This window comes from Pan paniscus, chromosome 14 (assembly GCF_029289425.2).
Source record: "Pan paniscus chromosome 14, NHGRI_mPanPan1-v2.0_pri, whole genome shotgun sequence".
NCBI lineage: Eukaryota > Metazoa > Chordata > Mammalia > Primates > Hominidae > Pan > Pan paniscus.
This window is the reverse complement of record NC_073263.2, coordinates 99036655-99613370: the sequence shown is the minus strand read 5'-3', so window position 1 is coordinate 99613370 and position 576716 is coordinate 99036655. Positions and strand designations below refer to the sequence as shown.

Here is a 576716-nt window from a genome sequence, read left to right as displayed (position 1 = left end):
GAGTTCTGTGGCTGGGCCTAACAAGTAAACTGACTGAGACAGATTAACAAGGGAAAAGCGCACAATTTACTTAAGAGTGCGGTGGCTCATGCCTGTAATCCCAGCACTTTGGGAAGCCAAGGCAGGCAGATCACCTGAGGTCAGGAGTTCAAGACCAGCCTGGCCAACATGGTGAAACCCTGTCTCTACTAAAAGTACAAAAAAATTAGCCAGGCATGGTGGCTGGCGCCTATAATCCCAGCTACTTGGGAGGCTGAGGCAGGAGAATCACTTGAACCCTGGAGGCAGAGGTTGCCGTGAGTCAAGATCACAACACTGTACTCCAGCCTGGGTGACAGAGCAAGACTCCATCTCAAAAAAAAAAAAAAAAAGGCTCCAAGCTGGGCTTTCCCCTCCCCGTCTTCCACTGTGGCTTCCCCGATGGCCCTGCTTGGTGTGGCGTGTCTCTTTCTCAGCAAATGTAATACCTTCTTCTTCCAATGGCATTGGCCTCTATAAATTAAATCCCGAGTATAATTTTAGAACAGGCCCCACAGGAAGAAGGGTCAAAGGGAGAAGTATGAGAAAAGTAGGCAGGAAACCAAAAAGAAACAGCAGGAGAAACCAAATGAACAAAATCTGAGTGATAAAGAAGGGAGCAGCAGACTCTGGGGATGTCCTTCCCTTCCCTAGCATAGGTAGGGACAGTGAGAGCAGGTGCACTGAAGGAAATGCGGGCTGGAAAAGGCCACAATAATCAATCACAGGACTGCCTCGATTTTTACATGGATATTTGGCATTTTCAAATGATCTCATTTGAGCCTACATCTCCTTTAGGCAGGTACAGTTGTCTGTTTTTCAGACCCATTTGTTCAACAAAATATTTACTTTACACAGGGGCCAAATTTCTAACAACACAGATATCACATGTCTTCTCTTCTAACTCGTGGTTGTAGATGCCTGGGCTGTGCAAATAATTAAATAATGTAAGGTTGTTATTAATTATGGAGAACATTTCTTAATAATGTGCACACACCAAGTTCATAGCAGCATTATTCACAAATAGCCAAGCAGTAGAAGCAGACCAGCATCTGTGGATGAATGAATGAATGAATGAACTAAATGTGGTGTATATATACAAATAATATGATTCAGTCTTAGGAAAGAAAAACGTGGCCGGGTGCAGTGGCTCATGACTGTAATCCCAGCACTTTGGGAGGCTGAGGCGGACAGATCATGAGGTCAGGAGTTCGAGACCAGCCTGGCCAATATGGTGAAACCCCATCTCTACTAAAAATACAAAAAGTAGCCAGGTGTGGTGGTGCATGCCTGTAGTCCCAGCTACTTGGGAGGCTGAGGCAGAAGAATCGTGTGAACCTAGGAGGTGGAGGTTGCAGTGAGCCAAGATCACATCACTGTACTCCAGCCTGGGTGACAGAGTGAGACCATCTCTCAAACACACACACACACACACACACAAAACAAAATAAAATAAAATAAAATAAAATAAAATGCTAATATCTGAACCCTGCCTCAGACCTAGCGAATCAGGTGAACCCACTCTAAGGGGTTGCGGGGCAGAGCCTGTTTTATGAAGTCCTCTGCTAATGCTGGGCGCTGCAGTTTGAGACCCACTGGAATACATGTTGCCTAAGGCCACACATCTAATTATTAGCAGAACGAGGAGTTGAGCCCAAGGGTCAGGCTATGAATTGATTCCGTCTTCATTACATTACACAACCACAAGATAGAAAGCTGAGCCAGAAAAGCAGTCAATTACTCAGCAAAGCCTATGGTGACTCTATGGTACATACTTCCCTGGTCCACAGAGTTCACAAAGAGACAAACCAAGCCCTCCAGCCCCCGAGGACCACTGTGTGATGTACAGGTGCACCCGCTGAAAGGGACGGGCTGTGGGGCTGCTGAGCAGCCACCACCAGGGAGGGGCATTTCCTGAAGGTGTAACTGTGGCCACAGCTGAGCATCTGCATTGGTATTCAATGTGGCGACTAGCTCATTCAGCAAAACATGGAAGTGGGCTAAAATGGGAGAAGGTGCTGTAAGTTGAATCATGTCCCCCAGGAAGATAGGTTCAAGTCCTCACTCCCAGTACCTGTGAACGTGACCTTATTTGGAAATATGGTCGGCTTGGTGCAGTGGCTTATGCCTGTAATCCCAGCACTTTGAGAGGCTGAGGCGGCCGAATCACTTCAGGTCAGGAGTTCAAGACCAGCCTGGCCAACATGGTGAAACTCTGTCTCTACTAAAAATTTAAAAATTGGCTGGGTGTGGTGGTGAGTGCCTCTAATCCCAGCTACTCAGGAGGCTGAGGCATGAGAATCACTTGAACCTGGGAGGCAGAGGTTATAGTGAGCTGAGATTGCACCACTGCACTCCAGCCTGGGCAGCAGAGCAAGACCCTGTCTCAAAAAAAAAAAAAAAAAGGAAAGAAAAAGAAAAAAGAAATAGGGTCTTTGCAAATGTACTCAAGTTATGATGAGGTCACACTGGAGTAGGGTAGGTAATAATCTGATATGCCTTGTTTCCTTATAAGAAGAGGACAAGAGACACAGGCACATAAACAGAGAGAACCCATGGGAAGAGAGAGGCATTGATTGGCACAATGCATCTACAAGCCAAAGAATGCCAATGATTGCCAGCAAAGCACAGTAGCTAGGATGAAGGCCTGGGCAGATTCTCCCTCAGAACCTCCTAAGGGAGCCAGCCCTTGATTTCAGACTTCTGGCCTCCAGAACTGGGTGAGGACAAACTTCTGTTGTGTAAGACACCCCGTTTGGGGCAGTTGGTTATGTCACTATGTTGAGTTTTCCCAAGCAAACTTAAAAGCGTAGAATGTGTTTTAGAAAAGAAACAAGGGGCTGGGCGCGGTGGCTCACACTTGTAATACCAGCACTTTGGGAGGCCGAGGCAGGTGGATCACCTGCTGTCAGGAGTTTGAGACCAGCCTGGCCAACATGATAAAACCCTGTCTCTAGTAAAAATAGAAAAAATTAGCTGGGCGTGGTGGTAAGTGCCTATAGTCTCAGCTACTCGGGAGGCTGAGGCACGAGAATCACTTGAACCCAGGAGGTGGAGGTTGCAGTGAGCCAAGATCATGCCACTGCACTCCAGCCTGGACTACAAGAGCGAAACTCCATCTCAAAAAATCAAAAAACAAAAACAAGAAAAGAAACGAGGCAGAGGAGCAGAAAGAAGGAGGCCATAAGAGCAAGAGCTGGGGACAGACCCTAGCTCAGGCACTCATCCATGCCTTTGACCCAGGTCAGCCCTTGATGTTTGGGGGTGCAGGGCACAGATGGACCCCCATTCCATAGGGCTGAATCCTTAAGACTTAGAACCAAGTAAACAAAGAGCTAAGTATGTCCTGCCTGCCTACCTTGACAAATATTCCTCTGTAGTAATCTGGAGACCAGGCTCTAATTGAGCGTTCTTAGACTCTCTAGAATCTAGAATCCTCAGGGACTGATATCGTTTGGCTGCACCTGACCCAAATCTCATCTTGAATTCCCATGTGTTGTGGGCGGGACCCAGTGAGAGGTAATTGAATTATGGGGGCAGGTCTTTCCCATGCTGTTCTCATGCTAGCGAGTAAGTCTCACAAGATCTGACGGTATTATAAGGGGGAGTTTCCCTGCCCAATCTCTCTCTTTGCCTGCCACAATCCCTGTAAGATGTGACTTGCTCCTCTTTGCCTTCCGCCATTATTGTGGGGCCTCCCCAGCCATGTAGAACTGTAAATCCAATTAAACCTCTTTCTTTCGTAAATTGCCCAGTTTCACATGTATCAGCAGCATGAAAACAGACTAATACAGGGGGACCTTGGAGGAATTAACCCTCTAACTGAAAATACCTCAGCTTGTTAAGGGTTCATTACTTCTCTCTGGAGAACTTAAAAATGACAATGGACAATAAGCAACAGTAAGAACCAGGGATCCCAAACTTGGCATTAGTTTGCTGCTTTTCCGTCCATAGAAATAAATACAACACAATTTTCCCTGAAGGAAGGTGCAAAAAAAAATCTCTAGTTTTCAATTAACAAGGGACCCAAGGCTCTGTTTTCACTGGTTTAACTATACCTCTGGGTCAGATTCCTTCTTTTGAAATAATTAGATTGTGCTGAGACATTGAAACTAGCTTTCTTCAATCACATTTTTATTTTTTAACAGTTTTAATAGAATTCAAATGTTCATTAGTACCTATTTCTATAAACAAGCTCATTTACCCAGTTCAAATGAAAATGAGAATAGGCTAGTCAGTAGGGGGTCCTTTAAGACATTTGGTGCTTTGGGAAAGAATTTAGCAAATATTCATATTTGAATTTTTTTTTGTTCATAAGGCATATATTAATACATAGCCAGGATGCAAACCAGGCACTTTCCTGTTACTTTCAATTAATAGATCAGTTTCTTCCTCTAAAGGATACATAAAATGTGGCCCAGCACGTTGGATCAGGCCTGTTATCCCAGCACTTTGGGAGGCCAAGGTGGGCGGATCACTTGAGGTCAGGCGTTCAAGACCAGCGTGGCCAACATGGCAACATGGTGAAACCCTGTCTCTACCAAAAAATACAAAAATCAACCGGGTGTGGTGGCGTGCACCTTTAATCCCAGCTACTCTGGAGGCTGAGGCTTGAGAATTGCTTGAATCTGGGAGGCGGAGGTTGCAGTGAGCCGAGATCGTGCCACTGTACTACAGCCTGGGCAACAGAGGGAGACTCCATCTCAAAAAATCAATCAATCAATCAAAATAAAGGATACGTAAAATGTAATACTATTGAAAAGCAGAATAATGAAAGAATAAACTCTCCCCCAAAGGAATAGCTGAGAAAGTTGAGGATGTCACAGATTTTTGTCAATATTATTTTAAATACAATGAGTTTGATAACTCTTACAACTGTTACCTAAATTAACTTAATATTGGGCGACTAGGGTATGCCTGAGTCATAGCCTGGTTGCATGCTTCCACTACTTTTAAGATTGCTAGTAAAACATAATGGTAACTTCACAGTCTGTTTGAAAAAAATTTAATGTCATTCAGGGTAGATAATTAGTGTGGTATAACTTTCCTCTTTTATTTTGCTTGTAGACTGTGTCCTGGAAAGGGGACTGAAAACTAAAAAGAAGAAAGATAAATGCAATCCAATTATTATAAACTGCTCATATTTTTCCAAAAGAAGCCATTTCTTGGAAAGGTTAGACAGAGTCACCTATGACCTCGTGACAATAGTGAAGGATGAAAGAAAATCCAAGAAACCATTTTTTTTTTCATTCATTTTAAAGTAATTTATAGAACAGTTCTTTTGTAAGGCAACATTGGACAGTTTCTAAAGGAGAGACAGGTGAAACAATGGCTGAATTTTGAAACAAGCTCAGGGAGAGACAGGAGCTGTGGCCAGGAGAAGTCTGGCTGTGTATCCTACATCCTCAGTAGGAACTGATCAGGATCCAGAATCCCACCCTCCATTTTATATAAGTGCACAAACTTTGCATTTTATTGAAAAGCACAATCTTGTCATGTCCCACAGTTGGTCAGATTGGTGCAAATCCCCATCTAGTTTGCCTGTTTTGTCTTTATATAAATGGAGTCGTGCCATATGGATTCTTTGCCTCTGGATTTCCTGCTTTCACTACACATTATGTTTGTGAAACCCATCCATGCTGTTGCATGTAGTAGTAATTCATTCTTTTTTACTGTCATGTATACTATTGAATACATGGACCAATTTTGTTATTTTATGTAACATTGGTACATAAATGTACCAATTTTGTTATTTTATCACAATAAAAAAATCATTTTTTAACGGTATTGAGTAAAAATTAAGTTTCTCTTCCATTTCATCCCACCCAGTTCTAATGCTGCATGAGTGACAGTTTCATTGTAGGTATTTCCAGCAGAAAGGGATTTGATGTTTATAAGGAATGTGATGTTTACAAAATCTAGGCGAGGGCTGGAAGAGGGACTGTCAAAAGGCTACCCCTGGAGTTATGCAGTTCAAGAGCAACCACCATGGCTATGACCCAGAGGTCAAGAAACCAATCCAGCCACCATCACCACCACTGCCTCTCAGCAACCACCATGTAGGCGCTGGCACAGGAATGTAGAATTCAGCTGCTCATGCCCCGTGGCCTTGCCTAGCAGCAAATGCTGCAGCAGGAAGAGGCCCTGTGCCTCTCTTCTGTTTTCCAAATTGCGCATGAGCATATTCAACCAAGGGAACTACACTCACTTTCAAGATTCTAGCTGCAAAGGAGTCAGGGAAAGTAGTCTTCATCTTTCTAACCTCTACGGTCAGGATGGCACCTTAAAATGAGGGTAGACTGGAAGCTGAGTCAACTCACAACTCAGCCCACCTTCTCACAGGCAACCACTGCTGCCAACGACTTGGGGATCTTTCTAGAGATAATCCCTGCATAAACAAACATGATCACAGATATACCTTAAAAATACACACACACACACACACACACACGTGCCATACTATTCATACTTTCTACATTTTTTTAACCAGACACCACAATATATGAAGAATATAGTTCTAAGTCATTCTATTTGACATAAAAGTACAATTTTGAACACTAAAATTTTTTGCTGCATACTTTAAGGGATTGGATAACATTCAGGATGATTTCACTCTATTTGATTGCACTTTCAAATGGTAATGATTTTTTAATAGAATCGTTTGAAAGAACAGCCTTGACCTCATGATAGAAAGTTCTTGCATGTTCCAAGAAACAAGTGATCTTTTTATGCTGCTGTGCACACACTCTCACCTCCCATGCATGGCAGACGACGTCCATTCTAGACCAAGTGGCCACCTGCTCTCCTGCACATTCAGTCAGCCATAAGTCACCTTAAGGGAGTCTGCCGTCTGTTGTGGCTAAAATAACTTTTACACTGTGGGAGAAGATGTCTGTGCTGCACCCATATCTCCTGGCAGGAGCCACTTTCGTGAATGCTGGCCTGACGGCCAATTGTCTGCACCTAACACTCTGTTTGGAGGCTCTTGCTGGCTTTGGCGATTTGTTTGGCCTGTACAGGGGCAGGATGGAAATGCCAGGAAATGAATGTCCCCAAAGCACAGCCCTCAAAAGTGAAGTGGGTGGAAAATGCCCTTGCTCTTCCACCCCATGGGTGGGGAAACACTGGAGAGTATCTTTCCAGTGGCCCACGGGTCCTCAGCAATGACTGCTTTCATAAAGCATGCTTGGTTGCCACCCTTTCCTCTCCTGACTCGTTTTCCCATCCCCAACCATTGTTTCCTGGAACCATGCTGCAAATAGATTACTACTTGGCTGGAATCTTTGTCTAAAGGCCTGTTTCCAGGGGAACCCAGTGTAAGACATGTACATGAGACAAAATTGGGCTGCAAACGTGGGAGGGGCTGGTGGCACCCCAGTGAAGGAAACCCAGTCTGCAAATGTCTGGCAGAGACACTGGATATTTACAGTGAAGGGGCTGCTATGGGCCAAATTGTGTCCCCTCAAATTCACATGTTGAAACCTTAACCCTCAGTACTCTGAGCATAACCATATTTGGAGATAAGGAGTTAAAGAGGTAATTTAGTTAAAATGAGGTCTTTAGAGTGGGTCCTAATCCAACATGACTGGTATCCTAAAAAAGAAGGGGAGATTGGTCAAGCGAAGTGGTTCACACCTGTAGTCCCAGCACTCTGGAGGGCCAAGGTGGGCAGATCACTTGAGCCCAGGAGCTCAAGATCAACCAGGGCAATATAGTGAGATCCCATCTCTCTCTCTCTCTACATATATATATATTTTAATTTCAAAAATATAATTTAAAAAATATTTTTTTTAAAAAAAGGAGATTAGGTCAAAGATGCAGAGGAAAGACCACGTTAGAGCCCAACAAAAGCAACACCTGTAGGCTGAGGAAAGAGGCTTCAGAGGAAACCAACCCTGCCGACACCTTGACCTCAGATTCCAGCCTCCAGAACTGTGAGAAAATATGGGGTTTTTTGTTTAAGCCACTCAGTCTGTGGTATTTTGTTACTGAAGTCCCAACAAACTCACATAGGCGCCTACGACTTCTAGCGACAGTCCATCTCACTTTTGGACTGTTCGGATGTTAAAAAATTCTCTATGTGGATGGAAATCCTCTTTCCCATAACTACTTTTATTTCAGCGCTCAACCCAAAGAAATCTGCTCCCTCTTTTATGAGACAAGCCCTCACTTATTCATAAACCTAAAGAATTTTAAAGCTGGATGGTATCTGAAAACATCACCTAGGGGGCCTCTTCCAGAATTTACGAGGCTTTTTATATCAACTCTGAAAGTGTAAATAGGCTGTAACACTTAAACATTCTTCTAGGAAAAAATACTGTGTTGGCTTCTGTCGTGCTGTATCTCGTTTCTTTGATAGTGATTGGGAGGGTAAAGTAATTAAGAACTACTGGCCACATGTGGTGGCTCACGCCTGTAATCCCAGCACTTTGGGAGGCCAAGGCAGGCGGATCACTTGAGGTGAGGAGTTGAACACCAGCCTGGCCAACATATTGAAACGCTGTCTCTACTAAAAAAAAATACAAAATTAGCCACGCTTGGTAGCACACACCTGTAATCCCAGCTACTCAGGAGGCTGAGGCAAGAGAATCGCTTGAACCCAGGAGAGCAAGACTGCAATGAGCCGAGGTTGTGTCACTGCACTCCAGCCTGGGAAAACAACAAACCCCAAAGAAACTATTGATCTAGTCCCTCATTTTACAGGTAAAAAGAGCAAGGCCTGGAAAGGTTAGGTGGGGTCATACAGTGTGTGTATTGTGGCAAAGCTCAGATCAACCCCACGATTCTGGGTTCTAGTCTAGAGCCCCTTCTGCTACCTTGAGGAAGTTGGCAGCTTCCTCACTTCTCCCACTGCCAGGATAAACATCGCCATTCGCCAGTGGGCCTCAGTCTCTCTTTTCAGTTTTGATCACTTTTCTCTGATGTGTCATCCAAGTTCTTCAGAAAGCAGAAGCTGAGAGGGAGTTAGGAGTGCAGTGATTTATCAGGGGACGGGGATGCCTGTGAAAGATAAAGGGGAATGAAAAGGAAATGGCTTCAGACCACCATGCTCATGTGAGCCCTGGGAAAGGATGGGGAAAGGAAGTGGCACTGGGCAGGAAGGGCCTCGGCCTGGGCTGTAGGTGTCACAAAGGCTCGTCCAACCATCCACTGCTCCAAGATCACCCATTTGCAGAGTCTCATGGTGAGCTGAGCTGGCCGGGCTCCCACTATACTCAGGGATTGGCTGAGAGCTGCCCAGCTAGAGTGTAGCTTCAGTCCCAGAGCTGAGGTCGCATCTGAAGGTACTGCAGCTGGGGGCTGCTGGGACCAGCATCCCTTTCTGCTGAACAGCAAGTTCTTCTTGCAGGAGATCCCAGCTGCATACTCTCATGGCTGCCACATAGGGCCACACTCTGCACTCTTGAGTTTCCTCTTAAAATATGGTGCTTGGGTCAGCCAGGTGCGGTGGCTAACACCTGTAATCCCAGCACTTTGGGAGGTCAAGGTGGGTGGATCATGAGGTCAGGAGATCGAGACCATCCTGGCTAACACAGTGAAACCCCGTCTCTACTAAAAATACAAAAAATTAGCTGGGCGTGGTGGCAGGCACCTGTAGTCCCAGCTACTCTGGAGGCTGAGGCAGGAGAATGGTGTGAACCCGGGAGGCGGAGCTTGCAGTGAGCCGAGATCACACCACTGCACTCCAGCCTGGGCGACAGAGTGAGACTCTGTATAAAAAAAATATATATGTGTGTGTGTGTGTATATATATATATATATATATATATATATATATATATATATAGTGCTTGGGTCCTAGCATACTACTCAAGTGTGATGCAAAGTAGAGCAGGTGTGATCACCTTCCTCTGTTCTCTGCACCTCTGTGGATAGAGCACAAGACTGCCTTGAAGCTTCTAGCAGACTTACCACCCTGCTGGCTTATTAGCTTGTAATCAGCCACACCCCACGGAACTCATTCTCTCTCCTCTCATACTGATTTTTGTGCAGCTGATTTCAACACCCAAATGCAGGCATGCTATATTTTGGTCAAAACTTCCAAGTCATTTCTGACTACCTACTAATACATATGTCAAGAGTTTTACTCAATTAGAGACCTTTTATTTTCATTTGTAAAAAAAAAAAAAAACCAAAAACAGAATTTTACAAGTGATAAATGTCTTTAGCCTTGTTCCTAAGTTTAAGAGAGTTTACACAGATCTTTAGTTAAATAAAGCTAGATTAGTGAACACCTAGTAAATTATTACAAATGCAGTAGTAAAATCAAGCCCTACTTCAATCATAGTTATAAACTGGAAATAAACTATAAATTTGAAGAGAATAAAGTTTTCTCCATGAAAAATTCTAATGAACCAAGTTTCACATAACACATATTTAGAATCTAAATTACAAGTACTCCTTAGAATTACTAAAAATAACCTCTTAATTTATGAGAAAGCTCTTCACTATTTTTAACAAAGAATTTTAAAACTCAACTTTAAGATAACGAGATGCAGAATATAGATTTAATTTCACTTTTACGATAACAGGTTTGTAAATATTTGGTAACCTTTTCCTTGTCTATTTAGAGAGCCTAATGGCTGGCTGAAAGCTTGTCATCTCAAAGAACCACGTCAGCTGCCCCAATTCTTTGAATTTTTTTTTTTTTTTTTTGTCTTTTTTTTAGTAGAGATGGGGTTTCACCATATTGGCCAGGCTGGTCTCGAACTCCTGACCTCATGATCCACCCACCTCAGCCTCCCAAAGTGCTGGGATTACAGGCGTGAGCCACCATGCCCAGCCTGAATTTTTAAAAAAACAAATGGCAACCAGGGTCTGTAGTTACTGGCTTCAGTTATAACCTCTTGGCAAGGTTGAATTAAAAACTATGGGGCTTGTAATTTTCTGTTTTCATATGGCCAATAATACTGAGGGGGGCCAGGTGCAGTGGCTCATACATGTATTCCCAGCATTTTTGGAGGCCGAAGGGAGAGGATCACCTGAGGTCAGGAGTTCGAGACCAGCCTGGCCAACATGGCGAAACCCCATGTCTACTAAAAATACAAAAATTAGCCAGGCATGGTGGTACATGCCTGTAATCCCAACTACTCAGGAGGCTGAGGCAGAAGAATCGCTTGAACCTGGCAGATGGAGGCGGCAGTGAGTGAGCCAAGATGGCGCCACTGCACTCCAGCCTGGGGGACAGAGCAAGACCCCATCTCAAAACAAAACAAAACAAAAACAAACAAACACTGAGGGGGAGGTCTCTTCAATTTCATCCCTGTGTTGAGCTGAAATCCATTGTATTTATTTGAGGGGGCTGTATCTTTACAATGATATGGTAATAGTCTACCCAGGGTCTCCAACAGAGGCTAAATGGGTACTCGGAAACTGTCCATGTAAAATGTAGTAACTTCCTCCCTTGTCTGAATTTGGATGTCACCGTCATTGGTAGCAGATCAGGCAAAAGCACACTCGATCTGTTGTTTTTGTCATAACCTCACTTACCTAAGTCAACCTCACACCCATGCATATCCTTACACATGTCATTTACTTGTTATGTTTAAAGCCTCTCCTACTTGGTCAATAGCTGTTTTTGATGTGAGTTATCTCTCTTGTTGACGTATATCTTTCTGCTTTTTCGTATATTTCTAGAATCGTCCAGACAATCAATACTAAATTCTTATCACAAATCCTCTTGGCAAGAATGAGAGACAAATCTAAAATGTTAAATAATAAATAACTTAAAAGCCAGGTAGCATAGAATCTGAAGTCAGGAAATCTGGTTTTAAGTTTCCACTATTTTTTCATCTGACCTGGGGCAAGCAATTTAAACTCTCCAAACTTCAATTTCCGTAGTCATAAAACTGTGGAAATACACCTTGTGAGGATCACATAAAATAACAGTGAATATCTGCCAAGTAATTACTAAATGTCAGACTGTGATTTGAGGGCTTAAAAGTATTAACTCATTCAAGCTTCACAGCAAACTCCATGAGAGTCCTCTGCTCCCACCATTTTTGTAGATGAAGAAAATGAGGCCCAGATGATGAAACCAGGAAAATGAGTCCAAGGTCCCATGGATAGGAAAAAGTGGAGCTGGGATTTGAAGCTAAACAGCCTGACTCCAGAACCTTGAGCCCTACACTGTATATCCTCTATTATGACATCTGCAAATATCTTTTTTTTTTTTTTTGAGACGGAGTCTCGCTCTGTTGTCCTGCCTGGAGTGCAGTGGCATGATCTCGGCTCACTGAAACCTCTACCTCCCAGGTTAAGGTAGATTCTCCTGCCTCAGCCTCCTGAAATGCTGGGATTACAGGCTTGTGCCACCACGCCTGGCTAATTTTTGTATTATTTTAGTAAAGATGGAGTGTCACCATGTTGGCCAGGCTGGTCTCAAACTCCTGACCTCATGTCATCCACCCGCCTCTACCTCCCAGTGCTGGGATTACAGGCATGAGCCACCATGCCCAGCCTTGCAAATACCTTTTATTAACTAGAAAGTGATGAACCCATGAATCATTATTTCCTATTTTGTAATTCATATAGTCTATTTCAATGCAGCAGGATATGTCCTTAAAAGTGTTATAGGGCATTTCATTATTCACTGTCTACCCAGGTCAATCACAGCCGCACAATGAGATGAGTTACAACTGTATTGGTAAATAGATCAACCAGACCAGCGCTTCCCAAATTTGCAGAAATCAACTGCAATGGATTGCAAATGCTTGGGTCCCACCCCAGAGCTACTAAACTTTCTGGGGAGAACCCAGCAATCTGTATTAAAAACAACAACAACATAAAGACCCCCAGACTATTCTGAGGGCCAGTTAGACCTGAGAATGAGTAGACTGGCAGGTGGCTGGAGAGCTCTTTCAACAATCTGATTCCACGTATTCCTGAGAAACTTCTTGGCTCAGCGGTCAGTTTGAAACAATTTCCTACTGTTAAATTGTCACATCATTCAGGCAGCTGGCTTCATGAGCAACTTTTAACATTCTCTAGGGAGTCCATAAGCTACTTAATGAATTTTTCATACCAAACACTCGAGGCAGGATTGACTCATCTGTGATTTGTTACAACCATAGTTCTATGAATTAGAAGGACCGTTGGTCACGTTTCAGATTTTCCACTGGGTCACATTACAGACATAAAAGTAATGTGTAGGCTGGGCCCGGTGGCTTAACGCCTGTAATCCCAGCACTTTGGGAGGCCGAGGTGGGTGGATCACCTGAGGTCAGGAGTTTGAGACCAACCTGGCCAACATGGTGAAACCCCATCTCTACTAAAAATGCAAAATTAATTGGGCGTGGTGGCACGTGCCTGTAATCCCAGCTACTCCAGAGGCTGAGGCAGAAGAATCACTTGAACCTGGGAGGTGGAGGTTGCAGTGAGCCGAGATTGCGCCATTGCACTCCAGCCTGGGCAACAGGGCAAAACTCCATCTCAAAAAAAAAAAAGAAAAAAAGTAATGTATATACTTACTACGTGCAATGCTTTTGTGCTATGCCAGGCACAAGGAAATACTGAAAATCTTTCTTGACACTGGTAAATCTGGGCTTAATAACTGGTTTGTAGAAATAAGTGTAATTATTATTAGAGGGGAATTATTTTATCATACAAATGTTATTAAAACTACTCTCATGCTATAATTTTAAAAAGATGACATTAACTACAGCTAAATATAATAATTCATTTTCATGAAATTTTTATTTTTTAGTGATTTGTCTTAGTTGTTCAGGCTGCTAAACAGAATGTCACAGAATGGGTGACTTATAAACAGCAGAAATTTATTTCTCACAGTTCTGGGGGCTGGGAAATCCAAGATCAAGGCGTTCACAGACACCTTCTAGCTGTGTCCTCATATGGTAGAAGGGGCAAGGGAGCTCTCTGGGCCCTCTTCTATAAGGGCACGAGTCCCATTCATGAGGCTTTGCCGTCATGACACAATCAGTCCCCAAAGTCCCCATCTCCTAATACTGCCACCCTGGGAGGAATCTGGTATGTGAATTTGGGAGGGACACAAATGTTCAGTCTATATTAGGATTTAAGGTTAATGGCAAACTGTCTAGGAGTTTTAGGTAAAAAGTGAGGGACAAGAAAAGAGAAATAGTCTGTGCATTAGACTCATGGATGTGATATGTGACTGCTCCTGTCTTATTCTTCACACCATGTGACTTTTTAAAATCTACGAAAAGCCTATTATTTTTTAAAAAAGGATACATGATAAATACCAAAAAGTGTTCAATTATAAATATTTTGTTCTTACTTAAGTCACCCACCCGCTAAGACCACCCTCCCTCAAGGTAGCCACTGATACTTACATCCTTCCAGAAATGTTCTATGCATGTGAGTGTGCGTGTGTTTGTGTGCGTGTGCGTGTGTGTGTGCATGCATGTGTGTTTGTGTGTGTGTGCGTGTGTTTGTGTGTGCGTGTGTGTGTGTGTTTGTGTGTGTATGTGCTCAGTGGTTCGATGCAGCGCTCTGCATCAGGGCTGGGTTTGAATCCTGGCTCAGTCACTATCAGTGCAACATTGACCAAGTTCCATTTCCTCGGTTGTAAAAAAGGGATATTAATATCTATTAAATACCTCATAGCTGGCCAGGCATGGTGGCTCACGCCTGGAATCCCAGCACTTTGGGAGGCCAAGGTGGGTGGATCACGAGGTCAAGAGTTCAAGACCAGCCTGGTCAACATGGTGAAACCCCATGTCTACTAAGAATACAAAAATTAGCCGGGGGTGGTGGCGGGCACCTGTAATCTCAGCTACTCGGGAGGCTGAGGCAGGAGTATTGCTTGAACCCGGGAGGCGGAGCTTGCAGTGAGCCGAGATCGCGCCACTGCACTCCAGCCTGGGCGACAGAGCGAGACTCTGTCTCAAAACAAAAAACAAAGAAACAAAACACCTCATAGCTCTTAGCAAAATAAGAGAAATACAAGAAAAATGAAAAATTCTACCTCATAGGGTTGTGGGAACATGAATTAGATGAGTTAATACATATAAAGTGCTTGGAACTGAGCCTGGCATATTACAAGTACTGATAAATATTAGATATTTGTATTATTATACCTGAGTCCCTGTGTTTACACATAGAAGCTCATTTCACATAGCCTCACTCAATACCTCCGCGTTTACAGCAGCACCTGCCCTTTAAGCAGCACAAGACCACAGTGTGAGTGGACCCATGTGATTTACCATTTCCCTGTAGGTGGAAATCAACTCTGTGATTTTGCTTTTACCAATAAGATTGTGCTAAACCTTTCTGCACACAGGTGGGTCCTTTGCCACAGGCACCAGTTTATGCAGAGTTAAATTCTAGAAGAATGGCTGGATCTGGCACCCAACATCAAATGGGGCTCTAGACCAGGCTCTAAGTGAGTAGGTACAGAACACACTTCAAGCTCCTCTATGGGGAAGAAGGAAAAGAAATCAGTGAACAGATGCCAGAGAGACAGTGCAGGTAGACACGTGATGGGACTCTAAACACTTCGAGGCTTTGTTTTTTGTTTTCTTGTTATTGAGACAGGGTCTTGCTCTGTCACCCAGGCTGGAGTGCAGTGACACGATCACAGCTCACTGCAGCCTGGATCTCCCAGGTTCAAGCAATCTTCCCACCTCAGCCTCCCAAGTAGCTGAGACGACAAGAGCACACCACCATGCCTGATTAATTTTTTATTTTATTTTTGTAGAGACAGGGTCTCACTATGTTGCCCATGCTGGTCTCAAACTCCTGGGCTCAAGTGATCCTCCCATCTTGCTTGGCCTCCCAAAGTGCTGGGATTACAGGCATGAGCCACCACACCCGACCATTTGAGGCTTTCTTAATTCTTAGTTGCAGTATTTTCAGAAGACCATCATTGCCATCACAGACATTCACAAAATCACCAAGGAAAGCATCCCTTGATAAAGCCCTCTCCATTCCCATCACTGCACCTAGCACATTCTCTTGGTCCACTTGTCCAGCCTCTTGTCAAACAACGTGCTCTAGCCTGTGGCCAACTGTGAAGAGCAAGATGCAAATAAGACCAAGGGCCATAGCCCCAGCAGGTCATTTAACCAGAGGATCATGGGAGAAATCCTTAGTCCTTATGGCAATGACCCCTTTCAGATGCAGAAACGGAGGCCTGGGGAAGACAGGATTTGCCAAAGGTGTTAGTGCATATACTTCCTGCCTGTGCTTCTAGTCATCCCTCTGCCATGCCGGAGAGCTCCCACAGTGCCTAAAACGACACCCTGAGGGCGGTAGTGCAGTGGGGAGGTGTGAGTGTGTGTGACTGACTGTGAGTATATGTGTATAGTGTGTGCACACAAGTTTGAAAAGGCAGAGGTGAGTCTTGCCACACAGAAAATTTACCCTGGACTGGATGAATATTTTTGGCCAACACGAGGAGTTTAGGACAGTTAATTACTAAATAATTCCTAATAGTGAGACTGATAAGTGAGGCAGAACACTTGGATGAAGCTTTCTTACCTCCTCCCTCTTCAAACATTATTTTACCTATAAAAAATTTTGAAACTTACGTAGAGAAAAATTAATAAACTCTCATGTACCTGTCACCCATCTAATTTATCAGTACTTAACCGGCCAGGCACATGGCTCACGCCTATAATCCTAGCACTTTGGGAGGCGGAGGCAGGCAGATCATTTGAGATCAGGAGTTTGAGACTGGCCCGGCCAACATGGTGAAACCCCATCTCTACTAAAAATATAAAAGTTGGCCGGGCACGGTGGCTCATGCCTGTAATCCCAGCACTTTGGGAGGCCAAAGTGGGTGGATCACTTGAGGTCAGGAGCTCGAGACCAGCCTGGCCAATATGGTGAAACCCCATCTCTACTAAAAATACAAAAATCAGCCTGGCGTGGTGATGTGTGCCTGTAGTCCCAGCTACTCGGGAGGCTGGGGCAAGAGAATTGCATGAACCTGGGAGGTGGAGGTTGCAGGGAGCCGAGGCCGCGCCATTGCACTCCAGCCTGGACATCGCAGACAGACTCTGTCTCAAAAAAAAAAAAAAAAAAAAAAAAGTTTTCTGGGTGTGGTGACACACACTTATAATCCCAGCTACTTGGGAGGCTGAGGCAGGAGAACCGCTTGAACCCAGGAGGCAGAGATTTCAGTGAGCCAAGATCGTGCCACTGCACTCTAGCCTGGGCAACAAGAGTGAAACCCTGTCTCAGAAAACAAGCAAACAAACAAACAAACAAAACAAACCGTAACCAATCTTGCTTCATGTATATCAGGTGAGGCTTTCTTGAGCCATTTCCAAGCCCGCTCTTGAGGGGCTCTGTCCTGTCTGGCTGTGTACAGTTGATACTGTAGGATCTCGTTCTTTGAGCATTTTGTTGTTGCTCTACTTCAAATAAACGGAACTCTGAATTCTAAGAAATGAATCCATGTAAAAACGTTGTCACTTCTAGAAAATTCCTGATCCACTGGACCATAGCTATGAGGGGCATTAGGCCTTTTTTGCACACAGAGAAAACATGCGATTAATGATGCTTATTTCTGATGACATTGTGCATTTGTTCCTATGCTTAGGTGTCTTCTGTGAATGAGAATACCACCTCTGGCTTCTCTGCATCTCCCAACAGTGCTGGGTACACAGCAAACTTCTCTTGTCTAACTGCAGTGTGGTGTTTCTGGTTTATTTGGCTTCAGTGCCAAACATCGTTGTTCACATCTTCAGTGCAACAACAGTGAAAAATTAGGTGAGGGGAAGGAAGATGAAAGAATGGGAAGGGTTGTGAAATGATCACTTTCCTCCGATGGTATTTATTTCACAACTGTAGGCAAAGAATGGAGTGATTTCAGGTTCCTAAACAAGATTTTAGAATCTCGTACCTAGCTCAACGATCAATCAAGCAGGAGGACAGAATCTAGACATTTTTAGGCCTCAAACAATTACCTTCTGTAAAACTTATTCACAAAGCTCGTGTAAGATACACTCTACCAAAATAATAGCGAACCCAGAAAAGAGAAAATGTGGGGTTCCAGCCCAAGAGAAAGATAAAAGAACTCCCAGGATAACGGTCAAAAGAGAGCCTATGATGGCAGCTGGCCCAGACATCTCCTGGTGTGGTTTGGAGCATATCAGAAGACTCCCACTGAGATTTTTTTTTTTTTTTTGAGAAAGAAAGGGAAGGGCTGGGCATGGTGGCTCATGCTTGTAATCCCATCACTTTGGGAGGCCGAGGCAGGTAGATCACCTGAGGTCAGGAATTCGAGACCAGCCTGGCCAACATGGAAAAACCCTGTGTCTACTAAGAATACAAAAAATTAGCCAGGTGTGGTGGCACGTGCCTGTAATCCTAGTTACTCAGGAGGCTGAGGCAGGAGAATTGCTTGAACCCGGGAAGCGGAGGCTGTAGTGAGCCGAGATTGCACCATTGCACTCCAGCCTGGGCAACAGAGCGAGACTCTGTCAAAAAAAAAAGGGAAGAAGGAAAGGAAAAAGGAAGACAAAGAAAAATGGAAATGTTGAGAGGAGATTTATACAAACTGGGGAGAGTTTGGAGATAAATCAGTGGTAAGAATAAAGAAAATTCAGCTAATAATTCAGAAGATAATTATTAGTTCCAGAGAAAATACAACGTTGGGTCAGAAAGGAAAATTTCAAAGTATATTATATAGCTATCTACCAATGGTATTTACATAGTCCTAGTAATGGAACACTGGCTATTGTTCTAACCAAAATTACAATATTGCTTTACTAGAAGGATGAGAGCACGGGGACGTGAGGGAGAAAAAGGTATCTCCTCATATTCCATAGCAGGAAGCCATTAGGTAATACCTAAAGTTTAAAAAACAAGAAATAGCAAGAGAAGTGTGTTATTTAAGGAAATAGGGGAAAATACAAATAAAAATCAGTCAAAGTTAGTTAAAAGAGTTAAAAGTAGTGGTACCTGCAGAGTGAAAAATTGGTGGTAGAATGGGATGATGGTTGCTTTTCTTTTTTTCTTTCTTCCTTTTGTTTTTTTTAGAGACAGTGTCTTGTTCTGTCACCCAGGAGGTAGTACAGTGGCACAATCATAGCTCACTGCAGCCTCAGCCCTCTGGGTTCAAGTGATCCTCCTGCCTCAACTTCCCAAATAAGCTTATGGGTACGTACCACCACACCCAGCTAATTTTTTATATTTTGTAGAGATAGCGTCTTGCTCTGTCGCCCAGGCTGGTCTTGAACCCCTGGGCTCAAACAATCATCCTGCCTCAACCTCCCAAAGCGGTGGGACTACAGGGAGGAGCCACTGTGCCTGGCCATTTTGCAGATCAAGCCTCACAGGATTATTCAACTGAGGAAATTCTATTCATGCATAATTTTAATGAGGATAACAACTAGATAGAAACAAAACTATTAAAACTAGGAAAAAATAGAGGGGTTCAAGAATAGTCAGATAAGCAGAATCTCTCATACAAATGGGCATGTGACTCTCTGACTTGTTTTTATTTCCCACAAATTCTTGGACTTAAGGTTGTAAACACTTCATATTGGCATTTGCACACATGTCAATATGCAAACTGCAGTGGATTTTATGTGACATGTGTCATGAGTTATAACATGCTCATATAGGGAAGGGTCTTCACAGGCATCGAGCCCAGGGATTCTTAAGTGGGGGGACATGCAGGTGGGAGCCAGAGTTATTTTTTGTATATAATACTACTAATGTATCTGTTTAGAAACATAGCTTCATACTCATACAATGGAAAATCTCCTCGGGCAAGATACAGCAATTCTTGTGGAATTTACAGCAGATTTCTGTTATTTTTGTTTTGTGCTGTTTTCTGCTGTACTTATTTAGAAAGACTGTTAGTCAAATTAAGGGTTCAAATTTAGGATTTACTTAAACCTTTTTGTCAAAGTGAGAGGTGACAGCGTGCTGGCAACCCTCACAGCCCTCGCTCGCTCTCGGCACTCCCTCAGCCTTGGCGCCCACTCTGGCCTCATTTGAGGAGCGCTTCAGCCCGCCGCTGCACTGTGGGAGCCCCTTTCTGGGCTGGCCAAGGCGGGAGCTTGGCCACACCTCTCTCAGCTTGCGGAGAGGTGTGGAGGGAGAGGCACGGGCGGGAACCGGGGCTGTTCCAGGTGGGCGTGGGCTTGGCGGGCCCTGCACTGTGAGCGGCCGGCAGGCCCTGCCGGCCCCAGGCAGTGAGGGGCTTAGCACCTGGGCCAGCAGCTGCTGTGCTCGACTTCTCGCCGGGACTTAGCCCCGCCATGCCTGAGTCTCCCCCGCCGCCGTGGGCTCCTGCGCGGCCTGAGCCTCCCCGACCAAGCACCATCCCCTGCTCCACAGCACCCAGTCCCATCGACCACCCAAGGGCTGAGGAGTGTGGACGCACAGCGCAGGACTGGCAGGCAGCTCCACCTGCGGCCCAGGTGCAGGATCCACTGGGTGAAGCCAGCTGGGCTCCTGAGTCTGGTGGGGACTTGGAGAACCTTTATGTCTAGCTAAGGGATTGTAAATACACCAATGGGCACTCTGTATCTAGCTCAAGGTTTGTAAACACACCAATCAGCACCCTGCGTCTAGCTCAGGGTTTGTGAATACACCAATCGACACTCTGTATCTAGCTAATCTAGTGGGGACATGGAGGACTTTTGTGTCCACACTCTGTATCTAGCTAATCTAGTGGGGAGGTGGAGAACTTTTGTGTCTAGCTCTGGGATTGTAAATGCACCAATCAGCACCCTGTCAAAACGGACCAATCAGCTCTCTGTAAAATGGACCAATCAACAGGATGTGGGTGGGGCCAGAAAAGGGAATAAAAGCAGGCTGCCTGAGCTAGCAGTGGCAACCCGCTCAGGTCCCCCTCCTGCACTGAGGAAGCTTTGTCCTTTCACTCCTGGCAATAAAGGTTGCTGCTGCTCACTCTTTGGGTCCACACTGCCTTTATGAGCTGTAACACTCACTGTGAAGATCTGCAGCTTCACTCCTGAAGCCAGTGAGACCACAAACCCACCAGGAGCAACAAACAACTCCAGATGTGCCGCCTTAACAGCTGTAACACTCACCGCGAAGGTCTGCAGATTCACTCCTGAGCCAGCGAGACCACAAACCCACCAGAAGGAAGACACTCCGAACACATCCGAACATCAGAAGGAACAAACTCCAGACATGCCACCTTTAAGAACTGTAACACTCACCGTGAGGGTCTGCGGCTTCATTCTTGAAGTCAGTGAGACCAAGAACCCACAAATTCCGGACACAAAAGCACTTTTGGAATAACGGAGTTAGCATCTCCAAAAATCTCCTGTTCCCTAAAAGCGATGAGAACACAGGTCAAAAATGTCAAAATTAACTTTCTCAGAACTCTGGAAATTAATCAAAGGCTTGCGATGATCCAAGGAGTGTTTATTCAAGAAAACCAGTTGAATGTTGGTAAGAACTATCATCTTTGTGACAGTTTAATTTGTCCTATTCCCACCCCTTCTCTGTAACTGTAGTAGTCTTGAAAACCAAGTGTGGGGCTCCCAGTAGCTATGAAAGCTAGCAGCCTATCAGCTTCTGGCGGGAGAAGATGGCCTTGGGGTTCTTCAAAAGTCACACTTCCAGAGAATTGTCATGATTTGATCTGTTTGGCAGCTCCCCTGTCCCCACACAAGATGGACATGGACACAGAAGAACTAGACTTGGCCAGGAAGTATAATCAGCACCCAAGATCCAAAGAGCTTAAGTGTTACAAAATGATACTCACCAGAGGGACCCAGACAAGGTAAGCTCTGACCCACGGGGTCCCGATGAGGCGTGCTCACAAACTGCATGTCTCTGTAGGCTCCTATGAATACATTCCAGTGAGCAGATCTCAGTAGGTCCTCCGGAAATAACTGTCAAAGAATAATTCAGACGAGTGAGTTTAGTGAGAAGCCCAGCTGAAACTTACTTGTATACTAGGGCAATCAATCACCTATAAATCAAATGTCACTGAACAATGGCAAGGGAAGGTTTATGAAATAAAAACTTCAGACCATCTGTGGACCAACCAGAGATTGCCCTTATTTTTTTGTCTTTGGACAAGTTGATTGTCTGAAAACTGTCAAAGAAGGCAGTTTACCCTAGAGCCGACTGAATACTTATGAGGGAAGCCAATTGAATTTATTTATGTTTTATCCAAGAAAACGTGTGACTTCAGCTGTGGATGAAAGTGGCATGTTCATCTCTGCCTACTAGAGACCACACCCATGCATTGGCACTTATGCCTTAGGTCAAGATTGCATTGCCTCCTTTTTTTTTTTTTGAGATGGAGTCTCAAAAAAACTCCAGCCTCTGTTGCCCAGGCTGGAGTGGTGCAGTGGCACCATCTCGGCTCACTGCAAGCTCTGCCTCCTGGGTTCATGCCATTCTCCTGCCTCAGCCTCCTGAGTAGCTGGGACTACAGGTGCCTGCCACCACGCCCGGCTAATTTTATTTTTTTATTTTTAGTAGAGACGGGGTTTCACCGTGTTAGCCAGGATAGTCTTGATCTCCTGACCTAATGATCCGCTCACCTTGGCCTCCTAAAGTGCTGAGATTACAGGCATGAGCCACGCCTGGCCTGCATTGCCTCCTTAATGGTAATTCTTCAGATTACAGTGGTTAACAGCACAGGCCTTGAGTCTATTAGACCAGGTCTTTCATTTCTTACTTGGGCAACACTGAACCTGAATTTCCTCATCTGAAAATGGAGATAATGATATCTACATTGGAGTGCTATTGAAATGATTAAATCAGATGTTTGTAACGTGCTTAACACAGTGTCATCATATAAAAAACCCTCGCCAGGTGCGGTGGCTCACGCCTGTAATCCCAGCACTTTGGGAGGCCGAGGTGGGTGGATCACGAGGTCAGGAAATCGAGACCATCCTGACCAACATGGTGAAACCCTGTCTCTACCAAAAATACAAAAATTAGTTGGGTGTGGTGGTGCACCCCTGTAGTCCCAGCTACTTGGGAGGTTGAGGCAGAAGAATCACTGGAACCTGGGAGGCGGAGGTTGCAGTGAACTGATACCGTGCCACTGCACTCCAGCCTAGGGACAGAGCGAGACTCCGTCCTTACTATGATATCCTTTACTATGAATTATTAGGGGTATAGCTCACTGGGTCAGTCGGGATCCAGTGAAGATAAATGAACCACCATGTAACTTAAACGAGGAGTTCAATGTATAGAATGATTCAGTGTAACAGAGGATTACCTCCTAAGGGATAGAGAGAACCCTGAAGAATATAGGTAAAGGAAGTGGAAGGAACAGCCACTATCTCCAGGGTCGGGGCAGAGCACCCAAGAAAGGAAGAAACCCAGAAGACGGAACTCGTCCCCAGCCAGGGCTGGGATCCAGACCTTGTTGAAGACAGTATAGCAGTGCCCACTGGGTGATGGAGATATTTGCTAAGGTTCCACGCTGGTGGAACCCAGTGAGTCTCTGCCCACTGGAGAACCAGGAAAAAGATGACTGCCTACAGGGAGATGCTGAAATGTGGAAATCACTGGGAATCCACTGGAGGGGTGGTGGCTCTGAAACTCACTAGGGTGAGCACCACTGGGTGTCTAGAACAAACAAAAGATCCATGGTTTAGTCCATTCAGGCTGCAATAACAAAATATGCTAGACTGTGTCATTTATAAACAATAGGAATTTACTGCCTTTATGCTGGAGGCTGTGAAGTCCAAGATCAAACCACCAACAGGTTCAACATCTTGTGAGGGTTGGCTCTTGGCTTCAAAGATGGTGCCTTTCCATTGCATCCTCATGTAACAGAAGGCTTACCTGAGCCTCTTTCATAAGGGCACCAATCCCATCCATGAGGGTGGAGCCCTCATGGCTTCATCACTCCCCAAAGGCCTCACCTCTTAATTCTATCACATTGGGAATTAGGTTCCAACATATGAATCTGGGGAGTACACTCAGACCATAGCAAGTGCCTTCCTTCTGCAGTGTTCCTCCAACCCTCTGGACTGACAAGGCTTAAGCTCATGCCAGCTGGCCAGGGAGAAATGTTCCAGTATCACAAACAGGGCAATGAAAAGTGGATTTGGAGCTCAGGGGCGGTAAGTTGAGAGTTGGCACGCCCACTAAGAGCATTAACACCTCCGGTAGCTCATCCTAGTCCAGCAATGGTGGAAAGGAATGATATGAAGGGAGCAATGTTACCCTCCCTCCTGGAACAGCTCCTTGAATTTGCATCTAGACTTTAGGTCAGAATTGCATGGTTTTCCTAATTGTAATTCCTCATGGTACAATGGAATCACAAAGATTTATTTTATTTTTAGACAGTCTTGCTCTGTCTCCCAGGCTGGAGTGCAGTGGCTCGATCTCGACTCGCTGCAACCTCTGCCTCCCAGGTTAAGTGATTCTCATGCCTCAGCCTCAGCTGTGACTACAGGTGTGACTACACCACGCCCTGCTAATTTTTATATATTTAGTAGAGATGGGGTTTCACCATGTTGGCTAGGCTGGTCTTAAACTCCTGTCCTCAAGCAATCCACCAACCTTGGCCTCCCAAAGTGCTGGGATTACAGGCGTGAGCCACTGCTCCCGGCCACAAAGATATATTTTTAAAGAATTTATAATTACAATTGTAATTCTTGGACTTCACAGGATGTAACTACTTTGGAGTCTTAATTATGGACATACAGTGAGGCTAGCAGCTATTACGAGGAAGAAATCTAACTGGACTTTTGTGAAATTTCACCTGTCAATCTTTGCTTCTAACACAGATTGGTTGGAATCTGTGTTGGAATCTGTCTTTCTGGATGTTTGTTTATGATTCTTTTTTAAAAAAGGCCAAGGCGGGAGGATCACTTGAGGTCAGAATTTCAAGACCAACCCAGTCAACATAGCAAGACCCCATCTATACGAAAAAAGCAAAACAAACAAAACACTCTTCTCCCTCTAGGAAAACATTTAAAAGATTTATTAAAAACAGCAAAAACAAAATCCTTGACATTAGTCTTGCTAAGTCCTGGCCCCTAAATGTCATCTCTCTTCCTGTGACTGTGAAATAACCTGAAATTGACAGAGTTTGAAATTCATTTTCGTTATTCTAACTAGAAGTAATTGTTTTTACAAATACCATTTACCAGAAAAGAAGATAGAATTTTGGCTCTGTAGTATTTCACACAGACACAAATGATTTTTCCTGGCTCCTATTTCATGAGATAATCACCCATCTCATTACTGGTATCATCTCTGGGAAACACTGACCTGTTTCACCAGCCCTCAGATATGTGTGATGGTTCCACACAGACGCATTTATGCTAGTGTCAGGGTTTGACCAGCTCTGTGTGTCTTAGAAGAGTAGATCTGTCCATATTGCGGCCACATAGTAAAGTAGGTAAGAATTCTCAGAAGTGGAGGAAGTGTGCCATTTAAGGCAACTGCAGGATAGTTAAGTGCAGTGGACTTGGAATCAGAAAATCTGCATCCAAACTTTTGTCTCTTGGTGTACAAAGTAGCATGTTTGGTGCTGGACAAAATATTCAGCCTATTTGAGCCTATTTCCTCACTTATAAAATTGGAATAATACTAAACCCTCTGCTTGTCATAATAACTACCTTGACACAAAAGAGGCTACTATAGAGCCAAGGACATATTAGGTACTTAATAAAATTTACAAATATCTAATTTTTTTTTTTTTTTTTTTTTTTTTTTTTTAGATGGAGTCTGGCTCTTGCACAGGCTGGAGTGCAGTGGCACGATCTCTGCTCACTGCAACCTGTGCCTCCCGGATTCAAATGATTCTCCTGCCTCAGTCTCCTGAGTAGCTGGGATTACAGGCACGCGTCACCACTCCCAGCCAATTGTTTTTTTGTATTTTTCGTAGAGATGGGGTTTTACCATGTTGGTCAGGCTGTTCTTGAACTCCTGACCTCAAGTGATCTGCCTGCCTCGGCCTCCCAAAGTGCTGGGATTATAGGCATGAGCCATCACACCCAGCCACAAATATCTAAATCTATTATAGGAAATATTTATATAAAATTCTTTTTTTTAATTTTTTTATTTTTCGAGACAGGGTTTTGCTCTGTCACCCAGGCTGGAGTGCAGTGGTGCCATCATAGCTCATGGCAGCCTCAATCTTCCGGGCTCAAGTTGTCTTCCCACCTCAGCCTCCCAAGTAGCTTGGGCCGCAGGTGCACACCACTACACCCAGCAAATTTGTTTATATTTTATTTTTTGTAGAGATGGTTTCTCACCGTGTTGGCCAAGTTGATCTTGAACTCCTGGGTTCAAGCGATCCTCCTGCCTCAGCCTCCCAAAGTGCTGGAATTACAGGCATGAGCCACCACATCCAGCTAAAAAATGTTCTTTCTTACACTAATTGGTAACCTTATTAACTATCATTGTGTTACTGGATTGATATGGTTACTTATTTAACACCTAATCAAATTATGGGCTTTCTATTTATAGCACGTGTACTAAGAAAATAGTGTGTGAATATTACATTAAACCAATGGAAAGTGTATATGCTAAATAAATCCATCTGCTACTATTTTTATTCATGCTAAACCTCCTAGCCCAATTTAGCAGAGACAAGGTAATTAGATCTATAGTCTTTGCTGTGCATGGCTGTCCATTTTCATTTGCTCTGAGTAACCATTTGCAAGACTGTAACAGATATATTTAAGATCTCCTCTTCCCCTGCTTGTTTGCTTATTCATTCAGCAATCACTTATCAAGCTGCTCCCACCTGCCCTGCAACAGGCTTAGACACTGTGGATTCAAAAATAAATAAAAAGTGGCCTCAGGGAACTTATAGTTTAGTGGTAGAACAGACATCTAAAGCCAGTAAGTACAATACGCTGTAACAAGGGCTATAGATAGAACTCTGGGGACAAAGAAGGTGATGTGACTGATTTTGCCTGGAGTATCAATTTAAAAAGGCTTCACAGACAGGCGTGGTGGCTCAGGCCTGTAATCCCAGCACTTTGGGAGGCTGAAGCGGGTGGCTCACCAGAGGTCATCAGGGGTTCGAGACCAGCCTGGCCAACATGAAGAAACCCCGTCTCTACTAAAAATACAAAATTAGCCGCGCTTGGTGCCTGTAATCCTAGCTACTTGGGAGGCTGAGGCAGGAGAATCACTTGAACCCGGGAGGCAGAGGTTGCGGTGAGCCGAGATCGCGCCATTGCACTCCAGCCTGGGCGACAGACAGAGTGAGACTTCGTCTCAAAAAATAAAAAATAAATTTTAAAAAAAGGCTTCACAAGAATTAAGGCCCTTGAAGAGTGAGAAGGAGGTCCGTTTTCACACTGCTGATAAAAACGTATCTGAGACTGGGTAATTTATAAAGAAAAAGGTTTAGTGGACTCACAGTTCCACGTGGCCGGGGAAGCCTCATAATCATGACAGAAAGCGAAGACACACCTCACGAGGTGATGGTAAGGAGACTGAGAATCAAGCAGAAGGGGTTTCTCTTTATAAAAGAAGATAGTCTCGCGAGACTTATTCACTACCATGAGAACAGTATGGGGGAACCGCCCCCATGATTCAATTATCTGCCACTGATTCCCTTCCACAACACCTGGGAATTACCGGAGCTACACTTCAAGATGAGATTTCGGTGGGGACACAGCCAAACCATATCAGAATGAGAAAGCAATTCAAGGCAGAGAGTAAAACCTGTGCATAGCTATGGAATCCTAAATATTCTGACGTCATCAAGGAACTGCAGGATGCCCCGCGTTCCTGAAGAACAGGGTGCATGGTGGGAGGGCAGGTGCTGGCAAGTCCGTGTGGAGTGGGCACGGCAAACACCCTGCAGGTAGCGGAGTGTGGACTGTGTTCTCTTCCCTGTGAAGAGCTTTCCGAGGTTCTCAGTCTGAGGGGAGTCCAGTCTGTTTCAGGAAGCTCACTGTGAACTGTGAAATAGAAACAGTTACAAATTTGTAATGATTTGCCATTTCCTATGAACTCTGAAATGCACATAATCAGCTTGTGTTACAAAGATCTATTTTTAAAAGTATATTTATTGCAGTATTATTGATAGCAATAAAACCTAAAACACGATCTATATGTCCACCAAGAGTGACCTGGTAAAAATAAAATAAATACTGTGCTGATACGCACAGACAGTGAAATACTATTCAGATCTTTATTTATCTATTTAGTTGAGACAAGATCTCATTCTGTTGCCCAGGCAGGCTGGAGTACAGGGGCGCAGTCACAGCTCACTGCAGCCTCCACCTCCCAGGCTCAAGCTAACCTCTCATCTCAGCCTCCCCAGGAGCTAAAACTACAGGTGCATGTCACCACACCTGGCTAATTTTTTAAATGTTTTGTAGAGACGGGGTCTCATTATGTTGCCCAGGCTGGTCTCAAACTCCTGGGCTGAAACAATCCACCCAGCTCAGCCTCCCAAAGTGCTGGGATTATAAGCATGAGCCACCGCCTGGCCTACTATACAGCTTTTTAAAGGAACAAATTAGATCTAAATTTTTTGTATGGAAAGCTGGCCCAAATATGCTAAGATTTGTTTTGTACAGTTGTAGAAGAGTATGAGTAATATACCATTTATGTAAAAATAAAATAATAATAACCTAGTTACACTTAAACTGTTACATTTATATAAATGCATGTATGTGCCTGAAACCTCACTGGATAGATAGAAAAGAACTTGTTTGCAAGGTGGGGTGGATCATAATGGTACTTTAATATTTTGCTGAATACCTTTTTGCAAAGTTTTAAACTTTTTTTTTTTTTTTGCCAGTAGCATATATTACACATTTAATATTTAAAAAGTTAGTTTTAAAAATTTTAGAGAGGCCGGGTGGGGTGACTCATGCCTGTAATCTCAGCATATTGGGAGGCCAAGGCGGGTGGATTGCTTGAGGTCAGGAGTTTGAGACCAGCTTGGCCAACATGGTGAAACCCCGTCTCTGCTAAAAACACAAAAATTAGCCTGGTGGTGGTGGGTGCCTATAATCCTAGCTACTTGGGATGCTGAGGCAGGAGAATCGCTTGAACTCTGGAGGTGGAGATTGCAGTGAGCCGAGATCACGCCACTGCACTCCAGCCTAGGTGACAGAGCGAAACTCCGTCTCAAAAAAAAAAAAGAAAAAAAAATTAGAGAAATGTACAATGTTTTAGTGGACTCTAATTGGGAGAATAGCCTCTCTAGGTATGGAATTATGATCCCAGGAAGCAGAGTGACTACCCAAAAACACAACACAGCACAGTGAGGCACTGTAGGATTAAGTGATATAACACACGCAAGTGTGAATGGTGTGCTGGGCATATAGGGAAAGCTCCAAATGTTAGCTATTATTTCCTGTAAATGACGTTAATTCGGTTTCTCCTTCTCAATATTAATGCCGCTTATTTCTGTTTTTTCTCATCTTATATTGTGCAGAGTTCCTGTTTTAGTTGGCTTCTCTTCATTGGAAGAAAGAGATTCACTCAAGTGACTTCAAGAAGAATAGAGTTTATTATGAGGATGCAGGTAAGTAACAAGTATTTTCACTTCCACAACGGGAAGGTAGTGAAGGAGGCTCTGCCAGAAGGAAAGAGGGCCTAGGAGTTTTCTTGTACAGGTGACTAATGGCAACAGCCAAACACAGCCTCCCTCACAAGTGGTGGGTTCCTGCTAAACTTGGGCTATGTCCCTTAGAAAGGAGGGTGTGTGTATTAGTCTGTTTTCACACTGCTGATAAAGACATACTCGAGATTGGGTAATTTATAAAGAAAAAGAGGTTTAATGCACTCATAGTTCCACGTGGCTGGATTCAATTACCTCCCACCGGATCCCTCTCACAATGTGTGGGAATTATGGGAACTACCATTCAAGATGAGATTTGGGTGGAGACACAGCCAAGCCATATCAGTGTGGTTTATGAGCCTGGGAGCTTTGTAGGAAAGGCAACTGTTCAACTACAAGGTGAAACACCCTCAAACTTGACTTAGAAGTTTGTCTGACAGAGCTTTTCTGTGACATGTGTCAATACAAAGAACTTCCTTCCTTGACTTGCAGGTAAAAGAGCATTTGTGGGGCCGGGCTTGGTGTCTCACACCTGTAATCCCAGCACTTTGGGAGGCCAAGGCGGGTGGATCACAAGGTCAGGAGTTCAAGACCAGCCTGGCCAATAAGGTAAAACCTCGTCTCTACTAAAAATACAAAAAATTAGCCAGGTGTGGTGGCACGCACCTGTAATCCCAGCTACTCAGGAGGCTGAGGCAGGAGAATTGCTTGAACCTGGGAGGCAGAGGTTTCAGTGAGCCGAGATCATGCCATTGCACTCCAGCCTGGGCAACAGGGCAAGACTCCCTCTCAAAAAAAAAAAAAAAAAAAAAAGTATTTGTGACCACTCAGATTCTTCCCAGGTTAGTCAGTGCCACCAGCTCCTCAACATTGCCGGCATATCGGCCAAATGCAATAGAGTTGCCAGCAGATCACAGCCTGTGCCCGGGCTTCTGGTCCCAGCCAAGATAGAGTGAGCCTATACGACCTATCTCTGCCACCGACAATAGCAAAAAGTCTGGACAGAGTACAAAAGCTGTAAACCAAAAATAAAATTCTAACACCCCCCCAACCATTTGAACAGATGAAGTTAACCTGAAAAACGAGTTCAGCCCATGATGGGAAGGGGGAGCTGGACATGCCTCGTGATACCCTCCTCCCTTTTGAAAATACTGACAGAACAGACTCTAAGTCTGATAAGAAATATTTACAGTCTATTCTGTCTGAAGCCTGCCACCTGGAGGCTTCGCCTACATGATAAAACCTTGGTCTCCACAACCCCATATCCTAAGCCAAACAATCCTTTTTATTGATAACTCCTTCAGCCAATTGCCAATTAGAAAATCTTTAATCTGCCTATGACCTGGAAGCCCCACCTCCCTTCTAGTGGCCCTGACTGTCCTAACTGAACCAATGTATATCTTAAAAGTATTGATTGATGCCTTATGTCTCCCTAAAATGTTATAAAGCCAAGCTGCATCCCAAACACCTTGGGCACGTGTTCTCAGGATCTCCTGAGGGCTGTATCACTGGCCACTGGTCACTCAAATTTGGCTCAGAATAAATCTCTTCAAATATTTTACAGAGTTTGACCCTTTTCATCAACAAATGCAACCTTCCAAGGACTTTGCAAAGTAAAGAAAAGCAGGTGGCCAGGCGTGGTGGCTCATGCCTGTAATCCCAGCACTTTGGGAGGCCGAGGCAGGCAGATCACGAGGTCAAAAGATGGAGATCATCCTGGCCAACACGGTGAAACCCCATCTCTGCTAAAAATACAAAAATTAGCCAGGCGTAGTGGCATGCGCCTGTAGTCCCAGCTACTCGGGAGGCTGAGGCAGGAGACTCACTTGAACCAGGGAGGTGGAGGTTGCAGTGAGCCGAAATTGTGCCACTGCACTCCAGCCCGGGCAACAGAGTGAGACTCTGTCTCAAAAAAAAAAAAAAGAAAGAAAAAAAAGGCAGGCAGATCGTGATTGTGGAGCGGGCTCGAAACGTGGAGATGAGTTTGCCAGATTTTTTTTTCTCCCCCTCTCTTTTTTTCATTTCTCTCATGGCTTTGCCTTGAAGGTGAGTTCCAGTCATGGAGCTGTGGGACTGACCTCAGATGGACTTCCGGTATTTCGGCCAAAGTCATCTAGAAAAGTGGCCCGTGCTGTCTGAAGAGTGTGTGTATGTGTGTGGGAGAGGGAAGGGGGCTGGAATCTTCATTTTGTTTTTTTCCTTTCTCTCATGGCTTTGCGCCAGGGGCAAACATCTGTGGCAGAGCTCTGTTAGGGGCAGAACGAGAAGTCAACACTCAGAAAAATCCCATGTTTCTGGGCACCGGAGTTGGGGGCAGGGGGATAAGGGATCCTGTCAGCTGAAGAACGTGGAGACAATCATAGAAGAAAGCAGGTAAAAGGGGTTCCCTTATCCCGAATATGAAACCACACAGGTCTGAGCTCCCCTCGGAGCTACCCAGGCATGGGACAGACCCCAAACAACACTGCAGCCTTTGAAAATGAAAGGAGACAGGAATCACTATCCACAGAAAGCCAGACAGAACTTCCAGGTGAGCCTAACTGGGTTGGGTTGATTGCCTGATAAGAGAGAGGGAGAGAGGGAGGAGAAGAGGGGAGGGGAGAGGAGGGGAGGGGAGGGGAGAGGAGGGGAGGGGAAGGGAGATTATAGACTAGGGAGAGAGGGAGAGAGGGAGGGGAGGGGAGATTATAGACTATTTTCTTGGACTGAGCTCCTGCATGAAGCCCCAGTCCACCAGACCAAAGCAAACGGAGTCACTTAGGCTAAATGCCACATAATCAAACTGAAGCTCTAAGAAAGTAGACAGATCCCAAAACAGATCAGTTTTTCCTGAAAACAAGAGATTTCAGTCTACCTGAGTAATAAGGAAGTTCCTTCTGCTGTAACCCTTCCGAAAAGTAACCTGATGTTAACCAATCCGTTTTTTCCCTCTGTTGTTCTGTTTCCTTGTTCCGCACTTAAAAACCTGCCATTTCCTGGTGGGAGCTCCCGGTCTATTTTGTAGATTGGAGGCTGTCTGGATTCATGAATTGCAAATACAAGCCAGTAAGATCTAAAACTAAATTTGTTGTAATTTTGCCTTTTCATGAGAAAGAAAGAGAGGAGAGAAAGAAAAAACGAAAGAGGAAAAAACCCTCAACATTCTCAAGAAGATCTTAGTAAGATTAGATAAGGCCAGTACTACCCTGATACCACAACCAGATGGACTTTACGAGGAAAAAAAGGGGTTAATATCCTCATGAATGTAAACAAAAATCCTTAACGAAATGCTAGCAATCTGAATGTCTAGTATTATTAATCTGATAAATCACAATGGTTGTATTACAATAAATATCTAAAATGCTGGTCATATCTTCAAAAATAAGAGTTATGAATAACTGTACGTTAGTAATGATTTTCTATTTGCAGTAATATATTCCCAACAAAACAACAGTTTTCTCAGAGAAAATTCATAAAGCAGCAGATTTTTAGCTATTATTATAGTTAGCTGTTACCTTGACTTATTCTTTAAAATATACTTTTTTTCTTTTTCTTTTTTGAGATTATTATAGTTAGCTGTTACCTTGACTTATTCTTTAAAATATACTTTTTTTCTTTTTTCTTTTTCTTTTTTTGAGACAGAGTTTCGTTCTTGTTGCCCAGGTTGGCGTTCAATGGCACGATCTTGGCTCACTGCAGCCTCCACCTCCCAGGTTCAAGCGATTCTCCTGCCTCAGCCTTCCGAGTAGCTGGGATTACAGGCGTGCACCACCACACCTGACTAGTATTTGTATTTTTAGTAGAGATGGGGTTTCACCATGTTGGCCAGGCTGGTCTCGAACTTCTGGCCTCAGGTGATCCGCCACCTTGGCCTCCCAAAGTGCTGGGATTACAGGTGTGAGCCACCACGCCCGGCCTATACTTATTTTATTTAAAAAATAGAAAAAATATATTTGTCTTTAGGCTGGTGTATTTACTGGCCTCTTAAAAACTGTATTTTTCTTCTTACAGAATGTCAGGCCTCTGAGCCCAAGCCAAGCCAAGCCATCGCATCCCCTGTGACTTGCATGTACACATCCAGATGGCCTGAAGTAACTGAAGATCCACAAAAGAAGTAAAAATAACCTTAACTGATGACATTCCACCATTGTGATTTGTTTCTGCCCCACCCTAACTGATCAATGTACTTTGTAATCTCCCCCACCCTTAAGAAGGTACTTGGTAATCAATCTCCCCCACCCTTAAGAAGGTTCTTTGTAATTCTCCCCACCCTTGAGAATGTACTTTGTGAGATCCACCCCTGCCTGCAAAACATTTCTCTTAACTTCACCGCCTATCCCAAAACCTATAAGAACTAATGATAATCCACCACCCTTTGCTGACTCTTTTCGGACTCAGCCCACTTGCACCCAGGTGATTAAAAGCTTTTATTGCTCACACAAAGCCTGTTTGGTGGTCTCTTCACATGGATGTGCATGAAACAGAGAACATGCAAGAATGGCAACCATGCTGTCAAGGGTTCCAACACCTCTCTCTCTGGCCAGCTCTCCCGGCTCCTTTCCAGAACGTGCGTTCTCGGTTTAAGCCCAAGGAATCACTCCTGACAGCCTCACGCCAACGGGGTAGTTCTCACGGAGCTTAGGGATCCTCCCAGCAACCCTTTAGGACCACACCAGGATAATTTACAGCAATTTTAATTTGCGTTGATCTCTTGCTGCTGTGTTTTTCCTTCTTTCTGTTCCAAGGAAGTATCGATGAAGAGTCAAACTCTGTAAAATATTTTAAGAGATTTATTCTGAGCCAAATATGAGTGACCATAGCACATGACACAGCCCTCAGGAGACCCTGAGAACATGTGCCCAAGGTGGTCGGGATACAGGTTGGTTTTATATATTTTAGGGAGGCATGAGACATCAATCAAATATATTTAAGAAATACATTGGTTTGGTTCAGAAAGGTGGGACAACTCAAAGCGGGGGCGGGGGGGGGGTTGGTGGAGGGAGGCTTTCAGGCTGTAGGTAAATTTAAACATTTTCTGGTTGACAATTGGTTGAGTTTGTCTAAAGTCTTGGGATCTATAGAAAGGAAATGTTCAGGGTGAGATAAAAGATTGTGGAGACCAAGGTTCTTTTGAAGTTTTATAGTGGCTGCCCTTAGAGACAAGAGATGACAAGTGTTTCCTATTCAGATCTTTAAAAGGTGCTAGACTTTTAGTTCATTTCTTCAGGATTGGGAGGGCCTGGAAGAAAAAGATCTAGCTATGTTAATAGAGATTCTTTACAGATGCAGATTTTCCCCCCACAAAGGACGGCTTTGCAGGGCCATTTCAAGATATGGCAGAGAAACATGTTTTGGGATGAAATATTTTGATTTTTTTTCCTTGTCTCATAATGTTATTCCAGAGTCAGATTGGAAAGTAGGTCACGATATAAGGGGTCAAATAAAACCCATCTGATGAGAATTTATGGTTTGTAGGGCATGACTCGCCCAGACCCCTTAGATAGGAATTTGGGCAAGATAAAAAAATTTGAGCTTAGTCCTCAGAAGCAAGATTTTACCTTTCGTTGCTTCAGGGGTTCATGAAAGGCTTTGGGGACCCTGAGCCAAGAGCAGAAATCCCAGGTGTCCAGGGGAGAACGCCCATCCCATCATGTGGGAAAGCCAAAGGCTCTCAAAAGATGGCAGTGAGCCAGAGTGAGAAAGGGGTTCTGAGGCTTGGGAGAGCCAGAAGTGAGAGAGGTGCCTTGGGCTTCCCCTGAGACAGGGCAACATGGAAGTATGGGGATTTCTGCCTTTAGCAGACAGCCCAATAGCACCAGCATCACAGGGCGGAACTCCACATGACAGCAGCTTGATGCCATAGAGAGTGACCTGGGTGGCGGTGAAGGCCACTCACCCCAGGCCCTTGGCCAGTGAGCACAGCTGTGTCGCTTTGTCACCCAAGCTGAGCTGTTTCCATCCTCTGAGATTCAAGAACTCTGATTTATCATTCCTGGCAGATTTCTTTAGCCAGGCACTTAAAAAAAAAAAAAAAAACCCACAAAAAACAAAGGAATTAGCTGGTAAGAAGCAAAGATACAGTACGGCTTAAGGATACACAGATTTAATAAATGTGTAATTTAAGCATATAAGCGCAGCTAATCCACACATTCGTATTACACAGTTGTGGGCTTAGGTTCACTGCCAACTTCCTCTCTTGGGGAATTAATCACTTTCTTACTTTCTTAATTTTTTTCCTGTCTTTTTAAAAAGTTGATTCAATGATATATAATTTTGCTTGATCTTTTGAATAACTAATCATTGGTTTGTTTACATTTTCTATTTTTTGTTAGTTTCTATTTTGTTCAATGCTATTCTGTTGAACAACTTACTTTGTTCCTTTTCTAAATCCTGTAATGAGATCTAGTTTATATCCTCCCTTTGCCTTCTTATCAGCATATGTATCTAGAGAAACCTATTTTCTTCTAGATAAAACCTTGCACTCACGAATTTTGATGGGTGGAGTTTGCTTCTTAAATGGTATGTTATTAATGTTTGTGAATATTCTCTGTGATTTCATTGCTATTGGGGAAGTGTTTTTAAATTTAGTGTGACTATTAAGGCTTTTGGGGTCACTGGGTAACTAGGAAAAACTAGAAAGTACTGGAAGGATCCCTGGGCGGCTCCTAACAGTAAAGGAAGAGCCCAACAATGGCTCTCAGGACGCAGGTGTCTGGCAGCCCGAGGCCTGAGTCCACTAGAGCCTGTGGCTTTCATGGGGCTCAGCTGGAGACTTGTCAAGCCTCAGGGGTTCTCTGGGCCAGGGTTAAACTCCTGGAGATGAAATCTTATTGGCCCAGCTTGGGTCAGATGTCCACTTCTGGGTCCAGTGGGAAGAGAGTTTTACAACACAGACATGGCCCGCCTCTGAGGGTCACTGGGGTCACGGAGTGGAGCACTGTGAACTGGGCGGCTACACCTACCTGTTCACCGTGCAGTGACTGTCACTTTCCCAGGGAGGCCTCTGGACAGTTAAACTTCTGTCTGCTTCCGTTCTCTCACCTCTAAAATAAGGCTAATAAAAATAATAACCTACTTTGTGAGGTTATAGTGAAGATTAAATGAGTTAATATTTGTAAACACAGAAAAGAATGCCTGTTACATGACATGCCCCTTGTATTTGCTCTTCTGTTTCTAATTCTATCATCGTATGGCATATCTGTGTGTGTGTGTGTATATATATATATATATATATATTTTTTTTTTTTTTTTTTTTTTGAGACGGAGTCTCGCTCTGTCTCCCAGGCTGGAGTGCAGTGGCTCAATCTGGGCTCACTGCAACCTCCGCCTCCCAGGTTCAAGCTGTTCTCCTGCCTCAGCCTCCCTAGTAGCTGGGACTACAGGCGCCCGCCACCACACCCAGCTAATTTTTTTATTTTTATTTTTAGTAGAGACGGGGTTTCACCGTGTTAGCCAGGATGGTCTCGATCTCCTGACCTCGTGATCCGCCCGCCTCAGCCTCCCAAAGTGCTGGGATTACAGGCGTGAGCCACCGTGCCCGGCCCTGTATATTCTTTTTTATTTCCTTGAATTTTTTTTTTTTTTTTTCTGACAGCATCTCACTCTGTTGCCCAGGCTGGAGTGCAGTGGTGTGATCACAGCATATTGCAGCCTTGATCTCCTGGGTTCAAGTGATCGTCTTGCCTCAGCCACTTGAGTAGCTGGGACTACAGACATCTGCCAACACACTGGGCTAATTTTTTTTATTTTTTGTAAAGGTGGACTCTCACTTTGTTGCCCAAGCTGGTCTCAAATCCTGCGCTCAAGCAAAAATCAAGGAATCCTCCTGCCTCAGTCTCCTAAAGTACTGGGATTACAGATGTGAGCCACTGTGTCCAGCCCCTTGAAAATTCTTAACCTAAAATATAATTATTTGGGGTGTGAGAGTATACATTTTTAAAGGGTACATTCTCTAATTATTTTTTAATTTTTATTATTTATTTTTTGAGACAGAGTCTTGTCTTGTTGCCCAGGCTGGAGTGCAGTGGCTCAATCTCGGCTCCCTGCAACTTCCGCCTCCCAGGTTCAAGCTGTTCTCCTGCCTCAGCCTCCCGAGTAGCTGGGATTACAGGTGCATGCCCCTACGCCCGGCTAATTTTTTTGTATTTTTAGTAGAGATGGGGTTTCACCATGTTGGCCAGGCTGGTCTTGAACTCCTGACCTTAAGTGATCCACCTGCCTTGGCCTCTCAAAGTGCTGGGATTACAAACGTGAACCACCGCGCCCGGCCATTCTTTAATTTTTTAAATGGAATTCTCTGTAGCTGTTGTTAATTCTACCTTATTAATGGTGGTGTTCAGCTCTGTCATTTTTGACCATTCTTTGATTTGATTTGCTATATTCTGAAAGCAGGGTACTAAGGAATCCAAGTAGAGTTTCATTCTATTTCTTCTCAGATATCTGTCATCTTTTCATCAAATTTTTTTTTTTGCTACCAAATGTGTGGCACATAATGCTGTGTTTTCATTACTTGCTGTGCCTTTGATCATTCTGATGTGTCATTTTTGATAGCTCCCCACGCTTTTGTGTAAAGTCTGTTGTGTCCGAGATCATGATTAAACCTCCTGCTTAGGAAAGTCAAATACCGCACTTACAAGTGGGAGCTAAACAATGGGGTACACATGGACACACAGAGTGAAATAAGAGACATTGGAGACTCCAGAAGGTGGGAGGGAGGTGAGGGTTCAAAAACTGCCCATTGTGTGCAGTGTTCACTGTTCGGGCGATGGGGACACTAAAAGCCCAGACTTCTCCACGATGCGATATATGCATGTAAGAACCTGCGCTGGTCCTGCCTAAATATATACAAAGAAAAATTCCATTGTAAAAACTACTGTTTCTTACATTTCCTCAGGGTAATTTTAGTCTGCCTTTTTTTTTTCAAACTTGTCTTTGGATCCATCATATCCTTGGGTTTGGGTTTTAAAGCCACTCGGGGATTCTTCAGAGAATTTGGTTCCTGTGTAACTGTGACATGGTGCTATCCTTCATCATTGAGGATGTTTTGCTTTGTTGAGATGTTCTTTATGGAACTCAGATGTCACCGGGCCCTTTGTCCCTGTTGCTGGATCTGTGTTTGGCTGTGCACTGCCTGGATGCAGAACTCAGCTTTGCCTCAAACACACACACATGCACACATACATACACTCATGCACACACACATGCACACATGCATATACACACGTGCACATGCATAAACACACTCATGCACACACACTTATGCACACACGCCCATGCATACACATATTCCTGCACACACACATGCACACATTCGTGCACACACGCATACACATTCGTGCACACACACTTATGCACACTCATGCACACTTATGCACTCATGCACACACACAAAAACCACACGCATACACACATGCGCACACACGTGCACACACTTATGTACACACACATGCACACACACAATCATGCACATGCACACACATGTCCCCCCTCTCCCCACCACACAACAAGACCACTAGGGATCCATGCATCCTTCCTGATGATCAGGAGAATGAGAGGCTGGCCTCCAGGCCCTGCCCACAGCACCACACCATCGCACTACCCTTTCCAGGTGGGCGTCCCCTCGCAAAGCCTGCGCCCCACAGTTCCTTACCTGCTTCTTCTAGTCTCACCTCCCACCCCAAGCATTTATGGAAGCATTTCTCCCAAAGCAATTCTTCAAGTTTATTCTTCTTCACCTCATTTTATCTGTATTACATTTCAGATGTTATAAATTAGGTATATCTACTCCTATCTTTCAGGTGAGATCAAGAAGCACATCCAAGTTTGAGATCCACTGGTCTAGTGAACTTTTTAGCACTTCCAAGTTTAATAAATTCAGCACATGACAAATATAACTTAACCATCTTCTTTGCTCCCTAAAACCTCAGCCATCCTGGTAAAAAAAAACTTAGGGACAATCTTCCTCCACCCCTATCGGGCCCCAACTTTCAAGTCTAGCCAATGACCGTGTCTTGTTGCATCTCTTTCCATAAAACAACCCATCTCTGTCCCATTGTCTGGTCTCCAGCCCCTCTTCCTCCAGGCCCTGAGATCTTTTCTTCTAGACTGCTACATCATCTTCCTGTTTGCCCTCCCAGCCTACAGCCTGCCCCTCTCAGTGAAGCTGGAGGACTTTTCCAAAACTCCAAATTTGACCCTATCTCCCCCTGCTGAGAATCCTTCCCTGCTCCTCACTGCCTTCAGAATTGGATCCAAAGTCTTCCCATGAAATGCAAGATCCTTCTTATGCAAACCCTGCCCACCTGCCCAGCCACAGCCTCCTTCTGTACTAAACCGCAGCCACCCGCCTCACTTCCCATGTCCCTGAATGCTGACCCTCCTCCCTCTGCCAGAAATTCCCTTCTCCTCTTTCATTGCCTGGATACCTCCTCTTTACCCTTGAAATTTTTGTTAAAATCCCCTCCACCCTACTGGGAAATCTTTTCTTCCTGATCCGTTCCTCACCTCTTCCTATAGCCCAAGTAGAGCCCTATCACACCTGTTAGCTGTGGCACCTGTTACCTGTAACATCTGTTTGCTGGTTCATCTTCCCTGTAAGTCCTGTGAGCAACCTGAGGACCAGGATTGTAAACTTGACCTCTGAATGCCAGCTCCTAGAAAGAACACTGGCTGCTAGAAGGCACTCAGTAAATGGTTGCAGAATAAATAAATGAGTGAGACATTCGTGTTGCTATTTATGGATTTAAAAAAATGGTTTGAAGTTCCTTTTGAGGGATAGTTGGTTTCATCATCTTATCCCTGATCTTTGTTAAATAATTAAGGCTTTTAAATCTCTTTAGTTCCCTTTTTATACCTTGTTGCTATATACCATATATTCCATGAAGATGAAAGATAATTTGCACCATGAAACTTTTCCCATTAGTCATCCTGACAGATTTATCTTTTCTGAGTCTACTTTTGAAATGCAAATTAAATTGTCCATTTTTAATGATCCTTGAAATGAACGATTTTTAATGGTAGCCCTTTCTGTTCCTGAGGATTTATAAAGGTTGCTCTTCTACTTTCAAAGCAGAACAGCTTGACAAGGGAGCTGACCTGGGATGGTAATGCTTGGTCCTAATTGCTCTGTAAATATCTTCTCTGATTTTTCAGTTGTAAAATTGAGGTTTTATTGTCTTTGTGTCTCTGAATGGTACCTGCTTTACTCTGTAGCCCGTGTTAACCTTTTAAAAACATTGTTTAGCTACGGAACATAACAGTAAAAACAACCCCATTTATAAAGCTGCAAATAAGAGAAACAACTTAGGAATAAATTTAACAAGACATTGCATGTAGGGGGCTGGGCGCAGTGGCTCACTCCTGTAATCCCAGCACTTTGGGAGGCCGAGGCGGGCAAATCACGAGGTCAGGAGATCGAGACCATCCTGGCTAAAACGGTGAAACTCCGTCTCTACTAAAAATACAAAAAATTAGCCGGGCGTGGTGGCAGGCGCCTGTAGTCCCAGCTACTTGGGAGGCTGAGGCAGGAGAATGGCGTGAACCCAGGAGGTGGAGCTTGCAGTGAGCCAAGATCGCGCCACTGCACTCCAGCCTGGGCGACAGAGCGAGACTCCATCTCAAAAAAAAAAAAAAAGACATTGCATGTAGGACTGCGATTCCACACTGCCTTGAGATCTTTGGTTCTCAAGGGCCTCAAAGGCTCCACCATGAGTTCCCCTTATCTTGCAAAGGCTCCCCATCTTCACCCAAACAAGCCGATCACATCCTCCCATGGGAACCAGGGGGCACCTCCACCCTTTGTTACTATGAAGTCTGCCTCCCACAGTTCCTGCTGGTTTGCTGTTCCTGCGGGCAGCTCCGGGTGGCTCTGCATGGCAGGCAGTGTCCTCTTCCCTTGGGCTGTGAGCATATGTGACTAATGAGCTGCTCCCCTGCTCATCTGTCCAGTGTCAGGGTGACATGTTTGGTGATCACAGGCTGTTTAAGTCAGGGAATCCCTTCTTCACCAATGGGGTAAACAGGAGGAGAGCAGAACAGATATGTGCACAGCTTATATGACAAAATTTTTAAAAAACTCCTGAAAGACATGAAAATAGAACAAAAAGAAAGACATCCACTGTGCTTGGATAGGATGACTCAACATTTTTAAAATGTCAGTTCTGCCTAAGTTAATTTACAAATTCAATGCAAGCTCACCCAATAAGAATACCAACAAGCTATTTTATAGAGTTGAACGATGTGATTCGGGTTCTATGGAAAACAAACATGCAAGAATAGCAGGGAAACAGTGATAAAGGGTAGATTCACTCTATCAGACATTAAAGTATAGGCTAAAGCCACTGTAATTAAAACAGTGTGGTGCTGACACATAAATAGGTAAGTAGACAATTGGAATAGAATGAAAAGTCCAGAATTAGTCTCAAATACACAGGGAAATTTAGTACACGACAAAGGTGGCATCTCAAATCACTGGGGGAAGAATGGGCTTTTTAATAAATGGTGCTGGGACTATTACATAACCATTTGGAGGAAGAAAAAATTAAACTTGCATTTCACTCCATACACAAACACAAACTCCAAATGGATCAAGACTCTAAATGTAAAATATGAAAACATACAAAGTCTAGGTGAAAAAAATGAAGTGAATTTCTCTTTAAATTTGGTATAACGAAGGACTTTCTAATTATGACTCCAAATCCAGAGGCAATAAGTAAAGATTAATGAACTTGGCTACATTAAAAAAAATGGAATAACAATAATAACAAAACACAAACAAAGTCAAAAGACAACTGACAAGGCTGGGCGCCATGGCTCACACCTGTAATCCCAGCACTTTGGGAGGTCAAGGCAGGAGGGTTGCTTGAGGCCAGGAGTTCAAGCCTAGCCTGGGCAACATGGTGAGGCTCGGTCTCTATGAAAAATACAAAAATTAACCAGGCGTGGTGGCATGCGCCTATGGTCCCAGCTGCTTGGGAGGCAGGCTGAGGTGGGAGGAACGCTGGAGCCCAGGAGGTAGAGGCTGCAGTAAGCCATGTTCTCACCATTGTACTTCAGCCTCGGTGATGGAGTGAGACCCTATCTCAAAAAAAGCAAAATGAAACAAAACAAAAAACAAGCAAAAAAAAAAAAAAAAAAAAAAAAAAATACTGCTGACCAAGTGGGAGAAAATATTTGTAACATATTACAGAAAAGGCCAATATCCCAATATATTGTACCAAAAACAACTTAAAAATTAAGGGACAAAGGACTGAAAACACAACAGAAAGAAGTGGAAAGGATACATGCAGACAATCCACAAAAAAGGGATATAAAATTTTCCCTCAAACGTATGAAAAAATGTCCAATTCACTCAAATTAAAATAACACTGACATATTCTTAGCTATCCAAGTGATAAAAATTTTAAAATGTAGCAACATATTCTATTATCAAGGTTGTGGAGAAACAGGGACTCTTACATATTGCTGGTGGGCCTGCACTCAGGCATTCTCCTTCTGGAGAGGAACCTGACAGTATCTGACAAAGCTACATATGCACTTCTACTTTTTTGACCCAGTGATCTGGCAACTCCACTCCTAGGAACCCACACTGCAGATACACCTCCAACAATGTGAAAATACATACACACACGATTATTCACTGTAGCATTGTTTGTAATTGCAAAGCATCAGAAACAACCTAAGTGCCCATCCATAGGGGAGCAGTTGAGTATAGTAGGTTACATATGGAGTACTATACAGCTGTGAAAAAGAGAGAGGAAGCTATGAACTGGTAGGGAGTAACTTCCAGGACATATTGTCAAGTAGAAAAATCAAAGAGTAAAAGATTACCTGTAGAATGCTAAATTTCATGCAAAAAAGAAGGGAATACGGCCAGGTGCAGTGGGTCACACCTGTAATCCCAGCACTTCGGGAGGCCGAGGCAGGTGGATCCAAAATAAATCCAAAAATATTTTGTATATTTTATTTTATATTTTATATACATTTCTGTTACATTAGGATTGGAGACAAGTTCTGTTTAAAAATAAATCCAAGAATAGTTTTTATATTTTATTTTCATGTTGAAAATCAGTCAGATTTGCTTTAGCCTTAAAGAGTATGTTTATGTCAAATTAAATGAGCACTGACGGAGAGCTGCAATTTTTTTTTTCTAAACAGGAAATGAGTTAATTAAAAATACTTTATGGCTAAAAAATGCTAATGACCATCTGAGCTTTTAGCAAGTCATAATTTTCTTTTTCTGGTGGAAGGTCTTGCCTCGATGTTGATGGCTGCTGACTGATTAGGGTGGTGGTTGCTGAAGGTTGGGGTGTTGGGGTGGCTGTGGCAATTTCTTTCTTCCTTTCTTTCTTTTTTTTTTTTTTGAGACGGAGTTTCGCTCTTGTTGCCCAGGCTGGAGTACAATGGTGTGATCTCAGCTCACCGTAACCTCTGCCTTCCGAGTTCAAGTGATTCTCCTGCCCCAGCCTCCCAAGTAGCTGGGATTACAGGCATGTGCCACCACATCTGGCAAATTTTTGTATTTTTAGTAGATATGGGGTTTCTACATGTTGGTCAGGCTGGTCTCGAACTCCCAGCCTCAGGTGATCTGCCCACCTCGGCCTCCCAAAGTGCTAAGATTACAGGCGTGAGCCACCGTGCCTGGCCCGGCTGTGGCAATTGCTTAAAATCCTATATAATGAATGACATAGTATATTTTTGCATGTGTATGGTGCAGTGCTTGGAATGTGTGTATTTTTTTTTTTTTTTTTGAGACAGAGCCTCTGTTGTCCAGGCTGGAGTGCAGTGGCACAATCTTGGTTCACTGTAAACTTCGCCTCCTGGGTTCGAGCAATTCTCCTGACTCAGCCTCCCAAGTAGCTGGGATTACAGGTGTGCACCACCACACCTGTCTGATTTTCATATTTTTAGTAGAGACGGGGTTTCACCATGTTGGCCATCATTGGCCAGGCTAGTCTTCAACTCCTGATTTCAGGTAATCCACCCACATTCGCCTTCCAAAGTACTGGGATTATAGGCATGAGCCACCACACTGGGCTGAATGTGTGTATTTTTTAAAGAACAGGCCAGGCACAGTGGCTCACGCCTGTAATCCCAATACTTTGGGAGGCAGAGGCGGGTGGACTGCTTAAGCCCGGGAGTTTGAGACCAACCTGGGCAATCTAGCAAAACCCCGACTCTACTAAAAATACAAAAATTAGCTGGGCATGGTGGCACATGCCTGTAATTCCAGCTACTCAGGAGGCTGAGGTGTGAGAATCACTTGAACCTGGGAGGCGGGGGTTGCAGTGACCTGAGATGGCACCACTGCACTCCAGCCTGGGCGACAGAGTGAGACTCTGTCTCAAAAAAAAGAAAGAAAGAAAGAAAGAAAGAAAGAAAGAAAGAAAGAAAGAAAGAAAGAAAGAAAGAAAGAAAGAAATCAGAAAACAAAACAAACGAAAATTGGCTGGGGTTGGTGGCTCATGCCTGTAATCCCAATACTTTGGGAGGTCGAGGTGGGCGGATCACCTGAGGCCAGGAGTTCAAGACCAGCATGGCCAATATAGCGAAACCCTATCTCTACTAAAAAACACAAAAATTAGCCAGGTGTGGTGGTGCGTGCACCTGTAATCCCAGCTACTAGGGAGGCTGAGGCGGGAGAATCGCTTGAACCCGGGAGGTGGAGGTTGCCGTGAGCTGAGATTGCGCCACTGCACTCCAGCCAGGGTGACAGAGCGAGACTCTGTAACAACAACAACATCCACATTAGCAATCCTCTCGAGCCTAATTTACGTGAAAGCTCCATTTTGGATCTGGGTCCACTCTTGGATTACATCATTCTGGATCATGCACAGCCCTGAGCAGAGGGAAATCCTTTGCCCTCCAGGTGCCAATGCCCTCTCTGATTCCCAAGCACCAAATTGGTAATGGGGTGTGGGATGGTGTTTCCTAGCCTTGCCCCACTCATCTGCTGCTAGCTGTGTGACCTTACAGGCTTACAGGCTTTTTCTGTCCATCGTGCGTGTCTTTAGTTGCTCTATGGCAGCTGCTCGTGTCTTCATGGTCCTTCTCTACCAAGTCCTCCATGCTGTCCACTCAACATGGGCAGTGACTTGTCTGTCTTCTGGCTCCCAGGACCTGGCACAGTGCCAGCATGCAGTAGTCACGGAAGACGGCATTTGATGCTTAAATAAACATCCTGCCAGAGTCACAGTCCAACACAGATTTGATCTGTCTGTATGTCAAGGCTTCACTTTGTATCTTGTGTTTGTTTTTGGTGATCACCTTTTGCCACTAATTGGTAAATATTTATCCTCAAAGAAGAAAAGCAACCTCTCAAGAATGACTTTTTAATGGTGCGATGTACTAAAGTATTACAAGTAAAAGTTTCATGTCTGGGATTTGCTTTTGAATACTCAAGAAAAAGTGGCGGGAAAATAAAACAAAGTGGCAGAATGTTGATAATTGTGGAATCTGGGTGGCAGTTACACAGGGGTTCATTAGCCTCTTTTCTCTATTTGGGGGAGTCTTTGAATTCTCTATTTTGGGGAGTCTTTGAAATTTTCTATAATAAAAAGTTAAATGCAGCTGGGTGTGGTCCCAACACTTTGGGAGGGCAAGGTGGGTGGATCACTTGAGGTCAGGAGTCCGAGACCAACCTGGCCAACACGGTGAAACTCCATCTCTACTAAAAATACAAAAAATTAGTTGGGTGTGGTGGCAGATGCCTGTAGTCCGAGCTACTCAGGAGGCTGAGGCAGGAGAATTGCTTGAATCTAGGAGGTGGAGATTGTGGTGAGCTGAGATTGTGCCACTGGACTCCTGCCTGGGTGACAGAGCAGGACTCCATCTCAAAAAAAAGGCAGGGCACAATGGCTCACACCTGTAATCCCAGCACTGTGGGAGGCCAAGGCAGGTGGATCACTTGAGGTCAGGAGTAGAGACCAGCTTGGCCAACATGGTGAAACCCCATCTCTACTAAAAACACAAAAATTAGCCAGGCGTGGTGGCGCAGGCCTGTAGTCCGAGGTACTCGGGAGGCTGAGGCAGGAGAATCACCTAAGCCTGGGAAAGTTGAGTCTGCAGTAAACCGGGATCGTGCCAAGTTACTCCAGCCTGGGTGACAAAGTGAGACCCTATCTCAAAAAACAACAAACAACAAACAAACAACAGATATATTGCCAGGCACAGTGGCTCACACCTGTAATCCCAGCACTTTGGGAGGCTGAGCTGGGTCCAGGAGGCTGAGGCTTGAGTCCAGGAGTTTGAGACCAGTGTGGGCAACATACTAAGACCCAGTGTCTATTAAAAAACAAAAAAAAAAAAAAAAGAAAGAAAATTCAAATAACACATAAAGTATAAAGAAGAAGAGAAAGTGAAAAAAAAAAAGCGAGTAATTTTCTCAACACCCGGAACACATGGAGGTGCTAATACCATCACAAGATTGTTGGGAGAGTTTAATGAAAGAACACGTGAAAATATTTAGCACATAGCAGGTCCTCAAAAGTCAGGGTGCATTTACACTAAAGCCTGTGGAACATAAGCGTCAGGGGTCCCTCCCAGCAGGAGTTCTTTCCAAGGCCCCTGACAATGTGTTCCCCTGTCATCAATTTTTGTAAAATTTGCAAAGGCAATATATTTTTGTATTTTATTAAAAAAAAAAATCCCCCTTGAATTGCATGACTTGAAAACCCCAGAAAATCTGGAAGTTCTCCTGCTGAAACATTGTCGTTACTTTCCTACCTTTGATAAATAGCAACATCACGTTTCCTATCTATTGAGAGAAGCCTGTGGAACATCTGAGGCCGAGGTGACTTTGCAAGGCTCAGCCTGAGGCCACATCTCATTTTTATCTCCCCCTTGAGGATGACAGACTTACCTGGCACATGGCTCCATCTTCATTAGCGAAGACCACTCATTCATTCCTCGGAGCAATCACCACGGCTGGCACCTTCCTGGGATGAAGGCAGCCCGCTGTGCTGCATGTGCTCTGAAAATCTCAGAAGAAAGCATGCCAGCCTGCGTTCTCTGCGCCTGCAGAAGGGAAGTGAAAACGGCTTCCACTGACAGCAAGTCAAATGACAAAATCAGGGATTCTTTCTTCGTTTTTTTTTTTTTTTTTTTTTTCCTAAACCACCTGTGTGACTAACCTAAGCAATCCTTATTAGTAAGTCTTATATTGGAGGAAGCTGAGGAAAATAACTCCATTCCAACACGGAAAAAGAATCTGAGTTTGTTCTATTTGCTTCAAAAGATTGTTTTGGTTATTACAGACCCATGGGAAGAGAGAGGCTGTCTGCACCACAATTATTTTCAGCCACCGACTGTCTCCTTAGCTCAAGCATGGCAGTAATGAGGCGGAAGCCCTGGGTTCAGTCCCCGTGTAGACAAGTGACTTTCGCTCCTGACACAGACTGTACCTCGACCTTGGCCATCTTAAAAATGTATGTTGGCCAGGCGCAGTGGCTCACGCCTGTAATCCTAGCACTTTGGGAGGCCGAGACGGGCAGATCACCTGAGGTCAGGAGTTCGAAACCAGCCTGGTCAACATGATGAAACCCCACCTCTACTAAAAATACAAAAATTAGCCGGACGTGGTGGTGGGTGCCTGAAATCCCAACTACTCGGGAAGCTGAGGCAGGAGAGTCACTTGAACCCCGGAGGTGGAGGCTGCAGTGAGCCGAGATCACGCCACTGCACTCCAGCCTGGGCGACAGAGTGAGACTCGGTCTCAAAATATAAATAAAAAATGCATGTCACCAGTCCCTGGTGGGCCGGAATGGGACACCATGGGCATGTCCATTGCACGATCGGAAAACCAGTTTACAAGTACGTGACTCATTGATCTTGGGTTTTCAGAGCCCTTTTGTAGATGGGCGAGATTAGAGGACTTTTAAGGAGCTGTGAGGGGAGAATAAAATAAGGACTAACAGTAAACACTGTCGATTGGATGCGGGTCTTCCATGTTTGTTAGTAAGGCAATATACAGCCATTAAAACGAACAAATTAGGCTGGGCGCAGTGGCTCACACCTGTAATCCCAGCACTTTGGGATGTCGAGGCAGGCAGGATCACCTGAGGTCAGGAGTTCGAGACCAGCCTGGCCAACATGGTGAAACCCCATCGCTGCTAAAAATACAAAAATTAGCTGGGTGTGGTGGCGGGTGCCTGTAATCTCAGCTACTCGGGAAGCTGCGGCAGGAGAATCGCTTGAACCCACGAGGCGGAGGTTGCAGTGAGCCGAGATCGCGCCATTGGCCATTGCACTCCAGCCTGGGTGACAAAGAGTGAAAAACTCTGTCTAAAAAAAAAAAAAAAAGAGCAAATTAGAGTTATACCAGTACTTGAGTCAATATTTCAGCAGTAATTTCTGAGTGAAAAAGACAAAATGTAGAAGGTATGTATGGTATGATCCCACTTTATGAAACGACTAAAACGTCTTGTATTCGTCTACGTATATATACAATGTCTGTATGTGATTATAAGAGCACAGAGAAACAGTGTGTGGACATGTGTTACTTGTGGTGGGGACAGCTGATGTGAGGATACAGGGAGGAAGGGACAGGGGAGAAGCCAAGCTACATAAGAAAAGAAAGGCTGGGCTGTGCAGTGGCTCACACCTGTAATCCCAGCACTTTGGGAGGCCGAGGTGGGCGGATCAGTTGAGGTCAGGAGTTCAAGACCAGCCTGGCCCATATGGTGAAAACCCGTCTCTATTAAAAATACAAAAATTAGCCGGCCATGGTGGTACACGCCTGTGATCCCAGCTACTCAGGAGGCTGAGGCAGGAGAATTGCTTGAACCCAGGAGGGGGAGGTTGCAATGAGCCGAGATCGTGTCAGGGCACTCCAGCCCGGGCAACAAGAGCAAAACTCCATCTCACAAAACAAAAAAAAAAGGGAAAGCCTGTACAAAAAAACACAAAACCAAACCCAAAAATAATAGATATTCTATGATGATATTTATGCATTTTGGTGTAATAATATGTATGCATATATAAAAATTTAAAAATATGCAGGCGAAACTCACATACCATAAAGTTAAACATTTTAAAGTGAACAATTTAGTGGCATTTGCTGTATTTTCAATGCTGTGCAACCACGCCTCTATCTAGATCCGAAACATTTCCATCGCTCCAAAATAAAGCTGTTTCCAGTTTCCATTAAGCGGTTTCTCTCTATTCCCTCCCACCCCACCCCCACCTCTGCCAGCCCATGGCAAACACCATGTATCCTGTCCCTGTGAATTTACTGATTCTGAGTATTTCATATAAATGGAATCACACAGTGTGCAGCCTTCTGTATCTGGCTTCTTTAATTCAGCATAATATTTTCAAGTTTCCTCTAATAGTAACCTGTATCAGTACTTTGCCCCTTTCCATGGCTGAATACTACTCCATCAGGTGTATATACTACAATCGGTTCATCCACTCTTGCACTGATGGACACTTGGCTGTGGCTATGAACATGGGTGCACATGTGCTGGTTTGAGTCCCTGCTTTCAATTCTTTTGGGTGTAGACTGAGGGGTGGAATTGCTGGGTCATATAGTAATTCTATGTTTAACTTTTTTGAGTCAAACAGTGGCTGAATAATTTTGCATTTTCATCAGCCATATAGGAAGTTTCCAATAGTTTTTTTTTTTTTTTTCCAATTAAAAAAAAAAAGGTGGCCAGATGCTGTGGCTCATGCCTGTAATCCCAGCACTTTGGGAGGCCGAGGCGGATGGATCACTTGAGGTCATGAGTTTAAGACCAGCCTGGCCAACACGGCAAAACCCCATCTCTAAAATACAACAAATTAGCTAGGTGTGGCAGTGTGTGCCTGTAGTCCCAGCTACTCGGGAGGCTGAGGCAGGAGAAATACTTGAACCCGGGAGGGGAGGTTGCAGTGAGCTGAGATGGTGCCACTGCACTCCAGCCTGGGCAACTCCATCTCAAAAAAAAAAAAAAAAAAGGGAAAGGCACCAGGGACAGGCATATACATCTTGGAGCTCATTCAGGGCAGTGCCCACAGAGAACACTGTAGTGTCAGTGAGGTGGAAATTACCAATGGCCTTGGGCCAGTTCCTCACTTTCATGGAGCCCCAGTTTCCTCATTGGCGAAATGCAGAAACTATGACATCACAGAATCCCTTTGAGTATTATATGAAAAAGCATAATCTGTGGCACATTATAAATGATCAACGACTGTTAGCTGAACCTCAATATTCTTTTTTGAGGGGTGGGTAAAGATGGGGTCTCACTATGTTGCCCAGGCTGGTCTCAAACTCCTGGACTCAAGTGGTCCTTCCAACTCAGCCTACAGGCATGAGCCACGTTGGGTGAGGCGTGAACCACCAAGCCTGGCCAATATTCTTTACTCACAGGAGCCTTGGCTATAGTTGAAAAGGTCATGAAAACCATGACAGACTAACAAATGATGACCTCCCTGAAAGGGAGTTTCGCAGATAAAAAACAAAACAAAACAAAACAAAAAAACCTCTCAGAAATGTAGTTCTATGTTGAGGGCATACATGCGGGAGGTAGCCTGTCATGTGGTGGGGAAGGGCACAGCCTTTGAAACCAGATGGCCTTGGGTCCCCAAACTGTCTTTGCCCCACAAAGGAGTCAGAATTCCCCCATTGCAAGTGACAGAAACCCAATCCCAAAGCCTACACACAAAAGGGGTTCTTGCCGGCTACTGCGGAGCTTCCTGAACAGTGGACCAACCACACTTGGGCTACACGTGTGCTGGGAGGTTCCTCCCCTTGGCCCCAGGGAGCGGGCGGGCAAACCAGGGCAGGCCCCTCGACGTGTGCAGGGCAGTCACTCTGCTCTCCTAGGCTTGCCAACTTCTTTGCCACCACACACCTGCTGTCTCATGTGGCCACTGACACCGCTTGGGTTCCTGTCTTTACAGCCTGTGGTTAGAAAAGAAAGGAATTTGCTTCCCCAGGCTCCAGGTAGAGCACTCCCAGGGCCATTCTGATTGGCTTGGCTTGTGGCAAAGATTCTCTGCTTGACAAAACTTTAGTCAGCCTCCCGAACCTTCTCCTAGGCCCATCTCTGCACTTGCTTATAAAATCCAGTTTTAGCAAGAACCCTGCTAAGTCAGTTTAGCGAGACCCACCCCCGCCCACGCCCTGACCACCAATATCTAATCACCTTTGATATCTGTTCAGGGTCCTCAGCCTCTACCTCCTGCCAGGTGATGATGTCTCATTGCCCTGGCCTGTCCTCAGCAAGAACTCTGTTAGGTGGCTTTAGTCAGAATCTACTTCTTACCCTGATTTTTCTTTAGTAATTTTCCATCCATTGACTCCTCCCCTGCTCCTGGGCTGTAACTTCCTACTTGCCCATGCTGTGTTTGGAGGTGAGCTCACTCTCTCTCTCCCACAGCAAAATCCCATTGCTGTGGTCTCACCTATCGTGATGGTCGTGAATAAAGTCTTCCTTTCTGTGCTTTAACAAATGCAAATAGGTTTTTTCTTTTTCCTTTAACACTTGCGTCTTGTGTTCATGCTTTGCACCAAGTCCCATGACTAGGGGACTCGGTACTTCAATTGGCCCAACCTGGGTCTGATGTCCTGTAAAGATGGGATCACTTAAGAAATGACAGCTTCCATATTCAGAGAGGAAAAAGAACGTTTTCTCAAAAGAAGATGGGGGCCAGGAGCGATGGCTTACACCTGTAATCCCAGTACTTTGGGAGGCTGAAGTGGGCAGATCACTGGAGGGCTGGAGTTTAAGACCAGCCTAACCAACATGGTGAAACCGCATCTCTACAAAAGATAAAATAATTAGCTGGGTGTGGTGCTGCATGCCTGTAGCTATTGGGAGGTTAAGGTGGAAGGAAGGCCTAAACCTAGGAATTTGAGGCTGCTGTGAGATATGATTGCACCACTGCACTCCAGCTTGGGGTGACAGAATGAGATCCTATCTTTAAAATAAAATAAAAGGCCAAAGGCCAGGTGTGGTGGCCAACGCCTATAAACCCAGTGCTTTGGGAGGCCAAAGTGAGTGGATCACTTGAGCCCAGCAGTTCGAGACCAGTCTGGGTAACATAGTGAGCCCTGCCTCTACAGAAGGTACAAATAATTAGCAGGGTGTGGTGGTGTACACTGTGATCCCAGCTACTCAGGAGGCTGAGGCACAAGAATCACTTGAATCCTGGAGGCAGAGATTGCAGTGAGCTGAGATCAGGTCAATGCACTCCAGCCTGGGCGACAGAGCGAGACTCTATTTCAAAAAACAAAACAAACAAAAGAAGATGGGCTAAACATTTTGATGAGATCCAATTTAAAAAATGTTTCTTTTATGGTCTATGTTTTTGATGTCATGTCAAAGAGCTCTTTGCCTAGCCTTAAGTCCTAAACACACCTTCACATGCCTTCTTCTAAAAGTGTTTTATGTATTCCATTAACATTCATGACTTTTTTTTTTGAGACAAGGTGTCCTTATGTTGTCTAGTAGGCAGGCCTAGAACTCCTGAACTCAAGGGATCCTCCTGCCTGAGCATCCCCAGTAGCTGGTCAAAGCCACCATGCCTGACCATGGCATTTTAAAATTAATTTTTGAATCCACTATGAGGTTTGAGTCAAACTTCACTTTGTGCCTACAGATGTTCAATTTTCGAGCATCATTTGTGAGATGACTCTCTTTCCTCTATTGAATTGATTTGCACCTTTCCTAGAAATTCATTAGGCCTATTGCACTGGTCTGTTTCTAGGTTCTCCATTCTGTTCCATTGATTTATATTCTGTCCCTCTTCTGCTGCCATGCTGTCTTTTTTTTTTTTTTTTGAAAGAGAGTCTTGCTTTGTTGCCCTGGCTGGAGTACAGTGGCTCGCCATCTCGGCTCATTGCAACCTCCGTCCCCTGGGTTCAAGCGATTCTCCTGCCTGAGCCTCCTGAGTAGCTGGGATTACAGGCACGTGCCACCGTGCCTGGCTAATTTTTGTATTTTTAGTAGAGTTGGGGTTTCACCATGTTGGCCAGGCTGGTCTTCAACTCCTTACCTCAAGTGATTCACCCACCTTGGCCTCCCAAAGTGCCAGGATCACAGGCGTGAGCCAGCGCGCCCAGCCATGCTGTGTTGATTGCTATAGCTATATTGTAAGTCTTAATATCAGGTGGAGTATTTCTTCTCATTTAATTCTTCTTTTTCAAAATTATTTTAGCTATTCTACTTCCTTTGCCTTTCTATATAAATTTTAGAATATCTGTATCTACAAAAAATCTTGCTGGGATTTTGATAGGAACTCTGTTGAATCTGTAGATCAATTTGAGAAAACTGGCATCATTACTATATTGAGTCTTCCAATCCATGAGCACAGAAGATGTCTCCATTTATTTAGATCTTTGATTTATTTCATCGGTTTGTCGTGCTTTTCAGCATAAAGAGCCTGTATTGTCTTGTGTTGCACAAGATCCTGGTAAGAGGATGAAAAGACACGCTACCAACTGAGAAAGTATTTGCAAATCATGTATCTGACAACGACTTTATATCTGTAATGTATAAAGAATTTTCAAAATCTGACACTAAAACACAAAAACAAAAACAAAAAACTGGCAATTCAAATGTAAAATGGGCAAAAGATATGAACAGATATCTCACCAAACAGGAGACACAGAGGGCAAATTTGCATATGAAAAGAGGTTCAACATCATTAGTCACCTGGGCAATGAAGTTAAAACCACAATATTACTATACAATTATTAGAACTGCTAAAATAAAAACCAGTGATGACACCAGATGCTGGCGAGGGTGCCAAGAAACTGGATGTTTCATACTTTGCTGTTGGGAGCATAAAATAGTTCAGCTGCTCTGGAAACAGTTTGATAGTTCCCAACACAGTGAAACATGCACTTCCCATGCAACCCAGCCATCACATTATTGAGCATGTTTTTTTCTAGAGAAATAAAGACTTGAGTTTACTCAAAATCCTGTACACGGGTGGTCACATCAGCCTTACTCATTATAGCCAACAACTCAAACGTCCTTCCGTGATGAGTGGTTGAACCAACTCTGTTATATCCCTACCACAGAACACTAGAGGAATGAACCAGCAGCAACCTGGATAGACTTTGAGGACATTACGCTTCGTGAAAAAAGTCTATTTCAAAAGATTACTTACTGTATGATTTCATTTCTATAACATTCTTGAAATTACAATACTATATAGATTTTTTGGGGGGTGGGGGTGGGGTGGGGATAGAGTCTCTCTCTGTCGCCCAGGCTGCTGGAGTGCAGTGGTGTGACCTTGACTCTCTGCAGCCTCTGCCTCCCGGGTTTAAGCGATTCTCGTACCTCAACCTCCCAACTACAGGCGCACGCCACCATGCCACCTAATTTTTGTATTTTTAGTAGAGATGGGGTTTTGCCATGTTGGCCAGGCTGGTCTCGAACTCCTGACCTCAAGTGATCCACCCACCTTGGCCTCCCAAAGTGCTGGGATTACAGGTGTGAGCGACGGTTGGGCAAATGATAATACTATAGAGATGAAAAACAGATTATTAGTTGTCAGGGTGGGGCTGAGTAGAGAGGCTAGTGTGAATACAAAGAGGGGGCCCAAGGGAGTTCCTCTGTGCTGATGGAATGTTCAGAATGGATTGTGGTTGTAGTTAAGTCACAACCTATACGTGTACAAAATTGCATAGCCTACACACACACACACACAGACACAGACACGAATGAAGATTATTTTTTAAGAAGGTGAAGACTGAACAAGGTCTAGTTAATAGCAATGCACCCATGTCAGTTCCCAGGTTTTGATATTGTCCTATTGATATGTAAGGCGTCACCATCGCGAGCAGCTGGGTGAAGGCTGCCTGTATTGGAAAATGCCCCATCTAGGGGCAAGTGTGTGCAGCAATGAGGAGGATAAGGTACAGCCAACGGGCCAGAAAGGAGGAGAGGGTGAGAAACCCCTAGAGGTGGTCTAGGGCTGCCGACGTGGGGCGAACCATGAGGATGAGCTCCTGGGGGCAAGAAGGGAACCCAGGGCTTTGGGACAAAGAGGACAAGAGAAACCAACGGTTTTGGGACAAAGAGGACAAGAGAAACCAACGGTTTTGGGACAAAGAGGACAAGAGAAGAAGGTGGTCAAATGCTGGTGTGTGTGAGAATTTCACTGAAGTGACCGGAAGAAGGGAATTCAGTTAGAGGGACTTCTCAGGTTTGTGGGATTTTGTTTGTTTGTTTGTTTGTTTTGAGACAGAGTCTCGCTCTGTTGCCCAGGCTGGAGTGCAGTGTCACAATTTTGGCCCACTGCAGCCTCCGCCTCCCGGGTTCGAGCGATTCTCCTGCCTCAGCCTTTGGAGTAGCTGGGATTACAGGTGCCCACCACCACACCCAACTAATTTTTTTTGTATTTTTAGTAGAGACGAGGTTTCACCATGTTGGCCAGGCTGGTCTCGAACTCCTGAGCTCAAGTGATCCGCCCACCTCAGCCTCCCAAAATACTGGGATTACAGGCATGAGCCACTGCGCCCAGCCAACTTCTCAGGTATTCTTGTTTGGCAATGGTTGCTTGAAGAATCCACCTTCCTGCTCCCTTGGAGACCACTGTAGCTGGCCCTGAGCCAGGGCAATGTGGGCAGACAGGCTTGAACTGCCCATTAGGGCTCCAGGGATGTGGCTGCAGGAGCAGTGGAGCAGCTGCTTTTTGTGCGTCGATAGCCCTGAGTGAGCAGCATTCACATCACGAGATATTAAAGACCCATAAAAAATTTTAAAATTGTATTCTTTCTTACCAAAAGCATAACTCTGTAACTTCAAAATTCATTCTTCAAAGATGGATATATTATTGGAAGCATGGTTTATAACATAAAAATCTAGTCTCAAGCAAGACAGGGCTAGGGAGCTGGCAGACCTGAAATTTACAGGGAAAAATAATTGCATGAGGCTCTGGGGTTTCAGAGGTAACCACTTTAAACAAATTCCTTTGAATTTTGTTTAGGTAGAATAAGGCACTCAAAAATAGCACTGTCCAATAGAAATATAATGTTAGGGCCTGGTGTGGTGGCTCCTGCCTGTAATCCCAACAGTTTGGGAGGCCGAGGTGGGTGGATCACTTGAAGTCAGGATATCGAGACCAGCCTGGCCAACATGGGTGGAACCCTGTCTCTACTAAAAATAAAAAAATTAGCTGGGTGTGGTGGCTCATGCTTGTAATCCCAGCTACTTGGGAGGCTGAGGCAGAAGGATCACTTGAACCTGGGAGGTGGAGGTTGCAGTGAGCTGAGATTGCACCACTATACTCCAGCCTGGGCAACAGAGTGAGATTCCATCTCAAAAAAAAAAAGAAATATAATGTTAGCCATGTGTGTAATTAAAAATGTTCTGGTGGCCGGGCACGGTGGCTCACGCCTGTAATCCCAGCACTTTGGGAGGCTGAGGAAGGCAGATAATGAGGTCAGGAGATTGAGACCATTGTGGCCAATATGGTGAAACCCTGTCTCTACTAAAATATAAAAAAAACAAAAACAAAAACAAAAAATAGCTGTGCATCAAAATTAGCCAGGCGTGGTGGTGGCCGCCTATAATCCCAGCTACTCGGGAGGCTGAGGAAGGAGAATGGCTTGAACCTGGGAGGCGGAGGTTGTGGTGAGCCAAGATCGCGCCATTTCACTCCAGCCTGGGCAACAAGAGAGAAACTCCGTCTTAAAAAAAAAATGTTCTGGTAGCCACACTTTAAAAAGTAAGAAGAAAGGGGTAAAATTAATTTTAACAATATATTTTGTTGAATATATCCAAAATAGTATCATTTCAACATGGAATCCATATATTCCATTATTACTGAGATTCCTTTTTTTCCCACGCTCTGTCTCCTGCAGTCAGGTATATATTTCACACCTGCAGCACATCCCATCCAAAGTGCTAGCCACGTCTCAAGCTCAAGCTCAAGGCCACATGTGCTGGTGGCTGCTGGGTTGGACAGCTCAGCTCTAGAACCTCACCTTCATGTCAGAAACCTTTCAAGGGGCTCCCCTCTTTGAAGAGAGAGAAGCTATCCATCATCCCTCAATTTGTTAGCTTTCCCCTCTGCGTGGAGGTCATTTTTCACTCACTCTGTAAGTATTAAAATGCCAAGCTTGCCACAGCTTCTCAGCTACTGAATCTATCTCAAATTAATCATGAGAGGGAGAAAAACCATTGTGTCTTTTGAATCTCCCTGCCCATGACTTCTCTTTGTCCAGCTGGAAACAGAAACGCCTGCCCTGACGTTACTGTTCTGTCCAGCTCCTACACCAGTTCAGCTCTTGGAGCGCACCACGTGGTCCCACTGCCAGGCCTCTGCCTGTGCACTTCCTTCCACCTGGAGCACCCTCCCCACCTGCCTTAGTCTGTTCTGGCTGCTGTATCAAAACTACTATAGGCTGGGTGTGGTGCCTCACACCTGCAATCCCAGCACTTTGGGAGGCCAAGGCGGGCAGATCACTTGAGGTCAGAAGTTCGAGACCAGCCTGGGCAACACGGTGAAACCTCGTCTCTACTGAAATACAAAAATTAGCCGGGCATGGTGGTGGGTGCCTGTAATCCCAGCTACTTGGGAGGCTGAGGTGGGAGAATCGCTTGAACCTGCAAGGCAGAAGTTGCAGTGAGCTGACATGCGCCACTGCACTCCAGCCTGGGCGACAGACAGAGCAAAGCTCAAAAACAAAAAACAAACAAACTAAAAAAAACACATACACACGCACACACAAAACCCCAAAAACTACCACAGATTGGGTGACTTATCAACAACAGCAATTTAGTTCTCATAGTTCTGGACGCTGAGAGGTCCAAAGGTCCAAAACCAAGGCACCGGTGGACTCAGTGTTTGGAGAGGGGCTGCTTCCTGCTTCATAGAGCTGTCTTCTTGCTGGCAGGTGGGTGAGGGAGCTCCCTTACAAGCTCTCTTTTATAAGGGCACGAATCCCATCTATGAGGGCTCTGTCCTTGTGACCTAATCACCTCCCGAAGGCCCCACCTCCAATACCATCACGTTTGAGATTAGGTTTCAACATGAATTTTGGGGAGACATAAACAGCCTATAGCACAACCTCAGGCCTAGATGTAGGCCTTTTTTTTTAGAGACAGAGCCTCACTCTGTCGCCCAGGCTAGAGTGCAGTGGCACAATCTCGGCTCACTGCAACCTCCACCTCCTGGGTTCAAGTGATTCTCCTGCCTCAGCCTCCTAAGTCGCTGGGATTACAGGCATGTGCCACCATGCCCAGCTAATTTTTGTACTTTTAGTAGAGATGGGGTCTTGCTATGTTGCCCAGGCTGGTCTTGAACTCCTGGCCTCAAACGATCCACCCCCCTCGGCCTCCTAAAGTGCTGGGATGACAGGCGTGAGCCACTGCGCCCGGCCACAGCTAGGTTTTCAGATGGAACTTGAGTTCTACCAATCTGATGCCTTCACACTGGGTCTGAACTGAGAGTGGAAGCGAGTGGGGTGAGAGGCAGCAGCAGGTCAGGTCCATACTTTGTGGGGGCAGAACCTGAATGCAGAACAAGTCTGGAGAGAGCAGCCTGGCCTCAGCTCCCTGTTGTCTGCACACAGCCGAAGCAGTGTCACTCCGGAGTCCACGGTTGGGTGGTAACTCCCTGTTTTTCTCACCTTCTACTATGGCACAGGTAGCAACCCCTGCAGCGGGGTTGTTCTGTGGTGGTGTTCTAGAAGTGGCTGAGCAGGGACCAGACTGCAGCCTTGGATACAACTACACTTACAATTTGGAAATCATGGAGGGAAGCACATCCTAGTGCTCACCTACATCAGTCCACCAGCTACTGTGAGCAGAACCAATCCCGGGGCCCTTTGAAATGGAATCTCGGCCAGGTGCAGTGGCTCATACCTACAATCCCAGCACTTTGGGAGGCCGAGGCAGGCAGATCACAAGGTCAAGAGATCGAGACCATCCTGGCCAACATGGTGAAACCCCATCTCTACTAAAAATACAAAAAATTAGCGGGGTGTGGTGGTGTGCACCTGTAGTCCCAGCTACTCAGGAGGCTGAGGCAGGAGAATCACTTGAATTTGGGAGGCGGAGGTTGCAGTGAGCCGAGATCGCACCACTGCACTCCAGCCTGGTGACAGAGCGAGACTCCATCTCAAAAGAAACACAGTCTCCCTGATATCTGGGCTGGCTCCATGTGGCAAAGGCTGGTTGAGCTTCCAGTGGGAAAGTGCTCTTGCGTGGGCTTGGGCCAGTCAGAGACCAGACCCACATGACTAGGTCCCAAACCTTCTCATCAAAAGTCTGCTTCGCCAGTCCCCAGCTCCGAATCTAGGACCTGCCTTTTTCAGGGTGATGGAAATGAAAATGCTCACTCCACACAGGGGAAATTTCCGTGCTCACCTTTGAAGTCTTGAAGTCATGGGGCTGCCCTTTTGCTCTAAAGAAAACCACCACACGGCCACATATTTTGGCACACACAAGTTTTTTTTTCTTTCCCCCAGAGACAGAGTCTTGCTCTGTTGCCCAGGCTAAAGTGCAATAGCACAATCATAGCTCACTGCAGCCTTGAACTCCTGGGTTCAAGCAACCTTCTTGCCTCAGCCTCTCAAGTAGTTGAGGTAACAGGTGCGCACCCCCATGTCTGCCTTTGGTTATACAGAGAAATCAATAAATTGAGCATTCTTTTTACCCACTTTGAGTGGGAGAGCTAAATGCATTAAAATGGATAGTAATGGCAAAAGACATAATTGAGCAAGTCCAGAGTTATGTCAAAATGATGGGTTTCATCATGCATAAAGGCTATCATTCTCTCCATGGGCATGTGCCACATTTATAACAATATAAAAAGTATTCACCATATGGAACGTGCATTCTTCTTCAGAAATGTGTTAAGTACATAGAGCTAGCTTAACCTGTATTTTAGGGTAACAGTTCTTTTTTTCATATTTTCTAATATTTATCCTCAATGTTTCCCTTAATCCTACTATGTTATTATTTGTGGTCCTAAAACCTCAAGGTTTCTCCAAATTCATACTCATTTGCTTACCATATTGTAGCAGGCCATAATTCTAGTGGGAATATGTGGAATCTGGAATCTCAATATTGCCTTAAGGTTGGGTGCCGTGGCTCATGCCCATAATTCTAGCACTTTGGGGGCTGAGGTGGGAGCATTGCTTGAGGCCAGGAGTTTGAGACCAATCTGGGCAACACAGCGAGATCCCATCTCTACAAAAAATGAAAAAATTATCTGGGTGTGGCGCTACATGCCTGTAATCCTAGCTGCTGGGAGGCTGAGGTGGAAGGATGGCTTGAACCCAGGAGTTTGAGGCTGCAGTGAGCTATGATCGCACCACTCCAGACTTGGGTGACAGAGTGAGATCCTATCTCTTAAAAAAAAAAAGTATGGGTGTGGTGGCTCACGGCCACAATCCCAGCACTTTGGGAGGCCAAAGTAGGTAGATCACTTGAGTCCAGGAGTTCGAGACCAGCCCAGGTAACATAGTTAGAAACGCTGTCTCTACAGAAAGCATAAAAAATGAGCAGGGCGTGGTGGTGCACCTGTAGTCTGAGCTATCTGGGAGGCTGAGGTGGGAAGATTACCTGGGCCTGGGAGATCGAGCCTGCAGTGAGCTGTGTTCACGCTACTGCACTCCAGCCTGGGTGATAGAGTGAGACCCTGTCTCAAAAGAAAAAAGAAAAAGGCACTTAAAAAATAACACTAGATAATCAAATAGCAATTAATTATTTGTCACGTTAATGACTGCGTTTATTCGGCACTGCATGTATAGAAAGGGTTTCTAAAATATCTCCCAGTTAAAAATACTTTCAGGCCAGGTGTGGTGGCTCATGCCTATAATTCCAGCACTTTGGGAGGCTGAGGCGGGTGTATCGCTTGAGCCCAGGAGTTCAAGACTAGCCTGAGCAACATACTGAGACCCCTGTCTCTACAAAAAACAAAAAAAAAAATTAGCCTGGGGATGTGGCCATGCCTGTAGTCTCAGCTACTCGGGAAGCTGAGGTGGGGGGACCGTTTGAGCCTGGGCTATAGAGGTTGCAGTGAGCGGAGGTCGTGCCACCACACTCCAGCCTGGGTGACAGTGAGACCCTGTTTCAAAAAACAACAACAAAAATTTCAAAATAACTTTAATTAAATAATAGCTCAGACCTCAAGCCTTACCAATTTTATGTTGTTAGTGAGATTATTTTCCCCAACAAGGGAGGGGGATCAGAAGAGACAGTACAAAGGCACTAATGATTAACCCAGGACGGCTTCGTGGGAGACACATTAATAATTAACCCAGGATGGCTCCGTTAGAGAATCATTTGTACCTTTCTTGCCCCAGGGTTCTATTGTTCATGATGGGCTTCCTTCTCACCTGTCTGCCCTCTGAATTCAGTTGAGCGTGGAAGGATGAAGGCAGGGCCCTGACCAGCAGCTGAAACGGCAGCCGCGCCGTACACCTGGAGGGAAGTCCTCAGCTTTGACGCATTTCTCATCTAATTGGTATATTCTTTAGAAATGCTTCCACATAAGCATTTTTCCCTCAGATGGTGAAGCTCCAGAAGCCGTCGTTCTCTTTTTAAAGCAGTGAGTGATGCTCCTCTGCTGCCCCCTCAAGGTTCTCAGTTTTCTCCAGAGAGAGGCTTATTTATTTATTTATTTGTTTAGTTTTGAGACGGAGTCTTGCTCTGCTGCCCAGGCTGGAATGCAGTGGCGCCATCTCAGCTCACTGCAACCTCCAATTCCCAGGGTTCAACCAATTCACCTGCTTCAGCCTCCTGAGTAGCTGGGATTACAGGTGCCTGGCACCACATCCAGCTAATTTTTGTATTTTCAGTGGAGACGGGGTTTCACCATGTTGGCCAGGCTGGTCTCAAACTCCTGGGCTCAAGTGATCTGCCTGCCTCAGCCTCCCAAAGTGCTGGGATTACAGGCGTGAACCACTGCGCCTGGCCAGAGAGACACATTTTTATTTGTATTTATTTTTTTTGAGACGGAGTCTCGCTGTATCGCCCAGGCTGGAGTGCAGGGGCGCCATCTCGGCTCACTGCAAACTCTGTCTCCCGGGTTCACGCCATTCTCCTGCCTCAGCCTCCTGAGCAGCTGGGACTACAGGCGCCCGCCACCACGCCTGGCTAATTTTTTTTTAATTTTTAGTAGAGACGGGATTTCACCATGTTAGCCAGGATGGTCTTGATCTCCTGACCTTGTGATCCGCCCGTCTCAGACTCCCGAAGTGTTGGGATTACAGGCGTGAGCCACCGCGCCCGGCTGAGACACATTTTTAAATAACCAGAAAGGCCATTCGAAATACAATATGAAAACCACACATAAGCTGCTCAGAATACAAACTATTGATAGTCTGAATTATGAAAAAAACCCAGTAATAAGACTTTCCATATACTGATTTTGTGGGGTGGCAACTGTCTTTCCTGTAGCATAATTCAGGGATGATGAATCCTTAAAATATATAATAAAAAACGCATTTTGCATTTTCAGATAAAAGAGCAAAACTTAAAAAATATAATGTTCTTAGGTTTTAAGATAATCACAGTATAAATCAGTCACCACAAATTCCATTTATTATTTTACTGTGTACACTATCAACCTTTCTGTTACATTTTTGTTCTGAGATAAAATAACTTAGTAGACACCGTAGATGCTAATTTTTAGAAATTGTGAAACTCTCCTTTTCTTAAGGGAATGGAGATGTAAGGTACAAGGGCCAGGCAGGCCTTCTGCTGGCTCAGCACAGCACAGGGCGTCTGCCCGTGGTTCCCAGGCCTTCTGCATTCCTGTCCACACTCAATTCTCTCAGCAACCATACCAAGGAGGCGTTTCTCCATTTCCCAATGAGTGAACTGAGGCAGAAAATGATGTTAAGTCCACTTTCCAAATCCAGAGATTTGGAAATAGAGAATATACATGCAATTCAAATTCAGGCTGGGGCCAGGCGCGGTGGCTCACGCCTGTAATCCTAGCACTCTGAGAGGCCGAGGTGGGCAGATTGCCTGAGCTCAGAAGTTCGAGACCAGCCTGGGCAACATGGTGAAACCCCATCTCTACTAAAGTATAAAAAATAAGCTGGGCGTGGCGGCATGTGCCTGTAGTTCCGGCTAGTTGGAAAGCTGAGGCAGGAGAATCACTTGAATCTGGGAGGCGGAGGTTGCAGTGAGCCGAGATTGTGCCACTGCACTCCAGCCTGGGTGACGAAGCAAGACTCCATCTCAAAAAAAAAAAAAAAAAAAGAACAACAACAAAAGAAATGACTTTTGAGCCAGGCTGGGGTGAAAGAGAATAGTGGGGCCAATTTACCAAACATTAATTTGCCAAAAGCTATGTTACTAAAAGATCAATTTGCCCACTATCCATGATCTGAATTTACCAAATGAACTGATTAACTAAAACTTGTTATAATGAATTCATTTCTTGAAAATATTAAATGAACATTTCCTCCTTGAATACATTGTTTTCTTCTTACGAGTATGTTAAGGAATGTTTAGCTTGTCAAAACTGAGGATCACAGAGTAAAAAATGTATTTTTCTTATTAATTTACTCATAAAAATATACACATCGAATACACTAAATAAATTGTTGTGTACATTTAGTATCTGTCAAGATTTAATCAGAAAAACAGAGACCATACTAGGTATTTCAAACAGGGATTTAATAGAGCAAACTGGTCATACAGACGTAAGAAGGATGAGAGAGAGAGAGAAAAATAAAAGAGAGGCAACATATTCAGCCTTAAAAAGAAAGTTCTGACCCATCCTGTAACAGGATGAACCTTGAGGACATAATGCTGCGTGAAATAAGGCAGACACGAAGAGACAGACACCGTATGCTTCCACTTAACGCGAGGTATCTGGAGTAGGCAAACTCACAGAGACAGAAAGTAGAATGGGGGCTGCCAGGAGCCTGGGTGGTGGGTGGGAAGTTACTGTTTAATGGGGAGAGTTGGCAGAGACAGATTCTTCTTGCTGACTGAGCCTTGTTCATCCAGTCCCACAGAGTCATTGTATCTCTTTAAACTAAGTAGAACAAAACTTCTGAGAGACATATTTGCATGGCTACCCTCCGCCAAGAAAAAGGATTTCCTGAACTTCCATCATCAGTATCATCTGCATGATTTTTTCCACGTCCTCAGAACTGTAACTCTGTTTACATTACATTAAAAATAAATCAACTCACTGACTTTTATTTTTTTTGAAGTATTTGAAAAGAAAATTTTAAATCATTACTACAAACGAAAAACTGGTATTTGTTTTTGTTTTGGAGACAAGAGTCTCACTCTGTCACCCAGGCTGGAGTGCAGTGGTACAATCATAGCTTACTGCAGCCTGGAACTCCTGGGCTCAAGCAATCCTCCCACCTCAGCCTCCCAAAGTGCTGGGACTACAGGGCTACAGGGATGAGCCACTGAGCCTGACTCATTTGTCATAAATAGAAGGTAACCATAAAATAAATGTTAAAAACAGAACAATGTTATTACATTTTAAAAAATAAGCAATTGTTATAATTTATAAAAACGCATACTTGAAAATATGCTCCCCAATGAGAATAGAACTTCATATGCTGAATTGTACTAAAGGAGACTTGGCCCAATGCCACTTAGTTTAAGATGAAATGAGGTTCTAACTCAGTATGGTGATGCTATTCTCAACATTTTGATGATCACCAGCACTGGCCATACTAATTTATAGGTTGTCATTTATTGAAAAGGGCAAAAGATATTTAACTTTCATTTTTTTTTTTTTTTGTATTTTTTTTTAGTAGAGACGGGGTTTCACCATGTTAGCTAGGATGGTCTCGATCTCCTGACTTCGTGATCCACCCGCCTCGGCCTCCCCAAGTGCTGGGATTACAGGCGTGAGCCACCGCGCCCGGCCAACTTTCATCTTTAACAGGGTTAAATTTTGAGAATTCCCAGCTAAAATGATTTAACTTTTATTCTGAAAAGCCTCCTGAATATTTATATCCCTAGAACGATACATAAGAATTGATCACCTTTCCTTATGGGACGACGTTTTAAAAAAACCCTTTTCAGATAATTTAGTCAAGAGTGTTATAAATTTACTTAAATTTCAAAGATTTTGTTGTAGAGATATTTTAGAGGCAAAAAATAAATGTAGTTAATCATTGTTGACTTTTTTTTTTTTTTTTTTTTTTTTGAGACGGAGTCTTGCTCTGTCTGTCGCCCAGGCTGGAGTGCAGTGGTGCGATCTCGGCTCACTGCAAGCTCCGCCTCCCGGGTTCACGCCATTCTCCTGCCTCAGGCTCCCAAGTAGCTGGGACTATAGGCGCCCGCCACCACGCCCGGCTAATTTTTTGTATTTTTAGTAGAGACGGGGTTTCACTGTGTTAGCCAGGATGGTCCTGATCTCCTGACCTCGTGATCCGCCCGCCTTGGCCTCCCAAAGTGCTGGGATTACAGGCGTGAGCCACCGCGCCCGGCCTCATTGCTGACTTATATAATGTCTGGTTAAAGAATTCAGGTTGGGTTAACCAGGTGGGCAGTTGGTTTCTTAGAATAGTTCCTACCCATCAGAAAGACATGTAGGCATTTCATTAATTTCCTTCCAGAAGGAGGTCTCTGCCCATCGCCAGTCTCCACATTAGTGTTGCTGTTTCGTATTTTTATTCTTCTTGAAATATCAGCTACAATGTGAGCCTTTGTTTTTTGGCTATTGACCATTTGTAATAATGGCAGCCTTTTCCCATGAGAACCAATTGGAGAACACTCAAGATAGTGATGGGCTATATTTTTCTTCAAACACATCTATCTTCTTTGACCCTTCAGTAATAAACTGTACATTCTTTTTCAAATTAGAAAATGCAATAGGGTCCTAACTGCTTAAATATTTTCACTTTCAATATTTCTTAATCAAAAGGGACTTTATTTAAATGGCTTTTTTTTTTTTTTTTTTTTTTTTTTTTGAGACAGGGTCTCACTCTGTTACCCAGGCTGGAGTGCAGTGATGCAATCATGGCTCAGTGCAGCTTCAGCCTCCCAGGCTCAAGCTATCCTACCACCTTAGCCTCCCAAGTAGCTGGGACTACACACCTGAACGACCATGCCTATTTTTTTTTGCATTTTTAGTAGAGATGGGGTTTCTCCATGTTGCCTAGGCTGGTCTTGAACTCCTGGGCTCAAATGATTCACCTACCTCAGCTTCCCAAAATGTTGCGATTACAGGTGTGAGCCACTGCGCCCAGCCTCAATGGCTAAATTCTTTTTTTTTTGTTTGAGACGGGGTCTCGCTCTGTCACCCAGGCTGGAGTGCAGTGGTGATCTTGGCTCACTGCAACCTCCGCCTCCTAGGTTCAAGAAATTCTCCTGCCTTGGCCTCCCGCCACGCCCAGCTAATTTTTCTATTTTTAGTAGAGACGGGGGTTTCACCATATTGGCCAGGGTGGCCTCGATCTCTTGACCTTGTGATCCACCCACCTTGGTCTCCCAAAGTGCTGGGATGACAGGCATTAGCCACTGGGCCGGCTGGCTAAATTCTTAAAACTAGATAAAACATGCCAGTTAATCCCTAAATCATAGAAGATTTGAGAAAATTCAGGAGTGTGATTAAGCAGCAGCAGCACACTCGGGACAGAAACAGACACACCAAACAAGACCACATACCCCATTAGGAGATTTCTAGGAACGGATGAAACAAGACAGTAACTGCTTTGGGGGTTGGGGCCAACTTTCTAAATGGCTACAAATAATCTGGCAGGTTTTCTTCATTGCCAACCCAATTGTCAGTTAATTGAAAGGGGACTATCTCATAGCAATACTGCCCCTAGGAAGGATCTGGGTTTCGGTGTAAGGCAGTTTGGGAGACCAAAACTTCCTGCTTGCCTGTCTGGCTCCTTCACCCTCCAAGGGAGCACATCCGGTGACCTGTCTGGTCACAAATGCCCCACTCTGGGTCACCTCTGCAGCAGCCCAAGAACAACCAATTGTGAGTAGCAAGGCTGGAAAATGCATCACCTGGGGAGGGATTTCTCAATGACCAGGAGCACATGTATTTTTATCTTTGGTGCAGTTTGCTATAATGCTGAAACTGAGGCAGCTCAATGCACATCCTATTTGCAATATTAAGTGAATTTACTTCTTTGATTTCTTCATCAAAGGGTACACCCAGTGCACCCTTTACTTTTCCTTAATGATGTGTCCCCTGTAGCAGAGACCATGTGTTTTACTCAGCCCTTTATTATGCAAGCCTAACGTAGTTTTGGTCAATAGCTTAATAAAAGTCAATCAAATTCTTGATTAGCAAGTACTTCCGTTTTCCATGGTTTGCATGTTTTATGACATAGGTAACTAATTTGAAAATTGTCAGAATCAAAATGGAGTCAGTCACTAGGCCAGACTCGGTGGCTCACTCTGTACTCCCAGCACTTTGGGAGGTCAAGGTGGCTGGATCACCTGATGTTGGAAGTTCGAGATCAGCCTGGACAACACAGTGAAACCCCGTCTCTACTAAAAATACAAAAATTAGCCGGGCATGGCGGCACATGCCTGTAATCCCAGCTACTCAGGAGGCTGGGGCAGGAGAATCACTTGAACCCGGGAGGTGGGGGTTACCGTGAGCCAAGATTGCGCCACTGCACTCCAGCCTGGGTGACAGAGCAAGACTCCGTCTCAAAAAAAAAGGAGTCACTAATGTTAAGAACACCCGGACAAACAGCTAGAAAGGTCATAGAGGGTTCTCATGTTTGTACGCATGATGACAAAGACCACAAAAATCACAACTTTGCACAAAGGCCTTTGCAACCTCACACAAAAAATACTTCTGCAAGCACACATCCAACTGCTTGTCAACCTTGGACTGGCATCAGCCTTGTTACTGACCTGTGCAGTCAGGGATAATTATCTCAAAACAACGATGTAATCCTCATTTCTTCCTTTATAAACCTTTCTCTTTTCGCCTGTAATCTCAGCACTTTGGAAAGCTGAAGCAGGACTACTTGAGCCCAGGAGTTCAAGAGCAGTCTGGGTAACATAGGGAGACTCTGTCATCACAAAATTAAACAAAACCAAAAAAACCCACAAAACCCTTTTTTTTCCTCAATATACTCATCATCTATGATGGCATGTACATTCCCATTGCAATGCTCTACTCCCAAATAAACATGTTTTCTTTTTGAGATCCTCTTTTAGGTTGACACTAACAAAAAGAAATGCTATCCAAATGTACTGCCATCTCTTCAGCATGTGTACTCATAATATCAAATCTACAATGCTAGGCACTGCTCTAGGTGCTTTATACATATATTAAGCCTTACAACAACCCTGTGTGGTAGCCGTTAACTTTATGTAAGAGATTAAGGAGCTCCCGCAAGGGGCCACAGCCAGGCAGGAAGTGTGACCCCAGGGGGCAAAGCTTTCCAGCTGTCCACTCCTGTACAATGGCCTTGACAGTGATCTCATCCTACATAGATGCCAGATTCATGTGAGCATGGGGGCAAAAGTCCCTGGTGACCTACAGTTCAGTGTACCGAACAAACCAGCTCTTGCAGCAAACTGAATGTCTTCTCCAAACAGGGACAGACTGCTGCTTTTTAGGGTGGAGCTCCAGATGAGGCAATGGGTGCATTTAGGGCCATGTCTTATGCAGATCAGGCATCTTCAAACACCAGAATCACAGTGTCAAGAAAGTAAAGTAGTCCACATACACCACGTTTATGGCACAACTTCACTGACTTTGCAAAGTTTCCCAATATTTTCCACAACTTTCTAGGCTTCCTCCTAATGCCAAGGCTGATTAGAGAACTTGAAAAAAAAAAAGTTTGCAGCTGGGCACCGTGGCTCACACCTGTAATCCCATTACTTTGGGAGGCCGAGGCAGGCAGATCACGAGGTCAAGAGACCATCCTCACCAACATGGTGAAACCGTCTCTACTAAAAATACAAACATTAGCTGGGCATGGTGGCTCACACCTGTAGTCCCAGCTACTCGGGAAGCTGTGGCACGAGAATCACTTGAACCTGGGAGGCATCTCACTTGAACCTGGGAGGCAGAGGTTGCAGTGATCCGAGATCGCGCCACTGCACTCCAGCCTGGTGACAGAGGGAGACTCCATCTCAAAAAAAAAAAAAAAAAAAGTTTGCTTAAATTATCTGGAAGTATTAATAGAATTTAGGTGTAATTCTGATAGCTAATGCTTAATGTGCCTGGCTTCTAAATCCATCTGAACCCTCTATAAGGTATGTACTATTATTGTTCCCATTTTACAGAGAAGGAAACTAAGGCATACAGAGGTTAGGTAAGCTGAGTACATGGTAGACTGGGATTTTTTAACTGACACAGTGATTTGATTCAGAGGTCAGCAGCTATGGCTAGCCTGTCTTTGGTCAAGTTTCACTGGGATACAGCCAAACCCGTTTGTTTACTATGGTCCATGACTGCTTTCGCACTGCAACGGCTAAGCGGTTTGTGAGACCCTATAACTTGCAAACACATACTTGTTCGGTGACGAGTGCTAAAATATTTACTATCTCGAACTTAGAGAACACATTTGCCAACCTCTGGTCTTAACCATACAGCACCATGGTCTTTTAAGGTGCACCTTAGGATCACAGGAGCAAGTTGTCGGGCTGATCCAAACTCTTACATTTTCTACCCATCTGTTGCAAAACTTTTAGGGGAAATAGGGGAACTAATTTCTGATTCATATCAAGTGGCACTATTCTGGTTTCCATTACAATCTGAATGCTAGTCAAGAGGACAGAAATGATAGATCAATCAAAAGGAAATACACAATGAAAGCTCCTGAATCATGAAAGAACAGATTTCAGAATTATACTCTGCTGCCTTAGTGGAATTTAGAAAAAAATTTTTGTAATGTTTTACAAAAAATTATATTGTACCACTTTTGGATTCATTGAGAAGTGACTAATATAGCTATAATTTATCTTTAAAATGTTTGTATTCATCCAAATATAATAAATACATAGAAATAATCAGCCCAAATGTTGTCTGGCATACACTCTAAGGGGTACAGCTGTGTGGGGAAAAAAGGGTGTAAGTCTAGGGCAGGATGTTGTTAGAATTAACCCCTGCTCCTCAGCATCACCATTCAGAAGTTCCAAGTGCTGGAAATAAATATTCATGCTTCCTCCCAAGTGTGATGTGCATACATTGCGGGTCATTCACTTTCTTCTTCTAAAATAGTGGTACTCATACTTTTAGGGCCGAGAAAGAAAATCTGCTTAGGAATAGCAAACATGGCAGGTTTTGGCTGTTAATCTTTTGTGGCAAAGAAGGTTAAGAGAAGCAAAGTGATTTCATTTTTTATTTTTATTTGAGATGGAGTCTCACCCAGTTGCCCAGGCTGGAGTGCAATGGCACAATCTCGGCTCACTGCAACCTCTGCCTCCCAGGTTCAAGTGATTCTCCTGCCTCGGCCTCTGGAGTAGCTATGATTACAGGTGCCTGCCACCACACCTGGCTACTTTTTGTATTTTTAGTAGAGATGTGGTTTCACCATGTTGGCCAGGCTGGTCTCCAACTCCTGACCTCAGGTGATCCGCCTGCCTTGGCCTCCCAAAGTGCTGGGATTACAGGCGTGAGCCACCGCGCCCGACCTGCAAAGTGATTTCTGTGCAACACAGAAAACTGACCCAACAATCCTCCTAGGCAGAATGAAGCAGTTATTAAAACATCTAGCTAGCTCCTTAGCCTTTCACGTTGCTTAAACAGGCACTCACTCAAAAGATGAGATCATAAAAACATAATGCTTGCAAGACTGTAAGTAAGCACCCCCCTTATTTATTATCAGACCAGGTGCACCAAGACCATTTATTTGCTTATGTCTTTACTGATGGTTCTGTCAAACTACAACTCCAGAGTTATAAGGTTGCCTCTCATTACAGAAGTGTCCATTAGCTTTAAGACAATTTTACTTTTCTTTAAAGATACAGCATTTAAAAAATACTCCAAATTGAGTTATGCCAAAGTTTCTAACACTTGTGCGTGTAACTTCTTTGTTACAAAATTCCCAGAAAATGTAAGAGCCACACACATTTTTCCCCTCCAGAAATAGCTTGCATTTATAAACAATATATATCACTTGCTGACATGCAAGACCCCTAAATTTGGTACAAAAGCCAAGAAAAAACTCCACGGATTTTCATCTTGCATAGACAGAATGAGGTATTAAAAATGCTTCTGCAGGTCCTTTCAAAGAATTGTTAGTTCACGATACATCTCACAGTTAGTTCTGAGCTCTGGATTTCAGAATCATGTCACACTAACAGCATTTATTACCAACCTTCCCTATTAACTTGATTCAACTCCAATTACCTCTTTGCTTTTCTGCTTTTATCAAGGAGGATGCTGCCAGTCTGCATCTAACAGAGCGCTTCTTTCAGAGCTCTTAGAACCCTGCTGTAAGTACATCTCAGATACTAACGGTAGCTGACAATACCACTAGTGTTAAACTGGAAGGTAGGAGGTTCTTGCTCCCAAAGTGCTTAGCATAGTGCCCAGCAAACACTAGGTTCTCCCAAAAAACATCTTCTGACCACACTGTCATCTGAAATTCTGCAGGTGTGCCATGTTTTTAACATGTTTCTTTTCTGCAAGTGTAGTAATAAAGTGTAGTAATAATTTAAATTAAAAAAAGCCTACATTGCTCTAGCTGATTGGCATCAGTACATGAATCGGCTTTGCAGATGCTACATAAGAAAGCAGAAAGGGGTTGTCTTGACACACTTTTTACTCCAATTCCCATTTTTTTCTCCCAAGGAATACAGGCTATAAAGCTCCAAATATTACCACACATTACAAGAGCCCACAGGTATTCATCCACTGAACACAAGGACTGCGCAGGCGGAGTCATTTAATATGCTGCTTTGCTAGATTCGGAAGCCTCCGGGCAATGGTGTTGTGCTGCAAACGTAAAATATATTTGAAGGGCATCTGCTAACAAGGAAACCATCTGTATGTAATCCATTCTATTTTCTATTCCATTTCAGATTTAGTTTTAATAAAGTAATACAAATCATTTAAAGAAAAAACCTTTAATTTAAAATTCTGATCTATGCATAAAATTCATTTTTATATCACGGTTAAATTTAGTACAAACTATAAAAATGTTAACACTGAAGTTTTCAACAGAAGTCTATTAAGATGCCTTAGAAAAATTAAACAACAGCAAGTCATTTACTGCTATGAGGTTAATACATAAAGAAACATTCACACATTTTACTGAAATTTTCAGTAAATAACTTTAGCCATAATACTTATAATTAAAAGTTCAAAAGTTGTGTGTGGCTCTACAGCAATTATAATTTGCAATGAGAACATTAAGCCAAATCTTTTTGAGCTGATCAGAACAATCTTAGCTACAAAATTGGTTGAAATTTGCAAACCTTAAAAAGAACACCAATTGTGAATGGAATAGGTATCATAACTTAGCTTAAAGTGGAAGATGGTAAAAACTCGATGCTTAAGTCTGAATTGCACAAGGAAAATATTAGGGGAAAAAACACTCAGCTATTACTGATAGCTATTACTTTAAAAAAATATTAGATCATTCTTATATTAAAAACATGAAATGAATCCAAGCCAGACAGTACTGAGTTTTTACACAAGCCTCTTTTGTATTCAATGTTGTTTATTGAGGAGTGAATGAGAGACTACTGCCAGACATGCCAATGACACTTCACATTCAAGGGCTGGAAGCTGGAAAGCTTCCCGACTGAGTCACTGTATAAGCCTTCTGGGAAAAAGAACCAAAGTGACATCAAATATGCCATCTTCATGCTTGTTGTCTGTCATCAGTTTTTTTCAACTTTTGGGTCTACTGGTTTGCTGGGTAGTAGGCTTCTTTCTACCCTACAGAAAGACTCACACTCCAATTCACAATGAACACTGAATGCAGAGCAATTTGTGTGAACACACATCTACGCTGAGTAACTGTTCTTAAAGCTGTTTTTCCTTAAATTTCCTTATGTCTAACGAGACAAATTAATTTGATTTCCCTTTCCCCTTCAGGTGGGCAGGTTATACCAATAGAAAAATACTCTTCAGTGCTAGCTACCGCAGGGCTTCCAGGAACTCCTTCAGTGGTCTGGTAGAAATCCATGGAAACTCCATTCTGCAACACAGCGCTGCTCTTCCTGCTTGTGGCTCTCCAGAAGAATGGCCTACACACAACACTACCGATCTCTTTTGCTCAAAAACAAAACAAAGAAACCTAAACGAAAGGGTAAGCGTTTATTTGGAGTTAGTTTTCTGGTGGGTGACATTAAGGCCCTTCACGCAGAGTTCAGGAGCTCCTGAATGGCGGCCTGCTGCTCAGGACTGAGCTGTGCTATGCACTCAGTCCACAGTCCTCCAGAAGTCTAGGGAAAGAAACATTTTCACAGACTTAGACAGGACGAAATGCTCATTTGGAAGGATTTTAATCATCATCATAGGTAGACTGTAATAATGGCAAAATACCTTCTCCCTAGGTAGATTATTTTGATGAGTATCATTGTAAAAGCAAGAAATCTGTTCATTTTTTTAAAGTTCATTTCATTTCTAGTAAGTTTTCTTCATTTTTGCACTGAAAAAGCTACACTAAGCAGGTAACATCTTAAAGTAACCCATATACCACATGAATATAGGAAGTAAAAATCATATAAAGTTTTTTGGCAGATGACAAGTTATTATTAAATCTTGTTTTTTTTTCTTCAGATAGGCAGAAAAACTACACATAAGCTTGTGTTAAGCACCAACTGGTAAGCTCAAAATGTCCTAAGATGAAGGTTTTAATTCTAATAAATAATAAGTACATATGGATGGATTACATTAAGTATAATCCATTTGAGGCTTGGAGACAAGAGACTGAAAATATAAAAATAAAATTCCTTAGCTCATTAGATTTCTAGTTTCTTCTCATAGAGGACTACAAAGAAAAAAAGGTTTTATCTCCCCCTCCCCAATTCAACCAAATCAGCTTACCTGTACTTGGCGAACGACATTGGCCAGACGTTTGGCACAAGGATCTTCATGTTTAATTGCCTCGTGCATTTCTCCTTCTGCAATTATACTGAATATTTTGGGCAGATTGGTATTGTTTGGGCCAAGAACAATTGGATGATTACTGACAAATGAGAAGAAAACCTTAGTAAGTGAAATTTATAAGGAGAAATATGATTATGTGTTCACTAAAATCAATGGCCTTTTAAATTCAGTAGGAAGAAAACCAGCCAATCTTATATATGAACTCTTTAGTTTCTTTCTACATAAATTTGAAAAAAAAAATATTGGGCTCATCTCTCAGGATTGTTTTAAGGGCCAAACAACAGAATGCTCTAAATACCTTATAAATAATTTGTGATGTGTTAAAAAAATGTTTTGTATTATTAAGAATAAGTTTAACACAAGTTTTATTTTGCTACTACAAAATAGCTTCTAAAATAACTCTGAAGTTCAAAAAAATTATGTAAACATTTCAAGAATAAACTGGGAAATAAACTCAGGCAAGTTTAATGGGAAAAAACCTGACAGCGAATTTAAGAATTCTAGTCTTTGTCACTAAGAGAATTTCAGAGTAGTCGTTTCCAAGGAAGATGATCAAATAGCATGATTAAGACCTGGTCATTTCAGATGTAGGAGCAGGTCAGGAGTATGTAGTCTGCAGGATGGCTGTTACATTCCTTAATGATATGGTCAGTGGAAGACTCAAACCCATTTCTTATGTGAACCTGAACTTAAACAAGTATGGAGAATATACCTGTTGGCCCATTGCTACAATAGTGGCAGTGGTTGTAGCCCTTGAATTTATTCATAACCTAAAAATAATAATAGCGACAGAGCTTAGATCTGACTGATATTTGGGGGGAACTTGGACTTAGAAAACAGACACTAAACAACATTCCCTTAGGCTGGGTTTGGTGGCTCATGCCTGTAATCCCAGCACTTTGGGAGGCTGAGGTGGGAGGATCTCTTGAGGCCAAGAGTTTGAGACCTGCCTGTGCAAAACGGTTAAGACCTTGTCGCTACCAAAAAAATTTAAAAACAAAGAAATAAATAATTAAAGTGCCTCATCTGTTGGATCTAATTTCATAAAGAATAACTCAAAATTAGACCTTATTATAAGGGCAATGTTAACTGTGATATGGTTTCTTAATATGATTTATAAAGACAGCACTATTATAAACCTATACAACTGAGGACTGTGCAGAGATCATGTGGTTAAACCTTAAAAGACTGATGTTAGGCAAGAAAAACCAGGAAGCACTGTGGAGGAGAAGGAAATAAGGTCACAGTCTGCTTTCCTACCTTTCAATCAGGTCACACAGATAATTGAAAGTCTGAACAGCTTCTTCTTTATCTTCATGTAGTGGAAGCCAAGACAACCAGTGTGGAAGGACCTCTTCAACGTTTACACAGTCAGGCTTGAACTTCATGATTTTCCCTACTGCTGAGATGCAGTTCTCTGTAGCATTGACATTTTCTTTGGTCTTAGAATCCGCAGACTGAATAACTCTTACCAGCAGGGGAAGTGCTTCTAAAATAAGCATTTGAAAGAAGTTCAGCTAAAACCTCACATTTTCATGCAAATGAATATATGTATTTTTGTATTTGGTTCAGATATTGATTATGGTAAAGAAATGTTAAAGTGTATGGGAAGTGTTGTCTTCTTGGCTATGTCATTACAGAATGGCAACAGAGGGGGGACTGCCCCAGCATGGACAGGAGCACTAGCCCTCTACTAACTTAGAGACCCAGAGAGATTAGTGGCCTCCAGATTTACAGTACTCATCACATCACCCGAGGGTCCTTAAACTTTAAAAGCTGCCTAACTATATTCCCCAGTAAGTTTTAAAAGTCCTATTCTGCCAGGTGTGGTGGCTCACGCCTGTAATCTCAGCACTTTGGGAGGCTGAGGTGGGCCGATCACGAGGTCAGGAGATCGAGACCATCCTGGCTAACATGGTGAAACCCCATCTCTACTAAAAATAGAAAAAATTAGCCAGGCGTGGTGGCATGCGCCTGTAGTCCCAGCTACTCAGGAGGCTGAAGCAGAATTGCTTGAACCCGGGAGGCGGAGGTTGCAGTGAGCCGAGATCATGCCACTGCACTCCAGCCTGGGTCTCAATTAAAGAAAAAAAAAAAAAAGTCCTATTCTAAGGCTGTTGTATATTGCCAAAACGCAAGGAGAAATGCACCCTGGAAGGCTGGGGGCAGGGGATGTCTTTGATTCTATTTCTATGAGAATAAATCATCTTTTTATCATCTAAAATCCTAAATGCTACAGATGAGATGTCTGAAAACAGACTACAGCAGAAATAGGCAAATAATGTTTGGGAGTGTGGTAAAGAGAGTAAAGTAGGGATTCACAGGATGTCTGGAATGAAATGCACGTAACTGAATAAGCAAAGGTACCTGTACAAAAAGGGCGATAATTATCTCCACCATACTGTGCCATGACTCCCAGGCCATATGCAGCTGCTTGCCTGACTTCTGGGCTGTTGTCACATACATATTGGAGCATTGGTCTTAAGAAATATTCTGCATATTTAAATGAGGCTGGACTACAGTGTTCTATGACATCATCAAAGATGCATAATCCCCATTGTCTGTCTGGCCATGGTCTATGTGGACACTACAAAAGAAATTCTCTTTTAAGCTTCAAATACTGGTGTACACAAAGAATGTAAAGAAATATTCACTATAGACTATCTGCTTACATTGATATTCCTGATACAGGCAAAAGAAAAAAGAAAACATAGTAACAACCACTTCTTGTGACCAACGATATTCAATCAAATACACAGATTTAATAAAATTTAGGTTTCAAAGACTTGTATGATTTGTTACAGAACTCTACAATCTGACACTATCACACAGAAGAACTGACAGTGGAAGCATTGTATATAAATTTACTTTGTAAAAAAGACAATGGTAATGCTACATTAAAAAAATACAATAATAATAAAAGCTGCAAAGATCTTAACTTACAGCATTTATTCAACAGGCTAAGTCATGTGTGCCCGAATCTTTTAAAAAATGTACTGCACTACTTAATACAATAAAATGCAAAATTGAAAGCCAAAAAGAAAAATTCCAAACATCTGATGATAGCTGCTAATTTATAATATATTTTTTAAAAACCGAATACACAGCCAGGCGAAGTGGCTCACGCCTGTAATCCTAGCACTTTAGGAGGCCAAAGTGGGCGGATCACAAGGTCAGGAGGTTGAGACCAGTCTGGCCGATATGGTGAAACCCCATCTCTACTAAAAACCCAACAAAAAAACACAACTAAAAATACAAAAAAACAAAACAAACAAAAAAACTGAATACACATAGGCCATTATATGATGTGTTGATGTAGGTCCATAACGGAAACACATGTATCTACTACTGTGATGGGGGGTGTTAATGGTGCTGAGGCCATGCACGCACAGGGGCAGAGGCACATGGGAAATCTCTGTACCTCCTGTTCAATTTGGTTGTGAATCTAAAACTGCTTTAAAATAGGAAGTGTAGGCCTGGGCGCAGTGGCTCATGCCTGTAATCTCAGCACTTTGGGAGGCCGAGGCGGGTGGATCACTAGGTCAGGAGTTGGAGACCAGCCTGGTCAACATGGTGAAACCCCATCTCTACTAAAATACAAAAAATTCGTCGGGTGTGGTGGCGTGCGTCTGAATTGCTTGAACCCAGAAGGCGGAGGTTGCAGTGAGCCGAGATTGCACCACTGCACTCCAGCCTGGGCGACAGAGCAAGACTCCATCTTGAGGAAAACAAACAAACAAACAAACAAACAAACAAAAAAAGTCTATAAAACATTTAAAAAAAAATCAAATATAAGGGTGAGAGAAGGTAAAAAAAAAATATATATATATATATATATATATATATACACATATAAGCCCATTATCCATAATCCATGATTGCTGGTAGTACATAACAAAGATAATTGAATTATCTATGGTCCACTAAAAAAGAAGTAACCATTCTGTTTCCTTTTATTAATTTAGGAGGACACAGATAATCTGAAATAATAAAAAAAATCACTTGTATATCTTTCAGATGTGTTAGAACTGAATTGGCCTATGGAAAACCAAGTTAGGAATCTTCAAGCATATAATGAATGAGAAAATATCCAGGGTAATGCAGTCAACTTGATAAAATCAAAGATGTACAATGGAAACAATCATTTCTGAGACCCATTTTAACTTCAAGCATTAGATTTTACGTTGCAGTGAAAAGAATTCCAGGTAAACTACGCAAAACAACTATTAAGAGAGGTAACACTTACAATGAGGTTGACAATTAATGGAAGCAGCTGTTCAAACCATGGTAACACCTTTTCTTTGTAGCTACTGAATATTGAGTGTAAAATATCTGACACTTTGGTCAGAATATAAACATCATTATCATCCTAAAAAAAACATACATATAAACACCCATATGGATTAAAAAGTATATTTTCTATTATCAATAATAACATTTATAAAAACCTTAAAAAATGCAGAAAATCAATTTCTCATTCCTGTTTTAAGGGTAAATCAAGAGTCTAGAGACCGGAGTAACCTTCAAGTGTGGGTTATCATGTCTCTTACTAATCAAAGGCCAGTCTTACCTCGAAAGACAAAGGTGTGTGGCAAGAACTGTATTTATTGCAAAGATTTTCCTTGGAACATACTTAAAATAGATGGGTTGAAAAATTATCTCTAATTTCTACATTCTGAAACAAAGGTGTTTTCACTATTTTTACTTTGTTTTCAGCAGAATAATCCTCATTTCGGGGTGGATGGTGGGGAGAATGGGGTCTCGCTGTTAGTGGCAATTTGGGCCTACAAGCATGTGGGCACCTTCAGGAAGCTGGTACTACCTACAGGGTAGCACTGGCCCACCAAGTGGCCACATATGAGATGCTGGACTCTAAACACACAATGAAGTATGCTTGACAGTCCTAGGTGGTTTGATGAGAGAACTAAGTAACATGGTGAAAAAGGCCCCAGACCGTCAACAGTGTGACTCTAGGCAATCATTTAACACTGGAATTTTAGGTTACTCATCTTTAATATAGTGAAAGCACCACAAAATACAAATGGTTGTTGTGAGCAGTATGTAAATGAACTAGGTAAACCTCAAGGTGTTTTGTTGAGTGAGGTATTACAACAAAATGCACATAGCACCAAAAGACATATCAGTTTAATTTCAAATTACTAATTCATAAATTAAGAGAGGAAATATATCTGACTCCTCTGCTAAAGACTGATAATTACATCAGAATGACAAGTCACATAAATCAGAAATTGAGGCATTTACAAGTCTTTCAGATGCAAGTGGTCACGTAAGTAAGTTCCAAAGGGAATAACTTACCTCATCTTGTAGTGACTCTTCGACCTGTTCATCATAGTCTTCATCTTGTCTTTTAACTAAAACACACCCAAATAAATGTTTTAAATGATTGCCAAGATGGTCAAGGATTATATTCAGAAATAAAAGCATGGAAAACTTACCTTGTCGTAATTCTTGATTTTTAAAATGTTCTTCAAGCTTTGCTTTCAATATACCTCCCAGTTCTTCAAAGTGTTCATTATTAAGGCATCCATCTCCCATTACTTCAATGCACTAATGAGGTTGAGGAAAGAAAGCAATCCATAAGATTTGGGGTGTTTGGAGTCCAAAGTTAAACTCCACTAAGAATCACATGGAAAAATGAATACAGTTCAGTATCCTGAAAGATTATTTACATATGCTTAGCTTGTATTTGTTAGAATGACAGCATTTTAGAGATTGGAGTTAGAAAAAAATATTTTCTTTTGAACACTACTGAGCATACCTAGGTGCCAGGCATCATGCTTGGTACTGAGGATTCAAAGATGGAAAACACACACACACACACACACACACACACACACACACACACACACACACACAACCAGCTCCTAAGGAACACAATTGCTATATCCATACTCCGTATACACAACATACAAGAACATTGAAGGAAGGGCATTAGAGGTAGAAGAAATAAAATATAGGCAAAGGTATGGAAGCATGCTGTCTTTGGAAAATCAGAAGGAATTCTGAATTACAGGAGTGTAAATAAGGACATATAAAGATGCTGATAAACTGTAAATCTTCAATCAAGATTGGAGCAAACTAGAGTTGTGCAAAATGGGAGTGACACTGTATGAGAAAGGAAGTGACTCAATGAAGAGGAAGGCAGTGCTTGAGGAAAGGAGAATGAACTGAGAGGAAAAGAAAGGAGACATCTGGAGTAGACCAAGTGAGGCTATTTCAATGGCATGAAAAAGAGATGGGGCAATGAAAAAAAAAAAAGAGAAGAATTGAGGAAAGTGGAAAGAACAGAAACTGGAGATGATACCCAAGCTTCTATAGTTGGATTATTAAGTGCAAGACTAAAATACTAGAGTATTCAGAATTTCTTCTCTTTTTCCAAAGAATGCATGCTTCCATGCTGCTGCCCATATCATTCCCTCTACCTATACTGCCCTTCCAAGGCAAATTTACCCTCTTTAAAACAAACATAATAATACCAAAATATTAAAACAAAAAATTTAACATTTTTATTTTTTAACAAATCATACACTACAGCATATAAAAATTTATTTAGCTGCCTTACATCTGTAATCCCAGCACTCTGGGAGGCCGAGGTGGATCACCTGAGGCCAGGAGTTTGAGACCTGAGGAACATCTACTAAAAATACACAAAGTAGCCAGGTGTGGTGGCGCATGCCTATAATCCCAACTACTTGGAAGGATGAGGCATGAGAATTGCTTGAACCCAGGAGGTGGAGGTTGCAGTGAGCTGCGATTGCGCCACTGCACTCCAGCCTGGGTGACAGAGCAATATCCTGTCTCAATTTTTTTTTTTTTTACTTTTAGCAAGACTAATAAATGAACATACAACCTTATACATATTTTTTAAGAGAAAAATATTCACCTTTGCAAAAGAATGCATTATTTCTGAGAGGACGTCTGAATCTGGTTCTGTACCAATGGCCTTAATTAGAGCATCACACATAAAATGCCACATCTGTGTGAGATACTCAGGACCACGGACTCTTGCACACTCCAGGAGAAGAGGCATGGATTCCGCTGCTGCCACTCGAACACGTTTCATTGTTAAGGAACCTCAAAAGACTGTTTATTATTTTGCTTAAATGTTAAAGGGTTCAATGCACTAAAAGGAGTGCTAGGCAACTTCTGTTTATCTAAGATACCCAAGAGCTTGTGTTAAATATAAAGCATGTATAAAAATAGAAAAGACATACCTCCTGTCTCCTCTGTCACCTGTAATAGTGGCAGGAATGAGTCCAGCAGCAGTGAAGGGCTGCCTATTGCTCAAATGTAAACCAAAATACAAAAATGACTATGGAAGGACCCATGACCATTAGCATGCCTTAAGCTGTACCTACCTCAAAACCTTAGGTACTATCTGTTTCTAATAAAAGCAACTGAAGTATTTCCCTGAAAAAAACCACCGAGGACCTCTTCCTATGCTGGCCTTTTCAGTTTTCAATAAAGATTAAATTGCCTTTCCCTATCTAATCTCATTTATAAAATAAGGTCTTGATAACTTCCTCTTAAAAGCAATCCCGCTTTGTCCTCTGGCATCCTGGGAAGTTAAGTCTTTGTTGGGTAAAAGCTGTCTTCTGTAAAGGATACCACTATAGGATACCGTAAAAGGAATGATGACAAACGGGCTTTGGAGTCAGAGAGATCTGGGTTTGTGTCTGTCTACCACTCTCGCGTGTAAAGGCATAAAAATGTACCGGAAAATATTAATTATGGCTATCATTATGTTGAGAAAGATATTGGAACGCAGATGTGGGTGGATCACCTGAGGTCAGGAGTTCGAGACCTGCCTGGCCAACGTGGTGAAAGCCCGTCTCTACTTAAAAACAAAAACAAACAAACAAAAAATACAAAAAATTAGCTGGGCATGGTAGCGCATGTCTGTGATCCCAGCTACTCAGGAGGCTGAGGCAGAAGAATCGCTTGAACTTGGGAGGTGGAGGTTGCAGTGAGCTAAGATCGTGCCATGCACTCTAGCCTGGGCAACAGAGTGAGACCCTGTGTCAAAAAAGAATGCAGATGTGCCAAGTGATGTTTCCCCGCAAAGGTGCTATCCACATTTGAAATGTAGGATTCTCACTGCTACAGAAAGCTGACCATCTATCAGTGGTTCTCTAATCTATTAAGACAGGTCTTGCCAGGCACAGTGCTCAGGCGTGTAATCCCATAACTTTGTGGGGCCAAGGCAGGAGGACTGCTTGAGCCCAGGAGTTTGAGACCAGCCTGGGCAACATAGGGAGACCTTATCTCTACAAAAAAAAAAAAAAAATCTAGCTGGGCTTGGTGTTGTGCACCTGGGTCCCAGCTACTTGGGAGGTTGTGGTTTCAGTGCGTCCTGATCACGCCACTGCACTCCAGCCTAGGTGACAGAGTGAGACACCATCTCTTAAAATAAAAGTCTTATTTTCTTAACGTTTACCAAAAGATATTTGGGGAAAGTAGCAACTATATATAATTGTAATCATTTGCTAATTATCCTTAAATCCTTAAGTGGGCCACAGAAAGCTGACAAACATAGGATAGGTCACGTTTTCTTTTTCATGTTTTGGCACAAGTGGAAACAAAGGCACATGCAGAGAACCGAGTTTATCACCTCAGAGTACACTTAGTGCAAATACAAACAATCATGGTGAAGTCTACTTCAGTCAACACTGTCTAATACTCCAAGAAACTACAAGTTTACTAAATCTAGACATGTTTTGTATTCAGAAGTTGTAGGATATCATCGTGGAAATAAAATTTCAGTAAAGGGACCATCAGTTTGACAACCTGTTCAGTGTACTCCACAAAGCCTTCCTTTAACTCCTTAGCATAGCAAACCTGTAACCAAAGTATTGGGAGGAAATAAAGATTCATGTTAGTCTTCAAGCATTAATATTAACAAACAGCAAAATCATAAGGACCATAGGAGGTTGTATTTTGACTAGAACTACATTTAAAGTTGCATGTAGAACTGTCAAATTAGTCTTCCAACTAAAAAGAGTCTTAAAAGAAGGGTCATGAAATGATTGTAGTATTGGTGAGTGACAAAAAGAAAAAAAAAAGGAAATTATTGTCGTATATATTGTCCCTTCAAAGGCTGGAATGATTTGTATTCCATTCAGCAAGTTTCAGCAATACATCAAACAAAATGTATCACTTAATTGAGGAAAAATCATTCTAAAAGATACAAAAAACCCTGAAACCATCAGTTAATTGAAGCATTTACTTTGCAAATCTGTAGAAAACGCTTCTGTTATTTTGTATTTTTAAAAAATCATGGCTGGGCACGGTGGCTCATGCTTGTAATCCCAGCACTTTGGGAGGCTGAGGCTGGTAGATCACGAGGTCAGGAGTTTGAGACCAGCCTGGCCAACACAGTGAAACCCCGTCTCTACTAAAAATACAAAAATTAGCCAGGCATGGTGGCGGGCGCCTGTAATGCCAGGTACTTGGGAGGCTGAGGCAGGAGAATCGCTTGAACCCAGGAGGTGGAGGTGGCAGTGAGCCGGGACGGCACCACTATACTCCAGCCTGGCTGACAGAGTTAGACGGATCACGAGGTCAGGAGTTCAAGACCAGCCTGGCCAACATGGTGAAAACCCGTCTCTACTAAAGATACAAAAAATTAGCCAGGCATGGTGGCGTGCGCCTGTAATCCTAGCTACTCGGGAGGTTAAGGCAGGAGAATCACTCGAACCCAGGAGACGGAGGCTGCAGTGAGCTGAGATCAAGCCATTGCACTCCAGCCTGAGTGACAGAGTAAGACTCTGTTTCAAAAAGCAAAAAAAAAAAAAAAAAACCCAAAAACCCAATTGTTTCATTCTCTTCTACTACATCTAAAGATTAATTCTGTTTAAAGATGTTATTATTTGTATTTGCTTTCCAGTTGAGAGAAAAAACCCACAAAAATCCGAAGTGTTTATAATTTATAGATACTAAGTATTGAAGATGACAATAAGAAATACATTAATTTCTAAAATCTAACTTTAAAAGTAAGTATTGGCCAGGTGCAGTGGCTCATGCCTGTAATCCCAGGTCATGGCAGGCGGATCACCTGAGGTCAGGAGTTGGAAACCAGCCTGGCCAAAATGGTGAAACCTCATCTCTACTAAAAATACAAAAAGTAGCCAGCTGTGGTGGCAGGCGCCTGTAATCCCAGCTACTCGGGAGGCTGAGGCAGGAGAATCAACTGAATGCCAGAGGTGGAGGTTGCAGTGAGTTGAGATCGTGCCACTGCACTCCAGCCTGGGTGAAAAAGAGAGACTCCACCTCAAAAAAAAAAAAAAAAAAAAAAAAAAAAGTATTATCCTTCACTTTAAAACGCATGCTCATAAAGAAAACAAAAAGAAAACTAGGAACTAAACACGCATATGCACACCACAAACACCATAAGGGATAATAACCGAACATTTTGATTTTCCTGCCATATCTGTTTTTTTACACAATTGAAATCATACAAGTTTTGTTTCACATTAAATAGCATGAACACACTTCTGTTCATTTGTTTAAAAAACATTCCATGGCCACCTACTATAGACTAAGAACAAAACCAACAAAAATCCTTCCCTCGTGTAGCTTATAAACTTTTTGTAATGGCTGTATATTACTCCAAGGCACAGTAATTTATCATTCATCTTCCCACTAACAGGAATTTGGGCTATTTGTTGTTTTTTGCTATTTAAAACAGCACTGATAATGAAAGGTTTATCCATACGATTTCTTTAAAATGGAAAGAAAACTTTACTTTTTAAGGAACATATTACTGGCTCTCCAAAGTAATTTCTTTAGCAGCTATTAAAAGCACTCATATGAAATGTATATAAGATGTAAAATAAAAGTTTAGTAAAAACAGTGCTCTCTTACCAACATCTGGCAAGCAGTTGATTTTTCTTCTAGTCCTGCAGTTTTAATACCAAAGCTTTGCTGATCTCCAAGGTTCACAAATTCCCAACCATCATCATCACTCATATTCTCCATGTCTTGGGCTATTAACGGAGAAGAAAACAAATGCATATGAAAAATAATAACAAAGAGAGAACTATTATAACCGATAGCTCCTTCTAAAGACACCTACTATCTAAAAGGGCTACTTCGGGCTTAATTGAAGCCGTCTTCATTAAAGGCCCCATAACCACTGGAAGGTATTGCTGAAATTCTTTTCCAAGGATTTTGCACATTCTGGCCCATGCTGAGATCATGTAAGAGATCTGGGGAAAAATTTTAAAATTAAAATAGATTAAAAAACAATGGGTAAACGTGATAAAGAAAGCCATTTCCTTATTTCATAGAAACAATGTTTTATTGATATGTTCACAGTACTTTAAGCAGTAAGAGCATTTCTAAAGGTTATGTACTTAAAAGGTTCAGAATCAATAATGAAATCCCTGTGAACTCACTACACTGGGATATGGACAGCAGGTGAGGCAAAACACAAAGACCAGAACCTTGGGTATTTCTTTCTACTTTCAGTAAGTGATAATGGTTTTCTTTCTTAGCATCTGAATCATCTAAATGAAACTAATCACCTAAACAAAATCAAACATTTCATCAACTCCCAGTTATAAATTTTTTGAAGACAGAAATGTATTTTATCTGACTCTGTATCCCTATTGCCTGCCACTCCATTCATTAAACATTTATTAAAACCCAAGAAACAAAACATCCTTTTCTCTTAGCTGTTATAATTTTCTCATAAGTGGCTGAGTATATTTAAAACACCTCTTCTCCTATTACTGTGTTTACACAGACTTTATCATCTGCAAATTACCTAGAGAATCTGGTTCCATTCACCATCCCTGCAACCTAGAAAGTGATTCTTATCCCCTGATATCTGTTATCCACCTACTTATTTATCTATTGAGCATGCATGGACACATGCCCCACCTCTTAATGATTTTATATGTAAAAGTCCACCCGCTCTTCAGATAGGTACTGGGTGTTTCTCACATGCCAGGCATTAAACTATATGCTGGCTGATACAAAGGTGAGCAACACGCCTCGTCCTTACCACTCCTCCCTACAGCTTACAGTCCCCTCAGTCTCCCTACTGTCAGCAGTCTGCTAAGTATCCCTCCTGCCTGTTATCTCTGTACATACAAAACATACATGTATATTTGCATATCATTTTGCAAAGAAAGCAAACAACAACAAAACATGCTTTCTTTGCAAAATGGTATGTTTTCCTATTTAAACTATTACAGTGTGGCAATGTAAAGTCAAAATTTAATTCAACAATTATTTATTGAGTGCCTTGTTATATGTTAGGCATTGGGAATACCATCAAGATATGACAAACATTTATGATGTTACTATAACAGTGTTGGAACTGCCCACCATTGAGACTGAGCAGATCAGGAAAATCTTGTAAAGGATAAGAACTGTGAGCAAGCGTTAGCTGGGTATGTATACCTATGTGTGTATGTGCGTGTGTGTCGAGAGGCAGGGGTTCCTCCTAATGAAATGCCTTTGTCTGTTCGTTGGCGGAGAGGCAAGCAGTGTGTCCTGAGATTCTTGGGTTCTGTATTTTCTGCCAGGGGAGGGAGATCATGCAGCCTTCAAAGGGCTAGGAGACACCCAAATGGAGATGTCTGTTACATGTTGGATAAATGAATCTTCAATTCTGAAGATCTGAAAGTTGCAAGCACACAGAGGAAACCGGAAGCCATGTCTGTGAGTGACACTGCTCCACAGGAGTGAGAAGAGAGCCTTGGATAGAACCCACAAACACCAAAACTTGAGTGAGAGTCACAGAAAGCAAGAGCAACCTACAACAGACTGAGAAAAAGTAGCTTGAGAAACAGAAGGAAAATCAGTGAAGAATGTCTCTGCTAGCAGGGGTTGATAGTATGTCAAGAAACCTATCACTCCTTTTGTTTTAAATATATTGAACCATGTGCTGTCCACAACTCATTAGCGGATCAAAGCAAATGCATTAAGACCACTTACCTGAGGATCATCATCTTCCATATCATTGAAGTCTGTCTGGGTCTTTAACAAAAGCTGCATCACATCTGATGCATCCTGCATGAACTAGAGGAAAATATGTAGAGACACACTTCTTGATACCGAATTTTGTTTCTTGTGTAATTAGCAAAGCTTTGCCAAAAAATCGACTACATTGCCCACATAGGTCATAACTTCCATAGATAAACTATCATATTGAAAAATTCTCATCTATATTGTGACAGATTTAGTTCACTTTCTAGAAAAATATATTTTCCACTGAAGGGCAGGGAACTACAGTATAAAGGTACTTCTAATGGCATCAGGTGTTAGTCTATGGCTTACGCATTTCAAGCAGTAAAACTGAATTCAAATTCAGAAAGAAAATTTTAGATTGTTTATAGAATTCACTGCATAAAATTTTGTCTATGATTTTCACTTAACTCTTTGCAGTTCTGGTAATCTCCATTGTATAAACAGGCAGCGTTTTAAAGAGACATTGAAAGCCAGATATATAGAGTATGGGACATACAAATATTTTATTGGTAAAAAACATACCAATGTTTTAGTGGTCAGCGTCTCACAGAAACCAGTTCCAAATATAAATTAATACTGATGCTGGTTTTGAAGAAGGCAAGACAGAGCTTCTCTGTTGATAATTCTCAGGGTCAGAACATGAGGATTCAATGACAGAGAAACTTCTTTTGCATTAGCTTGAACAATTCTGAGATGTTGGCTGAGAAACACACTGGCCAATGGTCCTTGGTAATTATTTTCTGAAGATCTATATGCATAGATTTCTCTCTTAGAACACTTGATGCATTTTAGATTAATAGGAAAGCAAGTGACATGTTTCCAAGCACATATTTAAAGGGAACGAACATGGATACTGACTTCCACACACCTCCCACGAGATGCACTGTGTGTGGTGGGGAAAGGAGGAGGCATCAAGAGCACAGCTGAGCTAAAAAGAAACCTTAATATTAACAATGAAAAGATGGGCTGGGCGTGGTGGCTCACACCCGTGAGCAGACTGCTTGAGGTCAGGAGATCAGGGCTAGCCTGGCCAACACAGTGAAACCCCATCTCTACTAAAAAAAAAAATACAAAAATCAGCTGGGAGTGGTGGCAGGTGCCTGTAATCTCAGCTACCTGGGAGGCTGACGCAGGAGAATCGCTTGAACCCAGGAGGCAGAGGTTGCAGTGAGCCAGGATCATGCCACTGCACTCCAGCCTGGGTGATAGAGTGAGACTTGGTCTCAAAAAAAAAAAAAAAAAAAAAAAAACCAAACCAAACAAACAATGAAAAGATGAAGGCAAGAATTTGTATATAAAACAGGAGCAATGTGAAAGGAGTAAGGAAAAAAACAAGCATCCAGAAAACCATTTTTCAGAAGGAAAAATCCCTCTAGTACTCTCAATGCCTCCACAGCCAAGTTACATACAGTAAATTTAACAAAATAGAAATTACTGGCCGGGCACAGTGGCTCACGCCTGTAATCCCAGCACTCTGGGAGGCCGAGGCGGGCAGATCACGAGGTCAGGAGATTGAGACCATCCTGGCTAACACAGTGAAACCCTGTCTCTACTAAAAATACAAAAAATTAGCCGGGCGTGGTGGCGGGCGCCTGTAGTCCCAGCTACTCGGGAGGCTGAGGCAGGAGAATGGCATGAACCCGGGAGGCAGAGTTTGCAGTGAGCCGAGATCGTGCCACTGCACTCCAGCCTGGGTGACAGAGCGAGACTCTGTCTCAAAAAAAAAAAAAAAAAATTACTTACTTTTTCCTTCCCAACAGCCAGACCAATGAGGCTAATGCATTCAATAGTTTTTCCTCTCAGAAGTCTCAGTTCTTTTTGAACCGCATTCTCAACGATGTGCTTCAGTGATGGCATAAATAAATCATAGTAGGGGACAAATTTTTCTTCTGCAGTATCAGCAACTGATGCAATGGATGTCACAACTTGTTCCAAAACTAACTTGGTGCCTTTCTGAATCAGCTAGAAGGAAGACACAAATTCTTACTTCAAAGGAAAACTGGAAGAAGTATTTAAATTTACAATTACTACTCCCTTCAAGTTCTTGAATGCTTTTCTGAAACAGCAGAATGAGACCACCTCTCCAGAAGCAGAGACTGTAGGTTTTGGAGGAAATTTCTATAAAAAGAATCTATGTTGAACTATTTATGTGAGATTTTTTTTTCTCTCTTCTATTAACACAACACCCCTGACTCATTTTTGTCTCATCTCAAAGCACAGCTAATTCTTGAGTACAGATACGGAATCAAAATTTTTGTGTTCATCAACTTTAATGCCTACACTTCATCCTCATTTTTTTCTTCACTGATTTCCTCTACTTATGATTATATTTTGTGCTGTGTTACTACGTCATAAAGAAAATTCCCTCTTTGGCCCCTTCCTTTATCTTCTAACCCCCTCTCCCCAGAAGATCGCACGAAGGAACCCTGCTGCCTTCTCTTGCATCTGTCTTGCTGAAACAGATGAGATGACCTTTTTCTCTGCACCAAAGATCTGGTGTTCTCTGACCCAGCTAGTAACAAATGCTTACTAACTATTTGCTGCTGGGCCCATCCTGTCACCAGCAATATTTTAAAATAATTCTTCTGTAATCCCAGGACTCTGGGAGGCTGAGGCAGGCGGATCACCTGAGTCAGGAGTTCAAAACCAGCCTGGCCAACATGGTGAAACCCTGTCTCTACTAAATAAATAAATTAATAAAAATTAGCCAGGTGTGGTGGCACACCCCTGTAATCCCATTACTCCGGAAGCAGAGGAAGGAGAATTGCTTGAACTGGGGAGGCAGAGGTTGCAGTGAGCCGAGATTGCGCCACTACATCCCAGCTGGGTTGACAAGAGCAAGACTCTGTCTGGGAAAAAAAAAAAAAAAAGAAGCCAGGCACGGTGACTCACACCTGTAATCCCAGCACTTTGGGAGGCCCAGGTGGGCGGATGACTTGAGGTCAGGTGTTCAAGAACAGCCTGGCCAACATGGTGAAACCCTGTCTCCACTCAAAATACAAAAATTAGCCGGGTGTGGTGGTGCACGTCTGTAATCCCAGCTACTCGGCAGGCTGAGGCAGGAGAATGGCTTGAACCCGGGAGACGGCGGTTGCGGTGAGCAGAGAGTGCGTTATCGCACTCCAGCCTGGGCGAGACTCCATCTCAAAATAAAAATAAATAAATAAATAAATAAAATAAAATAAAATAAAATAAAATATTAACTCATATGAACCTGAGCCAGTTACTACTCCAGATTTCCATAATTCCCCATGTCAATTACACCCACACTCTCAGCAGAGTTCTTTAACTTGTGTTACACATTCAACTATGTCTTGAGAAAGCCATCTTACTTTCTGCTTCTGTACCTCAACCTCTGTTCCATGTTTAGTGTGGACTGTGCTGCTGGCCCCAGAGGAAATGTCTTTCCTCCTCTGCTAGGCTACCTTCTCTTCGTACAACTCTTCCTTCGTACAACTCTGTCCTCCTACCATCCCATCCCAACAACTCCTTCCACTTATCTTTAAAAACCCATATAGTGCCTCACTGCAGGAAGGAAGGGCAGGGGTACACACAGACTATCATACCACAGCCATCCACCCAAACCTGTAAAGTCATGTTGGATCCATCCATTACTGATTTAACCAACCAACCAATCTGCCTTCAACTTGGGTCCACCTCGGTCTGCCTTCGGGCACACGAATGTTTCCTTTATCATATTCTTAGTCTGCTGTCATCTGATACTGAGCACTTGGGCCTTTGTTTATAAGTCCTCTGTCTTTGGCTTCTGAGACATTGCATTTCTTGTTTATCTTGCTCTCTGACCAATTGCCAGTGCTATGCAAACTGTGGTTTGTTAACTATTTGCTACCAGTTCATATTAAGTATAGGAATTGAGGGCATTAGAAACTTTTATAGCAATTTGAGAGCAGGTTTATCTTTTATTTTCTATGCCTTCTATTCATTTCATTTTTATAGTAGTAATCCATTTTCATTGCATTTGACAATAAACATTTGACAATAAACTGGGCTAAAATCCTTGCTTTTTGCATCTACATCTCTAACACACTGTGCTGGACTAACATCATTCAATTGTTTTCAGGTTGCATCCCTTATTTCAGCTGTAACTATAATCATTTTTACTTGGATACTCAAAAATGATGTTGCTTCTACAACTTCTGTATTTCTGCCACTCTGGTTAGAATACTCAATGTTTTTTAATTTCTTCTCTTTCATCTTTTTTTTTTGAAACAGAATTTTGCTCTTGTTGCCCAGGTTGGAGGGCAGTGGCACCACCTCAGCTCACTGCAACCTCTGCCTCCCGGGTTCAAGTGATTCTCCTCTTAGCCTCCCGAGTAGCTGGAATTACAGGCGTGCACCACCACACCCGGCTAATTTTGTATTTTTAGGAGAGATGGGATTTCACCATGTTGGCCAGGCTGGTCTCGAACTCCTGACCTCAGGTGATCCACCTGCCTCAGCCTCCCAAAGTGCTGGGATTACGGGGATGAGCCACCGTGCCGGGCCCTTTCATCTTTTAAAATTCAAACTGCCAGAAACAAACTGTTAATGCGTCCCATGAAATGTCTTTTAGAATCACCTCTTCCACTATTACTATCTAAGCTCCCTGGACGATGACAGTATGATGGTCTTGCCTTAAATCTTCTCCCTTTTTTGTGTATGCCTCACCCAATGCTACCACACTAATTTCTTACCATATGATAATTTCCTGCAGCATTTAAGAACACAGAATGGTTTTTCACACTTTACATAAATCAGAGTTCAAAAACTTCTCTGCCTTATTTTCAGGGTGATCCATATACACTGATTTTACCTGACCTTCAGCTGTATCTTTCCCAATTCCAATTATCAGCCCACATTTTGGTCAAATCTGAATTTCTCTACTCATCATTCCACAACTCCGAATAGCCTCCTCAGTTTTTCTACTTTATATTCTTTATGGTCATGCTGCAAGTCCCTCTTTCTCCAGTTCTTACCCATCAAATCAACCCAAATTAATCTACAAACAGAAAGCAGCCTACAGATCTTAAAACTTACCTCTTGAAGCTTCAGTACCATAATGGAATGCAGATGTTTCACCAAATTATCCAAGTATGGAATAAGTAGTGACTTGGGACAGTCTTCAGTAAAGTTAATGAGGGCAGCAGCTGCATGGGCCTGCACACGTTGATTGCCTTGGTCTTCCATGGTCTGCAGCAGAGCTGCAATCACCTGTGAAATGAAACCAAATGGGCACACATGTTGAAATGTCCACCCTTCTTCCTAAAGTCTGATTTAAGTGTTTGAGGACTTGTTACTTACCTTCTCATGAAATTTCTTTTGGAAACCAGGTGCAAAATCTGTAGCCATCTGTCCCACGGCATTACAGGCTGCATACCTTACTCTTGGATGCTGGAAAATGTTCCCTTTCATTAGTAAAAGCAAGAAGGTTTCCACATGAAGCTACACTAATCATTTTGAATCAAATATTTACTGGTACTTACAGGATCCTGGAGAAAAAGTAAAACAAAATTTACGATCTCATTTAGAATTCCTTCCATTTGCTGGTGGCACCCTTCACCAATGGCAGATAAGGCCATCAATCCTGCATGCCGGTATTTCCAGTCAGCTACCGAAAAAAATTACAGATGGAATAGCAATTACACACTATAAACATGTCATTCTGGTAGAGGGAGATGTATAAAAGTTCTTATTTGGAAAAGAGTAACAAAACTTTTTTGGAAAGGGTATATGTATATATAATATAAAAACATTTGTATAGGCCGGGCGCGGTGGCTCGCGCCTGTAATCCCAGCACTTTGGGAGTCTGAGGCGGGCGGATCACAAGGTCAGGAGATCGAGACCATCCTGGTTAACGTGGTGAAACCCCATCTCTACTTAAAAATACAAAAAATTAGCCGGGCACGGTGGCAGGCGCCTGTATTCCCAGCTACTCGGGAGGCTGAGGCAGGAGAATGGTGTGAACCCGGGGGGCGGAGCTTGCAGTGAGCCGAGATCGCGCCACTGCACTCTGGTCTGGGCGAAAGAGCGAGACTGTCTCAAAAAAAAAACAGAAACAAACAAACAAAAAAAACAAAAAACAAAACATTTGTATATTTACTTTTTAGAAAAATGAACAGAAAAAGTGCATGACTACTTGATTCTAAAAGTATGTATCAGGCCAGGCGCGGTGGCTCACACCTGTAATCCCAGCACTTTGGGAGGTTGAGGCGGGTGGATCACTTAAAGTCAGGAGTTCAAGACCAGCCTGGCCAACATGGCGAAACCCCGTCTCTACTAAAAATACAAAAATTAGGCCGGGTGCAGTGGCTCATGCCCGTAATCCCAGCATTTTGGGAGGCCGGGGTGGGCGGATCACTTGAGGTTAGGAGTTTGAGACCAGCCTGGCCAACATGGAGAAACTCCATCTCCACTAAAAGTACAAAAATTAGCTGGGTGTGGTGGTGTATGCCTGTAATCCCAGCTACTTGGGAGGCAGAGACAGGAGAATTGCTTGAAACTGGGAGGCGAACATTGTAGTGAGCCAAGATTGCACCACTGCACTCCAGCCTGTTTGACAGAGTGGGATTCTGTGTCGAAATAGCTGGGCGTGGTGGCATGTGTCTGTAGTCCCAGCTACTCAGGAGGCTAGGGCAGGAGAATCACTTGAATCCAGTGGGTGGAGGCTGCGGTGAGCTGAGATCACATTACCCTGGGCAACAGAGCGAGATTCCACCAAAAAACAAACAAACTTCTAACTTAATACTTCTGAATTTTAATTTAACAAAAGAACACATTAACTTTATAATTAAAAAAGACAAATGAAAATAAAACACATACAACAATAAACTTTGGGATTGATATATATATTACAGGTACAAAGGTAACTGAAATATTCATAGAAATAAAAAAGAACGATGGCCAGGTGTGGTAGCTCATGCCTATAATCCAAGCACTCTGGGAGGCTGAAGCAGGAGGACTGCTTGAGGCCAGGAGTTTGAGACCAGCCTGGGCAACATGGCGAAATCCTGTGTCAACAACAACAGCTGCCCTCCAGGGCAGGTGGGCTTCCACCATCACCTCCGTCAGGGGCAAAAACAGAAAGAAAGAAGTGGTTTCTCTTTTGATAACATTAGATAGAGTTTCTTCTTCTAAAAATAAAAGATATTGGGTGAAAGAAGAGTATATGATTCAAACATTCTAATATTCCATAAAAATTCAAATAATATCATTTTCAAATTCAAATCTAAATACTTTTGGCTAGGAAGTAAATCTGTACATTTTCTTTGGGATTGACAATTTTATCGGTAAAATTAATGAATTGGGTTAAATATGGATGATAAAAAGACAAAGATTAATTTTTAACAGTCTAAACATATCTTAGAATTTAAGCTTTAGAAAGGGCACAACTTCACTATTCTAGCATTTGAAGGACACAGCTTACGATTTTGAAGCATTTGCATAATGTGTTCCTTGATCATCGGCAGAACGAGCTTTCCACCAAGTCCGCAAGCCATTCGATCTAGAGCACTCTCGCCTGCAACTGCGTTGCTAAACACATAAACAGAATTATGTACTCAATATATCTGAAACACAAAAGAAATAGTATACTCTACAGACATACTTCTAACCATATTATTATTAAACTAAGACTGAGAAAGAATTCAAGCTGTCTTTAAATGTGGAATTGAAACTAGGGGTTAAAAACTCTGCAGCTTAGAAAAGAAAAAAGAGTAAATGTTTTTATCATGATCCACCATAGTTTAGAAAGTCATGCCTGATTCTTATTTTTCTTTCTTTTTTGAGACAGAGTCTCGCTCTGTCACCCAGGCTGGAGTGCAGTGGCACGATCTCGGCTCACTGCAAGCTCCGCCTCCCAGCTTCATGCTATTCTCCTACCTCAGCCTCCTGAGTAGCTGGGACTACAGGTGCCCGCCACCACGCCTGGCTAATTTTTTTTTTAGTTTTAGTAGAGACGGGGTTTCACCATGTTAGCCAGGATTGTCTCGATCTCCTGACTTTGTGATGCGCCCGCCTGGGCCTCCCAAAATGCTAAGATTACAGGCGTGAGCCACTGTGCCCAGCCTGAATCTTATTTTTCAAGACCACCTCCACCCGCTACTGGCTAAAAACTGTTCTCAGAAACAGCTTCTGATACTTTCAACACTCCAGTAAAAGCAGTGTTGAAAGAGCCTCATGTATTTCATTTCCTAGAAATACAGTCTTCAAACCTATCAATGAACAGAACGTAGAAAACTGAAAAGGGTGCAGAGAATGTATAATCTTCCCCACTGTGAGTTTATTCACCCTTAAAGGGGTGCAAACTGCACTGCCAAAAACTATGCATAGCTATGTGAAACTCAATTCTATTGTCTTCTCTGAAAGCCAAAGGAATGTGGGCATAAAAGCATTTGGACTTACCCTGGCTTAGAACTGGAGGATCAGTAGTGTATTTCATTGTGCATTATCTTTACTATGTAAAGACAATACTATAAAAATGAAACTATAAATTATCTTCAGAACAGGTTTTTAGACTTAAAAAAATCTCACCCTGAAAATATATTTATGCTGTTTCACAAATGAGAAAATCTTATTCATCTAGTTTAGAAAACAAAGTTTCTTAAACTGTATAAATGTAAGTGCCATTTGCAGGGCAAATGAAAGGACAGCAGCACATTACAGTAACTGAACCAGAAAGGAAATTCGACCTAGCCCTGGTGTTCTCTTCAGCCGTTATCAGGTGATTTCCAGTGAAAGATTACTTTCATATACTTCAAGATAGTATTAAAGCCAGAAATCAGTCATTTTTAACAATGGGATTAAGTCTCAAAAATGCATATATATTCTAAAGCCAAAAATCTTTAATTTTTACTTTTATTAACCTAGTAGTTTATACTGACTCCAAGTCTTTCAGGGGAATAATTTCAGCTTTTTATTTTTTTTGAGATGGAGTCTTGCTCTGTTGCCCAGGCTGTAGTGCAATGACGTGATCTCAGCTCACTGCAACCTCCACCTCCCAGGTTCAAGAGATTCTCCTCGCTTAGCTTCCCGAGCAGCTGGGATTATAGGTGTCTGCCACCAGGCCCGGCTAATTTTTGTATTTTTAATAGAGACGGGGTTTCAACATGTTGGTCAGGCTGGTCTCGAACTGCTGACCTCAGGTGATCTGCCCGCCTCTGCCTACCAAAGTGCTGGAATTACAGGTGTGAGCCACTGCACCCAGCCAATTTCAGCTTTTTTAAAGAAAAGGTGGTAGTATAATGTACTGGGAAGAATGAAAAAAATGGTAATTAACCCCAGTCCATTAACCGGCTACATAACCTCAGACAAATCACTCAATCTTCAATCTCCCTTTCTGCAACTGTAATATAATACACCTCTGGGACTACTAATAAAGTTGATTAAAGTAACAGAGCTCAGAGGTGCTATGTTTCACATATATGTAAGGGGCCATCATTACTACTGCACAGTGAATACAGATTTTGGTTGACTTTTCCTGTATTCATGGGACTTCCTAAGCTGAAATAAGTAAGTACAATAGTAATTCCAGTGTTACTCTACCCAGTTGACTCTCATCTTTTCACCACTGGATGCTGTCTATCCTAAAGTTAAACTGCTTTTTACTAGGAAAATATGATGTGTATTGCAGGGAATTTTGTTGAAACAATTATTCTAAGGGAAGTCTCTGCCTGTAAAAGCATTTATCACAAAAAAGCTGCTTTATACACGTTTTAAAAGATATTCAAACTAAAAACAAAAACAAAAACAACAAAAAACTTGGAAATAATTTAGAGTACGACAGTTAAAAACATAGATACTTGGCCAGGTGCGGTGGCTCACGCCTGTAATCCCAGCACTTTGGGAGGCCGAGGCGGGCGGATCATGAGGTCAGGAGATCGAGACCATCCTGGCTAACATGGTGAAATCCCGTCTCTACTAAAAATACAAAAAATTAGCTGGACGTGGTGGCAGGTGCCTGTAATCCCAGCTACTCGGGAGGCTGAGGCAGGAGAATGGCGTGAACCCCGGAGGCGGAGCTTGCGGTGAGCCGAGATTGCGCCACTGCACTCCAGCCTGGGCGACAGAGCGAGACTCCGTCTCAAAACCAAACAAAAAACATAGCTACTTTATTTGCTGTTTTCATGTCATACTTTTTTTTAAAAAAGAAAAACTTCCTTGTTTGTTGTTGTAGGTATCTTTCAGTTCCTGATTATAAAATACAACTTTATGTATTAACTATTAAAATATTTTTATGAACTTCCAAGAAACATAAATTTTATTAATATAAATTATACATGAAAACTAAAGAAAATACTACTTATAAAATGTGACGCAGCAATAAATACAACAGCAAGGCAAACTGCCCCATATTCCAGGCTTAAAAGTTTACCTTCAGGTTACAGGGTGCAATAGTGAAGAGATGGACCGTGGAGCCCTAGGGCTTTCACTGCCACCCTGGACACAATGTTTGATTACCTGTCAAAATCATCATCTTCTAGTTCATCTGCATTTGCCCAGTCCTCATCTTCTTCCAAATCAACCATCATTGCTAACATCTGAGGAACTAAAGTAAACAATTATTTCATACCCGAAGACTGTGTGACTTTATCTTATCCATATCACTATTTATAAACAAGAATTTTAAGATTTTACTTTGCCTGTAAGAGAACAAGACAAAACAATTATTTGTCTGTGCCCCCAAAACCTGGTTTGTTAAATTTTAACCTTGTCATATTTGCTTTTATCGTTTCTTTAAAAAGCAACATTCATTAAGTCAAACCCTCCTATGAAATTCCCAAATCCGATTACATTCGCCCCGTCACCAGAGGTAAGAAGCAACATCACAAATGTTTCTCATTCCACAATTGTTTTTTCACACTTGAACTACAGATTTCCATATCTCTATACAAAATTATAGTACTATTTCAAGATTTGATTTTTTATATAATAAATGGTTTCATAATATATGTACCTCGGCAATTTGCTTTTTTCTCAACACATAAGGATTTCAATTTATTTAATAGCATTCCATTATATAAACATACTACACACTGTCTAGCTGATAAACATTTTGGTTGTTTCCAATTTTTTCCTCCTATAAAATTTGCTTTGATGAGATTATTACATCTTCTCTTTGACAAGCATGAGTCTAGGCATGAAATTGTTATTACTATCTTCAAATAGTACTAAAAAATTACCAAACAAGGCCAGGCGCGGTGGCTTATGCCTGTAATCCCAGCACTTTGGGAGGCTGAGGCAGGCGGATTACGAGGTCAGAAGATCGAGACCATCCTGGCTAACACGGTGAAACCCCAAAAACAAAAAAATTAGCCGGGTGTGGTGGCGAGCACCTGTAGTCCTAGCTACTCAGGAGGCTTAGGCAGGAGAATGGCGTGAACCTGGGAGGTGGAGCTCGCTGTGAGCCAAGATCACACCACTGCACTCCAGCCTGGACGACAGGGCGAGACTCTGTCTAAAAAAAAAAAAAAAAATACCAAACAAGCTGTGCTCTGCACAGCTGTTGCATAAACTATGTGAAGTTTAAGTGGAGGTCTCTGTTATTTCACAAAAATGTGTGAAGTGCCCTGGGGGTGGAATAAGCGTCCTCTCAGTTCCACATCTTTTATTAACAATTGATATTGTCAAACTTCTGGACAACTTGTATTCCACAATTACACTTGTTTTTATTGAGACTTAGCAGGGTTCATTAGCTATTTCAGATCCCTCTTTTACGAATTTCCTGACTGGGCCTGCTGGTGCACACCTGTTATCCCAGCACTTTGGGAGGCTTAGGCGGGAGGATCCCTTGAGCCCAGGAGTTCAAGACCAGCCTGGGCAACATGGTAAAACCCTATCTCTACCAAAAAACACAAAAATTAGCCAGGTGTGGTAGTGCGTGCCTGTAGTCCCAGCTACTTGGGAGGCTGCAGTGAGCTGAGATCATGTCACTGCACTCTAGCCTGGATGACAGAGCAAGACCCCATCTTAAAGAAGAAAAAAGCAATGAATTTCCTCTTCTCAGCCTTTGTGTATTCTCTAGATAACAAAACTGTTGATTGTGTGCACTGTAATTATTTTCTTCCAGTTTGTGGCTTATTTTTTCAGTTCATTTATGGTGTATCTGATTGGTCAAAAAATTGTTTTCGCATTTGCAAATCTGGCAATGTTTACATCAATGGTTTGTGATTCAGTCTTACTATTAAGCATTACTTGTAAAATATATCTGTAATATTTAGCCCTTGACTTTTTTAACTAGTTCCAGCGTGCAAGGTAATATTCAGGTCTTGAGTAGACCCCAAATTATTATTATTATTTTTGAGACAGAGTCTTGCTCTGTCGCCCAGGCTGCAGTGCAGTGGCGGTATCTCGGCTCACTGCAAGCTCTGCCTCCCGGGTCACGCCATTCTCCTGCCTCGGCCTCCCGAGAAGCTGGGACTACAGGCGCCCACCACCACGCCCAGCTAATTTTTTGCATTTTTTAGTAGGGACGGGGTTTCACAGTGTTAGCCAGGATGGTCTCGATCTCCTGACCTCGTGATCCACCTGCCTCGGCCTCCCAAAGTGCTGAGATTGCAGGTGTGAGCCACCGCGCCCGGCCTGTTTTTTTAATAAGCTGTCTAGAGTTGGAATTTTTTCCACCATAGAAATAACCAGTTATATTCTCAACTCATAAGTGGGAGCTGAGCTATGAGGATGCAAAGGTGTAAGAATCGTACAACGGACTTTGGGGACTCAGGGGAAAGGGTGGGAGGTGAGTGAGGGATAAAAGACTACACAATGGGTACAGTGTACACTGCTCCCGTAATGGGTGCACCAAAATCACAGAAATCACCACTAAACCAAACACCTGTTCCCCATAAACCTATTAAAAAAGAAAGAAAGAATGAAAGAAAGATATCCCAGAAACTTTTTTTTTTTTTTTTTGAGACAGGGTCTCACTCCGTCACCCAGGCCGGAGTGCAATGGTGCGATCTTGGCTCACGGCAGCCTTGACCTCTTGGGCTCAAGCAATCCTCCATCTCAGCCTCCTGAGTAGCTGGAACCACAGGCGTGTGCCACCATGCCCGACTAATTTTTGTATTTTTGGCAGAGACAGGGTTTCGTCATGTCGCCCAGGCTGGTCTCTAACTCAGCAGCTCACATAATTTACCCACCTTGGCTTTCCAAAGTGCTGGAATTACAGGCCTGAGCCAGTATGCTTGGCCCCAAGAACTTTTGATCAATTATCTTTTTAAAAACGGCTTTGTTCCCATGTGAGCGGATCCTCTCCTACACTCTACCCTTTGTTCCATCCGATCCATTGTCAACACCTGCATCATCAATGCATTCTAAATTCACAGAGTTGATGAAACAAGATCTCCCCACTTTATTCGTCAAAATTGTCTTGGCTACTCCAGGCCCTATGTTCTTTCAGAAGAATTTCAGGATTGTTCTATCATAACCCTAGATTAATTTGAGAACTGATAATTTGTTCTTCTATTAGTCTTTCAATATGTTATTCAACTCTCTCCATATGTCTTGTACATCTTTTGATTTATTCCCAGTTACTATAACTCATGCCTATAAAATTTTCTAAATGATTATTATGAATAATGGAACACTTACAATAAAATGTTCTCATATCTAAGGATCTTGCTTAACCCTTTGATTAGCAGTTTATCTGTTGAGTCTTTAAAACTTTTTGTAGACAATAACCACATAGCCTACAAATAAGCAATATTTTTGTTTCTAATTCTTTTTTTTGAGACGAGTTTCGCTCTTGTTGCCCAGGCTGGAGTGCAATGGCATGGTCTGGGCTCACTGCAACCTCCACCTCCCGGGTTCAAGCAATTCTCCTGCCTCAGCCTCCCGAGTAGCTGGGATTACCGGTGTGCACCACCACACCTGGCTAATTTTTTGTATTTTTAGTAGAAACGGGGTTTTAGCATGTTAGCCAGGCTGGTCTTGAACTCCTGACTTCAGGTGATCTGCCCGCTTCGGCCTCCCAAAGTGTTGGGATTACAGGTATAAGCCACTGCACCCAGCCATTGTTTCTAATGCTTATAACTTATTTTTATCTCTTAATGCATCAGCTGGGGCAGTCAGTACAACATGAACCGTGATAAAGGAGATATTTTTCTTGTTCCTGACTTTAATGGGAATGTTTCTAAAATTCCAACCACTACCTCAGTGTAAGAGAAAAGGTAGGTACCACTACAAAATAAATCTGGTGACGTATTTACCCTCTAAATTAAGTGTTCAAGTACTCATTAGCTCATTAAGAAATGGCTAGGCCAGAAAATGATCAGGTTAGTTCTCAAGTCCTTATCCCAGCACAATGAAACTTAAAGTAGTATTTCCATAGCACAATAGCCATTTAAGTTTCTGCTGCAACGAGGGTCTATAAAACAAAAGCAATGTAATATAGTGAACAGAGCCATGACTAGTGTTAGACCTTGTTCTTCTAATCCTGGCTTCACTGGTAAGCAACACATGCTATCTTGGTTTGTAGTTCGCTACTGTGCATCTATATATCCCCGCTGAATTGTTTCTGACTCTATTAACTATGCCCAATATTAACATATAAATGATAGAGTCTGTCACACTCCACTCTAGAAATGTTATTTTTAACACCAGATTTCAGGGTGTCTGCAAAGTCTTAAAGGCATAACCACAATGTGGGGGTCCATGCTTGCATGTATTGAGATGCATTTTCCCAAATTCATCTGATTCTAAAAGGATATTCATTATATTCTCAACAATCTGAGAAATCACACAACCCTCAGCAAATTTATCCAAAAATTTGGCCACAATACACATAAACTATCTGAAGACCATTGACTTACTAGTCTGTGCAACAATATTGGTATGTTTTCTTAACATAGCAGCTGCAGTCTCAGAGAGGGTGACGATCACTTCAAGGGCAAGCTGGCGTTGCATATTGTTGAGGCTAGTGTCTCCACACAACTACAAAGACATATTTGTATACATTTAATAATTTAGATTAGTCCCTGAAAATAACAAACAGAACGTTTACTAACGTACTTAATTTACCTTTAGACTTAGCTGTAGAGTTGCTTCCAAGTGAGGACGCAAATACTTTGGAACAGTATCTGCAATCTCAACGAGGGATTTTAGGACAGAATCATCATTCTGGTAGCACGAGTCATTTACCGCCTAGAAAAGATGAAACAGAAAGTCGGTGCTGAAGATTCACTTTATAATGCCTCATTAGCCAAAAGATTCCTAAGATGCTGACAATAGAGAAATATTACTAAACTATTTTTCACTAAATAATTTAGCAATCTATATTATGCAAATGTTCTACCGGCAGGCACATGTATACCTTCCTTCTGATGGATGTTAACTAGAAACATTCAAAACAGATTTACATCTAAGTCAAAATGAAAATCAGTGAAACTATAATAACCATTACAATACTTAAGGCTGCCAAGGAATTACTTTTTTTTTTATAACCAGGAGTCCCTTTCCTTTGTCCTTTTATTTTTTCAGTGATAAGGTCTCGCTCTGTCGCCCAGGCTGGAGTGTGGTGGCACAATCATAGCTCACAGTACCCTCCAACTCTTGTGCCTCAGACTCCTGAGTAGCCAGGACAACATGTGTGGCCACCACACCTGGCTCTTCTGTCCTTTCTTATATCCATGCCCTAGTTTTTTTCATACGCATAGTAAGTACTAGAACCTGTAATACATTTAAAGTGTCCAATATTACCCATTTTATTTATCTTGGATGTTAAGTCTGGTCACTGTGGTATTAAAGTATGCATTTTGTGTTTATCATTATCTATTTCAGAATAACAACTCTTAAAAGTTGTGGTAAACATTTTAACTTACTCTCAATCCAGAGGAAGAAAACCGGGATTAGATTTCAACAGTAACTAGAGATTTCAGATAATAAACTACTAAAGCAATAGTATGTTACAATTTATGTTCTGTCACGAAACTATCTTTTCATTGTGATAGCATGGGGAGAGAAGTTTCACTAAATCCTTTAAATAACTTATCATGTGGAAACCTTCAATTTTAGCTCCTCTAAATCCTCTCTAACTCAGTGGTTCTCAAGAGGAATGGTTTTCACCCAGGAGATATTTCTTGATGGTCACACGGTTGAGGATGGGCAAAGGCCATGGATACTAAATGTCCTGCACCTGTGACACAAGCACAAGGGACTTACATGATCTTCTCATTATGCATTTCACATTATTACAAATCCCAGACATTTATAAAAAGGAGAAAACTCTTTATAATGATCTGAACCTAGAAACTAACTCACAAATTATTTTTTGCCTGGTTTTAACAACTGTTATCCCCCCCTCCAATGTAACTACTGTATCAATCAAGAATGGATACATACAGGTGGAACATCCCAAATCCAAAATGCTCTGAAATCCTCAACTTTTTGAACACAGACACGTCACTCAAAGGAAATGCGCATTTGAGTATTTCGGATTTCTGACTTGAGATGCTCAACTGGTAAGTATAACACAAATACAGTGTTTCAAAATTTGAAAAGATTTTGAGATCCGAAACACTTCTACTCCCAAGCATTCTGAATAAGAGACACTCAACCTCTACTTTGCTTTGTTCAGAACCTTACTATTTTAGGAAATCTTATCACCAATTCTAATGGGAACTGTGGTGTTTGACTTGCCAATATCTTTGCTATTAGTCCAGTTTTAGCTATTGCATTTGTACAGATCACTTGGAAGCCACCTAGTCTATTATGTCTTCCAGTGTAGTCTTGTCTGACCATTTACATAAGGAGAAGCAAGCCATTTTATTTTATGTTTCTTTGCATTTCTTTTTTGTATTAAGGCCATATATTAATATTCTAAAAAATTATGCATATATATTACATTACTTATGCATTTCATTTTTAGAAGAGTACATGAAAAATTACTAAAAGATTGCCATAAAAAAGGAGTTTGGAGTCTGACAAGGTTGGGAACCACTAACTTGTCCAATCTTTTAAATTTTAATTAATATAAAATTTTTTTCCCCAGGAGCATAGATTCAAGTTGCCCTGAATATACGCTCTATCTTGTCTAATCTTATTTTGCTTTCTGATTAAAGCAGAAAGTATTCTTAAAAATTAACATCCTTAACGATAATGTGAATTAACCATAAACTTACATTATAATACAAACTATTACACACCCTGTAATTAAGAGTAGTTTCTCCTTATGTAAAATGGGCATTAAATCTCACAGGTTATTTGGTTGATTTAATGGAAATAATCTACATGACCATAAATTCAACAATAAGCATATAATTGCTTACAACATTTACATTACAGAAAAACTTTATAACTATAAATATTGTAAGAGACTAAAAAAGTCTTTCAAAGGCAGTAAACATAAGCTTAATGGAGACTGAGATTTGCATGTTTTGTTCACTGCTGTATGCCTAGCGCCAGAACATAATAGGCAATATGAATTTATTGCATAAATGATTGAATGCATTAAAGAACCAAATAAGATATAATTATGATTTATTCTATATTGCTTTCATACCTGTAGGAATCCCGGTAGCAAGTCTGCAAAATGTTTGAACAGAGCAACATTATGCTCATTTGCAAGTATAAATGCAGCTGTAGCTCTAGCAGATAACGTCCTGATCTAAAATCAAGAGGAAAAAATGTCAAACAGGAGAAATTTTTGATAAACGCAAATTCAAGTTTTCTTACTCAAGATCAAATTATTCTTTATCAGTAAAACTGGTGTTTGTATTTTAAAGTATAAAAGTGAAAACAACCTCCTAATATACTAATTTCTTTCACAAATTAGATTAAAATAGATGGTTATATTAATAGGATTGAAATTATTTACCGACGGGTGTTCCTGATCTTGCATACACTGAACTAACATTCGTTTGATGACATCTAAATAGTGTTGTTGCTGGTTCCCAAAAATTCCAGGAAAGTTCCTAAAAGATAATCCAAACATTCTTTAAAAACTACATTATATTAATATCTTGGTAAAGTATGAGCTAGAATCTCTAATGAACTGTTTGTTTACCTGACTCAGTACGCATTAATCCATAGGTTGAACATCATCTACCCATTCTCTAAGCAATCCTGTTTTTGGGTTAAGTGAATGAAAACATACTGGAGAAGTCTGGGCTGGGAGTAGAGGCTACTCAGCAGCCCATTCCCAGCTACATGCTTTTATCCTTATTACTCTGTCTCAGTCGAAAGCTGACCTGGAGTGCAGGATGGGACAAGAGCAACCACAGGTTTTCAGATGAAAACTACAAGAACTATGCTCTCCGGCCATCTGCATTCTCTAATCTGAATTACTGATATAAACAAAGATATATATGACAACTAAAGTAGAAAATGATACAAAGCCTAAAATGTGTATGATCTTGAGCACATTTTAGGTGTAGTAAAAAAATATAGCACAGTGGGGCAAAGAATAATCACTTAATTCTAAACTTAGACTATTTGGTTATAAATATACAGGTTTCTTAACATATTATAAAATTTGGTCACACAAGACCCAGAAAACATAATGGGGATTCACCTGCATTCTCCTTCTCCTCTTCAAGACACCATTATTAATGTGGCTTTTGAAAAGCTACATCCAGTATTGTGTTAATCTCCAAATAAAGGAGAGGAAACTGTTCAATAAAACTTTCAGAATCATAAAAGACAAAGAGAAAGCAAGCAAGCTGTAGAGAACCTTTGTGTACAAAAAAGATCATAATGTGAAATAAAAGGCCCTTTTAAAAAAAATTGCTTCCAATACAAATACAAACAAAACTTATGTAAAGGCATTATTTTCATTTTAAGTATAAGGTTAAATTAGGCTAAAATAATCAGTTAAAAGGTGTTTAGGGCATTCATTAAATCAAATGTCTCAAAAAACTAGATTAATGTATATACCAGAAAATGTGAAGGGCAGCTTCCCGCAGTCCCACATTTTGAGAGCTGACTGAATCAAAAAGGAACTTCAAACCTTCGGGCCACTGGTTATTGCCATCCTCATCTGAAAGTAAAGAAATCCAGACATAAAGTTGTGTAAGTCAGAACTTCAATATAGTAGGAGTAAATCCTTTCATTTCATAAGCCTCATTCAAAACCTGGAGTAGTGAAAAATGTCACTTTTGCTATTTTTAAAAACTCCATAAAATTCTGTCCTTTAGCCATAAAAATGGCATCATAATCATGTTAAAAAAAAAAAAAGACCAAACAAACCAACAAACCAAACAACTCTGTATTTGGGTTAGATAATCAGATATTAACAGAGGTTCTTCTTGTTTTTAGATGGAGTTTCACTTTTTTACCCAGGCTGGAGTGCAATGGCGCGATCTCGGTTGACTGCAACCTCTGCCTCCAGGGTTCAAGCAATTCTCCTGCCTCAGCCTCCCGAGTAGCTGGGATTACAGGCGCCTGCCACCATGCCTGACTAATTTTTGTATTTTTAGTAGAGACGAGGTTTTGCCATGATGGCCAGGCTGGTCTCAAACTCCTGACCTTGGGTGATCCACTTGCCTTGGCCTTCCAAAGTACTAGGATTACAGGCGTGAGCCACCACCGCACCTGGCTGGCAGAGGTTATTTCTAAGGAGTGGAATTTGAAGAGAAGGCAGCACTTTTAACTGTACAAATATCTGATTGACTGACTCCTTTATATATACCATTGCTATTAAAGAGTTGAAAAAGTAGGCAAAGCTAGTATTTGGTGGCAAGGTCTTGAAACCAAAGTAACAACTACTTTGGAACTTGAGAAGACATCAGGGTTAGAATCTCAGGACCCATACAGGGTGCTCACACTTTGCAGTTTGGTTCAAATAGTGCCAGAGGATGTTATTAATATGTTTACTATTTAACAAGATTAAGAGATTTTAAATAATACTTTATAATAATAATGAGTGACCACAAAAATCTACTGTGCCACTTATAAGACTCTGGTTATATTGCCACAAAGACCTGAAGAGTTATACAACTTACAGATGAATTAAGGATGTTTTCTTTTTAAACGTCCCCCCATATTTGAACTTTTGTGAAATGACAATTGTGCTGCTAAGCTGACATTAAATGTTTCTTCAACCTAAAGATGATGCTTTGAGGGGAAATAAAATAGCAGCTTAAAAAAAAATCTATGAGAGCACTTTGAATACTTTGGAAAGGTTTGCATTGTTAAGTGTTTCTGAATGAGAAATGATGTCACCTATAACAATTCCTAACTGCATACTTAAAACTGGAAAGTAGAATTTTCTAAACAATTTAAAAATATTCGAAATTAGGGCTGGGCGCTGTGGCTCATGCCTCTAATCTCAGCACTTTGGGAGGCCAAGGTAGGCAGACCATTTGAGGTCAGGCATTTGAGACCAGGCTGGCAAACAGGGTGAAACCCAGTTGGCTCCATCTCTACTAAAAAAATACAAAAATTAGCTGGGCGTGTGGGAGGCTGAGGCAGGAGAATCACCTGAACTTGGGAGGTGGAGGCTGCGGTAAGCCATGATCACACCACTGTACTCAAGCCTGGGCAACAGAACAAAACTGTCTAAAAAAATTAATTTGAACTCATCTAAAATATAAAGAATTGACACATTCCCCATTAGTTTCTAAGAAATGGTTGACATAGGATACAATCTGCTAGCTGAATTGAACAAGGACTTACTGTATTACTGGTTGATGAGATTTTAAAATTAGTGTCATAATGTAGTATGCTCAATCAATAGTAATCTCCCATGTAACCTTGATCTTCATTTCAACTATTAAAAATGCCATCTAAACAAGCTGCGCTTACAACCACACTTATAAATCCCTGTCTAAAAAAAAAAAAAAAAAGTGGTGGCCACACTCTCTTCTACGAGCAGGAAGTATGAAAATGAGTGGGACAAAACCCAAGACACCATGGAAGCTGTCATGGCCCTGGAGAAGAACTTGTACCAGGAACCAGGCCCTGTTGGATCTTCATGCCCTGGGTTCTGCCTGCACAGATCCCCATCTCTGTGACTTCTTGGAGAGCCACTTCCTAGATGAGGAAGTGAAACTCATTAAGATGGGTGACCACGTGACCAACCTCCGCAGGCTAGTTGGCTCCTATGTTGAGCTGGGCAAGTGTCTCTTCAAAAGGCTCATCATCAAACAACACTAAAAGCCCAGTGACCTCTGAGGGTCCCCCTCAAGGTATCAGGGCTTCTGCCTGACCCTCTCCCTCCAGCCATTAGGTAGCTTTTTAACCAAGCTGGAGCCCTCTCCCAGGCACTAGACCAAATGGAAATAAAGCTTTTTGCAGCAAGATAAAAAAGTAGCATGTTCAATTACATTACTATTATTTTTAGTTGACTAAAAAGGATGTTTACCTTTAGTAAAATGCATTTTTTTATGATGTTTGCCTTTTACCTCACTTAAAAAAATATTTTTTGGGCATTAAAAATGTACATAGTAGGCCAGGCGCAGTGGCTCATGCCTGTAATCCCATCACTTTGGGAGGCCGAGATGGGCAGATCACCTGAGGCCAGGAGTTCCAGACCAGCCTGACCAACATGGAGAAACCCTAAAAATACAAAAAAAATTAGCTGGGTGTGGTGGCGCGTGCCTGTAATTCCAGATACTTGGTATGCTGAGGCAGGAAAATCACTTGAACCTGGGAGGCGGAGGTTGCGGTGAGCCAAGATCGCACCACTGCACTCCAGCCTAGGCAATAAGAGCGAAACTCCGTCTCAAAAAAAAATAAAAAAAAATACATAGTATAGCTACGTAACAGTGTATGTATATATTTGTCACCACACATATACAACAGCAAAAGCACTGGAGTCACTGATTTTTAGTTCAACTGGCAAGTTTAATGTACAAAGTAGGTTATACCATTAATTAGCCTGTGCTTCTAAAACATTATAGATTTAGGAGAAAATGTAACTGCCAATTTTCAAGCAAATTACAAAATTACTTTTCCACATGGATTTTTTTTTTCCTTTTTTTGAGACATAGTCTTGCTTTGTTGCCCAGGCTGGAGTGCAGTAGCGTGATCACCGCTTACTGCAGTCTCCAGCTTCTGGGGCTCAGGTGATTCTCCCATTTCAGCCTCCCAAGTAACTGGGACTACAGGTGCACACCATCACGCCCACTAATTTTTTGTAGAAACGGGGTTTTGCCATGTTGCCCAGGTTCGTCCTGAACTGCTAGACTCAAGCGATGTGCCCACCTCGGCCTCCTAAAGTGCTGAGATTACAGGTGTGAGCCACTGTGCCTAGCCTCACATGGGTATTTTGAATACCAACAGGTGAGTCCTATGACTGGATTTCACAAACATCTATCTGTAATTTCTGGCTCTAAATGCAAAATCCATAAGCACATTCATTTTAAACAGAATAAATGGTACTCAGGTACTTATGAATCTTACTCTAAAAGATTCCATTAAAAAAAAAAAAAAGGAAGGATATACCCATGTTCTTGGTAACATGAGTGCACCTGCATACACACCTATTAAATTCCTGGCCAGCTCTGCCGCAATATCACAAACTTTTTTCCTCATGCTAGATTGTGTTTCCATCTGAATAATCATGAGTAGCTCACTCTTGATGGCAGTCTGAACATCAGAGGGAAGTGCTGGATAGACTTCATCAAATGCAGAGGACAAGAGACGTCTTAGAAGAACGGCGGCCATTTGTCTAGCCTATAAACAGATAACATTGTTAATAACTAGATTCACTCTGCCATTGATGTATTTCACTGTTGTATTTTTATATTTCAAAAGCGCCTAATTTTCTAAAGAAGTAAATATATAACTCTTTCTAATTACATTAGTCTATTATACAGACTTATTTTGTTAGTGCCACAAAATAAGCCATTTGTACTTAAGGTGAGGAGAACTTCTAATCACATTACAATTCAATTAGGAACACATATTTTAGCAATGATAAACCTGTCTTTAATCCCTGTTTTTAACACATTATTTGGGAGAAAAACAAATCTTAAATTGTAAACCCTATAATGAATGCTCTTTTCCTACCTCTCTGTCTGGTCTCATTCTAGAATATCAAGCGCCTTTCCCACCCAACCTTAGGCTCCCAGCCTGACCTAACTTGTTACAAAACCGCCCTTTCATTAGCATCTTAGATAAAATGCTTCTTTCATGCAAACAAACATTACGAGTTCCCAATACCTAAAAAGTGCTAATCCATCTCAACATGTGTATTCTTGGATTTTCATTTTCAAATCTGTGTAATTAAGTTTGGCATTTTCTGTATAACATTTCTTGAGATTATCAAAAGAAAAGCTAAGACAAATGCCATTCTAAAATTTTATCAAATCAAGCCAATAAACTATTGGGAATATTGAACCTAATCTTTCCTGCTCTCGATTTCCCCAAGCTGATGTTACTCATTATCACTATAATTACTTTGGGAATTTGACCAACAAAAAATGTTAAGCTACACAAATAAAATTGGCTATTTTTTTCCTCCATTACTTTTCACCGAGAAATCTTTTTACTGAAACATTTATGGTAGGTAGAAACCTTTACAAATATTTAACATGTTCTAGAAAGAATTCCAAATGGTTACAATTCTTATAAAAGTGGTTAAAACTCATGTGCAATTCTTCTCACACATATACCAAAAACTATAAAGCCACAATCAAGATGCTGTCACTAATTCATAACAATCATCTAATTCTTAAATCTAGTTAAGATTTAAATAAGGCTTAATACAAGTTATTAAAAAAAATTCAGTATTCTTGGCTTTAAAATTTGTTTACTAACTTGCACTAATCTTCAAGAATTAAAACAGTCATCTGTTTTTAGTGATAGAAGTTACCCTATATAGGGTTCTTCATATTTGACATCCATTTTGAGTTACAGAAAAGAATAGGTTACAAAAGCAAAGAAGTACCTCTTTTCATCTAGAAAAAAAAAAATTGGGATACTTTTATATGGCTTTTAAAGTGGTTGAGAGAACATGAAGTTGCTAGTCTAAACTGACTGACTTCATCTGCTTAGAGAAAACTGACTGACTGGAAGAAGTCAGGTGAAACATAATGTAAAAGTTTAGTGTGACTTATTTCCATCAAGGATAAGCATTTTATATACAGTTTGCTAGCAAAAAAAGTCTTACACTACAAACTCTAAATGTAATGTTTTGTAGGTAGAATAGTTTTCTAGACTTGGGTATTTTTATACCTTTTCTAAAGTAAACAGATATTCAATGGCATTCAATGTTTATGAGGATATTAACTTATAATCGGGGGGACGGTGGGGGGGGGTGGAATTAGCTACAAAATGCCTCAATCAGTAGTAGGAAACTATAAAATCCTAGGAAATAGCCTTGTTTTTACCACAGGGAAAAGTAATTCTTAAAATTAAAACAAATTTGAATTTGGTATAGGAACTAGGTAATTAGCTAAAAACCATGATTCTAATAAAATATTCTAGAAAATGTCTCTGTTCCTAAGTATATCTTTAGTACATACATTTCATCCAGAGATGGTTATAAGCATAAATTTTTAAAGATGGGAAAAAAATATTTTTTCAAAACATTGATAACACATCAAAACACTGAACTAATTTACTTCTTTAGAATAAATTGTTTCAAGGAAAGAAAACTTTTAGCTGCAAAAAGCACTTAAATTAGGCTGGGCGTGGCGGCTCATGCCTGTAATCCCAGCACTTTCGGAGGCTGAAGGGGGTGGATCACTTGAGGTCAGGAGTTCGAGACCAGCCTGGCCAACATGGCAAAACCCCATCTCTACTAAAAATACAAAAATTAGCCAGGTGTGGTGGCGCATGCCTGTAATCCCAGTTACTCGGGAGGCTGAGGCAGGAGAATTGCTTGAACCCAGGAGGCAGAGGTTGCAGTGGGCCGAGATGGTGCCAGTGCACTCAAGCCTGGGCAACAGAGTGAAACTCCATCTCAAAATCAATCAATCAAATCAAATCACTTTAATTTAATAATTCTTATGCAATTACTTATAAAACCATTAACCTTCATCTACCCTGGACACATTATCTTATGCGGAAAAAAGGCAATTCTCATTCTTAATACAAAGTACTTCAAAAAATTACATTATAACTCCTAAGTAGCTTTTAGCAAATAATAAGTACAAAGTTCTAGTAAAGTCTATGTGGTTAATCACAATTCTCATTTCTCTAATTTCTACTATGATCATCATCTAATAACTTATTTTCTAAGAATGTAATAGTCACAAATATTAAGGTAGTACCTCTTCAGCAGCTGTTGTATTTCTGATGGCTTGTAAGAGGAATGTGATCTTTGACTGGCCTGGGATATTCTCATAGGTTTCCTGCATGGAAAAAAAAAATGGTTAGGAAAGAATGTTAGGAAACTTCATGAGTAAACCAGTGAAAGAAATAAACAGTGGGAAGGATGCATGAGAAATTATTTAATCTAGGTCTGGTGTTAACACCTTCTGTGACATGAAATACACTTCAGATACGTTAGGGAAGAGATGTCCAAAGGGTTACTTATCAAATTCCTTTCTACATATATCTCTTAAACAAATGTTTCTAATGTGTGTGCATGTTTTCCCAACTTATGCTCCCTGGTTAACAAAACTCAAGGCCTAAGAGGGCCAAAAAATTGCCAAATGTGACTTAAGCCATTGTGCTGCAAACTTTAGGGCTCACTTAAAATCACCTTACATCATGAGAAACTGTTTCGTTAACATTTTTAGACTGGATGATGTACAACTGGTTCAAATTACCACTGCTTAGAACCACCAGACACACACCTGGAAGTAAGTCAGAGAAACAAAGTATTCAAATCCTTTATGCTACATTTTCTTCCAAGCAAGGATCATACTAAAACCTTACTACATAGATAAATGAATGTGGTCAGGATAAATTCGGCCAGGAGGCTTTATCGTCTTTTGTAGATCTATTAGCAAGAGGTTTGTGACTCAGGACCCTCTATCCTCTGCTAATAATGTAAAATCACAACAAATTGGTTAACAATAAAAAGTTGACACCAATTAAAAGACAGATGATCAGAACAGATTAAAAAACAAGAACCAACTATATGCTGCCCAGAGAAGTGCAGATTCATATGCAAGAATTCTGATGGTATTTGTTCACTGTGGAAAAGAAATCAATTTAAGTACACTTGGAATTGCTTACTCTAAGAAGCCTCTTAGTAAATAGATAATCCATTCTTATCTAGCAATTTAGAGTTGAGTCTAATGTGGGTAACATTGATTTCTTTAGAGCTTACCTGCTCTCATTGCTACCATACCTCTATACGTGGCTTCTCTGGAACAAAGTGACAAGGGAGGAAAAACAAGGCTATTTTGAATCCACATGTAGCTTAAACCTTTTACTAAGTGCCCCATGGCATCCATGAGATATTAACAGATAAGGAAATAAAGGCTTATAAGTTAATGACTTGCCTAAGATCATAGACAATGAATAGCAGACAGAACTCTGGTCCTCTAAGGCCAACCATATTCAAAATCTCTCTGGTACTGAAAGCTCTGTTTCACTTCATTAAACAACCAGTTCTATTTATGCAGTGCTACACAGTTTTCAAACTTTTCAAACATATCTGTCTGGGGAAGAACAGATTTTGGGGGAAAGGAGAATTCAAGATCTTCTGATAACCTCAAGTTCCCATTCTAGTAAAAAGCACACAGGATCTTAACAATGCTGAAAACTGTGCCAAAAAGTATTCACAGCCGAGGAGAGAAGATGGTTTGAATTTATTTATCCAGAAGAGATAATTTATGTAAAGATATTCACAAGCTGAATGCAAAAATGGTTATGTACCTTTGAGACTTTTCACTTAATATTTACCAAAGCAACTCCTTATACCAGCAGTATGTTTTCATTTAAAAAGTATCTCACTATACAATAAAAAGCACCCAGCTTAGCCACTTAAACACTGGTAATGTGATCAATGTTTAACACTTAAATTTTCAGTGGTCTAAATCAAGTTTTTGCAAAAACTTTTTTTTTTTTTTTGAGATGGAGTCTCACTCTGTCGCCCAGGCTAGAGCGCAGTGGTGCGATCTCGGCTCACTGCAATCTCTGCTGCCCAGGTTCAAGAGATTCTCCTGCCTCAGCCTCCTCAGTAGCTGGGATTACAGGCGCCTGCCACCGCGCCCGGCTAATTTTTTATTTTTAGTAGAGATGGGATTTCACCATCTTGGCCAGGATGGTCTTGAACTCCCGACCTCGTGATCCACCTGCCTCGGCCTCCCAAAGTGCTGGGATTACAGTCATGAGCCACCGCGCCCAGCCATAAACTTCTCTACTAGGCTATCACTGTCAGAAAACCTAATATAAATCCTGAGGCTCCCTACTCTTGCCCAGGCGGAACTGTTGGTGTGACTATGCTAACTCTAGTAGACTTAACAATTGACCCAACTTAACATTGGGTCAAATATTAAACTCTACTCCATAATGAATTAGAAGCCAATGGTGGGAGAGTTTAGTACGAGTGACAGATGATGTCTGTTGAGAGGGTTCTCTCCATGTGATATGTTCCACTGTGGTAATCCAAATATAGTATTACATCAATACCATCACAATGGTCAAGGATAATGGTTAAACAGTCTAAGTTCCACACAGACAGGGATGGTAACTCTTTATCTTTGTATCTAAGTACGCAGCATATTAGCGTATGAGAATTATAAAGACTGTTTCTAATACTATTCCTAGCACTAGTCCAGTTAGGTTCAGTGAATGTTACCAGTTGTGGCAAACAAAATTTCAATTTGATTTGATTCCACCTTATACAATTTACACAATGCAAAGACTTCTCCTCCGCCTCTTCCCTGCCCACGAAGAAGAAATGCTCATATGTACTCATCTCATTCCATAAATATTTATAGTGAGCCTACCTTGTATGAGGAAAAGTAAAAGAGGGGACACATGACTTTTATCTATTAACACCCTGGTTCCTCAACAATCAGGTATATTTTTCAATGTTATCCTCTGTCTACTGAAATCTCAACAATGGGCTGGGTGTGGTGGCTCATGCCTGTAATTCCAACACTTTGGGAGATGGGAGGATCACTTGAGGCCAGGAGTTCAAGACCAGCCTGGGCAACACAGCAAGACCCTGTCTCTACAAAAAACACTCAATGAAATTCTCTATTAGAGTCAATGAGGAACGAATTCTGTATGGAGAACCTTAGTAAGAAAATAAAATCCATGCATATGATTAATACATACTTAAGCTTATGTCATATAAAAATGTCTAGTGATAAATACCATGAATACTGTACTTTGCACTACTTGTCAACTATTTATTCAATGGTTTATTCACGTTATTGTATTCTGAGACTCAGGGACATTCACATACGTTTCTTCAAATGAGAAACATTTTCTATAAAGTTAAAGAGAAATATCCTTACAGATTTAAAAAAAAAAAATAGAAATAAACTATAAAGCCTACTAAATGGCGTATACGACGAAAAAAGTTTTAACATTTTAGAGTTTTGATGTCTCTTCAATGATTTCAACCAAATATATAACCATATTTGAATACAAAAGAAGTCACCTTAGTCAACAGTTTGGTATTTATGTGTCGACTAAGTATTTTTATTTTGAATGAGTAAATTACAAAGATATTTACTGAGCCCTGGCCAATTTTTCAGTTCATAGAAAATATTTCTATATTTGCTGTATCAGACTTAATGCTAATTTTATTTCATTTGATTTCTTATAAAACGCTTATTTCATTAGGCAAAAAAGAAAGGGGCATTCTATGGCACCAGAGAGCTTCTCTTAACATTTACTTTTTTGGGGGTCAAATTAGAAAATTCTGTATCACAGTACTTAGTTTACATATTAATATATTCTCAGGATATACAAAGAAAGTAAAAACCTAGTATCTGAATGTTTTCACTAGGAATAAAGAGACTAAGAGAATAACAGTACTTATTTCCAATTGTTCTTTATGAGAAAATGTGCTGAATGCTGATAACTATCCCCAAAGTGATGTAAGTGATAAAAGATTTACAACAGGCACCAATTGGAATTCAAGCTAAACCAGACACTGGTATTTAGTTCAATAGAAGAGAGATTCCCCACTAGGCTTGACAATAGAGACTTAAGCAACTGGAGGGAACAGAGAGAATTAAACTAGCTTACTAATTACAATGCTGTTCTGCTTTGTAACACATGAAAATTTCTACTATTTTCATGCTGGGATTAAAAAGTTATTTTGGCGAAAAATTATCTCAAGAGTTACCAGAAAGCATTAATTTTTTTTTTTTTAAAGCATCATCATATCCCCAAGGCAAACTGGTGCAATACATGCATATCACTTCTAGGAACAAATGCTACTTTTCAGTATTCTACAAGCAAACCTGGCAAAGTATGCAAAGATAGGTATACATGTACTCCTGTGCATAGTACTATTTTTAAAAGAGCAGGTCACTGGAAACCGCAATATCCATTTCATGGAGGGTTGCTTATATAAATATCTATCCATATGATGTATAATCTATAGCTGACCAAAACCTCACTTATGAGGCAATGTGAAATATAGAGTGAAAAATTCAAGTTGCAAAATAGTGTAAATAGTATTATAAGCCCATTAAGTAAAAAATGAATGTGTATGTTAAATTTTCAGGGAAGATTCAAGAGACACTTACAAGCGGTCACCTTTGGGAAACGGGATAAGAAACGATTCACTGTTTGAATTTTTACCCTGAACATGTATTACATGTATAATAAATAAAAACTTAATGAAGTGAATAGTAGAAAATGCCTTTTCACATAGAACCGAATTTTGGGTGTGTTTACTTCACTTAATATAAAACCCCTAAGTGTAACCAGCATATCCACCATCTATTCAAAACAACGATTACCACCGTCGTTTCAAAGACACCTGGAAAAGTCTTCAGGCCTGAGTTCAGAAGAGGACTTGCAGTCAATTTCATTGGCTATATGTAAAATTAATTTTTGTTATTTAAAAATATCCGGCTGAACATCCTTCACTTAATCTTATGAAACTCTACAATCGCATGGTTGCAAAAACCCCATATATAACCAAGTTTGGCGGTCAGCTAAGAAACTGGAAAGTTTCTCCCTCCCCTGGAAGTATCCCACAAGAATCGTGGTCTCAACGCTGAAAATGTAACATCAGTCTTCTAGTGAACTTGGTAAATGAGCTTACAGATATATTTAAAATACTGTCACTTGAAAGTCTCTCCACATTTTGGAGGCCAGGAACAAGAGGTGGTTTGAAAAAAAGAGATTACGGTTAGATTTAATGAAGTTGACGACTTAAACATATGGTACTGGCCCAGTTAAACAACGGAAGTCCCACTACATCCCATTTATCCCACGATTCTCTAGAGAGCAAAGAAAATTTGTCTGAAGAGCAGAGTAAGTGTATTATAAGCCCAGAGTAAGGTGGAAACTGCATAGAAAGAAACCCTAAAGGCAACTTCACAAAACTGGAGGTGGGAGGGGGTAGGGAAATCTGGCTTCTGATGTTAGGAACTAGAATGAGAAAGAACTAAATGGAAAAAGGCAGTAGGGACAAGGCAGGGCACATATTTAAAAAGAGAGGGACAGACGGTGTGGGAGATGAGCAGGGGGTAGAAGCGGGCGTGACGGGTCAGGTAGCAGCCAGGGTTTGGGAGACCCACAGCGCTAGGCTGGGTGGAGACAGCGGCTGGAAGGGCGGTGGGGGCTCCCGCTGGGAGAAAGCGGGAAAGGGGCAAGCGGGGAGCTGGGAAGGGGGGTGGCCAGCGAAGTTGGGGCCCAGGGCCCGCCCGGCACCCCACACCTGGACGGGGGCTGCGCGTCGGGAGCGGCCGCACGTGGGTGCGAGCGGCGGCGGGGAGGTAACTGGTGCCAGGCGCCGCGGCAGCAATGGCCGGAAAAGCCCGGGGGCACGACCGGGAGCCGCGGGCCGCCTCACACGTGGGCTGCGCGGCCGCCGCCCGCCGGGCCCAGCCGGCGCGGTCGCCGCGGACCGGCCGAGGCCCGGTGCGGCTGGCGTCGGTAAAGGGTCGGCGCGCCGGCCAGGGCGCGGAGACTGGGGCGGCGAACTCGGTTACCTCTGCCTGTTTCCGGACCACATTGTCGGGGCTGAGCAGGTTTCCCAGGAGCAGGTAGAACTGTTGCTGCTCCGCCGCGGCCGCCGCCATTGCGCTAGGCGTGAGAGAGAAGGAGGGAGGGGAGACAGGAGCCGTGAGGCGCGCTCGCGGGCCGCGGGAGGGGCGGGGGCGGGCCCAGCGCGGGGACCGGCACCAGCGGCGGCGCGGGGCTTGGGGGGGGGCCGGGCGGGAAGGGCGGGGCAAAGGGGAAAGGGGAGGACGGGGCGGGGCCTCGCGGCCTCTCACCCCGCCGCGGCCGCCGGCGCCGGCGCCTCACTGGCCTTGGGCGCAGGGGGGCGGGGCCGAGGACGCCTCCTCGGGGGCCGCGCTGATTGGCCACGCACCCTGCGGTGCCGTCAGTGGCCGCGCATCGGGGGCCGCCGGCTGTGCGCGGGTTGGGTAGGCTGGCGGCTTCGCAGCCGGGCCAGGGCTGGGATCGGGGTCGGGGTCGGGGTCGAGGTCGAGGTCGAGGCCTGGGCTGGGGCCAGGGCTGCGTCGCGGGGACAGCGGGAGGAGCCGGCCGGCGGGCCCGGCCGCGGCAAGGGGCCTGAGGCCTGGCCCGGGAGGAGGGGCCAGCCGCTGAGCGCGGGAGATTTCGGCGCCGCGGGCTGGTCGGCCTCCTTCTCGCGACCCCCGGCCCCTCCCCGTGGCCGCTGGAGCAGGCCCACCCCTTTGGTCCCTCGCTCCCTGGGATCCAGCCCTTCACCCACCCCCAGGAAGGCAGTCCCTTTAGACCCACTTTCTACGTACCTTCCACTCACGGACTTCTCGCTTTCAGACCCTCCGACCTCCCCCAGGGCTGTGGACTCAGGGCGCCCCTTCCTCCCGTCGCGCTCGCCAGTGACTCACGCCTGGGGCTTGCCCGGAAGAGGGGTTACTCAGCCCGGGGCTGTCCCGCCAGGCCGCCCGTCCCCAGCCCGCGGTCGTCTTCGGATGTACACGTAGCAAACATGCCCCCACCCCAGGATCTGTGACTGTTCCCTTGAATCCCTTGTTTAGGGATTGTGTTCTCGCAATGATTGGGGAACGTCAAGAGAGACACCTTTCTTCCTAAAGGAGCCCTGGTTTACAGGGCTGATTATCTCAATCTCAGTCTAGGAACCTAGAGGCGTAATTTCAATTTCAGCATTCTAATGCGCAGATAATACACGCGATGTTCTTTAACTCCTGGGGCTGCCAAAGGCAGAGAGCGGTGTACAAATCAGAGGGTACTTCTGTTGAGACCCTGTTGTATCCAATACATTGGGCTAAGGGTGTCAGTGGAAGCCTTGCTCTGTCGCCTAGGCTGGAGTGCAGTGGCGCGATCTCGGTTTAGTGCAACCTCTGCCTCCCGGGTTCAAACAATTCTCATGCCTCAGCCTCCCAAGTAGCTGGGATTACAGGCATGTTCCACCATGCCCAGCTAACTTTTTTGTATTTTTAGTAGAAACGGGGTTTCACCAAGTTGGCCCAGTTGGTCTCGAACTCCTGACCTCAGGCGATACCAGCCCCCCCCGCCCTCCCCCCGCCTCGGCCTCCCAAAGTGCTAGGATTACAGGCATGAGCCACTGCGCCCAGGTACAAAAACAATTCATTTCTGCCCCAAAGGGACACTACATCTCTAGTGAGGAGGTTTCATACTGGGTGAGATGGAAGAGTAGTTCTACACTGCTGGCAGTACATAGTATTTAACTTAGGGAATTTAATTTCCTGTTGGCTATTCTGCTGCAGTTCTGCTCTTTGAAAGTCAAAACATTTGCTCTTTGGTGAACGATTTTAAATCTTGGCCACTGTGTTCAGAATCTGGGCTGAGCCCTGGGATCCACGTGCAATTGGGATGGCCAGCCAAGATTTTTTTCTAAAGGATTCTAATTGATTCCTAGAGAAAATTCTCTTAGAAAGTTTTGGGCCATGACAATGATGGGTTCTCTACAGGAGGTCTGCAGACCTATCTTTGTTGAATTTATATTTCTTAGATGTGACAAGTTTTCATTCTTATGCCACGTTATTTCTTCTAGACAAACCACTATGCACATTACTTTGGGGCAGCTTTTTTTTGTTTGATTTTGATTTTTTTTTTTTTTTTTTGTGGGTGGTTGGGGTGTCTGGATTCTGAGGAGGTTTCATCATCAGCCAAGGTTATTAAGGTTTTAAGAATTACAGGCTGGGCAAGGTGGCTCACGCCTGTAATCCCAGCACTTTGTGGGGGCCGAGGTGGGCGGATCACCTGAGGTCAGGAGTTCGAGACGAGCCTGGCCAACATGGTGAAAGCCCGTCTTTACTAAAAATACAAAAATTAGCCAGGTGTGGTGGTGGTGGGCGCCTGTAATCCCAGCTACTTGGGAGGCTGAGGCAGGAGAATCTCTTGAACCTGGGAGGCGGAGGTAACAGTGAGCCGAGATCGTGCCATTGCACTCCAGCCTGGGTGATAGAGCAAGACTCCGTCTCAAAAAAAAAAAAAAAGAATTTCAGACAAAAACAACTCATTCAAATGACTAGGTTAACAGTGAAATATGATAAATTGCCTAGAGGCTGCTTAGGGCATGGCCCGATCTCCAGTTACTTTTTAACACCTGTTGCGGTATGTGTTTCTATTGGCAATGAGTCTGTAGGTTACATATATTTGCTTAATAGTTACTAAATAATAGAAATTCCAATCAAGTTTGCAGATATTTGTTACTATTATTATTATTGTTATTATTATTATTTTGAGACAGAGTCTCACTCTGTTGCCCAGGCTGGAGAGCAGTGGTGTGATCTCACTGCAGCCGCCACTTCTTGGGCTCCAGCGATCCTCCCACCTCAGCCCCTCCAAGTAGCTGGTCTGCAGGCACAAGCCACCACACCTGGCTAATGTTTCTAGTTTTGGTAGAGATGGGGTCTTCCTGTTACCCAGGCTGGTCTCAAACTCCTGAGCTCGGGCGATCCTCCCACTTTGGCCTCCCAAAGTGCTAGGATTACAGGCCTCCGCCACCACACCCGGCTAGGAGCTTGTTTTTTAACGAGGCAAAGCGTAAACCTAAGATTATTTCAGGCAGGCTAAAAACAAAACAATTTTGTATTAGTGGTGACATCAACTGCTAGAACACAAAATCACAGCCCAGCCTTATTTTAACATTTTAAATATCCAATCAAAAGGGAAGGAGAAGAATTTTAAGGTTAATGAATGAAGAGACCACCCCGCCACCCAAAACGGGAGAAATTCCAGTAAACTTGGGGTAGATAGCAGATGTCCTGACAATGGAGACTGGTTCTGGTGTCCAGAAAACCTCCTAGGTGGGGACTGTATTTTCGGTAGCAGGCTTGCCATTTTGAAGAGTTTATAATGCTCAGCCTTCTGGGAAGTTTACTGCACTTAGAAGCCCATTTCCCATAGACAGTGTCCTTATTGTTTATAAGAGTATCATTTTCTTATAAGAAAATAACTCAGAGGCTGGGTGCAGTGGCTCACGTCTGTAATCCTAGCACTTTGGGAGGCGGGTGGATCCCCTGAGGTCAGGAGTTTGAGACCAGCCTGGCCAACAGGGCGAGACCCCGTCTCTACTAGAAATACAAAAAAAAATCAGCTGGGTATGGTGGCGCATGCCTGTAATCCCAGCTACTCTGGAGGCTAAGGCAGGAGAATCGCTTGAACCCAGGAGACAGAGGTTGCAGTGAGCCAGTATCATGCCACTGCACTACAGCATGGGTGACAGAGTGAGACTCCCTCTCAAAAAAAAAAAAAAAAAAAGAAGATAAAAGAAAATAACTAAGATATTCCATAAAAGCAGCCTGCAGGAGTATAGATTTATTTATTTCCCAAGGAGATCAAATGGTGGAAGGTAAAGAGCCTTGAACTTGAGTCTAGGGGATTTGTATCTTTAGTCTCTTACTAGCTGTGTAACCTTGAGTGCTTAATGTCGCTAAGCCTCAATTTCTCATCTATAAAATGGGGATAATAAAAAGTATATTATTAATCATAAAAGTTCTTCTAGCATTAACTTATAATTGGAAGTAAAAATGCAAGGATAGAAAACTTTGAGTTTTGCTTACTCCGTATTCGCTGCCATTTGCTTTGGCCGCATTAAAATAAAAAAACAAAAACAAAACTGCCCCGAAGTAATGTACTTAGTGGTTTATCTTGTGAATGGCCAGCTCCTTTCCCTTGCAGTTTATTAGACTTGGCACTACTTCCATTAAGTGCTGGAGGCAAATTTGCTTGGAGCATTTGCAACCCTTTACGAAAAGGGTGAGGTTGGGGGAAAGAAAACAAAGTCTCTCTCAACTGCTACTTGAAATCTAGGTAGTTTAGGATTTTTGCTGTTAGGAAGTACTGCACAGCCTGGGCATGACCTATTTGTAATACTGCAGGAGACCAGGCTCCTTAACTAGAGAGCATCAGAATCTCTCCCACTACTGCTCTTAGTTTTATGGGCTCCCATGTTGATGGGAGTGTGTTCTGGAAGTGGGAGAAGGTTGGAGAAGTTAGGCTTGTAAGACCTCTGTGAAAGCTTTTCTCAACTGGGATAGAATTTGGTTTTGTCTGCCCTTTCTGGTTTGCAGAGTGCTGAATGCAAATAACATAAGATTCTCCCAAGTGAATAATCTAATTTTGTTTTAAGTTGTCTCGAGTCTCTATGACTCCTTATCTTGGTAGTTGTAAGCGCTATGCTCTTGATATCACAATTTATTATGAGGGTCAACTTAGATGGTATAAATCAAAGTGTTATAATCTGTAACTACACCAATGTAAGCTGATGGCATTATTATTTTTGTTAATAATTAACCTGGTACAATGAAAAAGAATGCTGGCTTTGTTTTCTCATCTGTAAAATTGGAATGATAGTTCTTCATAGGAGTGTTTTGAAAGTTAGGATAATATATATAAATTCACATAGTATGGTGTCTGCATAAGTAGATACTCAATAATTATCTCTTTTATTAGTAAGATGCATTTGGGAGTTAAATGTGACCTTAAACAAGTAATTACTCTTTTTGTTTGTTTTTTTAGAGATGGGGTCTTGCTATATTGCCCAGGACAGTCTTGAACTCCTGGGCTCAAGCGATCCTCCTACCTCGGCCTCCCAAAGTTCTGGGGTTACAGGCTTGAGCCACCGCGCCTGGCCTTAAACAAGTAATTACACTTAAGGCTGCAGCTGATGCATAGTCATGTGCATCACATTTGTGTTTATATAAAATCTACTTGCATATTTTCTATTAGTCTCCCAATTGTGCAGAGTGAAATAGTGTATGGAATGGATTACAGATATTCAATAGACACTTGGCTGATAAGTAAGACTTCTGACTCTAATACTGATGTTTTCTGTTGCCTAGATAAGAGCCAGCAAAAAAAGTTTGAATGGTTGAAAAATTATTGAAAATATGCTGAAATATTCACATTTTTTTCAACTGCTTTTTATCAAAACTTTCAAGTTCCTGCTCTGAAGCAGTCTGTTACATACAGTCAGTGCACCTCAGCCAGGGGCAAGTGGGACCCTAACAATCCTGAAGGACACTGTGCACAATAGGCCCTCAGTAAATTGTGGAATGGAACACAGGCAGGGAAATTTTGACTTGATTGTTTTCTTTTGCACCCTTTCTTAGTTTTATATTTGAGATTCAGTGGATATCTGCAGGTGGAGGGACTCATTTTAGGGAGGCTGGGAGCAGAGGCTCCAGAGCCGGCCAATGTGCAAGTTCAAATGATAGCTTCACAACCTACATGCTGTGTGATCTTGCCCAAGGTAACCTGTCTCAAGCCCAGTTTCTTCTTCTCTGAAATGGGCGTAATAGAAGTATTTTTTACTACTGATTAAAATACCTGGCAGTAGTGCCGGGCACAGAGTAAATGCTTAAGAGATAGTGGCTGTGATTGCTAATACAGATTGCAACCTCTAAAATTTGTAACTTTAATTTTGATTGGACATCTACCTGTTAGACTATTGCATTTTTATATTCTCATTATATAAGTGGTCATGTTACAGGAATGCATCATAATTGTGGTTAAGAAAAAAATCAAGCTTGATTTGATTATCACGGAGCTATTTAAAGGCTATTTCTGGCTTTCAATGCTACAGTTGCAATGCTCATTATGGTAGCCACTAGCCATTATGACTGTTGACCAATTGAAATATGGCGTGTTTGAACTGAGATATGCTTTTTTCTTTTTTTTTGCGACGGAGTCCCACTCTGTCGCCCAGGCTGGAGTGCAGTGGCACGATTTCAGCTCACTGCAACCTCTGCCTCCCGGGTTCAAGCGATTCTCCTGCCTCAGCCCCCCAAGTAGCTGGGACTACAGGCGCCCGCCACCATGCCCGGCTAATTTTTTTGTATTTTTAGTAGAGACGGGGTTTCACCATCTTGGCCAGGCTTGTCTCGAACTCCTGATCTCGTGATCCACCCGCCTCGGCCTCCCAAAGTGCTGGGATTACAGGCGTGAGCCACTGAGCCTGGCCTGAGAAATATATTTAAAGTGTAAAATACACAGTAAATTTCAAAGACTTAGTAGGAAATTAAGAATAACAATTTTATATTGGTCACATGTAGAAATGTTAATATATTGTGTTAAATAAAATATATTAGTTATATTTATTGATAAACTATTGTTAAATATATTAATTTCACTTTTTTTTACTTGTTAAAAATATGGTACTAGAAATTTTAAAATTGCATATGTGATTTGTATTTGTGGCTCATATTATATTTCGATTGGGCAGTGCTTTGCTAGAGAATAAAATAGCCAACTAGCTACACATAGGTGTCCTACATACTTTGTACATTGACATTTAGGAAGTGACTTTTGGCTGGGTGTGATGGCTCACGCCTGTAATCCCAGCACTTTGGGAGGCTGAGGTGGGAGGATTGCCTGAGACCAGGAGTTCGAGACCAGCCTGGGCAACATGGCGAGACCTTGTCTCTTTTAAAAAAAACAAAACAGGAAGTGACTTTTCCCCAGGTGAAATCAGTTACCTTATTGTGTTTTCTGTTGCTTCTAGTTTTCCAGCTTGATCCTCAGGCATTTGAAGACATGCTGCAGTACTTTCTGAGCAGTGTTCCCTTAGGAATTTCTTTCCTCTGCTGATTTGACAGAAACAGAATGGTGGACCATTAGATGGTACTTAATTTTGAAGATGATATTCTTAAAAATCACATCTGATTTTGAAGAATAAATCCTTATCAGTTGAATCAAAGACTGGTTAAGAGTTGGAGAAAATAAAAATACCTTTTCTTGATGTTGTTTTCATTTAAAAGTGGTAAATGGATTTTTAAAAATCATTTGTTGCATTTTAATACCTGAAATAAAAATATACTTAGCAGAGGCCGGGTGCAGTGGCTCACGCCTGTAATCCCAGCACTTTGGGAGGCCGAGGCAGGCGGATCACGAGGTCAGGAGATGGAGACCATCCTGGCTAACATGGTAAAACCCCGTCTCTACTAAAAATACAAAAAAATTAGCCGGGCGTGGTGGCGGGCACCTGTAGTCCCAGCTACTCAGGAGGCTGAAGCAGGAGAATGGTGTGAACCTGGGAGGCGGAGCTTGCGGTGAGCTGAGATCGCGCCACTGCACTCCAGCCTGGGTGACAGAGCGAGACTACGTATCAAAAAAAAAAAAAAAAAAAAAAAAAAAAAAAAATATATATATATATATATATATACTTAGCAGAAAGATTTCATTTCTAAGTTAAATGATTTTTCTTAGAACACAAATAGGTTGAAAGTAAAAGGATAGAAAAAGACACACCATGCAAACAGTATTCAAAAGCAGATACGCAGCCTGGCCAACATGGGGAAAACCCGTTTCTACTAAAAATACAAACGTTAACTAGGCGTAGTGGCAGGCGCCTGTAATCCCAGCACTTTGGGAGGCCAGGGTGGGTGGATCACTTGAGGTTGGGAGTTCAAGACCAGCCTGGCAAACATGGTGAAACCCCGTCTCTACTAAAAATACAAATGTTAGCTGGGTGTAGTGGCAGGCGGCTGTACTCTCAGTTACCTGGGAGGCTGAGATACGAGAACTGTTTGAACCTGGGAGGCAGAGGCTGTAATGAGCCGAGACGGTGCCACTGCACTCCAGCCTGGGTGACGGAGCAAGACTCCATCTCAAAAAGACAAAAAACAAAAGCAGGTGGAATGGCTCTCTTAATTTTAGACAAAATAGATTTTAAGACAAAAAATGTCATTAGAGATAAAGAGGACATTTTTATAATAAAAAATTCAATCAGGAAGATAGAACAGTTTTAAACACATGTGCCTAACAGCACCAAAATACATAAAGCAAAACCTGACAGAATTAAGGGAGAAATAGATAATTCAACAAAAATAGTTTGAGACTTCTGTTCCCACCTTTCAATAACGGATAGGATAACTAGATAGATCAATAATAAATGGAAGACAAAGAATAAGATAAACCAACTACACCTACAAGGCAAGTGTAAGACACTCCACCCAAAAGCAGCAGAGTAAACATTTTCCTCAAGTGAATATGGAACATTCTCCAGGATAGACCATATGTTAGGCTGTAAAACAAGCTTCAGTCAATTTTAAAGGATTGAAACCAACAAAGTATGTTCTCTGACCACAACAGAATAAAATTAGAAATCAAGAACAAAAGGAAATTTGAGAAATTCACAAGAGATTAAACTGCATACTCCTAAATAACAAGTGCGTCAAAGAAGAAATCACAAGATGGCTTGGCACGGTGCCTCATGTCTCTAATCACAGTGCTTTGGAAGGCTGAGGTGGGAGGATCCTTTGAGCCCAGGAATTCAAAGTTACAGTGAGCAATGATCGCACCACTGCATTCCAACCTGGGTGACAGACAGAGTGAGACCCCTTCTCTATATTGAAAAAAATCACAAGAGAAATTAGAAAATACTTTGAGCTGGGCGCGGTGGCTCATGCCTGTAATCCCAGCATATTGGGAGGCCGAGGTGGGCGGATCACAAGGTCAGGAGATCCAGATCATCCTGGCTAACATGGTGAAACGCCGTCTCTGCTAAAAATACAAAAAATTAGCCGGGCGTGGTGGTGGGCACCTGTAGTCCCAGCTACTTGGGAGGCTGAGGCAGGAGAATGGCATGAAGCCGGGAGGCGGAGCTTGCAGTGAGCTGAGATCGAGCCACTGCACTCCAGCCTGGGCGACAGAGCGAGACTCAAACAAACAAACCAACAGAAAATACTTTCAGATGAATGAAAACAAAAATATAAGATACCAAAATTTATGGGATAGCAGTGATAGCAATGCTCATAGGGACACTTAGAGCTGTCCTTATCAATTAGAAAAGAAGAAATCAATAACCTACTTCCTTAGATACTAAAGAAAGAAGGGCAAACTAAATCTACAACAAGCCGAAAGAAAGCAAGAAAGAAAGAGAAAGGAAGAAAAAGAGAAAGAAGACTAAAAGGAAATAAATGAAATAGAAAATTAAAAAAGAGAAAATAAAAATAACCCAAAATTGTTTCTTTGAGAAGATCAACAAAATTCACAAACTTTTGGCTCTACTGACCAGGAAAAAAAAGAGGAGACTCAAATACTAAAATCAGGAATGAAAGAGGAGACATCACTACCCAGCTTTCAGAAATAAAAAGAATTATAAGAGAATACTGTACCCAATTGTGTGCTAACAAATTAGATAACCTAGAGGAAATGGACACATTTCTAGAAAAACGCAAATCAAAAGTGATTCACGAGGAAATAGAAAATATGAATAGATCTACAGCAAGTAAAACTATTGAATTAGTTATTTTATTTTATTTTATTATTTTTTGAGACAGAGTCTTGCTCTGTCACCCAGGCTGGAGTGCAGTGGCGTGATCTTAGCTCACTGCAACCTCCGCCTCCCTGGTTCAAGCAATTCTCCTGCCTCAGCCTCCTAAGTAGCTGGGACTACAGGCACACACCACCACACCCGGCTAATTTTTGTGTTTTTAGTAGAGATGTGGTTTCACTGTATTAGTCAGGTTGGTCTTGAACTCCTGACCTCAAGTGATCCACCTCCCTCGGCCTCTCAAAGTGCTTTGACTACAGGTGTGAGCCACTGTGCCCAGCTGAATTAGTAATTTTAAAAGTCACAAAGAAAAATCCCAGACCAGATGACTTTACTGGTGAATTTTACCAAACATTTAAACAGCAATTAACACCATTCCTACTCAAACTTTGTCAGAAAATAGAAGCAGAGTGAACACGTAATGAATCATTTTATAAGGCCAGTTGTGCCCTGCTGCCAAAAACAAAAAAACTATAGACCAATATCGACACAAAAATTCTAAACAAAATACTAGCAAACTGAATTAAACAACATATAGAGAGGATTATCTACCATGATCAAGTGAAATTTATCCCAGGAATGAAAGGTTGGCATAACATATGAAAATCAATGTAATATACCATATTAATAAAGTGTAAAAACTATATGAGCATCTCAATTGATGCAGGATAAGCTTTTCACAGAATCCAATCCCTTTTCATTATTAAAATGCTCAACAAACTAGGAATAAAGAGGAATTTCCTCAACTTCATAAAAGCCATCTGTGACAGACTCACAGTTAACATCATATTTAGTTGAGAAAAATTGGATGTTTTCTCCCCGAGATCAAGACAAGAATGTCTATTGTCACCATTTTTACTCAATATTTTACTGGAAGTTCTATTTTTTTTTTTTTTTTTTGAGAGGGGGCCTTGCTCTGTCACCCAGGCTGGAGTGCAGATCTCGGCTTACTGCAACTTCCATCTCCCTGGTTCAAGCGATTCTCCTGCCTCAGCCTCCTGAGTAGCTGGGATTAAGGCACGAGCCACCACACCCAGCTAATTTTTGTATTTTTAGTAGAGATGGGGTTTCACCATGTTGGCCAGGCTGGTTTCTATCTCTGTCATGATGTCATGATCCACCTGCCTCGGCCGCCCCAAAGTGCTGGGATTACAGGCATGAGCCACCATGCCCGGCCTGGAAGTTCTATCTCTATTCACAAGTGACATGATTTCATATAGACAAAATCCTAAGGAATTCACACAAGCACACACACACACACACACACACACACACACAAACTATTAGAACAAACAAAACAAGTTCAGCAAGGTTGCAGGAGACAAGATCAATATATAAAAATCAATTGTAATTCCATACACTAGCAATAAACAATCTGAAAATGAAATTAAGAACACGGTTTTATTTACAATAGCATCAAAAAAGAATAAGACTCAGTAACAAGGTAACAGTAACTTTCACAGAACTGTAGAACTTGTATGCTGAAAATTATAAAACATTGTTGGAAAAAATTAAAGAAGATCTAAATAAATGGAAACACAGTCTATATGCATGGATTGGGAGATTTAATATTATTAAGATGGTGATACCTCCCTCCCTTAATCTATAGATTCAAGGTAATCCCAATTAAAATTCCAATTGCCTTTGTTTTTCAGATATGGACAAGCTGATTTTTTTTTAATTTTTCAGTTTCGATATACATGTGCAGAACGTGCAGGTTTGTTACATAGGTATACATGTGCCATGGTGGTTTGCTGCACCTATCAACCCATCATCTAGGTTTTAAGCCCTGCATGCATTAGGTATTTGTCCTAATGCTCTCCCTTCCCTTGTCCCCCACCCCCCGACAGGCCCTGGTGTGTGATGTTCCCCTTCCTGTGTCCATGTGTTCTCATTGTCCAACTCCCACTTATGAGTGAGAACATGTGGTGTTTGGTTATCTGTTCCTGTGTTAGTTTGCTGAGAATGATGTCTTCCAGCTTCATCCATGTCCCTGCAAAGGACATGAACTCATTCTTTTTTATGGCTGCATAGTATTCAATGGTATACGTGTGCCACATTTTCTTTATCCAGTCTATCATTGATGGGCATTTGGTTGGTTCCAAGTCTTTGCTATTGTAAATAGTGCTGCAATAAACATACGTGTGCATGTGTCTTTACAGTAGAATGATTTATAATCCTTTGGGTATATACTCAGTAATGGGATTGCTGGGTCAAATGGTATTTGTGGTTCTAGATCCTTGAGGAATCGCCACACTGTCCCTATACAAGAAATGGTGCTGGGAGGCCGGGCGCGGTGGCTCACGCCTGCAATCCCAGCACTTTGGGAGGCTGAGGCGGGCGGGTCATGAGGTCAGGAGATCGAGACCATCCTGGCTAACACGGTGAAACCCCGTCTCTACTTTTTTTTGTAAAAATACAAAAAAAAATTAGCTGGGTGTGGTGGCAGGTGCCTATAGTCCCAGCTACTCGGCAGGAGAATGGCATGAACCCGGGAGGCGGAGCTTGCAGTGAGCCAAGATCGCGCCACTGCACTCCAGCCTGGGTGACAGAGCGAGACTCATTCTCCAAAAAAAAAAAAAAGGAAGAAAGAAATGGTGCTGGAAAAACTGGCTAGTCATATGCAGAAAACACAAACTGGACCCATTCCTTACACCTTATACAAAAATTAACTCAAGATGGATTAAAGACTTAAATGTAAAACTTAAAATCATGAAAACCCTAGAAGAAAACCTAGGCAATATCATTTAGGACATAGGCATGGGCAATGACTTCATGACTAAAACACCAAAAGCAATTGCAACAAAAGCCAAAATTGACAAATAGGATCTAATTAAACTAAAGAGCTTCTGCACAGCAAAAGAAACTGTCATCAGAATGAACAGGCAGCCTACAGAATGGGAGAAAATTTTTGCAATCTATCCATCTGACAGAGGGCTAATGTCCAGAATCTACAAATAACTTAAACAAATTTACAAGAAAAAAACAACCCCATCAAAAAGTAGGCAAAAGATATGAACAGACACTTCTCAAAAGAAGACATTTATGTTGCCAACAAACATATGAAAAAAAGCTCATCCTCACTGGTCATTAGAGAAATGCAAATCAAAACCACAATGAGATATCATCTCATGCCAGTTAGAATGGTGATCATTAAAAAGTCAGGAAACAACAGATGCTGGCGAGGCTGTGGAGAAATAGGAATGCTTTTACACTGTTGGTGGGAGTGTAAATTGGACAAACTGATTCTAAAAATTCATCTAGAGTTGCAAGAGACTCTGAGTAACCAAAGCAGTCAAAAAAAAAAAACAAAATTCAAAGGATTAACAGTTGCTGAATTCAAGGCTTACTATAAAGCTATAATAATGGCCGGGCACAGTGGCTCACACCTATAATCCTAGCATTTTGGGAGGCTGAGGCGGGCAGATCATGAGGTCAGAAGATCGAGACCATCCTGGCCAACATGGTGAAACCCCATCTCCACTAAAATACAAAAAATTAGCCGGGCGTGAGGGTGCGTGCCTGTAGTCCCAGCTACTTGGGAGGCTGAGGCAAGGGAATTGCTTGAACCCAGGAGGTGGAGGTTGCAGTGAGCTGAGATTCCACCACTGCACTCTAGCCTGGTGACAGAGCTAGACTCCGTCTCAAAAAAAAAAAAAAAAAAAAAAAGCTATAATAATTAAGACACAAGTGTTACCGGCATAAGCACAGACATATAGATCAATGGAATTGAATAGTGACTCCAGAAATAAACCTTACATGTGTTGTCAGACTGATTTTTGACAAGGATACTGTGATGGTTAATTTTATGTTTCACTTGGCTAGGCTGTTGGAGCCCCGTTGTTTGGTCAAACAGCAGTCTAGATGTTGCTGGGAAAGTATCTGTGGATACAATTTAACATTTATAATCAGTTGACTTTCACTAAAGCAAATTACCCTCCACAAGGTGGGTGGGCTTCGTCTAATCAGTTGAAGGCCTTAATAGCAAAGATGGAGGTTTCTGGGGGAAGAAACAATTCTGCTACAAGACCACAGCACAGAAACCTTGCCCGAATCTCCCCATGCTGGTTTGCCCTTCAGATTTCAAACTCAAGACTGCAACATCAACTCAAACCTGAATTTCCAGCCTGCTAGCCTGCCCTGCAGTGTTTGAACTTTCCATCTCTCATAATTATGTAGCAGATTCCTTAAAATAAATCTATCTATCTACCTTTTTTTTTTTTTTTGAGACAGTTTCACTCTGTCACCCAGGCTGGAGTGCAGTGGCACAATCTTGGCTCACTGCAACCTCTGCCTCCCAGGCTCAAGTGATTCTTGTGCCTCAGCCTCCTGAGCAGCTGGGACTACGGATGTGCCTCACCATACCCAGCTAATTTTTTGCATTTTTAATAGAGACAGGGGTTTCACCATGTTGGCCAGGCTGGTCTCGAACTCCTGACCTCAAGTGATCTGCCTGCCTGGGCCCCCCAAAGTGCTGGGATTACAGGTGTGAGCCACTGTGCCCATCCATCTATTTCTTATTGGTTTATTTTCTGTTGAGGACCCTGGCTAATATAGGAGCCATGACTGTTCACTGTGGAAAGATTGTTGCCGGTACAACTTGATATCCACATGCGTTAGAATGAAGCTGGACCCATACTTCACGTCATAAAAACTTCAAAGTGGATCATAGACTAAATGTAAGATCTAAAACTATAAAATTCTTACAAGAAAATATAGGACTAAATCTTCATCGCTTTGGGGTAGGCAATCATTTTTTAGCTATGACATCAAAATCACAAAAGGCAGAAGAGAAAAATGGATACATTGAACTTCACAAAATTAAAACCTTTGTGCTTTTAAGGACACCATCAAGAAAGAGAAAAGACAACTCATAGAATGGGAGAAAATATATGCAAATAATGTATATGTTTTGAGACAAAGTCTCACTCTGTCACCCAGGCTGGAATGCATTGGCATGATCTCAGCTCACTGCAGGCTCTGCCTCCCAGGTTCAAGTGATTCTCCTGCCTCAGCCTCCAGATTAGCTGGGATTACAGGTGTGCGCCCCCACGCCCAGCTAATTTTTGTATTTTTAGTAGAGATGGGGTTTCGCCGTGTTGGCCAGGCTGGTCTTGAACTCCTGACCTCAAGTGATCCACTCACTTTGGTCTCCCAAAGTGCTGGGATTACAGGTGTGAGCCACTGCGCCTGGCCACAAATCATATGTCCTATAAGGGACTTATATCCAGAATATTTAAAAAGCCCTACTCTCAATTAAAAAAAGACAACCCAATTAAAAAAATGGGTAAAACATTTGAATAGACATTTCTCCAGAGAAAATATACAAATGGCCAATAAGCACATGAAAAGATGTGCAACATCATTCATCATTAGAGAAATGCAAATCAAAACCACAATGTAAGATACCACTTCATACCCAATAAAATGGCTTTAATAAAAAAGGCAACAGCAAGTGTTGACAAGAATGTGGAGAAATTCAAACGCTCATACTTTGCTAATAGGAACATAAAATGTTACAGCCAATTTGGAGAACAGTCTGAATAAGCTGGGTGTGGTGACGCACGCCTGTAATTCCAGTTACTCGAGAGGCTGAGGCATGAGAATCACTTGAACCTGGGAGGCAGAGGTTGCGTTGAGCCGAGATCCTGCCATTGCACTCCAGCCTGAGTTACCATTTGACTCAGTAATTTCACTCCTAGGTATATGTGCAAGAGAAAAGACAACATATGTCGACACAAAAACTTGTACATGAATGTTCATGGCAACATTATTCACCACAGTCAAAAAGTGGAAACAATTCAACTGTCCATCCACTGGTGAATGGATAAACAAAATGTCATCTAACTATACAAGGAAATATTACTTCGCAATAAAAGAATAAAGTAATGATACATGTAACAACATGAGTGAACCTTAAACTCATTAGACTGCCTGAAAGAAATCAGACACAAAGACCACACATTTTTTTGGTCCCACTTATGGGAAATGTCCAGAATCAGCACATCCATAGACAGTAGATTGGTGCTTGCCATGTGCCTGGGCATGGGGTGGGTAGGGGAATCAGTGAGTGCTAGCAGGTATGGAGTTTTCTTTTAGGGTGAGGAAAGAGTGATAGTGATGAATGTGCAGCCCACTGAATATACTAAACACTCCATTGTACACTTTAGAAGGTTGAACTTTAGGCTGGGTGAGGTGGCTCATGCCTGTAATCCCAGCACTTTGGGAGGCTCAGGCGGGTGGATCACCTGAGGTCAGGGGTTCGAGACCAGCTTGGCCAACATGGTGAAACGCTGTCTCTACTGAAAGTACAAAAGTTAGCTGGGCGTAGTGGTGCGCGACTGTAATCCCAGCTACTCAAGAGGCTGAGGCAGGAGAATTGCTTGAACCCAGGAGGTGGAGGTTGCAGTGAGCCGAGATCATGCCATTGCACTCCAGCCTGGTGACAAGGGTGAAACTCCATCTCAAAAAAAAAAACCAAATAAATAAAATAAAAAAGTAAAATTTGGACTTTATGGTGTATGAATGTCTCAATAAAGCTATTATATTAAAAATACATTTCCTTAGAGAGCTGAAGGATATTGATTTAGACCTCAATTAGTGATTTTTTTCCCCTATCATTCACGGTATTTTTACCTTAGTTCCGAATCCTTGAGTGATAACCATTCATAACCTTCAAACCTCGGAGAATTCCTAAACCAATATTTGTGGAGAGGGAGAATGGGGAGATTCAGATATGATTTGGCCGGTAGACTTTCCTTCCCATCTTTTTGCTACTTACAGCAAGTATCTTACAATTTGGACACATGACATACACATTTCACCTCCTGCATTGTGAGGACATACATAATGGAGTCTGAATTGTGACATCGATCCGCATCTCATAGTTGGAGCTATTGGCAGCATGGATTTTCAGTCATCCATAGTTAATGAGGAACAAATGAAAGGGACCTTATAATGGTTCATAGGCTTCAATTCCATGCATCCTATGTGTGGTACTGCTTGATGCCACATTTAACTGCAGTAGTATTTGTTTAATGAACATTTCCTTCATTCATTTGTTTAGAAAAATATTAGGCACCCCTCTGTGGGAGGTGCTGCTAGGCTGTGGGGATTCCATGGTGAGCATGCGGACAGGGTTCCCACCTTCAGGGAGCTTAGCTCTTTTGAAAGAATTCAGATAATAAACAAGTAAACTGATAAGATACTTGCATATAGTTATAGGTGAAAAAAGAAGATAATGGGATCACGAATGACTGGATTTGGGGTGGGGTCATACCCTAGGGACACAGTCTTTTTTTTCTTTTCTTTGAGACAGAGTCCCAGTCCGTCACCCAGGCTGGAGTGCAGTGGCGCTATCTAGGCTCACTGCAACCTACGCCTCCCGGGTTCAAGCAATTCTCCTGGCTCAGCCTCCTAAGTAGCTGAGACTATAGGCGCCCGCCACCACACCCGGTTAATTTTTGTTTTTTGTATTTTAGTAGAGACGGGGTTTCACCATGTTGGCCAGGCTGGTCTTGAACTCCTGACTTTGTGATCCACCCGCCTCGGCCTCCCAAAGTGCTGGGATTATAGGCGTGAGCCACCGTGCCCTGCAGGGACAGTCTTTTGAAAGGAGGTGACAATGAAAGATGAGGCAAATAAAGAAATGGAGGAGGCTCTCTCAAGCAGAGGTGACAATACGAAGGACAGAGGCAAAAACAAGTTGGGGTATTCCAGAAAGGAAAGAAGGGGATAGCTAAAGCTGAGAGGGTTGGGAAGCCAGCAGAGGCCAGATCACCCAGGGCACCCTGATAGTTCAGCAGCGTGTTCTGCTACTAGGGCATTGTGATGGTTCTGTAGTGTGACTTGTTCTCTCTTTTTTTTTGAGACACAGTCTTGCTGTGTCACCCAGGCTGGAGTGCAGTGGCATGATCTTGGTTCACTTCAACCTCTGCCTCCTAGGTTCAAGCAATTCTCTTGCCTCAGGCTCCCGAGTAGCTGGGATTACAGGTGCCCGCCACCACGTCTGGCTAATTTTTGTATTTTTAGTAGAGAGGAGGTTTCACCATGTTGGCCAGGCTGGTCTTGAACTCCTGACCTCAGGTGATCCACCTGCCTCAGCCTCCCAAAGTGCTGGGGTTACAGGTGTGAGCCACCGTGTCCTGCCTCTTGTAGTGTGACTTGTCCTAGGGGAAAGGGGAATCCAGTGGAGGGTTAAGAAAGAGATCTGACCTGAGAAGCTTTCAACTTTCAAAGATCATCTTGGCTGCAGTGTGGGGTGGGGTGGGGTGGGGCTTGGACTGAGGTGGTAGCAATCAACAGTGTTCATGGTGGTCGGTTTTAGATGGTTTTCTTTTCTCTTTCTTTCTTTTTTTTTTTTTTTGAGATAGTTTTCTTTTGGAAATGAGCTGGACAGAGGGTGCAGAGGCCGATCCAAGGTTTGTGAGGCCTAAATCATACAGTTTGAGGGCCTTCCATAAGAAAAATAAAAACTAAACACAAAATGAGATAGAGGACCCTGCAATGGGGTAACACAAAATGAGATAGAGGGTCCTGAGCAAAGGAGAGTCCCTGACACTTAAGCTTCTGGAATTTCTTGGTGAGTCCTCTCCCGATGGTGGGGGTGAGGTCGGGAGAGATCAAGAATGCCCAGGTTTTGTGACTGAGCAACTGATGATGCTATTAAGATGAGAAGGAGGTGTTTGGGGTAAGGTCTGGAGAGAAGAGCTGGGTTTCCTTCGTGGCACTTTTGTGGTACACAGGAAACAGCCACGTGGCTGAGGATAGAGGGACAATGGAGCCCAGGAAGAGGGCAGGGCTGGAAATGGCAAGCCATCACTTTCATGGCATTTAAAGTTGTGGAAGTGGATGACATCAGGTTGGGAAGAGAGAAGAGAGCCAAGCAATCAGCTGCAAGACAACTCCACCTGAGGCCAGGCCCTGGAGGTTTCTAGTTTATATATAGTCCAAATATAATAGTATATTTAACATTAGTCACTTTAAGTTCTAATTCTCTTTTTCTTTCTGATTGCAAGGGTTTCTTTCTTTACTTTTTTTTCTGAGACAGAGTCTCATTCTGTCTCACTCTGTCATCCAGGCTGGAGTGCAGTGGTGTGATCTCGGCTCACTGCAATCTCCGCCTCCTGGGTTCAAGCGATTCTGCTGTCTCGGCCTCTAGAGTAGCTGGGATTACAGAAGACAGGGTTTCTTTAACATTTAAGGAATCCACTGATCTACTTCTGAAATCTTCAGAGATAAAAAAGAGAAGGAATCCACTAATGCATGTAAGGATAGTGGGCTGAACAAGTAGGCACTAATGATCAGAACAAGTCAATTAAAAAAATTATTTGATCAAAGAATTGTTTATTTTTATTGTTTTTATTTTTATTTTTTCTTATACTTCAGGAGTAGTAGGATTTACTTTGTGCCAACGAAATAACTAGTTTTCTCTAAATTGTCTTCAACCATTCAGGCCTCCTACCATCTAATATAATTCTCTACCTCTCACTTAGAAACATTGTTTAACAATATGGAATGATCATTTAAAGAACTTAGATCAGGCTGAGTGCAGTGGCTCATGCCTGTAATCCCAGGACTTTGGGAGGTAGGTGGATCACCTGAGGTTGGAGTTCGAGACCAGCCTGGCCAACATGGTGAAACCTTGTCTCTACAAAAAATACAAAAAAAAAAATTAGCCAGGTATGGTGGCGTAGGCCTGTAGTCCCAGCTACTCAGGAGGCTGAGGTGGGAGAATCGCTTGAACCTGGGAGGTGGAGGCTGCAGTGAGCTGAGATCACGCCACTGCACTCCAGGCTGAGCAACAAAATGAGACTCCGTCTCAAAAAATAGAAAAAAAAAAAAGATGTTAGATCGAACTAATATTAAGAGGTCAAAAGACCATCTTCCTCCCATCTTAATCTAAGGATTTTTCTAGTTTTGTTTATACACTTAAGTTTTCATTTGAGTATTCAGAGAGATAATAAACCCTACCCTTTTAAAGAATGTGGGAGGGAGTGGGAAAAGTAGGAATGCGTTTTAAGGTCTATCTGCCATGTAAAATCAGCGATATTGGACCCATGTGATAAGAATGCTTGTTTTACATGGCTTCAGCTATCCATAGACCAAGCATTTTCTCTTGAAACATAGCTACATTTAGAAAATCTTAATACAGCTTAAAATAGGAATTTTGGTATTTGGTCCCGGACACTACCACCAGAAAGGGATCCCATTATGTTATGATGTTATTATTCAAGCTGGTTGGACTCAGTTTGCAGAGACTCCTATTTTACAAATCACTTGGCTTGTGTGAATTGACTATTCAGTGGCTGTGAGATTGAGGATAAGGGCTAAATCTTTTCTAACAAGAGGACTATTTAAAAACCAGAAGAGAATCATAGTATTTTAGCTGTGAACTTTAGGAGAAACTTTAGAGAAAAGATTTTATACATATCTTTAGTTTCATATGGTAATAGGTTATAAAGCATACGAAATCAAAGTAAAGAGCTAGAGGTGATGGGGTACTGTTAAAATAGGGTGCCCAGGGAAGACCTTCCTAAGGGTGAGATCCAACAATGTATTGCTTTATGAAAATTAATTTTCTGGCAGAGCAAAGGTATTTAAAACATTAGTATTAAAAATGCTCAACCTACTTTCTTCTGACTTCTGTAAAAAAGCACTTTTTTATATATCAGATTTTTAAGTTATAATAATAACTGACAACATTTTGATTTCTTTCTGTGTTTGAGGGATAATCTTCTATGCTTTATCTCATTTAATTCTCATATGTAACCAATAAGCCTTCAACCATTTTGTCAAGAAAATTCTTTAAACATGTATTAATTCCTTACTGGCCTTTTGAAACCTTTTGAAACACTGAATTATTATTATTTTTATTTATTTATTTTTTGTTCGTTTTTTTTTTTTTTGACACGGAGTCTCGCACTGTCGCCCAGGCTGGAGCGCAGTGGCGCGATCTCGGCTCACTGCAAGCTCCACCTCCCGGGTTCACGCCATTCTCTCGCCTCAGCCTCCAGAGTAGCTGGGACCACAGGTGCCCGCCACCACGCCCGGCTAATTTTTTGTATTTTTAGTAGAGACGGGGTTTCACCGTGTTAAGCCAGGAAGGTCTCGTTCTCCTGACCTTGTGATCCGCCTGCCTCGGCCTCCCAAAGTGCTGGGATTACAGGCATGAGCCACTGCGCCTGGCCAAAATGCTGAATTATTTTTCACCTTTCCAGAGTGGGGCGTATAGGATAGAAGTTGGCCCTTGGGATCAGGGGATCCTGACTGTAGTTGCATCTTCCCCCTTAACTAGCTGTGATCCTGAACTGGGCTGTCAATGCTTCCTGAGGCCTCCATTTCCTCATCTGTAAATTGGGGCGAGTTGGGCAGCACCCTAGGGGATCCTCCCAGCTCCGGCGTCTGAGGACCATCAAGTCGGTTATGTCACTGGGTTGTGGTAGAGTGGTGGATACACAGGCCACTTAGGCTTGCTTGCCCTGAGGTGAAATTGTTCTGGAACTCTGGGATTTCAACTCTTATATTTCTGCCTGTGTTTTGAAAGTGTTTTCCCCGCTCATTTTCTCCATCAGACAGTGTCATTTATTGTAGCTGCCAACATAAAATGACAACTGTCTCCACTTGTCAGCTGCTCTCATCATCTGGTTTGCTGTGTGCTTTGGAAGGCAGATGACCAAGCATGTATGAACTAGGCACAAGAGCATATGAACTCAGCACAGAGAAGACAGCTGAGGATATTTCCTGTAGAGTAGCATGCATGAACTTTATAAGGTATTTGGCCACTTAGGTATTTTTCTTTCTTTTTTTTTTTTTTTTGTGATAGGGTCCCACTCTGTCACCCAGGCTGCAGTGCAGTGGCACAGTCATGGCTCACTGCAGTCTTGACCTCCCCAGCTCAAGGAATCCTCTCACCTCAGCCTCCTGAGTCCCTGGAATTACAGATGCATTCCGCCATAACTGGCTACTTTTTTCTATATTTTGTAGAGACAGGGTCTCACTATGTTGCCTAGGCTGACCTTAAACTCCTAGGCCCAAGTGATCCTCCCACCTCAGCCTCCCAAAGTGCTGGGATTATAGGTGTGAGCCACTGTGCCCGGCCGGTATTTTTCATTTGGAGGTTTATAATTGCATTCCAGAGTTTTAACTCTACTGGAAAGCTAACACAATGTTCCAACACAAATCTGTCTCGCATACTAGTTAGTGTCTTTGAGGTTCCATCACAGACAAATGACGGAAGAAAGCAAAACTGTTTAGGAAGGTCTAAATTAAACATTCTATAATAAAGGCATTAGCATTTGACAAGTCCCTGGTATCTAATACTTTATAAGATGACAATGAGCCTTTTTTACCCCTAGTCAGGGGATTAAATTCTAGGAGAAGAAGTTAACCAGGTGGTTCCTTAAGTAAGTAATCTTTTGACTACTTAGGGATTGATTTTGTTTTCCCATAATGAAAATGAATTCTGTTTTCCTTCATTTACTTGACTTTAATGATCTCTGAAAACTAAGATAAAATATACTCGGCCTCTGAGGGAATACAACCATAATGTACAGAAGACAAAATAGATACTCTAAAGATTTTAAACGGAACATCTTGAGATTTGAGAAATTAAAGGCAGTGAAAATCAGACTGCTTCTAAGCACTTTTTATTTTCCCTATAGGAAAGCAGGGTAGATAATCCTGATGGGTTGGATTTCAATTAATTGGTGAATAGAAGGTAAAATGATCAAGAAACAGATATCATAATTATAGGAGAAAATAGCAGGAGCTTTTTGTTTTAAAGGAAATAAAGAATAGAAGTCACAGTGAACAGAGACAGAACAAAATCTGATAATTCTAGACTCACTTGAGTGCCGCAAGTATCCTGATCAGGGAAAACAGCTGTGCCTACACATGGGTCCTGGAAAGGCTTCTCCCCGGAACCACCTAAGTGAAATAAAAACTCATTTCTGACTGTTTCAGGATGGCAACACAGACCTTTAGGATAATAACCCACATTCTTTTGGGCAACTCTAATCAAGTGATGCCTCCTTAAGGATACAGAGTTAGTCCCCAGCTCACGTAAGGCACAATACCAAAGAACAATGAGCCGTCATGAAATCGTCATTGTTTCATACTTGGTTTTTGTGTAGAATGTTCTCCAAATCATTGTCTCTGACGTTTCCTTCCTCTTGGGTATGACTGTGGTGACGTCAGGAGACGAGCTAAAGGGACCTCCAGGATCTCACAGGGAAACTCTTTCCCTCCAGTATCACGCTAAATTGTTCCTCAGTGCAGATGAAATTCTTAAATGGTTTCATCTGAATGTGAGGTTTTGGGATGACTTACTGTGGTCAGAGCCGTTCCCGGCTGCTCCAGTTGTGGGAGGTCATCAGTCCCACACTTCCGACCTCCTGGCTCAGAGACGTCACCGTGGAGACACCTGGCTGCTATTGTGACACGCAGGAGGTCAGCTGGCTCCTGCTGGTGGCTGTTTATGCTGCCCACCCTGCCAGCTTCACAGGCCCACACTGCACAGGCATTTAGACGTTACAGGGTAGCCCAAGCTCCCAAAGCTGTGGAAAGGAAAGGGAGCTATCTATTGGCCTTTGAGAACTCAAAACCCATGTTGCTGGGGGCCACTCAGATTGGGTACAAATGTGTCATCAAATTCAGTTTTGAAACTGTCTGAGTAGCTTCTTTACCCACAGATTTTGATTCTATTCAGTACTCAATACTGAAAAGAGAAATTGATCTCTCAAATAGACAAAGATAAATTTGTATGGAAACAACAGGAAATTCCATATTACATACATTTATGTCAACTGGGTTTGTGATTAAATTACTTTTTCTTTTATTTTAGTTGACATGTAATAATTATAAATATTGGCTGGGCGGGGTGGCTCATGCCTGTAATTCCAGCACTTTGGGAGGCCGAGGTGGGAGGATCATTTGAGCTCAGGAGTTCAAGACCAGTCTTGGCAACATGGCAAAACCCCATCTCTATGAAAAATGCAAATATTAGATGCGTGTGGCGGTGCACACCTGTAGTCCCAGCTGCTCAGGAAGCTGAGGTGGGGGGATCATCTGAGCCTGGGGAGGTTGAAGCTGCAGTGAGCTGTGATTGCACCACTGCACTCCAGCCTGGGCAACAGAGTGAGACCTTGTCTCAAAAAATAAACAATAAAAAATTGTAGATATTTATGGGATGTAATTAAATTATTATATGACAGATTAACATCAATTTTGCCCTGTATTCTCGTGGTTCTCAATGCCCTAGCTTTGTACATTTAGCTTTTTTTTTTTTTTTTTGAGACAGATTCTCACTCTGTTGCCCAGGCTGGAGTGCAGTGGCGTGATCTCGGCTCACTGCAACCTCCACCTCCCGGGTTCAAGAAATTCTCCTGCCTCAGCCTCCCAAGTAGCTGGGATTACAGGTGCCCACCACCATGCCCGAATAATTTTTGTATTTTAGTACAGACGGGGTTTCACCACATTGGCCAGGCTGGTCTTGAACTCCTGACCTCAAGTGATCCATCCGCCTCGGCCTCTCAAAGTGCTGGGATTACAGGCATGATCCCCTGCGCTGGCCTAGCATTTTGTTGTTTTTATTAATTCAGATCATTAATTAAAGCCAAACTCCATTTTTGTAATTATTTATTTCTTTTTTTTTTTGATACAGAGTCTCTGTTGCCCAGGCTGGTGTGATCTCGGCTCACTGCAACCTCTGCCTCTCTGGTTCAAGCGATTCTTCTGCCTCAGCCTCCCAAGTAGCTGGGATTACAGGCACGTGCCACCATGCTCGGCTAATTTTTATATTTTTAGTAGAGACGGGGTTTCACCATGTTAGCCAGGATGGTCTTGATCTCCTGACTTCATAATCTGCCCACCTTGGCCTCCCAAAGTGCTGGGATTACAGGCGTGAGCCACCGCCCCCGGCCTATTTTTGATTTTTAAATTGTTTCATAGGACATGTGCAGACTCCTTTGTATAGGTCACATTTTTTTCTTGGTAACGTGTGATGTCTAAGCACTTTCTAGTGTCACCCCGCATATCCTGAAAGTTCTTCAGCACTATTCCTTGCTTCTTCGTCCTCATCCTATGTCACTGGTTCTTTTTTTGTTTTTGAGACAGGGGTCTCATTATGTTGCCCAGGCTGGTCTCGAACTATGGGCTCAAGAGATCCTCCTGCCTCAGCCTCCCAAGTGGTCGGGACTGCAGGAGCTCGCTACTGCACCTGACTTCTAACATTTTGGCTTGTGGGCAGGTGTCTTCATGGCATTTTGCTCAAGCATCTTACCAAGGGTCTGATACCAGAATTTACATAGATTCAGAATCAGTGATTGAATGGTTACAAGGTTACTGCAAAATGTATGAAGAACATTTTATTTAGTTACGTATTTGTTTATTTTTTAGTTCTTTTTTTAGAGACAGTCTTGCACTGTTACCCACCCTGGAGTCCAGTGATGCAATCATGGCTCACTGCATGCCCCACCATACTTGGTTAATGTTCTAAAAAAATGTTTGTGGACGTTGGGTTGGGGGTGCATTGGGGGAGGGTCTCACTGTGTTGCCTAGGCTGATCTTGAACTCCTGGCCTCAAGTGAGCTGGGAGCACCTTGGCCTCCCAAAGTGCTGGGATTATAGGGGTGAGCCATTGTGCCCTTCCTGAAGAACATTTTAAAAGAACAAATCCTAGAAGTTTCTCTAGTGCCTATGACATTGACCAGTTGCTTGGTGTATTAGTCTGTTTTCATGCTGCTGATAAAGACCGTGGCTGGGCACAGTGGCTCATGCCTCTAATCCTAGCACTTTGGGAGGCTGAGGTCAGGAGTTCGAGACCACCCTGGCCAACATGGCAAAACCCTGTCTCTACTAAAAATAGAAAAATTAGCTGGGCATGGTCGTGGGTGCCTGTAGTCCCAGCTACTTGGGAGGCTGAGGCAGGAGAATCACTGAACCCAGGAGGTGGAGGTTGCAGTGAGCCGAGATTGTGCCACTGTACTCCAGCCTGGGTGACAGAGCAAGACTTGGTCTCAAAAAAAAAAAAAAAAAAAAAAAAAGACATACCTGAGACTGGGTAATTTATAAAGAAAAAGAGGTTTAATGGACTCACAGTTCCATGTGGCTGGGGAGGCCTCACAGTCATGGTGGAAAGCAAAAGATACATCTTACATGGTGGCAGGCAAGAGAGAATGAGAACCAAGTGAAAGGGGAAACCTCTTAAAAATCGTCAGATCTCGTGAGGCTTATTCACTACCACAAGAACAGTATGAGGGAAACTCCCCCCATGGTTCAAATATCTCCTACCAGGTCCCTCTCACAACACACGGGAATTATGGGAGCTACAATTCAAGATGAAATTTGGGTGGGGACACAGGCAAACCATATCACTTGGTTTTTTAGAAGGTGCCAGCAGACCTGACTGCACTGGCTGATCCTTGGGCATTCCAAACCTACACCAAAGACAGGATTTAGGGGAATATACATTGATTTCTTCATCAGCAGGCACAACCAGTGGAATACTGAATAGGAATCACCGTGGTGGATAAGGGTAGGCTAGAAAGTCACATATAGAGAGCACTATGGTGGATATTTTGCATTGTGGCTTTATTAGTCTGTTTTCACGGTGATGATAAAGACATACCCAAGACTAGGCAACTTACAAAAGGAAAAGGTTTGTTGGGCTCACAGTTCCACATGGCTGGGGAGGCCTCACAAACATGGCGGAAGGTGAAAGGCACATCTCACATGGCGGCAGACAGGAGAAGAGAGCTTGTGCAGGGATACTTTTTTTTTTTTTCCTGAGACAAAGTCTTGCTCTGTCGCCCAGGCTGGAGTGCAGTGGCGTGATCTCAGCTAACTGCAACCTCCTCCTCCTGGGTTCAAGCAATTCTGCCTCAGCCTCCCGAGTAACTGGGATTACAGGCACATGCCACCATGCCCGGCTAAGTTTTGTTTTGTTTTTTTTTTTTTTTTGGAGACTGAGTCTCACTCTGTCGCCCAGGCTGGAGTGCAGCGATGCGATCCTGGCTCACTGCAACCTCCACCTCCTGGGTTCAAGCGATTCTCCTGCCTCAGCCTCCTGAGTAGCTGGGATTACAGGTGTGTGCCACTATGCCCAGCTATTTTGTATATTTAGTAGAGATGGGGTTTCACCATATTAGCCAGCTGATCTCGAATTCCTGACCTTTGGTGATCCACCTGCCTTGGCCTCCCAAAGTGCTGGGATTACAGGCATGAGCCACCACGCCTGGACTCATTTTTGTATTTTTAGTAGAGACGGGGTTTCACCATGTTGGCCAGGCTGGTCTTGAACTCCTGATTTGGTGATCCACCTGCCTTGGCCTCCCAAAGTGCTGGGATTACAGGTGTGAGCCACCGCACCTGGCCTAATTTTTGTATTTTTAGTAGAGACAGGGTTTCACCATGTTGGCCAGGCTGGTCTTGAATTCCTGATTTGGTGATCCCCCTGCCTTGGCCTCCCAAAGTGCTGGGATTACAGGCGTGAGTCACGGCGCCCGACCAGGAAACTTTTTTAAAACCATCAGATCTCATGAGACTGATTCACTATCATGAGATAGCACAGGAAAGACCTGCCCCCATGATTCAATTACCTCCTACCAGATTCCTCCCATGACACATGGGAATTGTGGGAGTTACAATTCAAGATGAGATTTGGGTGGGGACACAGCCAAACCATATGAGTGGCCTTATTTGCCTTTTATTCATTTCACTTCACGTAGCCATAGATGGGCTGTGAGAATCTTGGATAATCAGAAAACCCCATTGTCTGTTTTTTTTTTCTTTTTCTAAAATGTCCACCCTCTGATGATCATTTAGATATGTTGATATGTTGTCCTTCAGTTAACATTATTTTAGGTTTCTTTCTTGCTTTCTTTTTTTTTTTAGAGTCTCCCTCTGTCATCCAGGCTGGAGTGGAGTGGCATGATCTTGGCTCACTGCAGCCTCTGCCTCTCAGTTTCAAGTGATTCTTCTGCCTCAGCCTCCCCACTAGCTGGGATTACAGGCACCCGCCACCACGCCTGGCTAATATTTGTATTTTTAGTAGAGACGGGGTTTCACCACATTGGTCAGGATGGTCTGGAACTCCTGACCTCAGGTGGTCCACCCGCCTTGGCCTCCCAAAGTGCTGGGATTACAGGTGTGAGCCACCAGGCTGGGCCTAGGACATTTCTTTTAATTCCATTATACTATTAAGGGCAGTGGTATCCGTGTTAGTGATGGATAATAATGTACATTGTTTTTTGTTTAAAAGAAGAGAAAGGGGGCCGGGAGAGTGACTCACGCTTGTAATCCCAGCACTTTGGGAGGCCGAGGTGGGTGGATCACGAGGTCAGGAGTTCGAGAACAGCCTGGCCTACATGGTGAAACCCCATCTCTACTAAAGATACAAATAATTAGCCACGCGTTGTGGCGGGTGCCTGTAATCCCAGCTACTTGAGAGGCTGAGGCAGGAGAATTGCTTGAACCTGGGAGGCGGAGGTTGCAGTGAGCCGAGATCGCACCATTGCACTCCAGCCTGGGTGACAGGGCAAGACTCTGTCAAAAAAAAAAAAAAAAAAAAAAAGGAAGAGAAAGGAAGAAAAATGTTTGTCCTTATTTCTTAAAATATTCAATGAGCTTATATTGTGTTCAAGTGATTAACTGTGGTGCCTTTAGGTGCCCCTGAAGTAGTCATAACTTTTTACTCTAACTCCTAAACCTAACACCACATCTATCCACATACAAACAGGTACATACTTATTTCCCTTTCAATATCATTAGTCTTAGTTTTTTGAATGTTGAGCCTGCAGGCTTTAAAAATACAACTTAGGGCCAGGCATGGTGACTCATGCCAGCACTTTGGGATGCCAAGGTAGGAGGATTGCCTGAGCCCAGGAGTTTGAGATCAGCCTGGGCAACATAGCAATATCCTGCCTCTACAAAAAATAAAAAATTAGCCAGGCGTGGTGGCACACACCTGTAGTCCCAGCTACTTGGGAGGCTGAGGTAGGAGGATCGCTTGAGTCCAGGAGGTTGAGGCTGCAGTGAGCTGTGATTACCCCACTGCATTCTAGCCTGGACAATGGAGAGGGACCATGTCTTGGGGGAAAAAAAAGAAAAAAGAAAAAATCCAACTGAAAAAATATTTTTAGCTGGGTACGGTGGCTCACGCCTGCGCCTATAATCCCAGCACTTTGGGAGGCCAAAGCAGGTGGATCACTTGAGGCCAGGAGTTTGAGACCAGCCTGGCCAACATGACGAAACCCTGTTTCTAGTAAAAATTCAAAAATTAGCCTGTCATGGTGTTGTGCGCCTGTAATCCCAGCTACTGGGGAGGCTAGGGCAGGAGAATCACTTGAGCCTGGGAGGTGGAGGTTGCAGTAAACCAAGGTCGCTCCACTGCACTCCAGCCTGGGCTATAGAGAGACCCTGTCTCAAAAAAAAAAAAAAAAGAAAAGAAAAATTAAAGTGTTCACATATAAATGAAGCAACTCATTTAGAGAGGAAGGGAAAGGCCTGGAAGCCAAGTGTTGGCATTTCCACCAAGGCTGAGCATTCTTATACGGAGACCCTGCCGAACTGCCTTTCTTGGGACGCATATTTTCATGCTACATCATACATTTGGTGAAGCAACTCAGCTACACCCTTTCAGTGGGGGTTGAAGATGAATCAGCCCATCATGTTGTAATTCAGACAAAAGCAAGGTTTATTTTTTTTTCAGGCAATCATTCTAAAATGCCAGAGGAAATGAAGCCCCTTGGCCCACTGGCCCCGATCTGTGCCAGGTTTTGCACCAATATGGAAAGCCTGTTCTGTTCTGTAGGACTTGCCCCTGAAACAAAGGATCTTCCTGAAATGCATCTCCACAGACTCTCAACTCAAAAATTCATCTCTGTGGGAGAGGGGACATTTTGTAGCATTTTGTCTTCAGCTTGTATTCTACAAAAATCAAACTTCAGATATGAAAATTCTTTTAAACTATAGATTTATTGAACTAGAAAGGGCTAGAAGAACTCTAATTGATACAATTAGGACTTACATAATTTATCTAAGAGAGGATTAGATATGAAGCAACCCAGAGAATAAGAGTCTAATCTGCACTTAACCTTCTCTTTCCTTCCTTCCTTCCTCCTTCCCTCCCTCCCTCCCTCCCTCCCTCCCTCCCTCCCTCCCTCCCTCCCTCCCTCCCTCCCTTCCTTCCTTCCTTTCCTTCCTTCCTTCCTTTCTTTCTCTTCCTCTCTCTCTCTCTCTCTCTCTTTCTTTCTTTGAGACAGAGTTTCGCTCTAGTTGCCCAGGCTGGAGTGCAATGGCACGATCTTGGCTCACCGCAACCTCCGCCTCCCAGGTTCAAGTGATTCTCCTGCTGCAGCCTCCCGAGTAGCTGGGATTACAGGTGCCGCCCCACCATGCCTGGCTAATTTTGTATTTTTAGTAGAGATGGGGTTTCTCCATGTTGGTCAGGCTGGTCTCAAACTCCAGACCTCAGGTGATCCACCAGCCTCAGTCTCCCAAATTGCTGGGATTACAGGCATGAGCCACCGCACCTGGCCTAACCTTTTAAAAAGAAATTTTTCGTGGGCAAAAGATCTGAATAGACATTTCTCCAAAGAGGATATACAAATAGCTAATAAGCCCATAAAAAGATGCCCATACACAGGAGGCTGAGGTAGGAGAATCGTTTGAACCTGGGAGGTGGAGGTTGGAGGTTGCAGTGAGCTGAGATTGTGTCACTGCACTCCAGCCTGGGTGACAGAGCAAGACTGTCTCGGGGAGGGAAAAAAAGATGCCCAACATTAGTCATCAGGGAAATGCAAATCAAAAACACAGTGAGATATCACTTCATACAAACGAAAATGGCTATAATCAAAAAGTCATAATAATAATGTTGGTGGGTATGTGGAGAAATTGGAATCCTCTTACACTACTGGCAGGAATGTGAAGTGGTGCAGCTGATTTGGAAAATAGTCTGGCAGTTTCTTGAAAAGTTAAACAGAGTTCCATTTGACCCAGCAATTCTGCTCTTTGGCATATACCCAAGAGAAAAGGGAACTTGTAGTCCCAGCTACTTGGGAGGCTGAGGTGGGAGGATCACTTGAGCATGGGAGGTCAAGGTTGCAGTGAGCTATGATTGCACCACCCCAATCCAGCATGGGCAACAGAGTGAGACCCTGTTTCTAAAAAAAAAAAAAAGTGCAAGCAACCCAAATGTCCGTCAACTGAGGAATGGATAAATAAAATGTGGTACATGCATACAATGGAATATTATTTAGCAATAGAAAGAAATATGAAATACTCATATATGCGGCAACATTGGATGAACTTTAAAAATAGTACACTAAGGGAAAGAAGGCAGTCACAAAAGATTACATATTATATGATTTAATTTATATGAACTAGAATAGGCAAATCTATAAAGACAAAGTTGACTGAATGGTTGCTTAGGGCTAGTGGAGCTGGGGGTGGGGCAGGAGAATGATAGCTAAAGGGTGTGTTTTTTTTTAATTGATAAAAGTGTTCTAAAATGGATTATATTTAAGGTTGCACAGCTATGAATATGCTAAAAACCATGAAGTGTCCTTTAAATGAGTGAGTTGTGTGGTATGTGAATTATATCTCAAGAAGAAAGAAAGAATGAAAAAGAAATCTCTCTAGGTTTCTTCCTGGCTGCCAGAAAATTCTTTTTTTTCTTTTGTTTTTTTGAGACAGGATCTTGCTCTGTCACCCAGGCTGGAGTGCAGTGGTGTGATCACTGCTCACTGCAGTCTTGACCCCCCGAGTTTGAGTGATCCCCTCACCTCAGCCTCCCAAGTATCTGAGACTGCAGGTATGAGCCACCATGTCTGGCTAATTTTAACTTTTTTTTTTTTTTTTGTAGAAACAGTCTCCCTATGTTGCCCAGGTGGTCTTGAACTCCTGGACTCAAGTGATCCTCACATCTTGGCCTCCTGAAGTGCTGGGATTACAGGCATGAGCCACTGTGTCTTGCCAGAAAATTCTTTCCCATATTTAGTATTTTTCTTTTTGCTCACTCTAATAAACACTTGTTTTGTTTTTGGTAGAGACAGAGAAGAGTAAAAAACTTCCTTGTCTTGAATCATAAATCTAATATTCAAAGGCCATTATTATATCAGCCATTTGGAGGAAACGATTTCAGTCCCTTTAACCTTTTCTTATAGGATTCATTTTTATGCCATTATTTGCCTTTCTACCTCTCTTGGAGCTTCTTAACCATTCTGGGCCTCAGATTCTTCGCCTATAAAATGAGACGGGTGGACTAGATCTCAAAGACCCCTTGCAGGTCTGAAGTCCTGTGATGAATGTCGGCATCCTTTGAGAAAGCATGAACATGTACAAATGAAAACACTTTTCTGAGCCGTGGAAGGCAAAACTGTAATCAGCTATGAAAAGAAGCTGGAAACAGACTGAGGGAGTCAAGTTTTAAAATCAGTGAACACAGCATGAAGTGGGCACAGCAAAGGCCTGAGAGTCAGGAAAATTAATCTCTGCTTTTATGACTCATGGTAAGATTTGGGAGAGTCACATGACCTCTTGAGTACATTTTCTTTTCTATAAAATGGGCATCATATAACCTGCCTACCTCTCTCTAAGCAGTGTTTTCACTCAATGATTAAACAAGTAAATATTATGGTAATGCACAGATTATAACAATATTTTATATATGATTCACAACAAAAGTGCTGTTATTGAAACAATTCTTTCCTTGAAAGAAAATTTACGATACCTATTTTTTAAATTCATTTCATTTTGGTTTTATCATCTCCTCTTAAAACTTAATGAATATAGGCTGGGCACAGTGGCTCACGCCTGTAATCCCAGCACTTATGGAGGCTGAGGTGGGCAAATCACTTGAGGTCAGGAGTTCGAGACCAGCCTGGCCAACGTGGCGAAACTTCGTCTCTACTAAAAATACAGCAATTAGCCAGGTGTGGTGGGACAACCTGTAATCCTGGCTACTCAGGTGGCTGAGGCACAAGAATTGCTTGAGCCTGGGAGGCAGAAGTTGCGATGAGTGGAGATGACACCAGTGCACTTCAGCCTGGGCGACAGAGCAAGACTCTGTCTCAGAAACAAAACAAAACAAAAAACTTAATGAATATGGCATAGTAAAATGTAAAGAAATATAAAAATAAAAGCTCAATGAAATCATGGTTAATGTGAACAAAGCTTACAAGCACATTAAAAATTAATAAAAAGTATTTTTATTCCAAATTTGGCTTTGTAAAAGCCTATGTTAATTATAAAAATTGTTAAGCATTTTTCTAGTTGCCACTTCCCTCACATCTATATTGTTCTCATTGTTAAGGTGTCTTATGTTGCTTTTTTAGAAATTATACTTTAATTTCTGGGGTACATGTGCAGAACGTGCAGTTTTGTTACATAGGTATACACGTGCCATGGTGGTTTGCTTCACCCATCAACCCATCATCTACATTAGGTATTTCTCCTAATGCTATCCCTTCCCTAGCCCCCCACCCCCCGACAGGCCCCAGTGTGTGATGTTCTCCTCCCTGAGTCCATGTATTCTCATTGTTCAGCTCCCACTTATGAGTGAGAACATGCAGTGCTTGGTTTTCTGTTCTTGTGTTAGTTTGCTGAGAAAGATGGTTTCCAGCTTCACCCATGTCTGGTGTCTTATGTTTCTGAGTAGAACCAGAGGTCAAGGGACCATGTCAGATCTCTCTGTTGTTACACCTTAATGCCTGTAACAATGCCATGCATCTGGTATTTACTCATTAAAAACAGATGAATTTATTGCCTGCTAATGGAAGAGATTAAACTGCTCAATGTAAATAGGACATTGAAAATTTGCAGTCCAGACAGAATTTTTTTGTGTGGGTCTAGCGATTTCTGAGAACCATAAAGCTAATTTAAAGCAGCTTAGGCAATAACAAATATCTCATGGTATTCATGAGATCAATGACATCATGAAACTTAGGAAACTGAACAATAGTCGCAAAAGTTGACACACTTAAAGGAGAGATGGTCTTCCGAGCAGGGAGACTGTACGATTTTCCAGGGGTACCACCTTTGCTCAAAAGAGCATGGAAATTCCCTTGTTTGGAATTTGGAATCTGTCCAGAGTCAGATTACCATCCCTCAGGAAAATCAACCTCATTTCTTATAGCCACGCAATGTGGTTAATGATGTTTGCCTTTCCTCTCTTGTAAGCTATTGAGTTATCTTCAAATAGGATGCATTGCATAGGTAACAATGGGATCATGCCAATTACTGTGTAATTGGAGTTAGAGATAGGCCTGCTTAAAATCAAGAACAATAGGCCGGGCACAGTGGCTCACACCTGTAATCCCAGCACTTTGGGAGGCTGAGGCAGGTGGATCACGAGGTCAGGAGATCAAGACCATCCTGGCTAACACGGTGAAACCCTGTCTCTACTAAAAATACAAAAAGTTAGCTGGGCATGGTGGCAGGCGCCTGTAGTCCCAGCTACTTGGGAGGCTGAGGCAGGAGAATGGTGTGAACCTAGGAGGCAGAGCTTGCAGTGAGCCAAGATCGCACCACTGCACTCCAGCCTAGGTGACAGAGCGAGACTCTGTCTCAAAAAAAAAAAAAAAAAAAAAAAAAATCAAGAACAATAAACATCCATAGAGCTGAGATTGCCATTGTCCCAGATACTTTCAGGTGTGTTATTCCATCCTTAAAACTACCCTTTGTGACAGGTGGTACTTTCCTCAGGAATATGGGACGTTCAGTGATATCCACACATATTCCGGGCCATGGGAGAGTCCAGATGGGCTGTGCAGTCTGAAGTTGCTGATAGCTGTCACTCTTGCTGGGGGTCACCTGGCACATTGCTTGCTGCTACTGGGATGTCCACTCAGGGCACAGCAAACCACTGTAGTTTATTAGCACAGCAACAAGCAGTGCTCACTAAAGTCTATGAAGTTGCTGTCTTTGGCCAAGGTCCCAGCTTGCTTTCTGGGACTAAGGGTGTTCACCTTGACAGGGTCCAGGCCATCTTGAGGCTACTCTCTGCTCTTCTAGGAGTGTAGGGCCCGCCCACCTTCTTTTCTTCTCAACTCCTCCAGTTTTCTCTTCCTCCCCAGCATGCTCTAACTTCCTCCCAGAGCTTTTTTTTTTTTTTTTTTTTTTTTTTTTTTTTTTTTTGAGACAGAGTTTTGCTTTGTTGCCCAGGCTGGAGTGCAGTGGTATGATCTCGGCTCACTGCAACCTCTGCCTCCCAGGTTCAAGCAATTCTTGTGCCTCAGCCTCCGGAGTAGCTGGGATTACAGGTGCCTGCCACCAAACCCGGCTGGTTTTTTGTCTTTCAGTAGAGACAGAGTTTCACCATGTTGCCCATGCTGGTCTCGAACTCCTGAGATCAGGCAATCTGCATGTCTTGGCTTCCCAAAGTGTTAGGATTACAGGAGTGAGCCACTGTGCCCAGCCCCAAGCTCTTGCTTAAGGATGAATCTTATAGGCTGCCTCTTTAGAGCCTTGCTTTTTGACTCTTTAAAAACAAACAAATAAACAAACAAAACAAACAAGTACCAAAACGCCAAACTCAGGTTTGGCTTTAAAATGATTGTTACGTGTTTAGCTCAATTGGAAAAAATTGAATGTAAAAATGTATCGGGAGGCCGAGGCGGGTGGATCACGAGGTCAGAAGATCGAGACAATCCTGGCTAACATGGTGAAACCCCATCTCTACTTAAAAAAAAAAAAAATACAAAAAATTAGCCAGGCGTGGTGGTGGGTGCCTGTAGTCCCAACTACTCAGGAGGCTGAGGTGGCAGAATTGCTTCAACCCGGAAGGCAGAGCTTGCAGCAACCCAAGATCGTGCCACTGCACTCCAGCCTGGGTGACAGAGCAAGACTCCCTTTCAAAAAAAAAAAAATTATAAATAATGTATACAATAAGGTAGATTATCAAACAGGTACAGCAGAAGGCTCATTTCAGATCAGAAGTTCTACATTCAGTGTCACAGTGAGGGTGGTAGAAATGAAAACATTTTATTCATTTATTTAGCATGTTGCCTATTTTTTCTAATTTTAAAAATACACATATTGCTTCTCTCTGTATTAATAAAAGTTTATTTTAAACAACTATACTAATACAGTTTGTATTGTGATAAAATATACATGACAAAATTTACCATCTTATCATTTTTTTTTTTTTTTTTTGAGATCGAGTCTGTTTCTGTTGCCCAGGCTGGAATACGGTAGTGTGATCTTGGCTCACTGCAATCTCTGCCTCCCGGGTTCAAGCGATTCTTGTGCCTCAGCCTCCCATCCTGAGTAACTGAGATTACAGGCGTGAGTCACCATGCCCAGCTAATTTTTTGTATTTTTAGTAGAGACGAGGTTTCGCCATGTTGATCAGACTGGTCTCAAACTCCTGGTCTCAAGCAATCCGCCCGCCTCGGCCTCTCAAAATGCTGGGATTATAGGTGTGAGCCACTGTGCCCGGCCCCGTCTTATCAATTTTTAAGAGTACAGTTCAGCAGCATTAAATACATTCACAATGTTGTGCAACCATAACCACCATTCATGGTGGTGATGAATTTTTTTTTGTTTTAAAACAGTGTCTCACTCTGTTGCCCAGGCTGGAGTGCAATAGCACAATCACTGCTCACTGCAGCCCCCACCTCCCAGGCTCCAGTGATCCTCCCACCTCAGCCTCCCGAGTAGCTAGGACCGCAGGCGTGCACCACCATGCCTGGCTAATTTTTAAATTTTTTGTAGAGATGGGCTGGTCCGTGCCCTATGTTGCCTAGGCTGGTCTCAAACTCCTGAACTCAAGTGATCCTCCTGCTTTAGCCTCCCAAAGTGCAGGGATTACAGGTGTGAGCCACAGCACCTGGCCCGGAATTTTTTTCATCTTGCAAATCTGAAATTCTGTATCCATGAAATGCTAACTCCCCATTCTCCCCACCTCTAGTCCCTGACAACCACCATTCTACTTTCTGTCTCTGTGAATTTGACTAGGTACCTTATATAAGTGGAATCCCACAGACTTTGCTCAAAGATGCTATTTTTTGTGTGTCTGGTTTGTTTTACTTAGCAACAATAATGTCTTCCAGCTTCATCTATGTTATAGCACGTATCAGAATTTCCTTCCTTTTTAAGGCAAATAATATTCCATTGGATGGATATACTACATTTTGTTTATCCATTCATCCATTGATGGGTACTTTGGTTGCAGACACATTTTAACTATTGTGAATAGAGCTGTTATGATCATGGGTGTAACTAATATAGTTTAAAGAATTTATTTAGGAGATAAAAATAAACAGTATTTCGGTTTTGGTTATATTCCTATTACTGATTTTCTTTTTACCTAAGCCTTTGGCTGAAGAAAGGAAGGGCCATGCCTGCTGAATTGGGAAACGAGAGCAGGGAATGAAGGAAAAGGACAGCCAGAGACTAAGGGTTAGTGTTCAGAATATACAAGAATTCTTACAAATCTGTAAGGAAAAGATGCACCACTCAATAGAAAATGGTCAAAAACTTGAACCAACATTTCATAACAGAGACAATCCAAAATGAAACAATGCTCAACCAAAAAGTAATCAGAAAAATGCAAATTAAAGCTACAACACGACACAATTATGCACCCACCAGAATGGCTAAATCTGTCTTTCAAAGCTAAACAAAGCAAGAAGAACTTACCTACACAGCCAATGGAGATGAAAAATGGTACAAACCTTTGGAAAATAATTTATTGTTCTCTTGTAAAGTTGAAAATAAATATACCCCAGGAGCCTGCAGCTTATTTCCTGGGTATATTCTCTGGAAATCTGCATGCACAGATGCACCAGGGTGCAATAATTCTCCTGATAGCATCGCTCATAATAGCCCCAAACCAGAAACAACCAAAAAGTCATCTGCAACACAATGGATGCATTCATTGTGGTGTATTCATTTGATGGAATACAGAATTACAGCTACACGCACCATGGATGAAACTCACAATTATGATGTTTAGTGAAAAAGTTTAGTGAAAAAAGGCAGAGTCAAAAGATTTCATATGATTGCTTCCATCTGCATAAAGTTTAAATTAGGCAAAAAATAATTTATTTTTAGGAAAGCGTGTGTAGGTGGTGCTATGGTTTGGATGCAGTTTGTTTAGCTTTGCCAAGTCTCATGTTGAAATTTAATCCCCAGTGTTGAAGGTGGGGTCTTGTGGGAGGTGTTTGGATCCCTCATGAATGGCTTGGTGCCATTCTCTTGGGAGTGAGTGAGTTCTCACTCTCAGTTCCCGAGAGAACTGGTTGTTGAAAAAAGCCTGGCACCTTCTTGCTCACTCTGTCTTGCCTCCTTCTCTCTCACCATGTGACCTGCACACATTGGCTCCCCTTCCCCTTCCGCCATGAGCAGAAGCAGCTTGAGGTCCCCACCAGAAGCAGATGCCGGTGCCATGCTTCTTGTATGGCCTGCAGAACCATGAGCCAAATATCTTTTCTTTATAAATCACCCAGCCTCAGATATTCCTTTGTAGCAATATAAACAGACGAAGACCGGTGGTCAATATATAATAGGAAGCAAGGTGTCAATGGCAAGGAAGAGGATTTTGAGTGGGGAGGAATGTGTGGGACAGGAGACACTATCCTATTTTCTGACTTAGGTGGTGGTTACTTTAGAATTAAAAATATATGTATTTTAAAATAATTATAAATTCACAGGAAGATGCAAACACTGTGCATAAATGTCCAGCATACCTGTCACTCAATTCCCCCAATAGTTGGATCATGCATAATGATAGTACAAATTGACATTGGTCCAATGTATGGATCTAGTTCTGTGTCATTTGATTACACATACACAAAGCTCCTCGTGTGCGTCTCCTTCATAGTTTCCTCCCTCCAGCCCCTCCCCGCCATCCCTAGACCCTGGCAACAACCACTAGACTATTTTCCTCTTCTGTAATTTTGTCATTGGAAATGTTATATAAATGGAATTGTGTAATGCATGACCTTCTGAGATTGGCTTTGTACAATCAGAGAATCCACTTGAGATCAACACATGTTCTTATCAATAGTTTGTTCCTTTGTGTTGCTGAGTTGCATTTCACTGTATGGATGCACCTTTTGATGGACATTTTGGTTGCCTCCAGTTTTTGCCTGTTACAAATAAAGCTACTATGAGTACTTGGGCATAGGTTTCTGTGTGTATACACATTTTTACTTCTTAAATAATTCCCAGGAGTGCAATTGCTGGATTTTATGGTAAGTGTATGCTGAGTTTTAAAAGACACCAACACACCGTTTTCCAAAGTGACTGCACCATTTTACATTTCCACCAGCAATGTGTGAGAAGTGCAATTTCTCTGCATCCTTGCCAGCATTTGCTATTGCTGCTATTACACTTTTTTCCCCTGTTCTGATACATGTGTAGTGTTAGATCATCATGGCCTTAATTTGTACTTCCTTAATGGCGAGTGATGTGGAACATTACTGGAGGAGGGGCAGTGTTCTATCTTCTAACTTAGGTAGTGGTTAAACTGTGAATGTTTTGTATTTCACAATAAAATAAGAAAAGAAGTGGCCGGGTGCAGTGGCTCACGCCTGTAATCCCAGCACTTTGAGAGGTCAAGGCAGGTGGATCACTTGAGGTCAGGAGTTCAAGACCAGTGTGGCCAACATAGTGAAACCTCGTCTCTACTAAAAATACAAAAGTCAGCCAGGCATGGTGGTGGGTGCCTGTAATCCCAGCTACTTGGGAGGCTGAGGCAGGAGAATCACTTGAATCAGGGAGGCGAAGGTTGCAGTGAGCTGAGATCATGCCACTGCACTCCAGCCTGGGCGACAGAGCGAGACTCCGTCTCAAAAAAAAAAAAAAAAAAAGAAAAGAAGAGCACTGAGATTCATATTTTGAGATATTATCTCCCTACATCCATTAAAAAAAAAAAGGCAACCATGTGTGGGGCACTGAAGTCACCTGGCTAGAGGTAGAGTAGGCAGACAGTGGACCCCCCGTGAAGCCTGGGCTATTTTCAGCTGCCCACAGCACCTCCATGTAAAACAGACTTTCATAAAGCCAACGTCCTTCCAAAGCAGTCTGATGTGGAGTTGTTCAAACACTAAAAAAAAAAAATGTATTATGCATATGCATTGCATAGGCGGTTCGTGTGCTGCAAAGTGGAACATTCATATCAGAGTACATGGACGAGAAATGAGAAACCCACACTGCCTTTCCAGGTAGTTGGAAAGGCTTTAAAGAAGAAGGAAATTTAACAGCAATTTAACAGGCTCTTTAGATTGTAACTGAGAGGGACTAGGGATGGGGTAGGGAATTGTTACTTGTTATTATAAGCACTTCTGTACTGTGTCTTCGTTTAGAAAAGAAGTCTGCTGGGCGCGGTGGGTCATGCCTACAATCCCAGCACTTTGGGAGGCCGAGGTGGGCGGATCACCTGAGGTCAGGAGTTCGAGACCAGCCTGGCCAACATGGTGAAACCCCGTCTCTACTAAAAATACAAAAATTAGGTGGACATGGTGGCAGGTGCCTGTAATCGCAGCTACTTGGGAGGCTGAGGCAGGAGAATCGCTTGAACCTGGGAGGCGGAGGTTGCAGTGAGCCAAAACCGTACCACTGCACTCTAGCCTGGGTGACAGAGCGAGACTCCATCTCAAAAAAAAAAAAAAAAAAGAAAAGAAAAGAAAAGAAAAGAAGTCAGAAAAGATAGTGCAAATTTACATAGTGTGTTTTGTGTTAGTTTCCTAGGGCTGCTGTCACAAAGACCCACAAACTGTATGGCTTGAACAACAGAAATGCATTGTCTCATAGTTTTTGAGGCTAGATGTCTGAGATTAAGGACATTAGATTTCTGTATTTTAGAAAGATGCTAATGCAAAAAAAGTTTCTGGAGTCAACTTGCAGTCATCCAGAAATCCAGGCATTGGAAGTACTGCATTCCTTCTTCCCAGACTCTTGGATCATTGAGAGTGTATTCCAGCCATTTCTGTTCCTGTACACGGTAACATTTTTTCTTTTTCTCTCCTCCTCATTCAGTGTTTTTGACCTAGATACTATTCATTGAAATTAAACAGCACGTTTACAAGCATTTTACAGGAGTTAACCCTTTTACCTCAAATAACACAGTAAGCCTAGGAAGTAGGAATGAATAGTATCCCCATTTTGCATATGAGGAAACAAAGGCTTGGAGAAGCTGAGTAACTTGCCCCCCACATTTAGGGCTAATTAGCAGTGAGCTGAGCTGTGAACCCAGGTTGTCTGTCGTAGAGTCTGTTCCTAGGCACCAGGCTGTACTATTCATCGTGAAATTAAAGCAGTAGCAATTGTTATTATTTATTTATTTATTTTTATCTTTTAGACAGGGTCTCATTCTGTTGCCCAGGCTGGAGTGCAGTGGCACAATCTCAGCTCACTGCAACCTCTGCCTGCTGGATTCAAGCAATTCTCGTGCCTCAGCCTCCTGAGCAGCTGGAATTACAGGCATGTGCTGCCAGACCTGGCTAATTTTTGTATTTTTAGTAGAGTCGTGGTTTTGCCATGTTGGCCAGGCTGGTCTAGAACTCCTGGCCTCAACTGATCCGCCTGCCTTGGCCTCTCAAAGTGCTGGGATTACAGGCATGAGCCACGGATCCTTGACGTAATTGTTATTTTTTTAATGTAACTTTTATTTTAAGTTGCAGTAGCAATTATCATAGGGTTTTACATAAATATCAACAAAGTTTCTACAGTTCCTTGGCATGTGGTAGGTGAGATATGAATGCTACTTATCTTTTTTTCCTCCTTATGTCTCTAATCTTTTTTTTTTTCTGACTTGTTATTTTGTAACACAGACATTATTTGGGAGTCATAGAGTTAAAGATTACAATGTTTGTTCAGAAACTACATAAAGCATTGCATTTGGCAAGTTATTGGAATTTTTTTTCTTGCTAGACGGATAAATGTTCCTAAAGATAAAACTTCCTGAAGAGAATACGTGGTTTTTGACAATGCTATAATATTTCATTTGATCTTAGGCTAGGCTAGCTCTGAGGTCACATAGAAACATGAGCACAGAGATGTTAATAGGATTTACTTCCATTTCTGAATTCTGACATTGTTCTGAATTTTAAAAAATGCTATGAACATAATTTTTCCTCCAATTCTATCTCAGGGAAGTGAGTTTTTTTCAGGTCATGTCCAAATTTTGGTAGTGTTAACTCGAGGTTTGTTGGAAATTAATCTGAGAATACCTTCTGGAGATGGAGACTGTTGGATCTGGGATTTGTTTTTTGCCTACTTACAAGCTGATAAGTGAGCCTGTGCCTGTTTCACGGATGCTGGCGCTAGACAAAGATTCCTGTGTCAGAGATAAAGGCCTTTATTATTCATGGCAGAGCAAGCAGCATGGGCGTCAGCATATTTGCTTTGGTTTTCTCTGCCTCCAAGTCCTATGGGGACGATGCAATGTGACCTAGATGAATGCCACCCATGCAGTGGGTCTGAGATGCCACTGAGAAGCACTGAGCTTTGGGACCCCAACACTTTCAGAGCAAGCAGTTAGCAGCCTACTATTTGTCCTGGGGGAGACACCATCTCATCTCTCAAGGTTACTAGCTGAATAAACAATCCTGAGAAATGACATGGAGAAAAAGAACAGACAGTGATGATAAAACTTTTCATCAAGGCTGTGTAAGTGGCAAATCAAGCATTAGCAGAGATTGGAAAAGCAATGAAGAGATGGCTCCAGCAATCGGGGTAAATGACAGAGCAATCTGCAAGACTGTTGTTTACGATAACTTGGAAGACAGCAAATGCTACTAATAAACCTTTGAATTTCATTAAGGAAGTCCCCAGGCAGAATGTTGAAAGTGTCAGCTTGTTGGTCTAAAATACATATATGGTAAGGTAGAGGAAGACAGAGATGAAGTCAAGAAGTAGCTGTTTCATTTGCAAGTAAAATTCAGAGAAAACAGAAAGGATCCAAATCATTACACACTGTATACATATATCAAAATATCACGTGCACCCCCACCAAATGTGTACAACTATGACATATTAATAAAAAAAGAAAGGATCCAAGATTTGCTGGGTTGGAAGATAAAACTGATCATCCCTGGTCTCCACAGCTCATAGAAGAGTCTCAAAATGAAATGAGACCTGGGGCCAAGTCCCAAATTAATTGTACAGCTGTGACATCATATTTAAGGTTGCCAAAAGAGTCAAGGCAGAGTCTCCTGAACACTCTCAGTAGACAGAGGAGCATTGTTGCACTCAGCCTGACTTATGACCCAAAGTAGAAGAAGTGTCTAAACAAAAATTATCAATATGACTTTTGCCACATCAAGATCTGTAGCAAAGTCACAAGAAATCCACAAAAATTTTAAGAGAATTTTCCTGGTAAAAGCACTGCCAGCTTGCACTAAAAGGAACAGACTGTTCAAAATGAAAAAAAAAAAAAAAAAAAAAAAAAAAGAAAATGACCTGTGGGCTCCCGACATTCTCTAGGTAGGAGGCAGACTGAGAAAGCTACTCAGTGGCAAAATGGGCCATTTCTTATAGAAATGAAAAGTTGTCTCAGAGGGCTGAGCTAAGGGCCCCTAGTGTAGTGTAGAACCAAGAACCACTCCGAGATATGAGCTGGGTGGTTCCATGCCAAAGGAACAGCAATGAACCCTAATCAAGAACTTTTCCAGGGCCAGGCACAGTGGCCCACGCCAGTAATCCCAGCACTTTGGGAGGCTGAGGCAGGCAGATCACTTGAGGTCAGGAGTTCAAGACCAGCCTTACCAACATGGTGAAACCCTGTCTCTACTAAAAATTCAAAAATTAGCCAGGTGTGGTGGCACACACCTGTAATCCCAGCTACTCAGGAGGCTGAGGCACAAGGATCACTTGAACCTGGGAGGCGGAAGTTGTAGTGAGCCAAGATCGCGCCATTGCACTACAGCCTGGGTGACAAGAGTGAGACTCTATCTCAAAAACAAAAACAAAAACTAAACAAAAAACAAAAAAAGAACTTTCCTGGCTTCCAGTTTAGGGGGACCTGGCAACAGGTGTCCAGCTGTGTTTGAGAATTGCCATGGAAAAATGACTTCTATGTCCCTCCATCCTTCCCTTTTGAATAGGATTATTTATTGTGGTTATCCCGCTTTACTATGATATTTTGGGTATGTGCGGGGTGGAAAACTTGCCTTTTCATTTTGTAGGTGTCCAGACTGAGGGGTGCTACACCTGAGGATAAGTCCTCCAGGAGCCTCACTTGGACACAATGCAGATGATTAGACCATAGCCTTGAGCACGATGCCATAATTGGATGAGGCACTTATGAGGCACTTGGTGTTCCTAGGGTGGGGCAAGCATAATTTGCATGTGAGAGGAAAATAAATAATTGTGGTCAGACGAAAGATGATGGGAGATTGGAAAAAAAATGGCTGACTTTTTTTTTGCTGACTTTCTCATCAAGAAGTGGAGTTTTGGGAGCTAAATGATGAGAACACACAGGCACATAGAGGGGAACAACACAGACTGGAGCCTTTTGGAGGGTGGAGGGTGGGAGGAGGGAGAGGATCAGGAAAAATAACTAATGGGTATTAGGCTTAATACCTGGGTAATGAAATAATCTGTAGAACAAACCCGCATGACACAAGTTTACCTATGAAACAAACCTGCACTTGTACCCCTGAACTTAAAATAAAAGTTAAAAAAAAAGAAAAAAGAAGTGAAGCTTATCCCCCATTCCCTGCATGTGGACTGGCCCTGTGCCCTGCTTTGACTTGTGGAATGCAGCTGCAGTGATGCTGGGTGGCTTCCTGGATGAGGACGAGGCCTCAGGAGATCTTGGTGTCTGCTCTCTTCCTCTTTGAATGCCACTCTAATGTGAAAAGCTCAAGCTGACCTGCGGGAGACATGCGGCTCAGTCAAGAGCCAGAACCAACCACCAGACATAATGAGGTCATTTTATCCCATCTGACCCTGTGGAGCTGCCAGATAACGGCAGCTACGTTAGTGACCTCAGCAGAAGACCTGACTGGCATAGCCACCTGCTATGGCTTGAATATTAGTCCCTGCTGAAACTCATGTTGACACAGTCCCCACTGTAACCATATTAAGAGGGTGGGGAATCTGACTGTGGCATTTGAGAAGAGGGACCTTTGGGAAGTAATTGGGATTAGATGAAGTCATGAGGATGGGGAATCAGTGGCTTTATAAGAGGAGAAAGAGAGTCCTGAGCTAGCATGCTCAGCCCCTTGCTGTGGGACGCCCTGATCCGCCCTGGGACTCTGCAGAGTCCTCACCAGCAAGAAGGCCTTTACCAGATGCAGCCCTTGACCTGAGGCTTCCCAGCCTCCAGAACAGTAAGAAATGGATTTCTTTTTTTTTTTTAATTATACTTTAAGTTTTAGGTTACATTTGCACAACATGCAGGTTTGTTACATATATATACATGTGCCATGTTGGTGTGCTGCACCCATTAAGTCATCATTTAACATTAGGTATCTCTCCTAATGCTATCCCACCCCCTCCCCCCACCCCTCCCCCCACCCCCCAACAGGCCCCGGTGTATGATGTTCCCCTTCCTGTGTCCATGTGTTCTCATTGTTCAATTCCCACCTATGAGTGAGAACATGGCGGTGTTTGTTTTTTTGTCCTTGAGACAGTTTGCTGATAATGACGGTTTCCAGCTTCATCCATGTCCCTACAAAGGACATTAACTCATCATTTTTTATGGCTGCATAGTATTCCATGGTGTATATGTGCCACATTAAGAAATGGATTTCTTTTCTTTATGAAGTACCCAGTCTCAGGCATTTAGTTATAGCAACAGAAAATGGACTAGGATGCCACCCAGATTGCTGACCTACAGAATCATGAACAACAAAAAAGAGTTGATGTGAGCCACTAAGTTTCAGTGTGGATTGTTATGGCCCCAAAAGTAACCAATATAAATGCTTTTGATGCAAATTCACCACAGGCATAAAAATCCTTCCAGAAGGGTCTCCCAAGAACTTTGGAAAACTGAGGTAGTATCACTAAAAGCTGGCCATATAGACCTTGTTATTTAATAGTTCTGCTCTTAGGTATACACAATAGAAATTTGTATATGTACTCACCAAAACACATGTGAAATAAGGCACACAGCAGCAATTTATAATAATCCCAAACACGTAGCACCCCAAATGTCCACCAACAGTAGAATGCATAAATCAGTTGTGATATATTTATACAGTACAATGCTATACAGAAAGAAGATGCACAGATAAACCTCACAAACATAATGTTAAGTTAAAGAAAGACAAACACAAAAGAAAGCATATTGTATGGTGAACAATCAGGACAATGGATATCTTTGCAGTGAAGGACTAATGACTAGGAGGTGGCCCATGTAAGCTTCTGGGGGGCTGGTAGTTTTCTATTTCTTGATATTGGAGATTACAAATGTGTGTTCATTTTGTAAGAACTCATTGAACTGTAAACTTATGATTTATGAAGTTATTTGTATGTATTTTATACTTCAATAAAAACATTTCTTTTTTTTTAAAGGGAATCCCAAGATTAGTAAAGGAATTTGAGAAAGGACAAAATTCATGTTTTTTTAATGCAAAATCTGGGATTTCTGATTTATATATCCCAGTGTCTTCAGGAAGGAATTCACTTTTATTTTGTCAAATATTTTCTCTGTTGAAACAATCCCCATTGATCTGATTGCCATTTGATAAACTCTTTTCTCTCTTATGCCTGAGTCCTGTTTTTATTTCAGTAATAGTTATCAAGTATGACTAACACCCTTTAATGGCTATTTTATGTTATGAATTTCAGGAGAAAACACATTTGCCACTGAGGATTTTGTATGATATCATCTTGTAGCCAAAGCAAAAGTTGTGGGAGGAAGCAGCAGAAGATGAAGATGAAATAGGCTGGGGCTGATTACAAAATACCATGAAGGTATGCAAGATTTCACACTTTACGCAAGAATAAAAAAAGACAACAATTATATCTGGATTTTACAAAAATCATGAGATAGCTGTGTTTAAAATGGCATAGTAAGAAAGTTCTTCTGCAGTCTCATCTCTAAAAATGCCAGCAAACAAAAATAAATAGAAAAGAAAACTCCATGTTTGAATAAACGAGGGGACAGTTGTAGCGCAGAAGCACAGTAGAGGGGGGAGGGTGGCCAAATTCAGTGACGACGGTAAAATGTGTGCTTGATGTCCACAGAAGGTGCCTGGAGTACAGATCTCTCAGAATGTCAGCAGAGCAAGACCAACAATACCTAATTTGGAACACAGGGAAACACACAGACCCACCATATTTGCTAGAAGCACTTTGCCAGTAGAGCAGAGGAAACTATCACATGCAGTGCCAAAGTTATCAGTCTGGATTTCCTGGGGGAAAAGTTGACACTGAAAAACCCTCCTGGAACCCAAAACCTCACTCAGGGAACCTAATTGTGATTCTGATACTCTGGAAATTATCCCCTGGCCCCTCTCCCATGATATTTCTGCAAGTATTTGATATAGAAAGAACTGAACAATTCAACAATGACTACTAAGGAAAATTAGACATTTGTAACTTGTAACCTGCAACAAATTGTAGCAAATAGTAATGAGAACCATACAACAATACTGTAAGAAAAAAAAAAATGGGGAAAGGAGGAACACTAATGCTGGCTAAAAAAACGCTCATCAGAAAAATGTTACCTCAAAGCAAGTGGATGTTGTGACCAAACAGCACCATTCAAAACCTAAAAAGGAAAAAGAATTAATGTTTGATTCAATTGTGTCTATAAAACAAGAGCTTAAAGAAGAAATATAGGAAATTCAGGAAAAATATAGCAGGGCAACATAAGGAGATGAAACATAAACTAACAGACTAAAGGGAAGAAGAAGAAAATACATATTGACTATTATAGAAATAAAAGCCTCATTAAAAGTGGCTCAAAGGAGCATATGGATGGCATATTGAGAAAAGCAAACAAAATGTAATGTAAATGAGCACACTTAAGAAGGATTAGAGAGAAACATCTATGAAAGACAAAAGATGTTTAATATATGCATAAGAGGTATACATGACAAAGAGAAAATAATGGAACAGAAAAAATTGGAAGATATTTAAATGTTAAGGCTGGGCGTGGTGTAATCCCAGCACTTTGGGAGGCTGAGGTGGGCAGATCGCTTGAGGCCAGGAGTTGGAGACCAGCCTGATCAACATGGTGAAGCCCTGTCTCTAGTTAAAAAAAAAAAAAAAAAAAATTAACCAAGTGTGGTGACACACGCCTGTAGTCCCAGATACTCCTGTGGCTGAGGCAGTAGAGTTGTTTGAACCTGGGAGGTGGAAGTTGCAGTGAGCTGAGATCACACCACTGCACTCCAGCCTGGGCAACAGAGTCTGTCTCAAAAAAAAAAAAAAAAAAAAAAAAAAAGAAAATAAGATATTTTAAATGTTTAATAAACATTTCCAGGAGTAAAAGGAAATTTGAATGTGCAGTTGTCTCAGAAAATTAGAAAAAAAAATTCCAGATATTTATTTCATAGAAATAGAAGACATGGATCTGCAGTTTGAAGGGATCCATCTTATTGAAAAAATTGATACAGACTAATCAACAGCAGTAACATCTGGTAAAGTTATGAGTCTACCAAGATGAAGCCAGAGACCTTGGCATTTTGGTGGGGAGGAAATGCTTGAGCCACCTCTAAGAGGGAAATGTAAGGTTGGCCTCTGACTCTTCAGGAAACATTCAATGTTAGAAAACAATGGAGCTTTGCTTACAAAGCTTTAGAGAAAGAGAGGGTGACAAACATTTTTTTAAAACCTAGCTAAAATTTTCCAGTATAAAGGCAATATATATATATATATATATATTTTAATACAGAGTCTCACTCTGTCACCCAGGCTGGATTGCAGTGGTGTGATCTCAGCTCACTGCAACCTCTGCCTCCCAGGTTCCAGTGATTCTTGTGCCTTAGCCTTGCTAGTAGCTGGGATTTTAGGTGTGTGCCACCACGCCCAGCTAATTTTTGTATTTTTGGTAGAGAAGGGGTTTCACCTTGTTGTCCAGGCTGGTCTTTAACTCCTGGTCTCAAGCTATCCACCCGCCTCAGCCTCCCAAAGTGCTGGGATTACAGGAGTGAGCCACTGCACTCGGCCTCCATACAAATATTTTTTAGTCACCAAGGATGCAATTACTATAGTTTTTTTTTTTTTTTTTTTTTGAGACAGAGTCTTGCTCTGTTGCCCAGGCTGGAGTGCAGTGGCATGATCTTGGCTCACCACAACCTCTGCCTCCCATGTTCAAGCGATTCTTCTGCTTCAGCCTCCCGAGTAACTGGGACTACAGAAGTGTGCTACCATGCCTGGCTAATTTTTGCATTTTTGTAGAGATGGGGTTTCACTATGTTGGCCAGGCTGGTCTCGAACTCCTGACCTCGTGATCCGCCTGCCTTGGCCTCCCAAAGTGCTGGGATTACAGGCGTTTGAGCCACCACACCCGGCCTAAGGACTATAGCTTCTATGAGCCCTTCTTAAAGAAAATACTGTAGACAAACTTCAGCCAAATAAAAGCTCAATGAAAAAATTGCAGTATAACATCAATTCTACTTGCAGGATTAAGACCAAAACAGATCTCATGTTATGGTTGAGGATGAAAAGTTAAATCTATAAATTCTGATGATGTAGAAGTGATGTAGCTATTAAAATTTTGGAGGGTGAGATAGTGAGAAGGTATGAGGTGACCTAAGTACTATGATTTGTTTTTTTGAGACGGAGTCTCACTCTGTCTCCCAGGCTGGAGTGGAGTGGCGCGATCTTGGCTCACTGCAAGCTCCGCCTCCTGGGTTCATGCCATTCTCCTGGCCTCAGCCTCCCCAGTAGCTGGGACTACAGGTGCCCGCCACCACGCCTGGCTAATTTTTTTGTATTTTTTAGTAGAGACGGGGTTTCACCGTGGACTCAATCTCCTGATTTCGTGATCCACCCGCCTCAGCCTCCCAAAGTGCTGGGATTACAGGCGTGAGCCACCGCGCCAGGCCAGTACTATGATTTCTTTAATAGTTAGAGATTGAGATATAAGAAATCATTGAAATCTGGTATAAAAATAATAGATGGCAAATATATTTAAGGATAAAAGTAAATACTAAAAAAGACAATAAACAAAAATCAGATAATATGGGGATGTAGAAACAAAAGAAATACACTAACATTATTGTTCATAATGGGAGTAATTCATACTGTCTAAAAATAGATGATTAAGTATTAAACAATTATAACTATCCGAAACTTTGTAACAATAAATGCCTCTAAGGTGGAGAACTGGGTACCTGGGAAGACAGGAGAAACATATTTGTCTTTTGCTTTGAGATAAAGTCTTGCTCTGTCATCCAGGCTGGAGTGCAGTGGTGCAATCTCAGTTCACTGCAGCCTCGACCTCCAGGGCTCAGGCAATCCTCCCACCTCAGCCTCCCGAGTAGCCGGGACTACAAGGCTCATGCCACTACTCTTGGCTAATTTTTTGTTAATTTTTTGTAGAGATGAGGTCTCCTTATGTTGTCCAGGCTGGTCTCGAACTCCTGAGCTTAAGTGATCCTCCTGCCTTAGCCTTCCAAAGTGCTGGAATTACAGGTGTGAGCCTCCGTGCCCAGCCAAGACATATTTTTCAATGTATATTCTTATATCTTTTAAAATTTGTACCGTGTTCATGTATTAGCTACCAGAAAATAGAAAAACACAAAATAACAAAAAAAAGGTGAAATTGTAAATGTAAACATTAGAACAAAGCCACCAGATTTTCCAATTATCATAAAAAACACACCAGGCCAAGTGTGGTAGTTCATGCTTGTAACACTAGCGCTTTGGCAGGCCGAGGCAGGAGGATCACTTGAGGCCAGGAGTTCAAGACCAGTCTGGGCAACATAATGAGACCCTATCTCTACAAATATAAAAAACTAGCCAGGTGTGGTGGTGCCCACATATAGTCCTAGCTACTTGGGAGGCTGAGGTGGGAGGATCTCTTGAGCCCAGGAGTTTGAGGCTGCAGTGAGCTATGATCACTCCAGTGCGCTCCAGCCTGGGTAACAGAGCAGACCCTGTATCAAAAACAAGACAAAACAAAGCGAAACAGCACATACACCAAAACTATAAAGAAATCACAGCCTATAGAAAGTATTTTTTAGGCAATGAAAATATTAAAAATGTAACAAAATAGGATGACGGAACTAAGACCAAACGTACCTCCCACGTTTATAGAGGTGGGTTAATCTCACCTGATAACAATAAAAAGAATGATTGAATTGCTGTGTAAGACCCAACTATCTGTTGTATACAAGAAACATCTGAAACAAAGTTGGGGGGGGGTGGGGGAAGTTGGCAATACAAAGATGAGCAATGGCATTAACTTAATATCAATTATTAAAAGGCTACACCCTTGGCTGGGTGCAGTGGCTCACGCCTGTAATCCCAACACTTTGGGAGGCCAACACAGGCAGATCTCTTGAGGTCAGGAGTTTGAGACCAGCCCGGCCAACACAACAAAACCCAATCTCTACTAAAATACAAAAATCAGCGAGGCGTGATGGATGCCTCTAATCCTAGCTACGTGGGAGGCTGAGGCAGGAGAATTGATTGAACCCAGAGGCAGAGGTTGCAGTGAGCCAAGATTTTTGCACTACTGTACTCCAGCCTGCGTGACAGAGTGAGACTCTGTCTCAAAAAAAAGGTAAAAGGCTACACCCATGGAATATGGTTATCAGGTGAGACTTCCCGAGTAGCTGGGATTACAGGCATGCGCCACCATGCCCGGCTAATTTTTGTATTTTTAGTAGAGATGGGTTTTCACCATGTTGGCCAGGCTAACCTCAAGTGATCCACCCGCCTCGGCCTCCCAAAGTGTTGGGATTACAGGCGTGAGCCACTGCGCCCGGCCTTAATTTAGATCTTTTCAATTAGGAAAGAGTTGGAATTTTCTGGTACATATATTGGTCATTTGTAACTCTTACTTTCTTAATTGTTATTCAATGACTTTGGCTATTTTTCTTCAATCCATTATATTATTAAAAAATGTAAGTATTGAATATCAATGAACTTTTCAAGCATCAAGAAGTACGTAGGACTGGGTGCAGTGGCTCACACTTGTAATCCCAGCCCTTTGGGAGGTCGAGGTGAGTAGATCGCCTGAACTCAGGAGTTTGAGGCAAGCCTGTACAACATGGCAAAATCCTGTCTCTACCAAAAATACAAAAACCAGCTGGGTGTGGAGGTGTGCACCTGTGGTCCCAGTGGAAGGCTGAGCTGGGAGGATCACTTGAGCCGAGAGGTTGAGGCTTCAGTGAGCCGTGATTGCACCAATACACTCCAGCCTGGGTAACAGAGTAAGACCCTGACTAAATAAATAAATAAATAAATAAAATGAAAGACATACCTAGATTTTGTTTAATTATCATCTCAACTTTGGAAGGGCATAGTGACCTGAAAAAAACTGCACAAACTTGCCATTCAGATTTTCTTTCCTAAAGAGATGCTGACAAGTATTAAATAGCAAAGAACAGATGTGATTGCCTTCAGGCTCCAGTGCCTAATCAGGAAATTCTAAATCATCTAGGAAAAGGCAAGGGAAAAGGGCTGCTCTGCATCTTTCTCCTCTTGCCACCTTTTGTACCATTTCTGCTACAAGAGCGAGGGTCAAATTGTCTTGATAACTAAATCTAGGCACAGCGGGAAAGCAAGAAGCAGAGTTAAATCATGATAGAAAACCTTTCATACTCCCCTATACTGTCTTTATTGAATGCACGAAAACATGAGTAAATGCATCTTTTAAGGGTGTAGAAAACTTAGGTTGCTGGGTTTCAGTTTAGTCAAAGTATAGTTGCACAGCCAGGAATGACCTTTAGAGAATAACATTGGTAGGAAGACTTCTACAGCAGCTTATTGAATGGACTCATGTTCTTAGTCTCACTTATTTTTAATTATTACATTATTACATTTTATTGCAGGTATTTAATAAGTTCTTGATAAATACAGATAAATGATAAATATCATTGCCGTTTTACAATTCTCATTAACAATATATTTGAGATTATTCATTATTCTTTTCACTTTATTGATAAGGAAGTGGTGCCCAGAGACTTGTCAAAGTTCATACAGTTCGCAGTGAGATTAACCAGGCCTAGAACAAGAGATTTCAAATCCATGCCTTTCTCTCAATGCTGTATACAACCGTAATTTCCACTAGGTTACTGCCTTGCTTCCTGATAGTTATATTAAGCTCGAATTCTTCAGTCTGCTATTAAAGGTTCTCCAGAATTCGGGTTAACCTTATCTTCCAGTCTTTTTTTTTTTTTTTTTGAGATCGTCTCATTCTGTTGCCCAGGCTGGAGTGCAGTGGCACGATCTTGGCTCACTGCAACCTCCACCTCCCAGGTTCAAGTGATTCTCCTGCCTCAGCCGCTCAAGTAGCTGGGACTACAGGCACGTGCCACCACACCTGGCTAATTTTCATTTTTTCAGTAGAGATGGGGTTTCACCATGTTGGCCAAGCTGTTCTCAAACTCTTGACCTCAAGTGATCCGCCCACCTTGGCCTCCCAAGTGTTGATTTCAGGCGTGAGCCACTGCACCCGGCCTGAATGTTCTTGTATATGTCTTTTTGTGGATATATATTTCTTGGGAGAATTCCTAGGAGTGAAAATACAGGACATTATGCTCATTAAAAGTCCTAGACAGAGAAACCTTGAATTCTGGACAATCGGGGCACTTACCTAGCTCAGAACTACTTTACTAGATTATGATGGGATTCTGAACTCTCCTTGTATTTTGTTTTACAAGAAAATTAATCACTATCAAACTATCAGGATATCATTATCATGTACCTAATATACACTCTGGGCACCTTACATCATATATCATCTCCTATGCTGTTATTTACTAGCTGTTCAACCTTGGGCAAATTACTTAAACTTCCGATCATCAGTTTCCTTATATGTAAAATAAGGATTAAAAAGAGCACCTACTTTGGAGAGTTTTTGTGAGAATTAAATGAAATAATGCATATAAAGTCCTATTAAATTGTCTGATACATGAAAGTGCTCAAAATAATAACTCATAATAATCATTATATAACATCTTACAACAACCCGGTGAGAATTACTACTAATTTTCAGAAGCAGTAAACAATTTGTTTTATTATAGTTACAGAATGAAGAGTGGGATGCAAATTTAGGTCTACTTTGGCATGTAAATTTGGCACCAGGCTGGGCGCGGTGGCTCACGCCTGTAATCCCAGCACTTTGGGAGGCCGAGGCAGGTGGATCACCTGAGCTCAGGAGTTCGAGACCAGCCTGGCCAACATGGTGAAACTCTGTCTCTACTAAAAATATAAAAATTAGCTGAGCGTGGCGGTGCATGCCTGTAATCCCAGCTACTCGGGAGGCTGAGGCATGGGAATCACTTGAACCCGCAGTCAGAGGTTGCAGTGAGCCAAAATCATGCCATTGTTCTCCAGCCTTGGTGACACAGCAAGACTCTGTCTCAAGAAAAAAAAAAAAAAATTGACACCAAAGCCCGAGCCTGTTGCACTATATCATTTTGATGGGATAGGTTTTTTCCATAGAGCATGTCATTTAATCTTTTTTCTTTTTTTCCTGAGACAGGGTCTGGCTCTGTCAGGCTGGAGAGCAGTGGCACATTCTTGGCTCACTGCCACCTCTGCCTCCTGGGTTCAAGTGATCCTCCCACCTCAGCCTCCTCAGCAGCTAGGACTACAGGTGTGTGCCACTATGCCTGGCTAATTTTTGTATTTTTTGTAGAGACGGGGTTTCACTATGTTGCCCAGGCTGGTCTCAAACCCTTAGACTCAAGTGATCTACCTGCCTCAGCCTCCCAATGTTCTGGAATTACAGGCATGAGCCACCATGCCTGGCCTTATTTCATCTTCACAGCAATTCTGTGAATGATTTCTGCCAATTTGAAAAGAACAAGAAGGCTTTGACGGAAGGAATATCATCAACTAGAAAAATAGTGGTATGAGACACAGTCTCAGAAAAACTTGGAATATGGTTTAGTTTGCTGTGTTTTTTCTCAAACAAAACACAGATACCCAGAAGTCTTTTCAAGCTTTCCAGAGTTCCATGGGATTATTCTGCCAGTAAAGGTAGGATTGAGGTGGTTTTTTTTTTTTTAACTTTTCTAAAAATTTACCTGTAGATTTCAGTTCTCTCTTCTTTCTTCTCTTTCTAGTGCAATTGGTCCGCTATTGTAATCACAGCAGGATTACAAATGGCGCACTCAGATGAGAGCGTGGGAGATTTTAATAAAGGAATTATTTATACAAGGGTGGGCAGAGTGAAGGCAAACCCACAAGGCAAAGTAAAGGACCGTGGGGATGAAGAGTGGGAAGGCGTTCCCACCCCTGCATCTGCAGATGCCATGGAAGGGCACGGCTATGGGTGTCCTATGGAGAAAATAGCTCTGTCTGTAGGAGAGGACTGCCCAACAGTGTGTCCCTTGGTGGAGGGACTCAAGATGTTTGCGATGGCCTAGCAGAGTGGAAGACAGGGAACCCCGACCTCCCTCTGTCTTTCTCGGATCTGTGCAGGCGATGGTGACACACTCTGCATGTGACTAGTGCAGTCAGATATTTTAATGCACATTTTACAGATGTGGAAATAGACTCAGAGAGTCTTGATAACTTGCCCAAGGTCATAGAGCTGGGAAGTGAAAGAACTGAGATTTCAATGTGGGTTCAGGTCAGTGGTTCTTAACACTGGCTGAATATAAGTATCACCTGGTATATATAACTTCAGTATTTTAAGAAAATACTGAAGTCTGAGCCCCATGCTCCAAGATCCTGATGTAACTGGTCTGGCTTGGGGCCCAGGCAGTGTATTAAAAGCTCCCCAGATGATTCTAATGTGGGGTTGAAAACCATGGTTTGGTTGAACTCCAATATCTGTGCTGTATTTACGGTAATATGAGCGGCTATGGGCATAGGGCTAGTGACAGAGAAGTCACTGAACCGGGGAAACCCACTGTCTTATGTTAAGAATGCCACCAGAGTACGTTGAAACCAGGGAGTGCCCTTAGATGCTGGAGGCAGTTTGGAGGAGTGAGGGGAGACTCCTCAGAGGAGCTAAAGCTTGTGCTCAGCTGGGTGGCAGTGACAGTAACAATACTTGCTTAGTGTGGTTTTCCCACGGGCCAGCCATTACTCCAAACACTTATTAGTAGTAGCTAATTTAATTTTTATCACCACCCCTATGGATAGGTGCTATATTGTCGTAATTTATTTGTAATCTATTAATTCAATTAATGTTTTATTAATATGTTTTGTCCATTTTACAGACAAGGGTGCTAAGACAGAGGTTAAGTGTTATATTAGTCTGTTCTCACACTGCTAATAAAGACATACCTGAGACGGGGTAATTTATGAAGAAAGAGTTTTAATTGAGTTACAGTTCCACATGGCTGGGGAGGCCTCACAATCATGGTGGAAGGCAAAGGAGGAGCAAAGTCATGTCTTGCAGGGTGTCAGGTAAGAGAGGGAGCATGTGCAGGGGAACTCCTTTGTATAAAACCATCAGATCTCGTGAGACTTATTCACTATCATGAGAACAACATGGGAATGACCTGCCCCAGTAATTCAATTATCTCCCATCAGGTTTCTCCCACAACATGTGGGAATTATGGGAGCTACAATTCAAGATGAGATTTGGGTGGTGACAGAGCCAAACCATATCAAGTGTCTTGCTCAAGGTCACACACAGATATAGGTGGGTTTAAACCCAAGCATTTTGACTTGAGAGCCCACCTGTGTTAACACTATTAACACAGGTGAGGCTGGGGGTCAGGGGGAGAAGAGGGAAGATGGAGGGTAGAGAAGGTGTGTTCTAGGCAGAACCTAAAGCAGGTGAAAGATGGAAGCAGTTAGACATAGAGAGCATTTAGTGGATCTTTGCTGGAGCTTGGGGTGAGCGGTGGGAGTGGGGGACAGGGGGCAGGGGTAGTGCATTTCCCAGAATAGGGTTGCATCATGTGCCTTATTCTAAATGCAATAAGCAGCCAGGAGAGAGTGACTTGGTCAGATGATCTGCTGTTACCATTTACATTGGGAATCACTGTAGAAAACCTGTGTACGCCAAGGCCAGCAGCAGCAAGAAGTTCTGGGGAGGCATCTGTGCTCTTCAGGGTGGGTCACTGAGAGACCCCAGCACCTGTGTGACATTTAGAATGTACCCAATGCCAGAGGACCTGGGCAGCAGCCCAGAGGGAGCCCCAGCCATGAGGTGAAAGCTCTGGACTAAGGTTCAGCCCTCCTGCTGGTTCTCTGGCACCAAGATTCTTACACAATTCTGTGAAAAGTAGGAAGAGATCCTCTCTCATGTTGAGGGAGTGGGTGAGGCAACTCACAGTGCAGTGGGTTTATCTGACTTAGAAAAAGGAAGAAATGTGAAGTTTCTCATATTTGAGTACTGAAGAATAAAAGTCTCATTTTGCCACAGAAAAGGAGAGGTATATTAGTCCATTTTCACACTGGTATAAAGAACTGCCCCAAAGTGGGGTAATTTATAAAGGAAAGAGGTTTAATTGACTTACAGTTCCGCATGGCTGGGGAGGCGTCTGGAAACTTACAATCATGGTGGAAGGCAAAGGGGAAGCAAGGCACCTTCCTCACAAGGCGGCAGGAAGGAGAAGTGCCGAGTGAAGGGGGAAGAGCCCCTTATAAGGCCATCAGATTCGTGAGAATTCACTATCATGAGAACAGCATGGGTGAAACTGCCCCCATGATTCAATTACCTTCATCTGGTCTCTCCTTCAATATGTGGGGATTATGGAGATTATAATTCAAGATGAGATTTTGGGTGGGGACATGTCCAAACTATATCAAGAAGGAAACTTTTTTTAAAAAATAGAGATGGGGTCTCACTGTGTTGTCCAGGCTGGCCTCGAGCTCCTGGGTTCAAGCAGTCCTCCTGCCTTGGCTTCCCAAAGTGCTGGGATTACAGGTGTGAGCCACTGCACCCATTTTTTTTTTTTTTCAGAGCCTGGAGGAAAGGATTTGAGGGTAGGATCGATGCGATGAATTTTCCAGTGGAGGACAGACTTGGAGGTTGAAATCGTAGCATAAAGAAATTTAGGATCTGGCAGCAATGTGGCTGAGGTAAGGGAAAAGGAATATGAAGTCAGATTTATGACATCAATATCAGTTGAAACTGTGTAGGTAAATTCTAAGTTTTGCAAAAATCCCCATCAGGAGGAAGAAAATGGCAACAATCCATCCCACCCTGCTTCCCCTACATTACCTTCCCCTCAAGTATCAGCAGATTATACCTGACAATTGCTTGGTGGTAAACATGTAATTACATTTGTTTATTTATTTCTAGTCTTCACAGCCAATGAGACTGGTTTCGATCCAGGCCACCTAGCTTAATGAAATCAATGGATTAAAAGCTTAAATCTGTACTTTGGTTTAAACTTCTTCTTTCTCAGCTCACAGGATATCTCAGTCCTTGGACCCCATCCCAGGGATGGAGAGGTTTTTTTCTTTTAAATGAACTGATTGGATGTAGGTTTAAGGACTGTGTGAACAGACCTTTTCACATAAAATAATAAAAGTGATATTGACCCTGGCTGTGAGACTGGAGCCTTGTGGCTTTGCTGAAGAGTGTTAAGAAGAGCAGACTGCAAAGGCCTGAGGCCGCAGAAACTGCTTAAGAATTATAAGTGGCCTATTTTACCCACAAAAACAACCAGGGAAACATTTTAATCTTCTTCTTGAGTCCAAAATAGAGATCTGATTTTATCTCCTCAAGGCAGAATAATTTTATATGGCCATAAATAAGCAAAAGGGCTTTCCTTTTGCTCCAACTAATTGTTGTAGAATAGCTGAGCTTTTTCCTACATGGATACAAAGGTAGAAAGAACAGTATAAAAAGCACCAGTTTCTTACCACCTGGAATTAATGTAGGATATTTTTGTCATATGCATCTTTTTATTTTTATAATGAAAGGAAGTATTATGGGGAAAACTTAAGTCAGGGTTCCCCAACCCCCAGGCCACAAACCGATACCTGTTAGGAACGGGGGCCACACAGCAGGAGGTGAGTGGCAGGCGAGTGAACATTATTACCTCCTGAGCTCCGCCTCCTGTCAGATCAGCGGTGGCATTAGATTCTCATAGGAGTGCAAAGCCTATTGTGAACTGTGTGTGCAAGGGATCTAGGTTGCCACTCCTTATGAGAATCTAATGCCTGATGAGCTGAAGTGGAACAATTTCATCCCCAAACCATTCCCCCAATCCATGGAAAAATTGTCTTCCGTGTAACTGGTCTCTGGTGCCAAAAAGATTAGGGACCGCTGCCTTAAGCAACATTTGACCTTGTGTCCCATTCATGTTCCCACCACCACTACCATGAGTTTTGTAGGTATCCTTTCAATTAATTCTATAATTTCTTTTCATATACAGGTTGTGAGTATTCTATTTTTTTTTTTTTTTTGAGATGGAATCTCACTCTGTTGCACAGGTTGGAGTGAAGTGGTACAATCTCAGCTCACTGCAACCTCTGCCTCCCGGGTTCAGGAGATTCTCCTGCCTCAGCCTCCCAAGCAGCTGGGACTACAGGCGCCTGCCACCATGTCCAGCTGATTTTTGTAGAGACAGGGTTTCACTATGTTGGCCAGACTGGTCTCGAACTCCTGAGCTCAGGTAATCCACCTGCTTCGGCCTCCCAAAGTGCTGGGATTACAGGCATGAGCCACTGCGCCTGGTCTAGGTTGTGAGTATTCTTAATCCAAAAATCTGAAATCCAAAATGCTGCAAAGTCCAAAGCTTTTCAAGGGCTGACATGACGCTCAAAGGAAATGCTTGTCGAAGCATTTCGGATTGTGAATTTTGGGGTTAGAGATGCCTAATAGGTAAGCACAATATTCCAGAATCCTAAATATTCAAAAATCTGAAAAAGTCTGAAATTCTAAACACTTCTGGTCCCAAGCATAAGGAATGCTCAACCTGTATGTATGGATGTGTGTGTGTGTCTGTATTTTTATATATATAAATAAATAAATAAATAAATAAATATATATACAACCAGTAGGTAATATTGTTTTGTGAGTTGGTTGTTGCTTTCAGTGTAAATAAGTAGTGTCATGCAAGACATATTCATCTGTATGTTGATTTTTCCACCCAACATTGTTTTTCAAACATAGTATGTTCATACAAATAAATTTAGTTCATTGCTTTTAACAGCTTTATAATGTACCATATTTTATTCAGTTTCCATCTTTAACAGTTTCATTATTATAAACAATACTGCAATAAACATCCTTATATATGTTTCCTTGTGCAAATGCATAGTGGCTTCTGTATGTTATATACTGGAAATGGAATGACTAGGCTGTAGAACGTGCACATTTTCCATTTTTTTAAGCACCTATTGATATGGTCTGGCTCTGTGTCCCCACCCAAATCTCATCTTGAATTGTAATTGAAATCATAATTCCCACGTGTTGGGGGAGGGACCTCATGGGAGGTGATTGAATCATAGAGGCAGTTCCGTCATGCTGTTCTCATGATGGTGAGTGAGTTCTTATGAAATGTGATGGTTTTGTGAGGGGCTTCTCCCCTCTTCTCTCTGCACTTCTCTCATTCTTCTCCTTCCTGCTGCCATGTGAAGAAGGACATGTTTGCTTCCCCTTCTCCCATGATTGTAAATTTCCTGAAGCCTCCCCAGCCATGCTGAACTGTGAGTCAATTAAACCTCTTTCCTTTGTAAATTACCTAGTCTTGGGTATGTCTTTATTAGTACCATGAGAACGGACTAGTATACTCGCCAGTGTTTCTATCCCAATTTACCCTTCTTCCAAAGGTATCTTAGACTGTCAGTGACCCATTTCCCTCCATACACATAATCTGGAATCATCTAAACCCAGACTTTCTACAGTCTTCCCATCATGCTTATAATAAAACACTAACTTGTCCACTGGTCAACAAGCTCTAAAGCCAGGCCCTTTTCCTCACTCCAACCTTAGCCTCACCTCTAAATGCTCATGCTGCTCCAGCTATGCTGGTTTTCTTCCTTCCTTTCTTCCTTCCTTCCTTCCTTACTTACTTACTTCTCTCCCTCCCTCTTTCTTTCTTTCTTTCTTTCTTTCTTTCTTTCTTTCTTTCTTTCTTTCTCTCTCTCTCTTTCTTTCTTTTTCTTTCTTCTTTTTCTTTTTTGACAGGGTCTCACTTTGTCACCCAGGCTGGAGTACATTGGCATGACTATGGCTCACTGCAGCCTCCACTTCCTGATTATGGCATACTGCAGACTCCATCTCACTGCAGCCTCCATCATCCTCCCACTTCAGCCTCCCAAATAGCTGAGACTACAGACACCACGCCTGGCTAATTTTTTTGTATTTTTTATAGAGACAGTGTTTTGCCATGTTTCCAAGGCTGTTTTGCAACTCCTGGACTCAAGCAATCTTCCTGTCTCAGTCTCCCAATATGCTGGGATTGCACGTGTGAGCCACCACAGCCAGCCTGTGCTGGTTTTCTTGATGTTTCTTGACGTCTCGAGTTTGTTCTGACATCAGAGTTTTTGCACTTGCTCTTTCATTAGACTGGAATACTCTGGTCAGATTTTTCTCATGGCTTGCTCCATTATTTCAGGTATTCTCTAAAACATTTTCCTAGTATGGCTCTTTTCTTGGACCACCCTACCTAAAACACCTACGTTTCCTTCCAGAGTGATTCTACCATTCAGCATCCTCCTTACTGCATTTTATTTTTTATTTATAGCACTTCTCACTATCTGACATTATATTATGTATTTTTTTTATTGCCCCCTTCACTAAAACATGATCCCTGTGAAGGCAGACACCTTACCTCTTTTGTTCATTGCTGTGTTTACTATCCTGGCAGTACCAGAATAGTGCCAGGATAGTAAGTGCTTAATAAATGTTGAATGAATAAACATAATTCTGGAAAAGCAGGGATGGAGGGGTGACTTGTAGGTATTAGAGGGATGTTAAACATTTTTTATGCATTCACTCCTCCAGCCTCATACCCTTGTTTTGGAATATGCTTTTCCACATGATGGAAGCAGGCAATATTCAGAAGGAACTGGAGAAGATATTGAAATACTGGAAACAAAAATCTGCATGAACATCTTTTAAAAGTCAAGTTTAAATCAGAACACTGTCTGCCCAGGATAGTGCAGTGGATTCTATGTGTCCTTAAACTATCCAAAATTTGTGTGTCACACTGGTCTCTATTTTTAAGTTATGCACAAAAGTTGACCAATGACAAGAAGGCCATGGAAGATGTATTAGTTACCAATTGCTCTGTAACGAATCACCCCACAGTGTAGTAGTTTAAGAAGCATACATTTATTATCTCATAGCTTCTGCAGTTCAGGAATCTGGAAGGCTTAGCCATGTACTCAGCTTCTGGATTTCTCACAGGCTGTAAGCAAGGTGTTGGCCAGGGCTGTAGCTATCTCAGGGCTTGACTGGGGAAGCACACACTTTTAAGCTCACTCATGTGGCTGTTGGCAGGATCAGTTTCTTGTGGGCTGTTGGCTAGAGACATCAGTTCATGCTGGCTGTTGGTCAGCAGCCACCCCCAGTTCTTTGACACATGGGCCTCTCCAGCACAGCAACTTGCTTCATTGAAACAAGCCAACCAAGAAAGCAGTCAAGAGGCTGCATTCAAAACAGTAGTCATAGGCATATATAATCCCATCTCAGAAATAAATTCCATATTTTTTTCCATCTTCTTTTTATTAGAAGCTAGTTCTAGCTCCCACACAAAAGAAGCAGATTCCACAAGGGAGTGAATACCAGGAAGTGGGGATCACTGGGAGTCATTTTAGAAGCTGTTTACACAGAAGGAAAGCAAGAGATGGGCATATATGGGCTGGGGAGGGGAGCTGTTATTTGGTGACAGAGAATTTGTTCTACTTTAAATTTAGTTTACAAGCTTGAAATGTTATTTCTTACCACTTGGATGAAACTGAATGGCAATTTAAAAGTATAGATATTGTGTTAAAGCATAGAGAAATTATTCTGACACGTTAAAAATAGCAAGGAAGACTTTATTCATGACTATTGCAGCAGGGGAGAGAGCGTGAACTCTATTCCACATACAGCAGGGACAAGTGAGGATTTATTGTCAATGGGCAAGGTGAGGCCAAGGATGGAAAATGACTAAGAGAATTGTGAGGTATCAAGGGAACAAGAGAGAGGAACTGATTAGTTTCGAGGGTGAGGGAAAAGGAGTTCGATTGGATATCAGGATGGGGATATTCTTGATAAACTGACTTAGCAGGATTCTTTGCTAAAACTGGGCTCAGTAGGCCAAGGCCAAGGCCTAGTTGAGAAGAGGGCTGAGAAATGACTAAAGTTTGTTTAAGGGGAAGTCCTTCTCAGTTATCTTCTGTTAGCATCTATACGCCTCTGGCACCCCTTTCACTCAGTAGCAAACACCAATCTGTTGGCATTGCACACTTAAGGGTGGGACCCTAATCCCATAGTACTGATGTCCTCATTAGGAGGAGGAGGAGATGCCAGAGCTGGCTCTCTCTCTGCAAATACAGAAGAAAGGCCATGAGAGGACACAGGAGAAAGATGGCTGTCTGCAAGCCAGGGAGAGAACCCTCACTGGGAACCTAACTCGTCAGCACTTAGATCTTGAACTCTCAGCCTCTAGAAATGCAAGAAATAAATGTCTGTTGTTTGTACCCGGCCTGTAGTATTCTGTTATGGCAGCCCAGCTGACTAAGACACCCACTGTTCTCCAGTCCATTTCATTCCCCTCCCTGCTGGCAACTTCTTAAGACAGTTTTGGCTGTTTCTTCTGGCATATATCCTGTTCTAGATTTCTCAATAGTATCCTTTGACTCATTAATTTTAGACATTACCTATTAATTTCCTATTATGGCAGTTAAGTATTTACCTTTGTTGTACTGCTTCCTCTTTCCCATCCTCCCACTGGAGTGACATTACGATTTTGGTTAAATCAATATGTAGAATTTATGTAATTTTCTGAATTATTGGGAAAACTATTGGACAATACCATTTGACCTGAATCCGTGCAGGGGTTCCTCTGTGGGGGCAAGTTGCTTGAAATGTGGAAGGGGAAAACAATTGTATCTTGAAATCAGAATATGGATAGAGTGAGTGGAAGTGGCTGAATCACTAATGTTCCTTCCTTTTCCCAAATGTATCCATCAGATACGGTGCTCTCATCCATTATCCATACCCTACAGAATTGAAGCTACTCAATCTCAAAATAAATAAATAAATAAATAAAATAAAATAAAATAAAATAAAATAAAATAAAATTAAAAGGCCCAGCATGGTGGCTCAGGCCTGTAATCCCAGCACTTTGGGAGGCTGAGGCGGGTGGATCATTTGAGGTCAGGTGTTCGAGACCAGCCTGGCCAACATGGTGAAACCCCATCTCTAGTAAAAATACAAAAATTAGCCAGCTGTGGTGGTGTGCGCCTGTAATCCCAGCTACTCAGGAGGCTGAGGTATGAGAATCACTTGAAACCTGGAGGCGGAAATTGCAGTGAGCTGAGATTGTGCCACTGCACTCCAGCCTGGGCAATAGAGGGGGACTCAGTGTCAAAAACAAACAAACAAACAAACAAAACCCCAAACCCCAAAAAACCCCAAAACAAACAAACAAACAAACCAAAAATAGAATAGAAGCTAAGGAAGCCAAAAGGGGCCAGAAGGATTCTTCCTACATTTTTGCCTCCAGGGTAATGGAAAGGAAATTCCTTCTCTTAAAAGAAACCTGAGGCAAGAATGACACTCCCTCCTACGCGGTCCAAATGACTTGAATTTGTGAGCCTGTAGCCATGTTTGACGCTCAGCTGCTCTCCAGGGCTGGAGGCTTTCCTGTGCATGTGGGCCAGCACAAACATTCGCTGGGAGTTGAGTGTGGTAAGTAGGTACCAAAGAATGAGCAGCTTAGGAAGTTCAAAATGAAGTGTGCGGCAGGTCGGATTCCATAATCACTTGCCCTTTGAATTGGACTCCACCGTTAATCTGCCATGTTCAGTGTCCTGCTAAACAATAGACTTTTTAAATGATGCACACACAGCCTTAAATTTGCTGAGCTATTCTCACAGTCAGCCGAGCTCATTTCAAAGCATTCAGACTGTACCACAATTAGCTGCTGACACTATCCTAAAATAATATAAAGCCCGGCCAGTAATTACACACTAGAAGAAACTATGTATAGAAAAGCTGATTAACTTGTAGGGTGGTGCAATTTTCTGAGCTGTGAACATTTCAAACAGAACCGTAGCAGTCATGTTGGTATGGATGAAAATCCAACTGCAAATCCTTAGCTAAATATTTAACAACATCTTGCTCTAAAAGTATCAACCAAGACTTCAGGTTGATACTTGGATCTTCTTTTTGTGGGTCAAGGGACTGAAAGGGCCAGGTCTTTCTCGAGTTTACCTGCAGGTGGCACTGCAGGGATAACCTCCACTAACCCAGCCGATGTGTCAAGGTGACCACAGCCATCACACGATTGTTTTCATTGTCTTCATCATCACTGACATCTTCACAGTCATCGTTAGCATTGTTCTCTTATGAACTAATGGCATGTGGTGCAGTTCTGGATTTCAATTGTCTCCATTCCATACCCATCTCACATATGTACAGATTTGGCATTGGGATTCTCACCTTTGCTCCTGATTCTTTGCTCCTGTGATGTCCCTTGGCTGGGATGGCCAGCAGTGCCCCTCCCTGCCTTGTTTTGAGGGGGTGTCCTGTGTGAGTCACTGCTGTTTCACTCAAGTTCCTGAGACAGCTCAGGGAGGGCTTCTGTCGAACAGACAAGCTTTGCCTGAAGAAGCTTTGCCCTGTTTCCCTGGCACTTTCCTACCTTACTAAGGTCTTGCTTCTTCCTTCTAAAGTCAGTGTCTAAGATAAGTCTTAAGCAGATGTCTCCTGGGCTTCCTTTTGTTTACAGCCAATGCACCACCCAGCTCTCCAGAGCAGAAGGTAGCTCTTGACCCCTTTGCTCACTTCCTGACTTCAGTCACTGGTCTCTCGTTTGTACACAGAGTGTTCTCCTCTCCTCTCTCTCTTAAACTTTTAATTTAGGTTCAGAGAGTACATGTGCAGGTTTGTTTTATGGGTAAATCATGTGTTGCTGAAATTTGGTGTACAAATGATCCCATCACCCAAGTAGTAAGTATAGTACCTGATAGGTAGTTTTTCAACCCTTGCCTCCTTCCTCCTTTCCCCCTCTAGTAGTCTCCAGTGTCTATTGTTTCCAGCTTTATGTCCATGTAGACCCAAAGTTTAGCTTCCACTTATAAGTAAGAACGTGGCAGTTTTTGGTTTTCTGTTCCTGTGTTAATTTGCTTAGGATAATGGCCTTCAACTCCATCTATGTTGCTGCAAAGGACATGCCTTCATTCTTTGTTATGGCTGTGTAGTATTCCATGGTGTATATGTACCATATTTTCTTTAACCCACCATTGGTGGGCACCTAGGTTGATTTTATGTCTTTGCTATTGTGAATATTGCTGTAATGAACATACCAGTGCATATATCTTTTTGTAGAATGATTTATTTTCTTTTAGATACATACCCAGCGATAGGATTTCTGGGCCAAATAGTAATTCTATTTTTAGTTCTTTGAGAAATCTCCAAACTGCTTTCCACGCTGGCTGAACTAATTTATATTCCTGCCAACATTGTGTAAGTGTACCCTTTTCCCAGAAACCTCACCAACAACTGTTAATTTTTGTCTTTTTAGTAATAGCCATTCTGACTAGTATGACATGGTGTCTCAGTATGATTTTGATTTGCATTTCTCTAATGATTAGAGATATTGAGCATTTGTTTCGTATGTTTGTTGGCCACATGTAGGTCTTCTTTTGGGAAATATTTGTTCATATCCTTTGTCCACTTTTCCTAATGGGGTTGTTTTTTGCTTGTTGAATTGTTTGAGTTCCTTATAGATTATGGATATTACACCTTTGTCAGATGCATAGTTTACAAATAGTTTCTCCCATTCTGTAGGTTGTCTGTTTACTCTGTTGATAGTTTATTTTGTTGTGCAGAAGCTCTTTAGTTTAATTAGGTCCCACTCATCAATTTTTGTTTTTGTTGCAATTACTTTTGGGGACTTAGTTATAAATTCTTTACCAAGGCCAATGTCTGGAATGGTAGTTTCTAGGCTTGCTCCTAGGATTTTTATAGTTTTAGTCTCTAGATTTTTATAGATGATCTATAACCATCTGATCTTCACTGAAATTGACAATAAGAAGCAATGGGGAAAAAACTCCCTATTCAATAAATGGCACTAGGGTAACTGGCTAGTCATACGCAGAAGAATGAAACTGGGCCCTTACATTTCACCATATACAAAAATTAACTCAAGAAGGATTAAAAACTTACCACTCTCTTGACATCATTCATGAGCTCCTAGAATTCAGGGGCTTTGGTTTATTTATTGTTATATCCCCAAAGGTGGTAAACAGCCAAAAAAGTAAAGAACAAAAGCAAAAATCCCCATAATATATTTTCTTAAAGGCAGAGATGTGGAAAGGAAGATAAATTTTTGGTGCTCCTTTTACTAAAAATTTTACTTTGGAGATCTCTCCAGCTTATGGGGGAAGAAGGAAGAAGCTACACGAAAGCCTGTTCTTTGGTTCTTTGAGGAAAAAGTGTTGTATTTCCCTCCCTCGATACAGAAATGTTGGATATTACCTTGCAGCAATTACCACCTTTTTCCTTGTTGGTAGAAACTTTGAATCTGTGGCTCGTTCACAGTCCCAGGAGGTAAATCGTGATTGACTTAAGTGACAACCTCATTCACATTCCTAGGAAATGGTTTGAGGCTGAGTTCTGGCTAATGGGATCTGAGGGTATCTTATTTGAAGATTTGGGGAGAGATTTTCCTCACTAAAACAAAGAAAACCCTAGGGTGAAATGCTGCTATTTTTGACTAGAGGTTGTTGAGTTAGTGTGTGAGACCTGGAACATCTGCAGTCATCTTGCAGCCAAGAGGAGATTTTGCTCTCATGCTACCAAGATGGAAAAAGCCCCTGGCTCTTGAGGACATAGTAGGATCATGGATTTACCTAGGCTTGAACTTGTCTTTCTTCTGGACTTATTATAAAATAATCTTTTATTTTAACTTCTATTAGTTGGGTCTACTCTTCTTATAGTCAGAAGTACCACAATTGATGCACCTACAATCTTTTTGTAATATTTTTCTCAGTCATTTCCCCAGTATTAGCTGAGGTCCTCCCTAAACTGTGGGGAGGAGGTAGAGGGGTTGGTTCAGTGGAAGGAGAATGAGTGATGAGACCTATCGAATGTGTTAAATAGCTTTCATTTGCCCTTCCAGATCCATTTTCCACTGTTTTGTATTCTGCTCTAAGCTCCAAAGTAGGAGCAGGGATAACCTATATGGACAGTCTCTGTTTTCTCATGTTATTGAGAAGGACAATAACCAACACCTTTTTGAGCTTCCAAATTATATGTTAACGTATGATTCTCTCCAAAGGCTTCTCATCAAACGTCATTTGACCCATAGTCTTCTTTTTAATTTTTCCCAAGACCGACTCCCAAGAAAATATTTCCCAAGAAAATGTATCAGTCAGGGTCCCAACAAGAAACAGGTGACTCACTCAAATTTGGATAATTTGAAGAAGGTTTACGTACAAAAGTGTGCAGGGTGGTGGACCTCAAGCAGATTGAAATCCAATATCAGTTAGAAGCCTAATTCTTTCCAGTGTTGTGAAATTAAATATCACCCATATTCCTCTCAGCTAAATTCTTCCCTTTCTTCTAGAAGGATTTTAAGCTACACCTTTTCTGGAAAGTTTCCCCATCCTTCTGCTTTAGTCTGTTCTCACAATGCTATAGAGAACTACCGGAGACTGGGGAATTTATGAAGAAAAGAGGTTTAATTAACTCACAGTTCTGCAGGCTTAACAGGAAGCATGACTGGGTGGCCTCCGGAAACTTACGATCATGGTAGAAGGCAAAGGGGAAGCAAGCACGTCAAACCATGGGAGTGCAGGAGAGAGGGAAATGCCACACACTCTTCAACCATCAGATCTCGTGAGAACCCTCTCACTATCACAAGAACAGCAAGGGGGAAATCTGCCTCCATGATCCCATCACCTCCCACCAGGTCCCTCCCTCAACATTGGGAATTACAATTCAACATGAGATTTGGGTGGGGACAGAGAGCCAAATCATATCACCTTCACTAACCAAAACTTACTGAGATTTTGACTTATAGTTGGACTCTACATTGATATTCATGCTCAACATATTGGAATTCCTTGGGAACAGAGAACACATACCTATGAAACCTGTCATTAAACTGGATAGTAACACCAATATAATTGTATACTTTATTAAGATACATTTAAATTTTGGTAAAATATACTTAATTTACCATTTTAACCATTTTTAGTGTACTAGCTCTATAGCATTACTTACATTCACATTGTCATGCAACCATCATCACCATCCATCTCCAGAACTTTTTCTTCATCTGAAACTGAAACTCTATACCCATTAAAAAATAATTTTAAACACCTATTTAGTAGCATGCAATTTAGAAAAATTAATAGACTTTGTTTTGAGACAGGGTCTTTCTCTGTTGTCCAGGCTGGAATGCAGTGGCATGATCACAGCTCACTGCAGCCTTGACCTCCTAGTCTCAAACGATTCTCCCATCTCAGTCCCCCAAGTCACTGGAACTACAGGTGTGTGCCACCACACCTGGCCTTTTGTATTTTTTGTGGAGACAGGGTTTTGCCATGTAGCCCAGGCTGTAGACTTTGTTTTTTAGAGTATGTTTAGATTTACAGAAAATTTAAGCCCATAGTACAGAGTTCCCATCTCCCCATTATTAACATCTTACATTTGTAGGGTACATTAGCTTCAATTAATTAACCAATATTGATAAATTATTATTAACTGAAGCCCATACTTTATTCAGGTGCCTTTAGTCTTTATCTAATTATCTTTTTGTCTTTCAGGATCACATCCAGGACACCACATTACATTTATTTGTCACGTTTCCTTGGGTGCTCTTCATTGTGACAGTTTTTCAGACATTTTTTTATGACCTTGACAGTTGTGAGAATTATTGGTCAGTTACTTTGTAGAATGTCCATCAACTGGGATTTGTTTGATGTTTTCTTTTTTGTTATTTTAATTTTTAGTTTTTAAATATTTTATTTCATCTCCTGCCCACACATGGATGTCTGATATTTTCATGATTAGACTGAGGTAATGGGTTATTGGGAGGAAGGCCACAGATGCTAAGTACCATTGTCATCATATCACATCAAGGGTACATACTATCAACGTGATCTATCACTGTTGATTTTGAATTTGACCACCTGGCTGTAGTGCTGTTTGTGAGGTTTCTCCACTATCAAGTTTCTCCCCTCCCTTCCACATTGTACTCTTTGAAAGGAGGTCACTGTGCACAACTCACACTCAAGGAGGAGAGAATTATGGAGTTAATTTTTAAATGATTGTGGGGACATTTTCTGAAGCATCTGCCCAGCTCACATGACCTCCCCCTCCCTAGGAACTGCTCACTCTCAAATCCATAAGGATACCCTCCCAGTTCCTCTCTTAAGCAGCCAGAATTGTTCTGTGAAATCCTTTTCTCTTGGTCACAATGATTGGAGAACATAGGGTCAATAGGATTCTTTCCTCAGGTGCTGGAAATGTTAGGGTAAGTCAGGCTTTCTGTGTGCCCAAGTTCGATACAAAGCTACTAAATTAATGACTACTTAATAATATCCTTTGATTGACTAATAATTATACAAAAGCCTAGTTAAAATACTTCCAACATTGTTGATTGTCTCCCTATCATCCATTCCTCCTTCCCACGTTTACCACATAAACCCAATTTTATGTTTAATGCAACTCACTCTCTACTCCCTATTATGCAACTCACATGCCCCAAGGACGGATTCCCACCCCTAGCTCCAGGACGGGGCCCAATTGCTCCAAGAGTAATCCCCTTTTTCTTGCCTGTCATAAGTTCGGGAATAGACACGTGATCCAATTAAGGACAAAGAGATGTGCAGAAAGTTTGCTAGAGCCTCCCAGGAGAGTTTTTCTTTGCTCTTTTGCTGTTGCTTTGAAGTGACCTATCTCTTATGGATGTTGTCACATATTAAGACTGGGACCATTGCACACATCTTCCTTCCAGCCCGAGGAGTCAGCTGGCACACAAAGGAGGAAAACTTAAAAAATGTCAGGGAGATGGAACAAGAACCTTGCGAATGCCCAACCTATCTCTAGACCAGGGCCACTCAAAATGTAGGGTGTCTGGGAACTGTTTGTTACCATTCTATGATGACATAGACATAGAAATTGAGAGACATGCTTAGGAATTTTTGTAGGGATTTGATATTGCAATCGCCTCCAAGTGTGTGGTCAATGCACTTATCTAGCCAAATAGGCTCTAGACTAGTTGGGGTGTTGTCCAACAAATGGGTGAGTTGTAAGTTGTGCAAACTGTGTACAAATCTTGTGCTTTATAACCATGTAGCAATCTGCACTGAATTGAAAAATTAAATCAATTCAAGAACAACTGTCCACAGATATTTTGAGAAACACTGCTACAGACTTCAATGATTATGTGAGTCAATTAATTTCCCCATCATTTAAGACAATAAGGATTTTCTTTTCTCCAATTCACAGCCCAAAGTATCTTATGTTATACTGTAGTGAATCTAGTAAAAAGACAAGAGACCACATAGATATTTGTGGTAGGGTATACATGTAATTAAATAAATGTCTATATATGTGTGTACATGTTTTCACCTAACTCTGTACTGGGTAACCATTTCTCAATGTTAGTGATTGTAAAAATTTGAAAAAGAGAAGCTATTTTGGTATCTATTGCTAGCTGCTGGCACTTCCCAGTTCTAGTTCTTTGATTTGAATATGATGCCATGATGTAACACATGGGAGAGATACTAGAAGAACCAAAGTTCCATTTGTATCTCTAGGGAGAACTCATAAGAGTAAGGAGAGTTGACTATATGTCATTTTCCAATTATATTTTTAACTTCATACTTCAAAACTTTTCTAGTTTTGAGAGAAAGTCAATGCAATTTTTTTTTTTTTTGAGACAGAATTTTGCTCTTGTTGCCCAGGCTGGAGTTCAGTGGTGCGATCTCAACTCATTGCAACTTCTGCCTCCCAGGTTCAAGTGATTCTCCTGCCTCGGCCTCCCAGATAGTTGGGATTACAGGCGTCCACCACTATGCCCGGCTGATTTTTGTATTTTTAGTAGAGACGGGGTTTCACTGTGTTGGGCAGGCTGGTCTCAAACTCTTGACCTCAGGTGATCTGCCTGCCTCAGCCTCCCAAAGTGCTGGGATTGCAGGTGTGAGCCACCGTGCCCAGCCCAATGTAATTTTTATAAGTTTTGGGGGTCATAACCTTTAAGGGGTTATCAGAATTCTAATTTGTAAAAGCATTATTTATAAGTTACAAAAATAACACTTTGCAATTCTTATTATTTTCCTAGAGATACAAAGAAAGGGCTATAACGAAATTATGATTGTGTGCTAACAAATAGAATAGATGCCTTTGTTAATGGAGGTAAAACATTTTTGTGACCATTCTTTTTTGATATTATTTTGATCCCAATGGAATGTTTTTAGAGTCTCAGATTATTTTTCACGTGGGGAATGACTATTTCATTTACCATACCAAAGATAGTCTTTAAGCTAGTGATCTGGGAAAGATTGCTGTGTGAAATTAAAAACTTTATTCTTGCAACAATGATGAAATGGGCACATCTTTTTAGCCTTGATGGAATGAAGCCACATGACAATTAATTTATAGTATGCATTGCCTCAGCCATTAAGAGCTTTGGAAGGACTCCTGGTGTTGAAGGATGAGGCAGATGGGGTGTTCTAGAGAACTAGAGAGTTTATTTTGGCTTCAAAGCTGGTTACTATTATAAGAGATAGAAAACTGGGCAATAGCAAGCTGCAGCAGAAGGGACGGCCTCAACAGATGAGCCTGATGTATTATTTTAAGAACTTTCTTCCAAAGCCAAGTCATAACACCTCATTGCTTTGTACGAAATAAAAACACATTTTCTTTACAGGACTTGCTTTCCTTGAAAATGATAAAGATCAATTGCATGAATAGGGATTTTATTTTAATATAAATATGTGGAGCTCTTAATTAATTTACACAATAAAATATATTGTTATGTGCCTTGTTGGTATAGCTGTATCACTATACAAGTGGCATTCTGTAACTAGTCCTCTGGTTCCATTAAAAAAATTTGGTTGTGGCCAGGCAGGGTGGCTCACGCCTATAATCCCAGCATTTTGAGAGGCCAAGGTAGGCAGATTACTTGAGGTCAGGAGTTCGAGACCAGCCTGGCCAGCATGGTGAAACCCTGTCTCTACTAAAAATACAAAAATTAGCCAGATATGGTGGCACGCACCTGTAATCCCAGCTACTTGGGAGACTGAGGAAGGAGAATTACTTGAACCTAGAAGGCGGAGGTTGTAGTGAGCTGAGATCAAGCCACTGCACTCCAGCCTAGGTGACAGAGTGAGATTCTGTCTCAAAAAAAAAAAATTGGTTGTATGCTTGAGACAGTAATGTTCACTAAATATTCCATGGGCTCCCCTAGTTCTTCATCTCACTCATAGTTGAACTGGGGCCATGTATCTAGATCAGGCTGATGGGCCATGAGAAAAATGAATTTTTGTCACTTTTGGACTGAGACAGTTAAAAACAGGCATAGGCTTTTCATCATCTTCTTCTTTTGTGTGACCATTTTGACATGGAGGAGCCACACAACAGAAGCAGCCTGTATCTTTAGTCATTACATCAAAAAAACATCCCTGGAGAGCCCTTTACCTGCACTGGACATTTTGTGAATAGTGAAGTTGACTTTTGCTGTGATACCCCAGTGAGATTTGGGTGTCTATTTGTTACCACAGCATGGGCTAGTGTTATACTGACTTTTATCCATAGTTATAAATTTCTGTTCTTTATAAATTACCCAGGCTCTGGTATTTTGTATGTGTTTGTCCATTTGCACTGCTATAACAAAATACCAGAGGCTGGGTCATTCATAAAGAATAGAAATTTATTTCTTACAGTTCTGGAGGCTGGGAAGTCCAAGATCAAGGTGCCAGCAGACTTGGTGTCTACTAGGGGCTGTGCTGTCTGCTTCCATGATGGCACCTTGTGACTGTGTCCTCATATGGCAGAAGGTGCAGGGGCAAAAAGGGCAGAATCCTGGTGAAGCTTCTTTGATAAATGCCTTAATCCCATTCAAGAGGGAGATGCCCTCATGACCAAATCACCTCCTCAAGGCCCTACATCTTAATATTATTACATTGGAAATTAAGTTTCAACATGAATTTTAGAGGAGCACAAACATTCGATTGTGACAGAATTGGTAACTACTAACCAATTTACCACTTGCAGTGTGTAGATAATCCCCAGAAGTGGAGAGACTGATATGTGCTGTAGATGTGGGTGCGTGGTTGAGTTCCCAGGGGCCCTATTGTGCATTGCTCATTGGCCTCTGTACTGTTTCCATGTGTGCAGAACTGTGCTGGGAGCTGTAAGAATGTAAGCAACAACAATAAAATGATCTTAGACCTAAATCAAGTCAGTCCAAGGAGAAGAAACATACACTTCTTTTCTTCTATAAGCTTGCAGTCTATCTATTAGGAGAGCAAGGACAGGCACCCAAGAAATTAAAATATAAGGTAGAGGGACAAAGAATATTTCATTGGCTTGGGGAGATCACGAGCTGTAAATAGTAAATGAGTCTGTGCATTCTAGGCTATAGTACCATGCAAATTTGGAGAATAAAAGTATTTTAATGAGATTAATATGTTTGAAGGTTAATTTTTATTTTTATGTACAGTAAAGGTAACATTAAACCTTTATCCCAGTTTGGCGACAAGTTCTTTAGCCTTGCTTTTTGAGCTTAGCAATGAGAGCCATAAATTTGATAGAATGTTATCCCCAATGATAGCAGATCTTGTCATGTCTGTCATTGTAATTGGTCCTGGTAGTTTCCACCAGCTTAGCTAGGACTCCTTTGTCTTCTGAGTTAACCTATGTAAAGGCAATGGTGGTGCAGGTCTTTCTGTGGAGGAAACATTCCACCAGTCTGGCTTTTCTCTTGATAATGAACTAGGAGACTCCCATTTTAGAGCCCAAGGCAGCAGGAAGAACAACCAGCTCAGTGGAATCCATACATGTGCAGTCATCCCCAGGTGAGCCTTGTTGTTCTCCACCAAGGTGGTGACTTTATAAACACCTGCTTAAAGGACCGGCAGTGTCAGTGGGGATACCCCTTTTCTGGCAGCTCTCTGCTTTTCTTGCTCTGTGCCTGAATGTAGTTGGCCACTTTAAGCAACTGAGTAGCTGTTTGACTGGCCAATGTCTGAGTGAGCTGGTTCATCTCAGGGGATGCTTTCAAGCACTTATAAAGGAAGACTCTTTGCCACCACAGCTGGATGTAACAGCTGCATTTGACAAGCAGACAGGGGTGATTATTGCATCCTATTTTGTAGGCCTAACCGGGAATGATAATAATTTCTTTTCTTTTTCTTTTTCTTTCTTTTTTTTTTTTTTAAGACAGAGTCTCGCTCTGTTGCCTGGGCTGGAGTGCAGTTGTGCGATCTTTGTTTACTGAAATCTCTGCCTCCTGAGTTCAAACAGTTCTCCTGCCTCAGCCTCCTGAGTAGCCGAGATTACAGACATGCACCTGGCTAATTTTTGTATTTTTAGTAGGGACGAGGTTTCACCATGTTGGCCAGGCTGGTCTCAAACTACTGACCTCAGGTGATTTGTCTGCCTCAGCTTCCCAAAGTGCTGGGATTACAGGCATGAGCCACTGTGCTCAGCCTGGAAATAATAATTCAGCTTTGATTTGAACATTGTAAAACATTTTGATAGCATTTTAAATTTTGGTTAAAATAACACATGTGCCATATTTAAAATCAACAAGCCCCTGTCAGGCCTGATGCCACCCGTTTCCCTGATGGTTTACACTTGTAGAGAAGTTTTCCAGATTCGCCTTACAGAAATAAATCTGGCCATTCAAGGTCAGTCTAAATCTGTACTTCTAGAAGTCAACATATGTAAATATGACCAAACATTGAGGTTTTATTTTCCTCCATAGTAAAGACTTATCTTTTTTTTTTAAATGGACTGTATCAAATCAATTTTTATACTTCTTTCCTCAGTAAGCAAAAATAAATTTTTCACGTGCTATAAAGACAGCATTAAATCTTTATGTCCTCTGTTGATTAGAAAGTATGATATTAGCAACACTAGGATATTTATGCTCGGGACTCTGTAATTATTCTAAAATACATGCTGTCTTTTGTTTGTCTATTTTATGTGGGTTGCTCTCTCTTACCTGGTATTTGAGAAATCTACTAATGAGATCAAAGAGAATAAAAATTGGGATACTAGATTATTATTATTTATATATACATATTCCTAGAAGAATCTAGGCCTGATATAACTTTTATAAGGGACTACTGTTCTAGAATCATTTTATCTGTTCATTATATACCCTCCAAACCAAATTCTCTAGGTGGTTTTTTTTTTTTACATTTTCTCCTGGGAAAGATAAACGAGGCACTCCATGGTAGAATAAAAAAACAGATTTGGCTTTGGGGAGTTGGGAAAGTTCTGGTGAAATGCCAAGTGCTGAGCTGCAGGTTTTCAAAATTGTTTATTTTGAAGCTTAGAATTGTTGGAAAAGTATCACATATGAGACTCATGTCATTGCTTCTGACAGTGAAATAGGTCAGCTGCCCAGGTGGTGTCTGAGAAACCTACAGAAAAAAGATAATGTATACATCTCTTCTTCAGCCCAGACTCTGTTAGCCATCCGTATAACGGCTCAGTGGGGTTGAAAATCTTCAGTACCATTCCTTGGATACAGACTCATAGTCTGGTGGTCTGACTTTTATAATCATGGTCATAGTTCTTGAGAGGTTTTTTTTTAAACTTTGCAAATTCCAAATTAATCCAGTATGGATGTGTTCACGGTACTGTGTAACAGCAATGCCTGTTCTCAAGAGGCATATGCTTAGATCTCTTTGTACAGCAAATCAGCCTGAAATTCCATATGTCATTATTCTGACTTTAGTTCATGTGGTGAATTAACTGCAAGCTTATAATGCTCACAGAAACAGCAGTGACGCAGAAGAAGCGGCGGGAGGTTCCAAGAATGACGAATGCCAGGTAGGAAAGTGGAGAAAGGCCAGAACATGAGCGTCCTCCCCACCAATTGTGGAGGGAAAGCTTTCTTGGTTTTCTTTTTCCCAGTGGGAAAAATACTTCATTAAGAAAACTGGTCACTGTAATCCCAGCTACTAGGGAGGATAAGGCATGAGAATCGCTTGAACCCAGGAGGCAGAGGTTGTAGTGAGCTGATACTACGCATAAAGTATTCTTTATCTTGTAGGCAGATGATGATGTAAACTGAATTTACTAAAGAAATGGTGAATGACATATTCATGGAACCATTCTAGTTTCTAATAAACAGTTATAGCTTGGTTAGCCCATCTGTGGGTGAGGTCACTGCAGTCAGTATGCACATACCCACCCCCAAATCGGCAGAGAACATCTGCAGAAGTGAGGCTTCCTCACTCTTCCCCCTTCCTGGAATGGTGGAGCTGGATTCTGAAAGGGATTCCTGGGCTTGAGAACGTTCTGGGCAGACCCTGAAGGGGCAAGTCCATAGTACACAATGACGTGGTAACAAGACAAACTTCTTATCAAATCCATAAAGCTATCTAAACTGCACAATATCTAGCAATGAAATTAACCAAAGAAATGAAAAATCTATACAAGGAAAATGATCAAATATTCATGAAAGAAATTGAAGAGGACACATGAAAACTGGGAATATATTCCATGCTCATGGATTGGAAGACTTAATATTATTAAAATGACAATTCTACCCAATAAAATTTACAGATTCAATGCAATCCCTATCAAAATACCACTGATCTTCTTCACAGAAATAGAAAAAAGAGTCCTAAAATTTATATGGAACCACAAAAGACCTTGAATAGCCAAAACAACCCTGAGCAAAAAGAATAAAGCTAGAGACATCATACTACCTGACTTCAAAATATACTACCAAGTTATAGTAACCAAATCAGCATAGTACTGGCATAAAATCTGACACATAGACAAATGTAACAGAATAGAGAACCCAGATATAAATCCACACACTTACAGCCAACTCATTTTTCACAGAGGTACCCAGAATATACAATGGGGGAAAGGACAGTCTCTTTAATAAGTGGGGCTGGGAAAACTGGATTTCCATATGCAGAATAATGAAACTAGACCTCATCTCACTGTATAAAAAAATCAATTGAAAAGGAGTTAAATATTTATTATTATTATTATTATTATTATTATTATTATTTTTTGGAGACAGAGTCTCGCTCTGTTGCTCAGGCTGGAGTGCAGTGGTGTGATCTTGGCTCACTGCAACGTCTGCCTCCAGGGTTCAAGTGATTCTCCTGCCTCAACCTCCCGAGTAGCTGGGACTACAGGCGCCCGCTGCCATGCCTGGCTAATTTTTTTTTTGTATTTTAGTAGAGATGGAGTTTCACTGTGTTGTCCAGGCTGGTCTTGAGCTCCTGGGCTCAAGTGATCCTACCACCTTGGCCTCCCAAAGTGCTAGGATTACAGGTGTGAACCACTGCATCCAGCCCAAAAATGAGTTAAATATTTAAATCTAAGACAGGAATCTGTGAAACTACTAGAAGAAAACATTGAGGAAATGGTCTCAGACATTAGTCTGGGAAAATATTCTTTGTGCAAGACCTCAACAGCAGAGACAACCAAACAAAAATAGACAAATGGGATTACATCAAGCTAAAAAACTTCTGTATGGCAAAGGAAACAATAAAGTAAAAAGACAACCCACGTGATATGGTTTGGCTTTGTGTCCCTGCCCAAATCTGATCTTGAATTGTAATCCCCAGGTGTTGAGGGAGGAACCTGGTGGGAGGCGATTGGATCATGGGGGCTATTTCCCCCATGCTGTTTAGTGAGTGAGTTCTCATGAGGTCTGATGGTTTTATAAGTGTTTGACAGTTCTCATTAGATCTGATGATTTTATACTTGTTTGACGGTTCTCATGTGATCTGATGGTTTTTTGTTTGAGAGTTCCTCTCTCACACTGTCTCTGTTGCCTGCTGCCATGTAAGATGTGCCAGCTTCTCCTTCCTCCATAATTGTAAGTTTCTTGAGACCTCTCCAACGATGTGGAACTGTTAGTCAATTAAACCTCTTTTGTTTATAAATTACCCAGTCTTGGATAGTATCTTTATAGTGGTGTGAAAACAGACTAATACACCACAGAATAGGAGAAAATATTTGCAAACTACTCATCTATCTAGGGATTAATAACCAGAATATAGAAGGAACTCAAACAACTCAATAGCAAAAATGCCAAATAATCTAATGTAAAAATGGGCAAAAGATCCAAACAGACATTTTTCAAAAGAAGACATACAAATGGCCAAAAGGTATATGAAGAAATGTTCAATATCACTAATCATCAGGGAAATGCAGATCAAAGCTACAATGAGATACCATCTCACCCCAGTTAAATGGCTTTTATTAAAAAGGTAGAAAATACAATACAATAAAAAATAAACTGCACAGATAATAATGATCTACAATTTGAAATTTGAGGTATCTCTTTGGAACTCCATTTGCTATAGTCTGAATGTTTGAGACCCCTGAGAATTCATATGTTGAAGTTCTAACACCCAAGATGGTGGTATTAGAAGGTGGGACTTTTGGGAGGTGATTAGGTCACGAGGGTAGAGCCTTTATAATGAGATTATTGCCTTTATAAAAGAGGCCCCAGAGAGCTGGGCCCCCTCCACCAAGAGAAGATGCAGAGAGGAGACACCATCTATGAACCAGGAAACAGACCTTCACCAAGCTTAAAATCTACTGGTTCCTCGACTTTGGACTTCACAACCTCCATATGTGAGAAATAAATTTTTGTTGTTTATAAGCCATTCAGTTTATGGCACTTTGTTATAGCATTCCAAACAGATGAAAACAGCATTCAACATAAGTTTCATTCCAGGAGTGAAGCTCAAGCTCAAGAAACCACTAAAGGTGTATCAGTGACTTGAATAAATTGTTAGAAACTTCATTTTAAGCATTTATGTTTCAGAATACAGTATACATTCAAAAGACAGAAGTTAAATAAAGAGAAATGTTTGCAAGAAAAGGGATATGGTTAAATATAAAGGGTCCCACAGATACATCTAGTGCCTGGGCTCATCTGGTGTGGAATACCATATGAAGCATTTAAAATATTTAAGAGTGTTCAATATTTTTAAGTGCCGGCAGGGTTTCGTTCATAAATTCTTATGGCCCAAATGAGGCAGGGAAAATTCTCAACCTTTTTGGTTTTGTTCATATATTCTTATGGCTCAAATGAGGCAGGGAAAATTCTCAACCTTTTTATAAGTGGCCAAACTATAGCTCAGAGGGATCTGGAAAGGAAAAGACTGTTCAATGTTACACAACAAAAATGAAAAACAGACACCAAAAATAGATTTAACTGCATTATGCTTTGCATCATATTTTTAAAATATCTAACTGTTTTTGTCTTAGAAATGTATTCTCACTGAGTACATCAGGTAATTCTCCAAACTAAAAACTTCAAGGGAATAGAGAGAGGAAAGAAAGTCAATAAGATTTTATCTTAAATTTTTGCCTGATTTGAATTTTTAAAAATCTTAATACTAATATTAAAAATTTTCTGCTTTTTAAGTTGAAGTATGACTCATGTACAGCAAAGTACATAAATCTTACTTAAGGCATTAGCTCAATGAATTATATACACTTGTGTAACCATCATTCAAATTACATTTGGAATACTTTCAGTACCCCAGAAGGCTCATACTCCCTCTCAGTCAATGCTCCCTCACAAAACACCCACTTCTCTGGCTTCTCTTTAGCCCCACAGATTACTTTTGCCTGTTTTGAGCTTTTTTGTGCTGGTTTCTTTTGCTCAACATTATATCTGTGAGATTCTTCCTTGTCTATAGCAGTAATGTGTACTTTTCCATTGCTGTGTAGTGTTCCATTGTATGAATACACTACATTTATTTGTCCATTCTCCTGTAGATGGACAAAGTTTGTTTCTGGTTTGGGAACTATTTTGAGTAATGCTTCTATGAATGTTCTTAAATTTATCTTTTAGTAAAGATAACCACTCATTTCTGTTGGGATTACACCGAAGAATGAAAATGCCAGGTCATAGGGCATAACTCCATTTGGCTTGGCAGCTACTGCCAAATGGTTTTCAAACTAGTGGAAGGGCTGAACCTTCCACAGAATGTATGAGAGTTCCAGTTGCTCCTCATCTTTGCCAACACTTGGTTTTATCTGTCCTTCAATTTTAGGTGTCCTGGTAGATGTGTAATGGTATCTTACAGTAGTTTTACTTTGTATTTCCCCAATAACTAATGATGTTGAGCACCACATAAATTTATTTATATATATATTTTTATATTTTAAAATATATATCTTATATTCATAAAATACATAAAATATATATTATTCTAATAATAAATACATAATATATTTGCATAAATATTATATATTTATTAAGATAAATATATTAAATAAATACATATATAGAGATATATGCATATATTTTGAGACTAGGTCTTGCTGTGTTGCCCAGGCAGGTCTTAAACTCCTGGGCTCAAGTCATTCCCCTCACCTCTGTCTCTGGAGTAGCTGGGACTACAGGCATTTGCCACAATGCCCGACAATATGAATATTTTTTAAAAATACATAAATGTATTACTCTATTTTTAGTTTTCCACGTGTCTTTTCAGTAAGGCCCATATGTTTACATAATTATAATGAGAGTACATTTGGAATTTTGTGTCATTTTAAACTAATCATTTAAAAGGTTATGTCCTTCATATTTATCCTTTAAAATGGCTTCTTAATATTCCTCTGAGTTTGGTGTCGCTAGGACAACTAGTTTACTTAACGATTTGCCTCTTGTTGATCGTGAGGGTTACCTCCTGTTTTCCTGATGGCTCATTATTGTCCATAAAGAGGAGAAATGCAGATACACAGCCCGAGGGCATGTTTTAATATCATGGAAACTATCAATAATGAAGTGTGATGTGCCAGTTAAGTATATTTGGTTCTTGGAATTTGGTTTTCATTTCTTTCCCAGTATAACCTCTGGAAGTAAGCGTCATCTCTGTTTTACAGCAGAGGAATCTGATACAAGGCTATGTAACTTGCCCACTATCATACACCCAGTAGGTGATAAAGCAGGATTTCTAGCCAAGGTTGATGACTCCAGAACTCTGACCAGTCACAGAATGGCTCCACCCATCCCATTGTCCATGTGCATAGAAGGTTCCCAGCCCCAGCTCCTGGTTCTTTTTGCAGACTCTCCTTGCCTACTCCTCACTCCTTGGCCTCCTTCTTTGCATCATTGTTTCAGATTGCTGTTCCAAGGCTCCATACAACATATGATTTTCCTACACTGTCCATGGGTTCTCATCTGCTTAATCTCAGGACGTCTCTTCAGAATGATCCAGAGCTCAGGATGCAGGCAGGCCAGGGGTGACCTTTAGCATGGTGGCTCCTGGAATTCCAGTGCCAGATGGAGCCAGAGGCCTGGCCTTTCTGGAGGAGGGTTTGGGAACTTAGGCTCATTTCTATCACTTTGGTCTCTGGATAAATTTCAAAAGTCTCATAGAGTTTGGGTGAGAATTAAGCATAAGTGAGCTGAACAAAGCCCAGAGAGAGTGCACTGTCTCTTGCTCTTGGAAGTGCTCTTGCACTTTCTGCACTGAGCATGGGCAGGTGATGCTTCTCCTGGATGCTTGCTGGCAGTGCGGAGGCTCAATTATGCAGCCTACTGCACTGGCATGAGGGAAAGCAGGGTACAGAACTCACCCTAAACTACCATGTTGTTCTCACTTCATGGGGTCAAGGGAACCAAATGAGACAGATGTGAGCGCACTTTAAAGTTATAAAGTGCAATACAAACGTGAGTTTTGATAACGATGATGAGCCTTACTAACCATCTGTCTCAACATTCCGATTCCTTGGTAAGATGTCTTTGGCTTCTTAGCATGTTGTAGCATTTTTATTTCCTCATTCAAGTGAAGCAGGGAGTAGGCGTGAAACTAATGTCAGACTGCCTGGGTTGGAATCTGAGCTCCACTATGCAGTAACTGTGTGCTCTGGGCAAGTTATTAATTACTCTGGACTTTTGATTTTTTTTTCACCTGTAAAATGGGTGCTACGATCTGAATATTTGGGCCTGCACAAAATTTGTAGGTTGAAACCTAATCCCCAGTGTGGTGGTATTAAAAGGTAGGGTCTTCAGGAATTGATGAGATCACGAGGGTTCTGTCCCCCTGAATGGGATTAGTGACCTTATAAAATAGGCTGAAGGAGCTTGTGTCTCTTTTCCATCATGTGAGGACACTGAAAGAAGGTGCCAACTATAAGGCAGAGAGTGAACCTTCATTAGACACTGAATCTGCTAGCGCCTTGATCTTGGACTTCCCAGCCTCCAGAACTATGAGCAATAGATTTCTGTTAGCCAGTCTGTTATTTTGTTGCAGCAACCTGAACTAAAACAATGTGGATTAAGAAGGGTAATATAATCCCCTCATAGGGTGATTATGAAGACTAAGTAATATGAATAGCACTTACTGCCTGGCATAGAGGTGGTTTTAAAAAAAAGTTATTCATTATTTACATGTATGTATGTGTGTGTCTGTGTGTGTGTGTACATGTTTAGGTGGAAACCTTCCAAAAATATTTAAGTATGTCACAATCATACTTTAAAAATACAATATACAGTTATTAATTATAATTTATAAATTAACTCAAATTATAATTTATTAATTACAAATTATAAAGTTCTTTGTAATTTGTCCTACTGATCTCACCAGCTTACTGTTCCACCCATCCTGCACACACAGGCACACATGCCACACACTTCAGCCACAGCTGAACTCCTGAGTTCTCACATAGTGTTGTGCCTTTACTTCCTCCCCACATCCCCTATCCTCTCTGGAGAAGTGGAGACTAGAGCTGGGGAGTTTCTCCGAGTTCCTGGTTGTCATTGTTTCCAGAGTCTCTGCTGGTTTCCTTCTCCCGGGTTCTGGGAAGCAGTCTTGCAGCGTCATTCCTGCTTATGCTTGTTGGTGTTTCTTTCTTGCAACCAAAGAGTTCTGTTACTAGGACCTGCCTCATATGAGTCCTGTGAGGTTCAATGAGATGACTCATGACCTGTATCTGTCATGATGCTTTACACATCCTGAGTGTTTAAATGTCATTATCATTGTATGCTCCAAGTTGTTGATCAGTGGTGGATCTATGCATGTGAATAAATAAAAAACTTAGTTTGTTTCCTTCTGGAAGGTAATTTCAAGTTGTGGATTGGAAAAGGATTTAGTTAAGAAAACAGAATGGACTTAAGGTGATCTTACTCTGAAGTTCTACAGAGTCACATTTACTTGAGAGTGTGCTTGGTGAATAAAAGCTTAACACATTTTCTTTGGGATGTGATGGTTGCCTGAGTAAATTGTGAGGGCCACGTTTAGTGTATTCTGATGGGAGTGAGAATACTTGGGTTCCAATCCCAGCTCTCACCCTTATTAACTGGGTTATCTCAGGCAAGTAGTTAAATTTCTCTGCACCTCTGTTTTCTCCTCTGTAAAATGGATATGGTAGCTCCCTCCAAGAGTGTTGTAAAGATAAAATGAATTGGCCGGGTGCAGTTGCTCATGCCTGTAATCCCAGCACTTTGGGAGGCTGAGGTGGGTGGATCACTTGAGGTCAGGCGTTTGAGACCAGCCTGGCCAACATGGTGAAACCCTGTCTCTACTAAAAATACAAAAATTAGCCAAGTGTGTTGGCACACGCCTGTAATCCCAGCTACTTGGGAGGCTGAGCCAGGAGAATCGGTTGAATCTGGAAGGCAGAGGTTGTGGTGAGCCGAGATTGCGCCACTGCACTCCAGCCCGGGCGACAGAGACTCCGTCTCAAGAAAAAAAAGAAAATGAATTAATACATATGAAGCTCTTAGCATAAGGCCAGGCATGTAGCACTCAGTAAGAGTTATCTCATATTTAATCATCTAAGTTTCCTTTATCATCCCAACATTAGAAGGCCAATTATTTTTAGCTGGAAATGATCTTAGTGCTCATACATGCCAGTGTTTGACAGACTTGTTTATTTCTTCTTCCTTTTTAAGCAATGAACTCTTCTTTCCTAGTGAAACCTGTGTGGAACTGTAGCAGCTGAGGTTGGGGCCACCATGTGCCCATGAACACACAGCATTTCTGGACCATCTGGAGGCTTCTCTTTTATATCTCTCAAGGAGTAGGGGTGGGAGGCAAATATGTCCACAATCAGAGGCGATAATACCTAACTGATAACCCAGACATGTGTGGATCTCTAGACAAATGGTGTAAGCACAGATCTGGGCCCAGACCCCTTCATTTTATTCACAAGGAGGCTGAGTCGCACGAAGAGGCTAACAAGGAAATTTAGTAAGGGTAGTAGCAACTGTACTTCATCAGGTTCTGGAATGTCTTTTCCAAATCTTAATAAAATGCAACATTGTCATAAGTTCAAATACAAGCAAGAAAACAAGTACATGGTAGGTTTATTAATAGTAGGTTAACCCAACCAGGTGGAATTTGAGATTACCTTTGGTTCAAAACTGTTTCAGAAACAAAAGGAGACAGGGAGATTGTAAATTCCAAAAGAAATGGAAACTCACAGTCAAAGGCACCTTACTAAAATCCATTTTAAATCTACTGAATCTCAGCAAGTCACCTATTAAAGGCCACAGTTTCACTTCTAATGAACAGAGGTCAAACCAATTTTGACCACCACTGTCTAATAATGTCTTTATATTTTACCTCCCTTGTCAGAAAGAATTAATTCATTCTTTATTCATTCAGCAAATATAGCAAAAGTAGCAAGTGGCAGAATTAGAACTTGAACTTAGATTGTTTGACTTAAGGCCAGTGAACTGTCAGCTAAGCTGCTTCTTTAGCAAGAAGAAGACAACAAGAAGAACATTGGGTTTGGAACCAGGAGAAATGGCTTTGGATCCTGGCTTTGCAATTTGCTAATTTTATAACCTTGAAGACAATTTTTACCTGTCTGCTCAGCCTAAAAACCATGACCTCCCTTTTCTCTACAAACTTCCTCTGCAGTTTGGCTCCACATTACCGCACTCTTTGTCCACAGCAAATGAGTGCTATTATTTTATTATTCTTTGAGAAAAGCTGGATCCTTATTCCCGAAAAGTCCATTCCTGCGTAAAATGCAGGTGTTGGTTTAATTAGAACCAGTTGATGGAACCAGGTTGCCCAGAGTAACATCTGTAGCACTTCCTTCTGAATCTTGATTTAAAAAAAAATTTTTTTTTAGAGTAATAGTACTGTGGACGCCATGACCTTAAATGTGGATTTGCAGAATCATAATTAAATTCTGCTCTCTACTGGCTCAACGCTGGTCTTTTATCTCCTTCAAAAGTCATTCTTTGAGGCTGGGGGTGGTGGCTGATGCCCGTAATCCCAGCACTTTGGGAGGCCGAGGCAGGTGGATCACTTGAGGCCAGGAGTTCGAGACCAGCTGGCTAACATGGCAAAACCCAATCTCTACTAAATATACAAAAAAAAAAAAAAAAAAAATTAGCCAGGCATGGTGGTGCCTGTCTGTAGTCCCATCTACTTGGGAGGCTGAGACAGGAGAATCGCTTGAACCTGGGAGGCAGAAGTTGCAGTGAGCCGAAATTGCACCACTGCACTCCAGCCTGGGTGACAGAGTGAGACTCTGTCAAAAAAAAAAAAAAAAAAAAAAAGAAGTCATTCTTTGAGATGTCTTTCTCATGCATGGGGATTCTTGATTTGGCCCTGAATAATTTTTCAGCCTCATCTTCCCCATTGCCAAGTTCATACATATTGAAACACTTGTCATTCCCCAGATACTCCAAGCTCTCCCTGCCTTGCCTTCAAACATAATATTGTTCCCTTTCCCTGAAATGGCCTCTCCTGTTGGGCTTCCTGCCATCATCCTTCAGGCCTGAGTTCCAATGTCTCAGTTCCTCTGACTGGCCTCTCCTGACCCTGCTGGCTGGGTCTGCTGTCCTCATCTGTGTGCTCATAGATTACAATCTGCTGGTGTTCTCTTGGGGTTGTCAGTTGTCTTATCTGGCTCCTCCACTATGAGCTCTTTGAGGACAGAACTGTGCACTATTCGTGTCAATACTCCCTCCAGGACTTACAAGAACTCATGGTGGAACATGAACAATCCATAAATATTTGCTGAATGAATAAAGCATGAATTAATTCTTTCTGACAAGGGAGGTAAAATATAAAGACATTATTAGATAGTGGTGGTCAAAACTGGTTTAATCTCTGTTCATTAGAAGTGAAACTGTGGCCTTTAATAGGTGACTTGCTGAGATTCAGTAGATTTAAAATGGATTTTAGTAAGGTGCTTTTGACTGTGAGTTTCCATTTATTTTGGAATTTACAATCTTCCTGTCTCCTTTTGTTTCTGAAACAGTTTTGAACCAAAGGTAATCTCAAATTCCACCTGGTTGGGTTAACCTACTATTAATAAACCTACCATGTACTTGTTTTCTTGCTTGTATTTGAACTTATGATAATGCTGCATTTTATTAAGATTTGGAAAAGACATTCCAGAACCTGATGCAGTTGCTACCACCCTTACTAAGAAAGAGTAAATTTAAAAGATATTTGCTCTTTCTTCTCACTTAGAATTGTTCCCATGTCAAGTTTCATTAAATAGAGAAAGACATTAAAACTGTAGGGTTTTTCAGTCCTTAAGACTTTAAAAAATGGGTCTTACATGTTAAAAATTAATACTTTTTTGCCTTCATTTCTGGACCAAACCACATATCATCACCAAGATTGCCTGGTTGGGAAGAGTTTGCAAAGTGAGTTTATATAATGAGGTTTCATTGAGCTAACTGCTTCCCCAAAATAGCATCCTTCATTTGGAAGAGCTTGAAGTTCAGATAGCTGTTCTTCCTTTGTTAATTTGTTTTCTAGTGAAGTGAAAGTTCCTGTCACAGATTTATTTTTATTGTGACAGTGGTGGGGGAGCAAAGAAATTTTATTTGTAGTCTTGTGAAAGGAAATTAAATCTTAGGACCCCAAACTCATTAAGCCAAAGGGAAAAGTCAATCTGGGAACCGGGTCACACAAACCTGCCTCCCCCTTTTGGTTCCTAAATAAGATCGCTACGAGATAAAAAGCTACACACCTCCCCCATAATTTGCCCACAAGAAAATTCCTAGTGAGCTGCAAGATCTTTTAAGGTGTTTCTGTGAAGATTTCACCATGGCAATGTAAAATGATAGCTTCTCTTTACAGGTGCAGTCACCCCAGGCCCACCAGACACAGATGCATATCTGATTGTTCCCCTGTCCCATTTTGTCTATGTTATCTTATGTCAAATGCAGATTCCCTGTATTTTTCCTCTACCCCATTTGTCTATGTCAGCTTATGCAAAAAAATGCAAATTAATAGAGCCAGACAAAGGCATGAATGACTATTTTTCCCTATACCCCTCTTACATGAAAATTGTATATTTCTCAATATCCTACCATTTCCCCTTTAAATTTGGAGCCCTCAAAATCATCCTCGGAGAAAGGCATAGACCTGTCTCCTGGGTGTGCATCCTTAACTTTGGCAAATAAGCCTTCTAAAATGATTGAGATTTGTCTTGTCATTTTTCTCGATTGACAGTCTGTTTCCATTATTCGGATGTATCATTTCCCCTGTACCAACAGTGCCAACTGGGCTGGTTAGAGATATCATGAAATATACTCTAATTTCTTTCTTTCTTTCTTTCTTTTTTTTTTTTTTGAGACAGAGTCTCACTCTGTTGAGCAGCTGGAGTGCAGTTACATGCTCTCGGCTCTCTGCAACTTCCACCTCCGGGGTTCAAGTGATTCTCCTGCCTCAGCCTCCCAAGTAGCTGGGACTACAGGTGCACAGCACTGTGTCCGGCTAATTTTTGTATTTAGTACAGATGGGCTTTCACTATGTTGACCAGGCTTGTCTCAAACTCTTGACCTCAGGTGATCCGCCCACCTTGGCCTCCAAAGTACTGGGATTATAGGCGTGAGCCACCGCGCCTGGCCTCTAAATTCTAATATTGTGTTTGTGGCTCGTGTTGACAGACAATGTCACAAGGTATGATCAAGTCACGTTAAACTCTGTCTTTGTATTGGTCAGCTGTAGCTGCAGAACAACCTCAAGATCTCAATGGCATACCCCAGGAAACGTGTATTTCTTTCTTATGAGTTTACAAGTCAGCTGAGACAGCTTTGTCTCATGTTGAGGGTTGACTGTGGTGGCCCTGCTCTATATAGCTCTCTTCCTCTCCTGGTTCCAGCATGTTGGCCAAGGCCTGTTCTATAATCCTGGGGGGAAAATGTGTTATCTTTCCTCCTGCCTAGGCAGAACCTGCTAGCCCTCTCTGGATGACCTGTCCTTCCCTTGATTCTTGCTGGTACTCTGTGAGTTCTGGGTTTCTGCATTAGTGTCCACCTGGCTCCTGGTAAAGGAGGCCACCCCAAGCCTCTGGTGTTGATTATTTTTCCCTTCAGTGTGGCAGGCCCTATGATTCTTTGAATTTAGCTGCCTCCTGAGTCTCCCCTGGGGACTATGGGAATGTCTCGGTTCTGCTTATGTTATTGGGAGCCACAAATAGCCTGAGCAAGCAAAATACTAGGGTGCTCATCAGGTGAACCATTGGGTTAGTTATGGTTCTTCAAAGAAACAGAACCAATAGGGGTTATCTCTGTCTCTACCCCTACTCTATCTCTCTGTCTGTCTATCTATCTATCTATCTATCTATCTATCTATCTATCTATCATCTATCTATTTATCTATCTATCTATCTATCCATCCGTTCACCCATCCATCCATCCATCATCTATTTATCTATCTAAAAGGAGATTTGTTATGAGGAACTGACTCACATGATTATGGAGGCTAAGAAGTCCCATTATCTGCTGTCTGCAAGTTGGATACCTGGGAAAGCCAATGGTATAATTCAGTCTGACGTCCAAAGGCCTGACAACTAGGGAAGCTGATGGTATAAATCCAAGCCTGAGGGCAGGAGAACATGAGATGAGATGTCCTAGCTCAAGAAAAGGGGGCAGCAAATGTTTTTTCCTTTCTCTGACATTTGTTCTATTCAGGTCTTCAAAGAATTGGATGAGGCTCACTCACATGAAGGAGCGCCATGTACTTTACTGAGTACACCTATTCAAATGCTAATCTCATCCGGAAACACCCTCCCAGACACAGCCAAAAATCATATTTCACCTGGGCACCCTGTGGCCCAGTCACATTGACACATAAAATTCACTATCACAACCATGTTGTGCTTCCAGATTTACTTTGATGTGTGCTATGGTTTAAAATGTTGACGTCCCCTCCAAAATTCATGTTGAAACACAATCTACTTTGTAGAGATGCAAAGATTGCAAAGAGGTGGGATCTTTTGGGGTGGATTAATGCCCTTATAAATGAGCCTCCAGACAGACAGATCATCCCTTTTGCTCTTCCACCTTCTGATGTGTAAGATGACCCTCACCAGACAGTGAATGCTGGTGCCTTGATCTTGGACTTCTCAGCCTCTAGGACTGTAAGAAAATACATTTTTGCTCTCTATAAATTACCCAGTCTCAGATATTTTGTTACAGCAGCACAAATGGACTAAGACAATGTCTGCATCATAAGCTAATGCAGGACAATATGTGGGGGGCCACTTTTTAGGATTCATAATGAGGAAAAGGGGCAACCCTTCTCCCTCCCTGCCTCACAGCATCTCTTTTGGTGTCCCCAACCGGTACACCTAGATGAGCCCTCCTTTGGCTGGGGAGGACCACCATTCCCCCTCTGCCTCAGAGAAAGGTGCTTGGCAGCCATGGTCATCATCCATTCTAGGGAAAGGCAACTGGAAACTCCACTTAGGCCTCAGTTATACTCCTTTTCTAGTCCAATTTACCCAGACAGCCTTGTCTTAGTGATATTGTTGGGCATTTTCCAACCCATTCATGAGTGTGGTACTTTGACTATTGGTTCTCTATGGTTTAGGTTGAATTATATGAATGCCAACATTCAACATCACTTCTTTTTCACATCAGATGGGTAATGTGCCAACATCGTAACAAGATCTGAGGGAGGCACCTCTCACATATGAGCCTGAAAACCCAATCGTCACACTTAGGAGCTACAAGAGGATCTTAACATCATTTTGACTGAAGCATAACAGCATTTCCATATGGCTCAACCCATATGCTAACTGGTAGAATTCCTAAAGAGAGGGAGGATGAGTCTTAACCTGCTTCCCTCCCAGTTTCCCCACTGCACTTCACATTCTGAAGGTCTCAGACAGCACAAGTTCTGGAGGAAAGTGGACCAAGCAAGAGGTTGTCAGAATTGCTGCCATGAGCCAGGCAGTGGCTGTGGAGGGTTTATGCACTGTTCAGGGTGCCCAGGCACTGTAAGTCCTCTTCCTGCACTGGGATCTGTGATTCCAAGAGTCTGCTTTCTGCTCTGTGGCATCCAGAAGGGAAAGAATTTGCAGCTCCAGTTTCACCTGGAAGCTTGGCTCCTGCCCCAGGTGGAGTGATGCACTCAAGCTTTCCACATTGAAGAGGGCTGCAGACTGTGCTGTGAAATGTGTCTGCGTGTGTGTGTGTGTGTGCGCGCACAGATGTGCGTGCAGGTGTGTGTGCAGGTGTGTGTGGGTCGGGTGTGTGTGCAGGTGTGTGTGGGTCGGAGGGGCGTGGACAGAGGTGGTGGACAGGCCTGATGGGAGGGGCTGGAAAAGCAAAAGCCAAATACCTCAGTCCTTAATGGATGGTCAGATCGCTCAGGCTTTTGAGGACACGCCGGCCCCAGTGCAGACCCAATTTCAAAGATAGCTCAGGCCAGTCAGGGAGGGAAGGTAGGTCAGGGCACATCTGTATCCCCAAAAGGAGCTGAAATTGTTCTTTTCTCTGCACAAGGATGACGCAGAGAGAGAAGCAGAGCAGACATAGCCATTTTTGTAGTACTTTCTCAAATCGTTTTCAGATTTGGGAATTGCGGTTTCTAAAAGAAGTAGTGCTGTGGCTAGCTGCCATCTGATAGAGCCATGGAGGTGTTTTTAGACAGTCTTGAAATGTGTGGCTTTGCAGCTCCCCATGTGACAGCAGGCAGTACAATTCAATTTGGACCAGTTGGGGGAAGGCCAGTTAGACTTTGTGGGAATTCTGAATAGTAGACTATCTTAAAAGAAGTGGCATTGTGTTGTATTTTATTTTTCAGATGTGTATATAGGATTCAAGCTATTGATGGAGTCACTATGAGTAGAGGGCCTGCTGTCCCTTCTCCCGACCCATCCCAACCACCCTGCTACTCAAACTGCCTGCTCTCACCCAGGGGGCTGGATACGCTGACCTTCACCCTTCTCCCCATGCTCTGTTCCCCAGGAGGCCAACCTCTGTAGACAGCAGCTACCTGGATTTCTGGTTTCTAGTGGAAGATGGCAGGGTTGGGGGAGGTGATGGGAGGCAGGGAGCAGAGAGTCATCAGTATTGCTTTCTTGCCCCTTCCTGAAGGGCAGGGTTGGCAATGGCTGCCTCCTCTTCTGAAGCCCCCAGCTCCACTGATGGCCACCTGTGGATGCAGGTCTCACTGGGGCTTGGAGAACCTGCCCAACTCACTCCTTCTGGCTAGGGGTGGTGGTGGATTCCTGCTGTTTCCACCCCAGGGAACTTCACCCCAGCCACTTTCCCCTGAGTCTGCTCAGAGCATCGTACATTTTCCTCATTCAACTCTCTTTGGAGCTGTCATCTGTTTCCTGCTGGAACCCTGACCAGGGTCCCCAGTGACTGCCTAATCCATGATTTATCTGGATATATTTCAGTGCTTATCTTCAGCATCTAACTGTGGACATCTCCCTGTCTATAAGCCCCTTCCCTCTGGGCTCCCGTCTCCCTCTCCCCTGCTTGCCACCCACCTCCTTCCAGTTCCTCCTGAGTCTTTCTGATGTCTCCTGGTGTGCCTCTTGGCCCCTTCACCTCTCATTCCTTATTCTCCCCCAGATGATCTTGACCACACTCATGGTGTTGACTGAGCGAAGGGAACTAATCCTCACTGAGTGTGTCTGTGATTGATATCAGGGGCTTTATCCCATCATTCATCTGAATGTTGAATACTTAGTGTCTTCCATGTATCAGGACTGTTCTGGGGCTGGGGATATGTTATCTCTTTGACTCTTTACAACAAGGTATGCAACATCGTCTCCGTCTTATAGATGAGGCTTCTGAGCTTCAGAGAAGTTAGATACTGTGCCCAAGGCCAGGCTGGGATTGAAGCCCACTTTTCTGCCTCCCAGGTTGGAGCTCCTCCTTCTGTATTGTATTGCCAATGGAGCACTTCTTTTACATTGCTGAACTTGAGATGAACTTAGCAGAACCTTTATATATTCTAAAAACAGCCTCATCTGACTTTGGCGGTTTGAACTGTAGTAGAACAACATTTTTTTGCTAGCTCATTCATCAGAGACATGTGCCTGACTCTGACTTTGAGCCTCTGTTTGCTCCGTCATTCACTGTGATTCTAAAAATTACCCCTGGCTCCCCAAGTGCTCAGTTTTAGACTCATGGTCTCCTGACAATACAAGATTAATTTAAAACCAGAGCAGCAGGATTTATTCCAGAGATTTCTTTTCATATCAGAAATTTGAAATAGGAATCATTGTTTGCATCTTCTTTCACTCTACAGAAAGAAAATGCAGATGAACCTTTTCAGGGTGTAGGGCCAGGGCTACCCTAAGTTGCAGCCTCCAAAGCTCCATCATCACGATTATTCAACTGTTGTGACCTCATTAAAAGAAACAAAGAAGGGATGCGTAGAGAATGGAGCTACCACCTGGATCAAGCTTGGGCTGTGAAATTTAATTAACTTAGTTTCAAAATCTAGCTGAGAGATCTTGGGCAAGTTATTTAACTTCTCTGAGTCTTGATTTCCTCAGCTGTAAGCATCGAATGATAGAGGTGAGTAAACCAGGTATGCACACTCAGCAGTGCTTGGTGAATTGGGTGCTAAAATATTGGCCAGCTACTTTTGGTAGAGACCACAAATGTCACTTTGGTGAAGACTTGAGTTACTACTGGGGTTAAGTTGGGGAGGGAAATCACTTCTTTGGCCTCCCACCTCATAGGGTTTGAAAAGCAAAGTACTGGGGTGAACCTTCAACAGTTTGTATGAGGAGTTCTATACTTTCTAAGAAAGAAGGGACTAAGACTCTAACCTCTTGTCCCTAAGATTTGAAGCTCAGAACAGTCTTCAGGAAGGTTCAGGAGGATGCTGAGCAGGGTCAGAGTGAGGAGGGCCCTGAAATAAAACTACCAACAGGGTAGAAAGAAGTGGGCTGTGGAGATCGTGGTGGTGGGTGCCTTTGGCCTTGAGTGAGTCAAGAGAGAAGAATCAGATGGCCGTTGTCCCTTGAGAGGCAGTCCCGTTTTCTGCTTGTCCCTACCTAGCCTTCCTGAAGGCAGACTTTGGCCTTAGAGGAGTGGCTCAGAGGAATTGCCTAAAAAAAGACCTTGTATAGCTTAGAGTGAAATTCTTTTTGATACGGACAGGAGACAGGGAAATACTGGGCAGAAGAGGGCAGTTCCCTGGCATAGGCCCCATCCCCAAGCCTGGAAACCTGTGGCAATAAATGGGAACAGGCATTCCTGTTTTTGAACCCAAATGTTGCATTTTTGGCCTATGACACCTCCCTATCCTGTACCCATATAAACCCCAAACCCTAGGCTCCACAAGGTGATGAGCAGACAGATAGATGAACAGAAGAGCAGAGGAACAGAAGAGTGGCACACCAGAAAAGGAGAGAAGAAAAGGAGCATTTGAGTTTTGAGAGGAGTTTGGCTTGGGACGGTCAGTGAGGAGATCGGCCACGGGACAGCTGAACTCCAAAGGAAGATCATCTTCCTACTCCATCCCCTTTCCAGCCCCCATCCATCCCACTGAGTGCCACCTCTGTCACCCAGTAAAATCCCTGCATTCACCATCCTTCAAGTCCATGTGTGACCTGATTCTTCCTGGACACCAGACAAGAACCTGGGTATGTGTGTGGATACATGGGTGCCAAGAGGACACTGAGATGGTTAACACTTAAGCTATCTGCAGATGGCAGAGCTAAAAGAGCACTGTAGCATGCCCACCCGGGCTTCAAAGTCACAGGCACACACCCCTAGACGCCACTGTGAGGTTGGAGCTCAAAAGTGCTCATCCTGGCTCCTGCACCTGCCCACCTGAATGCTCCCCCTCCTGTAAGGGGTTTGAGCAGCGGTGGAGGCAGAACAGACAAGCCACACCCCTGTGGCACATCCTGCCAGGGCATCAGGGAACTCTCCCATTTCATTTTGACTGAGTTTTGGTGTAAGGAGACTGAAGCAGGCAGGACAGCCTGAAAATCTCCTCCTGACATGGGTGAGTGAACAGATTCCTCCTGGATATGAGGGAATCAGATGGGCAGGGGCTGGACCTTCTGCTGGTCAGCGTAATTGGGCTCATGGCATCATAGCGTGGGAAACTACCAGTCTATCAGTTACCAGTCACATATATAAAGCATTAAGCACAGTGCTTGGCACATAGTAGGCTATCAGGAAATGGTAGGCAGCTATGAGTAATGTTATGTTACTAAATGTCAACAAAAGAGTCAAACTCTGTAAAATATTTGAAAAGATATATTCTGAGCCAAATATGAGTGACCAATGGCCTGTGACACAGCCCTCAGGGGATCCTGAGAACATGTGCCAAAGGTGGCTGGGCTACAACTTGGTTTTATACATTTTAGGGAGACATAGGCATCAATCAGTACATGTAAGATGTACATTGGTTCATCTAGAAACATGGGACAACTGGCAAGGGTCGGGGCTTCCAGGCCATAGACAGATTCAAAGATTTTCTGATTGGCAGTTGGTTGAAGGGGTTATTATCTAAAGACCCAGAATCAACAGAAAGAAATACCTGGGTTATGATAAGGGGTTGTGGAGACTGAGGTTTTATCACGCAGATGAAGCCTCCAGGTAGAGCAGGCTTCAGAGAGAATAGAGTGTAAACGTTTCTATCAGACTTAAAGAGTTAGTAATCCCAAAAGGGGGGGGTATCATGAGGTGTGTCCAACTTCCCCTTCCCATCATGGCCTGAACTAGTTTTCCAGGTTAATTTTGGAATGGCCTTGGCCGAGAGGAGGGGTCCATTCAGATGGTTGGGGGGCTTAGAATTTTATTTTTGGTTTACATAAGAGAGATATCAGTGAGAAGAATGAACCACTCAGGCTGAGGGAATAGGGGAGGAGGGTGAGACACTGTTACACCCCATCACCTTTGCCAGGTGTCAGGCCCCAGTGGCTGGCACCTTGGGCAGGGTGGGTATGGTCTGTGGGAGGAAGCCCAGAATTATTCCTATACTTTCACCTATAGGGGGTGTCACCCCCTGTTTTATTGCCCAGAAGCACAGTTGAGAGAGGCTAAGCATTTCCCAAGTCCTCAAAATGTAAGCTTTAGGGCCTTAGAATCTTGGAAGGCTCCCAGAAGCCATCCACCTGCGTTTTGGTAACCTGCGGTTACAAAACATTTTAAAGCAGTAAAGTCCCTCTTCCCTTTTTTCTTCAATAAAATTTAGATGATATCCTAATACATAAAACAAATAAAGTGGCATTTTTCCAATAAGGTATATTTGCAAGTGGAAATGTATTTTGTTGATTTGTGTTAGCATCAGTCAGTGAGAACAGTAAAACTATTTTGAAAAATCCAAAACTCATAATTGAAGCTATGGAAGCTGGTTTCAATCTCCCATCAGATCTGGCAGTCATAAAATTCAAATCAAAGTGCAAATGGAATCCAAGAAGGCCCCCGAAGACGCTCAGCATTCCTCAAATCTAGCTCATTGTATTAGTCATGGTCTCAGCAGGAAACAGTTTGCATTCTCAAACTGAGGGACTTTAAGGAAGGTCTAAACTTACTAAACCATCCATAAAGGCAGGAATAGGGAACCATACAGGATGGCATAATAGCCCAGGGCTAGTTGTTATCCTGCTGGGCTGAGGGGCCTGGCAAGGGACCCATTACCAGAAGCTGAAAGGGGACGACTGGGTAGACAGAGCTGCCTCGAGAGAGCAGGGAACTTCAGGAGAGGGACATTGCTACTCCCAGGAGATCCCACAGGAGCAGAGCAGGGGGCAGATGAGTACCCCACCCTCACTCTTGGGATTCCCTCCTAATCTCTTCCTGGGAGTCCCTGATGGCAAACTGGAAGCCACAGGGCAAAAGAGCCCTGTGATGTCATTCCTACAAGTCAGCCTCCGAGGACAGAAAGTAGGTCGCAAAAGGTGGAGAGTGAAGCTAGAGGAGCCAGGGGACTGCTCCACCCTGCAAATACATGCCTTCCCCTGTTTTAAAGAGAGCAAGAATGAAGGCTCAGAGAGTTCAGATGACTTTCCCAGGGTTACAAGGTTAGAAACAATGGTAGGAAGCCAAGTGCTCCAATCTCAGCTCAGCCCTCTTTTCACTGTGCTTTTTCATCACCGTGAGCTGAGGACTACTGTAGATATGGAAATGGTAATGTCATCCATTGCATTTTTAGATCTAGAGTTAAGGGAGTAGGCTTAGCCTAGTCCAGTAATTTCCTTTATTAGGGTCAACTATGGTCCACCGTTGCTGTGTAGCCCAGTGACTTTGCAAGTCTAAAGGGAAAGCATAGCTATTTAGGGGACTAACACATCAAGAAGCTCTTTGGCTTTCTGTCCCACACTTGCAGGTCAAACACTTTCTCAGAAAGGGCAGGAAGAATGTCAGCCAAACAATATAAGGGATTGTAGGGATCATGGGTGCTAATTCTGACCCAGAAATATCCAAGAGGACCCATGTCTGTAAAGGCTGAACAGCTGCAGAGAATTCTTGGATCGCTGGTGACATTTGCGCTGTATTCAGCATGCTCCCCAAAGATTCTGCCCTTTGCCTGCTTCTTATGGAACTTTGGCTTAAAAGGATCTCGTCTAAAAGGACATGCCCCTTAAGATGGTGGATCATAACTGGTAGCTAGTGCTCTTGCTACGGTTTGGGGAAATTAGTGGCAAGGATCCTTGCTTCCATGAACTCAAAGTCATTTGCAGTTTGAAGCAGCTTTTGGATGGCTTGTGTGAGAGTCTTATGACTCCTTCAACTTGGAAACAGCAGACATGCAAGCTTTGTGGTGAGGAGAAGCTGTTTACTTATGGATGGTTTAGGACATAAGAGTCAACTCACAAAGAAAACACACAAGCCAGAGTCTTTGTAAGCCCTAAGCATCGTGGGTGTTCTTTTGCCACAGGTAACCACCACATGGCTACTTCTCATCTAGCCGGCCAATGGTATACCCCTTCTCCATGGTTGCCGCCTCCTTGTATTGCTGGTTGCCTCCTTGAGCTTATCCATGTCCTGCCTGCCTTTTCAAAAGCTGTTTACTTAGTTATGGTTGACATAAACTCCATGCATTTTTCTTTCATAAACTGTGAGGACACTTGGGTAACCTTGGTATCCCAGGCAACTGTGGGGTCATTCTGACCTGCTGTCCCTCTCCTCTCTTCTAGAGCAGAAGCTCAGGTTCCTTTTCCTAGTTTTTCAGATGAAATAGCACCAATCTGTAGCTTGGGCAAGGCTGGTTCTCTCTTGTTCAGTTCTGTAGTCAGCAGGGTCAATACCATTCACTTACAATGCGTGGTTCTAATAGGACTATGCCCTCCAGGGGCCTTGTTTTAACCTAGAAAATGGTGTGACTTCCCTGTTGTCTAGGATCAGGATGCAATACTACAGTAAGCCATTTACACTTAAGTGGACTTGACCACCAAACTATTCTCTACAGAAAACTTTTTTTTTGAGATATAGTCTCATTTTGTTGCCCAGGCTGGAGGGCAGTGGTGCGATCTCGGCTCACTGCAACCTCTTCCTCAGGTGATCTGCCCGCCTTGGCCTCCCAAAGTGCTGGGATTACAGGCATGAGCCATCACACCTGGCCAATTTTTTTGGTTTTGAAAGACCTCCTTACATATAGGCATCGCTTAAAAGTTATTCCCACAGGATGACTCTCCTAGTACAGCATCATTCCAATGCTTCAGTTCTACCCAAGATCTAGCCGATAATAAATCCGCACAATGCAATGTTAAAACAAAAGGCCAAGCAGTGTCTCATAGTCTCAGCAAGGATATCAGGTAGGAGCATCAGAGTTTTGCACATGTCGCTATAGCTGAAGTAGGCAATTTGGTCTTGTTTACATATGCCAGGGAAGGAAAAGGGTGGCCAAGTCTGGGTCTTTGCTGTAAAATATACATACATTCTTTCACTTGATTTAAAAATCATGAAAATCTCTTTTTTTTTTTTTTTGAAACAGAGTCTCCATCTATTGCCCAGGCTGAAGTGCAGTGGCGTGATCTCGGCTCACTGCAATCTCTGCTTCTCGGGTTCAAGCGAGTCTCATGCCTCAGCCTCTGGAGTAGGTGGGACCATAGGTGCGTGCCACCATGCCCAGTGAATTTTTGTATTTTTAGTAGAGACAGGGTTTCACCATGTTGGCCAGGATGGTCTCAATCTCTTGACCTCGTGATCCACCAACCTCGGCCTCCCAACGTGCTGGGATTACAGGCATAAGCCACTGTGCCTGGCCAAAACTATTAATAATACAGTTTATACTGAGTCCTTCTCATTGACTCATCAATCACTCTTCCTTGCTATCTGCGACACCTAAAACCTTATTTAATTCTGATGAATAAATATAAATAGCACTCTATACTATAATTACATCTATATTTTAAATATTTTAATTCTTTTTTTTTGGCTAAGACCCTTTAGTGAATGTCTTATTTTCACTTAAAAGTATGCAATTTCTTTCCCAGCTTCTCCAAATTAGCAAATGTTAAATAGTGCATTGTTAATAGGAGGTTTGACCTATCTATTCAGCTGTGCTGTAATTTTGTGAATAGGGCTAAGATTTAGGAATAAATTTTTAATTGTTTGGTATATAGTAATAGTTAAGTAATAATTTCCTCCAAAGGCAGATTTCCTTTTCTAATGAAATCTACAGTGACTTTTCTAACCTAGCTTACTTTGAAAAAATACACACTTATTTTAGAAGTTTTACATTTACAGAAAAATTACTCACTTACATTTACAGAAAAAAGTCACTCAGCTAATGAGTGACTTTTCTAACCTAGCTTACTTTGAAAAAATACACATTTATTTTAGAAGAGTTTTACATTTACAGAAAAATTACAGATATAGTACAGAGTTCCTATATATCCTACCCCAAGCTTCCTCCATGACTAACATCTTACATTTCGTGTGGCACATCTGTCGTAATTAGCGAAGCAATATCGATATATTGTTATTAACTAAAATTCATACTCTATTCATATTTCCTTCATTTTTACCTAATGTTCTTTTTCTGTTCCATGGTCTCACCCAGAATCCCGTATTACTTTTAGTCATCATATCCTGTTAGGCTCTTCTTGGCTGTGACAGTTTCTCAGATTTTCCTTTTGAAACGGCCTCACTGTCTGGAATAGCACCCGAGGTTCATTGTCTCATGTCCATGGAGAACGAGGGCAGGGACACACAAAGGGTGAGGTTGATAGCAGAGGTTTAATAAGCGAAAGAAAGAGAAGAGCTCTCTTCTGCAGAGTGGGGTGCTGGAAAACGGGTTGCTTGATCTATGGTGAAATGCCGGGGGTTTTATAGATGAGCTGGTAAGGAGGAAGACTGGTTAGACCAGGTGTGCCATTTGCATAGGGCGTGAATATCTGGTAGCCCCCACTCTAATCTTTTATTATGGAGGTAGGTTCTCTGCCTGAGTTGCGCCATTTTTTTTATTACCGTACACATGGTAACAAACAAATGGAAGATGGAGCCTCCATGTTGGACACTCCTGGCTCCCAGGTAGCTGTTTTCTATTGGCACAGCTGCTGGCATTCTCCTGTGAATGCTGGCATCCAGCTTGCTTATCTATGTTTGCAGCTCGATTTTTCAGGCTGCTCTTTGTTAGGAAAAAAATAATTTCTTGGGCTGCTTTTTGTTAGAAGGGAAGCTCTGCCGAGGACTCTTTTGCCCTACTATCTGCCTAAATAATTTCTTTCTACCCCCTGTATCACTTACTTTTGTTGACCTTGACGATTTTGAGAAGTACTCCTCAGGTATTTTGTAGAACTGGGATTCTGGGCAGAGTATGTACATGTATTAATGGAATTCTGCACAGGAGACTTGTCTCTTCTCCCCATTTATGTATTTATTCAGTCACTTATTTATGCCATTATAGACTTGTGGATACTTATTTTGTGTTTTGTGTTATAATCTAATACTACTTAATATTGTTGCTCAAATCGTTCTACCTTCAGGCACAGAGAACTCTTTCACTTTGTTCCTGTATCCCTTTGATATACCCACATCCTTGTGGAGTTTAAACATTTTTCTTTACTTTTTTGAGCACTTTCTTGATTTCAGGCACTATAAGATGCTCCAGTTGAGACAGCCAAGTACAAAGGGGACCCCGGAGAATCTCCAACTGGCCTGCGCACTGGGAGAGTGGGGTGGAGCCAGGGAAGTTTGCCCCGTTTGCAGTGGGGAGGAGCCTGGCCCCTCCTGTTCCTGTGTGGTAACCTGGGATTCAATCCGTGAGGTGGAGAGCCCGCCTGTTAGCAGGACTTCATCTCACTTTGCTGTGTTGTTCTAACTTTTTCCTTTTCACCCAATAAATTCCATTCTCCCTCACCCTTCAAAGTGTCTGCGAGCCTATTCTTTCCTGATCTTGTGACAAGAACCCGGTTTTTCCTCCAGCACAGTCCTATCTTGTATATTTCCTGCTCTAGTCCGAGATTCAGCGATTTCTCCAAGGACCCTTGGTTCCTTTTATTGGAGAATGGCATTAGAGACAAAGATCTGGGCATTAGGTGTGCTTGTGGCTTGCAGGGGTGTCATTACTTCTTGGCCCTCTTAGCTGACGGAGCAAAGAGATACGTGAAAGGAAAATAAATCTCGGGACTCCCAAATCACTAAGCCAAAGGGAAAAGTCAAGCTGGGAACTGCGTCAGGCAGACCTGCCTCCTGTTTTATTCTGTTGAATTTCACCCTGGCAACGTAAGTTGATAGCTCATCTTCACAAGTATGGGAAAAGGACAGAACTCAAAGTCATCCCTCTGCTCACCAAATGCCTATCTGATTGCTTCTTCGGCCCTATTGTTTATTTATTTTACCGTATGTAAAAATGCAGATTCACAGAGCCAGACCTCTACCTTGCCCCCGACCTGTAAATTTTGTATTTGGTGAAAGGCTGATCAAAAGCTCAAAAGAATGCAACCCTTTGTCTCCTATCTACCCACATCTTTAAAAAATTTCTTCCTCTTTCCCCAGTATCTGCCCTTTTCCCTTTAAATATTACAATCTTCAAAATTATCTTTGGAGAAAGTCACAGACCCAGTCTCCCAGATGCGTGTGCTTATCCTTGGCAAAATAAACTTCTAAACTGATTGAGACATGTCTCAGAGACTTTTTGGTTTACAGATATATAAGCCATGTGTTTATAGACATTCAAGCTGCCATTGAAAAATTCTGAGAAAATTATGACGAGTGTAAGAGATTTGACCTAACCAACTCCATCTTGCCTCTAACCCCTGAGCTGCCCTTGTTCATTCCTGGGCATAGGCTGAACTAACTTTGGGAGGAACTTAGTTTATAGTTTAACTTTGAAACAAAGACAATAACAGCCCTTCCCGGAACAAACCCCCTTCCTACCTGAGGACTAGACTGGCTTTGTAGGACTAACAAATTAGCCACAAGATTAGAAATTACGATTTAGGAGTCATGCAGCTGGAGGCTAAAAATTCTGACCCTCTCCAAATTGCTCCTGAGGATAACATCACTATTGTAAAACCTAAGATCAGTGCTTGAGATATTTTGCAGACCCTGTACTTGATGGATAGGCTGACGCCACCCAAATGGATAAACTGGCTCATCTGGTCTTGTGGCCCCAACTCAGGAACTGACTCAGTGCGAGAGGACAGCTTCGACCCAACCAATCAGCAATCCCAACTCATTGCCCCCTACCCACCAAATTGGTCTTAAAAACCCCAATCCCTGAGTTTTTTGGGAGACTGATTTGAGTTACAATAAAACTCCAGTCTCCTGTACAGCCAGCACTGAATGAATTAAACTCTTTCTATATTTCAATTCTCCTGTCTTGATAAATTGGCTCTGTCTAGGCAGTGGGCAAAGAGAACCCATCAGGCGGTTATAAATTTAGAAATATTTCTATATATAATCATCTGTACCTATATTAAGCTAATTATGAGTTCATACTGATGTCTTTAGCTCTAACCCATTACCAAATGAATCATTCCAGCCACCTCCCCTTGCTTATCTGTAAACTGCAGCTCCAATAGTGAGAAATCTGGCTTCTGCCATCTGCCATCCATTTCTTTCTCTTTTCTTAGAGAGAGGGTCCCTCTCTGTTGTCCAGGCTGAAGTGCAGTGGTGTGATTATAGTTCACTGTAACCTCAAACTCCTGGGCTCAAGTGATCCTCCTCCCTCAGCCTCCCAAATAGCTGGGCCTACAGGCGTGTGCCACCATGTCTGGCTAGGTTTAAAATGTTTTGTAGAGACGAAATCTCATTATGTTGCCCAGGCTAGTCTTGAACTCCTGGCCTCAAGTAATTCTCCCACCTCAGCCTCCCAAAGCTCTGGGATTATAGATGTGAGCCACTGTGTCTGGCCTGTCATCCATTTTCTTAATTGTTCAATTCCAGAATACAGGTATAGTGGTTTTGGAATTGTTAACCTGTACCCCTGTGTAAATCTACATTATCACACAAAGTACAGTCTTATATACAGTTCCATTTGCCTTTAGTCTCATAGACTGGTAATTTCTAAAGTTACTTAGGTCAGCACCTGATGTGGTTTGGATCCATGTTCCCACGTCACTCTCATGTTAAATTGTAATCCCCAATGTTGGAGGTGAGGCTTGGTGGGAGGTTATTGAAACATGAGGGCAGTTTCTCATGCGTGGTTTAATACCATCCTCCTTGGTGCTGTTTTCATGATAATGAGTGAGTTCTTGTGAGATCTGGTTGCTTAAAAGTATATGGCACCTTCCCCCCAACTTTGTCCTGTGCCAGCCATGTGAAGTGTCTTGCTCCTCCTTTGCCTTCTGCCATGATTATAAGTTCCCTGAGGCCTCCCCAGAAGCAGAAGCTGCTACGCTTCCTGTACAGCCTGCAGAACCATGAACCACTTAAACTTCTTTTCTTCATAAACTACCCAGTCTTGGGTATTTCTTTGTAGCAGTGTGAGAATGAACTAATTACACACCCTTTCCCTCTACCCTTTCAGTTGTGTTGTTTCCTACATATGTAATAGAGTCGGATTGTTTTGTTACATTGTGCGTACCATCCTGTGATTCCCCTATATGATTTTTTAAAAATTTGCTTACATTAAGGTTCATTCCTTGTGTTGTAAAGTTGTATGGATTTTGACAAATGTATGGTGTTATGTATTCACCATTGCAATATTATATAGAATAGTTTTACTGTACTAAAATATTCCCACACACTTCACCTATTCAACATTTCTCTCTCCCCAATCTGCAGGCAACCATAAATTTGTTTACTGTCTTTATAGTTTTGCCTTTTCCAGAATTTCATACAAGTGTAATCACATAGTATCCAGCCTTTTCAGGGTGGCATCTTTTACTTAGCCATATGTATTTAAGATTCATCTATTTCTTGGCATGGCTTGATAGTGCATTTCTTCTTAATCACTGAATAGTATTTTATTGCATGGATACCACAGTTTGTCTATTCATCTACTGAAGGACAGCTTGGTTGCTCCCAGTTTTTGGCAATTATGAATAAAGCTGCTATAAACATTCACGTGCAAGTTTTGGTGTGAACATAAACCTTCAAATTAGTTAGGTAAACACTTAAGGAGCTCAATGATGGATCAAATTGTAAGACTCTATTTAACTTTGTAAGGAGCTGCCAAACTGTCTTTCAAGGTGTCTGTACCATTCTGTGTTCCCATCAGAAATGAATGAGGGTTTCTGTTGCTCCACATCTTTACCAGAAATTGGTATTGCCAGTGTTTTAAATTTTAGCCCTTCTAATTGATGTGTAATGCCTAGCGGGCCTTAAAAGATTTTGGAATATATAATAGCTCTCTTAACTTGTCTCCCCTTAATGGTCTTGACTTCCACTTAAGGGACTCATGGATCAAACAATATTCTTCACTCTTCCTTTAAAATACAGATGGCTGCTCCGTGTGCTGTTCCCTCATGAGATGATGCTGAGTTCTCTCTGGTTTGCCTGCACCGCTAAGCCCCCATCAGTAGAGATGATATGCTTACCAAGAATCAGTTTTATTTTTGTATGTTTAGGCCAGACGTATTTGTTATTGTAATTATGTAATTGATTGAAATATTAATGAACCTATACAATATAAAGATGAAATGAGAGATTTTTTTAGCTGTAAAAACTTAATGGTCTTCATTTCATCTGGCTCTTTTCCACTTAATTCAGATGATTGTATGCTGTATTTGCAAAAAGCTCTGGGTATATATTTCAGGTATATCAACAAGGATAATATCCACATCACTCTATTTTTCATCTTCCCAGGAGTATTTCTGTTGCAACTGATGCTTTTTTTTTTTTTTTCAAAATCCTTGGGGAAGATTTAATGCAGTATAAGTATAGTGTGCTAATGCATATTGATTTACACCTTTGACACCACTCACAGAGTAGCAGCTAAAACCACCTTTGTTTTAAGAACTGGTTTACAAATGGTATAGTAAACTAAATATGGCCTGAGAAGGGCTCTGTACTTCTATATCTGAGTCCTTGTTGACGAACTGTAACCTAGCTTAATAGGCAGACAAGGCTGGGTGCGGTGGCTCACACCTGTAATCCCAGCACTTTGGGAGGCTGAGGCGGGCGGATCATGAGGTCAGGAGTTTGAGACCAGCCTGGCCAACATGGTGAAATCCCACCTCTCCTAAAAATACAAAAATTAGCTGGGTGTGGTGACAGGTGCCTGTAATCCCAGCTACTCGGGAGGCTGAGGCAGGAGAGCTGCTTGAACCCGGGAGGTGGAGGTTGCAGTGAGCCGAGATTGCGCCACTGCACTGTAGCCTGGCAACAAAGCAAGATACCATCTCAAAAAAAAAAAAAAAAATTTTCCAGCCAGGTGTGATGGCTCATTCCTGTAATCCCAGTACTTTGGGAGGCTGAATCGGGCAGATCACCTGAGGTCAGGAGTTCGAGACCAGCCTGGCCAACATAGTGAAGCTCCATCTCTACTGAAAATACAAGAAATTAGCTGGGCGTGGTGGTGGGCACCTGTAACCCCAGCTACTTGGGAGGCTGAGGCAGGAGAATTGCTTAAACCCAGGAGGCAGAGATTGCAGTGAGCTGAGATCGCGCCATTGCACTCCAGCTTGGGCAAGAAGAGTGAAACTCCATCTCAAAAAAAAAGATAATTATTTTCCACCTTAATAAACCAACCAATGACTAGTCTCCATTGTGCTGGAAAACAGGACTTTTATAATAAATTAATTTTTTAACGATAAGTGAGATTATGGGGTGGGCACAGAAATATAATGCAAAATTTAAAATGTCAGCAATTAAAGACCAGAACTAGAGATGAAATCTGTTTAATTGACAACTCTGATGTGTTGGAGACTGATAGGCACTATTTTTTCACTCTTTGTATTTATAATTCTGTAATAGAAATGAATGTTCTTGTCAAACAGAAGCCTCTCTTGCTGGAGGAGTGAGCTCGAGTGGCTCCTGGGCATGAACAGAGAGCCCAACCCAGAGGGCTTAGCTACTTTGAGCTGCTTTGGTCTGGCTGTTGGTCTTCCAGGTCCGAGCATCACATGTGAAAGGCAGTACGGCTGTCATTACTCATAGTCATTTTACCCTAAATCTGCTATAATTCACAGTGATCACTTAATTTGAGCAGTTACATAATTTTTAGTTATCTTTTTTACTGTTCTGTATTTTAAAAAATTCTAAAGGGGGAGTTTTTATTTTAGTAGTCAGAAAATAAGTTCTTATAATAATAAAAAATAACCTTTATGGATTTAGAAATGCTTTACTGTTTGCAAGATACTTTGATAACTGCCATCCTCAGTGACTGTCACAACCACCTCTCTGATCTCTGTAATGTGTCTACTTGCAGGTGGACTTTGGTTCTTGTCTTATTGTCTTCTGCCCACCAGAAGTCCTGCTCCACGGTTCTCCAGCCCCCTCAAACCCGGGGGCCTTCACCTCAACTCCAGTTCTGTCACCCTCTTCTGGGGATACGCACAGCCACTGAGTCTCAGTCAGTTATGGCTCAGAAACACTTTTGAGGTTATGAATCCTCTCTCAGGGAGAAAATGATCTTTCAGACCTCACTTGATATTTCCCCAAAAGTTGCAAGGGGTTTGCAAACCCCTGGGAGCCCATCCATTTGCCCCTGCCTGGCCTGAAACTTCTCTACCCCTGGAATCTTGGTCCTAACCTGTCATTCTGATCCACAACTTATCCTTCCAATGCTCTCCCTCCTTTGCAACCACAACACCTTTTCTTTGATCTCATCTACACTTCCAGGCCCTAATTTCCCATCAGTCTATCAGAACCCACCGGTAGTAATGTCTTTTCCTAAGTAGCTCAAACACCACACTCCAACATTCCAACTTGTTTTGTCTCCCCTTTCTTTCTTTTTTTTTCTTCTTTTGAGACTGAGTCTCACTCTGTCGCCCAGGCTGGAGTGCAGTGGCGTGATTTCGGCTCACTGCAACCTCTGCCTCTTGGGTTCAAGCAATTCTCCTGCCTCAGCCTCCTGAGTAGCTGGGACTACAGGTGCGTGCCACCACGCCTGGCTAATTTTTGTATTTTTAGTAGAGATGGGGTTTCACCATCTTGGCCAGGACAGTTTCGATTTCTTGACCTCGTGATCCGCCTGCCTCGGCCTCCCAAAGTGCGGGATTACGGGTGTGAGCCACTGTGCCCGGCCATCTCCCCTTTCTTAATATTTAGCCATCAAGAAAACTCTAATCCTGGATCTAAACCACTATTCCCCTTCTCCTTTCTTACCCTTGCACCTCCTACTCCTGCTGGGGAAAGTCAGACAACTGATAACAGTTTGCCATTACACATGTATCATCTCCAACTTCATCTACACCTTAAAACTACCCAGCCGCCCCTGCTATGAACCCAGCACCTGTTTCCAAATGCCTTTGCCCTCCTCAAACTCCCCACACCCTCCTGGCGCTCAGTCATGACCTTGCCCTCTACAGATTCAAAACGCTCTTCAAGACCTTTCCATCACGGCTCCTGGAGCCTCTACTTCTTTCCATTTGCAAGCCTTCAGGATACTGTAGGAGCCCCTTAGAGCAGCGATTTTCAGTGTGTTTCCTGGACCAGTGGCATCAGCAGCACCTGAAAACTTGTTATAAATATTGTTCTCATGCCCTGTCTAGATCTACTGAATCAGATTCTGGGAGTAAAGTAGGCCCCAGCCCCCTGAGTTTTAACAAGTCCTCCAGGTAATTCTGATGCACATTAAATCAGTGGGAGAACAATTGCCTTAAAATAAAATGCAGCCTCTGCCTATTTCTTTAATCTTCTGCCTTGTCTCATGGCCAACTCCTCCATTCTATGGTACTCTAACGATGCAGAACTGTGGTACTAATCATTCTCCAATCTGATTAAGTTTCTTCCTGGCTCAGGGATTTGTAAAAGCTGCTACCTCAGCTTGGGAATCACTACTGCTATCTATTATTCCCTTCACCCCTTGTTTCCCAACAAGACAAACTTCCAGGACTTCCTTCCTCCTAGAGTTAAACTCTGGATGTGAAGACAGACTGGGATGTGTGCTCTGACATTATCAGCAGAGGCCTCTGGGATTCCAGGACTATTGAAATTGGAGAGTTCCCTGACCCCCTTGAGGGACTTGCGACAGGGGTGTGGGCTCGTTTGCTCTTGCACTCAAACCCCTTATGGAGGGGGAGCGCACACATGGGCAGGTGCAGGAGCTGGGACAAGTGCTTTTGGCCTCCGGCCCCATTGTAGCGTCTAGGGGTGTGTTACAATTAATGCTCTTTTAGCAGTTGCTGTCTGTGAATGGCTAAGTGTTAAAACAGCTCAGTGGAGAGTCAGATGACTACCTTTTACACCCTGCCCTCCTGGTACCTGGCTCCTTGTCTGGTGTCCAGGTAGAATCAGGTCACATGGACTTCCAGGATGGTGAATGCAGGGACTTTATTGAGTGATGGAGGTGGCTCTTAGTGGGATGGATGGGGAGCTGGAAAGGGGATGGAGTGGGAAGATGATCTTCCCCTGGTGTTTGGCCGTCACACAGCCAATCTCCTCTCTGACCATCTCCAGCTGAACTCCTCTCAACATTCAGACACTCCTCTCCTCTGCTGCTCTGCCAGTGGAGCTTGGGATTTATATGGGCATAGGATAGGGGTGTGGTGGGCCAGAGTGGTCTTGGAAAAGGCAACATTTGGGTGCCAAAACAGGCATGCCTCTTCCCATTTAGGGTTGTGGGTCTCCAGGCTTGAGGGTGGGGCTGTTGCCAGGGAACTGCCCTCTTCTACTCAGTATTTCCCTGTCTCCTGTCTGTATCACTAGGAACCCCATGCAAATATGGGTGAGACTGTTGCTGTACTGACTTTCCTGTCTTAAATGAGAGGTGACTTGAAGGAAGAGTGTATGTGGAAGGGGAGAGAGTCATTACAAGGACTTGTCTCTTTTCATTATTTTGTGATAAAGGAAAGCTAAATTAAAACCCAGCCTGTGTTTCAAATGTCATTCTTCACAATTCCTTTTTTTTTTTTTTTTTTTTTTTTTGGAGACTCACTCTGTTGCTCAGGCTGGATACAATGGTGTGCTCACAGCTCAATGTTGCCTCAGCCTCCTGAGTAGCTGGGACTACAGGTGTGCACCACCCCATCTGTGCTAATTTTTAAAAATTTTGTAGAGACAGGTCTTGCCACATTGCCCAGACTGGTCTTAAATGCCTGGCCTCAAGGAATCCTCCTATCTCAGCCTCCCAAAGTGCTGGCATCACAGGTGTGTGCCGCCACCTGATTGCAATTCTTGAACATTGAGTTAGTTCTTGTTACGCATATTGGGTTATCAGCTTGGTTGGAAGCTAGAGAACTTCAGATTGGGTTAGGGGAAAGGGAGAGCAAGGTAATCTGTCTCTGGGCTACCTAGCTGCCTCTGTGGTCTCAGTTTATGATTTCAAAAGACGGCTTTCACAAAGGCATTGGGTATTCTTGGGACAGATGGCACTCTGTGTCATTCAAACCGATTCCAGGAGAAAGAGGTCTGAATGAGGAAATTCACATGAAGCAAATTGCTCACCTTTTTTTGGGTAATTTACCTCTTTTATGAATCCAAGCAATCATCTAGACCTAAGACGGTGGCTTCCAACTGAATCATCCACTTTGGAATGATGACTCCACTTCCGTAGGAATGCATTTGGCTCACCTGGCTGCACTGTTAGAACAAACCCACCAGTTTTCAGTGGTCATTCACCAGACAGTTCCAATTTGGTTAATTTCCTGTTATTTCTACCCAACTTGAAGCAAGGCCAAATTTTTTGTTGTCTCTTGAATGTTTTTTGGTTCCCTGTAAGTATGAGACCTACCTATGTTATTAATAAAACCCGATGGAATTTCTTGGTATTTTTCATGCTGTTTTCAAGTCTGATCAGGAGGTAACCTGAGCCCTGGACCCAAAGTGAACAAACATTCTTCATAGCTACTGTGACCTGTTAATTTAAGCCAAACTCACAATTTTTCAGTTGTTCCAATTCAGACTTTTACTACAATCACCTAATCTTTCATCTGTGATATTATCTTGTGAATATTTCAGAATTTTCATGGCAGCATTGTCTGTACAGTACAGAAAAGGAATCAAAGGATTCTATATTTTGAAGCTTCACAGATACTTACTATGTGGCATTTAAATTTAAGAAAAATTCCAATTTTTCTTAAAATGTTGCTTTTGTATTATGACACTTTCCTGGATTACTTAACAAGGATTCCATTATTTCCTCTTGTTTAAAACTAAAAAAGAGTAAACATCTTCAATGGCTTCTGATTGTACTGTTAAAGTTACAATTGTGTGTTTAGATTTTCCATATCCTATTTTTTTTTTGTTGGCTTAATCTATCATTTACTGAAAGGTTTATTAAGCTATCCTACTATGATGGCTGAGTTTTCAATTCCTTTTAGTAACTATTTTATTTTAGCTTTACATACTTTAAGGCAATGCTGTTAAAAACATGCAGGCTTAGAGTCATTATAAGTTCAAGCTTACTGATAGGTATTAACCAGTGTATGCTTAATTATTCAGTAGATTATTAAGTATATATCACTTTATATTAATGTGTTAATTATATATTTATGCTAATATAATTAGATTAGTTTTTTTACTGTTACTGCAACAAATTACCAGAAACTAGTGGCTTAAAACAATACAACTTATTATCTTATAGTTCTGTATGTTAGAAGTCTGACACAGGCTGAGCATAGTGGCTCACACCTGTAATCCCAGCCCTTTAGGAGGCCAAGGCAGGAAGAGCACTTGAGGCCAGGAGTTGGAACCAGCCTGGGCAATGTAGTGAGACCCTGTCTCTACAAAAAATTAAAAAATTAGCTAAATTAGCTGGATGTGGTGATGAATACCCATAGTCCCAGCCACTCAGGAGGCTGAGGTGGTAGGATCACTTGAGGTCAGGAGTTCAAGACCAGCCTGGCCAACATGGTGAAAGCCCGTCTCTACTAAAAATACAAAAATTAGCCAGGCGTGGTGGCAGGTGCCTGTGGTCTCAGCTACTCAGGAGGCTGAGGCAGGAGAATTGCTTGAACCTTGGAGATGAAGGTTGCTGTGAGCCAAGATCTTGCCACTGCACTCCAGCCTGGGCCACAGAGTGAGACTCTGTCTCAAGAAAAAAAAAAAGTGTTCATTTTCGGAGGCTCTAGGGGTGTATCTGTTTCTTTGACCTTTCTGAGTTCTAAAGGCCGCCTACATTCCTTGGCTCATGGCCCTCTCCTCCATCCTCAACACTAACAATGTTGCATCCCTCTGTGCTTTCTCTCATAGGGACACGTTCCTTGCTGATATGGTTTGGCTTTGTCCCCACCCAAATCTCATCTTGAATTGTACTCCCATAATTCCCACTGGGAGGGACCCTGTGGGAGATAATTGAATCATGGGGGTGGTTTCCCCCATACTGTTCTCGTGGTAGTGAATAAATCTCTGGAGATCTGATGGTTTTTCTCATTCTCTCTTTGACTGCTGCCATCCATGTAAGACGGGACTTACTTGCTCTTCCTTGCTTTCTGCCATGATTATGAGGCCTCCCCAGCCATGTGGAACTGTAAGTCCAATTCAACCTCTTTCTTTTCCAAATTGCCCAATCTTGGGTATGTCTTTATCAGCAGTGTGAAAATAGACTAATACAGTAAATTGGTGCCAGTAGAGTGGGGCACTACTGAAAATATACCTGAAAATTTGGAAGGGATTTTGGAGCTGGGTAACAGGCAGAGGTTGGAATAGTTTGGATGGCTCAGAAGAAGAGAGAAAAATGTAGGAGTTTGGAACTTCCAAGAGATTTGCATGGTCCCTAGAGATTTGTGGAACTTTGAACTTGAGAGAGATGATTTAGGGTATCTGGCAGAATAAATTTCTAAGCAGCAAAGCCTTCAAGAGGTGCCTTGGGGGCTGTTAAAGGCATTCAGTTTGATAAGGGAAGCAGAGCATAAAAGTTCAGAAAATTTGCAGTCTGACAATGTGATAGAAAAAAAAACCAATTTCTGAGGAGAAATTCAAGCTGGCTGCAGAAATTTGCATAAGTAATGAGGAGCTGAATCCCCAAGACCATGGGGGAGGGATTTCATGGCAGCCACTCCCATCACAGGCCCAGAGGCCTAGGAGAAAATGGTTTTGTGGGCTGGTCCCAGGGTCACCCTGCTGTGTGCAGTCTAAGGACTTGGTGCCCTGGGTCCCAGCCACTGCAGCCGTGACTAAAAGGGGCCAAGGTACAGCTTGAGCTGTTGCTTCAGAGGATGGAACCCCCAAGCCTTGGCAGTTTCCACGTGGTGTTGAGCCTGTAGGTGCACAGAAGTCAAGAATTGAGGTTTGGGAACCTCCACCTAGATTTCAGAAGATGTGTGGAAATGCCTGGATGCCCAGGCAAAAGTTTGCTGCAGGGGAGGGGCCCTCATGGAGAACCTCTGCTAGGGCAGTGCAGAAGGGAAATGTGGGGCCGGAGCCCCCACACAGAGCTCCCACTGGAGCACTGCCTAGTGGAGCTGTGAGAAGAGGGCCACTGTCCCCCACATCCCAGAATGGTAGATCCACTGACAGCTTGTACCAAGTGCCTGGAAAAGCCATAGACACTCAACGCCAGCTCGTGAAAGTAGCCAGGAGGGAGGCTGTACCCTGCAAAGCCACAGGGGCAGAGCTGCCCAAGACCATGGGACCCCAACTCTTGCATCAGTGTGACCTGGATGTGAGACATGGAGTCAAAGGAGATCATTTTGGAGCTATAGGATTTGACTGCCCCACTGGATTTCTGACTTGCCTGGGGCCTGTAGCTGCTTTGTTTGGGCCAGTTTATCCCATTTGGAATGGTTGTATTTACCCAATGTCTGTACCCCCATTTGTATCTAGAAAATAACTAGTTTGCTTTTGATTTTACAGGCTCATAGGTGGAAGGGACTTGACTTGTCTCAGATGAGACTTTGGACTGTGGACTTTTGAGTTAATGCTGAAATAAGTTAAGACTTTTGGGGGACTGTTGGGAAGGCATGATTGGTTTTGAAATGTGAGGACATGAGATTTTGCAGGGGCCAGGGATGGAATGATATGGTTTGGCTCTGTGTTCCCACCAAAATCTTATCTTGAATTGTATTCCTATAATTCCCATGTGTTGTGGGAGGGACCCAGTGGGAGATAATTGAATCATGGGGGTGGTTTCCCCCATACTGTTCTCATGGTAGTGAATAAGTGTTATGAGATCTGATGGTTTTATCAGGGGTTTCCGCTTTTGCACCTTCCTCATTCTCTCTTTGCGTGCTGCCAACCATGTAAGATGTGACTTGCTCTTCCTTGCCTTCTGCTATGATTGTGAGGCCTCCTCAGCCATGTGGAACTGTAAATTCAATTAAACCTCCTTCTTGTGTAAATTATCCAGTCTTGGGTATGTCTTTATCAGCAGTGTGAAAACGGACTAATACACTCAGACAGACTTCCTTCTACAGCCCTTTCCTGCTTTTCAGGACTCTGTGATTCCATTGGCCAACCTTGATAACCAGGGCAATCCCCCTATTTTAGGGTCAGGAAGTTAGCAGCCTTCATTCTGTGTGCAATCTTAGTTCCTTTTTGCCATGTAACCTAACATGGTCACAGATCCTGGAGACTGGGATATGGACATGTTTGATGAGGGGCATTATTCTGCCCACTGAACAGTTATAATAATTTATTTTTGTTAGGATTTGAGTAGTAATCTCTTTATTTTTAACCACTGTGAGTTCTTATAGGTATGTCTCTTGAAAATAGCATACGACAAAAATCCTTTTCTTCTTCCTTCCTTCCATCTCTCATTCCTTCCTTCCTTCCATCCATGTATCCATCCATCAATGAGATACTCTTTTAATGCAGAATTTAGTCAGTCTGCATGTATTCTAATTACACATTTCTTACAGGTCTGTTTCTACCATCTATCTTTTTTTGTACTTTTCTTTGCTGCTTTAAGAAATTTCTTCTTTCCTCTTTGCTGGTTTAGAAACTATACATTTTATTTCTGTTCTTTTGGTAGTGATTACTCTTATAATTTAACACACATGCTGGATATTAAGAAGACCAAAGTTAATCACTCTCTTGATGTTCTTCCTACACACACAAGATCATTTTACCTTTAATTCCCCCACCCTGGACCCCTGTCTAAAATGCAATTGTTCTCCAGCATAAATTTTAGTCCCCGTGTTAGTTAGCTAGGGCTGCTGTAAAAAGGTACCACATACTGGGTGGCTGAAACAACAGAAATGTTTTGTCTCACGGTTCTGGAGAATGGAAGTCCGAGGTCAAGACCAGGTTGTTCCTCCTGAAGGCTGTGAGAGGAAATCTGTCCCACGCCTCTCGCCAGCTCTTAGTGGTTTTCTGGCCATCTTGGCTTGTAGATGCATTGCTCCCATCTTTGCCTTTATCTTCACATGACATTCTCCCTGTGTGGGTGTCTCTGTGTCCAAAGTTTCCCTTTTTATGAGGACACCAATCAGTTTGGATTAGGGCTCACCTAATGACTTCATTTTTGATGAACTATTACATCTGCAATGACCCTGTTTCCAAATTAGGTCATATTCTGAGGTCCTGGAGGTTAGGATTTCAACGTATGAAATTTTGGGGGATACAGTTCAGCTCATAACATCTCCCTACCTTGTTTTTACCGACTTCAAATTAGCCATTATGTTTAGATTTACTTATTTGTTTACCCAATATTTTGCTCAACATTGCTTCCTGTAGCTTACTCTTTACTTTTGGGTTCAATTTTCCTCTACCTCAAGTATATCTAGTCTTGATTTGTTTGCAAATGTCTTTATTATGTCTCCATTCTTTTATGACATTTTAGTTGGATCTAGAATTCCAGATTGACAATTATTTTCTTTAAGCACTTTGAAAATATTATTTCAGAGTCTTCTAGTTTCTTTTGCTACTGTTGTGAAGTCTGAAATTAATCTTTAATTTTTTTTTTTCCACAAGAGAGGGTCTTGCTCTGTCGCTCAGGCTGGAGTGTAGTGGCATGATCATAGCTCACTGCAGCCTTGATTCCTGGACTCAAGTGATCCTCTCACCTCAGCCTCCTGAGTAGCTGGACCACAGGTTTGTTCCATCACACCTGGCTATTTTTTTTTAATTTTTCAATTTTTGTAGAGATGGGGTTTCACCATGTTGCCCAGGCTTGTCTTGAACTCCTGGACTCAAGTGATCCTCCCACCTTGACCTCCCAAAGTGCTGGGTATGAGCCACTGCACCTGGACAGTCTGAAATTAATCTTATTGTGATTTCTTTGTAGATGATATTTCTTTGTAGATGATATTTCATTCATTCATTTTTTTTTCTGATGGCATTAAAGCTCTGTTGTTTGCTGCAGTTAAACCACACTATGTCTAGATGTGGATTTATTTTAATTTATTTTCCAAAAGATTCATTGTTGTCCTGAGTCTACAGAATCATGCCTTTTGTCATTTCCAGAAAAATCTCAGCCTTATGTCTTAGAATGTTGTTTTTGTCCTGTTTTCTTTTCTTTTTTTTTTTTTTGAGATGGAGTTTTGCTCTTGTTGCACAGGCTGGAGTGCAATGGTGCCATCTTGGCTCAGTGCAACCTCTGCCTCCTGGGTTCAAGAGATTCTCCTGCCTCAGCCTCCCAAGTAGCTGGGATTACAGGCATGCACCACCATGCCTGGCTAATTTTTGTATTTTTAGTAGAGAAGAGGTTTCACCATGTTGGTCAGGCTGGTAGTTTTAGCAGAGATGAGGTTTCACCATGTTGATCAGGCTGGTCTCAAGCTCCTGACCTCAGGTGATCTGTCTGCCGTGGCCTCCTAAAGTGCTGGGATTACAGGCGTGAGCCCCCATTCTCAGCCCTGTCCTGTTTTCTCTTTTCTGTCTCAAACTTTTTTTCTCTTCAGTGAAAGTTTTATTGAAGCATAAAATACATTAAAAAGTACAAAAATTAGAGGTGTTCAGTCTGATGAATATTCACAAACAGAAATCCCTGTTTAACCAGCACCAAGACCCAGGAACAGAACAGCCCCAGCACCCCCAAAGCCTCCTTAGGCCCCCTTTGGGTCACTCTCTGCCTCTTATCAAGGGTAAACACTATCTTCACTTCTTTCACCATAGATTAGTGAGATCCGCTTTTCAAATGTGTAAAAATGAAGCCATACTCTAATTCTCTTTCACTCCACATTATGTTCGTGAAATTCATCCATGCTGTATGTATTGTAATTTGTTCATTCTTATTTGCAGTATAGTATTCCATTGTATGCATTCCAGCTAGAACTTTCATTAGAAGCATGTTGGACCTTCTTTCCTATCCTCCATATCACTTAACTTCTCTTTCATATTTTCTGTCTTTTAATTCTCTGTGCTTCATGCTATGTAAATTCCTCAGCTCTTCCTTCATGTTCACTGAGTTTCTACTCAGCTACCTCAAATTTGTGGCTTAATCCATCAATTGAACTTTTTATTTCAATGACAATCTTTTTTCACAAATTTAAAAGTTCTATTTGACTCCCTTAAAATACACTTGCTCTTTTTTCAGAATGTTTATCTATGTGTTTAATTTTTTAATTCTATTTTTAAAATTAATCTTAAACATATTTATTTATACTCAGATGGCTCTGTTAAATGAAACTTTAGAGGATCTAATCTTGATATTTGTTGTATATGCAGACTTTTGTTCTTGGTGCATTTTTTTTCTTGTGAATTTTATAATCTTGAATTGAGAGCTGATTTTCCAGTGGGATTTTACATCTAGGACTGCAGTGCGGTCTTGTTGGGGGACATGCTCTTTGGAAAGGTTTTATGTATACTTCTTCCTGGAGCCTCAGAGGTATCATAAGATTGGGGCTAGCTTTTCTATTAATTTGTTGAATTTCTTGGATTAAAGGTTTCTAAGTATACAGGTGTGTTTATATATGTATATATATACTCTAACATATATATACACACATATATGCGTATACATATATATAATTGGGCTTGAGTAAGGTCCAAGTGTTGGTTCTGAATCCTCAGGGGATATTCCCTCTTCCCCCTCAGAATCCAATAATGAGACAGACAACAATCTTTACCCAACAAACTATTTGCAATCCAGAGAAATTTTAAAAGTGACACAGTACCTTGACTTACACAACCAGGGCACCAGACTCCAAGACAAAAGAAGTGAACGCTAGAACCCAAGAATGAGTCCCAAGACTGGGACTTTAGAGAGTCTTGTTGGAGGAATGGGGCAGGATAGAATCTACACATTAAGCAAGGATTGGGAATAGGATATCAGAGAGCAGAACAACCTACGAGCAGGTGAAGCGGAAGGGGAGGTTCTGGAGCTAATTCTCATTGCTGTGAGCACTCGCATCGGGATCACGTTCAAAACCTCTTTATGCCAGGCTGGCGCCCTTCCCTGGACTGGGCCAGGTTCTTAATTGCACAGAATCTGGCCAGTCTTCATTTACAAAATTTTGAATTATGGGAAGTTGTCTTCAGCAGCATCCTTTGGTCCTTTCTCACATCTCTCCCCCGCCGCCACTTGCTACAGCTGCTCTCTTCCCCGCCAATTCAATGCCTCCAGAACAAGGGTCTTAACCTCAACTGCCTATGGGGAGTGGTTGAAGAGGCAGCTAACTTAAATTAATAAAACTAGACAGGATGGTGACTTTAGAAATGCAGAGCTCCAGGGGGATGGGGCTCCTCTACTCCAGCTTATTGTTGTTAAGTTCCAGCACCGCCTGGGTTACAAATCTGGATTAAAAAAAAAATCTAAAAATGTTGGCAACTCATTCAATTTAAAAATGTGCTTTGCTCACCAAAAACACAGCTGTGGCCACATATGGCTTGCAGGCCACTAGTTTACTGCCTCTGCTCTGAGCTGCCTTTCAGAACCTTCCAGGGGACTGAATCCCCTGATTCCATGGCAGCCCTTCCTCCTTCCAGGCCTGCTGGTCAAATAATGCCTCTCACTGTACACATCGTCTGTACTCTCAATTCCCCACCAAACTCCCCATTCCTTGAGTGACCATGTTTGAACATACTCCTACTGGTGGTGAGTTCTCCCAAAGTATGTCGGACCGAATCATAGTGTGTAACATTGGCGGGGAAACCAAGGGAAGAGTATTTTGTTCGATGCAGGTCATGTAGGGTGTCAATGGAGTGTGGGCTTTGCAGCCACATGCTCATGATCCTGCCTCTCAACTGACCAGCTGAGTGATCCTGTCCAAGAGGCTTCATCTCTCAAAGCCTTGGTTTTCTCATCTGCACAATCTGGAGAATAATTCCTGGCAGTGTTGTTGTAAAGCTATTTTAATTTCTGTTGTATAGTCAATGCTTATTTTTGCTCAGACTATGGGAATTCTGCAGTTGAAAGGGCCCTTGGAAATCACCTTCAATCCTGTCACCATGCAGATGTAGAAATGAGAGGGTTTGGTTCCAGGAATTAGTCCAAGGTCTCAGCTAGACAAATTAAGAATTAGTTTGCAAAAAAATTTTTAATGATATATTTTATGGTAGAATTGGCTATAATATCCCATAGCTCATCCATGCAGCAATATGAATTAATTATTAAAGCAGGACTATTGCTCCAAAATCTATCAATTAGAGTACTGGGGAGAGAAACTGGGTACTCACATTTCTTTCATTTATTATCTGTGCAACAGTCATTTAATCTCTCTAAGCCTCATTTTGGCATTAAAAATGCATTATGATAAGTTCTTTGCCATCTGAGTGTTACTCTGAGTGCTATTGATGTGTTATTTCACAAACTTGCAGCACACACATGGTCTCATCATCTCTTAAAAAATGAAAACTAACCCAAGATCATTATTAAAATTTTTTTTAGAGGCGAGGTCTGTCTATGTTGCCCAGGTTGGCCTCGAATGCCCAGGCTTGAGCAATCTTCCTGCCTTAGCCTCACAAGTGGCTGGGGTTACAGGCCACACCACCACACCCAGCTCCGAAGTCATTCTTGACTAGCAGAAAGGCTGGTATCTCCTTCTTAGGGCTACCTGCTCCCCCAGTTGTTTAAAAACTTGAGGGTTATAGTGTCTAAGGTGGGAGGTGGTAGGGGGTTGGGTGGTGAAGCCAAAGTTTAATCAGTTCGCCGTTGCCACAGCTCCTCCTTGCCACACCGTGTCAATGTCAGAGCCACCTCTAAGTCCCCCAGGGACTTTCCAGAAGTTAGGGAGGAATGCCCGTCTGGGCATGCACAGCCCTGTGGACTCTTTGTGTGGCACAGGAAATCTGGGCAAGATCTCAGCTCCTACTTGCTTCTCTGAGCCGCACGTCCAGCATCCCAAGTGGTGGCCCCGGTAGGGAGGACTCCTGGTCCAGCACCATCTGACAGAGATGCTGACCTGGTGCGGACTGAGCTCTGGCTCATTACTGTGGTTCTCTGAGGGAGGACCCAGCCCCTGCCCTCCTTGTGCTCCTGAGTTTACAGCTTTCATAGCTCAGCTGTTTCACTTCTTCTGGCGGCCATTCCAGGAGGCAGGAGACACCTGGGGAGCACCTGTGTCATCTCTTCCTCCTCCTTGGGGAACCACAAACTTCACCGTCAGAATACAGAGGGCCTGAGTTCTGCCCCTTTGGTAAATTCTAGGGCCAACTGCCCTTCTTCCAAGGGCCTGAATACCTACAGGAAGGCCTCCTCCTGAGAGTGCTGGTGGGACTTACCCTCTCGATATTGATACAAGTAGCTCCTACAACATGCTATGACTGAGCAAAACCAAAAAACCCAATGCAAATTAAAGCTCCTTAGAGCCATCTTGATACACTTAGGCATCATATCATATTAGATGTTTTAAAAAAAATCTGCAGTTAATGCTGTAAATCAGGTGGAATGTGAAATCAGCTGGCGGCTTCATAATCCTCCAAGGAGCTGGACCTTCCCGGAAACCCTGCAATCCTTTTTTGGACTGGCTCCGGCTGGCTCTCATTTGCATATGAAATTGAGGGTGCTTCGACATCCTTCGAGCCGGGTTGCACAAGTCTTAGCTGGCCTCCCTTGTGACCGAGAAACACGGGCCCAGCCTGGGGTCAGGGCCTGGAATTGCTTCCTTTGGGACTCAGCCAAGCGCAGGCCTTCCACATTAGCATTAGTGCTTTCTTCCATCAGAATTCAGCTGCCCCCCAGAGCCAGTCCCTGTGCCAGAATCCAGACAACCACTAGATCCATGGTAGATTACTGTAAACAGTAGAGTTTTTTTTTGTTTGCATGTTTGGAATTCTAGCAAGACTGACCAATTTAAAAAAACTCTCAGAGCTCAGTGAAATCAAACCAAGGATTAAGTGAAAACACCAGCAAACAAAATCGATAAATCAGTAACTTAAAGAATGGACCTTCGAGGCCTGCTGTTCAGAGTGCTTTGCCAAGTGACGTAAGAGCCAATGACTTGAGATGCAGAAGAAAAGTTGGGAATGATTTTCGTTAGCGGGAATTCATTTATTTTGCGTGTGCGCTGACAGTGAAGGGCTGAAAGCAATGCTATATCGCCCCCTAGTGCCAAATATACGCACATTATCTATGCTGCTTGGGCTCCAACATTGCCATGGCCTTCTCCAAATAAAGCCAATGCATTTTGATGAAATCTAACTGCAACAAATCACATGTGACAGATACTAAAAACAATTATTCCAAGACTTTCCCTGCCTTCTATTTTATTTTAGTTTCTATTTCTCATCTTAAACTTTTATTAAAATATATTTGACTGATTAAAGCAAAGATAGTAACCATGTCTAACATATGTGGAAATAAAATTATTGATAACAACAGCACAAAGATCGGAAGGCAAAGATTGAATTACCTTGCTGTAATGTTCATATATTATACATTAATCTGTAACATACAAAGGAAATGATTCCAGAAAAGCATATCTAAAAGAATATTATAATTGTGAGATATTCTTTTCTAAATTTTAATTTTTTCCAGATTTATTAAGGTATAATTGACAAGTGAAAATTGTATATGTTTATGGTATAACATTCAATGTTTTGATATAGGTATACATTGTGAAATGACTAAATCAAACTAATTAACGTATCCATCTCCTCACATTCTTATCACGCTTTTGTGTTGAGAGCATTTAAGAGCTAATCTTCTAGCCTTTTTTTTTTTTTTTTTTTGAGATGGAGTCTCCTCTGTCATCCAGGCTGGAGGGCAGTGGCGCGATCTTGGTTCACTGCAACCTCCGCCTCCCAGGTTCAAACAATTCTCCTGCCTCAGCCTCCTGAGTAGCTGGGACTACAGGTGCCTGCCACCATTCTTGGCTAGTTTTCCTATTTTTAGTGGAGATGGGGTTTCACCACGTTGGCCAGGATGGTCTCGAACTCCTGACCTCAAGTGATCCACCTGCCTCGGCCTCCCAAAGTGCTGGGATTACAGATATGAGCCACTGCACCTGGGCCACAATTTTCAAGTATACATTGCTATTATTAACATTTATTAACTATAGTCACCAGGCTGTAAAATAGCTCTCCAGAATTTATTCCTGTGGTCTAACCAAAACTTGATACTCTTTAACCAACATCTTCCCGTTTCTACCTCCTCTTTCCCTGTAGCCACCACTTTACTCTCTGTTTCTATATGAGTTTGACATTTAACACTCCACATGTAAGTGAGATCATGTGGTGTTTGTCTTTCTGTGCCTGGCTTATTTCATTTAACATTATATTATGTCTCTAGGCTCATCCATGTTGTTGCAAACACAAGGTTTCCTTTTTTTAGTGGCTGAATAGTATTCCATTGTGTATTTACACCATATTTTCTTTATCCACTCATCTGTTGCTGGACACTTAGGTTGATTTCCTATTTTGGCTATTGTGAGTAATGCTGCAGTAAACACAGGCATGTAGATAACCCTTTGACATGCTGATTTCATATCTTTTGTATATATAGCCAGTAGTGGGACTGCTGGATCATATGCTAGTACTATTTTTAATTTTTGAGGAACCTCCATATTGTTTTCTGTACTGGCTTTACCTATTTATGTTCCCACCAACAATGTACAAGGGTTCCCTCTTCTCTACATCCTTGCCAACACCTGTTATCATTTATTTTTTTTATAACAGCCATACTGACAGGTGTGGGGTAATACCTCATTGTGGTTTTAACTTGCATTTCCCTGACAATTAATGGTGTTGAGCATTTTTTTTCACATGCCGACCTTCTGATTTCTATGTCTTAATTGCACTGATCATGGAAAAGGAGTGAGAAGATCTGGGGAACTCACAATATATTTGGGAAGTTGAAATTCGATTGCATGTGAAATGGCAGGAAGTGAGCAAGAGGAGAGAAAAGTCTGGATGAGCAGGAGGGAGGGTGTCCAGAGCCAGTTCAGAAAGCCCCACCCTTGTCTTGTTGTTGGAGAAAGAAAGCAACGATTAGGGTCTTTAGGGAGAGAGAGTCTAATGGAAATTTTTAGGAAATTTTGCTATTTACTCTTCAAGGATTTTTGTTGTTTGACTTGCAATGAGTCACAGGACTAAGCTAGACCTTAAATCAGTAGCAAGCAGGCCACATTTCATTTGTGTTACACATTAAAATATGACATCTCATGCTGTTTTGATATTTTTGGTAGCTGCGTGGGTGAAGGACTAGAGGGGATAAACGTGTCAGAAGAACAGTGGGATTCATTAATAAACACTGACAAATATCTATTGGGCCTTCCTTACGTGCCAAGCACCTTCCTAATTGTGCCCTAATGGAAGAGAAAATGGAAGTATCATGGATGTCTGGGAGAAGGGGGAGTGAAATGAGATGGAAAGAAGGTTAACTGAAGTGACAAGGCCACTGATGGAAGTAGAAAGTTAATGAGCCAAGAGCCCTTATAATGGATCTCTGGCCAGTGTCTGCTTCCTCTCCTCTCTGGGACACTGCTTGATGTCAGCACCACTGCAGGGCAGGACCATTTTTTGAAAAGCAGTGTGAGTTTCTCTTCATGAGATTTGCAAATACATGTCATATTTAAGTCAAATAAGCTGATGTTTTTCTCCATGGAACTGTATTATTAGTAAATATCAAATATGACTGTTATGTAGCTCTGTGTCAACTTTCCAGCACTTTAGCAGTCTCTGAATGGCTACTATACTGCCCATTCATTTTTCCACCCATTCACCCATCCACCCACTCACCCACCCACCAGTCCATCCATCCATCCATCCATCCATCCATCCATCCATCCATCCATCCATCCATCCATCCAATCTACTTACCTACCCTCGCATCCATTCACCTATGCATCCATCCAACCATCTACCCACCCATCTATCCATTCATCTACCCACCCACCCATTTTTCCATCCAACCATGTATCCACCTACCCACCCATCTATGCATCCACCCACTCATCCATCTATCTACCCACCCATTCATCCACTCATTTATGGATCCTCCCATCCACCCAACCATTCATCTAACCATCTATCCATCCACCCATTTTTCCATCCAACCATCTAACCATCCATGTACACAACCATCTAACCATCCATGTACCCAACCATCTATCCATCCATCCATCCATCCATCCATCCATCCATCCATCCAACCATCTACTTACCTACCCTTGCATCCATTCACCTATGCATCCATCCAACCATCTACCCACCCATCTATCCATCCATCTACCCACCCACCCACCCATTTTTCCATCCAACCATGTATCCACCTACTCACCCATCTATGCATCCATCCACTCATCCATCTATCCACCCACCCATTCATCCACTCATTTATGGATCCTCCCATCCACCCAACCATTCATCTAACCATCTATCCATCCACCCATTTTTTCCATCCAACCATCTAACCATCCACGTACCCAACCATCTATCCATCCATCCATCTATCCATCCATCCATCCATCCATCCATCCACCCACCCATCCACCCATCCACACTTCCATGCATTTATTGATCCTCCCATCTACCCAGCCATTAATCTAACCATCCATCCAACCACCTATTTTTTCCGTCCAATCATCTAACCATCCACACAACCAACCATCTATACATCCATCCATCCATGCATACACCCACCCATTCACCCATCTACCCACCCACTCATCTACCCCTTCACCCACCCATCCATCCATCCATGCATCTTTGATTCTTCAAGTATTCAAGTATGAGTCAGGCAGTCTGTTAAGCATTAAATATTTACTGGTGCTCAGTGCTTAGGAGGCACAGGGGCAGTTTCTCATGGTTTAGCACCATCCCCCCAGTGCTGTTCTCATGACAGTGAGGCAGTAAATTATCATGAGATCTGGTTTTTCAAAGTACATAACACCTTCCCCGCTGTCTTGGTCCTGCTCTTGTCAGGTAAGACACCTGCCTCCACTGTGCCTTCTACCATGAGCAAAAGCTCCCTGAGGCCTCCCTAGAAGCAGGTGCTGCCATGCTTCCTGTACAGCCTGCAGACCATGAGCCAATTAAACCTCTTTTCTTTATAAATTACCCAGTCTCAGGTATTTCTTTATAGCAATGTGAGAACGGACTAATACAGGACCTTTCGTCCATTGCTTATCTGCTCTGAACCTTGGTTTGGCATCTAAAAAGCAGTGATAGCAATACTTCTTTGCAAGGACTCAATAAGGCAGTATACTCACAGATTCTTTGCTCCTAATATAACATCTATAACATAGTAGTTGCTTGTAATCATTTCTATTGCGGCTGTAACAAATTATTACACAGTTGCTTGAAACAACACAAATTTATTGCCTTATATTTCTGTAATTTAGAAGTCTCACGCTTGGCTTAGTTAGAAGTCTTCACTTGGCTCAAATTCATGTGTTGGCAGGGCTGTGTTCTCTTCTGGAAAGTCCAGAAGTGAATCAGTTTCCTTGCCTTTTCCAGCTTCTAGAGGCTGCTCACTCTCCTTGGTTTGTGGCCCCTCCTCCATCTTCACAGTCAGCAACATCACCTCTCTCTGACTTTCTTCTCTGGTCACATCCTCCTCTGACTCTCTGCTGTTTCCTTGTCTGCTTGTAAATGGATTACATTGGGCTCACTCAGATAATTTAGGATAATCTGCTTTAAAGTGAGCTGATTAGCAACCTTACTTCCAGCTGCAACTTAATTCTCGTTTACCATGTGATATGGTTTAGCTCTGTCTCCCCAGCCAAATCTCATCTCCAGTTGTAATCCCCATGTGTGGAGGGAGGGAGGTGATTGGATCATGGGGGGGTCGTTTCGCCCATGCTGTTCTCGTGATAGTGAGTGAGTGCTCAGGAGATCTGATGGTTTTATAAGTGTCTGGCATTTCCCCTGTTTGCACTGCTCTCTCCTGCCACCCTGTGAAGAAGATGCCTTGCTTCCCCTTCGCCTTTTGCCGTGATTGTAAGTTTCCTGAGGCCTCCCCAGCCCTGTGGAACTGTGAGTCAATTGAACCTCTTTCCTTTATAAATTACCCAGTCTCGGGTAGTATCTTTATAGCAATGTGAAAATGGACTAATGCCATGTTACCTGACATATTTCCAGGTTCTGGGGATTAGGATGTGGACATCTTTGGGAAGATCATTATTCTGCCTGTCACAGTGCTCAATATAATTCATTAGGATTTTCATTTAGATATTCAGAAACTAAGCCCTATCTGACTGGTTTCAATACCCTGCTGATCTGCATGTGCCCTGATTTGGATCGAGGCTGCTTTCTTTTTCCTCTGGACATGATCTATCCCCTACAGAGAGCTGAGTTTTTTTTTTTTTTTTTTTTTTTGAGAGGGAGTTTCGCTCTGTCACCCAAGCTGGAGGGCAGTGGCATGATCTTGGCTCACTGCAACCTCTGCCTCCCAGGTTTAAGTGATTCTCCTGCCTCAGCCTCCTGAGTAGCTGGGATTACAGGTGTGCACCACCACGCCCGGCTAATTTTTGTATTTTTAGTAGAGACAGGGCTTCACCATGTTGGTCAGGCTGGTCTCGAACTCCTGACCTTGTGATCCACCTACCTTGGCCTCCCAAAGTGCTGGGATTACAGGCGTGACACTGCGCCTGGCCAGAGCTGAGTTCTAAGAAGCCTCCGGTTGTTTTTAATTGCTGGGCAGGAACTTGCATGTTTGGCCCCAGCTCCTACCCTGGGCACCTCACTTACTGCCACAGATCATCTTGAAATCTTTAGTTCAACAAGGTTGCCTCATCCAGCTATCTTTTCTAGGCAGCCACATGGCATTTGAACTGGGGAAGAGGTCTGGGGACGTTCTGGTCATCTACTGCAATATAACAAGCCACATTAACACTTAATAGCTTTATCAACAACCGTTTTATTCTATCTCATGATTCTGTGAGTCACAGATTTGGGCAGGGCTCATCTAGATGATTATTTTCTCCACATGGTTGTTGACAGGGTCCCTCAGTAATGATCAGCAGCCAGAGGGGCTGGTCTGGAGGGGCCAGGGTGGCTTCACTCACATGCCTAGTGATGATGGCAATGGCTGGGAGGCTGGGCTCGATGGGGACTGTTGACCCACCATAGCCTCTCAAGCATGGAGGCTGCAGGTAGTTAGAGTTCATACCGGTAGCTCAGGGCTCCCAAAGATGATGCTGTTGTGGTGACCGGGTGGAAGCTGCATGGCTTTGTAAGCTGGCCGGACTCCTAAGCTACCCAGGGTCCTGTTCCCTGCTCTTTTCTGGCTTCTACAGTCACACATCCACCCAGATTCTAGAACACGGACTGTAGACCCCAGCTCTCATCAGGGAGGGTATTGGAGAATTTGAGGCCATGTTTAAAAGCCACCTGAAGGCGCTGAGTGTTTGCGCATCATTAGCGAAGTGAGGAGAGGCATGGGACATTTTAGTGCTGGGCTAAATGGTGGTTCTTGAGGTTTTTTTAAAGGGAGACACGGGGATGGATATTCTTTTAAATTTTGATAAGAACTAAAAAGTTTATTTTTGGGAAAATGTCCAATGCATGCACCCGTGTGCACATCCACACAACTTGATATATCATTTCAGGAGGCCCATGGATCTGAATGGAACCCACCCACGGACTCTAGGGTGAGATTCCCTGGGTCCAGGTAGACCTTAGACCTGAGAGTCTTTTTGAGGGAAGGGGACATATGTGTAGGCTGACATCTGGTGGTTATTTTAGAAACTTTCTGGCTCCTGGCTTTGGCTAGGATGTGAGGTCACCTACTGTGGTTCTGTGGTATGAAACACAAAAGGAGAAGGAGGAACAGGTGTAGGCTGTGCTTGTGTATATGTGTGAGAGAGTGAGAGAGAGAATGGGGCTGGGACATATGTTGAGCTTGGGTCTGAGAGCCATCTCGATGAGTTTTCGGGGGATAAATCAGTGGATTCTGTGTGCATTAAGTCTGGAAAACCTTAGGCCGGGGCATTTCAGGCAGAGGATCACTGTTGAAGACTCTTCTGGGTGGGGACTGGTCCAGAGAGCTTTTTAAAATGGTGAGGAAATAGGTCTGGAACAGTCAGCTCAAAGTCATTCCTAAGTAATGGCAGGACTGGAGTGAGACCCCTTGACCTCACGCAGGAAGCCAAGTGCTCTTTCTGCTGCTGGGGAACCTTGTTATGTTTCATTTTGGAGGTCACTGAAGGTTTCAGGAAGGGAAACCTTCCTCTGAGTCTCACAGGGCTGCCTATCCATGGAAAACAGCATCTGTTGTTTTGGCCTGCCCGGCACTATTCCCCTTTCTTCTGGACTAGCTCGCAGATTTTTCCTTTGAGGAAACAACCCTTCTTCCCTTCTCAATTCATGAGGTTCAGGAAAGATGAACCTCATGTGCTGAAGTTAGGGGTGGGCATTACTGTTGCTTGTTCCTGGACACAGTAATTAATTGAAAGATGGCCTTGCAAGTGTCCTGCCCAGGAACTGGAGACACTCTTTCTACTGGGGTTGCAAACTAGCCAAGGTAAGCCTGAAGGGTACCATACTGTGAATAATATGCAAATGAAGCCAGCCTAGAGAAGCTCAGTGGAGAGAGACACAGTGTGAGGTCCCAGGTCCTGCGTTCTGTTGGGAGCCACTGAATTTGTTGTGTCTGAAGCTGGTCATACCCCTGGACTTTATAATTGTTTCAAGAGCCAATCAATTCTCTATTTTGACTAAGCCAGTTTAATTGAGTGTCTGTTGGTTGTACCTGAGGGAGTACTGCCCAAAATGGAAAGTGTCTCAGTTTGATAACTTAGGTGATTAGCGTTGCATTAACATGACCTCCAGGACTAATTTAGTTACTACGTGGTCCAGTTAACATTGCTGAGAGAAAGCTATGCTCCTTGAACATCTCTAATAAAAGCAGGATTTTTGAGGAAGCAAGGATGTCTAACTACAGATAGTTTTCACTGCTAGCAGTACAATGTAGTGATTTTCCCGCTGATAAGGGATCAGTAGTGCCATCTCTACATACAAAGAACTGAATGTCCTGGAAATAATATAGGTGGTACATTTAAAATAACAATACTGTATGTTTTCAAATGAAAATGATTTTGACACATTTGCCAACATCCTGAATTGCATTGAAATAATTTTGTAATTAAACTTCAGAGAATACTGAAAGCATGATCCAATAATAAAAAGCAAATGAATTATGGACCAAATACAATGTGTTAACTCGTAGTGAGCTTTTAAAGGGGAGTGCACGTGGTATCAAAATCTTTTTTTTTTTTTTTTTTTGAGACGGAGTCTTGCTCTATTTCCTGGGCTGGAGTGCAGTGGCATAATGTCAGCTCACTGCAGCCTCCACCTCCTGGGTTCAAGTGATTCTCCTGCCTCAGCCTCCCAAGTAGTTGGGACTACAGTCATGCGCCATCATGCCTGGCTAATTTTGTATTTTTAATAGAGACAGGGTTTTGCCATGTTGGCCGGGCTGGTCTTGAATGCCTGGCCTCAAGTGATCTGCCTGCCTCAGCCTCCCAAAGTGCTGGGATTAGAGGTGTGAGCCACTGCTCATTGGCAAAATTTTTTGAAAGGAAGGAACTTTAACACTGAAAAATAGTATGATAGTAACTTATTTCCTTGCAAAGTAATTGTAACAATAAATGAAAATCTTTCAACCTCTTTCAGTATGAACAGTTCCTAAATAAGTACTAATCTGATTTCAGAATTTCATTTTGTAACAATTTATGACAGAACCAATTTCAGTTATGCATTTTGATACAATATGGTGTAGGAAACATATTAAACTTATGATACAGAGGAGGTGTGAAATGTGTTCTGTGAATAAATTTGAAATTTGTCTGCTTGATCTGAAGACAGATTGGGACATCTATCAGTAATACGAGGGAAGAAATTTCTCCCTGGCCTTATCAAATAATTTTTTTCATGTATCTTTTCAGGCTGTGAAGGCTGTCAATTCTGACAGACTTTTAAAGATCAATATTTCATATGGAGTTGGAGTTGAGGTCCTGAAATAATTATATTCTCAAACTTTTGAGAATCATTAGGATTATGAGTGTGTTAAAATAGGACATAACTTAAACCTGTGTTTAAGGAGATTAAATTTACTTATAAAATAATCTCAAAGACCAAAGTATCACTGAATCAGACCTCTCGGATCTCACCTTAACAGCCCTTCTTATTTTCCAACTATAGATAAGTAATAGCTCCTCAAGGACTTTAATGACAGGTACACACAAAGTTTATGAGCTTAGAAATTACATTTGCAGTAGTGTTAATGACAGTGTTGGAATAATAATATCCAGAACATCTTATAGCCTGACTTTGCTTTGAAGTGCCTTAAAAGACAACAGTTGTAGCTTTATATCATCAATCACACTTAGTTTAAGCTGACACAAAACACAGTGATCATTTTCCTTCTCCAAATAATCATACAATGAAGGCTAAACTCTACACAGTATCTGAGTTTTCAGGCATATTAACAATATTTCTTCAATGCTTGAGCAAGTTGGTTAGGTTTCTTGTCAATAATTGTTTATATTATTTTTTGCTACTGCATACAGTACAAAATATAATTTCATTTATTTACTTAATCAACATTCATTGGGCAGCCATTGAATAGGATACTGTCTGAGATCTTACAGAGCTCATAACTTAATGGAAAGACAGACAGGTAAACTTGCAATGACAGCCCCATTTCAAGACTGCTGCGCTGAATGGGAGGCCATATTGAGAAATAGCTGATGTCCAAGTTCAAGGCTCAAAAGTTCTCCGTGCCTCTGTGTTCCCATCTGTAACATGGGGATAATAGCCCCCTCCAAAGAATTATGGTGCTGATGAACTGTTGAATATGACCACCCACAATTTCTGAATTTATCTTTCAGGTTTAGTTCATAGAAACACCGAATCCATCAACCCATCCATCAATATCCGCCTCTGTCTTTCTGCCAATTTCAAATTCTTGATGAAGGAATTGATTAGTTCAATTGAATTAGGTGACCTCTCTTGGTCTGGTGATCTGTGGCTGCCAGAAGCCTGCCCCTACTATATTGTGGATTAATGAGTGTCATTGTGAAATAGACAGAAAATCCAAGCCTTGTCTGTTATATCTACATGCAGATTTTGTTGCAGGTTTTTCATTGCAGGCTTTTGTTTCAGGTTTTGTTGATTAGTAAAATGCAAATCTGAAAGTTTTATTGGATTAATAATTTATTGGCTAGGCACTGTGGTTCATGCCTGTAATCCCAGCATTTTGGGAGGCTGAGGTGGGCAAATCACTTGAGGTCAGGAGTTCAAGACCAGCCTGGCCAACATGATGAAACCCCGTCTCTACTAAAAATACAAAAATTAGTTGAGCGTGGTGGCGGGCACCTGTAATGCCAGCTACTTGGGAGGCTGAGGCAGGAAACTCACTTGAACCCTGGAGGCTGCAGTGAGTTGAGATTGCCCTACAGCACTCCAGGCTGGGCAACAAGAGCAAAACTCTGTCTACAAAACAAAACAAAACAAAAATTAGCCTGGTATGATGGCGCACACCTGTAGTCCCAGCCTGAGCAACAGAGTGAGACTCCGTCTCAGAAAAAAAAAAAAATTTCCACAGCTTATTTTCTCACAGATATTAGCAACATGGCTGTTATCCTATAGGGCTCCATGGACTTTTTTTTTTTTTTTTAAATATTAAAGGATGTTTCTTTATTTGAAAACTCTGGAAACCCCTGTTCTAAAGAAGAGACATTTATATAAATATTTCTAGTGCTTGAGGTTTACTAAAAAAATGAGAAAAGACAAGAGTTCTGGAGACTGGTTGCACAACATTGTGAATGTACTTAATGCTACTCAATTGTACACTTAAAATGGGTAAGATGGTAAATTTTATGTTATACGTATTTTACTACAATTAAACTTTTTTAAAAATGAGAAAACACACCAGGCAGTCTCACTGAAACATTTTAACATTTGATGAAGTTTCTTATTTAACAGATAAATGCTTTTGTCCAAACAAAACATGGTTAATCAACCTAGATTTCCATATTAATTTTATATACAATTAATGTCTGAAGATTGAAAAAAATGGGGTATGTATACCCTGGTATACAATGTTAAACCCATGAAGAAGAAAACTAACTGAGACATTTAAAATGTAAAGTAGAAGAAATTCTTCATTGTCATTGTTAGACTTCTCCATGCAGGGACATTTTTATCAGGTTGGTGCAAAAGTAATTGTGGGTTTTGCCATTAAAAGTAATGGCAATTTTCGGCTGGGCGCGGTGGCTCATGCCCGTAATCCCAGCACTTTGGGAGGCTGAAGTGGGTGGATCACGAGGTCAGGAGATCGAGACCATCCTGGCTAACACGGGGAAACCCTGTCTCCACTAAAAATACAAAAAAAAGTAGCCTAGTATGGTGGCAGATGCCTGTAGTCCCAGCTAGTCAGGAGGCTGAGGCAGGAGAATGGCGTGAACCCGTGAGGCAGAGCTTGCAGTGAGCTGAGATCATGCCATTGCACTCCAGCCTGGGTGACAGAGTCTCCCTCTCAAAAAAAAAAAAAAAAAAAAAAAAGAAAAAAAAGTAATGGCAATTTTTAAATTTTGTCATTAATAGTAATGGTGAAAACCACAATTACTTTTGCACCAACGTCATAGAATGTTCATTCAACTTATAAACAGTGACAGAGATCTGCTACTTTCCAGGTACTGGACGAGGTGTGGGGCATAGGGGTAAACAAGATTTCGAGGGTCCCTGTCCCTGCTGAGCTTATACTATAGCAAAGAAGACATTAGACAAGAAATGACCAGTGAGTGTAATAAGTGTTTTGGTGCCTGTGGGAACACATAGGAGAGGCTCTTTACCTGGTCTGGGGTTTCCTGGAGGAAGTGATATGTCTGCCCAGGGGTAAATAATAAGTAGGAGTTAGCCAAAGAGGTGGAGAAAAGAGTGATGGGCAGGGGAACACCACATCCCACGATGCAGAGACGGGAGAGAAGATGGTGAGTCCAGTGAATGGAAGGACATCTGGAATGATGGGCGTGTAGAGTTTCACATTAGTCTGGATGTGTTCAGGGTTAAGATTTTCTGGGTTGTTGATGTGGAACAATAAGCAAGGGATTTAGGAGGTTTGCAAGAGATTGGTTGAAGGGAAGGCCATGTTATGGAAGTTAGATTGGAGAGGAAGAGAAGATCCCAGGAGCAGAGGAGCTAAGAAGTGACCATTTACTAGCATTCATTGAGAAATGGGAAATTAAGGGTAGATCCTGAAGACATAAAGATGTACAATAGGTAGCAGTATAGCATATTAGCTAAAGGAACGAGATTGGAGAGCCAACAGATCTCCTTCAAGCCCCCCCAACCCCGCTTTTTTTTTTTTGAGAAGGAGTTTCACTCTTGTTGGCCGGGCTGGAGTGCAATGGTGCAATCTTGGCTTACTGCAACCTAGGCCTCCCAGGTACAAGCGATTCTCCTGTCTCAGCCTCTCAAGTAGCTGGGATTACAGGCATGTGCCACCACACCTGGCTAATTTTTTTTGTATTTAGTAGAGACAGGGTTTCACCATGTTAGTCAGGCTGGCTGCAAACTCCTGACCTCAGGTGATCCACCCGCCTTGGCCTCCCAAAGTGCTGGGATTACAGGCATGAGCCACTGCCCCTGGCCCCTTCAACCCACTCTTTATTATAAATCTGACTTTGGGTATGCCACTCAACTCCTCTACATCCCATTTTCCTTAACTGTAAAGGAGGTTTATGGAAATGCCTCCCTACAGGGTTGTCATATACCTTTGATTGCATGCAATAAACTTCTTAAATCATGTGCATATAGAAACTATCAATGCATATTCAACAGCTGCTGCTGTTTACTCAGCTCTTTAAGGGATGGGTCAGTCCCAGGTGCAGAAGGAGGAGGCTCTTGTATGTGGCTGGAAGGAAAGGAAGCTTCACGTCTGCACTTTTCGCTATTATTCGCAGCATCTAGGTAGTGCCTACACACAGTAGATGTTCAATAAAATTTTTTTAGATGAATTAATGATGGTGTAATGAATAAGTGGTTGAAATCATTGTCTTTTGGAAAATATTATGCAAACACATAGATTAGAAATGTTGACACCCTTTGACCCAGTGATTCAATTTATGGGATCCAGAATAAATACCTCTGAGATACTAAAAGCTTAACGCACAAAGATGCTCACTGCAGTGCTAGTGAAAATGGTGAAAACCTGGAAATAACCTAAATGATCAATACAGTGATAACCTAAATGATCAATATTTTTACCCCAGCAAGTGCATATGCCAAAGCTGACTTCACCAGTCCACCAGATGCAACCTTTAGCATATGCACGTGATAGGGTATAAAATATTAACATGAAATATATTTGTGATGCATAGATGCTATCGTGGAACATGCTTGAAAATAGTATCAAGTGGAAAAAGGAGGTTTAAACTGTGGTATTATCACTTAATGGAAACATGTAATATTCCTTGGGAAGATAAAAATCTATGCACAGAAGAAGATTAGAAAATATACAAAAACCTGGGTGGTAGGAATATAGATAATTCTTTTTCTTTCTTCTGTTGCTCTCCTCCTTGTTATTTTTTCTTCAACATTGTACAACTTATCTGTACAAAATTGTGCATGTAACTTCATATAAATGAGAAACATGCCCATCAAATGAGAAAGAAAGGCTGGGTGGACAGATGTTTATTGACCACAGTGGCTGCAGCCTTTCAGTCCTAAATGTCAGCAGCAGTGGGAAGCAATGCTGAGGAGAGGCAGAAAAAGGAGAAAGGGAAATGAGAGTTGAGGAAGAGGAAAATAGAAAGAGGGGTACATATAATAGTAGTGGGGACAGGGGGCACTCTTATTTTCTAGTGCTGTGATGTGCTCCTGGTATTTCTTCTTGTAAGACAGCTGGAAGGAGCGTTGCATGGAAAGGCCCCTGCTGCCCCAGCAAACCTACGGTGCACTTGCTGCGCTTTTCTCTTGGTGGGTGCGGTTGAGTTGTCAGGAGCTCAATAGGTTGTAACCCATGTGACCTTGCCCACAGGAAGGTGGGAGGCTCCCCTCTCCTGCCAACTCCCCAACCAAGGCAGAATTAATCACTTCTCAATGCCCCGTGTATTCTGCATTTTGCAAATATGAAGAAACCTGTATACATGGAATAGATTATGGAATTTGAGGTAGCATGGTGCGGGGTGGAATTTAGGGATAATTTTATTCCAAACGCTTCATGTCATGGATAAGGAAGTTTGAAAATTGGAGAAATAGGCTGGGTGTGGTGGCTCACGCCTGTAATCCCAGCACTTTGGGAAGCCGAGGCGGGCGGATCGTGAGGTCAGGAGATCGAGACCGTCCTGGCTAACACGGTGAAACCCCGTCTCTACTAAAAATACAAAAAAATTAGCTGGGTGTGGTGGCGGGCGCCTGTAGTCCCAGCTACTCGGGAGGCTGAGGCAGGAGAATGGCGTGAACTCGGGAGATGGAGCTTGCAGTGAGCTGAGATCGTGCCACTGCACTCCAGCCTGGGTGACAGAGCTAGACTCCGTCACAAAAAAAAAAAAAAAAAAAAAAATTGGAGAAATAAAGTGACTGTATAAGATGATATAAAATGTTTGCAGCAAATCTGGGTCCATTCTTCCGTGCACAGTCTTGGCAAACTGGTTCTTGCCTCTGCTCTGTTCTTGGAGGCTTAAGGTTGCTCAGAGAGTGTCTCTTGTGGGGGACCCAAAACTTATGACACCTGTAAGTGGTCAGAATGGAAGCTGAGTGGGAGAGCAATGCAGAGAAACTTGGTGGTTTCTCTCCCACAGCCTTCCAGGGGAGTAAATATTTCTCACTTAAATAATGATAATGATTATTATCACTAATAATAATCATCGTAGCTAATCATGGAGAATTTACTAAGTCTCAGGGCTTGTTTTAAATGTTTTAATATATTTATATATTAAATATTAAAATATGTTATATATTTAATATTCTTAACATTCTAATGAGGTAGGAACAATTATCCTCACTTTTGTAGATGAGAAAGTTGAGGCACAGAGAAGTAGAGAAGTTAGGTGGCCAAAGTCACTCTACTGATAAGTGACAATATTAGGATTTGAACTCGGAGAATTGGATCCAGAGTCTGTATTCCTAACCACTATTCTATTTAAAGAAGAGAAGTAGGAAAAAAAAGAGACATAGAGAGAAATAGAGAAGGGGAGAAAAGGAGAGAGGAGTGAGAAGGGAGTGGAAAAGACACTGAAGCTTATTAGAAATCTGTGCACTAGAAAATATTTCTCCTCACAGAAATGAGGTGATCTACAGAAAACTTTTAACTTTGTGGTAAACAAATTTTTGTAGAAGAATATTTCCAAGACTTTCTACTTACAATAGCTCCTTTATGCCAAAAATTCTTGAAGTGTTAAGATGTCATCAAGATTCGGGAACATGGGTACTTAAGCCTGGACCCTATGGCTGCTGAAGTCTTGCCAAGATCGTGGAGTTGGTGGATCTCCAATCTCTTCCTGTTCTGCGTTTTGGAGTCCAGACAGATGGAAGGGTAGGAGTGGGCATAAAGGACGGTAAGAGAGAGGAGGCTTTATATTTATTGAATCTCTTTGCAAATTTCTGTCTTATAGCTCAAGGAGTTTATTGCAAAATTTCCTGAAGAATAAGCAATTCTGTTTATAGGATCACATTTGGTAAACTTTCATTTATTTTTAACTTTGTTATATTTCTATTATAAATTTGGTCTGGTCTCTGAAAGTAATAGACCTATATGACATTAAACATAAGATCTGAAAAAATGAAAGAAGAATACACATTCAATTAACTACTTGTTTGGCTAATGTGTCACATCAGTGGCTTACCTGCTTCTTAAAATCAGCTGATTTTCAAGCTAACTAGTTAACTAACTAGTTCATAATAAAGCTATGATCTTATATTCTCTTCACCTTGCCTTATTCTTGTAGCTTTAAAATGCAAAGGTTAATGCTGTAAGTGTACTATCCAGCGTTTTAAATCTGGGCAGTCTAAAGGGGAAACAGATGAGTTTTCTCAAATAGTTAGCATGTGGCTAAGCTTGCTTTCCCAAAAGCTTAAAATAGGAAAAGTCTCTTTTTGCCCTGTTTATTCCTTGGTGTGGTGTTTATTCACCTAGCTGTCAAGCTTTCCTCCTATCTTCATCTCTCATTAAAACCTGTTCAGGTGCTTCATTTGGACTCCAGTGAATATGAACTCAGACAGATGTTTGAATATTGGCAAGAATCATAACAATATAAAGAGATAAAAAATATGTAGAAGCAAAATATGTGACAAAAACAGCACAAAGACTGAAAGAGGGGAAAATGTGACTATGTTAGTGTAAGGTCCTTACACATTATGTGAACCAATGTTACTTGAAGGTAAACTGTGATAAGCTAAAGATGGATAGTGTAAACCCCAACGCAATCACCAAAAAGAACAAAATTGAAATATATAATTAATAAGGAATCAGATAAAATAAATCATAAATATTCAATCTAAAAGAAGATAGACAAAGAAGAAAAATGGAGCAAAATCAGAGGTAACCAATAGCAAACAAGCATTAAGATGGTAGATTTAAACCCAACCATATCAATAATCACATTAAATGTAAATGGCCTTAACATTGCAATTAAATGAAAAGATTGTCAAATTTATTTTTAGAAATTCAACTATATGCTGTCTACTACACAGATAGGTTAAAAGGAAAACGATGGGAAAAGATATACCAAGCTAACATTAATAAAAAGAAAGCTGAAGTGGCTATGTTAATATCAGATAAAGAAGATTTCAAAGCTAGGAATATTTTAAGGGATAAAGAGTAATTTCATAATGATAAAGAGGTCAATTCATTAAGAGGACATGATAATTTTAGATGTTTATGTACATAATAACAGGGCTTTGAAATACATAAAGCAGAAATGGACAGAACTGAATGGAGAAATAGGGTCCACAACTGGAACTTGACAATTATAATTAGAGATGGCAACATCCTTCTCTCAACAATTGATAGGTCAAGTAGAGAGACAATAATGAAGATACAGAATACTTGAAAAAGTCCATCAATCAACTTGATCTAATGAACATTTATAGTGTTCCAACACTTTTTTCAACAAGAAGACAACACAGATTCTTTTCAGGAGTACCTACAACATTAAAAAGGATAGACGAATTCTGAGCCATAAAATAAATTCTAACAAATTTCAAAGAATTAAAGTTATACAACAAATATTTAGAGACTCATTATGATGAAGTCAAACTAGAAATCAATAATAGAAAGATGTCTTGAAATGCTCCAACATCTCAAAACAAAATCACATACTTTGGAATAATCTATGGGTCAAAGAAGAAAGCACAAGAGAAGTTAAATATTTTGAACTAAATGAAAATGAAAATATTACTTATAATTTGTGGGATGCTGTTAAATCAGTGTTAGAGGAAAACTATAGCATTAAACAAATTAGAAAAGTAGATAAATGGGCTGGGCATGGTGGCGCACACCTGTAATCCCAGCACTTTGGGAGGCCGAAGTGGATGAATCACCTGAGGTCAGGAGTTCAAGACCAGCCTTACTAACATGGTGAAACCTATCCCTACTTAAAAAAAAAAAAATTAGCTGAGTGTGGTGGCACATGCCTGTAATCGCCGGTATTCGGGAGGCTGAGGCAGGAGAATTGCTTGAATCTGGGAGGCGGAGGTTGCAGCGAGCCGAGATTGTGCCATTGTACTCTGGCCTGGGCAACAAGAGTGAAACTCCATCTCAAAAAAAAAAAAAAGGTAGATAAATATAAAATCAATATTCTAAGCTTCCACATTAAAAAACTAAAAAAAGTAGGGCAAACTAATGCAAAGTAAACAGAAGAAAGGAAATAATAAAAATAAGAGCAAAAATAAATGCAATAAAATAAAATGATGAAAATGAATAAAACCAAAACTAGTTCTCTGAGATACATAAACAAACTTCTAGTCAGAATGATCAGAAAAAAAAAGGAAAAGACCCAAATTATCACTATCAGCAACAGGAGAAGGGAATTAAAAGGATAAGGGGATTTTATTTACAACTCCATGCCAATAATATATTTTTTTTGAGATGGGGTCTTATTCTATCACCCAGGCTGGAGTGCAGTGGTGCAACTGTGGCTCACTGCGACCTCAACCTCCCAGGCTCAAGAGATCCTCCCACCTCAGCCTCCGAAGTGGCTGGGACTATAGACGTGTACCACCATGCTTGGCTAATTTTAAATTTTTTTGTATAGACAGGGTCTCACTATGTTGCTCAGGCTCATGCCAATACATTTGACAAATTATATGAAAAAGACAAATTCTTTGAAAAGCAACAACCACCAGATCTCACTCAGGAAATAACAAATAAGCCAATCACATCTATTACTGGATACCCCATTTTACGTGATGTGATTATTATACATTGCATGCCTGTATCAAAACATCTTGTGTACCCCATAAATATATACACCTACTATGTATCCACAAAAATTAAAATATAAAATTAAAAAGTTCTGTGGTTTTGCTGATGATTTCTACCAAATATTTAAAGAAAAATTCATGCAAACAAACTTGTATAGAAAAACAAAAGAGGAAGAAATTCTTTGATTCTTTCTTTGGGTACAGAATTATGCTGAAACCTAAACCAAAACCATTATAAGAAATTAATACTACAGATCAACATTTCTCATAAATTTAGATAGGAAAATTTTGAAAAATCTTTTAGAAAGTCAAATCCACCAATATATAAAGGGATAATTCATCATGACCAACTGGGGTTTATCCCAGGAGTTCAAAGTCGGTTTAACATTTGAAAATCAATTTTCTATATTGACAGAATAAAGAAAAGTAGAATAAATCTCTGTACCTTATTCTCAAGTTTGCTAGGAACTAAAACTGCTTTAAAAAATAGAGTATATATAATAAAGAACAATTATATAGTAACCTACAGCTAATTGTATACTTAATGGTTAAAGAGTGAATGCTGTCCCCCTAAGATCAGGAACAAAGCAAGGATGTCCTTTCTCATCATCTTTACCGAACATTGTACTGGAGTTTTAGCTAGTGCAATAGAGCAAGTAAAGGTTGGGTGCAGTGGCTCACACCTGTAATTCTAGCAGTTTGGGAGGCTGAAGCGGGAGGATCACTTGAGTCCAGGAGTTCTAGACCAGCCTAGGTAACATAGGGAGTGTCAGTCTCTACAGAAAAAAAAAAAAAAGAAGCCAGATGTGTTGGCACACGGGGGTTCCAGCTACTTGGGAGGCTGAAGTAGAAGAATTGCCTGAACTTGGGAGGTTGAGGCTGCAATGATGCAGTAAGCTGTGATTACACCATTGCACTTCATCTTGGGTGACAGAGTGAGACCCTGTCTCAAAATAAAAAGAAAGAATAAAGCAAGAAAAAAAAGTCATACAGATTGAAAGGGAAGATATAAAACCATATTTATTTTCCAACCACATGATTGTTTATTTAGAAGATCTCGTAAAAATCTACCACATAGCTACTAGAACTGTAAAGTGAGTTTAGTAAGTTGGTAGGACACAAAATCAATACACAAAAATAATAATTCTATATACTAGCAATAATTAAAAATGAAAAATACCATTTATAATAACAAAATATAAAATGCTTAGGGATAAATTTGACAAAATAGATGCAAGAACTATGCACTAAGAATTATAAAACATTGCTGATGTAAAAACAAACCAACACAAACAAACCCTAAATAAGTGGGGAGACACACTATGTTCATGGATCAAAAGGCTTAATATCTACCCAAATTGGTCAATGTAATACCAATCAAAATCTCAGCAGGCTTTCTTATAGAAATTAACAAGCTGATTCTAAAATTTATATGGAAGTGAAAGGACCTGGAATAGCCAAAACAATTTTATTGTTTTTATTTTTAATTTTTTAAAATTTTAATAGCTTTTGAGTACAAGTGGTTTTTGATTACATGGATGGATTGCATAGTGGTGAAGTGTGAAATTTTAATGCATCCATCACCTGAATAGTGCACATTGTACCCAATATGTTTTTTTTTTATCTCTTACCCCACCCCACCCAAAACAATTTTAAAAAGAAAACAAAGTTGGAAGATTATACTACCTGTTTTCAGACTTTTTGTAAAATGAAGATAATATGATATTTGCATAAAGATAGATATTTAGATTAATGGAACAGAATAGAGAACCCAAAAGTAGTCCAATGACCAGTTGATTTTTGATAAAGGTGTAAAGGGAATTCAGTAGGAGAAAGTTTAATCTTCTCAACCAATGGTGACAGGACAATTGAACACATATATGCAAAAAAATGGACATCTCCTATCTTATACCACATACACAAACTAATTTTAAAATAAGTTAGTTGGAATAAGTTCTAGTGTTCAATAGCATAGTAGGATGACTATAGTTAACAATAATATGTTGTATATTTCATTAGCTAGAAGAGAAACTTCAAAATATTCCCAACATTAGGAAATAATAAATGTTCGAGGTGATGGATATCCTAAATACCCTGACTTGATCATTAAACATTGTATGCATGTGTCAAAATATCACGTTACCCCATAAATATGTACAAATATGTATTAAAATAAATTAAAAATCACAATGAGATACCATCATACAGCCATTAGAATATCTATAATCCAAATACCAAAAATATCAAGTGTTGGTGATGATTTGGAGCCACTGGAACTCTCACACATTGTTGATGGAATGTAAAATGATGTAACCACTCCAGAAGACAGGCAGTTTCTTAAAATGTTATGCACATGCCAACTATGCAATTCAGTAATTCCACACCCTAGGAATTTACCTAAGAGAAATGAAAGTAAGTGTCTATACAGGCTTGTACATTTATTCCAGCTTTATTTGTAACAGCCAAATACTGGAAATAACTCAAATACCCATCCAAAGGTGAATTGATCAACAAACCATGGCATATCTCTACCTTAGAGTGCTACGTATTAATAAAGAGCAACAAAATATTGACATATAACAACATGGAATAATTTATTTAGCTGAATGAAAGAAGCCAGACTAAAAAGTGTATATACTATATGATTTCATTTTTACAAAATTCTAGAAATGCAAGCTAATCTCTCGATGGAAAGTAGAGCAGTGGTTGCCTGAAGGTTGGGGGAGGAGCATGGGGGGATGGAGTACAAAGGGGCAGGATGAAACTTCTGAGGGTGATGAAATGCTCATTATCTTGATTGTGGTGATGTTCTCGTTGTGTGCATGTGCTGAAACTCATGTAACTGTACAGTTTATTAAATATAGGCAGTTTATTCTGTCGACTGTACCTCGGTAAAGCTATTAGAAGATTAGAAAGCATAAAGCAGGAGGTGGTGGAAGATGTTTTGGAGCCTTTCCTGATGCTTCTAAAATTTCATCAAGTAGACTGTGACCTGCACTGCCTGTGTCTAAGTTTGGCCCTGTTTTGCTGTCAGAAAAATAGTCAATATAATATAGGTTTTATGTTTGGGAGGCTGCTGAACATACAGTGTGTTTATTTCAAATGGCCCAACTGTTTACATGTTGTTACCTTGCTGAACCTAATAACAAAGAAAGAAAAAAAAACTCATAGTAACCATGGAGTTAAGAATCCTTCAAATACCAGAGAATCAGGTGTAAGGCCGCTTAAGGAGCTCTTATTTTTAACCTTTTTTCGCCCCCAAATGAAATATACACCGCCTGTTGACGCTTTGGAACACTGAGAATGAACACAGATGGTAAATCAAATTTAGGGAGGAGGGATGTGCTCTATAACTACTAAATGCCGACTTGGAAACACTAGATGGCTCCCTTAATGTATTTTAGATGGGAGTTAAAAATAGGGCTCCTCATCAGAATTATTGAGAAAGATGACAATCATTTTTCAAGCAACGGGTGCATCCATATGGGCTATTGCTAATGAAGAGAAGGAAAATGCAGTGCAGACCGAATAAAACACTCTTAGGTATTAGAATCTTTGGCTATGTTTCTTTCTCATTAAGGCTAATAAACACCAGTGGAGCCTAATGACTTGATTGCCATTGAAGGAATCAGGAATATGTTTTTAAAAATGGTCATGTATTATCTCAGAAAAGAAACAGTAAATTAAAAAAAATTTAAACCTTATATTTGACAGTTGGTGTGATAATACCATAAATAGCAGTAAAAGCTGAACTTTTCAACCTTGCCTTCTGCTGAGCCTCTGAGGATGTTTTAGAACCAAGACTGTGGTGTTTAATTTTCTGAGGAAGCCAGACACATGCATTGGCTAAAAGGTTAGAGAATCTGATAAAGAAGAAAAAGCACAGGTTTTGGAATTAGTCATTCTCAAATATTGCTAGATGTGGGAATTTACCTCATTTTTCTCATCTGTAAAATGGGCATGCATAAATGTCTGTTTGCTTGTGCCCACTGATGAGCAGACTTCACTCTCCTTGTGTGTATACAGTAGAAACACCTATATTTGCATTATGCCTTATAGTTTGCAAAAACAGTTTCAGATTTATGAGTAATTTGCAAACTTTTTTTTTTAAATGCACTTTTTCTTGAAATATTACATGGAAGCACAATGTGTAAGAAAAAATCTAAAAATGGATTTTCTCTGGTTGAACAAGGGGTGAAGTTTCAACTCTTCCAATGCCTCCACCCATACCCACACTTTCTTCCCCTCAATATGGTCCCTTTGCTATGAAGCACAGTTTGAAAACCTCTGCTAGAAGTTACATCATTTGATCAAATATGAAACTATCCTGGACCTTTATATAATACATGTAGAATCTTAGAAGGTAAAGGATCATGGTAACTGAGAACAGTATTCTAAGAGACAATATGGTCTGATTGCAGGAAAGGTGCTATACTGATGGGCAATAGGGGTATCTTTCCTCAGCTGGTCTCTTGCCTTGTTGAGGAGTTGAATTCTGTCTCCATTTCTCTGTCTCTAAAATGGTTATATCAATTAATAGCAGCCTCCTGTCTGCTTTCAAGGATCCCAGGAAAGTGATTCCAATTCACAGATGAATCATTATACCAGGCTGGAGAGAAATAATGAAACTAATATGAAAACAAATGTGGATACAGAAATTTCCTTTCAACTTAGACAAGCCAACATTTTCCTGGATGTCAATTTTTGTAGTAAATCTTGGCTTAGTGACTAATAATGGATTTATCCTATTTTTTTGATTGAAAAAAGAAATTGCTAGTGTAGTGGCCCACAGGAGGTTCTTTCAAAGCAAATGAGCCCCTGTTTTCCAGGTAGGGGTGATGTTGATTCCGCCTCAGGCCCTGTGGGATGATCTTCCTGGAAAATGGTCTCAGTTCAAGCTTCTCCTTTAAGCTCCAAAGTGATGAATGAATCCTGTACAAGCTTGTGATCTTGAAAGCCACGCTAAAGCCTGCAGGTTGCTGTGTTTGGCTCCTGACACCTGTTTCCATTAACTACGAGACTCAACTGGGCACACGATCTAACTGTGGGTTGGGCTGCAGAAAAATCTTGTTTTCAAGGATCTACATGCAGATGGATGATTCAGTCATTTGAGTCTCCACCCTCTCCCTTCTGTTGCCTGATTTTAGTCATCAAGGAGATCAAGGGGAGAAGCAGCATGGAAAAGTCCGCCTGGGCTGGTAGTTCTAGCAGGACACTGGGTGCAAAGGGGAGGTGGTGGAAACTTTCTGTTGGATACAATTTCTAGGTTAGGTGGTGACTTCGAGTATCCAGGTTTTTCTTATATGTATTTCAGATCCTTGGAGGAAGAGAGGTAATCTGTATATTCACTTAGGGCAATGAATCCCAACATGGATTTTTATGGATTAGGAAAATTAATTTTTTTTTGATCAACAGAGTGTTGGTGGCTTTTTCTTTTCCTTCTCAACAAATGTGTTTAGGAGGTGGCTTTAAACACCTACTATCAGGCAAACTTCTATCATCATCATTTCAATTAAAAAATGGACCTCTAACCAACACCCATCCCAATGAAGGAAAGATACAATCTCCCAAAACCGGCAATTTTTAAAATTTAGTAAGTTTGGCTTTTGTGAAAAAAACTCACTACATTATTTTTGTCATTTTGCCATGGAATTTTGAGAACCTTGCCTAGCAAGGCAAGGCCTAATGGCCTAGCATTTGGGAACCTCAGCTCTAGAAAACTCTAGAATGCCAGCGCAGATCCACCAGGAATCTATTTCATGTAGAATCAATTATCCCAACAGAGAAGCAGTTTCAAGGTCTTCGAGTGGCTGGCTCAGGAGCTTATTGTTAAGACTTTAGAACTTCCCTGTTTTTGATAGTGTTCTTGGTGATCAGGGAGCGATCAGAGGTAAGAGAGAGGCACAGAACATTGACTGACTTGCAGCACAAAGGGATGTTTTGCATGGGATTTTGTATGGGGTCACTTGGGTGACAGCTTATTCAATCCCAAAAGCACCTTGGTTATGTTCCTTGGACATGGAAAGGAGGCAGGGGCTGTAGGAGAGCTAAAACTTAATTAACATATATAAAAGACTGAAGCAGGAAATTGGGAGATCAGGATGGCCCCCTTCAGTCACTTTATAATCATTGTATACTTGGTAGGTAGAGTTAGTGTCATTGCCCAGCAAGAGCATTGTCAGCGGCCAGGTTAGCATCAGCAGAGGTGAGAGAGGTGGAGAGGTGCCATCACAGCAGCGACAGACTCCAGGCAGAATCAAGGCGAGGTCAGTGCATGCTAAGAAAGTGGAGACTTAGAGGGAGCTAGGATCACAGGGCAAAGGCGCCAGAGATTGGCAGAGGTGGGCACTGGTGACCAGTAAAATAATGATGACATGACTCTGTCCAGAGAGGGGAGAAGTTTTGGGAGCTCCATTTCCAGGATTCCACTGATGAGGACAGAGGGTCAAAGTATAAATAGCTGCCATATATGCTCATTCTCCCAGCCAACCATCTCCTGATTTTTAACATCTTGCTTTGGTGTACATTTGGTACAATGGGTGAACAACTATTTAGACATTATTAGCCAAAGTCCATAGTTTACATTAGGATTAACTTTTTGTGCGATACATTCCATGGGTTTGGACAACTGTATATTATCACGTATCCACCATTACAGTATCATACGGAATAGTTTCACTGCCCTGGAAGTCCCCTGTGCATCCCCTGTCATCCCTCCCTTGCTTTCTGGTGAACCCCTAGTGACCACTGATCTTTCTAGTGTCTTTATAGTCTTGTGTTTCCAGAATCTTATATAGCTGGATTCAGACAGTAATGAAGGCTGGCTTTTTTCACTTAACAATATGCATGTAAGCTCCTCCTACCTCTTTTCTTGGCTTGATAGTTCATTCTTTTTAACACTATTTTTAAAATTAATTAATTAATTTTTTGAGACAGAGTCTTGCTCTGTCACCCAGGCTGGAGTGCGGTGGCATAATCTTGTCTCACTGCAAACTCTGCCTCCTGGATTCAAGAGATTCTCCTGCCTCAGCCTCCCGAGTAGCTGGGATTACAGGTGTGCACCACTGTGCCCAGCTAATTTTTGTATTTTTAGTAGAGATGGGGTTTCACCATGTTGGCCAGGCTGGTCTCAAACTCCTGGCCTTAAGTGATCTGCCTGCCTCGGCCTCCCAAAGTGCTGGGATTACAGGAGTGAGACACCATGCCTGGCCAACACTGTTTTAAATTGTGATAAAATATAGACAACATGAAATTTACTGTCTTCACCATTTTTAAGCGTAGAGTTTAGTGGTGTTAAGTACATTCACAGTGATGTACAACTGCCCCACCATCCATCTTCAGAACTCTTTATGCAAAGCTAAAACTCTATCTATTAAAAAATAACTCCCCATTTCCTCCTCTCTCCAGCCCTTGCAGCCACCATTTTACTTTCTGATTTTTCTTTCACTCAACTGCTCTAGTAGTTCATATAAGTAGAATCATACAATATTTGTTGGGGTTTGACTGGCTTATTTCACTTAGCATAATGTCCTCAAGTTTCATCCAGGTTGCAGCATGTGTCAGAATTTCCTTTCTTTTTAAGTCTGAATAATATCCCATTGTGTGTATACACCATATTTTATCTAATTCATTCAACGATGCACACTTGAGCTGCTTTCATCTTTTGTTATTGTGAATAATGGTGCCATGAACACGAGTGTGTAAATATCTCTTTGTTTTCGATTCTTTTGAGTATATAAACAGAAATGGAATTGCTGAGTGACGTAGTAATTTTATTTTTAATTCGTTAAGGATCCACCACACCGTTTGCCATAGCAGCTGCACCAACAGTACACGAGGATTCCAATTTTGCCACATCGTCACCAACACTTATTATTTTCTGTTTTTGTTTTTGTTTTTTTTTTGAGACGGAGTCTCACTCTCGCCCAGGCTGGAGCGCAGTGGCGTGATCTTGGCTCACTGCAACCTCTGCCTCCTGGATTCAAGTGATTCTCCTGCCTCAGCCTCCCAAGTAGCTGGGATTACAGATGCCTGCTACCGCACCCGGCTGATTTTTGTATTTTTTAATAGAGACGGGGTTTCAGCATGTTGGCCAGGCTGGTCTCGAAATCCTGGTGCAGTGGCTCATGCCTGTAATCCCAGCGCTTTGGGAGGCCGAGGTGGATGGGTCACTTGAGGTCAGGAGTATTTTCTGCTTTTTTTTTTTTAGAGTAGCCATCCTAATGGGTGTGAGGTAGTATATCATTGTGGATGATAGCTCACTTCTTTTTTATCTCGGAATAATATTCCCTTTTATAGATGTACCACAGTTTGCTTATCTATTCACTTACTGGAGGCCATCTCGGTTGCTTCCAAGTTTTGGCAGTTATGAATAAGGCTGGCATAAGTGTTCATGTGCAGGTTTTTGTGCGGACATATGTTTTTAACTCCTTTGGGTAAATACCAAGAGAGTGATCACTGGATGATATGGTAAGAGTGTGTTTAGCTTTCTAAGACACTGCCAAACTGTCTTCCAAAGTGGCTGTACCATTTTGCATTTCCAAAAAAGACTATTTTTATGTCTATTACCATTGCTTCCCATATTTCTTGACTGTCCTTGCTCTGGTTTGTGTGTTCTGGTGAGGAAAAGCTGCAGATGGATCACTGACAATTGGTAGAATCTCTTTTTTAATGCTCTTTTAATATGACCTTCAATCAGCTAGCTCTCTGGAGGCTGAAGTTGGAAGGGACTGAGGTGAAAATTGCTGGCTTTGTCTTCTGACAGCCAGAATGCTTTTTCTTAAGTGAATAAAATATATTAAGAAAATTAAAACTTTTAACACTCCCCAGAATAAGAGGCACAAATCACTTAAGTGTTAATATTCTTTTCTACTACATTTCCTATCCTATTAATACTTGGATACCGTTCAGTGTCTGGACCCTTCCTTCCACAGAAATCTGTTTATTTTTCAGGGAAGGTGATAGAGAAACTCCTCCTGAAGGTCTAGATCTGGAACTCAGAATTTGAAACACCAGCCTCTTCAGAAATATTCAGAAGTTTTTTTTTTTTAAACAGGAAGAACTTCTAAATTAAGATCATTGTTTTAGTAGATACAATCCCAACAGAAATATATATATATATATATATACACACACATACATACACGTTCACCAAAAGACAAATAGGAGAATGTCCTTGGGGTACTGGTTATAATAGCCCCAAGCAGACGGCAATCTTAATGTCCACCTATCAGCAGCAGAATAATCAAGTGTGTTATCTTCAAACAATGGGATACTATGCGGCAATAAGAATGATTGGACTGCAACTACATAATGCAAATGAATAAAGTTTGTATAATCTTGAATGAAAGGAGCCAGATTCAAAAGTGTCCATGCTCTATGACTTCATTGATGTGAAGTTCAAGAACAAGTAAAACTAATCTATGGTGTCAGAAGTCAGGGTATTGGTTGACCTTTGGGGGTGGGAGGGTTAATGACCAGCAGGTGCTTGAGGGCGCTTTTAGGGTTCTGGTAATGTCTGGTGTCTTGTTCTGAGCCCTACATACATTGGTGTATTCACTTTGTGCAAAGCCTTCACTTTGGTTTGATGATTGCATTTTTTATGGATGTTTATGCTATAGTTCAATAAAAAGTTTTAAAAATAATCTCATGTTACGATAAACTCATGAGGAAAATGTCCTCAAATTAATTTTATAAAAGAAATAAAGAAGGGAACTCAAGATAAAATGCATCATTGCCACAAACCAGAAGATGGACCTTTTATCTTAATATGAATCGATTCAGTGAACCAATAAAGGAGATGGACTTCACCGAAAAGTGTGGTGGAGAAGAATGAACCATCAGAAAAGGGGATGCAGCACTCATGGCTTGATAATGGTCTCTAAAAGCTTTGCATTTTTTTTTTTTGGAGCCAAGTAATCAGCACTTACAAAATGAATTCAAAAGAAGCAGTTACAAAACCTTCACACTTGGAGATTTCAGCTGTAGATGCCAAAGCAATGTCTAAGCATTTGCTCTGCGGGGGCATTAAAGATGAGCTTGGACTTTTTGTGGAGTCCCACAGCAGTGTCATGAGGAAGGGCATCTTTTCTGGAGGGGAAGTTTTCCATTTCATGGGATGACCTCTTCTGTCCATCAGCTCCTGCATCTGATGGGCTTTGGGGCAGATTTGGTGATTCCTCAAGGTACCAGACAAGGGCTTTTGGGAAGAGAACATTGAGAAAACAAAGTGTGAGGATGATTTCTACCTCCTACTGGGTAAAAATGCCATACTCATTTGGATCTGGATTTCCTGAGTTAATGTACATGTGTTACTGAAAAGGGGTCCCAATCCAGATCCCAAGAGAGGGTTCTTGGAGCTCATGTAAAAAAGAATTCTGGGTGAGTCCATAAAGTAAAGTGAAAGCAAGTTTATTAAGAAAGAAAATAAACGAAAGAATGGCTACTCCATAGGCAGAACAGCAGCATGGGTTTCTCAACTTTCTTGATCATATGTTAAACAAGGGGTGGATTATTCACAAATTTTTCTGGGAAAGGGGCAATTTCCAGAACTGAGGGTTCCTCCCCGTTTTAGACCATATACGGTAACTTCCTGATGTTGCCATGGCATTTATAAACTGTCATGGAACCGAAGGGAGTGTCTTTTAGCATGCTAGTGCATTATAATGCGCATATAATGAGCAGTGAGGATGATCAAAGGTCACTTTTGTCATCATCTTGGTTTTGGCTGGCTTCTTTACTGCATCCTGTTTTATCAGTAAGGTCTTTGTGACCTGTATCTCGTGCTGACCTCCTATCTCATTCTGTGACTAAGAATGCCTAACCTCTTGGGAATGCAGCCCAGTAGGTCTCAGCCTTATTTTACCCAGCCCCAATTCAAGATGGAGTCCCTCTGGCTTGAATGCCTCTGACACATGTCTAGCTGGCATTCGGGACAATCATTGGAAGTTTGTTCTTTCTACACACTTTAAATATTTCTCTAAATGATTTCTCTTTCCTCTTAACACTACTGCCCAATATTGTGTTTCTTCTTACTCAAGTCCATCTTCTCTTGACCTCCCGGAACAGACCTGCTGTCTCTTAGGGGTGGGTAATGGGCTCTGGTGGAATTCAGACACAGCAGGAGGTCAAGCCTGGGTTAGTCAAGGTCAAGCCTGGACAGAGTAGTGATCCAGAAATGGCTAAGTAGCAGGAAGGCAGTGGTGAAAGTGAGTGGGGTTGCAAAGCCAAGTGGGTCAGTCGGGCTGATGTGGGGTCACAGTATATTTCCATTAGCCCACAAAGCAAGGAGTAAAAGTCAGGTGGGTAGGCAGAAGTTAGGTGCAACAAATACACTTATAACAAATACAATAGTGCAGGAGGTCAGGCACCAGCTAGGAATGGCAGACAGTGTTGTAACTTCTCCCCGTTAAGCCTATACATATTTTATTTATTTATTTATTTATTTAATGAGACAGAGTCTCACTCTGTCACCCAGGCTGGAGTGTAGTGGTGCGATCCTGGCTCACTGCAACCTCCACTTTCTAGGTTCAAGTGATTCTCCTGCCTCAGTCTCCCAAGTAGCTGGGATTACAGGTGTGCACCACCATGCCTGGTTCTATATATTTTTAATATGACTATGTATCAGATGCTGTATTAGTCAGTTTTTGCTACATAACAACCAACCACAAAATTTCAGTGCCATACAACAAAACTTTTTTATTTTTTGCTTTTAAGCTTCAGTCTGTGGGTCAAGTTCAGGATTGCTCCATGCTTCTCATTCTAGGACTCAGGGTGGAGAATCAATGGCTCCTGGGAATTTATTCTTCTAATGTAGGAGTTTGGAAGTACAAGCGGGCCAGGCCAATCTGTGCAAGCATTTTTTTTTTTTTTTTTTTTTTAGATGGAATCTCTCTCTGTCACCCAGGCTGGAGTGCAGTGGCGTGATCTCAGCTCACTGCAACCTCCGCCTCCCGGGTTCAAGTGATTCTCTTGCCTCAGCCTCCCGAGTGGCTGGGACTACAGGTGTGCACCACCATGCCCAGCTAATTTTTGTATTTTTAGTAGAGATGGGGTTTCACCATGTTGGCCAGGATGGTCTCGATCTCTTGACCTCATGATCTGCCGGCCTCGGTCCCCCAAAGTGTTGAGATTATAGGTGTGAGCCACCACACCCAGCCTGTGCAAGCACATTTTAAGCTTCTGCTTGTGTCATGTCTGTTAACCTCCCATTAGCCAAAGCAAGTCACATGCCATGACCAGAGTCAGTGGATGTGGAGGTATATTCCCCTGCACCATCATGACAGGAGTGTGGATGTATAATCTTACTAAAGCAGACTAATTGGGGCCAATGGTTCAATTTACCATAGGTAAAGCTGCAAGAGAAACGTATATGAAAAAGATATACTTCTTGTCTATAAGACGGTCATTGTCTGTAGTGATGGTAGAAATGTTATTGGAAACAAATGATCATTTAGTTTTGCCCATTGATTGGTTTCCCACTCTTTTCTATTTTTTCCCTCCTATGTGTAACAATTCTCCTGCCTCTACTGCCAAGGATCCTTTGGAAGTGCTAAGAATTTGTACTATGCAATAATGTCACCCCCTCCCCGCCAGCCTGGTCCATTCAACAGTTATTAATCAAGTGCTTACTATATGTTGGTCGTGGTCTTGGTGCTTGGATTACAGCAGTAAATCAAACAGCAAATATTCCTATTCTTGTGGCTTTCATTCTAGTGGGGAAAGACAGACAATAAAAAGCAGACACCAATATAATAAGTAAATTATATGGTAGATTTTAAAGGTGATAAAAGCTATCAAAAAGGGAAAAAGATAAGGCAACACAGAGTAAGCGTTGTGCAGATTTTCACAGGTTGCCACTTGCAGTGAGGGGATAGTTAAACCTCATTGGCAAGGTAGGTTTTGAGCAGCCTTAAGGCAGTCGAAGGGTTCAGCCATGAGGATAACAGGGGCAAGCATGCTTCAGACAGAGAGAATAGCTAGTGCAAAGGCCCTGGGGTGAGAGCACCAAGGGGTGTTTAAAGAACAGTGAGGGAGCCTATGTAGTTAGGGTCACCTGAGTGAGCAGAAGTGGGGAAAATGAAGGCAGAGATGTTGATGTCAAGCTGTATAAGGCCTGGAGGGCCATTGTGAGGACTTTGGCTCTTATTCTGACTCACATGGGAGCCACTGGAGGTCTTTGAGGGGGGAGTGATGTGATCTGACCTACGCTTTTGTAAGGTTTACTCTAGCTGCTCTGTTGTGAATAGACTATAGGGATGCCATAGATGGAGGCAGGCACGCCAGTTAGGAGGATAATGCCTTTCAGTAAGATGGCACAGTTTAGCAGGAATATGGTATGAGCCACAAAATGGATCTGCACAGGTAAGTTTTAATTTTTCAGTAGCCATATTAGCAAAAGTAAAAAGAAACAGGTGAAATTAATTATAATAATATATTTTGGTTGATTCAGTATATCCGCAACTTATTTCTACATATAATCACTATAAAACAATTATTATTGAGATAGTTTAGTTTTTTATACTAAATGTTGGAAATTCAGTGTGTATTTTATACTTGGCATCCCAGTTCGCACCAATAATATTTCAAGTGCTCAGTAGCCACATGTGGCTAGTGGCTACTGTATTAGAGAATGCAGAACTAAAGAAGTCATCACTCATGTTGAAATCATTGAGTCCAGCCTTCTTTTCACCTACTTCCAAATGTTTTGCTAGATACCAGTGGATTATGAGACAGCTGGAAAGAGTAAAGTCTAAACTCCCTATAGGCATAAAGAAAGGATTTGAAACTGGGTTGTAAAAATTCAGAAATCCAGTGTATTATTAAAAAGTTCTCCCTTTGACAGTAAAATACTATGAACACCTTTTCTTACATCAAAAAATGGCAGTCTTGAGTGTGTACCTATGAGGATTATTTTCTACTAAAAGAAACATGCTTGTTTGTAAAAGATTTTTATCCTGCAGCAATTAGACAGATACAACATTTTATCAGGAAATCTACATCCTGGAAATCTACATCTAGACATAATCCTCAGCAGGTGGCTGACTGTTGCAAACGTGCAATGACTAAATGTCCTATCCTTGTAAAATTTGACATTTGAACAGGGGAACATTTATTATCGCTAGGTACAAACATTTGCAATCTAATAATACTTTTTTTTTCTAATTAAGGAAAAGTATGTACTGATGCTTGTGTGTATGTGTATGTTTCATGTAGTATGCAGAAGAGTTAGAATTTAAAAGGAAGTAGACTACCATTTGGTAGTCACATGTAATCTGTGTTATTATGCCTTCAGATTGTGGACTTCTTGGAGACAGCATGAGAAGTGGAAAATGCATAGGATTCGAGGTCAGAGACTAGTTAGATTTTGGCTCTGCCATCATTAGCTGCAAAATCATGTAAAATGTGTTAAATCTCTTAACCTCAGTTTTTTTTTTTGGTCTGTCAAATGGAGGTAAAAACATTTTCTTCATAGAGTTCTTATGAACACTGAATTAAATACTAAACATCAACAGCCTAATACAATTCCTGGCACATAGTACCATAATGCAAGTTACCATTCTCAGAAATGAGATTCACATTCCTGAGGGAAAATGGTAAATGCACTTTACTACAGAGTAGATTTGCTTTAAGTCAGGACAATGTGTTTGCAATGCAGCAGTTGCCCAAAGGGTTGTGTTCTAAAGTATTTTAAACTCTAATGAAAAGGTATATGAAGGTAGCTTTATGGCAAGGTGTATGGAAAACACAGAAGAACTGCATCTTTCACCTTCTAAGGGAGATAGATAAAGGCTAGAATGGAAAATACAGGCTGGAGGCAGCAATCTATTAAGTGAATTGAGACAAAGCCATGATTTTTACTTTCATTGCTGCTAGAGAGAAGTCAGCTGTCAGTCTCATGATGCTTTCTTTACAGAGAGTCTGCCTTTGTTTTTTCTCCCGCTGTTTTAAATATTTTTCTATTTGCTTTGTTTTCTGCAGTTTCATAATGACATACCTGGGTTTGGTTTTCTTTTTATTTGTTTAACTTGAGATTCCTTAAACTTCTGAAATCTGTGGTTTGGTGTCTTAAGTCAGTTCTGAAAATTCATCAGCCTTTATCTCTTTGAATGTTTCCTCTATTCCAGTCTCCCCACAAAGCCACTCAAGCAAACAATCATGTTTGCCTGTGTTGGCAAACACCTTTTAGAGCAAAAGTAGCTTTCATATTAGTATAGCTCTCTGGGTTTGTAACTTTCATTTGCCTTTAGCTCAGTAATTTATCTGCTTCTCTTGGTTGCAGTTAAGATACTTTAAAATATTTTACCTAGCATTTTTAGTCATTTTCTATGGGGAAAATTTGAATAAACGAACTCATCATTATCAGAAAATAAAAATTCAAAAACATTGAAATCTTACTCCATCTGGACTTAATTTTGGGGTAGAGTGAAGAGGTAGGAATCTAACTTTTCCCCAAATGTTTGGTCAATTTTCTCATTATATTTTGAAGAGTACATAATTTCCCCATCTATTCAGTAAGGTAGCTACATGCCACCTTTTTAATATAACAAAATCCCAATTATTTGGAAGTTTCTGATGTGTTAAATCTGTTTGATTGATTTAATTTAATTAAGCCAGTAGCATTCTTTAATTGCTATAGTTTCATACTATATTTACATATCTCCTAGGGCAAATTTACTCTCATTATTCTTCTTTATGGGGACCTATAGTTCCTATCTTAGTACATTTTACTCATTGATATTCATTCTACTCATGTATGTATGTAAGATGCATGACTTATTTTGCTAGATTCTGGGGATATGAAGAAGTTTGACACAAAATACCACCTTGGGTGGACTTTGACTTCTAAGTAGAAAAGACATATTGTCAGGAGAAATAAAGAACTATGTGAGTTAAATGACAAAGCAGAATAATAAAAGAAAAGATGTGGCATGAGTCAATGATTGCTTTTCAAAGCACTAATAAGTGCTGCAAGTTGAAAACACCTCTTACATGGTGGCAGGCAAGAGAGAGCATGTGGAGAGGAACTCCCCTTTATAAAACCATCAGATCTCATGAGACTTATTCACCACCATGAGAACAGCATGGCAAAAACCTACCCCTATGATTCAGCTACCTCCCACCAGGTCCCTCCCTTGACAGGTGGGGATTATTACAATTCAAGGTGAGATTTGGGTGGGGACACAGAACCAAACCATATCATCCACTCAGCCACGTAAGAATGGGTCTTGTGCCTGGAACGCTTTCTTCTTAAGATACGAAGAGTTTTCACAGCCTGTGCTGGGCTGTTACCTTGTGTGGGAATATCTTTCCCTGTTTCAGACTCAGCATGTACCCCTTTGTTCTGCTGGTGTGTACATCATGTGGATAACCCCACTGTTATACCTGTGCCTCATGGGGAGGGGTTGGGGTCCTTCTGCTAAAGCACAAGATGGGTATGTGCAGGCCACGGGCCCTGTGCCAGCTGCTGGGAGGAACTTGCTGGTTTTGGGGCACCAACGCCCTCTGCTGAAGCTGATCTTGCTCTGTCTCTTTCCTACGTGAGGAACGCCTTCTTCCATCTAGTTAATGCCAGGCGGCATTGTGTTCTCCTTGGTGACTCTGATGTGAAGAGGCAGTGGGTGGAGTGCTTGGACTTCTGCTCCTGGTGACAGGCAACAGAACAGGACTTCTGCTCCAGGTGAGCAAGGCAACTTGCTCAACAGATATGGTGAAAGCTGACTTTTACGGTTGTATTGAAAGGGACACAGACCAGAAAAATGTGGGAACACAACTAGATAGGAGGTTAGGAGTGAGAGTGGGTGGCCTTGGACATGAAAGGAGATTTAAAGTTTTTCAAAAAAAATTTTTTTTTTGAGGCAGAGTTTTGCTCTGTCACCCAGGCTGGAGTGCAGTGGCCCAATCTTGGCTCACTGCAACCTCTGCCTCCCATGTTCAAGCAATTTTCCTGCCTCAGTCTCCCGAGTAGCTGGGACAACAGGCATCTGCCACCATGCCCAGCTAATTTTTGTATTTTTAGTAGAGATGGGGCTTCACCATATTGGCCAGGCTGGTCTCGAGCTCCTGACCTCAGGTGATCCACCCGCCTTGTCCTCCCAAAGTGCTGGGATTACAGCCATGAGCCACCACTCTCAGCCTAGTTTTTCAAAGACTTTGGAAATAAGAATGAATAGAATTTGTAATTAATTTATATGGAAGTAGAGGGTAGAACAGAAAGAGGATTTAGAGCCTGAGTAACTTTGAAAAATATTCAGCTAAGGTTCAGGAGACACAAACCATGCCAGTAACTTAAATAGGTAAAATTTATTGTAAAGAATTGTTTCCTAGTAAGAAAGCAGTTAACCATACATAGGGATAAAATGGGACTCTAGAGAGTACACGAATAGCAACTGTGGAAACCAGCTACGATGTTGATAACAAAGGGTATGTGAACAAGAAAATAACTTCAGAAAGTTAGAAGAGATCCCTGTTCTCCACAAAGTGTAGATTCAGTCCTTTGTGGAGAGGACATGAGAGCCACAGAACGTGCATCCTGCTGGTGGCAGAGACACGCGCTGCAGGGCACAGGCTGAAGCCGGTACGTGGGAATGGCCCATTTCTGTCTGTCTGAGAAACCAGCTGGAACCAGCAGCCTTACTCCTGGCAGGTAATCTTACTGGAGGGCCTGGGCTGCAGCCGGTCTGTGAGGACCCCTGCCCTGTGGCAAGTGCTGCAGGGCCCTGAGCAGGATGCACGGAAAATAACACTACACAGGAAGAAAGGAGAGTCCTTTCCTCTGGCTTTGGCCTTGCAGGGTCCCTCCATCACCCCCATTGACAAAAACATCAAGCTAACTGGCAAAGGAGAAATGTCTACAGGGTCCAGTTCCAGTATGGCAAAGCTGGGCAGAGAGCAGTGGATTTGGAGCCAAGGAGCAATAACTTAACAACTGGCACAACCTCCAGTATACAAAATCTTGCTGGGAGAAGAGTAGCCAGTTGAGCTCCCGGGCAATATTTCATTGTTCATGTGCCCTTCCTTTTGCTGAAAAGAGGTGACAGTATTGCACCAAAACAAAATCCTTAATTTAACATACCTCTGGGGACAACAAATAGAAAATAAAAGCATGCTAACTTTACGAAGGGAGAATTGGAACCTGAAGAAGATAAGATGACTGGAAGCAAAGCACGTTGGGAGTCATTGGGAAAGTTGGAAACAGCTCTCTGTATAAAACATCTTTGATTATTTTCTGTGTAACTTATGCTGTTTGTGGCCTTGGACAGACAATCAACTCAAATGTGAGTTGATTTAATAGGTGACTGAAGAAGAAAGAAACTGAAATACTGGCTCCTATGTTCTGAAGCTACTGGGAAAAAATTTTCTTACTCTTGACTACCTTTCAACTCATGGAAGATCTGTCTGTCTCTCCGTCTCCTCTTCTCCAAGTGAAATATCCCAACTATTGTTAATACTAATGGCACATGCAGAAGACTTGAGCCCTAACTCTGCTATTTATTGATTGTGTGGCTTTGGTCAAAACTGTTCACTTTCTCAAAGCACAGGTTTGACATTCCTAAGACGAAAAGTTTGCACTGGAGATTTCTAAGATTTTCTCGTCTTTGTAAAACTTGTTAAGACATTTCACTTGTAATAGTCCCTTCTCCCTCATGCATGAGCTGTATTATGCATACATCTGTCTCACAGTGTGGTGTCTGGAACAGAATTCATTGATATGGGGTCAGAGTGAGGCATGCCAGAAACTCCCTAGGTAAGGTCTATTTCCATGAACTTTTTAGAAAACATAGCACAGTTTTTGAGCATGCTGGGTTCAGTTCTGGTTAGCTTATTTGCCTATAATATACACAGGAAGGGAGAATAAATGGTAGAATACAGAACCAGAGGCAGCATCAACCAGTCTCCATCATTAGGAGTATGCATTTTTGAGGGCAGAGCCTGGATAATTTTCATCTTCCCATTTGGAGAGGTGCTCAGCTCAGTGCTTTTGAGCATGTACTCGAAAGATGGTTGGAGTGAGTAGATTACATATGTTCCCCTTTTTGGTAGTTACATTTTATTTTATTTTATTTTATTAAAAAAATTTTTTTTTATTATACTTTAAGTTTTAGGGTACATGTGCACATTGTGCAGGTTAGTTACATATGTATACATGTGCCATGCTGGTGCGCTGCACCCACTAACTCGTCATCTAGCATTAGGTATATCTCCCAATGCTATCCCTCCCCCCTCCCCCCGCCCCACCACGGTCCCCAGAGTGTGATATTCCCCTTCCTGTGTCCATGTGATCTCATTGTTCAATTCCCACCTATGAGTGAGAATATGCGGTGTTTGGTTTTTTGTTCTTGCGATAGTTTACTGAGAATGATGATTTCCAATTTCATCCATGTCCCTACGAAGGACATGAACTCATCATTTTTTATGGCTGCATAGTATTCCATGGTGTATATGCGCCACATTTTCTTAATCCAGTCTATCATTGTTGGACATTTGGGTTGGTTCCAAGTCTTTGCTATTGTGAATAATGCTGCAATAAACATACGTGTGCATGTGTCTTTATAGCAGCAAGATTTATAGTCCTTTGGGTATATACCCAGTAATGGGATGGCTGGGTCAAATGGTATTTCTAGTCTAGATCCCTGAGGAATCGCCACACTGACTTCCACAATGGTTGAACTAGTTTACAGTCCCACCAACAGTGTAAAAGTGTTCCTATTTCTCCACATCCTCTCCAGCACCTGTTGTTTCCTGACTTTTTAATGATTGCCATTCTAACTGGTGTGAGATGGTATCTCATTGTGGTTTTGATTTGCATTTCTCTGATGGCCAGTGATGATGAGCATTTTTTCATGTGTTTTTTGGCTGCATAAATGTCTTCTTTTGAGAAGTGTCTGTTCATGTCCTTCGCCCACTTTTTGATGGGGTTGTTTGTTTTTTTCTTGTAAATTTGTTTGAGTTCATTGTAGATTCTGGATATTAGCCCTTTGTCAGATGAGTAGGTTGCAAAAATTTTCTCCCATGTTGTAGGTTGCCTGTTCACTCTGATGGTAGTTTCTTTTGCTATGCAGAAGCTCTTTAGTTTAATTAGATCCCATTTGTCAATTTTGGCTTTTGTTGCCATTGCTTTTGGTGTTTTGGACATGAAGTCCTTGCCCATGCCTATGTCCTGAATGGTGATGCCTAGGTTTTCTTATAGGGTTTTTATGGTTTTAGGTCGAACATTTAAGTCTTTAATCCATCTTGAATTGATTTTTGTATAAGGTGTAAGGAAGGGATCCAGTTTCAGCTTTCTACATATGGCTAGCCAGTTTTCCCAGCACCATTTATTAAATAGGGAATCCTTTCCCCATTGCTTGTTTTTCTCAGGTTTGTCAAAGATCAGATAGTTGTAGGTAAGTGGCGTTATTTCTGAGGGCTCTGTTCTGTTCCATTGATCTATATCTCTGTTTTGGTACCAGTACCATGCTGTTTTGGTTACTGTAGGCTTGTAGTATAGTTTGAAGTCAGGTAGTGTGATGCCTCCAGCTTTGTTCTTTTGGCTTAGGATTGACTTGGCGATGCGGGCTCTTTTTTGGTTCCATATGAACTTTAAAGTAGTTTTTTCCAATTCTGTGAAGAAAGTCATTGGTAGCTTGATGGGGATGGCATTGAATCTGTAAATTACCTTGGGCAGTATGGCCATTTTCACGATATTGATTCTTCCTACCCATGAGCATGGAATGTTCTTCCATTTGTTTGTATCCTCTTTTATTTCCTTGGGCAGTAGTTTGTAGTTCTCCTTGAAGAGGTCCTTCACATCCCTTGTAAGTTGGATTCCTAGGTATTTTATTCTCTTTGAAGCAATTGTGAATGGGAGTTCACTCATGATTTGGCTCTCTGTTTGTCTGTTGTTGGTGTATAAGAATGCTTGTGATTTTTCAGAATTGGAAAAAACTACTTTAAAGTTCATATGGAAACAAAAAAGAGCCCGCATTGCCAAGTCAATCCTAAGCCAAAAGAACAAAGCTGGAGGCATCACACTACCTGACTTCAAACTATACTACAAGGCTACAGTAACCAAAAAAGCATGGTACTGGTACCAAAACAGAGATATAGATCAATGGAACAGAACAGAGCCCTCAGAAATAACGCCACTTACCTACAACTATCTGATCTTTGACAAACCTGAGAAAAACAAGCAATGGGGAAAGGATTCCCTATTTAATAAATGGTGCTGGGAAAACTGGCTAGCCATATGTAGAAAGCTGAAACTGGATCCCTTCCTTACACCTTATACAAAAATCAATTCAAGATGGATTAAAGATTTAAACGTTAGACCTAAAACCATAAAAACCCTATAAGAAAACCTAGGCATCACCATTCAGGACATAGGCATGGGCAAGGACTTCATGTCCAAAACACCAAAAGCAATGGCAACAAAAGCCAAAATTGACAAATGGGATCTAATTAAACTAAAGAGCTTCTGCACAGCAAAAGAAACTACCATCAGAGTGAACAGGCAACCTACAACATGGGAGAAAATTTTTGCAACCTACTCATCTGACAAAGGGCTAATATCCAGAATCTACAATGAACTCAAACAAATTTACAAGAAAAAAACAAACAACCCCATCAAAAAGTGGGCGAAGGACATGAACAGACACTTCTCAAAAGAAGACATTTATGCAGCCAAAAAACACATGAAAAAATGCTCATCATCACTGGCCATCAGAGAAATGCAAATCAAAACCACTATGAGATATCATCTCACACCAGTTAGAATGGCAATCATTAAAAAGTCAGGAAACAACAGGTGCTGGAGAGGATGTGGAGAAATAGGAACACTTTTACACTGTTGGTGGGACTGTAAACTAGTTCAACCATTGTGGAAGTCAGTGTGGCGATTCCTCAGGGATCTAGAGCTAGAAATACCATTTGACCCAGCCATCCCGTTACTGGGTATATACCCAAATGACTATAAATCATGCTGCTATAAAGACACATGCACACGTATGTTTATTGCAGCATTATTCACAATAGCAAAGACTTGGAACCAACCCAAATGTCCAACAATGATAGACTGGATTAAGAAAATGTGGCGCATATACACCATGGAATACTATGCAGCCATAAAAAATGATGAGTTCATGTCCTTCGTAGGGACATGGATGAAATTGGAAATCATCATTCTCAGTAAACTATCGCAAGAACAAAAAACCAAACACCGCATATTCTCACTCATAGGTGGGAATTGAACAATGAGATCACATGGACACAGGAAGGGGAATATCACACTCTGGGGACCGTGGTGGGGCGGGGGGAGGGGGGAGGGATAGCATTGGGAGATATACCTAATGCTAGATGACGAGTTAGTGGGTGCAGCGCACCAGCATGGCACATGTATACATATGTAACTAACCTGCACAATGTGCACATGTACCCTAAAACTTAAAGTATAAAAAAAAAAAAAAGAATGCTTGTGATTTTTGTGCATTGATTTTGTATCCTGAGACTTTGCTGAAGTTGCTTATCAGCTTAAGGAGATTTTGGGCTGAGACAATGGGGTTTTCTAGATATACATTCATGTCGTCTGCAAACAGGGACAATTTCACTTCCTCTTTTCCTAATTGAATACCCTTTATTTCCTTCTCCTGCCTAATTGCCCTGGCCAGAACTTCCAAGAGTATGTTGAATAGGAGTGGTGAGAGAGGGCATCCCTGTCTTGTGCCAGTTTTCGAAGGGAATGCTTCCAGTTTTTGCCCATTCAGTATGATATTGGCTGTGAGTTTGTCATAGATAGCTCTTATTATTTTGAAATACGTCCCATCAATACCTAATTTATTGAGAGTTTTTAGCATGAAGGGTTGTTGAATTTTGTCAAAGGCTTTTTCTGCATCTATTGAGATAATCATGTGGTTTTTGTCTTTGGCTCTGTTTATATGCTGGATTACATTTATTGATTTGCATATATTGAACCAGCCTTGCATCCCAGGGATGAAGCCCACTTGATCCCCGGGATAAGCTTTTTGATGTGCTGCTGGATTCATTTTGCCAGTATTTTATTGAGGATTTTTGCATCAATGTTCATCAAGGATATTGCTCTAAAATTGTCTTTTTTGGTTGTGTCTCTGCCCGGCTTTGGTATCAGAATGATGCTGGCCTCATAAAATGAGTTAGGGAGGATTCCCTCTTTTTCTATTGATTGGAATAGTTTCAGAAGGAATGGTACCAGTTCCTCCTTGTACCTCTGATAGAATTCAGCTGTGAATCCATCTGGTCCTGGAGTCTTTTTGGTTGGTAAACTATTGATTATTGCCACAATTTCAGCTCCTGTTATTGGTCTATTCAGAGATTCAACTTCTTCCTGGTTTAGTCTTGGGAAAGTGTATGTGTTGAGGAATTTATCTATTTCTTCTAGATTTTCTAGTTTATTTGCATAGAGGTGTTTGTAGTATTCTCTGATGGTAGTTTCTATTTCTGTGGGATCGGTGGTGATATCCCCTTTATCATTTTTTATTGTGTCTATTTGATTCTTCTCTCTTTTTTTCTTTATTAGTCTTGCTAGTGGTCTATCAATTTTGTTGATCCTTTCAAAAAACCAGCTCCTGGATTCATTAATTTTTTTGAAGGGTTTTTTGTGTCTCTATTTCCTTCAGTTCTGCTCTGATTTTAGTTATTTCTTGCCTTCTGCTAGCTTTTGAATGTGTTTGCTCTTGCTTTTCTAGTTCTTTTAATTGTGTTGTTAGGGTGTCAATTTTGGATCTTTCCTGCTTTCTCTTGTGGGCATTTAGTGCTATAAATTTCCCTCTACACACTGCTTTGAATGCATCCCAGAGATTCTGGTATGTTGTGTCTTTGTTCTCGTTGGTTTCAAAGAACATCTTTATTTCTGCCTTCATTTCGTTATGTATCCAGTAGTCATTCAGGAGCAGGTTGTTCAGTTTCCATATAGTTGAGTGGTTTTGAGTGAGATTCTTAATCCTGAGTTGTAGTTTGATTGCACTGTGGTCTGAGAGATAGTTTGTTATAATTTCTGTTCTTTTACATTTGCCGAGGAGAGCTTTACTTCCAACTATGTGGTCAATTTTGGAATAGGTGTGGTGTGGTGCTGAAAAAATGTATATTCTGTTGATTTGGGGTGGAGAGTTCTGTAGATGTCTATTAGGTCCGCTTGGTGCAGAGCTGAGTTCAATTCCTGGGTATCCTTGTTGACTTTCTGTCTCGTTGATCTGTCTAATGTTGACAGTGGGGTGTTAAAGTCTCCCATTATTAATGTGTGGGAGTCTTAGTCTCTTTGTAGGTCACTCAGGACTTGCTTTATGAATCTGGGTGCTCCTGTATTGGGTGCATATATATTTAGGATAGTTAGCTCTTCTTGTTGAATTGATCCCTTTACCATTATGTAATGGCCTTCTTTGTCTCTTTTGATCTTTGTTGGTTTAAAGTCTGTTTTATCAGAGACTAGGATTGCAACCCCTGCCTTTTTTTGTTTTCCATTTGCTTGGTAGATCTTCCTCCATCCTTTTATTTTGAGCCTATGTGTGTCTCTGCACGTGAGATGGGTTTCCTGAATACAGCACACTGATGGGTCTTGACTCTTTATCCAATTTGCCAGTCTGTGTCTTTTAATTGGAGCATTTAGTCCATTTACATTTAAAGTTAATATTGTTATGTGTGAATTTGATCCTGTCATTATGATGTTAGCTGGTGATTTTGCTCGTTAGTTGATGCAGTTTCTTCCTAGTCTCTATGGTCTACATTTTGGCATGATTTTGCAGTGGCTGGTACTGGTTGTTCCTTTCCATGTTTAGCGCTTCCTTCAGGAGCTCTTTTAGGGCAGGCCTGGTGGTGACAAAATCTCTCAGCATTTGCTTGTCTGTAAAGTATTTTATTTCTCCTTCACTTATGAAGCTTAGTTTGGCTGGATATGAAATTCTGGGTTGAAAATTCTTTTCTTTAAGAATGTTGAATATTGGCCCCCACTCTCTTCTGGCTTGTAGGGTTTCTGCTGAGAGATCCGCTGTTAGTCTGATGGGCTTCCCTTTGAGGGTAACCCGAGCTTTCTCTCTGGCTGCCCTTAACATTTTTTCCTTCATTTCAACTTTAGTGAATCTGACAATTATGTGTCTTGGAGTTGCTCTTCTCGAGGAGTATCTTTGTGGCGTTCTCTGTATTTCCTGAATCTGAATGTTGGCCTGCCTTGCTAGATTGGGGAAGTTCTCCCAGATAATATCCTGCAGAGTGTTTTCCAACTTGGTTCCATTCTCCCCATCACTTTCAGTTACACCAATCAGATGTAGATTTGGTCTTTTCACGTAGTCCCATATTTCTTGGAGGCTTTGCTCATTTCTTTTTATTCTTTTTTCTCTAAACTTCCCTTCTCGCTTCATTTCATTCATTTCATCTTCCATCGCTGATACCCTTTCTTCCAGTTGATCACATCGGCTCCTGAGGCTTCTGCATTCTTCACGTAGTTCTCGAGCCTTGGTTTTCAGCTCCATCAGCTCCTTTAAGCACTTCTCTGTATTGGTTATTCTAGTTATACATTCTTCTAATTTTTTTTCAAAGTTTTCAACTTCTTTGCCTTTGGTTTGAATGTCCTCCCGTAGCTCAGAGTAATTTGATCGTCTGAAGCCTTCTTGTCTCAGCTCGTCAAAGTCATTCTCCATCCAGCTTTGTTCTGTTGCTGGTGAGGAACTGCGTTCCTTTGGAGGAAGAGAGGCGCTCTGCGTTTTAGAGTTTCCAGTTTTTCTGTTCTGTTTTTTCCCCATCTTTGTGGTTTTATCTACTTTAGGTCTTTGATGATGGTGATGTACAGATGGGTTTTTGGTGTGGATGTCCTTTCTGTTTGTTAGTTTTCCTTCTAACAGACAGGACCCTCAGCTGCAGGTCTGTTGGAATACCCTTCCGTGTGAGGTGACAGTGTGCCCCTGCTGGGGGGTGCCTCCCAGTTAGGCTGCTCGGGGGTCAGGGGTCAGGGACCCACTTGAGGAGGCAGTCTGCCCGTTCTCAGATCTCCAGCTGGGTGCTGGGAGAACCACTGCTCTCTTCAAAGCTGTCAGACAGGGACATTTAAGTCTGCAGAGGTTACTGCTGTCTTTTTGTTTGTCTGTGCCCTGCCCCCAGAGGTGGAGCCTACAGAGGCAGGCAGGCCTCCTTGAGCTGTGGTGGGCTCCACCCAGTTTGAGCTTCCCAGCTGCTTTGTTTACCTAAGCAAGCCTGGGCAATGGCGGGCGCCCCTCCCCCAGCCTCACTGCCGCCTTGCAGTTTGATCTCAGACTGCTGTGCTAGCAATCAGCGAGACTCCGTGGGCGTAGGACCCTCCGAGCCAGGTGTGGGATATAATCTCGTGGTGCACCGTTTTTTAAGCCGGTCCGAAAAGTGCAATATTCGGGTGGGAGTGACCCGATTTTCCAGGTGCGCCCGTCACCCCTTTCTTTGACTCGGAAAGGGAACTCCCTGAACCCTTGCGTTTCCCAAGTGAGGCAATGCCTCGCCCTGCTTCGGCTCGCGCACGGTGCGTGCACCCACTGACCTGCGCCCACTGTCTGGCACTCCCTAGTGAGATGAACCCAGTACCTCAGATGGAAATGCAGAAATCACCCATCTTCTGCGCTGCTCACGCTGGGAGCTGTAGACCGGAACTGTTCCTCTTCGGCCATCTTGGCTCCTCCCTTTATTTTATTTTTAAAACTAGTTAGTCTAGAAAAGTTAGGTGGTGTTTTGCCCGGATCCTTATAACTTTTGTAATTTGATGGATGTCACCATGAACTCTGGATCATGTCTGTTAATTTCCAGATTCAACCTTTTATTTTATAGGTAATGCGAGTACCACTCTGTAAATCCATAAAAGGAGGAGTATCAGATAGGCAAGTCTCACAATGTCCACCATGTGCACTTACCTCCGTGCAGGGACTCGCTTTGCTCACATTCCTTGATGAAGGATGAGGCCATGGCCATGGAATGGTCCCATCCCCACTTAACCCTGCTCCCTGTTAATGTACCACGAATGGGACTTTGACCTAAGGACTGCCATTCTATAGGCTGATCTAACCTCTCTTAAATGCTCCCTGCCTCCCCATCCCCACTTGGCAAATGCATGCATTGTGAGTATGAAGAAAATCAGAGAGGTTTCTTCATTATCCCCTCTCTGTCCCTTTTATCATAGCTGGACAATGAATTCCTTTTGACTTTTAAAAATGTGCTATTATTATTATTATTATTATTATTATTATTACTTTTTGCTAAAGTAGCTCTCTTTCCCTCCCATTCCCAGCAACCATCCCAGTGCGTGGACCAGCTGCCACCTTTTCCATTTCAGCAGACAGCTCCATCAGCTTTGCTGAGAACATAAAGGCTAGCATTATATTCCTGAAACTTGACATGTCTCTGCCCATGTTCACTTCCTTCCTTTCGTCTCTGAGATGCTCTGCATCTTTCTCTTTAAGGCCCCTCCCATCCATTTGTGCTTTCGGTCCTATGCTTCCCTGTGTGCCCTGTCTTGCTCTGTGTATTTTTGACTTTCTTGTGAGTTGAACCTCACTCTCCGTACTGCATCTTTCCCATCAACCTGTAAGCATATCAATAGGAAGCCCTAAATCCCTCCACCTAGCTATCAGCTAGGTTATTTATTTTTATTTGTTTGTTTGTTGAGTCAGAGTCTCGCTCTGTTGCCCAGGTTAGAATGTAGTGGCGCAAACTCGGCTTACTGCAACCTCTGCCTCCTGGGTTCAAGCAATTCTCCTGCCTCAGTCTCCCAAGTAGCTGCAACAACAGGCGCCCACCACAATGCCTGGCTAATTTTTGTATTTTTAATGGAGATGGGGTTTCACCATGTTGCCCAGTCTGGTCTCGAACTCCTGACCTCAGGTGATCTGCCCACCTTGGCCTCCCAAAGTGTTGGGATTACAGGAGTGAGCCACCACGCCTGGAGCTAGGTTATAAAGGTGGTGTGTATGCACCTCCAATCTACTCCCCAAACTTACTGCAATTTGACATCTGCCCTCCTCCTTAACCACTGAAATTGTATTCACCAAGGCTGCAAAATAGCAATTTGGCCTTTAAATCAAGTGGATATATTTTGTTTTTTAAAAAAAATCAGATTGTGCTGTCTCCCTGGGAACTTTTGACAAATCAGTCCTAAATTCTCCACATGCCTGGCTTTGAGAATTATCCTTTCTCTCTGTTTTCCTTCAACATCTCTATTTCTTGTTGGCCTTCATGAAATTCACATCCTTTTTCATAGCTTAAACATATACATTGAAATCATCTCTATATGAATCTGTCTTTTTCACTTGATTGTGAGTGTGATTTCAAAATAGAGATGGTATTTTTTATAGCTTTATATTCTCAGTAACTGTTTTAAAGTCGTTCTTTCATTTTCTTCTTTTCTTTTTTCAGAATGTGATGTTGAATTACCTTTTGCTACATAGATAGACTTTAATCCTATTCTCAGTTAGGATTACCTTTAGATATTAGTAAAGACTATGTCTTAAACAAGGAAGGGGCTTATTTTCTCCTGTTACAAAAAGCCAGAACCAAGCTCAAAATCCTCAATAAGGAACCAGAGTCCTCCTTCTCCAACACTCTTAGCATTTGGCTTTCATCCTCATGGGTGAAAATGGCTGCTGTGTGTACCTTCCGGCATCATATCTTCCCTCTAGGAAGGAAGAAAGGTGAAGGGGAAGGCCCATGACAAGGGGTCACAACCCTTAAGCAGAGTTTTTACCTTTTCATTCTGGAAGCCCTCCTCGGGGATTTCAACCTGCATCTCATTGGCTGAGCTGGTTTGCTTAGCCACCTGTAGCTGCAAGGAAGGTGAGTCAAAATATTTTAACAGGGCAGATTGCTATACTGAACAACTTTGGGGTTTAGCCAGGAAGGAATAAGTGGGAAACGGATGTTGGGAAGGCAATTAGCAACTTCCTTTTTTCATTATTTTTTCATTAGTGACCCTGAACTTGTTACTGTACATTACTTTATCTTGAGCAAGTCACGCTAATCACTTCCGTTTGTCTTATTTGCTTCCATTTTAGATTATTTTTACCAATCAGATTTTAGAACATGCCCTGGCCTCATCAGGAACACATTTAGAATGGAAATTAAAAGTAAGCCACTTTTGGAGAAGATATCTACACATGGCCAATCTTATCCCTACTAGGTTGATTCTTACACATTTCAAATTCTAGAGCTAATTTTCCTTTTTTTTAAAAAAAATTAAAACATCAGATTTTCATTGTTCAAGTTATGTGATAATAAAAATCTGTAAGTGGAAAAGAATTAAATTTTTAAAAATTACTTTTAATTTTTATTTTAGATTCAGGGGCACATGTGCAGGTTTGTCATGTGGGTACAGTGTGTGATGCTGAAGTCTGGGGTACTAATGATTCCATCACCCAGGTAGTGAACATAGTACCCAATAGGCAGTTTATCTACCCTGGTCCTCCTCCCTTCTCCTCACTCTAGTAGTTTCCAGTGTCTATTGTTGCTGTCTTTATGTCTATGAGTACCCAATGTTCAGTTTCCACTTATAAATGAGAACATGCTGTATTTGGTTTTCTGTTCCTGCATTAATTGGCTTAGGAAAATGGCTTACAGCTGCAAAAAAGTCATGTTGGTGCAAAGAACATGACTTTGTTCTTTTTTATGGCCACGTAGTATTCCATGGTGTATATATACCACATTTTCTTTCCTTCGTCCTTTCTTTTTTTTTTTATTTATTTTGTTGAGACAGAATCTTGCTCCATTGCCCAGGCTGGAGTGCAGTGGGGGGATCTCGGCTTGCTGCAACCTGTGGCTTCTGGGTTCAAGTGATTCTCCTGCCTCAACCTTCTGAGTAGTTGGGACTACAATCGTGCACCGCCATGCCCAGCTAATTTTTGTAGTTTTAGTAGAGATGGGGTTTCACCATGTTGGCCAGGCTGGTCTTGAATTCCTAGCCTTAAGTGATCTGCCCACCTCGGCCCCCACAAAGTGCTGGGATTACAGGCATGAGCCATTGCACCAAGCCCATATTTTCTTGATCTAATCCACTATCGGTGGGCACCTAGGTTGGTTCCATGTCTTTGCTATTGTGAGTAGTGCTGTGATGAACTTATGAGTGCATGTGTCTTTTTGGTAGAATGATTTCTTTTCTTTTGGATATATACCCAGTAATGGAATTGCTGGGTGGAATGGTAGTTCTGTTTGAAGTTCTTTGAGAAATCTCCAAACTCCTTTCTACAGTGGCTGAACTATTTACATTCCCACCAAGAGTGTATGAGTTCCCTTTTCTCCATAGCCTCACCAGCATCTGTTGTTTTTTTGACTTTTTATTAATAGCCGTTTAGACTGGTGTGAGATGGTATCTCACAGAGGTTTTGATTTGCATTTCTCTGATGATTAGTAATGATGAGTGTTTTTTCATATATTTGTTTGGCCCTTTTATGTCTTCTTTTGAGAAGCGTCTGTTTCTGTCTTTTGCTTACTTTTTTTCTTTTTCTTTTTTCTTTTTCCATTTTTTTTTTTTTTTTTTGAGGTGGAGTCTCACTCTTGTTGCCCAGGCTGGAGTGCAATGGCACGATATCGGGTCACCGCAACCTCCGTCTCCTGGGTTCAAGTGATTCTCCTGCCTCAGCCTCCTGAGTAGCTGGGATTATAGGCATGCACCACCATTAATAGGGCTATTTGTTTTTTTGTTTCTTGTCAAATTGTTTGTGTTTCTGATAGATTCTGGATATTAGACATTTGTTGGATGCATAACTTGCAAATATTTTCTCCCATTCTGTAGGTTGTCTGTTTACTCTGTTGATAGCTTCTTTTGCTATGCAGAAGCTCTTTAGTTTAATTAGGTCCCACTTGTCCATTTTTGTTTTAGTTGCAATTGCTTTAGGGGACTTAGCTATAAATTCTTCCCCAAAGCTGATGTCCAGAACAATGTTTCTGAGATTTTCTTTCAGAATTCTTATAGTTTGAAGTCTTACATTTAAGTCTTTAATCCATCTTGATTTAATTTTTGTATATGGTGAAATACAGGGGTCCAGTTTCATTCTTCCTCATATGGCTGGCTATCCCAGCAGCCATCTTGATTTAATTTTTGTATGTGGTGAAATATAGGGGTCCAGTTTCATTCTTCCTCATATGGCTAGCTATCACAGCAGCCATTGGGAGTCCCTTCCCCATTGCTTATTTTTGTCAGCTTTGTCAAAGATCACATAGCTGTATGTGTGTGGCTTTATTTCTGGGTTCTTTATTCTGTTCCATTGGTCTATGTGTCTGTTTTTGTACCAATACCATGCTGTTTTGATTACTATAATCTTTTACTATAGTTTGAAGTCAGATAATGTGCTGCCTCTGGCTTTGTTCACTTTGTTTAGGATTGCTTTGTCTATTTAGGCTATTTTTTTGCTATAAGAATTTTAGAATGTTTTTTCTATTTCAGTGAAAAATGACATTGGTTGTTTGATAGGAATAGCATTGAATCTGTAGATTGCTTTGGGCAGTTGGCCATTTTAATGATATTGATTCTTCCAATCCATTAGCATGGAATGTTTTTTCATTTGTTCGTATTATCTATAATTTCTTTCAGTAACGTTGATCTTTCACCTCCTTGGTGATTCCTAGTATTTTTGGTATTCCTAGTATGTTTTTTTTGTGGCTATTGCAAATGGGATTATGTTCTTTATTTGGCTCTGAGCTTGAACATTATTAGTGTATAGAAACGCTACTGATTTTTGTGCGTTGATTTTGTAGCTTAAAACTACTGAAGCCATTTATCAGTTCTAGGTGTCTTTTGGTAGAGTCTTTAGGGTTTTCTAGGTATAGAGTCATATTGTCAATAAAGAGAGATAGTTTGACTTCTTTTCCTATATCGATTGCTTTTATTTCTTCTCTTGCCTGATTGCCCTGGCTAGGACTTCTAGTACTATGTGGAATTGGAGTGGCAAGAACGGGCATTCTTGTCTTTTTCCAGTTTTCCAGGGAAATGCTTTCAGCTTTTGCGTGTTCAGTATGATGTTGGCTGTGAGTTTATCATAGATGGCTCTTATAATTTTGGGGTATGTTCCTTTGATGCCTAGTTTGTTGAGGGTTTTGATCATGAAGGGATGTTGGATTTTTATCAAAAGCCTTTTGCGTGTGTATTGAGGTGATCATGTGGTTTTTGTTTTTAATTTTCTTTATGTGGTCAATCACATTTATTGATTTGTGTATGTTGACCCAACCTTGCCTTCCAGGAATGAAGCCTGCTTGATCATGGTGAATTAAGTCTTTGACGTGCTGCTGGATTTGGTTTGCTAGTATTTTGTTGAGGATCTTTGCTCTATGTTCATCAGGGATATCAGCCTGTAGTTTTCTTGTTTTTATTGTGTTTTTGCCAGGTGTTGGTATCAGGTGCTTTGTAGAATGAGTTAGAGAGGAGTTCCTCCGCCTCAATTTTTTAGAATAGTTTCAGTAGAATTAATGCCTACTCTTCTTTGTATAGCTGGTAGAATTCAACTGTGAATCTATCTGGTCTTGGGCTTTTTTGGTTGGCAGGTTTTTATTACTGATACAATTTCAGAACTTGATGTTGGTCTGTTCAGGGTTTCATTTTCTCTCTGATTTAATCTTGGGAGAGTGTGTTTCCAGGAATTTATCAGTTTCTTCTGGATTTTCTAGCTTGTGTGTATAGAGTTGTTTATAGTAGCCTCTGAGGATCTTTTGTATTTCTGTGGAGTTGGTTAAAATGTCACCTTTGTTGTTTCTGATTGAGCTTATTTAGATCTTTTTTTCTTTGTTAATCTAGCTGGCAGTCTATTGATCTTGTCTATCCTTTCAAAAAACCACTTTTTGTTTTGTTGATTCTTTGTATGGATGTTTGGGTCTTAATCTCATCCATTCTGCTCTGATTTTAATTATTTCTTTTCTTTTAATTGCTTTGGGGTTATTTTGTTCTTGTTTTTCTAGTTCCTCTAGGTCTAATGTTAAATCGTTAATTTGAGGTCTTTTTTTTTTAACTTTTTGAGGTAGGCATTTAGTACTATAAACTTTCCTTTTGCTGTATCCCAGAGATTTTGGTATTTTCTATCTCTGTTTTCATTTATTTCCAATAAGTTTTTGATTCCTGTGTTATTTACCCAAATGTCATCCGGAAGCAAGTTGTTGAATTTCCATGTAATTTTATGGTTTTGAGAGATCTTCTTTGTACTGATTTCTATTTTTACTCCATTGTGGTCCAAGAGGATGGTTGGTATAATTTCTATATTTTTTAATTTATTGAGACTTGCTTTACGGCTGAGCATGGGATTGATCTTGAATTAGGTTCTGTGTGCAAATGAGAAGAATGTATATTCTGTGGTTGATGGGTGGGGCATTCTGTAGATATCTTTTAGGTCCAGCTGGTCTAGTGTTAAATTTAAGTCCAGAGTTTCTTTTGTTAGTTTTCTGCCTTGATGACCTAACACTGTCAGTGGGGTGTTGAAGTCCCCCACTCTTATTGTGTGATTGTCTAAGTTGTTTCATAAGTCTGGAAGTACTTGTTTTATGAATCTTGGTGTTCTAATGTTGGGTGCATATATATTTAGGATAGTTAAGTCTTCCTGTTGAATTGAACCCTTTATCATTATGTAATACCCTCCTTTGTCCTTTTGTGTGGAGTTAATTTTTCTGATTCTGTCCCCAGATTATTGAAAGCATATCTCATTTGAGACTTGCTTTTACTTTTCCTGGAGTAGCTATTTCTGTCTCCCATTCTCAGTTACTATTCCAGTCTCGTGACCAACCACCACTCCTCATATCTTAGTAGACAGCCTCATCTTGGTTGAGAAAATAAAGGCTGTTATTACTCTATTCCGAAAACTTGTCTGTGTTTGAGAGTATATCTTATAAGTTATATATAAAGTTTAATATATACAGTCGTGTGCTACATAATGACATTTTGGTTAACAGTGAATTATGTAGATGGTGGTGAGGCCATAAGATTATAATTGAGCTGAAAAATTCCTATGGCCCACTGATATTGTAGCCATTGTAACTTGTTAGCACAATGCATTACTCATGTGTTTATGGTGATGTTGATGTAACCTACTGTACTACCAGTTGTATAAAAGTCTAGCACATATGATTATGTATAGTGTATAATACTGACAATAAATGACTATGTTACTGATGTATGTATTTACTATACTTTTACATCAGTATTTTATAGCATTACTCTTCTACTTATTTTATGAATAAGTTACTATAAAACAGCCTCAGGCAGGTCCTTGAAGAGGTATTCCAAAAGAAGGCAGTGTTATCTTAGATGACAGCTCTGTGCATGTTATCGCCCCTGAAGACCTTCCAGTGGGACAAGATGCGGAGGAGACAGATGCATTTCTCTGGACGTATCATTCTCATTAAGCAATGTGGGACCGTATTTTAATATTATACAATTTAGTAACTTGCGATATATGCATATCACATATACTATAATATACAATTTATGTTGTGATATAATTGTGATTAGGTTATCTGTCGACTTTGTTAAAATAGAATCTTTTGAAATGTAATTTTCTATATATTAAACACAACTGTGTTAATCCATGTCTAGATGAAGGCTGTTTTTAGAGAAAGAGAGGGGTGGAAAAATGCTGGAGGATGAAGTCCAGCCATTCAAGCAGAAGGAAATAGACACCAAAATGTAAAATGAAGAAACAGAGATTAACTGCTATATTCTGAAAGCAGTTATAGCACGGTACTCAGTAATGGCTTAGTGAAAAATTTTATTTTGTACACTGAATAAGCATCAGATCCACCAGGTGGGGCTCTAATATTCTTTTGGTTCAATGACTGAAAATCTGAGCATTTACTGTTATCTTTAGAGAAAGGAAATATATCTCCCATATTAACCTCCAAGAGAATTCGCCTGAGATAGGATTATGCCTCTAATAAGCATTATCATTGTTTAATATCTTTTAATACCATTAGTTGATTTATATAGAGCACAGCCAATTTGCTGAAAATTGAGGCATTCAAATAGTTGAATTAAATCAGTTCAAGTAGTTCTGAGTTAAATCCTTTTGTGAGCCTTCTTTTGAGGAAACAAAGACATATTTATACAAAACAGATGCATTTTTGCTACAGTGCTGTTGCATCTTTAGATTTACTGACATAGTTGAGAATGTGAATTATTTAAAATTATATTAAATCATGTGGAATTTATCACAGCTGCAATATACTCAGCCCAATATATTTGTCCGAATAGGTTATGTTTTGAGTGTTGAAAATCAAAATTTTTCAGGGCTGGGATGTGGGTTCTTTAAGAAATACATTTTGCTTCTATTTTTCTGAGATTTAGATTTGGAAACCTGAGCATCTTCTTGGACTCCTTTCCCCATGACTCATAACTTTTGTTCAACCTGGAAAGAATGCCAGCTTGGGAAGATAGATTTGAATTTTGGTTTTGAGGGTAGGTGGATCTAAATCGTAGAGTTGAGATTGAGCTGGATTAGAGAGATGTGTCATAGAGTGGAAGAGTCCCGAGTTAGGATCAGAAGCCATAGTTTGATGTCCCAGGTCAGCCAGTCATCAAACATCACTAGTAGCAATAAAGATAACTGCTAACTTTCACCAAATGTTTCTGGTCATTAACTCATCTTGTCCTCCTGTTAGCCTCTGGGTCTGGCTGAGGGTCTGTTTGGCTGAGGACAATTCCTTTTTTTTTAAAATTAATTTTTAAGTTGATAATAATTATATGGGTTTATTGTGTACCACATGAAGTTTTGAAATATGTACGCATTGTGGACTGGCCAAATCGAGTCAATTAACATACGTATTAACTCACATCCTTATTTTTTGTGGCGAGGACACACAGTTTACTCTTAGCAATGTTCAAGAGTACACTGCACTGCTATTGACTGAAGTCACCATGTTGTATAATAGATCTCTTAAACTTACTCCTCCTGATTAACTGAAATTTTGTACCTTTTGACCAACATTTCCCCAACTCCGGCCCCTGCCCCCACTGTCTCCCCCCACCCCACCCAAACCATTTCAGACCCTGGTTACCACCATTTTACTCTACTTTTGTGAGTTCAACTTATTTAGAATCCACATGTAAGTGACATCGTGGTATTTATTTGCCTTTCTGTGCCCGGCTTATTTCACTTAACATAATGTCCTCTAGGTTCAGGTTCATCCATGTTGTTGCAAATTACAGGATTTACTTCTTTTTAAAAGTTGAATAGTATTCCATTGTGTACATACAAGACATTTTCTTGTCTTTTCTTTTCTTTTTTCGAGTCGGAGTTTCGCTCTGTCTCCCAGGCTGGAGTGCAGTGGTGCCATCTCAGCTCACTGCAACCTCTGCCTCCCGGGTTCAAGTGATTCTCATGCTGCAGCCTCCTGAGTAGCTGGGATTTTAAGCATGCACCCACCATGACCAGCTAATTTTTTATTTTTTTTGCTTTTTTAGTAGAGAGGAGGTTTCACCATGTTGGCCAGGCTGGTCTCAAACTCCTGACATCAAGTGATCTACCCGCCTTGGCCTCCCAAAGTGCTGGTATTACAGGCATGAGCCACCCCACATCACATTTTCTTTATCAATTCATGGTTGAATGATGGCCACTTAGGTTGATTCTATATCTTGACTATTGTGAATAATACCACAATGATCATGACAGTGTAAATGTCTCTTGGACATACTGATTTCATTTTCTTTGTACTATACTCAGACATGGAATTTCTGGATCATATGGTAGTTCTATTTTTAATATCGTGAGGAATCTTCATACATTTGCCCATGATGGGTTTGCTAATTTACATTCCCACCAACAGTGTGCAAGGCTTCCCTTTTCTCCACACGCAGCTGAGAATGATTCTCCAGAGGGGGCAACTGAGTGCTTAGCAGCCAACACTCATGGCAGCCGGGGACAGGTGTCCAGCATGTGTTTCTTTGTTCCTAGGGTCAACCATTGCACAGCTCCACAGGTACAAACATGTGCATGATACCTCCTAGAGCTGTGTAACACCACAACCCTGTTTATACCAATCTTTCTAAATAGAGAAAGTGTTTTAAAATGTAAAAATTAGCTAATGTTTCTTTCCAGTATATGGATTCTAGCAAAACCATAAGTACATGAACAGACAGTCCAAGTTGACCTCAGCAGAGCTATCTGCCCTTTATTCACATCTGTAGCTAAAACATTAAGAGTATTAGATGTGCTTGTTTAAAAATTAGATGTATTTATGACATCTGTTAACATGGCCAGCAATGGAAAAATTTTCTGAGGAGACTACAAGGGGTCAGAACCCATAATCCCATCCACCTTTGAAGTGAGGCTGGCTCAACTGTTGGTGAAAAGCCAGCCAAGAAGGCAAAGAAAGCAAGTTCCAGAAGAACACAATAGTAGCAACGACTAGTCATTGAGTTGGGAAGCTCTGTGTGAGATGCTTTACATGGCTTCTGTCCTATATGTCCCCCATTGGAGCAAGCAGAGATTACCAAACCGGGTTTACAAGTGAGGTGACATGACTTGCCCAAGGTCACATAGCAATGGCAATGGCCAGGCATTCAACACTGTTGAATGAGAACTTCTGTTTTGGGAAATGAAGGCATCCTCGTGGGAAATGGGGATCCTCAGAGCAGGCAGCACTCAGAGATCTGGCCAAGGAAGCAGACAACTTCAGAGAACTCAGTCAAGGTAATGGAAAGAAAGAATTACATTTACTGAACATTTAGTACGTGCCAGACTCTGGACACACATTGAGCTATCCCATGTGAAGTAGGGAGGAAGGACACAGCCTTTGGAATCAAGTCACCAGAGTTCCCATCCTGATTCTGTCATTTCTGACAGTTCTGAGCAAGTTACTAAATCCTCTCTAACCCTCTAAACTTCAGTTTTCAACTTTTATTTTTATTTATATATTTTAAAAATTTAATTTAATTTTTTTGAGATGGAGTCTTGCTCTGTCACCCAGGCTGGAGGGCAGTGGTGTGATCTCAGCTCACTGCAACCTCGGTTTCCTGGCTTCAAGTGATTCTCCTGCTTCAGCCTCCTGAGTAGCTGGGACTAAGAGTGCCCGCCACCACGACCAGCTAATTTTTGTATTTTTCTTTTTCTTTTTTTTTTTTTTTAGTAGAGATGGGGTTTCACCATGTTGGCCAGGCTGGTCTCAAACTCCTGACCTCAGGTGATCCACCTGCTTCAGCCTCCCAAAGTGCTGGGATTACAGGTGTGAACCACCACACCTGGCCAGTTTGCACCTGGCCAGTTTCCAACTTTTAAAATGGGAATACTTGCCCCTACTTGATGGAGCATTTCCAAGACTCATTGAGATAACCTGCATAAAGTGCTTCCTAGGCAGAACAGAGGGAATTGCTTCCCCAAACTATAGAGCTGGTGAGAGGTAGAGAAGAAATTCCAAGGCACCTCTTTCTGGTCCCGAATCCCTGGCACTTCTGATGACAATGCCCCGTAGAGACAACCAAGGATGAAACTAGAGCTCAGGGGCTGGACTTTTGTCTCTGCATCATCTACTAGCATTATCTCCCATTACTTGATTCTGCTTCAACCACAGAAGTTTCTTGAACACACATGCTTGCTCCAACCTTCGAGTGCTGGTATTAGCTGGTCCCTTTATTTAGGACTCCTTCCCCCTAGCTGCTTGACGTATTCCCTCATTCTCTTCAAGTATTTGTTGAAATTTCATCTCTGCATTGAGGTATATCTTCACCATCTGATTTAAAACTGCATTCTGACCACAAGCAGAATTCCCAGTGTACTTTTTCTTTTTTCCAAAAGCTCCATGAGAGCAGGTATTCTTGTCTTTTTTTTTTTCCCCCTCATCGATGTATCCCCAGTGCCTAGAATGGTGCCTGGGACATAGTAACCACTTAATAAATATCTGATGAGCACACGTTGAATAAATGAGTAAATATGAAGGGAGGACCTAAGGAAGATAAGAGCAAGACCACTCCTAAAAGTTGAAGAAATTGTGATTATTGAGTTTTGAGGCTAAAGGTGTTAGGACAATATAAAGTTTAGTTACTTAATGGAAGTCTGAGGTCAGATTGCACTGCAGGGAAGCCTGAATTTCTGCTGAATTGCATAGTATGAAGTAGAACTTTAAAAAAATTTTTTTAAAAATTATTATTATACTTTAAGTTTTAGGGTACATGTGCACAACGTGCAGGTTTGTTACATATGTATACATGTGCCATGTTGGTGTGCTGCACCCATTAACTCATCATTTAGCATTAGGTATCTCTCCTAATGCTATCCCTCCCCGCCCCTGCCCCACAAGAGTCCCCGGTGTGAAGTAGAACTTCTTACTCCCTGCCTATGAATCAAGATTATCCCCAGGTTTCAAACACTGGCCTGTATATTTTTATTCTTCTCATCAACAAATATTTATTGACACCACTGTGCTGGGACCCAAGTCGTAGGGATGCAAAAATGAACAAAACGCTGTCCCAGGCTTCGCAGAGCTCACGGTCTACTGAAGGAAATAGGTAAATACAGATCATTATTTTATTTTAGTATTTATTTATTTTTAAAATTTCAACTTTTATTTTAGATTCAGGGGGTACATGTGCAAGTTTGTTCCGTGGGTATATTGAATCTTGCTGAGGTTGTGAGTATCATTGATCCCATCACCCAGGTTGTGATCATAGTACACAATAGATAGTTTTTCAACCCTTTCCGTTTTCCCTCCTCCCCGTCTATAGTCCCAAGTTTCTATTGTTCCCATCTTTGTATATGTGTGTATTCAATGTTTAGTTTCCACTTGTAAGTGAGAACATGCAGTATTGGTTTTCTGTTCCTCAGTTAATTCTCTTAGGATAATGGCCTCCAGCTGCATCCATGTTGCTGCAAAGGACATGACTTTATTCTTTTTTTAATGGCTGCATCATATTCCATGGTGTGTATGTCCCACATTTTCTTTATCTAATCCACCGTCAGTGGGAACCTAGGTTGATTTAATGTCTTTGCTATTGTGAATAGTGCTGTGATGAACATATGAGTGCAAGTGTCTTTTTGGTAGAAATATTTATTTTCCTTGGGTATATATTCAGTAACGGAATTGCTTGGTTGAATGGTGGTTGTGTTTTGAGTTCTTTGAGAAATCTCCAAACTACTTTCCATAGTGGCTGAACTAATGTACATTCCCACCAACAATGTATAAGGGTTTTCTTTTCTCTGCAGCCTTGCCCACATCTGTTATTTTTTGACTTTTTAATAATAGCTATTCTGACCTGTGTGAGATGGTATCTCATTGTGGTTTTGATTTTGATGATGAATATTTTTATATGTTTGCTGGCTGCTTGTATGTCTTTTGAGAAATTGTCTGTTCATGTCTTTTGCCTACTTTTTAATGGGGTTATTTGTTGTTTCTTGTTGAATTGTTTAAGTTTCTTATGGATTCTGGATATTATTAGACTTCTGTTGGATACATAGTTTGCAAATATTTTCTCCCATTCTGTAGATTATCTGTTTATTCTATTGGTAATTTCTTTTAATGTCCAGAAGCTCTTTAGTTTAATTAGGTCCCACTTGTCAAATTTTGGTTTTGTTGCAATTGCTTTTGAGGATTTAGTCATAAATTCTTTGTCAAGGCCAAGGTCTAGAGGGTAGCTCCTAGGTTTTATTCTATGGTCTTTATGGTTTAAGATTTTACGTTTAAGTATTTAATTTATTTTGAGTTAATTTTTCTATGTGGTGATAAGTAGGAGTCCAGTTTCATTCTTCTGCATATGAATAGCCAATTATCCCAGCACCATTTATTGAATAGGAAGTCCTTTCTCCATTGCTTATATTTGTCAACTTTGTTGAAGATCAATTGATTGTAAGTGTGTGGCTTTATTTCTGAGTTCTTTATTCTGTTCCATTGGTCTATGTGTCTGTTTTGTATCAGTATCAGGCTGTTTTGGTTACTGTGGCCTTGTAGTACAGTTTGTAGTTGGGTAAGGTTATGCTCTTTGTTCTTTTTCCTTAAGATTGCTTTGGCTATTCGGGCTCTTTTTTGGTTCCATATGAATTTTAGAATAATTTTTTCTAATTCTGTGAAAAATGGCTTTGGTAGTTTGATAGGAATAGCATTGAATCTGGAGCTTGCTTTGGGCAGTATGCCTATTTTAACGATATTGATTCCTCCAATCCATGAGCAGGGAATGTTTTTCCATTTGTTTGTATTATCCATTATTTCTTTCCACAGGTTTTGTAGTTCTTATTGTAGAGATATTTCATCTCCTTGGTTAGAGGTACCCTTGGGTATTTTATTTTTGTTGTGGCTATTGTAAATGGGTTTGTGCTCTTGATCTGGCTCTCAGCTTGAACATTATTGCTGCATAGAAATGCTACTAATTTATGTGCATTGATTTTGTATTTTGAAACTTTACTGAAGTGGTTTGTCAGTCCTAGGAGCCTTTTGGTGGAGTGTTGAGGATTTTCTAGGTATGGAATCATATTGTCAGCAAAGAGAGATAATTTGACTTCTTTCCCTATTTTGGTGCCTTTTATTTATTTCTCTTGCCTGATTGCTTTGGCTAGGACTTGCAGTACTATGTGGAATAGAAGTGGTTAAGAGTAGGCATCCTTGTCTTGTTCTAGTTCTTAAGGGAGGTGCTTCCAGCTTTTGCCCATTCAGTATGATGTTGGCTGTGGGTTTGTCATAGACTTGTCTTATAATTTTGAGGTATGCTCCTTTGATGCCTAGTTTGAGAGCTTTGATCATAAAAAGATGTTGGGCTTTATAAAAGTTTTTCTGCATCTATTGAGATGCAAATCATTATTTTAAAAATTAATGAAAGTAAGCGCAGTGACAGAATATGCACAAGGATTAGGAATGTCTTATGACTGATAACTGACTAGAGTGAGTGAGTATTAGTCCATTTTTACACTGCAGATAAAGACATACCCAAGACAGGGTAATTTATAAGGAAAAAGAGGTTTAATGGACTCACAGTTCCAGGTGGGTGGGGAGGCCTCACAATCATGATGGAAGGTGAAAGTCACATCTCACATGGTGGCAGGCAAGAGAAGAATGAGAGCCAAGCGAAAGGGGTTTCCCCTTATAAAACCATCAGATCTCGCAAGACTTATTCACTACCATGAGAACAGTATTGGGGAAACTGCCCCCATGATTCAGTTATCTCCCACTGGGTCCCTTCCACAACATGAGGAAATTATGGGAGCTACAATTCAAGATGAGATTTGGGTGGGGTCACAGGCAAACCATATCAACATCCAAACTGAATTTTGAGTGGGGTTCTTTTGTCTCTATAGAGTGGCAACAATAAGAATAGCTTTCTAGAAATTTCAAGGCGAAATTCCTTCCCTGTTGTTTACACCTTATAATTGTTCAAAAATATTTGGTAGATCAGTTTATTTATAATGCTGGTGGAACAATTGTCATTGACAACATTCAAGCTGTCTGCCAGCTCATGCCTTCCCAGCTTCAACCAGTTCTGAAATCAGTCCTGAACTTCCAGGGATCAGGAATTAAATGTGTCTTGGTACCCAGTGTGTTTAGCCAAGCCACGTGCATGCATCTATCTACTGAGTCCCAGCCTTTTTAGTCCCTTTGAGACAATCCAGTCCATATACTGCTTCAATTTCTCTCCTGAGCCAGGAGTTTTGATCTAAAGCATGTTTCTATTGGAGAAACATGTTCCCAGGCTGTGTTCTGCTCTCTGTCGATCCAAGCACTAACCACATGGTCTGCTGATGGACTGATTGCCTAAGATTGTGCTTATCGCCTGACCAGCTGTGTGATGTCTCACCATTCGGATAAAACTCAACTGGATATTGATATCTGTCCCAAGCAAGCAGGGTTTACCATGCCCATTTGAAGACAGCACATTGGACTTTTTGGATACCCTATGTAGGGACTAAGCCTACAGTTTTTGCAACTTCCTCAACCTCACCTTTCTCAGTCTTGATTTTTGTATTCATCCTTCCTTTGTCTCCCAACATACATGTGTACTCCTTTACTTTCTGAATGCACCCACAAACACAAACACATTGATTCTAGCTGTTACTCTGTTGTTGTTGTTGTTCAAAGCTGTGTTACTTTTACCCTCTTGTGCCTTATGGCAGGGCCTGCCAACTTATTTTACATATGGGTTGAAATTTTGTCTTTTCCTTGACTAATTTCTTATGTCATGATTCTACATTATGTTTCTCTACCCAATAGGCCAGAGCATTACCAAAATATACTTCCTAGTCATATTTGCCTCCAGACATAGCAATCCTGGTAACTACCCATGAGAACCCTTAGACCTCCTTTCTTAGTGCATACAGGTGGGACTTACAACATGAGGGGTATAAATACCAGGGGTCCTTGATAGCCCCAGATCTTCCCTGAATTTCCCAAAAGATGCCTTCAGGGTGCCATCTCTTATATTTGATATATATTTCTTTGTAACTAATTACCCCATAACTTAGTGGCACCAAACAATAAACATTATCTCACACAGTTGCTGGTGATCAGGAATTCAGAGCAGTTTAGCTGGGTGTTTCTGGCTCAGAGTCTGTGATGAGGGTGTAGTCAAGACAACAACCAGAGTTGTAGTCATTGCAGGGCTTAACTGGGGATAGAGGATCTTTTTCCAAGATGGCTCACTCATCTGGCTGTTGGCAAGAGTCTCAGTTTGCCACCATGTGGGCTCTCCATAGGCTGCCAAGTGTCCCAACAATATGGCAGCTGGTTTCCTTCCCCCAGAGGGAGTGATCCAAGAGCAAGCAAGGCGGAGGCAGCTCGCTTTTATAACCCAGCCTCGGAAGTCACACGTTGCCATTCCTACAATATGCTATTGGTGCCACAGGTCAGTCCCATTCACTGTGGGAGGGGACGACACAAGACATAAAGGCTAGGAGGTGGAGATCTCCAGGGACATCTTGGGGGTGGACTCTGACACCTCTTTAGCTTAAGATTTCATCAATTCATATGCAAGACTACACCATGCAGCTCTTGTTTTTCCTCCAGGTCATGCCATAGGATACCGAATAGTTGGATTAGCTGCTCTTGACTTGCCAGTTAGCTGTGGTGAGGCGAGACTGGGATGTCATGGTATAAACCCAGTCGCTGTAGGGTGACTGCGTATAGACAGGGCTGTTGCCTAAGAACAGATTAGAGATGAGGATGACTGTGAAGGACATTTCAGCATTCCCTTACTCCAAGAGCAGAATCCAAGAAAAGAAAATAACAGAAAGAAGATGAAAAAAAGAAAAAAAAAAAAAGCAAAGTAGGCTGCCTAACTTTTTGTTTCCTTTTTTTTTTTTTTTTTTTCTGAGACAGAGTTTCGCTCTGTTGCTCAGGCTGGAGTGCAATGGCACCATCTCGGCTCACTGCAACCTCTGCCTCCTGGGTTCAAGCGATTCTCCTGCCTCGGGCTCCTGACTAGCTGGGATTACAGGCACGTGCTGCCACGCCCGACTAATTTTTTGTATTTTTAGTAGAGACGGGGCTTCCCCATGTTGGTCAGGCTGGTCTCGAACTCCTGACCTCAGGGGACCGGACCATCTTTGCCTCAAGTGCTGGGATTACAGGCATGAGCCACCGCGTCTGGCCCTAACTTTTTCTAGTGCCTAGACCTTTTTCTAGGGCCGAGGCCGGTCTAGGTCTCTTCATCTCCACACTTGGCAGATGTCAGGATTGCAGAATGGGCTTCGGCCAGCAGAGGGCAGGCTTCTACGACCCAGAGACTGCCTTTTAACTTCTTTAGAATAAAGGAGAAATAGAAGCATAAAATTTCAGAGTTGAAAGGGACCTGAAATAGTTCTATAATAAGACCTCCTTATTTCACAGATGATTAAACTGAAGCCCAGAGAAGTGAAAGTAGCTTATCTAAGTTCTGTCACTCTGCAAATGGCATAGTTGAGATTTGAACTCTTAGCTCCTTGACCGTTTTTGCTTTCATTATTCTAAAACTCTTCTCGTCTAATTCAACTGGCTTGAAAATCAGTCAGGGCTCTTGCCTTGTTGACCTAGCCCATCACATTTTAGACACATAGGGAGGATTAGGCTTACTTCACTGTTTCTCAAATTTGAGCAAAAGGGTAATAACACTTTTGATATTTTAATTTTTGACTTAAATTGTTTTTACATTTTTATTATTTTACCTAATGCATAAAAACATAAAACTAGAGAGAACATGCTATATTTACAGCTTTTATAAAATGATTTATTAAAATCAAATTTATAAAGTTAATACAAATAAAAATTTAAAAGGTGATAAATTGACAACATTAATGGGATGTAGAGGATGGTGTTATTTTGCTGAAACTACATGGCTATTCACCACTGAATTTGGTAATGAGTGCCTATACTCCCATGTGCTATGTGGTTAATCAATTTTCCTATTATATTATTTTACTTATGCCATGACAAACCTTCATCTGTGTAGTGAGTCATTTTAGCATCATTTTGTTTTCATTAAGTGAGAATGCTTCATTTATCGATTAATCTCACTTCTTTTCCCATTATCTGGATGGTTCTCCAACATAACTACAAACATAAATGCAAACATGAGCCATGAAATCTGGAAGGGTAATTGGTTATAAGGTGATTACCCAGAGGAGCTATTTACATTAATACAAACATCGAAATGAAAACACGATCCAAAAAAAAAAAAAAAAAAAAAAATCAGAGAGCTTGCAGCTTCACCCAGAATGTTCACAAACCCTTCAGCATCCACACGCTGCAATTAGAGGGGACACTGCATAATGCATTTGGCTTTAGTCCTGATAATATGTTCTAGACATGATGTTATATGTTGTCTGAACAAGAGTTATCTTGATTTCAAAGGAAAAAAAGAAATGCCATTAACATTTGTTTGATTGTCAATGACAATGTCTTAATGAAGAGCTAATGAATGAATGCACAGAAAACACAGGCGTCCCTTTGCTTTTCCTCGAGTCACCGAGATTAAAGGTATACCCTGTTGAAGGTGACAGAGTTAGGGCAGAAGGCTGGGTGTCCCGGACAGCTCAATAGCAGGCTGTATTGTCTGTTACAGGGCACATACTTTGAACTTGTGTTGACTCAGCCCAGTTGGAAAACTGAATACAAACTAGGACTTGACCAAAATCAGATGTTCTGTGTGACCTGTGCTTCAGGGACAGTGTGCCGCAGTTAACAAATGACGCCTTTTGGATTAATCTAAATATAAAGGCTTCCTGCCAGGACAGTCTCCCGAAACTTATTTGGCTTGGCCTGTTTTTGGTGTAAAAACATCAGACCACCAGAACTACAGAGCAGCATTTCATCAGTAGGGCTACAAGTCAGAGTGGAGTCTGCATAATTGAAGCTATGTTCCCTTTGACCAATGGTTATCATTTCACAATGCATATATATCAAAACATCAAACAGTAAACCTTAAATAAATACAATTTTTATTTGTCAATGATATCTCAATAGAGCAGTTAAAAAAGAAGAATGGAGCTTGTGACTCAGCCTCCAGTATTACCCCTTCTGCTCGCAGGCATTACGCTTCTACCAGCCAGTGGGCGGAGGCAGAACGCGTTGTTCCCATCACGCTGCAACTTCGGTGGAGAAAAATAGGCAAATGAGGGGTTGAAACTGAATTAATTAAGCCCAACACAGTTCAGTGAAAAATTTAAAGGTGTGAATGTTTCAGAAGTTTAGAGGAACATTGTAGATTCACACCCCATCTCTACCTGTTGAAATATTTCTCCTTGTTTAGACTTATCTCCAAAGCTGCTTTTCCCTGATGCCTTTCTGATTCCCACCAGATAGGGTTTCAGCCACTCTGGGACTTGAGTCATTGCTTTCTTTTGTGTTGTAATTACCAGTTTACATGTCATGACCCTTGAAGGTGAGCTATTTCTTACAAGACTCACTATCCTTAGAGTGCTTTTTGGATGATATGAACTTGATGAGAACTGATTAGATCACAGAAAACTCTGAATGACAATCAGATATTTGCAATGGAATAACTTCATCCAAGGCTAATTTTGTTTTCTTAGTGAGGTTCAAAAGCCAAATATCATCCCAGATGGTGTTGGGCTCATAAAATAGGCAAAAGAGGGAATAGGGAGCTTCCGCCTTGGCCTCATCATCATGATCCAAGAAGACAGCTGCTTTCAAGAACAGCCCAATACTTTGAGTGTTTAGGGGAAGCGTGCGCTCTGCTAATGGAATGTCAGGCCTTTGGTGGTGGGCTTTAACACTGCTGGTCTCCCCCTCTGACAGTCCTCCCTGTCTGACCAGGTACACTCTTGGCTTGACTTGCTTTTTGTATTGGATCCTCTCTTGGCAATAGCCTCACCCCTGGGAACAGAGGTTGGCAGTCGGGCTCACAGCAGAAACGTCTTGGAGAGGGAAACACATGACAGGAGGGTGAGAATCCTGGCGTTTTATCACTTAGGGACTAACAAGAAATGAAATAGTCACCCTGGACTAGTTGTGGAGCCCAGAATGATCATTACCCTCTAATTTCACAACTCCTTCCGCCCCCTCACTTCTGCCCTTTCAGGACTGTAAATGGAGTTAATCAAAGCTCTTGATTGCAGAAGAAGGCTATGATTAAGAGTTAATAACTAATCATGGCTACAGAACTTCTTGCCAGCAGATGCTGGGCAGGTCAAGGTTAGTGCTGGATGTACAGCACTTGCCTCAACAATGTTGCCGATTGGTATTATTAGTTACCTCAGATGTGTGATAAAGGACATCCTTTTCCTTCTAAGAATTATGGGAAGTGGAAATTGGGTAAGTGATTTTCTTAGGTAGGGGTAGGGAAAGGTAAGAGGAATAGGAAGTCCCCAGGTATAGACTCACTAATCTTAGCATTGTCATGGAACTTAGAGGTCACAGAGTTCAACCTCCCACCCAATTGATTCATTTGTTCGACAAATATTGAGTGTCTACAATGTGTTAGTATTGGGAGTACTGTAGTGAATAAACCAGATTAAAAAACCCAGCCCGTGTGGATCTTACATTCTAGTAGAGAGGAGACCAATGAGCACATGCACAACTAAATTTTGTGATATAGCAGGAAATTTGCAAAAGTAAGATTTTTTTATTTTTATTTTTCTTAAAGAGGGTTCTCTTTAAACATCAGACCCCACAGAATCGGGATCTATCCCTATCGTTAGGTAATTATTTTAATACTATGTATTTAAATTTAGAAAAGGAAGAAAACAGAAGTGGCTGACAACTCCATTTTCACCAGAAATACACCATTAACGTTATAAAACACAACAAACAGAAGTAAAAATTAAATTAATACATGCACCCACTAAGACAATGCAACATTCAATGAAAATGAAGAGTAAAAATTTCTAAGCCCACTCGGAGTCCCTGAAGGTCCTATCCTTAAAAGTAACTGTTAATTTGTTTGCATTCAAACAGAAAAAAATGCATACACAATATAATATGTATTATACACATTAGAACCTTTTAAATTTTTATTTCACACTGCTATAAACCTTGCCTTTTTGTAATGTATATTTAGAAGACATCTGCATATTTGCAAACATGGAGCAACCTCATTCTTATCATCTGCCTAGTATTTCATATATATCATATTCATATGATACATATCGAAATATATTTGTATTTTATGTTTCTAACTTATCGAATTCATTATTGATATGTCATTTCTATTTTTCTATTAAAAATAATGATATAGCAAATATCTTTTGATAAATATGTGATAAAATTATAAATTCATAAATCAAAGAAGCAAGAAAATATGACCCAGAATGAGGAGAAAAAAGGAATTAATTGATACCAATCCAGAACTGACATAGATGTTAAATTCAGTAGACAAGGACATTAAAATAGTTCTAACTGTATCCCATATGTTCAAGTAGCTAATGGAGAGACTGAATATGTTAAACAGACATGTAAAATATGAAAAGACCTAAATTGAATATCTAGAGATAAAAATTACAGTCTCTGAGATGAAACATACACTAGATAGGATTAACATCAGATAATCTATTGCCAAAATATGTAGTAGTAATTTTGAAGATTTAGCGATAGAACCCATTCTAAACAAGATATAGAGACAAAAAAAGACCTAAAAAAATAGGGCATCAATGAGCTGTGAGGTAACTTCAGGTAAATGAATGTACACGTAATTGGAGTTCCTGTAGGAAGAATAGGGCTGTGTGTGTGTGTGTGTGTGTGTGGTGGTGATACACAAAAAATTTGGAGAAACAATGGCTGAAAAATGTCCAAGTTAGGTGAAAACTATAAATCCATAGGTTCAAGATACTCAACAAACCCCATGTACAAGAAACATGAAGAAATCTATACTAAGACATCATAAAATGCATGAAACAAGTGATAAAGAAAAAATCTTAGAAGTAGCCAGAGGAGAAAAGAAGACATTTTATGTTACAGAAGAACAAAAATAAGAATAGCAGCATATTTTCTTTGGAAACAAAGCAACAAAGAGATAATAGAGCAACATCATTAAAGTACTGAAAAAAAAAAACCCCTTCCAACCTAGAAACTTATACTCAGTAAAGATTTTTTTCATAAATGAAGGAGAAATGAAGACTTTTTGAGACAAGCAAAAACTCAGTATAGCTGAGTTTGTCAGCTATGCTGAAATAATTTATCAGCTAGATTCCACACTATGAGAAATGTTAATTGAACTTCTTCAAACAGAATAAAAATGATACTAGATGGAATAGTAGAAACCTAGATCTGCCTACAGAAATAAATAGCACTGAAAATGATAACTAAATGGATAAATGTATAAAAATTTTCTTATTTCAATGTCTTCAAAAGATAATTGCTTGTTTAAATAAAAATATTAACAATGTAGTGTGGTGGTTTTAACCTGTGTAGAAGTAAAATGTATGACAAAAATAGCACAAAGTCCAGGAGGGGAAAAATAGAAGTACACATGGTCCATGACTTATGGTGATTGGTGATATGTTGTGGCTCTGTATACCAAATCTCATGTTGAACGGTAGTCCCCAGTGTTGGAGGTGGGGCCTGGTGGGAGGTGGTTGGATCTCAGGAGTGGGTTTCTTATGAATGGTTTAGCACCATCCCATTGGTGCTGTTCTTGTGATAGTGAGTTCTTGTGAGATATGGCTGTTTAAAAGTCTGCAGCACCTCCCACTTCCCCCAGTCTTGCTCCTGCTCTGGCTATGTGATGTGTGTGTTACCCTTTTGCCTTCTGCCATGATTCTAAGTTTCCTGAGGCTTTCCCAGAAGCTGAGCAGATGACAGCATAATGCTTTTTCTTTATAAACTACCCAGTCTCAGGTATCTCTTTACAGTAGTGCAAGAATGGACTAATACAAAAAATTGGTACCAAGGAGTATGGCATTGCTGTAAAGATAACTGAAAATGTGGAAGCAACTTTGGGACTGGGTAATGAGCAGAGGTCAGAAGAGTGTGGAGGGCTCAGAAGAAGACAGGAAGATAAGGGAAAATTTGAAACTTCCTAGAGACTGATTGAATGGTTATGACCAAAATGCCATTAGTGATATGGACAGTGAAGTCCAGGCTGATAAGGTCTCAGATAGAAATGAAGAACTTATTGGGAATGGAGTGAATGGACTGAAGGTCACTCTTGCTACACCTTAGCAAAGAGCTTGGCTGCACTGTGCCCCTGCCTTAGGGATCTGTGGAACTTTGAACTTGAGAGTGATGACTTAGGGTATTTGGGGGAAGAAATTTCTAAGCAGTAAAATTTTCAAGAAATGCCTGGCTGCTTCTAACAGCCTAGGCTCATATGTGTGAGCAAAAAAAATGACCTAAAGTTGGAACTTAAAGGGGAAGCAAAGTGTGAGAGTTTGGAAAATTTGCAGCCTGGCTATGTGGTAGAGAAGAAAAGTTCATTTTTAGGAGAGAAATTAAAGCAGGCTGCAGTGTTGTGGGAAGTCAGGGACCCCGAAGAGAGGGACTGGCTGGAGCCGTGGCAGAAGAACATAAATTGTGAAGATTTCATGGGCATTTATCACTTCCCTAATAATACTCTTATAATTTCTTATGCCTGTCTTTACTTCAATCTCTGAACATAAATTGTGAAGATTTCATGGACACTTATCAGTTCCCAAATAATACTCTTATAATTTCTTATGCCTGTCTTACTTTAATATCTTAATCCTGTTATCTTCATAAGCTGAGGATGTACATCACCTCAGGACCACTATTGTACAAATTGATTGTAAAACATGTGTGTTTGAACAATATGAAATCAGTGTACCTTGAAAATGAACAGAATAACAGCGATTTTAGGGAACAAGGGAAGACAACCATAAGGTCTGGCTGCCTGCGGGGTCAGGCAAAAAGAGCCATATTTTTCTTCTTGCAGAGAGCCTATAAATGGACATGCAAGTAGGACAGATATCGCTAAATTCTTTTCCTAGTAAGGAACATAATATTAAGACCCTAGGAAGAGAACTGCATTTCTTGGGGGAGGTCTATAAACGGCCGCTCTGGGAGTGTCTGTCCTATGTGGTTGCGATAAGGACTGAGATACACCCTGGTCTCCTGCAGTACCCTCAGGCTTGCTAGAATTGGGAAACCCCAGCCCTGGTAAATTTGAGGTCAGACCCGTTCTCTGCTCTCGAACCCTGTTTTCTGTTAAGATGTTTATCAAGACAATGTGTGCACTGCTGAATATAGACCCTTATCAGGAGTTTCTGATTTTGCTCTGGTACTGTTTCCTCAGAAGCATGTGATCTCTGCTTTGCCTTTTGCCCCTTGAAGCATGTGACCTACTCCCTGTTTGTACACTCCCTCCCCTTTTGAAATCCCTAAAAAAAACTTGCTGGTTTTGTGACTCAGGTGGGCATCACGGACCTGCTGATATGTGATGTCACCCCCAGCGGCCCAGCTGTAAAATTCCTCTCTTTGTACTCTTTCTCTTTATTTATCAGACAGGCCAACATTTAGGGAAAATAGAAAGAACCTATGTTGAAATATTGGGGGTGGGTTCCCCCAATACTGCAGAAATTTGCATAAGTAAAAAGGAGCCAAATACTAATAGCCAAGACAATGGGGAGAAGGCCTCAAAGATGTTTCAGAGATCTTTGTGGCAGCCTCTCCTATCATAGGCCCTGAGACCTAGGAGGACAGAATGTTTTGTGGGCCAGACACAGGACCCCATTGCCCTATGCAGCCTCAGGACACTTCTCCTCACATCCCAGTCACTCCATCTTCAGCCATAGCTAGAAGGGACCCAGGTGCAGCTCAGAACATTGCTTCAGAGGGTGCAAGCTGTAAGCCATGGTGGCTTCCATGTGGTGTTAAGCCTGCAGGTGCACATAGTACAACAGTTGAAGCTTGGGAGCCTCCACCTAGATTTCAGAAGATGTATGGAAAAGCTTGGATGTTTAGGCGGAAGACTGCTGCAGGGATGGAGCCCTCAGGGAAAACCACTACTAGGGCAGTGCAGAGGGGAAATGTGGGGCTAGAGCCCCACACAGAGTCCCCACTGGGGCACTGCCTAGTAAAGCTGTGAGAAGAGGGCCACTGTCTCCCAGACCCCAGAATGGTAGATTTACTGACAGCTTGCACCGTGTGCCTGGAAAAGCCAAAGACACTGAACACCAGCCTGTGACAGCAGCTACAGGGGCTGTACCCTGCAGAGTCACAGAGGTGGAGCTTCCCAAGGAGCCCACTCCTTGTATCAGTGTGACCTGGATATAGGACATGGAGCCAAAGGAGATTATTTTAGAGCTTTAAGATTTAATGATGGCCCTGCTAGGTTTTGGACTTGCATGGGCTCTATAGCCCCTTTCTTTTGGCTGAGTTCTCCATTTTGGAAAGGCAGTATTTACCTGATGCATTTACCCCCATTGTGTCTTGGAAGTAGCTAACTTATTTTTTATTTTACAGGCTCATAGGCAAAAGGGAGTAGTCTTGTCTCAGATGAAACTTTGGACTGTGGACTTTTGAGTTAATGCTGAAATGAGTTAAGACTTTGGAGGACTGTTCAGAAGGATGATTTTGTTTTGTAAAATGAGAAGGACATGAGCTTTGGGGGGCCAGGGGCAGAATGGTATTTTTTGGATCTGTTCCCACCAAATCTCATGTTGAATTTTACTCCCCAATGTTGGAGGTAGGGCCTGGTGAGAGGTGGTTGGATCATGGGGACAAATTTATCATGAATGGGTAATACCATCCACTTGCTACTCTTCTTGTGATAGTGAGTTCTCATGAGATATGGTTGTTTAAAAGTGTGCAACACCTACCCTCTTACCCTCTCTTGCTCCTGCTCTAGCCATGATGATATGTGTGTTTCCCTTTCACCTTTTGCCATGATTGTAAGTTTCCTGAGGCCTTCTGAGAAGCTGAGCAGATGCCAGCATCATGCTTCCCGTACAGCCTGCAGAACCATGAAACAATTAAACCTCTTTTCTTTATAAATTATCCAGTCTCAGGTATTTCTTTATAGTAGTGTGAGAATGGACTAATACAATTTGACTTAGTTTTTTTATTTTATCATGGTACAAAAGTGGTACACATGAAGTAAAAACTATACTTGAGTACCCATACAATCCTTCTGTTTTTCACTTGCAGTATAATATTCAATAAATTAAATGAGATTTTCAACACTTTATTATAATACAGATTTTGTGTTAGATGATTTTGCCCAACTGTAAGTTAGTTTAAGTGTTCTGAGCACGTTTAAGGCAACGTAGGCTGAGCTATAATGTTTGGTGGGTTGGGTGTAATTAAATGCATTTGTGACTTCTGATATTTTTAACTTATGATGGGTTTGTTGGGATATCACCCCATTGAAGTTGAGGGGCATCTGGTTCTCACACTATTGCTGAATTGGTATAATATTATCTTAACATGCATTGTGATAAGTTAAAAATATGTGCCATAAACCCTTAAAGCAATGGCTAAAAAAAACAGAGTTATATTCATGACACATCTGAAAGAGATCAAAACGAATTGAAAAAAAAAAAAGGTAAATAAAGAGGAAAAAGGAAACAAAGAACAAATAGGCCAAAGAGAAAATGAATAGCAAGATGGGTGATTGAAGTCTAACCATATCATTAATCATATAATATTAAATGTAAATGGTCTAAACACCCAATTAAAATGCAGATTTTTCAGATTAGATAAAAAATCCAACTATATACTGCTTACAAAAAAATACTCTTTAAATATAAAGACAGAGCTATATTTAAAGTAATAGGATGGGGCTGGGCTCAGTGGTTCATGGCTGTAATCCTAGCACTTTGGGAGGCTGAAGTGGGCAGATCGCTTGAACTCAGGAGTTCAAAACCAGCCTGGGGAACATGGTGAAACCCCATCTCTACTAAAAAAAACCTAAATTAGGTGGGCATGGTGGTATGCATCTGTAATCCCAGCTACTTGGGAGGCTGAGGCATGAGAATTGCTTGAACCTGGGAGGCAGAGATTGTAGTAAGCTAAGATCATGCCACTGCATTCCAGCCTGGGTGATAGAGTAAGACCCTGTCTCAAAAAGAAAAAACAGTAATAGAATGGAAAAAGATATTGTGCTAACATTAATCAAAAGAAAGCAGAAGTGGCTGTAATAGTATTTGCCAAAGTAGATTTCAGAACAAAGAAGACAACCAGAAATAGAACAAGTCATTCCATAATGATAAAAGGGTCAATTCATCAAGAGGACAGAAGAAATCATAAGTGTTTATGCACTGAATAAGAGAGATTTTTAAAAATAAAGTAAAAGGTGCAGGATCTGCAAGAAGAAATCAACAAATCCACAGCTAGAGGTTTTAATACCATTCTTTAAATAATTTGTTTGAAAAGGAGACAGAAAATCTTCAAGGGTGTAGAAGAGTTGAACAACACTGTCAATCAACTTGACCTAATTGACATTAATAGAACACTCTACCCAATAATAGTAGAATATGCTATGTAGAATATATAATAGTAGAATATGTAAAAGAAATTACATTTCTTTTTTCATGTCCATGTGGGACGCTGACCACGGTAAACCAATTCTGAAATATAAAACAAGTCTCGATACATTTATAAGAATTAAAGTCATACAAAGCATGTTCTCTCACCAAAACAGAAAAATATCTGGAAAGTTTTCAAAGATTTAAAAAAGTAAATACTGCACTTTTAAATAATAAATTAGTCAAAGTAGACATTAAAAGGAAATTAGAAAATATTTTTACTTGAATGAAAATGAAAACCTAACATGCCAGTATTTGTGGCATGCTGCTACAACAGTACTTACAGGGGAATTTTTAGCAGTCAGTAAAAGAGAATAAGGAACTCCAATCACCTCAACTTCCACCTTAAAAACTAGGAAAATAAATGTATATTTAATCCAAAAGAAGCAGAAGAAAGGAAATGATAGGAGTAAGAGTAGAAATAAATGAAACAACTGAAAAAAAAATCACTATGAAGGCTAAAGTAGCTCCATCTTGGATGCTAGTCCTCCATGTTGACTTTTGATTAACTGTAGTTTTGGGAATGCCTCTGAGATTTCTACTTTATCTACAGTTCCTTATGCATGAACACATAATTTCTGTAAATCTTGCCCTTAGGTGAAAACAAACTGGATGTTATAGCATAAATTACAGGCTATAAGGCACATATTTTTTTTCCCAGAAAGAAGACTTTAATTGTCCTGCACATTCCCTCTGGAGCATGTATAACATTTCCCTATTGTACATAGGTCCCAGGCCTGGAGCATGTATAACATTTCCCTATTGTACATAGGTCCCAGGCCTGAAGAGCAGCAGCATGGAGTTCTACCTGTCTTGTGGCTGCCCAAGACCACATTCCTGTTTGTTAGTTCCCCAGTAAATAACCTTCTGCCAACTGACTGGATTTGTCTGCCTTGTTCTTTGGTTTCTTGGCTCCTTCTGTGTTTGGGGGTCATTTTTGCATATATGGACCTTTCATGAATCAATCACTGAAACCAAAAGTTAGTTCTCTGGGAATATCAATAATGTTGATAATCCCCTAGCAAGACTGATCAGGAAAAAGAAAATGAAAGAGGTGACATCACCACAGTCTCTACAGGGATTAAAAGGATAATAAGAGAATACTGTGAACAACTTTATGGTAATAAATTTGACAACATGGATGAAATGGTCAAATTTCTTTAAGGATACACTTACCAAATCTTACTTAGGATGAAATATATAACCTGAATTGCTTTTTGTCTATTACATAAATTAAATTTGTAGTTAAAAACCTTAAAGCAAAGAAAACTCTCATACCAGCTACTTCACTGGTGAATTCTGCAATTTAAGGAATAATTAAAATTCTACAAATTTTCTTCCAGAAAATTTAAGAGGATTATGATGCTTCTCAACTGTTTCTTTGTGGCCAGTATTACTCTCATATAAAAACCCAGGCCAAGACATTGTAAGGAAAAAAAATATAGGTCCATGTCCTGAGGAACATAGATGCAAAAAATCCTGACAAATTTTTAGCAAATAAAATTCAGCAATACATACGAGAGGGTTTATGCAAGTGGAGTTTATACCAGAAATGCAAGGTTGGTTTAACACTTGAAATCATCCAGTGTATCTCACCATATTAACACAAAAATTAATCTGTTGAACAGGTGATATCTGTTGCGTATTATCAGGAGTAGAAGTCTGAGCATTTCTGCCCACTGCCTCTTGGTATTGGAGCCACCAAAGAAAATTCAATTCAGTCAATCACTGGATTAAACAATGCTTTATTCACACAAGAAGAGACAGAGCAAGATCAGTTTCAGTAGTTGGTGTCAGTCTCCATGGCCTGTGGGTCTCTCCTGGCAGCTGGCCTGCACACATGCCTTTTGTACTGCAGCAGAAGGACCCTGACCCCTCCCTGCAGAGAACAGATATAACAGTGGGATTAGCCAAGTACCATGTGATACACACACTTAAGCAGAAATAAAAGCACACACTGGGTCTGAAATAGGGAAAGATATTCCCACACAAGGCAACAAGCTCAGCACAGGCTGTGAAGACTCTTCATACTTTGGTAAGAAAGTGTTCCAGGCCCAGGGCCCATTCTTACGCAGTCAAGTATGGGTCAAAAGACTACACGTAGGAGACTGCCTTTCCCAACAAAGACAAACCCTTTGGTCATCTCAGTAGGTGTACAAAAACACTTAACAAAATCTAATACCCATTCCTGATGTGAACTTCCAGCAAACTAGAAATGGAAAGGAGATTCCTCAACATGATAAAGGAAGTCTAAGAAAATACTAACATTTGTGATAGTGAAAGACTTATTGTTTGTCCTTAAGGTCAGGAAAAGGTGAATGTCTGCTTTCATCACTTCTATCCAGCATTATTCTGGAGGTCTACGATAGCACAATGAGGCAAGAAAAAGGAAAGGCACCCAGATTGTGAAACTGTCTTTATTTGCAAATGACATAATCAGTTAAATAGAAAATCAGATGGAATCTACAAAAATCAACTAGAACTAATAAATAAGTTTAGGAAAGTTGTATGGTACAAGATCAATACTTAAAAATTAATTCTATTTCTGTAAACTAGGAATGAACAGTCCAAAACTGAACTATAAAACAAATTAGCACCTAAATGTTAACTACTTAGGGATAAATCTGACAAAAGATATGTAATGCCTGTACATTGAAAACTGTAACATGTTCTGAGAAAAATCAAAGGAGACCCAGATAAATATGTTTATAGGTCAGAAGAATCAAAGTTGCTATGATGTCAGTTCTTAAATTGATCTCTAGATTCAACACAATTCCCAACAAATCACAGCATTAATTTTTGTAGACATATACAACCAGATTCTAAAATTTTTACAAGTGCAAGGGACCCCAAATAGGCAGAATGACTTTAACACAAAACAAAGATGGGGGGATAACACTACCTGATTCAAGATTTATAAAATTATAATAAGACAGTGTAGTATTAGTGCAAAGATAGGCATATTAAAGAAATAGAATAGAAAGTCCAGAAATAGATCCATGCATATGTGGACAATTGTCTGCAACAATAGTGCAAAGGTGATTCAGAGGAAAAAATGTACCTTTGCTTGAGCCTGGGAGGTAGAGGCTGCAGTAAGCCATGATCACACCACTGCACTCCAGCCTGGGTGACAAAGTGAGACCTCACCTCAAAAAAAAAATAAATCAATACAATTTCCTACTATACTCCTCCAGTCCACTGTTCACTCCTGCAAAATCTAAATGCCTGGGTCTCCCTGGGCTCTCAGCATTATCTCCTCAATTCAGGGAGTCCATGGCCTTCTCCACCTGGGTCACCCCTTGCTAGAGCCTGGAAACTCTGGCAGAAGTAAGCTAGGTGACCACAGGGCTCATTTTATTGACTGCCCAACTCCCAGGGATCACCTTCCTTCATTGCCTGATGTCCAGTGTCTTCAAAGCTATTGTTTTATGTATTTTGTTGCTTTGTTTTTCTTGTTTTTGTTCAGGTGAGAGGGTGACTTTGTTTTCTATTTATTACTCCACTATGGGTAGAAGTGAAAGTCTTATTTTTGCTTTTCAAAAGATGAGTCAGCAATGTTCCTGCTTCCTGTAGTCTCTGAAAAAGTGTACATAGTATTGGAATTCAAATCTGGAAGATTGTGAGAATTCACATTGGAAAATTTCAGGACTGACGCATTTTTGTCAGGAAGAAATCATTTGACAAAAGATTTTAATTTCTTCTAAGGATACAGATCTGTGAGGACAAGATTTCTGTTATGATATCAAGTTTGGTAATTTTAATTTTCTCAAGAGGAGGTACTCATGTTACTCATATTTTCAAATGTATTTACAGAGCTATAGACAGAGTTAAGACCCTTAAGTCTTTAATTTATTCTGTATCTGTGGTACTCTTCTCTTTGCCATTACTATTTTTTCTTTCTTCTTTCTCCTTGAAAAAAAGGCTAAATATAGCTTCATTTTTTCTTAAGAAAATAATAGCTTGTGTATACTTATCAATTATATGAGATCTCTTTTTTAATGTATTAATTTATGTTTTTATTTTTTCTACTTTCCCTTGGCTTACTTTGTTACTTTTTTTAACTTCTTGAGTCAACTCCTTAATTAATCCATTTATATTTTTTCTTGTTTCATAGGGATGTATTTCAGATATCCATATGTGCATAGTATAAGCAAATGCTGAAGCAAATAATTTGCTCAGAAAAATTCTGATTTATAAAATGAGGCATTCAAATTTGGCATCATTAAATGCCATTAAGATTTGTTCCTCCAAGGTTTCCAGGATCAAAGAATCTGTAGTTAAACAAAGCAAACTTGTAATGTATATACTTAAATTGATAGTATATGTAAAGTGATATCTATTTGTTGCTGTAAAATTTGAGAAAATTTATGACATTATTTCCTTGTATATAGGAGACCTTTTGTAGAATTACTTTAAAAAAATAAAATAACTTATGTGCACGGCTAGTCCATAGGCATTGACCTGGGGAAAGTGTTTGACAGGGCCTTTTATTTTACATAACTTAGCAGACCAGGGAGCTGGGAAAGAGACTAGTAATTTGTATAAATAATTGGGATCTCCTGGTTGGTAAGAAACTGAGACCCCTAAAACCTTCTTTCTGTGTATTAGTTTGCTAGGGCTGCTATAACAAAGTACTACAAACTAGGCATCTTAAACAAAAGAAACTTACTGTCTTATAATTCTGGAGGCTAGAAGTCCAATATCAAGGTGTTGGCAGGGCCATCCTACCTCTGAAGGTGCTATGGAAGATCTGTTCCATGCCTCTCACCTAGTTTTTATTGGTTTGCTGGCAATCTTTGGCATTCCTTGGCTTATAGGAGCGTCATCCTGATCTCTTTATCTTCACGTGGTGTTCTTCCTGTATGCATGTGCCCACATTTCCCCTTTTTATGGGGAGACCAGTCATATTGGATTAGGGGCCCACCTACTATAGTATGACCTCATCTTAACTAATTATATTTGCAATGACCCTATTTCCTAATAAGGCTGCATTCGGAGGTACAAGAGGTTGGGATGTCAACATATAAATATTAGGGGAACACATGTCAACTCATAAAATCCTAAGACTCAGAATTAAGGTAAAGCTATTGGGGTTGACCAGATGGGTTCTGTTCAAGGCCTATTTTCAGGAAAGTCTTGGAAATTGATAGGGCCAATGGGATGAAGGCAGGCCAGAGTGAGGAGGGAGGAAGAGAGGACAGTGGTTTTGAATCTGAAGGTGTCAGCACTGATGGATGCTCTGACCTGGCTTTCTGGAAGGAAAACCTGTGCTCAAAAGCATGTTGTGACTTGAAAAAGGTGTTAACTTAGAAAAGGTCCCTGGCTAATTTGGAACTTGGGCTTTTGCATTGCTCCCGTGGTAGCAGTTAATGTAGGAGGGACTTAGCATGAGTTATGTGATGCTATTGGAGTAGAAGGGTACCTACACCATTCTCTTGCTAAAACTCTGAATCAGTTATTGCTGCATAACAGACCATGCCCTAACTTAGCTCATGATTCCATGGATTGTCAGTGTGGCCTGGGTTCAGCAGGATGATTCTTCCACTGGTCTTGTCTGACCTCTCTCATGTGGCTGCACAGCTGGGTCACCTGGGTATGTGTCTTAATCTGTTCAGGTGACTATAACAATGCCATGGATGAGGTGACTTATAAACAACAGAAATTTGTTTCCTACAGTTCTAGAGGCTGGAAAGTCCATGATGAAGGCACCAGCATATATGGCATCTGGTGAAGTCTCACTCTCTAGATGATAGATGGAGACTTTTTTGCTGCATCCTCACATGGTGGAAGGGGCAAGGGAGTTCTCTGAGGCTTCTCTTATAAGGGCATGAATTTCATTCATGACACATTAGGTCCCCCCCATGACTTAATTACTCCCTAAATGCCCAACCTTTTAATACTATTGCAATGGGGACTAGATTTCAGCATATTAGTTTGGGGAACACAAACATTTTAGCATTCCACTCCTAGACCACTTAAAACAATGTCCTTCTTGCATGCAAAATGCATTCGTTCTATTCCAGTAGCCCCCAAAGTCTCAACTTGTTCTAGCATCAACTTTAAAGTTTAAGTCCAAAGTCTTATTTAAATGTCACCTATATCAGATATAGGTGAATCTCAAAGTACTATTCATTCTGAGACAAATTGTTCTCCAGCTGTGGACCTGTGAAATCAAACATGTTATTCGCTTCCAAAATACAATAGTAGGAGAGGCATAGGATAGACATTCCCATTTCAAAAGGGAGAAACAGGAAAGAAGGAAGGGATGACAGGTCCCAAGTGAGTCCAAAACCCAACAAGGCAAATAGCATTAAAGCTTAGGATTCCAAAGTCATCTTTGATTCAATGTTTTGCCTCTCAGCCCCAGTGGAACAGGGGTCCAGACTCTGCAACATTGCCAGGCAGGTGTTGAGCATCCAAGGCTATGAGTGGCCCTAGTTTCATGGCTCCACTAGGCATTGCCCTTTTGGGGGCTCTCTTTTGTGGTTCCCTGATGGGGCCCAAAGGCTCTTCAGGGCATCCTTTGAAATCTAGGTGGAGGCAGCCATGTCCCCACAGCTCATGCACTCTGCACATCTATGGAGATGGCACTGTGTGGTGGCTGCCAAGTTTTACTGCCCATGCCCTTTAGAGGGGCAGCCACTGTGTCTTGAATCACACCTTGGCCTCCTGGAGCCACACCTGAGGCTGCCAAAGAGCATCACACCAGAATCTGGGGAGCAGAGACTTGAGGTGGTGAAAGCATTAAGCAAGCAAACCTGAGCAAGCACTGAGTGAGGCTGTGTAGAAGCTCAGGGCCCCTCTTTTGACATTGTTCTGTCCCCTACATTTTGTCACTCTTGGCCGGTCCCTACATTTTGTCACTCTTGGCAGGTCATGGAGGGCAGCACTGATAATCTCCAAAATGCCCAGAGGTCATACTTCCATCATTTTGATAAACATCACCTGGGTAATTCATACTCATCTCTTTATCAAAAGATTGCCTGGCCACAACCTTAGTGTTCTCTCCAGAACACGTTTTCTCCTTTTACCCCATAGAGATAGGCTGAGGATTTTCCAAATCATTAAGTTCTGCTTTCTTTTTGATTATGAAATTGACTTTATTTTTTTTCTCTTCTTGCATTTCACCATAAGCACTCAATAGAAGCCATGCTACTCCTTCAATACTTGGCTTAGATATTTCGTCAGCCAAATGTCTGATTTCATTGTTCACAAATTCTATCTTCCGTGAAACACAAGGGCACAAACACAATTCAGCCAAGTTCTTTGTCACTATATAACAAAGCTGAGTTTCCAATATTATGAGTTTCTAATATTATGTTCCCAATTTACATCTGAGACCTCATCAGAATGGCCTTTACTGTCCGTATTTCTATGAATTTTTTTGCTCATAAACATTTAGATATTCTCTAAGAAGATTGAGCCTTTCTCTACATCTTCCTCTTCTTTTGAGCTCTCATCAGAACCTCCCTTTAAGGTATCTTCATGGCAATGTGGCTTTTTCTAGCATACATTTCAAAATTCTTTCGGTCTCTACCCATTAACCAGCTCCAAAGCTGCTTCCACATTTTTGGATATTTGTTGTAGCAATACCACCACTCCTCAGTACCAATCTCTGTCTTAGTTCATTTGGGCTGCTATAACAAAAATACCACAAACTGGGTGGCTTATAAACAACAGAAATTTATTTCTCACAATTTTGGAGGCTGAGAAGTCCAAGGTCAGAGCTCTGGCATATGTGGTGCCTGCTGAGGGCCTGTTACTCATAAATGGTAATTTCTTTTTGTGTCTTCACATGGTGGAAGGGGCTTGTTAGCTCTGTGGGGCCTCATTTATAAGGGCACTGATTCCATTCATGAAGGCTGCGCTCCCACGACTTAATCACCTCTAAAGGCCCCATCTTTTGATATAATCACATTGGAGATTAGGTTTCAACATGTGAATTTTGGAGGAACACAAACATTCAGCCCATAGCAGGATGGGTCACCTGGGGGTTTGTCAGTCCCAGACCTCTCTCACATGTCTGGTTGTTGGCCCTGGTGGTGTGGGCAATAGGGCTATGTCTGTCCAGTATGACTCAGCTATCCCAGATTACTGGGGGACTGTGTTCCAGAAGCAGCAAGAAATGATGAGATCAAAATAAGCAAGCACTATTCAAGTTTCCACTTGTGTCCCATGGGCCAAAGCAAATAATTTGTGGCCAATATTATAATTAAACCCAAGATTATTTAGCAAAACATACCGCTGGGGAGTGATACCTAGACCAAGAATGGTTTTGGATTCTCATGGCTGAGGGTAACAGTGGGAGTGGGAGTGAGATTGCAACATTGGTTTCTCAACATTGGTTACTCATGACCAAGGTAGTCCATATGAGGCTGTTTAGGGAAACCTGAAGACTACTTTTTTTCAGATATTCCTGGTCCCTCTATACCTCTTGGAATTCTGTCAGCATTTGGTAAATGGATCCCTTCCACTTATAGATTCACCCCAACTCCATCCCTTACGATATCCTGGGGAACTTCTCCTTCCATCCTCCCCTGACCCAGCCCTGCTCTAGGATAGGCCCTTGTTATCTTACTCTCTGGAGCTGTAGCTCTCTCTTTGAGGGTTGCTTGGCAGCTTTGCTTTCAGGCCTTAAAATGAGACACTGTAAATAACAGAAGGAATTTGGACTCATAGCATGCCCGCATTCTCGCCTGGGCAAATGACAATACTTTTCTATTTTTTTCAGACTCCTGCAGGAGCAAGACCAAAAAATCACAAATTAATATCTCAATAAATTATTCTGCCACATTTGTTTACCCATTAAATATTGGAACTGTTTATCTTCCTTTTAAATTATACCTGAGCTCTGTAGAAAAGAGTATTTTGTCTTATAAAATTTATCATCATGAAATTACTTGGCACAGCTCCTCCAGAAATGTCAGGTTTCTGAGTTAGTAAATACAGCATCAAAATAGAATGACTTTTCTTTATGAGGTATGTAGAACTCTGTCATTTGGATTAAGTAGAAATATCCATTAGCAAACACAGGTGCCTAGACAGGCACTTAAAATATTAACAAAAAATTCTTTTAACATTGAGAACCTTCGATAGCATGTTTTTTAAAAAAAAATACGAAGGAATGTTCAGTTTCTAGCCCTCCCTCCTTTTTTATTCTTGTAAAATAACAGAAAAGGTATCCAAGGATATTACCATACATACTCTTCAGCATCTAGAATAAACCCTAAATTCTCTTCTCTTGGATTCTAGATGTGTAGAATGTCTATAATTAATAGGGCCACCATAAACAGTTGTGCAGACTCCCGAGGCTGTGGGGCTTGTCCGCCCGGAGGGATGGAGACCCTTTTCTAATTCTCCAGTGCTGGCTCAATAATGAAAGTAGAGATGACGGCAGAAAAGCGAGAGCATTTGAGTGTGTATGAATTTATATTTGTGTGTTCAATAGAACTGTGTGTGTTTTTGGGCTGGTATCAATGTTCATTTCTCTTTTCTTTGGAGGAGAAACTTTGAGAGAGCTGGAACAGTGTCTCATTGAGTGCTGTGCCTGGAGGGTGGTTAAATAATGAGCCACCATTCAGAACATTACACTGGGCCCTGTGTGGGCTAAGGAGTGGGGGTGCAGTGTAAATAGAGCAGCTGTCACAAACGGGCCAATGATAATCTATTTATTGATGTCAAAACCATAGCTGGCCATGCGTCATCCTCATCTCCAATGTGGGCCATCAACCTTCTTGTCAAGACCTCCCTTACACCCTCCCTTCTTCCTTTTCTCTCTCCCTTTTACCCTCCCAACCTCCCTCCATTCCTTTTCCTTTTCCTTTACTCCTGCAAAGATCACATCAAAGCAGATGCTGATCAAAAATATATTTGAGAATTCTCTACAGGAACTTACAATCCAGTGGATGGAACTGAGCCTGTCAGTTTCCCCGTAAGCCCAAAGTCAAATTGTTTCCATCAAAGACTCTTTGGAGCTTGCACAGTCAGAGACTCAAATAAATCAACCTCGTCTAGTTTCTGGTAGTGTTTAAGACACATTAGAAAGGCAGAATATGCCAATGCACTTCTGAAGGAGTACAAAAGATATTATGTCTTGGGGCTTGTGTTATTGAAAATGGCAAAATAAAAACATTAATATACACAGATACATGGTCTAACCTAGATCATGGGCACAGTGTTTTTGAATTTGGCAGAAAACTCTTTTTATAGGCTATTCTAAAATAGCAGTTTGTGTATTTTGGGCCCAGGTGAATAAATGTATACTTGGGAGAGGGAATAAAGAATAGTGAAAAATTTGGCTATTGCTTATTTAAATATTTCTCCCATTGTGAGTACGTACAATTTTCCATGGAATAGTCCTTCCCCTGCCCTTTTCTTTCCCCCTCCCTGCCCTTACCCATTTTTCATCTTCTCATTTTCCTATCTACCCTCTTCCTAACTCCAAATTTTATCACGTATTACTCCTACCCCAAAGGCCAGATTGTGGAATGAGTTGGGAGCATGATCAGAGTTGCATAAGGTGGTTGTGGAGGTGATCCTGCCTGTGGGCTGTCTCACCTTAAGAAGAAGGTTTACCCCGTCCATCAGGTAACTACACTGTGAGCATGTGGGCCACAAACAGTCTAACACTTGGGCTCACACATAGAAAACAGGTTCTCTGTGTTTAAAATATGGTAGACTAAAATCAAATGAAAGAAAAAATCTCTGCAGGTAGAATTGTGATCATTGTGACTATTGCAATTATGACTAAGCATGCTGCAACCAGATATATTCTGGTCTTCTTGTTCTTGTTCTTTAAAAATCATTGGTAAGATGATATGGATGGTCTAAAAAAAGACAAAGAGGGGCACGATAAAAGGAATAGTCTAACAGGAAAATATCATAATCCTAAATATATATGCACCTAACACTGAAGTTCTCAAATTTATAAAACAATTACTATTAGACCTAAGAAATGAGATAGACAGCAACACAATAATAGTGGGGGACTTCAATACTCCACTGACAGCGCTAGACAGGACATCATGACAGAAAGTCAACAAGAAAACAATGGACTTAAACTATACCCTACATCAAATGGAATTAACAGATATTCACAAGACATTCTACCAAGCAACTGCAGAATATACATTGTTTTCTTCAGCACTTGGAACATTTTCCAAGTAGACCATACGATAGGTCACAAAACAAGTCTCAGTCAATTTAAAAAAAACTGACATTATATCAAGTATCCTCTCAGACCACAGTGGAATAAAATGGGAAATTAACTACAAAAGGAACCCTCAAAACTATGCAGATACATGAAAATTCAATAATCTGCTCTTGAATAATCTTTGGGTCAAAAGTGAAATGAAGATGGAAATTAAAAATTCTTTGAGCTGAACGATAATACTGACAGAATTTATCAAAACCTCTGTGATACAGCAAAAGCTGTGCTAAGAGGAAAAGTCATAGCATTAAATGCCTACATCAAAAAGTCTGAAAGAGCACAAATAGACAATCTAAGGTCGCACCTCAAGGAACTAGAGAGACAAGAAGAAACCAAACCCAAACTCAGCAGAAGACAAGAAATAACAAATATCAGAACAGAACTAAATGAAATTGAAACAAAAAATTACAAAAGATAAATGAAACAAAAAGGTGGTTTTTGAAAAGATAAACAAAATTGATAGACCATTAGTGAGATTAACAAAGAAAAGAAGAAGATCCAAATAAGCTCAATTAGAAATGAAATGAGAGATATTACAAATGATACCACAGAAATACAGAAGATCATTCAAGGCTACTATGAACACCTTATGCACACAAACTAGAAAATCTAGAGGAGAAAGATTTATTCCTGAATATATTCCTTGAAATATACAATCCTCCCAGATTAAATCAGGAAGAAATAGAAACTGTGAACAGACCAAAAACAAGTAGTGACATTGAAACAGTAATAAAAAATTGCCAACAAAAAAAGTCCACGACCAGATGGATTCACAGTTAAATTCTATTAGACATTCAAATAATTGGTACCAATCTTACTGAAACTATTCTGAAAGATAAAGAGGAAATCCTTCCTAAATCATTCTATGAAGCCAGTATCACCCTAATTCCAAAACCAGAAAAGGACATAACAACAACAAAAAGAAAACCACAGACCAATATCCCTGATGAATATAGATGTAAAAATCCTCAACAAAATACTAGCCAACTGAATCCAACAGCATATCAAAAAGATAATACACCATGATCAAGTGGATTTCATACGAGGGATGCAGGTATGGTTTAACATACGTAAGTCAATAAATGTGATACATCACTTAAACAGAATTAAAAACAAAAATCATATGATCATCTCAATAGAAAAATGCAGAAAAAGCATTCGACAAAATCCCTCATCCCTTTACAATGAAAACCCTCAGGAAAATTGGCATAGAAGGGACATACCTCAAGGTAATAAAAGCCATCTATGACAAACCCACAGGCAATATTATACTGAATGGGGAAAAGTTGAAAGCATTCCTCCTGAGAACTGGAACAAGACAAGAATGCCCACTTTCACAACTTTTGGTTAACATAGTACCAAAAGTCCTAGCCAGAGCAATCAGGCAAGACAAAGAAAGGGCATCCAAATCAGTAAAGAGGAAGTCAAACTGTTGCTGCTTGCTGATGGTATGATCATATACCTAGAAAACCCTAAAGACTCATCTAAAAAGCTCCTTGATATGATAAATGAATTCAGTGAAGTTTCAGGATACAAAGTTAATGTATACAAATCAGTAGCATTGCTATACACCAACAATGACCAATCTGAGAAACAAATCAAGAACTCAATCCCTTTTACAACAGCTGCAAAAAAATTTTTTTTAAATACTTAGAAATATATCTAATCAAGAAGGTGAAATATTTCTACAAGGAAAATTACAAAACTGCTGAAAGAAATCATTGACAACACAGACAAATGGAAACACACTCCATGCTTATGGATGGGTAGAATCAATACTGTGAAATGACCATACTGCCAAAAGGAATCTACAGGTTCAATGTAATTCCCATCAAAGTACAATCATCATTCTTCACAGAGCTGGGAAAAAAAATCCTAAAATTCATATGGAACCCAAAAAGACACCACATAGCTGAAGCAAGACTAGGCAGAAAGAACAAATCTGGAAGCATCACATTACCTGACTTCAAACTAAACTACAAGGCTATAGTTACCAAAACAGCATGGTACTGGTATAAAAATAGGCACACAGACCACTGGAACAGAATAGAGAACCAGGAAATACAGCCAAATACTTACAGCCAACTGAACTTCAACAAAGCAAACAAAAACATAAAGTGGGGAAAGGACACCCTATTCAACAAATGGTGCTGGGATAATTGGCAAGCTGCATGCAGAAGGATGAAACTGGATTTTGAATGCTCACCTTATAAAAAAATCAACTCAAGATGTATCAAATACTTAAATCTAAGACTTAAAACCATAAAAATCTATACTATAACATCAGTAAGCCTCTTCTAGATGTTGGCTTAGGTGAAGACTTAATGACCAACAACCCAAAAGCAAATGCAACAAAAACAAAAATAAATGCATGGGACATAATTAAACTAAAAAGCTTCTGCACAGCAAAATAAATAACCAGCAGAGTAAACAGACAACCCACAGAGTGGGAGAAAATATTTATAAACTCTGCATCTGACAGAGGACTAATATCCAGAATCTACAAGGAACTCAAACAAATGAGCAAGAAAAAACAAATAGCCCCATCAAAGTGGGCAAAAGACATGAATAGACAATTCTCAAAAGGAGATATACAAATGACCAACAAACATGAAAAAATGCTCAACATCACTAATTATCAGGGAAATGCAAATTAAAACCACAATGAGGTACAACCTTACTCCTGCAAGAATGACCATAATTAAGAAATCAAAAAATAATAGAAGTTGGTGTGGATGTGGTGAAAAGGGAAAACTCTTACACTGCTTTTGGGAATGTAAACTAGTATAACCACTATGGAAAAGCATATGGAGATGTCTTAAAGAACTAAAAGTAGAACTACCTTTTGATCCAGCAATCCCACTACTGGGTATCTACCTAGAGGAAATTAAGTCATTATATGAAAAAGGCACTTACACATGCATGTTTATAACAGCATAATTTGCAATTGCAAAAATATGGAACCAGCCTAAATGCCCATTGACCAATAAGTGGATAAAGAAAATGTGATATATATCCACCATGGAATACTACTTAGCCATAAAAGGAATGAAATAATAATGGTATTCACAGCAACCTAGATGGAGTTGGACATGATTATTCTAAGTGAAGTAACTCAGCAATGGAAAACCAAACATCCTATGTCCTCACTCATAACTGGGAGCTAAGCTATGAGGATGCAAAGGCATAAGAATAATATAATGGACTTTGGCGATTCGGGGAGGGAGGTGAAGGATAAAAGACTACACATTGGGTACAGTGTACACTGCTCAGGTGAAACGTGCACCAAAATCTCAGAAATTACCACAAAAGAACTTATCCACATAACAAAAAACCATCTGTTCCCCAAAACTGTTGAAAAAAAAGTTGAACCCCCTCCCTCCCAAAGATGACATGGACTGTCTGAGGAAAGCTTGAGATTGAAGATGGAGAAAGAAAAATAAATGAAATATCTTGCTGATTTCACATGGTGGGTCATGTAAAGGGACCACAAATGAGTTCCCTGCATTGCTGGTGAGAATATTTATTTTCTTTTTTTTTAATTTTTTTTTTTTTTTTTTTTTTTTTTTTTTAGTATTTATTGATCATTCTTGGGTGTTTCTCGGAGAGGGGGATGTGGCAGGGTCATAGGATAATAGTGGAGAGAAGGTCAGCAGATAAACACATGAACAAAGGTCTCTTGTTTTCCTAGGCAGAGGTCCCTGCGGCCTTCAGCAGTGTTTGTGTCCCTGGGTACTTGAGATTAGGGAGTGGTGATGACTCTTAACGAGCATGCTGCCTTCAAGCATCTGTTTAACAAAGCACATCTTGTACCACCCTTAATCCATTTAACCCTGAGTTGACACAGCACGTGTTTCAGAGAGCACGGGGTTGGGGATAAGGTTATAGATTAACAGCATCCCAAGGCAGAATAATTTTTCTTAGCACAGAACAAAATGGAGTCTCCTATGTCTACTTCTTTCTACACAGACACAGTAACAATCTGATCTCTCTTTCTTTTCCCCCTTTTCTTTTTGACAAAACCGCCATCGTCATCATGGCCCGTTCTCGATGGTCGCTGTCTCTTCGGAGCTGTTGGGTACACCTCCCAGATGGGGCAGCCGGGCAGAGGCACTCCTCACTTCCCAGATGATGGGCAGCCAGGCAGAGATGCTCCTCACTTCCCAGACGATGGGCGGCCAGGCAGAGACGCTTCTCTCTTCCTAGATGGGGTGGCGGCCAGGCAGAGGCTGTGATCTTAGCACTTTGGGAGGCCAAGGCAGGTGGTCGGGAGGTGGAGGTTGTAGCGAGCCGAGATCACGCCACTGCCCTCCAGCCTGGGCAACATTGAGCATTGAGTGAGCGAGACTCCGTCTGCAATCTCAGCACCTCGGGAGGCAGAGGCAGGCAGATCACTCGAGGTCAAGAGCTGGAGACCAGCCCGGTCAACACGGCGAAACCCCGTCTCCACCAAAAATACAAAAACCAGTCAGGGGTTGTGGCGCGTGCCTGCAATCCCAGGCACTCGGCAGGCCGAGGCAGGAGACTCACGGCAGCCCGAGGCAGGGAGGCTGCAGCGAGCTGAGATCATGGCAGTACAGTCCAGCCTCGGCAACAGAGGCAGACGGAAGAAGGGGGGGGAGGGGGAGGGGGAGAGGGAGGGGGAGGATATTTATTTGCACTTGGATTGTGCTGTTCCCTAATTCTGGGATACTCATTCCTCTTCTCTTTACCGAGTTAACTCTTATTCATACTTAAGGCTTCAGTTAAATGTTATCACCTCAGAAGAGGCTTCCCTGACTACTTATTCTAAAGGACTTCCTCTATATTTTTTCCTAAGATTTTCTTTTATTCTTTAGAGCACTTACCTCTGTTGGTGTTTATTTGTGCTTGTTTGTTATTTTCTACTGCAATGTAAACTCTACTAGATAAGACGCCATTTCTGATTGGTTTATCAAAATATACCCAGCTCTTAGTCAGGTGCCTGATACAAAATTGAGACTAGGTAACTTTTTAGATGCCACAGTGTGATAGGGACCTGTCCTACATAACAGAATCTTAGAAATCTATTTACAATAACATACTTTTCAGAATTTAATTGTCTTAAAATTCCTTGATCTCATCTTAGGACTGAATAATTTAAATACTAGGTTAGTGTTTGTGATGGTTGATACTGAGTGTCAACTTGATTGGATTGAAGGATACAAAGCATTGATCCTAGGTGTGTCTGTGAGGGTGTTGCCAAAGGAGATTAACATTTGAGTCAATGAGCTGGGAAAGGCAGACCCACCCTTAATCTGCGTGAGCACAATCTAATCAGCTGCCAGCACAGCTAGAATATAAGCAGGCAGAAAAATGTGAAAAGAGAGACTGGTCTAGTCTCCCAGTCTACATCTTTGTCTTGTGCTGGGTCCTTCCTGCCCTCGAACATTAGACTCCTAGTTCTTCAGTTTTGGAACTCAGACTGGCTCTCCTTGCTCCTCAGCCTGCAAATGACCTATTGTGGGACCTTGTGATCATGTGAGTTAATGCTTAATAAACTCCCCTTTATATAAATATCTATTTCATTAGTTCTGTCCCTCTAGAGAACCCTCTAGAGAACAGATTTTGGTACCAGGAGTGGTTCTAGAGGAACAGAATATTAAGGATGGAGTTCTTTCATTGGTTTCAGGGTTTCTGGAGTTGGCTGCTTAACATGATTAGACCCCCAAATGCTACGGACTTTACTTCTAATAGTATGGAGAACACTGATAGTCTTTGGCATGGACTGTTTAGAGAGTTATGCAAAATATATGCATTTGACACTTCTGATTCATTGCTCATGAGAGGCAAGGAGTTTAGTAACTCTATACATAATACCTTTGACCATATGTGGAGAATCAAGGAACATAATGAAGCTGGTTGTTTGCTCCTAAGTTCAGTGGACAAAGTGATAAAAGAAAATGATGAACTCAGGGATTCTGTCTCCCGGCTTGAGAAGCAGATGGTGAACCTCAAATCTGCTAAGATTGCCCTGGGTGAGAGTCTTATCTCCTGTAGAGAAAGAGCTGAAATCGTGGAAAAACAGACACAAGTTCTTATCATGTGAGTGGCTGACCTGCAATGAAAGGTGCATATAGAGCCTCACCAGGTGTCTACTGTTAAAGTGAGGGCATTGATTGGAAAAGAATGGGACCCTGCAACTTGGAATGGGGATGTATGGAAGGACCCTGATGAAGCTGGGGACACTGAGTTTGTAAACTCTGATGAACCTTTTTTGCCAGAAGGAACAGCTTCCCCATTCCCAGTAGTGGCAACATCCCCTCCCTGACCCATGCTGCCATCAGCGTTTTCACCTTTGTCTGAGGAGATAAACCCTGCACTGCCTGAGGCAACAATGATGGCATCCCCTGAGGCAGTTGCCAGGCAAGGTAATGTTGACTCTCCTCAGTTGCCACCCCACACCCCTGTTTGCTTCTAGACCTATAACTAGACTCAAGTCCTGGCATGCTCCTAGAGGTGAGGTTGAGAGTGTGACCCATCAGGAGGTGCACTACATTTGAAAATAATTCTGTGTTTTCTAATTTATATAAACAGAAATCTGGAGAACAGGCATGGGAATGGATATTAAGGGTGTGGGATGGAAGGAACATAGAGTTGGCTCAGGTTGAATTTATTGATCTGGGCCCACTAAGTAGGGACTCTGCATTTAGTGGTGCCAGCTCAGGGAGTTAAAAAATGTTCTAATAGTTTATTTGCTTGGTTAGTTAAACTATGGATTAAAAGATGGCCCACTGTGAGCAAGCTGGAAATGCCTGATCTCCCTTGGTTTAATGTAGAGGAAGGGATCTAAAGGCTTATGAACATTGGGATGGTCAAGTGTATTAGTCACTTTAGACCTACTCATCCCACCTCGGGGGGACCAGAAGCTATACCCTTGACCAAAGCCATGTGAAACAGATTCGTGAGGGCAGTACCTGCGTCTTTGAAGAGCCCTGTAATTGCTCTTCTCTGTATGTCAGATCTAACAGAACCCCAGTCACTCAACTACAAAATTTAAATACATTGTAAATAGGTGGATCCTGAGGTGGCAAATGGTGGCACTCAACCATCAAAGGCAAGGTGGACATAACTACTGGAATGGACAGCAAAGTGGCAATCAGAAGAGTCTGACTTGTGTAGAACTCTGGCATTGGCAAATTAATCATGGCATTCCTAGAAATAAAGTTGTTAGAAAGCCTACTGCATTCCTACTTAATTTATACAACCAGAAAACTTCTAGGTTAAATGGACAAAAGACTAATCTGAATTGTAAAAACAGATAATCACGGCCCCTCAATCAATTTCCAGACTTGAGCCAGTTTACAGACCCAGAATCCCTTGAATGAAGGGGGAGGCCAAGTCCCCTTGAGGAAGGACCCCACTACATTACCGACAATTTATGCAAAAATCTTTCTCCCATCCTTCCCCAAGGAGACCTCCAGCCTTTTACCAGGGTAACTGTGCACTGGGGAAAGGGAAATGATCAGACATTGTGGGGACTACTGGACACTGGCTCTGAGCTGACGTTGATTCCAGTGGACCAAAAATGGCATTGTGGTCCTCCAGTTAAAGTAGGGGCTTATGGAGGTCAGGTAATTAATGGAATTTTAGCTCAGGTCCAATTTACAGTGGGTACAGTGGGTCCCCAGACACATCCTGTGGTCATTTCCCTAGTACCAGATACATAATTGACATAGACATACTTAGCAGTTGGCAGAACCCCCACATTGGCTCTCTGACTGGTAGGGTGAAGGCTATTGTGAGAAAGGCCAAATGGAAGCCATTAGAAGTGCCTCTACCTAGAAAAATGGTAAATCAAAAACAATATCGCATCCCTGGAGGGATTGCAGAGATTAGTGCCATCATCAAGGACTTGAAAGACGAAGGAGTGGTGATTCCCACCATATCCCCATTCAACTCTCCCATTTGGCCTGTGTAGAAGACAGATGAATCTTGGAGAATGACAGTGGATTATCGTAAACTTAAGCAAGTGGTGGCTCCAATTGCAGCTGCTGTACAAGATGTGGTTTCATTGCTTGAGCAAATTAACACATCTCCTAGTACGTGGTATACAGTCACTGTCTTGGCAAATGCCTTTTTCTCCATTCCTGTCCATAAGGCCCACCAGAGGCAATTTTCCTTCAGCTGGCAAGGCCAGCAATATACCTTCACTGTCCCACCTCAGGGGTATATCAACTCTCTGGCTTTGTGTCATAATCTTATTCGGAGAGACCATGATTGCTTTTTACTTTCAGAAGATATCACGCTGGCCCATTACATTGATGACATTATATGATTGGATCCAGTGAGCAAGAAGCAGCAAACACACTGGACTTATTGGTGAGACATTAGCATGCCAGAGGATGGGAAATAAATCAGACTAAAATTCAGGGACCTTCTACCTCAGTAAAATTTCTAGGGGTCCAGTGGTGTGGGGCCTGTCCAGAAAACAACCAAGAGAGAGGCACAAGGCCGAGTGGGCCTATTTGGATTTTGGAGGCAACACATTGCTCTTTTGGGTGTGTTACTTGCCCATTTATTGAGCGACCTGAAAGGCTGCCAGTTTTGCATGGGGTCCAGAACAGGAAAAGGCTCTGCAACAGGTCCAGGCCTCTGTGCAAGCTGCTCTGCCACTTGGGCCATATGACCCAGCAGATCCAATGGTGCTTGAGGTTTCAGTGGCAGATAGGGATGCTGTTTGGAGCCTTTGGCAGGGCCCCATAGGTGAATCACCACGGAGGCCTCTAGGATTTTGGCGCAAGGCCCTGCCATCTTCTGCAGATAATTACTCTTCTTTTGAGAGACAGCTCTTGGGCTGTTACTGGGCTTTCGTGGAAACTGAATATTTGACTACGGGTTATAAAGTCACTATGTGATCTGAACTGCCTATCATGAACTGGGTGCTTTCGGACCCATCTAGCCATAAAGTGGGTCATGCACAGTAGCATTCCATCATCAAATGGAAGTGGTATATACATGATTGGGTGTGAGCAGGTCTTGAACACACAAGTAAGTTACATGGGGAAGTGGCTCAAATGCCCATAGTCTCTACTCCTGTCGCCCTGCCTTCTCTCCCCAAGCCTGCACCAATGGCCTCATGGGGACTTCCCTATGATCAGTTGACAGGAAGAGAAGACTGGGGTCTGGTTCACAGATAGCTCTGCACAATATGCAGGTATCACCTGAAAGTGGACAGCTGTAGTACCAGAGCCCCTTTCCAGGACATCTCTGAAGGACAGCGGTGAAGGGAACTCTTCCCAGTGGGCATAACTTTGAGCAGTGCACCTGGTCGTGCAGTCTGCATGGAAGGAGAAATGTCCAGATGTGTGATTATATACTGATTCATGAGCTGTAGCCAATGGTTTGGCTGGATGGTCAGGGATTTGGAAGAAGCATGATTGGAGAATTAGTGACAAAGAAATTTGGGGAAGAGGTATGTGGATGGATCTCTCTGAATGGTCAAAAACTGTGAAGATATTTGCATCCCATATGAATGTTCACCAGTGAGTGACCTCAGCAGAGGAGGATTTTAATAATCAAGTGGATAGGATGACCCGTTCTGTGGACACCACTCAGCCTCTTTCCCCAGCCACCCTGTCATTGACCACGGTAACAGGGATGGAGGTTATGCATGGGCTCAGCAACATGGACTTCCACTCACCAAGGCTGACCTGGCTATGGCCACTGCTTAGTGCCCAATTTGCCAGCAGCAGTGACCAATACTTGCCCTCAATATGACACCATTCCTTGGGGTGATCAGCCAGCTACCTAATGGCAGGTTGATTATATTGGACTTCTTCCATCATGGAAAGGGCAGAGGCTTGTCCTCACTGGAATAGAGGTTTGCCTATCCTGCACACAATGCTTCTGCCAAGACTACCATCTGTGGACTCACAGAATGCCTTATCCACTGTCATGGTATTCCACACAGCATTGCCTCTGACCAAGGCACTCACTTTCCAGCTAAAAAAATGCTGCGGTGGGCTCATTCTCATGAAATTCACTGGTCTTACCATGTTCCCCATCATTCTGAAGCAGCTGTATTAATAGAATGGTGGAATGGCTTTTCGAAGTCACAATTACAATGACAACTAGGTGACAATTCTTTGCAGGGCTGGGGCAAAGTTCTCCAGAAGGCCATGTATGCTCTGAGTCAGTGTCCAATATATGGTACTGTTTCATGGGTCCTGAAATCAAGGGTGGAAGTGGAAGCGGCACCACTCACCATCACCCCTAGTGATCCACTAGCAAAATTTTTGCTTCCTGTTCCCATGACATTATGTTCTACTGGCCTAGAGGTCTTAGTTCCAGAGGGAGAAACGCTGCCACCAGGAGACACAACAATGATTCTATTAAACTGGAAGTTAAGATTGCAACTTGGACACTTTGGGCTCCTCCTACCTTTAAGTCAACAGGCTAAGAAGGGAGTTACAGTGTTGGCTGGGTTGACTGACCTGGACTATCAAGATGAAATTAGCCTACTACTCCACAATGGAGGGTAAGGAAGAGTAGGCATGGAATATAGGAGATCCATTAGGGCGTTTCTTAGTATTACCATGCCCGGTAATTAAGGTCAATGGGAAACTACAACAGCCTAATCCAGACAGGACTACAAATGACCCAAACCCTTCAGGAACGAAGGTATGGGTCACTCCACCAGGAAAAAACCATGACCTACTGAGGTGCTTGTTGAAGGCAAAGGGAAAATAGAATGGGCAGTAGAAGAAGGTAGTCATCACTATGACGACATGACGACAGAAATGAGGCCTGTCATTGTTATGAGTATTTCCTCCTTCTTTTGTAAAAAACATGTTTGTGCATGTACACACTTGTACTAAGAAAATATATTTATTTTATTTCATTTTCCTTTATTATGTGACATTAGATTTATTGACTTCACATCAGCATTTAAAAATTGTTAACTTTATGTAATAACATTTGGGTTGGGGATTGGTGGGTTTCTGGTTGTATGAAGAATAGTTGTATTATCTTAGGTGTAATTATGTTCTTATTATTGTCTTTATTTGAAGATTATATATAATCTCAGGAGATGTGTATGTGTTCAAGTTGACAAGGGGTGGATGTGTGATGGTTGATACTGAGTGTCAATTTGATTGGATTGAAGAATACGAAGTATTGTTCCTGGGTGTGTCTGTGAGAGTGTCACCAAAGGAGATTAACATTTGAGTCAGTGGCATGGAAAAGACAGACCTACCCTTAATCTAGATGGGCACAATCTAATCAGCTGCCACCACAGCTAGAATATAAGCAGGCAGAAAAATGTGAAAAGAGAGACTGGCCTAGCCTCCCAGCCTATATCTTTCTCCTGTGCTGGATGCTTCCTGCCCTCGAACATCAGACTCCTAGTTTTTCAGTTTTGGAACTCAGATGGACTCTCCTTGCTCCTCAGCCTGCAGGTGGCCTATTGTGGGACCTTGTGATTGTGTGAGTTAATACTTAATAAACTCCCCTTTATATATGTATATCTATTCCATTAATTCTGTCCCTCTAGGGAACTCTGACTAATACCGTATTCTCCTGTCCATTTATTCAGTTTTTTCTTTCACCCTGGGCCTCCTTTCTTTTGCAAAGCTGTCGCTTCCATAATGTTTGGTTATCTTAGCCTTTCTACATCTGCTAAATTAAGGATCACATTCAACTTTGATGCCAGGACTACCTGTCCCCTGGATGGTGCCTGCTGTGTGGCTTTTTGATGAAACCTGCAGGAAACTGCAAGCAGAACAAATGGCTTCTGCCCATCAACTCTGATGGCTAGTGCTTCTTTTATTAAATATCTTGTCTCCCAGATCCTCGATCTTACCTTCCAGACAGTGTGTTCTAGATTAGTTCTGTTTACCTGGCCTTACTTTCCTGACCCTTTTAGCCAACTCTGTCCCATGGCAAACCACATCCTCTCTACTGAATCATGCTGAAGTTTCTCCCCCACTATCTTTTCCAGCTATGAGCTATTTCTTGCTCCCCTATCATAGCCAAAACTTCTTGAAAGAGATCTCTTTATTTATTTCCCAATGGCTTCCCCATTCACTCCATCTAGCTTTTTACTCACTTTATTTTACAAACACAATCTCCAGTTTGTTACATCCTATGGGGAATTTTCAGTCATCACCACATAGTCAGCAACATTTGTTGCTGTTTATTGCATCTTCCTTTAGAGACACGTTTTCTCCTCAATTTCCATGTTAAAACCTCTTCATGTTTCCTTCTGCTTCTAAAGCCTGTCCTTCTTAGTGTCTTTCACTTACTTTATTGTAGCTGCACTGTAAATATTGCTGTTAAGACCATTTTCTTCAGTCTACAATGTCTTTCTAGGTGACGTCATCCACAGCCAAGCATCAAATAACCTTTAACATACCTATGAAAGACAGGGATGCCCTCTCTCACCACTCCTATTCAACATACTCTTGGAAGTTCTGGCCAGGGCAATTAGGCAGGAGAAGGAAATAAAGGGTATTCAATTAGGAAAACAGGAAGTCAAATTGTCCCTGTTTGCAGATGACATGATTATATATCTAGAAAACCCCATTGTCTCAGCCCAAAGTCTCCTTAAGCTGAAAAGCAACTTCAGCAAAGTCTCAGGATACAAAATCAATGTACAAAAATCACAAGCATTCTTATACACCAACAACAGACAAACAGAGAGCCAAATCATGAGTGAACTCCTATTCACAATTGCTTCAAAGAGAATAAAATACCTAGGAATCCAACTTACAAGGCATGTGAAGGACCTCTTCAAGGAGAACTACAAACCACTGCTCAAGGAAATAAAAGAGGATACAAACAAATGGAAGAACATTCCATGCTCATGGGTAGGAAGAATCAATATCCTGAAAATGGCCATACTGCCCAAGGTAATTTACAGATTCAATGCCATCCCCATCAAGTAACCAATGACTTTCTTCACAGAATTGGAAAAAACTACTTTAAAGTTCATATGGAACCAAAAAAGAGCCCGCATCGCCAAGGCAATCCTAAGCCAAAAGAACAAAGCTGGAGGCATCACACTACCTGACTTCAAACTATACTACAAGGCTACAGTAACCAAAACAGCATGGTACTGGTACCAAAACAGAGATATAGATCAATGAAACAGAACAGAGCCCTCAGAAATAATGCCACACATCTACAACTATCTGATCTTTGACAAACCTGAGAAAAACAAGCAATGGGGAAAGGATTCCCTATTTAATAAATGGTGCTGGGAAAACTGGCTAGCCATATGTAGAAAGCTGAAACTGGATCCCTTCCTTACACCTTATACAAAAATCAATTCAAGATGGATTAAAGACTTAAACATTAGACCTAAAACTATAAAAACCCTAGAAGAAAACCTAGGCATTACCATTCAGGACATAGGCATGGGCAAGGACTTCATGTCTAAAACACCAAAAGCAATGGCAACAAAAGCCAAAATTGACAAATGGGATCTAATTAAACTAAAGAGCTTCTGCACAGCAAAAGAAACTACCATCAGAGTGAACAGGCAACCTACAAAATGGGAGAAAATTTTTGCAACCTACTCATCTGACAAAGGGCTAATATCCAGAATTTACAATGAACTCAAACAAATTTACAAGAAAAAAACAAACAACCCCATCAAAAAGTGGGCGAAGGACATGAACAGACACTTCTCAAAAGAAGACATTTATGCAGCCAAAAAACACGTGAAAAAATGCTCACCATCACTGGCCATCAGAGAAATGCAAATCAAAACCGCAATGAGATACCATCTCACGCAAGTTAGAATGGCGATCATAAAAAGGTCAGGAAACAAGAGGTGCTGGAGAGGATGTGGAGGAATAGGAACACTTTTACACTGTTGGTGGGACTGTAAACTAGTTCAACCATTGTGGAAGTCAGTGTGGCGATTCCTCAGGGATCTAGAACTAGAAATAACATTTGACCCAACCATCCCATTACTGGGTATATACCCAAAGGATTATAAATCATGCTGCTATAAAGACACATGCACACGTATGTTTATTGCAGCATTATTCACAATAGCAAAGACTTGGAACCAACCCAAATGTCCAACAATGATAGACTGGATTAAGAAAATGTGGCACCTATACACCATGAAATACTATGCAGCCATAAAAAATGATGAGTTCATGTCCTTTGTAGGGACATGGATGAAATTGGAAATCATCATTCTCAGTAAACTATCACAAGAACAAAAAACCATACACTGCAAATTCTCACTCATAGGTGGGAATTGAACAATGAGAACACATGGACACAGGAAGGGGAACATCACACTCTGGGGACTGTTGTGGGTTGGGGGGAGGGGGGAGGGATAGCATTGGGAGATATACCTAATGCTAGATGATGAGTTAGTGGGTGCAGTGCACCAGCATGGCACATGTGTACATATGTAACTAACCTGTACATTGTGCACATGTACCCTAAAACTTAAAGTATAATTAAAAAAAAGTTAAAAAAAATAAAAAATAAAATAAAAAACATACCTATGAGATCTAAATTTCTATCTCTAAATCCTGATCCATATATCCAACTGCTTGCAGACATCTACTATTAATATCTTACCATCAATTCAAATTGAAAATGCCCAAAACCAAGCTCATAATCTTTCCCTAAAATGTATCCCTCCTGCAGTGTTCTTCTGAGAGAATCCCCTATTGTGTATTCAGGGATGTTGCTGAGAATCTGTAAGATATCCATGCTGCTTGATCTTGAATCTGTTGCCAGCCCATTGGCAAGTTAGTTTTTCTCCTAATTGTCTTTCAAATACACCTATATTTCTCCATCTGCACATTTCAAGCTATTGTAATACCTTGCTGATACAGCTGCCTAATTGATCTCCTCACTATCACTACTCAACACTGCAGTAGAGGTAATCTTTCAAAAAGGCAATTGCTTTAATGGAATACCCGTGCTTAAATAAAGTCACATGTCAATGGTATTCCATCAGAATCCCTTATGTAATATATAGGTTCAAACTTCCCAGTCGATTTTTACATGTTAGCACACATAGAAAATGAGAATATGTGTATGATTTCACAAGAAAATGAATAAGGTTGTTAATGTTCAGAGGCAACCAGCCTGGGGGCTTATGCCACCCCCAAAGATGATGGAATCTATGGTGACAGTTCACCTATAATGCAGCCATGGTCATAAGCATGCCTCACTGCACAGCTGGGAAGCTCCAAACTAGCAGGTCCTGAATGACAGGGACTCAGTCTCCCAGCCTCATCTTCTCATGCTTAGTCCTCCAGTCTCTCTAGTATTACTTGGATGTTTACACCACTTTCCTGGGATGTGCTGCCTATGCAGGTGCTCTTTGAAATGCTCTCCATTTCACCTGGATAACTCATACTCAACCCTCAAATTTCTGTTCAAATATAATTACTTGGAAACTGCACCCCACCACCCACTTCCCCACATGATCAGTATCCCCGTCTTACACTTTCAAATCTCACTCTACTTTTAAAAGCTTAACGTAACATAAAACTTTATGTACATAAAATTCACCACATTAAAGTGTACAATTCAGTGGATTTTTGTATTAAAAAAGTTGTGCAAACATCACCACTATTTAACTCCGCAATGTTATCTCACCTAATGGAAATCCTGTACCTATTAACAGTCACTCCCAATTCCCTATCTCCCCACTCCCTGGCAACCACTTATCTACTTTCTATCTCTATGGTTTTGCCTATTCTGAACATAAGTGGAATAAAAAATATGTGGGCTTTTTTGTTTGGCTTATTTCACTTAGTATATAATGTTTTCAAGGTTTACCCATGTTGTAACATGAGTCACTACTTCATTCTTATGGTCAAATAACATTCTATTGCATGGATGTACCACATTTTGTTGATCTAGTCATTGGTTGATAGACATTTGGGTTGTTTTCACCTTTTGGCTATTGTGAATAGTGCTGTTCATGTACAGATTTTGTTTAAATAATTTTGTTTTAATGCTTTTGGGGATACACCTAGCAATGCATTTGCTGGATCATATGGTAACTCTATTTTAACATTTTGAGTTACTGCCAAACCATTTCCCATCACAGCTGTAGTATTTTACGTTTCCACTACCAATGTATAAACTTTCCAACTTCTCCACAGATTTTCTTTTCTCTGTGATGGTTGATTTTATGTGTCAACTTGACTGGGCTAAGGGATGCCCAGATAGCTGGTAAAATATTTTTAGGTTTTTCTGTGATGGCATTTCTGGAAGAGATTAACCTTTGAATCAGTAGACTGAGTGAGCAAAGAAGATCATCCCCACTAATGTGGTTAAGCATTATTCAGTCTGTTGAGGTTATGAATGGAACAAAAAGGCAGAGAAAGGGTAAATTTGCTGTCTCTTTCTTTTCATGAGCCAGAACATCCATCTTCTTCTGCCCTTGGACATTAGAACTTCTAGTTTTCCAGCCTTGGGATTCTGGGACTTACACCACTTCTCCCGCCGCCCCCCTGCAGCCTTGTAAGTCTGGAACTTACACCACTGGCCCACCCACCTTGTTCTGAGGCATTTGGCCTCAGACTGAATTACCCCACCAGTTTTTCTGGTTCTCTAGCTTATAGATGGCAGATCATAGAATTTCTTGGCTTCCATAATCGTGCAGAATCCCATAATAAATCTCCTTTTATATATCTCTATATAGCCCATTGGTTTTGTTTCTCTGGAGAACCCTGACTCATACACTTTCCTTTAGTTCTCTAGACATGGTTTCCTTTAGCTCTTCTAAAAATAGCTGATTTGAAGTCTTTGTCTACCATGTCCCATTTCTGAGCTTCCTCAGGGAGTTTTTAAAAGAAACAATTTCTTTCCTCCCCCTTGTGTATGAGGCATACTTTCTTGTTTCCTTGCATGTCTCTTAGTTTTTTGTTGTTGTTGAAAAATGAACATTTTAAATATTATGTACTAACTCTAGGAATCAGATTTTTCTACCTTCCCAAGTTCTTTTGTTGTTGCTACTTGTTATAGTAGTAGGCATGTATTCAGTGGCTTTTCTGAACTAATTTTGTAAAGCATGTATTCATCGTTTGTGGCCACTCACATCTCTATTCCCTTATTTTTGTGGTTAGCTAATGTGAACAGATTTCCTTGAATGCCTGAAACCAGAAAATCTCCCAGGCTTTGCTGAAGAGGCCTGTGTATGTGTTGGAACAACCTTTAATGCTCAGCCAGGCAGGTTACAACTCTACCTTAGCCTTCATTTCTTGAAAGAACCTCAAGGTCAGCCAGAGATAAGAACTTCATAACTTCTCAGGTCTTCCTGGAGCACATACACAGCGCTTTACATGCATGTGGACTTCTACATTCCTAGAAATATGTTGGAGATTTTCAAAGGTGTTGTGAATATCTTATTTCTCAGTTTTTCCTTTTATTTATTTTGTTTAGTCTATTGTTTGCCTCAACTGCTATCTATCATCCCAGACAGTAGTGACATTAAAATGATTGTCTCTAAGTATTTTTGGCAAATACTTTATCTAATCCTGTACTGCCTCCCTTCTTCTGAAAGGAAGGAATAAACATTCCAATTTCTGCATAGATTTCCTCTTATCTGTGACTGTTTAGCACTGTGTGTTCTAAGTTATGTTAAATAAAGGTAAGTCTTTCCAGGGGGGTGCCAAGGACCTACCACACAGGTATGAATGAGGCTCTGAAAGAATTCTAGATACTTTCTGCTCTCTCTAGCCCTGGGAATGTGGACTATTATTTTCCAAGGCTTCTGATAAGCTTAGGAACAGGGGATGAAAATACAGCAAGTTAAAAATGTCCCCAATTTTGCTATTCTTACCAAGATTCAGTAATTTTTCTCAAATAAATAGTCACTGGGTTGCTGTAAGTCTTTGGTTAATTTCCAGAGTTCTGAAAAAAAAATTCCATTTTTTTTCAATTTTTGAAAAAATAATTAATTGATAATGGTTGAAATCTTCAACAAAGGAGCTGAAAAAACATATTGGGGAAAGAATAATCTCTTCAATAAATGATGTGGGGGAAAACTGGATAGTCACATGCAAAAGAATAAAATTTGGAACCTTATGATATACCATACGCAAAAATCAACTCAAAATGAATGAAGGGCTTAAACATAAGACCTGAAACTATAAAGCTCCTAGAAGAAAATTTAGGGAATAAGCTCCATGGCATTGATCTGGGCAATGATTTTTTTGGATATGATATAAAAGGACGGGCAACAAAAGCAAAAATAGACCAGTAGGACCATATTAAACTAAAAAGCTTCTGCACAGCAAAGGAAACAATAAAGAAAATTAAAAGGCATCCTACAGAATGGGAGAAAATATTTGCAAACCATATATCTGAATGGGGATCAGTATCCAAAATATGTAAGGAACACATACAACTCAATAGCCAAAAAAAAAAAAAAAAAAAAAAAAAAGAAACCCAGTTAAAACAGGCAAAGGCAAAGGACCTAAATAGATGTGTTTCTAAAGAAGGCATTCAAATGGCCAATAGATATATGAAAAAGTCCTCACCATCACCAATCATAAGGGAAATGCAAATCAAAATCGTAATGAGATACCATCTCATACCTATTAGGTTGTGTATTATCAAAAGACAATAGATAAAAAGTGTTGGTGAGGATGTAGAGAAAAGGAAACCCTTTTATATTGTTGGTAGGAATGTAAGTTGCGTAATCGTTATGGAAAACAGTACGGAGATTCCTCTAAATATTAAAAATGAAACTGGGGCTGGGCGTGGTGGCTCACGCCTGTAATCCCAGCACTTTGGGAGGCTGAGGCGGGTGGATCACAAGGTCAGGAGTATGAGACCAGCCTGGCCAGCATGGTGAAATCCCGTCTCTACTAAAAGTACAAAAAATTAGCTGGGCATGGTAGTATACGTCTGTAGTCCCAGCTACTCGGGAGGCTGAGGCGGGAGAATTGTTTGAACCCAGCAGGTGGAGGTTGCAGTGAGCTGATATTGCACCACTGCACTCCAGCCTAGGTGACAGAGTGAGACTCTGTTTCAAAAAAAAAAAAAAATTAAATAAATAAATAAATAAAATCTAAAAAATAAAATAAAACTAACATATGATCTAGCAACCCTACTTCTGGGTCTATATTCAAAGGAAACAAAGTTGCTATCTCAAAGAGATATCTGCACCCTAAGGTTCATTGCAACACTATTCACAATAGCCAAGATATGGAAACAGCCTGTATCCATCAATGGATGAATTGATAAAGTCGTTATGGCATATATTTACAATGGAATATTGTTCAGCTTTAAAAAAGGAGATGCTGCCATTTGTGACAGTGTGGATGACATTAAGTGAAGTAAATCAGACACAGAAAGACAAACGTTGCATGATATCATTTATATGTGGAATCTAAAATAGTCAAACTCAGAGAAACAGAGAGTAAGTAGAATGGTGTTTGCCAGAAATTGGGGTTTGGGGGAAATAGGGAGATGTTGGTCAAAAGGCACAAACCTTCAGCTGTAAGATAAATAAGCTCTGGAGATCTAATATACAGTATTGTGATGATTGTTCATAGACTGTAGTTAATAATAATGTATTATGTACTTGAACTATGACAGTAGATCTTTAGTGCTCTCACCACACACCCACACAAAAGGCCTTCATCAGGTGATGAATATGTTAATTAGCTTGATTGTGCGAATCATTACAAAAGGTATATTTATATCAAAACACCATGTTATACACCTTAAATATACACAATTTTTTATTTGTCAATCATACTTCAATAAGGAAAGTTAATTCTGACAGCTTTTTGCCAGTTTTTTTCATTGCTTTTATGGAGGGATGAAATGTTGAGGTCCTTCTTTACTCCATGGTTTTTGCTAACATTGCTGACTCTCATCCTATTTTTATTTAATAATATTTACTATAGCTCATAGTAAAAAAATTAAGTAATAAGTTATTCGTGTGACCAATTGGTTTTTGATTAATATTAGTTTTTCTCCTGAGAGTGTAGACTCCTTTAGGGGAGGGTCTTGTCTGTTTAGATTACTGTTGTATTCCTAGTTCTTAGCATAATGTCCAACACATAGCATTTGATCAATATGTATATGTCGAATGAGTGAATAAGGAAATTAGATAGTTAATTACTGTGAGAACATGGTAATTACTTGGTGGGATCTAGAGTCACAGAGCAGTGTTTAAATCCCAGCTCCATCACTTTGTGGGTGTATTACAATGTGACAACCTGTCAGTTTTCTTATCTGTGAGATGGGAAGAATAGTACAAATCTTAGCTTTGGCTAACATGTGCTAAGATATCATTATTTTTCAGGTCCTGTGCTAAGTCCTTGAAATGTATTATCATACTCCTCATAAAACATTTTAAGGTAGGTACTCTTATTATCTGCAATTTATTTTAATTATTATTGTTATTATTTTTTTAGAGACAGGGTCTCACTCTGTTGCCCAGGCTGGAGTACAGTGGTGTGATCTTACTGCAACCTTAAACTCCTGGGCTTAAGTAACCCTCCTGCCTCAGCCTCCAGAGTAGCTGGGACTACATGCATGCTACTATTCAACTGCTGAAGGACTATTCAGCTGGCCCATTCATGGAGGTCAAGCGTGGGTTTCCAAATGGACTGCTGTTCCATTAGTGTCTTTACTCGTAGGGAACTCAGAGCAACATTGGCACTCATCCCATGATGCCTGTTCTTGAATGTTAATGTAAGTGTGTGCATTTATTAAACATACTTGTGAGAATCAGGCCAGTATTTAATTTTAAAAATTAAACACACCACATGTGGGTTAATCTCCTTTTCTGACCCTGTTGTGTGGGGATGTCCATTGATGGCTCTTCCAATGGACAGGTGAGAAAACTAGAGATGCAAAGACCACAGATAAGGACTTCACAAATAACTAAACATGGACCAGAGCAAACTCTAATTTGGAGACTTGCCCAGAGCTTTTGAAAATATTGGAAGCATTTGTAACCCAAATGTCATGGGAATGAAAGAATTTGGAGTATTATCTGCATCTGAGATAAGATGTTAAACCACTGTTCCCCAGAGTGACTGGGTCTGAGATCTCTGTATTTGCTGTGTGAATACTTGCAGTAAGAATTGGGAAATAATTATGGAACAAACAATTTCTAAGTTATGTGAAGTTGAGGGATGTCTTCCGGGCAGCATTCCGCCTGAGAGCCTTCCCCTCCTGCCCAAACCTCCACTGGGACCTGGCAAAGCAGGAAGTGCCTGAGGGTGGCACCAGTGGAAGGAGAAGTTCAGTACATGGAGTTGTGTAAAAGCACAAAAACAGTGATTGGAAATGGGATTAGGCACTAGAACCATTCGAGGTTCTCTGTATTTTCCAAATGGCTGTGACTCAGGGAAAGCGCTTGTTGGAGTGGGACAGAGAAAGGGATCAGAAAAGATAAAACCAAAATGAGAAAAGGAAAGGATCTGGTTCAGAGATGGCAAAACTTACAAATATACAACTGAGGAGGAACTGACAGTAAAACCATTCTTACTATATCTGCATATTGTGTGTAATGTTTTGAGTAGGCATAGTCTTGTACATAAAAACATGTATACATATATTTATGCTTTATGTATGTTTACAAAAATGTTTAAGTTGACTGTAGTGTAAATGTGTACATAGTTCATTTATAATATTTTACATCTTCACAGTGGACCCATTCATTCATTTATTCATTGAGTCCTTAGGCGTTCCAGACACTCTGCGGGGCATTGGATGTACAAAGATCACACAACACAGTGCCTTCTGCAAATAATCGCACAGTCCATTGGAGGAAACAGTCATTCGAACAGTCAATTATAAAGCAATGATAGGGATATATGGAGGGCTTTATGGAAACACGGATAATGGGCTCTGTTATGGGTTGAATTGTGTCCTCCTCTCAAAGTCATATGTTGAAATCCTAGTCCCCAGTACCCCAGAATGTCACCTTATTTGGAAATGGGGTTTTTCAAGATGTAATCAAGTTAAAATGAGGTTAATTATGGTGGGCCCTTATCCAATAAGGCTGATCTCCTTATAAAAAGGGGAATTTGGGGGACAGGCACACACTGAGGAGAAGAACATGAGAAGATGAAAGGAGAGATGGGAGTTGATGCTTCTACAAACCGGGAACTCTAAGGATCACCAGCAAATCACAAAAGCTAGGTGAGGAGCTTAGAACAGATTCTTCTTCACAGCTCTCGGAAGGAAACAACCCTGCCAGCAACCTTGACCTTGTACCCTCCAGGACTGTGGGACATAAATTTCTGTTGTTTAAGCCATCTAGTTTGAGGTGCCTTTTAATGGGAGCTCTAGGAAACTAATACTGGGTCTTAACTCAGCTTTGGGGAAAGGGATCAAGGAAGGCTGCCAGGAGATGACAGAGTGAACTGTAATAGACGGAGTTGATTGAATAGCAAGTTGCCAAGTGAAAGGGTTGGGGAAGGGTCTCAAGTTGGCATTCCAGGTGGCTAGGGAGGCAATATGGGCAGTAAAGTATTGAGGTGAGAAGCAGCTGGTGAGTGAGGAATTTGGTGAGGTTTGAGAGTGGTCTCAAGTAGGAAGTAGGAAGAGACAGGATATGCCAAGCACAGGGCTTGGGGATGTGCACCAATGCACAAGGCCAACGAAGACAAGTTTCCTGACCCCGTGGAGAGGACACTTACATCCCATACTGGGAAGCCACAGTGGAGCAACTAACCTCACGTCACTCTCCTGTTCCCAGTCACCACTGAGTTCTGGTGGTTGCACCAGTGACTTAGCTCCACAAACTTGGTGCCTTGATGGGGAAAAGCCCTTGTTCAGCCATGAAAGAAGCACCACATTTCGGGACTGCTCAAGTTCCATTCTTGGGTACTCGAAGGTCTCACTGCTCTATCTGGGGTTTCCTTTCTTTCAGAGAAAATGATTTCTTCCCCTTTATCATTAATCAAAAACTCCAAGATGATGCTAATTATAAGGACATTTAAGCATCATTTAAGGTGATCACATCCTGATTCCGGGACATTTGTGTCTGAATTTCCTCACAACAGGAATACTGCCAGTGAGGAGGCTTTCCCTTAGCCACTACACTTTGCAAAATCTAGCTCAAAAGGTAAGAAGCTGTTCCTGTAAAGGCTGCCTGATGTTCCATGCTCTGTCCTCCTTACAAGATTCAGGGCGCTTTTGTATAAAAGTTTCCACCTCTGGGAGACATTTCAAAAGACTCTTGTGAAAAGAATATCTGGAAGCATATAGCCAGAAATGCACAGTGATTTAATCCGATTAATTAAGAAGTTTTTTTATTTTAATGTCAACCCAACTTTTATATAATCTTTAAAAATTCTAGTGCTTCTGGATCAAAGGTGAGGTTATTCACCCCAGGAGGATCTTTAAATTGAGGAGTATTTGTAACCTTTTTCTTTTAGGTTTATTTAAAATTAAGCCTAAAGTAAAATGTTAAACACTAAAATATAATGGTTTTTGCCTTCATAAAATTTATTTCAGAGCACATTTGAATCATACATTAAATATCCTGGTTATGAGTACCATATGTTTCTTCTGAAAATGGAAGAATTGGCTTATAATCCAAGTGTCTTCTTAATTTTGTTTTTTTAAAAATGACGTGATTATATACAGATGAAGAATGTATCTATATTTAAAGTCTAATTCTTTGTTCAGAAGAATTAAATGGTCCATACAAATACATAGTTTAAGATAATTAAGGTTTACCTGTATACTAGAGAAAAGTTAATGACAATTAACTGACATTCCTGCAACACACTACACTGACATTTACATTGATCAGATACTTGTTAGGGGAAGCAGAGGTACTTGGTTCTATGGACATGTCCCCTCTAAAATTCATGTTGAAACTTAATTCCCATTGTATTAAGAGGTGAGAGCTTCTGGGAAGTGATTACCTTATGAGGGAGGCTCTGCCCTCAAGAATAGGATTGGCAACTTTATAAAAGGGCTGGAGAGGCTGAATGCAGTGGCTCATGCTTGTCATCCCAGAGCTTTGGGAGGCCCAGAGGACCACTTGGGACAAGGAGTTTGAGATCAGCTTGGGCAACATAGCAAGACCCCATCTGTACACAAAAAATACAAAATTAGCCAGGTCTGATGGCATGTGCCTGTAGCTCCAGGTACTTGGGGAGGCTGAGGTGGAAGGATCCCTTGAGCCCAGGAGTTTGAGATTGCAGTGAGCTATGATCACACCACTGCATTTCAGCCTGGGTGAGAGAGTGAGACCCTATCTCTAAAAATAAAAAATAAAAAAATAAATAATATAAAGGGTGGAGAGAACTAGTGATCGTTCCTTTTGCCCCTCCACCTTCTGCCAGGTGGGGATGCTACCAGTAGAAGAGCTGTAAAGGAGCCGGCCCCCACCAGACACTGAACCTGCTGATGTCTTATCTTGGACTTTCTAGCCTCTAGAACCATGAGGAATAAATTTTGTTCTTTATAAATTACCTAGTCTCAGGTATTTTGTTATAGCAGCACAAATGAACTCAAATGAACTCACTACTTATGAGGAACCACAAGTCAAGTGGGAGAGACAGATGCATGAACACAGCAGAGGCTATAACAGGTGTATGGATCAGGTCCTGGAGCAGCTAAGCTCCAGGTGGTGGGGGGTGGGGCAGTGTGAAAAATCTTCTTGGTGATCATATTTACCCCAGGATCTGAAGGATGGCCAATAATGCTCCAAGCAAAGAAGGAAGGGCGGCACATTTTAGTAGAAGAGGAGCCTGGATAAAGGAAGACAGGTGATGCCAGGGTGGCAGCACACACTGGGACAGCTGGAAATGCAGTGTGACTGGAGCATGATACATGGGGACAATGGCTGGAAGTGAGACTAGAGAAGTAGATGAGGGTTGGACAGGGGAAAAACTGTATTATGTAGAGTTTATTGCATTGCATAGACATCCTGATCAGATCTGTAATTTTGGATGCTGACCTGGGAGCACTACAGTGGAAAGACTGGGGGAGGAAGGGCAGCAGGAAAGCCAAAGGCAGTGGTCTAAGCAAGGCACAAGGGGGCGCTGCACTGGAGGTGCAATGGTAGGGATGGAGACAGAGAAATGGGCTACAGAGAAATAGGGTCAGCAGCTCAAGCACTGGGGTTTCCAGCTGTATATGGGGAAGAGAAGTCAAGAATGAGACCTAGCTTGGAACATGGTGGCTGCTATGGAATGAATTGTATCCCCACCCTTATATTCATATATTGAAGTCCTAACCCACAATGTGACTGCATTTGGAGATAGGGCCTTTAGGAAGTAATTAATATAAAATGAGGTCATAAGGGTGGGACCCTGATTTGATAGGACTAGTGTCTTCCTAAGAGACATCAGAGAAGTTTCTCTTCTTCTTGTGAGCACCTAGCAGGAAGATGGCCATCTGCAAGTCAGGGAGAGAGCTCTCACCAGTAACTGAACTGGCTGGCACCGTGATCTTGGATTTCTCAGACTTTGGAACTGTAAGAAGATAAATTATTTTGTTTAAGTCACCCAGTCCACGGTGTTTTATTAAGGCAGCCTGAGCTAACTAAGACTGTGCTATTAACTCAGATAAAGAATACCAAGGGGACAGTATTTGTTTGTTGTCATTGTTTTATTTTATTTATTATTTATTTATTTATTTTCTGTTTTGGGCATGTCAAATGTGAGATGCTGATAAGGTAGACAGGAGGAGCTGTCCAGCAGGCACCTGGGTCTATTGAGTAGGAACAATGAAGGAGCCGTCAGGTGAGGAGAGAGTTTAGGGAGTTCTTAGCACAGATGAAACAGAAGGCAAAGGAGTTGGGTGGTTCCCAAGGCAAGAATGTAGAACACATAAAAGAAGGCAGCCCAGGGAAGGACAGGGGGATCCAGACACCTACAGGCAGGAGAAACAGGAGGAACAGCCAGAGAGAGTTGCAGGAAAGAGGTGCTCTAGAGGCCACGGGGGGAGGGAGTTTCCAGGCCGTTTATCCATGGTGTCTTGTACTGCAGAGGGCTCAAGTAGGCTGAAGACCAAAGAATAAAGCACTGAGCTGGTAATTAGGAGATAATTATTTGGAGCCATGCCAGTGAAGTACTAGGGGTGAAGTCAGGTTGCAGAGCATTGCAATATGCTTGGGATGAATAGAGAATGGGTATTGTCTTGGTCAGTTGTGGCTGCCGTAACAGAGTACCACGAACTGGGAGGTTCATAAACAACAGACATTTGTTTCTCACAGTACTGGGGGCTAGAAGTTCGAGATCAGGGTGCCAGCATGGTCAGGTTCTAAAAAAGGCCGTCTTTGGTGTTGCAGATGGCTGACTTCTCATTGTGTCTTCACAGGGTGAAAAGGGATTAAGAGAACTCTCTGGGGGCTCTTTTATAAGGACATTGATCCTATTCATGAGGATGACCTAATTACTTCCCAAAGGGCCTGCCTCCTAATACTGTCACAGTGAGATTAGGGTCTCAACATATGAATTTTGGGGTGACACAACTGTTTAGTCCATTGCAAGTATAGACTATGGTTTTATGATCTTTGCTTATGGAAAACGTAAGGGAGGTGGGACAGTAGCTTGAGGGAAGGCACACATGAGACAGTAATTTTCCCTTCTATCTTTCTCAAACTCCCTTTATGCTAAGGAGCTATAGACAGCTAAAGAAACAAAATTATACTTTCCTTTTACGCACATTAATCTCTTTATTTTAGACTTTCAGGTGTCTGTTCATTGCCCAACTAGGGCAAATTCCCTGCCCCTTTCCCTGAAGAGTTTTCACCTCCTTGGTTCATTTCTATTATCCTCCTAACAAGCATCATGCTTTAACTGAGTATCTCAACTCCCAGAGCGAGGTCAGGGGCATGCATGTGTTAGTGAGTGTGAACATATGTGTGACTGTGTGTCTCTGAGTGTGAGAATATATGGGTGTCTGAATGTGTGTACAAGTGTGTGAGTGTGTGAATGTGTGTGCAAGCATTTGAATGAGTGTGTGTGTGGACAGGAAGTGAATGCACAATGCAATTCCAGGGACCTATATTCTATAAGTTGGATCAAATGTTAATGGCAATTTTTTGTTAGGCATATTTTACCAGAATAAAACAAAACCAAAACCAAATCTCCCCACAACAACATTTTTTGTGGCCACCCTTCTTCCAACCTCAGATCACAGTTAGAAGAAAAAACGCTGAAGGAAACGTATGCTTTTTCCCCTCCCACTGTATCTATCTCCCATTAGCAGAGAGCTGCTTGGGTATGCACGTGTGACTCTTTCTATCTTGGAGATTGGCAGTCCAAAGGGGGTGATGGAGGCCTCTGTTTCAAATTGCTTAATAGTTGAAGCTAAAAGGCAATATGCATTAGAACATTTTTCTTGGAACATCAAAATAATGTGTTAATTTGGGAAAAAAGTGATTCATATGTGACCTTGTATAATATTTGACTTTTTAAATGCCACACATAGCATTTATCTGGTTTTTAGCCTTGCTGGAAAATGGCCGTATCCAGGAAAGATAAAAGACTTCCAGCTGGGATAACTATCCTATAATTAGTGATGCATTTTTTAAAAGGAAAACCAGAAATTATTGGAGACAGTCGATGTAAAAATCTGCATATTTCTAAAGCATGTGTGTTGCTAGCATGACAGGTTTAGCTCTATGGATGCAGCATTTTATACACACACACACACTCTCACACACACACAGAATGTACACACACACCAGTTCTTTTGCCAGGATATTTAAGGAAGTTGGTTTTCTTTCTATTGAATTTCAATAGAAGTCACTGGAAATCAAGGCTTAGTCTTATGAATTTATGTCCACAATACATGACAATTTTATCATACTGGTGTGATATGATGGGACAAATAGTAAGATTTCTCCCCTAAGAGACTAAGATACTTTTGTCGTCTCTCAGCACAGGAAGCTGAAGCCACCCCCTACTTCATCAGGGCAATTTAGTCTCTCCTTCCTCAGTGCTTCCAGAACATTCAGCTCACATATGCCTAGCTGCATTTTCCATGTTGTTCCCCCCATTAGACTATAGGCAGACGCATTGGTAGTTAACACAGCTGGACAGTGGTTCTCAAATGTGGCTGACATCACAATTGCTTTGGGAGCTTTAAAAAATACTTAGAAGCTTGATGTGGTGGCTCATGCCTATGATCCCAGCATTTTGGGAGGATGAGGTGGGAGAATTGCTTGAGTCCAGGAGTTTGTGACCAGCTTGGGCAACATAGGGAGACCCTGTTTTCTATCAGGAGAAAAAAAAATTAGCCCAGTGTGGTGGCACGTGCCTGTGGTCCCAGCTACTTGACAGGCTGAAGTGGGAGGATAGCCTGAGCTTGGGAGGTTGAGGCTGCAGTGAGTCATGATTGTGCCACTGCACTGCAGCCTGGGTGACAGTGTCTCAAAGAAAAAAAAAAGTGAGACCCTGTCTCAAAAAAAAAAATTGGTAAATGGGTCCCTGTGTCAATTCTGGTCCTCTAAGGATCAGGTGCCAAAACAGAATTAGACAGGTAAGAGATTGATTGCGGGAAATCCCTGGAAAAGATGACGGGGAAAGAGTGGGAGCAGGCAGGGAGAGCCATCCGACCCCGAGGCAAGTGTGACCCCTGTGGACAGAGAGGGGAGAAAGAGGAGGGTTGGGTCAGCTGATCCTCAGACAGTAGCACAGTTGTGAGAAAGTTCAGGCTGGGCTGGTGGGAAGTCCCCAAGCAAAAACTGCCTGTCAGAGGATTTGTGTATGTGCAGGAGTGAGCCAGAACTCATATTCCACAATGCTCAGTCATTGCAGGGGAGCTGTGTTAAGCCATTGACTGACCAGCTGAACACTGTCCTAGTTTCCCTGGGACTGAAAGGGTTACCAGGCTCCGGGACTTTGATTGTTAAAACTGGGAATATCTGAGGAAACCGGGACAAGTTGGTTTCCTCAGCACAAATGCAAGATGGGACCAAAAGGGTGGCATCTGGCGCCACTAGACCACTGTGATAATTCTTCCCCAGCAGTTTCTTTTGAAGGAGAGCTGAGTGCCACTCTTCAGTGCTGCCACTGCCCATGTGACACCAACCAGTTCTCCAACTCTCTGGACTCTAGTGGGAGTCCGATAATTAAATTAAATTCTCAACTATCTACCTGGAGTTAGCATAAGATTCCACATGTTAAAGGGCTCAGTCCCATGAGACTGCTGCACTTCAGATGCCAGCTGCCCATGGGGTCCCCAGGCAACCCATGCTTCTGCCCAGCCAACTCTAAATTTTAGGGTTCCCCTGCTTAGGAAGCCATCCTCACAGGGTTAACAAGAATTCTGGACAGAAATATATTTATAATTAAGCATTAATTAGGCTGTGCTTTGACCCACTTCCTTATAACCAAAGTCATGTAACACTAGATACTGACCATTTGCATGCCTGCTGCTCCTATAGACAGGATTTCTAATGTTAAAATCATAAGACTTTTAAGAATTGCTTAAACAGAATCATAGGATCATGAGGATTTTGTTTAAGAATTGCTTAAGCCGACCCTGAATTCCACTGAAACAGTTGACACCAACCAGTTGGAAGACCCCCTCAGAGGAACTGAATCAGCATGAGAATCTATATTCTTCACCTGCCTGTCTAATGACTTCACCTGCACTCAATCAACCATCACCACACTCCAGCCTGCTCCAAAACCCTTGAAAACCTTAGCCTCAATCTCCTTGGGGAGACATATTTGAGGTTTCCTCCCATCTCCTTGCTTGGCAGCCCTATGATTAAACCTCTTTCTCTGCTGCCACCTGGTGTCTTGGAGTATTGACCTGCCATGCACATCAGGCAATGAACTTATTATGGTTACACTTACCACTCCTTCTTCAGGTTCCGTGATTCACTAGAATGACTCAGTGTTGCTGGCAGTGAATCCGTACAGGTCTGCAGTAACCTCAGTTCTTGCCTCCTCAGAAGAAATAATTCGACTGAGGGTCATAAGGCAGAGTGAGAGACCAAGGCGGGTTTTAGAGCAGGAGTGAAAGTTTATTAAAAAGCTTTAGAGCAGGAATGAAAAGGAGTAAAGTACACTTGGAAGACGGTCAGGCAGGTGACTTGAGGGGTCAAGTGCACAGTTTGACCTTTGACTTGGGGTCTTATACATTGGCATGCTTCTGGGGTTATGTCTCTTCTCCCCTGATTCTTCCCTTGGGGTGGGCTGTCCTTATGCACAGTGGCCTGCTAGTGCTTGGAAGGAGCCGCATGTGCAGTGTGCTTACTGAAGTTATATCCATGCTCACTTGAGGCATTCTTCCCTTACTGACATAAGAGTTAAGAAGAAATCACTTAGAAAGATAGTGTGGGTATGGGAGTCCTCGGTAGGGATGGTCTTTTTAATGCAAAGCAGCTCCAAATCATTTTCTAACAAAGAGCGTAGACATAGACAAGCCAGCTGGGAGCTTGCATGGGTGAATGCCTGCAAGAACTAGGGACTAGACATGTTCAAGATGGCGGCTCCATCCTCCCTTCTCTGCTAGCCATGTGTACAGTAAGGAAGATGGCCTGGCCAAGGGGAAAGTTCATTTGCATAATAAGATTAGTGTGGGGTGACCGGCCTTCCCCACGTGCTATGTAAACATCATAACTGATTGAACTAATCTGTGAACCCTATGTAAATCAGAAACTCCCTCCTCAAGGTGGACCGTAAGATCCATCTCATCCACCACCAGTGGTCTTTCCTCTTGGGAGGCCCCTCTCTCATTAGAGAGAGAGCTATTTTTCTTTCTCTTTCTTCTGCCTATTAAACCTCCACTCCTAAACTCCTCATGTGTGTCCAAGTCCTAACTTTTCCTGATGACGAACCCTGGGCATATACCCCAATGTAGCTGCTTCATTACTAGTCTAACATTCCTAGAGGAAGGTCATATACCAGTTAAACTTCACTATTTTGCTACTTAGTGTGCATGCTTGAGTCTACTCACCCAACTCCTGAGATATTATTGGGAAACTGCTGATCATGAGTTTCAGGTTTTTTCTATCTATTGAGAGACTGCCTTTCCCTGGCAATGGCTGCGACCAATTATTATTTTAGAAAAACTTTGTAAGAATCATCTGACTATCACCTGATGGTCGCCTGACGTTCCCGATGGCAGGGAAGAAGGAGTCCTCCCCTGCCCTGCTCATGCCTGACTAGCCACCTGCTGTAACAAAGGGACTCAGAAAAGTGCTGTACTTATGGTTCCAGCTTTATTGTTAAGGATTCCACTCAGGGACAGCCCATGGAAGAGGCACAGAGGGCATGGTATTGGTGGGGGGAGGAGCGTGCAGAGCGTCCATGCCTTGTGGGGGATGGAATGGGACACCCCCCTCCCAGGACTGCTGCGTTCACCAGCCCGGAAACCCTCCAAATCTCATTCTTCAAGAGTTTTTATTGAGCTCTGTCTCCAGCTTCCCTCCCCTCACCTCCCTGGAGGCCTGGGTTGGGTGCTGGGGGTGAGGCTGAAAGTTCCACCCCCTAATCGTTTGTTTGCTCCTTCTGGTGACCAGCTACACCCTGAATCCCTCTAGGGGCCCCACCTGAGCCACTTATTAACATCAACTCAGGTGTGGTCTACAGGGGTTCCAACGAAGACACTCCTCTCACGGAAATTCCAAGAGTCTTAGGAATTTGGGCCAGAAACTGGGAACGAAAAGCAAATATATATTTGTATTACACCACAGCTAACCAGATGGTCTGTTTGAAATGACCTGGAGAAGGGCCCAGGCATCTGCGTTTTTAAAAAAACAACCCTTAACCCAGCACTTTGGGAGGCCGTGGCAGGTGGATCATTTGAGGTCAGGAGTTCAAGAGCAGCCTGACCAACATGGTGAAACTGTCTCTACTAACAATACAAAAATTAGCCGGGCGTGGTGGTGGGCACCTGTAGTCCTAGCAACTGGGGAGCTGAGGCAGGAGAATCGCTTGAACCTGGGAGGCGGAGGTTGCAGTGAGCCGAGATTGTGCCATTGCACTCCAGCCTGGGTGACAGAGTGAGACTCTGTTTCAAAAAAACAAACAAACCCTTAAAAGAGCTGAGAACTGGCTGGTGTTGAGAAACACTAGAAGGCAGTCTTTAAATTTAATTTGGTGAATGAAGACAAGGAAGGAAGAGAGGCTGGTACAGTTGTGAGGGAGCTTGCTTGGGAAAAGCTTGAGGGAGTGGCCTGGGGCTGAGTCCCGAGGAGTGGGTGGCATCTCTGGACCCTGTGCTAGGTGGTGAAGGCCTGCAGCTGAGGAGGAGGCTGATGCCTGAAGCCAGGGTCCTGTCAGCCTGGGCTGGGCAGACTCAGGCTGTCTGTAGCCTCAGTGCAAACGATGATAAATGATGAAGAGCCGGACACCAAGTGGTTGGGTCTTTATTCCACAGACTAAGTCCTTGGTGCAGGAGAGGCCGATCTTGGCAGATGGACCCAGGCTTTATAATTACATGAGCAAAGGAGTGAAAGGCATATCCATCCTCCTCTGTTGCCCATGGAGTTCACATTTAAACTTCACGCTCCAGGAGATTCCCATGACAATGAAAGCCAAATAGAAGGGAAAATATAGAAAAACTTCACCAGGGGAGATTCAGTTCCACAGGCAATACATACATTCTTTTAATCTATTATTGTTATTTTTTAAAGATGTGGATCTCATTTTGTTTCCCAGGCTGGTCTTGAATTCCTGGGCCCAAGTGATTCTCCCGAAGTGCCTCAGCCTCCCGAAGTGCTGGGATTACAGGCACGAGCCACCGCCCAGCTATGCAATACACACATTCTTTTAGTCTCCTTTTTACCTTTGTATTAGTTTGCTAGGGCTATGGTAACAAAATACTTCAAACTAGGGGCTTAAACAACACTTATTGACTCACAGTTCTGGAGGCTAAAAGTCCAAGATCAAGATGTCAGCAGGGGTGGCTCCCTGTGAGGCTGGGAAGGAAGAATCTGTTCCAGGACCCTCTTCCTTGGCCTTAGGTGGCTGTCTTCTCTCTGTGTCTTCACATCATCTTCCCTCTATACATATTTATTTTATTTTTTATTTTTTAATTTTATTATTTTTGAGGTGACATTTTGCTCTGTTTCCCATGCTGGAGCGCAGTGGCGGTCAGGGCTCACTGTATCCTCAACCCCCCAGGCTCAAGCAATCCTCCCACCTCAGCCTCCCGAGTGGCTGGGACTACAGGTGTGCACCACCACTCCTAATTTTTTTTTTTTTTTTAGTAGAGATGGGGATCTCACTATGTTGTCCAGGCTGGCCTTGAACTCTTGGGCTCAAGTGATCCTCCCACCTGAGCCTCTCAAAGTGCTGGGATTATGGGCATGAGCCACTGTGCCTAGACCTTTGTTGCATGTTTCTGTGTTCGTGTTTCTGTTTTTAGAATATCATATTGGATTAGGGCCCACCCTTATCACCTCATATTAACTAATGATATCTGTAATGACCCTTTTTCAAAATAAGATCACATTCTGAGGAACTGGGAGTTAGGATTTTAACATGTGAATTTGGGGAGGGGACATAAATCAACCACCAACAACCTCTAAAAAATAGTTCTCATTCCATCTTTCTTTTTGGTGCATATCAGAAGAGTAACACTCTGGTAATGATACGGGATAGTTCCCTTGACTTCGACCCTCTTTGAGGGGTGGGAACTGGAGTTACTTATTTCACTCAGCCTGCCCCTGGTTACTCCTTGTAAGAGGGAGCCTATGAGCAAGCAAATGTGGGAACCAGAGGGAACAAATGCTGGAACTAGTCAGTCGCTCCTCTCTGGCAGGAGCAGGCTCTGTGCAGTTCCCACAGCAGCATCCAAGCCCCTGCCCTCTCAGCACCCGTGTTCTTGTCCAGCATCTAGTAAGAACGAGGTCACACAAATGGATTGAAGGGTAGTGTATGCAGAGAATTTTATTGGGCGATGGAAGTGGCTGTCAGTGCAATGGGGAGGTGGAAAGGGGATGATGCAGGAAGAAGGTGATCATTCCCTGAAGCGGCACCTTCTGAAGTTAGCCATGTCTATCCATAGTCTCTGACACTCAGTTGCTTCTCTGCTCACTACTCAGCCACTTGTATCCCCACAGCTCAGCTGCTTATGTTGCTCTGCCAGCTGAAGTCTTTTTCTGGGCACAGGATGGGGCATGGCAGGCCAAAAAGGCAACATTGGGGGTGAAAAAAATGAGGTTACCTGTTTTCACTTAGGGGCACGGTTCAAGGCCTAAGGGTGGGATTTAGCCCGGAGCCGAGTTATTCTGTATCAGTAATGGCAAAATAGTCAAATGATAGAGCTGATGGATTGGGTTACTGGACATTAGCCTTTTTACTTGGTTTGTGGGATTGATGCTAACTTGATTTATCTTGGTCTGTGGAGTTATCATAGCACTGTTGTACTCTAAGAAGCTGAAAACAGCTCAATGAATAAGTGCCATGAAAATAAAATGTGCTGTGTCCTTTTGTGATGCAGAACAGATGGTTCTACATCCCACAGTTGGGTGACAAAGAACGTTGGTCAGGGGCATACCAGTGCCTTTCACAGGTGAGTCCATCTGAAAAAGAAAAATACATTGGAATCTCTCTGCCAAGGCCTCATCGGTGAGACTTTTACCAAGGGTATTGGCAGTTTAGATGACCATTGAAGTTTCTTCTCTTTGTAAAATGAAATTTTGCTTTGAACCTGAAACATAGTCTAAAAATGATTTTTTTCTGGGCCAGCATATGCACCAGACCTATACACGGGCTTCAGTAGGCATCTCCTGTTCTTAGTGATGCTCCAAGTTCTTCCCAGAGCTGACACTCAAGTACGTTGCTATGTGGACAAGGCTGACCCTGTTCACAGGTGCTTTGGCTGATTCTTTCCATACTGATCAGAAGCAGCAGCGAAGGTTATTGTTGGATGCAATGTGCCTAAGGACATACATTTTGTGCTTTCTCTCCAGTGAGAGCAGCTGATGGCAGAATTTCATTTTGTTCAGTTATTCCCAAGAGAGAACAAATATTTGTGATGCAATCAAAGAGAATCTAAGAATAGCAAAGAGCCAGATAACAGCATGTGGGAAGCACATGAGGAATGTGACACATTGACCCTAAAATGGGGATCCCTGTATGTACAGATGTCCTTAGCAAAGCGGCTCTTGCCATAATAATCATTACTGCTGCATAGAAATCACTTTGCAGCGTACAAATCATTTTCAAATATGTGGTCTCATTTCATCTCTCATCACTGCTGAGGTGGGCAGAAGAGAAATGGTCTTCATTGACCATTGGGGAAATAGGGTCTGATATGGTTTGGCTGTGTCCCCACTTAAAATCTCATCTTGAATTATAATCCCCATAATCCCCATGTGTCAAGGGTGGAACCAGGTGGAGATGATGGGGTCATGGGGGCGGTTTCCCCCATGCTGTTCTTGAGATAGCGAGTGAGTCTCACAAGATCTGATGGCTTTATAAGCATCTGGTATTTCCGCTGCTTGCACTCACTCTGTCCTGCTGCCATGTGAAGAAGGTGCCTGCTTCTCATTTGCCTTCCGCCATGATTGTAAGTTTCCTGAGGCCTCCCCAGCCATGTGGAACTGTGAGTCAATTAAACCTTTTTTTCTTTATAAATAAGTCTCGGGTATTTCTTCATAGCACTGTGAGAATGGACTAATACAGGGTCTCATGGGGAGAAGCGAATTGTCTAAAGTCATAAGAATAGGAGAGAATTAGCATGGAAATACATTTTCTCCATCTCTCTGTCTCCTGACTTCACCTTGCACCCAATCAACTATCTCCACACTTCAGCCCACTCCCAAACCCTTACAAACCCTAGCCTCTCTAGGAGAGACAGGCCTCATGTATTCAGACCCCGAGCCAGGTGTCTTATTTTTAATTTTTAAAAACTGTGGCATGTACCATTCACATAGAAGAATGTACAAAATATATATAGGTGCAGTTTAAAGGATGAGGATAAAATGAACACCATATACCCACCACTTGGGTTAAGACACAGGACATCCCCAGTCCTGGTCCGGTGGAAGCCCCTTTGCTCCTCTCTTAGTTCGTTGTTCTCTTCCCCCAGAGGTAACTAAAACTGTGACTCATATGCTGATCACACTCTTGCTTTTCTTTATAGTGTTATCACATGAGTAAGTAACCCTAGTGATATTTATTTGGAAAAACTGAGCAGCAAGTACACCTCTAGTGTCATAAGAAAGGGGAAGCATTGCCACTGTCAGATGAAGGCTCCTGGAAGAAAATAAGCTGATCTCTGGGTCATAGTAGGGCTTCAGCTTGCCTAAGAACTTACAAGAGCCCTCTGGGGAAGTCAAGGCAAGGCACTGAGTGTGTCCTGGGGACCTGGGCTCAGGACATTCGGGGCACCTGGCAGGGCTGTTGTGTGGAGCAGGTATTGGATGATAGGCAGAAGAAGGCTCAGAGCCATTGGCTGCTCTGTATTTTCTGCTTCTAAGCTCATTGTGGGCTCTCTCAGACTCCTAGGAGTGGTGAATGAGCCTCCCCAGATAATCCAGGCAGCAGTTTTCAAAGGAAGAGCAGAACCTTCATCATCCGAGTACCCAATAAGAATCTGTGGTTAAGAGCTTCTGGAGCCAGCCTGTCTGCTTTTGAAATTTGGCCTCTCCATGACCATTGGGCTATTTGACTACTCTGTACCTCATTTTCCTTGTCTGCAAAATGAGGACAATAATAATACCTACTTAATAGGGTTAGTTAAAGGATAAATTAGTTAATATTTGTAAAGAACTTAGAACATTGCCTTACACATAGGACATGCTACATAAATAGGTGTGTTCATGTACACGTGTGTGTGTGTTTAATTGGTCAATCTGTGCTAGGCTCACCTAGCTATTCTGGGCTCAGGGTAGAAAGCAGTGGCATCTTGGTGATGACAGCTCTCAGTGAGCCTGGCTCCTGTGTCTCACTGCTCCAATATGGACTGACTTGTGACTGGCACTTAATGATAATCAGGGTTCTGTGTTTATCATCCTTCTGCCGTCTTCCTTCTTCTGAATTTATTTCCTCATTTTACTGGAACACATCCTCCTGGAGCTTTCTAGAAAGAGTGTGTAGAGGCCAAGGGAAAACTCCCTCTTTGCCCACTGAGCGTTTCACTGACATCGCTGACAAGGGCCAGATTAGTAGCAGAAAATCCATACAAATGTATTTACTCATAGTTTTTTGTGACCCAGAAGCCTTCAGAATGAAGATCCAAAAATACAGGGGACACTGCTCATTTTATGCTTAGGTTCAACAAGGTATGGATAGCTGTGTAGAAATATCATTGGGCAAAGAGGATATGATCTATTGCTAATAGATTGAGTGGGGAAACCCAGCCAAGATTCTTCTTGGCCTCTCTGAGCATTCATTCCTTCCTTCTGGGTATGAGATAGGGCCCTCTCTGGAAAGGGGGTCTTATGATCTACGATCAAAGAAGGTAGGTCAGATAATTCTTTTTAAATTTTTTATTGTTTAGATAGAATCTGACAGTGTTCAGGCTGGAGTGCAGTGGCACGATCTTGGCTCACTGCAATCTCTGCTTTCTGGGCTCAAGCGATCCTTCTGCCTCAGACTCCTGAGAAGCTGGGACTACAAGGCGCATGTCGTCAAACCAGGCTAATTTGTGTGTGTGTGTGTGTGTGTATGTGTGTGTGTGTGTGTGTGTGTGTATATATATATATATATATATATATATATATTTTTTTTTTTTTTGTAGAGACAGGGTTTCACCATGTTTCCCAGGCTGGTCTCAAACTCCTGGACTCAAGGGATTCACCTGCCTTGGCCTCTGAAAGTGCTGTGGGTACTGGCATGAGCCACCATTTTCAGCCCAGATAATTCTTTATGGCCATTTTTTACACAGAAAGATGTAGGGAAAGTAAGACTAATATTTTTAGGTTTTGTGGCTAGCTTTGGGGAAAAGAGGTTCTGGTTTCTATGACCTGCCTTGGGGAAGAGGGATTCTAGTTTTTATGGCTAGCCTCCGGGGAAAATAAAAGGCCAGAGACTGAAGGGTAGGAGAAGGTCAGAGAGTTGCTTCCAAGGCCTTTATTTTGAGACATGGTTTCCTGAGACCCTATAAGTACATGGGAGGTAAAGATTTTGCATTTCTAAGAATGTATTTCCATTGATAATTTGGCTCATATAGACTTCTAAATTAGATATCATAGTAATTATTTTCTTTTAGAATTTTGAAGGCATTGCTCCATTGTTTTCTTGCTTCCAATATTACTGTAGAGAGTTCTGAAGCCATTTGATTCCAGATCTTTTGCATGTGATCTATTCTTTTCTCTCTGCAGACTTTCAGAATCTACTATTACTCTTATGTTCTGAAATTTCCCAGTGATGTGCTTTGTGGTAGATCTATCTTTGTTGTTCTGGGTACTTGCTGGGTGGGTTCTGCATCAGAAAATTCACACCCTTTGGATCTGCTTATTTTCTTGTAGTAGGTCATTGACGATTTTCTTCTCCTCCCTCCCTCCCTCCCTCCTTCCTTTCTTTCTCTCCTTCCTTCTTTTTTTTTTTTTTTTTTTTTTTTTGACAGGGTCTTACTCTGTCACCCAGCCTGGAGTACAATAGCCTGATCTCAGCTCACTGCAGCCTGGACCTCCCTGGGCTCAAGTGATTGTCTGATTTTAGCCTCTCATGTAACTAGGACTACAGGTGTGCACCACCACACACCTGGTTAATTTCTGTATTTGTAGAGATGGGGTTTCACCATGTTGCCCAGGCTGGTCTCAAACTTTTGGGGCTCAAGTGACTCACCCACCTTAGCCTCCAAAGTGCTGGGATTACAGATGTGAACCACTGTGCCCAGCTACTCATCTATTTTATTCTTTTTTTCTGAAATTTCTTTTATTTGAGATTAAACTTCTGGTCTGCCAATTTTTCTGGTTTTTCTTTTATATTTTCTACATCATTGTCTAGGAAACTTCCTTAATCCTATCTCTCAACACTTCGATGAGTTTTTAAGCTGTGCAATCATGTTTTGAATTTCCACGAACCATTTTTGTTTTTGTTGTTTTCTGAATCTCCTCCTCTTCCTCTTCCTCCTCCTCTCTTCTTCTAAAAATGGCATCTTTTTATTGTTTCGGGTTGCAGACTTCTCTTATCTCTTGCAAACTTCTCTTATCTCTTGCAAACTTCTCTTATCTCTCTGAGGAGATTAAAGTTATTTTAAATTCTTTTTATTTCTACACAGTGTCTCACAGCTAATAATTTTTAGAACTAAGATTTAAAATCAGGCAGTCTGACCCCAGAGCCTGCTCTCTTGACCATTGTACTAAAATGCCTTCTTTGAAATAAACACTGGGTTCTAGCCAGGCTAAGGCCAATTAAGCACAAACATCAATTTTTGTCATTTCTGAAACCACACTAAAATTAAATGAAAGGAATTTTAAAAGAAAGACAAGCTCACAAGGACAAGGAGGATAACATAGCTAATGACAGCAACAAAATATTGGAAATTATGTTTTTGTAAGAAATTATTAATTTATATAAGAGCTTAACAGTGCCTGACACCCAATACATATATAATAAATGTTAGCTAATATTAATATAACAACTGAAAGCACTTTAAAAATATTCTAAATATGTTGCATATGATTTAAGAGCTTCCTTGTGCTTTACCAAGTTCTTGTTCCAAATGAGAATGTTAATGAAGACAAAAAAGTTAACTTATTGAAATGATATTATAGTTTTTGGACTGAGTTAATTTCTATTCTACAGAAAAAAATCTGATGTATAACACGTAGAGAAAAGGAATGCATTATGAAAAATCTGGGTATGATATAATTTAATGATGGATGGTATATTAAACTATATATATCTTAGTTCAACTTGAAAACTCCCATGGAAGATACCAAACTAACATGAAAACAGCACATAAATTATTATATGAAAGTATAATCTCGATATGATGGCAAAATTAAATAATGTCAACAAATGTTTTTAAACACAGATAAAACAGCAACAAGGTGCGGATTTGGGGGAGCATCCAAGGGTGAGGTCTCAATCTACGCCTTCAAGAAGCTCATTAAGGAAGGTTGATATTTGCTAGTTAACTATAAATTAAAGCAGAATTAAGTAATGATGTTAACAGAATTACAAGCAAAGTGCAACTTAGGAGTTTGGCAAAGGGAACAATTAATGCCAACTAAGAACACTGGCGAAGGCTTCATGGATGAGGGGGCATTTGAACTTGATTTTGAGAGTGTGCCAAGGATGGTTTCTCTGGTCAGAGATACTGCAAGACCAAGGCCCTGAAATGCAGAAATTCATTGTCTGTTCCAAGTCCTGTCTGGCTTTCAATGTACTGTCCATTTTCACCTTTTACTATGTCTGTGACTGGGATGCAGAGTTTAAATGTTAAATGTTCTTAAATTTGTCCATTGGTCAATTTTGTTTCTCAAGTAGACAGTAAACTTACTAGGGACAGATATGTCATAGAATTGTTTTGTATTTTCCCCTGCTAATCTCACAGTGTTAGCACATAGAAACTTCTCAGCAAATGCTTATCGATTGATACAGGAACTTTTGCTGCTTGGATAATACGTTTTAATGTAGGAAAACTTAGAGTGCAACAGGAAAGCAGCAATCAGGAAACTATTAGAATTTTAGAATTCTCAATTGTTTCAAAAATATTTTTGAACTTCGTTGTGAGTCTAGAGACCAATCACAAAACAAAACTCTAGAGTTGTCAAGAAGGAATTTATTTATATTTGACATCAATTGCCAAAAAAAGCCATTTGAAAAGCACTTTCCTCTGGCTGAAAGTGCTCACACGAAAGTATTTAGAACTTAGAAGTTCTAAGAAGGAACATTAGCAGAGCTAGATGCTATTAGAAACTGTGATTGGTTCTAGGATTCTGAAAACAAAAGGGCATACTGTTTGCTGTTCTTCAAGTGGCATTTATTTCAGCAGTCTTTATTGTGTGACTGGGTGGGCTCTTAGAATCATCCAGGCCATCTACTTGACTGCCTAAGGAGATGGCTGCCCTCAGAATTGGACTTGTTTTAATAGAGCAAACTTTCTATTTATTAGTTATCAACTTTAGAATTAAAAGCTCAGATTCAACAATTAACTCATTATCCCAAATGCATGCCACTTGTCATGACTTCCTGTTGTATGACCACTATCCTATACAATGCAGGCAGTGCCTTCATGCCTGAACCTATCCTACTAAATCAGTCAAAATGGAACTCTGGTTTCTGCAAGATTTCAGCATGGAAGAGAAGATCCTAAAAGATGAACCTCTATACCTGGAGAAGTGTTGAAGAAAATCGTATGCATCTGAAAGCCCCTTGAGAAGAACAGATTCTAGGGCAATAATATGAGACCTCATAAAGTATAAATCCTGGCAGACCAATTTAATTTTTCAGGGACATTGTGGTAAGCCTGATCGATGGAGAGGAAGCCAAGGATGTAATCTGCCTTGACTTTGTGAACATTTTAGGTTTATACTTACAAGCACACCCATCAGAAACAGAAAATAAGCTGCTTCAGGGGCACATAAGTTTGTAGTACTGAGATGAAGGCACAGCTCTTTCACTGAGCTCTGGCTTTATTTTTGCCAGGGATGTTAGTTGATCTCACTTCCATGACAGTGTGGGGAGGTGAAGGAGAAGAGCTATGCAGCACAGATTGCTACAATGTCCAGGGCATCTTCTTCTACAAGGAATAGGAGGCGAGCAGGACATAATAACAATACTTGTTGTTTGTGCATTGCTCTTGACATTTACAAAGCACATTGCATGAAAAATGGAAATTGGAAGGTGTGTGTGTGTGTGTGTGTGTGTAGGGGGCATGAGGAGAGGCAGAAGCAGCACTGGTCCTTCGAATTAATTACCTTTCAACTCTTAAATCTTTAATGAGCTTGTTTTCAGTGCCTAGCAATGCTCTATGCAAAGAAGACTGGATTAACAAAGAAGTTCAAGCACTGTCCTTTTGAAGGATGTTATAATAACTGAACTTGCTCAGTGGGAAGCTTTTTGCTTCATAGGCAAATCCCTGCACCAGATTCAATTGAGATGAACTGAAGAAACTCACCTGTTGCCATTCATGTAGTGCCCACCCTGGAGAACTCAAATTACCAAAATTCGCCTCAGTTGGACCTAGAACTTTCTATGTTGGTTGCCTGTTTTGGATGGTACATCCCTTAAGGAAAAGGACAATGTTTTCTTCTGTCTTTGTGTTTCCAGAGCTTCCAAGCTTGGTGCCTAACAAATAGTATGGGCTCAGGAAAAGTTTTGGGGGCGAGAACATGAGGCAGGGAGGGAGGCAATGTGCTCAAGTCATGAAGCTAAAGTGGGCCAGCCGGCTCCAAAGCTAGATGTGGCAGAGGGAAAGGAATTGTGGCAGCTGGGGCTCAGGTGTTGGCAATAAACAGGCAGATTCTAGCAGGGGTGAGAGTAATGGGAATAAGAATTCAATCTCAAAAAACATTCTGCGATCCTGACTGGGAGGGAGTAGCACAGAGGACATGCGAAGGAGGAGGGTAAGCAGGTCCCGGTTTCTGCCAATGACCTTGAACGGGCCTCTAGGAGGCTCTTCTGAAAGTGGCCCTGCCCCTCCTCCTGATCAACAAGACTGCCCTTTGGAATCTGCTGTTAACCAAGTCTAAAGTTATCTTCTGCCCCCTTTCCCTGGCCTCCTTATCTCTTGTAATATGTTCATAAAGGCAGAATCGGATGAAATGAATAGCCTGTGCTGCCTTCTTTTTATTTATTTATTTATTTATTTATTTATTTATTATTATTATACCTCAAGTTTTAGGGTACATGTGCACAATGTGCAGGTTAGTTACATATGTATACATGTGCCATGCTGGTGCACTGCACCCACTAACTCATCATCTAGCATTAGGTATATCTCCCAATGCTATCCCTCCCCCCTCCCCCCAACCCACAACAGTCCCCAGAGTGTGATGTTCCCCTTCCTGTGTCCATGTGTTCTCATTGTTCAATTCCCACCTATGAGTGAGAATATGCGGTGTTTGGTTTTTTGTTCTTGCGATAGTTTACTGAGAATGATGATTTCCTATTTCATCCATGTCCCTACAAAGGACTTGAACTCATCATTTTTTATGGCTGCATAGTATTCCATGGTGTATATGTGCCACATTTTCTTAATCCAGTCTATCATTGTTGGACATTTGGGTTGGTTCCAAGTCTTTGCTATTGTGAATAATGCCACAAAAACATATGTGTGCATGTGTCTGTATAGCAGTATTATTTATAATCCTTTGGGTATATACCCAGTAATGGGATGGCTGGGTCAAATGGTATTTCTAGTTCTAGATCCCTGAGGAATCGCCACACTGACTTCCACAATGGTTGAACTAGTTTACAGTCCCACCAACAGTGTAAAAGTGTTCCTATTTCTCCACATCCTCTCCAGCACCTGTTGTTTCCTGACCTTTTTATGATTGCCATTCTAACTGGTGTGAGATGGTATCTTATTGTGGTTTTGATTTGCATTTCTCTGATGGCCAGTGATGGTGAGCATTTTTTCATGTGTTTTTTGGCTGCATAAATGTCTTCTTTTGAGAAGTGTCTGTTCATGTCCTTCACCCACTTTTTGATGGGGTTGTTCGTTTTTTTCTTGTAAATTTGTTTGAGTTCATTGTAGATTCTGGATATTAGCCCTTTGTCAGATGAGTAGTTTGCAAAAATTTTCTCCCATGTTTTAGGTTGCCTGTTCACTCTGATGGTAGTTTCTTTTGCTGTGCGGAAGCTCTTTAGTTTAATTAGATCCTATTTGTCAATTTTGGCTTTTGTTGCCATTGCTTTTGGTGTTTTAGACATGAAGTCCTTGCCCATGCCTATGTCCTGAATGGTAATGCCTAGGTTTTCTTGTAGGGTTTTTATGGTTTTAGGCCTAACGTTTAAGTCTTTAATCCATCTTGAATTGATTTTTGTATAAGGTGTAAGGAAGGGATCCAGTTTCAGCTTTCTACATATGGCTAGCCAGTTTTCCCAGCACCATTTATTAAATAGGGAATCCTTTCTCCATTGCTTGTTTTTCTCAAGTTTGTCAAAGATCAGATAGTTGTAGATATGCGGCGTTATTTCTGAGGGCTCTGTTCTGTTCCATTGATCTATATCTCTGTTTTGGTACCAGTACCATGCTGTTTTGGTTACTGTAGCCTTGTAGTATAGTTTGAAGTCAGGTAGTGTGATGCCTCCAGCTTTGTTCTTTTGGCTCAGGATTGACTTGGCGATGCGGGCTCTTTTTTGGTTCCATATGAACTTTAAAGTAGTTTTTTCCAATTCTGTGAAGAAAGTCATTGGTTACTTGATGGGGATGGCATTGAATCTGTAAATTACCTTGGGCAGTATGGCCATTTTCAGGATATTGATTCTTCCTACCCATGAGCATGGAATATTCTTCCATTTGTTTGTATCCTCTTTTATTTCCTTGAGCAGTGGTTTGTAGTTCTCCTTGAAGAGGTCCTTCACATGCCTTGTAAGTTGGATTCCTAGGTATTTTATTCTCTTTGAAGCAATTGTGAATGGGAGTTCACTCATGATTTGGCTCTCTGTTTGTCTGTTGTTGGTGTATAAGAATGCTTGTGATTTTTGTACATTGATTTTGTATCCTGAGACTTTGCTGAAGTTGCTTATCAGCTTAAGGAGATTTTGGGCTGAGACAATGGGGTTTTCTAGATATACAATCATGTCATCTGCAAACAGGGACAATTTGACTTCCTCTTTTCCTAATTGAATACCCTTTATTTCCTTCTCCTGCCTAATTGCCCTGGCCAGAACTTCCAACAGTATGTTGAATAGGAGTGGTGAGAGAGGGCATCCCTGTCTTGTGCCAGTTTTCAAAGGGAATGCTTCCAGTTTTTGCCCATTCAGTATGATATTGGCTGTGGGTCTGTCATAGACAGCTGTTATTATTTTGAGATACATCCCATCAATACCTAATTTATTGAGAGTTTTTAGCATGAAGTGTTTTTGAATTTTGTCAAAGGCCTTTTCTGCATCTATTGAGATAATCATGTGGTTTTTGTCTTTGGTTCTGTTTATATGCTGGATTACATTTATTGATTTGCGTATATTGAACCAGCCTTGCATCCCAGGGATGAAGCCCACTTGATCATGGTGGATAAGCTTTTTGATGTGCTGCTGGATTCGGTTTGCCAGTATTTTATTGAGGATTTTTGCATCAATGTTCATCAAGGATATTGGTCTAAAATCCTCTTTTTTGGTTGTGTCTCTGCCTGGCTTTGGTATCAGGATGATGCTGGCCTCATAAAATGAGTTAGGGAGGATTCCCTCTTTTTCTATTGATTGGAATAGTTTCAGAAGGAATGGTACCAGTTCCTCCTTGTACCTCTGGTAGAATCGGCTGTGAATCCATCTGGTCCTGGACTCTTTTTCGTTGGTAAGCTATTGATTATTGCCACAATTTCAGCTCCTGTTATTGGTCTATTCAGAGATTCAACTTCTTCCTGGTTTAGTCTTGGGAGAGTGTATGTGTCAAGGAATTTATCCATTTCTTCTAAATTTTCTAGTTTATTTGCGTAGACGTGTTTGTAGTATTCTCTGATGGTAGTTTGTATTTCTGTGGGATCGGTGGTGACATCCCCTTTATCATTTTTTATTGCATCTATTTGATTATTCTCTTTTTTTCTTTATTAGTCTTGCTAGCAGTCTATCAATTTTGTTGATCCTTTCAAAAAACCAGCTCCTGGATTCATTAATTTTTTGAAGGGTTTTTTATGTCTCTATTTCCTTCAGTTCTGCTCTGATTTTAGTTATTTCTTGCCTTCTGCTAGCTTTTGAATGTGTTTGCTCTTGCTTTTCTAGTTCTTTTAATTGTGATGTTAGGATGTCAATTTTGGATCTTTCCTGCTTTCTCTTGTGGGCATTTAGTGCTATAAATTTCCCTCTAAACACTGCTTTGAATATGTCCCAGAGATTCTGGTATGTTGTGTCTTTGTTCTCATTGGTTTCAAAGAACATCTTTATTTCTGCCTTCATTTCGTTATGTACCCAGTAGTCATTCAGGAGCAGGTTGTTCAGTTTCCATGTAGTTGAGCGGTTTTGAGTCAGATTCTTAATCCTGAGTCCTAGTTTTATTGCACTGTGGTCTGAGAGATAGTTTGTTATAATCTCTGTTCTTTTACATTTGCTGAGGAGAGCTTTACTTCCAACTATGTGGTCAATTTTGGAATAGGTGTGGTGTGGTGCTGAAAAAAATGTATATTCTGTTGATTTGGGGTGGAGAGTTCTGTAGATGTCTATTAGGTCTGCTTGGTGCAGAGCTGAGTTCAATTCCTGGGTATCCTTGTTGACTTTCTGTCTCGTTGATCTATCTAATGTTGACAGTGGGGTGTTAAAGTCTCCCATTATTAATGTGTGGCAGTCTAAGTCTCTTTGTAGGTCACTCAGGACTTGCTTTACGAATCTGGGTGCTCCTGTATTGGGTGCATATATATTTAGGATAGTTAGCTCTTCTTGTTGAATTGATCCCTTTACCATTATGTAATGGCCTTCTTTGTGTCTTTTGATCTTTGTTGGTTTAAAGTCTGTTTTATCAGAGACTAGGATTGCAACCCCTGCCTTTTTTTTGTTTTCCATTTGCTTGGTAGATCTTCCTCCATCCTTTTGTTTTGAGCGTATATGTGTCTCTGCCCGTGAGATGGGTTTCCTGAATACAGCACACTGATGGGTCTGGACTCTTTATCCAATTTGCCAGTCTGTGTCTTTTAATTGGAGCATTTAGTCCATTTACATTTAAAGTTAATATTGTTATGTGTGAATTTGATCCTGTCATTATGATGTTAGCTGGTTATTTTGCTCATTAGTTGACACAGTTTCTTCCTAGTCTCGATGGTCTTTACATTTTGGCATGATTTTGCAGTGGCTGGTACCGGTTGTTCCTTTCCATGTTTAGCACTTCCTTCAGGAGCTCTTTTAGGGCAGGCCTGGTGGTGACAAAATCTCTCAGCATTTGCTTGTCTGTAAAGTATTTTATTTCTCCTTCACTTATGAATCTATGTTTGGCTGGATATGAAATTCTGGGTTGAAAATTCTTTCCTTTAAGAATGTTAAATATTGGCCCCCACTCTCTTCTGGCTTGTAGAGTTTCTGCTGAGAGATCTGCTGTTGGTCTGATGGGCTTCCCTTTGAGGGTAACCCCACCTTTCTCTCTGGCTGCCCTTAACATTTTTTCCTTCATTTCAACTTTGGTGAATCTGACAATTATGTGTCTTGGTGTTGCTCTTCTCGAGGAGTATCTTTGTGGTGTTCTCTGTATTTCCTGAATCTGAATGTTGGCCTGTCTTGCTAGATTGGGGAAGTTCTCCTGGATAATATCCTGCAGAGTGTTTTCCAACTTGGTTCCATTCTCCCCATCACTTTCAGGTACACCAATCAGATGTAGATTTGGTCTTTTCACATAGTCCCATATTTCTTGGAGGCTTTGCTCGTTTCTTTTTATTCTTTTTTCTCTAAACTTCCCTTTTCGCTTCATTTCATTCATTTCATCTTCCATCGCTGATACCCTTTCTTCTAGTTGATCACATCGGCTCCTGAGGCTTCTGCATTCTTCACGTAGTTCTCGAGCCTTGGTTTTCAGCTCCATCAGCTCCTTTAAGCACTTCTCTGTATTGGTTATTCTAGTTATACATTCTTCTAAATTTTTTTCAAAGTTTTCAACTTCTTTGCCTTTGGTTTGAATGTCCTCCCATAGCTCAGAGTAATTTGATCGTCTGAAGCCTTCTTCTCTCAGCTCGTCAAAGTCATTCTCCATCCAGCTTTGTTCCCTTGCTGGTGAGGAACTGCTTTCCTTTGGAGGAGGAGAGGCGCTCTGCTTTTTAGAGTTTCCAGTTTTTCTGCTCTGTTTTTTCCCCATCTTTGTGGTTTTATCTACTTTTGGTCTTTGATGATGGTGATGTACAGATGGGTTTTTGGTGTGGACGTCCTTTCTGTTTGTTAGTTTTCCTTCTAACAGACAGGACCCTCAGCTGCAGGTCTGTTGGAGTACCTGGCTGTGTGAGGTGTCAGTCTGCCCCTGCTGGGGGGTGCCTCCCAGTTAGGCTGCTCGGGGGTCAGGGGTCAGGGACCCACTTGAGGAGGCAGTCTGCCCGTTCTCAGATCTCCAGCTGGGTGCTGGGAGAACCACTGCTCTCTTCAAAGCTGTCAGACAGGGACATTTAGGTCTGCAGAAGTTACTGCTGTCTTTTTGTTTGTCTGTGCCCTGCCCCCAGAGGTGGAGCCTACAGAGGCAGGCAGGCCTCCTTGAGCTGTGGTGGGCTCCACCCAGTTGGAGCTTCCCGGCTACTTTGTTTACCTAAGCAAGCCTGGGCAATGGCGGGCGCCCCTCCCCCAGCCTCGGTGCCGCCTTGCAGTTTGATCTCAGACTGCTGTGCTAGCGATTAGCAGGACTCCGTGGGCGTAGGACCCTCCGAGCCATGTGCGGGATATAATCTCCTGGTGCGCCGTTTTTTAAGCCCGTCGGAAAAGCGCAGTATTCGGGTGGGAGTGACCCAATTTTCCAGGTGCCGTCTGTCACCACTTTCTTTGACTAGGAAAGGGAACTCCCTGACCCCTTGCGCTTCCCGAGTGAGGCAATGCCTCGACCTGCTTCGGCTTGCGCACGGTGCTCGCACCCACTAACCTGCGCCAACTGTCTGGCACTCCCCAGTGAGATGAACCCGGTACCTCAGATGGAAATGCAGAAATCACCCGTCTTCTGCGTCGCTCACGCTGGGAGCTGTAGACCGGAGCTGTTCCTATTCGGCCATCTTGGCTCCTCCCCACTGCCTTCTTTTGTGTTAGTCTTATTTCCTCAAAAATCAAACTGTTTCTTTTTTTTAATATCCACAGCTCTGAACAGTGTCTTACACATAACAGGTGCTTTAAGAGCTCTGGGATGAGCAACTTTCTGTATCCCTGATGGAAATGCTTACAGAGTCCATTCTGCTGTCTGCTTCCTTTTGGGTCAAGTGGTGCCCATCGGGCAGCTGCACATTGGATGATACTTCCTAGAGTGCGTCGGTGTCCTGCTGCCAGGAAAGGTGCCCTGTTGTTTGGAGCTGGGAGAAAATAGCAAGAAATGAGTTCTAAGGATTTTGGTAAGCTTGATTAGGGGAATTGAGTCTAAAATAGATGTTAGGTAAGAGATGTGGTGGTATGTGTCAGGGCCAGTGGGTGAGGCCAAACTGAAAGCAGGAGGGGAAAGGGGCAACAAGGCGGGGCAATGCAGGAGGCCGTGTGCCCCAGTGAGTCAGCAGACAGTCGTCTAGACAGACCTGGAGATGTGGTCCCTGAGCTCATTGTTAGCTTTGCTTTTGGTTCACATTTGAGTGAGTGTCTGCATCTAGAGAGGCCAGTTCAGGAGCAAAACATCCATTTTCCAGGAAGGGATAAGAGAAAGAGGGGCTAACCTGTAGCTTGAGCTGCTTGGCATCCAGACAAAGGGTCTCACACTAGACAGGTGACAGCTAACCCCCTCTAGTCCTTGCATGACTTTGCAAAATCTCCTGTTTTATTTTGATTACTTCCAAAAGATGGCCATCTAACCTGTTTGTACAAAGAAAAAGGAGTATTCAGAACAGGCAACGTCATCCTATGCACAAGGGGTAGCCGTTCAGAACTCTGAAGTGCTTGACGCAGTGCAGTATGCTGTGTTTAGGAAAAATTCGTTTGGTATCTGTTGATGGCACAACCAAATATATGCCTGCTGCTAAGTACTCTAACTTTTTTTCGTAAAGATGCAGCAAATGCTCTTGAAGGGAAAGAAAGAGCTTTGCACTGATGTTGCCTAGCAACCAATTACTCATTTTTTTTTTCAATTTGTTGTTTTTAAAAATTTCTACTATGTCGTGTTAAATTAATCTGGGGCCAGGTGCGGTGGCTCATGCCTGTAATCCCAGCAGTTTGGGAGGCTGAGGCAGGCAGATGATTTGAGGACCGGAGCTCAAGACCAGCCTGGCCAATATAGTGAAACTCTGTTTCTACTAAAAATACAAAAATTAGCTGGACATGGTGGTGCGCGCCTGTAATCTCAGCTGCTTGGGAGGCTGAGGCAGGAGAATCACTTGAACCCAGGAGATGGAGCTTGCAGTGAGCTGAGATAGTGCCAGTTCACTCCAGCCTGGGTGACAGAGCGAGACTCCGTCTTAAAAAGAAAATTAATTAATCCAGGTCTGAGGCACAAGGTTCCTGTTTATTTGATGGCTGCTGTGCACAAATAAAAAGATGGTGGCACTTTTTTGGGGTATTTAACTCCCTAACTGGGTTACAGAGTCTAGGAGCACTTGTCATCAACTTGAGGGAAATGTATAAATTGGGAAACAAGAGACCATCAAGGACAATATCGCACCTCTGTCCTCTCGGCCTCCCTAGTCCTCTGTTGAAAGTTGAACACTGGGGCTTCTTTCCTTCCTGACCATTCCCCTCCTAATTCTGGACTTCAAGGCATGGGTACTGCCTCTTTACCAGTCCACATTTTGTCTGTTTCCATTTTCAACTGTCTGGTTCCTTTGCTTAAGATTCGGTTCGGTGGAGCCTATCCTGACTCTTCGGTGAGTGATGAAGTATGGCCCTCGACTCGTCAGTCAGGGGATTTGGATTCTAATCCCAGCTCTGCCATTAACTTGCTGACTGAACTTGAGTGAGTTGCTTAGTGTGTTTGTTAGAATAGGCTAAACTATGCTGCAGGAACAAGGACATCTTGAAATCTCTGTGGCTGTGAACCACAAAGACAAAAACCTGATGAGTGCTGGACCATCCTCCAGAGCAGCTGCCTTCCATGGGGTGATCTGGAAATTCAGGTGGCTTTCATGCTGTGGTTACATCATCTCAACATGGGAGCCACCGAGGGGAAGGAGAGAGAGAGGGACACATTGGCTTGCCACAATTTCAGCCAGGAAGTAGCATGTCACATCTGTTCACAGTGTATGGGCCGGGACGGGTCACATGGCTGTCACCTAACTGTGGAGGCAAGGTGTGGTTAGTGGGAGGACAGGCTGGAAAATGAAGAACATCTAAAATATTTGGGGAACAGCAGCCACCGCTGTCACTCTTGGCATCTTTGAGTTTCAGCCTAGTCATCTGAAAAATGACAGGGTTGGACTAGATAATTCCTAAGGGCCCTTTTATAGCTGTAAAGATCTAGGAGGTATGACTAACCAAACCACCATGATTCCAGATTAAGTATTTAAACTTCTCCTCTAAGCATAGTTCTATTTTTAAGAGGAATAGATTAGCATTATCTTCACCCACTCGCTTTATTGTCCTGAATTGAATAGTCTCACTTCTTTTACCATAAAACTCTTCCTTTTAAAAAGAAAAATCAGACAAAATAAAGTATTTTTATAGGCTAACCCTCTTTCAAAACAAATTCTTCAGGCTGGGCACCGTGGCTCATGCCTGTAATCCCAGCACTTTGGGAGGCCAAGGTGGGTGGACCACCTGAGGTCAGGAGTTTGAGACCAGCCTGGCCAACATGGCAAAACCCCGTCTCTACTAAAATATACAAACATTAGCCAGGCATGGTGGTGCCAGCCTGTAATCTGAGCTACTCGGGAGGCTGAGGCAGGGAGAATTGTTTGAACCGGGGAGGTGGAGGTTGCAGTAGGTCGAGATTGTGCCACTGCACTCCAGCCTGGGCGACAGAGTGAGACTCTATCTCAAAAACAAAACAACCCCAAATCAACAAATTCTTCAGCTGGAAGGACTTAAGAAAACTCTAGTTATTTATTGTCCTAACTACTTCTTAATCAGATGCTGTAGAAAATGTACAGTATGCAGACACAACTCATTTTTTACCAGTGAAAATAATGATTTGAGTTTGTGTATTACATGATTATAAAGTGATATCTAAATTGGTACTGAATTTCTCAGAGAAGTAAGCAACTTTAAGTGAAGAACAGACACAAGGGAAGTACAATTTAAGTTTACTTCTCTTTTTGAAAGATATGTCCCTGAAAATCTATAAATAAATACTTTTAATTCCATCCTTATCCTTTGAAAAGTGGGACTTCTGGCAGCTTGGCAAATAAATAAAGTTTTATTGGCACACAGCCACACTCATTTATGTGGTGCCAATAACTGTTTTTGTTCTACAAAACTCTCAGGCCCTTTTCAGAAAACATTGTCCAACCCCTGAGTTAGGCAATCTAAATGTTAACCTGGTAGCTTATAGAAGCATTGAGAGTCAGTACAGATGACAACAGTAGTTCTCAAACTTGAGTGAGCATCAGAATGAATAATTTGTTAAGGGCTTGTTCAAGCACAGAGAGTGGGACCGCATCCCCCAGTGTCTGATTCAGTAGGGTCGAGGGTGGGGTCTGAGAATTTGCACTTGGACATGTTCCCAGGTGATGTCGATGCTGCTGGTCTGGGGACAGTACTTGGAGAAGCACTGGAGTACAGCTGACCCTTAACATGGGTTGGAACTGTGCAGGTCCACCTATATCTGGATTTTCTTCTGCCTCTGCCACTTCTGAGACAGCAAGATCAACTCCTCCTCTTCTTCCTACTCAACATAAGGACGACAGGGATGATGATGATCCATTTCTACTTAATGAATTGTAAATATAGTTTCTCCTTTGTGATGGTTAATACTGAGTGTCAACTTGATTGGATGGAAGGACGTGAAGTATGTTCCTATGCATGTCTGTGAGATATTGCCAAAGGAGATTAACATTTGAGTCCGTGGACTGGGAAAGGCAGACCCACCCTTAATCTGGGTGGATGCAATCTAATCGGCTGCCAGTGCAGGAAGAATAAAAGCAGACAGAATAATGTGAAGACTAGACTAGCCTAGTCTCCCAGCCTACATCTTTCTCCCATGCTGGATGCTTCCTGCCCTTGAACATCAGACTCCAAGTTCTTCAGCTTTGGGACTTGGACTGGCTTCCTTGTTCCTCAGCCTGCAGATGGCCTGTTGTGGAACCTGGTGATCATGTGAGTCAGTATTCCTTAATAAACTCCCCTTTATATATACATTTATCCTATTAGTTCTGTCCCTCTAGAGAACCCCAACTAATACATCCTTCTTATGATTTTCTTAATAACATTTTCTTTCCTCTAGCTTTATTGTAAGAATACAGTATATGATTCATATAGCACACAAAATATACGTTCATTGACAGTTTGTGTTATCAGTAAGGCTTCTGGCCAACAGTAGGCTATTAATAGTTAAGTTTTTGGGGGGGTCAAAAGTTATACATGAACTTTTGACTGCATAGAGGTTGGTGCCCCTAACCCCTGTGTTGTTCAAGGGTCAGCTGCAGCAAAAGCATCAATTAAGAGAGAAACTTAAAGCTCTACTCCTGGCTCTGTTTCGATTTTCTAGCTGAGTAATCTTGAGCAAAGATTCAGTTTCTTCCCATGCAAAATGAGGAGACTGGCCTAAAGTAGGCCTTTTCAATTACTGTCTCCTGACAGCCCTCGGGGAGCTGATCTGGGCCTTGAGCCGATAGCCTTCTACCCTAAGCAACCTCCTTCATTTATCTCAGCGTGCCTTATAAATATTGTCATTTTCTATGTGTGTATGACCCAAAAAGGACTGGGAAATGTTGCACCTGAAAACTGCTGAGGCCCTTTTAGCTCTAAATTATTATAAGTTTACAAGTTTTGATAAACGCCTCCATCTCAATTATACTCATCATCGCCTGCTGGCTATGGCTGTTATTTCACATCACGCATATGTGGTGCTTGCATGTCTTTCTTATAAATCACATTCTTTGGATGTTTTCCTACCTCATTGCTTGCTTTTTCTCAGATTGAGATGGGTTGCCTGATAGCCTACCTAAAGCACATGGACTTGGTGTTCATTTAGTCATTCAACACTCGGCACTTCCTGATGCTGGGGGCTGCATGGGATTTATTCCTTCTTCCCTTTAATAACACTGTATTATCCAACAGTCATGCGGCTGTATTACCTTCTCCACCTCCTCCTGCTCTTCTCTGCTCCGACAGAGAGAAAAATTAGAGGCAGCTGTAAAGAGACAAGACATCTTCTTTTCCTCTATTCATAATTTTTCCTGATGTGTCGGAACTTAATAAATGTTGATTAAATGAAAGAATAACAGATGGCACAGTGTGGTGTATGTAGGACAATAAATAATCAAGTGCAACTACTCACGATTGCCTACAATGCAGGTGCTGTCTCACTTTCTCTCTGTATATATGTGTGAATATATGCACACATACACATATATACATATGTACTCACGTAAACATATTTTGTTGAAGTCATTGCCATGCTGAATTGAATTCATAGTTATTCCCATGCAATTCAATATGTATCGAATACCTACTAAGCTCAAGTTGGTGCAAGATGTTATATAAAGGAAACTTAGATACAGCTATTATTCTCAGTGAGCTTACAGTTTTGCTCTATAATTATTCTTTGGAAAACCAACTGAGAGAGGAGGTGGGTGAAAACTCTTTACTGAGAGACCATCTTTTGTTGTAGAATTGGTTTATAGTCTTTTTGTCTAGTGCCTCCAAATGATATCAAAATGGAAATAATGTGGAACATGGTGAGCATGAGTCATCGTCTAGTGAAGTGGGCACTGTGAATTCCAGAGGCAGCACAGCTAGAACAAAATTTATGAAAGTCAAGGTTGGAAGGAAGCCTGCCTCCAGAATAAGCTGAATGATCAAAAGTACATGGTGTACCTTTCTGCACTGAATAGCTCTGTTTTTTCTGTCTATATGCTTTTCTTTTTTTTCTGTCTATATGGCTTTCTAACTTGTGGCCTTTCGGCTTCACTTCTGTAGGGATTTGTGCATTTGCTGTCTGGGACCAAATGATTTGCTACCCAACATCAACCAGACGTGATTGGCATCAAATAATTGATTTGACAAATATTTACCAAATGCTTAGTATATGATAGAGGCAGATGTAGCTACAGAGATGAATAAGGTATAGTTCCCATCCTCAGGCTGGTGGAAGAGAAAACATCATTAGCACCATGATAAGATAAATTCTGAGCAAAGGTAGAAGAAGCAGCTAACTACCTGGGCAGCCGAGGAAATCTTCACAGGGAAAAACACAGTTCAGAGTTGGCATCTGAGGGTTTTAAAGATTTTATTGTCCATTAAAATGGCCTCCAACATAATATTAGTGAATTTTTGGATTAAAATCAAAGCCCGGTAAATAGGATGCAGAACAGAAGTTGCTGTTTACTGATATGACTACATTTAAAGAGGGTTGATGTGTTTAATGTGAAAGGAATGTGTTGTTGAGTACCTGCCTGAGTGTGAATGTGCCAGGATGGGTCTGAAGCAGTGTGTGGGAATAGAAGTGGGGAGACAGAATTGCTTTGCACAGTAGAGGGAGAAGAGTTGAGAGCCGGAGGAAGTAATGGGAAAGAGCCGTAAGAGGGATAAGAGGAAGTGAGAAGCCAGTTAGAGAATGGAGAGTGGGCTAAAGTGGCCTCAAGTGGCGAGTGGAAAGACTCCTTACTACTTGAGTGGTCTGAAATGTCAGGCATGGTTGTTTGTTTAATGAATGTAAGGCGTCGTTGTTTAATATTCTATTTGAAGTTGCCTGCATTGTTGAGATGTAACCTGGGTCTTCCCAGAGCTTCATTAAACCTAACACACACACACACACACACACACACAAGTGCTTTGTGTGGGTGATAATTTTGTTGAAAACTAAGAGCTGCATTCTATGGCTGGATCTTTGTGCTGCAGCAGACAGAGCATGAGCAAGTGGTTAAGAATTTTCAAAATGGAGCTGATTCACAAGTGAAGGGTTCTCAGACAAAGGTGGATACCAGAATGTGAGCTTCCCTGGAATTTGCTAAAACCTTGGCGGGAGATTTAAACTTTAACCTGGAATGAAGGTTCACAGCAATTTTATGCAGATATTGGTGGGGGGAAGTGGTTCTTACAGCCAATATCCAGAATTTAACTAGAAATAAAGAATTTGTCACACAGTTCCACCTATTCTATGCTGGTGGCTTGTGTAAATAATAATTACGTATGTGAAATATATAGGATAAAATGAAAACCGTGACACAAATGGCAGATTTTCTCACACTGAGATACCAAATTGTTTTGGAACACACAATTAGTTTTTTGGTAGCATTTTTTGCTTTATTCTGCTCGTGCATATTTTGGAATGAGGTGAGTAAATAAATGAATGAACAAACAAATAAGAACATTTACAAATTAGCTTCTTTTTGAAACATTTACTTTGGCAGTGTTGGTTAATTGTATGGTTTGTAATGTGAATTTATCTGATCCTTGGCCAATCACACTAATTTTGTCACACATGATTTATTGTAGCTTTTAGATTCGTAAATATCTTTCACATTTGAAATTGCTGTGTTTGGCAATGAGCTGCTTAAGCATAAATTAGGAATTTGTTTCTATCAACTCGATCGAGTGCTGGAGGAAGTCCTATATTTTATCTTTTGAAAAATAACACAATGTTTTTCTCTAGGGGTTTAATATGAATCTTTCAACAGGATATTCATTGAAGGCCTACTACGTGCAAAGAACCATTCTAGAGACTGAGGGAGGAGCAGAAGTGCTGATTCTGTTTCTGAGGTGGTAAACGTGCCCAATAAATGATAATTAATAACAAAAGGCAGTAAATGTTAAGAGTCAAATGAATCATAGATCACTAAGTACTTATAGATCTCAGGGGAGACGTTGAACTAGAGTGATCGGAGATAGCTCCTAGAAGATTTGAGTTATGACCTGCATTTAAAACATACTTTTTATATTTTAGCAGCTTTATTGAGTTAGAATTAGCATAAATGAACTATACATATTTAAAGTGAAACATCTGACCCATTTTGGCATACGTACACGTCCTTGAAACCATCATTAAAATCAAGACAATGAACACATTCGTGACCCCCCAAAGTTTCTTCATGCCCTTTTATAATTCCTCTCTCCACACCTTTCTGCCTCCAGGCAGTCACTGGGGCTGCTTGCTAGAATTTTTTGTCTGGCTTCTTTCACATAGTACAATTATCTTGAAATTCTGCCAAGTTGTTGCAAGTATCAATAGCTCATTCTTTTTTATTGTTGAGTAGTAACCCTTTATATGGATATACCACAATTTGTTTATATCCATGTACCTCTTGTTGGGCATCTGGGTTGTTTTCATTTTTGGCTGTTATTAATAGAGATGCCATGAACATTCAGGTTCAAGTCTTCGATGAACATATGATTTTATTTCTTTTGGGCAACTATCTAGCAGTGCAATTGTCAGGTCTTCTGATCAGTGTCCATTTAAGAAACTGTCCAACTGTTTTCTCTTTCTAAAATGATTGTACCATTTTACGTCCCCACCAGCAGTGTATGAGAACTCCACTGGCTCCGTATCCATAGCAACATTTGGTTTGGCTGGTCTTTCTGATTTTAGTCATTCCAATAAGTGTCAGCAGAATCTCATGGTTTAATTTGCATTTCCCAAAAGACTAATGATGTTGACCATCCTTTATTGTGTTTAATTACTATCCAAATAACTTCTTTCAAGAAATATCTATTCAAATATTTTGTCTACCTTTTACTGGGTTGTTTGCTTTCTTATTATTGAATTTTGAGAGTTCTTTATATATTCTGGATCCAAGTGCTTTATTAGATATGTAATTTGCATGTATTTTCTCTCTATTTTATCTTTTCATTCTATTAAAGTGCCTTTGAAAGAACAAAATTTTGTTGAAGTCCAGTTTATACAGTTTTCTATCTTGTATATCATGCTTTTGGTATTGTGCCTAAAATAGCTGCTAACCCAAGTTCACAAGGTCTTTCTCCTATGTTTTCACTTGTAAGTTTTATATTTTTTGATTTTACATAAAGAGCTATGATCCATTTTGAGTTATGAACTAAATTTAAAGAGAAAATAGGAGAGTAATAAAATATATGAAAGCAAAACTGTTAAGACTGCTGAGGCCAAGATGTGGTCGGGGCCCAGTGAGCTGACTGGTGTGGGTGAAACTTGGAGGCTGGATGCTCCCTGTGCACCAGTCACACAGCATCCTCTTGGTTTCATGAACATGTCAAGCTCCTTTTTGCCCCCAGCACCTTGTGTGTACGAATCTCTGGACTTGGAATGATCTGCCTCTCCACTTAGCCAATATGCCCTTTGGCTGGCAAATCAAGTGTCTCTTACTCAGGACTTGTCTGACTGCCTAGAGCAGGGCTGCCATGCTGTGCAACTCCATGTGTGAATGCTGCCTCTGGACTGGGACAAAGTTATGATGTTCCTCTTAATTAGCTCAAGAACCTTGCTATACATTTTCTTAACACAACTTTTTCTATATAGTGCTTATTACAATTTGTATTGTTGTGTCAATATTTGATTTAAACCTCTTCCCTAGGAGACCACAGATTCTTGAGGACTGGTCCATGTCTTGTTTGTTTATTAATGAATCTCCACTGACTAGCACAGTGCCTGGCATATACTAGGTGCACCATAAACATTTACTGAAGGAGGGAAGAAGGAAGGAAGGATCACTTCCTTTCAGCAATAGAATCAGCTTGTGGAGAGTCTAGAATATCAGGATAATGATTTCAGCTTTATCCTAGGCAACTGGGTTCTATTTAAACATCTGAACAGGGAAAATGGCATGAATGTGGCATGAATGGTATGTATTAGATGGATTTAAAGTATGAGAGTTAGAATAAACTTTCAAAAAAACAAAGTATCCGAAAATATATTTGGAGGAGAAGAGGTAGAAATGAAAAAATGGATGAAACAGCTATGATATAAGAAATCTATAGGATATATTGGCTGATGGGAACTGGGGAGGAAAAGGGACAGAATGAAAGTTCGCTCAGGTCAGGGAGCTCAGATTATTTGGAGAATGATATTGCCACATTGGTTGAAATGAAGATATTGGGAAGAACAGAAAATTTTATAGAAAAGATATGAAAAAACACTGTTAGTGAGCAAGTTTTAAAATATTTGCTTATATATTAGTCTCTCCTCATCCATGGTTTTGCCTTGCATGGTTTCAGCTACCGGCAGTAACAGTGGTCCAAATGTATTAAATGGAAAATTCCAGATATAAACAATTCATACGTTTTCAACGGCAGTCAACAGTAGTCCAAACGTATTAAATGGAAAATTCCAGAAATAAACAATTCATAAGTTTTCAGTTGAGTACCTGTTCAAGTAGTGTGATGAAATCTCACACTGTCCCATTCTGTCCTACCCAAGACAGGAATCATCCCTTTGTCCGATGTATTCAGGTTGTGTGCATTACACACCTGTGAGTCATTCAGTGGCTGTCTTGGTTATTGGACTCACTGTCATGGTATTGGAGTGCTTGTGTTCAAGTCACCCTTATCTTACTTCATAATGGCTTCAAAGTGCAGGAATAGTGATGCTGGCAATTCAGATATGTCAAAGAGAGCCATAAAGTGCTTCCTTTAAGTGAAAAGTTAAAGTTCTTGACTTAATGAAAGAACAAGATTGCACGCTGAGGTTGCTAAGATCTATAGTAAGAATAAAATTGTGAAGAGGGAAAAAAATTCATGCTAGTTTTGCTGTCACACCTGAAACTGCAAAAGTTATGGCCATAGTTTGTGGTAACCTTTATTATAGCATATTGTTATAATTGTTCTATTTTACTGTTAGCTATTATCGCTAATCTCTTATTGTTCCTAGTTTATAAATTAAACTTTATTAAAGGTGTGTATAAGAAAAAATAGTATGTGTAGGTCTTGGAACTCTCTGTGGTTTCAGGCATCCACTGGGGGTCTTGGAATGTATCCCCTGTGGATAAGGGGGCCTGCTGTATTTTAACCTTTACTTGTCCTAAGTAAATATTATGTCTATGTATTTTTATGCTATCTTAGAAAACATATTTTGGGGGAAAATTGTACATCTTTTGCTTATAGCAAAATAACTATGCAAAATTATCTAGAATATTGATTTATGATTTCTATAAAAATCCTATTTAGCCAGCCCCAGTGGTGAGCGTCTGCAGTTCCAGTTACTTGGGAGGCTGAGACAGAAGGATCACTTGAGCTCAGGAGTTTGAGGCCAGCCTGAACAACACAATGAGACCCTGTCTCTAAAATAAAACAAAAAAAAAACCCCAAAAAACTTATTTGTAGTTATCCTGTTTGTTTGCTAAACTAGTAAGCAGTGGGGCATAGATTTTATCCCAGGCCTGAATTTGTTTCTTAGTACCTGAAAGCTGTCTCAGCACTACATAATCTGGAAGCTGATAAGAACTGTTAAAAGAAAAATCTTGGCCGGGCATGGTGGCTCACGCCTGTAAGCCCAGCACTTTGGGAGGCCAAGGCAGGCAGATCACTTGAGGCCAGGAGTTCAAGACCAGCCTGGGCAACATGGTGAAACTGTTTCTATTAAAAATACAAAAATTAGTTGGGTGTGGTAGTGCATGCCTGTAATCCCAGGTCCTTGGGAGGCTGAGGCAGAAGAATCGCTTGAACCTGGGAGGTGGAGGTTACAGTGAGCTGAGATCACGCCACTGCACTCCAGCCTGGGCGACAGAGTGAGACTCTGTCTCTAAATAAATAAATAATCTTTAGACAGATTAAATTTAACAGAGTTCATTTGTGCAAAGAAAGATTCATGAATTGGGTAGCACTCTCAGGACAAGAAGATGTTCAGAGACCTCTATCCAGAAGCATGAGCAGTGAGCTTTTTATAGGCCAAACACAGAAGCAAAATAAAAAAGTTACCTGGTTGTCTATAGCTAGGCATTTGCCTTATGGGCATGGTGTGATGAGGCATTTGCCTTATTTGGTCTGATCAGTTGGATGCCTGTGATTGGCTGAAATACAGCAATTTTTATTTACAAAAAATATACTAAAAAGTTAGGTTTTGGTCTGTTTATATACTAAGTTAGATTGTGGTTTGTTACATAAGAATTCAAAGTATGGAGACAGCCTCAGGCAAATGGCCTCCTTATTTTGCCTTAACAATCCCTCCGTTTCAGCCAGCCTCTCAATTTTGAGAGATTCACTAAAACCTTTAGCATTGATGTTATTCTGTGTCACCATCATAACAGACTTCTTTGGTGTCTGTATGGAATTCACAGTCATGATATTAAGTCAGCTGAATAATTCTTCATGTTCTCTTTGTGTTATTGTTGCTATACCTGGAGTGAGACCATCTGACATACAGTAGATGACTGCATACAAGCAGTTAAGGCTTTTTAAAGGATACAGCATACCAGGGAGACTACTATGATGACTATCAGGAGGATCACACAAAAAGACTGAAATATGCTTCTTAACAAAGGCCTTTGTGAACCAAACCAATTATAATTAAATAAATCAAAGAATGATACAGAATAGAAATGTACTTGTTTTAACCAATTATCAAGTTTGTTGATTTCTTTAAAAAAAAAAACAGAACAAGGTTGTTTTTCAATATGTAAATTCTATACAACCCCAAAATAAAACACCACAGTAAAATAAATGGGAAAAAACATAATATTTTATTTGCAAAGCTTGACAAAATGTTAATATCTTTAATGATAAACGAGCTGTTAGAAATCAGTAACAAAGAGACTAACATTACAAGGGAAGTGAAAAAAACAGGAAAATGAAATAACACAAATGACTTACAAGGCTATGTGAAGATGATATAGCTTAACATTAATAGATGAAAAAGCAATTTCACTATAAATTACATTATCAGTGTTTACAAATATTGATATCTAATGTTTGTATAGTTTTAGGAAGTGGGAAATCTTCAAGTACTGGGAAAATTTACTCCGGTTATAGGAAACTTACACAAAGTACAGATTTTGCATATACTTTGCCCCAGCAGTTCCAGTTCATGGGGATCATTCCAACAAAGTAGTTGGATAAATTTATATATATATATATATAAATATATATAAGCAGGTTCACTACATAGAAAATCTTTAGCTAATGTGTCATCCCCCAAGAAACTACTTATGTACCAATTGGTTTATAAAATAATAGAAGAGGGGGGGTAGAGTTAGAAAGAAAAATGGCATGTAAGTAAAAATATAAGATTTCACAAAATTCTATGTTCTTTGAATTCTCGAAAAAGATCGTTCTCTAAATGGATCAGTTTTATATTTACCCTGTGATAAGTGAAAATTATAAATGTATACACTTCATACTTATGGAAGCACTGAGATGAAACCCTTTTAATTCCACTATCCTGGCTTCTTGGTTCAAGAATGTCTGTCATTCCAGCTCCTGAGATTGAGTCCAATGACAACCATGTAAACAATCACCATGACTACTTAAGATCTACTTCAATGACACTCTTTAGGTCACTTTTCAAAAATGAGCTTTCTCAGTTAAGTTTTTCTGATCTCCAAGGAATGTCCACTGCAATGCATGCGAGGAGTCTCCATACATCATGAAGACCATGCTTTGGTTTTGGTGAAGATGGTGGTGGAAACAATGGCACAGGTTCCCTCCTCCAGTCATTACAAGCATATGGCCAAGACAATGAAGAATGCTTGAATGAGAATACTGCAACAGGTCATTCAGTGATAACTGAGGTTTTACAATACCAGATGTGTTTATCCAAGTTCAGGAGGGAGTGTTAGCTAATGTACACAGTGCCCCTTGTTCATCCAACAGACAGTCCAAGGCAATTTGATTATTTACAAAAAATTTAGCAGGGGAGTTTAGAGAAGTTTCTTGGGCACCTATAGCCTTTGCAGTAAACTTAGCTATAGTAGCTGATGTTTGAGACAGATTTTTAACCATAACCTTATTTACATTTGTGCCAAGCCAATAAAGTAACATTCTACCAAAAGATGCCCATTTAGAGGAATTTACACAATTTAATCTACTCTATGATAAGTCATGGGCTGCAGAGTTTTTAGTAATGGAATCTTTAAGGACTCAAAAGACCAGGCAGCCATCCAAACCCTCTGTGAGTCCATGCTTAACATTAAATTTATATCCTTTTAGATACAAATTTTGTTTTTCCAAGTCAGATACATATAACACTGCTTATTAAATAGGTTATTATAGGTGGTTTGACTTGGATCAATCTTATGGAGTTCATTCAAATAGCATATTCTAACATTTTCAATACTAGCTAACTTAGCATGAGAATCTGCTGAGGAATTTGCTTGGTATTCAGTTATTTCTTGTTCTGCTTGATGTTGGGTTAGCAATTCTATGAACCAATCAGTTCCTTCATTAGAGTTCTGGGAATTGTTATCCAGTTCAGTGGTATGATCTTAAAGTTATCAAAACCCTGTACTTGTCAGAGTCCTTTCCATGAGTCACCTCAAAGACAAACACTAGGTTTGTAGTTGCTTGTAATAGTTTTCAGGAAAGTACCAGAGTAAACCAATTAACTGTTTGTGGATGACAAAATTTAAAATGGCCATGGTGAAAATCTGATGAGGGTTCATTATACCACAGTTGACAAGGAAATTTTATTTCTGTGACATACACTATTTTAAGATAATAACTAAAATTATGACTGGTAGCATCATACCAAATCTATCAGATTTCTGGGCATTCTGTATAATTTATGAAACATATTAAACACATATTAATAATATATGGCTTAAAGAAGGTTCAGCATCACTTATTAGACAATACTTCCCAAACAATTTAACATATCAAATAAGCCTAGTTAGTTTCATATCTCTCTTCTTATGAAGAGAGAACAAATTTTTTTGAAATACTCCAGCGTCCTGTCTGGAAGCTCCCAGAGCTAGTTTGAGGTAGAAAGATCTTAATTTACGATTTGGTATTAGAAAGTTGTCAGGAATATCAAATGGTTTGAAATATTTAATTAAAATAGGATCACAGGTCATTGTGAAACAATATTTATTCATTTAACTAGAGTGTGAATTAAAGTCTTCAAAGGTAAATACAGAATGCCATATAGTTGTGGAAAAAACTTAGCTCTTTTAATATAGAGGATTCCGTTTTCTTAGTAATCAAAGACAGGAAATTATCTTGATAAAACACATAATCTTTGTTTTCTAGGCTAATTACTTAATAAGTAAAGAAAAACTTGTCATAATTTTTTATAAAGAACAGACCAAGACTCCAAGAAAAGCTTATTGTTTTAACAGAAAGGACCAAATTCTCCATTTGCATCAGTGTACTTTTGGTATTAATGCTCAGTTTAAAAAAACCTTATAATTCCCTTCAAATTTTAGCCAGTTGATCACACATAAAATTCCTTTACCAAGATTCCTCTTTCACAAACCTACAACTTTCTTATATCCATTTAGTTTTTGTCCTGTACTTTTCAAAGTCTTTCTCCTTGTGGAACAACCAGTCACTCTACTTTGGGATAAAAATTAGTCTCCTTTTCCCTTTATGAAACAGAACACATACATCATAGCTTTCCTTGCAAAAACCACATCTTATCTTCCTTGTATGCTGGCATATGATGTTGTTTCCCTTATTATTTCTAGGAATTTTAATTGCATATATTAATTAGAATTTTTAACTGCTAATTTCCAATGAAAATAAGGAAGCAAGCAATTGTGAACTGCCTGCAACATACCAGCATTTTGTAATTTAACATCATTTTATAATTCTAGAAGCATCTGCTTCTTCATGGTACAATTTTTGAATGTGGCACAGGACATGTTTATTAACAGACCTAGCTATCTATAGTTTCTCTGTAATAAGAAGCTACAGGGAGGCAAAATTTTATCTGTCTTATAGCTTTTGGCTAGGCCTGAGAATTAAATCATTATTTGTATAGATTTCCCTCAGCCTCCATTTAATTGATGACAAGAATGTTAAAACCTCCCTGTACAGAGAGGACATCTTTTATATAGGAATTTTATCTCATTTATACCTGTTTAACTCACTTAAAAAACAATTATGCTTGAATGTTATGAAAATGAGATCATAAACAGTCATCATCTTATTTTTCTTTTTTCTTTTTTTTTTTTTGGAGATAGTGTCTTGCTCTGTCACCCAGGCTGGAGTGCAGTGGTGTGATCTTGGCTCACTGCAACCTCTGTCTCCCAGGTTCAAGTGATTCTCCTGCCTCAGCCTCCTGAGTAGCTGGGACTACAGGTGTGTACCACCACACCTGGCTCATTTTTGTATTTTTAGTAGAGATGGGGTTTCACTATGTTAGCCAGGATGGTCTCAAACTCCTGACCTCAGGCAATCTGCCCGCCTTGGCCTCCTGAAGTGCTGGGATTACAGGTTTGAGCCACCACACCTGGCCAAGTTATATATCTTTTAATATAGTGATAACTTGAGCTTATTTTACTAGTAAACTTAGGTTGAAAAAGTTGTACATCTGTATTATATTTAATGCTGACTCTGAAGACATGCCTATTTTTATCAAATTGACAAGCTTTAACAAACTTTTATTTACCGAAAATTCTCCCAGGTCACATGAACTTGAAAAACATTTTAGTTTAGTTTCAACCTTCCTGAATAATTTAAGGAATAGTTAATCAATATAAGAGCTTATTTTTCCATTAACCAATTAAATATGGCTCTTTTACAAATTAATTTTGTCAATACTCTCCAGAGGTAGAAAAATGTCACACATACATTCCCATAGACAGACATAAATAATCATGCAGATCAAGGCAGATCTTAAAGCTTTTATTTTAAAATTGTAGCCATATGCCAGGCACTAAAATACAAAGTTTACTAATTTATTAAAAAATACCTGTATCCAAATTGTTTTTCTCTGGCCAATGGAACAAGATTATTCACCCTGATGGCTGAAGTTTTTTACTAACATTTGTGCAAAAGATTTCTAATATTTCTCATTTGCCTTTTATAAGGAGTCTTTTAGAAAGGGATTGGTTCTGGGTCTACAAATTTAGTACATAAAATTAACTGGTGTCTCAGAAAGTAGAGTCCCAGACTCCTGGATTTCCAGATTCCTTACATTTGGAAGAATCCATTTTCAAAAGGTACCTACCTGAGGCCTCTACCTGGACCCAGTACAATTATTTATTGGAGCGAATCCTATTCCAAACTCTGGTAAAATAATTACTCAAAAAAGTTGAAGAGCTCAAAATGCAAATTCATGAGCTTGAATTTGGAGGAGACTCACTTACAACTTCCAGTTATGAAGAGAGAGTAATGGGAGCAGTAGGCCTGTGGAGTACCTTTGCTTCATCACTCACTGCTCCTGGGGGGTCACTGGAGGTCTCTTTCGTATTCTGCTTCTGACATCAAAGTGTTAAAAGAAAAACTTTAGAGAAATTAAATTTAGTAGTTTATTTGAGCAAAGAATGGTTCATGAATTGGGCAGCATTCAGAACCAGAAGAGGTTCAGAGAGTTCTGCACAGAAGCATGAGCAGTAGACTTTTACAGGCTGAACATGGTAGCAAAGTAGAGAAATCACCTGACTGGCTATAGTTAGACGTTTGCCTTAGGAGGCATTTGCCTTATGTGGGCATGATCTAATCAGCTGGCTGCCTGTGATTGGCTGAAGCTCAGCTGTTTGTGATTGGATAAAATCCAGCTATGTGTTCCAAAAAATAAACTAAGTTAGGTTTTGGTTTGCCTCTGTACAAGTTAGGCTGTGGTGTTATATACGAATTCAAAATACAGTCAGGCTAATGGCCTCCTACTTATTTTGCTTTAATAGAACACATTTTGTATGTGACTTGGGAGTGTCTCTTTATTACCCTCTGCTTTCCTTGATGGGCTGTTCCATAGCCATTGTAAACTTTCACTTCTCTACTAGATTTGGAGGAAGGGCTGCCTTTTGGGGAAGCTTTATGACTTTGAACAAAATTCATCTGTAAAATGAGAATGATTATAATATAGGGTTAGAATGGGATAGTACATGTGAAACTGCCTGGTACATAGTGTCTAATTAATGCTATTTTCTTTTGTACTGAAATAACAACAGCCTATAGTAGGAATGAAGACATTTGAGGTCATCAAATGTATGTGAGAATATATGTCAATAAGATCTCCCATCAACTAACTGGTATAGGGGAGTAATTTGGTGTAATATTTTTGGAAAACTGTCTGTCATTGTCTTAAGCAATTGAACCATCAATAACTCTGTGATGCAGAAATTCCACTTCTAAGTATGTATCCAAGTGTAATTCATATTCATCCCCATTATGATGAAATATGTATAATAATGTTCATACATGTCATATTTGGAAGAACAACAACAACAAAGGCATTGATAATAGACATTCTAGTTTTATTCCTGGCTTTAAATGTGTTTCTTAAGCATGAGGTTAGATTTGGATTGAGACAGATTTATTTAATCATATTAAAGGAGTATTTATCTGTTTCTATTTTATTAAGAATCTTGACTAAGAATATATATTGAATTTATTAAACACAATTTCAGTATCACTTATGGAAATTATATTATAATTATATGATTATATTAATTTTTATTCATAGAATATGATATGGTAAAGCATTAATAAATTAATTTTATTATTGATAATTTTTTTATTTCTAGGATAAAGTCCACTAAATCAGATGTGTTATCCTATTATAGCTGGATATTATTTGTTAATATTTTGTTAAAGATTTTTCTATTCATATTTATACAAAAGTTTGATCTATACTTTTCTGTTTAATCTTTGCTAAATTTTGGTGTCCATATTACTTCATTAAAAATATTCAGAAGTTTTTCTTCTTTTTTCATACTCTAAAACAATTCAAATAATGTTGAAAATATGTATTCTTTAAAGATTTGCCAAATTTCCCTGTGAAACTATCTGAGCCCATTGCTTTTTTAAATGGGAAGTTGGTGAGAGAGAGCTTTTTTGCAGTTTCCCCTATTTTTTTCTGTAGATACTAGTTTGTTCAGATTTACTGTTTTGTCTGGAGCTGGTCTGGGCTAATTGCATTTTTCTAGGAAATTATATATGTTGTCTGTCTTCTCAAATTTATCTGCACAGAGTTGAGCAGGGAAATCTATATGGTCATTGTAATTTTCTGTAGTTATAGTTATTTCCTTCTTTTAAAAAAGTTTTGCATATTTGTGGTTTATTTCAGTTTTTCCCGTCATTTGTTGCTATATAACAAGCCACTCAAAATCTCAGTGGCTTAAAACATCAAACATTTATTTCTTGCTTGTGGATCTACAGGCTGGTGGCAACTCATCTAGGTTAGGCTGGGATCTGGCTTCCAGGTTCCATGTTCCATGTTCCATGTGTTTCTCATTGTCTTCAGTTTAGTGGCTACCTGGAGTCCCGTTGCACAAGATGAATGGCAGTAGCACAAGAGGACAAATGGACACGTGATACCTCTTGAGTCATCCATCCTAGTAGTTGCATGCTGTCATTTATGTCCACATTTCATTGGCCATGACAAGTTATATGGTTAAAACCAACATTAACAATGTGAGAAAATACAGTCTGCCCACTATAGTTGGTATAACTGTAAAGTCACATGGCAATGGAAGTGGCTATATAATTCTAATACTGAGTGGGCATAACGAATGAAAGACAACAATTTATTCTGCCACAGTCCACTCTTTTATTTATTTATGTTCACATACCTCCTACATACAAAATACACTTAGTCTTATAAAAGTCATGCCAAAGTCTCATCCAATTATTATATCTGGGATTTCATTTATATTAATTTTGAATTTGGTTCACTTGACTGAAAGAACTATGAATTTAAAGAAATTACTTCCCCTTACTTATCCAACATGCAGTGATGGAGCAGGGATAGGCTAACCTCCACAAGTATACCCATTCAAAAGAGGATGCTGAGGAAGTATATGGTCATCACCGGTCTGTAGCAATCAATACTCAAATCCTATGGGCAAATATTGCCTGATTACCTTATCTTGGGAGCAGAGTATTTTTCCTTATTAGCTTACATTTTGTTCCCTGGGAGTATGTCCTCATTTCATTGTTCCCCATGGCTCTTGACTCTGCTGGCTGGGAAGTTCTTCCTTTATCCTCACATTCCTTAGCCACTTCTGAAGTAATCATTAAAGAATATGCTATTTTAGCTTACTTCCTACCAGTAGAAATCAGAGGAGGCCAAAAGTCTTTGACATCTTAAATAATTATAGTCTTAATCCTGACTGGCAGCACTTTTAATGATTTATTTCATAAGTTCTATAAGAAGAAATAGTACAAAACATCTACTTATCACAATGCAATAATTCTGGCATGTAATTAAAATAAAGGCTGAAAATAAAAATCCTCCATCAATCAGAAAATTTAAATGATCTCTTAAAGAACTTTTGGCTGAAATCTTTGAAATCAAAACCAAAATTTTAGAATATCTAAACAAATGATAAAAATACTATATGTAAGAACCTACAGATTTCATCTAATGGAGAGACAGCAGATCCTTTCATCTGCATATAATGGCTCCTAAAAAGTCTATTGATATGATCTTCTGATTTTCTCATAGCACCTGTAATTAATTCTAGATAGGGAAGCATATTTCAAAGAGAAGTATGGGTGTGTCTGTGAACATAACAGGGATCAAATATTTAGAAAACCCATGAAACTTTTGAAAGACTTGGATATTGGTTTATACTTTATGATTATTTGTTCTATGAATAAATATATTTATAATATATATAATATATAAGCTCTATAAATTTTTTTGGTACATAAATAATAAAAACTATTGTATCTTCTTTTCAGATTGCTGTCTTATTCTGTTAGGACTTTTGCCGCAAATTTAATCTTGCTTTCAGTCTTGTACAAAATTGAAAAATTGAAGTTGTCTTCTACTTTTGTATTTTCTTGGTTATTTGTTTATCCTTTAATTTTCAGAATCAGTTTCTTTAGGTGTGTTTGTATAGGACATAGAGTTGAGGTTTGCTTTGGATTTCTTTTTCTTTTCTTTTTGTTTTGTTTTTTGTTTTTTGAGACAAGGCTTGCTCTGTTATCCAGGCTGGAGTACAGTGGCATGGTCATAGCTTACTGCAGTCTCGACCTCCCGGGCGCAAACAACCTTTTCACCTCAGCCTCCCAAGTAGCTGGGACCACAGATGCATGCCACCACATGCCTGGCTAATTTTTACATTTCTTGTAGCAAAAGGGTCTCACCATGTTGCTCAGGTTGGTCTGGAACTCTTAGGCTCAAGTGATCCTCCTGCCTTGGCCTCCCAAAGTACTGGGATTACATGTGTGAGCCACCAGGCCCGGACTTGAACAGCTTCTTTTAAAAGGTGAGTTTTTCCATTCATATTTACTAATATGGCAGATCTATTTAGTCTCAGTTCTTTTATTTTAGCTGCATCCCACAAACTTTGATATGTTGTGCCTTTATTTTTGTCCAATTAAATGTACTTTCTCTCTTATAATTTCCTCTTTGACTCATGAGTTATTTACATGTATGTTGTTTAACTTCCAAATACTTGAGGATATTCTGGCTATTTCTTTGTTCTTACAAGCCCATCAAACGCAGTCTTTATATCTGTTACTCTTTTTTTGAATCTATGAACTTGCACTGCCTCTCACATTCTTTTTCTTTCCTCTTTCAATTTCTGTAAAATATATGTTTACATTGTCAGGGCTTATGGCATTTAGGTTTTGTTCTACCTCTGTTTTTTATTTTATTTTATTTTTTAGTTATAATTCTACCATTAGTTCTTACATCTTTGGCTGTTTAACCAGTCATCTCATGATTAAAGTTTTTTTCTAAAATATACTCTCCAAGAAGGCTTATTATAAAAACAGTATTCCCCAAGTTCATTGCATGTAATAGCTCTGTGACTGTTGCCTTTATGTTTGACAGCCTGTCTACAAAATTCATGGGTCACACTCTTTTTTTGTTTTGAGGATTTTGAAGTTCTTCCAGTGTTTCTGAGAATTGAATATTGCTGTGAAGAAGTCCAAGGATAGTTGGAATATTTTTCTCATATAAATGATTTGATGACTTATTTGTTTTCTAAAGTATTATTTCATTATTTTTTAAGTGCAGTAAGTTCAGAGTATGTCTTGCCATTGAACACGCTGGGTCAGTTTCTGCTGGGATGTGATGTCCATTTAATATGTAAATTTAACATATCTTTTATTTTTGGAAATAATTTGCTTTACTCCAATTTTTTCATTGCCTTCATTTGGATCTTTATTTATTTATTTATTTATTTATTATTTATTTTTTATTTTTAGAGACGGAGTCTTGCTCTTTTGCCCAGGCTGGAGTGCAGTGGTGCAATCTCGGCTCACTGCAAGCTCCGCCTCCCGGGTTCACGCCATTCTCTTACCTCAGCCTCCCCAGCAACTGGGACTACAGGTGCCCGCCACCACGCCTGGCTAATTTTTTGTATTTTTAGTAGAGATGAGGTTTCACCATGTTAGCCAGGATGGTCTCGATCTCCTGACCTCGTGATCCGCCTGCCTCGGCCTCCCAAAGTGCTGGGATTACAGGCGTGAGCCACCGTTCCCGGCCCATCTTGATCTCTTTTAAACAAGATCAGGCACGTTCAGGGTGGCATGGCTGTAGACTTGATCTCCTTCAGGTACCCATAATTTTCTTCTTAATATTTTAAATATGTTTGGGCGTTAATTTCCATTTCTTGTTGTTTTCCCCAGTTTTATTTTCAATATCCTACGCAATATCTATCCTACTTTGTGCTTCTATCATTTTAACTTTTATTTCTGTGATGATTTTTCTTTCAATTCTGTTCTGAAATTTGCTAGTTCATGCTTTATTTTCTTCAGTCTTTTGACTAACTCTTCACTATGTTTTCACTGCAGTTGCTTCAGAAGGGCAATTGATTTAAGAATTTTAAATTGACTATAGTGTTTGGTCACTCTTTTCATCTACTACTTGTCAGTGAATGTTCATCGTCTACCATTTATTGTCTTTTCCCTTTTCTCTCTCCCTACTCCCATCATGTCTATTTGGAATAGTTCTTGTGATGCCTCCTGTTGATTACTCAGTTGATTGAAGTGAATTTTTCTTGGACCAGCAATTTTCAGAAGTTTCATGTTGGGGAGGAACTAGGGCTATGTTCTGGGCTAGCTGGAATTTCCCTCATGACCCAGGATTCTTGTGTCAGTTTAATTAGCCTTTACTTCTTCCCAGCCCTTAGAGATAGCTCCCATAAACTTTTCACCGAGTTCTATCTCTGTTATTCTCTCATTGCTAAAGGGACAAGGTGCTTCTTTTAAATATGCTGTCTATGTGATTTCTCATGCAGTCCAACACTCTCTGCTTCCTAGTTCTGGGGAAGCTCTTGATGCTAGTTTGTGCACTCAGCCTACTGCTGCAAATGAATGATTTTTATTTTGCCCTTGTCTCTCACTGCCAAGAAATATACTTTGCTGGCTCATCCATGATCCAGGGTCACAGTCTTTTTCCCCCCTTCACTTTCTGCCACGTATATCTCCACTTGATCTCTGCTTTTGGCGGCCTTTCCACTTATTTGATGGCGTGGGGGTTTTCTCTTGCCTAGTTTTAACATAGATAAGTTTGTATTTCTTATTTCTCATTATCTTTGTGGCTTTCAGAACACTCCCAAGAAAATAAGGAAGATATTCTGATTTACACCACATCTTTAAACCAGAAGTTCAATTAATGAATTGTAAAGACAGGTGGGCTTTTTATGACATTGTATTGCAATGTGTTGATGCTAGTTTTGATAACAAAGACATTTTTAAGAGCACCATAATGACCAGTATTTTGATTTTACTTAGAAAAAAGAGGGCATCAAAACAATTTTTTTGAATGAGTTTTCCAAAAAGCTTCAGATAATATCAAAGTTGTATATGGCATATCCCCAAAGAAGTTTTTCTGATGTCCTTAATCATGATTCAAATGTTCATTCATCTTGTGATTTTTAAAATGTATTATATAAAAGGAAGATAATATAAATAATATATGGAAGAACTTCCATAATATTGAAGTAAATTGAAGCCAATTAATAAGCATGGGTCCTTGTTTGCCTTGTTTTATCAACCTATGTAGATTTCAAAAGTTTTGTCAATTGAAAAATCCCAAGTTCTATAAATTTGGAAAGGAGGCTTTATTTATTATAAAAAGGGTTACAGCTTCTAGGGTGGCCATCATCCTGACAGATTTGGAAGTGTAGCCTCTAGCAGGGACTTGAAGGGGGCACTTTGAGGGAGGGGAGTGTGGGGCTGGGATTTATGCTAGACAGGTTGGCCCGGTACACATATTCAACAGGTTATAGGAGGAGCTACAGATATTCATGAAGCGGGGCCTGATACATAAACAAACATGCATGTTTCATGCTTCCCGTGTTCACTTTGGTGTGGAGCTGTAACATTTAAATGCGTTACAGTTAGGCCTTATATGTCAAAAGGTGAAGCAGGGAGATGAAGACACTCAAGTGTGCAGTCTCTTTAAACGGGCTGGGACCAGTCCATGGTCTCTGGTCTTTTATCAGGAGAGTTACTGAAATCAGTCTTGTCCAATCAAAGTTATAGTTATGGCTTGTGGAACAGGGGACCAGTGAGTCAGCATCTGGTGGTAGAGGAGCTGCAATTATTTCAATATTGCTTCTCTTAAGGCCTTTGCTTATTTAGCTTCTATCGAAGAAGAAAAACCTGTGGCAGTTAGAACACAGTTTATTCTTTAAGTGTAGGGGTATGAGGCTTAATCCTTGACTGGGTGGCCTTAGGTCCTGTTTGTAATTTGGTATCTTACTGCTACAGAGTCCATTCTATCAGTCTTATGAACTCTATTTTAACACTAATGCTGATCAGTTGTGTCTAAACCACACAAAGAGGAGATATACCAATGTGTGTCCAACCTCCTGTCCTGTCGTGGCCAGGAACTCCGTTTTTAAGGTTTCTCTGGGTCCTCTTGGCCAAGAGGGGCGTCCATTCAGTTGGTTGGGGGCTTAGGATTTTATTTTTAGTTCTCAGTTTTGTACTGTGAATGCTAGTTGATTAAGTGAGAAGTTTGTGGCAATTTTTAAAGAAAGGATAGATATTAGATTGCATTAAATATTACCTCCTTGATTAAACTATTGTTATTAGGGAGAAAGTAAGATTGGGCCTGAGTAATTTTGAATGTAAGAATGTAATTCTGTTTAAACATTAGCAGTTTCTCTAATTGATGCTGCTTTATTAAAATATCACTTTTTGTACTGGTGAAAGAGAAAAACATTAAAGGAATTTTTATCTTAAAATGTTCTCATTCTTATAATTTTGGGGTGCAGGTTTTTGGGAGTTTCTCTGTTTCTCACTCTTCAAAGGATAAAAGTCCTTTAGCCGAAAATAAAACATATCGCATTATATTTTATTAAAATAATTATTGTGGCAAAAATAAAGGGTATTACATAACACTTTATTAAAATAATTCTCTGCAATTGACATCTATATTTTTTTCACTTCAGAATACTTCTGCTTACTGTAAGCATAAGTCCAAAACAAATACACAAAGAAAGCAGCAGCCACCATCTCTAAATCTTAATGTTGTGGTTTGAAAATATGTATATAAATTCTTTGATACACCTATTTTCAAAGGGTGGGGCCTAATGCCCTCCTCTTGATGGAGGCTAGACTTAGTGACTTACTTCTAACAGAATATGGTGAATGTGATGGTGTGTGGATTTTGAGAATGCCTAAAAAAATCATTGTGTTTTTTCTCTCGATCCCTCTTTTGGATCACTCACTCTGAGGGGAGGCCAGCTGCCATGCTGTGAAAACACTCAAGCAGTCTCACAGAGTGTTCAAATGCCAAGGTACTGAGGTGCCCTGGCAACGGCAAGGAACTGAGGCCTTCATCCAAAGCCATTAAGTGAGCCATACTGGAAGCAGGTGCTCCGGTCCCTGGTGATTTTGAGACGACAGCAGCTTCAGTGTCTTGACTGCAACCTCAAGAAAGACCTTGAGCCAAAGCCATCCAGGTAAGCCACAACTGAATTCCTGACCTACAGAAACTGTTAGCTAATTCAGTTGTTTTAAGTGAATATGGTTTTGGATAATTTGTTACATAGCAACATATAGCCAAAACATTTCATGTGGCCAATTTCACTCTCTCTGCAAGGACACACCAACCTGTAGTCCCTGGAGTACACAGCAACCCGCTTAATACCCAGCACTTGTCTGCTTACATTTTAGTTTCTTGGTTCTGTTTTCAAAGATCTTGCTATACCTACATCTCTTTAACAGTCGAATGAATAATAAAGAAAAATATGAAAGCTTCCAAATTTTTTTTTGGATTCAATTAAGTCAAAAAAGACTTAACATTTTTGCCAATTGAAGCAGACCTCTTGTTCAAATAAGCATATCAGACGCCTAAGTGGCTTTTGGCAAGAATTTCTAGAAAAGGAGTGATTGAAATTAAGACTTCTCTGAGCCTCACTTCCTAAAAATGCTGCTAGTAAATAGAAAACAACAACAATAACCAACCCTTTTATCTCCCCTACTATTCCATATAGGCCATAAAAGGAGAAGGACTTGAGGCTAATTATGAAATAATAGCCAAAAGCTGACAAAGAAGACAAAGGGCAAGCTCAGAACTGGAGACAATGGCACAGGAAAATGAGAAATAAACAGCCATGTATAGGCGCATTATCAGTGGTTGCCTTACAAAGTGACAGGGGCTAAGGCAGGTACTTATAACTGGTGCTTTGCTAGATTTATACACCAACTAAATTCTAAACCTATTTTCTGCCAGATGGAGTTAGGTTAGGGTGATGAGTGTTCAGTGATCAAACAATTCCTTCTACCTCATCTCCACTTAGAGACCAGTTGATTATTATTATTATTATTATTATTATTATTTTTGAGAGAGAGTTTCGCTCTTGTTGCCCAGGCTGGAGTGCAATGATATGATCTTGGCTCATTGCAGGCTCTGCCTCTTGGGTTCAAGTGATTCTTATGGCTCAGCCTCCCAAGTAGCTGGGATTACAGGTGCCTGCCACCATACCTGGCTAATTTTTTGTATTTTTAGTAGGGATGGGGTTTTACCATGCTGCCCAGTCTGGTCTCAAACTCTTGACCTCAGGTAATCCACCCACCTCAGCCTCCCAAAGTGTTGGGATTACAGGTGTGAGTCACCGCACTCAATCTAATTGATTACTTTTGAATGCCTTAGTAGGAGCTAGAAAGATTCTTCCCCCAAATATCTCCTCTACTTGAATTTTACCATTTCGAATTTTATCTCAACAGTCACTAGAAGGCAGGTGTGTTCCAAAAAGATCTATTCAGATGATAGTAAGTGAAAATTGGTTTATTTTGATGGAAGATCAAAATGTATCATTTAAGAACAGTTTATTTCTTCAGAGAATTTATCTTAACACATCACCTCATAAAACTGTTATGAGTATAAATTAGTATATGTAGTTAGTTTATGAAACATGCTGTCTTTTGTGGGAGTAAATCATGAAGAAGCTTTATTTTCTCATACTACTACTGTCTTTCAACAGTGTCTTTAAAAGTGCTAGTTAAATCCCCCTCTTCTATCCTTTAGCTGCACTTCAGTTTCAACTAAAAATGAAACAATAGCAGATTAAATGCTTATTCATCATTCGTCCTGGACCCTACTTATCACTGATGATTTCCTTTGTTGTTGTTAATACTCATACCAGTGTGTTCCTGGTCACTTTCAGGTTTTATTTTCACATAGTAAAAATTTCAGTTTTATTTTAACTATTAAAATGTTGAGCCCAATCAGTAAATGTTGAAACTTGAAATGCTCATTCAATTTAAAGGTTCTTGCTTCCCCACCTCAGTCTGGTTTTGACACATGCCTGGAAACCTGTTACTGGGAAGATAAGGGCATGGTTGGTTCATTTGCTTCCTGCTATGGTCCAAATGTTTCTGTCCTCACCCCCAAATTCATATGTCAAGATCCTCACCCTCAAGGTGATGGTATTAGGAAGTGGGGCATTTGGGGGGTGATTTGTTCATGAGGATGGAGCCCATGTAGATGGTTGTGAATGGGATTCGTGCGTTTACAGAAGAGGCCTGAGATAAACCCTTGCCTCTTCCACCATATGAGGATGCAGTGAGATGGCAAGATGGGATTAGGTTGTGGACACTTACCTGACACTGAATCTGCAGATGTCTTGATCTTGGACTTACCAGCCTCCAGAACTGTGAGAGATAGATTTCTGTTTTTTACAAGCCACTCAGTATATTCTGTGATAGCAGTTTGAACAGACTGAGACACTTCCTTGTTTCCTTTGTGCTTTCTCCCCACTTTCTAGTTGCCCTTTCTGGCCCCTCCAGGGTTAAGCCCAGTGGAGGGAGGATTGGCAGGAAAGGTCAGAGTCTTTCCTGAGCTCTGCTCCTGATGGCCGAGCAGGGAGAGAAGGCTACCATGGAGCAAGGCAGCACCCACCAATCGCAGGGAATGAGGGCTTCCTGGAGTGTTTTTCTAGAGTGTGCCCCATGGAAAATAGTTGAGTTTGAGTCATTTTAAGAGGACCCCACCTCTAGAGATCTGCCCAAGAGGGCTAAAGTAATCCTAATGGGGAAGAGTCCTGTGGCATATTTTGTTGAGGAGAGATTCCGTGGGGCTGCTAAGGGGAGGAGTGCTAGGTACTGGTCACTAGTAAGTCCCCAGTAAGGGACCCACCCAGGTGCTCTACAGAACAAGAGTCAACCTTTGTGTATATGCCATCCCCAGACACCTCCTGGGTTCAAGCGATTCTCCTGCCTCAGCCTCCCGAGCAGCTGGGATTACAGGCGCCTGCCACCATGCCCGGCTAATCTTTTGCATTTTTAGTAGAGACGGGGTTTCACCATGTGACATGTGACAACAGCAGCTGACATCAGCACATGTTGGGTGAACTTTTATCTGCTCCCTCCCTGCCCTTTTCTCCAACCAGTTAGAAGCAGGTGGTAATGGAGAAGGAGACAAAGTTAAAAAAAAAAAATTACAGAACTTCAACTATTGCCTGTCACAGGTTTCTTCAGATTGAGTAAGGGTTGGGATTCAGAAGGAGGGGAAGCTTCAAGTTGCTTGAGCGTTCTAAGCTGTACTGGACTTTTGAATACATCAAAGTGAGGGTGTTTGTTAATATCTCAACGTGACTTGCAAAATATCATCTGCCTGACATATTGGCCAGGTGTGTGATGGGACTGTATAACTGAAATCATGGGCAGGAGAAAAATAAAATTGTTTTACCTGCTTGTACCTTCTGAGTCTGGACTATTTTTTATTAAAAAACCAACTGACCTGACCCGACAAAAAAAATCCATAAAAATCAAATAAAACATCTAGTGCCTGGCACATAGCAAGTAGTCAGTAAACATTATGTGTTATTATTGTCATCTTCAATATTATTACCACACCTAATTCTTTTATGCTCAGACTCTTTGGTGGAAAATGTCATGGAACAAGAAGGATGGAGATTCATAGAGGCTATTTTGCATAGCTGTTAAGAGGCACTCTATTAGGGTACAGATAAGTACCTGCTAATTCCCATTTTCTGTTTAATAAAAGATACTCAATTAAGATTTGATGGTTTTAGTACTAATTTCCTCTTGGCTAAGCTGAAATAATAATGGAGATTGAGGTGGTTCAGGTGTACTAAATCAAACGCTGGAGGGATAGGGGAGACAGAGAGGAGAAACCGCCCATTGGAGAGGGTGCCCTACTTTCAAGCTCCATGAGATGATTGTAATGTAGAAATAGAGAAGGGAAGTGGTCAGAACGAATTTTCTCACCCTCTGGGGATTCTAGAAAAGTGGTAGAATTCAGGCCAAGTAAGTTTATTGCTGCCTTTATGAGGCAACACTTGTTCTAACCTGGATGTGACTCTTATAAAAATTTTTTTCAACAAAAAATGAAACAATAGCAGATTAAATGCTTATTCATCATTCTTCCTGAACGTTACTTATCACTGATGTTTCTTTTGTTGTTGTTGTTGTTGTTGCTAATACACTTTTTATTTTAGAATAGTTTTAGATTTACAGAATTATTGTGAAGATAGTATAGCTCCTATGTCCCTACATCCAGTTTCCCCTACTCCTAACATGTTAACATTAGCGTGGTATATTTGTTACAATTAATGAGCCAATATTGATATGTTGTTATTAACTAAAGCCCATGCCTTCATTTATAATTCATTATTTTTGTCTCTGATGTCCATTTTCAGTTCTCAGATCACATCCAGTACACCGCAGTACATCTAGCAGTCCTGTCTCCTTTGGTTCCTATTGGTTGTGACAGTTTCTTAGACTTTCTTTGGTTTTGATGACCTTGATAGCTTTGAGGATTGAAATACTGGTCAGGTATTTTGTAGAATGTCCCTTCCTCTTATGTTTTTCTGATGATAGACAGGGGTTATGGGGTTTTTGGGGAAGACGACAGAAAGAAAGTGACATTCTCATCACAGCATATCAAGGGTATATATTGTTAACATGACTCATTGTCATCGATGTTGACCTTGATCACCTGAGATTGTGTTTGTCAGGTTTCTCTACTGTCAAGTTACTCTTTTTTCTCCTCTTTCTATACTATTTTTTAATTTTATGTTTCTTATTTTTTGAGATAGGGTCTCACTCTGTTGCCCAGGCTGGAGTGCAGTGGCATGATCACAGCTTACTGTAGCTGTGACCTTCCTGGGCTCAAGTGATCCTCCCACTTCGTCCTCTCAAGTCACTGGGACTACATGCATGAGCCACTATGCCCAGCTAACTTTTTGTAGAGATAGGGTTTTGCTATGTTGCCCAGGCTTGTCTTGAACTCTTGGGCTCAAGGGATCTGCCTCAGCCTCCCAAAGTGCTGGAATTATAGGTGTGAGTCACTGGCCAAAGTTAATTTCTTTCTTTTCTTTTCTTTTTAAATTTATGTCCATGTACATTACTTTTTTTATACTGTGCTCTCCAGAAGGAAGTCCCTTTGTGCAGACCACACTTAATAAGCAGGAGTTATAATCCACTTTCTTGAGATCTGAGTATCTTTATAAATTTGTTCAAATTTTACTGCATGGGAGATTTGTCTCTTGTTCAACATTCATTTAATCACTTATATCAGTATGGACTTGATACTGATTTTATACATTGGGTCATAATCCAATACTATGTTATTTTGATGCTCAAATTGTCCCTCCTTCTAAGTATTGGGAGCTGTTTGATGTACCCCCATCATTGTGGTGTGGTTTTCTTTCTCTTTCTTTTTTCAGTTTTTATACTTTTTTAAATACTCTTTTACTTTATGGCATTAAAAGATACTCCAGGCTCATCTTGTATATGCCCCCCTTCTAGAATGAGCCATTTATCTGAGGAGCCCGGGTTCCTTTTATTGGAGGTCATATTAGAAACAAAGAACAGGGCAGTAGGTGTGCTTGTTGCTCCTGGTGTGTTTTTGCTTCTAGCTCCTCTCAGCTGACAGAGTGAGGATATTTGTGTATTCTAACCAGTGTTTACACACATCTATAAACATTTCTATATGTAACCATCTGTATCTGTATGGAGTTGAGCATGAGTTTATACTGCTGTCTCCAATTCTAATCCATTACCACAGGGATCATTCCAGGCTCCTCTTTTGCTTATTTGTAATCTCACACTTCAGTGAGAAACCTGGCTCCCACCATCCTCCATCCATTCACTCTATTGCTCAAGTCCCATGTACATGGAGAGCATTTTCAGAATTGTTATCCTCTGCTCTTACGGGAACCAACTTTAGCAACTAGACTGTGGCGCTCATGCATATTGCCTTTTACCTTTAGTCTTATAGACGCTACTTATTTCCAAAGTTATTTAAGTCAGTACCTTATTCCCCTATTCCCTTAAGTGAGATTGTTTCATAACGTTTGTAATATCATTGGATTCTTTTGTCACATTCTCCATTCCATCCTATCTTAGAGTAAGGGCACAATCAAAGGTAGCTATTGCTAATATATAATATATGTTTATATATATTTGAGACAGGGTCTGGCTCTGTTGCCCAGGCTGGAGTGGTGCTGTAGTGGTGCTATCATGGCTCATTGTAGCCTTGACCTCCCCAGGTTCAAGTGATTGTCTTACCTCAGCCTCCCAAGTAGCTGACACTATAGGCATGCACCACCACATCAGTCTAATTTTTTGTGTTTTTTATAGAGACAGGGTTTTGCCATGTTGCCCAGGATGGTCTCAAACTTCTGAGCTCAGGTGATCCACGTGTGTCGGCCTCCCAAAGTGCTCAGGCTACAGGTGTGAGCAGACGTGCCTTGACCCACTAGCATATTTTTTATTTATTTATTTTTCTTTCTTCTATTACACCAGGAAATATTATTAGGCAACCTCTAGCGTATTTTTTTAATGGTTGACTAATATTCATGGCTCAATGGCCCATAATTTACTTAGACAACTGCCTATTGACAAATGCTTAGCCAATTGTTCCTTATTGGACAATGGCCTATTATTGGACTGCTATAGATACCATGGTCAATAACATTCTTATATATTAATCTTTGTGCACGCTGATCATTTCATTCTGGGAAATTTCTATAGATAGTTAAATCTCTGAAGTAAAGAGTACGAACGTTTTTAAGGCCCATACTATTTCAAGTTACCCTCTGAAAAATGTAAACTTCACCAGAACTAAATGAGAAGCCTCAAAAGACTGAAAATCATGATTTAAAATGTTTTTTCAATTTGACCTATCAAAAAAAAGGTCTGTTATGTGAGGTTGAGTTTTTTTTTCACCATTTGTGTCTCTTCATTCTTTCATTATCTCATATCCCTTACTTTTTTTTTTTTTTTTTTTGAGATGGAGTTTTGCTCTTGTTGCCCGGTCTGGAGTGCAATGGCGTGATCAGGGCACACCGCAATCTCCGCCTCCCAGGTTCAAGTGATTCTCCTGCCTCAGCCTCCCGAGTAGCTAGGATTACAGGCATGCACCACCATGCCTGGCTAATTTTTTTTTTTTTTTTTTTTGTAGAGACGGGGTTTCTCCGTGTTGGTCAGGCTGATCTCAAACTCCTGACCTCAGGTGATCCACCCGCTTCAGCCTCCCAAAGTGCTGGGATTACAGGCGTGAGCTACCACACCTGGCCTATTTATTTATTTTATTTTATTTATCTTTTTTTTTTTTAGTGTAAGCTTTGTTTTCCATCTGTAACTGTTCAGCTGAACTGGAAATCCGATGCTTCATTTGTAGCAAGTCAATGACCTTCCCCTGTAATTAGGAATACTGAATATGCTTGCTTTGTGGAACTTCCCGAGGGATCTTGCTTTCTGGATGGAAGGAGTGCAGAGGGATTTGCCTTTCCCCCTGACTAATCTCCAAGAATCCAGGCTGAGGCTCTTCTCTGCTCACAGATGCAGGATTTAGTTCCTCCATAACTATAATTACTAAGGAATTACAGCAGTTGTTTTTATATTTCTCTTCAAAGTGCTGTTGATATTTGAAGATTCTTCTGATGTGATCACTTTTCTAGATACAGTCTCAGGACTCTTCAGATGGAGTGAGGGTTTTATATGGGTTTTTAATTTGTTAACTGATGTATCTGTGTGCATTGGAGATGTTTCTTCTTTCAACCTATACAAAGAAATTTGCATCCTCAGAAAGATTGATTACCTCAAGTGATGCTTCTAAATTCGATACTTGATGACAAATCTCTCAAAAATGTCTATCTTGGGCTGAGTCAAGGGCCTTCTTTTGCTCAGTTGGATCACATAGTCTCCAATTCTTAGAGTTCTCATGGTTTTTATCTTAGGGGCTTTGGCTTTTCAACCTGGAGCCTTGAACATTATACTAGTCCGTGTGAGAGAGTGGAGAGACCTTGGGGGTGCTGGCTGGTGGTACTAGTCCCCATGCCGCAATCCGGTGGTGCATTCTTGGACAAGTTTCTTGACATTTCTGAGTGCCAATAAAAATGGTTAGTGGAATGAATAAGAAAATTAGACACGGTGGTTCCTCAATCCCTAAGGACCCTTCTGGCTCCACATCCAATTTGAATTGGTCTTATGGTCACATATCATAGACTTGGAAGGTACCAGAAAAGCCCAACCTAAAGGCTGTAGCTATGTTGTTAAACTCCTTCAACCCCTAGGGAAGGTCATATTCCTGCTCCAAATTCCTCCCTTACCACGTATGGAGTCAGAGGCAAGGGGCCAGCCGCTATTCTCTTAGATGCAGTCGACTTTCCTCTTTGCCTCCTCTCATTCTTTCTTGCTAAATTTAGCAACCCTTTCTTCTTTTCTGAAAAGGGGCTCTAAAAATCACTCTTATCCTCAAACTCAAATTGTGCTTTGAACCAGAAAGTGTTCAGAATTTGGAAATGCAATGTTTTTCAAGTATTTAAATGAGAAGCAGAGACGTCCAAAGACTACTTCATCGTATTTTAATTCTATTTCATTTAGCACTAATTTAAAACAGAAACCTGTGGAGTAGAACCAAGGAGGCAGCCATAAAGTCAGGAGGTAAAAGCCTGGGAAAGCAGATAACGTCCTTCTCCTCCTCCCTCTGACGACTGACTCATCCCCGCTCTTCACTGTCTTCCTCCTGCCCAGTGCTCAAAGTTATTATGTTTGAGTTAATAATTGCGAGAGATTCACTGGTCTAACTTCATTGTCTCTTCTCAAGTAACATGCCACCTGTCATGATGATTTTACTAGCTCCTTTGCAATGGAGACAGTGCAGTCTGCTCTGCAAATCCAATCAAATCCACCAGCAAGATGCAGAGGCTGTTGGAGTAGATGAGGTTGACAGCTGGGGGTCTCAGAGAGAGATTTATCAGCATCTTCAACCGCACACTCTTCACTTGGCTCATTGACTACCAGTGTTTTTTATTTTCTGTTTGCTCCTTGTTCTTCAGAAACTCCAAGAACACTGGAACTTCCTGGGAATTTCAGGCATCACTGAGAACTTCGTAGCACAAATAGGAGGACTTCCTAGCACAAATAGTGAGACACAGGCTTGGTTGTGTGTGCCTTAAAAGGCTCCTTGTGGCGGGGCTTGGTGGCTCATGCCTATAATCCTAGCACTTGGGAGGTAGATATGGGAGGATTGCTAGAGCCCTGGAGTTCGAGACCAGCCTGAACAACATAGTGAGACCCCGTCTCTACAAAATATAGAAAAATTAACTGGGTGTGGTGGCACATGCCTGTAGTTCCAGCTACTCGGGAGGCTGAGGTGGGAGGATCATCTGAGCCTGGGGAGGTTGAGGCTGCAGCAAGCAGAGATCACGCCAAAGTACTCCAGGTTGGGTGACAGTGTGACATCCTGCCTAAAAAAGAAATAAAGGCAGCTTGCTGCACTCCAAAAGCCGATACTGAAAGACTTGATGCAAATAAATGCTTTCTCTCAAGAATCCAGGATGGAGGGGATTATAGCAGGCAGAACTCACAGTCCAACTACCCAGCAGGATTCCCAGGGGCCCTTGCGGACAGTTTTACCAAGTACCAAGTGAAGCCTGAAGCTGGTGATGCCTTTACTTTAGTTTCCTACAGTACTTTCAAAATGGGGACACAACAGGCAAGAGGCGACCAAGCCTCCCTAGCCTGAGGTAAGTGAGAAGACACCACCAGCTCTACACAAGCGGAATCATTGGTGCCCTTGCTTCTCCAGTGCTCTCCTTACTCAGAGTGGTGTAATTTGCTGGGAAGGAGATCTTGGGCTCTTGAGCTCTGTGTAATATTCAAATTCTCATTATATAGACGTGGTTGAAGATGTCATGGGAATAAAAACTAGAATTTCAAGAAGCCCCCGATATGGTTTGTCTGTGTCCCCACCCAAATCTGATCTTGACTTGTAGCTCCCATAATCCCCACATGTTGTGGGACAGACCTGGTGGGAGGTAATTAAATCATGGGGGCAGGTCTTTCCCGTGCTGGTCTCATGAGATCTGATGGTTTTATAAAGGGGAGTTCCTCTGCACATGCTCTCTTTACCTGCTGCCATGTAAGATATGCCTTTGTTCCTTCTTCACCTTCTGCCATGATTGTGGGGCCTCTGCAGCCTTGAGTCAATTAAACCTCTTTCCTTTATAAATTACCCAGTCTCGGGTATGCCTTTAGTAGGAGCATGAGAAGGGACTAATATACTCCCCTTTCTCCCCTCAGGGTCACCTGCAATCCTTGGTGGGTGTGGGTGAGGGCAAGTAAACTTGCACCCCACCAGCCTTTTAAGAGATGGAGTCCTTAAGAACCTGGGTCCACCAGACACTGGGGATAATGAGTTAGGACTAAATAAGTGTGACAGGGACTCAGGAGAGCTAGAATTTCACCAACCTCTGTCAAAAGCAAGCCACGCCCCCTCTCTGGACTTCTGACTCTTCAACTGTAAATGTAAACTCTGAAATTCTGATTTTGAGGGGGATTATTTCAGGAGATAGAGTAAGATTACCCTAAACCTGTTTGAGAAGGCACAGGAAGATGAAGAGAGAAACACAAACTGGGTTTGTCCTCAGTTTGCACACAATTATGAGAAGCACATTTCATATTTGACTTTGAACCACAGCCTTTACCTGTAGATAAATAGAAACACTGCAACTTGGAAACCACAAATCTGTCTTCCAGGTTGAAGTGGAGATAGAACCCTCAAGGAGCTATGCTTGGGATGAACAGTGTCTGCTGTCACTGTAGTGAAGGGAGCACTTCAGGGCCCCTGTGAACTGTCCAGCACTGTCCAGTGCAGGGGGTCAATGCAGGCCCCACTCTGTGAATCCAGACTGAGTCAGCTTGGCCCCAAGGATTTCCAGGTTGGCCCCAAGTGAATGCCACCTGGCTGTAAGCATGGTCACACTCTGCCACAGAGCAGAATATTGCAGGATTTTGATAAACCTCAGGGTAAGTCATGTTCTCTAGACTTAAGCACATAGTAAAAGCCTGTGACAACAGGGGAACTCATACAAAGAAAGATAGTCCCGTTTCCTATGTGAATGTTATAAATAGGCTAAACCACATAATCAGTGCTAACTGCAGGCATTGTGTGCCATACACTCTGCTGGGCACAAAGGAAAACACCAGGAGAAGTAACAACAGAATAATTTACCATTTACCCACTGATGATCTTCCTTGGGCAAGTTACTCAACCTCTCTGTCTCTCAGATTTCCCAGTTCAAAATGAAAAGGAGGATAATGACACTATTGACCTTATAGGGTTGTTAAAATAAGGCATTTAGCAGACTAGCTGGCACCATACCAAAAATGTTAATTATTATTGTTTTTATTATATATAAAAAGTGGTGGTAAGCTTCTTGGGATTTTATGAAATTTTATGAAAACGCTTTACTTTTATCATGTCATTGGATTCCTATAACAACCTGGCAAAGAAGGCATTCTCATTTCCATTTTACAGATAGGAATGGAAGCCTACCTAGGATTACACACCTAAAAAGGGGAGAGAGGACAAATTTGGATCAATTCATTGCCATTTTTGCTTCATTAAACTGCCTCCCATAAAGACTAGGAAAACAGAGCTCATGTACTTAAGAGCCCTGTTATTTGTGAGGGTGGCCAAAAACTCAACAAATGAAAATGACATGGGATAGATAAGTGTCTGATACAATAGTGCTAGCAATGCTTAGATATTTGCAACTAATTCTAGGCAGAATTGTGACTCAGCAATTGCTGTGGAAGTGCTGCAGTAGAGGGGTGTTGGGGGAGAGGTTGGCTGCTACCTAGTGATCACCCACTGGGCTGCTGTGGGCTGCTGTGGGTACTGGTCCATTACTAGTCTGCACATGGGACATATCTAGCTGTTGAATGGAATTATGGCTCTTTTTTTTTCTTCAACTTTTATTTTGAGTTCTGGAATAAATGTGGAGGATGTGCAGGTTTGTTACATAACATGTAACACGTGCCACAGTGTTAGGACTAAATAAGTGCGACAGGGACTCAGGAGAGCTAGAATTTCACCAACCTCTGTCAAAAGCAAGCCACGCCCCCTCTCTGGACTTCTGACTCTTCAACTGTAAATGTAAACTCTGAAATTTTGATTTTGGGGGGATTATTTCAGGAGATACAGTAAGATTGCCCTAAACCTGTTTGAGAAGGCCCAGGACCTGCTGTACAGATCAACCCATCACCTAGGTATTAAGCCCAGCATTCTCCCTCCCTTGGCCCCCCACCTCCACTGACAGATCCCAGTATGTGTTGTTCCCTACCATGTGTCCACGTGTTCTCATTGTTCAGCTTCCATTTATAAGTGAGAACATGTAGTGTTTGGTTTTCTGTTCCTGTGTTAGTTTGCTGAGGATAACGGCTTCCAGCTCCATCCATGTCCCTGCAAAGGACATGATCTCAATCCTTTTTATGGCTGCATAGTATTCCGTGGTGTAGATGTACCACATTTTCTTTATCCAGTCTATCATTGATGGGCATTTAGGTTGAATCCATGTCTTTGTTATTGTGAATAGTGCTGCAATAAATAATCTTTATAATAGAATGCTTTATATTCCTTTGGGTATATACCCAGTAATAGGATTGCTGGGTCAAATGGTATTTCTGTCTCTAGGTCTTTGAGAATTTGCCACACTGTCTTCCACAATGGTTGAACTAAAACATTCTCACCAACAGTGTAAAAATGTTCCTTTTTCTCCACAACCTCACCAGCAACTGCTGTTTCTTGACTTTCTAATAATCACCATTCTGACTGGTGTGAGATGGTATCTCATTGTGATTTTGATTTGGATTTCTCTAATGATCAGTGATATTGAGCTTTTTTTCATATGTTTGTTGGCTGCATGAATGTCTTCTTTTGAGAAGTATCTGTTCCTGTCCTTTGCCCACTTTTTAATGGGGTTGTTAGGTTTTGTTTTTCTTGTAAATTTGTTTAAATTCCTTGTAGACTCTGGATATTAGATCTTTGTTAGAAGGATAGATTGCAAAAATTTTCTCCCATTCTGTAGGTTGTCTGTTCACCCTGATGATAGTTTCTTTTGCTGTGAAGAAGCTCTTTATTTTAATTAGATGTCATTAGTCAAATTTTGCTTTTGTTGCTATTGCTTTTGGCATTTTTGTCATGAAATCTTTGCCTGTGTCTATGTCCTGAATAGTATTGCTTGGCTCTTTAGTTCTGCACTCCTGTCTGTTGGCTCTCCCCTCTGTCTATCTATCTCCAGTATCCTAGTGTCCTTTGGATCTCTCAACCCAGACATCTGCTCTTCAGAATTTCATCACAGCAAAGATCAGATAAATTCTTACAGATGAAGGTGAAAATGACTGGGTTTTATATGGACCTCCTTCCCTAAAGTGTGTTCCCTACCCTAATCTAGGCAAAAAGCCAGAAGACAAAGAGATGGTGGATGTTTAGGCATGAATAATTTAGGGTAGTGAGAAATTTTGAGGAAAGAGGGGATCTATGGGAGCCATTTAAAGATGCTATACAATTTGCCCATCTTACCTGCTTTTTAAAATTGTAGTAAATCTGAAATCAATAGGATCTTAAGTAAACAAACTCCAAAAGGTCAGAGATTACATCTTTCTTATTTACTGTTATATCTACAGTACTGGCACAATCCCTAGTACATAGCAGGTACTCAATAAATATTGGCCAAGTGAATGAATTATTTGATGAATTACTCAATGAAGACTTACATTGTAGATTTACATTAAATTCATCCAACCTAGATGAGTATTTTGATTGGTTGGCCATGAAGGAATCTTAAAATTTTGACTGGTTATAGCCTCAAGATTGAAAAATACTTTTATTCTCATTTTTACAAAAAGAATCTCTTGAACAAGGATGGGGATGATAAATTGAATGAAACATATTGCTCATCTGCTATACAAAAAACGTACTATTCAACAGTTATTACTATCATATCATAGCACCTGTACTATGTATGTTTCCTTTTTCTAACACATTGGAATGGTCAGGAATTGACATGACATTGAATGATACTGACACGTGTGTTTCTCCAGCATCTCTGGCAAATGGTCATAACACAGACTTTGCAGCTCATGGAGAACTGGAAGGCTGGCATCTTTAGACATTGGAGATGAGTTATAGAACACTATGCAGTTACCAGTTTCAGTGCTGTTTATTCCTTTGTATAAATCCACATTTCTATCTGGTATCATTTCTTCTGCCTGAGGGACTTCATTTGACATTTCTTGTTGTGTAAGTCTGCTGGTGATAAATTCATCTAGCCCTTGTATGTTTTAAAGAGTCTATGTTTAATGTTCATGTTTGAAAGATACTTTCACTGGTTATAGAATTTTAGGTTGACAAGTTTTGGGGGATGAAGGGTGGAGTGGGGGTACATTAGCGATGTTACTCCATACTCTTCTTGCATGCATTTTTCCTGATGAGAAATCTGTCCTCAGCATCTTTGTTTCTCTGTATTTTACCTGCCTTTTTCCCCTAAAGGCTGCTTTTATAATTTTATTTATTACTTTTTTAAAGCAAGTTGATTTTGATTTGCTATGGTGTAGTTTTCTTCATGTTTATTTTGCCTGGGACACATTAAACTTTTTAAATCTGTGGATTTATAGCTTTTATCAAATTTGGAAAATTCTTAGCCTGTTTATTCTAGTTTTTTTTTTTTTTTCCTGTTCTTGCCCCCTTTGGAGACACCAATTAAAGACATATTAGGCCACTTGAAATTGTATTACAGCTCACTAATACTAAGGGTATTTTTTAAGCGTTGGCTTTTTCTTTATGTTTCATTTTGGCTAGCGTACATGGCTACTTGCTTCAACTTTATTAATCTTTTTTCAGCAAAGTCACTTTGCTTTTAATCCCACCCAGTATAGTTTTCATGTAAGACACCGTATTTTTCACTTGTAGAAGTTCAATTTGAGTTTCTTTTTAATTTAATTTAAAAAAAAATTTTTTTTTTTTTTACAGAGTCCTTCTCTGTCGCCCAGGCTGGAGTGTAGCCACATGATTTCAGCTCACTGTAAACTTCACCTTCTGGGTTCAAGTGATTCTCCTGCCTCAACCTCCTGAGTAGCTAGGATTACAGGTACCTGCCACCACTCCTGGCTAATTTTTGTATTTTTAGTAGAGACAGGGTTTCACCATGTTGGCCAGGCTGGTCTTGAACTCCTGACCTCAAGTGATCTGCCCGTCTCTCTTTTTAATTTTTAAATTTTTGTTTTATTTTATTTACTTATTTTTTTGAGGCAGGATCTCACTCATTTGCTGGAGTGCTTGGGCATGACTGTAGTTCACTGCAGCCTTGATTTCCTTGGCTCAAGCAATCCTCTTGCCTCAGCCTCCCTAGTAGCTGGGACTACAAGTGTGTGCCATCAGGCCTGGTTACTTTTTGGGGGATTTTTAGTAGAGACAAGGTCTTGCTATGTTGCTCAGGCTGGTTTCAAACTCCTAAGCTCCACCGATCCTCCTGCCTTGGTCTCCCAAAGTGCTGGGATTACACATATGAGCCACCATGCCTGGGTGAGTTTCTTTTTCATATTATCCATGTCTCTACTTGACTTTTTAAACATATGGAATACAGTTATAATAGCTGTGTTATGTTCATCTTTCTTAAATATAATATCTGTATCAATTCTGGTTCAGTTTTGATAGATTAATTTTTCCCTTCACTATGGCTTATATTTTTCTACTTCTTTGCACACCTGGTAATTTTTTATTAGATCCCAAACATTATAGATAGCACCTTTTAACAATTCCTACGTATATTCTTGAGCTTTGTTTTAGGACATAGTTCAGTAACTTGGAAACAGTTTAAGCTTTTCAGGTCTTGCTCTTGGGCATGACCTAAACAGCATTTAGACTAGGACAGGATTTTCCAACCTCAGTACTTTTGCCATTTTGTGTGAGATAATACTTTTCTGTAGGATATTTAATAGTATCCCTGGCCTCTACCCACTAGATGCCACTAGAAGCTCCCTTCAGTGTTGACAATAAAAAAATGTCTCTAGCCATTGTCAAATGTCCCCTGGGGGCAAAATGTCCCCAGGTTGAGAATGAATTATGTAGGATTAATTTTGCCCACCACTGCAGCAAGATCTTTCTGAATATTCTATTCAATTCCTGGTGAGGCTTTGCAGCCTGATTGGTGGAATTTAGCATTATTGCTAGTGCTGTGTGCGTGCTGGGTACTTGCTCCCTCTAATCCTTTAGGGTGAGTCTTTCCCCAGCCTCAGGGGGTTTCCTTACATTCATATGCTGACCAGGACTCTACTGAAGGCATCAGGGGGACCCTATGAATATCTCACCTCTCTGCTATTCTGTTCTGCAAATTCTAGCTGCTTGGTCCCCCAAGATTCCCAACTTAATCTTTTTGATTTAAGGAGTCTGCTGGTCTCCTCTTGCATCCACTCTCCCTGGGCTACAACCTGGAAACTCTCCCAGGGCAGTAACTTGGAAAATCGTGGGGCCCACCTTGTTTGTTTCCTGCCTCTCAGCGATTATTGGTATCCTTTGTATCCTGTTATCCACCATGGGTTTCAAATGTGTTTTTCATTTGGTAGATAAAAACGGTGTTTATATTTTATTTAAAACTTTTGTCTCATTTTTTACTAGTTGAGGTTGAATTTTTTTTTAGTCATATTCTTTTTTTTTTTTTTAAAGGTCTTGCTCAATTGCCCAGGCTGGGGTGTAGTGGCATGATCTCAGCTCACTGCAACCAGGGTTTGAGTGATCCTCGTACCTCAGCCTCCCAAGTAGCTAGGACTATAGGTGTGTGCCACCACGCCTGGCTAAGTTTTGTATTTTCAGTAGAGATGGGGTTGGCCAGGCTGGTCTCAAACTCCTGGCCTCAAGTGATCCATCCACCTTGGCCTCCCGTATTGCTGGGATTATAGGTGTGAGCCACCACATCCAGCTAGCCATATTCTTTGTTATTGAATTATATGAGCTCTTAATATATTGAAGATATTAATCCTTTGTCTATCACATTAGAGGCAATTCCCCCCCTCCACTCAGTTTGACACTTACCTTTTAATTTAGATTTATTTTACAAATAAGTTAAAATTTTTATGTAGTCAAATCCGTTAATCTTTTCTTTTGTAATCCTATTCCTGCAGGTTTTATATTTAAAAAGTCCTTCCCATTCAGACATTAAATAAATATATTTTCTTCTGAGTTTTTCTTTTAATGGTTTAATTAAAATTCTTATCTCTCCAGTCCAGATAGAATTTATCAGTGAATGGAGAGCTGAAATGAGTATCTTCATGGATTTCCCCCTCCCCCACCCCACAAATAACATCCTGTTTTCCCAACACCTTTTGTGGAATAGCTTATCCTTTGCTCACTGGAGTTTTTAAAAAAATTATTTAATACACCTTGGGTTCCTGTGTAGCAGGAGGATCTATGTCTGTAGCAACCATTCTGTTTCCCAGGTCTAAGCTGAGCATCTGTTCTCAGGCCTGAGGTATTTTTGGACTTACACATCTCAGTGCACTGATGAATCGCCAGCCCTTCCCTCTTCCTTGGCCAAAGAGCTGCAGGTGGGAACAGGGTATGGACACCTACAAGTGCCATAATGGGAGCTATTTGCAGTAGCCACCGATACTCAGACACCTCAACCCTGGTCACTTTCTTGTAGGATTAATAAAACAATCTGCTTCACATGGCAGCTCTTTCATACCAACACATGCATTCACACACGCACAAGCATGGTGCTATCTTGTCAGCTTATCACCCTCTCTGCCTGTCACTCTTTATCAGTTGATGAGCCAAAGTAGGGAGAAGGTGAGAAGAGAGATTGCTGGTGCGTATGAAACTGTCAAAAATCTAAATATAGGTCATGTGACTGACTAAAACTCATCTCCACAAATTCCATCCCTCCTTAGCACATTTTCTGCGATCTGCATCTCTAATCTGCTCGTAGCCCCCTCACTCATGTTTCCTTTAATTTTTCTACCTTTCTGATAACCTCCTTGCAGCAGGGGTATGTAGAACTTTTCGCAAGAATGTAGTGGCTATAGGACTCTTCACCAGTACTCTGATTTTTATTCCTTTATGCACAGAGCAGGATTAAACTCAGGCATTTTCCAGTGGTGTGCTTTGGCCAGGGAAATATGAGCAGAAGATTGAAGAATTAGTGTGTTATTTGGTATAAAGTCTGAGTCTTAGAGCAGTCAGATGGCTGACTGCTCCATCAACTTGTGTCCCAGTATGAGCAGAGCCTCAAGACAATAATGAAAAACATGACATGCAAGTGAGAAAGCAATCTGTTGTTTGAAGCCACCGGGATTTGAAGGATGTTCGTTCCAAGGTGCATCTAGTCGAATCTGACTGATATGTCACATACTCTATGTTCAAAACAAATGAATGGGCATCTGGTTTGTGAGACATGAGGATGTATCTGTACCTCGAGCATGTTATCATTTTCATCTCCTAAGAAACTGGGCAGGGCGGAATGGTCAAGCATGGAGAATGGCTTCCTCCTTCCCCATCCAATCAGTGGAGCTGCAGAGAGCTCCCAGCCCATCAGTGACAACAATAGAAACAAATGTTTTAAACCTGACCGTCCTTGTCCCTTGGATGCAAAGCACCATGGTTGCTTTTCTTAGTACTGGCCAGGAAGAAAATCTCCTGTGGCTCAACTCTGTTTGGCCTTTATGATAGAGACTTAGGGTTAGTATACCAGATGTAAAGATAAGTTCATGTTCATGTTTCAAATGATCTTGCAATTATTTGCACTTCTCTAGCAGGTGTTCTGTGAAAGCAGGGCAAGAAATAAAGAAATTCCAAGCAGATGCTTAATCAATGGTGAGGGCTGACATTTCTACATCTTATCTCAGGTCTAAAGCAAGGGTCAGCCTATTTAACTTTGGCTTCAGTTGGCCCTTTGCAATCTGGAGATCTTTTTCATTTGCCCCCTTGTCTACAATGTTATAGCCAATAACCTGATTAGGTAAATTCTTCAGCTCAGAATTTTGAATGGGTGGTCATTTCTTATTTTGATGAGTTATTTCAAGGGTTTTTCATAATTTGGATTTGAAAATATTTTATTGTGCCTTATTGATTCTAGCTTTCATATTCTAATGCTTTTGGCTCATTTTCTTGCCATCCACTCCTGTCTGCTGTGTTTAAGCCTCACTGATGGGTACTAATTGGGTGGAAGGTCAATGTAAATCAGATACTAGGCTGAATTAAAGTCAATTTTTAAAGAAATATATTTTAAATGCAAACGGAAACTCAAACTAAATTTTCACAAAGTTCTGACAGAAGGCTTCCAAGTAGAAGTCCTGCTGAGCTGCTGTATTGACGAGATAAAACTCATTTATAATTAGCAACCCTGTTTGCATACAAATAGTTAATGGGTTAAAGTCCTTAAAAACGATTTGCTCTCTTCCAGAGATTGAATGTGCTTCTGCAATCGTGCACAGTCTAATCAGCTGCTTTGCAGAACATCTTTGCATTGGCCACATTGAACCCCAGTCTAACCTACACAGAAGTATAACAAAGACTGAGTTCGTACATTCTGAAGAAATAAAATGTTACTGAATGAATCCAGGTGTTTTTGAAATAGTAACTGAGTTTTAAAAATAATCTCCAGGGGACGGGGCGTGGTGGCTTATGCTTGTAATCCCCGCACTTTGGGTGGCTGAGGTGGGCGGATCACTTGAGGTCAGGAGTTTAAGACCAGCCTGGCCAACAAGGTGAAACCCCGTCTCTACTAAAAATACAAAAATTAGCTGGCCATGTTGGTGCGTGCCTGTAATCCCAGCTACTAAGGAGGCTGAGACATGAGAATCGCTTGAACCCAGGAGGCGGAAGTTGCAGTGAGCCAAGATTGAGCTGCAGCACCCCAGCCTGGGTGACAGCCTGGGTAACAGACTCTGTCTCAAAAAAAAAAAAAAAAAAAAAAAAAAAAAAAAAAAATCTCCTGGGGCCAGGTGCAGTGGCTTACATCTGTAATCCCAGCACTTTGGGAGGCTGAGGCAGGAGAATCACTTGAACCTAGGAGTTTGAGACCAGCCTGGGCAACATAGCAAGACCCTGTCTATACAGAAAAAAAGAAAGTCCTGAGTTACCCATTTCATCCGAGAGGATAGGAAGAGAGCAGAAATCTCAATTAAGAAGTTTCTGTCATCTACAGAATGGGTTGTTTGAAATAGAAATTACATCATAGAAATTCTAGAAAATAATATTTCATATGAAGCTTTGGACGTGGATTGAAATCGAATCCTGCAATCATGCCCTTATCACATAACTCTGGATGCCATTCATGTAGAGTACAGTGTGAATGGTGTCCCATTAGACTTGAGCCAGTGTAGGTATAATGCTATTGGAATTCAATATTTACTTGCCTGAGCTATGGGTGCTAGAAGATGTGTGGCTCTTGCTCTTTTAGTTGACAAGATTGCAGCCATTCTTCATGACTCAGATTGAACATCATTTCTCCCGAGCCTTCCTATTTCCACTGTTTGTATGGGTCATGGTTTCAGCAGGAAACAGATGCATACACAAACTGGGTAATTTGAGGACAGTTTACAAAGGGGCTATTTACAAAGGTATAGGCAGGGCATATGGAAATTACAAAGGATCAACTGCGGGACCTTTGAGCTTGTAAAACGTTGAGGCCTGAAAAGGCAAAGGAATAGTGCAGTCACTAGGACCTGGTGCCAGTAACTGTAACGGGGCAACCACTAAACAGAAACTGACACCTTTATGGCCAAGACACCGTGGCCAATAGGGGGGAAGCTGGGGAATTGAATATCCTAACTCTGCTCCACAACCTTTCTCCCATGATAACCCTCATTAGCTGAACCCAGCTGGAAGTAAGAGTTGGGCAAGGGAGCCTGCTGATGCAGTCCAAAGAGGTTAGTGTATTATTTATCTATTGCTTTATAACAAATGATTCCAAAACTTAGTAGCTTAAAATAGCAAACTTCACCTCATAGTCTCTGTGGAGCAGGAATTTGGATAGCTAGATTTTGGCTCAATGTCTCTTAAGAGGTTGCCTTTAAGAAGTCAGCTGAGGCTACAGTCATCTGAAGGCTAGAGAATTTGCTTCCAAGATCCCTCACTCACCTGGCTTTTAGCTGGAGGCTTTTTAGTTCCATTATCACAGGGGGCTCCTCTATAAGGTTACATGGGTGTCCTCATGACATGGCAGCTTTCTTCCCCCAGAGCAGGTGATCTAAGAGAGAGCAACTGAGAAGTTGTGGTATGTATGATGACCTAGCCTTGAGAGTCGCATACCATCACATCTGACACAGACCAGCCCTCATATAACATGGGAGGGTGTTATTCAGGAGCAGGAAAACCAGAGGGCAGAGATCACTAGGTGCCACCTTGGAGGCTGATTATCACAACCAGCCTACCTGCAGGATGCAGACGGTTGAAAGTAGATATAGAAATGCAGACAGAAGACATCCAGCACACCCCCAAGTAGGAGCACCCCTTCTCTAATCTGATCACATAATAAATTACCCATATCTTGACTGCAGCACCAATTATATTGCTTAAAATTTGTTGTTTATCTGTCTCTCTGGAATGTAACCTCCTTGAAGAGGAGAACTGTCTTATTCTTTCTTATGTCTTTGGTGTTTACACAGTGCCAGGCTTATGATGGTTCCCCGAAATACTTGAAGTTTTAATTTTTTTATTTTTAAAAATATCTCTTTCATAATTTATTATATTGATTACATGTTGAAATGATATTCTAAATATACTGAGTTATATAAAATACAATATTAAAATCAGTTTTACATATTTATTTTAAATTATTTAAATTTGGTTGTAAAATTTAACATTATATGTGTGGTACATGTTATTATATTATAATATATTATTACATTTTTATTGTATAGCCCTACCTTACTGATTTTGTATTCAATTCTGTTTCTGAGTTATTTTTTCACATTCTCTGGATAACACGTTTCAAAGTTCAGAAATACTTTATTAGTATTAACATTTTCAGTAGTGAATAGTCTTTCTAGAAAGAATTGTATGATGACTAAGATTATTTTTGAAATAGTTATATTATTAGTTGCTCTTAAAATGTTCATCATCTCGCTAGCACTTTTAAAGAATGTTATAGGACTTGTGAAGCTCTGGAATCTGAATTTTGGTTCTTTTAAAGGTGCTTTATCTGTGTAGATAGTTGTTAAATTGGTGTCCTTGCCAGGGAGACCATTGGTGGAACCTTCTAGTTCACTGCTTTGCTCTGCCTCCAGTCTGAAGTCTTGAATAAATGAAATCTACTAGCATTCTCTTGATGGTCTACAGTCAGTGATGTGGACTCTCCTTCATCTTTCTCCACCCCCTTCATCTTCCCTGTGGTTGCCCAGTGCTGTCAAAATACCTTTGCGTCAATTAGAAAATTGACCTAATATGCGAATGCATACATCAGATGTTAGTGACTGTTAAATCCTAGAGTATTTGCATATAACTATTTTTAATTTTAAAAAAGGAAAGATGAGCTGGAGTGTTAGCAGCCCATTTTAATAACCCCCATGTCACTCCTCTGAGTTCTCTGTTAACTATTTTGGCTCAAGTTCTATCTCCCCTTGATATGACTTGGGTACTCCATACTTGTGCCTCAAAGACATCTTGATGTGAAGTGCCCATGTGAAGGGGAAGGGCAGTGGCCATCCAGTTGTAGAAGGAAGTTTCTTGGGCACATAGTCCAGCCCTTAATAGCCTTGGGCTTTGGTTCTTTAACTGAACAAAATTAAATAAAATGTAAAAACCTGAGAAATGATGAAGATTTGCCTGTGCTTTTTCTGGTGCTTCATGAAGCTCCAGTCTATTATTTCAGACTTCAAATATGCATTTTCTTCATGTTCCTTGTTGAAATTATCTGTAAATTCTATATAAAAAAGGGATTACTTTATCACCAGCAAAGGTATCACATGTATTTCCATAAAACACCTGTTTTGTATTTTGGCCAGTATCAGTTCAAGTTCCAAATATATAAAATAAGAAATATATAAATAAATATATATATGTGTCTGTGTGATAACATTTTTAAATATGTTGATATCTTCAACTCCTAAACTTCTCTTTATGTCTACATTATTTACCAAAACTGTTTATTTAAAACAATGAGATACCATGATGCACCTATTAGAATTGCCAAAATTCAGACCACTGACACCACCAATTTCTGGTGAGGATGTGGGTCAATAGGAACCCTCATTCACTGCAGGTGGAAATGCAAAATGGTACAGCCACTTTGGAAGACAGTTTGGTGATTTCTTACAAAATGAAACATACTCTTACCATATGATTCAGTAATCGTGCTTCTTGGTATTTACCCAAAGGAGTGGAAAACTTATGTCCACGCAAAAACCAGCACATGCATATTTATAGCAGCTTTATTCATAATTGCCAAAACTTGGGAGCAATCAAGATGTCCCTCAGTAGGTTAATGGTTAAACTGTGATACATCCAGATGATGGAATGTTGTTCAACACTAAAAAGAAATGAGCGATCACACCATGAAAAGACATGGAGGAAACTTAAACAGTTATTACTAAGTGAAAAAAGCTTGTCTGAAAAGGCTACTTACTCTATAATTCTGAATACGTGACATTCTGGAAAAGGCAGATCTGTGGAGAAAATAAAAAGATCAGTGGTTGCCATGGGGTTAGCGGGAGGGAGAAATGAATAGGAGCCCAGGGGATTTTTAAGGCCGTAAAACTACTGTGCATGATACTCTAATGGTGAGTATATGTCATTATACATTTGTCCACATCCATAGAATGTACAACACCAAAGTTGAGCCCTAATGTAAACTATGGACTGTGGGTAATGATGGTGTGACAATGCAGGTTCAGCAAATGTAATAATGTACCTCTGTGGTGGGAGATGTTGATAATGGGGGAGGCTATGCCTATGTAGGGGCAAGGAATATATAGAAAATCTTGGTACTTTCTGCTCAATTTTGCTGGCCGGACATGGTGGCTCACACCTGTAATCCTAGCACTTTGGGAGGCTGAGGCAGGCAAATCACTTGAAGTCAGGAGTCCGAGACAAGCCTGGCCACCATGGTGAAACTCCGTCTCTACTAAAAATACAAAAATTCGCCGGGCTTTGGTGGTGTGTGCCTGTAATCCCAGCTACTGGGGAGGCTGAGGCAAGAGAATCCCTTGAACCTGGGAGGCGGAGGTGGCAGTGGGCTGAGATCACACCAGTCCACTGCAGCCTGGGAGACACAGTCTGTTTGAGACAGATTCTGTCTCAAAACAAAAACAAAAACAAAAATTTTGCTGTGAAACTAAAAGGGCTCTTTAAAATAAAGTCTCTTAAGAAAAAGGGTTGGGCTATAAATATTTTACTAAAGCAAGGCAAAAGGATCTAATGCCCCAGAGGAGAGATTTCTAATGAGGGACTTGAGGCTCTGTCATGATATAGGGGGGTTATTGGGGAAGGTTCTTGAGGCTAGAGAAGCTCCCCTGGAGCCTGGGGGGTGGCCGCTTCCACATATGTCCAGAACCACCTGAGATGTTTCCATCACTTTTGTATTTATTAGCTGTGTTATCTGTCTCCTTGGTATCACCACTACCCCTAAGATCTCTGCAGAGGAAAAGCTAGGAAATATATTTCTCAGAATCTTCTTCCCCCGAATGGTCTTGGGTTAGAGTTTCCCAAAGAAAGGCAAGCGAATGAGACTGGGGAGGCTGCTGTAGGCAGTGGTAAGGTCCAGAGCAAGGCTCTAGAAAGCTCTAGAATAGTGGTTCTCAAACTTGAGCTGGATCAGAAGCACCCAGACAGCTTGATAAAGCACAGACTGTTGGAGCCCATCCTTGGAGTGCATGATTCAGTAGGCCTAGGGTAGGGCCTCAGATTTACATTTCTAGCAATTTCCAAGGTGAGGTTGATGCTGCTGGTTCCCATACCCACTTAGAAAATCACAGCTTTAGAAAAATAACTGCTTCAATGCTTCCATTTCCTTGAATTAAGACTCATGATGTAGAGAACACATAGCATGGCCCCTGTTTTCCAGAGTAAACTTGACCAGTATTCAGTGCATGAACACACAGAGCTTTCCGGAATGCTTAAGTCTCCCCAAGAAGCATGATTACTGAATCATATGGTAAGAATGCTTAAGTTTACAGAAGGGAATCAGGCAGGCTGGCATTGCTTCCAGGACCTATGTGGTTTCGATCTCCATGAGGCAAGGCCCCTGCTGCCATGCTGGTCTTCAGCTTCCTGTGGGGAAGGGACACTTGGGCCTCTTGCACCCGGCACTTTTGACTCTTTGCTCATTGACACTCCCCAGCTCTATGGAACATGCCAGGGCAGGACAAAGCCTCCAACTACTGGCCCTGGAAGATAGCTGTGTCAGTCCATTTGCACTGTCATAAAGAAATACCTGAGGCTGGGTAATTTATAAAGAAAAGAGATTTAATTGTCTCCTGGTTCTGCAGGCTGTACAGGAAGCATGGCTCCAGCACCTGCTTCTGGTGAGACCTCAGGAAGCTTCTGATCATGGTGGAAGGTGAAATGGGGGCAGGCATATCACATGGCAAGACAGGAGCAAGACAGAGAAGAGGGAGGTCCCAGACTCTCTAAACAACCAGATCTTGTGTGAACTCAGAGAGAGAACTCTCTCATTATCACAAGGATGGCACGAAGTCATTCATGAGGGATCCACCCCATTACTCAAACACTTCCCACCAGACCCAACCTCAAACATTGGGGGTCACATTTCAACATGGGATTTGGAGGGGACACACATCCAAGCCATATCAACAGCCCAGGGAGTTGCCCTGAGTCACAGCTGATAATAGGTCTGCTGTGATGGCGGGGACATGTATGGCTGGCAGCAGGCAATGTGACATCCAGTGGCTGTTGCCGTGGACGGGGGTGACCGCAAGCAGCTGTGGATAAATAAGAACAAAGTTACTTCTTGTAAGCAAAGGCCTGGATTTGTGGTGAGGCTAAGAGGCTGGGTCACCTGTGGGCCACCTCAAGAGCTCTGCCATGGCAGTCGAGGGACTTGAGCACCACATTGAAAGGGCCGCTGGCCTTACACAGGTCTCTGGGGCCACAACTGATAGAAAGGATGGTCAGAATACCCAATATTTGTGAATCTGTAAGTGGCCTTTTCTAAAAAAGAAAGAGATGCTTTACAGGTAAAGAAACAGACTCAGAGGCTAAGCGGCGTGACCAGAGTCAGTTAGTGGGAGAGTCAGGACCATGACCAAGTCCTTTAACTCCGAATTCCATGTTCAAACTAGCTGCCTGCAGTCCCCTCTGGGAACCCTGGCTCCAGGACAAAGGGACAAAGGGGACCACGGGGAGACACCACGTGCTCAGGAGTTATGGGGAGCACTTCTTCCACGTCTCACTTTGGACACTGTGTGTCTCGCCTGTTGAACTACTCAGGTTATATTTTCATTGTTTGTAATGTTAAATTTTGAAATAATTATAGAATTCACAGTAATTTCACCCAACTTCCCCCAGCTGGTGCATCTCACATAGCTGCAGTACAAGGTTAAAACCAGGACAGGTTGTCTGGAAAGGAGCAGTTTCTCCCACAAATGTCCTCCAAGCCCTAAGACGCAGGCATTTAGAAAATCCGGTAATTGCTGTCATTTTCATTATCAGTTAAATGAGTCCCCTAATGTTTCAGAACAACAGATGACATGAGATGTCCCTGCTGGGGAGAAAAACTTGATGATCCCATTGGCAAACCAGCTCCTGAGATTTGTATCAAGGCCTCTGCATCTCACAGCTACCTTGTGTCTCCTCTATTGAAAAGCTGCTGGGACTTTCAGAGACATTCTACTAATGGCAAGTTCTGAGGTTAGTGGATATAGTAAGATTGGCAGACCTCTCTGGAATTGTTTATGTAGCACAGAAAACAGAATTTAGAGGCAGGCAAATCTGACTTTTAATCCTTATAATCAATCATGCATTAAGTATTGACATTTCTTTTGGTATTGCCTTAAAATGTTAAGGAAAATTATAAGTAATTTCTTGTAACTACTTTTCATGTACGTCTGTTTTATTATGCCTACTAGATTATAAACTGCTAAATTATGTGCTTTGCTTTTTTTTTTTTTGCATTTGCCCCTATGGTGTGATGATTAGATCTAGAAACATTGACAAGATTGTTGAAACACAGATAGGCTGGCTGAAAAACACTGAAATTCAATGACTATGCAAGGTATCATCTGCCAATTTGTAGTTATTAAAAACATGAACTCACAGGTAAGCAAAGCAGGTGTGTCGCCTTAGAAGTGGAATGTGAATGTTAATTTGGAGTTTGGTAATCAGTGTAATATTGTCCATCTTAGAAATCATTTTCTTAGGTCAGGCATGGTGGCTCATGCCTGTAATCCCAGCACTTTGGGTGGCCGAGGCAGGCGGATCACCTGAGGTCAGGAGTTTAAGACTAGCCTGGCCAACATGGAAACCCCGTCTCTACTAAAAATACAAAAATTAGCCGGGCATGGTGGTAGGTGCCTGTAATCCCAGCTACTCAGGAGGCTGAGGCAGGAGAATTGCTTGAACCCGGGAGGCAGAGGTGGTAGTGAGCCGAGACTGTGCCAATGCACTCCAGCCTGGGCAACAAGAGTGAAACTCCATTTCAAAAAAAAAAATCATTTTCTTGTGCTGTAGGTTTAAATACTAAGAACCCACAACATGAAGACATTTGAAGATCTCAGATGAGATCTCTTGGTGAGTTTCAGGTCTCCTAAGAATTATGTTATATCCCTAAGGATACACATGGTTTTCAGTTATTACGTGTTAGACGAAAGACACAAAACAACCGTTACGGACTATTTGTATCCCTCCAAAATCCGTATGTTAAAATCTAACCCCCAATGTGATCATGATGCAGCCTTGAGAGGTAATTACATCATGTGGGTGGAGCCTTCATGAATGGGACCAGTGCCCTTATAAGAAGAGGCCAGAGGGCTAGCTCACTGTCTTCCCACCATCTGAGGATACAATGAGGAGACTGCAGTCTGCAACCCAGAAGGGGGCCTTCCCCAAAACCTAACCACGCTGGTGCCCTGATCTCAGGCTTACCAACTATACCAACCTTAAAAAAATATGCTGGAAGTTTTTTTTTTAAGGAAAAAATAGGATTAGTTTCAGTGCTCCAAATAATGACAGAAATTGCTAAATACAAAAGCTATAGGTATTTACTGAACAGATGTGAGCTATACAAGGGTATGCCTTGTGTGTATACAGGTTGCCTTCTTTGTTTGCTTAATATTTTATCATAAAACATCCATGTTATAATGTTGTATATGGAAACAACAGTGCCAGGTAGAAGGTGGATGGGTAATGAAAAATAGGTTATGGAAAATATACTGAAGCAAAATGTTTCCATCAAAACCAAGCTATTAACGTTTGGGTTTGGCAGTGACCTTTAGTCTATCAAACAAGGTTTTGGGGTTCAGGTAGCACAGAGAAAACACCTATAGACAGAAACCATAGGCATGCTACTTCAATCACAATTAATGTCGATATTGCATACATGTTCTTGACAATGTATATTGTAGCCAGCTTCTGTGGCCATGGCTGCTATTATCCCTGCCTTTTTCCCTGTTTGAAAAGAATCTTCTCAGCAGAGCTAGAGTCAGTAGAGAGTGTGTTTTATGTTATTGTGTTTGTGCTGGTGTCCTTTGTGCTACTGGTAATTACTCAATTGTTTCAACCGGCAATATGATTTCCAACACTAAAACATTATCATTTATAGAAATAAGTAATCATGATATTGGTGTCTTAGATTCCTAATCATTCAATGCTAATGATCCCTAAGCAATTTCAAGAGAGATCACTTTGCTGGTTATAAAAATAATGATGCCAAATATGGCTTATGACTCTTCCTTGTGTGACTCGAAAGCTTTTCACCCATGTGTTTGCAATGACTGCTTTAAGAGCCTCATAAAGTTATTCAGTGCTTTCCCAGTGATATTTAGGATAACCTGAGTGAATTCTTTGTTCATTTGAGGGTAGGAAGGTGTTTTTATAGCTCGCATGGTTCTTGACAACCAGACTTGTATTTGGACAATCAAAAATTGTGTGTTCTTTGCTTAGTGCCATCATGAAGAATTTCAGGAAGAGACGTGATTTGACCTTAGTGTTTTAAATGGGCATGGTCCTGCCGTCAAGTTCAGCAAAACAGCAGCTACTGCTGTCTGACGTACTCTGAAAGCCTGATCAGTCAGATCAGCCATTAGAGACCTGACCTCATGGACCCAGTTGCAGGGTGGTGGCTGGATGATGGGCTGATATGAGGACAACTGCTCCATCGTGCTCAGCGCTGCTGGGTTGTACTGCATGAGGAGCCAAGCTCAGTTTTATTTCCCTGCCTCTTTGCAAACAATTATTCTAGCAACATGCACTAGGCATACAGAAAATAATATGAAATGGATTCTGATGTTTTTAGTGCTTGGATTAGTTTGCTTCACTGTAGCCCTTGAACTCTTGAAACAGAAGTATCAAGAACCTGCTATTCTCTTAGTGGGCTCTGACCATGTGGTGCCCCAGAAGTTATCTCCAAATATACTTCAAAATATCAGGCAGAGGTTTCCTGTCTAAAGTTACCATGTGCCATATACCTGTTAAGGTGTCCACCAGCGGCATCTTTCTGATGATGACCCTAAATGTTCACAATGATGCTTGAGAGAGGGTAAAAGAGGCAAAATATGCTGGTGAATATATTGAGTGTCTTTCGGGAACTTTGTTCTTTTCACTGGATCGTCTTTAGAGCCTTCAGTGAACTAGCTCACCTTCTACAATTTGTTTATTACATGCACATTAGCCAGAACATCTGACAGAATTGAGCCTAGTATACTTCCTTCTTTGTAACTGAAAGGATCCCAGGACAAAGTGCCATGTTTAGGGTCTGGATGTGTGAACAATAGGCATTCTCAAGAGCACCCTCAGTTCTCTCCTGGGCATCAACAAGAAACCCTCGCAGTGAAGATTGAATGACATCAAGTGCAGTAGCTCCATGGACTTCATGACACTCAGGGGAACTTAGGCTTTTGTTTTGTTGGACTGTCTTTTGTTTTTCAGCGTGTGTGTTCATTGGAAATTCAGAGATAAGCCATTTGTGAACTAGGGATCTAGAAAACTTGTCATCAGATGACGCATCTATTTTAGGGGCTGCCGAGCTCCAGGTGGCCTGATTGCTTGTCTCAGGCTCCCCCAACCACTGGAACTCCATGCATATAGTCTCAGCTAATGTGGAACACGGTGGGTGTCTATCCTGAAGGTGGGTTCCTTCTGGGATGCCACCTGTGCAACCAAGTGAGTCCCGTCTGGGTTTGATGTAAATTCTACAGTGTCACACAGTTTGGGTTATAATACAGGCTGTACTGGGAAGATGAAAAACTAACATAGGCCAACGGTTGTTGAGAGAGAGAAGGCACTGGTTTCCTGATTCCTTCATTATCCCAGGGAGGTGTGTGAGGCCAGGGCACCATTCCAGTGTTTGGACCCCACACTCTAGGGGATTCCATTTTACACAGGGCATTTAAAAGCAAGTAACCATGTCAGTGGAGGAAAACACACTCATTATCTGGCAGCTGGCAGTCTGGATTTGGGCTGCCAACTGTCGGTAGGAGTTGTCTGGGAATGTTAGCTGCCCAGACCTCGAGACATTGGGGCTGAAGGAAGTTATACACCCCACTTCTAGAAGGAGGACATTACTTATCCTATTGGAAGCTAATTCCTTGCATGCAGCCCCATCTGCTGATTCCAGCTGACTTGTTCAGGCCACCCAGAGAGAGTTCCTAGGGCTACACTCAGATGATTCTGGTAATCACCCCACAGGGCCATATAACCATGGTTTAACAACAAAGAGTAGGACAGAAAGAAAAGAATTACTTTGGTCCCAGTTAATTATATCCATCTAGTTTTATGCCATTTTGACTACTAATTGAGCAGAAAAGAAACACTGAAGGAAAGAAAAATATTCAAGCACCCTAAGCAGACTTGTGATCACCTGGAATACTATGTAATAATTTTAGATCAATGGCTCTGCGAACATTTAACGAGCAACTACTATGTGTCTAACACTGTGCTAGGTATTGGGGTGACATAGCCTCTGATCTTAAGAACCCATGGTCCAGTATACCCCATAGGAATATAATAAATATTCATGACTGATGATTGATGATGCCGAATTACATGGGTTGAATCTTAGGGTAAGAGTGATAAAAGAAAAAAGAAATAATGCATTAGGTGCAACTATTTTCTCTTTGAGTGCAGCTGGGAAACTGTGCTTGCATTAACATCGTGGTAAAATCTAATTGTTGGTAACAGCCGCAGGTAGTGGTGTGCTGCAGCCAGTTTGCACCAGCCCACAAGAGCCAATTGTTAGATTTTCAGCAATGTTGTGAGCCAGTTGGTAAACATAGCCAATATAAAAATTAAATTATATAAACTTACAATTAAATAAATTATACTAAAGACAAAGACAGTAATATTTAAAATTCATCTCTTCTTAAACATTTTAGTGCATTTTACTTTTATCTGTGCTCTTAAGGTAATCCACATCGCCTGCATCTGAGTGGTGGAAATGTCATATAATGCTGTGCTACTGCACATCTCTTCTCAACTCTGCATTCAGTGATGGCACCATTGTAGTTTGAAATTGGCTGTCATGTAGTATCTACACCATGGAAATCAGCAGACACCACAAATTAGGGCTTGATTTACTACCAAAGCTGAAAAAAATTTAGTTTAATGAGTACAATTAATACAAGGGTAGAAAAATAGTTTGACAGAAGATCACACATCAGGTTTAATGACAGTAGATTTATTAGAGAAAAACTGGATTGGAATAAAATTCCACTTGTCAAGTCACAGTCGAATTCATTTCTATGTTGGCTGTGGTGTGATGGTTAATTTTAATGTGTCAGCTTGACTGGGCCATGGGATGCCCAGATAGCTGGTAAAACATTACTTCCGGGTATGTCAGCGAGGGTGTTACTGGAAGAGATTGGCGTTTGAAACAGTAGACTGAGAGAGAAGATGGCCCTTCCTCTGTGGGTGGGCCTCATCTGATCTGTTGGGGATTGGAACAGAACAAAAAGGTAGAGGAAAGCTAGAGGAACTCTGCCTGACTGCTTCAGCTGGGACATTGATCTTCTCTTGCCCTCACTGCTTCTGGGTCTCAGGCCTTCAGACTTGGACTGGAATCTACACCATCAACTCTTTGACTTCCAGGCCTTCAAATGACACCACCATCTTTCCTGGGTCTTCAGCTTGCAGGTGGCAGATCATGGGACTTCTCAGCCTCCATAATCATGTGAGCCACTACATTATAATGAGTCTATCTATCTATCTATCTATCTATCTATCTATCTATCTATCTATCTATCTATCTATCATCTATCTCTATCATCTTTTTATCCATCTAGAGTTTCTATCTAGGTAGACAGATAGCTCTGAGTATCTAGATAGATAGAGAAGTAATATCCTATTAGTTCTCTTTCTCTGGAGAGCCCTAATACATAAGGATTTGGCAAAAATCAATAGAAACATTCTGTGAGAATAAATTAGCTCTATGAAATTGACAATAAATAATACTTTTTGTAAATTGTACACTACACATCCTTTATATTATTGAAATTTATGACAAACATATATATTTACACGTATTTATTTTGGAGTGCCAGTTTACTGTACATGTATTTACTGTAATACCACTGAGTATAAGCCCATCATTGAAGCTGCTAGCAGGAGACAGGCTGTTAAGACAGAGGTGGTTTCCTCAAATGAGATGGAGAGAAGGAGACAGTCACTGCTGGCCTCCTGGAAGGAAAGCCCTCTTCACTCTTGTTCTCCAGGTCCTTTCTCCTTAGCAGCTCACCAGAGCTCCCTGACATCCACCTCTCAGGGTGTAGAGACTGTAAAGGTGTCTTTCTTTTGATTGTGAAGACAAAATGGGATTAGAAACACTTTATTTTTAGTGCAAATGATTGTGGAAAATCATTTGAAGTCTTCATATTCTTTTCTCATAAGTATGCTGTATTAGTTTACTAGGGCTGCAGTAACAAAGTACTGTGAATTACACGGCTTAAACCACAGAAATATATTTACACAGTTCTGGAGGCTGGAAGTCCAAGGTCAGGCTGTCAGCAGGGTTGGTTCCTTCTGAGGCTCTGAGGAAGAATCTGTTTCCTGCTTCTCCTCTAGCTTCTGGTGGTTTTATGGCAATCTTTGGTGTTCCTTGGCATCACCCAGATCCCTGCCTTCATCTTCACATAGGTGAAAGAGGAGTTGATCCCATCTTGTGTCATCCCTGTCCAAATTTCCTGTTTTACAAGGACACGGTTAGATTAGGTTAGGGGTCACGCTAATGACCACATCATAACTTGATCATATGCAAAGATCCTATTTCCAAATAAGGTCACATTCACAGGTACTGGGGATTAGGACTTCAATATGTTTTTGCTGGACACACTTCAACCCATAGCATTTGCTCAATGAACAATGAAAACAAAGCTGAACTCCAAGGGATAGGAAATTGGTGCTTGCAGTCAAAAGGTGGTTTGATGAAATTACAAATTCTTGTCTAGCTAAAGATGACCATATGGAGCAGAGGCTGCTGGTGATCCCCTAAATCCAATTCTTGACTTTTTGCTTAACAGTGCATTATTAGCTGGACCACAGCCACCAGAATAAAGATTTGATTTCCAAGTCCCCCTTGCAGCTAACTGCAGTCATGTGATAGCTTCTAGTACATTTAAGAGGTGTGGTTTGCCTCCTTCCTACCTATTCAATCCTATTGCTTGGAATACAGTTGTGATAGTTGATGAGCCATCTTGGATGATTTGGATGGAGGCCACACCCTGGGAATGGCAGAGGAGAAAGCTGGAAGGCACTTGGGTTCCCCAAGGAGCTTGTGAAAGAGCTGCCACACCCACCCCAGATGCTCCCCCTCTGCACTTTAACATGAATGAGAAGCAACATTCCCTCTTGATTGAACCCTGTTTATTTTGGGTCTTTCTCACTTTTTCACAAATATATCATATATTTTGAATTTGTTCTACTTCACCAAGGATATTCAGGGGCTCTCACATAGCTACAATTATGTGCCTATTTGTCTTTTCTCTCCTTACATCTTAAGGGGGAGCATGGTTTAAAGGAGTGGTTTTTAACCAGAGCGATTTTGCATCCCCTGGGTAACATCTGACACTGTCTAGAGATATATTCGATTGTCTCACTTGGGGGAGAGGTTCTACTGCTGTGTAGTGGGTAGAGGTCAGGATGCTGCTAAACATCCTACTATGCGCAGGATAGGTCCCCACGACAAAGAATGATCTGGCCCCAAACTGTCAATAATGCAGAGGTTGAGAAACCCCGGTTTAAAGGGAAAAGCATAGACTTTGGAACCAAGCTGGCGTGGGTTCAAATCCTGGCTCTGCTAGTTATCAATGTGACCTTGGTTATATGGGTCTTTACACTAGTGCAATCAGGTTACTAATATCTACTGTTTAGGGCTGTTTGGGAGGTAGGTGAGATCATCCTTAGAGAAGGTACACATCAGGCACTCAATAAATGGTAGTTTTCATTCCTCGAAAGGATTTCTTCTTGAGTACACTTCTTGTACACCAGGGAAGGGGAGGCCTTGCCTGCAGTTTAAATACTCAGGAAAATCAATTATCATCACACACACAGGCTTAGTCGTGTCCATGCCCCTCAGCATTGCCTGTCGAGGTCCCCAATCTGATTTTTAGTCCCTCCTGCAGCCTCAGTTCTTGCCTGTTTCAGTCTGCATGGTGGACTCCAGCCTCTCCAATCTGCACATACCTCCCCCATGCCTGAGCACACCCATTACCCTCTCTGCCTGAAGCACCCTCCACACCTTTACTGGCAGATCAACTCCTCACTCTGCAAGGCTTGGTGGCAGAGGCACCTTTTCTGGAGGTGTTTCTGCACTGTGGAATGAGCTAAACCCCTTGGCTCTGAGCGTTCAGAGCCTTCTCTACTTAGTTCCATCTTGCAAGAATCCATTTTCTCAGCTGAGAAAGGCCGGCCACTGTGGCTCATGCCTGTAACCCCAGCCCTTTGGGAGGCCGAGGTGGGCAGATTACTTGAGTTTGAGACCAGCCTGGCCAACATGGTGAAACCCCATCTCTACTAATAATCCAAAAATTAGCTGGGGTTGGCATGTGCCTGTAATCCCAGTTACTCGGGAGGCTGAGGCACCAGAATCGCTTGACCCAGGAGACAGAGATTGTAATGAGCAGAGATCGCACCACCGCACTACAGCCTGGGCAACAGAGTAAAACTGTATCTCAAAACAAAACAAAAACAAAAAACAGAGAAAAGTTCTTGCCCTGGAGTCACTTTCAGGGTGAACCTTGAGAGTCACTCTAGAGTGAATGTAAATGTGGTCATGGATAGAAAAGTCTGGCACATATTGCTAACACGCAAAACCCTTGTTGAGCTTAGTGTCATGTTCTCCGTAAGACTCAGCATGTTGTTTGAACGCTGGGGCTATGCCCTTTACTTCTGTATTCCCAGCACCCAGTAAATTACTCAGGTAAATTTAAAAAACTTTGTTAAAGGTTAATTTAGTTGGAATTTTCTCTATTTTCTATTTTAACAAGAAAGATATAAGATTTCTCATATCTTTCTCATTCTCAGACAATTCCAAGGGGTTTCTATGTCTTATCAATTATAACTTCCTCATATTTTTCTTTCCTGTCATCTCTTCTCCTGCCTGTAATTTTGCACTTTTTTTTTCCCACCTGAACTATGAGAATGGGCTTTTAACCTATAGCTCTGCTTCTGGGCCTCTCTCCAATCCAACCAGACTGTTGGACTTATCTTTTAAAAATACTACCTGATCATTTCATCCCTTGGTTAAAACCTTTCAAAACTGATCTTTTTCCTACAAGATAATATCCAGGGTTCTTGGAATGGAATGCAATGTTCTTCATGACCTGGCCCCAGTTTTCCCTAAACCCCATCTCCTGTAACTTTCTTAGATGAAGTTGAGGCTTCAACCTGCCAAATCAGTAAATTACCCCAATTTACTATGCTGTGATATGACTGCTTCAGAGTCAAATATTCGGCTTTCTGGAATGTTCTTCCTGGCAACTCTTCATTCTTTGAGATTCAGGATGAGTTTCTACTTCTACAAAGTTTCAGATCTACCCAAGCAGTGATGAACTCATCACTTTCTTCCATGGAGAACAAATGGATTTGGAACTTTCTTCCGAGATAGCATTCATCACATGGGCTTGCAATGATTTGTTTGCGTGTTTCTTTCACCAGCTAGACTGAGTGGTCCAGCTTTATTTGCTTTGGCAAACTAATTGTTTCCTGTGGGGCCTGGGACCTGTAGGTCTGAATAAGTGCTAAATGAATGAGTATAAATCTGCTGATTTACTAAAAAATAACTGGGTTAAACTGTGAAGTCTGGTTGCAATATCAACTTACTAGCTAGAATTTACTGAGGAGTTGTCATTTGTCTATCTTCACTGAAAACTCTAAGACCATTGTTTTCCCCACTTTACAGAGGGGCAGACCAAGACACAGATGGACTAACTTGCTAAATAATACAGAATTAGTGCTCATGGTGCTTGAACTCAAGTCTGACTCCAAATCTGCCTGAAGCACCCTCCACACCTTTATTGGCAGGTCAACTCCTCCTCACTCTGCAAGGCTTGGTGGCAGAGGCACCTTTTCTGGAGGTGTTACAGATGGGCAGACAAAGACACAGATAGACTAACTTGCCAAATAGTACAGAATTAGTACTCACGTGTTCTTAATCACTCCTCGCAACACTGCAAGATCTGAAGATAAAAACAATATTGGGAATAAAAGATTTAGGGCTAGAAACTATTACAAGGCAAGCATTTGTGTAATTAATTGATCTCTGAGGGCTTAATTTACAATATTAACACATTTTATTCATTCCAAAAATGAAACATATGTTTAGAAAAGCCAATTATTAACAAAATCAAATGGAAAGGGGTGTAAATTTTCTCCTGGAGCTTACCAAATGCACCAGTGTGGGTGCCCCTGGGAACTGGTGAAAACTGATGACTTACCATCATACATGGAGATTGAGGTCCCCCCACCCAGGTGGGGTTTGTCCTGCCTCAGTTGACCGGGACACGAGATGCATGGTAAAGGTTTTGGCTGTCATTTTCTATCAGGACAGTGGGCAAAAGAACTGTCAGAGTCACAACAACCCCACCTTCACCATCGTTATCCTTGTGGTCTTCCTAACAGCCCTGTGAGGAGAGAAAGACAGGGATTCTATCTCCATTTCACAGATTAGAAAACAGAGGCCCAGAAAAGTTACATGAAGCCATCTATGCTCCATCCTCCACTATTTTGGCATTTACCATGGCGTTTATCCATATGAAAGCATTTTCTTTCAAGACGGCTTCCCGGAATTTTAGCAAGAATTTGAGAGCCAAGTATAAGAGGAGCTAGTCCCTCTGCCTTAGAAGGGAAACGTGCCCAATTTATTTTTGGTTTGACATTCTACTGCCGGGCGTTTCCTCTTCGCTGGTGTTGTTTGTAGTCAGGCCCCAGCTTTTAACATGCTGGTCTGGGGATGCACCTTAAGACTGACCCAGAGTAAGGACATTCTGATGCTGACATTTCCTGTCTCAATTTCCTTCCCTGCTTCCTTATGATGAATGGTCAGGCCTCCTCCCACCTGCGTTCCTGCCTTCCAGCCAGAGATGCACTATCCGACAGGAAGAGAAACTGTTTGCCTGCAGTTTTGTAACTAAAAATAACAATAAGAAAAATGTTCAATTAATCTCTTGCTTCCCCAGCCTGCCTTGCACCGGCTCTCTGGGTTGTGCTCACATGTTAGGTCGGTTAAGGTGCTGGCCAGTTGCAGAGTCTCTTTAAACTGCTAAGGAAAGCGGAGGCTGGAGGATTCCAAGCCAGGTCACAATGGGTAGCAGGCAGGACCTCAGGCCTGCTTTACTTTAAAAATGATCTCCTGTTCACTGAAAGATTACTGTGTGCCCAACACTATGCTAAGCATGCCATCTACATGATGTCATTTAATCCTCATAAATCAACCCAATGAGATAGTTTGCATCATCTACATTTTAAAAATAATAAACAGAATCAGAGAGGTTAAGTAAGGTGCCCAAGGTACACAGCTATTAGAGACAGGATTTAAGCCCGGGGTTCTCTTGATGCATTTTCATGAGCTTCTGATTTGGTTTTTCATTTTAGTAATTATAATTATTAAAATTGTAAACACTGAATTAACAAAACATTTTTAAGTCTTTAGTATTCACTGGGAAAGATGTCAAGTTCAGGGGGAAAACAGAAGTAAGAATAATTCCTGCCTTCAAGAAGTTTTCCATTAAGTGAAACAAGTCTGTTGTCTCTCACTTCTCATATTGAAGAAATATGGGAGTTGTTTGAAATAAAATCATATTTGTCCCACTCAACCTCAACATGATATAGTTGCTCTTCTATTTTGGACCCACTAGCAGACATTTGATATGTTTAGGATGAGTGTTTTTTTTCTCAACCATTAAAAAAATGTAATTCAAGTCTCAAGGCAATGATTACTCCTTTTCTATTGTGTTTTAACAAGTGGCACAGAGGGGTCAGTAGACCACTGGTAATAGACAGAACCTGTATTATACCCAACAACAAAAGGATGCCGGACCACCCCTGCTGCATGTCAGTAGGTGGCAGTCTGGCTTTGCACACACTGTGTGCCTGGGCTCAAGTGGGTTTCACAAATCCACGTGCCGTGGAAATACCCATCACCAACCTTTTCAGAGCTTTCTGGCCCTAAAAGCAATGCATTATCCAAACCTGAAGACATAAATGTTGTGATTGAGGCATTTCGAGAAACTCTTATTAGCTTGTCTTAGTTGAACTTTGGAAAGAATCTTATGGGGACTCAGATCCATAGCTGCTGTGTTTTACCATCAACTCCACCTTGTCCGTGGATGTCGTGCCTGCTTAGCACTCTCTCAGGTCTCACCCACCTGCGCCAGGTCCCTGAAATGGGCTGCCACTGCTCACCTGAATGGCTGCCTTCTTGTATAGCTAACTCAGAGAATTCAAATAGCTATGCCTTCCTCCAGGAATTCTTAATCTCCCAAGATATCATCAGTTGTGATGAAATGCTTGCAGGACTTTAATATAACCCTGTCAATGAAGACACCAACAATATGATATTTGTGATAATAATGGCTGACAAGTTTACCTCTGAATTATCTATAAAAAAAACTTGTTTGCTAAGAAAACAACCCCTAAAGATGAGATTATGGGAATCCTGTTGAATTAAAGGGAGCCAAAAATCATATATTCAATCATACATTGCATGAATTGTACCATTGTCTAGATGAAGTGGTATCAAAGTACATTCCATTCATAGAATCAAGTTCTGAAGAAACTCTGGAAATTTTGAGTTAGTGGTAATCTTGAGTCACTCCATTTACTAGAAAGAAGAAGGCAGCCTTTCTTCAGACATTTAAATCACATTATGGACTTTACACTTATAGTAGTCCAGTTTCTTTAAATTAATAGATTAACTAAATTAGTTTTACTCTATTTGGAGATCTAAGTAATTTGGCTAGTTTGACTAAATGAGTTTTACTCTGTTTTTGAGCTTCATATAGAAGCAAGAAATTGACATAATTATCTAATGACTTTCCTCATCACAAGATATTGGGTCAATTTCCTCTTTTTCTTTTTCAGGAAATACCTATTGGTGAGTGCCAAATAAAGCTCCTTAGGAAGCATCAGGAGCTCTTTAAATAAGCTGCTGGAAGCCGCTTTTCATTTCTTTGCTGACAGAGCTGAGTGCCTATATCCTGGAGTTAAACTTGGGCCAGAAGGACTTTGTCCCATCTGCTGGTGTGACAGAAAGGGTCCCAGGAGGGCATCTGCCCTGAAGTCCCTCCTCCATGATGCCAGGCATCTGAAATTCCACTTTTAGAGATGACCCCGATAGACTCTCGGTCTTTAAAGATTCACTCATACTAATGCAAATATTTCTGCAGGCCATAAATTAAAGCCTTGGGTCAGTTACCACTCCTTTTCCCACTGAGAAAGCCACCCAGGAGCTCTGTCAAGAATGTGCCCAGGCAGACACTTTCAGAGGGGAGGCATGTGTGGGGGTCCTGGGGTGGAGGAAGGGCACTGAGAGCAGAGATGACAGTAACCAGACTCCATCCATGACCCCCACGGCCCTCTAGGACCTGGGCCTGCCCACCTGTCCAACCTCAGCTCCCACCATTCACATCTTGGCTTCTTGGCCTTTCTCTTTGTGGACACACCATCCTCTTTCCTGCCTTAGGGCATCTATGGTGGCTACTTCTGGAATATTCTTCTCCAAGACCTTCTCATGACTGGTTCACCTTATTATTAATATCTCCAATAGCTCCAATATTTCTGTCTCTGAGAGGCCCCCATTAATCACCAGCCTCAAGTCATCCTTCTTCTGTGTCTACCCCGATCACTCTCTATTATGCTCTCCTGGATTGCTTTATTCCTAGTGCTTCCATGTTTAAATTATCTTCTTTATTTGGTTGACTACTTGGCTATTTACTGTGTTTCCTTACTAGCCTTTGTTTTATTATGTGTCTTTTGTTTTTTATTATAAGATTATGTTTTGCCTAATGCTGGACCCTTTTATCCACATCCTCTTGGAATTACCTACCATTGATGTGTTAGTCTGTTCTCACATTGCTATAGAGAAATACCTGAGGCTGGGTAATTTATTTAGAAAAGAGGTTTAATTGGCTCATGATTCTGCAGACCGTACAGGAGGCGTAGTGGCTTCTTCTTCTGAGAAGGTGATATGGTTTTTCTGTGTCCCCACCCAAATCTCATCTTGAATTGTAATCCCCATAATTCCCATGTGTCATGGGAGGGGGCCGATGGGAAGTAATTTAATCATGGGGGTGGCTACCCTCATGCTGTTCTCATGATAATGAGTGAGTTCTCACAAGATCTGATGGTTTCATAAGGGGCTTTTACCCCTTTTGCTCTGCACATCTTCTTGCTGCTGTCATTTCAAGAAGGATGTGTTTGCTTCCCCTTCTGCCATGATTGTAAGTTTCCTGAGGCCTCCCCAGTCATGTGGAACTGTGAGTCAATTAAGCCTCTTTCCTTATTAAATTACCCAGTCTCAGGTACGTCTTTATGAGCAGCATGAGAACTGACTAATACAGGAGGCCTCAGGAAACTTACAATAATGGTGGAAGGCAAAGGGGATGCAGGCACATCTCACATGGCCAGAGCAGGAGGAAAAGAGAGAGGGAGAAGGTGCCACCCACTGTTAAACAACCAGACCTTATGAGAACTCTCTCACTATCACTAGAGTAGCACTGAGGGGATGATGCTAAACCATTCACGAGAACTCCCACCTGTGATCCGATACCTCCCACCAGACCCCACCTCCAACATTAGGGATTACAATTCGACATGAGATTTGGGCAGGGACACAGACCCACACCATGTCAATTGATTAGATACTCAATATTTTTTATAGTATGAATAAATGAAGTAAAGAATCAAATATAAACTTATTACTTCAAGGCATGAGCTTGTCTGTTGGAATCAGTAACATGAGGCCATCAAGAACAGGGAAAGAGCTGAGATTTTATTTTACCTGCAAGCTAATGAGCTAGCCTGCCACAATTTCAGATATACTGCAAGAAGATAGGAGATTCCTGTCATAGCAAGAGCCAGAGCATCAGGAGTTGCTGCAGTTTAGGCCCTAAGCCTGAATTTCCATAGGAAAACATATAGAGGGCAACTTGAGTGGGTACATTATAGGAGAAGAACTCTGAGCTTAGGAAACCCAAACAGTTTATAACAGGAAGTAAGCCTGCCTGACTCCTTTCCTGGAGGGAGACATTATCTTTAATTATACTGGACAGTAGACAAACCTGCTCTTTGCCCCAGAGGAAGACACAATCTCTATATTCAAGCATATTCTTTTTAAGGGTGTTTGATTGTATAAAAACATCTTTGAAAAGACAGTCCACTCTGTTGGCAAGATATACAGAAATGTGAGAGACCCATGGAGAAGTGCCTCCTAACAAAGCCCGTCTTCCTGGTCTATCTTTAATCATTCCTTTATCCCATCTCTCCTTCCTACCCCAAGAAGAGCTCAAACAATGTTTGTTTAATGGAACACTTACTGCATCCTACCTCACATTTCTTTCTTTAGGGAGATAACTTGTCAATAAATGGACCCATTCTTACTGGAATGGCTGTGTGAGTAGCCCTGTTTCTAGAACTGTGGAGCTTTTCTTCCCAAACCAGGATACCTGTTTGTTAGTGGGTTCCTGGTGGAGTGCCATAGGGCAAAAAAACCCCTGGGGTTAAAAATGGAACATTTCCCTGGATCACAATTTTTACTAGAAAAAAATGGAGAAAAGTCTATTAACTTTTATTAAAATACATGTAAATATATTATGCAGTGAGTGCACATTCTCAAGGATTTTAAAGATAAAGAAAAGATTTCTTTGGGCAGTACTGCTACCTCTCCCCTGTCCCAGAGCATAGATGAACTTTTTCTTGCTGCTGTAGTGGAAAAATTTTAAGCTGTTTTATAGAACAGTGTTTTGCAAACTATGGATCATAACCTGGTAATGGGTTGTAAAATCATCCAGGTGAGTCTGGCCAACAATTAATAGTAATTTAAAATATTATAGAATGGACAATATCAGAGGGCATCTGTGATGGTTAATATTAAGTGTCAACTTGATTGGACTGAAGGATGCAAAGTATTGGGTGTGTCTGTGAGGGTGTTGCCAAAGGAGATGAACATTTGAGTCAGTGGACTGGGAGAGGCAGACCCACCCTCAATTTGAGTGGGCAGCATCTAATCAATTGCCAGCACAGCTAGAATAAAGGAGGCCTGAGAAGGTGGGAGAAACTGACTTGCTGAGTCTTCTGGCCTTCATCTCTCTCCCATGCTGGATGCTTCCTGCCCTTGAACATCAGACTCCAGGTTGTTCAGTTTTTGGACTCTTGGACTTATATCAGTGGTTTGCCAGGGGCTCTCGGGCCTTTGGCCACAGACTGAAGGCTGCACTGTTGGCTTCCCTACTTTTGAGATTTTGGGACTCGGACTGGCTTCCTTGCTCCTCAGCTTGCAGACGGCCTACTGTGGGACTTCACCTTGTGATGGTGTGAGTCAATACTCCTTAATAAACTCCCCTTCATATATACATCTATATTATTAGTTCTGTCCCTCTAGATAACCCTGACTAATAAAGACAAGTATTATTTTATTAAACATTTATTTCAGATTGTGGGTGTGAATGAGCTGGGCTGCAATGTTAAACGTATTTCTCACTTTGAGTTGCAGTCATAAAAATTTAAAGTATACTACTCTAGAGGATGTTACAAAATCTAGAAATTATTGTTCATAAATATCTTAAAATCTATTGGGGAATTCAGACATGAGAACAAAATTAATACCAAATGGTGATGAAGACTTCAGAATCAGACTCTCAAATGTCTAGATGAAAAAGCTGAAAACATAGCAAACATGATGGATGATAGAATAAAAATGTCAAATAATCTCAGATTAAATTGGAGAACCATGAATGGAAAGGTAAATGATCAATGTGAAGTTCTGATTTTATATTTGAAAAAAAGGGATCCACCAAATTAGGAAACTACTGTTTCTAGGTCAAGCTGGATTATGGTTCTTGTGTATTTATTGCACATTTCATCACATCTGTGGAACTCTCTTCAGTGTGGGGAATTTGTTTGCAGAGGCATTTATACACCTGGTAGATGGCATCTGGAAGAAGATGACCTGCAATGCGGAATTTTTACTTGGACAAGAGAACACTAGGGGAATAAAGGAAACAACATTTATTGATCAGGTACTCTATTTCAGGAAGCTTACACAACTGTCTTTATATATTTGGAAAATTTCAGCTGAAAGAGAGAGGGAGTAGAGATTGTGTCTGGCTTTAGACAGCTGCCAAAGCTATGGCGTTATAATAGCTTCCATTCATCGAGTGGCTACAGGTCACCAGGCATTGTAATTGACGCATAGCGATATTTCCTAGACCAACAACCATTTATCAAGCCCTGACTATGTGTCAGATATGATGCAAAGCATTTTACTTGGACTATTTTATTTAATCTTCCCAATAATCTTTTGAGGAAGGTACTAATTTTGTTTCCATTTGTAAATGGGGAAAGTGGGTCTATGAGAGATAGTCCCTTGCTTGGCATTGCACTGTTGGAGTAACCTGGGGATTTGCTATTGTCAATAAAATAGAGAAGGGACTCTGTTGCAAACTGTCACTTTAAAACTTCTAAATTATTTCTTAATTCACTGAGACTTGGTTACAGGCTAACTTTGAAGACCCCAATGACATCTGTTTTTCCTTGCGGAGCCCGAGATTCTGCATCTCAAGATGGTTCTCGGGGAATGAGTTGGAAAGCCACTGAGGAGTGAGCAGTGATGCTCCGGCTGGTTGGCTTCACTCGGAGGCGAGCTTTTCTTGCTGCAATGTTCTCTTCCAGCTCTCCCTGGCTCTCATGCCCTGGAGCACTTTTGGCTCCTTACCAGGCATCTTCTTTAAACACAAAGCACAATTTTGCAATTTCATCATCATTTTCTGAAGCCAGGGTGGTGCGTAGTGATGGTTTCCAACCGTTAAAGGTTTGATTCTGCATCTGTGTACTGGTCTCCAGTGCTGCCAACCCAGATGGAGGGCTGGTCCTGAGCCTTCGCTTTGAACTCGAGTGCAGTTGGGGGCTTGCAGCTTAATGACTTCAAGGAAAAATGACAACAAATAAAAGGTCCCTTGAGTGGACGGAGGTGAAGGGGAAAGCCCTGAGCCCTTTGCAGAGGAGCACGTGGCTGAGGCTGAAGCAGGAGCAGCCTCTGGGTGTTGGCTTCCTGTCCTGCGAGCCTACGCTGCTGTGTCAGGGACATGCGCTAAGTCACAGCCACCTCTCTGGGAGCGTTTCTCCACCATCAAAGGCTTCTGCGGACCCCAACTGCCTCAGAATTATTTTGGGGTTTAGTGCTTCTGTCAGGAATTTCTCCCACCTAAACAAATGCTCCTTCCTACTCCCCTTTTTCTCTCTCATCAGTCATTTGGTATCATGTAGTGAAGCTCTGACCTGGCAAATTTGAGATAAGTTTCATGTTTTTCTTATGTGATTCAGTGACAATCTCATATCTGGATCTTTGGGGCTTCTCCTTCTGCCCTTTTCCGGCTGAAATGGGCCTGGCAATGTTGGGGAATGGGTAGGTAGTTGTGTACAGAAGCACTTCTCAAATTTTGATATGCTTGCAAGCCACCTGGGGGTTTTGTTAAAAATGCAAATTCTGATTCAGTAGGTTTGGGTGGGCACCTGAGATTCAGCATTTTCAAACAGCTCCCAGATGATTCTGATGCTACGGGTCCAAGGACCACACTTTATGGGTTTTAACTTTGCCTGAACATGAGAACCACCAGGGGGAATTAAAAAATTACCAATGCCCATGCTCCATTCCAGACCCAATAACTTAGAGTTTACAGGAGTGGGATCCAGACATAGGTAATTTGTGTGTGTGTGTGTAACATTCTTCAGGTAGTTTTGTTTTGGAACCACAGTTTATAACCATTAGATTTGGATTAGTGGGAAAAAGTATTAAATTCAGAGACATAAGCCAAAGTTCTATCCCAATTATACTACTTCTGTCAGGCCTCTGAGCCCAAGCTAAGCCATCATATCCCCTGTGACCTGCACGTACACATCCAGATGGCCGGTTCCTGCCTTAATTGATGACATTCCACCACAAAAGAAGGGAAAATGGGCTGTTCCTGCCTTAACTGATGACATTACCTTGTGAAATTCCTTTTCCTGGTTCATCCTGGCTCAAAAGCTCCCCCACTGAGCGCCTTGTTACCCCCACCCCTGCCCACCAGAGAACACCCCCCTTTGACTGCAATTTTCCTTTACCTACCCAAATCTTATAAAACGGCCCCACCCCTATCTCCCTTCGCTGACTGTCTTTTCAGACTCAGCCCGCCTGCACCCAGGTGATTAAAAAGCTTTATTGCTCACACAAAGCCTGTTTGGTGGTCTCTTCACATGGACACGAGTGAAAACTTCCTTAGCATGTATTAGAAAGATGCACTTACTTGCACTAGTTATAACATATAATAATAATGGTGTTTTCCTCCACTCAGCCATTTAGTTTTTACCATTTTACGGAACAATCCGTGATGGCTCTCCATTCCAGGTAACATACACTCTCGGCTCCTTGTTTGGCATTAGAAGTCCTCCATATTTCGTCCATCTGTGGCCATTTCCTGCTTGCTATAGTTTGGTTTGTTTGTCCCCTCCAAATCCCATGCTGAAATTTGACCCTCAGTGTTGGGGATGAGGCTTAACAGGAGATGTTTTCGTTCTGGGGGTAGATCACTCATGAATAGATTAATGTCCTCCCTGAGACTGGGGGATTGCAGTCAGTGAGTGTTGCTCTATTAGTTCCTGCAAGAGCTGGTTGTTAAAAAGAGCCTGGTTGCCTCCTTGCCCTCTCTCGCTTTCTCTCTCAGCATGTGGTCTGCACACGCTGGCTCCTTTTCACATTCCACCATGAGTGGAAGCCATCTGAGGCCCTCATCAAAAGCAGATGCTGGTGCCATGCTGCTTGTACACCCTGCAGAACTGTGAACCAAATAAACTTCTTTTCTTTATAAGTTACCTGACCTCAGGTATTCCTTTATAGCAACACAAATGGACTAAGACACTACTGCACATGAATTTTGGCCCCATCTTATCCCTGGGCACACTATGAGCTATCCAATCACCTGCTTTGGCTTAAACTAGTCCATCTGCTGTGCAATCTCCTTCTACTCTGCCTTCTTCTCCGATTCCTCATAATATTTGGTCACAGCCATCCTTCATGGCCTACTTCCAATTTCAGTTATTCTAAGAAACCTTCCCTTACACCCTTTCTAGTGAGTATGAATCCATGTTTTATCATACCTTCCCTCTCTCTTGTATAATTTATCAGTCTACTTTTGTCAGTTATTTTTATGAATATCCTTTTCCTGCTTCAGATTGTGAACTTCTAGAGGACAAAGACCACCTCTCATTTCTCTTTCTATCCCTCCTGGTGTTATAGGAGTTACTAAGAAATTATTTTAGGCAGATAGAGAGGAAAAGGGGTCCTTTTCATTTCTTTTAAAGCAGCCCCAGAAACGTGTTTTTTGTCTAGCAGGAAAGCCCTGGCTCTTGGAGCCAGTGGCAAGCTTTGATATGCAAATGATAGTCATTAGAAACTAGGTCCACCCAAGCATGGCGATTCCTGCCCTCTTCTTCTTGCCCTTGCCCCCACATGTGCCTGGCAACATGGCCACCCCCACATAGCCCCACGTGTGTAGAACATCATGGCACACTGCATTTGCATATTAAAAGGCTAGGGTGGGATGGCCAATTTTTTCATGGGCTACGTTGAGTGACAAGCCTGGTCAAACCAATCCCCTGAGCCCTATGCAAATCAAACCCCACAACCTCCAGCCTCCTCATACAAGCAGCCACTTTTCCTCCACACAGGGGGTTTTCTCTTTGTTCAAATCCCCCCTCCCTCTGTCTCTGTATGAGGGAGCTGAGAACAGTGTCTGTAAGAGATAGATGATGGCCAGGGCTTTGGGTTCAGAGGCCTCCTCAGTCATAGCCAGACAGTGCGTCCAGCATGGAGTGACTCTTTTAATCTGAAGTAAATTCAAAAAATTCTGCACAGTCCAAGTCATCTTTGGTTCAAAGGCAGGCTATGTCTCTCTGACAGAGAACAGGAGAAGCTTGGGTTTGACTTCATCTTGGAAGGTTCACCTGGCATCTCAAACTGGGAATTCTTGAACTGGGAATGACTTAGGATGGGGTCATAGTTCTTGAGGATGCTTTGTGCTGGAGGGAGGGGAAAGGAGCTAATGTGTATTGATCACCAACCATCTATTAGGCAGAATATTTTATCTGTATGATATCATTGACTGTGAAATGAATATTATTGTTCCTGTTTTAAGGATAAAGAAAGTGAAGATCAGCTAGATTACTTAACTGCCTGAGGCCACACAGTTAATACATGACATAGCCCAGGTTTGCACTAAACTCTGACTGACTCCAAAACCAATACTACCTGTTTTGAAGGAGAGAATTTACATCTGATTGTCCCCCATCTCTAGCTGAGATTCCCTTCTCATGAAGATAAAAGACAATCCACACTGCTCCTGTGTCTTCTTGACCAGGACTGGGTTAATCTCTTTGGGGACCCTCCTCCTCCTATTCATTCTAGATTGTAAACTCAGTGAAGGCAGGGATGGAGTATTTAACCATTGCCGCTGATGCTTGGGATCCACTGGGGATTGGTTTTAGGAGCCCCCACCACCTCAAAATACTAAAATCCAAGTCCGTTATATAAAGTGGCATCATGAGGATCCATGGATGTGAGACCCATGGATACAGAGGACCAACTGCATATCTCGCTCTCCAGTAGGAGTTAGAATAGACCAAAGATTAATTCTACAGGCTTTGTTATCTGGCGATGGCTGGGGTTTTAGCCTGCCACTCAATAACTTGGTAATCTTGGCAAACTACCTGAATTTCCTGAGCCTTGATTTCTTTTTACATGGTGGATTGTGGTGAACATTAAGTAGAGGAAAGTACTTAGCTGAGTTCCTCACACATAATAGACATGCAGTAAATTTTAGATAATCCAAACTCTTCCAAATATTCTCTAGTAGGATGACTCTGGACCTAAACAGACAAACACATTTTGTACCTTTCTGTAATTCAACTTAAGTCTAATATAGATCCCCTTTCTTCTGGGAAGAGTGGAAATACTCAGTGTGAGTCTTTCCTTCCCTTTCCAGGTGGGTATATATGTGGGCTTAAGTAGTGCAAGGCACGATAGGAAGGGGAACATCTGCTCCTTCATGGCATCAGTCCACAGAAACATCGATTGTTCATTGGGTCTTCTGTTGATTCCTGTGCAGATCCATTCCCTTTCAAGAGCCTTGCTTCTTTCTTGGGTCTCAATCTGGGCCAAGAGATCAGTTTCTTCTACCACTGGGTCTCACCAATCCTCTCGTGGGTTTTGCTGTCCCCATGAGACCCTAACCAGGAGGCAGGACCCAAGACCTTCCCTCTGGGACCTGCCAATATTCTCTTCCTGTTGTTGACAGACTCCATGCAACACAGACATGCTGACATATATACTCACTGTGTGTCTCTCTCTTTTATCTTCCACAAGTCTGGAGAATCTTTTTCTAGCCTGAGAAGGAGAAAATGTCCTCTCTTACTCCCGGTGGGCAATTTGTCCAAGCTTTCTATTTCTCTAGAGGCATCTGCCTTTGGAACCCAAAAGACAAAGGATTCTTTTTTATCCTCTCCTTTGCTCAAAGTCACACCTTTCCTCTGAGGCCAGGAGCAGAAAATGGCTTAATTAGGATGTGGGTGGAGGGGAGGGGGGAACCAACAGGGGGAAATAGATGTGCAGGGGAAACCATGGGCTGGTGTTTGAGAGGCATCCACCCAGCTCAGCTCCCCTTGGCTTCATTCTCCCCAGAGGTTCAGGTAAGACCCTGTTTTTGCCTTTCATCCTTCTTGTGTTCTTAATCTTTCACTTTGCTAATTCTGTGGGTCTTCTGATTATCTGTGTGATGAAAGCGTTGCATGCAATTGTTCCTGTAGGCTTTGCCTTGCTGATTAGATGGCAAACTCATTAGTAATTTCCTACAGAGCCTATCTGTGTTCTCAGGCAGTGAATGTTCCAAAGACTGTTGACTGACTCACACACAGAGGTGCGGGCACATACACTGCTGTCTGTCTTCATTTTCTTTTCATTTGTCCTCGTTAACAAAGAGGCTCTTATAAACGTTTCTAAGTCCTTGTTATCACCTGAGGCTATTTCTATATAAATAATTATCTCAAATTACTTACGTGCCGTATGACAAAAATCCACAAAAGAAATGTAGGCCTCTTAAAATATGAACTTTGAGTGATTGCTTATCTAGAAAGTCAGATAGCCTGTTTTAAAATGTATTAACCACAAAATATTTCTTCCTGAGTCACTTGATGTTTATCCTTATGGAGCCCAGGAGGGACAGAATGTGTAGCATGGTAGGACCTCCATAGAGACGCAGGAAGGGAAGTCAACCAGGACTGAGCAGAAAGCCATTGCTCGTGTTGTGGGCGGGGGCGGGGGATGTTGAGGGAAACTAGACTTCTGGTTTCTGGTCAAGTATGAGCGGGACTTGGAACAATGAGGAAAAAACTGAACAAACTGAAAAATCAACAACTCTTCTTCTATCTGTCATGCGCGTCCGTGTGAAGAGACCACCAAACAGGCTTTGTGTGAGCAATAAAGCTGTTTATTTCACCTGGGTGCAGGTGGGCTGGGTCCAAAAAGAGTCAGCGAAGGAAGATGGGGTGGGACCATTTTATAGGATTTGGGTAGGTAAAGGAAAAAAGGGGGTTGTTCCCTGGCGGGCAGGAGTGGGGGTCACAAGGTACTCAGTGGGGGAGCTTTTGAGCCAGGATGAGCCAGGAGAAGGAATTTCACAAGACAATGTCATCAGTTAAGGCAGGAACAGGCCATTTTCACTTCTTTTGTGGTGGAATGTCATCAGTTAAGGCAGGAACCGGCCATCTGGATGTGTACGTGCAGGTCACAGGGGATATGATGGCTTAGCTTGGGCTCAGAGGCCTGACATTCCTGTCTTCTTATATTAATAAGAACAACAAAATGAAATAGTGGTAAAGTGTTGGGACAGTGAAAATTTTGGGGGGCAGTATGGAGAGATAAAGGGCGATGTTTCTCAGGGCTGCTTCGAGCGGGATTAGGGGGGCAGCGTGGGAACCTAGAGTGGGAGAAATTAAGTTGAAGGAAGCTTTTGTGGTAAGGGATGACATTGTGGGGTTGTTAGAAGGAACATTTGTCATTTAGAATTATTGGTGATGGCCTGGATACGGTTTTATATGAATTGAAAAACTAAATGGAATAAGAGAAGGAGAAAAACAGGTATAAAAGGTCTAAGAATTGGGACAACTCAGGACATCTGATTAGAGAGTGCCTAAGGAGATTCAGCACAGTCCTGCCAGCAAAGATTATTTATTTACTTCAAGAGTTAAGAGTGGCAGTCTGGGGATAGCACCAGGAGATAACGGCTGTGATGGCTTGGAGAAACAGTGTAAACCGGCAGTGTAAACAAGAGCAGGGTATGTATGAGTAGTTGAGAATGGTGAATAGGAGTATGACTAGACAGAAGATAGTAGGGAATGACAAGTTTTTTGGGGGCACAGTCTAAGTTGGTCTCGTGTCTGGAATGAGACTGGGGCCTAATAAAAAGGAGTGTCTATACAGGAGCTCAAATGGGCTGTACCCTGTAGCATTCTGAGGACAGGCCTGACTTCTGAGAATGGAAAGTGGTAAAAGTGTTGTCCAGTCCTTTTTAAGTTGGTGGCTGAGCTTGGTGAGGTGTGTTTTTAAAAGACCATTAGTCTATTCTACTTTTCCTGAAGACTGAGGACTGTAAGGGATATAAAGGTTTCACTGAATACTAAGAACCTGAAAAAATGCTTGGGTGATTTGACTAGTAAAGGCTGATCCATTATCAGACTGTATAGAGGTGGGAAGTCCAAACTAAGGAATTATGTCTGACAGAAGGGAAGAAATGACTGTGGTGGCCTTCTCAGACCCTGTGGGAAAGGCCTCTACTTATCTAGTGAAAGTGTCTACCTAGACTAAGAGGTATTTTAGTTATCTGACTCGGGGCATGTTGAGTAAAGCTAATTTGCCAGTCCTGGGTGGGGGCAAATCCTCAAGCTTGATGTGTAGGGAAGGGAGGGGGCCTGAATAATCCCTGAGAAATAGTAGAATAGCAGATGGAACACTGAGAAGTTATTTTCTTGAGGATAGATTTCTACGATGGAAAGGAAATGAGAGGTTTTAAGAGGCGGGCTAGTGGCTTGTACTATAGCATAGCCTGCCTTTCTGGTGTGTGGTGATTAGGCCTGTTGGAACTGCCATCAATAAACCAAGTGTGATCAGGGTGAGAAACAGGGAAGAAGGAAATGTGGGGAAATGGGGTGAACGTCAGGTGGATCAGAGAGATGCAGTCATGAGGGTCAGGTGTGATATCAGGAATAATGTGGGAGGCCAGATTGAAGTCCGGGCCAGGAACAATGGTAATTGTGGGAGACTCAACAAAGAGTGAGTACAGCTGAAGGAGCCGGGGGAGCAGAAAGTATATGCGTCAGGTGTGAGGAAGAAAATAGATTTTGGAAATTATGAGAGCTGTAGAGTGAGTTGAGCATAGTTTGTGATTTTGAGGGCCTTTAAAAGTATTAGGGCGGCAGGAGCCGCAGCACGGAGACATGATGGCCAGCCTAAAACAGTAAGGTCACGTTGTTTGGGCAAAAAGGCTACAGGACGCGATCCCAGTCCTTGTGTAAGAATTCTGACTGCACAGCCCTGCACTTCGGCTGTGTATAATGAAAAGGGTTGGGATGAGTCAGGGAGAGCTCGGGTGGGGGCAGTCTCTAAAGGTGTCTTCAAGGAACGGAAAAAGGAGTGGGGAAAGGATTTAGGATTTATGGGGTCAGCTAGGTTTCTTTTTGTAAGTTTATATAATGGTTTTGTTAGGATGGCAAAACCAGGTATCTAAAGTCGAAAGTATCTAACCATGCCTGGGATGTAGAAGGTGTTGGGATTTGAGAGATCAGTCAGACACGATCGGCAGGGAGAGCACATGTATTTTTATAAGAATTATGCCGAGACAGGTAACAGATAAGGAAGAAATTTGGGCTTGACTGAAGTAATGGGGGATGTCCGTGAAGCCTTGAGGCAGTACAGCCCAGGTAATTTGCTGAGCCTGATGGGTGTCAGGGTCAGTCCAAGTGAAAGCAAAGAGAGGCTGGGATGAAGGGTGCAAAGGAATAGTAAAGAAAGCATGTTTGAGGTCTAGAACAGAATAATGCGTTGTAGAGGGAGGTATTGAGGATAGGAGAGTATATGGGTTCAGCACCACTGGGTGGATAGGCAAAACAATTTGGTTGATAAGGTGCAGATCCTGAACTAACCTGTAAGGCTTGTCTGGTTGTAGGACAGGTAAAATGGGGAAATTATAAGGAGAGTTTATAGGCTTTAAAAGGCCATGCTGCAGCAGGCGAGTGATAACAGGCTTTAATCCTTTTAAAGCATGCTGTGGGATGCGATCTTGGCATTGAGTGGGGTAAGAGTGATTAGGTTTTAATGAGATGGTAAGGGGTGCGTGATCGGTCGCCAAGGAGGGAGTAGAGGTATCTTATACTCGTGGGTTAAGGTGGGGGGATACAAGAGGAGGACACAAAGGAGGCTTTGGATTGGGAAGAAGGGTGGCAATGAGATGTAGCTGTAGTCCAGGAATAGTCAGGGAAGCAGATAATCTAGTTAAGGTGTCTTGGCCTAATAAGGGAACTGGGCAGGTGGGGATAACTAAAAAGGAGTGCTTAAAAGAGTATTGTCTAAGTTGGCACCAGAGTTGGGGAGTTTTAAGAGATTTAGAAGCCTGGCCGTCAATACCCACAGCAGTTATGGAGGCAAGGGAAACAGGCCCTTGAAAAGAAGGTAATGTGGACTGGGTAGCCTCTGTATTGATTAAGAAGGGGACGGACTTACCCTCCACTGTGAGAGTTACCTAGAGTGTCTGTGATGGTCCTGTAGGCTTCCAAGGCGATCAGGCAGTGTCAGTCTTCATCTGCTAAGCTGAGAAGATCTGAGAAGGAGTCAGTCAGAGAGCCTTGGGCCAGAGTTCCAGGGGCTCTGGGAGTGGCTGCCAGGTGAGTTGAACAGTCTGATTTCCAGTGGGGTCCCGCACAGATGGGATGCGGCTTAGGAGGAATCCTGGGCTGTGGGCATTCCTTGGCCCAGTGGCCAGATTTCCGGCACTTGTAGCAAGCTCCTGGGGGAGGAGGTTCTGGAGGAATGCCTGGCCGCTGCAGTTCAGGCGTTTGGAAGCTCTTGTGTGCTGGAGATATGGCTGGGGTTTGTCTCACAGTGAAGGCAAGGAATTGCAACTTTTTTCTATTATTGTACACCTTGAAGGCAAGGTTAATTAAATCCTGTTGTGGGGTTTGAGGGCCGGAATTTAATTTTTGGAGTTTTATTTAATATCGGGAGCAGATTGGGTAATAAAATGTATATTGAGAATAAGACGGCCTTTTGACCTTTTAGGGTCTAGGGCTGTAAAGCGTCTCAAGGTTGCTGCTGAACGAGCCGTGAACTGGGCTGGGTTTTTTATATTTGATGAAAAAGAGTCTAAACGCTAACTGATTTGGGAGAGGTCGGATAAAGAAAAAGGAGCATTAAACTTCACTATGCCTTTAGCTCCAGCCACATTTTTAAGAGGAAATTGCTGGGCAGGTGGGGGAGAGCTAGTCGAGGAACAAAACTATAAGCCGGACCGGGTGTGAGGAGGGGAGGTGATAAAAGGATTATAGGGTGGAGGAGTGGAGGCTGAGGAAGAATTGGGACCTAGCTCAGCCTGGCGAAGAGGGGAGAGGTCAGATGGGTCTGTAGAAAAGGAAGATTAGAAAGACTCAGCAACACTTGGGGTTTGGACTGAGGAGACAGGCGGGAGGGAAAGGAGGAAGATTTGGTACGAGTTGCATTGGGCACAGAGACTAGGAAGGGACCAATGTGTAAAAGAATGCCTGGACGTCAGGCACTTCAGACCGTTTGCCTATTTTACGACAAGAATTATTTAGATCTTGCAGGATGGAAAAATTGAAAGTGCCGTTTTCTGGCTATTTGGAACTATTGTTGAGTTTGTATTGGGGTCAAATGGCATTGCAGAAGAAAATAAGGCATTTAAGTTATAGGTCAGGTGTGAGTTGAAGAGGTTTTAAGTTTTTGAGAACACAGGCTAAGGGAGAAGAAGGAGGAATGGGGGGTGGAAAGTTGCCTATAGTGAAGGAGGCAAGTTTAAAGGAAAGGGAGAGCAGACACACGGAGGGAAGTGGTTCGGGGGTTCTTACCCTCCAGAAAAGCAGGAAAGGGGTCGGGGCGCAGAGATACGAGGTCGGGGCATGGAAATAAGGGATCAGGGTGCAGAGATATAAGAGGTTGAGGCGCAGAAATAAGGGATTGGGGCGCAGAGATATAAGAGGTTGGGGCATGGAAATAAGGGATCCGGGTGCAGAGATATGAGGTTGAGGTACTTGCCCCTCCTCCAGAAAAGCAGGACTTGCCACTAAGGGTGAAGGAGAAGGGGTTGAGGGGTTCTTGCCTCTCCCCCAGAAAAGCAGAGAATGGGTAGAGACAGGGAAGAGAAGGGGTTGGGGTACTTGCCCCTCCCCCAGAAAAGCGGGACTTGCTGCTAAGGGTGAAGGACCAAGGCAGGCGTCCCTGCGTGGTCTGACACCTCTGAAACGTGGGTGAATAATCAGAGAGGCATCCCTGCAATGATTAAACACCAAAAGAAGGCTGCCTTCCCAGTCCGTGACCGGCGCTGGAGTTTTGGGTCCATGGATAAAACGTGTCTCCTTTGTCTCTACCAGAAAATGAAAGGAATTGAAATTAAGAGAAGGGAGAGATTGAAGTGTGGTGCCAAGATTGAAAGGAGAAAGAGGTTGAGGGATAGTGAGGGAGGTTGGAGAAGAGAGTAAAAAGAGGCTGCTGATCGGATTTGAAATTGGTGAGATGTTTCTTGGGCTGGTCGGTCTGAGGACCTGAGATCGTAGGTGGATCTTTCTCATGGAGCAAAGAACAAGAGGACAGGGGATTGATTTCCCAAGGGAGGTCCCCCGATCCGAGTCACAGCACCAAATGTCATGCGCGTCCGTGTGAAGAGACCACCAAACAGGCTTTGTGTGAGCAATAAAGCTGTTTATTTCACTTGAGTAGGGGTGGGCTGAGTCTGAAAAGAGAGTCAGCTAAGGGAGATGGGGTGGGGCCGTTTTATAGGATTTGGGTAGGTAAAGGAAAAAGGGGGGTTGTTCTCTGGCAGGCAGGAATGGGGGTCACAAGTTTCTCAGTGGGGGAGCTTTTGAGCCAGGATGAGCCAGGAGAAGGAATTTCACAAGACAATGTCATCAGTTAAGGCAGGAACAGGCCATTTTCACTTCTTTTGTGGTGGAATGTCATCAGTTAAGGCAGGAACCGGCCATCTGGATGTGTACGTGCAGGTCACAGGGGATATGATGGCTTAGCTTGGGCTCAGAGGCCTGACACTATCCATCAGAGAAGTGAGGTCACAGGGCAAAATGCTGTCCCTAAGATTGAAGAGACAAAGGCAGATGGAGAGAATCACAGCTTACCAGATCAGAAGCCCCAGAGCAGAAAACTCTTCAGGAACCAGGACCAGGGTAGAAAAAGCTAAACTCAAACTGATGAATTTCTCAAGGCTCCTTGTGAACAAGCCTGAGAGTTAAAAACGCCTTGGGGTCCAGGTGTAGGGTGAGGTGGGGTCCTACTCTTTCGTGAGTTTTACCTCCAAAAGCCCTACAAGGTTCTCATAGTGAAAATCAGAAAAAAAAAATCCCTTTGTTTTTCCAGCAGGTGAGAAAAAATAATAACCTTTTTGAATTATACACAGAAAATTCTGTGGTTTTTGTTGTTGTTGTTGCTGTTGTTTTAAAGAGATCTGCTCTCAAGAGAAACTATTATACTTTACCAGTGCTTCAACTACGGGGGTTTCACAAAAGACTGATTGACATGGGGAAAGGAAATACCCACCTTCAGCACCCTCTGGTTTTCATGTTGGCAGGTGGGAAAAGGCAGTAGGAAACAAAAGAAGCAAAACTGAGAAGTGCTTGGGAAGGTTACAGCCCGAGGACACAAGCTCATCTGAAAACCGGGCCCTAATTATAGGACTATCAAGCATTTCTCCTTCCCCACATCTCATCATCACATTAATAGGGCTCCTGTGGCATAATAGAGGATTACAACAGAAAAAAGCATGCAGCTCAGACATTATTTAAGAAGAGTTTGGACAAAACGGATCCAGGTACTGAGGCTAGCACCAGAAAGGGCACCCAGGTGGTGGCTGGGATGCCACAGTCAAGTGAACAAGAAGATGAGGCCAGGATGGACCTGGCAGTAATGTGCCAAGCTCTGTACTTGGGAAAAAACCAGCATAGGGTCTGCTACCTTGCAGATATCCATCAATGACTCACAAACATCCTTGTAAAATTGCATCTATGACAAGGGACCCAAGGTAGAGGTATATTGTGCTATGAGAACCTAACATAGGGGAAATCAGTGTGATTGTAGAGGTCACAGAAAGCTTTCCAGAGGAGGGGCTTGAGGAAGATCTAAGAGTTGAGTGAGGATGCTTTCCAGGCAGAGGGAACAGTTCGTGCAAAAGTTCTGAGATGGAAGCAGCATGGTGAGTATGAACAACTGCCAAAACCTGGAACCCCGAAATCTTGAGTCTATGAGAGAGATTGTCAAAAGAGGATGGGTTTCATTAAGAGGTTGGAAGGAACTGCTGGTTAATACTTAGGAACTAGGCAGTCTGTGTGTCGCAGACATTTTCTTTAAACCCCTAGGCAGTTTTAGAAAAATTTAGATATCACATATGAATGATATCCCGTCTAAAAATAGCATGAGAAAAAGTAGGATGATGGCGTGTGTGTGTGTATAGGTATGCCAGTTCCAGAAATCATTTATATAGTCTAGCAGGAAGCTGAATCTGGGGTATAGGAACTTGATGCAAAAGTTAAAAAAAAAAAATAAGGTGAGAACTCAGCCTGAACAAAAAGAGTCATGGCCTGAAAGTTGGCAGACCTTCGTCCAGGCCCTGTCTGTGACTGCTCTGACTGTGGGCTTCTCTAGCCCCTTTAACTGTATACAGGGCAATTGTCTTATATCCAAGATGGAAATATTTCTTGATCTTGCCAGATCTTGGGTGTGGTGAAAAACACCAAGTTAACATATGGAAAGCAGGTCTGTAGGAAGATGGTATAAACAATACAGAGGCTGTCACTTCATTCATTCATGGCACCCATTTCAGTGGACACGTGTCTATTGAGCATCCTATATGCTATATGCTAGGAATGCAGTGGTTAGTACAACCTGCAGGGTCCCTACACTCAGAGCTGGACTCCTGCCATCTGGCTAATGTCACTCAATGAATGTCAGTAGCTCTGCACAATCAAGTGCTGGGATTAAAAGATAGAACAGGTTTTTTTTTTTTTCTTTCATGGAACTCAGAATTCACTGAGAAAGAAATCTAATAAACTGTGGAGGGCACCATGAAATAGGAGTAAAAGACACGGTGGGGGGTGTTAGCAATTGAACTGGTGGGGATGCAGACAGGTGATTAGGAAATCTTTCAAAAGAGTTGAGTTTTGAAAGGAGTCAGGAGGGAGGATTATACAGTGATGTAATTAATCAGTTTTTTTATTAGCATAAAATGTTTGACGTATTGGCACTTCTGCAAAAACTCCATATATGTTGCTAAAAACCATGTCTTCTGCAAAATTGCAGATTAAAAATAATAGGATTTATGAGGAAAATGGGATTAGGAGGATCCCTCAAAATCAATATCACTTTGTAACCAAAGATAGATAAAAGCAATAATAATCCAATAAAACACTAGCCTGGTGAAAACTGCATGCTGGCCTGTGCACCTAGTATTGGTCCTTTGCAGCCCAAAGCCCTGGAACTTATGCGTGGTTCATTTCTAATAGTGACAATTTTCATCAACATTAAAATTTAATTCAAGGCAAAGTTTTCTTCATCCTTTTCTTTCTTAACATGGAGAAAATATATTTGCAGCCTTTTCATCTGTAGTTGTAGCTTCCCCAAATAGGTTTAAAATAAATGTGGTTGTTTATTAAGTCTCTAAAGCAGCCAGATTTGCACTAAAGTAACTTCTGTAGGATTTTAAGCTTTTGTCTTTACGTCTTCATGTATTTCTAAGGCCTTTTCCTTATTTTGGAGAAAGCTTGCACTTGATAGCATGAAAAAAAGATGTGCTCAGGAAAATGACAGAAGCAGTCACAAAATTTCTGGACACAAACATCATTCTTTCATTTCACAATCAGATATGAGCTAATTTGTGTTTAAGAAATAAGCATTGCAGCAGAATTGATCATAAATCATTCCACGAAACAAAGTCCCTGGAAACTTGTTCATTGAAATAAGTGGTGTTGTCTGCATAGTATGAAAATGGACAAATAATATGCTTTATGGCAACAAATGCTCAAAAACTTTTGGAAACTCTTCATTTGGAAATACTTTCAGAACATGCTGTGGGCTGAATAGTGTTCCTCCCAAATTCATGTGTTGAAGCACTAACCTCCAATGTGACTGTATTTAGAGATACAGTCTTTATGGAAGAAATTAAGGTTAAATGAGGTCATCTCCAGGGCTTTCTCTAGGAGATCCAGTTGAGGCCAATGTAGGTCCCCATTCTGATAGGATTAGTGTCCTCAGAAGGAGAGACACCAGAGTGCTCTCTATCTCTCTGTTACTCTCTCAGTGTCTCTGCCATGTAAGGACATGGTGAGATGGTGGCCGTCTGCAAGCCAGGAAAGGAGTCCTCACCAGATCCAGCCATGCCGGATCCCATTCGGGACTCTCTCCAGTGACATTTCTTGTGTTTCACACTCCTGGTCTATGGTGTCTTGTTATGGTGGCTCAACTGACTAATACAGAGCTCTTATACAGTCTTTCAAATATCCTCAGAATAGTAAATTTTTGTCTTAAGAAGGCACATTTTATATTTGGAATCCACTAAATATTTGAAGCCAAGGATATAGAACAAAGTGGATGAGTGAACAGCATAAGAACATTTTTAAAAGTAAGAAAAAACAATGAAATGTAGTTATAAAGTAAAAACATTGCTTTGGATTGGATTTGGGAGTAATTTACAAAAATGAACAAAGGACAGCATCTTTGTGATAATTGTGCAGTCTCCAACAGAACCACTTTGAAGGACAAAAGTCATTTACAAAATTATGTTTTTTCTGAATTATAAAAGAACAAAGACATGTTAATTCATCGTAGAAAATTCCAAAATTTTGGGAAATTATAAATGAATTAAAAAAACCCAGAAATGTACTATCAAACCATCTCCAGAGATAACCACTACAAACATTTTGTAAGAGTTTATTCCAGAATGCTTGGCCCCCAAATATCCACACGTACACTTACACAAGCTCATATATTTGGGATCACACTGAATATGGTGTTATGTAACTTGTTTTGTTTCCATTTAACATTATGTTATGAGCATTTCATAAGTAATCTAGCAGACTTGAAACAATGCAATTATATGTTTGTATAATATTCCATTCTATAAATATGCCAATCACCTTTTAAAATTATCTACTGCCAGACATTAAAAACGTTCACATAGTTAAATGTTACAAATAATAAGATTTAAAATGATACAGTATTCCATGAACTTGTCCAAAAATGGATAGTTAAAGGAGTTCTTGAATCTCACTTCTGTTCTAGAAAGCTAAGTGTGCCAATTACTCCCAGTGGGGACAATTTTTGAAGAAATGAGTATATAGTAGAAAAACCAGGGTCAAGAGTTTTAAAGTAATCACCAGATAGGCCGTATTTTAGGTAGAATTACATCACCAGTGTGGACTCTTAATCCTGTAATTGGCTCCAATCTTCCCCCATGTACCATAAATTTAATCAGAGTGGTCTAATGTCTCGAATCAATGTTTCCAACTTTTTGCAGTAAACCACTTAATGCAAAATCCACAGCTCTATAAAACCCAATTATGAAACTTTCTCCTTTTTATAATCAGTTAATCATAAAGCTCTCTTGTATATACTCAGCAAAAGAAAGACAAATGATACACACCCTAGAATTCTCTAACACAGCTGAGTTTTAGTTTTTCTTGAAGGAACAATCACGGAATGTAGGCTACAGTTCCATGCAGTAGTTACAATAAACCGAGAAGAAACAGAAATAGGATGAGGTCTGTTTCTCATCCTATGCCATTTTATGTCCCTATTATTTGGCAGATCTTGAAGGACAGAAGAGAAAAAGTGGGAGGATGTTTCCAAAGCCACATCCCAGTCTTGGACCAACTTGAGTGTGTCTGGGTGGCTGTGACAGAGGCATGGGGGACCCTAGGCCCGAGAGTGGCATCTTCTGTCTGGTTCATCCTTTGGGCTCCTAGAGAATGGGACCGTCATCCTCAGCAGTGGAAAGTCCTTGCTGCGGGTTGCACACGCTTAGGAGACACCTGAGTCAGGGAGTGCGGACATTGCAGATGCTACACCTCCCGGTTTCCTGTCCCAATTCCTTGGGAAATAGGTCACATGCAGATTTTATTGGCTGCATGTGGACCTTGCAGAGGAAACCACATACCCTGAGGAACAGGAACCAGAAAGGCAGCTCCCCATCTCCTTAACTGCTCTGACTTCTGCCCTCTCTTTCTCAGCCTTAGCTAAAGAGCTCATCTCTTTCTCCTAGGACTATTTTCATAGTCTCCAAATTGGCTTCCTGACTCTAAATTGGCTTCCTGACTCCAAATTGGTTTCCTATCAGATCTGTCTTTTGGAAGCTTTAAATGTTTAGTTCTTTATAGCCTGCAGGATTAAAATCCAACCTCTTAGCATAATATTCAAGGCTCTTTGAGGTCTGGCTCCATGTCTACTGGACTTCACGATCCACCAATATTGAAATAATGACAGTTACCTGAATGCATCTTGCTGTTTAAGATTCTACAGGTATGACTTTGGGCAAGGTGCTTATCTCCTCTCTGTTTTGGCTCATTTAGAGGTGAGGGTGAGAATAGAATCTGCCTTGTTGTAGTGTTGTGAGGATTAAATGAGATAATATGCAAAAAAGACTTATAGAGAAGTCTGGCACATAGTAAAATGCTCAACAAATTCTATTACTATTATTCCCTCTTCCTGAACTTCTCTATTTTCCATTTTAATCTGTCAGGTCTGTGCTTATCTTTCGAGAGGCAAATCAAGTGCCTCCTCTCTGTTCAGTGTTTACTTGCCTCTGCTGAGTAGAGATCATTGCTTCTGTTGTCTCCTACTGCACTAAGAACCTACCACTCACATCATGAGGTACACCCTTTGCAGTTATTTGCTTGCATATTTTTCTTTGCCATAAGACTGTAAGCTCAGTGAGGGCAGGTACCATGCCCCAGTCATCTCTGTAGCTCCCACTTAGCACAGAGCTTAGCACATGGTAAGACCCTTACTTGACTTTTATTGGATGGGTTAGGATTAGGAATCCCCAGCTGCTTGATGCCTTCCCAGCCTGGCGCTCATATATGAGAGTGGGTATTAGGTTCTCATCATTCGACATTGCAGGTCAGATGCATTTCAGTTGCACAGCCGTGTAAGATGGTCCCTGTGCATCTGCCCACAGGGAGACGTTGCAAATGTCTGCAGCTGATATCCCCATCCCCTAGAAAGCACCTCTCAGCAAATTTCTATGTGCTGGATTCAACATAAGAGCCACATCTCAGTGTGCAAGGGAAGACAGTTTCTGGGCCTGTACCTTTCACCTGACAGATGCCCAATTTACTGTGTCCAGCATGCTCAAGTCCATTCTACAGCAGTTAAGAATATTTTCATTGTGCTTCGAAGTGACATGCTAAGATAGATCTGGCTGTGGGGGTGGGAAGGAACACTAACTACATTTTCCAAAATTAAAGTTTCTTCTTATAATTACCAAGTAAAGTTGTCCATGCAGGAGTACCAGCTCTTCATAAATCTCCTAAATAGCTCTTGTTTAAAATCTGATATAATTCCAAAATGTCCATAAAGATGATTAGAATATAGCACAAGAATACCTGGCCACAGAGAAACATATTTAAAATCAGTTCAAGGCTGATCTTGAAAAATTGCAAGAGGGGAAATATGTAAAGCAGGAAAAATGTGTTATAAGGAAAAAAAAGTGTGAGACTTCTCCATGAGAAAACTGTAATCAGATTCCTCAGCTCTGCTGAAAGGATGATACTGGCACTTCAAAGTCTTTAAAAAATTATTGAGCTATGAGGCATGAGAACAGAGTGCCAAGTAGTTAATAAAGATTACTATAGGGATAAAAATTTGAAACCATCCAATATTAGGAACCATTAAGAAAATTACACTACTTCTACAGTACTATAAAGGCATTAAAGAGGTATTAATAAACATTCTTTAATGGCCTGGAAAATACTAATGAATAATATTATGCCAAAAAAGTAATTACAAAACCGTATACACAGGATGATCTTGAGTATGTACAATGCATAGTAAGAAATAGAAGGAATCGGTCATATCTGTCACGGTTGTTACCTTTTAGTAGGTGGTAGTGGAATTATAAGGCCCTCTTCCTGCTCCTGTCTTTTACCTATTTATCAAGTTAAATTAAAGTAAAACATTTTCTTATTATTTATTTTAGTGAAAAAATCTTTGATTCCTATTTAGAACTGAAGTTTGCCAGTGAGTGATTGGCTCTTCCGAAATATTCTCTGATAGGGTTTGGATCTGTGTCCTCACTAAATCTCACATTGAATTTTAATCCCTAATGTTGGAGGTGGGGTGTGGCGGGAGGTGATTGGATCATGGGAGCAGATTTCTCATGAATGGTTAACACCATCCCGTTGCTGCTGTTCTTGTGATAGTCAGTGAGTTCTGGCAAGATCTAGTTGTTTAAAAGTGTGTAGTACCTTCCCCCTTGCTCTCTCTCTTGCTCCTGCTCCCACTTCACCTTCTGCCATGATTGTAAGTTTCCTAAGGCCTCCCCAGAAGCTGAGCAGATGCCAGCACCATGCTTTCTGTACAATTTGCATAATCGTGAGTCAATTAAACCTCTTTTCTTTATAAATTACCCAGTCTCAGGCATTTCTTATAGCAATGCAAGAATGGACTAATACATCCTCTTGTGGTTGGGGGTGGGTGGTGGGTAGCAGAGGCCTTGGGAGAACAGACTTTCAGAAAGTATCAGATAGTCCAGCCCTGCTGGAGGAATGTACCCATCCCTGGTAAGTTCTTGCTGAGGCTAGGGAGAAAATGGGGGAGTCAGTTTCCTGTTTCCCATATGGGTTCCTGTTCTAGCTCCATCCCAGCTTCCCACACCCACTGTGGGAGACTTAAGGCTTGGGCAGCTCTTCACAGCACTGGGGGAAAGATGGAAGCCACCTGGACAACAGAGAGCCAACTGAGAGATGGGCTTGGGAGCTGCCATAAATGCCCAATGGCTGCATTTTGCTTGTACTAGAGGTGGAGTGAAAGATAGTGCTCTTTAAAAATCACTCTGAAATTTATTGCTTGGAAGTAGGATTTGAAAAATAAATAAATAAAATGAACTTCCTTGTTAGTATGAACTGGAGGGAAATAACTAGATTTGAGAAGGTTGATGGTGACATTGATCAGTGAGGCCCTATTGAAAAGGAAAGTTTGGATAGATTTGTATGATATTATGCCCATCCTTTCTGGTTGCTAAAGCCCCAGGCCAGGACCTTCCTGTTGCTGTAGAGGGCTATCAAAGAGAAAAATAATTTCACCCCACTTGTCAGGAACTTTGCTACTCTCAGCCAGACCCTTATCTATGACTCATGAGTACTGGGCAAAAAAGACCCCTCATCCTACAAAGTAGTTGGCCAGTGAACCTTATGGTGAGGAGCCTGGTCTGATTGGATAATTCAGACAGATGGTTGTAGATGCCTCTGGTTCTTGAGAATTACAGGGATCCTTGGGCAATAGACTCAACCAATAATTTTTTATTATGTTTCAGGCCCCGTTCCAGACAATGAGGATAGAGTAGCAAATAATGGATAGGTAGTACATTACTATAAATAGTGGCCCCAAGGAATTGGTCTAGTGGGATATGGACTTTCTAAAAGATGAGGAGAAAAGAAAGTCATGATGTGATTTAACCTGGATTGTTTGCAGTCAAACTTTGGAGACAAGGTAGTAAGGAAAAGAGCATAGGCCTTGCTATCAAATGGGTCAAGTTCTTTACACTGTATACAAAAATTAACTCAATACAGATTGAAGACTTAAATGTAAAGCCAAAAACTGTAAAAACCCTAGAAGAAAATCTAGGCAGTACCATTCAGGACATAGGCGCGGGCAAAAATTTCATGAAAAACATCACCAAAAGCACTTGCAACAAAAGCAAAAATTGACAAATGGAATTGAATTAAACTAAAGAGCTTCTGCACAGCAAAAGAAACTATCATCAGAATGAACAGGAAACCTACAGAGTGGGAGAAAATTTTTGCAATCTATCCATCTGACAAAGGGCTAATATCCAGAATCTACAAGAAACTTAAACAAATTTACAAGAAAAATCAAACAACCCCATTAAAAAGTGGGCAAAACATATGAACAGACACTTCTCAAAAGAAGACATTCATGTGGCCAAGAAACATATGAAAAATGCTCAACATCAATAATAATTAGAGAAGCGCAAATCAAAACCACAATGAGATACAATCTCATACCCAGTCAGAATGGCGATTATTAAAAAGTCAAGAAACAACAGATGCTGGTGAGGTTGCAGAGAAAAAGTAATGTTTTTACACTGTTGGTGGTAATGTAAATTAGTTTAACCATTGTGGAAGATGGTGTGGTGATTCCACAAAGATCTAGAACGAGAAATAACATTTAATCCAGCAATCCCATTACTGGGTATATACCAAAAGGAATATAAATCATTCTGTTACAAAGATGCATTACATGCATGTATATGTTCATTGCAGCACTATTCACAATAGCAAAGACATGGAATTAACCCAAATGCCCCTAAGTGACACACTGGATAAACAAAATGTGGTACATATACACCATGGGATATTATGCAGCCATAAAAAGAATGAGATCATGTTCTTTGCAGGAACATGGATGGAGCTGGAAGCCATTATCAGCAAACTATTGCAGGAACAGAAAATCAAACACTGCGTGTTCTTACTTATAAGTGGGAGCTGAATAATAGGAACACATGGGAGGGGAACAACACACACTGGGGGCTGTTGGGGGTGGGTTGGGGAGAGGGAGAACATTAGGAATAAATAGCTAATGGATGCTGGGCTTAATACCTAGGTGTTGAGTTGATAGGTACAGCAAACCACCATGGCACATGTTTACTTATGTAACTAATTTGCACATGTACCAGAAAACTTAAAATAAAAATACAAATTAAAAAAAATAGGTAAAGGTCTGTCTCTGGGTCCTGGCCTGTAAAGCAATGTTGTCTTGGGCCAATTATTTAACCCTTTTGGGCCTTGGTATTCTCATTTATAAAATGGATTTGTATGAGAGGTCAAAAGTCAACATTTCTAGAAATGCCAATTGTTTTGCAAATGTATGTATTCTTATTGCTTCACTAACACTTATTATCTTTACCAACATTGTTATTGTCAGCCTTCTTGGTTGCCTGCCAGAAGCAAAGGTAAGTCTGTTTTGGAGGAAGATGAAATCAACCAGAGCCTCAAATTATTTTACCATTTTTAGTATGTATTTCCTAGTATAAAACAGATAATCTGGCATTTGGAGACAAGTATTGATCCATAAACCCAGAGAAATGTGACAAAATTGAATAGACTTATGAGGAATCTAACAAGTAAAGATATTATACATGGACTTTAGAATAACTATGCTTAATATTTTTAGGGATTTAAAAGACAAGATTGAGAAAGAGAAATGAAAATTATTTTTTAATAACTGAATAAAAATTATAGAATTAAAAAATACAATAACTAAAAGAGTAATGGATTTGTACATTTAAAAATGGTTAAAATGTCAATTTTATGTTATATATATTTTACCACAAAAAGAGAGGGTAATAGGTTTAACAGAAAATTGGACATTGTTTTCAGAGGTAATAACCTCTGAACTAAGGGAAAGATTGGAAGAAAATACTCAGACTGAAACACTGAAAAAGAATCGAAAGATAGAAACGAGTGTAAGAGATACTTGAGATGCGGTAACAAGGTCTAACATAAGTGCAATTGGAATCCTAGAAAGAGAAGAGAGAGCTTCTGGTAGAAGCAAATAAGAAGAGGTAGTGGACAAAGGCACCCAGAATCAGGGAGACAGGAAAAATATTTGGTAAGTGGTTGGGACAGGCACTGATCAATCAGAATGGACATGGCAGGAGTCAATAACTGGCAGGGCCATGGTATTGTGTCCCAGCTGAATATCAGCCTGCCTTCCGCTAGGGGACGCAGCCTACTCACCACCATGCAGCTCTGCCTGCCAGGCTCAAGCCTGCCAGGAGTCATATCATAACCTCTACTGGGACAGCTACCCTGACAAGGGCAAGAACACCTGTTCCCCCTCTTCTATTTCTGCCTCAGCTGGGACACAAGCCCCCCTGCAGGCACAATTCCTCTAGCTGGAGTTACGTCCTGTTCATTCAGAGACATTGATGTCCATCCAGAAATAAAGGGGATGCCAGAGAGCAGACAGTGCCTGTCCTAGCCAGGCTGCCTTTCACACTCTTGTTGCTGTTACCCTGCCTCCGAGGCCAGCACACTGCCTGATGACTTCCCATCTCTTAGACCTTTGGTTTCTTTCATCTCTCTAGTTCTGTGGATGCACTGGTCTCTGATCTAATTTCAGCTCCTGACACCACTTTTCTTCTCATTCCTCTGGGAGTGACCAGACATAGCCCTGAGATTGCACAACTTCAGGGGTAACTTCCCCCAGCATTCAGTGTGCAGGGCAGGCCTGGCAGGCCATGACATAGCATACAGTGTGAATGGTGCACCCTGGACATGGGAAACCCCACAGTGTTATGATCAGTGTATTTGCAAGTGGGGCAGTCTGTGAATCCTGAAGTGCTAGCTAGTTGAGAAATCTTCTACGTTTTCGGCTTCAGCTACTGTTTTGATGTGGTGACCATCTTTTCCTCTCTTTCTTGTTGTATCTCTGGGGATGCAGATCACAGTATTCACTCCTCTGACAACAGTGCGAGGAACCCTACCTGCTTCGCTCCTCATAGTTCTCATTGGGGATAAACATGTGACCCAGGACAGGCTAATCAGAGCCCTTCCCTGGGATTTTCTATGCATGCACCAGCAGAAAGATGCACCCCTTTTGCTATGGGTTTGCAAATGTGGAACTCCAAGCCCAGAATTTTCTATGGCCAAGCCCTGCGCTTATACAAACCATAAGGATTAGGAGGACATTAGGCCAAGTGTTGAGACAGAAAGGTGTAGGGAGATGAAAACATATTATTTGAGTCCCTTGGACTGCCTAGTTATATAAGGCTTTACAGGACCAGTTTTGCTCAAGACAGTTTTAGTTGAGTTTTAACTCCTCCAGAACAACCCTGAAAATAAGAAAATCTTGGTACCTTAGGCATTTCTTACACAAGGGCTATAGTAGTAACCACAAAATGCATATTATTTCATAAGTCCATAAAATGTGGCAGGGCAGAAATGAAGGACAGTCTCTGGCAAGTGATTTTAAATCAAGTTAAAGCAACATTAAGTGACACACCAGCAGGCAGCACACACACCTTGCCAGCCCTGCCTGGAACTCCCACAGATGGCAGCCTCTGCAGATACACTAGAAAAGCATTTGAGCCAATTTGGGCTGCAATTTCCATCCTAACTTTGCCTGGGTATAAAGACCAGTATCCCTGCTGCTCTGGGACCTGCCAAACATTTCCTTCTTCACCAGACAGCCGACTTTGAGAGGGAAAGGCAGGACAAAACATCTCTAGTTTTTGTTGTCAGCTCAAATGAATGGAAAGCTGACTATTCCGCTGCTGCTAAGTGTACCCAGGCTGACGCACTGGTTGCCATGGTGCCTGAGTGCACTCTGCCACTGCCGAAATCTCTGCACCTGTACCTGCAAAATACCACTGACGGAGAGCTTATTTTTGTGATTAAAGTAGTTAGTCATGCATTAACAGCACAGGAAAACATTCTGCAGACCTGGAATGTCTGTGATGTCTCCAGAGGTCAAATAGGAACACTTTATGGATGCACTTTAGCAGGTAGTTCAATGTCATTTAAAAGCATTGGCTGAGAAGCAGGGGGGCATCAGATCTCAGAGGGAGCACAGGGACATGGAAATCTTGCTCTGTGGACAGGGAGGTCAGACAGCAAGTAGCTGAAGGGTTGGTGTGGACACAGAGAGAGTCATAAAGAACATAGCTTTGCTGGTGTTTGAAAGCCTCCAGTGGAGAGACAAAATTGCAGAAATCTCAGTGTTTTGTTGGTGTGGTGTTAGAAGGCCAGAATGATGAGAATGGTGAGAAGACAGCACCCATCTGGGTCTCTTTCTTCCCCTTTTCCATACTGTAGTCCCTGTCTAGGTCTGTATTATTGCTTTTCCCTGGACTATTGCAGTTAACGCCTAATCTTCTCCCTGGAGTCAATTGTCTTCTTTTTCAACTTATTTGTCATTCGGGTGGGGGGAGGTCATTATTCTGTTGCTTGCCTGTTGTACTCTCCTGCTCAGGAACCTTCAGTAGCTCCTTTCTGCCTTCCGCATGGTCCTCAAGGTTCTCCATGATCATACCTGACTTTCCTTTCCAGGTTTGTCTCCTACCCCTTGACTTCATACACTAGATTCTTCCAGATGGAGCCAGGCATTTACTCACAATATCCTCACAGTGTCTTTGAAAGCTGGAATCCTCCAAGACACATATCACTGAAAACTTCCTTCATGAATCCTCCCATCTTCTTCCGAGCAAACAGAACATCTCCCTTTCCCAATTCTCCCTTCACATGGCACGTGTCCATGATCTTGAATTATAATGGTTTCATAATTCTTTGTGAGCATCTTGAGTACAAGACCCCACTTATTCATCATGATATCATACATGCCATTGATTTTCTTTCCTCCCCTCTCCTCAACAAACCAGTTTTACATCTTATTTGTGAATTCATTTAAGCATCATTTTCTGTCTATAGATGTGTCAGCCCTGGAATTCTCCTCTGAACCAGTTTTAGCATCTTACTGGTTTCCTCATTAATTAATGAATTAAATAAAATCTTTGACACATTTGTTTTTATTATTTTTTAAGTTTTAAGGTCGGGGTACATGTGCAGGTTTGTTACATAGGTAAACTTGTGCCATGGGGGTTTGTTATAAAGATTATTTCATCACCCGGCTATTAAGCCTAATACCCATTAGTTATTTTTCCTGATCCTCTCCCTCCTCCCACCCTCCACCTTTTGATAAGTCCCAGTGTGTGTTGTTCCTCTCTATGTGTCCATGTGTTCTCATCATTTAGCTCCCACTTATAAGTGGGAACATGTAGTATTTGGTTTTCTGTTCCTGTTTTAGTTTATTAAGGATAATGGCCTCTAGCTCCATCCATATCCCTGCAAAGGACATGATCTCAGTCTTTTTAGACAAATTTATTTTATATTTGCAGGACAGCCCTGAATACATTCTATTTTAAAAACTATCCTATAACAATTTATTCCTGAATATGCATTTGTGCATTCATTTGCTCATCACAAACACTAAACACCAAAAATAAGGGTGCAAATAAGTTATTTTCATAAAGTTAAATAAGCCTATTTGTTAACTGATTCATCCATTTGTTCATATTTTGAACATTTATTATGTGACCACTCTCATTAGAATCATAAATGTTATATTTATTTGCACTAAAATCATAAGGTTTTATCAAGTCTTAACCATCAACATTTCTTACAGTAGGCCCTTTGAGACTGTAATTTGATGAGAATACTGGGAAGAAAGGACTTTGACCTGGCTGTAGGTGACATTTGGAGAGTATCTGGGAGCATCATGACTCAGCAGTGAGAGGCTCTGGGTAGAGGAGGAAACCTGATAGGCTCTCCCTCAGCAGCGGGCTCCCTCCCCACTGGCGCATATGGAACCTGAATCTTTCCGTCTTCTGCTCTGGCTTCTGTGGCTTTTGCAGTAATCTGAAACGCTTGGAGGAGACTCAGGGCACAGAGCCATCAAAGTTAATCAGAGCTTGGAAATGTGAAGGCTTAAAAGCAAAACTAAAAGAGCTAAGATGATTTATGAATGAAGAGAAATTTTGTAGCTGCCTTAAAAATCTGTGAAAAGTAATTATAAAGAAAGATGGTGACCAACTTCTTTTTAGTGCACATTGAGTAGGTGAAGAAATAGGTTTTGATGTAAAAATTGCTCAGTAGTGAGTGCTGTTAAATATCGGAATTGATCAATGAAAGAAGTTAGGGGGTCTCTTCTGATGGTCTTTAGAAAAGCGGATTGCACATTTATACTACAATGCACATATGTGTGGCTTTATCTAGAGGTCACAGGGATGATGAAATTATTTCTTAGATTTCTAGGTAGAGACAAGTTCTATGACTCTCACCTGGAATATATCCTTGAGATTATGATTTGCTCCAGGTGGATGAGGACCTAACACTAATGCGAAAAGGCATTAGCTAAACTTGTCTTTGATTTTCCTGCAGCTGCCTTCTCTGCAGTGCTTCTGAAGATACACTTCTAATACGTGCTTAGTACTTACTTTGTTGGAAGGCACGGGGAAAAGTCCTGGTTCATGGAATCAACAGGTTTTCTTTTGGGTCCTCTCTTTGCTATGGCATCTTCTCTTCATAGCAAGTAACTCCTCTCTTTGGTCTCAGTTTCTTATTTGTAAAAAGGAAAGATTATCTCTTACCTCAAAGGATTTTTTTTGTGGGTGTGAAAACAAAGTCTAATAGTGTGTTTGAAGCACTTTATAGTTACAGCACATTGTTATAAATGATAAGTAATAAAATGTTACCCAATATTAATGTTTGCTTTGTATCATCATATTATTTCAAAAGTAACAATGCTCTATTTACATATGTGATCACACCATAATTTATGTAATATTAAAAATATTATCCCACTTCAAATATAGATTCACATACAGTTTCAGTCCTAAAGGGCTCTTTTTCCCATGAAGATGCAGTATAAAACATGCACATGGGCTGTGCACACACACACATGCACACACCTCACACATACACACATACCACACATACACGCACCACACACACCTTACACACACACAACACACACCATACACACACGACATAGTCTCACCAAACTTGTGCTTGGGGGTCTTTTGGTGGCGGGCGATCGGATTACTCATTTATTTTGGTAAGTAAGGTTGAGCTTACTGCCTTCCTCTCACGTCCATCACTACACTCACTGTCATTACAGTAAGGCCAAGAAAAATCACAAGGAAATTGGGGAAGGGGAAAAATGTGTAGAAAATAAATAGGAAGGATAAAGTTAGAGAAGGCAATGCAAAGCCATGCTGTTCCCATCCTTCTCCATCCCTTAAGATTTTTCCTTATCTCTGCATCTGAAGGAGAAATATTCAGCAGAAAAAAAAGCAAAATGCAGAAGAGCCCACCCCAAGCTTTGCATCTGCAGGTGAGCGGTGGGAAGAACCCACAGGCATTTGGTGAACATCCTCTCACGGCAGGTGTGGAGCTGTGAGGAGCAGGGGCAGGAGATGGAGGAGTGGAGGGTGAGCTGACATCCTGCTTTAATTCCTGGGCCCCAGCAGTTGCCTGTCTAGAGAAGAGCAGTGCTAGGGGTACAGGCTTTGGAGAAAATGTCAATTTCTGGCTTGAATAACACTTATATAACTTTGCATTTATAATCCTCCTTCTCTATTAGGGAGCAAACTCTCAGATTATCTGATTTCTAGAAGATCATTTGTAGAAAAAAATGGCACAGCCTGAGGCCTGGCTCAGTTCATGAAATGATTCATTTGGAGCCTGTTCACAGAGGCACCTCAACTTACTAGAATATGCACACGAAACCTCCTTGCTCAGTTGAATTTTCACCATTAACTTCAGCCCAAGGATACTATTCCTTCGGGTAATGAGTCCTGTGGTGTCATCTTAGCCAGATTCCATAAGTTTCTATACACTTGAAAATCCACAGATTCCATAACTTTCTATTCACTGTTACTGGGACAGTCTAATTCTACACTTGAAGACACAGTCTTGTTCACTCTAAGATGTCCAACCTCAAAGCTGCTTTTCTCCCTTTGTCTTAGCAGAAGCCGTCCTGTCTGCAGCACTAACAAGAGAGTTCTCAGCCCTGGCTCCAACTGGGAGCTTCTAGTTCTCTCTTAGGCTGAGTAATTCTGGGGTGGGGCTTGAGTGGGAGTATTTCTTTCTGACCTCTCAGTGATTCTAATGTGCGGCCAAGGTTGAGCACCGCTGCTGGGAAGCAGCACTGGTGGATGGGTGAGAGGAGGAGGTACATCGTGCTGGTCCCCACAACTTCCCTTCAGCTCTTTCAGGGTACATGGCAAGAAGGAGGAGGGAAAGGGCTAGTTGTTCTGTTTAATGGAAGTGGAGCGGTTGTCTTCTTGGCTGGTCACTGTGGCCGCCCAGCTCTGGAAGGCTTCTGAGTGCTGGTTCTCTCCGGAGGCACAGGTGTGGGGCTCAGTGAGATAGTGGAAGCCCAGCTGTCTTCCAGAGTGCCTGCTCCACCCCAAGGAAACCCACACTCTCCTGCCACACCAAAGGTTGCAGTGCAGGAGGCACCCCTATAACTGCTCTCTCCATATCCCCCAAATCCACCGCTCCATCTAGCTCTAACTCCCCTTTTCCCTGCTCAGGTGTCAGACCAGGACTTGTGCTGGGTAAATAGACACGTGCATTAGCCAGCGTTCATCCAGATAAACAGAACCAGAACCAACAGCAATAAGATGTCTATGTGCTTATGTATGTGTGTATATGTATGTATGTGTATAGTATCTATAAACCTATTCATCAGTCTACCTATCTACCTACCTATCTATGGAGAGGCATTTATTTTAAGGAATTGGCTCACATGATTGTGGGAGCTGGAAAATCTGAAACCTGCCTTAAGTCCCAAGGCAGACTGGAGGTGGAATTCTTTCCACTCTGGGGACCTCTGTCTACCTCTTAAGGCCTTCAGATAATTGGAAGGGTAATCTGCTTTACTCAAAGTCTGATTTAAATGCTCATCACATCTAAAAAGTATCCTCTCAGCAACATCTAGACTGGTGCTTGACCAAACAACTGGTCACCATAGCCTAGCCAAGTTGACACACAAAATTACCCATTATAGTGTCCAACTGGTGAAATGTATGTCCCTTGGTTCCAGGGGGAGGAAATATTCCCATTTTCCTCCAGGAAGAAGGTACCTGGAGGGGCACCCACCCTCTCGCCTCCCTGCCCTCTCTTGTAGCTGCCTAGGGTGAGAGGTGGAAGGAAAGGGACTTGGTCTGCATTTTGGTGCTTCCCCTCCGGCCTGGAAGCGGACTGCTGCCAACTTATCTAGCATGCGGGGCAGCTAGTCTATTTTGTTCTCAGTTTTGAACCTTAATAACAACTTTAGGGTAACAGGAGAAGCCTCACTCAATATCCTCGCATACATTGAATATTGTAGATGATAACGTAGCCCTAACACATGTTCTGTTTCTTATATACGTCTGGAACCACCTTAAAAACTTGGCAACCTGAGATATGGAAAGATCCCTATTTAAGAAAAACCCAAAGCTACTAAGACAAATACAAGTCAGAAACTTAGAAGGGTGCAAGAAAGAGGCTGGCCTGCATGGTCTTCATTCTGGGTATATACAAATAAACCCTCAAGTTCATTTGTTAAAGCCCTAACTGGCAATGTGACTATATTTAAAAATAGGTGGTTTAGGAAGTAATTAAGGTTAAATGAGGTCATAAGGGTAGTACCCTGATCCAATCAGGCTGGTGGCTTTATAAGAAGAGGAAGATCTCTCTCTCTCTCTCTTTTTCTTTCTATCTCTACCTTTCTGTCTCTTTTTCCTCCAGTGAACTCAGAGGAAAGGCCATGTGGACACACAGGGAGAAGGCAGCTACCTGCAAGCCAGGAAGAGAGCCCTACCAGACACCTTGATCTTGGACCTTTCAGCCCCCAGAACTGTGGGAAATAAATTTCTATTGTTTAAGTCCCCCAGGCCATGGTATTTTGTGACAGCAGCCTGAGCTGACTAAGGCAATCACCCTGATGGTGAACCTGCCCTTGTGGAGGTGAGATGGGAATTTCGATGAATGCTGCTATGGTTTGGAGAAGGTTTGCTTGGCCCCACCAAGTCTTATGTTGAAATTTGATCCCCAGTGTTGGAGGCGGGGTGAGGTGGGAGATGTTTGGATCATGGGAGTGGACCCTCATGAATGGCTTGGTGCCCTTCTCCTGGAAGTGAGAGTTCTCACTGTTAGTTCCCGCAATAACTGCTTGTTGAAAAAAGCCTGGCAGCTCCTCTTCTCTCTCTTTTTTTCTCTCTTGCCATGTGATGCTGGCTCTGCTCCACCTTCTGCCATGATTGGAAGCTTCCTGAGGCCTCACCAGAAGCAGATGCTGGATCCATGCTTCTTGTACAGCCTGCAGAACCGCGAGACACACAAAAACCTTTCTTTCTAATTACCTAGCCTCAGGTATTCCTTATAGCAACACAAATGGACAAAGACAAATACATTCATACATATATGTAAGTGTATACCAACGTACATGAATACATGTAATATATAGTTAAGTGTACTCACACACACAGAGACATACACACATATATAAGTGTACACACACACACACACACACACAGTTATGTATTCATGACTTTCTTTTCCAGGATGAATAAGGCTTTTTCTGCCTTATTGGAAAAACATTTCTTTCATTACTTCCTAATCCCTCCACTGCTATCTCATTTAACTCCTGAACTCCAGTTGGCAGATGTTAATATATCCTTATTAGGGACAAGTGTTTTGGATCAATTCATACATCTTTCCATATGGTAATGGAAAGTTTTAATTGCTTGGAGTGAGCTATTTGATCAGTCTGTTTGCCCATTTTTTTCAGAGGATAAAAGGGTATTTGTTAGGCTCTGAATGCAAGAGAAAAAAATGTAAAGCCCACGTTTAATATCCTTTGGGTACAATTTATATTTTAAATTTCATAATTGTAGCCTTTCCAAATCATTATTTTTTAATGTAGTTAAATATAATTCATTAGCACGGTGCTGAAAATAGCAATAACATTTGCATCACTGTAGTCTCGATGTAATCAGCAGCTTCTGAGCCCACTGAGATTTTTGTGGCTCAGTTCAGTAGGACAGAACGGTCATGCGTTCTGCTGCGTGCAGGGAGAGAGAGTTAGTAGCTTCTGCTAGTGAAGGGTGGTAGTCCTCACTTGAGCTGGGACTAGCTAGCTCTCCCTGCGTGCCATTCTATGAGTGGTGCAGCCATCGGCTCTCCAGAGTATTAAACCGGCAATGCTCAGGGGCCGTTTTGGGGTTCATTGCAGCCTCCTAGTTTCTTATTTACCTTTGTTTGTAAGATTCTTGTGGTCTACAGAGAAAAAAAGGAGCAAGTATTAAGAAAAAAGTCCTGAGGTCTAATTCTGCCACATTTCAATATTTTCACATTGGCTTTTGTGAATAAAAATGTGGAGTAAGAGCTTTGAGAGCATGATGCCAAGGCTCAAGACAGAGGAACAGACCCACGGAATCCTGTCTCCCCTCCATTCCACTTTCCCCTCTCCTCTGAGCCCACGGCAGCCGCTCTCGCTCTTCTCACCTGGGTCCTGCGCACAGTGCTCTTCTGTGCTCCTTTTCCCCGTCTTCTACCATAGTTTTTTCTTCCTTTCCCCCATCCTCCTCTATTCTTTCTCACCGCTGCTGACCCATCAGTATTGTTTTCCTCCCGAACTGAAGTGTCCCACTGAGTGCAAAGGCCACACAGCCCTCAAGTCTCCGGGACAGCTGTTAGGCTTTGCCTGGGACTGATCCCCAGGGCAGGCCCCAGGTTCCACGGGCGCAGCGCTCAGCGCAGGCGTTAGGAGATGCCAATGAGGCTTCCCAGGCCAGAGGACTGGCCTGCATCGCACCACCCAGGGGCCCTCTTTGCCAGTCAACTGCTCTGCCATCGTCCAGTTTGTGCCTTCATAGGGCCCTCAGGTACCTGCAACTCCTCCTCAGCATGAAGATGAGGCCAGGGCTTCTGCCCTTTTCTCAATCCACCTCTGCGTCAGCATTTGCTAGGGGGAAGCCCTGCTGCTCTCAGAGACAGGAGGGGAGAAAACTTTGTACCCAGTCTTTTCTTCACCCTTTGTCTTTTGCTTTCAGTTATTTTCTTTATTTCAAAAGACAGGGTAAAACTTCCTAGGACTGTAAGTTTGGATATTGCTAGGACTGCTTTTTGGGGGAAAGCCTCACAGGGAAGGAGGACATATCCATTCTCTTTCACCCTTTGGGGATTTTGGGGTGGCTCATTTTCTAAATTACTGATATGGTTTAGCTGTGTCCCCGCCCAAAATCTCATCTTGAATTATAATCCCAATAATCGCCACATGTCAAGGGCGGGACCAGGTGGAGGTGATTGGATCATGCGCGCGGTTCCCCCGCGCTGTTCTCGTGATAGTGAGTGCGTCTCACGAGATCTGATGGTTTTATAAGCGTCTGGCTTTTCTCCTGCTGGCACTCGCTCACTGGGTCCTGCCGCCCTGTGGAGAAGGCGCGTGTTTCTTCTTTGCCTTCCACCCTGATGGTAAGTTTCCCGAGGCTTCCCCAGCAATGCAGAACTGTGAGTCAATTAAACCTCTTCCCTTCATAAATTTACCCAGTCTCAGGCCGTTCTTTATAGCAGCGTGAGAATGAACGAATACAATTACCAACTACAAGTACTATTTTTTCGAAAGGAGAGAAACATGGCATTTGTCTGACCCCTTATACTTCTAGTCCTCTGGGCTTATTTTTGGAGTCTATTACTACAATCATGTAGGTCCAGAAGGACATGACAGAGTCAAGTTGTGAAGGAGGGGACTAAAAACTTTATCTGCTCATTTCCATCCCCCTGCTTTTTTTTGCTTTAATCTTTACTGCCCTTGATTGCTGCATGTACCCATTTACGGATATTTTATAACATTCAGTAAATAACACATTTTAAAACTTACAAGTTTCAGTTTTTGTGTGTTTAACACAGTGCCACTGTCCTAGGTATACGATAAATATCAGCTATTAAATTTACTACTTTCAAAAAAATCTCCGCTTATTTTATTAACTCTTCACCCATACCAATGCATGACTAGTCTTTTCCCTCTACTGGTATTTACTTATAAAAATGGGATTAAATAAAAGAAAATGTTTTCCATTCCCAATTATATTCTTTTATTCTCCGCTAAGCAATTTCTCCAAACTAGCCATGATTGAAAATAATCATTTAAAAAAGGCATCCTAGCTTTCTTTATTCTGATTTTGTCCACCCTTGGCTTACTTTTAAAAATAATAATGTTGTCATTTCAACCTATCTGCTTGGAATATAATCCTTCTGTCTCTAGGGGAAGTAATGTTTCTGAAGAGTAAAAAATAAGAATTTTGATTTGAACTAGAATTCATCTTGAAGATCTTGAAGTCACGCATATTTACTTGACTCATGAAATAGACACAGTGTCCTAAAGGTCAGAATTTAAAGTGGGACCCCACTAATGGAAGAACATTTTTTCTTCTGAAAACACTTCTGTGTTTCACAATTGACAAATGAACTAGTGAGTGAAAAAGGTATTTGGAGGCTAGATACCTCCGGTGTGCTGAGCTAAGGAATGAATCACTCAATCACTTACCACAAGTTTCTTGAGAGTCTATTGTGTGCAAAGAACTGCATGTTTTGTCTGTGCTGATGAGGGGAACTCAATACTCAACAATATTTAACAAAAATTCATAGACTGTGTACCAGGGACTGCGCTAGATGTTCTACGTTTTTCTCCATCAATCTTCTGAGCTCCAGAGCAACACTGATAAATGCCTGTGAAAAATTTCCCGTAGATATTGTTCATAGACCCCTCAGTTTGGCATGTCCAAGATGGAACTTACCATTTCACTGTCTTTATTAATGGTGCCTTTTCATTCAGACATTCAAACCAGAAACTTAGTCTTCCCTGGTTCATGCCTTTCTTCCATCAGCCTCTCTCCATATTATCACAACATCACATTCAGCTGATTGTTCTTTTTATTGGTTGAAGCTGTTTCCTCTGCCACCCCACAGCTGTCCCAGTGATCACTCTTGTGTTTTTTCACCTCAGCATTTACAATGGCTTTGTAACTTGTGTATCTCTTAAAGTTCTTACTATATTTTCTGTGTGCTTCCTGCTAGGGTGACCAACCATCCCAGTTTGACCTCAGTCCAAACTGAGGAGTTTCCTGGGATGCAGGACTTTGTAAACCTTTCAGTTTTAAAATAGGACAGTTCCAGGCAAACTGGGACAGTTGGTCACACTATCTGTTAACTATCTTTCAAGTCAAAGTCTGGGGCAGGTGAATCAGATTGACTGAGAGTCAATCATATAGCAAAGGAGATTGAGAAAGTATCTGGCATTTTTCAGCTTTTCTAATGGAAGTTGGGTTTCAGTTCATAAGGTATGGGAGTCCCCAACTGTAGCAAGAGGGTTCACAGTTTGGGGGACAAAAATTAATAAATATCTTCATACACTGTTTCTCTGTATCCAGTCTCCCCAATTATAATGCATTGTGTGTTCTGAGTTAAGGTAAAGCTCACTTTATTTTTTAACTTTTAAGTTCAGGGGTACATGTGCAGGTTTGTTACATAAACTTGTGTCATAGGGGTTTGTTGTACAGATGATGTCATTACCCAGGTATTAAGTCTAATGCCCATTAGTTATTTTTGCTGATCCCCTGCCTCCTCCGACCCTCCACTCTCTGATAGGACCCAATGTGTGTTGTTCCCCTCTATATGTCCATGTGTTCTCATCATTTCGCTCCAACTTACAAGTGAGTACATGTGGTATTTGGTTTTCTGTTCCTGTCTTAGTTTACTAAAAATAATGATTTCTAGCTCCATCCATGTCCCTGCAAAGGACATGGTCTTGTTCTTTTTTATGGCTGCATAGTATTCTGTGGGGTATATGTACCATGTTTTCTTTATCCAGTCTATCATTGATGGGCATTTAGGTTGATTCAATGTCTTTGCTATTGTAAGTAGTGGTGCAATGAACATATGCCTGCATGTGTCTTTATAATAGAATACTTTTTATTCCTTTGGGCATATACCTAGTAATGGGATTGCTGGGTCGAATGGTATTTCTTGTCTTAAGGTCTTTGAGGAATCATCACACTGTCTTCCACAATGGTTGAACTAATTTACACTCCCACCAACAGTATATAGGAATTCCTTTTTCTCCACAACCTCGCCAGCATCTGTTATTTTTTGACTTTTTAATAATGGCCATTCTGACTGGTGTTAGATGGTAGCTCATTGTGATTTTGATTTGCATTTCTCTAATGATTAGTAATGTTGAGCTTTTTTTCATGATTGTTGGCCACATGTATGTCTTCTTTTGAAAAGTGTCTGTTTGCGTCCTTTGCCCACTTTTTTTATGGGGTTGTTTTTTTTCTTGTAAATGTGTTTAAGTTCCTTATAGCTGCTGGATATTAGACCTTTGTTGGATACATAGTTTGCAAAAATTTTCTCTCATTCTGCAGGTTGTCTGTTTACTCTGTTGACCAGTTTCTTTTGCTGTACAGAAGCTCTTTAATTTAATTAGATCCCATTTGTCAATTTTTGCTTTTGTTGCAATTGCTTTTGGCATCTTCATCATGAAATCTTTACCCTTGCCTATGTTCTGAATGGTATTGCCTAGGTTGTCTTACAGGGTTTTTATAGTTTTTGGTTTTACGTGTAAGTCTTTAATCCGTCTTGAGTTAATTTTGGTATATAGTAAGAGGTAGATGTCCAGTTTTAATCTTCTGCATATGGCTAGCCAGTTATCCCAGCACCATTTATTGAATAGGGAATCCTTTCCCCATTGCTTATTTTTGTGAGGTCTGTTGAAAATCATACAGTTGTAGAGGTGCAATCCTATTTCTGGGTTCTCTATTCTGTTCCATTGGTCTATGTGTCTGTTTTTGTACCAGTACCATACCATGCTGTTACGGTTACTGTAGCCAGTATAGTTTGAAGTTGAGTAAAGCTCACTTTCTACCAGATATCCTTCTATACCCTTGAAAATCTGCTCTTGCTTCCTTACGAAAGATAAAGTCCCAACTTCTTAGTGTGTCCTATGGCCTTTCATGGTCTGAAGCCTCATTTCCAGCTTCACCTCTTGCTATCCACCTCCTTAAGTTCTCCCTGCAGCTTCAGGGGCACCTCTTATAGTTCGTGAATCATGTCATGTGTCTTCATGCCTTCATGGGTTTAGTATGGGCTGCTCCTTTTGCTATGACTATGCTTTGCTGTCAGTGCAGTTGTCTCTCCTCTGTGGCATCTTACTGATCATGGCAGTACCAGCTATCAGGCCAAATCAGTTGTTTCTTCCTCTCTACACTAACATTTACCATGCTGCATTGCCATTTGTTACTTACATTTCTCTCTTTCCCTTTATATTTATGAGTGCTTCAAGTGCTGGACAAGGTGAAACTCCAATCCCCTATTCTATGAGAGATGGAGAAAGAAAGCATGACCAAAGGCACACATAAATAAGTGGTAGTCACCAAAATCTAAATGAATTCCATGCATATATGTAGTAAGATATTAGTTGCTCCTTAAATATTTGTTTCTCTACTCTTATTTTACTAAGAGAACCTCCCAAATTTAATGGGCACATGGATGCATATCATCTGCCAATTTTTTCCCCTTCATGCTGGTTGGAATGTAAATGTGATGGCAGGAGTTGGAACAGCTATCTTTGACTTTGAGTTAGTAACCGACGTTGAAGATGGCAAATTAACAAGAGAGAGCATGGATCTCCAACACCTGGAGCTAATACAGCACCCCTGCGTCGTTTATACTTAGACTCTTTTGTGAGAGAGAAATAAACTTCTGTCTTATTTAATTTGACTTTGATTGCCACAGCTATACCTGTAATCTAATTAACATGAGAAAGGGGAAATGTTAGAGGTGAAATAGGTCTTTTGTATTGTGACTTAGATCAAAGTCTGATGCAAGGAAGGGTATGAGAGAACTGAACAGACAGAGACAAGCATCATTCTTCTGGTTTTGTCAGTATGAAGGATGGACAACTTTTTATTACAAATATTTCTCTGAATCAGCATTTTCCAATTAATTTCTTCAAATCTTTAAGGTGTCAATCACAGGTGGTAGACTAGAAAAGGAATGAAAAGAGAGTAAGAACTAGAAAGCATTTTGCTCTTCTTTCTTTGATAACTTTTTAGATCTGTCTTTTGTGTGATCAAGATGATCATTAGAATGTCAGATCTGCTTCTAAGACCCCATGTCAGGCCCCTGTCAGAAATGCCACAGAGCAAGACATGGTTTCTGACTTCAAGAAGATAAACAGATAAGGTACATACAAGCAGAAGACAAAAATGAGTTGGTAGGTAGGTAAATAGATAGCTTGATAGATAGGTAAGTGATAGAGTATTGCTTACTGAAATCCACTGTTCAAAATCAATCAAATAATTGAATGACTCTTCAAAAGAGGGAGAGGTAATGTGCAGTGGCAAAATTAAAGCTTTGGGATATTTGGGAACTGGCACCCAGTTCCTTGTTAGCTGTTTGACTGTAGGTAAATAATTTATCTGAGCTTCACTCTCTACTAAGAGTTGGCTAATAATATCCATTTCCTATGATTGTTATGAAAATTAGAAAAGTGGGTTATTATTGAAATGGCTATTATTTGCTTTCGTATTTATGTCTTAATCCATGTGGAATTTTGTGTATAGGGTCAAATAGATATCTAATTTTGTTTCTTTTTCTGTGCGGGTACTCTATTGTCTCTACACCATTTACTAAAACAAAGTCCTTTGGGTTACAGTACCATCTTTGTCATATATCAAAGTTCCATATAAGTGTGGGCCTGTTTCTGAGTTTTCTTTTCTCTTCCATTGGACTGTTGGTCTGTCTTTGAATCAAACATTCCCTGTCTTGTATATAATATCTTTATAGATGCCTTTACATCTGATATGGCATTTCTGCCATCTCATTCTTTCTCAGAATTGATTTGGCTATTTATAGTCTGATGTAAATCTCAGAATCAAGATTCATAAAAAATACTGTCAAGATATTTATCAAATTGCATTAATTGTATAGATGACTTAGGTGAGTATTGAAAGCTTCAAGGTATTGAAAGATGTGTGAAATATGATAGCCAGAGAGCAATGAAAGGAGTAAGGAGGGAGTCATATCAGAAGGAATGGCATGAGGCAGGAAAACCCAGGGTGTGTTTTGTCCATAGTTTGGTGTAGTTTGACTGGTGAGTGATGGATACTAGAAGAGATATAAAACAGGCTTGGAAGGTAGCTGAGCTGTCGATTATAAAATGGAACGCATAGAGGGTGGCCTGTGCCAACTCCTTAGCCCAGAAAGTCCTGTGACATTCGCTAATGAAAATCAATTTCCCATCCAACTTTGTGAAATCATAATGCAATAAAGACTCAAGCAAGTAAGAAAACTTAGACAGAGGAAGTTTAGCCAGATGTTAATCAAGCAGTAAGCTTTGAAAATGTTGCTCTTAATGGGGGCCCTTTTAAAATGTGACATTATTTTACCTGTGGCTACTAAATCCATTAGTAAACACTCTGTGGGAATATGAGCTAAGAAATCTACATTCTCTGATGATTTTTCCAGATGTGCAATTAGCTTGACCAAAAACATGCTCAGCCAGAGGCACTCATTAACTTCCAAAAGTGGAGACTATTTACCCCAACTGAAACTGCTGGGGTAAACCAGTTGACTCTACATGCAATGCACATTTAATTTTTCTGTTGCTTTACCATTGAGATTTTCAGAGCCCAGAAGGATACACAGTTCTGCTGTTTTTATGCAGCAGCCATGCTGGCTGAGCCCCCTGCAAAGCTATTTTAAAGGCCAGCTGGTTATTAAAATGTCCAAATCAGTGTTTGCAGAATCACAGCATTCGTGAGGTGCTCAGACATAAGGGTGGGCCATTTATCTAGCCCAGCCTTCTCATGCCATAGGAAACGAAGTCAGCCCAGAGAGATGATTGATGGCCTCTCAGTGAAGCAAAACATTTGGGACAGAGCAGGGTGTAGAATTCAGATCTCCTGAGTTCTGTTTCCCTGGCTCAGCCATGACATTTACCTTCTCCTTGGGACATCTTTGTCGTCTTATTGGTTACTTTTCTGACAGTTGCCAGAATCAAAATGAAGTCACTTGTTAAAACAAAACCCTGACAAATGGAACCAGAGAATGCCATGAGGAGAGGATTTTCAGGCATAAATGCCTGATAACAAAACCTATCACGAAATCTTCACAAAAACCATGACTTTGCACAAAGGCCATTACAACTTTACACAAAACACACTTCTGCAAGGACATCTACCAGCAATTGTCTGTCCAAGCCCATAGTGGTATCATCCTTGTTACTGATCCTTGTAGCCAAGGATAATTATCTCAAAACAACTATGTAATCCTTCTCACTTTTCCTTTAAAAACCATTGTTCTTCCTTTACCTCCCTGAATATGCAGATAGTTTATTTTGGCATATGTATGCGCATTGCAATGTCTTATTCCCGAAATAAATATAATTTTCTTTTAGAGAACCTCTTTCTTTTGTTATTTAGATTGACACTCTCCTTGTTCTCTGCAAATAAACTGCTTGTTTTTTTGTTTTCTAGTTCATTTTGAAAGATCTGGATTTGAGCTCTTACTAGTTTTATGTGCTTCTTGGCTTGGGGTTGTAATTGTATAACCTGTATTGCTCAGTACACACAGCTTGAGAATAAAAACAGGGTCACAAAACAACAGCATTCCTCTGTCCCCAACACTGACTGCTCTACCCTAACTCCAGGCCCACCAAGATTCTTCTTTTTTTTTTTTTTTTTAATACTATAAAAATTAATTTATTTGTTTCTTGGCAGTGATTGTGATTTTTTTTTCTTTTTTTAAATTTTATTATTATGCTTTAAGTTTTAGGGTACATGTGCACAATGTGCAGGTTAGTTACATATGTATACATGTGCCATGCTGGTGTGCTACACCCATTAACTCGTCATTTAGCATTAGGTATATCTCCTAATGCTATCCCCCTGCCCCCCACCCCACAACAGTCCCCAGAGTGTGATGTTCCCCTTCCTGTGTCCATGTGTTCTCATTGTTCAATTCCCACCTATGAGTGAGAACATGCGGTGTTTGGGTTTTTGTCCTTGTGATAGTTTACTGAAAATGATGATTTCCAATTTCATCCATGTCCCTACAAAGGACGTGAACTCATCATTTTTTATGGCTGCATAGTATTCCATGGTGTATATGTGCCACATTTTCTTAATCTAGTCTGTCGTTGTTGGACATTTGGGTTGGTTCTAAGTCTTTGCCATTGTGAATAGTGCCGCAATAAACATACATGTGCATGTGTCTTTATAGCAGCATGATTTATAGTCCTTTGGGTAGATACCCAGTAATGGGATGGCTGGGTCAAATGGTATTTCTAGTTTTAGATCCCTGAGGAATCGCCACACAGACTTCCACAATGGTTGAACTAGTTTACAGTCCCACCAACAGTGTAAAAGTGTTCCTATTCCTCCACATCCTCTCCAGCACCTGTTGTTTCCTGACTTTTTAATGATTGCCATTCTAACTGGTGTGAGATGGTATCTCATTGTGGTTTTGATTTGCATTTCTCTGATGGCCAGTGATGGTGAGCATTTTTTCATGTGTTTTTTGGCTGCATAAATGTCTTCTTTTGAGAAGTGTCTGTTCATGTCCTTCGCCCACTTTTTGATGGGGATGTTTGTTTTCTTCTTGTAAATTTGTTGAAATTGATTGTAAATTCTGGATATTAGCCCTTTGTCAGATGAGTAGGTTGCAAAAATTTTCTCCCATTTTGTAGGTTGCCTGTTCACTCTGATGGTAGTTTCTTTTGCTGTGCAGAAGCTCTTTAGTTTAATTAGATCCCATTTGTCAATTTTGGCTTTTGTTGCCATTGCTTTTGTTGTTTTAGACATGAAGTCCTTGCCCATGCCTATGTCCTGAATGGTAATGCCTAGGTTTTCTTCTAGGGTTTTTATGGTTTTAGGTCAAACGTTTAAGTCTTTAATCCATCTTGAATTGATTTTTGTATAAGGTGTAAGGAAGGGATCCAGTTTCAGCTTTCTACATATGACTAGCCAGTTTTCCCAGCACCATTTATTAAATAGGGAATCCTTTCCCCATTGCTTGTTTTTCTCAGGTTTGTCAAAGATCAGATAGTTGTAGATATGCGGCATTATTTCTGAGGGCTCTGTTCTGTTCCATTGATCTATATCTGTGTTTTGGTACCAGTACCATGCTGTTTTGGTTACTGTAGCCTTGTAGTATAGTTTGAAGTCAGGTAGCATGATGCCTCCAGCTTTGTTCTTTTGACTTAGGATTGACTTGGCGATGCGGGCTCTTTTTTGGATCCATATGAAGTTTAAAGTAGTTTTTTCCAATTCTGTGAAGAAAGTCATTGGTAGCTTGATGGGGATGGCATTGAATCTATAAATTACCTTGGGCAGTATGGCCATTTTCACGATATTGATTCTTCCTATCCATGAGCATGGAATGTTCTTCCATTTGTTTGTATCCTCTTTTATTTCATTGAGCAGTGGTTTGTAGTTCTCCTTGAAGAGGTCCTTCATGTCCCTTGTAAGTTGGATTCCTAGGTATTTTATTCTCTTTGAAGCAATTGTGAATGGGAGTTCACTGATGATTTGGCTCTCTGTTTGTCTGTTGTTGGTGTATAAGAATGCTTGTGATTTTTGTACATTGATTTTGTATCCTGAGACTTTGCTGAAGTTGCTTATCAGCTTAAGGAGATTTTGGACTGAGACAATGGGGTTTTCTAGATATGCAGTCATGTCGTCTGCAAACAGAGACAATTTGACTTCCTCTTTTCCTAATTGAATACCCTTTATTTCCTTCTCCTGCCTAATTGCCCTGGCCAGAACTTCCAACACTATGTTGAATAGGAGTGGTGAGAGAGGGCATCCCTGTCTTGTGCCAGTTTTCAAAGGGAATGCTTCCAGTTTTTGCCCATTCAGTATGATATTGGCTGTGGGTCTGTCATAGATAGCTCTTATTATTTTGAGATATGTCCTATCAATACCTAATTTATTGAGAGTTTTTAGCATGAAGGGTTGTTGAGTTTTGTCAAAGGCCTTTTCTGCATCTATTGAGATAATCATGTGGTTTTTGTCTTTGGTTCTGTTTATATGCTGGATTACATTTATTGATTTGCGTATATTGAACCAGCCTTGCATCCCAGGCATGAAGCCCACTTGATCATGGTGGATAAGCTTTTTGATGTGCTGCTGGATTCAGTTTGCCAGTATTTTATTGAGGATTTTTGCATCAATGTTCATCAAGGATATTGGTCTAAAATTCTCTTTTTTGGTTGTGTCTCTGCCTGGCTTTGGTATCAGGATGATGCTGGCCTCATAAAATGAGTTAGGGAGGTTTCCCTCTTTTTCTTCCTCCTTGTACCTCTGGTAGAATTCGGCTGTGAATCCGTCTGGTCCTGGACTCTTTTTCGTTGGTAAGCTATTGATTATTGCCACAATTTCAGCTCCTGTTATTGGTCTATTCAGAGATTCAACTTCTTCCTGGTTTAGTCTTGGGAGGGTGTATGTGTCGAGAAATTTATCCATTTCTTCTAGATTTTCTAGTTTATTTGCATAGAGGTGTTTGTAGTATTCTCTGATGGTAGTTTGTTTTTCTGTGGGATCAGAGGTGATATCCCCTTTATCATTTTTTATTGCATCTATTTGATTCTTCTCTCTTTTCTTCTTTTTTGTTGATCATTTCAAAAAACCAGCTCCTGGCTTCATTAATTTTTTGAAGGGTTTTTTGTGTCTCTATTTCCTTCAGTTCTGCTCTGATTTTAGTTATTTCTTGCCTTCTGCTAACTTTTGAATGTGTTTGCTCTTGCTTCTCTAGTTCTTTTAATTGTGATGTTAGGGTGTCAATTTTGGATCTTTCCTGCTTTTTCTTGTGGGCATTTAGTGCTGTAAATTTCCCTCTACACACTGCTTTGAATGTGTCCCAGAGATTCTGGTATGTTATGTCTTTGTTCTTGTTGGTTTCAAAGAACATCTTTATTTCTGCCTTCATTTCGTTATGTACCCAGTAGTTAGTCATTCAGGAGCAGGTTGTTCAGTTTCCATGTAGTTGAGTGGTTTTGAGTGAGTTTCTTAATCCTGAGTTCTAGTTTGATTGCACTGTGGTCTGAGAGACAGTTTGTTATAATTTCTGTTCTTTTACATTTGCTGAGGAGAGCTTTACTTCCAGCTATGTGGTCAATTTTGGAATAGGTGTGGTGTGGTGCTGAAAAAAATGTATATTCTGTTGATTTGGGGTGGAGAGTTCTGTAGATGTCTATTAGGTCTGCTTGGTGCAGAGCTGAGTTCAATTCCTGGGTATCCTTTTTAACTTTCTGTCTCATTGATCTGTCTAATGTTGACAGTGGGGTGTTAAAGTCTCCCATTATTAATGTGTGGCAGTCTAAGTCTCTTTGTATGTCACTCAGGACTTGCTTTATGAATCTGGGTGCTCCTGTATTGGGTGCATGTATGTTTAGGATAGTTAGCTCTTCTTGTTGAATTGATCCCTTTACCATTATGTAATGGCCTTCTTTGTGTCTTTTGATCTTTGTTGGTTTAAAGTCTGTTTTATCAGAGACTAGGATTGCAACCCCTGCCTTTTTTTGTTTTCCATTTGCTTGGTAGATCTTCCTCCATCCTTTTATTTTGAGCCTATGTGTGTCTCTGCACGTGAGATGGGTTTCCTGAATATAGCACACTGATGGGTCTTGACTCTTTATCCAGTTTGCCAGTCTGTGTCTTTTAATTGGAGCATTTAGTCCATTTACATTTAAAGTTAATATTATTATGTGTGAATTTGAGCCTGTCATTATGATGTTAGCTGGTTATTTTGCTCATTAGTTGATGCAGTTTCTTCCTAGCCTTGATGGTCTTTACAATTTGGCATGATTTTGCAGTGGCTGGTTCCTTTCCAGGTTTAGTGCTTCCTTCAGGAGCTCTTTTAGGGCAGGCCTGGTGGTGACAAAATCTCTCAGCATTTGCTTGTCTGTAAAGTATTTTATTTCTCCTTCACTTATGAATCTATGTTTGGCTGGATATGAAATTCTGGGTTGAAAATTCTTTTCTTTAAGAATGTTGAATATTGGCCCCCACTCTCTTCTGACTTGTAGAGTTTCTGCTGAGAGATCTGCTGTTAGTCTGATGGGCTTCCCTTTGTGGGTAACCCGACCTTTCTCTCTGGCTGCCCTTAACATTTTTTCCTTCATTTCAACTTTGGTGAATCTGACAATTACGTGTCTTGGAGTTGCTCTTCTCGAGGAGTATCTTTGTGGTGTTCTCTGTATTTCCTGAATCTGAACGTTGGCCTGCCTTGCTAGATTGGGGAAGTTCTCCTGGATAATATCCTGCAGAGTGTTTTCCAACTTGGTTCCATTCTCCCCGTCACTTTCAGGTACACCAATCAGACGTAGATTTGGTCTTTTCACATAGTCCCATATTTCTTGGAGGCTTTGTTTCTTTTTATTCTTTTTTCTCTAAACTTCCCTTTTCGCTTCATTTCATTCATTTCATCTTCCATCACTGATACCCTTTCTTCCAGTTGATCGCATCAGCTCCTGAGGCTTCTGCATTCTTCGCATAGTTCTCGAGCCTTGGCTTTCAGCTCCATCAACTCCTTTAAGCACTTCTCTGTATTGGTTATTCTAGTTATACATTCGTCTAAACTTTTTTCAAAGCTTTTAACTTCTTTGCCTTTGGTTTGAATTTCCTCCTGTAGCTCGGAGTAGTTTGATTGTCTGAAGCCTTCTTCTCTCAACTCGTCAAGGTCATTATCTGTCCAGCTTTGTTCCGTTGCTAGTGAGGAACTGTGTTCCTTTGGAGGAGGAGAGGTGCTCTGCTTTTTAGAGTTTCCAGTTTTTCTGCTCTGTTTTTTCCCCATCTTTGTGGTTTTATCTACTTTTGGTCTTTGATGATGGTGATGCACAGATGGGTTTTTGGTGTGGATGTCCTTTCTGTTTGTTAGTTTTCCTTCTAACAGACAGGACCCTCAGCTGCAGGTCTGTTGAAGTTTGCTAGAGGTCCACTCCAGACCCTGTTTGCCTGGGTATCAGCAGCGGTGTCTGCAGAACAGTAGATTTTTGTGAACCGCGAATGCTGCTGTCTGATCGTTCCTCTGGAAGTTTTGTCTCAGAGGAGTACCCGGCCGTGTGAGGTGTCAGTCTGCCCCTACTGGGGTGTGCCTCCCAGTTAGGCTGCTCGGGGGTCAGGGGTCAAGGACCCACTTAAGGAGGCAGTCTGCCCATTCTCAGATCTCCAGCTGCGTGCTGGGAGAACCACTGCTCTCTTCAAAGCTGTCAGACAGGGACATTTAAGTCTGCAGAGGTTACTACTGTCTTTTTGTTTGTCTGTGCCCTGCCCCCAGAGGTGGAGCCTACAGAGGCAGGTAGGCCTCCTTGAGCTATGGTGGGCTCCACCCAGTTGGAGCTTCCTGGCTGCTTTGTTTACCTAAGCAAGCCTGGGCAATGGTGGGCGCCCCTCCCCCAGCCTTGCTGCCGCCTTGCCGTTTGATCTCAGACTGCTGTGCTATCAATCAGCGAGACTCCCTGGGTGTAGGACCCTCTGAGCCATGTGCGGGATATAATCTCCTGGTGCACCATTTTTTAAGCCCTTGGAAAATCGCAGTATTAGGGTGGGAGTGACCGGATTTTCCACGTGCTGTCTGTCACCCCTTTCTTTGACTAGGAAAGGGAACTCCCTGACCCCTTGTGCTTCCCGAGTGAGGCAATGCCTCGCCCTGCTTTGGCTCATGCATGGTGCGCTGCACCCACTGTCCTGCGCCCACTCTCTGGCCCTCCCTAGTGAGATGAACCTGGTACCTCAGATGGAAATGCAGAAATCACCTGTCTTCTGTGTTGCTCATGCTGGGAGCTGTAGACCGGAGCTGTTCCTATTCAGCCATCTTGGCTGCCCAATTCTGAAATCATTCCAGGAGCCCTCGAGGAATTACCTCTAGTGAGCTTGGCAGATGAAACCTTTTGTTCAGGGTAACTCCTGTCATTTTCCTCCTCCATGTGTTCCGACGATGCCACAGATGGTGACTGGGGCACCAACGTCTGCAGAAGATGTTCACTTGGTGGTGGTGCCTGCCCAGGACATCATGGCTGCTGGCAAAGGTGCCAGCCCTCGAGCTGATGCTGTTTCTGTCTGGACCAAGGATGCTCGTATGGCCTTGGGTCCACTTGGTCACCCCACCCTCCTACCAATGCTAGGATCTCTGCATGAATTTCTGAGAGAGGCTGGAGGAAAATGTGAGTGACACAGATCATGCTGTACATACAATTGCATTTCCTTTACCCTTAAATTGTTTTCAGCAGCCTGAACTTGTGTGCTGCAACTTTTGTTCCCTGAGGATGAGATTTCCATTAGTACCTTTTCCAGGTAGACTCTTTATTTTTTATTATACTTTAAGTTCTGGGGCACATGTGCAGAACATGCTGCTTTGTTAAGCTCCATCCTATTTGGGAAGAGGTTCCTTTTTTGAGACAATGCCTCACCTCCCACTATGAAAATCAAAGGTGGCCAGGCATGGTGGCTCAGGCCTGTAATCCCAGCACTTTGGGAGGCCAAGGCAGGTGGATCATCTGAGGTCAGGAGTTCGAGACCAGCCTGGCCAACATGGTGAAACCCTGCTTCTACTAAAAATACAAAAATTAGCCAGGCGTGGTGGTGCATGCCTGTGATCCCAGCTACTCAAAAGGCTGAGGCAGGAGAATCGCTTGAACCCAGGAGGTGGAGGTTGCAGTGAATCAATACTGCACCAATGCACTCCAGCCTAGGAGACAGCAAGACTTCATCTCAAAAAAAAAAAAAAAATCAGAGATAAACAGATATTCCCTTTCCTATCACCTGGCCACTGGTAGGTGATTATTTGACCCAGGCTTGGCCAACTCTTTGCTCTTCTCTGGAACACCTTGACTCTTGACTCTTGAACTAGTGACACAGAGATGGAAGAACAGTTTAGGATTTATTCATAATGAGGGCAATCAGCAATAGAGTTAGTGGTGTCTGTGGTAGTGGTTGGGGTGTCCTGAAAACACAACCTTGTCCTGGAAAGGGAGGGAAGAAGGTGCTGTTGATGACATTCTATCTGAATAATGCCTGTATCGGACACATTATTGGGCATCTCTCTTGAGATAAGGACATAATCTTTATTTTTTTATTTTTATTTTTTTATTATACTTTAAGTTCTAGGGTACATGTGCACAATGTGCAGGTTTGTTAGTATACATGTGCCGTGTTGGTTTGCTGCACCCATTAACTCATCATTTACATTAGGTATATCTCCTAATGCTATCCCTCCCCCATCCCTCCACCCCACGACAGGCCCCAGTATGTGATGTTCCCCACCCCATGTCCAAGTGTTCTCATTGTTCATTTCCTACTATGAGTGAGAACATGCGATGTTTGGTTTTCTGTCCTTGTGATAGTTTGCTCAGAATGATGGTTTCCAGCTTCATCCATGTCCCTACAAAGGACCTGAACTCATCGTTTTTTATAGCTGCATAGTATTCCATGGTGTATATGTGCCACATTTTCTTAATCCAGTCTGTCATTGATGGACATTTGGGTTGATTCCAAGTCTTTGCTATTGTGAATAGCGCCGTAATAAACATAAGTGTGCATGTGTCTTTATAGTAGCATGATTTATAATCCCTTGGGTATATACCCAGTAATGGGTTCTCTGAGTCAAATGATATTTCTAATTCTGGATCCTTGAGGAATTGCCACACTGTCTTCCACAATGGTTGAACTAGTTTACAGTCCCACCCACAGTGTAAAAGTGTTCCTATTTCTCCACATCCTCTCCAGCACCTGTTGTTTCCTGATTTGTTAATGATTGCCATTCTAACTGGTGTGAGATGGTATCTCATTGTGGTTTTGATTTGCATTTCTCTCATGACCACTGATGATGAGCATTTTTTCATGTGTCTGTTGGCTGCATAAATGTCTTCTTTTGAGAATTGTCTGTTCATATCCTTTGCCCACTTTTTGATGGGGTTGTTTGTTTTTTTCTTGTAAATTTGTTTAAGTTATTTGTAGATTCTGGATATTAGCCCTTTGTCAGATGGATAGATGGCAAAAATTTTCTCCCACTCTGTAGGTTGCCTGTTCACTCTGATGGTAGTTTCTTTTGCTGTGCAGAAGCTCTTTAGTTTAACTAGATCCCATTTGTCTATTTTGGCTTCTGTTGCCATTGCTTTTGGTGTCTTAGTCATGAAGTCCTTCCCCATGAGTGTGTCCTGAATGGTATTGCCTTGGTTTTCTTCTAGAGTTTTTATGGTTTTAGGTCTAATATTTGAGTCTTTAATCCATCTTGAATTAATTTTGTATAAGATGTAAGGAAGGGATCCAGTTTCAGCTTTCTACATATGACTAGCCAGTTTCCCAGCACTATTTATTAAATAGGGAATCCTTTCCCCATTTCTTGTTTTTGTCAGGTTTGTCAAAGATCAGATGGTTGTAGATGTGTGGTGTTATTTCTGAGGCCTCTGTTCTGTTCCATTGGTCTATATCTCTGTTTTGGTACCAGTACCATGCTGGTTTGGTTATTGTAGCCTTGTAGTGTAGTTTGAAGTCAGGTAGCGTGATGCCTCCAGCTTGGTTCTTTTGGCTTAGGATTGTCTTGGAAATGCAGGCTCCTTTTTGGTTCCACATGAACTTTAAAGCAGTTTTTTTCAATTTTGTGAAGAAAGTCATTGGTAGCTTGATGGGGATGGCATTGAATCTATAAATTACCTTGGGTAGTATGGCCATTTTCATGATACCAATTCTTCCTATCCATGAGCATGGAATGTTCTTCCATTTGTTTGTGTCCTCTTTTATTTCATTGAGCAGTGCTTTGTAGTTCTCCTTGAAGAGGGTCCTTCATGTCCCTTCTAATTGGATTCCTAGGTATTTTATTCTCTTTGTAGCAATTGTGAATGGGATGTCACTGATGATTTGGCTCTCTGTCTGTTATTGGTATATAAGAATGCTTGTGATTTTTGCACATTGATTTTGTGTCCTAAGACTTTGCTGAAGTTGCTTATCAGCTTAAGGAGATTTTGGGCTGAGACTATGGAGTTTTCTAAATATACAATCATGTCATCTGCAAACAGGGACAAATTGACTTCCTCTTTTCCTAATTGAATACCCTTTATTTCTTTCTCTCACCTGATTGCCCTGGCCAGAACTTCCACACTATGTTGAATAGGAGTGGTGAGAGAGGGCATCCCTGTCTTGTGCCAGTTTTCAAAGGGAATGCTTCCAGTTTTTGCCCATTCAGTATGATACTGGCTGTGGGTTTGTCATAAATAGCTCTTATTATTTTAAGATACATTCTATCGATACCTAATTTATTGAGAGTTTTTAGCAAAATTTTGTTGAATTTTGTCAAAGGCCTTTTTTGCATCTATTGAGATAATCATGTGGTTTTTGTCCTTGGTTCTGTTTGTGATGGATTACGTTCATTGATTTGAGTATGTTGAACCACCCTTGCATCCCAGGGATGAAGCCAGCTTGATCTTGGTAGATAAGCTTTTTGATGTGCTGCTGGATTTCGTTTGGCAGTATTTTATTGAGTATTTTCACATCAATGTTCATCAGGGATATTGGTCTAAAATTCTCTTTTTTTGTTGTGTATCTGCCAGGCTTTGGTATCAGGATGATGCTGGCCTCATAAAATGAGTTAGGGAGGATTCCTTCCTTTTCTATTGCTTGGAATAGTTTCAGAAGGAATGGTACGAGCTCCTCTTTGTATCTCTGGTAGAATTCGGCTGTGAATTCGTCTGGTCCTGGACTTTTTTTGGTTGGTAAGCTATTAATTATTGCCTCAATTTCAGAGCCTGTTATTGGTCTATTCAGGGATTCAACTTCTTCCTGGTTTAGTCTTACGAGGGTGTATGTGTTGAGGAATTTATCCATTTCTTCTAGATTTTCTAATTTATTTGTGTAGAGGTGTTTATAGTATTCTCTGATGGTAGTTTGTATTTTTGTGGGATTGATGGTGATATCCCCTTTGTCATTTTTTATTGCATCTATTTGATTCTTCTCTCTTTTCTTTATTAGTCTTGCTAGCGGTCTATCAATTTTGTTGATCTTTTAAAAAACCAGCTCCTGGATTCATTGATTTTTTTTTTTTTTGGAAGAGATTTTGTGTCTCTATCTCCTTCAGTTCTGCTCTGATTTTAGTTATTTCTTGCCTTCTGCTAGCTTTTGAATGTGTTTGCTCTTGCTTCTCTAGTTCTTTTAATTGTGATGTTAGGGTGTCGATTTTAGATTTTTTCCTGCTTTCTCTTGTGGGCATTTAGTGGTATAAATTTCCCTCTACACACTGCTTTAAATGTGTCCCAGAGATTCTGGTACGTTGTGTCTTTGTTCTCATTGGTTTCAAATAACATCTTTATTTCTGCTTTCATTTCATTATTTACCCAGTAGTCATTCAGGAGCAGGTTGTTCAGTTTCCATGTAGTTGTGCGGTTTTGAGTGAGTTTCTTAATCCTGAGTTCTAATTTGATTGCACTGTGGTCTGAGAGAGAGTTTGTTGTGTTTTCTGTTTTTTTACTTTTGCTGAGGAGTGCTCTACTTCCAACTATGTGGTCAATTTCTGTTTATATATATATATATTCTGTTGATTTGGGGTGGACAGTACTGTATAACCTACCTATTAGGTCTGCTTGGTGCAAAGCTGAGTTCAAATACCTTTGGTCTTTGATGATGGTGACCTACAGATGGAGTTTTGGTGTGAATGTCCTTTGTGTTGATGTTGATGCTATTCCTTTCTGTTTGTTAGTTTTCCTCCTAATGGGTCACTCAGTTGCAGGTCTGTTGGAGTTTGCTGGAGGTCCACTCCATACCCTGTTTGCCTGGGTATCACCAGCCGAGGCTGCAGAACGGCAAATATTGCAGAACAGCAAATATTGCTGCCTGATCCTTCCTCTGGAAGCTTCGTCTCAGAGGGGCACCTGGCTATATGAGGTGTCAGTTGGCCCCTACTGGGAGGTGTCTCCAAGTTAGGCTATGCAGGGGTCAGGGACCCACTTGAGGAGGCAATCTGTCTGTTCTCAGAGCTCAAACACCATGCTGGGAGAACGACCGACTGCTCTCCTCAGAGCTGTCAGACAGTGACAATGTTTAAATCTGCAGAAGTTTCTGCTGACTTTTCTTCAGCTATGCCCTGCTCCCCGAGGTGGAGTCTACAGAGGCAGGCGGGCCTCATTGACCTGCGGTGGGCTTCACCCAGTTTGAGCTTCCTGGCTGCTTTGTTTACCTACTCAAGCCTCAGCAATGGCGGACACCCCTCCCCTAGCCAGGCTTGCAGCCTAGCAGTTCGATCTCCGACTGCTGGGCTAGCAGTGAGCAAGGCTTCATGGGCGTGGGACCCGCAGGGCCACGCCCAGGATATAATCTCCTGGTGTGCTGTTTGCTAAGACCGTTGGAAAAGCACAGTGTTTAGGTGGCAGTGTCCTGATTTTCCTGGTACAGTCAGTCATGGCTTCCCTTGGCTAGGAAAGGGAAATCGCCTGACACCTTGCGCTTCCTGGGTGAGGTGATGCCCCACCCTGCTTCAGCTCTCCCTTGGTGGGCTGCACCCACTGTCCAACCAGTCTCAATGAGATGAACCTGGTATTTCAGTTGGAAATGCAGAAATCACCCGTCTTCTGCGTCAGTCACACTGTGAGCTGCAGACTGGAGCTGTTCCTATTCAGCCATCTTGGAACCTGACAACAATCCTTATTTAAAGACAGTGGAAAGTACAGTCAGTCAGTCAGTCAATGGGTAAATATTGTTAAACTGGAGAAGGGTGCATACATAGATTCATTCATTTTACTTAGTATTTAGATATTGACTGTCCGATTTCTTAGTAAACATCTTTATTATGGTATATAATATTTTGCATCATATGGTATCTTAATATAAATGAAACTGCAAGTATTTAAAGTGTTTAATTTGAGAAGTTTATCTATATGTAAATATAAACACACTTACACAGTTGACAATTGTATATGAACAACATAAAGGTTAGAGATGTGGACTCCCTGCACAACCAAAAATCCTCAACTTTGGACTCTCTTCAAACTTAGCTACTGACAGCCTACTGTTGACTGGAAGCCTTATTAGTAACAAATAGTTGATCAACACATATTTTGTATGTTATATATATTATATACTGTATTCTTACAATAAAGTTAGCTACAGCAGGGGTCCCCAACTCTGGGGCCTGTTAGGAAGTGGGCTGCACAGCGGAAGGTGAGTATTGGGAGAGCATTACTACCTGAGCTCTGCCTCCTGTTGGATTGGTGGCAGCATTAAATTCTCATAGGAGCATGAACCCTACTGGGAACTGCACATGCGAGGGATCTAGGTTGCATGCTCCTTATGAGAATCTAATGCCTGATGATCTGAGGTGGAATAGTTTAATGTGGAAATCATCCCCATTCCCCCATACCCTCATCCTCCTTGCTGCCCTAATGCTTCTGTCCATGGAAAATTGTCTTCCATGAAACCAGTCCCTAGTGCCAAAAAGGTTGGGGACCACTGAGCTACAGAACAGAAAATGTTGCTAAGAAAATCATAGGGATGAGAAAGCACATTTATGGCATCATACTGCATTTACTGATACTGCAAATTTATGTTGTATGTTTACAAGATGAGTCATCTGTCTGAAATGTTGGGCAACTGCAGCTGCAAACCTCGATCTATGGTATGTATCCAGCAATTCAACTTTTTCTTGCAGTGTCATGACTTTTCTCTGCTTCTTGGGAGCACCTTTGGTGTCACTGGTGGTACTTTGTATGGGTCCCATGGTGTTATTTAAGGTTTACATGATTGCATTAAACACAATGAAAAATACACAAGAACTGTGTGAGATCACTTTTTATTGTGATACACAATTTACTGGAAAGAGCACAGCTCATGTGGAGATGATTAGCATTACATGGCATTTTAAGTGGATACTCAAAACACTTGAGCTCACCACAATAGCAACAGGAGGTGTCTGTGAAATTATTACAGTAGTATAGTATGTACTATAGTTAATTTTATGCAGTATGATTTAATACTGCATCTTTACATTTGTTTACATTTTTCTCAACTGCAAATGATGCCATGTATGGTTTGTGTTTGTGTATGAAAGTTTTTGTAAATTTTAACTGTTTTTTTTTTTTTTTTTGATATAAGGTTTTGCTCTGTTTCCCAGGGTGGAGTGCAGTGGTGCAATCTTGGCTCATAGAAACCTCTGCCTCCAGGGCTCAAGTGATTCTCCCACCTCAGCCTTCTGAGTAGTTGCTACAGGTGTGTGCCACCATGCCTGGCTAATTTTTGTATTTTTTTTTTTTTTTTTTTGAGACAGAGTCTTGCTCTGTTGCCCAGGCTGGTGTGTAGTGGCTCCCAATCTCAGCTCACTGCAAGCTCCGCCTACTGCATTCATGGCATTCTCCTGCCTCAGCCTCCTGAGTAGCTGGGACTACAGGCACCCGCCACCACACCTGGCTAATTTTTTGTATTTTTAATAGAGATGGGGTTTCACCATGTTAGCCAGGATGGTCTTGATCTCCCGACCTCATGATCGGCCCGCCTTGGTCTCCCAAAGTGCTAGGATTACAGGTATGAGCCACCATGCCCAGCCAATTTTTGTATTTTTTGTAGAGATGAAGTCTTACCATATAGTCCAGGCTGGTTTCAAACTCCTGGGCTCAAGAGATCCACCTCCCTCGGCCTCCCAAAGTGCTGGGATTGCAGAAGCGAGCCACTGTGCCCAGAAGGTTTTAACTTTCTGTAATAGATTTGCGTATATTTTATGGTAGCAAATGATCAAATAGACTAGTATCTATGTATATTTTATGCATTAATAAAACACCTGACTTTTTCTTAATTTTTTTCAATATTTCTAGTGGCTCATTTGTGAGTTTTTTAAATTGTGAAAATTTTCCCCAAATTTTTCCAATATATTTATTGAAAAAAAAATCCACGTATAATTGGACCTGTGCAGTTCAAACCCATGTTGTTCAAGGGTCAACTATATCTATAAGCTGTATGTGTGTATAGTGTGTATATATAACCATATATATAAGCGTTGTGTTGTTGTTGTTGTTGTGTTTTTTTGTTGTTGTTGTTTTTGAGACAGTCTTGCTCTGTTGCCCAGGCTGGAGTGCAGTGGCGCGATCTCAGCTGACAGCAACCTCTGCCTCCTGGGTTCAAGCTATTCTCCTGCCTCAGCCTCCTGAGTAGCTGGGATTACAGGCATGTGCCACCATGCCTGACTAATTTTTGTATTTTCAGTAGAGATGGGGCTTCACCATGTTGGTCAGACTGGTCTCAAACTCCTGACCTCATGATCTGCCTGCCTTGGCCTCCCAGAGTGCTGGGATTACAGGCGTGAGCCACTGTGCCTGGCCATATGTAAGCTTTGATACAGATATATCTAGCACCACAATCAAGGAAGTGAACATATCCATCATGCCCACAATTTTGCATGTCCCCTTTCATACTCTCCAGGCACTACTCATTTAATTTCTATTACTATTCATTGATTTTCCTTTTCTAAAGTTTTATATTTATGAAATCATATTCATTTAAATGCACTCATTTTTGCCTGGCTTCTTTCAGGATAATTATTTTGAGGTTCATCCATGTTGTGTGTATTAATGACTCATTCCTCTTGATTTCTGCATAGTATTCTGCTGTGTGGATATGTCACAATTTACTTTACCATTATGTTAATAGACACTTGGGTTATTCCCAGTGTTTGGCTATTACAAGTAAAGCAGCTATGAACATTTGTTTACAAGTCTCTGTGTGGATGTCTGATTTCATTCTTCATAGGTAAATATCTAACAGTGGGGTATCTGAATCCTGTGCTGTGTGTCTGTTTAACTTACAAGCAACTACCAAATAACTTTCCAGAATGGTTATATCATTTTACATCCCCATCAGCAGTGCATGAGAATTCTACTTGCTCCACATCCTTGATAATACTTGGTTAGGCCAACTTTTTCATTTTAGCCATTCTCATAAGTGTATCCCCTTGCCATTTAAATTGCATTTTTCTAGTGACTAATGATGTCAGGCATCAAGTGCTTGTCATCTGTAAATCTTTTTTGATAAAGTGTCAATTATTTTATTCCTTCAGTGATTTATTGTAGTTTTCAGTGTATAGATCTTGCACATCTTTTCTCAGATGTACCTCAAAATATTTTATATTCTGATGTTATCATAAATAGTATGGTCTTATATTTTACATCTCCAATTTTCTTTCTGCTAGGATTTGGAAATATAATTTATTTTTGTATACTGATCTTGTATTCTGTGATTTTTGCTAAGCTCACTATGACCACTTAATAGTTTTAGTAGCTTTTTTATACATACCATTTGATTTTCTTTATAAATGATAGTCTGTGTATAAAAATAGTTTTACTTCTTCCTTTCTGATGCAGATGCTTTAAATGGCTTTACCTTGTCTTATTGCAATGAAAAGAAACCCTAGTTAAATCTCGAATAGGACTAGGGAGAGCAGGCATTTTCCTTTTGTTCCTGATTGTTGGGGGAACACATTCAATCTTTTACTGCTTAGTAAGATGCTACTTGTAGGTTTTTTTCCTAAATGCCTTTTAGCAGATTCAGAAAGTTTCTTTCTATTCCTAGTTTTTTGAGTTTTTCTAAAACCAGGAATGGATATTGAATTTTGTTATGTAGTTGTTCTGCATTTATGGAGAAGATTACGTTGCTTTTCTTTTTTAGATTAATATGATGATGTACATTCATTAATTTTCAAATGTTAAACCAAACTTGGATTCCTAGGAAAAACTCAGTTTGACTAGTATTTATTATCTTTTCTGTATATTGTCCGATTTTATCTACAAAAATTTTGTCTAGAGTTTCTGCATCTATGTTCATGAGGAATATTGGTTTGTAGATTTACTTTATTGTAATGGCTTTGTCTGGTTTTGGTGACAGGGTAATGCTGGATTTATAGAATGCATTGAGAACTATTCTTTCCTCTCCAATGTTCTAGAAAAGTATCTTCAAAGTTGGCATTATTTCGTTAAATGTTTGGATGGATTCATCAGTAAAATAATTTATCCCAGAAGTTTTGTATGTGTGTATGAAGTTAACTATCAAGGTAGTTTCTTTAAAAGATATGTAACTATTTAGGCCATCTATTCTTGTATGAGCTTTGGGATTTTGTCTCTTTCAAGGTATGTTTTGTTTGTATCTACATTGCTCACATTATTAGCAGAAGACAGCTCAAAATATTTTGTTATTTTCTTTTCAATATTTGTAGACTGCAACAAAGTCACTTCCCTCATTCCTGATACTGGTAATTTGTGTCTCTTCTTTTCGTTTTTTTTTTTTTTTTCCTTACTAGTCTAACTAGAGGTTTAACAATTTTACATATCTTCCCAGAGAATTAGCTTTTGGTTTCAATAATTTCCTCTATTTTTTGTTTTAATGGCTTTTATATTGATTTTCATTTCTTTGTTGTTTATTATTTCCTTTATTTTGCTTACATTACATTTAATTTTGTCTTCCTTTTCTGTTTATGGTCAAAACTAGGATCTCTCATTGAGATCTCTCATTTTTTTTAACAAAGGCATTCAGTATTATAAATTTCCCTCTCAATACTACTTTAGCAGTATCCCAAATTATTTAATATATTGTGTTTTTATTTTTCTTTAGTTCAAAATACTATCTAACTCCCCCCCCAGCCGGCTTTTTTTCATTTGTCCATTGGTTATTTAGAAGTGTGTTAGTTTCCAAATATTTGGCAAGTTTCCAGAGATCATTTTGTTACTGAATTCTAATTTGATTCTGTTGTGGTCAGAGAACATATTTTAATTAAAAAAAAAACTTCCATTTTTGTACTTCATTTTTGAGCATATGGAATACAGTATTATACCTGTGATAATGTCTTTTCCATTCTTTGGAGTAGTTAATTAATTCAGAAATTAACTACTAATTAGTTTGGTCTTTTGGGGTTTACTTCTTAAGATTTGTTAGGCTTGACCAGAGCAGTAGCGAGTGTTCTTTTAGTTCTCTTTAAACTCTGACCTGCAAACTCGAGTCTAGAGACAAGACAGATGATTTCTTTCTTGCCATGTGAGTATACGGCAAGAATGATCCATCTGCAAACCAAGATCTGCAAACCAAGAACAGAGCCCTCACCAGAAATCAACTGGCACCTTGATGCTGGACTTTCCAGCCCCTAGAACTGTGAGAAATAAATTTCTGTTATTTAAGCCACCCAGTCTACAGTATTTTTGTTATAGCAGGCTGAACTTGAACTAAGACAGGGGCCATACAGAAAAGATCTGCTGATCTCTGGTTGTGATGGTTAATACTGTGTGAAAACTTGATTGGATTGAAGGATGCAAAGTATTGATCCTGGGTGTGTCTGTGAGGGTGTTGCCAAAGGAGATTAACATTTGAGTCAGTGGGCTGGGAAAGGCAGACCCATCCTTAACCTGGGTAGGCACAATCTAATCAGCTGCCAGCACAGCTAGAATATAAGCAGGCAGAAAAATGTGAAAAGAGAGACTGGCCTAGTCTCCCAGCCTACATATTTCTCCTGTGCCAGATGACTGTTATGATTTTCATTCTTTTGCATTTGCTGAGGAGTGTTTTACTTCCAAATACGTGGTCAATTTTAGAATAAGTGCTATGTGGTGCTGAGAAGAATGTATATTCTGTTGATTTGGGGTGGACAGTTCTGTAGATGTCTATTAGGTCCACTTGGTCCAGAGCTGAGTTCAAGTACTGAGTATCCTTGTTAATCTTCTGTCTCGTTGATCTGTCTAATATTGACAGTGGGGTGTTAAAGTCTCCCACTATTCTTGTGTGGGAGTCTAAGTCTCTTTGTAGGTCTCTAGGAACTTGCTTTATGAATCTGGGTGCTCCTGTATTGGGTGCATATATATTTAGGATAGTTAGCTCTTCCTGTTGCATTCATCTTTTTACCATTATATAATGCCCTTCTTTGTCTTTTTTGATCTTTGTTGGTTTAAAGTCTGTTTTATCAGAGACTAGGATTGCAACCCCTGCTTTTTTTGTGCTTTCCATTTGCTTGGTAAATATTCTCCATCCCTTTATTTTGAGTCTATGTGAGTCTGCACATGAGATGGGTCTCCTGAATACAGTACACTGATGGGTCTCGACTCTTTATCCAATTTGCCAGTCTTTGTCTTTTAATTGGGGCATTTAGCCCATTTACATTTAAGGTTAATATTGTTATGTGTGAATTTGATCCTGTCATCATGATGCTAGCTGGTTATTTTGCACATTAGTTGATGCAGTTTCTTCATAGTGTGGTCTTTATATTTTGGCATGTTTTTGCAGTGGCTGGTACCAGTTGTTCCTTTCCACGTTTAGTGCTTCCTTCAGGAGCTCTTTTAGGGCAGGCCTGGTGGTGACAAAATCCCTCAGCATTTGCTTGTCTGTAAAGGATTTTATTTCTCCTTCACTTATGAAGCTTAGTTTGGCTAGATACGAAATTCTGGGTTGAAAAATTCTTTTCTTTAAGAATGTTGAATATTGGCCCCCACTCTTCTTCTGGCTCGTACAGTTTCTGCAGAAAGATCTGCTGTTAGTCTGATGGGCTTCCCTTTGTAGGTAACCTGTTCTTTCTCTCTGGCTGCCCTTAACATTTTTTTCCCTTAATTTCAGTCTTGGAGAATCGGATGATTATGTGTCTTGGGGTTGCTCTTCTCAAGGAGTGTCTTAGTGGTGGTCTCTGTATTTCCTGATTTTGAATGTTGACCTGTGTTGCTAGGTTGGGGAAGTTCTTCTGGATCATATCCTGAAGTGTGTTTTCCAACTTGGTTCCATTCTCCCTATCACTTTCAGGTACACCAATTAATCATAGGTTTGGTCTTTTCGCATAGTCCCATATTTCTTGGAGGCTTTGTTTATTCCTTTTCATTATTTTTTCTTTAATCTTGTTTTCATGCTTTATTTCATTAAGTTGATTTTCAATCTCTGATATCCTTTCTTCTGCTTGATCCATTCAGCTACTTGTGTATGCTTCGCAGAGTTCTTGTGCTGTGTTTTTCAGCTCCATCAGGTCATTTATGTTCTTCTGTAAACTGGTCATTCTAGTTAGCAGTTCCTGTAACCTTTTATCAAGGCTCTTAGCTTCCTTGCATTGGGTTAGAACATGCCCCTTTAGCTCAGAGGAGTTTGTTATTACCCACCTTCTGAAGCCTACTTCTGTCAGTTCGTCAAACTCATTCTCTGTCCAGTTTTGTGTCCTTGCTGGAGAGGAGTTGTGATCCTTTAGAGGAGAAGATGCATTCTGCGTTTTGGAATTTTCAGCAGTTTTGCACTGTTTTAGCCTCATCTTCATGGATTTATCTACCTTTGATCTTTGATGCTGATGACCTTTGAATGAGTTTTTTGTGTGGGTGTTCTTTTTGTTGTTATTGCTTTCTGTTTGTTAGTTTTCCTTCTAACAGTCAGGCCCCTCTTCTGCAGGTCTGCTGGAGTTTGCTGTAGGTCCACTCCAGACCCTATTTTCCTGTGTATCACCAGCGGAGGCTGTAGAACAGCAAAGATTGCTGCCTGCTCCTTCCTCTGGAAGCTTCCTCCCAGAGGGGCACCTGCCCGATGCCAGCTGGAGCTCTTCTGTATGAGGTGTCTGTTGACCCCTGCTGGAAGGTGTTTTTCAGTCAGGAGGCACAGGGGTCAGGGACTCTCTTGATGAGGCAGTCTGTCCCTTAGCAGAGCTTGAGTGCTATGCTCGGAGATCCACTGCTCTCTTCAGAGCTGGCAGGCAGGAACATTTAAGTCTGCTGAAGCTGTGCCCACTGCCGCCCCTTCCCTTAAGTGCTCTGTCCCAGGGAGATGGGAATTTTATCTATAAGTCCCTGACTGGGGCTGCTGCCTTTCTTTCAGAGATGCCCTGCCCAGTGAGGAGGAATCTAGAGAGACAATCTGACCACAGCTGCTTTGCCGCGCTATGGTGAGTTTGCCCAGTCCGAACTTCCAGGTGGCTTCCTTAATGCTGTGAGGGGAAAATCACCTACTCAAGCCTCAGTAATGGCAGATGCCCCTCCCCCACCAAGCTCAATCACCCCAGGTCGACTTCAGACTGCTGTGCTGGCAGCAAAAATTTCAAGCCAGTGGTTCTTAGCTTGCTGGGCTCCGTGGGAGTGGGACCCACTGAGCAAGACCACTTGACTTCCTGTCTTCTGCCCCCTTTCCAGGGGAGTGAACAGTTCTGTCTTGCTGGGGTTCCAGGTGCTACTGGGGTATGAAAAAAGATTCCTGCAGCCAGCTTGGTGTCTGCCCAAACAGTTGTGCTGTTTTGTGCTTGAAACCCAGGGCCCTGGTCATGTAGGCACACGAGGGAATCTCCTGGTCTGCAGACTGCAAAAACCATGGGAAAAGCGTAGTATCTGGGCCGGATGGTACAATGTCTCATAGCTTCCCTTAGCTAGGGGATGGAGGTCCCTGGCCCCTTGCACTTCCCGGGTGAGGTGATGCCCTACCCTGCAATGGACAGGGTACCTCAGTTGGAAATGCAGAAATCATCCATCTTTGGTGTTGGTCTCACTGGGATCTGCAGACTGGAGCTGTTTCTATTTGGCCATCTTGCCAGATCCCCACACAAGCTTTTATCATGGGAATGGCTGACATGCAATGAAAGGTGCATACACAGCCTTGCCAGGTGTCTACTGTTAAAGTGAGGACATTGACTGGAAAAGAATGGGACCCTGCAATTTGGAATGGGGACATGTGGGAGGACCCTGATAAAACTGGGGACACTGAGTTCATAAATTGTGATAAACCCTTTTTGTCAGAAGAAACAGCTTCCCCATGCCCAGTAGTGGCAACATCCCCTCCCCGACCCATGCTGCCATCAGCTTTTTCACCTTTGCCTGAGGACATAAACCCTGTGTTGCCTGAGGCAACAGTGATGACCTCCTTTGAGGCAGTTGCCAGGCAAGATAACGTTGATTCTCCTCAAGAGCCACCCCCAACACCCCTGTTTGCTTCTAGACCTATAACTAGACTAAAGTCTGGGTGGGCCCCTAGAGGTGAGGTTGAGAGTGTGACCCTTGAGGAGGTGTGCTACACTTGAAAAGAACTGCTTGAGTTTATTTATATGAGCAGAAATCTGAAGAACAGGCATGGGAGTGGATATTAAGGGTGTGGGATAATGGTGGAAGGAACATGGAGTTGGATTAGGCTGAATTTATTGATTTGGGCCCATAAGTAGGAACTCTGCATTTTATGTTGCAGCTCGTGGAGTTAAAAAAGGTTCTAATAGCTTATTTGCTTGATTAGATGAAACATGGATTAAAAGATGGCCCACTGTGAATGAGCTGGAAATGCCTGATCTTCCATGGTTTAGATAGAGGAGGGGGTCCAAAGGCTTAGGGAGATTGGGATGGTGGAGTGGATTAGTCACTTTAGACTTACTCATCCCAGCTGGGAGGGTCCCGAAGGTATAACCTTGACCAATGCCTTGTGAAATAGATTTGTGAGGGTAGCACCTGCATCTTTGAAGGACCCTTTGTATGTCAGATACAACAGTGGGAACCACAGTCACTCCACTACAAAATTTAAATACAGTGTAAATAATTGGATCTTGAGGTGGCAGGGGCCAAGTAGTGGCACTCAACTGTCAAAGGCAAGTTGGGCATAGCTACTGTAATGGACAGCAGAGACAAAGCAGCCATCAGAATAATCTGACTCATATAGAGCTCTGGCATTGGCTAATTAGGTTGTTCCTAGGAGTGAAATTGATAGGAAGCCTACTGCATTCCTACTTAATTTATATCAGCAGAAAACTTCTAGGTCGAATGGACAAAAGATTAATTTGAATTACAAAACAGAATCACAGCCCCTCAATCAGTTTCCAGACTTGAGCCAGTTTACAGACCCAGAAGCCCTTGAATGAAGGGGAGGCTGGCTCCCCTTAAGGAAGGATCTCATTATACCACCGACAATTTATGCTGTTAATCTTTCTCCTGTCCTTCCCCGAGGAGATCTCTGGCCTTTGACCAGGATAACTGAGGAAAGGGAAATGATCAGACATTTTGGGGACTACTGAACACTGGCTCTGAGCTGACATTGATTCCAGGGGACCCAAAATGTCATTGTGGTCCTCCAGTTAAAATATGGGCTTATGGAGGTCAGGTAATTCATGGAGTTTTAGCTCAGGTCTGACTTACAGTGGGTCCACGGACCCATCCTGTGGTCATTTCCCCAGTTCCAGATACGTAATTGGCATAGACATACTTAGCAGCTGGCAGAACCCCCACATTGTCTCCCTGACTGGTAGGGTGAGGTCTCTTGTGGTGGGAAAGGCCAAATAGAAGCCATTAGAGCTGCCCCTACCTAGAAAAATAGTAAATCAAAAACAATATTGCATTATTTTTGAAGGGATTGCAGAGATTAGTGCCACCATCAAGGACTTGACAGATGGAGGGGTGGTGATTCCCAAAACATTCCTATTCAACTCTCCCATTTGGCCTGTGTAGAAGACAGATGGATCTTGGAGAATGACAGTGGATTATCCTAAGCTTAACCAAGTGACTTCAACTGTAGCTGCTGTACCAGATGTGGTTTCATTGCTTGAGCAAATTAACACATCTCCTGGTACCTGGTATGCAGCCATTGACTTGGCAAATGCCTCTTTCTCCATTCCTGTCCATAAGGTCCACCAGAAGCAATTTGCCTTCAGCTGCCAAGGCCAGCAATATACCTTCACTTTCCTACCTCACGGGTATATCAACTCTCTGGCTTTGTGTCATAATCTTATTAGAAGAGAACTTGCTTGCCTTTCGCTTCCACAAGATATTGCACTGGTCCATTCCATTGATGACATGATGCTGATTAGATCCAGTGAGCAAAAAGTAGCAAACACACTGGACTTATTGGTGAGACATTTGCATGCCAGAGGTTGGGACATAAATCTGACTAAAATTCAGGGAACTTGTAACTCAGTAAAGTTTCTAGGGGTCCAGCGGTGTGGGGCCTATTGAACTTTTCCTTCTAAGGTGAAGGATAAGTTGCTGGATTTGGCCCCTCCTACAACCAAGAAAGAGGCACAACACCTAGTGGGCCTATTTGGATTTTGGAGGCAACTCATTCCTCACTTAGGTGTGTTACTCCCACCCATTTATCGAGTGACCCAAAGGGCAGCCAGTTTTGAATGGGATCCAGAACAGGAGAAGGCTCTGCAATAGGTCCAGGCTGCTGTGCAAGTTGCTCTGCCACTTGGGCCATATGACCCAGAAGATCCAATGGTGCTTGAGGTATCAGTGGCAGACAGGGATGCTGTTTGGAGCCTTAGGCAGACCCTCATAGGTGAATCACAGTGGAGGCCTCATGGATTTTGGAGCAAGCCCCTGCCATCTTCTGCAGATAACTACTCTTCTTTTGAGAGATAGCTCTTGGTTTGTTACTGGTCTTTGGTGGAAACTGAAAGTTTGACTGTGGGTCATCAAGTCACCATGTGACTTGAACTGGCTATCATGAACTGGTTGCTTTCTAACTCATCTAACCATAAAGTGGGTCGTGCATAGAAGCATTCCATCATCAAATGGAAGTGGTATATATGTGACTGGGCTTGAGCAGGTTCTGAAGGCACAAGTAAGTTACATGAGGAAGTGGCTCAAATGCCCATGGTCTTCACTCCTGCCACCCTGCCTTCTCTTCCCCCGCCTGCACTGATGGCCTCATGGGGAGTTTCCTATTCAGCTTACAGAGGAAGAGAAGACTAGGGCCTGGTTCACAGATGGTTCTGCACGATATGCAGGTACCACCTGAAAGTGGACAGCTGTAGCACTACAGCCCCTCTCTAGGACATCCCTGAAGGACAGCGGTGAAGGGAAATCTTCCCAGTGGGCAGAAGTTTGAGCAGTGCACCTGGTTGTGCACTTTGCATGGAAGGAGAAATGGCCAGATGTACAATTATATACTGATTCATGGGCTATGGCCAATGGTTTGGCTGGATGGTCAGGGACTTGGAAGAAGCATGATTGGAAAATTGATGACAAAGAAATTTGGGGAATGTACATGGATGGACCTCTCTGAATGGTCTAAAACTGTGAAGATATTTGTATCCCATATGAGTGCTCACAATGGGTGACCTCAGTAGAGGAGGATTTTAATAATCAAGTGGATAGGATGACCCATTCTGTGGATACCACTCAGCCTCTTTCCCCAGCCACCCCTGTCATCACCCAATGGGCCCATGAACAAAGTGGCCATGGTGGCCAGGATGGAGGTTACACATGGGCTCCGCAACATTGACTTCCACTCATCAAGGCTGACCTGGCTATGGCCACTGCTGAGTGCCCAATTTGCTGGCAGCAGAGACCAACAGTGAACCCTTGATGTGGCACCATTCCTTGGGGTGATCAGCCTGCTACCTGGTGGTAGGTTGATTATATTACATCTCTTCCATCATGGAAAGGGCAGGGGTTTGTCCTCACTGGAATAGACACTTACTCCAGATTTGGGTTTGCCTATCCTGCATGCAGTGCTTCTGCCAAGACTACCATCCATGGACTCACAGAATGCCTTATCCACCATCATGGTATTCTACACAGCATTACCTCTGACAAAGGCACTCACTTTATGGCTAAAGAAGCGCTGCAGTGGGCTCATGCTCATGGAATTCACTGGTTTTACCATGTTCCTATTATCCTGAAGCAGCTGGATTGATAGAATGGTGGAATAGCCTTTTGAAGTCACAGTTACAATGCCAACTAGGTGACAGTACTTTGCAGTGCTGGGGCAAAGTTCTCCAGTAGGCCGTGCATGCTCTGAATCAATGTCCAATATATGGAACTGTTTCTCCCATAGTCAGGATTCAGGGGTCCTGGAATCAGGGGGCAGAAGTGGAAGTGGCACCACTCACCATCACCCCTAGTGATCCACTAGCAAAATTTTTGCTTCCTGTTCCCGTGACATTATGTTCTGCTGGCCTAGAGGTCTTAGTTTCAGAGGGAGGAACACTGCCACCAGGAGACACAGCAACGATTTCATTAAGCTAAAAGTTAAGATTGCCACCTGGATGCTTTGGGCTCCTCCTACCTTTAAGTCAGTAGGCTAAGATGGGAGTTACAGTGTTGGCTGGGGTGATCGACCTGGAGTATCAAGATGAAATCAGTCTACTACTCCACAATGGAGGTAAGGAAGAGGATGCATGTAATACAGTAGATCTCTTAGGGCATCTCTTAGTATTACCATGCCCTGTGATTAAGGTCAATGGGAAACTACAACAGCCCAATCCAGGCAGGACTACAAATGACCCAGACAGTTCAGGAATGAAGGTTTGGATCACTCCACCAGGAAAAAACCATGACCTGCTGAGGTGCTTGCTGAAGGCAAAGGGAATACAGAAAGAGTAGTAGAAGAAGGTAGTCATCAATACTAGCTATGACCACTTGACCAGCTGCAGAAACAAGGACTGTAATTGTCATGAGTTTTTTCTCCTTCTTTTGTTAAAAATATGTTTGTGAATGTATATACTTGTACTAAGAAAATATCTTCATTTTATTTCCTTTTTTCTTTTATGTGACATATTTATTGACTTCATATCAGCATTTAAGTATTAACTTTATGTAATAGTATTTGGGTTGGGGATTGGTGCATTTCCAGTTGTACAAAGGATAGCTATATTATGTTAGGCATAATTACTTATTTTTGTCTTTATTTGAAGATTATGTATGATCGCAGGAGATGCATGAATTCAAGCTGACAAAGGGTGGGCTTGTGATGGTAATACTGAGTGTCAACCTGTTTGGATTGAAGGATGCAAGGTACTGATTCTGAGTGTGTCTGTGAGGGTGTTGTCAAAGGAGATTAACATTTGAGTCAGTGGGCTCGGAAAGGCTGACCCACCCTTAATCTGGGTGGGCACCATCTACTCAGCTGCCAGTGTGGCTGGTGTATAAAGCAGGCAGAAAAACGTGAAAAGACAATACTTCCGTAGCCTCCCAGCCTACATCTTTCTCCCGTGCTGGATGCTTCCTGCCCTTGAACATCCGACTCCAACTTCTTCAGTTTTGGGACTCAGACTGGCTCTCCTTGCTCCTCAGCTTGCAGATGGCCTATGATTGTGGGACCTTGTGATTGTGTAAGTTAATAAACATATATATATGTTTATCTCCTGTTCTGTCCCTCTAGACAACCCTAACTAATACACTGGCCTATAGACACTCATCAAAGAATCACACAAATAAATGGAAAATTACAATCTCTTTAACAGAGGTGCATGGTACTTTAATGATAGCTAATTCTTACATTGCACTTGGTGCGTGCCAGGAACTATTCCAAGTATTTTACTAACCCATTGAGTCCTCAGAACAGGGCTATGAAACTGGTAACTTTATAATCACTGTTTTACTGATAAGGAAACCAAGACACAGAGCTCTTGTTTCTTTCCATGGATTAAGAACTAGCAAGTGGGGAGGTTAGGGCTCTAATCCAGGAAGTCTGGCCTTAGGGTCTGGGCTGTTACTACTATGCTGTACTGTCACATATACTAGAGATTATGTAATAGGGAACATTTGGAAATGAAATAATCAAGGAGGTCAGTAGGGACTTTCCTCAAGATGCAGTGGCTGAGTTGATTTGGATGGAAGAAGAAGAGCTAACTAGGCAATGGTGTTGGAGGGAAGGGTTACAAATATGTCTACAGAAGGATCAGCATGTTCAAAGCCTAGTGGCAGGAGGAAGCATGGCCAATATCAGAGAATGAAAAGAAGGCTGATGTCTCAGGGCTTCAGACAAGAAGACAGGGCTAGATGGGGATGTGGCAACAGTGTATCTGTTAGCTATGCTGCACAGCAAGCTGCTAAACAAAATGTCCTGCCTTAAAATGATAACCAGTTATCATTGCTTCCACATCTGTAGTCATTGGTGTGAGTCTCATTGCTAGGTTGGGCTGACCAGGACTCACTCATCATCTGTGGTCAGCTGTGGGTTGGATAGGTGTCTGATCTTGGCTAGGTTCTCTCTTGTGTGTGGAGCTTTGGCTAGGAAACCTGGATGGTGTGGTGGTGCTCCACTTGGTCTGTCGCCCTGAGCAGGCTAGCTTGGGCTCGTTAACATGGTGGTGGTGGAATTCCAAGTGAATGAATGACAATGACTAAAGCCTCTTGAGGTGTAGCTTTAGAACACCAGCATCATTTCCAATCCTATTCTATTGGCCACAGCAAGTCACAAAGCAGCCTGGATTCATGGGTGGAGAAGTAGACTCCCCTTTGTAATGGAATGAGCTACAAAGTTATGCTCCAAAGCCATGGATATAGGAGGGCTGGAGAATTGGGGCAGTTTTTTTTTGTTTTTTTGCATTTGATTGCAGGCATGTTGGGGCTATTACACTTAGGGCCTTATGGACATTTTAAGGCATTTTATTTTTAGTCTGTGAATATTGAGCAATTACTTAAAGATTTTAAGGTGTACAAAGACAATCACTTAAAGATTTTAAAATGTATCTTTACCTTCAGAAAGGTAATTCTGGCTTTGGAGAATGTAAGGAAGGAGAGAGGATGTGGAGAGAACAGTTAGAAGACTATTGTAAAAGTTCAGGTGAGAGATGATGGTTTGGTCACTCTGGTGCGTATAAAGTTAGAATTGGATGCTTTTGAGAGCTAATTAGAAGGTAAAATTGACAAGATTTTGTGATGGACTGGTCATGGATTGGATGTTGAATTTCTAGACCATGGGCTACTTGAGGGTGTGAATAATGACTTTCATATCTGTGAAATCCTAGTGTCTGATACATCATGGGTGTTAACGATTTGAAAAATGAATGAATGATTATATTGCATAGTGCATGGTCTTTTTTTTTTCTTTCCAGTTACATGTAAATCCTTGGGGTTGGGTGTACAGCTTCATTGTCTGGGTTTTTTTTTGTGTGTGTGTGATACTTTCCAGAATCAACAAGCACAATGTCCAGGAAGATGGCTCGTTTGTTAACTTTCCCACCCCTGTAGCAGAAAGAACACTGACTTCATGCAAAATGAAAGACACAGAGCCTTAGGGGGACATTCATCCTCCAACATCTCTTCCCCAAGGGTGACTTGCAGAAGCAGGACCAGTCTAATTAGCTTTCTGGGCTCTTGCTTAACAGAAGAACACAATATGGGCAAGCAATTGAAGCTGGAGGAAATGGTGCCCCTGGCTCTGGTTAATCTACTGTTATTTTCTCCATTTCTGAGAATGTGCCTAGTAACTCCTGTGTGAGGCAGAGGCTCAGATATTTTCAAACAAATAATGAAATAGAGGACCTAGCTCATCTTTACGGGGTATTTGAGTGAGGTTTTCTTCACCATGTAGCGCAAAGGGCTGCGCAGTTGGAATTTTGGGGACCAAGGCAATGCAGCTGAAATCAGCAGTTTTTCTTTGCTTCAGGTTTGCTAATCTGCAGCTAAGGGGTTCTCTCTACTTCAAGCTTAATCTTCACTGTTATCTTTGCTGCTTTTCTCAGAAGAGATAAGGATTTAGTTAATTTTTTGGCCCTTTCTGGAAGGAGAGGAAATGGTTTGTCGCTGCTACTGGAAAGGGGCTTCCTGCCTTCTTTCCTCTGCCTGATTTTGGGGAGACATTCATTCTGTTAGCAAGTGGGGCTAATTTAGTATGTTCAGCTCACTCACTCCATTTCATAGAGCCCAGGGAAGCTGCAAAGATTGGAAAGACAAGATTGCATTTTTAAAATGCCTTTGAGCTCCAGTTGTTTGCATGTGAAATGTAGAATAATGCAAACTTTTCTGTTTCCCCATAACTAGTGGGGCAAGTAATGGCAGTTTTATACCACGGAGCCTGAAAATGGACCCCCAGTGCAATTTATTTGATGCTTACAAGTTGCCCACTGGGTTTTTAATGTGAAAGACAGTTTTGCCTTAAATAATTGGCTCAAATGAAAAAAACGTTAGAGTGCTCCTCTGTAAGCAATAATCCAGAATCACTTCTGAGACTGTTGCCCTGGTTATTGTCATGATGTATGGCTCAAAATAATGACCTCTCAGACCCTTCTGCAGTAACAGACCCATTTCTTTTTTCCTGAGGGCACGAGATCAGGGTAGGGGGGGCAGGCTCCACATGAACTGAATCCTCTTTGTGCTTTTTAATTTTTAAAATATTTGAAGAGAAATTTCCAGCACAGTGTGTGAGCACTTAACCACATGCCTGTTGTTACCACTGATGAGATTCATGCAGCTTGGACCTTGCACTTCTATTTACCCTTTAACAAGTTCTCCCATCATGGAGCTATTAACAATTGTTTTCTAAGAAAAACAACCAACACCAGTGCACACACCCTCTTGCATTTCCTGTATCTGCTGAGATACACTTACCCAGAACGCTTTTTTGTTTAACACTAAATGGCGTGTGAGAGGCTGAATATCTAAATAGACCATGGTCAGACCATATATAAAAATAGAACTGGACCATAGCTTCCAGCAACCTCTCAGGAAACCAACCCCTTATCTACAATAAACAACCCAGCAAGCCCACCTGACTTGGGGGAGGTCAGACCTCTGTGTCTAGTAACAATCTGGGAAGCTAAACAATAACTTGTGTAACAGTTGGCCCCAAATTGCTGGGACTTGATTAATAACTAACAGCTTTCCTAGTTTTTGTGCCTGCTTCCAATTTAGGACCAACCAGAGAGAGCTAAATATGCCCCTAACCAATCACATGGCTGCCTGCTCCTAGTTAGCCACCTCCAGCTTCTCCAGACCAACGGCCTCCAATCAGGGCACATCTGAAGCCGTCCCTTTTGTCCACTGTAACACTCTCCCACTCCCCTGCCTGCCTTTGAGTCTCTGACAAATGCCTGTGATGGTGGCTGACTCCCTTGCTACAGCAAGCTCAGAATAAATTGCCTTTGCCTTTCTCATTTGGATGGTGTTTATTTCCACATGTGGTTCAGTTCTTGGGTTTTAAGTTAATTGGGTGTGCCTGTGACTTTCTTTTTGACTCTGCCAATCTTGCTTGTATCCCAAAATGAAATGGAGCAGATGGAAGGCAGATAACATACAATCTCTGCTACAGAAATAACCTGCTTCAGGGGCATAGTAATTTGTAGGCCATTCCTTCCTGCTTCCAACCAAGTCCAGGAGATTATCACTGCAAGTCAAACCTGGGAGTTCCTTTGAGACTGGACCTTCAGATGCAACCAGAATGTCAGGTTCATTTTCATCCTCAATAGGAGGGAAGGGCAAGTGAGGCTATTTCACTTTGAGATATCTATTCCATCAGTATTCCTTTAATTTAATCATTCAACATAACATTTATCATGTGTTGAATATAAGGGTTTTAATTATTTATCTTTTTAATTTTCAAAGACATTTTAAAACACATCCTTTCAATTCTGGAGAAACCGAGGTTCTGTAGCATGGCTCCTGGAAGGTAGCTCTTCAGAGTTCAGTCAACTGGGTTAGACTCATACTTTGATGAAACTTTTATTTTTTTCCCCTGGTTATTTACACTTTTCAGGAGTTTTTTTTGATGCCTCCCTCTTATTCCGTTGTTTCTTGGCTTGCTTTAAAAACTACTGATGTAATTTGGAAGTACTCTTGGGATGTGGTCTTAGATCTTAAGTTCAAGCATTCAAATATGCGTGCATTCATTTATTCCACAAATATTTATTAAGGCCCTACAAAGTCAGATTTACCATGAAGCTAAGGATGCGTAAACTTTAGGGTCTCTCTTTGCCCATCCTTCCAACTCTCTGGGAGGGACCATGGGGGCGCAGGGGGGAACGGAGGGCAATGCAGTCACATGTTTGCATAATTTTGTAAAATTTGCAGAAGTAACATATTTGAGCCACTATTAGTAAAGACGATTGTTGCCTTCTCCTCTGACTTCATTCTGTCACACCACTTCCTCTCATGCTGGGTGAGGTTAGAAGAGCTGCAAGGAGATTAGAAAACTGCCCGAGGGGACAGTTGAGTGAGGGATTTATTGTGTTTGAATTTACTGAGATATATTTATGTGTGCAGCTAAGTTGTTGCTATAAAAGATTCATGACAACGGCAAAGCTTGAGATTTGACTGTATTGTTAACGATCCACTATACTCTATTATGTCACTTGTTTGGTGGATTCTTTAATTCAGAGAAATCTTCCAGGTACCATTGGACACTTGCCAGCACCTGATGCTAACCTTCCTGCCCTTTCTACCTCCAACACACTTCTCTCGGCTTCTCAACCACTTTCATCCTGACACACCAACCTCAATCTAAACTGGACCTCATGCCAAGCCCATCTTTATTCCTACAATGGCCTTACTCAAGCCTGTCCACACAGGTTCTTACTCATTTGACATGAAATTTTGACACAGATAACATAAAACCCATAATAAGGGCCAGGTGTGGTGGCTCACGCCTGTAACCCCAGCATTTTGGGAGGCCAAGGCAGGTGGATCATGAGGTCAGAAATTCAAGACCAGCCTCGCCAAGATGGTGAAACCCCATCTCTACTAAAAATACAAAAATTAGCCGGGCATGGTGGTGGGTGCTATAATTGCAGCTACTTGAGAGGCTGAGACAAAGAATTGCTTGAACCTGGGAGGCTGAGGTAGCAGTGAGCCAAGATCATGCCACTGCACTTCAGCCTGGATGACAGAGAGAGACTCCATTAAAAAAAAAAAAAAAAAAAAAAGAGAAACACCCATAATAAGTCACTGCAATGAGTTCATCAGTAACCAGCTGATTAACAAGGGTTTCTAATTCAAAGAGCATGTAAGGCTAGTCACTGAGAAAATTTGAAATGCCACAATCTTCTCGCTCACAGAGATAAGAAAAGGGTATTTTCACTAATTTGACAAAAATCCTAAACAGTTACATGACATTACCAACAATGAGTTACAAAGTTGAAAGGAATTGTTTTAAAACTAAACTTGGTCAACAATCCTAAAGATTTTTCTATTCTCTCTTCAGTAAATATTAACAAAGTCATCATTAATATGGTCAAAGTGCACTTAGACAGAAACGTAGGAAAAAGGCCGTTGAGGCTTGCCAGGGAATCAATGAATAAAAATACTTTTGTGGATGTCTTGATTTATGTGGCATTTTCCAGGTTTTTATTATTTAATTTGGGGGCATATTTTTTCTCACTTTAAATAATACTCTCTTGCATATTTTTTATATATTAATACTTATTTTAAATTAGACATTCTAAATTTTGAGACTGTAGATTCACATGCAGTTGTAGGAAATAATGCAAAGGAATTCTGTGCATTATTCATCCCGTTTCCCATTTCCCCAATGGCAACATTGTGCAAAACTATACTATAGTATCAAAACTAGGATAATGAGTCCGGATGCAGTGGCTCATGCCTGTAATCCCGGCACTTTGGGAGGCTGAGGCAGGCGGATCACCAGAGGTCAGGAGTTCGAGACCAGCCTGAGTAACATAGCGAAACTCCGTCTCTACTAAAAATACAAAAACTAGCCGGGCATGGTGGTGGGTGCCTGTAATCCCAGTTACTCAGGAGGCTGAGGCAGGAGAATCGCTTGAACCCGGGAGGCAGAGGTTGCAGTGAGCCCAGATCACGCCATTGCACTCCAACCTGGGCGACACAGCGAGACTCTGTCTCAAAAAAAACCAACCAAACAAAAACAACCAACCAAACAAAAAAACTAGGATAATGATACTGATACAGTTTACATATAATTTTTATATTTGTACCTTTGTGGTTTTTTTTTTCTAAAGAGCTCCCTACTCCCCCCAGTATGATAGACTTCAGTCCCCCTGTCTAACATGTGCCAGACACCATTCAAGGTGCTGGGGATGGAGGACTGAATAAAAGAGCCAAAGTCCCTGGTCTCAGGGAGCTGCCACTCTATTGAGGGAAATAGAAATAAAATATACAGCATATCAGATAAGTGTTATGGAGAAAAATCAAAGAATAAGGAGGTAGGGAAAATCTGAGATAGACTGACATTACTAATTTAAGAAGGGAAGCTGGAGAAGGAAGGCAGTATATGATTGCTTTACCTTTTAATAAATCTCACTTTGGAGCTCAAACGCTACCCTAAGACTGCTAGATCATACTTGCATTATACAAACATCTATGTCTCTAAGGAGGTGTTTTATTTCAACATGAGGTGCAGCATTAGCATCACCAGAAAATGCTTCTAGCACAGAGGATGTAACTAAAATAGGATCTATGCCCAAGGCAACAATATTAAAGAGTTCCAATGGGAAAGTCTGTTATTAATATGTAATTTAATTTTAAGAACTGCTTACTTTGTCCAAACTACATTGTCTTGAGAGCTACTTGTTTTGTCATTTGAAAATAATGAAGTGCCAAAGTCAGTACCAATCACATTAAGTCAAAGACACAAGACAGAGAAGTCTGTGGCAGCTATTTTTTTTTTAAAGGCAGCAATGAGCTCCTAAAGAATAAATCATTTTCAACCCATAGGCTTGCATAGAAAAGAGGCCTCCGTGAATGTGGAGTTGAAGAAGCCAGCCATAGCAGAGAGGGCTCTGCAGACCGGGCATGTGTTCTGCCCCTGGCAATTAGTGTGTGATGTGATGAAGACACTCAACTTTCTCAGATGATCAAATCAAATGACATATTTAAGCTCCTTCTGTGATGATGCCTTGCATAGAACAGTTGCTCAATAACTGTTTCATTTTCATCCGTTTCATCCCATCATTGGTAAAACCAGGATGACATTCATAATAAGTACATTGCAGGAGTATAGCATTGTTAGAATTTAAGGCAATAACCCATGTTTAAACAATCATGTAAACTGGAAGACACCATAACTGTTGTTTTTCATTCTTGAATATGATAAACTTCATTCTTTTTATGATTTGTTTTGCTATGTTTTGAACTAAGAGAATATGACAAGTATTTGGAATTTTCTAGAGCGATAGGTCATAAAAAATTGTCTTACCAATTGTTTTGGCTACTGGAGTAGTGATATGAACTAATGTTGCACAGAAGTCTGAAGGGTGAATGACTGATGTTAAATGGCAGTCAATTAAAAGTGAATATATAAGTATGGTTAAGTGTAGAAAACTGTGGCCTATCAGAAAGTATAGTGAACTGAGAGAACTAAATTATAGAAATATTGTACTTGATTGCTCCTAAGTATTGGGAACTTTGAATTCCCAAGAATATATGAAGAATAGCTTTTCTTTCTCACCTTTTACTGGACCCTGAAATAGAATCAGGGTCTCCGTAAAGACAGCTTAACTCTGCTTTTGGCTGTGACATTTCTCTGACCGTCTCTGAAAGAGGATCAATACAGTAACACAGCAGCTCCTCACAGATCAAGACCCTAACTCACAAAAAATAGCTGGGTGTGAAGGTGGTTGCTGGAAAGGAAGAAATGAAGAGGGAAAGGAATGAGACATTATTGTGAAGCCCAGAGACATTATTGTGAAGCCCAGAGACTTTAGGCAAGATTTGATCTAATGTCTTGGTGATGTCAGCAGTGTGTCCATATCACTCCCCTCTCCCTCCCTTTCTGCTGCCTCATCTCAAGTGGCATCCCCTCATGTTTGTTGGTTTCACAGAAGAAAAGGAAGGCCAGTGTAACTTGGAGCTTTGTGATGGGGAAACATGCAGGAGAAGCAGCAGGTGGCAGATTGGAGGAGGCAGATTATCTATGGCCTTGTATACCTGGCAAAGAGTTTGAATTTTGTGTTGAGCAGTAGGAGGCCACTAAAGATTCTTAATCAAGGGAGCTACATGACATGCTGTACAGTCTTAAAATATCACATTGATTGAGAGGACAGAGTGGTTTGGAGAAGGATCAGAGAAGGGAAATAAACAAGGAGGTGGTTATAGTGTCTCTTGGGTCTTGGTAAGGAGTATATGTGGGAGATATGAAAAAAAAAAGAGTGAAGTATGTTATTTATGGTGATTGATTGCAGCCCAAGTTTAGAGTGTTCTTCTTGGTATTTATCTTGCCAGGTACCCCAGATGTACTACCTGACTATGGCTAATTTTTATGTTAAATATTTTCCATTTTGGTTACTTGAAAGTTTTTAGCTCAATATTATAAAACACAAGAGGAAAAAAAAGTGACTAATACAAGAAACAAACATAGCAGAATTAGACCCCTAAGGAATTTAGATCATAGAATTTGCAGAAAAACACTCTGAATTACATTTGTTTAAGATAGATAAAACTATTTAAAAAAAGATTAAGACACCAGAAAAGAACAAGAAAATGTGAAAAAAGAAGTTGATGCATATTTGAAAAAGAACCAAATAGAACTCTTAGAGAAGGAAAATATAGTCATTGATATAAAAAAACTTCAATAGGTTAAGCACAGATGAAATACAGCTAAATTGGTAAACTGGAAAAGAATGAGGATATTCTCTAGAATGCATCATAAGTATGAAGTGGTGAAGAATTTAAATGAGAGATTAAGAGATGAGAACGGCCAACACATGTCTTAACGGCAGTTCTGGAGAAGATAACAGAAAGGATGAAGCAGTGGCTGTAATATAGGAGTATGGCTGAGAATTTCCTAGAGTTGATTAAAGATATGATTCTCAGATACAGACAGCACAAATCCTACTAAGTATGATAAATTGAGGTAAATCAACATTTGAGAATTTAGATACACTGCAGAGATCAAAGGAAAAGAAACCTTAGTGTTAATCAGAAAAAATCCAGGATGTCTTCAAAGGAATAATACATAGTGGACTTCTGACCAGCAATAATGGAATCCAGAAAGACAGCAGAATAAATCAAAGTAGATCTTTACATCCAGCTAAGCTCTAACACGAACCATAGCAAAATACAGACAATATGGATCATTAAGAACTGGAAGAGTTTACTATTAACAGATCTTTGACATGGATTTTTAAAGAATATACTTCTGGAAGGAATGTGAAGAATGGACAGTGACACAATGAGATACTATGTCATACCCACTAATATGACTATAAATAAGAGAAAATAACAGTGTTGATGGGGATGTGGAGAAGTTGGTACCCTCATACACTGCTGGTGGGGATGTCAGATAGTGGAGTCATATTGGAAAACAGCCTGGCAGTTCCTCACAAGGTTAAATACAGACCTACTATATGACTCAGCAATTCTACTCCTAGATTTATACCAAGAAAACAAAAAAAAATGTCCACACAAAAACTTGTACATGAATGTTCATGGAAGCATTATTTTTAATAGCCCAAATATGGAAACAACCAAATGCTCATCAACTAACGAGTAGATAAATAAAATGTGGTATATCTATACAATGGACTATTATTTGAGAGTTAAAAGTAATGAAGTACTGATACATGTTACAACATGGATGAACCTTGAAAACACTCTACAAAGCAAAGGAAGTCAGACACAGGAGACCACATATTGCATGATTCAATTCATATGCAATGTACAGAACAGGCACATTTCAAGACAGAAAGTAGATTAGTAGTTGATTAGGGCTGAGAGGTTTGGGGAAACAGAGGGACTGCTAATGGGCACAACATTCTTTTTGGGGTGATTAGTTCTAAAATTGATAGCAGTGATGGTTGCACAACTCTGTAAATGTACTAAAAACCACTGTATTGTACACTTTAAATAGTTGAATTATGTGGATATGGATTGAATCTAAAGAAAAAAGAAAAATGAATAAATAATGGTCAAAGAAATTGGTAAATACATTGGTGAGTAAATCTACTTGCTAAACTGAAACGAAAAATGAAACAATTTAAAATAGGAGACAAGTGGAGAAGGTAGAAATCCTTATTAACCCTAGACTCTATTAAAAAATCCATGCATAATTTTAAATTCATAAGGGAATAGGAAAGAAACAAGTTATACAATCAATATAAAAGAAAATTAAAGAATTAGTGAGCTAAGGGTCCAACTCAATAATTAGAAAAGAACAAACCCAAAGGAAGTAGAAGGAAATAATAAAGATGAGAGCAGAAAAAAATACAAAATGGTGGGTATTAAAGTCAACTGTTGGTTTTCAAAGAGACTAATATAGAATATGGAAACCTTTTTCAATAATAATAGAGGGAATTTATAACTAATATAAATGAAAAAGGGACGTGGCTACAGATTGGAGTAAAAATGATATGAGAATATTATAAATAACTTTATGTCAATAAGTTATGATGACTATCAGGAACATACTGTAATTGTTATACTTAGGAAAATGAAATGCATTTACATTAGAGTCAGTACCAAAGCAGTAAGACCAGCTGTCACTTCTCCAGTTCGACAGTGTAATGGAGGGCTTAGCCAGTGTAGTTAGACAATGAAAGAAACAAACATGGAAACTGACAAGGAGGGGGAGATTATTAACTTTACATGGCTCCATTGTTCTTGCTATAAGTATGTATTGCTTTTGTACGGAAAGAATTCAGTAAAATGAATGAAAGAAATAATTGACTATTTTCTCAAACTTTTGTTTTAAAAAATATATTTGATACCATTTTTATTCTTTTCTCTCACCCAAATCTCATGCTGAATTATAATCCCCAATGTTGAAGATGGGACCTGGTGAGAGTGATTGGATCATTGGGGTGGTTTCTAATGGTTTAGCACCACTCCCCTAGTGCTGTTCTCATGATAGAGTTCTCATGAGATCTGGTTATTAAAAAGTGTAGCACCTCCCCCTTCTCTCTTTCTCTTGCTCTGGCCATGTTAGACGTGCCTACTTTCCCTTTGTCTTCTGCCATAATTGAAAATTTCCTCCTCAACCATGCTTCCTGTACAGCCTGCAGAACCGTGAACCAATTAAACCTCCTTTCTTTATAAATTACCTTGTCTCAGACATTTCTTTATAGCAATTCGAGAGCAGACTAATCCATAAACATTGCAAGGAAATGGATGAATCGTCACAATTAGAAGGGTATATGATTTTCTACCTACAAAAGCCAAGGGAATGAAAACCAGTAAGAGTGTGTGAACAATAGATTTACATAATTCTCTTCGTCATAGTCACTGTCTTTGTTATCATATAATTACTACTCTGTTCTAGAGTCTGTGCTAAAGATGTGATGTTATTATCTCATTTAATCCTCACAACAAACTGAAGAGGTATGCTGTTGTCATCCCTACTTCAGAGGCGAGGGAATCTGTTGAAAGAGGAGTCAGCTTAGCTCCATGCACAGAGCCAGTGAGTAGAAGATCTGGGATGTCAGTCGAGGGAATCTGAGCTTGCAGACTTCGGCCTCCACCACTGGGCTGCGCTGCCTCCAAACACAGCCTTCTACTCCAGAGACTGGAGCAGGAAAAGATGTTATTCTAGTTGCCAGACAAATCATCAAGGCCCAGGAGTAAACCAATTGAAATATGCCTCAGACCTAAATGAAGGAAAGTACTAACCAGTACTGAAGGACATAAAAGAAAACCTAAATATAGAGAAAATCATACCACTTTTGGGGCAAGGGTGGGCGATGGTGGCACTCATTACTGTGAAGAGGTAATTAATCTATGAATTCAGTTCAATCCCAATCAGTACCTCAAAAGGATTTATTTAAGAGAAATTTGTTAAGCTAGTTTTAAAGTTCATTTGAAAGAGAAATTCAGAAGCCATAAAAAAAATTACAAGTTAGGCTACATAAAAATAAAGATTTCCGTATGTCACAAAACATCATACGTAGTTTTTTTTTTTTTTTTTTAAAAAGATGATCATCTAGGGAAAGCTACTTGTCACATATAAGACAAAGGGTTATATCCCTAATAAACTAAGTGCCTACACACTGATATGGAAAAGAAAAACAACTTGATTGATAGATTAGGTAAAGCTATGATCAGGCAATTCATAGTAGAGGAAATATAAATGGTCAATAAAATATGAAAAGATGCTCAAACCCCCTAGTAGTCAGGTAAACAAAAATAAAATGATGGAAATTTGATTTCTGCCTGTCAGACTGGCAAACGTTTAGAAGATACATGGCATCTAGTACTGGCAAGGGTGGTGGGAAATTGATATGCTTTTCAGTGTTCATGGAGATTTAAATTGTTACAGTCTTCTTAAAAAAGTAATCTAGTGGTATTAAAATGTAATATATATACATATGCCCTTTGACACAGAAGTTCCATTTTTTAGAAATATAGTTTACAGAAATAAAAAATAAGGCAGCTACTCAGGGGGCTGAGGTAGGATGATCGCTTGAACCAGGGAGGCCGAGGTTGCAGTGAGCCGAGATCATGCCACTGCACTCCAGCCTGGGCAACAAGAGCGAAACTTCATCTCAAAAAATAAAAAATTAAAAAAAAAGTAAAGTATGTGTAAGTTTGTTATCCCAGCATTGTGTGTGATGGAAAAAAATTATTTGAAAAAAATATAAATGGTTGAATTGTGGCTCATTCTTACTATTGATAATTATGCAGCTTTTATAAAAGATTACATCTATAGGAACCAAAGTTAAGGGAAATCTATAGTGTTATTATTAAATGAAATAAACTACTAAGTAATGGTAACATTAGTTTTGTTAAAGCAAAATCCTATATAATATGTACACCTTTATCTCATATATAGGAGATATATTCCATATATATTTATCCTGTATATCCTTAAATATATTTACATATATGTGTATAAACATAAGGAAAGTTGTGGGGAGAGTACTTATAAAACTTAATATTGGTTATCTCAGGATACTGAGATTAGAAGCATGGAGGGGGAGACTCTTAACTATCTTTACATAGCTCCACTGTTCTTGTTATAAGCATGCATTGCTTTTGTACAGAAGAATTCAGTAAAATAAAGGAAAGAAATAATTTGCTATTTTCTCAAACCTTTGCTTTAAAAAATATATGAAATACCATTTTTATTTTCTCCCTCTTAATCCCCTATTTTCTCTGCAAGTCTGATATTGACCAGGGCTGATTTTGCCAATTACGATAGTTTTCAAGATAGAAGTCCCCAGGGTTGGTGAGGGACCAACATATATACCAGACCGTAATACATACCACAATGGCATGCTTTGTGTGTAAAAGGATTTCATTTTCTCTAATTAATAGCTTAGCAGTTTTTGGACATTAAGCCTCAAATAAGCCCTGGAATTAATGTCATTCCGTCTATGTAGTGATTTACCAAATTCCAGATGGTTCCCTGGTGTGGTCCTTTGTTCATGATGTCAGAGTTACTAATCCCTTTTAGCCAAGCAAGCATTTATTATGTGTTGCAAATGCAGATACTCTCAGGTCACCAGTAGGACATTTGGTTAAGAGATAAGAGGAGGAATCATTTGTCTCTCCTGATGATCTGGTAGAGATACTTGGTGTGGTGGGTGGGCTAGCTGAAAAAGAAATCAGAGAAATTCCCAGGAAGAACTGCTTTGGGGCTGGCTAGCTAGTATCTTTCTGACATTTTCTTCTCCTTCAGAAATCCTTTGCCTTACTCAGAACCCTTGGATTAAGTAATAGAAACTGCCCCAGTCAAGTTCAGTTTTTACTAGGATTTTTTCCCCACCAAATATGAACAAATGTAATTCCTGGGCTTTGTGAATTTCTGTTGTGATTTTAGTAATGTTTTTGACATTGCTAACAGACTCTGAAGAAAAATGCAATCTGTCAGTAAACCCTTTAATATAGTAAGGTTTTTTTTGAGATGGAGTCTTGCTCTGTCGCCCAGGCTGGAATGCAGTGGTATGATCTCAGCTCACTGCAACCTCTGCCTCCTGGGTTCAAGCGATTCTCCTACTTCAGCCTCCTGAGTAGCTGGGATTACAGGCGTGCACCACCACACCTGGCTAATTTTTTCTATTTTTAGTGGAGACTGGGTTTCACCATATTGGTCAGGCTGGTCTCGAACACCTGACCTCGTGATCCACCCACCTCAGCCTCCCAAAGTGCTGGGATTACAGGCGTGAGCCACTGCGCCCAGCCATTTTTTTTTTTTTTTTTTTTTTTTGAGACGGGTTCTCCCTCTGATGTCCAGGCCAGAATGCAGTGGTGTAGTCAGCTCACTGCAGCCTCAAACTCCTGTGGTCAAGTAATCTTCCTGCTTCAGCCTCACGAGTAGCAGGGACTACAGGTATGCACCACCACATCTGGCTTTTTTTTTTTTTTAAATTCTGTAGAGATGAGGTCTCACTGTGTTGCCCAGGCTGGTCTTGAACTCCTGGCCTCAAACAATCCTCCTTCCTCGGCCTCCCAAAGCACTAGGATTATAGGCATGGGCCACTGCACCTAGCCAGAAATTTTTTTTATTGTGGTAAAATACACATAACATGGTTACCATCTTAGCCATTTTTAAGTGCACAGTTTAGAAGTGTTAAGTATATTCATATTGTTGGGCAACCAATCTCTAGAACATTTTAATCTTGCAAAACTGAAACTATACCCATTAAACAACTCCCCATTCCCCTGCCTCCCAGACCCTGGTAACCACTATTCCACTTTGTTTCTATGAATTTGACTACTCTGGATACCTCATATAAGTGGAATCATCCAGTATTTGTCTTTTTGTGTCTGGCTAATTTTGTTTAGCATTATGTCTTCAAAGTTCATCTCTGTTGTAGCACGTTATCATAATTTCTTTCCTTTTTAAGGCTAATATTCCACTATGTCCGTTAAGGGACTTCATTCATATATATATATATATATATATATATATATGAATGAAATATATGAATGAAATATATATATATGCACACACACACACATACACACATATTCAAAAGCCTTAGATATAAAAAATATTCACTGTTTTAACCCTCGAAAAACCTGTACTCATTTATTTATTGAAGTTGACTAAAATATGGCCAGGTACTAAAAAAACTGATGACTGAGTCACTACTCTGGAAGTTCTCAAAGTGAGGATACAGTGATTATCCAAGGCTGGATGGGTCATTTGTGCAATATGTAAAAGTAACAAAGACATACCACCTTAAGTTACCCTATTTCAGGGCCTGTTGTTTCTAGAGAATTCCTTACAACTCTCCCTTGCAAAACTCTTCCTCTCACTCATAGAAGATCAAAGTGGAATTTACTAATTTAAGGACTAATATTTCGTTGATTGTTCTAAGCTTATAAATTCTGTCTCTTACAGAAAACAGACCCTCTTCCTTGTTTTAGATCATATTTGCGTTTAGTATTTTTTTTTTTTTTTTTTTTTGGCATTGGAAACAGAAAGGAGAGAGGCTGCTGAGTCCCCTGCTAAAGCTCTAGTCTAAGACTGACATTTTAAAATTCAGCAGACAGAGCAAATCCACATGATTCCAGGACTTGCCTCTCAAGGTCAGAATATTTAGTGAACACTTGGGTCAAATCCTCTCCTTGGTATCGGTGCCAGGATGTTGGCCCTCAGTTCACCTTCCTGAGCTCTTTGCTCAGTTCTCTTAGGGATGTTTGGCTGTGCCCCCTCAGGCCTTACTTCTGAGCTGATAACATTTGACCCCAAAATGGATAACAGGGCAGGAAGGTGGGACCAGCTTCTGTCACACTGTGCAGTTTATTTTCTATCAATAGCCCTGTTACAGTGCACAGGCTCTTGGGTTTCCTGAGGAATGGAGCCATTTTGTAAACAAAACACTGTCATTTTAAGCCATTAGAATGCATTCTACGAGGCATAATGGCCAGCGGAGAGCTACTGGGAAAGTCGGATGAGGCACAGAGTGAAGTATTTGGTTCTCTGGGTCTCCTGTGATTTAACTGCCCTACAAACTCAGCCTTCCCATTAAATACTGTATTAAAAAAATCTCTGGAGCAAAAGCAAATATGTGCTTTTCTTCTCTGAGAAGAGATGGATTTAGCAATTCTACTTCTGTTTGTTATTTCAGTGGAATCTAGTTGTTTTGGGAGTTAAATAGTCTTCTCTCAGATGTCATTTTAAATGCCCTCTACCCGCCACCACCCCTCCCCCTGCCACCACCCCTCCCCCTGCCACCACCCCTCCCCCCGCCTTTTTTCTTTTTGGTAAGAAAACTAACTCCTTAGCTCTTCAGGTAGTGGTGAACAGTTTTAGTGCTAAAGAACATTCTCTCTCATGTTTTGGACATGGGTCTGAGTACATTAAATGTGTTCATGCATTTTATATTGTAAAATACAATGTAATTCTTGTTTTGTGAGTAGGAGGGTAGACGATAGTGCTGAATTCCATGTGTTAGTCCAGGCTTTATGGGAGGCAGATGGCAAAACGGCATTAAATGTGCCAAGATTCCATTAGCGGACACTACCGTGTGAGAGAAGTTGAAGAGTATCAGAAAAGGCTGCGAGAGTTTCGGCTCGCCCTGTAAGCCTGATCCAGGGAAGAGGAGAGGGTGGGAAGGTTAGGTGGGAGCACTGTGGTTTTGAAACAGCTGTGCAGTTTAAGGAAGGTTTGTAAGGCTACTGGGGAGTCTTTGGGCCAAGATCAACCTTCAGAAGAGTCCAGTGTCTCCCAGAAACCGGCTGCTTTGGCGTCCCCGAGGCTCACTCACTGGCCAGGCACAGCTGTGGGAGGTACAGGGGGGCCCTCGGTTAATTACATGGCCTGTCACCTAAGGTGTAGGAGCCATTCTCAGAGTTGCTGCAGTCTGCAACTTTAAAGTTTTGGAGAACTCTGTGTTACCTGGTTCTAACATCACTAATGATGGATGCTGTTTCTTTTTTAAAGTAAGTCTCCATTGATTTTTGCATCTCATAATTCATTAGTTTGAAAGCTTCCAAAAAGCAGTTAATTGCCCCCAGGGGCCATCTAGGATCCTTTTATTCGCTGGAGGAACTCTGATATGATATCAGTAAAGAAAAGCAAAAACACAAAGAGGTTTTTACTTCTGTCGGTCCTAAGATTGTTATGTGTTCTTATGAGTTTTGTGGCCACACTCATCTGTCATTTATTAGTTGAGCGACCTTATGCAAATCACTGAACGTCTTTATGTATACAAATAGTCATAAAAATTCATAGCTGGCAGAATCATTGGGGGTTAAAACAATATGTATATTAGGACTTGGCACATAGTAGGTCCTCAGTTGAAAATGTAGACATAGCCAAGTTGTATTGGAAGTTTACCCTGTGCTCCATGGGGTGCATAACTGTCAGAGTTCACTGCAGGGATCTGGAAGATGCCGGGTGTTTTAAGCAGGAAGGGATTAGTGTTGGGAGGTGGTGCTCACACAATCATGGGAAGTGGTGGGGGTGGCCAGCCCCAGGCTGGGCTTCCAGACCAGCTCACCAGGGAAGCTTCTACCTCTGTTCCAACCAGGAAGGGGAGAATGAGGAAGCTGCCACTGACCCTGCCACATTCCAGGACACACACCACCATGGCTGCAGTCCAGGAATTGGGAAGCTGGGAGCATGAAGCTGCCACCACCACTGCAAACTGCCTCTTGACACCCTTAGAGCTAGTGTCTGGACAGTGGAACACCACTGCAGAAATGCCACATCTCGACAACCTTACTTACCAGCAGAAAGCCAGAAGTAGCAGGGCTGGGCGTCTCCTGGATTCTGCCTTCCAAATTGCATGACAGTGCATCTGCCACACAGACCCTGACTGGCATGCAGAACTCTAGCTGTGGTGGTTTTTAGCTTCCCAACTCTGTCATCCAACAGGGGTCTGCAATACAGGAAGGCGCAGGAGAAGGAGGTGGCTGGATGCCCGAGTGTAGCTGGCACCCTCTTCCAGCACTGTGCTAGGTACGCTATGTGCATCACCTCATGTAACTGTTGTCATAGCATAGCAATATAGGTAGAATTATTACCCCCACTTTACTGATATGGAAAATGAGGCAGGTATCTGATGGGGGCAGTCTATGTACTCAGATCTGTCTGTTCTCAAAGCTCATTCACTTAATTAGTCTGGTGCTTTTTCTAGAACATATGCGTTCTTTGTGTTCACTTTTGAAAAATGTCCCAAATCCCAGTTTCTTTTCCTGTGTGGATGAAGCTGCCCTCACTGCAGGCAGATTGGGTAAATTGTTTTTGATGATCATACAGGGAATAAATACATGAACCTCTTCACTCCAGCTCCAGGGGTGTAAAGAGTCAGTTTGCAGTGGTGGTGGCAGCTTCATGCTTCCAGGCTCCCGATTCCTAGACTGCAGCCCTGGTGGTGTGTGTCCTGGAATGTGGCAGGGGCGGTGGCAGCTTCCTCATTCCTTACTTCCTGGTTGCAACAGAGGTAGAAGCTTCCCTGTGGGCTGGTCTGGGAATCCAGCCTAGGGCTCACACCACAGCACCACCTTCCACAATTCTGTCTCCTGCTTTGAGTCATCAAGCTGTAAAGAGCATTGCAGATTGTCTTGTGAGTCCCTTGCCTCTCTTCTGCCATTATGAACAGGGGAACTGAGACAGAACTAGATGAGCATATTCTGATTAAGGGCTTGAAGTTGAGATTCTCACTCAGACCAGCATCCTTTCTCTTATCCAGTAGCTTGGCTGTCCTTGGACCTATAATACATTGCATTCACTGTCCTTCTCAGGCTCACACAATAAAGGTCCCAATGGGAATGCCCGGATACATCTGCACCCTTGATCTTTGGCATATGGACTCTCTGCTTTTTTTGTTTGTTTGTTTCAAGTTGTGACATTGCCACAGGAGATGGCCACACATGCTTATGCCTTCTAGGGCTCAGTTTTGGTGAATCAGTTGTTTTCAGAAAGTAGCCTGTGAACTGCTGGCTGTTTATGAGAATCCATCAGATCCTCTGAGGTCTAGTTGAAATGGCAAGATCACAGTATGCCAAAGTCTTCTCAAGTTCTTAGCTTGCCATGGGGACAAAGAGAATCTCTGGTCCTTCAGTGGCCACTCCTTTTACAAGGCAAAGTTTTTCAGGCAGACTTTGTTGCGTCTCAACCCAGGTATTTCTGCAACTCCCTTAAAACTGCTCATGTGTTCTACAAATCCACTCTGTTGACACCAGTCTCCTGTTTTCTGGACGGCTCTAACATTCTCTTGCAGATCATTCTCTTTGCCATACTGCTACCAGTCTTCCTGCACAGCTTCAATTTAGGTGAGACAGGCACTAACTTCTTAGTTAAATATTTAAAGCACATCCAAGAAACCTTGCAGAAGGCTTGCAGAGACCATAAAAATCACTCAAAAAGCAAAACTGTAAGTGGACAACCAATGCCACGTCTCCCCACGTGGCTCAGCTGCAGTCCATTGCAAAGGGTCTATTTGAGCTGCTTCTTGCCTCACCCTCAGCCTGCCCCTGTGTTAGCCAGTGCTCATTAACACCATCACCATCCTGGAGTACCTAGAAAACTTTTGTTTTAAATTTTTAATTTTTGTTGGTATATAATAGGTATATATATTTATGGGGCATTATGGGATATTTTGGTACAAGCATACAAGGTGTAATAATCACATCAGGGTAAATGGGGTCTCCGTTACCTCAAGTATTTATCCTTTGTGTTACAAACAATCCAACTGTACTCTTTTAGTTATTTAAAAATGTACAATTAAATTACTTTTGATTTGTCACCTATTGTGCATCCTATTGTGCTAGCAAATACTAGGTCACCCTATTTGTTAAATTGGTATCCGTGTGAGGGGGAAGATCAGTGGAGCCTTCTATTTGGCCATCTTGTTCCACCCTTTCTCCATGTCAAACTTCTTAATCTCTCCAGAAGCCTGTGTATGGGCAGACTTGGGGAAGTATGGAGGCTTCTGTGAACAGATGTGGATTTCAGCTGAGATGCTGGGGTGGAGGTGGCAGTGAAAATCTGAGGGAAGACAGAGGGTCCCCTTCTCCTCCTCCTAGTCTTCAAATGGTAGACACTGACAAATATTCCTTAGTAGCAGAGAGAAGAATCCAGATCAGAGGGATGGTCATGGATTACACTTCTTTATCGCATAGCTTGATCTCGAAACTCTTAATTCAAGTAAGAACACCAGCTGTTTTTGAAAGCTTACATTTATCTCAGTCTTCCTCCAAACAATTACCTGCCACAATGTTTGATAAATTGTGATCCTTGTGTCTGAGGATGGGGAGGGTCAGGATCTGTAACTCTATGTTTTAGACGGCAGCCAGAGGAGACATGAAAGCAGTATGTGGGGTGTGTGTTAATTCCACTTCTGGGAGTGTCACTTCTCTTGTTGTTGTTCCAGACTTGCAGTGAATGGAAGGAAAATAGTATGTGCAGACTTGGATCATTTTGGTAATTATGCCCATCATATGAGGAAACAGGGAGCAGCCTTTGTTTAGCAAGAAAACGAATCCAACAGCCAACGAATTACATTTTTACAAAATCGCAGCATGTGTGTATGTAGGGGGTGGGGAGTATTTTGTGTTTGAGGTTTTTGAGGCTTTTATGTTTCTCTTGGTCACCAGAAATAGGTCATTGGACCCTTTCTGTCTGGAAAAACTTGGTGTCTTTTCAGAACAGTGAGCCCACAGATATAGTTACAGATATGTGTGGGGTGCTCAAAAAAGAGAGAACCAACCTGTTAGGTTCCCTAACTGTCCTAGACTTTACTAGGGAAAATTCTGGGGGACTTTCTCAGACCATACTTCAGCCTTGAGACCCACCTGGTCACAGTCTGAGAGGAATGCTGCAGTAATTTCCCGATTTTTGCCTGATTCCAGCACGGGAGGGAGGGAAGTCACCTTTCTTTAATGATGGTGTCAAATGCCACATCTTTGATGGACCTGGGGACCATTGGCTATCCTTATTGTCTTAGGTAGTTTTTAATTTGGGAAAACATTTCTTTCCCTTGTGTATCCTGCCTTTCCTGCTTCTCTGATATAACTGGCCTTTCAGGACAGATGGGTTTGGGGGCTGTTATCAGCCTGCAGAGTGGGCCAGTAGGCTGAGCACTGGGCAAAACCCCATTTTCAACATGAACAAGAAGATAGTCCTTCTAGGAGGGCATTACCTTAGTCCTTAGCTGTTTGTTTTAATCACAGTGAACTTCCTAAAGGAGCAAAATTCCAGCAGATCTGACTCCACAGAGAGGATCTTTGCTGGGATCAGATCACAAAGTGAACATCGTCTCATGTTCCTGAAATGTTTCTGGGTTGTCAAGAATTTATTCATGAGCCTGGGGTTCATCTCCAGTGGGAATTCAATCTTTTTTAGAGAATGCCTTTAGTTTGGCAGGAAAACAGTCTTACTATGTAAATAAGCATAACACAATGTCTGGCATATAACAAGCTCTCCGTAAATGTCACATAAATGAAGGATGTCAACCAAGAGAAAACAAGACAGTAGAATGGACATAAATGTTCTATCTTTCAAGTTCATGCACTTTTGGTGCTATTTTTATGTTGATATGTGTTTGTGGGAAAATGCTGAGTATATATAACACAGGCTGATAGTGTCCGTTGATTTTATAGGAAGAACTGAGAAATAAATACACAAGGAAATTAATAAAATAGACACTGTGATGTACATTTATATACATTTTTCTATTCAGTTTTCTTGTGAAAACACTTTTTTTTTTGAGATAGAGTCTTGCTCTTGTCACCCAGGCTGGAGTGCAATGGCATAATCTCAGCTCACTGCAACCTCTGCCTCCTGGGTTCAAGTGATTCTCATGCCTCAGCCTCCTGAGTAGCTGGGATTACAGGTGCCTGCCATCACACCCGGCTAATTTTTTTTTTTTTTTTTGTATTTTTGGTAGGGACGGGGTTTTGCCATGTTGGCCAGGCTGGTCTCGAACTCCTGACCTCGTGATCCACCCGCCTCCGCCTCCCAAAGTTTTGGAATTATAGGCGTGAGCAACCACGTCCAGCCTGAAAACCCTTCTATGGGTAAGGATTATTAATCTTGATTTATGTATTAATCAAGGATGGTTCAGTGCATAAAATAGAAACCATTCCAAGAGGTTTTGATAGGAAACCATTTCAGGTTGTTAGATGTTTACAGAATGTTTGGAAGGGCTAGAGGAATGGGTTCTAGTCTTAGTCATCAATGATAACTCCCCAAATAATTCAGAACTGACCATCAAGGAAGTGACTATTGCCAAAGCTGCCTCTGGAACTTCTGAGTTCAAGAACACTCCACCGTGGCACAATACAAGGATCAGGAAGTTAGGCAGAAAGCTGCCTTTTCTTCCTGATCTCTACATTCATGGAGCTGGTGACTGTCCACTGGGATAGGAAGCTCAGCCACTGCCTTCATCCATGTTTCCTATTACAACCCAAGGACCTGGAGAATGAATGCTGAAAATCTGCTCCCAAACCTCACTTCCCACAACTTGATTTGCTAGCAGAAAAGCAGCCCAAATGGCAAGGAGATGGCCTCTGCTTCACTTTGGCCTCCTAGATATACAGGAGAGGCTCTAAGTGATGGAGCCTAACATCCAGAACCCTACTTGCAAGAGCATTTGTGGGATGCAGTTTTAGGCTTTTCAGCTTCTGCATTATAGGAAGGCACACCAAGAGGGCAGAGTCATAGCTGAAAGAGTCAAACCATCACAGACTGCTTGGGAGGAAGTTAAAGCTTGGAGAGGCTCCTAGAAATAACATTTCTGCTCAAATTAAAAAGAGCATTATGGTTAAGTGCGCATCCTGGTTGGACAGACCAGGGCTCAAGTCTTTACCGCAGAATTTACTAGGTGTTTGGTCTTAGACAAGGCAATTAACTTCTCTAAAAACTTCCAAATCCTAATCTATAAAGCAGAAATAATACTACCTCCCTCATGGGGTTGCATGAAGATATAGAGATCATGTTTGTAAAGTGGTTAGCACAGAGTTTAATAAAGTGTTGACACGATTAATAAGGTTATAGAGTAAGCAGTGGAATCAGGACACTAACCAAGGTTCATGGTCTTTGTTGCATCTCTCTGGGTATTAAAGATGAGATACACCAGTTTTGAGGGCCAAAATAAATGTTTATAAGACTAATACTTTAAAAAGTACTTTTGATGTTATTACACTTTAAATACATATTATTATTATGATTGATTTTACAATTATAAGGTATCAAGATGAATTCCACTAGCCCTGCATCAAAATTGGCCTTGTTACCTTAAAGCACATTTTTGATTTTACACATGGTAGTGGGTTGTGTCCCTCTAAAATATATGTTAAAATACTAACCTCTAGTACCTGTGAATGGGACTTTGGGTGGAAATAGCACCTTTGCTAATACAATTAAGATGATGTCATACTCAATAGGTTGGTTTCACATCCACTGGTTGGTGTGTTCATAAGGGAAATGAGAAAGAGATTTGGACAGACACAGAAGATAACCATATAAAGACGGAAACAAAAATTGGAGGATGCAGCTACAAGCCAGGAAGTGCCAGAGATTGCTGGAAATGAGAAAGAGGCAAGGAAGAATTCTCCCCTAGAGCCTTTTGTGGGAGAATGGCCTTGCAAACACCTTAATTTCAGACATCTGGCCTCCAGAACTATGAAATAATAAATGTTTGCTGTTTTAAGCCATTTAGCTTATGGTAATTTGTTATAGCTGCCCTAGGACAAGAATACATACATGTACCTCTTCATATAATAATGTATTCCTGATAAGTTGTGTAAGATTATGCTTCTTTATTTCTTCATGATACTTTCAGGGATTTTTACTTCCAGATTAACATTTTTTTTTTTAGTGGTAGCTCAGAAAACTTGACATTCTCCTTTTCTAATTTTCTCTCACATCTCTGTCAAGTACTCAGTAGGGTATAAATAGACCATTCAACATAATTGGGGAACATAACTCTAAATAACGATGTGGTAAATACTTTTATAAGTAGAGCACTCATTTAATTTATGATTTGTAATTTAAGTAGTAGAGTGGAAAGAACAATGGCAGGTACAAGGGAAGGAGACATGGAAACTCAACCACAACTGCCTTTAGTTGAGCACTGACTGCATGTGAATGCATTGAACACAACACGTCTATCTCATTTCTCCTTTGGCATATTAATCACATCCCATTGTGCAAATTAAGATGCTCAAGTTTAAAGAGGCAATTAAATTAGTCTCATCAAGATCACACAGCTAGTAGGTGGTGGAGGTGGCACCCATCCTCAGGCTATTGGACTCCAAACCCCGTGTGAATTAGGGTTCTCTAAAGGGACAGAACTAATAGGATAGATGTATATATAAGAGGAGTTTATTAAGGAGTATTGACTCACATGATCACAAGGTGAGGTCCCACAATAGGCCGTCTGCAAGCTGAGGAGCAAGGAAACCAGCAGGAGTCCCAAAGCTGAAGAACTTGGAGTCTGATGATGTTCGAAGGCAGGAAGCATCCAGCACAGGAGAAAGATGTAGGCCAGAAGACTAAATCAGTCTAGTCTTTCCACGTTCTTCTGCCTGCTTCTATTCTGGCCATGCTGGCAGCTGATTAGATTGTGCCCACCCAGATTGAGGGTGGGTCTGCCTTTCCCAGTCCATTCCTCAAATATTAATCTCTTTTGGCAACACCCTCACAGACACACCCAGGAACAATACTTTGCATCCTTCAATCCAATCAAGTTGACACTCAATATTAACTATCACACCGCATTCTTCAGCTTTCATCTTGGTGTTAAATCTACCTCTCTAGTGCCTTCCTTACTCATCTGTAAGTTGAATGGGTTTGTTGGGAGATGCATTTCTCAAACTACTCTTCTGTGAGGCACAGTTCCACCTGAAGCCTAGAGACTCATTTCCATCCTGGAGTCATAATGACTATCCCATTCATAGAAGTGTCTAAAGAATAGAGAACAGGTGGCACATGTATACATATGTAACTAACCTGCACATTTTGCCCATGTACCCTAAAACTTAAAGTATAATAATAATAATAATAATAAAAGAATAGAGAACAGGTGAAGACTGGTAAACCATCTATGAGCCAATGAGCATTTTGAAGGACAGTGGTAAAGGGTTATAAAGCATTTGACTCACAGCCCAAGAATGAAAAGCCTAATTTGTCTAAGACTTTTTGCATACCATTTCCTCCTTTCTACTGTTTCCATTTCATCCTCTCCCCACACACATCACCCTCACAAAGGTGGTTTCATGCTTTTCCTTTTTCTTCCCACTCACTCCATTCTCACTTAGTCAAAATCTGACCTTGAACTATGAAGGCAAATTTAGAAGTTTGGAAAACGTGAGGATGAAATTACCTATGAGTTGTGGCTTGATAGTCTACTAGCATGGAATGGCTTACAAAAGGGAAAATAATAAAATCTGTGAAAAAATTAGAAAAAATAATTTCCATTTTTACTCCAGTACTCACAATGTATATACATTAAGAAACACTCAGAGTATTGAAAATTATGTCAGAATATGTGAGCAAGATATGTGTTAATTTATATACAATGTGATAATTTATAACTCAGTGACATTTCAGTTGCTGAGAAAATTTTTATTTGGTGTGACATCTTTCCTAGAAAGAGCCTGAAGTTACATAGGATAATAGTGCATATCCGTCCTGCCTTAAACTAACAGTGAATAGATGTTGTGATTTCACATTTACTAGTCAGACAACATAGAATCTGCAATGTTGAAAGTTCATAGTTGTAATCAGTCTTCTTTTATACAAAGAAGCCAAGAAAGGAAATTGAACAGTGCCTTCATAGTATATTCTCCACCTTGATAAAATACACCTAAGCCATTGTCTTGACCTAGGACTATACGTAGAGAAAAATCTGCTTCCCAGACAAACCAGACAGTTGATCTAGTACAAGGGCTATTTTAGTTAATGCCAGCTAAGAGGAGCAGAGCACTCAGACTATTGATTTCCAGTGCTGTCAACATTTGCTAACATACAATTATAAAACCGTTAGAGTCTATCTCCTCCCTAAAAGAACATGAACATTTAAAAGCTCCAGAGTTTTGAATGCTGAAACATTATAATTAGAACTTTCTTTTCCAGGAGCAAAAATGCCATTCTCAGAATGCGCCATGGTTTTACGAGTGCAGCTACTGGTCATTACCAATCAATTGTATCATTAGTTATTCCCCTTAAATACTCTGTTCCAATTAAATTCCTTGCAAAGTTTGCATAGACAGTAGAGTAATTGAAAATACCCTACTTGAAATCTCCCCTTGGAGAGAGGGCTGGATCATTTGCCATATACTTAGCTTCTCTTGGCTGCACAAGTGTGTGCTCCTTTGAGTCCTTGAATGCACTTGGCGGTGCCTCTCCCTGGCTTCACGGGGTGGTGCATGCAGCGCTCTTTGTCACAGCAGAGACCTGAACTGTCCATGCCCTTGTTAGGCAGTTCTGCCTTTATAGTGAGGAGCATATCTTCATCTCACAGATAATTTACCTGAAATGATGATTTCCTTTGCTAATATTGTCATTATAACTTAAAACTGTGTTTGTGTTTAAGTTGTTTAAGGTCAAAAGACTTATATTTGTTGCCCATTTGAAAGGACATTTTTCTTTTTCTTTTTAAGTGTCTTAACAAGTACTTAGCAATCTACAATGAATAGTGCAAATTATGATACAAAACACCCCAACATCAATTTCCTTGTTTTGAAGGTATGGTAGTCCCCCCTTATCTGTGTTTTCACTTTCCATGATTTAGTTACCCGAGGTTGACCATGGTCCCAAATTAGGCGAGTACAAAATTAGGTAAGATAATTTGAGAAAGAGGAGAGAGCACATTCACATAATTTTTATTACAATACAGTGTTATAATTGATTTATTTTTAGTTATTAATCTCTTACTGTGTATAATTTATCAATTAAACTTTATGTATAGAAAAAAAGGACAGTATATAATATGTAGGGTTTGGTACAATCCGTGGTTTCAGACATTCACAGGGGTCTTGTGTCCCTTGTGGATAAGAAGGGACTACTGTACGTGGGATTCTTGTTGGCAGAGGCTATATGGTATCTGTAAATTACTGCAAGATTCTCTTGAAATCTTTATACAGACTCCAGGAAGCCAGCATAAATGAATTTAAGGGAAAAAATAATCCCAGTTCCAGCTTCCAGGAAAAGCCCAAATGTCAACAGTTAATGCTTACTAATGAAATGAGATGTCACAGAGTGTCTCAGATGTATGGCAGCAATGATTGGCACTCCCTCTTCTGTTATTATTTTCTGCAGCCCCTGGCACAAGTTGGCATATTGTTAAAACTCTCTCACCAGTGGTGAATTGAGAGGGTGAATCAGTGGAAAGGAATGCTCTGATGTATAGGCTATCTCATGCATTTAAATTACGGACAAAATACATTATACAAAAAAGATACTTGCACATGCATGTTTATAGCAGCACAATTTGCAATTGCAAAAATGTGGAACCAGCCCAAATGCCCATCAATCAATGAGTGGATAAAGAAACTATGGTATATATATACAATGGAATACTACTCAGCCATAAAAAAGAATGAATTAATGGCATTTGCAGCAACCTGAATGGGATTGAAGACTATTATTCTAAGTGAAGTAACTCAGGAATGGAAAACCAAACATCGTATGTTCTCACTTATAAGTGGGGGCTAAGTTATGAGGATGCAAAGGCGTAAGAATGACACAGTGGACTTTGGGGACTCGGGCAAAAGATGGGATGGCGGTGAGGGATAAAATACTACAAATTGGGTTCATTGTATACTGCTTGGGTGATGGGTGCACCAAAATCTCACAAATCACCACTAAAGAACTTATTCATGTAACCAAATACCACCTGTTCCCCCAAAACCTAAAGAAATAAAAATACATAAAAATAATAAATTATGGACAAAATAGTGATTGTTCAGATTGAGCGTCTGCTGCTAAATGACACTGATGATGTCCAGAGAGATGAAGAGAGGCTAAGGATAAACTAGAAGCAACAGAAAGCCAGGTGGGAAAGCCAGGGGTCTTCTGTGGTTGTGCAGAAAGAATTTTTCTCCTCTAGCAGGAAGGTGGAGAAAAATGAGAACAAAGCCCAGAAACTGAGAGTGTGATGGGCGAACTTCATAGGCTGTCAAATGCCCCACCAGGATGGGTCTGTTATGCCAAGTTGGGCCCCAGACCACATGGCGTGGGAACATCTAGGTGGACGCCCTTGGAGATTTTGACTTCTTAAGACTCCTCCAGCCTTCTGAGCCTGCAGATGTCACCCAGTCTTCCCCATGAAGAATGAGCATCCCCAGTCTCCACAGCAGCTTCCCAGCACTCTGGAATCATGGAAAGTGCCCTGGAAAGTGCTAAGGACTTTCTCCCAAGGCAACCTGTCCTCCTCCTGTCTCCAGAATCTGCCTCCACATCTCCTTTTGGATGTGGGGCCAATAATTAAGGTGCAGCACAATCCAGCTGTGGATGTGCTGGGCCTAAGGGACTGTACTGGAGAAGGTGCTGCAAGCCCTGCTCAACATGCCCTGGCAGGAACTGGAGAGTAACATGTGGGACGGGATTCTGCGGGTACTTGATCAAGAGCACCAAAATATAAAATCGGGCAGGTAAGTATATTTAGGAATCTTCTCCTGAAATATAGAATAAAGAAATTTAATCCTGGCAAAGATCCCAATAAATGGTTCAAAATTGCTACTAGGATGCCTCCAAGTGCATGGAAAAAATGATGGCCCATACTGAGTGACATTGAAATGCTAGAATCACTGATGCAGACATTGCCAAGAAGAAAAGGACTAAGAGGCCCCAGGAAGTGAGCAACCAGAATGGATATTCTGCACGTGGTTAGGCATCTGGCCAGATGTTATGTGCTATAACCATCCTAGGTGATGCACCATTTATCAAAGCCACACAGGATGTCCCATAGAGCCAATGGGAGGGCTATCAGCATCACTAACATTCCATGGTGGTTCTCTGCAGATGAGAGCTGACAGTAAGAGAGGCTGTAATAGAACTTTGTTTGATGATTGCAGTGAGGGTGGTAGTACCCCCTAGAAGGGAGGCCAGGTGTTGCCACCCTAATAAATATGTTTCTAGCCACACTTCATCACAGTATCTCATTCTGGAGAATGCAACCTGTAACTATAAGAATCTAAGTTCTGTGTAAGGTACATAGCAATAAATTCACATCTAGACACATCATAGTGGGATTTCAGAAAATCAAAGAGAAAAACAAAACCTTAAAAGCTACCCGAGAAAAAAAGAGCTTACAAAAGAACAACAATTAGACTGGCAGCAATCTACTTATAACAGTCAATGACAGGGACAATAGGATAACATCTTCAAAGGGCTGACAGAGAGTGGATATCAAATAAGAACTCAGTATCCAAGTTCTTTCACTAAATATTTCATTAAAAACTGAGGACCAAATAAAGACATTTTGAGACAAGCAAAGAGTTTATACCGTTCTTGGATCTGATGGAAGTACTGAAAGAGATGTACATCAGCCAGAAACAAATTGAATCCACGAAACAAGTGGGATTTAAGTCATAATAATCACTCAGAAATTACTACATAATAGCAATACATTTAAATAAGTATAGACTATCATTTGCTTTCAATGATTTTAGTACACATTATCTGTGTCTCTTTTGTGTACTATTTAGTATAGAGTTTCCATCTATAATTTTATTTCTTATTTGTTATAGAGTAGGCCCTTTATACAGCCTCAGATATTTGCAAATACTCAATTTTTAAAAATGCTATCTTAGCACTTGGCAAGAATTAAGATATCCAGAGGAGCAGAAAGCACAAAAGATCTTTTAACATTTGAAAGCTGGGTAATTGCCACACGTTCACCTCCTAATGTCTGTATTTATATTGGTGTCTTAACCGAAAGGCAGGTTACAACATCAGGTCTTGGACATCCTGAGATGATTACTAAGTGTTGGAACTGAAACTTTCAACTCCAGGGGCTCCAAGGTGATGTTGTGTTTGTTATATTTTAAAAAGGTGATGGGGTTAATATTTGTTGAGCACTTACTATATGTTATACACATTCATATATGGACAATCCCCAAAAGAACCCTATAAGGTAGGCATTATTATTCATATCTTATTGATGAGGCAATTGATAAGAGATTAAATACTTTTTCAAAGTCTCAATAGAAAAGGGCAGTGTTAGGATTTGACACGGAGAGATGTGACAATATAGATATATCTCTTCTCATTCTTCAACCTGTTAATTTCAAGACTCCTTTGCTGTCTCTTTTTTCTGTGCTTGACCTTTTTATTCTGATATTTCTCTAAAGTTTTATTATTGGCCCATATCTCATCTACTTCCCCTAGCAGGAGTTTTAAACAATCTTCCAGATCTACGTGTCTAACCTGAATGGTCAGTGGTTTACCAGATGTCAAAAAGACATGGCTTCTTTCTTCAGTCAGTTCATCTAGTCATTCACTATTTATTGAAAGTTACTATATTATAGTTATTGTCTTAAGTAAGGAGTATCAAATGTGACGTAAGACATGGCATTGCCCTCGAGGATCCTTTAGTTTCAGTAGCTCAACCTGTTCAAACCCCATCCTCTCTTATGTCTTCATTATAGTAAGTGGAACCACCATCCATCCACACCTGCAGGGTAAACACTAGAAAGTCATCCCAATCTCTTCCCATTCTTCCATCCAATAATACAATTGACCTCCAAATCCTGCCAGTTCCAACGTCCCCTCTTCAACCTCTCTTGTGCCTTTGTTCATGCCCTCTTCACCTATTAACCCAATTACTACTGTTGCCTCCTTGATGCTTTCACTACCTGCTTCCTACTTGGGTTCATTCTCTACATATGCCAGTGTAGGTTTGAGCAGATTATTCCTTGGCTTAAATCCCTTGAATTGCTGTCCTCTATGTATAGGATAAGATCCACACTCTCCACAAATCACACAGCTTTATATAGCAAGGTCCTCATCTCCTGCAACTTGGTCCCCTACCTCTTAGCCCCTCAAAACCCACCGTTGTGTCCCCCACTCCAGCCACAACCATTTCATGCTTCCATGACCTTCCTAACAGTATCCCTTTGGTCTGAAATGATCCTCCCTCCTTACACCATGTATGGTAGATTTCATACAACCTACCAATCTTTAAATTTCAGCAAAATCATCACTCCTTTATTAGGCCTTCCTTGACTCTTCCAGGGAGAATAAACTATTCTCCCTTTATGAGCCCTAAAAGAATCTTACATATTTATATCACAGTTAATATTTTAATATTAATACAAATTACTAATTTAAATATTTACTTAACATTTAATTTTAATTTAAATATTTGTATTATAAATTTGATAGTAATATAATGTATTAATATAATTAATAATTTTTAGGGGTTATAGCATAATCTTTAAAAAAGTATTTGCTTACGTGTCCAAATTTATTTCCTAAACTCCTCATGGAAGGAGTTATGTGTTATTCATTGTCACATCTCCAAGACCTAGCAAGTGCTTGGCATGGGTCCCATCTGTCTAATTCAATCAACGTTGAATGAATGAATGAATGAGTGAAGATGTGATTCAAAAGCACTCCCCAGTACACCCTTGCAATGATAGGGCACTAGGCCCCATAAAAAGCAATTCACTGCTTTGTCTTTCCTGCTCATAGAAGAATAGAAAAATACTCAACTATCTTCTGGAGTAGCTCAGCTTTGTAACTCGCTTCTCAGAGTCTACTCTGAAAACACAAAGAGCCCTTGATTGACAGCTGACCTGAAGCAAGTTCCCTTCTAAATCTATACCAACAAATGCTGGCAGTTTCTCCCTTAAAACACTGCTGTTATAAAACCGTCAATTTCCTTGTTAGAGTTGGATCAGGGTTTTGCTCATCTAATGTTAGAATTTATAATTGGAAATTCTGTTTCCTCTGCAAGCTGGCAAAGCAACAGTGCTCATCTGCTTGAAATCCTGAAAAGAGAAGTAAATAATAACAGTGGGGAAGAAGTTAGTACTCATTTTAAAGGCTGCAGGTACTTCTAAACTATTACTTTGAAGACCTAGCATGGGGAAGTATCAGCTGTAAATGCTGGGCTATGTACGTATTTGTTTGCCATTAGAATGTTGAAGTTTTATTCCTTAGATCTACAGAGTATCTTCCTATTGTCCAACGTCTAGGGCTTTGCACTTTCTTTTTTACCAGATGGTAGTGCTAAAATCATTTTCAAAGTGAATATTTTAGCTTTAAAAAAATAAAACATGAGATGGCATGTATGGAAAATTAGGCCAATTTAATTTTGTTCACTATTTTGTTAAAATTATTTTTAGAATATTTCATCAATCTTGACATTTTCACAGATATTTTTATCAGTTCAGCCTGTTCTGTATTACTTACCAGTCTGGTTGCTATGGCATGACAATGATTTTTCTTATTTTTTTTCCAAACAAATAATAACTTTTCTGTAACAATGCACTTAGGTTTTAAAAAGTGCATACTTGCTCTCCAAGGCTATTTTCAATTGTATAGACCAACTGTACTTTAGCTTCTAACTGTCTTTAATCTTCAGTGTTATTAGAAAAGGATTCATGTCCTTGGGGACAGAGGATTTTTAATTGAAACCCAAACCCCACAGCACTAATAAAATATTCTGTGATATAGCAATATGAAGGTTATTTAAAGGAAGAAAAGAGCACTAATTTGGTTCATTCAAAAAAGTGAATAAACTCTGGCCCCAATTTAGAGCTAGGAAACTAGATCCTATCTAGCAGGGAACCTGCTTTGATCTGTCTCTTCCCAAAGCATTTGTCCAGTAACCCCAGTTTAGCATTTGATCCCTCCCCTGTGTACACCACTCCACCACTGAATTATAGTCTTCCAAGGAAAGGGACTCCGACGGGTCTTATAAATCTCTGTGTGCCCACAGAGTAGAGCACTGGGCGGGGCACTGGTGAATGTTCAGTGAGGGCCCACTTCTGAGTGGTGGATCAGGTCTGTAAAGCACAGAGGTCTTCCCTTAGGCTTCTCCCTTCGGTCCCTCCAACCTCCCAATCCAGTGAATGGGAAGTGCAAAGAGTGGCTCAGAAAAAAAGAATGAGATCGTGTTCTTTAGAGCAACATGAATGGAGCTGGAGACCATTATCCTTAGCAAACTAACGTAGGAACAGAAAACCAAATACTGCATGTTCTCACTTATAAGTGGGAACTAAATGATGAGAACACATGGACACAAAGAGGGGAACAACAGATGCTGGGACCTACTTGAGGGTGGAGGGTGGGAGGAGAGAGAGGATCAGAAAAAAATGACTATTGAGTACTAGGCTTAGTACCTGGGTGATGACATAATCTGTACAACAAACCCGTGTGACATGAGTTTACCTATATAACAAACCCCGCACATGTACCCCAAACCTAAAATAAAAGTTAAAGAAAAGCCTGGAGCAAAGCTGCAAAGCTGACCCAGGAACCTCTCTGGCCTCTTACATCCTTTTGTCATCACCGCTGGCTGGGGCTACAGAGCAAGGTGGCAGACGCATCATGCCTCCATCTTTCTAGTGTTCCTGAAGTTTCCTCTCCAGGAAGACCTACATCAGAACTCCTTCAGTCCAGTGGATCTCAGACCTACCCTCTCTTTCTGTTTAAATGACATTCAAGTAGAGGAAGCCCGTCCTGTCTCTTGGCTTTCTGTCTTCCTTGTATCTGACACAGATGTGTGGAATCATTTCGCCTTTCAGAACTTCTTTGTAGGGAATGAAAGCTGTTAAAGACTACAACAGGTTGGGTGACAAAATAATCCTAAATGCTTTCTACAACTATGTCTATTCAGAAAAAATGTGCATATCTGTGCTTTTAAATGTGGTCTCAGGGCTGCCTTATGACTTTTGTGGATTGTAGACGCTTTCGCCATTAGAGGTCCATTCCTCCATAACAAATATTAAAAATTGTATCTTATGACTGTTGGCTTAAAGACAATATAATCCAGGCTAGATTACAGATTTTTCTGCTGGTTTTAGAAGAAATTAAAACATTTTCATGGGCCTCTACATGGGACCCATGTGGACCCTGTGTACTGAGCTTCCCTTGCCTAATGGAAAAGTCAGTCCTGTGAGGTCCAACTTAGCTACAGGCCGGGCGCAGTGGCTCATGCCTGTAATCCCAGCACTTTGGGAGGCTGAGGCGGGCGGATCACCTGAGGTCAGGAGTTCAAGACAAGCCTGACCAATATGGTGAAACCTCATCTTTACTAAAAATACAAAAATTAGCCAGGCGTACTGGCATGTGCCTGTAGTCTCAGCTACTCATGAGGCTGAGACAGGAGAATTGCTTGAACCCGGGAGGTGGAGGTTACTGTGAGCCAAGATTGCGCCACTGCACTCCAGCCTGGGTGACAGAGCGAGACTCCATCTCAAAAAATAAAATAAATAAAATAGCTTAGCTGTGACTTGCAGGAAGTACTCAAATCTCACCCTAGGTAACCAAAACTCAGAATCAGATCAGGGACGTTTCCAGCATCCGCACTGGGTCCCCCGTCTCCATCCCAGTTAATCCTGTCGCCACCACATCAATTAGTTTTGCTTGTTGTGACTATTAAGTGGACTTGTACAGTGTATACTATTATGTCTGGCTTATTTTGCTCAACAGAATATATGTGATTTGTTCATGATGCTACATATAATACAAAATCATTCTTTATTTCTGACACAACATTTTATATATCTATTCTTCGGTTAATGGATATTTATGTTTGCAGTTTTAGGGTACTGTGAAAAAATCTGCTATGGACATTCTTGTACATGTATTTTGGTAGACAAAACATGCTTGTTTCTCTTGGGCATATACCTAGGAGATTTATAAAATATATGTTTTCAGAGTGGGAGTTAAGAGTGTTTCCAAATCAAGGTGGAACATTAGTATTCCTTTTACCTAAGGTTTGATTCCTTAGCATTTGTTCTGACAGCAGTGCTAAAGTTCACTGACCCAGGCTTTGAGGTATCCTAGAGAAGTGGTTCTCAAAGTGTGGTCCCAAAACCAGTAGCATAGATATAATCTGAAAACTCGCTAGAAAATGTAAAATCTCAGGCTCTACCCCAATCCTACTCTATTAGTCCATTCTAAGACTCCTATAAAGAACTGCCTGAGACTGAGTAATTTATAAAGAAAGGAGTTGTAATTGACTCACAGTTCTGCATGGCTGGAGAGGCCTCAGGAAACTTACAATCATGACAGAAGGCAAAGGGGAAGCAGGCACCTTTTTTCACAGGCAGCAGGAGAGAGAGAGCTGGGGAAACTATCAGATCTCATGGAGCTCCTTCACTATCATGAGAACAGCATGGGGGAAACTGCCCCTATGATCCAGTCATCTCCCACCAGGTCCCTCCTTCAAAGCATGGAGATTACAATTTGACATGAGATTTGGGTGGGTACACAGAGCCAAACCATATAACCTATGGAATCAGTAACTCTTGGAGTGGGACCCAGAAATCTGTGTTTTAACAGACTCCTCGGGGGCTCTGATGGAGCTTAGCCTAGCCTCACACTAAAGTTTGAGAACCACTATTTTAAATGTGAGGACCTGTGGGGAGCTCCTATCTTGGCCCCCAGCAGATAGGCTTGGGGCCTATCAGGGCAGTAAACACAAGCACTGCATTTTCTCTCAGCTGTTGGATGTTATTTTAATGGAGTGAGGAATAGCAGTAATTATCAAAGGAGAGCATGCAGAAACTTTGCAGATTTTTAAAAATAAGATGAGGACACCTATATCAATCTTTCAGGGTTCAATCAGACAAGCAGAACCACTAGGATGCACACACACAGTGATGGTGAATTTTATGTGTCAAAATTAGTTAGGCTATGATGCCCAGTTGTTTGGTGAAGCATCTGTCTGGATATTGCAGCGAAGGTATTTTTTAGATTTGATTAGGATTCAAATCAGGAGACTTTGAGTAAAGCAGATTGCCCTCCATCAGGTGAGTGGGGAGCTCTTCAATTACTTGAAGGTCTTAAGAGAAAAGATTGAGGTCCCCCAAAGAGGAAGGACTTCTGCCTCCAGACTCAAAACTGCAACATCAACTCTTGCTGGAATTTCCAACCTGCTGGCCTGTCCTACAGATTTCAGACTTGCCAGCACCAAAGCCCCACCTCAACTGTATTAACTGCTTCCTTAAAATAAATCTCTCTCTGTATGTCTACACATAGATACATAATACAGACACACACACACACACCCTATTTGTTGTTTCTCTGAAGAACACTAATATATACACATGTATGTATGCCTGCCTGCCTTCTTTCCTTCCTTCCTTCCTCCCTCCCTTCCTTCCTTCCTCCTTTTCTTTCTCTCTCTCTTTCCCTCCCTCCCTTCCTTCCTTCTTTCCTTGCTTTCCTTACTTTCTTAGCTTGCTAGGGCTGCCATAACAAAGTACTGCACACTAAATGGCTTAAAGAACATAAGTTTATTTTCCTGAAGTTCTGGAGGCCGAAAGTCTGAAATCAGGGTGTCGGCAGGTTTGGTTTCTCCTGAGGCCTTTCTTCCTGGCTGCAGATGGCCACCTTCTCATTGTGCCTCTCTCTGTATTTCCTGATACAGTTGACTCTTGAACAATGTGGGGGTTAGGAGCACTGACCTCCCTGCACAGTTGAAAATTCATGTATTACTTTTGACTCCCCCAAAACTTAATTACTAATAGTCTACTGTTGACCGAGAAGCCTTACCAATAACATAAACATTCAATTAACACATATTTTATATGTTATATGTGTTTTATACTGTATTCTTACAATAAAATAAGAGAAAAGAAAATGTTATTAAGATAATAAAGGAAGAGAAAATATATTTACTATGCATTAAGTGTAAGTGGATTATCGTCCTCATTATCTTCTCATTGAGTAGGCTGAGGAGGAGGAGGAATTGGTTTTGCTGTCTCAAGGGTAGCAGAGGTGGAAGGGGAAGCAGGAGAGACAGACACACTCATTGTAATTTTTATTGAAAAAATGTGTAAGTGGACCTGCACAGTTCAAACTTGTGTCGTTCAAGGGTCAGCTGTATGTTTTTCTTTTAAGGACATCTGTCAGATTGAATACTGACAGGCTCATTGTAACTTAATCAGCTCTTTAAAGGACTGGTCTCCGAATAGAGTCAGATTCTAAGGTACCAGGGTCTAGGGCTTCAACATGTGAATTGTGGGGAGATACAATTCAGCCTCTTAACTCTCTCTGTCTTATCTACCCATCTGTCCTCTCTCTATGATCTGTCTATCTGAGTTTGTTACAGGGATTTGACCTTCTACAATCATGGGCACTGCTTAAGCAGCCTCTGGATGGCTGTAGCCTTTGCCTTTGGCACTGGAGCTTAAAGTCCACATGTCAGAAAGTGAAGATGGATGTAAACAGGGATCAAGAACAAGTTAGAACTCACAGCATGAGTCCCATGCCGATGGACCAAAATCTATGCCATTTTTGATGACTTGGACCATAGTGTCAAGGATATCCTGCAAAACCCAGGACCCTGGGAACTAAACACATATCTGGACCAGGCATCATAGAAAAAGGATCCATGAGCAGGGAGAAGAGCTGCAGCCTCAGCTGCTGCGTCAGAGCAGTGAGGCGAGTCAGCAGATCAGTAACAATCTGTGTGACCTACAGAATGGCTACTCCTCCCCTTCTGCCTCCAAGTCTCCCAAAGAATGTTTCTTATGACCCACCCAAACCAGAAACATACAGGGAGGGATTTCTGGGAAATGAAGCTCAGCCTAGCCAAGCTGACATGTCACAAAGCCACGACAGCACCCTTACCGGCTCATAGAAGCAGCTGAGACTCTGCATTTAGTTTTAGAAAGAGTAGTAGGTATCTCAAATGAAAATGTGTGAACTTTCTCCTTCAAACATGCTCTAAAGGTCATGAGATTTGGAGACAGAAGACCTGGCTTTAAGTTCCAATTCTTCCCCTGTATTATCTGGAAAAATCATTGAAGTCTTTATCGAGTGCCTTAACTTCTCTGATGCTCAGATTCAGCATCTGTAAAATGAGAATAGTATTGTTGGTAGAGGGTTGGCAGACTTCCATGATATAATACATGTGAGGTTTTTGTTGTTTTTCTGTTGTCCTTAAAATCGCAGACACTAAAATAAAATCGATCCTGCTTTGCTTTGCTTTTTGATGATAGTGTGTGCTGATGCAGCATACAGACAAGTCTTTTTCAGAGAGCACTGACACATGCCTACTTTCATAAACTCATTTTCTCTTCTCACCTGACTTGCTGGCAGAAATAGGAAGTTCATATGCTACTTTTGAGCAGGAAGTAGAAGACAAGGTGCAGGAAAAGACAGGCTCTTAATGAGGCATTTTATAATATGTAAAAATATTTCCATATAGCACCCATTCCACCTTCACCCCCACAAAAGAAATGGTGATTTGTATTTTATTAATATCTTTATTATACAACTATATTTTAATTGTCTATATTTTGCTTGCAAACCTCCCTGGGGACAGGAACTCAAGTGCCTAGGACTTCCCCTAGCATAAAATGGTGCTTCCAAAACTTTTATAGTGAATTGAGAATTCATTGCTTTACAGCTGCCTTTGTTTATAATCTCTAGTAAAAAATAGCTACAAAACCACATATGTATATTCTGTCTAGAGAGATGACTTTTAAAAAAAAATTTAAAAGCTTGGCTACCCTCTTTAGTTGTATATGTCTGCTATCTCCTCTACAATTTGTCACCAAGGAAGGACCAGGTGAACACACAGTAAGATACAAGCCAGGGAGAGAGCCCTCACCAGGAACCCAGTCTGGCAGCACCTCAATCTTGGATTGCCCAGCCCACACAACTGTGAGAAATTAAGGTCTGTTGTGTAAGTCACCCATTACAGTATTGTGTTAGAGCAGCCTGGACTAAGATACCTAATAAGAAAGGCTTGGGCTCTGATGTTCAAATATTAGCTCTGCCATTTGCTTGATGAGTTTCTGAACCTCAGTTTCCTCAGCTGGAAAATGATACCAGTGGGACTACTCGCATTGTAGAGGTTAACGCTCAGGGCTGGTAAACCTGGTGCATGGTGAACATGCAGCAGATCTCTGGTGTGGGTGGAGGCACCATATCTTAAGTGCCTGCCCTACAATAAGCTGTGATTTACAACAGGAACCTAAAATTTCAGCTTCCTTTTCTGCACTGTTTTTCTGATTTCTGGATGAAATTATCTTTATTTTCTTCTAGAAGGAAAACAAAAAGATGCCTTAGTTCCATGGAAGGCTGCTCTGAGGGATATTCTGCTAAGTGGCATCCAGACAGAACACGGAGAAGCTCCTCGATTGCGTCTCTCCCCTGCCTTATTGTTTCCTGCTGCCCTTGACGCTCCACTGTTGCGGCTATTACAAGGTTAGAAGGATGCTCACGACCAACGAGACAGAGTCCTTTGCATATGGCCTTGAGGATGTGTGCTTCTGAAATCTAACAAGTAAGTAATAAACAGGCAGTTCTCAGAGCAAGAGGCTGAGACTGCTGCTTCACTCGGAGGGAACATAAAGCTTTTCAGGGGTGGGTTACAGGTTTCCACGTCGTGAGGCAAGCATCACCTTTTATCAAGAAAATATCCTGGTTATTTCCTTCTATGTTCAATAGAGTATATTGTTTTAAGGTTTTATAGGACTGCATAATTATGTTTAATCACAAAGAAAAAATTGAAGTCATAATAAAATAGTTAAAATGTACACACGTTGGCTGGAAGTGGTGGCTCAGGCCTGTAATCTCAGCACTTTGGGAAGCTGAGCTGGGAGGATCACCTGAGGCCAGAAGGTTGAGACCAGCCTGGGCAACATGGTGTGTCCGGAATTGGTGAGTTTTTGGTCTCACTGACTTCAAGAATGAAGCCGTGGACCCTCGCAGTGAATTGTTACAGTTCTTAAAGGCGGCGTGTTCGGACTTTGTTCCTTCTGATGTTTGGATGTGTTGGGAGTTTCTTCCTTCTGGTGGGTTTGTGGTCTCGCTGGCTTAAGAGTGAAGCTGCAGACCTTCGCGGTGAGTGTTATAGCTCTTAAGGCAGCGTGCCTGGAGTTGTTCATTCCTCCCGGTGGGTTCGTGGTCTCGCTGGCTCAAGAGTGAAGCTGCAGACTTTCGCGGTGAGTGTTATAGCTCTTAAGGCAACGTGCCTGGAGTTGTTCGTTCCTCCTGGTGGGTTCGTGGTCTCGCTGGCTCAAGAGTGAAGCTGCAGACACCTTCGTGGTGAGTGTTACAGCTCTTAAGGCAGCGTGCCTGGAGTTGTTCGTTCCTCCTGGTGGGTTCGTGGTCTCGCTGGCTTCAGGAGTGAAGCTGCAGACCTTTGCGGTGAGTGTTATAGCTCATAAAGACAGTGTGGACCCAAAGAGTGAGCAGTAGAACAAAGCTTCCACAGTGTGGAAGGGGACCCCAGCTGGTTGCCACTGCTGGCTCGGGAAGCCTGCTTTTATTCTCTTATCTGGCCTCACCCACATCCTGCTGATTGGTCCATTTTACAGAGAGCTGATTGGTCTGTTTTACAGAGAGCTGATTGGTCCGTTTTGACAGGGTGCTGATTGGTGCATTTACAATCCCTGAGCTAGACACAAAAGTTCTCCACCTCCCCAGATTAGCTAGATACAGAGTGTGGACACAAAGGTTCTTGAAGTCCCCACCAGAGTAGCTAGATACAGTGTCGATTGGTGCATTCACAAACCCTGAGGTAGACACAGGGTGCTGATTGGTGTATTTACTATCCCCTAGCTAGACATAAAGATTCTCCAAGTCCCCACCAGACTCAGGATCCCAGCTGGCATCACCCAGTGGATCCCGCATGGGGGCCGCAGGTGGAGTTGCCCGCCAGTCCCGCGCCCTGTGCCCGCAATCCTCAGCCCTTGGGCAGTCGATGGGACTGGGCGCCGTGGAGCAGGGGGTGGTGCTCCTGGGGGAGGCCCGGGAGGCGCAGGATCCCACGGCAGGGCGAGGGCTGGGGGAGGCTCAGGCATGGAGGGCTGCAGGTCCCGAGCCTTGCCCCCAGGGGAGGCAGTTATGGATCGGCAAGAAATCGAGCACAGCGCTGGTGGGCCAGCACTGCTGGGGCACCTGGCGCACCCTCTGCAGCAGCTGGCCTGGGTGGTAAGCCCTTCACTGCCCCGGGCCGGCAGGGCCAGCTGGCCACTCCGAGTGCGGGGCCCGCCAAGCCCACGCCGACTGGGAACTCCAGCTGGCCCGCAGGCGCCGCGTGTAGCCCAGGTTCCTGCTCGCGCCTCTCCCTCCACACCTCCCCGCAAGCCGAGGGAGCTGACTCCGGCCTTGGCCAGCCCAGAGAAGGGCTCCCATGGTGCAGCGGTGGGCTGAAGGGCTCCTCAAGCGCAGCCAGAGTGGGCGCCGAGGCCGAGGAGGCACCGAGAGTGAGCGAGGGCTGTGAGGGCTGCCAGCAGGCTGTCACCTCTCAATGGCAAGACCGCCATGTCTACAAAAAATTTTAAAAATTAGCTGGGCATGGTGGTGCACACCTGTAGTTCCAGCTACTTAGGAGGCTGAGGCAGAAGGATCACTTGAACCCAGGAGGTAGAAGCTGTAGTGAGCCATGATTGCACCATTGCACTCCAGCCTGGGTAACAGACCAAAATCCTCTCTCAAAGAAACAGACAGACAAATAAATACTTTGTACTTTCTGTCCAGTTTTGCTGTGAACCTAAAACTGTTCTACACAATAAAGTAAAAATTTTTTTAAAAACACAGAATTTCTTAAATGCTTATGGTTGTAAACCTTGATCACAAGTAACATACTAGGCCTAGTGAGTTTGAACTTCTCTCCAAATTGGTCAAACATGTGTTCTCTGCATTTAGGGAAAGTAACACATAAGCATTTACAGACACACATACACACATACACACACACGCCAATAACGTACTGGTTCAAGGAAGCACCACATTTAAGTGTTTTAAGTGTTTCTTTATGATAAAACTTGACAAATGACAGGAATGATGGGAATTGCAGAAAGGATGGCAGGCCAGTAGGGGAAGGTGCTTTTGATCTTGGAAATGTGCAACACCTCTTGGTTAATTAGACCATAGAAGGAGCTGTGGAAGGGGCACCCTATTGCTTAACACCCTGTGGCACAGACTCATTAGCTTTGTGAATTTCCTTGGATTGATTGTTAGAGCTATAACCTTAAGTTATTCCCTAGTAGTCATTCTTTGGAGCAGATATTGAGCCTTTACTTTAAACCTAGAACTGCATTTGTTATTGCTAATCCTCACAGCAGCCCTAAGAGGTCAAGTATTTGCATCATTTAGCGTTCTTTGTGGCAAGCAACAGAAACCAACACTAGTTAATTTTACCAAAAAAGGAATTTGGAATTTGTTAGGCTTGCAAGGAGGGGGACAGTTAAACATACAGGCTGCAAGGAAGAACAAGAACCAAAGCAATTTTGGGGGGTTTTATGAGCAGGAACAAATGAACAATTTGTTCAGGCAGTCTCCAGTGGCTTTTGGACCCTGGCTCAGTCCTACAAATGATGGGGTGGTGGGGTGGGGGTGGTATCTTGATTGTCCTGGCCTGAGTCACTCTTAGCCCTTAGAATACTTTGATTGACAGTCCTCCCAAAGATTGTGTGAAATGGGGGTAGGCTTTACCCAACAAAGGGAAATGAGGGATGCTGTAACCAGAAGAGGCAAGGAAAAGATGCAGCAAAGGCAAAGATCAAACGTATCTTCCACGATATCACCTTAAATTAAAGATGGAGAAAGAGATCCAATGTTTAGTTATGTTCAAATGCCAAGGCACATGTGTCAGTGACAACTCTGAGATAGGAACCTCTGTCTGCCCAATGCCCAAGAACCTGTTATTCCCCTCCTCCCTTCCTCTGTCAAGCCCTCTTTATGCTACAGAGTATAATAGCACAGAGGTGACATCCACCTTCCAGAAGATCCACAGGCTTGTGTTTATAAACCTTTTGAACTCTTCTGGGGAAATGCTTGGTTTCCATAGAAAGGAGTCAGCAACACTGCGTCTGATCTCCTTTCATGCATTTCTATTTTTTCTTTCGTGCTACCTCAGTTTTAATTTCCTTTGCTGTACCCATGCAGCCCTTGTCCCCAGTGTAAACAAGTTGGGAGGAACTGATGAGTGGGCCAGGTTGACAAGGGGAGCACGGTAAGCACAGGAGGAACCCATCCAGCAGGACGCAGCCTGGATCTATTTCGGCGGTCTCCGTGGGAACAGGGACCAGGCAGCTCAGCCGACCTTCTCCACTTGACTCTTCTCTTCTTTTATTCCTTTCTGCTCTAGCTGTCTTTCTCTCTCTGAAAATAATAGTTCCAAATAACCAAGCTTTAGGTGGTGTCAGTAGCCAGAAACATCCAAGGCTGACTAGACAGGAAGCAAAGTGTTCATTTTGAATTTAAAATGAGAAATCTAGGCCTATTTCAGGAGTTGGTAGTTGTGGGGTGGTGACCAAGTGTACAAGTTTAAGCTGATTTCTTACCCAATAACGAACACCAAATAGGTGAGCAGTGGCTTCATCAACTTTAAAAATGTGCCTGGACTAATGATCCAAGAGAAAAATACTATTCTGTTGTTATAAAACACAATCTACACAGATATATACAACTCTAAATATTCCTGGTTGATAGTTAATTTCAATATGGTTAATTCTATTTAAAGATTACACAAACGAGTTGTTTGTTTATACTGGTCATTGAGTTAAAAGTGGTACAGTTTGGGCTATGGCTTTAGTTTCTATTATTAGAAGAGATAATGTTTGTCATGTGCCTAGTGCAGTGACCAGAATGTGGACGGTGCTCAGTGAATGCTTGTTTCATTACCTTTGTGAAATAGAGTAAACTTTAATCATTGTTCATATCCTCATATACTTCACTGTTCTTATTTTTAAATGTTTCTTAACTATCAGGGGCCAAACACATGTCACTTTTCTTTCTGGAATCCATCAGTGCTTTTCATTAGCTCCTGATGTCTTACCACTCAATGTATGGTCCATGGACCAGCTGCAACAGCGTCACCTGAGAGCTTGCTGGAGCCAGAGAAACTCAGGTCCTAGCCCAGACCTCCTGAATCACAATCAGATCTTGAAGTAATTTGTTTACATTTGTATACATACTGGAGTTGGAGAAGCACTGACTTGCTGGATGAAGCTCCAGCCTCTTACACTTACACTGGAATAAGATTTTTCTCCTGACTCTCACTCCAACTCCTGCCATTTCCTTCCTTGGGATTTGAACTGAAATTCCCCAGAGACACAAAGCTGTTTCTTGTCTCTGGGCTTCTCCTGTGCTATTCTCTTTGTCTGGAATATATTTCTTCTTTTATGTCTCATTAATGCTTGCTCTTTAAGACATGCATTCATTTTTCACTCTATTTATTAAGTACGTACAATGTTCCAAGCAGTATGCTCAGGTACCCTCTCTAAGAAAGACCCCACTGAGAATGGTGACCCTCCTTTCTTGACTCTAAGGGACCAGGCATAACTCTGTCATTGATTTATTATAGGTGGCCTTCCACAATTCTCTTCATCTCCCCTGTACTTAGCATACTTCCTGGTCTTCAGAAGATGCTCAGGCAGTGTTTTGTTGGATTGAACTATTGCACTTAAAGGAACTAGTGATTGGGCTTGGACCACTAGGTGATCTCTGAAGTTATTCTTGACCCAAAGTGAGTCCTCTTTGCCCACAGACCACATCCATACACTGTCACTAGCCAGGTGCCCGAGGATAACTTCTAATTCACCCAAGGGCCCTGTGCTGGCCAGGAGCAGTAGTGACAGATTCCCATATTCATTTATACATTGAACAAATTTGAGAGTTGAGAGTCACAGGGAGAAAGGACTCAGCACAGAGACCTGAGAAGATGATCACTGTGAAAGGCACAAAATGGGCTCGTGGCTGTGGTCTCTTTGCCAAGCCTCTTCCAGTGGTAGCTACCCTGCCCTTAATCTGAGCTGCAGGCCATCTTGTGAATTAGTGACTGGAGTCGAATTTCCTACTGGTTCCCCTACCCTATGGAGAGGCACACCTGTGGGCAGCTCCAATGATGGTGACCACTTAGGGGATGGCATCTTTGTTGGCGCAGAGAGGTAGTCACAAGGGGGTAATGAAAACAAAGACTTTGCAGTGATGAGCAGAAACAGTGGAGGGACACAACATAAATGATTAGAAATAAAGTAAATGATGAGAAATAAATGAAATAAATAGAATAAGTCAATGAGAGGTGGAAGAACCTACTTAAAACTTGGATCGTGGAGCCAGGCTGTCTGAATGCAGAACCTAGCTCTGCCCATTAGGAGATGGACGATCTTGAGCAAGCTGTTAAATGTTCTATGCCGGAGTCTCCATCTGCAAAGTGGGAATAATAATAGCACGTACCTTATGAGGATTAAACAAATTATTATTCATAAAGTACTTGGAATAGTGCCTGACACATTGTAAGCACTATATTGTTTAACAACTAGAAACCACGTAATTGCTCAAAAATAAAATTCAGCACCTCATTCTCTTTTTATTATTGTAGCCTTCATGCTGGAATTCACAGTACTTCATGGGTTTTCCCTGGGTCTACGATGGGAGTGTGTACATCTTTAAGTCGTTGAGCAAGGCTTAAAAAAAGGAGCAAAAGGGAAACAGCTGCTTTGCTTTTGAAACGATTTGCCAAGCTCACATAGTTAAATTTAATGGCTGGGCGTTTTAAACCCTAGAGAACAATGTAATTTGTGTCGCTACTGCTACAAAGGATGACTTTTGGTGAGCGTTTCATTTTGGTTGCCTAAAAACCTAATTTGAACAAAGGAAGCAAAAACAAACACAAATATAGTAATGGAGAAACTCTAATTAGGCTTTGGGGAAAGATTGTCTGGTCCTGTCATGTCTTCACAGGACAAAATAAAAATAACATTGACACCTGCAAAGTTATTTTTCTCAGCAAATATTTTAATTTGTAAGTAAGATTTTGTGGAGGACTACTTATAATTCTAGGAAGTGGGAAACCGGTTCAAGAGGAGGAGGGCTGGAAACCAATATCAAATGTCTATTATGTGCTTCACTTACAGTATATCTTTTAATCCTCTCAAAACTCTGAAAAGGAGATATTTTCCCTGTTTTACAAGGGAACACCAAGGCTCAAAGAGATTAAGTAACTTAAATGAGTTCATACAACCAGTAAGTTACGTAACTAGAATTTGACTTTATGTCTGCCTGACTCTAAAACCTATGCCTGCTTCAAAAAAAAAAATTTGTAATGGAAACAAAGCATGTATATTTGAGTTTCTTCCATGTAGCTGCTAGGCATCAAATATTAAATGCTTGTGAAGTTCCAATATATCTAACACTTATCCTCAAGGAAGACAGAGATATTGCTTCAAAATAGTCTCTGCATTTTGGTAGTAATCATGGGAAATGATGATGATGATGATGATAACTGCAATGACAACAATGGCAATAATGACAAAAACTATGGAAGATAAGACAACAATCAACCAATGACCTCATCTTGGATTGGAAGCCTCAGTTTCCTCATGGTAGTACGAGAAATTCCAACTACTCAACAAAAATGAGTATCTTGTGATAAAATTCAGAAAGTGATTAAGGATGTTACTCACTCATAAGGGGAGTAAGAGGGCTTGTAGTAAACCTATGTAAGTGACTCATACCAGCTGACAGCTTGCTGAAAAGGGTTGTTTAACTGGGCATAGGTTCTTTGTAACATATATGTTTCCTATTACTATAACTCTCTAGGTCAAGAAATCACTTATCCTAGAAAAGGCAGGAAACAATTTTCTTCTTCTTGACATTGAGCCAAACAGTCAATTGAGTCTGCAAATCAACCACAGAGCACTTGCCTTTAGTTATTGTTGTTGAACACAAGGTGTGTGTATGTGTTTAGAATAGGCTTGCAAGTATCTATAAGGAAGGATCCTGGACCTTCACTGTAGAATAATCCTTGGGTCAGATGCTATACATTCTTCCTACAGTTACCATGTCAACAGAGGGGCCTATGGAATCCTAAAAAGAGAGGTACTCTAAGTTCGGAAAATCTGGAGGATAGCCTGGTCTTAACATGGTCCCTCTTGGTTTTTGACTTTGAGCAAATTGTTGGGAGGATGGGGTGAATTAATATATTTTACAATACCTTTTGAACTGAAAAAGCATTATATAATGTTTAATGAATGTAAACTGATTGTGATGTACTGGACTTTTTTTTCCCTGCTATGCCCTTCTTTTTCCTACCAGAGCTTCTACCATGCTTCTGCACCATCTAGGAAAACAAGAAATGAAGTTTCCTGGAGAGCTTGGATTTCCCTATGGTAAATCCTTCAAAAGTTGCATTTGGGTACTTGGAATAAAGTTCATTGAATTTGCTTAAATATGCATATTTCAGAGTGAAAAACTGAGAAATAGTTGGCTCTGCTGGGAAAAAGTCACATAACTATACTGATGGACATCATGATTTGGGCGACTCTGCCTTCTCCTCTGGTCCTAATTAATCCAATTTGCAAAACAGCAACTGCAAACCTTCTCTTTTTCCCTCAATCTCCTTCCCCACCTCCTCTTACACACTCTTGGCAGATGCCTATGACTTCTACCTCTTATTGGAAATAAAAGCCACCAGACAGATTTATCCCCAGCTTCCAAATTCCAGACCTACAAACTACATGCTCTCCATCCACCCCATTGTTTCCTTCAGAGTAAAATTCCAATACAGAGATCCTTTCTCCAACTAAGTTTCTGCATCCCTTTCCTTTCCAGCACCCCAAAGAACCTCATTATATCAATTATGGCTTCTCTCTTCTCTCGCCTTGACCCTTAACCCTCCACTTTCCTTAATAGATCATTTCCATCAGCACCCAATCACTGAATACCAGCATTGTCAATCTGAAAGGAAAAAAAAAGTACAGTAGAATTCCCCCATTGACAGGACAGTATTTTTTTGTTTTGTTTTTTTTTTTCATGGCTGCCTTAGCGTTCTCCCCTCTGCTTCCATGACATCCACATGCCACGGTACTCTGCTATTTTGCTATTTGGCTTCTGTTTTCAACATTCTGCCAAAACTCCTCTTGCTTGGCTCATGGATGTTCTTGCTGGTAATTTCCTTAGAATGTCTTAAGTCCTTATCTTACTTGATCCCGTAGTAACTCTCAGCACAGTCACCCACTTCTTGAAACATACATTTTCCTGTGTTTTGCAATGCCACACTCTTCCTGTTTGTCCTGCTGCTCCAGCCACCCTGGCTCAGTGTCCTTTGAGGACTCTGGCCACCACTTAAGCTTATTTGCCTCTTGGCCTCCATTACAATGGGAATGCTTCTAACTCCAAATCCTTGTGTCTGGCCGAACTCTCTTCTGAACACCTCCTGTGTCTACATGTCTGGTGGATTCTACTCAACATGGCCAAAACCACGCTCATCATTTTTTTTCCCTAAAGCTGCTCCTCCTCTATTACCAGAAACAACTTATGCAGGTCAGTTCCTCACACAAACACTTCCAGTGCTTTCCCGTTAATCCTCAAAATGAAATCCAGGCTCCATATATCTTTCAGGAAGCTTTAGGCCCTGTGCACCTCCATCTTCAGGCTCTTGACATTGACACTGTGTGAAACTCTGTGCTCCAACCATTTTGACTAATTATGGTGCCCCTGACATCTCATTTTCTTATCCACTTCTGTGTCTTTGCACAGGTCAGTCCTTCTACCTTGAATGCTCTTCCCAATCCCACTCCTGTTCTGTTGCTAACTCCTCCTCATCCCTAGATTTCATCTTAATCATTGTTTATTTCAGAAATCAATTAGAAGCCTTTCTATGCACACTGGATTTTCCCCAATAAACCATTTGCTGCATTAATCTTATTGGTTTAAGGGAAATAACAAAATTAGGATGCTACCAGCAGTTACAATCTGAGTGTTCCTTGGTACTCGTTCTCATCTCCTCTCCCCCATTTTCCCTTCCTGGGGTAGCCGAGTCACCCCTATGCTCTTGTAGCACTTCCATTCTATTTCAAATATTCTTTTATATTTGTCTGATGTTAAAAGAAAAATCTTAAGCCAAATTAAATTTAACAGAGTTCAATTGAGCAAAGAATGATTCATGAATCGGGAAGCCCCCTGAACCAGAGTAGGCTCTGAGAGACTCCAGTGCTACCACATGGTTGAAGATTTATGGACAGAAAAAGGAAAGTGACTTACAGAAAACAGAAGTCAGGTACAGAAACAGCCAGATTGTAAACAGTTTCACATTTGCCTTATGTGAACCCAGTTTCAACAGTTGGCTGCCTTTGGTTGGCCCTAACTTGGTGATTGGCACACAAGTAAATTTATAGCCTGTTTACACAATCAGTTAAGTTACAGTTTACTATGTACAGAGAAAGCTTTAGGCCAGATTTAAAATATGTAAGGAGGCAGCTGTAGGCTAAACTTAATTTAACACTCAACGGTAGGCCTTGAGCTGCTAGGGTGGTGCTAGAGATTTAAAGCAGTCCATACATGTTTGTTGAATTGAACTGACGTGAAACACAATTTGTTATGGCTCCATAATACCCCCTTATTAACATGGGTAGTAGATACTATACTTGACTTAGCTATTCTCCTATTTTAGACATTAAGGTTTTGTTGTCGTTAAGTATTATGAATAATTCTGTGATGAAGGTCTTCGTGATTTAAGCCTGTTTCCATTGTTTCCGATTATTAACATGATTAACGTGAGTCCTAAAAGTGGAGTTACTCAGAAAAAGTGTATGATCATCTTAAAGTCTTTGACTATACATTGTCAAGTTGCTTTCCAAAATTTTTGCACAATTAAAATTACCGTTTACATGACCATTGACAACTTGCATTTCAAACCCTTATGTAGTGTGCATACACATCTGAAAACATCATCTCATTGGAAGAGTTGCAATAGCTGCCTGAGTGTATCGTTTACCTACACTGAGAATGCTGACTGAGTGGGGAATATTGTGGAGTGTGAAGGGCTTGAGCTGGAATCCTGCAAGTCTGTAAAAGAAAATAAAGAATATTTAAAGGCCCTGCACAGAGAGTGCAATCTACCAGCAGGCGGTAGAAAAGGGCAGAATTCAGGGGCTGTGATGGTTAATGCTGAGTGTCAACTTGATTGGATTGAAGAATACAAAGCATTGATCTTGGGTGTGTCTGTGAGAGTGTCGCCAAAGGAGATTAACATTTGAGTCAGTGGGCTGGGAAAGGCAGACCCACCCTTAATCTGGGTGGGCACCATCTAATCAACTGTCAGCGTGGCCAGAATATAAGCAGGCAGAAAAATGTGTAAAGAGAGACTGGCCTAGACTCCGAGCCTACATCTTTCTCCTATGCTGGGTGCTTCCTGTCCTCAAACATCAGACTCCAAGTTCAGTTTTGGAACTCGGTCTGGCTCTCCTTGCTCCTCAGCCTGTAGATGGCCTGTTGTGGGACCTCGTGATCATGTGAGTTAATCCTTAAGAAACTCATATATATATTCCCTTAGTTCCGTCCTTCTAGAGAACGCTAATACAGGGGCTGAGGGTTTTTAAAATTTTTTTGTTCATTTCCTCCTCAGCTTCCTCAACACAGAATATTGATTGCTAATAATGAATGTCAAAGGTTATCATGTAATGTATAGATAAGGCAAAAAGACTTCTTTCAGTTTATTTCATTGTGACCAGAATGATGATATTTGTTGGGTCATCTGTTATGAGTCACAATAGCTCTGTTACTAGCAATCACATTAGAATGTTGAGACATAAGAAACATATGAATCCCCCACGTTGGTGACTAAGAATTTGGTTCTCCTTTTGTTCAATTAGGATATTACTTCTGCCTAATGACCTTTTTCCTTATTCTTCTTGTTGGTTCCCTACTGCACCAGCCACCCTGGCTCAGTCTTCTTTAAGGACTCTTGCCCCTTGTTAAGCTCTTTTCCTCCTTGGCTTCTTCCATTACAATCTGAATGCTTGTAACTCCAAATCCATGTGCCTGGACAAGTTCTCTTCTGAACACCTTTTGTATCTACCTGCCTGGTAGACTCTACTCATGTCTGATCCAATAGCTAGCCATGAGTCCTGGGTGCCTTGGCCCCAGCTGGGCCTCCCAGGCCTTTCTGCAGTATGATAGAGGCCACAGGCCAAGTCTCCCATTGGCTTATTTGTGGGCTTCAGCCTCATTCCATGCAGAAAAGGGATTGAGATTATCAAATGACAGGATGGAGCCATGGTTGGTAGGAGAGGTTATCACCAAAAATGGTGATTAGAGAGCAGAACATGAAGACGGAAGATGAGTGTCCTCTCAGGGAAGGATGCTTAGGCCCTAAATGGTCAGTGTGATAAGGGTAAGAAGAGAAGGACTAATAGAGATACCATCTGAGCATGGTCTGTGTCTACACACAGGCCAACTATTTTGAAATAAATTTAATTCAACAAATATTTTTTAAGACTGTGCCAGGAAAACAATGAGAACACAGTCCTCACCCTCCGAAAGCTCTTAGTCTACTAACGTAGATAAAGGTAGTATATACACCAGTAAAAATAGAATGCATTAATGAAAGAAGCATGGAAGAAAGGTGGGAATGCTTGCCTATCAGAGGGCCAGAGAGGTGACATATAAGTTACATTTTCTCGGTAGTTATTTTCAGGGTTAACAAATAGAGAAACAGAAAAGAACTTTTGTGAAGTCATGAAGGAGAAAAACACCATGAAGTGTTTGGGAACCATATGCAGTATGGTATTGCTGAAGAGTAACATGCAAAGTGAGGATTATGAAGATATGATTACAATGTGAATCTGGAGCAGTTTTCCTGGATCAGTTGACAAAGGGCCCTGTGGAAAGCACAGTTTCATCTGCAGGAAATCAGTAACTGGAGAATGGCTGGAAGGAATGGGCCTGCAGTTAGCAGAGGTTGGGAGTGCAGGTTCTGGGATCAGACAGCTGGCATTGATATTCTAGACCTGTCAGGTCTCAGCTCTGTGCTTTGGGCAAGTTTCTTAGCCTCTCAAAGCCTAAGTTTTCTCAGTTTTATAAGACAATATAGTAAGCGTGTCTACGTCATCGATTTGTTGTAAGGATGAAATGAGAATAATGTCTAAAAACAAGGTATTAGTATTATCATCATTGCCATCGTCATTTTCTTTTCTTTTTTTTTTTTTTACTACTACTGGGTTTTCATTGCAAAGGGTGATTTTTAAAGGGAGAGAAAAAATAGAAGACACAACTAGTTAAGAATCTATTGCAGTATTCCAGACCAGATGGGGAGAGCATAAACAGAGTCTATGAAGCAGGCTGATAGAAGAAATGGGGGAAGTATAATCAATTGTATCTAATGACTCCAAAGAGAGAGGAGTGAAGAATGACTTTCATATTTCTGAGTTAGAAGACGAGCAGACAAATGATGTTACCATGGTAAATAAGAATAAAGAGAAAATAAATTTGTTTTCAAATCCCTTGTCTGAAATAATCATAACAAAAACAATAGCTTACATTTTATGTATACCATGTGCCATGAGCTGGTCTCAGCACTTTACATATAATTTACATATAATAATTGCACCTAACAACTAGTTGGAATAGGTAACATTTTAATTTCAAGTTCCCAGAAGAGGAAACTGAAACCCAGAGAGGTTAAGTAATTTGCCTGATATTTCACAGTCAGGAAAATGGCAGTGTGGGTTTTTTTAATGGTTTTTTTTTTTTTTGAGACAGAGTTTCACTCTTGTTGCACAGGCTGGAGTGCAATGGCACGATCTTGGCTCACCTCCTCCTCTGCGTCCTGTGTTCAAGCGATTCTCCTGCCTCTCCTGGGATTACGGGCATGTGCCACCATGCCCGGCCAATTTTGAACACAGACAGCCTGCGTCCAGAATCCCTGCTCTTTCCCTGTATACCACATGGCCTCCTGTGCACGATCCAGAGGAGACATCGAGGTGTTGGATACATGGGCCCAGGGTGCAGCAGAAAAGCATTGCCCCAGTGCACAGCCATATCCGTATGCCGTTGGCACATGGATTGGAACAAAACCATGGAACTCGATGAAGGTATGGCCTAAGAAGATCAAGAAGCTAAGGAGGACCAGCATTATAGGATGGGCCAGAAGAGTAGATCCAACAAGTGTTAACCTATGGGAGAATGTCAGGGTAAAGCATGTTGTCAACATGACCCTATGCCATAGAGACATCAGGGCTGATTAATGTATCAGAGAAAGACAGAGAGAGTAAAGGAGAGAGAGACTGATATGGTTTGGCTGTGTCCCCACCCAAATCTCATCTTGAATTGTAATCCCCAGGATTCCCACGTATCAAGGGAGGGATCCAGTGGGAGGTTATTGGATCATGGAGGTGGTTTCCTCATGCTGTTCTCGTGGTAGTGAGTGAGTTCTCATGAGATCCGATGGTTTTATAAGGCAGTTTTCCCTGCTCTTGCACGCTGTCTCTGTCGCCTGCCATCATGTAAGACATGTCTCTTCCCCTTCTGCCATGATTGTAAGTTTCCTGACATCTCCCCAGCCATGGGGAACTGAGTCAGTTAAATCTCTTTTCTTTATAAATTGCTCAGTCTCAGGTAGTATCTTTATAGCAATGTGAGAATGGAGTAATACACAGGCTCAGAAAAGTTCCTTGCATTTGGCAATTGAGAGAATAATGGCATGATGACTTTTGTCAGAAAAGTTTGTGATCAGGAGGTGGGGGTGGAATTCTGACTTGGGTGGGCCAGAGGAACTCAACGGTGGAAGAATAAGTGGTGACATCATAAATTGACACCTGTGAGAAATGGTGGATGAACTGAATAAAGTGTAGGGTATTTAGCTTGTCATGATTGTCCCTGAGAAACAGGTTGCAGGAATGCTACTTGCATTGAATAATTTTATTGGTTATCATTTAATTCCTTTACGTTGATTTCTTTAGTTCCCTATCAGAGACAAGCTCAAACTACACACAATAAATACATCACGGACTTCTCCTTCTCTTTATTTCGCTTCACTCTGGGCAAATGAAAGACAATAAATAAATATTGTGGATCTTGGTATTTAATGGTTTATAATCAGATAATTGTTCACTGTCCAGTACTCACTGTTCCTAATGCCCCCTAATCCTTCAGGCATCACAGATATGAAGTGGATTTGGTATCTGATGCCTTTCTTTTTTTTGTTTGTCAAATGAATGAATGAATGAACCTAGTCCAATCATCTGTTTCCAAAAAGGATGCCGCAAAGAACACTGGAATAAGATTCTAACTTCAGGCCTGTGAATTATCTGAAAGCCTACTCTAGTGTTTAATCACCTGAATCATCAGGGAGTTTATTCTTCAATTTCATGTAATTATAATATTTTCAAACCATTTGCTCTAGATTGGCCTTCAGGAGAGGGCCAGAAATCAGCCTCCTGCAGCCTGCAAAGTTGGTGCCGGGCTGCTCCATTGCTCATTCCTGGATTCCTGGATGGAAACTCTCAACCCAACCTCATGCTGCCTCCAAAGCCTCCCTCCTCTGCCATGTGTCTTCTCCCTCCAGGCCTCCACTTGGGCAGGGTGAATGGGCTCTCCTCTCACCAGTATCTGCTCTCAACAGCAGCAGCCTCTTCTCCTTTGCTAAATCAATCCCTAAATCAATCCCCATCTACTTTGCATTTGAAAAACATGAAAAAAACGTGGCCCTTGATATCGCCTGTTTTATTTTTTGTTTTTGTTGTTTACGCCTTTGCAATTTTTTCCCTCTATAATTGTAGTAGGGCCTTGGGAGTGAAAGATAATAAACAGCTTCTATTTGTCATCTTTTTTTCTTCCACATTCCTTATGAACAAAATTTGTTTCCAGGCTTTGGGGGGTCATGACAAGGTTATAAGTTATGAGTCTACAGAGTCTTTGGGTATGCGCTGCCATCTGGATCTACTGTACCAGGGGCTGGCCAGAGTGTATCTTTCCAAAGGAGTCCTGCATCTGCCTGCTTAGGGGATGATCTAGCATTTCCAGCAGACCTGGAGAGGACAGAAGGGGTTGGATTGAGGAACCTGGAAAATCTTGAAAATAGAGGGGGCTTCACGTCATAGCCCAAATGCCTTAGCTTATGAACTGATTCACTAGAGAGCCCTTTTGGAGGGAAAGTAGCAGGCATGTTTTCTGTTCTATCTATGTCTTTTATCCTACTGTAAGCAAGAAAAAAACAGGCCTGTCAGTTCTTTATCCCCAGCAAGACCCAAGCTGGACTTGCATTATTTCTCACTGAAGAAATCCACACTCACTGGACTGAGTAGGAAAAGAAAATAACAGACTATTTCAATAAACTGTGAGGCCTAAATGACTGGATTACCTAGGTCCTATTGAGGCAGAATTTATAGAAAAACAGACTAGAGAGTTAATGAAAATGTAATGAGAAGTCTTCAGGAGATAAAATAAGGGAACATAAAATTTCTGGAATTAAAAAAAAATGCCTAATTTCTAGATGTAAAGTTAAGAGATGAACTCGAAAAGAGAGCAGTTCCTGATGAAAATCACATTGGTTATCAGAAAGATCAAGTGGAGGAAATAGCTCACAACCCAGAGCACAGATGCAAAAATATGGGAACCATAGATGAAAAGACAAAAGACATGGAAGACATAGGTGTGCATTTAAGAAAAAAATTAATGGCCAGGCGCGGTGGCTCACGCCTATAATCCCAGCACTTTGGGAGGCTGAGGAGGGCAGATCACGAGATCAGGAGATCGAGACCATCCTGGCTAACACGGTGAAACCCCGTCTCTACTAAAAATACAAAAAATTAGGCGCGGTGGCGGGCGCCTGTAGTCCCAACTACTCGGGAGGCTGAGGCAGGAGAATGGCGTGAACCCGGGAGGCGGAGCTTGCAGTGAGCCGAGATAGCGCCACTGCACTCCAGCCTGGGTGACAGAGCGAGACTCCGTCTCAAAACGCGCGCGCGCACACACACACACACACACACACACACACACACACACACACACACACAAAGAAATTAATATATGGAAGATAAATACTGATCAACAAATAATAATAATAGATGAAACTTCCCTGTGCTGAACGAGACCTTGTTTTCGGTTCAGCTAACACCAGGAAGTTGTAATAACAATGACAAAGAAATCAATCTCATCCAAGTGAGTCTTCTGAAGTCCGGTAAGATAAAGTTTCATAAACTTCCCCGTGCAAAGAAAGGGCTGTTACATAAAGAGGAGAATGAGACTAGCATCAGTCTCACTACAGTACTGGAAACTGGAAAACAGTAAAGATTTACAAAATTTTGAGATGAATCACAATGTCATTTAAATGTGAGAACAGAGGAAAGCCATTACTAAAAATGCTATGGCCCACTCTCTTTAAGGAAACACTCTTATTTATATATTCCAACCAAACCGAATTTAAGGATAACCTAGATCTCAGGACAGGAGAAGATGAAGAATACAAGAAACCGCAGTGAGCAGTCCTGTAAAACACATAGTGAAGTCTAAAGGATGGTGGTCATGTGGCTGTGAACTGTAATGTGAGGTAAGTAATAATTCCCTAACAGAAAAGAAAGGCTGCATGTCTCTGTATGAAATCCTATCTGTATTCCCAGAAGTAAGCACTTGCTAATATATACTGAATAGATACTTAGGTTAAGAGTTCAGTTTTAAATAAGTCTCAACAAAGTTGGTGCCAGAGCAGATTAATAAAAATCTTGATATGGGGATGATTACTTTAAATTACCACATATCTATGATTTTGTGACTTAAAAATTAGGAAACTGCTAGCTAAGAGAGAGAATTTCCTAATTTCTAGAATTAGAGTGGAAATTTAAAATAATACAGCAAATTAGGAAAAAAAGTAAGAAGAAACAACAAAATAATTATCAACATAAAGTAAAATGGAAAAATAAAACAAAAGATACTAAGTATCACAATGAAAGTGAAGAGATGCTTTCTTATATAAAAAGACAAGCAACCTCATAGCTAGGCATGGTGACATGCACCTGCAGTCCTAGCTATTCAGGAGGCTGAGGCAGGAAGATCACTTGAGCCCAGGAGTTTGAGGCCACAGTGAGCCATGATCGCACCACTGGGCAACAGAGCTAGATCCTGTCTCAAAACAAACAAACAAACAAACAAAACAAAAGAAAAAAACAACAGAATGCTTACACATTCTAGCTATATGTTGTTTAAAAATAAATTCAACTAAAATAGAATAGTAAAGAAATGTAGAAAATAATGAAATATACTAAGACATTTTAAGCAAAATAGAAAAAAAAGCTGCTATAACATTATAATACTAGATAAAGAAGAGTTTGAGGCATAAAGCATTGTATGGGGAAAAGATAAAAGGCATAATCTACAATAAATTACAATAAATTAACAAATTTCAATGTCTCCAAATAGCAGTTAAATACATAAAGCAAAACAAAAACTAGAAATACAGAGACCTTATAACATCCAAAATCATACCAGAAACTATAATACACTTAAATCAATGAACATTAAACAAGGGTAAAGATATTTCAAATAATATGATCAATAAATCTGATTTAAAATTAGGTATGTAGATAATTTTCTGCCCTACGGACAAAGATGCACATTCTTCACTATGTCTATCAGACAGTTGCAAATAAACCATTTACCTGACTACAGTGAAAATTAAGAAGTTTCAAAATAACATTTTTATTGGCCACATTCTCTGACTGTAAAGCAACAAACTAAAATTTATTCACAGATAATAAAAATACTAATTACTTGTAAATTAATAGATTTCTAAAATGGTCAAACTGGAAATCACACCCCCAGGCACTTAGAAAATGCAAGTCATCTAGAGAAATGAACCACTCATGGTGTCCTCACAGAAGTTTCACACATAGAATCGCAACAAATATGAGATCACAACAAAAATTCTCAAGACACATGACAAGAGGAGCAGCTTCTGACGATGCTGACTTGGTTGTTTTGGACTAATCCTCCTACTGAAGACTGTAGCCTGATACTCTTAGTGAAATACATGAATCTTTGTACATTGTAAAGATCTTCTCCATTGCCTTGAAATATTTGAGCAGAAGGCTGATCCATCAAAGAATACAAAAATATCAGGATTAGACATGTCAAACAAAAAAAAATTTTTTTTTTGAGATGGAGTCTCACTCTGTCACCTAGGCCAGAGTGCAGTGGCACAATCTCAGCTCACTGCAAACTCCGCCTCCCAGGTTCACGCCATTCTCCTGCCTCAGCCTCCTGAGTAGCTGGGACTACAGGCGCCCACCACCACGCCCAGCTAATTTTTTGTATTTTTAGTAGAGATGGGGTTTCACCGTGTTAGCCAGGATGGTTTTGATCTCCTGACCTCGTGATCCACCTGCCTCGGCCTCCCAAAGTGCTGGGATTACAGGCGTAAACCACCGCACCCGGCCAAAATTTTTTAAAAAAATTTTCATCCACAAAAGCAGAAGTCTGGTTGGGTGCAGTGACTCATGCCTGTAATTCCAGCACTTTGGGAGGCCGAGGTAGGCAGATCACTTGAGGCCAGGAGTTCGAGACCAACCTAGGCAACATGGTGAAAACCTGTCTCTACTAAAAATACAAAAATTAGCTAGGCGTGGTGGCACATGCCTACAATCTCAGCTGCTGGGGAGGCTGAGGCATGCGAATTGCTTGAAACCAGGAGGTGGAGGTTGCAGTGAGCTGAGATCATGCCACTACACTCTAGCCTGAGCAACAGAGTGAGACTCCATCTCAAAAAAACAAAAACAACAGAAAAGCAGAAGCCAATCAACCCATCTATGCTTTTTTAGAAAATAATTTACGTCCTACTCGAAGATAACTGAGTTACTTGAAGAAAATTGAAGCTGCTTCCCTGCAAACTCCATTTTGGCCTGGTGGGGACTCCAATCCCATGGCGTGCTGTGTGTTCTCTATCTGCTAGGTGTCTTCCATGGCAGGCAGTCAGAGATGCAGTAGCCTGTCCCTCTTGGAACTGATATTTACATACTCTCTCATGCTCAAATATTTCTAGGCATTTGAGAAGATATGAATCAACCACACGCAAAGATGTATTTGTGTTGATATGAGTTACCAGGCTAGAGTCACAGAAAACAACTTGACGAAGCCTTTTATAGACTCTAGGGACACTGAGCTCACCTGAAAAAGTCCTAGATTCAGCTGATACGTCATTGTTATTAGCCCATATTTCCAAAAATAATTGTGCCAAAGTTTATCTTTTAACAGCCCAAATCTAATTATTATGTGATTGAAAGAGTCAGAGAGATTGGTCCCCAGAAGCCCTATATGAGGGTCTTAATTTGGGAGAAGTTTTGGTTTTAAGGAGAATCAGGATTATTCAATTAGTCAGATGCCATTTAATTAGTCAGATTACAGTGTGCAAAGGGCTTTCCATGCACTGTTATATTTAGTCTTCACAAAAGCAGGTCTCATCATCATAATTCCAGTATTACAGAAGAGAAAACGGAGGCTCAAAGAAGTTAAATGATTTTCCCAAGCTCACTTAGCTGGTTCATGAGCTGTACAAAAATCAATCCGAAGCCTTTGAAGGTAAAACTCATGCTGTTTCTTCAGAGTTTAGGAACACCAAGAGGAAGAGAAAGGCTCCCTCCTAGGTGCGGTTGTTTGCTGTGGCTGACGTGATTATTTTCTGTCCTTTGAATCAGTGCAGGCAACTGTCGATGACCAAGAACCAAGATTCTCTTTGATTTATAAGCACCATATTGACATAGGCAGTGAGTGCTTAATAAACCTGAGTTGGTAATAATGATAGCAGCAACAAAGCAGTTGGCTGTGTGCATATTACACCTTCGGGAAAAGCTTAGAATAGAGCCACCAACCACATGCCATACACAGTATAAAAATCCAGACAGGGGAAATCTGTTATATGATCAAACAGTTAAATATACTTGACCTCTTAAAAATCAGACTAAAACAAATGAAGTAAGAAGTTCAAAGAGATTAATCCAAGCTGCAACTGAGAAATGAGATGGGCTTAATGAGAAATACAAGGTCAAACTCAGCTAGCTTAAAAGAACCAAGATTTAAGGTGAGTGCTGTGTGCTCAAGACATTAAAGGTTTAATTGAAGTCAGGATTGTTACTTAAAATACCATGAAACGATTCGATTCAAAAAAACTTCATTGATTTCACCTAAAAATGCGTTGGAACCTAATGAGAGAGTTGGACCCTGAGTGAATGCCATGATCCAAACAAGAGGGACTCAATGTAAGGAGAAGCCCATGGAACCTCAGTGAAAACTTGAGAAATTAAAAGAAAGGCATCAATGACACTATTAAAATAAATCAGGCATGTTTTCATGGAAACGGGATAAACAGATGACAGAGATGTTACAAGGCCAAGTGATTATAGATTTAAGCAACATTTGGAGGAGGTAGGACAACTCTTTTTCACCATAAAATACTTTTCTCCAGCATAAATGCTAAAAAAATTTTTTTTGAACAATTTAAGGCTGGGTGTGGTAGCTCACACCTGTAATCCTAGCACTTTGGGAGTGTTTTGGGAAGCAGGAGAATCATTTGAATCCAGGAGTTTGAGACCAGCCTGGACAACACAGCAAGACCCTGTCTCTACAAAGTTAAAAGCAAAAAAATTAGCTGGGCGTGGGCGGTATGCCAGCAGTCCCAGCCCCTTGGGAGACTGAGGTGGGAGGATCACTTGAGCCCAGGAAGTTGAGGCTGCAGTGAGCTGTGACTGCAGCACTGCCCTCCAGGCTGGGCAACAGATTGAGCTTCTGTGTCAAACAAACAGCAATAACAACACAAGAAAAAACACAGAAAGAATTTAATTTCTGAGAGAGCGAGCGATTAGAACTTTTTTAAGGAATAACACTATCTGATGTTGCCAAAGAATGAAGAAAAAGATACGTAGCACATGCCTTGGTGGGAAGCTTTCTGTTGACCTTTCACTGGGAGAAAAAGAAAATACACATTGTATATTAACATCCAATCAATGCTTAAATACTAAGTCTATTTGGGTTGGTATTAATATAATTACACTAGCTTTCTTTCAATTAACATTTATCTGGGATATCTTTTCTCCATTCCATTTTAAAGACTTAAGTATTTCTTTTTTTTTTTTTAATTATACTTTAAGTTTTAGGGTACATGTGCACAACGTGCAGGTTAGTTACATATGTATACATGTGCCATGTTGGTGTGCTGCACCCATTAACTTGTCATTTAACATTAGGTATATCTCCTAATGCTATCCCTCCCCACTCCCTCCGCCCCACAACAGGCCCTGGTGTGTGATGTTCCCCTTCCTGTGTCCATGTGTTCTCACTGTTCAATTCGCACCTATGAGTGAGAATATGCGGTGTTTGGTTTTTTGTCTTTGCGATAGTTTGCTGACAATGATGGTTTCCAGCTTCATCCATGTCCCTACAAAGGACATGAACTCATCATTTTTTATGGCTGCATAGTATTCCATGGTGTATATGTGCCACATTTGCTTAATCCAGTCTATCATTGTTGGACATTTGGCTTGGTTCCAAGTCTTTGCTATTGTGAATAGTGCCACAATAAACATACGTGTGCATGTGTCTTTATAGCAGCATGATTTATAATCCTTTGGGTATATACCCAGTAATGGGATGGCTGGGTCAAATGGTATTTCTAGTTCTAGATCCCTGAGGAATCGCCACACTGTCTTGAACAATGGTTGAACTAGTTTACAGTCCCACCAACAGTGTAAAAGTGTTCCTATTTCTCCACATCCTCTCCAGCACCTGTTGTTTCCTGACTTTTTAATGATCGCCATTCTAACTGGTGTGAGATGGTATCTCATTGTGGTTTTGATTTGCATTTCTCTGATGGCCAGTGATGATGAGCATTTTTTCATGTGTCTTTTGTCCGCATAAATGTCTTCTTTTGAGAAGTATCTGTTCATATCCTTCGCCCACTTGTTGATGGGTTTTTTTTTCTTGTAAATTTGTTTGAGTTCATTGTAGATTCTGGATATTAGCCCTTTGTCAGATGAGTAGATTGCAAAGATTTTTTTCCATTTTGTAGGTTGCCTGTTCACTCTGATGGTAGTTTCTTTTGCTGTGCAGAAACTCTTTAGTTTAATTAGATCCCATTTGTCAATTTTGGCTTTTGTTGCCATTGTAAGTATTTCATATTATCTCTGATAAAAAGCATATAACTACATTTTGTAAACACAGCCTTGTACCTAAAGATTTAAGTCCATTTATATTTGTCATAATTACTAAATTTATAAATTAGATTTATTTGTACCTGGTTATCTTGTCCTTTTGTTTGTTTTCTCTTATTCTATACTTCATTTCTTCTCTCTTCTCACCTTCTTTTGGACTGATTATTATTTTCTCATTGTTTTTCCTCTTCTATTTTGAAAGTTGTATACACTGTATTCTAAAGGAAAGCAGTATTTTTATCCTTCTCCCACCAAACACAAGAAACTCAATATTATTCTCTTCCCATCTGTATGCTATTGCCAAGTATTTTAGTCTTATCATGCTTTTTTAACTCCACAAGATATTTTAATTATGTTTCATTCCATCAATATTAGCTTTGGTTTACCCACATTTGCCATATTCTTTGTTCTTTAATCCTTTGTTTACATCAGACTTTCCATCTGGGATCATTTTCTTCTGCCTGAAAAAAATATCCCTTAGAATTTTCCTTACTGGGTGTTTAAATGTTGCAAACTCTCTGAGTTTTGGGTTGTTTAAAAATGTCTACTTAGCCCTTATATTTGAGAGATGTGGAACCTGGGATTCACCTTCTCCATCAGTGTTTTTATTCCTCTCAGTACAGATCTGCCATTTTCTGGCCCCCATTGTTGCCATTAAGAAGCAAGCTATCAAATTAAGCATCACTTCTTGAAAGGTTGTTTGTCTTTTCTCCACAGAAGACTTTATCTTCTCATGGTTTTCAGTTTTCATTTTGCTGTGTCCAGGAGTGCAGTTCTATGCATTTATCCTGCTTTATGGTTATATTTATAGCTTTTTTTTTTTTTTTTTTTGGAGACAGAGTCTGACTCTGTTGCCCAGGCTGGAGTGCAATGGCACAATCTCGGCTCACTTCAACCTCTGCCTCCCAGGTTCAAGCGATTCTCCTGCCTCAGCCTCCTGAGTAGCTGGGACTACAGGCATGTGCCAACACACCTGGCTAATTTTTGTATTTTTAGTAGAGACAAGGTTTCGCTATGTTGGCCAGGCCAGTCTTGAACTCCTGGCCTCGAGTGATCCACCCACCTCAGCCTCCCAAAGTGCTGGGATTACAGGCTTGAACCACTGCGCCCAGCCATAGCTGGGTTTTCTCAATCTGTAGATGGCTTTCTAAAAACCTCTCAGCTGTTCTCTCTTCGAATATTGTTTCTACCTGATTCTTTCTTTCTCCCTGTCATTCTCACATCAGACCTGTGTTAGTCCTTTTCATTCTCTCCTCCATGGTTCTCAAACTCTCCTATTTCTCATCTTATTTTCTCTCTATGCTTTATTCTTGTGGTTTCTTCAGGTTTATTTTTAAATTCACTATTCTGTCTTAGGCCATATCTTACCTTCTGTTTTTAGAAGCAAGGTAGTTCTTCCAGAAAAGAACTGCACTTGGTTCTGCTAGGCAAGCAGTACTACTACCAGCCTGGGATCACTTTAAACTACATTTTTGACGATATGTTTTTTAGACAACATAGATTGTGTGAATTTGGGTTACAAATCATGTGAGGGCCAGTGTACAGTTGCAAATTCCCAGAGGAGACTTTCCCTGTATACTCAGTGATATGGTTTATATCTCATCTTGACAAATCTCATCTTGAATTATAGCTCCCATAATTCCCACATGTTATAGGAGGGACCTGGTGGGAGATAACTGAATCATGGGGGCAGTTTCCCCCATACAGTTCACTTGGTAGTGACTAAATCTCATGAGATCTGATGGTTTTATAAGAGGTTTCCCTTTTTGCTTGGTTCTCATTCTCTTGTCTACTGCCATGTAAGACATGGCTTTTGCCTTCCACCATGATGGCAAGGCCTCCCCAGCCACATGGAAATGTGAGTCCATTAAACCTCTTTTTCTTTTAAATTACCCAATCTCAGGTATGTCTTTATCAGCAGCGTGAAAACAGACTAATACAGTCAGTGACTCCAGATAGTATGTGTCCTCACTGTCCCCTGGGGAGAGGGGCAGAGAGCATGTTTATTTGTAGGGTATAGGCTTTGGGGTCCAGGGTTTATATGTGGGGGTGGGGTTTCTATTAAATCACAACCTGGTTGGGCCCTAGTCTTTGTCTCTGTTTTTCCATACCCTGCAAGACCTTGAACACCTAGGGTCAAATTCATGGCAAATATCCTCAATGCAAAGGTCGTCTCTGTTTTTGTTTCTGGGTGCCTGTCTTGATTCAGTTTTTAATCTGAGGATTCCTTACTTTCTTGTCAGCTTGGGGACATATTTATGATGGTGAGTTTTTTGTTTGTTTTCATTTTATCCATCATTTTAATTGTTTTTATTGGAAATGAGTCAAACTGTATATATAACCCACCCTTATTTTTTTAAAATTCGCAAGAACAATAAGAAGATAATACAACATGAACATAGGTGCTGCTGCTATGGAAAATTACAGAAACCCACTAGAGTGAGCAATGGATGGAGCTAAGGCAGAGCCACAGCTGCCTTTCTCAGGATGTCAGCTGTTGCTAGGGAAACCAGCTGAATAGATGGCAGTTACCTAAGGAAGACTCTGAGGAGAACTTTGATAAACCGGTCAGCAGGTTATAAGAACACATGCATCTTGTTTTATGATTGACAAGTGTTTCTGTAATATCTGCAAGACCAGCTTCTAAGTAAGTGTGGTTTACTATTTTATTCAGCAATAATTTAATAAGCGTCCACACCATTCCTGGCTCTAGATGCTTAGTGAATGTTCGATGAATTCTCTGAATTTGCAGAGACATGAAAAAAGGCATCCAAGTGGGCAGCCTTGATAAACTGGTCATCCATGTCATTGATTCCAAGTTTTTAAAAAATGCAATAAAATTTGGCACAATTTAAAATCGTTTCTCAATACACAAGACGGACTAGATTTGTTACAGGTTTCCTGCAATCTTTGGTCTTCCAAAGATTTTTGATCTTCCAAAGATCTTTCCAAAGATCTTTCCAAAATATGGGGTATTTTCACCACTCCCCTATTGAGGGATCTTACTGATTTCATTTCCTTTCTGCTATAGACACAGGCAGTATTACAAACTCCCAACAAAACAGATGTCAGTATAATTCTTTTAGCAATGTTAGTAGAATACATTTGGCCAGATTCAATGATTTATTATCTCCAAGTTTTCACAGAAGTGGATTCCTGATTTTGATGGAGAGCTCAGGGAGCATTGCAAGTGACCTGTATGCCATCGTGAGTTTCTCAACTGGATCCTAAATCTGGTTGTGAAGTATATCAGATGATGAGGACTTCCAGATTCTAGCTGATCTGTAAGAACTGGCATCTTTCTATTCAGATGTCTCCATATGACATTTCCTCATGCCATCTGTCTTGGGGTTTTCTTTTCAAAAGTAGTAACACCGCTTCAACTTTTAGGAACTTCCCAAATGTTTCCTCCAAATGCCAACAGCTTTTGAATTTATGGATGAGAGTTTGCTTCTTTTGCTTCTCTTTCTCTCTCTTCTTTCATCCTTTTCTCCTTTCCAACCTCCCTCCCCCAACTTTTTCCTTCTTTTCTCTTCTTTCCTGTCCCTTTTTTGCTATTGCTATTAAAAAGTGAATGATTCTTTTAGTCTTTCTTGGAGCTTTTCATTTCTTTTTCTTCTACTGAATTTTCATCTTATACCCTCACTTTATTAAATTGTCTATTTTTTTGTGCATAAGAATGATGATTTCTGTCTATCTAGTCCAGTAAGACTGTGGCCATTGGATGTACTAGAGTATCTATTTTGGCCGATTTGATTAATTATTCCAGAAATTCTTTTTAACATTTATTACTAATTTAGCACAATTATTCTTCTTCTAGGTACTTTATATTAGATAAACATGATCATCGAAAGAATTATCTGTATAACTTTATCGGTTAGTCCACCTAAACAATTATTTTCTGTTAGTTTTTACTGGGTTTGACTTAAATAGATTTTTGTGCTTTTTTCATTTTAAGTTCTCTATTTGTTTTTCCTACTTCTAGTCTCTTCTTACCATGTTGTTTAGATTCTGGGTCTTCATAGTCTAATTTAAGTTTAAATTATTAAATTCAAAGCTCAGTTTGTAAATCACTCTAACCTCATTTCAAGTGCTCAGTAGCTGCATGTGACTCATGGGTCTTGTACTGTGTGGTGCAGATTATAAATGCAGAATGTTCCATTGGAAAGCACAGCTCTATATTCCTCCAACTTTTTCCTTGCACCACAGAGGACAAAGTTCTAGTGCCAATGGAGAATTAACCTTTTCTGTGTACCCGTGTTATATTTTCTACTCAGATATAAGACATATTGTTTTGTCTTGTTTCTATTTTTGTCCAAGACAATGACTTTGTCCATGGGAGCACCTTGAAGGGCATAAGACAGTCGCTGAAGGGCATGACACAGATATTACCCTACACACAATACTTCAATGTGAAAAAGCATGTTTTAGTTTATTTTCTGTTGCAAATAACAGTGTACCTAAAATGGTTAATTTAAAAGAAAAACAATTTATTTCTTACAGTTATGGAGGCTGGGAAGCCCAAGGTCAAGTGGGGACACACCTGGTGAGAGTCTTCTTGGTGGCGGGGACTCTCTGTCTTTGGGTTTAGGGACCACCCTAATCCAGTATGGCCTCACCTTAAATTGATTCCAAATATAAAGACCCTATTTCCAAATGAGGTTACCCTAGGTACCAGGGCTTAGGACTTTCACAGACATATCTTTTGGAGGGACACAATTCAACACATGGCTAGGGTGAAAAGGTTAAGGGCTTCAGAATATTTCTTTTTGGAAGGAAGGCAAACAGCTGCTGAATCTTAGTTGACATAGATTTAAAGTAAAAAAATTCATACACAGTGCACACTATACATGAAATATGCTGTCAATCCAAATAAAATAAAACTCTATCCTTATAGGACTATGAAAGGGAGGCTACTTATCTCTTTAACCCACTCTGGGTTCTAAAATCCTGAGTGTAAGAAGCAGATAGGAGCCACCCTGCTCAAAGCCTGTATATAACACATTGAGAAATTTTATAACTCAATACTTCATAAATAAATATATCAGAG

At 41.4% G+C, this 576716-nt stretch overlaps 2 protein-coding genes and 1 non-coding gene across 13 annotated transcripts; 1 reads left to right on the top strand and 2 right to left on the bottom strand.

Annotated features, from left to right (window-relative positions):
• Positions 1-72337: 72337 nt before the first annotated feature.
• IPO5 (importin 5) lies at positions 72338-141699 on the bottom strand. 7 transcript variants are annotated; one of them, XM_055096919.2, is made up of 30 exons: positions 141398-141484; positions 140916-140995; positions 131828-131950; positions 125271-125378; positions 118305-118398; positions 112494-112574; positions 109758-109950; positions 106210-106312; positions 105152-105248; positions 104837-104941; positions 102358-102480; positions 102150-102270; positions 97801-97888; positions 94769-94875; positions 92829-92953; positions 92647-92736; positions 92383-92556; positions 89089-89307; positions 87313-87396; positions 85442-85574; positions 85231-85352; positions 83109-83205; positions 81251-81423; positions 79803-79914; positions 79663-79718; positions 78593-78715; positions 76714-76933; positions 75607-75835; positions 74284-74425; positions 72338-73679 (listed from the first exon to the last, which is right to left on the bottom strand). In XM_055096919.2, exons 4-30 carry the CDS (start codon positions 125318-125320, stop codon positions 73593-73595), a joined length of 3348 nt encoding a protein of 1115 aa, XP_054952894.2. In that variant the 5' UTR covers positions 125321-125378; positions 131828-131950; positions 140916-140995; positions 141398-141484; the 3' UTR covers positions 72338-73592. The 7 variants fall into 7 exon arrangements, with proteins under 7 accessions (XP_054952894.2, XP_034792763.3, XP_054952893.2 ...); XM_034936872.3 differs by lacking the exon at positions 131828-131950 and having other exon boundaries at positions 141398-141699; XM_055096918.2 differs by lacking the exon at positions 131828-131950 and having other exon boundaries at positions 125271-125375; positions 141398-141563.
• A 21836-nt stretch (positions 141700-163535) lies between these two features.
• On the top strand, positions 163536-564580 carry LOC117975644 (uncharacterized). 5 transcript variants are annotated; one of them, XM_063595841.1, is made up of 4 exons: positions 230498-230566; positions 548787-549027; positions 562257-562567; positions 563878-564580. In XM_063595841.1, exons 3-4 carry the CDS (start codon positions 562345-562347, stop codon positions 564474-564476), a joined length of 822 nt encoding a protein of 273 aa, XP_063451911.1. In that variant the 5' UTR covers positions 230498-230566; positions 548787-549027; positions 562257-562344; the 3' UTR covers positions 564477-564580. The 5 variants fall into 5 exon arrangements, 3 of the variants coding, with proteins under 3 accessions (XP_063451911.1, XP_034792761.1, XP_034792762.1); XR_010109639.1 differs by lacking the exon at positions 230498-230566 and adding exons at positions 395973-398326; positions 424814-424986 and having other exon boundaries at positions 562236-564297; XM_034936870.3 differs by lacking the exon at positions 230498-230566 and adding an exon at positions 548515-548595.
• On the bottom strand, positions 209248-209351 carry LOC112436931 (small nucleolar RNA U13). The gene has a single exon (XR_003025599.1). It is a non-coding gene; the product is annotated as a small nucleolar RNA U13 (small nucleolar RNA).
• Positions 564581-576716: the final 12136 nt, after the last annotated feature.

Excerpts from the sequence above, each read along its gene's own strand:
- LOC117975644 (XM_063595841.1), top strand. The coding sequence starts at position 562,345 with ATGTGCCACCATGCCCGGCCAATTTTGAACACAGACAGCCTGCGTCCA. Across the intron at positions 562,568-563,877 it reads AACCATGGAACTCGATGAAG|ATTGGCCTTCAGGAGAGGGC; the intron begins GTATGGCCTAAG and ends CATTTGCTCTAG.
- IPO5 (XM_034936872.3), bottom strand. The coding sequence starts at position 125,320 with ATGCCTGAGGATCAAGCTGGAAAACTAGAAGCAACAGAAAACACAATA. Across the intron at positions 118,399-125,270 it reads GCAACAGAAAACACAATAAG|CGCAATGGCGGCGGCCGCGG; the intron begins GTAACTGATTTC and ends TCTCACGCCTAG. Across the intron at positions 85,353-85,441 it reads CGAAGTAGCCCTTTTAGATA|CCCAAGACATGGAGAATATG; the intron begins GTAGGTGTCTTT and ends CTCCGTTAATAG.